Source organism: Oncorhynchus keta, chromosome 10 (assembly GCF_023373465.1).
Source record: "Oncorhynchus keta strain PuntledgeMale-10-30-2019 chromosome 10, Oket_V2, whole genome shotgun sequence".
NCBI classification, from domain to species: Eukaryota; Metazoa; Chordata; class Actinopteri; order Salmoniformes; family Salmonidae; genus Oncorhynchus; species Oncorhynchus keta.
The window spans coordinates 48,884,325-49,442,238 of record NC_068430.1 but is presented as its reverse complement, the minus strand read 5'-3'; the positions used below and the strand labels follow the sequence as shown (position 1 = coordinate 49,442,238).

At 41.9% G+C, this 557,914-nt stretch overlaps 3 protein-coding genes across 13 annotated transcripts; 1 reads left to right on the top strand and 2 right to left on the bottom strand.

Moving 5' to 3' along the window:
* Positions 1 to 21,963: 21,963 nt before the first annotated feature.
* osgn1 (oxidative stress induced growth inhibitor 1) lies at positions 21,964 to 38,412 on the bottom strand. Its single transcript, XM_035778503.2, has 6 exons — positions 38,116 to 38,412; positions 34,959 to 35,035; positions 31,273 to 31,409; positions 30,638 to 30,829; positions 27,905 to 27,996; positions 21,964 to 26,325 (listed from the first exon to the last, which is right to left on the bottom strand). Exons 2-6 carry the CDS (start codon positions 35,014 to 35,016, stop codon positions 25,278 to 25,280), a joined length of 1,527 nt encoding a protein of 508 aa, XP_035634396.1. The 5' UTR covers positions 35,017 to 35,035; positions 38,116 to 38,412; the 3' UTR covers positions 21,964 to 25,277.
* Positions 38,413 to 62,605: 24,193 nt separating this feature from the next.
* LOC118388905 (phosphatidylinositol glycan anchor biosynthesis class U protein-like) lies at positions 62,606 to 83,958 on the bottom strand. The gene is made up of 5 exons (XM_035778502.2): positions 83,093 to 83,958; positions 74,351 to 74,494; positions 68,650 to 68,774; positions 64,541 to 64,683; positions 62,606 to 64,383 (listed from the first exon to the last, which is right to left on the bottom strand). The coding sequence occupies exons 2-5, from the start codon at positions 74,485 to 74,487 to the stop codon at positions 64,270 to 64,272; spliced, it is 519 nt and encodes a 172-aa protein (XP_035634395.1). The 5' UTR covers positions 74,488 to 74,494; positions 83,093 to 83,958; the 3' UTR covers positions 62,606 to 64,269.
* A 36,893-nt stretch (positions 83,959 to 120,851) lies between these two features.
* Positions 120,852 to 515,221, top strand: ptprt (protein tyrosine phosphatase receptor type T). 11 transcript variants are annotated; one of them, XM_052527240.1, is made up of 34 exons: positions 120,852 to 121,170; positions 212,903 to 213,028; positions 257,995 to 258,266; positions 263,449 to 263,530; positions 268,649 to 268,764; positions 269,526 to 269,700; positions 294,761 to 295,054; positions 345,698 to 345,994; positions 359,436 to 359,545; positions 382,331 to 382,532; positions 388,071 to 388,176; positions 405,806 to 406,079; positions 419,039 to 419,075; positions 420,877 to 420,933; positions 425,356 to 425,491; positions 442,129 to 442,158; positions 448,921 to 449,075; positions 453,738 to 453,815; positions 454,289 to 454,324; positions 463,200 to 463,396; positions 478,733 to 478,820; positions 492,100 to 492,176; positions 493,124 to 493,160; positions 494,496 to 494,593; positions 495,035 to 495,151; positions 496,837 to 496,991; positions 498,776 to 498,911; positions 502,261 to 502,410; positions 504,017 to 504,190; positions 505,228 to 505,359; positions 506,377 to 506,502; positions 507,291 to 507,454; positions 512,542 to 512,677; positions 513,354 to 515,221. In XM_052527240.1, the coding sequence occupies exons 1-34, from the start codon at positions 121,095 to 121,097 to the stop codon at positions 513,405 to 513,407; spliced, it is 4,500 nt and encodes a 1,499-aa protein (XP_052383200.1). In that variant the 5' UTR covers positions 120,852 to 121,094; the 3' UTR covers positions 513,408 to 515,221. The 11 variants fall into 11 exon arrangements, with proteins under 11 accessions (XP_052383200.1, XP_035634387.1, XP_052383201.1 ...); XM_035778494.2 differs by lacking the exon at positions 442,129 to 442,158 and adding an exon at positions 431,858 to 431,890 and having other exon boundaries at positions 463,200 to 463,387; XM_052527241.1 differs by lacking the exon at positions 442,129 to 442,158 and adding an exon at positions 431,858 to 431,890 and having other exon boundaries at positions 496,840 to 496,991.
* The last annotated feature ends 42,693 nt before the right edge of the window (positions 515,222 to 557,914 follow it).

Here is a 557,914-nt window from a genome sequence, read left to right as displayed (position 1 = left end):
AACAAACACCACCTCTTCCTTCCTAATCTGATCTTTGAATCTTGGTCCACCGACCTTTCTTTGAAGGGTATATACAGTAAATGCCGACCCTTGGGCTCAGAGTCCCATCTCTTCTCCCACACATCTACCAAAATGGCTCTGATCTTACATTTGGCCTCACTTCTACCCAGTGGAACATTAATCAATTATATCTCTTTTCAAAGCTCTTTTGGCTAACTGGTCTAAGATTTAATTCCCTTCCACACCCAAATGTGCTGGGACCCTGCAAAATCTCACTACTACACTCATTCTCTCAATTCTCCATTCTAACATTAATACCTCCAATAGTAGGTCACTCCTATTAGATTTACCAGATGATAAGCTATTCAATACAGACAGAGAATCTCCCCATACTATAATTCAAACAGGTTGTACGTCCTCCACCCACTGGAAGGCAACTACCATAGCCAACAGTTCATCTGTTTGGTATTTGGTGTTTTATTAGGATCCCCATTAGCTGTTGCAATAGCAGCAGCTACTTTTCCTGGGGTCATATCTGGACATCAAATTCAGGAACGTAAATGCTTGCTCCTGTGCGCCCACTATCTTGGTCCTTGAATCCATCTGTGAAAAGCAGTAGTAAAGCTTAAAAACTTCTACCAATGTAATTGTCAACCAGTTTCCCTATTTCACTGACTTCTGACCTATCTTTCCCTTTCTCTACCAAGGTTAGTTCAACAACAGAATCTGGGAGTAACCGTGGAGGAACATCCCCTATCACCACAGAAGGGCCAACCTCCAACTCCCTCAAACCCCTCTCGTCGGCAAGCTTTCCAACTGTCCAACCAAAAACACTGCCTTGTCTACTGGTATATTCCCAACAGTCACCTAGAACAGTCACAGTGGATGTTCAACCTCACAGCCTTTCAACCTAAACCAATAAGCTAATGCCAATGTTTTTATACTGTGTATCCAAAGGCATCTCACCTGCCTCCACTAGTAAGGCACATACAGATGTTGACTTAAATGCACCAATACATATCCTTAAAGCTATATACTGGATTCTGTCCAGCCTCTGAAGCCTAGTCTTCACCTCTGTTCCATAAACTACACACCTGTAATCAATTGTCGTTCAGAGCTCTATAAATATCCACAAACAATTGTCTGTCAGCACCCCATTCATAACCAGAGGCCGAGCACATAAGATTCAGCACCTTCTTACATTTTGTTTCAATATTTATGACATGATCTTTCCATGTATATCGCTCATTGCACCATAAACCCAAATATTTGTACTTAGAAACCCTCCCCACAGGCTGTTGTCCGTACAGAAACAACTGTATATTATCAGCAACTTTCTTCTTACATACAACAAGACTTCGCCACTGACAATTTAAAACCAAAGTCAATCTACCATCGTTCAACATCTACTATAGCTTCTTGAATAGATTTGATTACACGAGACGCATTACTTCCCCTCTTCCAAATATAGTGCATTCAGAAAGTATTCAGACCCCTTGACTTTTTCCAAATTTTGTTACGTTACAGCATTATTCTAAAATGGATTCAATAGTTTTTTTCTTTCATCAATCTAATCACAATACCCCATAACAACAATGCAAGAACAGGTTTTTAGATTTATTTTCGCAAATTGACCAAATATAAGAAACTGAAATAGAAAAACGACATAAGTATTCAGACCCTTTATCCAGTACTTTGTTAATGCATCTTTGGCAGCGATTACAGCCTCAAGTCTCCTTAATGCACCTTTGGCAGTGATTACAGCCTCAATTCTCCTTAGATATGATGCTACAAGCTTGGAACACCTGTATTTGGGAAGTTTCTCCCATTCTTCCCTGCAGATCCTCTCAAGCTCTGTCAGGTTGGATGGGGAGCGTCGCTGCACAGCTATTTTCAGGTCTCACCAGAGATGTTAGATTGGGATAAAGTCTGGGCTCTGGCTGGCCACACAAGGACATTCAGAAACTTGTCTCGAAGCCACTCCTGCGTTGTCTTGGCTATGTGCTTAGGGTCGTTGTCCTGTTAAAAGGTGAACCTTTGCCCCAGTCTGAGGTCCTGAGCACTCTGGAGCAGGTTTTCATCAAGGATCTCTCTGTACTTTGTTCCATTCATCTTTCCCTCGATTCTGACTAATCCCCCAGTCCCTGCTGCTGAAAAACATCCCCACAGCATGATGCTGCCACATCCATGCTTCACCGTAGAGATGGTTCCATGTTTCCTCCAGACGTGAGTGACACTTGGCATTCAGGCCAAAGAGTTCAATCTAGGTTTCATCCGACCAGAGAATCTTGTTTCTCATGGTCTAACAGTCCATTAGGTGCCTTTTGGCAAACTCCAAGCAGGTTGTCATGTGCCTTTCACTGAATAGTGGCTTCCGTCTGGCCACTCTACCATAAAGGCCCGATTGGTGAAGTACTGCAGAGATGGTTGTCTTTCAGGAAGGTTCTCTCATCTCCACAGAGGAACTTTGGAGCTCTGTCAGAGTGACCATCAGGTTCTTGGTTACCTCCCTGACCAAAGCCCTTCTCCCCCAATTTCTCAGTTTGGCCAGACGAGCTCTAGGAAGAGTCTTGGTGGTTCCAAACTTCTTCCATTTAAGAATAACAGATGCCACTGTGTTCTTGGGGACCTTCAATGCTGCAGAATTGTTTTGGTAGCCTTCCCCAGATGTTGAACAAAATAGGACAGATAGATACTGCCTTGAGGAATACCATTGTCAACTCCATAGTTATCAGATAAAATGGATCCTATTTCAACTCGAAAAGAGCGATTAAATAAGGCCAAAACCCAGTTAGTGTCATAAATTGTCCTTACCGGGATTTACAAAAGGTAATATAACTGCACGTTTTCAACCAGAAGGTATAACCCCCCTCAATCCAAATCTTGTAAAATAATCCCAGGAGAACATGTATGACCTCATCAGGTAGATGCTTAAACATTACATAGCACAACTGATCATGACATGGGGCTGTATAACCACAGCCTATTAAGGCTGAACACATCTCGTATGGTAAAAACTGCATCCAAAGTAAAATCAACAGTATCCCTTTTGTTATACACATTGATATGAGCATTTAAAATGTCACACCTGCGTTGCTTATATACTTAATCCAAAGTAACCCCACTATGTACCCTAGCAAATGTCTTCCCCAACAAGTCAGCTTTTTCTTTATCAGTTACGTCCATTTTTTTGACCCACAACCAAAACTGGAATTCGAGTGGACTTGCCTCTTCTAGCCATCTTCTTCAACATAGACCATATATCCCCCAGCTCAGGAACCTTGCCTATTGTAGAGCAGAATTGTCTCCATGCATTTCTCTTAACAGATTTCTGAACAGGTCTCGTATCGATGTCTGGACCAACATAAGCAACATTTCCAACAGTTTGTCTACTTATCTCCATCATTCTGCCTAATGCCTCGATCACATCGACAGCGTCATTGCATTTTGGTACACCAGAAGTACATTCATTTCCAATGGAACGCTGCGTTTGCCTTGCAGCATTACATTGCATAGGCAATTGCAGGGAATTGTGTCAAACTGTATGCATAGATGGTTTGACAGAAATGGTAGCAGAAGGTGAATATTGAACTTTTATTGCATACATATCCAGATGATGCTGCGTGCCACTTTGCACAATGATGCAGTCGGTGTGATCAAGGCATAATGGTTCCACCAATCTGCCCTGCAGCCTCTGCATTAGAGACATGATTTTATATCTTAGATATCTTAGATTTTATATCTATATCTCGAGCCTATTTTTGCACCTGGCATCCACCAAATGCTGCACTGTGTTCTCCCCCACAATTACAACCGTTAACCTTGACATTGTTCCCACGTTCACCATAATCATGTTCCCCATCACATTTGGCACATCTTTCTTTCCTTTGCACAGAGCCAATTCATGTCTGATTCTTTGGCATTTAAAAAAAACCTTAATGGAGGTGGGACAAACTCTCTAACAGTGAAAAACAGGAAGTCCATCTGTACTTTCTTCGGTAAAACCTTCTCAAACATGAGTGATATCGACAGGCTTTCACTTCTCTGCCCCTCTTTCTTACTGAACAGCCTTTTGACTTCAACTACTTTGCCCCCCTCTACATTTTATTTGATATAATCTATGGACATAGATAATGGAAATGCAGAAATTACACCCCTCAGCTTAGCCAAAACTCCAGGGACATGACTTGTGATTTTCTTCCAATTGAGAAATTTCATTTTCAGAATCTTCACTTGCTGAACATGGTCAGCACAGAATATTAAGTCTACCATTACCAATGAACCAGGCTAATGTGACTTCACCTATCTCTTTCTTAAAGGCATTGGTTAATTGAATAGGGTGTAGATGAGACCCTGTAGTTGCAACAAACATGACTACAACTTTCCACTCACCTGTTTTTCTCCACCGTCTTCACCTTCTCAACACTGGAAGTGCCACTACTGCCAACAGCGCTTATAGCAAGGCCATTCTTTTTACTTTGACTTTTCATCAGTGGCGCAACTTTAACAAGGGCCGGGGGGGACATGTTTGAAATTTCATTTTTGTCCCCCCCAGTTTTATCATTGGAATGTGATACAAAATTAGGCAATAGTGTGCTTTAGGACCATGCAGATGCCTCCGAGAAGTCGGGTAGGCTGTTTGGAGTGTTAATCTGACTGGATAAAATGTAAAATAATACTTTGTCCCCCCACTTCTAAAACCAAAGTTGCACCCCTGCTTTTCACCATCCAGGTCCATGATTTTCATCATCCCCACCCATACCATCAGAACTATCATCCATGTCGACCTCAGTCCAGCACAGATGTTGCTTAAACCGCCTACCACAATATAGAACGATGGATTCTATTTTGCTTCCTAGTTTGAACAAAGGTTGCCTTTCGACTGTCCATCCCCCTAGATCGGCCTCGTCCTTGAACAGAAAGACGGAGAGAGTTCCATTCGGATTCTTTCGTTTTCCCCAATGATGTATATAAACCCTGGATTGCTGATGCTATGTTTTGGCTGTTTAGAGGCTTTGAAGCCACCGGTCGGCCATATTGACACTCCCCAGTAGACGCAGTCCTCCAAAGGAATTAATGGAGTTCCATGGTATTTCTATTATTATATTTCAAGGACAAAATATAATTTACTTAAGTATTTTGTTGTTGTAGTGGGGACAGTAACATTAGTAGTCTGTAAAAAAAACTTTAAGAAAATGAGAGCATTTTTTAAATGTTTATCTCACACAATATAATTTTAATTAATACATTACAGTGTCTGTAATAGAATAAAGGTGTCAAAAACAAATGTCGACACTCATAAATGCATTTCTATAGCTTCCAAAAACTATTTTTACGATGGAGGATTACCAAGATAGCTGCACATTCGTTCCAATACAGTGCCACCTGTCTGTCTTACAGGGTTTATACATATCTCTGGGGTTCCCCAGTCACAAGTATGGAGATATTTTTATTTTTATTTTGATAGAAGTAGTGAGTCACAAATAAAATATGTGTTGTGCAAATCTAGAATTCAATTTTTAAATAAAAATCTGTCTGTAAATTTGGCCATATAGTTTCACAAACATATGTCATAATCTAAAAGCATAGGAGTAATCATTGACAAAAACAAATGATGATTAGCAAACATAGCACTAACATAGCACTTTTAAAAAACACAAAAACACAAGTGGTCAAATTTTATGCATTTGTGACTTGCATTACATTTGTGACTGCCATTCCATATTTGTGAGTTGGTTCAAATATTTGTGAGTTGCGTTTTACGTATCTGTTTGTGCAGATCACAAACACACTGCATCCATATTAGGACTTCCTCAGATCTCATGTTCTCATTGAGGCAAAAAAAAATGTGTAACTACTATATCACATAATTTATTTTTAGGAATGCATGTATTTGATCACCAGTATAAGAGGTGTTCTAATTTTCATGATTTTTACCTGTATTATTTATTTACACAATTACTTTTATTTTGAAGGATTCATGACTTCCTGATCTGGCTGGCTTCTTACATTTTTAGACTAGTAGCTCATTCTTGCTGCATGGGATTGATGATGGAGGAGTAAAATAATCTTGGATGATTGTCTAGTTTCAATAACTCAAGTAAATTGAATACCATAAGGTTTGAATTGACTGAACAGTTAATCTTATTATTTTTCTCAGCCATAGAGAATATCCTACCGATATTGAGGCACGTTAGCTAGTTAGCTAACATTAGGTAAATAGCTAAAAAGCCAAAACAACTAGCTAGCTAACTTCATGTAACTCACTAGCTGCTGCGTTGCTTGCTAGGGAGTATCAGAAATAAACATATTTGAGAAGCCTATTCATCTTCTAGCTAGCTAGCCATTCTGCTTACAAAACAGTTAAAATCTAACATTGGCTGACAAACAAATGGCTTTCTTTCTTTGACAACAAATAACTAGCTAGCTTTACTTCCTCACTGTGAATTCTTACAATAATTAATAATTTTTGCTGATAGGCTAGCTATGATAGTCAAATAGTAGCAATAACGATAGAAATGTTCACATACAGCTTAAAATGCATTATAGTGAGTAGATCCTTTTTATCTTCACAAGAGGCCTGACTTGGTGTAGATCTCCACCTGGAAGGAGTCCTTATGAGGAAGCCCATCTTTGGTCACTTCTGTCCTGGTAAGTAAAACACTACAATGTCACTCACGTTCAAAATCTTCCAAGATGGCGTAGCAGTGGGATGTCTGTTTTGATTGTCTTGTCCCCTCCCTTGTATATATCGTTTTTCTTCGAATATATTTCGTATATATTTTTTATACTTTTAATCTTTATTTCCATCATACTTTCCTGCAACCCACCTCACCCAATGTTGTATGGATCTGCTATGTTTTATACTTTAGAACCAGAACCCCCTTCAGGAGCTAGCCAGCTAACTAACTTCTAGCTATTAGTCAGTTAGCCACTGCTAGCGGTCATCACCATTAACTCAGACATTTGCCAGACTCAGCCCGGTCAACTCCTGCCAGCCTGCACAGCGCGATATCAACCCAGAGCATACCGGACTGCTTTTCTCTACCACCATCTCCGGATTTCTACTGCTATCAGGGTGGCTACTCCTGGCTAACGTCTTTGTCACGAAGCAAGCACCAGTTAGCCTGGAGATAGGCCCATCTCCCGGCTAGCCGAAGAGATCCATCAAGCAATTCCTGGGTGTCAATTACCTATTTTGCCAATTGGCCTGGTCCCTTCGCTGCCAACAAGGAGCCCCGCAGATCCATCACGACTGGTCTACCGACGTAACCGTCCAAGGGGGTTTCAACAGGCTATCCCGTTGCGACGTCCCCCTGAGGCCAATCTGCTAGCCTGCTAGCCCCGTCCTGCTAGCTGTCTGAATCGCCGTGCCTCCAGCATGCCTAGTTACTCACTGGCCCCTATGATCACTCGGCAAACATGCCTCTCCCTACTGTCAATATGCCTTGTCTATTGCTGTTTTGGTTAGTGATTTTTGTCTTATTTCACTGTAGAGCCTCCAGCTCTGCTGAATATGCCTTAGCTAGGCATTTGTTCCTGAGGATTGGAAACATTGTCCCCATCGATAAATCTACGATAATAGATCATTTCAATAAGCATTTTTCAACGGCTGGCCATGCTTTCCACCAGGCTACCCCTACCCCGGTCAACATCTCAGCACCCCCTGCAGCAACTTACCCAGACCACCCCCCCCAATCCTCCTTCACCCAAATCCAGACAGCTGATGTTCTGAAAGAGCTGCAAAATCTGGATCCCAACAAATCAGCTGGGCTAGACAATCTGGACCCCCTCTTACTAAAATGATCCCCTGAAATTGTTGCAACCCCTATTACTAGCCTATTCAACCTATCTTTCGTATCGTCTGAGATACCCAAAGATTGGAAAGCTGCCGCTGTCACCCCCCTCACTTACCTTCTCCACTATGCAATCTGGTTTGCGAGCTGGTCATGGGTGTACCTCAGCCACACTCAAGGTCCTAAACGATATCATAACCGCCATCGATAAAAGACAATACTGTTGCAGCCGTCTTCATCAACCTGGCCAAGACTTTCGACACCGCATTATTATTGGCAGACTCAATAGCCTTGGCTTCTCAAATGACTGTCTCGCCTGGTTCACCAACTACTTCATAGATTTCAGTGTGTCAAATCGGAGGGCCTGTTGTCCGGACCTCTGGCAGTCTCTATGGGGATGCCACAGAGTTCAATTCTCGGGCTGACTCTTTTCTCTGTATATGTCAATGATGTCGCTCTTGATGCTGGTGATTCTCTGATCCATTTCCACGCAGATGACACCATTCTGTATACATCTGGCCCTTCTTTGGACACTGTGCTAACAACTCCAAATGAGCTTCAACGCCATACAACACTCCTTCCGTGGCCCCCAACTGCTTTTAAATGTGATTAAAACTAAGTGCATGCTCTTCAACCGATCGATTGCTGCCCACACCCTCCCGCCTGACTAGTATATACTACCCACCACTACGACCTGCATGCTCTCGTTGGCTGGCCTTCACTACATATCTGTCGCCAAACCCACTGTCTCCAGGTCATCTATAACACTTTGCAAGGTAAAGCCCCACCTTATCTCAGCTCACTGGTCACCAACACTTCCTTTGGCCGCCTTTCCTTCCAGTACTCTGCTGCCAATGACTGGAACGAATTGCATAAATCTCTAAAGCTGGAGTCTTATATCTCCCTCTTTAACTTTAAGCATCAGCTGTCAGAGCAGCTTGCCAATCACTGTACCTGTACACATCCAATCTGTAAATAGCACACCCAACTACCTCATCCCCATATTATTACTTACCCTCTTGCGCTTTTACACATCATAATCTGCACATCTATCACTCCAGTATTAATGCTAAATTGTAATCATTTTCACCTCTATGGCATATATATTGCCTACCTCCCTACTCTTCTACATTTGCACACACTGTACACAGATTTTTCAAGTTTTCTTTTTGATTGTGTTATTGACTGTACAGTTTGTTCATGTGTAACTCTGTTGTTTTTGTCGCACTGTTTTGCTTTATCTTGGCCAGGTCGCAGTTGTGATGAGAACTTGTTCTCAACTGGCCTACCTGGTTAAATAAAGGTGAAATTAAAAAATATACTACTGGGTGTGTGTAGGTAGCTGTGGGTGTGACCTCTCGGTCCTGTACATTTGTGTTTGGCAACAGTGCAGAGTGTCAGCAGGGCCAGGTGAAGAATGATAATAGGTGGAGTCCACCGATAGTTTTAGCGAGGACATCATCCGAGAAGATGCTGAACTGGCTGTTGACACCAAAGACTGAAGCTGCCTACATGGAGGCCAGGCAGCACAGGCAACTAACTCTGTTAGTATGTCCAACAAATCTCTGTTTGAATTTGTCTAGCATATGTATCTGTCTCTGTTTGTTTTATTCTCTCTATCATACTTTCAATGTCAGTGAAATATGTCCTGCAGATATTTTTTGTCACTCCCCTATGACAGACATCTGGAGTGTCTGCACTGTCACTGTGTTCAAATCAAATCAAGCTTTATTTATACAGCACATTTCAGACATGGAATGCAACGTAATGTGGTTTACAGAAGAAAAAAAATGAAAATAAAAGCTGAAATATTTACTACACAACAAACACAATATAAAAAAACTAAAGAAATACACAAACTGAACAACTAAAAAGCACCCTAAGGAAAAGCAAAGCTAAAAATACGTTTTAAGATCTCTTTTAAATACTGTATGTCCACAGTTTCAGCCCCCCTCAGGTTGTCTGGCAGGCTATTCCAGAGGCTTAGGACATAATAACTGCCTCTCAGTGCCTCTTGGTCCTAGGCTTTGGGATAAGTAAAGGGCCAGTGCCAGAGGACTTGAGGGACCTACTGGGTACATAACTTAAAAGCGTCTGACATGCATTGGGGTCAGGTCACTAACATCTGCCAGGCAGCAGACAAGCAGCTATTCCCCCTGGTGAAGTGGGCCAAGAGGATCCCCCATTTCTTAGAGCTGCCACTAGACAACCATCCTACCACGATTAGGTACAGCACATCTCACACACCATAGCACACATACTCATGCATGCTCACACACACATCATACCACTTGCATAAAAACAGTACACATGCACACATACAGTAACCCCATATACAGTACACAACACTCGATTACCGGGTAATTATAGTGAATGAATGAATTACATTTTAGTTACTTGTCAAATCGGCAGTTTGCAACCCATCTCTTATGGGATTAATTGACACAAACAAACATTACAATAATTCACTGTGATATATATTTTTAAGTAGTCAAAGTATTCAAACCAGGCTAAACTCTCACTGTACCTCTGTCTGTTAGGCTGGAAAGAGCTGCTCATTGCTTCGTTCTCTCATCCCTCATCCCCCTACGATGAAAGGTGGGATCCTCCTGGCTAAAGCAGTGCCCACAGCACTGGAGTGGGCTCCATCTTTGACAGGTCAGAGGTCAGCCCATACACACACAGGGTCCCACTTAAACTACAGTCGTGGCCAAAAGTTTTGAGAATGACACAAATATTAATTTTCACAAAGTCTGATGCCTCAGTTTGTATGATGGCAATTTGCATATACTACAGAATGTAATGAAGAGTGATCAGATGAATTGCAAAGTCCCTTTTTGCCATGCAAATTAACTGAATCCCCACAAAACATTTCTACTGCATTTCAGCCCTGCCACAAAAGGACCAGCTGACATCATGTCAGTGATTCTCTTGTTAACACAGGTGTGAGTGTTGACGAGGACAAGGCTGGAGATCACGCTGATTGAGTTCGAATAACAGACTGGAAGCTTCAAAAGGAGGGTGGTGCTTGGAATCATTGTTCTTCCTCTGTCATCCATGGTTACCTGCAAGGAAACACGTGCCATCATTATTGCTTTGCACAAAAAGGGCTTCACAGGCAAGGATATTGCTGCCAGTAAGATTGCACCTAAATCAACCATTTATCGGATCATCAAGAACTTCAAGGAGAGCGGTTCAATTGTTGTGAAGAAGGCTTCAGGGCGCTCAAGAAAGTCCAGCAAGCGCCAGGTCTGTCTCCTAAAGTTGATTCAGCTGGAGGATCGGGGCAACATCAGTACAGAGCTTGCTCAGGAATGGCAGCAGGCAGGTGTGAGTGCATCTGCACACACAGTGAGGCGAATACTTTTGGATGATGGCCTGGTGTCAAGAAGGGCAGCAATGAAGCCACTTCTCTCCAGGAAAAACACCAGGGACAGACTGATATTCTGCAAAAGGTACAGGGATTGGACTGCTGAGGACTGGGGTAAAGTCATTCATTTTCTCTGATGAATCCCCTTTCCGATTGTTTGGGGCATCCGAAAAAAAAGCTTGTCTGGAGAGGACAAGGTGAGCGCTACCATCAGTACTGTGTCATGCCAACAGTAAAGCATCCTGAGACCATTCATGTGTGGGGTTGCTTCTCAGCCAAGGGAGTGGGCTCACTCACAATTTTGCCGAAGAACACAGCCATGAATAAAGAATGGTACCAACACATCCTACGAAAGCAACTTCTCCGAACCATCCAAAAACAGTTTGGTGATGAACAATGCCTTTTCCAGCATGATGGAGAACCTGGCAAAAGTGGCTCGGGAACCAAACATCAATATTTTGGGTCCATAGGAAACTCCCTGGACCTTAATCCCATTGAGAACTTGTGGTCTACCCTCAAGAGGTGGGTGGACAAACAAAAACCCACAAATTCTGACAAACTCCAAGCATTGATTATGCGAGAATGGGCTGCCATCAGTCAGGATGTGGCCCAGAAGTTAATTGACAGCATGCTGGTGCAGATTGCAGAGGTCTTGAAAAATAAGGGTCAACACTGCAAATATTGACTCTGCATCAACTTAATGTAATTGTCAATAAAAGCCTTTGACACTTATGACATGCTTGTAATTATACTTCAGTATTCCATAGTAACATCTGACAAAAATATCTAAAGACACTGAAGCAGCAAACTTTGTGGAAATTAATATTTGTGTAATTCTCAAAACTTTTGGCCACAACTATACATATGAAATTGACGTCAACGCAGGTGATGGATTACATTATGTAAGATTCATAAAGAGTATGAAAAGTATTACCGTTTGACATTTTGAACCGTAGTCAGCATGTTTACATGCTCGCTATAATAATTCAATATTAAACGGATTATGACTATAGGTTGTGTATGCTATTCGTCATGTAAACACCTTACTCTGATTATCTTAATCAGTGGGCAGGTATTATGGGCATGTTAATATTATGGTATTATGTGAACTCGCCGTGCTGGTCATCCATTACCTCGTGGTAATGACTGAAGCGGAATCGGGGGAATGGAATCAAACTGTTGGTTTCCATATGTTTGAAGCCATTCCATTTGCGCCGTTCCAGCTATTACTATGAGCCATCCTCCCCTCAGTAGCCTCCACTGACATCGTCAGTAGAATGTTACCTACACTAGAATTTCAGATTTACAGCAGTAAAATTGGGCTCTGGTTTTTCCTGTTACACTGCCTCACTGTCTCTTGTGTTGTGGCCTCTATCGTGCTGACCGAGCTGGTGTCTAAGATTAATGACATTTGTATTTGTTTTTATTTATTTAACGAGGCAAGTCAGTTAAGAACAAATTCTTATTTACAATGACGGCCTACCGAAGAACAGTTCGTTAACTGCCTTGTTCAGGGGCAGAATGACAGATTTTTACCTTGTCAGCACGGGGATTCGATCCAGTAACCTTTCCGTTACTGGCCCAACGCTCTAACCACTAGGCCCCCTGCCGCCCTAGATAGACAAGACGGAGCTGAGCTGCCTCCGAGCCATCATCCTCTTCAACCCAGGTTAACACTTATGTATTCAAATATTTGTTCTTCTTCATTAAGCCCTATTTACATCAGCAGTTGTCACAAAGTGCTTGACAAAGATACCCAGCCTAAAACCCCAAAGAGCAAGCAATGCAGAGTCAGAAGCGCAGCAGTTAGGAAAAACTCCCTAGAAGGCAGAAACCTAGAGAGGAACTTCACTCCAAGGGGTGGCCAGCTCTCTTCTGGTTACACCAGGTAGAGATTTAAAAGTGCATGTGGCCATTAAGGTCAGAACGTTTTTCAAGACGTTCAAACTTTCATAGATGACCAGCACGGTCAGTTCACAAGTTCAGCATCTCGCCATCTGATGAACATGTTGGAAGGGGTAGTAGATTATGGAGTTTGGTATGAGGGTTTTGACGTGGATGCTGGTCAGGGAAGCCAGCCTCCAGTCATGGACAGGGTTGGTAGCTGGACTGTGGTTGTGCTGAGCATGCTGGCAGGGTCAACCCCTGGCCGTAGGCCAAGGTTGTGCTGGCCCTCCTGTAGTGCAGCTGCAGCCCCCCCCCCCCCACCCAATGGAACATCCAGGAGTTTTAGCCTGCTGCTTGTTGAATGAGCACGAAAGCGGGCATGAGGCCCTTTTGGGCCGGGAAGATGTCTGGGGGCTGGATTGCTGGTGCGTCTGTCTGCCGGTGATGGATGTTAGTCTTGTCAGGTGTGAAAGTGTTGGAATCCCGGTGTTATTATGCCTGGGGCCCTATGAGGGTTTGTTAGGTGTATCAGACGTGCATGGGTTTGAGCGGATAATTGTTGTAGGTGTCGGATGACCAGTGGCCAAGGTGCTTGAAGATGGCAGCGGGGAGGTTGTTATGTGCTGCCAGCTCAGATCCAAAAGGAGAGGGAGAAGTAGAGGTGTGCAGGGAAACCGGCGTGGGAGATCTTCAGGTGGTCTACAGGTATGGCTGGAACTCTCTGGTGACAGGGTGGCCTCTGTCTGTTATAAACATAAGGGGAGGAGTGAAGGGCGCGGTAGTGGATGTTGGAGGAGAGGGAGTCAATTGGCTGATGAGAGAGGGGATGTTGAATATGAAGATGTTTGCTGATGACACAATGTTGGTAGTCTTGATCACTGACATGAGAGCCTACAGGGAGGAGTTCAGTGATCTGGCAGTATGGTGTCGGGATAACAACCTCTCCCTCAACGTCAGTAAGACCAAGAAGCTGATTGTGAACTACAGAAGACAGAGTGGGGAGGGGGCTTGCAAGCCCCCATCCACATCGACAGGGCTGCAGTGGTGCAAGTCGAGAGCTTAAAGTTCCCCGGAGTCCAAATCATTCAAGACTTAAAATGGTCGGCACAGTCGTGAAGAAAGCGGAGGTTGAAAATGTTTGGCAGGCATGAGCCCTCAAATCTTCAACGTTCTAAAGCTGCAACATTGAGAGCATCTTGATTGGCTGCATCACTGCTAGATATGGCAACAGCACCGCCCTTGATCATGTGGCGCTACATTGGGTGGTGCGGACAGCTCAGTACACCACTGGGGCCGAGCTACCTGCCATCCAGGACCTCTATATCAGGCAGTGTGAAGGAAGGCCCAGAAAATCGTTGGACTCCAGCCACCCAAGCCATAAACGGTTCTCTCTGCTTCTGCACGGCAAGGGGTCCGGTGCATTAAGTCTGACCAACAGGCTCCTGAAAAGCTTCTATCCCCAAGCCATAAGACTGCTAAATAGCTAACATATTGACCCTTGTATTTTTTTATTTTTACTTTATGCACACTCACAGGACTCGACACACTGACACTCCCACACTCGCTGCTGCTACTCTGTCATACTTGACTAAAAGTAAAGATACCTTCATAGAAAATTAGTAAAGTAAAAGTAGAAGTCACCCAGTAAAATACTACTTGAGTATAAGTCTAAAAGTATTTGGTATAAAATGTACTTAAGTATCAAAAGAAATGTAATTGCTAAAATATACTTAATTACCAAAAGTACAAGTATAAATCATTTAACATTCCTTATATTAAGCAAACCAGACAGCACGGGTTTCTTGCTTTTTCAATTTATGGATAGCCAGAGGCACTCTTCAAAACTCAGACATAATTTACAAATGAAGCATTTGCGTTTTGTGAGTCTGCCAAATCAAAGGCAGTAGGGATGACCAGGGATGTTCTCTTTATAAGTGTGTGAATTAGACAATTTTCCTGTTCAGAATTTAAAATATAACTAGTACTTTTTGGAGTCGGGGAAAATGTAGTAAAATGTACATTATTTTCATTAGGAATGTAGTGAAGTAAAAGTAAAAGTTGTCCAAAATAAGTAGTAATGTACAGATACCCCAAAAAACTTCTTAAGTAGTACTTTAAAGTACTTTTTACTTAAGTACTTTACACCCATGCTCTGTACCCCACATATACAGATAATTGTACGGTCTCTCAGTTGAGCAGTGAATTTCTAACAGATTCATCCACACAGACCAGGGAGGTTTTCCCTGGTCTGTGTGGATGAACAATGACACCTATTGGTAGCAGACATTGAATATCCCTTTGAGCATAGTGGAGTTGCTAATTACATGTCGGATGGTGTAACCTTTACACCCAGTCACTACAAAGATATAGGCGTCATTCCTAATTCAGTTGCCGGAGAGGAAGAAAACTGCCCAGGGATTTCACCATGAGAGCAATGGTGACTTTAAAACAGAGTTTAATGGCTGAGATTGAAAACTGAGGATGGATCAACAACATTGTAGTTAACCTATAAAAAAGAAGGAAGCCTGTACAGAATAAAAATATTCCAAAACATGCATCATGTTTGCAATAAGGCACTAAAGTAAAACTGCAAGAAATGAAGCAAAGAAATGAACTTTGTCCTGAATACAAAGCGCAATGTTTGGGATAAATCCAACACATCACTGAGTACCACTCTTCATATTTTTAAGCATGGTGGTGGCTCCATCATGTTATGGGTATACTTGTCATCGGCAAGAACTTGTCTTTTTTAAATGATAAAAATAAAACGAAAGAGCTAAGCACATGCAAAATCCTTGTGAAAAACCTGTTTTTTCTGCTTTCCACCAGACACTGGGAGACAAATGTACCTTTCAGCTGGATAATAGCCAAAACAAAAAAAAGACCAACTATACACAAATGTTCCTGAGTGGCCTAGTTCCAATTTTGACTTAAATCTACTTATATCTATGGCCAGTGGCGACCCATTATTCAGAATAGGTAGGGCATTAATACGTGTCACATATCAGTTTGCAAACAATGTAAAACTATCATTGAGTTAATAAAGCCGCACACAAATATGGTCTCTTTTTTAAATGCAGGTGTTTCAGCCGAGCTCAGTGCTTTCTGTGGTGGGGCAAGCCAGTAGAAAATACGGAGCTTTGCGCCTTGATTGGCTTAGTGTTCTGTCACTCATGGGGACTTTACGTCACTGTCAAGTATAAGAGGAGACCTTGACATTTTTAGCCCTTCGGCTGCTGCCATAGAAGTGCCCATCCAAGAAGGCTCAAGGTCATTGGCCACAGATAAAATTACGTCAAATCACATATCTACAGTTGCTTTGACTGGACTGATCATGTCAACATCATACTTTCACAATCTTAGCTAGTAGTCATCATCATCATCATGAATCAAGTTGACAATCTACTGGCTAATCCTTTTTATTCCGTGTCATATGAAGACAAATGAGAAATTCGAAATAAAACGTATCGGTGTTCATCGGCCATTGGACATATACATTACACAAATTGGAAATCGCAAATTCAAAGAGTGGTTTGGAATTAATTAGTGACCGTGGCTGTGTGGTGCCAAAAATGGGATTAAGGGACTCTTTTCCAAGTTTCAAATGCTAAACATTCAACATTGGCCATGCTGTCAACAATGCATGATATGTATATATATATATATATATATATATATGATGATATAATACGCTCAGAAATGTTAACTCGTTAACAAGTGTTAACTTTTAACAAAAGTTGTAAACAAATAGTTATTGACTAACGTTACATCCGTTACACCACATTTGTTTCAGCAAGTCAACCATATCAGCCGTTGTTTTTTTAAAGGGCAGTAAATGAGGCTGAATGAACTTTTTCACTGTCAGACAAGGCTCCGCTGATAGCCAGGTGTAACAGTGGTAAGATGTTGGGACAGCTTTATGTAGGCCCTAACAGTTTGTAGGCAGCCTTATAGCGCAATTAATGTATTGTTTAGTGTTGTGGCTTTGCTGGCATGCATTCCACTTTTTTTTTTTGCCCTACCAAAATCTACATGCTAAAACCGCCACTGTCTATGACAAGACTTGAAAATGGCTATCTAGCAATGATCAACCAGAGCTAGAATAATTTTTGAAATAAAGTGTTAATATTGTACAATCCAAGTTTGCAAAGCTCTTAGAGACTTACCCAGAAAGACTCAGACTCACTACCAAAGGTGATTCTAACATGGATTTACACTTTCTTTTTAAAGTGTTCAACCCACTATCTTCATTTCATAAAATGTTTTACAAATGTTAGAATTGTTCTACTTTTACATTAGTGTTGTGTAGATCATTGAATGAAAAAAAAATGTTATCCCACTTTGTAACACATAATGTGGAAAAAGTCAAGGCATGTGAATACCTTCTGAAGATGCTACTGCTATCACGCCAGTATCCCTGCACATTGTAAATATAGTATTGGAACTGACCCTGACTATAGCTTGCCTACTTCTCGTGTTATTTATTTTCATTAGTGTGTTTTTGGTCTACCTTATGTTATTTTTACAATTACTTTGTTGTTGGGTTTAGAACGCGCAAGAAATGCATTTCACTGTACTTGTGCACATCACATTGACATTAAACTTTCAAGTTTATAGAGGCTGCTTAAGGGTATGTCCTGATAGGGAACTAGTGGGAACGGAGGTGTTTGTGGCCATACGTGACATAGGATGGTCGCAGTTAGGGAGGTAGACCCCCCAAAAAAGGATCAAGCTACAAAGGCCTGATCACCAGCAACAGAGGGTGCAGGGTCAGGGCTCGATGTGGGAAGGTCGCAGGGAATGCTGGAGGGGCGCTGTGGAAGTGGGAGGTACACGGTGCAGTCAGGGGTCACTGTGGAGGTGGGAGCTTAATCTGGGCTGCAGGAGAGAATGTGAGTGAGGGCAGGAGGCCCAGTCCGGGCTCAGCAAGGGCGCAGCTCAGACAGCGAGGTGGGTGGGTTTGAGGTGGAAGCGGGAGCGGGAGCTTGGGCCGGCTGCTAGAGAGAAGGTGTGTGCAGCAGCCTCAGTACTCAGACAGTGGCTGACTTGCAGTCTGCAGGGGAGTGGCAGACTCCCCTTCTGGTCAGGACTTCACACATTTGGGCCTCAATCTTGATACCAGAGGGCACCAACTTGGAATGGCATGGCGGGAAGTGGGCTCAGGCATTCCCATTGGCGTGGCAACCTAGAGCAGCACTGGTGGGAGCAGCCTGAGGATGGATGGCAGGCTGAGATCAGCCCCAAGTAGGTGTGGGGGTTAAGGCAGGGGCCCCAGCAAAGGCAGCTTCTCTAGTAGGCAGGGACCTGATCTTTTCTGGGACAGACATGACAGAAACCGCATCCCCCTGAGGCAAAAAGAGCTCCCCAAACGTGCAGTACAACTTGCATGTTTAGCAGAAGTACAAAGACATGAAGGTATATGCTGTTAACATACTATGAGGGTTGTTGATTTGGCAGAGGGCATTGGGGGTGGGCTTGTGGCTAATGAAGATTGGATGAAAGTTGGCATGGTCACAGCTCTATGTGTATTTATGGAGTTCCTTACTAATAGGCTTAGTTCCAAAATGGGTGTTTGGGACCATATATGGAGATCCTGCTCCAGGGCTGTGTTACAATATGAATGCCGGTGCCCATGTATGGAGTTCCTGCTCCGGGCGACATCCCAATATGACAAGGCTGTGCCCATATAAGGAGTTCCTGATCTGGCTGCTTTCCAATACTTACAACAAGGCCAAACATGGAAGTTCCTGCTGTGGATTAGATGTGTTGCCTGAAGCTTTCGTCCCAAAACTGAGTAATAATCGACACATAATAACCCTAATGGCTATAGAGGGTGTAACACTTCAATATTCAATATTTTAATGTCAGATGGCTTGGATTTGACAGGTGCTGGAATACATTAGTGGGACTTGGAGAAAATCACAATAACTTCAGACATGGCACAATCACACAATCTTTGCATTTTCGCATGATCATTTGCACATTTGATTTATTTTAGTCTGTAAAAAACACACAGAGGTGCATCAGGTCAAGTCTTTGGTTGGTAAGACTCAATCAGGGATCGAACCCCCACCCTTCCAATTTCAGGGTGGACACTACCACAGGGCAACTGATTTGCTGCTACTGTTATATTGACTGTAATAGTAGCAGTAGTAGCAGTGTAGAATGCCCAAAGCCACTACTATAGTAGGAGGAAAGGAAGCTGGGAAAGGAGGAAAGGAAACTAGGGATCAAAAGGGAGTAAGGAAAGGAAGCTGGGAAAGGAGGAAATTGATATAGGAAAGGAAGCTAGGGAAGGAAAGTAGGAAAGAAAGCTAGGAATGTGCTGAGCATTCAGCATTCAAAGTTGCTGAGCATTCAGCAGTTCAAAGCAATGATTAAGTAGGCAACTAGGTAAGGGCAGCACTTACTTTGAATTGCCCTAGTCAGACTATACCAACAACACTTATTGAAAGACAGAAATATACTTAGGCTACTCTTGCAGAGATTGTCTTCCCAGGCTATAGAAGAGCAGGGGGCTCTGTAAATACTCAAAGAAGACAGATAATCAAAGAGTGATCCCTCAAATCTGCTGTCTCATAGCAACTGTAAAAAACAACAACAACAATAACCACAACAAATTAAGATGCAATTCATGGGCAGCATATGAATTGACCCTAGTGGTTGTCTGTGGGGGAAATGTGTGAGTATTTGATGCGTCGCATTCCTGAATCACTGGGAAACATTAGCATTGTGTTGAATAAAGATTAACTGAACTGCACTACCCAGAAACATTAAAGATGCACTCTCAAGCTTTTGTATAATTTCAGTCAGTAGTTTTGAAAGTGGTGCTCACGAGCCCAACATTTTCCTTGTTTCTTGTGTACTAGGTCATCAAATTGTGTACTACTTCATCCATTTCGTATATGTTATGTCCTGCAAAAAAATATATAGTACCAATCAAAAGTTTGGACACCTACTCATGGGTTTTTCTTTATTTTTACTATTTTCTACATTGTAGAATATTAGTGAAGACATCAAAACTATGAAACAACACATATGGAATCATGTAGTAACCAAGAAAGTATATATATTTTATATTTGAGATTCTTCAAAGTATCCACCCTTTGCCTTGACAGCATTGCACACTATTGGCATTCTCTCAACCAGCTTCATGAGGTAGTCACCTGGAATGCATTTCAATTGACAGGTGTGCGTTATTAAAAGGTAATTTGTGTAATTTCTTTCCTTCTTAATGCGTTTGTGCCAATCACTTGTGTTGTGCCAAGGTTGGGGTGGTATACAGAAGATAGCCCTATTTGATAAAAGACCAAGTCCCTATTATGGCAAGAACAGCTCAAATAAGCAAAGAGAAACGACAGTCCATCGTTGCTTCAAGACATGAAGGTCAGTCAAAGCGGAAAACTTAAAGAACTTTGAATGTTTCAAGTGCAGTGGCAAACACCATCAAAAGCTATGATGAAACTGGCTCTCATGAGGACTGCCACAGGAAAGGAAGACCCAGTTACCTCTGCTGCAGAGGATAAGTTCACTGGAGTTACCAGCCTAAGAAATTGCAGCCCAAATAAATGCCTCACAGAGTTCAAGTAACAGACACATCTCAACATCAACTGTTCAGAGGAGACTGTGTGAATCAGGCCTTGATGGTCGATTTGCTGCAAAGAAAGCACTACTACTAAAGGACACCAATAAGAAGAGACTTGCTTGGGCCAAGAAACACGAGTAATGAACATTAGACTGGTGGAAATCTGTCCTTTGGTCTGATGAGTCCAAATTTGAGATTTTTGGTTCCAACCACTGATCTCCATATGTGTGGTTCCCACCGTGAAGCATGGAGGATGAGGTGTGATGGTGCTTAAATGGTCACACTGTCTGAGATTTATTTAGAATTCAAAGTACACTTAACCAGCATGGCTACCACAGCATTCTGCAGTGATACACCATCCCATCTGGTTTGCCCTTAGTGGGACTATCATTTGTTTTTCAACAGGACAATGACCCAAAACACACCTCCAGGCTGTGTAAGGAATGAGTAGGTGTGTCCAAACATTTAACTGGTACTGTATATATAAATATTTTCTGATGCAATTTGTATGATAGGTTAACAATCCAATTCAGTGCTTAAGATTGTTGTGGTTAAGATCCTGTAGTGCATCTTTTAAAGGTAGACTCAGCTAAATTAAGTTGCAACAAGCAGCACCGCAGATGGAGATGACCGAGATGCACAACTTTGATTCACGCTGGTAGCCAGGGAACCAAAACAGCGGAAAAGTTGAGCGTTGCACTTCAACGTTCTTAGTTGTTGCAGAAATCTACCCACTATACCGTTTACTTTCTGCATCTATGTCATATCGCAGAGTCTACCTTCAACAGCTGAGTTTCTGGGGTATGAAAAGGAAAATAGCCTTTAAGAAGTTCACATTATAATACATAAGTATCATCAGTAGGACTGCATTCCACATGGTATGCAAACCGGTTGCTAACTGAATGGCAAAGTATAAATGGAATCCTTGGGTCATCCCCCCATTGAAGTAGACATTTAAAAAGGTTGTGGTAAGAGTTATGGTTAGAATATGGACTTCCCATGAACCCAGATAGGGTTAGTGCAAACTGAATGGTTAGAATAGCCTGCCATCTGGTGGATCAAGTGAGGGAAATAGACATTTCTTACACTGAGTGTAATGTGAAGTGCAAAATACAAAGCCAGTCTTGCCCAAGCTGTCCATTCTCACTACACACATGATAGGACATGGAAATAAGTCAATACTTTGTGCTCTTATCCTCAATGTATGTATGCATTGTCATACTCAATGAATGAGGCAACTTTATGTATTTAATATCTGCCCAATAAAAATAATGCATTAATTAATTCAGTGCTAGTGGCATAGTAATCAGGGAAAAAACAATTAGTTGAAAATAGTATATTTAATACAAAGGATCCATAGAAAATCCTGCATTTGTAGTGCATGTAAATCAACATGGAAAACACTCAAGTGAAATCATGATAGCCACCTATCAAACTTTTTGAATGAACATTTTCCCAAAAATAAACAACCAATGATCCACAACTCTCAGAATTTGGTTACAGTGGTGAAGAACAATTTATAGCAAATGTGAACAAAAACAATATTAGATTCTCTGAAAATATTGCATCGGGTCTCTTTTCTATTGATCGGTCAGGGTTCTGCGGATTTCAAAACGATTGTCTGAGACCATGAATGAATGAAGAAAAAAAAGTGTATCTTACATTTATTTTTAAGAAGAACTTAGCATTGTGTAACAGTTTAAAATGTAAGATTGGACAAACATCTGGCATGGAAAAGACCAGTGGGTCATTGGTCTTACTGCCTTGTGTAGCAAGTGCTAAGGAGCCATATGAAACCAACTATGTTGTATTTTTTCATGACACTCATAGAGCTGCCTTTAAAGAGACTGTCAATAGTGCGCTGCTTTGAATGTATTTGTAACTAGTTTCTAAACTAGATTCAATTAGACATGTTTAAAATGTTTCTGGTTGACATATGAATATTGTCTCTTAAAGGATGTCTTAATACATGGCCCCACAACTTTACAAGAGCATTATAGGCCTTCAATACACTTTTTGTACACCTGTGGAATAATATAATTTTTGATGTGGCCACCTAGTGGTTGTATGATAAGTTTATACATTTCCAGTTTGGTAATGGCAATGTGTCTTAAGGCACTGGCTCGAGATCAAATGCTGCTGGGGCAGTAACAGAAGCTCAGAGTATGCAATTGGCCAAGGCACCATCTGGACAAACATGTACAAGAGAAAACCGATAGCACAAAATGACAATTCTCTCTGGATGATAAAAATAAGTGTTTCCCTGAAGCTTAACAGCTGACAGTACACAGTCTCCACCACCCAGACCCATATCAGTGAGAAAGTAGCAACATTTAGTAGTCAATCTGTATGTGAACGAATTAAGAGCGGTGTCTGGGTTGTCAAGATAATTAAAATACAACATTGGCTACAAAGCTTTCAGGAAAGTCACCCCAGATTGGTGAGAATGCACATGGGCCTTAAACATAGATTTCCTAATTAGCCTAGTCTCAAATTGAGCATGATCATGGTGATAAACTGACACTAATTCTTAATTCAAACATATTACCTTTAAGTGTTTACTGCAAATAAATCAAGAGAATAGCCCCTTAAACATATCTTCTGGTTAAAAAAATAGAATAAAACAGATACATTTAAAGGTCTAACAGATTGAAAAACTACCAGGAATGAAACAACAAACTCCGCTTGGCAAGCTCAAATTCTTGTTTGTGAAAGATGCTAATATAGACACAGTTGCTGACATAGGGATGATTATCGTACAAAGATACTTCATTTTTCATTGGATATTGCAGAAAGGCAAACATACAGGTCCGTAAAAATTAAATTAATACGATACCATTCTCATTTCAGAGAATCCATTAAACGTCATGGCATGGTAAATGTAATGTGTTTCTACACTTTCAAAATGGATTTACAATGGAAAACCAATGCAACAAAAGAGCTAATCTCAAAGATTTAGCTGAGAAGTTACGTTGGCGTTTGAGTTTTCAAACAAGAGGGGTATACAACAAAGAAACCTATAGCTAACACAGGGTTTTCCCATTTCAGCTCAGGCTTCGTCCGTACTACGACGGTGGATATTGCTGTTCCGCCTGCCGCGAACTCTAGCAGGCTTATAACTAACTGCATGTCGCTCGTGGCTAGTTGAACCATGAACTCTTCATTGAGACAATGCATGGGCAAGTCAGTGCCATTTTAATTTGTGCCAAAAAGTTAAGTAAATTCAGCAGGCTGTTGTGTGAAATAGACTTTTAGGAGTGCCATCTTTATTTTATTACTTTGCTGTGGATATCAATGCACTAGCACCTTTATTCCACAACCCTACCAATAAAATAATTGAATTAAGTCAAAAAAGGTTTTACTGTGCATGAAGTTTCAAATGCATTTGTCATTACTTAATGTGTAATGTGATAGGTATTTTAAAATGACTATTTTAACAAAAACAATTGATGAATAAATATTTAAAATCAGTCATCTTCCTCAAATTAAGTGGATGATGACGCAATCTTGGGGAGAATGAGGGAATCTGACTTTATTGGTCCTCAACTCGTGGCTAAAACACTTAATTCAGGTTAAATGCATTTAGACCCGAGTTAACCTGCCCTGGAGCAGGTTAGTTCTGAAGGATTCGTGGCCATAGAACATTTACCTGGCTATAAGGTGAGCCACTTTCATGGTACTGGTTATCCAAAGTTGAACTCAGAGTTACCTTGCTAACTCAAACTACATATGTAGTATAGGGCTAGCATACTTGATGAGGAACCAAATTGCGCCCCACAGTGGAGGTGTCATAATACCCATCAAATCTAGTGGTCAAACAGGGAAATGGCTCCAACTGTTTTTCCACATTTTTCCCATAGGGGATTTTAGAAACACTTAAAATAAGTGCCGTGTTTCGTGTAGGCTTACCCTGGCATGACGCTTGGATAACCATGTAAATCTCTCTAGGACAAGGTGACTTTTATCAATATATTAGGTCCTATTTACTGATTTGAAAATGCTAATTCACATCAAAGCAGACATGCAAAACTACAAATCCCTGCAAAACTACAAATCTGACACCTTTGCTAAGAGGTATTGTGTCAATTTAAAATTACACAAGCCAGACCACAGAATTGTCCATTTAAATACATTTTGCCAATTTCTTAATTACTACATTTAGCTATCATAGTTCATACAGATATTCTTACCTTTGCCTCGAGTCAGCAGTCTCATCCAGATAATAATGGCATTTATAGTTCATCCCCTATGGGGAAAATGGTGTAAACACTATTGGAACCATTCGCCTGTTTGACCGCCTGTTTGACCGCTATGTTCTATGGGTATTATGACTCATACTGTGGTACTCTATACTCATTGGATTCTACCCTTGCACCATATGATTAGCTACACATCAACCCGGCCTAATCTCCTGCCCTGGTAAAAATATTAAATTAATCTCTCAGCGGAGTCAGAGAGAGTGGCAATGTCCTTTGAGGAATATTGGGACTGGTGCAGGTCGTATTGTCACAGATTGCGCTTCAGTCTTTTAGCCTGAGCTGACCAGCCCAGCCTACATAATAATAATAATAATAATAATAATAACAACACAGGCCTTAGGAGCAGTTTACTCCTGTCGCAACTCTTAACCCCTAGGAGTCTAGGACACACGCAGGGTGGTGAGATTCCCCTCCTTGGCCCGCTGCTTCTTGGCGAGGTCGCTAGCGATGGCTAAAGCTCCCCCCTTGAGGAAGCGGACAAAGTTCTCCCCAACTAGAGGCCCCATGGCGTACAGACCCCCCTCTGACACCGACTCGTACGTGTATGGGTCAACTTCCAGGGGGTTCCGCCGGCACGTGATTGGCTCCTGGGGGTTGAGGCCGAGGGGCCGTCCGTTCTCAGGGAGGAAGGACAGGTTGGGGTGGGCGCCAATCAGCACCAGGGCCATGGAGACCTGCAGCACGGTGCGACATCCGTCCTCCCCCTCCAGCACGCACTTCCTGTCAGGCTTGAAGGCCACCACCCGGTGTTTGGGCAGGCTGACGTAGCCTGGGTAGGAGCCAGTGGACATGGAGGCGGTGTTGTTTTCCTGTTGGTCCACCAGGGTGCCCATTCCCCCAGAGCTGGGGATGTCTTGGCCATGCTGCTGCTGTGTCATCATCTGGTGCACCTTGTGGTACTCAGGGTAGAGGAGCTTGGGAAGCTGGTTGAAGATGAGGCCTGGGTCGGTGACCGAGCGCCGGAAGGCGTGGTACACAGGCGTGTTGAGGTGGTGAGCTGCCAGGACAGCGTCGGCCGCTGTCAGCCCGGCTCCCACCACCAGTACCGGGTCTGAGGTGTGGTCCAGCTGGCCTCTGGAGATTGCTGCCTCCAGCTCCCAGAAGCTGTGGCACACAAAGGGGAGACCCTCACCTTCCACACCCAGACGGGCCGGGATGTCATGGGTGCCCGTGGCCAGAACCACGGAGTCTGCGCATACTATAAAGGGGACCTCTGACAGACTTCCTTCCCCCAGCTCGTCAGCCTCCCTCTTCTGGGTCCCCTGGACTTTCCAAAAGGAACGGCTGCTGGCCCCCTCGCAGTTCACCCTCTGTATGGAGGTGACGGTGGTGCCGCAGGCGAAGCTGTCCTCCAGGCCCATCTGGTTGACATAGTGCTGGTAGTAGGAGGCAATCTCGGTGGGGGTGGCCCTGTCGTTACGGACGTTCCTGAAACAAAGATTTAATTATGAGGGTCAGACACCCGTGTTTAAAATACACACAAAAAAAAGGTCCTTGGGGACAAAACCTGAATGAAAACAAAAAAACAGCCTCACTCACCAGCCACTTGTCTTTGACACAAAACCACATTTGTTTTGCCTCTATTTTCACTTAACCTAAGGCATTAATACTGGTAGCTAATCCTAGTTCCTAAGCGGCTCAACACAGAAAAAAATACATGCAAACAAGAATATTCCCTTAAGTGAACACTCCGATTCAGTAACAGTGATAAGGTCAATCTGGAATGGCTGATTCGACTGTGGCCACTTAAAGGAAAAATTCACACCAAAAACTGGTTCACCTTGTGCTGGGGACAATAAAAGGTCACTCTAAAATGTGCAGTTGTGTCACAGATGTCTTAAGTTGATGGAGCGTGCAATTGGAATGCTGACTGGTGGAATGTCCACCGGAGGCGTTGACAGATAATCGAATGTTAGTTTCTATCATAAGATGCCTTCAACTTCGTTGTAGAAAATTTGGCAGTTCTTCCAACTGGCCTCACAACTGCAGACCATGTGTAACCATGCCAGCCCAGGACCTCCACATCCGGTTTATTCACACTGCGGGATCATCTGAGACCAGCCATCCGGATAACTGATGAAACTGTGGATTTGCATAACCTAAGAATTTTTGCACAAACTGTCAGTAACAGTCTCAGGAAAGCTCATCTGGGTGCTCATTGTCCTCACCAGGGTCTTGACCTGACTGCAGTTCTGCGCTGTGGGCAAATGCTCACCTTCAACGCTGGAGATGAGTGCCCTTCACGGATGAATCCCGGTTTGAACTGTACCAGGCAGATGGCAGACAGCGTGTATGGCGTTGTATGGACGAGTGGTTTGCTGTTGTGAACAGAGTGCTCCATGGTGGCGGTGCAGTTATGATATGGGCAGGCATAAGCTACGGACAACAAACAAAACTGCATTCTATTGATGGCAATTTAAATGCAGAGATACCGTGACAAGATCCTGAGGCCCATTGTTGTGCTATTCATCCGCTGCCATCAACTAATGTTTCAGCATGAGCACGGCCCCATGGCAAAGGGATCGGTTCAGGATTCCTTCGCACAGCCATTGAAGAAGAGTGGGACAAAATTTCACAGGCTACAATCAACAGCCCGATCAACTCTATGGAAAGGAGATGTCACGCTGTACGAGGCTGACTGGTTCTGATCCACGCCCCTACCTCAAGGTATCTGTGACCAACAGATATATCTGTATCCGTCATGTGAAATTCATAGATAAGGGGAAAATGAATTAATTTCAATAAAATTATTTCCTTATTTGAATTGTAACACTTTGAAATTGTTTGATTTTTGTTCAGTGTAATACAGTCCCAAAATATTTAGCATGTCAGGATTCAAGATATTGGATTTAAAAAAAGGAAAATGTCACCTGCCGCAAAACACATCATCACCATGATGTGGCAAGTGAATCTTTACTTCTGTGGATGAATGAAAAAAATACCAAAAGAAAAGTTAATTTTGTCAATTTTTTCCTTAATGGTGCTGTAGCTTGTCAGGAGGACCCACCTGCGCTTTTCTCTCATCCACTCTTTAAGCTTCAGGCCGGGCAGTTCCATCCAGTTAGCCAGGCTGAGAGTGAGCATGGAGCCTTCCATCGCCTAAGAAGACAAACACACAAAACAGCAGCACCATTAACCACAAGGCTGAAAGCCACATATGCAAACCTTTGTGTCCCAAATGGCATCCTATTTCCTATAAATGGTGTTACTTTTGTCCAGGGCCCAAAGTGTTCTGGTCAATGGTCATCAGATGCATATTTCACCCACCCACCTTTTTCCCCAGAAAGCAATGGTCTGCATTTGTCCCTTGCTGTTTTACATGCCAATGGATTTGCAGGTATGCAAACTACAGGTGGTTTTACGAGCTACATGCCATTAGTTAGTGAAAAATGTTGTTTATATGTCATGGATAAGTATACTATGTAAGGAATTTACCAAGAGATTGACTATAACTATCCATCTCAAACAAAAAAACAATTACACAAAATAGTAAAGCTGTCAATCAAAATCAGTGGAGTTCATGTCAAGAACATGGAAGTGCTGTTCTTGGAGAGAGTGTCAAGGGTAGAGGTCGACCAATTATGATTTTTCAACGCCGATACAGATTATTGGAGGACCAAAAAAGATGATACCAATTAAAATCGAACTATTTTTTATTTATTTATTTGTAATAATGACAATTACAACAATACTGAATAAACACTTATTTTAACTTAATATAATACATCAATAAAATCAATTTAGCGTCAAGTAAATAATGAAACATGTTCAATTTGGTTTAAATAATGCAAAAACAAAGTGTTGGAGATGAAAGTAAAAGTGCAATATGTGCTATGTAAGAAAGCTAACGTTTCAGTTCCTTGCTCAGAACATGAGAACATATGAATGCTGGTGGTTCCTTTTAACATGAGTCTTCAATATTCCCAGGTAAGAAGTTTTAGGTCGTAGTTATTATAGGAATTATAGGAGCATTTCTCTCTATACCATTTGGATTTCATTAACTGACTATTAGATGTTCTTATAGGCACTTTAGTATTGCCAGTGTAACAGTATAGCTTCCGTCCCTCTCCTCTCTCCTCTCTGGGCTCGAACCACCAACACAACAACAGCCACCCTCAAAGCAGCGTTAACCATGCAGAGCAAGGGAAACAACCACCCCAAGGCTCAGAGCGAGTGACGTTTGAAACACTATTACCGCGCGCTAACTAGCTAGCCAGTTCACTTCGGTTACACCAGCCTCATCTCGGGAGTTGATAGGCTTGAAGTCATAAACAGCGCAATGTTTGACGCACAACGAAGAGCTGCTGGCAAAACGCTCGAAAGTGCTGTTTGAATGAATGTTTACACGCCTGCTTCTGCCTACCACCGCTCAGTCAGATACTTGTATGCTTAGTCAGATTATATGCAACGCAGGACACGCTAAATAATATCTAGTAATATCATCAACCATGTGTAGTTAACTAGTGATTATGATTGATTGTTTTTTATAAGATAAGTTTAATGCCAGCTGGCAACTTACCTTGGCTTACTGCATTCGCGTAACAGGCAGTCTCTTTGTGGAGTGCAACGAGAGAGAGGCAGGTCGTTATTGCGTTGGACTAGTTAACTGTAAGGTTGCAAGATTGTCAGCTCGGGGTATCCAAGGTAAAAATCTGTCGTTCTGCCCCTGAACGAGGCAGTTAACCCACCGTTCCTAGGCCGCTATTGAAAATAACAATCTGTTCTTAACGGACTTGCCTAGTTAAATAAAAAAAGGTATAAAAAAATATAATAAAAATCGGCGCCCAAAAATACAGATTTCCGATTGTTATGAAAACTTGAAATTGGCCCTAATTAAAATCGGCCATTACGATTAATCTGTCGACCTCTAGTCAAGGGCAGAAGCGAGAATTGCCACCGACCTGACACACCCACTCAACCAGGAGTACCGCCGATAGAGTCCACCTTAACAACAAATCATTCATCTCTACCAGTATAAGTCAATTGAATAAATACAGTAACTGCCCCCCCCCAGAACTTACAAACTGAGTTGCAAACTATATCCATCTGTAAACCGTGTTGTCAGCTGTATTATTTATGTACTTGTGGTGATGCTTATTCCATTTCTGTTAGTCACATGTCTGTTGAACTTGTTCAGTTCATGTATCAGTTTTTGAATCTTGTTATGTTCATACAAATATTTACACGTGTTAAGTTTGCTGAAAATAAACACAGTTGACAGTGAGAGGACGTTTCTTTTTTTGCTGAGTTTATGTATGCGTGCGAGTTTATGTATGCATGCAACTGTCCGTAGGACCTTTTTTGGTTCTATTGTTCTTATTTTACATTTGTGTAGTTCAGTCCTTTTGCTGTTCTTGTCTATTGATGTTCTGTTTTATGTTTTGTATAGACCCCAGGAAGAGTAGCTGCTGCTTCAGCAACAGCTAATGGGGATCCTAATAAAATACCTAAGGCCTTCAGAGATTTAGACAGACTTCAGAGATTTAAGGCTGTGACAGACCAATCCTGAATGTTAGCAAAGAATGCGTTTATGACCCAATTTTTTTACCCAATTGCAAATCACCACCTGGCCCCTTCCAAAAAGAACCTTGTGTGTATCTGAAAATGATTAGATTGTTGTGAGCAACATCACAAGGACAAGTTGGAATTCGTGGAATAACCAATCCTTTTTAGATCTGCACAAAGTGGGGACCAGGGGCTCAACATTGTATTGGGCAATTATTATGGACTGGGCACTTACATGCCAGGCTCCTCCTGGAGGTCCTTTGCCAAGCACCAGGTGTGGGGTGGCCCGCTCCGGTTCGTAGCGCCAAAGCAGGGGTGAGGCATGGTCCAGCCCAAAGTCACTGTCTGGCAGGAGCAGGGAGTCAAACAGCACAGCCACGGGGTTGGAGGAGCGGCCCTCTAGTCCCTCACACAGGTACTCCAGGTCCTGCACACAGAAACAAACACGTAAACAACTTAGTACAAAGACTGTGGTATGTAGCCCTACCTACCTATTATATAATTTGTTTTAGGGTCTAGCTCATTGAAAAACAAAATGCCACCCTTTATCAAGGACACAAATAAAGCTTTTTACTAAGCTTGTAACATGGACACAACTTTATTTACAAAACCCTCCTGTAGCCTACATACAGACCTTACTTAGGGCCACAGAAAGATTTCTACTGAGCATACATACAGGTAGTAATAGTTGCAGAACTAATAACAAACAATAAATCTTAATGGTAAACGCAAACAGACAGCATTTTACAGAACATTTTAACTAGCACCTACAACCACCCCGGGCAACTGTAAACCAACACCCACCACGCTAGATGTAAAATGCGAGTTGTCACAGAGACATTGTGAAGACAGACGAGGTGTCATTCTTACCAGCTCCAACAATGACAAACGAGGCTGTTGATCCAGCTTGCCTTGCAGTAGGGGGTTAGGGTGAGTGCCCTCTGGAGACAGGTAGGGGGTGTAACCTGACAACAGATATGACAGGCAGATGCCCGAGGGGCCGTTACCTAGGAGAGAAAGGGAAAGAGGTGCAAGTTCAGACAAGTTGAATCAATTTAACCACTACAGTTTTTGTTTGTTTATGTAGGCTAGGCTACTAGGCTACCTGGGGCGGCAGGTAGCCTAGTGGTTGGAGCGTTGAACTTGTAACCAAAAGGTTGCAAGATCAAATCCCCGAGCTGACAAGGTAAAAATCTGTCGTTCTGCCCCTGAACAAGGCAGTTAACCCACTGTTCCTAGGCCGTCATTGAAAATAATAATTTGTTTTGCCTAGCTTAATAAAGGTAAAAAAATATATAATAATGTAGTGTCTTAATATTATGTAAGGCAATATATTAACATGAATTGGGGGCTGATACAGACTTTGGCTGTCATTAAATTTTGTCAGCCGGTTATTGCCAGGCAAAAGACTGCTGGTCTCACGATAATAGACAGTCAATTAACATAAACACGTTTAGTATCTCCAGGCCTTCACACATACAAGCCACTGATGCACGCCTTTGGAACGTCTACATTTAAGATTGTCGAAATCAATTTAATATCCATCACAATAAATCCATTATTTATTTTAAGCAAAAAAGTTTACATTTACATTACATTACATTTAAGTCATTTAGCAGACGCTCTTATCCAGAGCGACTTACAAATTGGTGCATTCACCTTATGACATCCAGTGGAACAGCCACTTTACAATAGTGCATCTAAATCTTTTAAGGGGGGGTGAGAAGGATTACTTTATCCTATCCTAGGTATTCCTTAAAGAGGTGGGGTTTCAGGTGTCTCCGGAAGGTGGTGATTGACTCCGCTGTCCTGGCGTCGTGAGGGAGTTTGTTCCACCATTGGGGGACCAGAGCAGCGAACAGTTTTGACTGGGCTGAGCGGGAACTGTACTTCCTCAGTGGTAGGGAGGCGAGCAGGCCAGAGGTGGATGAACGCAGTGCCCTTGTTTGGGTGTAGGGCCTGATCAGAGCCTGGAGGTACTGAGGTGCCGTTCCCCTCACAGCTCCGTAGGCAAGCACCATGGTCTTGTAGCGGATGCGAGCTTCAACTGGAAGCCAGTGGAGAGAGCGGAGGAGCGGGGTGACGTGAGAGAACTTGGGAAGGTTGAACACCAGACGGGCTGCGGCGTTCTGGATGAGTTGTAGGGGTTTAATGGCACAGGCAGGGAGCCCAGCCAACAGCGAGTTGCAGTAATCCAGACGGGAGATGACAAGTGCCTGGATTAGGACCTGCGCCGCTTCCTGTGTGAGGCAGGGTCGTACTCTGCGGATGTTGTAGAGCATGAACCTACAGGAACGGGCCACCGCCTTGATGTTAGTTGAGAACGACAGGGTGTTGTCCAGGATCACGCCAAGGTTCTTAGCGCTCTGGGAGGAGGACACAATGGAGTTGTCAACCGTTTACGCTCTGTTCCTTGCCTCAGGCTGCCATCAGACTATTTTCAATTATGTCTTTACTAATAGGTCAAATTAGTTTTGGTTAAGAACGGCCCATTATAAAATGGCCAGAGGAAAAAAAGAGTCATCCATATGCACTCAAATAGTGAATGGAGGCCGCGTTCCTGCTGGTTCAATTTTCAAATCAGCCTGGGTAGGCTACTCTGGTTGTTTGGGAGCATCAACAGTAACATGTTTTCACAACTAAAAATATTGCATTAAACTGTTGACAGCCCCTCTCTGCACAATCAAGAAAGGAATGAAGGAGAGAGGGGAGGAGATTGAAATACAGTGGTGAGATTCTGTAACTATAAGGTAATGTGTCAGTCTATAAATGATGAACATGTTGTTATGCCCTATTATAAGGCTATTCAAAATCAAATATAAATTGTAGGCTAACGCTGTTAGACAACCTGAACAATCAATGAACAAACAGTATCACCTAGGCGTTCTCGCCCAGACTAATGAATAGAAAGTTTGGCACGTTGCATAAGGTAACCAGTCCATCCGGTATGCATAATAACAGTCCACACTCAAAAGATGATTACAATAATTTGTTTAATTTTGGAGTATAGGCTATACGTATTATTTACCAAAGACAACTGATAAATACATACAAATATTTAACGTATGTATTGTACAACATTTTATAACGGCACAATCATTATTTTAATTGTTTTTTTCCTTCTTTTTTGGGCTCATTTATAGGCCTACGTATTCTCTCTTATATGCATATGGATGTTTTGAATTATTCACAACCTTAGAAAGCACTGTCCATTTTGTTATGTTAGGCTTTGAAACCTGTTGTTGAACTTCTTTCTTCAAATTGATCAATCACAGTGAGGTGAGTTTTAAAAGCATGATACTGTTTTGATGATTAGTGTTTGATGCGACTTTTGATTGCATTTGCATTGATGTCAGTGTGGTTTAGGGACAACAGGTCCATGAGTACCAGGCCATTAGCGACCTGATGGTCATTGTTGGGTACCACCAAGCATGTCCGGAGTGCGTAAGAGATTACCGTGAAGTCAAATTTTACTGCAGTAATGGCTCGTGACTGGTGGTAATATGTTCACCATGAATAGCAGTCAAAAAAGTATTTGTATAAAAATATACTTGGCTTTTAAGAATGCCTCGCTTAAGAATAGGCTAAAAAAGTTGAGTCATTTGAGATAGGTGTTCTTCTTATAAGGGGAGCACACAAGGGCCTTCATTCTAAGAAACTAGGTTCTTATGGGGTCGTTCCACCTCAAAAAGTACAAGGGGATTGACACCCACCATCTCAGACTGTTCCGACATTGTTTGTTGTAAGAAACATAACATTAGCATTCCTGCGACATTATTGTGTTGAAATATAATCTTGTCTGACATATTAAGGTAACTGACTGCAAACAAATTGACAATTTTAATTTACATGATTCATATAATTTTCAATACATATAGTACTTAACATCCAAACGTCTCTTTCTAACTATGAGTAAGAATCCAAAGAAATGTTAAGCCACACACCTCATACCCAACAATGAGTATACAGTATCAGTTATCTATGAATAGTATGGAGCTGTATTGTTTTTCATCCTATGCAATGCATTTTCAGTGAATTTGATGGTGTTTCCCCCCCTCACTGTTCATAGAAAAGACCAAATTGAAGTTGTTAGGTTTATGTCCCATCCTACATCATGAAAATACCATGTTCTGCAATAAATTATTTTACTTTTTCAAGAGATCCAATGATCTTTTAACAAAAATAATGTTGTAGAAATGATAATCATAACGGTTTCTAACTACAGAAACCATTTTAGAACAATCTGAGATGGTGGGTGTCATATCTTAGAACAACCCGATAGCCTTTTGAGTCTACTAGGATCTAGGGCACATGACATTTTGGTGACAATGCATCCTTTCACCCACCGTATGCAATTTGGAAATTGCCTCAGAAGAGAAACACTGTTGTGCAAAGTGTTATTTCCTTCCCTATAATACCGGTAGCAGTTTCATAGTCTAGTCCCTGAGAAGATCTTTGACCAAATTCCCTACTGTGTGTAGAAATAACGTGTAACCAAATCTGGTTTTATAGTCAAGTCTTTCAGAGCTGAATGTGTCCAGTTACCCCAGTCTTACCGATGACAACAACTGGCAGAATCTCTCTGGGAATGATATCTTTATTTTGCAGGTCCATGGCTATTGTATGCTTTTATCTGCAAGGAGAGAAAAAAAGGGACGTTAACCATTAGCCTTTAAATTCCTGCTCTGGTCTTCTACTTCAGTACATTTCCACAGTTCCACAGTCCACCAATGACACATCCCTGTCCGACAGCATTGCCAAGCTGGTTTCCATAACTGCACATAAAAAGAAACAAAACACTTCCGTCTGGGCGAGACCAGCCTCCGTGTCCTCAAGTCAAGGTGAACGTGTACAGATAAGATAAGTTAAATGTGGAACGGAAACTGCAGCTAAAACACAACTCAAATAGTTGAGGGAGAACACTTAAAATGGCTGGGAAGGGTCCAATAGTGATCTAATTTAACCAGGAAGGGGGCGAGGACAGCTTTAAGCATGTAAGGGGAGAAGTAGTACAGTAGTGAAGTGAGTAATGGGGGGGGGAAGAGACAGGTCATACCAGAAAGCTCTGGGACCCCTACTGGATCCTTGCAGAGGCTTACAGCAAGCAGCGTGGTTATACAACTCACTTTGCATGTAAGCGTGACTCGGCAGAAAGTTTAAAGTGATAGCGCAGCAAGCAGCTTTTATATCATTTCAATCCGGCTGAGCCGGACTCACAATGCAAAGGAAACTATGTGGACTGACTAAGATTTGACTGTTACAAGCCTTACCTTTTCTAGTGACAGTCAGTGCAATATTACTTAAATATTACTTAAAAACTTTAACCCATATTATTTATAGGCTTATATATATATATATATATGATTAAAGTGAGATATTAGCCTACCCAAGATATAGGTTAAGATGTCCTTGTTAAAAACATATTTTGTCAGACCACAACATAAATATTGACATTTCAAATGTTTTTTTCTTGTATTCATCCCAAAGAATTACATTGAGCTCAGTTGTCACATTACTTACTGTCGTCTCTGTCTGCCTGCCTTTCTGTACATGTGTCAGTCTGTACTTGTCCGTGAATGACATGTCAGTGATCAAAGCGTGCATACATTTGCAGTCGTTACAGCTACATATTTTGTCTAGGTAGGTCATGCTGGGGGCAACTAATAGCTCAATTTGTCAAACTGCACCTCTCCTGTAAACGTTTCAACTAAAGAGTCTTTTCGTGGTTAAATAAAAAATTCACTTGGCAGACGATTGTCTATAAAATATTGTTCAAGAAAGCAGTCATAACCAAACAAGTCAACTTTACAGTAAACTTTTTCTCAGCCCACAGCCTTTTTTCTACGCCTAGTATGATAGGCCTGGGGTAGCCCAAAGGCCGGCAGATGCCGATGTTGGGTCGTTTCATCTTAACGTCTAAAGGGACTGTACGAAGCCCGTTATACACTCGTATCCCCCATGGACCGGTTCGAAACATAAAATATTCAGGCTGGAAAGGCAACGTTTTCCTCCTTAACTCGATTTAATGGAGAGAAGGTGAAAAAAAAAGCAGGTGAAATATGCATTATGAAACAATTTTCCATCACCATCCTAGAGTGGCTAATGCTAGTTCCGGATGTTGCGTATCACATTCAGCCAATCAGGTTGCAGTAGCCTGTTTACCCTTTGTCAGAATGCTGTACTCAATGTCAGGAATTAGCATTAGCCACCATAGCGTGGCAGTGGAAAATGGTGTTTCATAAAGAAGGTAACAAAATGTTTAAACTAGAGAGAAAATGTGATTATGAGAAAAATCTTGGGAGTTTGCTTCATTTACCATCATCCTAAATTAAGATATAATTATTTTTCCATATCTAATTCATGATTATTATGCTACTTTCCATAATGTGGACAATGTGTTACTACATTACACATGCAGAAGTTTTGGACCACATACAATTGAGGGGAATTACACTTTCTTTTTTACCTCAGACTGGTGATGTTAGTTTAAAAGTTCATAATCATGATGACAAGATCAATTGCCTAAAACATATATTTGTTTTTTTTCTTCAGTTGATTTCATCATACACGCTCATTGGTTTTGTACTGTTGATTTCGTCTTAGAACACATCTAGGAACGGGTTTGCCTTGCATAAACAGAGTCCATTTGGACGGTAAAATGAAACGACTCAATCCCGCCATCTGCCGGTCTTTGTTTCACTGTACCAATGATGTAATCCTGCCAGAGCACCACATGAGGTTATGATATAACTGCGAACGACTCAATGCGCTATGGTTATAAATAATGTGCCATGTTAAACATACATTTAATAAATGTCAATATGCTTGTCAAATTAGCTCGCTAGGTTCGAATGAATCATGGGTCCTATATTATAGCCAATAATTTCCGTCCATGCGTTACGCGAGACGTGCACAGTACCCGCAACCAAGCCCGATTATCGTCTCGTAGTGGACCAGCCGACGCAGCCTTCTAACTGGACTGTAGCCTTCTAACTGGACTGTAGCCTTCTAACTGGACTGTAGCCTTCTAACTGGACTGTAGCCTTCTAACTGGACTGTAGCCTCCTAACTGGACTGTAGCCTCCTAACTGGACTGTAGCCTCCTAACTGGACTGTAGCCTCCTAACTGGACTGTAGCCTCCTAACTGGACTGTAGCCTCCTAACTGGACTGTAGCCTTCTAACTGGACTGTAGCCTCCTAACTGGACTGTAGCCTCCTAACTGGACTGTAGCCTCCTAACTGGACTGTAGCCTCCTAACTGGACTGTAGCCTTCCAACTGGACTGTAGCCTTCCAACTGGACTGTAGCCTTCCAACTGGACTGTAGCCTTCCAACTGGACTGTAGCCTTCCAACTGGACTGTAGCCTTCCAACTGGACTGTAGCCTTCCAACTGGACTGTAGCCTTCTAACTGGACTGTAGCCTTCTAACTGGACTGTAGCCTAATTGTCGATAGATTAAAGTTACACACACAACCTGAATATAACGCAAAACGTCTAGACTGATAGCCTTGTTTAAATGATTTAGATTTCTACTTCAATGCTGGGTTCCCGTCTACGGTTTCCATCGGCAACCGGCACATTGAAACCACGTCAAATTCTCTATTTACCAGCAGACACATTAGCAAGCCGAGAAGACGTCGGAAAAAAAGTTAAATGGGCCCAATAAGGAGAACGAAAATGTTGAAATATTGACTACAATGTTTCCACTTACCGATAGCTATGAAGACAAGGCTACCGCTGATATCCCTTAAACGTTGCTAGTTATCAAACGCCTACCCTTGTTGAAAACCTTCGATTCCTTCCCCAGGCAGGTTCAACCGACTGCAACCTCTAAAGATATGCCTCAAATTCTCGTTATGTGACTCTTTCACCGACATGTGTAAAATGCTGCAATGTTACGGTAACCCGCGATGGAGGAAGAGCATGAACTAATTTTATAATTCCTATTCGCGTTGTGTTCACCAGCCACTCATGGTCACCTTCTTCTTCGTCTTTGGGATTGGGTTGGTGGATCGCATCCAACTTTAAAGTGCATACACCGCCACCTACTGTACTGAAGTGTGAGACCAGTCACGGCCTACCTACATTAAATTCTCTTAATTATTCCGGTTCCTAACTAATAATAATAATTCCACCAATTAACCCTACACCTATATATCAATGTTTCATAAAAAATGTAAATTACCACCCCATTAACTCTTTTGCATTCAAATGTTGAATACCTAGCTACTTCTCTTCAACTGCCACCAATACTCATTAAAAACCCACTCCCCCATTACACTACTTTGACCTTATCTGCTCCTGCACCATGTCAACATACTGGGATGACGGGACACCATTCCTCAACACACCCTGTAGTTCTTCTGAATTCAAATCTCGTATACCCAAATACTTCTTTGCAGCTTCCACCACAGCATATATTTCCTGCGAGTTTACATTCCATTTCTGCAGTACAGTTGATAACCATTGCTACGAAGCCAACCTTACTCAAACATAAATCACTCATTGTCCTATCCCTCTGTGCTGGTAAAAATCTACTCAATGGGATCCTCTCAGGGTCCCTCACCCTTGACCCATCATCCTCTACTTTTCTCACTGCCTCAACATACAACACTTCCTGCACAACTCTGACTCTGGCCACTTCAACCTGCCTCTCTCGTCATGGTCATCTGAAGATAATGCTTGAAATTACTATAGGCTTCCTCCTTAATGATGCAATCCGCGCTATCTGGGATCCTTGGAACATCCCTACCCCATTGAAATTTACATCTTGAATGCTAGGGGTTAGGGTTTAGGGTATGGATGTCCCAAGCATCACAGATAGCACTGAACATCATGCAAGCAACTGGGCAAGTTTGTTTTGAATGGTCTGATGCCGAGGGTGGATGGAGAGTTCCCTCAAGGACAAATGAAATGGTCTCAAATGGAGAACGGTGTGATTTCTACCCACAATTCGGGGCCGCAATTCGCATGCCTTCCTGCATGCGTTCACACACTTGCAGAGGCCACTTGCCGCGTTCACATCCTAGTTGGAACTAGAAAACTCAGACATTTCCGACTTGCTGACTTGTTGAACGTGGCACGTGTTTAACTATAACCAGTTAGCATGTCGGAAATGTTTGAGTTTACTAGTTCAGTCTAGCACGTGAACGCGGCAACTCTCACTATTGAAGGTAGCTGAACCCATGGCTGTGTTCAAGAGCATCAAAACCGGGATGAGTCATGGGTAAATTGTGACTGACTGATCTACGAATAATATTGAGTAGTTTTTAGGATGCAAGGTGATTTGTAGATCAGTCAGTTTCGACTTGCCTTTAAACTCAACTGCAATGTCGAACGAGCCCTGTGTGTCTTGTGTACTTTGTTTGTTTGCGAGTGTTTCTTGTTATAATCATTCCAAATACTTTTATATAGTCAACACGTTTCTAAAAACGCTTTTGTTTCTGTAATTTTAATGTATGCGTGTTTACGTTTAAATGTTGTTTATGGTGTGTCTATGACTGAAACATTGTTTCCCCTGCTGCTTTCTTGGTTGAACCAGGCCTCTCTTTAAAAATGTATTTTATGTCAACGAGCCTAACCCGGATAAATAAAGGATAAAAAAATAACATAAATGTAGGCATTCTTGCACATGCAGGAACCCCTCTATATACTTCTATTGGTAGATTTTTAAGCTAGGTCTCCGGTACACAGGCAGGAGCACTCCAGCACAGTAGGTGGCAGTAATGCACCAATAACACAGGTGGGAGGCGAGGGCCGCGATCTAGGACACTGGTAGACACGACTAGACAGTGTCCTATGGGGGGTGATAAGAGACATATATAAGCCAAGGCAACCGTACCACCGTGTGGCTGTTGCCTAGCATTGCACGTCTGACTGACATGACATGATACAAACACCTTACTAACGTCTGCGTGACGCCTGTGTCGCGTGTTAATGAAAGTCATAATGTGCATAGTTTATAATAATTAATAAAATCTCAACCATATATGTTAGAAACGTACAATTTTTCCCGTGCAAGCAGACATTCCGACGTAGCCACCTTGAACTACAATGTAGCCTACGACTTGTTTATTTCCTGTTATCGCTAATGGCCTAGAAAGGATGATGTCCAATCTATAGGTAATCTGTCTTTCCCTCAACACCTCCTGGCATGGTATGTTATCTTTTCTCGCTGTATACAGATCTAAATGTTGTTAGCCAATCACAGACTGTGATGTTACCAGTTCCCAGAAACCTACATCAGAGAACCAATAAGGGTTGTGTCCACGGCTTTCAGTCGAACCAATAAGAGTTGTATCCACGGCTTTCAAGTCGAATATAGAGGAGTTAATTAGGTGCTATTCGGAATCCTTGGGATATCCCTACCTCAATCAAGTATAAATGTAAAATGGTTAAGTTTAGGGTAAGAACGACCCAAGGAATACGGATAGCAGTGACCGTTCACAGAGTGAGAGCCAGTATTTGAGAGCTCGGCGGCTTCACAGACATTCATTCGTTGTTGTTTTTTACAAGCAGCAGAAGCGATTTGCGAGTGTCTGCCCTAGATAGTTTCCTTAGAGACGGTGATAATAATTACCAAAATGTACTTGATCCAATTGAGGAGTAAGTAGGCTATATTTAAGTAGTGATATCGTTAGGAAATATTTAGGCCTACTGTGTTAAGGCAAATTTGGTTTATTAGAAAATAATATTTTTTTTGTTGATAACGTATTGTTGAAAGCATGTAGGCAATATTATTTACTGAGGAGTTCATATGCTTTCCCAGAGGGTCCTTGCTATTAGGGATCTTTGGAATGTCCCTACTGCTATCAAGTATACATGTAAAATGGTTAAGTTTAGTGTTAGTTTAGGGTAAGGACATCCCAAGGAATACAGACAGCAGTGACCATTAATAAAGTGAGAGACGGTAGAGACAGTATTTGAGAGCTAGGAGGCAACACAGAAATACATTTTATTTACAAGTGGCAGAAGCGATTTTTGAGCGTCTACCCCAGATAGTTTCCTTAGAGATAATGAGGCCTACTGTGTTAAGGCAAATTTGGTTTATTTGAAAATAATTACTAAACACATGAATAAAGGAAAAATACCTAATTGGCTGCTTATTACAGAAGATAGGATATCAAAAACTTATTAGGATAGGATATAAAACACACTTATTATTCCTGGCATGAATTTACGCTTCAGCCTTAATTATGATAACGTTACCATCCTAACATATACACTTCAACCTTTACAAACAACATACAAAGACATGAAAACTTAGCGAACACAGATTGCCTTCACTCCAAAGGTGTGTTGCTACGATAATAATCCCCATTACAACAGTTCTTAGCCACATAGTTCCGCTTGTCTTATAATTTCCCCCGCATAGCAAACACGTAAATAATTCAAACAAAAAAACAACGACATAGACTTACAGATTAATTGTCAATTACAGGTTTCTTGATGATTTGTGTGAGATTGACGCCTTAGAAACAAACTTGTCTCCATTGACAGTCCAAGTCAATTCATGGTGGTATTTTATGGCTCTAGGAAGACGTTAGGTGACTTGGTGAGAAGTATCAGCAGCTTCACAAGGCTTAATTCTGGCATGAATCACCCCCCATAGCGTCCCTCGCTCCCTTCTGCCAAGCACTGCTTTCCCGCAACTCTGTTAATGTTACTGTAAGGGCAGGCAATTGGCAAGCGGGGGTAAAGTACTAGCAGTGCTGCCAACTTGGCGTCTAAGTCGCTATATTTAGAGAGTATTCAGACCCCTCTAGCGACACATTTTCAAAACATCGACAAGGGACAAATCTCGCAACCTTTTCTGGTGCTATAGGAGGCTTTTGGAGACTCTGACGTGAAAGCACATATCGTTCTTGCTCTTCTCAACGAGCAGCGGGTGCTGCCGTGGGCCCCACCCCTGTCCCAAAGCACTCACAGGCAGCCCAGTCCTCGTGCAGTAGTCCCTCCCAGCTGCAGTCAGAGCAGGAGATGTTCACCCCTCCACGTCCAGACTGCAAATGAATCATGCATTCGGGAAGCCGGGATGTAAATGTAAAATGTTCTTTGTCTAAAATAAATCACTACACAAAAATAAATCACTGCATTTGACACACACAGCCTCAGTCACTTACTCACCTTGTCCACTGTGTGTGTGTGCCTCTCTGTGACATAAGCTAAACATCTAGCTGGCTAGCTCATGTCTGTCTAAACTGTACACTCAAAAATAAGGAAAGGAGTGGGAATCAAACCCTGAATTCAAAGGCTGGGTGAAGCCGTTCATTGGAGATGATACACGGGCATGCTGCCTGTATTGTAAGGCTGATTTCTAGGCCAAACTTAGGGATGTAAAAAAAAACACATGACAACTCAAAAACATACTCAAAAGGCAAAGCCTTATAACAGTTCCACCCAAAACAAGCTGCCATTCATGGTAAAAAAAAAATACTCTGCAAAAAAGACTGAGGCCACCATGGCATTAGCTATCGCTGAACAACACTGTTCCTTCCATGCTAGCATGTGATCACATTGGAGAAGCATGTAGAGCTGCTTTCTCAAACTCCACTGCTGCTACCCACTTCAAAATGCACAGGACAAAGTGCACAGAAATGATTAATGGTGTCCTAGCACCATACTTTCTGAAAAAGTTGGTCGCAGATGTGGGTGACCAGCGTTTCAGCCTCCTCGATGAGTCCACGGATGTAAGTGTTTCTATGTACCTGGGGGTTATGATAAGGTACTTTAGTGACACCAAGCAGACAATTGTATCAACATTTCTGAGGCTTGTTGAGTTGGAGGGAGGCGATACCAAATCTATAGCCCGTGCTGTTGTGGCTTTCCTCGAGAAGTTTTGTCTTAAAAAAGAGAAACTCCTGGGGTTAGGGACTGACAATGCCTCTGTTATGACGATTAACAATGGTGTCCATAAAGTGCTGAAGGAGGAGTATGGGCCCAAATATCTGGTTTTTATTCCCTGTGTGTGCCACTCTCTGCAGCTTGCTCATTTGTAGTTCTAAACATATTTAGGGTGTTTTTTACTCACTTTTTGTCTCTCCCACGACATTATTCCTCTCTTCTACAGCGTCCATCACAATTACATGGACATGGCCAATTATGCAAATTAGGTGATGATTAGGTGATCATTTAGCGACTTCTAGCAACTTTTAGGATAGCCAATAGCTACTTTCCTTACTGAGGAGTTGGTAACACTGAGTACTAGCTAGCTAGCTAGTACTCCGGTAATGTTATGGAGGTGGGGGCGACACCGGTAGCTACAGTAGTACACCGGTAGACAGTGTACTTCGTCCCCGCCTCCCGAACACTGCTTTCCTGCAGTTATGTTAACGTTACGGTGAGGGCAGGTTCTAGGCAGGTGGGACCAATGACAAGAGTGTACAAAGCTTTCATCAAGACAAAGTGTGGCTACTTTGAAGAATCTCAAATATAAAATGTATTTTTAATTCTTCAACACTTTTTTGGTAACTACATGATTCCATATGTGCTATTTCATAGCTTTGATGTCTTCACTAATATTCTACAATGTAGAAAATAGTACAAATAAAAACCCTTGAATGAGTAGGTGTGTCCAAACTTTTGACTGGTACTGTAGTGGAGGCAGCGCCGTTTTTTTTTTAATGACTAGCGGTAACTCTCTGTGGTTCTAAATCAATAGTTGTTTAGTTCCAAAATGTTAAAAACATTGACTTTCTTGAACATGCTGTAGATCATGTAACTGCAATATGTTTTGTGGACTTCACAGGACAGATGTTGCTCTCCAGTTTTGTGATGAAACAAAGGTGTAATTGAATTTATTCTGCCACTGTGTCTTCTAATTGTTGTAGCCTTAGGCCCATACATCACGGTGTCAAGGCATATGAACTAACAGGTTATAGAGCAAACAAAGCAATTATCTCAACACATAGGTTGTAATATGCCTTTTCTCCCCCTGGCTTGGCTTCCCCAGTGATCTTACCCATCAAATCAAATTGTATTTGTCACATGCGCAGAATACAACAGGTAGACCTTACCGTGAAAAGCCCTTAACCAACAATGCAGTTGTAAGAATTTTTTAACACTTTTTTAAAACCTTCATTTAACTAGGCAAGTCAGTTTCGAACAAATTCCTATTTACAATGACAGCCTAGGAACAGTGGGTGAACTGCCTTGTTCAGGGGAAGAATGACAGATGTTTTCCTTGTCAGCTCAGGGATTCGATTCAGCAACCTTCCGGTTACTGGCCCAACGCTCTAACCACTAGGTTACCTGCCGCCGGAAATAGAGTTAAGAATAGCTGCAGTGTCCATGGCAGCTGAGACCACAAGGCCGTCATTTATGTCCTCAGACTCTGTTAAACCAGACATGTCTGTTCCATCATCAACGGCAGTATGGGGAAGAGGAAGAAAGTTGACTGGCATTATCAGGTTGCGATGTACCGTCTTCTCCTGTCCAGTGGAGCTGTTCTGAATCTTAAAAGTGTGACTGTCAGCATTCAATCCATTGACAAGGTAGACAGTATCCTCCCAATGGTCAGCGAGCTTCCGCCATCCGCGCTCCCCCTTGTTAGCCAGCAACACTCTATCACCAATCTCCACTGGTGCTCCTCTGACTCTTCTGTCATACAGGTCAGCATGCCTCTTCAACTGCTTCGCTGCAGATGCCTGTGCTGTAATCATGGCTTCTTTCAGATCTCTCCTCAAAGACTGAACAAACTAGTCATAGTCAACAACTTCTGGGTTCTCTCGGACAGAGCCAAAGACTATGTCAACAGGCAGTCTTGGCGTTCTCCAAAACATTAGCAGGAAAGGGGCAAAGCCTGTGGTCTCTGTGCTTTGCTCTCGTCGGCAGGGCCCGGATCATGTTTCTCAACGTCCTATTCATCCTTTCGTCGGACCTGTTCCCCATCGGATGGTACAGCGTGGTGTGAGAATTCTGAACACCTGCAACACTCAACAGTACGGGCAACTCTACAGCCGTACACCTCCATCTCCAGCTCACATACTCCCAAAGGCCTCGTCTTCAACCCACCACAACCAACCAAGACTACCTCTGTAGGACTCAATGATGGACATTTAAACACTCTTGCATGCAACAGTTCAAGTAAGACCCTAGAGCTCAAGGTACAAGCCATTGACCCACACCTCCTATTAACACCTTGGCATAGAATAAATAATCATATGGGGAAAGTCTCTGTGTGTTCTGCATTATGATACTCTTCTCAGGCTCCATTTCGTCACAAACACTTTTATATACAGACTCCAAATCAACAGCTCTCACTGATGGGGACTCTACAAAAGGCCCATCACTCTCCCCTTCTACATGCAGGCCTACTCGTTTTCTGGGAGCTGAGCAGTGATTACTGTAGGAACTCCACCAGCTGTGCTCAGAGCTACGGCCTTGGGGCACTGAGAGCGTGCGTGGCCAGCTACATGACAAAGAAAGCAGAGTTGATTGGCCCTGCAGTGAAAGTAAGTATCATGTCCAGCCTTCCTGCACACTCCACATGGCCCATTGGACTTCAATTAGCCCGTTTTCCCTTTATAGAACTGACGGTCAGACTGTTGTGGCCTCTGCTCCAGCACACGCTCCAGCATTGCAAGGATACATTCGATCGGCTCAGCTGAGCCCTGAATAGTCTGGGCTGGGGAAGGCAACGCATTAGGTACTTCCATGTGGGGCCTCACAGCAGGCATGGTGATCGGCATGACAGCACCAACTTCCTGCTTCATTGTTGCGATGGCTGGGGATCACTTTAGATAAGTGAGAGTACCTCCGCTCCCTCACGTATTCATCCAACCTCTCATGAACATCTGCAGCGGTCCACTGCTGTAATGGCTTGCACTTAAAGATAAGCGACAGTTCAGCGTTAGGGCAAAGTCTGATGAACATGACTGTGAGCTCACGAGAGAGAGAGAGAGAGAGAGAGAGAGGACTTCAACACTTTTTTTCTGTCTCTTTGGACAACCTTCAGCAACCTCCATAGCCCTGTTTAGTCTGAGCCAATAGTCAAATGGTTGTTCATCAGTCAGAGGTAATGGGGCATAAAAGTCAGCGAGGGGCATGCTTGAAAAAGCAGTGTCACTAAAATGTTGTTTCAGTACGTCAAAAATGGGACTTGGGCCTTTAGATATATCAACAGAGGGATTGCTGCATATGCCCACTTTAACAACATCACGGGCCCTTCCCATGAGCCTACCCATAACCTCATCTCCTTGGTCCATTACAGATACGCCCCTCTTACGCATGTAAACCATGACCATGTACTCCCACTCATGCATGTGCACTTTTCAGAGCCATCCCCACGAAAGTACACCGGCTCCCTGATATCAGACTTCAATACCAGGTTCAGGCCTGACACATCCATACCCCTAGAGCTGCATGCATTCCCGATAACATTGTCTCCAACATGTCCAATAATAGCCTTTGACTCCAAACAGGAGTCAATGTTCTCCCAATGGAATGGCCAATCTGCTGTACTATGTCTGCTATGGAATCCATGGAGACCTCCCCTCTCCCTGTATTTGGCAAACCTCTTTCATTCACATCCTTGGGTGTTTCCATGGGTAAACTATCATCAAAACTCCCCAAACCCTCCAGTTTAGGTATAGGTGTAGAAGCAACTTGAATTTTGGCTGAACCCCTAGCAACAGATGGTGACAGATTAAATGTCAGGAAACCCCTACCTCTCCCAAGACCTTCCATCTTAATAATGGGAAATCAACACACTAAAATCAAAATGCAAATAGCAATATATATATATATATATATATATATATATATATATATATATATATATATATATATATATATATATATATATATATATATACACTGCTCAAAAAAATAAAGGGAACACTAAAATAACACATCCTAGATCTGAATGAATGAAATATTCTTATTAAATACTTTTTCCTTTACATATTTGAATGTGCTGACAACAATATCACACAAAAAAGTATCAATGGAAATCAAATTTATCAACCCATGGAGGTCTGGATTTGGAGTCACACTCAAAATGAAAGTGGAAAACCACACTACAGGCTGATCCAACTTTGATGTAATGTCCTTAAAACAAGTCAAAATGAGGCTCAGTAGTGTGTGTGACCTCCACGTGCCTGTATGACGTCCCTACATCGCCTGGGCATGCTCCTGATGAGGTGGCGGATGGTCTCCTGAGGGATCTCCTACCAGACCTGGGCTAAAGCATCCGCCAACTCCTGGACAGTCTGTGGTGCAACGTGGCATTGGTGGATGGAGCGAGACATGATGTACCAGATGTGCTCAATTGGATTCAGGTCTGGGGAACGGGCGGGCCAGTCCATAGCATCAACGCCTTCCTCTTGCAGAAACTGCTGACACACTCCAGCCACATGAGGTCTATCATTGTCTTGCATTAGGAGGAACCCAGGGCCAACCGCACCAGCATATTGTCTCACAAGGGGTCTAAGGATCTCATCTCGGTACCTAATGGAAGTCAGGCTACCTCTGGCGAGCACATGGAGGGCTGTGCGGCCCCCCAAAGAAATGCCACCCCACACCATGACTGACCCATCGCCAAACCGGTCATGCTGGAGGATGTTGCAGGCAGCAGAACGTTCTCCACGGCGTCTCCAGACTCAGTCATATCTGTCACATGTGCTTAGTGTGAACCTGCTTTCATCTGTGAAGAGCACAGGGCGCCAGTGGCGAATTTGGCAATCTCTGTGTTCTCTGGCAAATGCCAAACGTCCTGCACAGTGTTGGGCTGTAAGCACAACCCCCACCTGTGGACGTCGGGCCCTCATACCACCATGGTGTCTGTTTCTGACCGTTTGAGCAGACTCGAGCACATTTGTGGCCTGCTGGAGGTAATTTTGCAGGGCTCTGGCAGTGTTCCTCCTGCTCCTCTTTGCACAAAGGCGGAGGTAACGGTCCTGCTACTGGGTTGTTGCCCTCCTACGGCCTCCTCCACGTCTCCTGATGTACTGGCCTGTCTCCTGGTAGCACCTCCATGCTCTGGACACTACACTGACAGACACAGCAAACCTTCTTGCCACAGCTCGCATTGATGTGCCATCCTGGATGAGCTGCACTACCTGAGCCACTTGTGTGGGTTGTAGACTCCGTCTCATGCTACCACTAGAGTGAAAGCATCGCCAGCATTCAAAAGTGACCAAAACCTCAGCCAGGAAGCATAGGAACTGAGAAGTGGTCTGTGGTCACCACCTGCAGAACCACTCATTTATTGGGGGTGTCTTGCTAATTGCCTATAATTTCCACCTGTTGTCTATTCCATTTGCACAACAGCATGTGAAATGTATTGTCAATCAGTGTTGCTTCCTAAGTGGACAGTTTGATTTCACAGAAGTGTGATTGACTTGGAGTTACATTGTGTTGTTTAAGTGTTCCCTTTATTTTTTTGAGCAGTGTATATATATTTTTTAACCTCACGTCAAAATCTAACATATATCTCATATACTGGTAAAACTCACCCTAGTTACATCAGATATACATTAGATTTGCAAATAATCAAGTAACACAAAAGTTATCGTTTAACAGTGAAGAGAAAGTCCTAATCAATATAGAAAGTCTCAATCAGAGAAATCATACATTTCGATAATAAAACGTTGCAGTAGCGCCCTCCTGTGGCGAAATGCGATATCGCCATAAACTGCACCAGCAACGTCTAATCTGATTCAGCGATGCACGATCTGATCCAAAAGAACGTTCACGGCACCACTGTAACAGTACTCTTCTTGCGTTGTGTACAGTCAATCATCGACACAAACTCCAACTTGTAGCACCAGTCATGGAGATTTATTCTGATAGAAACAGCACAAAATTGCACGTCATGCAATGCACGGCTCACCATCCAACTCTGCACTCACGCACTGTACAAAATATACGAACCCCCTCACCAGACACAGTAAGTGTCACGTTCTGACTTTAGTTCCTTTATTTTGTCATTGTGTTAATTTGGTCAGGGCATTAGTTGGGGTGGGTAGTCTATGTTCTTTTTTCTATGTTGTATTTCTGTGTTTGGCCTGGTATGATTCTCAATCAGAGGCAGCTGTCGATCTTTGTCTCTGATTGAGAATCATACTTAGGTAGCCTGACTTCCCCATTTTATTTGTGGGTGATTATTTTCTGTTTAGTGTTTTTTTGTCACCTTACAGGATGGTTCGTTTGTCGTTTTTTTCAGTGTTCAGTTGTTTTATTAAAATAATGGACACTTACCACGCTGCGCATTGGTCCTCCTCTCTTTCTCCAGACGACAACCGTTACAGTAAGTTGCTAGCTAGTATTAGCTGGAATTCTCTACAAAAAATGCACAACAAATATGCACAAAAAGCAAGACAAAAATAAAACCAAAAACCCATTGGCTTAAAAAAGGGGAATCACCAATATAACCCTGTAACAAACGCACAACAACTATACCACTTAGCTAAGTTAAGAAGGACGTGAATAATCAAGTCAATAGATGTTGATTAGATTGCATATAGTTAAAATACTGGCTAGTTCAATGTATTAGTAGCCAACTAACGTTAGGTAGCTAGCTAAAATACCGGCAAAATGCAAGCAACTGCAGTAATTATATGCAATGCGGTTCATAAGGCGAGCATAGCTAGCAAATTGTCAGCCAACATAACCTGTCACTTAACTAACTTAAAGTCATTACTTTATTACATTGCTCAACATTTTCTTAATATTTGCCACAATTAGTTAAAGCAATGCATTTGTATCCGCTCTCATCGGACTTTGGCTGCATATTTTCCGCCATCTTCTTCAAATCTGAAAACGTTGTGAAGCCCATTTTTCTGAAGAATTGCATTATGGGCCCTAAAAGCACAGAAAGTGGCCACTGCTTGTATACCTCATATTTTGGCAAATACTGTATGTACTGTATGTAGTACAGCATCCGGGAGCTTTTGGCATACTATATCCATAATATGACCAATAAGCATACTACATTCTCAATTTACATCACAAATAGTATGGTTAGTATGAGTATTCGAACACAGCTATGGTCTGCGGTTGTGAGGCCGGTTGGATGTACTGCCAAATTCTCTAAAACGAGGTTGAAGGCAGCTTATGGTAGAGAAATTGACATACAATTGTATAAAAACAGCTCTGGTATGCCAATTGCACGCTCCCTCAAAACTTAAAACATCTGTGGCATTGTGTTGCATGACAAAACGGCACATTTTAGAGTGGCCTTTTATTGTCCCCAGCACAAGGTGCACCTGTGTACTGTTCATGATGTTTAATCAGCTTATTGATATGCCACACCTGTCAGGTGGATGGATTACATTGACAAAGGATCAAATGCTCACTAACAGGGATGTAAACAAATTTGCGCTCAATTTGAGTGAAATAATGTTTTGGTGCATATAGAACATTTCTGTGATAATCTATTTCAGCTCATGAAACATGGGACCGGGAACTTACCATGCTGCGTTTATATTTTTGTTCAGTATAGAAAGAAGGTGGAGGAAGGATGTAAACTATGATACGGCTAGTATTGCACAGTGTCGTGACACTGCAGAACAAAACATTAGGAATGTTAGTTTGGTCAGGTTTAAGTACGGTGGCAGTGGTGATTAAGGAGAGTGAGGACAGGTGAGGAGGCTGATAAGCAATGAGTTGCAGCTGATGCTTGTTGAGGAGTTGTGTTCAAGGAAACTATTTAAAGTGTTGCAAACAGGAGTGGAGGCTGATTGGCAGTTAGTAGCAGCTGGTGCTTGTTAAGTAGCTATAAAGCTGTGTTCAAGGCAACTAGTTAAAACCTCTTGCGGATTCCCTAACGCTCGAATTTAACAACATCCGGTGAAATTGCAGAGGGCCAAATTTAAACTACAGAAATATAAATATTTGGCATTCATATAAATACAAGTGTAATACATCAAAATAAAGCTTAACTTCTTGCTGATCCAGCTGCTGTGTCAGATTTTAAAAAGGCTTTACGGCGAAAGCACACCATGCGATTATCTGAGGACAGCCCCCCACATATAAAAACATGAAAAACATTTTAACTAGGTAGGTGCGACACGGAAGTCAGAAATAGCGATGTAATAAATGCCTTACCTTTGAAGATCTTCATCTTTTTCCAATCCCAAATGTCTCAGTGACACAATGAATGGTCGTTTTGTTCGATAAATTCCTTCTTTATATCCCCAAAATGTCAATTTATTTGGTGTGTTTGATTCAGAAATACACAGGTTCCAACTCGCCCAACAAGACTACAAGTATCTAATAGGTTACCTGTAAATTTGGTCCAAATATTTCAAGCAACGTTTCTAATCCAACCTCAGGTACCCTAAAATGTAAATAATCGATTAAATTTCCAATACCAGAGAAAAATAACGAGGAGCGAGCTCCTGTTTACGCGCACCAAAAGACTTGAGTCCATCTGAGTGACACATTTTTCAAAAGAAAAACATTGAACAATTTCTAAAGACTGGTGACATCTAGTGGAAGCCATAGGAACTGCAATCTGGGCCCTAAAAAAAATGGGTTTCCCATAGAAAACACAATGACCTCAAAAAATAATTTCCCTGGATGGATTGTGCTCAGGGTTTTGCCTGCCAAATCAATTATGTTATACTCACAGACATTATGTTAACATTTTTAGAAACTTTAGAGTGCTTTCTATCCAATACTACCATGAATATGCATATCCTAGCTTCTGGGCCTGAGTAACAGGCAGTTTACTTTGGGCATGCTTTTCATCCGGACATGAAAATACTGCCCCCTAGCCCAAAGAGGCTTTAGTGGTTGCATTCAAGTCTGGTCCTCTCACCTGAATGATAGTTTTTTCTTAATACCATAAATCACAGGTGTCAGTCTCATTCCATGTTGGACCATGTCTTCTGGTTTTTGTAATTTCCTTTCAATTTGTGTCCAATTAAGACCTAGACAACCAGGTGAGGGGATTTCCTAACTAATTAGTGACCTTAATTGATCATGTACAGGGGAGGAGAGAAACAGCAGACACTCGTCCCAAACTCTGCATGCCATGGGCTCTCCAACCCTGTTCCTGCAGCTTAATTTGGAAAGCCATTTGATAATGATCCATTCTAAATCTAAACTAATTTCACATATTAGTAAAGGGCAAGACTAAATTGAGAATCGTCTGATGGGTAAGAATATGATCAAATTGATGAGAGAACAGCATGTGCAGCCTGTGGTAAGGATCAAAGCATATGCTTTTTTAAAAACTTTTTCAAATCATGCAACCCATTTAAGTTTTGATTTCAAGGACTTTCTCAAAGGTTTGTATCATTCACAACTGAAGTTGCCAAATACAATGCCCCCTGTAATTATTGGGACAGTGAAGCATTTTTTTATTATTTTGGCTTAAAATCAAACAATGACTATGAGGTTTAAGTGCAGACCGTCAGCTTTAATTTGAGGGTATTTTAATCTATATCGAACCATTTAGAAATGACAGCACTTTTTGTATATAGTCCTCCCATTTTAGGGGACCGAAAGTATTGGGATAAATTCACTTAACTTTTTACTACTTGAATATATATATATAAGTATTTGATCCCATATTCATAGCACACAATGACTACATTAAGCTTGTGAGTACAGTTTTGTTGGATGCATTTGCTGTTTGCTTTGGTTGAGTTTCAGATGATTTTGTGCCCAATAGAAATTAATGGTAACAAATGTATTGTGTCATTTTGGAGTCACTTTAATTGTAAATAAGAATTTAATATGTTTCTAAACACTGAATGATACCATGAATTACGGATAATCCTGAATGAATTGTGAATAATGATGAGTGAGAAAGTTACAGAAGCACAAATGTCATACCCCCCCAATACATGCTAACCTCTCACAATTACAATAAAAAGAAATGTGGGGGTCCAACTTTCCCAGTCATTTGCATGACGGTTACTGGCTGACAAAATGTCATGATTGCCAAAGCCCTACCTAGGCCTACATACAACCTTGTGTGCATCATCATGGCATTCTACTTGGCCACAGGATTAGGCCATGGAATTTGTCAACCAGAGGGATATCCTGCAAAGCAAGCTAGATCTACTTTTTTTCTCAAGATAACCAGCTTTAGTTAGCTTCGCATTCCAGCTCAGGCTTCATCCATACTACAGTGAATATTGCCTGCCGCTAACTGTAGCAGGCTTGTAATTGAGTGTGCATGTCCCACATGGCTAGTAGAACACCAAACTCTTCATTGAGACAATGCTAAAACATCAATCCATGGGCGATTCAGTGTCACAAGTTTTCTTGGAAATTCAGCAGGCTATGGTGTGAATAGGATTTTAGAAGTGCCGTCTTTATTTGATTACTTATCGTTAATGCAGTCTTTGGTGAGCTTATCAATGCACAAGCACCTTTTCCCCACTCCTATCAAATGTATTAAGCCATACAAAAGTTTTACATTGGATGGCGTTTAAAATTTACATTTACATTTAAGTCATTTAGCAGACGCTCTTATCCAGAGCGACTTACAAATTGGTGCATTCACCTTATGACATCCAGTGGAACATCCACTTTACAATAGTGCATCTAAATCTTTTAAGGGGGGTGAGAAGGATTACTTTATCCTATCCTAGGTATTCCTTAAAGAGGTGGGGTTTCAGGTGTCTCCGGAAGGTGGTGATTGACTCCGCTGTCCTGGCGTCGTGAGGGAGTGTGTTCCACCATTGGGGAGCCAGAGCAGCGAACAGTTTTGACTGGGCTGAGCGGGAACTGTACTTCCTCAGTGGTAGGGAGGCGAGCAGGCCAGAGGTGGATGAACGCAGTGCCCTTGTTTGGGTGTAGGGCCTGATCAGAGCCTGGAGGTACTGAGGTGCCGTTCCCCTCACAGCTCCGTAGGCAAGCACCATGGTCTTGTGGCGGATGCGAGCTTCAACTGGAAGCCAGTGGAGAGAGCGGAGGAGCGGGGTGACGTGAGAGAACTTGGGAAGGTTGAACACCAGACGGGCTGCGGCGTTCTGGATGAGTTGTAGGGGTTTAATGGCACAGGCAGGGAGCCCAGCCAACAGCGAGTTGCAGTAATCCAGACGGGAGATGACAAGTGCCTGGATTAGGACCTGCGCCGCTTCCTGTGTGAGGCAGGGTCGTACTCTGCGGATGTTGTAGAGCATGAACCTACAGGAACGGGCCACCAATATAAATGTGATATATTTTAACATTACTATGTTTTAACACACAAAAATCAGTCCTCTATTAAATCCGCGTATTCCTGAAAAAAAGGGGATGATGACACAATCTTTGCAAGAGGGCGATAATCTGATGGCATTGGTCCTCAGTCATTTCATTCAGAGTTGACCAAAGTTACCTCGCTAACTCCTCAAACCTGCTTCGTAGAATAACCCTCAGATCTTCTGTCTAGCAATTGACCCTTCACTTAGCCCCTGGTAGGCTAACCCAGTGGTTCTCAACTCAACCCAGTGGTTCTCAACAATGTTACTAACCACTTTTGGAGAACTACTGCTCTCAAATCATATCCTGATGTCGACAGCAGATGATGATTGTATACATAACTAGCTAGCTAACATACATTTAGAAAAAAACAAGTTATATTAACTGGCTAGCTAGCTAGTGTTAGCAACATTGGTTGGTGAATAAGACAGAGCTAGCGAACCAGCTGAGCTGGCAAACAATGTAACAAAAATAGAATTGTGGATTCAAAAAATACTCCAACAGGCTTAGCATTTCAGGAATAGCAGAAGCAAGTACCGCTGGTGCACTGTTCAATTCTTTAGCCATTGAAACAATTTGTTTTTGGATGAACAACTAAGAGTATGCATGTCACAGTGGCTTCATGACCTTAGGGGGCACAAAGGCACATGCCCACTCAGATTTATCCAGTTTTTTACTTCTGCAATAATTTCATTAATTACTAAACTTAATTTAAGCTATGTAGCCTATTGATTCTTCTTGATGAATAAATAAAACAATGTTTTGTTATTTCTCTGTAATACTAGCCACCTAGCAATTTTATGAAGTTGGCTTGAGCTAGCCAGCTAGATAGGTTACCCAATCTCCCAACCCAATAACTAGGTATCAATTACTAAATATACTGAATAAGACTCACATTACTTCCAATCTTTTACTCAGATTTGAGTAGATGAGCATTTTTGGTTTCATAAAAATAGAAAAACACCAGTCAGGGGATACAGGCAGCTCAATAGGTATATTTATTCCACATTTACTTAGATATGCATAAATATGATTGGTTTAAATTACAATTGACCAGGTATGCCATATTTCTGACATTGAATTAGGCATAATGATTATGGCTTTAGATTACAGGAAAAAGCTGTTTCAGGTGTTTGAAAAATGCAAAATTATTCAACCACCAGTCAGACTACGAGTTATATTGTAGCATGACCTTTACTGTCAAAGTAAAAAAGAACAAATTGTCACCCACATTGTCAACACATTGTGTTGTAAACATTTATAACCATCTATAATGGCTTATTCATGAGTTATAAAGTTTAAGCAATGCACCCTATCCATCCGTTACTATGACAGAACATTCCAGTTATGTTTTCCGGCTATACTTAGCAGTGGTGATCATTGGATACACTGTAAACCTGTCATTCCTGTGTCCGAAAGCCCATAAACAGTTACATTGACTCAATTGAGGTTTTGAATTGGGGACCTGCTGACACACATTTGGGTTATACCACCAGTGGTGTTCCAGTAAGGAATCCAGTCTGGGTCACAAATAGCCCTGAGATTATGATTTAACTGGCATTGACTCCAGCAAATGCTGACCCCAAGAGAAGAGTCTATTCACATTCATTCCACATTTACTTTTATCAAAGCTGGCAGAGGAAATTGGAACAGTGCCACGTGTTATCTAGGCCTCAGCATAGTCTATGTGCAATAAATGATTTGATAAACATTTGCCATTCAGTAGCCTACATTTCTTTTTTTGTCAGTCTGATTTTAATGCCTGAGTGGATGTCTGAGTGAGGCTCCAACATTTTGAAGTACGATACAAAAGCATTCCATTCTACCCTTTCCAGGAACTAATGAGCTCTAGGACAAAAAAATAAAAAGACAGCACTATATCCAAACAATAGAGCGCTTCACAAACCCAAGAGAAAACAACGCAAAGAAAAAGTCTCTTTGAAATGGGCAGGGGAGTCTGGTTGTCATGGGGGAAACTACGATTACATAACGTAAGACCTGTTGCGTCCATTGAAATAGCTATAATGTCAAACTTCTAGCAGCAGACCACTGGATTGAGACAGCCACACAAAATAACTTAAACTAGAACTTGTATGAAATATAACTTGAACGAAAATAAAGTTAGTTGGAGCAAGTGGATGTCTGTTCTTTCTTTGGCAATTGGTCTATCGCTCTATGGAAACCTACTACAATACAACATATCGCTCAGACTTACATGAAGAAATAAGTCTATCTTTGATTCATTGTACTTTAGTTGCTTGAATTAATTATATTAGTACACATTCCTTGATCTGAAATCAAGATTCAAAAAGACCAAGGAGTACTAAAAGTTTATAATTGACCACACATGCTCATGCTGTAAAAATAATATAATTACAGTACCAGTGGACTTTGGACAATTAAAGAGCAGCAACTGCTCCTAAAAAACTACTTTTCATTTAGAAAACTGCCTATGTGCCATCGATATGAATCGGAAATATTTATTCTACTGTCAAAATGTACTACAAAATGTAAATAGTATATTTTGTCATAACGTCAGTCTTTTCCAAAACAGAGTTTTGTTAATGTCCAAAGTCCACTGGTACTGTAATTATTATCAAGGAACGTGTACTAATATACATTCTTTAATGTTATCATCATACATTGTATTCAGTATGTAAACATGTGATTTATTTAAGCAATAAGGCTCGAGGGGGTGTGGTATATGGCCAATATGTCACGGCTAAGGGCTGTTCTTAGGCACGACGCAACGCAACGCCTGGACACAGCCCTTAGCTGTGGTATATTGGCCATATATCATAAACCCCTGAGGTGCCTTATTACTATTATGAACTATTTACCAACGTAATTAGAACAGTAAAATTAAGTGTTTGTGAGCCAATCAGCATTCAGGGCTCGAACTACCAGTTTATAATTAGTATATGATTATAAAAAATTAAAAAATACTTGGTTCATCTGGCCATAGCCTACAGGAAAGAAGCCCTTAACATTTCAGTACATCATTGATTTATTTCTCTCCAGAGAATGATTGAAGCTCACATTAACCTAAAACCTACGGTATAATGTACTGTATCAAAATGGCGATGTTAATTTAATTGTTAAATTGAAGAAGGAAACAATACATTTTCCATTTGAAAATGAGTTACCAACTGTCATGCCCTGAACTAATTATTTTTTGTTTTCTTTATATATTTATGTTAGGTTAGGGTGTGACATGGGTGATGTATGTGTTTTTGTACTGTCTAGGGTTTTTTGTAGGTTTATGGGGTTGTTTACCATCTAGGTGTTTATGTATGTCTATGGTTGCCTAGATTGGTTCTCAATTAGAGGCAGTTGTTTATCGTTGTCTCTGATTGGGAACCATATTTAGGCAGCCATCTTCTTTGGGTATTTTGTGGGTTATTGTCTGTGATGTTGCATGTTTGCACTCAGTTTTGATAGCGTCACGGTCGTCTTGTTATTTTGTTTGTTTCGTGTACTTCGTGTTTTTTTTTCGTCTTTCATTAAAAAGATGTATTCACATCTCGCTGCGCTTTGGTCTCCTCAATACGACGATCGTGACACCAACACAAGTTACAAACCCACTAACTTTTGTCAGTTACTACCAACCGTATAAAACGGTTTGGGAAGCATAGGTGTAACGTCGTTCTTCGTTTGTTGAAAGAGAGTCGGACCGAAATGCAGCGTGGTGGTTACTCATGTCTTTAATGAAACAATCGCGATACATGAAATAACTTCTACAAATGCAAAACAACAAACGGAACATGAAAACCTACTTACAGCCTATCTGGTGAAACTACACAGAGACAGGAACAATCACCCACGAAAAACACAGTGATACCCCGGCTACCTAAATACGGTTCCCAATCAGAGACAACGAGAATCACCTGACTCTGATTGAGAACCGCCTCAGGCAGCCAAGCCTATGCAACACCCCTACTCAGCCGCAATCCCAATAACTACAAAACCCAAATACGAAATACAACAAAATAAACCCATGTCACACCCTGGCCTGACCAAATAATTAACGAAAACACAAAATACTAAGACCAAGGCGTGACAGAACCCCCCTAAGGTGCGGACTCCCGGACGCACCTCAAAACCATAGGGAGGGTCCGGGTGGGCGTCTGTCCAAGGTGACGTTTCCGGCTCGGGACGTGGAACCCACTCCATTAATGTCATAGTTCCTCCCCTTCGCGTCCTGGGATAATCCACCCTCGCCGCCGACCATGGCCTAATAGTCCTCACCCAGAACCCCACTGAACTGAAGGGCAGCTCGGGACTGAGGGGCAGCTCGGGACTGAGGCAGCTCGGGACTGAGGGGAAGCTCGGGACTGAGGGGCAGCTCGGGACTGAGGGGCAGCTCGGGACTGAGGGGCAGCTCGGGACTGAGATGAAGCTCAGGCAGGTAGTAGGCTCCGGTAGATCCTGGCTGGCTGGCGGATCTGGAAGAGACTGGTTGACTGGCAGATCTGGAAGAATCTGGTTGACTGGCAGATCTAGAAGATCATGGCTGACTGGCAGATCTAGCTGCTCCATGCAGACTGACTGCTCAGGCTGCTACATGCAGACTGACAGCTCAGGCTGCTCCATGCAGACTGACAGCTCAGGCTGCTCCATGCAGACTGACAGCTCTGGCTGCTCCATGCACACTGGCAGCTCTTGCTGCATCATGCAGACTGACAGCTCTGGCTGCTCCATGCAGGCTGGCAGCAACTTGCAGACTGGCAGCTCCTTGCAGACTAGCAGCTCCTTGCAGACTGACAGCTCTGGCTGCTCCATGCAGGCTGACAGCTTCTTGCAGACTGGCAGCTCCTTTCAGACTGGCAGCTCCTTGCAGACTGACAGCTCTGGCTGCTTCATTTCAGACTGACAGCTCTGGCTGCTTCATGCAGACTGACATCTCTGGCTGCTTCATGCAGACTGACAGCTCTGGCTGCTTCATGCAGACTGACAGCTCTGGCTGCTCCATGCAGGCTGGCAGCACCTTGCAGACTGGCAGCTCCTTGCAGACTGGCAGCTCCTTGCAGACTGACAGCTCTGGCTGCTTCATGCAGACTGACAGCTCAGGCTGCTCCATGCAGACTGACAGCTCAGGCTGCTCCATGCAGACTGACAGCTCTGGCTGCTCCATGCAGACTGACAGCTCAGGCTGCTTCATACAGACAGGAGGCTCCGGCAGCGCTGTAGAGGAGGAAGGCTCTAGAAGCGCTGAACAGGCGGGAGACTCCGACAGCGCAGGAGGGAAGGAAGGCTCTGGCTGTGCTGAACAGGCGAGGCGCACTGAAGGCCTGGTGCGTGGTGCTGGAACTGGTGATACTGGACCGAGGACAAGCACAGGAAGCCTGGTGCGGGGAGCTGCTACCGGAGGACTGGTATGTGAAGGTGGCACAGGATGGACTGGACCGTGAAGGTGTACTGGAGAGCTCGAGAGCAGGACTGGCACAGGACGTGCAAGGCTAGGTAGGTACACTGGAGGCCTAGTGCGTGAGGCTGGCACATTTTTCACCAGCCGACTAACACGCACCTCAGGACGAGTATGGAGCGCTAACCCAGGTGCCATCAAATCCCCGACACGCTCCGTCGGATGAATCTTGTACCTAACGCACCAAGCTATCAACTCCCTCATTACTCTCCACTCCACCTTCCCCATTAACTCCCTCACAGTCTCTGCTTCGCTCACCTCTAACACCGGCTCTGGTTCTGGTCTCCTCCTTGGCTCTTCACGATTAACAAGGAGAGTTGGCTCAGGTCTATCTCCTGACTCAGCCACTCTCCCTCTGAGCCCCCCCCCCCAATAAATTTTTGGGGCTGCTTTTCGGGCTTCCCTCTGCGCCGTCGTGATTGCCTCTCCAACTCCATTCTCCTATAGCCCTCTTCGCACTGCTCCAGCGAATCCCAGGCGGGCTCCGGCACTCTCTCTGGGTCGACCGCCCACCTGTCTATTTCTTCCCACGTCGTATACTCTATGCTTCTGCTGTCCATAACGTCCTCATAACAGCGTCTCTCAGCTCTCGTAAGTGCCTCCTTTCGCTGCTCCTGCTGTCGCTGCCTGTAACCACGCCACTCGGTCCGTGTGTGGTGGGTGATTCTGTAACGTCGTTCTTCGTTTGTTTAAAGAGAGTCGGACCGAAATGCAGCGTGGTGGTTACTCACGTCTTTAAGGAAACAATCGCGATACATGAAATAACTTATACAAATACAAAACAACAAACGGACCGTGAAAACCTAATTACAGCCTATCTGGTGAAACTACACAGAGACAGGAACAATCACCCACGAAATACACAGTGAAACCCCGGCTACCTAAATACGGTTCCCGATCAGAGACAACGAGAATCACCTGACTCTGATTGAGAACCGCCTCAGGCAGCCAAGCCTATGCAACACCCCTACTCAACCGCAATCCCAATAACTACAAAACCCCAATACGAAATACAACAAAATAAACCCATGTCACACCCTGGCCTGACCAAATAATTAACAAAAACACAAAATACTAACACCAAGGTGTGACAATAGGTGTGTGTATGTATGGCTTTAATCTATGAACCAAAGTCTAGGTGTAAAAAAAAGTGGGTCAAAGGCTTTTTCATGCTAGTGTCATAAAACTTGTTCAGCAAAGAGATACAGAAAATAACCCCCTAACTGTATCAACCATTTGGCGTTACATAATCAGTGTTTTACGAAGACCTCAATTAAGTGCAAACCAAGCCCCTGAAAGTGGGTTGATCTTCACAACAGTGTGGCAGTCTCACTGCAGAATAGACTTCAGATGAGTGACCCAGCTTGTAAAATCATGTGATGACCCAAAGGCAGACATAGATGTACAAACAGATTTTAAACAAAATACAATTCCAGAAGGGAGGTTCTACAGGGGCTAATGATTGGCCACAAGGTCTGCTCTTAGTTGATCAGCTGAAGTGACAAGGTTAAAATAAATTGTCCACACCACCTGCTTCTATGGATTAAAATGGGTGATCTAATAGGCTATCCTATCAAAATGGAAAATTCTCACCCATTTACACACAATATCCCATAAAGACAAAGTGAAAACGTGTTTTTAGAAATGTTAGCAAATTTATTGAAAACGAAATACAGAAATAACTCATTTACAGAAGTATTCACACCTGAGTGAATACTTTGTAGAAACATCTTTGGTAGCGATTACAGATGTGAGTCTTTCTGGGTAAATCTCTAATGGCTTTCCACACCTGGATTGTGCAACATTTGTCCATTAATCAAAATTCTTCCAAGCTCTGTCAAAGTGGTTGTTGATCATTGCTAGACAACCATTTTTAAGTACTTGCTATAGATTTTCAAGTAGATTCAAATCAAAGCTGTAGCTTGGCCCCTCAGGAACATTCACGTCTTCTTGGGAAACAACTCCAGTGTAGATTTGGCCTTGTGTTTTAGGTTATTGCCCTGCTGAAAGGTGAATTAATCTCCCAGTATCTAGTGGAAAGCAGACTGAACTAGGATTTACTCTAGGATTTTGCCTGTGCTTAGCTCCATTCCGTTTCTTTTTTTTATCTTGAAAAACTCCCCAGTCCTTAATGATTACAAGCATACCCATAACATGATGCAGCCTCTACTATGCTTGAAAATATGAAGAGTGGTACTCAGTAATGTATTGGATTTGCCCCAAACATAACACTTTGTATTCAGAACAGAAAGTGAATTGCTTTGCCACATTGTTTGCAGTTTCATTTTAGTGCCTTGTTGCAAACAGGATGCATGTTTTGGTATATTTTGTATTCTGTACAGGCATACTTTTTCACTCTGTCAATTAGGTTAGAATTGTGGAGTAACTACAATGTTGTTAATCCATCCTCAGTTCTCCCATCAAAGCCATTAAACTCTGTAACTGTTTTAAAGTCACCATTGGGCTCATGGTGAAAACCCTGAGCGGTTTCCTTCCTCTCCGGCAACTGAGTTCATAAGGATGCCTGTATCTTTGTAGTGACTGGGTGTATTTATATATCATCCAAAGTGTAATTAATAACTTTGCCATGCTACAAAATATATTCAATGTCTGCATTTTTATTTATTTACCCATCTACCAATAGGTGCCCTCCTTTGCAAGGCATTGGAAAACCTCCCTGGTCTTTGTGGTGGAATCAGTGTTTAAAATTCACTGCTCAACTGAGAGACCTAACAGATAATTGTATGCGTGGCGTGCAGAGATGAGGTAGTCATTCAAAAATCAAGTTAAACACTAGTATTGCACACAGAGTCCATGCAACTTATGTGACTTGTAAAGCACATTTTTACTCCTGAACTTATTTGCCATAACCAAGGGGTTGAATATTTATTGATTCAATATATTTCAGCTTTCCATTTTACATTTGTAAAAATGTCAAAAAACATAATTCCACTGACATTATGGGGTATTATGTCTAAGCCGGTGACAAAACAAATCTACAATTAATTACTCTTAAATTCAGGCTGTAACACAACACAATTTGGAAAAAGTCAAGGGATGTGAATACTTTCTGAAGGCACTGTATCTGTATCCACCCAAAAACTACAACCGGTACTGTAGCCATCATTCAGCAAATAAAATATCCGTTTCAAAATCACCCTGGTCTTATTTTTAAAAAATTAAAAAATACAAAACCATACCAAACAACTTAACATTTAGAACAAAAATCAGGGCTGGCAATAAATAAACACCATAAATACAAATAAATACACATAAATCCCTAATTTCTATAAAAAAAATGGCATACATGAACATTCAAGTTGACACGGAACACATTCACCAAGCAGAGTGCATCACGAGAGTTCAGAGGATTCCAGATCATATCTCATTGTCACTAAGTACAGAGTACCATTCAGATTCCATTTTTTCTCAGAGAAGACACAGTCCAGTAAATGGGTGTCTTATCCCCAATATCTTTTGCCTATGCTCTTGCAAATAGTGACAATGCAGGAGTCATCAGATACTCATTGAGAGAAGAGTAGCAACTTACCAACAAGTTGTACAGACCGTTATAGTTGGACACAGTGTTTAGTGTATTAGGAAAGCAAAACATAAAGGTTTGTGTTCATTAGGCACCAAACAGAAGACAACGTCCTGAAACAGAGGTGGACTACTTGGAAAATACTAATTTTTTTACGCAAAATGTTTTTAAAAGTTTTCCTTTGCGTGCCCAAATAAACACGTTGGCTGATAGACAGACTGACAAATCACTGTTGTTTTCCTATTCAACTGACGCCCTCTGCTGGTAAAAGAGCAGATCTGTCTGGTTTACATATGCGCCCAAAGGCTCACATCTGCGCAATTCATCTGCTTGTTTTCAATGTGAGTGACAGTGGGCATAAGAAAGTAAATACAGAAAAAAGGACAAAAAAAAGCAAAAGAACCCAGACCAGCAACCCAATCACCTACATGCCAAAATATATATCTCACCTACTCATTGGAGCGACAGAACAGACAAAAGTTAGCACATCTTTCACCGCAGCCACTTAACCTCCATGTCTGCTCCTTCCTTCATTTCTTCAGGCTTGCTCCAGTGGGACCTTCAGAAACACCAAGGCTGGTTTATGTGGGGGCAAGGGGTTGGTTGGGCTGTTTGTTTAAGACCTCAGAAATAAGAACTCGAAGTGTGGGGTAATGTTCAGAGTCACTTTCAGTCATGCAGCGGTCCCATCCCTGCCTGTGTGTGTGTGTGTGTGTGTGTGTGTGTGTGTGTGTGTGTGTGTGTGTGTGTGTCGTCCACTACTTGAGAACCAGAGTGGCCTCGCTACCGTCTTTCCTCTTCAGGTACTGGACGTGGGTTAGGTGATGCTCTCGCCGCAGGTACACGTAGAAGTAGTCCGACACCACCAAGATCTGAGAAGAAACAAAACAATATTGACAGAAATCCATCTGTGAAAATTACAATTTCAATAGTTAAAGGTACTGTAGTCTAATCCAGCTGATTTCACACTGAAGATGCCTGTAGCAATGCTAGCCTACCCAGCTGTGGTGCCCATTCCAGCCCACTCACCTGTGCCACATTGAAAAGCAGCGTGATGGAATAGTAGAAGTTGGAGTTGGCACTACCCACGTAGATCCAGAGGTGCCAGAGGACGGGGAACAGCGCGGAGCACGCCAACAACACAACCAGCACCAGGAAGATATTCTTCAGGACTAGAACACAAGGCAAATAAAGTCAATATAAAATTATATAATGTACAGTCATATCATTCTTAATGAGCCTAAAACCAAAGCTTTTTCTTGTAGAAGTTTCCCCCAATCTTAGTGTACAGAAATCGCTGATTGGTGATGTGGAGTTGGGGAGACGGCATTCGTGGCAGGTGTGCCTTCTATATCTCTCTATTGCCAGGTATTTACAAGGGCAGCCATTGAGAGCGCCTCCTTTCAATCCGGGTCCATCACCCAAACAGAGTAGAGGAGTTGAGCAAGTCAACTACCAGTATGAGTAATTGAATGCGAGTTCCAACATCCTTTATTGCATAGAAGAGGACTTCCTCACCTCTTTGTTTGTGTGGGATTCCGGCTGCTAATGGCTAATTCAGGCAGCCATTAAACATCCTAATTCATACATCCAACTGTTCAAGACTGGCAACATCAACCGTTCATCACTCTATGAATCTAGACATTTAAACAATTCATTCCATTTTCCAACCATCTTCATGTAAATAAAGACTCCAACTGCATCTTTGCTTCTGTCTCTGCTCTCTGACCGGAGCCCACTGTAGATGGGCATCACCATTCCAGTTCTACAACCTCAACACTTTACACTTAGCCAGCTAACTCGCTCTAGTAAATATTCTGCAATTAGTGCAAGCCCAATCATGACGGTGCAATGCATTTCACGCGTGATTACACAATGTGTTAATGTCTTTATTGTACCTCTCCCTATCAAATAAATAAATGACTAATTGAAAGGACTCTGTATGAACTCCTGTTCATACAAAGGCAAACTTCAACCTTTAAAACATCACTGACCACTCGCTACCTTAGCTGGCTATACTCTCTTCTGTTGGCTATAACTAAAGAGATGATCATTAAGCTGGATGACTCATTAGATTATGCTTTCTGAAATACCATCCTGGCTTTTCTTGTTATTGAGCTTTGTGTTAGATACCTGTGGTGCATCAGAAATCAGTTTCTATTGTTGACTTTGACAAAGCTGAGTCATCCCATCTTCCTGCTTCTCTTTGTAAAGAAATATAATTATACTAGCCCTTGACCTGGTCTGAAAACAAACCCTAAATCAGTAATATATGCCATTTAGCAGATGATTTCCTCCAAAGTGGCTTACATTGATGCCTGCATACATTTTTACATATGGGTGGTCCCGGGAATCAAACCCACTATACTGGTGTTACAAGTGCCATGCTCGACCAACTGAGCTACAAAGGACCATTGTTTCTCAATCCTGGTCCTAGTGACCCAATGGTGTTAGCAATTATTTTTGTTTGCATTATCACCAACACAATTGATTCAACTCATCATTAAGCCTTTGAATTGTGGAATTAGGTGTGTTACTGCTAAGACAAAAAAAGTACATTCCTTTGGCTGGGACAAAACCTACTGTACTGCGGGTCACCTGCAGCAGGATTGAGGATTACTGCACTACAGTATTAGGGATGACGTTAAGGAGCACACCCTCTGACGGTTAGTTCTCCTAAAATAATTGTCTCAGTCGAGCTTTGTCCATGTCCAATGCCGTCTGTTGTGCAGCTCATAAAACATGTTTCCAAAACCTCTCATTGAGTACCCACCACACCAGCTGTTCCATTGATTGGATTTATTTACAAGCCCTTGATTCGTTCAAAGAGGTTTGCTAGCAGTGGAATTTTTATTTGTATTTTTTTATTTCACCTTTATTTAACCAGGTAGGCTAGTTGAGAACAAGTTCGCATTTGCAACTGCGACCTGGCCAAGATAAAGCATAGCAGTGTGAACAGACAACACAGAGTTACACATGGAGTAAACAATTAACAAGTCAATAACACAGTAGAAAAAAAAGGGGAGTCTATATACATTGTGTGCAAAAGGCATGAGGAGGTAGGCGAATAATTAGAATTTTGCAGATTAACACTGGAGTGATAAATGATCAGATGGTCATGTACAGGTAGAGATATTGGTGTGCAAAAGAGCAGAAAAGTAAATAAATAGAAACAGTATGGGGGTGAGGTAGGTGAAAATGGGTGGGCTATTTACCAATAGACTATGTACAGCTGCAGCGATCGGTTAGCTGCTCAGATATAGCAGATGTTTGAAGTTGGTGAGGGAGATAAAAGTCTCCAACTTCAGCGATTTTTGCAATTCGTTCCAGTCACAGGCAGCAGAGTACTGGAACGAAAGGCGGCCAAATGAGGTGTTGGCTTTAGGGATGATCAGTGAGATACACCTGCTGGAGCGCGTGCTACGGATGGGTGTAGCCATCGTGACCAGTGAACTGAGATAAGGCGGAGCTTTACCTAGCATGGACTTGTAGATGACCTGGAGCCAGTGGGTCTGGCGACGAATACGTAGCGAGGGCCAGCCGACTAGAGCATACAAGTCGCAGTGGTGGGTGCTTTAGTGACAAAACGGATGGCACTGTGATAAACTGCATCCAGTTTGCTGAGTAGAGTGTTGGAAGCAATTTTGTAGATGACAACTCCAAAGTCGAGGATCGGTAGGATAGTCAGTTTTACTAGGGTAAGTTTGGCGGCGTGAGTGAAGGAGGCTTTGTTGCGGAATAGAAAGCTGACTCTTGATTTGATTTTCGATTGGAGATGTTTGATATGAGTCTGGAAGGAGAGTTTACCGTCTAGCCAGACACCAAGGTACTTATAGATGTCCACATATTCAAGGTCGGAACCATCCAGGGTGGTGATGCTAGTCGGGCATGCGGGTGCAGGCAGCGATCGGTTGAAAAGCATGCATTTGGTTTTACTAGCGTTTAAGAGCAGTTGGAGGCCACGGAAGGAGTGTTGTAATGGCATTGAACCTCGTTTGGAGGTTAGATAGCACAGTGTCCAAGGACGGGCCGGAAGTATATAGAATGGTGTCATCTGCGTAGAGGTGGATCAGGGAATCGCCCGCAGCAAGAGCAACATCATTGATATATACAGAGAAAAGAGTCGGGCCGAGAATTGAACCCTGTGGCACCCCCATAGAGACTGCCAGAGGACCGGACAGCATGCCCTCCGATTTGACACACTGAACTCTGTCTGCAAAGTAATTGGTGAACCAGGCAAAGGCAGTCATCCGAAAAACCGAGGCTCCTGAGTCTGCCGATAAGAATATGGTGATTGACAGAGTCGAAAACCTTGGCAAGGTGGATGAAGAAGGCTGCACAGTACTGTCTTTTATCGATGGCGGTTATGATATCGTTTAGTACCTTGAGTGTGGCTGAGGTGCACCCGTGACCGGCTCGGAACCCAGATTGCACAGCGGAGAAGGTACGGTGGGATTCGAGATGGTCAGTGACCTGTTTGTTGACTTGGCTTTCGAAGACCTTAGATAGGCAGGGCAGGATGGATATAGGTCTGTAACAGTTTGGGTCCAGGGTGTCTCCCCCTTTGAAGCGGGGGATGACTGCGGCAGCTTTCCAATCCTTGGGGATCTCAGACGATATGAAAGAGAGGTTGAACAGGCTGGTAATAGGGGTTGCGACAAAGGCGGCGGATAGTTTCAGAAATAGTGGGTCCAGATTGTCAAGCCCAACTGATTTGTACGGGTCCAGGTTTTGCAGCTCTTTCAGAACATCTGCTATCTGGATGTGGGTAAAGGAGAACCTGGAGAGGCTTGGAGAATAGATAGCTAATGAATAGAGCAGAGGTTTGGGAAACACTATCCTCACACATACAGTACAGCGGGATCTACACCATAGATGACACGGAATATTAATGTAGTGCAACTTTGTACAACTTCTGAGGGATGAAGACAAACTGAATTCGACAGTATTCCTGCCTCCTCAACAGAAATAGCTATAGGACAGAGTTCAGTAGGTGCGAAATGAAAGCCTTGAAACGAGGAGGTACTGTCTTAACTTGTCCAATAAGAAATGCTTGTGCTCGTCTTCTGTTGCAAAACAGTTTACTACGGTGTACCCTATCGAACGCAATCCATAGCTCATGGGAAAGAACCACTCACATCTGTAGAGGTGGTTCCAGGCCGGCAGAAAAGCCATATAGAGGGCGATGTCGCCCACGGTGGGGTAGGACTTGAAGATGGAGATGATGGCGATCTGCATGAAGATCAGAAAGACTGGGTGCTCCCTGGGACAGAGGACAGCAGTGTTACTATACAGCAGCCTTTTTAGGACTAAATCATTTACAGGACTTATAGGATGGCACTTTTAGATGGGATACATCATATATACACACACATGGTCCTGTGTGGCTACGTAGGGCATGAGAGTTGTAACACCAGAGTAGTGGGTTCAATTCCTACAGGGGCCACCCATATGAAAGTAATTATGCACGCACTATGGTAAACCGCTTTGAATGAAATCGCCTGTTTAATAGTACATAATACGCAGCAACAAGGCGAAAGAATGTGCGTGCAGCTCGCATCAACATTAAAAAATATATAAATATTTCACCTTTAACCAGGTAGGATAGTTGAGAACAAGTTCTCATTTACAACTGCGACCTGGCCAAGATAAAGCAAAGCAGTGCGACACAAACAACAGAGTTACACATTGGATAAACAAATGTACAGTCAATAATACAATAGCAAAGTCTATATACAGTGTGTGCAAATGTCGTATGATTAGGGAGGTAAGGCAATACATTCTTTTGATATTTTTTATTTATTTCACCTTTATTATACCAGGTAGGCTAGTTGAGAACAAGTTCTCATTTACAACTGCGACCTGGCCAAGATAAAGCAAAGCAGTTCGACACAAACAACATAGTTACACATGGAATAAACAAACATACAGTCAATAGTACAGTAGAAAAAGTATATATACAGTGTGTGCAAATGAGGTAAGATAAGGGAGGTAAGGCAATAAACAGGTCATGGTGGCGAAGTAATTACAATATACCATTTAAACACGGGAGTGAATAGATGTGCAGAAGATGAACGTGCAAGTGGAGATACTGGGGTGCAAAGGAGCAAGATAAATAAATAAATACAGTATTGGGATGAGGTAGTTGAATGGGCTATTTACAGATAGGCTATGTACAGGTGCAGTGATTTGTGAGCTGCTCTGACAGCTGGTGCTTAAGCTAGTGAGGGAGATATGAGTCTCCAGCTTTAGTGATTTTTGCAGTTCGTTCCAGTCATTGGCAGCAGAGAACTGGAAGGAAAGGCGGCCAAATGAGGAATTGGCTTTGGGGGTGACCAGTGAGATATACCTGAAGGAGCGTGTGCTATGGGTGGGTGCTGCTATGGTGACCAGTGAGCTGAGATAAGGCGGGGCTTTACCTAGCAAAGACTTGTAGATGACCTGGAGGCAGTGAGTTTTTGGCGTTTGTGCTACAGGATGCAGATTTCTGTTTGAAAAAGAGAGACTTAACTTTCCTAACTGCCTCTGTATATTGGTTCCTAACTTCCCTGAAAAGTTGCATATCACGGGGGCTATTCGATGCTAATGCAGTACGCCACATGATGTTTTTGTGCTGGTCAAGGGTCTGGAGAGAACCAAGGGCTATATCTGTTCCTGGTTCAGTTTTTTCTGAATGGGGCATGCTTATTTAAAATGGTTCCAGTCATTATAGATGACCTGGAGCCAGTGAGTTTGGCAACGAATATCAATGTGACCAATCATTTTTATTACTTGCACAGCCAAGTCAAAAGGGTCACAAAATACGACTAAATGGTTGTCGTCTGGAACCCTGCCTTGTAGGCTCTTCACTATAGGCACTATCCAACCTTAGTTTTACTTTAATGAAAAAGGCCTCTATCTTAGCATTCAACACTAGCCAAGGTCAAGACTCCTCTCTTGCCCTCTCGCTCTCCTCAGCAGCAGGTCGATACATGTAAGGAGTGAGAGAATGGTGCTGAAGCGCAAAATCGGGGTGAATGATAAGTAGCCGAGGACAATTTGGCCGGCTACAATTATCAGCTTTTAGTTTATTTTAATTACCTGCTAATGGAAACCTGCTAGGAACATTGATAGTAAATATACAGTTGAAGTTGGAAGTTTACATACACTAAGTTCACAGTGCCTTTAAACAACTTGGAAAATTCCAGAAAATTATGTCATGGCTTCAGAAGCTTCTGATAGGCTAATTAACATAATTTGACTCAATTGGAGGTGTACCTGTGGATGTCAAGTGTACCTGTGGATTTCAAGGCCAACCTTCAAACTCAGTGCCTCTTTGCTTGACATCATGGGAAAACCAGAATAAATAAGCCAAGATTTCTGACATTTCACATTCTTAAAACAAAGTGGTGATCCTACATTTTTACTTGGATTAAATGTCAGGAATAGTGAAAAACTGAGTTTAAATGTATTTGGCTAAGGTGTATGTAAACTTCCGACTTCAACTGTAGCTGCAATCAGCAATGAACAGGGTTCACATATGACCGAAAGGACAAAATTACTTGGATAAAGTTGTTATATGATAGTGCTTGCCATCTTCCTTTATGTACAAACTGAAAGTATTACCATGTTGATCTCTCAACACCACAACAATGATGCAAGTAAAGTTTAGTCTAGTGCTGTAAATTGGTTATCTTTGAATGCAGCAGGTAATCATTCTTAAAGTAATTACTTCATGATTTAAGTTTACATACCAAATATGGGGTCAATTTAACTAATCGTTTGTGATTTGTGAAATATTTTCAGTGTTATTTTCACAATATTTCACATTGTCTGTATAATTTAAATTTAACATTTATTTGCACAAGACATCGTCCACTTGATCATCAGATATTGCTCTAAAAGCCTATGCCACTGGTGCCAATGACATCTATAGTGCAACAAACTAGTTTGGTGCAGCCATCTAAGGTTACAGTGACTTTATTTTCACAGAGCTTCTAAGGACATACGCATAAGCTATACATACCAAAGTTCATGGCCCCATATCCATCAGTCCAGTTCTTATAGCCCTTGTGGTTCCATCTACTAAATGCAGCAACTAATCATTCTCAAATAAATTTGAGTGTAATTCATTGAGTCTTTATACCAAATCTTGAGTCAATCTGAGTTACAGGCTGAGTACACCACTCGCGTCGCGTGCACGAGCGTTGCAAAATAAATTTAGACATACATGCTATTCAATTATTGCACCCACACTGCTCGCGTGCGTTAACGAGCGACTGCATTGCAAAGGGCTAAAATAGAAGTCAGTTCTATTTGTGACGCAGATCGCACTGGAAGTCCTGCCTCTCCCATCTCCTCATTGGTTTATAGAAGCAGGTACCCAAGTGCCATCTCCTCATTGGTTATACCCACATGGGTGACTGAAAGACAAACGAGGTCAGTGGCGGTAATGCACCTAATTAATGAAAGTTCGCAATGTAAAGTCAAGAGAAGAAAAAGCCTGGGAGGAGAGATGACTAGAAATGATTTGGTTGACCGTTTTATGTGTAGATTAATTGGCGGAGTAGAGGACCTTGTGTATTTCAGGTAAAATAACAACTCAATGTTTATATCCCAGGACAAATTAGCTAGCAAGCTAGCTAGCTAAATTGCCATAAACGTTTAATGCTTTTCGACCTGTCTCCAAATTAATATAATTGGCCACAGTTTGTTTTGATATTTTAACCTGCGTGTCGTGATTGCGTTTGGTGTGGGGGATCAAAATACATTTATGCACGATGGTGCACGCACGCAGCCGGTTTGGGTTCCGTGTTACGGTTCATGGGAAGATGAAGTATTTGTAGCATTAGCATACAGTGTATTCAGAAAGTATTCAGACCACTTCACTTTGGAGCAGGTTTTCATCAAGGATCTCTACTTTGCAGTTGTGCCAAGCTTGTAGCATCATACCCAAGACAACAAAGTATTGAGTAAAGGGTCTGAATACTTATGTAAATTAGATCTTTTTTTGCAAATTCATAAAAAATAAACTACAAACCTGTTTTTGCTTTGTCATTATGGGGTATTGTGTGTAGATTGATGAATGGACTGTATGTGCATCTATAGGTACAGTGTGGCCATATTTGAATGCATTAAAACTATTCAAGACTGATGTAATAAGTATAAATGTCACGAGTCCGACCGAGGGTGGTTTCCCTTCCCGGGCGGGTGGCGCTCGGCGGTCGTCGTCACCGGCCTATTAGCTGCCACTGATTGTCTTTCCTCGCCCTCCTTGTATGTTTATTGGTAGCACCTGTTTATGTATGATTAGTTTGTCCTTATTAGACAGCCGGCCCGCCTGGTTGTTGTGCGGGATTATTTCAGTGTAACCTTCGGCTCTGTTGTAGAGGTACGTGTTAGTGCCTGGTCGTGATTTTTCCGTTGTACATTTTCATTCCCTGTGTTTGGGGCCGTTACATTTGTGAGCAACCTGTGGTGCGTTGGTGCTATTAAAGACGCACAGCATTGCACTCTCTGTCTCCTGCGTTTGACTCCACACCCACGACACCCGGAGCATTACAATAATAACAAAATCTGGAGTGATTCTGAAATATATATATGTTCATGAGAAGATCATTGCAGATGATGTTGAGCATTAGCGTTACATAGGAAAATAATGAATTGTTAAAAAGCGACTGCCTTTAAAAAGCAATGACTACCTTTGAAAACATCCTATGTAGTATTGATGAGTCAAACACTTATTCTAGGGAAAATAGGATACATTTAGGTCAAAGTAAATCTTGTCTAAAACATAGTTCGGAATATCTATGCAGCACAACAGGTAACTGACACGGGGTGAACAGCTGCAGTGATCACTCTCTATCCAATAGCAGACAGCGCTCAGCAGCTCTGCCAATTTACATAAAACAACACAGTGCACATTTTGTTACTTGAGAACTCCCCCAAACACATTAGTTAGATGTAAAATTGCACAACTAAAGCATCCACTGCAAAAACTTCAAAATGAATTACAGTTATATTAGATTCATTCTGGGGTTTTGAGGAAGTGAAATTGGCTAGTGTCTCATGGGGGACAAATATCCTTAACCAAACACAGAACCTGTCAGGAAACACACCGCCAAGACTGAAATCTAATTTTTCTAATGAGCAACAGAAAAACACAGGTGCCAATCGGCGTGTTCATTGGCTCTATAATAGTTTCCTTGTTTATTGGGATATCAATACCAAATTCAGTGTGGTTCATCTTAAAGTTTCAAGTTAATAGGATTCGGTGTAGAGGACTTAGTGGTTTAAATGGACACGTAAAATCAGATTTTTATTTGTCTATAATTTAGCCATCTTTTGACCAATCCTTTAGCTTTTCTGAAACTAAGTTAAGACGTACTGTGGGACTACATTCCATCTGGTGTCATTAGGTTCTATGGTTCGTTTTGGACCAAATCATGGTTTTAGCCTCCTAAAAAATAGGACGTTTTGAGTGAGGTGAATGTGCAGCTCGAATGATGTGACCATTACATTTTTTTACTCACACAGCCAAGTCAAAACCAATTAGCGTTGCATAGTCTAAAAAGATAATTGTTTTTCTTTTAAGATATCAATGCCAAACTTAACATGGTTCATCAGGGTAATGTCTTTGACGAGTCAATCTTGAGTCAAACTGATTTATGGTTCATGAGGAGAATAATTATAAAGTATTTTTTGCATTAGCATATGTGCTAACGTGCATCTATTGGTACAGTGCAAACATATTTGAAGGGTTACTGTATTTTGCCCTACTGATCTGTGCTCTTCTGAACCACAAAAATGACAACCTTAGTCTCTCCCCACTGAGTTGAAGAGCTGATGAAGGGGACTCACTTTAGCTTGATGGAGAGTGGAATTGTGTAGAAGAACACGTTGATCTGAAAGACACAGATGAAGAAGAGGTGGAAGTGCTCAAACATCTCGGCAAAGAAGTACCAGAAGAGGCCTATGTTGGGGGTGAGATCTGGCATGGAGAGGCTGGGGAAGAGACACAGAGAGAAACATTCACACAGTAGGAGGGAACGATCACACAATGCATGAAGGCCCTTTCATAATCAGTGTTGGGATTAGTTACCTGAAAATGTAATATTACTCGTACAATTTTACAAAAGTATTGTGCTATTTAAAATATTACTTTGTGTGGAAATAAGTTATATTACTAGTTATTACTTTGCGTTACTTTCAGATTTGACTGTTAGAGGGAGTAAGGCAAGCGGTGATTGATATGCTACTAACTCAGGTTTGATCACTATTAATTTCTCCTTTCATCTGTGGCGGTGCTGTCCTTTGCTAGTCTACAAGTGCTGCACCATAATAGTGGTTTAATTAGCCATTCTCAAAGTATTCAGATCCCTTTGTCTACATCGTTACAGCCTTATTCTATAATGGATACAATTATTTTTGTCCCTCCATTTACACAATACCCCATTGTACAAAGCGAAAACAAGTTTTTAGAAAATTTTGCACATGTATTATTTACATAAGTATTCAGACCCTTTGCTATGATACTTTAAATTGAGCTCTGGTGCATCTTGTTTCCATTGATCATCCCTGAAATGTTTCTACAACTTGATTGGAGTCCACCTATGGTAAATTCAATTGATTGGACATGATTTGGAAAGTCAATCGCCTGTCTATACAAGGTCCCACAGTTGACAGTGCATGTCAGAGAAAAAACCAAGCCATGAGATCAAAGGAATTGTCCGTAGAGCTCCAAGACAGGATTGTGTCAAGGCGAAGATCTGGGGAAGGGTACCAAACAAATTCTGCAGCATTGGTCCCCAAGAACAGAGTGGCCTCCATCATTCTTAAATGGAAGAAGTTTGGAAACACCAAGGCTCTTTCTAGAGCTGGGCGACCGTCCAAACTGAGCAATCGGAGAAGGGCCTTGGTCAGGGAGGTGACCAAGAAATAGATGGTCACTCTGACAGAGCTCCGGACTTGCTCTGTGGACATGGGAGAACCTTCCAGAAGGACAACCATCTCTGCAGCACTCTATGGAAGAGTGGCCAGACGGAAGCCACACCTCAGAAAAAGGCACATGACAGTCCACTTGGAATTTGCAAAAAGGCACCTAAAAGATTGACCATGAGAAACAAGATTCTCTGATCTGATGGAAAAAAGTTTGAACTCTTTGGCCTGAAGTCCAAGCGTCACATCTGGAGGAAACCTGGCACAATCCCATGGTGGTGGCAGCATCATGTTGTGTGGATGTTTTTCAGCAGCAGGGACTTGGAGAGATCCTTGACAAAAACCTGCTCCAGAGCACTCAGGGGGGCGAGGGTTCACCTTTCAAGAGGACAATGACCCAAAGCACACAGCCAAGGTAATAGTGGCGTCGGGAAAAGTCTCAATGTCCTCGAGTGGCCCAACCAGAGCCCGAACGGGAACCCGATCGAACATCTCTGGAAAGACCTTAAAATAGCTCGCAGCAACACTCCCCATCCAACCTGACAGAGCTTGAAAGAATCTGCAGAGAAGAATGGGAGAAAATCCTTAAATACAGGTGTGCCAAGCTTTTAGCATAATTCCCAAGAAGACTCAAGGCTGTAATTGCTGCCAAAAGAGCTTCAATAAAGTACTAAGTAAAGGGTCTGAATACTTAGTACTAATAAAAAGTTTGGACATCTACTCATTCAAGGGTTTTTCTTTATTTTTTTACTATTTTCTACATTGTAGAAACATAGTGAAGACATCAAAACTATGATAGAACACATATGGAATCATGTAGTAACCAAAACAAGTGTTAAATATACTTTAAAGTATCCACCCTTCACATGGAATGCTTTTCCAACAGTCTTGAAGGAGTTCCCACATATGCTGAGCACTTGTTCGCTGCTTTTCCTTCACTATGCGGTCCAACTCATCCCAAACCATATCAACTGGGTTGAGGTCGGATGAATGTGGAGACCAGGTCATCTGATGCAGCACTGCATAACTCTCCTTCTTTGTCAAATAGCCCTTACACGGCCTGGAGGTGTGTTGGGTCATTGTCCTGTTGAAAAACAAAATGATAGTGGGACTAAGCGCAAACCAGATGGGATGGCGTATCGCTGCAGAATTATGTGGTAGCCATGCTGGTTAAGTGTGCCTTCAACTCTAAATAAACGACAGTGTCACCAGCAAAGCAGCCCCACACCTCCTCCTCCATGCTTCACGGTGGGAACCACACACACAGAGATCATCCGTTCACCTACCCTGCGTCTCACAAAGAAACGGCGTTTGGAACCAAAAATCTCAAATTTGGACTCACCAGACCAAAGGACAGATTTCCACCGGTCTAATGTTCATTGCTCGTGTTTCTTGGCCCAAGCAAGTCTACTCTTCATATTGGAGTCTCTTAATAGTGGTTTCTTTGCAGCAATTCGACCATGAAGGCCTGCTTAAAGTAGTCTCCTCTGAACCGTTGATGTTGAGATGTGTCTATTACTTGAACTCTGAAGAACTGATTTTTGGGCCACATTCTGAGATGCAGTTAACTCTAGTGAACTAATCCTCTGCAGCAGAGGTAACTCTGGGCCTTCCTTTCCTGTTGCAGTCCTCATGAGAGCCAGTTTCATCATAGCTCTGGATGGTTTTTGCGACTGCATTTGAATAAACTTTTAAAGTCCTTAAAATGTTCCGTATTGACTGACCTTCATGTCTTAAGGTAATGATGCACTGTTGTTTTGCTTATTTGATCTGTTCTTGCCATACTATGGACTTGGTCTTTTACCAAATAGAGATATCTTCTGTATACCAACCCTACCTTGTCACAACACAACTGATGTTCAAAGAAATTCCACAAATTAACTTTGAACAAGGCACACCTGTTAATTGAAATGCATTCCAGGTGACTACCTAATGAAGCTGGTTGAGCGAATGCCCATAGTGTGCAAAGCTGTCATCAAGGCAAATGGTGGCTACTTTGATTTGTTTAACACTTTTTTGGTTACTACATGATTCTGTGTTATTTCATAGTTTTGATGTCTTCACTATTATTATACAATTCATTGAGTCTTTATACCAAATCTTGATTCAATCCGACTTATGGTTCATGAGAAAATTCATATTTTTAGCATTAGCATACAGTGCATTCAGACCTTCACTTTTCCCCAATTCATTAAGTTAGTCTTATTCTAAAATTGATTTAAAAATAAATATAACAATCTAATAAATCTACACACAATAACCCATAATAAAGCAAAAACAGGTTTAGACATTTTTTGCTAATGTATAAAAATAATTTTTTTAAACAGTCCCGGTCACTGAAAAACATCAGCACAGCATGATTCTGCCTTCCATTTGGCCACTCTACCATAAAGGTCTGATTGGTGGAGTGCTGCAGAGACGGTTGTCCTTCTGGATGGTTCTTCCATCTCCACAGAGGAACTCGTGGAGCTCTGTCAGAGTGACCATCGGGTTCTTGGTTCACCTCCTTGAGAAAGGCCCTTCTCCCTGATTTCTTAGTTTGGCCGGGCGGCCTGCTCTAAGAAGGATCTTGGTGGTTCCAAACTTGATTAAGAATTAAGAATGATTAAGGCCACTGTGTTCTTGGTGACCTTCAATGCTGCAGACATTTTTTGGTACCCTTCCACAGATTTGTGCCTCGACACAATCCTGTATCGGAGCTCTACGGATAATTCCTTCGACCTCATGGCTTGGTTTTAGCTCTGACATGCACTGTCAACTGTGGGACCATATTATAGACAGGTGTGTGCCTTTCCAAATCATGTCCAATCAATTGAAATTACCACTGGTGAACTACAATAAAGTCGTAGAAACATCTCGAGGATGATCAATTGAAACAGGATGCACCTGAGCTCAATTTTGAGTCTCATAGCAAAAGGTCTGAAAACATATGTAAATAATTTTGTTTAATTTGCAAACATTTCTAAAAACCTGCTTTTGCTTAATCATGGGGTGTTGTGTGTAGATCGATGAGGGGAAAATAATTGAATCAATTTGAGAATAAGGCTGTAATGTTAAAAGAAATGTGGAAAAAGGGAAGGGGTCTGAATACTTTCCGTATGCACTGTAATACTCTTAGCGAAAATATTAATCTATAATTTACAATCTGTGGATACTATGGGATGAGAAATGTTTAGAATTCATGTAAAACACCACAGCACAGTTGAAAGATATGTGCCAGATGGAAATCAATAGAGAAGTCTATGGAGATAGGTGGGAAGGGCTAATAGTAGCTGAGGGGTGGGATCATGAGCTGTATTAGTTAGGACCGAAAACATCATATCACGTATACCAGATATGTAGGAGTACCATTTTATGTGTAATGTGTATATCAAACTGTATTCCTATAATGTAATATTGTGCATAAAATTACCATGTATGTAAAGTGTATAAATAATGTGTCACCACACTAGCGCCCTATAAAAATATATTGTTGCAGAAAATGTGGACGGGATCAGATTCCAGATATTAAAAACGGGAATTCAACAATATTCATATGTATTGGAATGTAGTAGGAAATTCATTCATTTTCCCAAGATTACCATAAGACATGAACAAAATCCATCAATGCTTTATATTTTTCTTTAACTTTCTGTAAAAGCAACGGCACAGGGATGCCAGTCTGTATGAGCGCGTTTGTCTGGGTGTTGCTGTTAGCAATGAGGCTAATGTAATAACAGCTGTCTTCTGGTAGAAGGAAAGGCTTTCCCAAAAACCTTCTCAATTAAATGTTAACTACAAAGTAGCCTATACCAACCTGACAGAATAATATCAAGATTATTTGCATCAATCCAGTCGCCATTTGTTTTCCAAACTCTGCAATCACCTTTATTTTATCAGGGAATCACGAGAGCTACAGAAACATTGTTAAGCAAAAAACAGTTGAATTAATGGGCAACATAAATGTCTTACATTTTTCCAAAACCTCATAAGTGGTCTCCTGATGTGGTTTAAACATCAAATTTGTCTGTTTTATACTTTTTTTAAAGTGTGATTTTGAGAGCGAACACCTGAAAACGATAACCTAAAAAAACTAAACTGAGAAAATGAAATTTGGGAAAAAACTGAATCAGGCAAAAAATAAAACTTATTTTAAAAAGGACCCTACCACACAAAGTACTGTTTCGTACCCATAATGCAACAGCAAAGTGAAGTCTCTGGGCTTGTTCGACACTTAAGGCGACTGCCCATTGACTGATCTACAAATCACCTTGCATCATAAATAACTACCCATTATTATTTGTAGTTTAAGTTGGTCACAATTTACCCAGAACACATCACTGATTTTATGCTCTCGAACACCCAATCCTAGGGCATCTTGAAAGACACCATACCAACAACGGTCACCACTACACAACAGCTGTGACTAAATTCTCCAGCAACATCCTATTTTAGTCAGCTTTTTGGATACGTGAGAATAGAACGTTTTGTAGTAGAATATATTTCTCAAAATAAAGCGTGCTTTAATTGCCAGGATGTCATAATTTCAGCTTTTCATGTAGTATGAATTTGCTGCACACTTGAGGAAGTGAATCGACCTATGTTTCTCAGAACAGCTGAAAACCAGTGATGTAGGGTAAAAAAAAAGTTTTTTTAAAAGTGGATAAACACTTGCTGTAAGTAATGTTGATATCTAGTAAATTTGATATCCTACCATGGCACAGTTTATCATGAACTGCATGATATTTATTTTGTCATCATTTGTCAATTAACACAATTTTGTTGTATTCCTTCACTGCTATGTATAGTGCCACCGCAGTCAGAGCATTTGCCATCTGTAGGGCAGGTTGAGAAAGAGAAGAGAACCCAGTTGAGTGAGTATGGATGTTTTATTTTTTTATTTTACCTTTATTTAACCAGGCAAGGTTAAGAACATATTCTTATTTTCAATGACGGCCTGGGAACAGTGGGTTAACTGCCTGTTCAGGGGCAGAACGACAGATTTGTACCTTGTCAGCTCGAGGGTTTGAACTTGCAACCTTCCGGTTAATAGTCCAACGCTCTTAACCACTAGGCTACGCTGCCGCCCCCAATGTGACCTTTGGGAATCACTCTTATTATGCTCCTCAATCAACCATCTGCTCTAGTGGATACTGGTTGCTGTGTAGCATCCATGTAAACTGTTATAGCTAATTGTCTATGAGCAAAACTAGCAATGAAATATCACTGGACCCTCTATTTGATATAGGTATCAAACTGTGTTATGATATTATAGACAGTGATATCACTGAATTAGTATATTAGGGGCTGCACTCACCATAAACACAATCTCTGTATAATCAATAACAAAGTGAAATTGTTCGATACTGTGAACCATCAGATCCTCCTCTCCACCCTCTCCGAGTTGGGCATCTCCGGCGCGGCCCACGCTTGGATTGCGTCCTACCTGACAGGTCGCTCCTACCAGGTGGCGTGGCGAGAATCTGTCTCCTCACCACGCGCTCTCACCACTGGTGTCCCCCAGGGCTCTGTTCTAGGCCCTCTCCTATTCTCGCTATACACCAAGTCACTTGGCTCTGTCATAACCTCACATGGTCTCTCCTATCATTGCTATGCAGACGACACACAATTAATCTTCTCCTTTCCTCCTTCTGATGACCAGGTGGTGAATCGCATCTCTGCATGTCTGGCAGACATATCAGTGTGGATGACGGATCACCACCTCAAGCTGAACCTCGGCAAGACGGAGCTGCTCTTCCTCCCGGGAAGGACTGCCCGTTCCATGATCTCGCCATCACGGTTGACAACTCCATTGTGTCCTCCTCCCAGAGCGCTAAGAACCTTGGCGTGATCCTGGACAACACCCTGTCGTTCTCAACTAACATCAAGGCGGTGGCCCGTTCCTGTAGGTTCATGCTCTACAACATCCGCAGAGTACGACCCTGCCTCACACAGGAAGCGGCGCAGGTCCTAATCCAGGCACTTGTCATCTCCCGTCTGGATTACTGCAACTCGCTGTTGGCTGGGCTCCCTGCCTGTGCCATTAAACCCCTACAACTCATCCAGAACGCCGCAGCCCGTCTGGTGTTCAACCTTCCCAATTTCTCTCACGTCACCCCGCTCCTCCGCTCTCTCCACTGGCTTCCAGTTGAAGCTCGCATCCGCTACAAGACCATGGTGCTTGCCTACGGAGCTGTGAGGGGAACGGCACCTCAGTACCTCCAGGCTCTGATCAGGCCCTACACCCAAACAAGGGCACTGCGTTCATCCACCTCTGGCCTGCTCGCCTCCCTACCACTGAGGAAGTACAGTTCCCGCTCAGCCCAGTCAAAACTGTTCGCTGCTCTGGCTCCCCAATGGTGAAACACACTCCCTCACGACGCCAGGACAGCGGAGTCAATCACCACCTTCCGGAGACACCTGAAACCCCACCTCTTTAAGGAATACCTAGGATAGGATAAAGTAATCCTTCTCACCCCCCCCCCTTAAAAGATTTAGATGCACTATTGTAAAGTGGCTGTTCCACTGGATGTCATAAGGTGAATGCACCAATTTGTAAGTCGCTCTGGATAAGAGCGTCTGCTAAATGACTTAAATGTAAATGTGTGTACTTGAGCTTTGCCTGTCTACTGGAAGTTGATGCTGTTGCTATGCAACCTCTCGCTAGCATAACAAATAACTAGCGAAACGTTTTACGATTTTGGGTGTGTTTGTAAATTCAATCTGGAGTGGCAGTGTGCGCTCTGGGCATTTGAAAATCCAGACCATTGTCAGACCATTGTCCGTTCGTAAATACAGACCAGTGAGCGAGCACACTGCTGGACAGGGTGGACGCTTTGGCTGAGTAGGGTTGATCCGAGCATTGAACTACAGTCAAGCACCCAACGTAACTGGCTAATGTTGGCTATCTACGTCTGGACACAAATGAGAGAACACCTCACTTTGAACATTTTACTCAACCTAGCAGAGCTGCTTAGGTTGTTCTCATGTTTTCCTGGTGACTAACTATGCTGCTGGCAATAATTGAATTAGGCTTATTTTTGCTGACACCGGCCATTTTCAACAGCGTTCGTAAAATCATCAGTTAGTCTGCATGAGTTTTCTGAAATCGGAGTACATTGCCAGAATTAACAATGTCCATTGAAAAGCACAACGACAATACCACTTAGCTAAAAATGCTGTTAATAATCGTAGTTAGTTAATGAACTGCCTGGCAAGATCGATGTATTAGGAGCCAACTAACAATAGGTACGTTAACTAGCTAACAAACCTGTACTGCTATAATGCTTTGCGGTTAGTAAGGATAGCGTAACTAACAAATTGTCAGCCAACATAACATGTAACGTAACTTATTTGAAAAGTCATTACCTTGTTCAAAATGTTAACATTTGTTATAATTAGTTAAAGCAATGAATTTGTATCCGCTCTAATTGGACTTCCGCTGCATATTTTCCGCCAGTTTCTTCAAATTTGAAAACATTGTGAAGTCACTCCCATATTCTGAATAATTGCCTTATGGGCCCCAAAAGCACGGAAAGTGTCCACTACATCTATAACTCGTATTTTGGTGAATTTAGTACGACATCCGTAAACTTTTGGCATACTAACTATATCCATACTATATACTCAATTCACGTCACAAATAGTAAGGTTAGTATGAGTATTCGAACACAGCTCAGGAATTACCTTCAAGTATTCAACATGAACACCCTCCCTGAGGTGACTCCGAAGTCCATAACTTTTGTTGTCCGCTTATTTTGAGGGTCACTGCGATCTTACTATGTTCTTCAGAAATACAATTAGTCAAGATAATACCACAGCTGGTCACTGACAGGCTCCACTTTTCCCAGCGCATACATATTTCACAATTCTCGACACCTCAAACGAGTCTCCCACATATGCATCCGTACTCAGGAAACGCATCCCGACAAGAAGCGATTTATCATCATTAAAAAACGTATCATCCACTCTAATTTTAGGTACTGTTGTCCATTAAACATTCGTATTCACAAACTTTTGTCGACGCGCTGCTTGATTCGAACCCAGCACCCACTTCCGCCATCTTCCCCTGACATCACCAAAGGCTCCTCATTCAAAATGCTTAAAAATCGACATAGAAACATTAAAATTGCTAATCTCCAACGTAAAGGCCAAAAGGTAGAATGCCATTATGTCGGATCATGAAATGCGCGTTCAAAATACATGTCTACCGTGGCCAAATGATTAGATGGCCTGCACTGAAAAAAAAAATCAGTGGACCAGATTGACGCGCTCTCCCCACTATTTATTGTTTCTGCTGTGATGATTCAACTTCTTTAGTGAATTATAGTAGTAGTATGCAAATCAAGGAGCCCAATAACTTGCTTTTTCACCGAAGTGGTTCGACGTTCACCGAAAGATCCGTTCCTTAGCGAACGACCCATCACCAAGTTTGGAGGTTCAGTTCAAAAACAGTCCGTGTTCAATTCATTGGAGGAGTTGATTGATTTACTTGGCTAGATGGGTACCTCCCTTTCATTAAGGTTCCCCTTTAAATGAGATTGAGGGTAAAGCCAATTGATGTGTGTGTGTTAACTATATTCCTTTGTGGACACAACCTAGCTAGAACTCTTTAACACGTTTGGTGCTGTCCAACCGGTTAGCATAGAAAGCTGTCTGACCTGCGACTTGAACTGACAACGCTGAGCAAGCAAGCGCGAGACAGAGCAGCAGTTCGCCACAAAGATTATCAATAAAGCGCCTTCCTCTTTTCCAGGTTGTAGTGTCTTAACACTTAGTACTTATTTATGTAATAAGAAAGACTCTGAATACAAGCAATTGAACTGGAGCTTCACATTTACTCAAACAGGTTAGTACCAGAATAACATAGAACAATACTGCGCATGACCAAGGGCGCTTCATCCTTAAAGGGGACATCAGTAATTAACAGAACATAACATTCCTTCTCTTATACAATCAGAGTTACTTTTACCAAACCACAACTGAAACATTTCCCAGAACTTGTTGTAGTTATTTTGCATCTTTTAATTTGAACTTGAATAGTTAGTTTTTGTTTGTTTGTTTATAAATCTAGTCTGTCTGGTGGACGGTGCCTTCGTTCTGGGTAGCGCCTCAGATTGTCTGGAGGCTCCTGAACATCCTCAGTGTGCGCTTGTTCCATTATAGCGTCTGCTATAGCAGCACCTTCATCAACACGTTCCCTTCTTTCAGCCTGGGGTCTCTCTACTGCCCCACCGTCCTCTACAGTTCCTTGTGTGTCACTCTCAGGAGCTCTCTGTGCCTGTTCTCTCTCGATTGTTGTGCTGTTTTCCGTGGAATGCATTTGGTTAATGTGACGCCGCCACATTATGTCTGGGCTCACTTGAACCTGGTAAGTTCTGGGTCCCGTTTGTGTGTGTACGGTCCCTCTTGTCCATTTCCCTCCTCTTCTGTAGTCTCGCACCATCACTTCCTGTCCTGTTTGGAGATGGCGCTCCCGGCCACCGGAGAGCATCTTGGCTTGTTTGTTCAGCACTTCATTACGCCTGTTTGGCTTCATGATGTCCAGCTGTGTGCGGAGAGGCCTCCCGAACATCAGTGCGGCTGGGCTTTCATTTGTTGTGGCATGTGGGGTGTTTCGGTAGGAGGCCAGGAACTTGGCCAGTTTTGTTTGCAAAGTCCCTTCGTCTCGTTTTGCTGCACGGAGTCCTTGCTTTAGGGTTTGCACAAAGCGTTCTGCCAGCCCATTGGTGGCAGGGTGGTACGGAGCTGAAGTTGAGTGTTTGATTCCATTTACTGACATGAATCTTGTAAACTCGTCATTTACAAAAGCTTGCGCGTTGTCACTTACCAGCTGCAGTGGCAAACCGAAGCGTGCAAACGTTGTTCTGAGACACTCTATCGTCTGAGCTGAGGTGGAGGAGTCAGTGCAAAACACCTCTGGCCATTTGGAATGGGCATCAACTATAACCAGAAACATGTGCTTTTCAAAGGGACCAGCGTAGTCCACATGAATTCTCTGCCATGGCTCTGCGGGCCATTCCCATGGGTGGACTGGGACAGGAGCAGGCATGTGAAGGGTTTCCAAACATCCACTACAGTTCTTTGCCACATTTTCTATCTGTTGGTCCAGACCTGGCCACCAGAAGTGGCTCCTTTGCACAGGTATTTAGTGGAGATACCACCTCAACCCTTTCTGATATAATATCAGCTAAACTTGATCTAAATAATACTGCTCTAATCGTTACAGCTACAACTAATAGCATGGTTAAGGGAGCCGCCATCTTATTTGGGAGGAAGAAGCCTTCTCTTCCTTTTGCATACATATAAGGAACATGTAGTCATTTAACGTTATATGTATTTAATGAAACTACAAAGGCTACCTCTCAAGGTATCAACACATTATTTGTCACAATTTTAGTTGTGACATGGTAGACAGCTTTGGTCAATATTTCATTTCGAACCCTAATTAGAAGAGACCATTAAAAATGGTATAAAAGGACCTGTTCAGATTAGCGCTTTGGTCCTCGAGGTCATGCTTCTGTGCTGTGGTACCAAAGACGTCTAAAACTAACCCAAGATAGACCACTGCCTGTAAGGAACAAATTTGTTTCAGCGGGCAGAACAAGCAAGGAGGGCAGCAAGGCAAGCGGGAAAGCAAGAACGAGTTAGCAAGACCCCATTGGAGCATTCTAGCATATGTTTGCATATTTCCGTTAGGGAACGCCTATGTTATGAAGTGCACATGGACAATAACTCAATTCGCCCTTGCATTCTTTCTAAACTATACAATTTTTTAAAACTTTGGCAAAGGGTAAAGTCTACAAAACTTAGTCCACCCTGTTTCGTAAATTATTCTAGTTTTGGGAACAGAAAACAGTATTGAGATCAAATGTTTAATCGATGAGAATATTTTACAGAATGTAGGCCAAAATCCATCTTGTTCCATCTTCTCCTACTGCCTGCCACTGCGATTCCTCTCACCACCATTTGGTAGTGAGTGGAAACGCCAAGTGGATGCTTCACATTGAAATGTCTATCTATTTTTACCATCTGTGGTGGTACAATGCAAGTTTATTTCTATGAAGTAATCATTTTGGGATATGCAGTCTTGTTTAAATCTGTTGGTGGTGTGTTCTGAGAAAGTATTGTATTATTGTTGTGTATTGTCTGTATCAGTGTTTGTTTCTACAGATTTGACAAAAACAAATGATTGTGAAGTTGTGTCACTGCAATAATATAATTTGTTTTCAGTCTATTCCAGATGCCTGGAATACAGAGGAACTATGCTCCATGCCTGCAAACTACTGCTGCTCGACTCACGCTTACTTGCTCAGTATTGTCAGTAATAACAATACCTCAGTGGTGATAAAAGCAGAGATATGGATGTAAGGACGAGGTGCCCTATGTCTCCACCCTAACAATGGGATTCGTTGTACACAGAGCGGAAACTAAGGGCTAGCTCCGACCTATTCCTCTCGTTGGATTGGTGGATATTTAAGTGCTAATGACAGGGAAGCCGGTGTTTGGAGGATATATTGGCACGGATGTTGTTAGGCCCGAGACTAAGTCGAGGCATTATCGAGGCACTCTTATACAACAGTTACCAACATATTCAAATAATGGTTGACATATTTTCATTAAAAAATGGTTTGTATAAATGTAATCATACTATTTCATCCTTCCACAAGATATAGTCCCGACACAAATCTTAGTACCCAAGCCGGCTGGTCGTTCTCTCTATCGGTTCGGTTGCCAGAGACGCGACCCAGTCGTTCAGTCTTTTTGTTCTGTATCTATGGATGCGACCCAGTTGTTAGTTCCATTGCCATACTGTCTGGATTCATTCGTATCCCTTGCTTGCTAGTAAGCCAACTAGGGCTAACTTACAGTCCCGTCAAATGTCAGCCAGAACAACAACAAAGTTGCTGCATTTGCATAAGCTGTTTTCTAGTTACTGTACGTTTATTTTGATGCATCCATAACAATGACCTAATGAGACACAATTTCGCCTGGCATAGAAAATGTGCTCTCTGCGCAGGACACTGTTGTTCAGAGGAGCTAGCCAACAATAAAGCGAACACCCTGACTTCAAACTGAAGCTGGAAAGACTGCACTAACTGTACCTTGTTTCATTTGACCTTTTCTTTCTATATTTCTTTGTATACAGTACAAGTCATAAGTTTGGACACACCTACTCATTCAAGGGTTTTTCTTTATTTTGACTGTTTTCTACATTGTAGAATAAAAGTAAAGACATCAAAACTATTAAATAACACATATCGAATCATGTCGTAATGAAAAAGTGTTAAATAAATCTAAATATATTTTATATTCTTCAAAGTAGCCACCCATTGCCTTGATGACAGCTTTGCACACGCTTGGCATTCTCTCAACCAGCTTCATGAGGAATGCTTTTCCAACAGTCTTGAAGGAGTTGTTGGTCAATTTCTTCAACAAATGATCAGGTCTATATAATTATCAAACATACATTAGTAATGGAAAGGAAAAACAGACTTTTTGTTTAAGTATTAAAATACTAATTTGGGTAATACATTTGTAGGCAGAAGTTGATACAGAGTATGGTATATGATAGTTCTCCCCAAGTTCTGCAAAATTTCTAAGACATCTTGTAACTCGTGTAGCCTCTCCAATCCCCCAAACGTAACTTTCCCAAGCAACAACATTTTAATAAATCTATCCTCCCCCTGACAGCAGAAACCATCTTATCAGCAAGTAAAAACTCAGAAGTGGGTTTGACAAAAACTTGACCTTTCATCACAAGAATAGAGTCATAACAATGTGAACGAGTGTAAGCATCTTCTGACAGGTGGCTGGTTTCATCAGGTCTGTGGTAACCTTGTGTTCTCGGAAAACCAGAACCATGGTGGGATCTGAACGTAGACGCCTCTGTGAAGCATTTATTTGGGCTGTAATATAAGTTGCAGTTAACTCTAATGAACTTATTCTCTACAGCAGAGGTAACTCTGGTTCTTCCTTTCCTGTGGCAGTCCTCAAATCAAATAACATTTTATTCGTCACATGCGCCGAATACAACAGGTGTAAACCTTACAGTGAAATGCTTACTTGCAAGCCCTTAACCACAATGTAGTTTTAAGAAAAATAAGTCTTAAGAAAGTATTTACTCAAATAAACAAGTAAAAAATAAAAAAATATTCAAAAAATAACAAATAATTAAGGAGCAACAATAAAATAACAGTAGCGAGGCTATATATATGGGTTCCGGCACAGGTTAGTCGAGATAATTGAGGTAATATGTATATGTAGGTAGAGGTAAAGTGACTATGCATGAATCATAAACAGAGAGTAGCTGCAGCATAAAATGGGAGTGGGGGCTGTACACACTACCCTCTGTAGTGTCTTGCGCTCGGAGGCCGAGGAGTTGCCATATCAGTCAGTGATGTAATTAGTCAGGATGCTCTCGATGGTGCAGGTGTAGAACTTTTTGAGGATCTGAGGAGTTTCCTGAGGTGGAATAGGCATTGTCGTGCCCTCTTCGAGACTGTCTCGGTGTGTTTGGATCATGATAGTTTATTGGTGATGTGGACACCAAGGAACTTGAAGCTCTCAATCTGCTTCACTACAACGCTTTTTGCGACTGCACTTGAAGAAACTTTCAAAGTTCTTGAAATTATCCGGATTGACTGACCTTCATGTCTTAAAGTAATGATGGACGGTCGTTTGCTTATTTGAGCTGCCGTAATATTGACTTGGTCTTTTACCAAATAGGGCTATCTTCTGTATACCACCCCTACCTTGTCACAACACAACTAATTGGCTCAAATGCAATAAGAAGGAAAGAAATTCCACAAATTAACTTTTAACAAGGCACACCTGTCACGCCCTGACCAGAGAGAGCCTTTTATTCTCTATTTTGGTTAGGTCGGGGTGTGACTAGGGTGGGTAATCCAGGTTGTTTTATTTCTATGTTGGCCTGGTATGGTTCCCAATCAGAGGGAGCAGTTTATCATCGTCTCTTATTGGGGATCATATTTAGGCAGCCATTTCCCCACTGTGTTTTGTGGGATCTTGCTAGTTGGGTTAGGGTTATGTGTAGTTGCCTGTGTGCACGCCATAGCTTCACATATCGTTTTGCTCTGTATTGTTTTGTGCGGGTTCACTTCTAATAAAATGTCCAACCGATTTCACACTGCGCTTTGGTCCGAATGTTATTACAACGATCGTGACAACACCTGTTAATTGAAATGCATTCCAGGTGACTGCCTCTTGAAGCTGGTTGAGAGAATGCCAAGAGTGTGCAAAACTGTCATCAAGGCAAAGAGTGGCTACTTTGAATAATCTCAAATATAAAATATATTTGGATTTGTTTAACTCTTTTTTTGGTCACTACATCATTCCATGTGTTATTTCCTAGCTTTGATGTCTTCACTATTATTCTACAATGTATAAAATAGTAAAAATAAAGAAAAACCCTTTAATAATGAGTAGGTGTGTCCAAACTTTTAACTGGAACAAACTTTTAACTGATTTATCCAGTAACTTGTGGAATAGACACCGGCTAGAATGTATAAATCTCATTATAAACTGGGTGGTTCGAACCCTGAATGCTGATTGGCTGACATCCGTGGTATATTAGTCCGTATACCACGGGTATGACAAAACATTTATTTTTACTGCTCTAATTACTTTGGTAACCAGTTTGTAATAGCAATAAGGCACCTCGGCGGTTTGTGGTATATTGCCAATATACAACGGCTAAGGGCTGTATCCAGAAACTCCTCGGGCCTTGTTGCTTAATTATAAAACAAGTTTGATCATATCTACAATCTGATTGACTGAAATTGGGTGCTACATCTTTGACAATTCCCTGTTATCCACACTGTCTGAAGTAGCCTAATCACTCACTGAAGTTCTCACTGAAGTTCTCAGACATTTTCGAATAAAGCAGCTCAGCTAGCCTATGTGAAGTGTTAGTTTGTGTGAACTAGCAACGGTACGTTTGGACCAGAATCGGCACCTCCGCTTGACGACGCTTCACTCCAAAAGATTGTCCGCTTCGTGGGCGTAAGTAAATAAATTAATACATTTCGAAAATGTAAAAACAAACAATGTATTATTAGCTAGCTAGCTACCTACAGCATGCCACTATGTGTAGCTAGATAGCTGATGATATTTCACTTAACTATAGAATTTAAAGTTGGCTAGCTAACTTAATACTGTATTTTTAACATTAGCTTGTTATCTTGATGCAAGCCTATTTGTAATTCTAAATTAAAAACTCATGCTCCAAATGCATTTGTTGATAACAGCAATGGAAGAGGGGGAAAGGATTTGCTGCTCCAGCTGTCAGAAAATGGAGTAGGTGTACTAAAAAATGTATTATCTATATACACTACTTGACCAAAAATATGTGGACACCTGTTCATCGGAACATCCCATTCCAAAATCATGGGCATTAATAAGGTGTTGGTCCCCGCTTTGCTGCTGTAACAGCAAGTTCTAGACTGTTGTGATGTTAAGATTTCCATTCACTGGAACTCAGTGGCTTAGCCCAAACCATGAAAAACAGCCCCAGACCATTATTCCTCCTCTACCAAACTTTACAGTTTGTAATATGCTTTGGGGCAGGTAGCGTTCTCCGCCAAACCCGGATTCGTCTCATGGGCTGCCAGATGGTGAAGTGTGATTCATCACTCCAGAGAACGTATTTCCATTGCTCCAGAGTCCAATGGCGGCAAGCTTTACACGACTCCAGCCGGCGCTTGGTATTGCGCATGGTAATTTTAGGCTTGTGAGCGGCTGTTCGGCCATGGAAACCATTTCATGAATCTCCTCACGAGCAGTTCTTGTGCTGACGTTGCTTTCAGAGGCAATTTGTAACTCTGAAGTAAGTATTGCAATCAAGGACAGACTATTTTTACACGCTTCAGCCCTCGGCAGTCCCGTTCCGTTAGCTTGTGAGGCCTACCACTTCATGACAGCACTTACAGTTGACAGGGGCAGCTCGAGCAGGGCAGAAATTTGACGAACTGAATTGTTGGAAAGATTGCATCCTATGACGGTGCCACGTTGAAAGTCACTGAGCTCTTCAGTAGGGCCATTCTACTGCAAATGTTTGGAGAATGGAGAATGCATGGCTGTGTGCTCGATTTTATACACCTGTCATCAACGGGTGTGGCTGAAATAGCCAGATCCACAATTTGAAGGGATGTCCACATACACAGTGCATTCGAGAAATTATTCAGACCCATTCCCTTTTTCCACATTTTGTTATGTTACAGCCTTATTCTCAAACGTATTGAATACATTTTTTCCCCACATCAATCTACAAACAATACAACCTCAGACTGGGGTGAAGGTTCACCATCCAACAGGACAACAACCCTAAGCACACAGCCAAGACAACGCAGGAGTTGCTTCGGGACAAGTCTCTGAATGTCCTTGAGTGGCCCAGCCAAAGCCTGGACTTGAACCCGATCGAACATCTCTGGAAAGACCTGAAAATAGCTGTACAGCGACGCTCTCTATCCAACCTGACAGTGCTTGAGAGGATCTGCAGAGAAGAATGGGAGAAACTCCCTCAAATACAGGTGTGCCAAGCTTATAGTGTCATACCCAAGAAGATTCTAGGCTGTAATCGCTGTCAAAGGTGCTTCAACAAAGTACTGAGTAAAGGGTCTGAATACTTATGTAAATTTTACATTTCAGTTTGCTAAAATGCTAAAATGTCTAGAAACCTGTTTTTGCTTTGTCACTATGGAGTATTGTGTGTAGATTGATGAGGGGGAAAAACGATTTAATACATTTTAGAATGAGGCTGTAACGTAACAAAATGTGGGAAAAAATAACGTGGTGAATACTTTGCGAATGCACTGTATATGTTAGCCAGCAATACACAACAAGGGTTAAAATAGTCTCAAGCTAATAAGTTAGCTCGCTAGGTGGCTTGCAGTAAAAAATAACTTACTTAGCTACAGTAGCCACCATATTTTTTTTTTTTGAGAGAGAGCCCATGCTCTTAGAATGGAAAGCTATGGGTCATATGCAATTCCAGCTCCCAGATTGCAATTTCTATGGCTTCCACTAGATGTCAACAGTCTTTTTTCAATGTTTCAGGCTTGTTTCTTCTCAAACAAGGACGAATTTTGAGTTTTGGTACTGGGAGTCAGAGTTGGAAATCAGTCTGTGCGCGCTCACCTGCTTATTTTGATTTTCTATTGAACATACTTCTTTCCTTATGAAATATTATAGTTTAATTACATTTTAGGGTAGCTGAGGATTAAACAGAAATGTATTGTGACTTGTTTTATCAAAGTTTAGAGATAGCCTTTTGGATTCCTTTCTCTGCATGTTGAACGAGTGGATAACTCAAATCGATGGCGCCAACTAAACAGACTTTTTGGGATATAAAGAAGCATTTTATCTAACAAAACGATCATGCATGTTGTAGCTGAGACCCATTGGATTGCCTGTCAGAGGAATATTTTCAAAAAGTAAGTGAATATTTAATCACTATTTGTGCTGTTTGAAAAATATTTTGATGTGGGGCACCGTACTCAAACAATCGGATGGCATGCTTTCGCTGTAAAGCCTATTGTAAATCGGACAATGCAGTTAGATGAACAAGACTAAGCTTTTTAACTGATATAAGACACTTGCATGTACCTAAATGTTTAATATCCATAATTGTTATTAATATTTATTTCACCGGAAATCGACAGGTGTCCCGCTGAATTTCCCAATGTAGCAACAAAAAAAAAGCCCCATCTTCGAATTTTGTTGATGAGAGGAATCACTTGAAGCCATTGTGGTCTGGTCAGTTTTTTACAGTTTTGTCCAAAGGATTGTGTTGTTAGGTTATGTCTCCCTTTAAAATAAGCCTGCCTTGGGCGAGGGACCGGGCCAGAGCATGAAGCACCGCCCCATACAAGTTGTAGTCTTTCAAAGACTGGAAAAATGTGCGTACTTGTATATTGTATATTTAGCTACGAATCCGCTGATAAAAACATCGCTGAAAGACATCCAATGGCTCTGTCGAACAAGGACAACCATTGCTACACACAAAAACGTATAGTGCGATCAGTATCACACAGTCTTCGCGAAATGCCACAAAGCAGGACAACATTTATTTTCAGATCTCGCTCCCCCCCATCAATACACCGGAAGCTGTCATAGGGTGTATCATTCAAGCCCAGACCTGCCTTCTTCCTGGGAAATGATGTGTGAAACAAATCTCACTGACCTAGAAATGCCTCGGACATGATGATAACAAGATTCCCATATTCTCCCAGGGTGAAATTCCCATTTAATAGCGCTTGAGAAAATCTGCAAGGAAGAGTGGGAGAAAATCCCCAAATCCACCAGTGCAAAGCTGATACAGGCATACCCAAGACTACTCAAAGCTGTAATCGTCGCCAAAGGTGCTTCTACAAAATATTTACTCAGAGGTGTGAATACTTATGTCAATGAGATCTTTCTGTATTTCATTTTCAATAAATTCACAAACCTTTCTAAAAACCTGTTTTCACATTGTTGTTATGGTGTATTGTGTGTAGATGGGTAAAAAATATATATTTAATCAATTTTGAATTCAGGCTGTAACATTACAAACTGTGGAATAAGTCAAGAGGTATGAATACCACTATAGTCACTGTAAATGCCTCATGAGCTTGGTTTAACTGTCTTACCCATCAGATACCAAAATATAGCCTAAGCTTGTTTTACTCCATTATTTGTAAGCCATCCATTTGTAAAAGTATCACTGTATAGATTCAAAACATAGTCAACTACCAATGGATCTCAAAGTTGCGGCCGGTTTGTTGTTTGTCGAAACCATGACTATAGCTTTAGGCCTAATGCCAGTATTAGCCTTTCAAATCATTTATGCTGTGTGTTTCACTGAATGTTTCTCTAGTCTCCACTTGTCCTGCCCTGTGCATATTAGCGTGTTGCTTGTGATATAATCCATGTCTTTAACATGTGCAAAGGGTGTCAATGCAGACACAAGTGAGATCATTACACTGATTTACATCAATTATTAATGCAAGAATGGATGCATAGAGTAGAAATATGATATTATAAATATCAATCAACCAAATAACCAATCAATCAAGCTTTATTGTCCCCTTAGGAAGATTCTTAATCAATGTATCTAAATATCTCTGTATCGCCCCAGTTGTCTTGCAGCTTTATTTCACAATTCTTTTCAGTCTATTTTTGTTGTTTGGTACTCAGGTTACCATACCAACAGTTCACAGAAAAGGTCCAAATGACATGTGTCACCTCAAAATGTCATTGCAGAGAAAGAGAACATTACAGATGCTACATCTAGAAAGTTTGGCAGTGGGGAGCCAATCAGAGATGAGAAATGTCAGCAGCAATATTAATTATTTGTTCGAAAGCACCAGCAGGAAAGCGTCTCCTTCAGAGTTAGACATCAGCTAAACAGGAAATATAGCACGATTACACCTGACACTCTGCTGGTGGGCCCTAATCGCTTCCTTAGTCTTCCCAGTAAGCAGCTTATGAAGTTGTTCCTCACAAAACATAATTTAAAAAATTCATGCATACTTTTATATTTGAATGCTGTCCTCAAATATGAAAAACAGCGTGATCCCCTGTACCCTATTGTGAGTGTGACTCAAACTGCCCAAAGCTGTTGCATTAATTGTGTATTACAGTCTCCCCATTGTCATTGCTTTGTTTTGAGTGGTATGACAGTGTGAGAGTTAACACCATTATCTAGACAGAAAAGGAGATTCTGCTTTGTAGCAGGGTCCAATTAAGTAAAATGTTATATTAGATTACATTTATGGGTATTGGCGCTATAATATGTTTTCAATGTGGTGTTGTGTATGATTATGGTTTTAAGGGACAATCAAATACTTATCAATGCAATAGCTTGAGACTATTTTGAATGTGTGCAATAAACAGGATCTTGCAGTTATCCATGGTAGTTTCAGCTCTGGCAGTTGTATTCAGAGGCAGTTTGCGGAAACAAATCAAAAGTTAATTAACTAATCAAATAAGTACAGCACATCGGCCCCAGCCAAAACAATTAGCTATTGGCATGAGTGAGAGATGTGTTGAGTTCTCCTTCTACCGAGGAGCCCAACACAGATACACAGCTCCCCAAAGTTGATTTATATTTCACTGCTATGTAGAGAAATGGGCCTGCCACGTCTCTTAGTGTCAGCCAGTGTCACACTGAAGTAGAACAGAGTTGGCGCCGTCAACGAATTACTCAAAATGAATTACTCATCAAAATAAAGTGGCAGAATATCTACCCCATATTTGAAATGCTTCACCCCACATTTATCTGTTTCACTGTTGTTGTGGTTGGATGATGCACTGTGCCCATGTAATCTGGAACAAGAATAAGTAATGACTTAAATTAATTGTATGCTTTGCATTAAATGCTTCATTGGTTATCTGTCTCTGGAAAATCAGCTTTTTTTTGTATAGTTAATTGGGAATCACATGAGGCGCAGACCTTCTGTAAGGTAGAGGCACGTACTGTATGGGGAGACAGAGTGCGTGTAAAGTAAAGCATAATGTCTGGTCTGGTGACTTTAGGATTACTAGAGAACAGATACTTCCTTATTGGCTGACAAAGTCAACCCAGCGGGTGTTCAAGGTTTGTGCTTCAGTAAATGGGGAGAATCAACCTTGGTAAGGGATGAGGACAGAAGTTGCATCCAAAAATTTGCCCTAACCACCTTCATGTCCAAAATGGTGTTCGGTAGAGATGTGTGAAAGTCAACTTGGCTGATGAGGAAATCTTTGTTTTGGCTACTCAGGTAGTATCTATTCCCAATGCTATTCAATGGATTCCAAAATGTTTTCTCATCTCTATAGCTCCCATCCTCACCAATGATTTGCTTAGAAATTGGTTAGTTGTCACGGATTCCCCCGGAGGTCTACGTCACCGTTCTTCTAGGCGTCACTGAACTGGATCATCACCACCAACCCCGGACTGTCTTGTCTCATTACGCACACCTGGTTCCCATTTCCCCTGATTAGTATGTGTATATATGTGTCCTCTGTTCCCCATCCTTATTGATTATTGTTCCATGTCCGTTGGTCTTGTGAGTACCTGTGCTCTGTGGTATCGACTTTCGTGCTACGTTAACTGTACATTGTACTACGGTTTACATGAGCTTGTTAGTGTGCACTTGTCATTACGGGTCTCGTCCCGTGTATTTATTAGAGGTTAATACCTCGCTCTTTTGTTTGGGTTACATATATATTCATGTTTGCTTTGGGCTTCGTCCCCATCATGTTCATGAAGGACACTTTTGGGTTGTGAAATTAAAAACCCTATGTAGTATTCCTGCGCCTGTCTCCGATCATTATACAGTGACACATTAGTAAAGTAGATAATAATTCTGCATGATTAGGAGGATACTATGTTAGAATACACAGTATGGCACACAAACAAGGCTGATCTTATAACCATGTTACAAGTAATCTACACCCACCTGCTCATAGTGAGTGAGTGAGACTGTGAGAATCTGATAACACAGAAAGAGGGCATTGCAGGACGTGGTGTAACGGGTTTCGTACGTGGAAGAAGGTGAGGATCAAGGTGTAGCGTGGTAAGTGTTCATGATCATATTTATTTAAACTCAGAACACTAAACAAAATAACAACGTGAATGAAACAAAACCGAAACAGTTCTGTATGGTGACGAAAAACACTAAACAGAAAATAATCACCCACAACTAAAATGGGTAAAACAGGCTACCTGAGTATGATTCTCAATCAGAGACAACGAACGACACCTGCCTCTGATTGAGAACCATACCAGGCCAAACACATGAACACAACATAGAAAAAATAACATAGACTACCCACCCCAACTCATGCCCTGACCAAACTAAAACAAAGACATAACAAAGGAACTAAGGTCAGAACGTGACACATGGAGACAGACTTCATTGCTGTTCATTTTAAAATGAACTTCGAGCTGCAGTCCCTTTCAACAGACAGCACAATTATGAACGTGAAACTGAAATCTAATTAAGAGGGTAAAACTTTATTGTACTGCTAGATAAAATGAGCCCCTCCACTACCATCCCGAGGACTGTGAATGATATGAAACCTACATGCATTTTTCTCCTTCTCTGAATTCAATTATTATAAGGTTAATTTAGATTTTGTTCCAGTGCAGTAACAACAGAGGAAATCATTCCTATAGAAAATGCTATCTTTTGTCCTTCTCATAAGGTGATTTATAGCTTATTTTGTGGAAACGTGACAATAATGGAGAAACTTACAAAAATAGCTAAATTAAAAAGCAGACTCAAATGGCCTTCTTTCCTTCTTTAGGTATCCCGGATCCATTGGGAAAAAAAGGTGCGAGTGTCTAGTTCTCTACACACAGGCAGAGTAAATTTAAACGTTTTCACATTTAAGCTGAAAAAGCTATTTGATAACCACCTAATTTGCCACCAGAACAAATTGCCCTGTATTTGGCAGTCTGCAGTCAAAGGCTCTGAGAACAGTAGCTCACATTAGCTGGTATTTGACTCTTGTCTTATCAGACAAAGTTATGGAAGATTTGCTATGGTGGCTGTGTAGTGTTGTACGGCTTGAGAGTAAAGGAAAGCAATCCATTGAAATTGAAATTCCAACTGAAGAGTTCATCACAAGCTGAGGCGCCCCGTAGCTCTCGTGGAGATTGACATTTCACCATGGTGCCAGTCAGAGAAGCTAGATTAAAAGCCTGTACCCAATCAACCAGGAACGGCAAGCCTCATGGAAGTGATATATCAGCAGGTCCACTGGTAGAAGCTTCTGCTGGGGTCGTTTGTCAGACCGCCCCGCTCGCCGCAACATCTTTATACCGGCATGCGCTCATTTGCCTAATAACATCAGCCATCCAAGTGCTTTGAGTGTCTGGTTCAGAGCTGGATAAGGCAGAAAATATTCCCCAAATGTCAGGAGTGGGACAGGTGGGCAAGGAGAGGCTTTGGGGTGTCGTGGTTCTCATTGGGGGGGTGTGAGAGTCATTGACTGGCCCACTTCTGAGGGCCTCCTGCTGGGGCTCTAAGCATGGGCAGGCCCCTCGCTGGCAAGAGATCAGTCATGGCGCTGGGTCTGAGGCACTATCTGATCCAGTTGTAAGACAAACAAACACACTTCAAATCCATATATCTTAATTTTCCCCCATTAGTGCTCCAGACAGTCTGATGTGTTTGTTGGGCACTGCGAATAACTTCCTTTCTTTCTCTTGTCATCCTCTTTGAGGAGTTGAACAACTTCTAACTTCTCTCCTATTTTCACAGTTTCTTGATCTTTGCCAAATCATTTAGCTATATCCAGTTGCCAAATCATTCAGCAATATCCACTTCTATTTGCTTACAAGATTCTGCAATGATTTTTGTGCGTTTGTGACAACAAAGAAGAAGATTTCAAGCACTTAGTTGTGAAATGTTAACCATGCTCTCATATTCCTCAAACACTCCTTGGTGGCACATCCTCCAGGATTCTCACTGGCGGTGAGAGGCAACCACACATTACCAGATGGCATCTAACAACAGCCAACAGCTCCTAAACGAACAGCTGTGTCCCAAATGGCACCCTATTCCCTATATAGTGCACTAGGGCCCTGGTCAAAATATAGGGAATAGGGAGCCATTTGGGAAACAGACATAGAGATGGTGATCGGTGCTGTGTTCCTTCAATGAGCCTCTTCCTCCTGGCCAGGGGCAGACCCATTTCCTGCTCTTCCTCAGGCCGTGATCCCTGAACCATGCAGTCAGGCTAATGTGCTGTTTCACAGCGGTGTGTGTGTGTGTGTGTGTGTGTGGCAGCTGAGTTTGTTTACCTCCTGATCTCTGTGGGGTTGAGACTTTTGCTATCTTGAGCCACATACAGACCACACACACACACACACACACACACACACACACACACACACACACACACACACACACACACACACACACACACACACACACACACACACACACACACACACACACACACACACACACTGTCTAAATGCAGCCTCACCCTAACACTCAATGAATGTATACACTCAACTGTGTCCATCTCGTCTGACCCTCTATGGATGTAGCCCAATGACACAGTACAGTGCCATTGTCTTTATTTGCTTCTCGTAACTTCACTTATTGTGTTTGTGAAAGGAGTGAGGTGAGGGGTGATAAGCTTTGCTTGGTAAATTCATCATGGCCCATGTTGGGCTCCCTGTGCCATTGTCAGGCTGTGAAAGTCAGCTCAGCTGCAACACCCCAGCTCAAACGGGATAATCGGCTAATCCTTTATCTTCTTAGGCATGGAGGTGGCTGCCTATGTGTGCATGATGGGCCCTTAATTAATGACGATGGGGACTTTCGACAGCACAAGGCGACTGCGAGAGGGATTTGGGGCGGCAGGTTTCTCTTGCACAACAGCAGCAGCAGCACCATTCCACCATGGATGTGACCTTGTGTCGCATTGTGAAACGCTAGGTGACAAATCTGGCGCTGCTGCCCCTGTGATGCCACCACCGCTCGGGGGAAAACTGCCAGACTCAACCAGTGTTCCCCTATATTAATTTAGCAGCAGGATGGTAAAAGGCTTTAAGAACTAAAACCATATAGAAAGTATGTAGAAAAGATAATGGAGCTCTACATTTTTCAAACAAAATCATTGAGAACTAACAGAATAAAAACTAGACAGTCATGAATTGTCAAACAATGTCATGGCATGGGGTCTCCATTGATTTTGTTATAATGTTTGAGTCACTCAGATAGCATAAGAACACAGCAAGCCATGGAAACAGTGTAGAATTGCGAGAAATTAGCTTTAAAACGGCAAATTGAATCTCAGACCCATGGCAAAATGTGTAGAATGTCAGGAAAGTAGCTTTAAAACAGCAACATTTTGTCTCTGGGGCCAAAAAGATAGTCTCTATAATGTTTGTCCCCCCTCCACACACACACACACACACCCCAGAGTTATAGTGAGGAGAGGTGTGACTGAGAGTGTCGGTATAGGAGGGGATTAGTATTTGAAAGAGGATTAGGCCATGGGCTGCTTCTAAGTGCTTGTTGTGTGCATCCTCAGCCGTGGCATCAGAGCACTGTGCTTGCCAAGTGATAAAGAACCCTGTACCTGTCTCTCTCTCTGTCTCTTCCTTTCTCTATTTACATCTCTCTCTAACCCTCTCTCCTTCACCTTTCTCTCCCTCTCACTCTCTGTGTCTCTCTCTTTCCTCTCTACCTCTGCCTCTCTGTATTGATCGACATCTCTCTCTTCCCCTCGCCTCTTTCTCTCTCTATCTTTCTCTCTCCCGCTCTCTTTCTCAAGGCAGAAGGTGTTCAAACTGACCAACCTCTTGGCACATGAATGGCTTGACCGAGGCATAAGATGATCTCTTAGGACTTGTGCCAACTCTCCTTTTAGCCTCTTGCTCTGTTGTCCAACACCTAACAACCCAGAGCTGACCTGTCAACTCAAGTGCCTCCATGCATGGCAGGAACCTGGAGTGTGTGTAGCTTCATGCATGGCAGCAGTGTGTGTAGTGAAGGTAGTTCAAAGAACTATGTTTGTGGGTGAGCACCCCAGGGCTAACATCCAGGTTTTAGCTGCAGCTGACGACCCGAGATTGAAACCTGGTTGGTTACATTGGTGCTGTGACTCTGATCACACAGTTGATGTACATTCGCTTCTGAGGTTGATGGAGGTTCACTTTAAATCAAGTGGGTTTTGAACTTATTTCTACCACTTCTAAAACAAACAGTTCCAATGAAAACATAAAATGGGTACAGTACCAGTCAAAAGATAGGAAACAACTAACCTTTTGCTATTTTCTACATTGTAGAATAATAGTGAAGACATCAAAACTATGAAATAACACATATGGAATCATGTAGTAACCCAAAAAGTTTTAAACAAATTTAAAATCTATTTTATATTTGAGATTCTTCAAAGTAGCCACCCTTTGCCTTGATGACAACATCGCACACTATTGGCATTCTCTCAACCAGCTACCATGAGGTAGTCTCCTGGAATGCATTTCAATGAACACGTGTGCCTTATTTGTGGAATTTCTTTCCTTCTTAATGCATTTGAGCCAGTTAGTTATGTTGTGACAAGGTAGGGGTGGTATGTCAAAAACAGCTCAAATAAGCAAAGAGAAACGACAGTCTATCATTACTTTAAGACATGAAGGTCAGTCAATGTGGGACATTTCAAGAACTTTGAAAGTTTCTTCAAGCTCAGTGACAAAAACCATCAAGCGCTATGATAAAACTGCCTCTCATGAGGACCGTCACAGGAAAGGAAGACACAGGGTTACCTCTGCTGCAGAAGTAGAGTTACCAGAAATTGCAGCCCAAAAAAATGCTTCAGAGTCCATCTCAATCAAAAATCTAAGTTAAAGAATAGGATCAATTCAAACTGTATTTACATATTTGATTTGATTGAGTCCTATTCTTTAACTTCGATTTTTGGTGGAGCCGTGAATCCAACATTTTGTAGATACTCTGAAATTAAAGCCATACTCGATGGCACAGATGGAGCAATCCAAGCAGAAGAAACATCTTGATATTTGGTTGCGTCGACATCCAAACATTGTCACACCCTGATCATCTGTCCTCGTTAATTGTCTTCACCCCCTCCAGGTGTCACTTGTTTTCCCCAGTGTATTTATCCCTGTGTTTTCTATCTCTCTGTTCCAGTTTGTCTTGTATGTTCCAAGTCAACCAGAAGCTTTTCCCCCGTACTCCTGCCTTTGCTATTCTCTTTCTTCTAGTACTCCCGGTTTTGACCCTTGCCTGTTCTGGACTCTGTATCGACCTGCCTGACCATTCTGCCTGCCTTGACCATGAGCCTTTCTGCTGTTCTGTACCTCCTGGACTCTGATCTGGTTTTGACCTTTTGCCTGTCCACGACCATTCTCTTGCCAACTCCTTTTGGATGATTAAACATTGTAAGACTCCAACCATCTGCATCTGGGTCTAGCCTTGTGTCATGATAAATACAATTCAATGTCCCTTGTGCAGTAACGTAAATGGCCTATTAACTTGTCTACAAGTTAACAAATTATCTGTGGGATTCATGTCTCCATCTCAACCAAAAATAAAAGTTAAAGAAATAAAAGAATAGGATTAAGCCAGTGATTCAGATCTAGATATCGAAGCAATATGTAAATATTTGTCAACCAAGCACAATTCAATATTACTTTTCTAAGACATTAAATAGCCTTAACATTAGGCTATCTTACAAAGTAATGTAGCAGTATTTATTCTACCTTAACATGAGAAACACATCCATGGCCACATTGAGTTTACTGTAACAATAAATGTCTTATGCAATCATACAAAGAGTACATGTTCAGGATCGCAGGTCTGTGGAAATATTCACAATTGCCATAATATTCTACACAGAATCTTAAACGGCATTGATCACTTGCACCATATACTTTAATGTATTCTCAACTGCAATCCAGGTCATTTGGTTGTGCTATTTATTAGATGAAGCACAGTGATAACATTTACATTTACATTTAAGTCATTTAGCAGACGCTCTTATCCAGAGCGACTTACAAATTGGTGCATTACCTTATGACATCCAGTGGAACAACCACTTTACAATAGTGCATCTAAATCTTTTAGGGGGGGGGGGGGTGAGAAGGATTACTTATCCTATCCTAGGTATTCCTTAAAGATAACACATTTAGGTGACAACTAAACAAAAAAATAAACATTGATTTTCCATTGGAATTTGGAGATAACACATTGTGAATTCAACAAACTTTTGGCTGTCTTTTTGAGTGAGTGAAAATAAATTGGAATCTCATTGGTCAATGTATCAACCAAATGTTACCCAATTCTTCACTTTGAAATGATGTGGCGCGCCCAGTGGGTAGTGAGATCCAATACATTCCAAACGGAAGCAGTGGAACAATCTATAATTTTCACTTCTGGGCTGCAGTGATACAATAACAGCACACAAAAGATTATACACAAAATAGATAAATGTGAAACAGCTGGTGGGCTGAAAAATTATTACTCAGTGTTTTTTTCCAAACCAAAGTGAAGCAATGAACAGCCCACTGAATGTTATTGCTTCGCTTTACTTAAATTGATGTCGGGACAAAATCAGATAATTGATTTATATTTACAAAATTATATTTATTTTTCATCTTCTCCTTTCATATTGTACAGCCAGGCGTTCCTCTATCTCTGTCTGTGTGTGCGTTCACTATTCTTTGAGGTTATGTTGCAGGCATAAAATGCTGACACAGACGGCCACCAAACCTGCTCATTGGGATCAAACTAACAGATGCGCTTTCAGTGAGAGAAAGAGGATGTGTCATAACAACTGAGAGGAACAGATTATACCTGTCAAAGAGAGTTCTATAGGAAGTTAGAAGTTGGAGGGCAAAGCCATACTGCATAATGTGTGCTCAGGGGTCAAGGTCCCCCTTGGTACAGAAAATAGATCTAGGATCAGCTTGCCCTCCCCGAATCCGAACATTAACCATTAGTGGGGAAAATGCTAAACTGACCTAAGATCAGCATATTCTAGGGTGTAAGAATATTTTGAGGATAAATACACAATTCAGAGGACGAGAAGTCAATAACATACTAACAATCAATGGAAATAGGGTTTTTTCTGTAGGATCAATAGGTCAGAGACATGAGAGGAATTTGTCTAGGCATCGAGCCTGAAAGAGGATACTTGATATTTGGCCATTTGCCCAGTTTTATTGCAAGGAATTGTAATTGATCAACCACAGGCTAGGGCTGGGTTATAAAACTACATCCGGTCCCTTTGTTCTGTGGAGAGAATCACTGGAGAGACTCACTGAGGACAGGGGAGAATGAACATCTACCTCCCCACATGATTTGTTCTCTTTGTATAAAACAATTTTTCTCCCCCTGATTTGCTTTGGGTCTATGTTATTGAAGAGTAACATCAACTGCTAACAGTTTCACTCTACACCTGCATGTGCAGGGGCCTTCAAATCCAGCCCCATAGGGCCACAATATCTGTTACCCCCCTCTCTTTGCTAGTCTACAGAACAGTTATTTTATATTGGCTTGCCAGTGAGTCCACATACACCGAGTCTAATCAGCAGAAGATTCCAAGGTCTAAATCAGTTGCTGGTCAAAAAGGAAAAGAAAGAAACTAGTTGGTATTTAATGGACACATCATGATCATGGACTCAGGGCTAAGTGACTTAACTCACCCAGTTTAGCAACCATGTAATATTTTTCGGACCAAAAACCAATGTCAAGCTGCGTCCCAAATGGCACCCAATTCCCTACAAGGTGCATTAGTTTTGAACGGATACCTTTGGCACCCTATTCCCTAGCTCCCTGGTCAAAGTAGTGCACAGGATGCCATTTAGGGCACAACCAATGGCCCCTGTTTAGCATGTCTTCAAATAAATTCAAACCAATTTGTTAGGCAACAAATCTATTTAAGAGATGATTATGACATGAAATGTAAATACATTGACTTAAATTGGGTTTTGGTCCAGAATAGGAAAATTTAAGCAGTTGGTGGCATCAATAACCAAAGTGTGGATTGCACGCTCCTCACTGATGAATTGAAGATACATCGGAAACAGATTCATCAGCACTGATACTACAGTGAAAGTATTTTTCTCAAAGTGCTGCCATGAATAAATTATACAGATTGGAAAATAATTGACATACGAGTAACAGAGTTTAGATTGTGCCGTATACTCACTCCACAGCTTGAAATCTTGCCAATGGAACTGCCTGATGTGGTACCTTTTCTCAAATGGTTTGTAAGTTGTCAAGCAGGGCAGCCACGTGAGTTGGCAAGGAGACAGTGAAGGAAGCGATACTGTTAGCAGCACAGTGACACCAGTTACATAACTTCACTATAACAGATAGTGGCAGTGTAATCTATGGTGGGTAAAGTGCCAATCACAGCTGTGGATGGGAATCTCATTAGAAGAGTGACTTAGTGCTACTTACAGGTGCATTTGGTGGATAGTATTACGTGCATTTGAGGACATGGTGACGGAGTGGATAACTTTGCCAATGATGGCAACGCTTCACATAAGGGTGCCTTCTATCATATTGTTACTCGAATCAAATGTATTTATATAGCCCTTCGTACATCAGCTGATATCTCAAAGTGCTGTACATAAACCCAGCCTAAAACCCCAAACAGCAAGCAATGCAGGTGTAGAAGCATGGTGGCTAGGAAAAACTCCCTAGAAAGGCCAAAACCTAGGAAGAAACCAAGAGAGGAACCAGGCTATGTGGAGTGGCCAGTCCTCTTCTGGCTGTGCCGGATGGAGATTGTAACAGAACATGGCCAAAATGTTCAAATGTTCATAAATGACCAGCATGATCAAATAATATTAATCACAGGCAGAACAGTTGAAACTGGAGCAGCAGCACGGCCAGGTGGACTGGGGACAGCAAGGAGTCATCATGTCAGGTAGTCCTGAGGCATGGTCCTAGGGCTCAGGTCCTCTGAGAGAGAGAAAGAAAGAGAGAATTAGAGAGAGCATACTTAAATTCAGACAGGACACCGGATAGGACAGGAGAAGTACTCCAGATATAACAAACTGACCCTAGCCCCCCCGACACAAACTACTGCAGCATAAATACCGGACGACTCAACTAGTTTTGGTAACTTGCAATAACTGTAATGTAATATCTGTAGTTTTTTACATCTGAAAAGTAACATATAACTCTTGACTTGTTCCATCTACAGTTGAAGTCAGAAGATTACATACACCTTCGCCAAATACATTTAAACTCAGGTTTTCACAATTCCTGACATTTAATCCTAGTAAATATTTCCTGTTTTAGGCCAGTTAGGATCCCCATATTATTTTAAGAATGTGAAATTTCAGAATAATAGTAGAGGGAATTATTATTTCAGCTTTTATTTCTTTCATCACATTCCCAATGGGTAAAATTAGTATTTGGTAGAATTGCCTTTAAATTGTTTAACTTGGGTCAAACATTCGTGTAGCCTTCCACAAGCTTCCCACAATAACTTGGATGAATTTCGGCCCAATCCTCCTGACAGAGCTGATGTAACCGAGTCAGGTTTGTAGGCCTCCTTGTTCGCACAGGCTTTTTTCTGCTCACAAATTTTCTTTTGGATTGAGGTCAGTGCTTTGTGATGGCCACCCCAATACCTTGACTTTGTTGTCCTTAAGCCATTTTGCCACGACTTTGGAAGTATGCTTGGGTCATTGTCCATTTGGAAGACCCATTTGCGACCAAGCTTTAACTTCCTGACTGATGTCTGGAGATTTTGTTTCAATATATCCACATAATTTCCCTCCCTCATGATGCCATCTACTTGCTGAGCGGCCTTTCAGGTTATGTCAATATGGGATTCATTTTACTGTGGATATAGATCTTTTTGTACCTCTTTCCTTCAGCATCTTCACAAGGTCCTTTGCTGTTGTTCTGGGATTGATTTGCACTTTTCGCCCCAAAGTACGTGCATTATCATGCTGAAATATGATGTTATGGCGGCGGATGAATGGCATGGCAATGGGCCTCAGGATCTTGTCACGGTATCTCTTTTTATTAAAATGGCCATCGATTAAATGCAATTGTGTTCATTGTCCGTGGCTTATGCTTGCCCATACTATAACCCCACTGACACAATGGGGCACTCTGTTCTGTCACGACTCCTGCCGAAGTGGGTCCCTCTCCTTGTTCGGGCAGTGTTCGGCGGTCGACGTCACCGGTCTTCTAGCCATCGCCGCTCCACCTTTCATTGTTTTGTCTTGATTTTCCGCACACCTGGTTTACATCCCCTCATTACGTGTATATTATCCTCTGTTCCCCCCATGTTTGTGTGTGGTATTGTTGTTCGGTCGTTACGTGTGTGGTGCTACAGGCTGGTTTTGCGCCAGGTATTTGGTGTAACCTGTGGTTTTGTTATTTGTACCTATTTGTGGGTTATCGCTTTTTTCCTTGGGATGGAGTGTTCTGACGCAGCTGCGTCCGGCAGTTTTCCTCTGCCTGAATAAAGTGTGCCTGTTCTCTCATCTCTGCTCTCCTGCACCTGACTTCCTTCGACCAGTTGCGCACACTCTGACATGTTCACAATGTTGACACTAGAAAACCACTCGCCCACACAACGCCATACATCTGCCCAGTACGGTTGAAACCATGATTCGTCCGCGAAGATCATAGTTCTCCAGCGTGCCAGTGTCCATCAAAGGTGAACATTTGATCACTGATGCTGCAGTCAGGTCAAACTCAGTTTCATCAGCTGTCTGGGTGTCTGGTCTCAGACGATCTCGCAGGTGAAGAAGCCGGATGTGGAGGTCCTGTGATGACGTGGTTACATGTGGTCTGCGGTTGTTAGGCCAAATACTGCCAATTCTCTAAAACGACATTGACATTGGCGGAGGCTTATGGTAGAGAAATGAACATTCAATTCTCTGGCAACAGCTCTGGTGGACATTCCTGCAGTCAGCATGCTAATTGCACACTCCCTCAAAACTTAAGACATCTGTGGCATTGTGTTTTGTGACAAAACTGCCCATTTTAGAGTGGCCATTTCTTGTCCCCAGCACAAGGTGCACCTGTGTAATGATCATGCTGTTTAATCAGCTTCTTGATTTGCCACACCTGTCAGATGGATGGATTATCTTGGCAAAGGAGAAATGCTCACTAACAGGGATGTGAACAACATTTGAGAGAAATAAGCTTTTTGTGCATATGGAACATTTCTGGGATATTTTATTTCAGCTCATGAAACATGGGACCAACACTTTACATGTTGGGTTTATATTTTTATCAGTATATTTATTTGCCCATCCACCCCTCGCAGCTTTTTTCTTTTTCTTACATATACACTACCATTCAAAAAATGTAAAAGAAAAGCATATTTTTTGTCCATTAATATAACATCAAATTGATCAGAAATGCAGTGTAGACATTGTTAGTGCTGTAAATGACTATTGTAGCTGGAAACGGCTTCATTTTTATCGAATATCTACATAGGCCTATTATCAGCAACCATCACTCGTGTGTTCCAATGGTAATCGAACCCACAAATTCTGATGCTCCAGATACTCAGCTAGTCTAAAGAAGGACAGTTTTATTGCTTCTTTAATCAGGACAACAGTTTTCAGCTGTGCTAACATAATTGCATAAGGGTTTTCTAATGATCAATTAACCTTTTAAAATTATAAACTTGGATTAGCTAACACAACATGCCATTGGAACACAGAAGTGATGGTTGCTGATAATGGGCCTCTGTATGCCTATATAGATATTCCATAGAAATTAAGCCATTTCCAGCTACAATAGTAATTTACAACATTAAAAATGTCTACACTGTATTTCTGATCAATTTTATGTTATTGTAATGGACATAAAATGTGCTTTTCTTTCAAAAACAAGGACATTTCTAAGTGACCCAAATCTTTTGAACGATAGTGTACATTATACAAACATTTTACAGACACTGCTGTCAGAGTCTAGGTGACGTGGGTAAGGCGGAGTCAAACGCAGGACACAGAGATGAGTAATAATAGTAACTTTACTAAAAAATAATCTTCCAACAAGGAGAACGAAAATCCAGAATCACATAAATGAGACAACTGACAACAATAAACACGTACAAAACCATGATGGCTCCAGAGGGTTAAATCGGGAAATAATTCAAACGTAATGGGAACCAGGTGTGTACAATACAGACAAAACAAATGGAAACAGAAATGTAGATCGGTGGAGGCTAGAAAGCCGGTGACGTCGACCGCTGAGTGAACAAGGAGAGGCACCAACTTCTGTGAAAGTCGTGACAACTGCACTTTATTTCTCACAGTAGTTACATAGTTAGAATATAGTTATTTGATATACATTACATCCGGATAGATAGTACTTAAACAAATACAGTATACATACATTACATACACAGTACCAGTACCAGTACTCGTTCAAGGGTTTTTCTTTATTTTTTCTATTTTCAAATCAAACTATGAAGAAACACATATGGAATGATGTAGTAACCAAAAAAGTGTTAAACAAATCGAAATATATTTTACATGTGAGATTCTTCATAGTAGCCACTCTTTGCCTCGATGACAGCTTTGCACACCCTTGGCATTCTCTCAACCAGATTCATGAGTTAGTCACCTGGAATGCATTTCAGTTAACAAGAGTGCCTTGTTCAAAGTTAATGTGTGGAAATAATGCATTTGCGTTTGAGACAATCAGTTGTGTTGTGACATGGTAGGGTTGGTATACAGAATATAGTCTTATTTGGTAAAAGACCAAGTCCATAATATAGCAAGAACTGCTCAAATAAGCAAAGAGAAACGACAGTCCATCATTACTTTCAGATGGTCAGTCAATCCGCAAAATTTCAAGAACTTTGTAAATTTCTTCAAGTTCAGTCGCAAAAACCATAAAGCACGATGATGAAATTGGCTCTCATGAGGACCGCCATAGGAAAAGAACACCCAGAGTTTTTTATTTATTTATTTTTTTACCTTTATTTAACCAGGCAAGTGAGTTAAGAACATATTCTTATTTTCAATGACGGCCTAGGAACATTTCAATGACGGCCTGTTCAGGGGCAGAACGACAGATTTGTACCTTGTCAGCTCGGGGGTTTGAACTCGCAACCTTCCGGTTACTAGTCCAACGCTCTAACCACTAGGCTACGCTGCCGCCCCAGTTACCTGTGCTGCAGAGGATAAGTTCATTAGAATTAACAGCTTCCGAAATCAGCAATTACCTGCACCTCAGATTGCAGCCCAAATAAATGATTCACGGAGTTCAAGTAACAGACACATCTCAACATCAACTGTTCAGGTGAAACGGTGTGAATCAGGCCTTCATTGTTGAATTGCTGCAAAGAAACCACTACTAAAGGACACCAATAAGAAGAGACTTGCTTGTGCCAAGAAACACAAGCATTGGACATTAGACCGGTACTAATCTGTCCTTTGGTCTGATGAGTCTAAATTTGAGATTTTTGGTTTCAACTGCTGTGTCTTTGTGAGAAGAGTAGGTTAACGGATGATCTCTACATGTGTGGTTCTCACCATGAAGTATGAAGTATGTGTGATGGTGCTTTGCTGGTGACACTGTCTGTGATATACTTAGAATTCAAGGTATACTTAACAAGCATGGCTATCACAACCTTCTGCAGCAATACGCCATCCAGTCCGGTTTGCGCTTAGTGCGATTAGCTTTTTTGCCATTTATATATTTACACCTGTATGTCTTGTTGTCTCTGTTGAAATTGCCAGTCCGTCTGCTGGAGACTTAGTCGACAGAAAGTCTCTGGTTTGTCCAGTCCTATTTAAGCACTTGGGGAGAAAGGGCCATTCCCTCTTTTTGTCGTAATGTCTGTGCCCACGTGGGCGTGGTCACCGACTTGGTTAAGACTTCATATGAAAAACAATTCTCTCATTTAGAAGGCTAACATCACATTTCATCTTCTCACAAATAGTTTCATATTTAATCATATAAGTTCCACAACATATGGTAATGGGGAAATATACACATTTAGAGATACAGTTATGTTGTTCTATCGTCTTTCTATCGTCTTTAGTTACATCACAAATTATTAACAAATTCGACAGGATTGTTCTTTAAATACCCACGAACCATTCCAAATGTTTGGATTACAGAAATACTGTTTAATTATTCAACACTTTGATGTTACCATACTGCAACATCTCTCACTGCGGTAACAAAGGGATTTAACATCCATTTCTCAGTATGGGAGAGAGTTTTCCTGCAGGTATTTATGACTGTCGTAAAACTGTGGAGAGAGAGAGAGAGAGAGAGAGAGAGAGAGAGAGAGAGAGAGAGAGAGAGAGAGAGAGAGAGAGAGAGAGAGAGAGAGAGAGAGAGAGAGAGAGAGGGAGTGGGTGCCTATGATCCTCCCCCAAAGGGCAAGTCATGTGTTTGAATCTTGTGATTATCCTGCAATTTGCAAACCAACATAAAAATGACCACGTGCTGTCCTGGTTGTGAATCATCGTTGCTGTCCCCCTCTGGTGGATGATCAAGGCAGGCTTTTTGAAAGCTGCAAAGCACCACAAGAGTGGCCAGAGGATGTCCTGGTTGGTTATCACTGTTGCGGTCCCCCGTCTGGTTGTCCAGGCTGGTAGATCTGAGCAGTAACTTAGACAGATGTTAACAATGCACACACACACTCACAAAATATATAATTACACTTCTTCCCAAATGAGTGGCGTTGTGGCACTAAGTGATGGTGAACTTGTTTATGGGTCTGTCATTTCCTAAGTTTCAAAGGAAATTAAACGAAAAGGAATAAAAGCATAAACAAAATATATACAAAATATAGTTATCACAACCTAATCATCTAACTGGACTGTATTCTAAATACGTCCAAGGTTTTGGCAATATGACCCCATCATGGCATTGTCTAATGTCCTATCTAGGGTGTTCCTAATTCACGGTGTGTTGTTTAGGGCACTATCGTAAGTTGATAACCACATGATAAGTTGACAGCTGTAAGGCACCAGCTTTGGCCAGTCTACAGGGATGACCTATAGACTTCTGTGGAGAAACTGGTGAGTACAGTAGCTGTAGAGTCAAAGGCCCAGAGTAAATGTTTAACTTTACTAAGGCTGGTATTTTGCTCGGACCCTTAAGTGATCCTAGCATAAATCGTCATTAAATGTTCCGTTGTACGTGTGCGTTGATCCTTACATAAGCATACACGCCAAGGGAAAGAACACCAAGTATCCCGGTAGGCTGCAACCTGTTCAGAATGAGTCTGACGTCATCAGATCATTTCCAGGTCAATGCCTGGAGGTTTAGTAAGAATTGATGCCAACCTCACGACCTATGTTAACGGGACCTGTAGTCGTTTAACTACAAGTCCATATGTCTTACACCATTGTAGTGGCGATAGGTATGAAGGAATATATTTCATAGCTATGTTATCCATGGAGGAGCTAACCTCATGGCGGAAGTACTCTGTAAGTACTGAACCAGTTGTATGTGGTGTGATCATGGTCCATGACTTCTTATAACTTTCCTCCTGAATGGAGGGTTCTATTTATTGGTGGCATGTGTGTTAACCATCAGAAGAGTGTTCTGGAGATTCCCTTAAACGTGTTGCAATCTGAGTTACTACTAACTACTCTATCGCTGTTATCAATATCAATTTGACTTGTGAGGTCTCTAACCCTCTTACTGATTGTGGCTGGACTGACTGTGCTGGCATTGGTACTGGTTCTCAAGGGAGTTATCCTTCCTACCGATTTATTCTGAAATGTTATCCTACGGGAACACATGATTAGAGCATTTGACATTTTGCATTGTATTTGAACCTACACATGGCAAGGAATTATTATTTTTGCCATTCGTTTTGGAGGTGCACTGGACGGATTTTCACGACCAGTGTGGTACACCTCAGTAATATCTTAGATGTGTTCTAAGGTTATCCCCATCGAGGGGCCTGTCCGCTCCTCTCTGTTCTCATGGGGAAGTTTGCAGCTAGATTTATTTTCTACTCTGGCGGCCTTGTACACTGTTGCACGTAGTCTCGACCCCCCCACCGGCCTCGATGAGGCTCATCATGGGTCTGGGCTAGTATTCTCCCTCTTTGTTTTCTCGGGACCCCCCCAGCAGCAGTTGATGTTGATATCTGAGACACAAACGAAAAGATCGGACCCTATGTACGAGTTGTCAGCGACTACGTTGTTATTAGATTGGCTGTAACCTTTCAACCAAATCTCTTGGTGTTTGTGCTTCAAAACGCTCAGTGGCTTTCGAGGCCTGTCAGTCACCACAGCGTCCGCGTGTGGCAACCTCTTCAGTACCTGCGAACTGAGATGAGGAGATTTGTCTGTGATATCGCAAAGTTTTTCACCAGTGGGAGTCATCGGGTCAGATGAGGGGTAACGGGGTAACCCCTGTCATTGTAAGGGGTAACAGTCCCCCACAAGCGAAAGATGTATCATTGGAAGCAGAGTCCACTCTGTGCGTCAATGCTTTTATTGCTGAGACACCCGCAGTGCTTGCGGAAGTGTCCAAAGGGCAAGAGAAGTTCATCTCAACTACAGTACTGCACAACTTCAAGGAGGAGGGAAGTTGCTCATTCACAGAGACTGCTGGCACGAAATCATGAAAAGAATGGTCAATCAGGTTTGCTGATGGAATATCAAGATATCATCATATCTCCTTGGATCAGATTACTTTATCTTGGCCAGTTCGCAATTGTAAATGAGAACTTGTTCTCAACTTGCCTACCTGGTTAAATAAAGGTTAAATAAAAAAATAAAACATTTATGCACCTGTAAGAACGGACGCTGGAGATGAGAAGCAGGTACGGAGAGTTGAACATTTAATTTAGCACAGACATGGAACAGGACAAGAACCGCGTCAGAGCCAGGTAATTCAATGACATACGACAATTAATGTTGAAACGGGGAATAGAGCTGGGGAACAGACAGATATAGGGGAGGAAATAACACAAGTGATTAAGTCCAGGTGAGTACAATGAATCGCTGATGCACGTGACGAGGGAAGCAGGTGTGCGTAATTATGGTGGCAGGATTGCGTAATGCTGGTCAGCCTGCCGCCCTCTAGAGCACCAGGGAGGGAGAGCGGGAGCAGGCGTGACAGCACCAAGAGGTTTCGAAACATATTTTTCCCAAGGGGTGCTTTCAACAGATACCCCTTGTGGATGACTGCGTTGCAGCTAGCATTAGGGGTAAAAAGTGTGGTCAGTGGAGAAGGCACTGTGACCTGTGACCAGACGTGGTTGGTTTTCCAATCCATCAGTGGGAGTAAACGATCCATCAAGTTTGCTCCGAGTAGCAGGGCTTCAGATTCGAGGCTGGTAACATACACAGGTTGAACAAGCGATACATCCTGGAAGTGTAGTTTCAGCATGAGAGGCGAGGTAGCCTGACTGAAACCTTGAAGTGTATTGTTACATTGTTCCCTTTTTAACCCTTTCACACGTACCATCACACAGGTGTGATCATTCTACAGTGGTCCCTGAAGCATGCGATCACGCCTGTGTGATTAGAACGCTCATTTAGAATGCTTATTTAGAACGGCCAGTTTCGAATGACGCGACAATCTGCATTTGAGCTGGTGTCACGTTCTGACCTTAGTTCCTTTGTTTTGTCTTTGTTTATATGGTCAGGGCGTGAGTTGGGGTGGGCAGTCTATGTTTGTTTTTCTATGTTTGGTTTCTGTGTTCGGCCTAGTATGGTTCTCAATCAGAATCAGGTGTCGTTAGTTGTCTCTGATTGAGAATCATACTTAGGTAGCCAGGGTTTCACTTTTGGGTTGTGGGTGTTTGTTTCTATGTGAGTGTGTGGGCCACACGGTAATGTTTTGGGTTTGTAAAGTCACGTCATTGTTTATTGTTTTGATTCAGTGTTCAGTGCTTTCTTTAATTAAAATCATCATGAACACTTACCACACTGCACTTTGGTCCTCCTCTCTATCTCCAGACGACATCCGTTACAGCTGGCCACACTTTTTTCAGAAACTATTGACACAAATACAGTCCATACAAAGTTATGTCCAGAATGTGAGCAGTTTATTTTTGGATGCAATGTTCAGATATTCACAAAAGTATCTATAGCGTAACACCAATCATGTGCCCCCGAGCCATTGAGAACCCTGAATCCGAGGACCCCTTGTCCACCCACAAAGTCCTAGTTCCATTTGAAGATGCTGGTGTTGGAGGCAGACCGATAGTGGATGAAGTACAGAAGTTCTGTGGTAGCTGGAAGGCTGCCAGCCATTTCACCCCTCCTGGCCCTGCTGTTTGTGTTGATGAGTCCCAGTCTGGAGTGCAACGCCCCTTGCCATTTCCATCTGAGGCAGTGCTTCAAGTTGTTTCTGACAGAGGACCTGGTGGGAGACATAGTAGAGACCAATCGCTCTGCCTTGGAGCTACAAGAGAAGAGAGAGACAGGAATGGGGTGACAACCACAATTAGTGAAATGTATACCTTCCTGGTGACAGTCCTTCTCACGGGGATAGTAAAGAAGAACTCCCTGAGAGAATACTGGAGCAGAGATCCTATGTTTGCAACTCCCTTCTTTGCCACCCTCTTTTCCCAAGACCGCTTTCTAGTTCTGCTGCTATGACTGCATTTCATCAACAACGCTACTGCCATCCTAAATTACCTTTACACAAAATCAAAAATGTCAACAGCTGGCAGTAAAGTGCCATGACAAATGAGACGTCCATGTCCTCTCCACTGTCCATACAGCAACCATGTCGGCCACAGGGAAGGTGGACCACCTGACGGGCTGCGTGCTTGACTATAACCTCAAAATGGGGGCAGTGGATAAGGCAGACATGATAAACAGCTTTGTGGAATGCACTCTGGAAAAGTGACCAAGTGGTATAAGATATTTTTCTATTTCTCCAGAGTAGCTTCAAAATACAGCAAGCCAATACTTCTGACGCAATTAGCATTGTTTTACAGAGCTAATAGAAGAATGTAACTAGCTACATATGCACGATTGAATATAACACCATAAAGGTTATGAAATGAGTAACGTTACCTCGCGTGTCCGCGGTTATAAGGAATATACACAAATATATTATGCTCCATACACACAGTGGGCTACAGTATAACACGACACACAGAAGCTATTATAACGTCATAAGGCACTTACTTTGATAGAAACCCAGTCTGGATTTGAACATGGGTGTCTGTAGTGACGCCTCTAGCACTGAGACGCTGTGCCACTTGGGAGTCATAAGGTCAGGGTAGCTTCAAAATACAACACATGCTAATATTTCTCTGACGCAATTAGTATTGTTTTCCAGAGCTAATAGAAGAATGTAGCTAGCTACCTAAGCATTGAGTATGACACCATAAAGGTTATGAAATGAGTAACGCTAAATCGCGTGTCCGCGGTTATAAGGAATATACACAAAACCATTATGGTACAGTAGAAACGACATAACATGACATGCAGAAACTATTATAACGTAATAAGGCACTTACTTTGATAGAAACACACACATTTCCAAAGTTATAATTGACAATGAAAACAACTTTGATTGCGATGCAGGCAACAGACGGAAAATATGAACACGTGTATTCAGGACAGGAGATGAGCAAATGTCTGCTATTTTGACTCATCCCATACTGTACGCTGATTCTACTGTTTATGATCTATCCTGTTCCCTAGTTTCTTTATCCCTACCTATCTGTGAATATCTGTCTTTATTATCTCGTACACCTGCTCATCGACTCGGTACTAGTACCCTGTATATTTAGCCAAGTTATCGTTTCTCATTGTATTTATTCCTCGTTGTCACGTTCTGACCATAGTTATTTTGTGTTTTCTTTGTTTTAGTGTTGGTCAGGACGTGAGCTGAGTGGGCATTCTATGTTGTGTGTCTAGTTTTCCCTGTTTCTATGTTTGGCCTGATATGGTTCTCAATCAGAGGCAGTTGTTAGTCATTGTCTCTGATTGGGAACCATATTTAGGTAGCCTGTTTTGTGTTGGGTTTTGTGGGTGGTTGTCTTCTGTCTTCGTGTGTCTGCACCAGACAGAACTGTTTCGGTTTTTCCACATTTGTTGTTTGTATTCATTGAGTGTTCAGTTTGTGTTTTTAAATTAACAACCATGGACACTTACCACACCGCATCTTGGTCCGATCCTTGCTACACCTCCTCTTCAGACGAAGAGGAGGAAAAGCCTTACACTCGTGTTATTATTTTTCTATCATATCTCTTTTTTTCTCTGTATTGTTGGGAAGGGCAGGTAAGCATTTCAATGTTAGTCTACAAAGTATGTGACAAAATACAATTGTATTTGATTTATGAATCAATCAAATCAACTTGTATTGGTCAACTACATGTGATTTGCAGATGTTATTGTGGGTGAAGCAAAATGCTTGTGCTTCTAGCCCCGACAGTGCAGTAATATCAAACAAGTAATATCTAACAAATTAAACAACATATACCCTGTACACACATCTAAGTAGGAATGAATTAAGACTATAAACATATGGACGAGTGACATCAGAGAGGCAGGGCCTAAGATACAGGCGAATAGTATAGAGTCACACAGATGATAAGAATAAGACATCTCGTGCGTCTGCGCCGTGAGACCATTCTCAAGAAGCCATTTTAAGATTTAAGTGAGTCAAGTAAAGATGAACCTCTTGGCCTCGTCAATTTCACCAGTAGTCTACTTTGTTAACAAGTTCAATGCATTCGCACACTCTAAGTTCTACAGTAATAGCCTACATTTCTCCTCTTATTTTAAGACTTTTCGGGCCACATTGATTCCTTACAATTGAACATAATGGATGAACAATTGCGCCAAAGTTTATAACTACCTCTAATTTCCTTTTTTAAACTCGCAAAATTCAGTGGAGGATTGAGGACACTTACTTAGTTAAAACCCATTAAATTGCTGAAGCCATTGTCACGAAATCTTAAACTAACCAAAATAGCTTAAAGAAACAATTTAATTTGTATGCCTTAATACTGCATCGGTCATACTCTGTTGTGAATGCTTTATGTCAATCCAATACTAAGAATGAATCCAGCATATTCTGTAACCCCCAGGGTGTAAAAAACACATTACAGACGCATCAGGGGTTGTAACTATTGGCATGTGGGTGAGGTAGATCCCCCTTTGCTTGTCTCTACACTGTGATTTACATATAGATACATATAAATGGGTCTGTTCAATATATCTATACTGAATGCTGACTATAGCCTCTCCTTGGCCACTAAAAAAAGGTGTTTCTGAACCTTCGGAACCTCAAGAATGTGTCTGACATTACATTAGTTACTGTGAGATTACTAGTAAAACTCCACGCAATCCTGAAGGAATAAGGTTTCAAATGTTGACAGTAGAGGCTTCTCTGCATTAGGCAGGTGGTATAGGGGTTCTCCTTCCTGTTCCGATATTAATGGAACATTTTCTGAACATTCGAAATAGGAGAATGTGATTGAAGGTGATGTGCTGCTGTGCTCCCTACATGGTAGATGGCATCCGTGCCTGATTCATATATTTTGGTCAAGGTGTTTGAAAGACAGACTGGATGCCACCTGTGCTGAATGGAATACACCTTGTCAGCACTCATTTGAATTGGAATACATTTGTGGTGTCTGGCAGAGTGATGGGTTTGCATAGTGTGACTTGAACTGTAGGGGGCATCATCCAATGTTTCTCAGATACGACTTCCTTGAAATGGGCCAACAGAGGTCTCTAACCAATGTTATTTTAGCATATATATATATATATATCTCCAGGTGTTAGAATGTCCAAGTCAAAGTCCAGACCTGAATCCAATCGAGAATCTGTGGAAAGAACTGAAAACTGCTGTTCACAAATGCTCTCTATCCAACCTCACTGAGCTCGAGCTGTTTTGCAAGGAGGAATGGGAAAATATTTCAGTCTCTCGATGTGCAAAACTGATAGAGAGACACCCCAAGCGACTTACAGCTGGCATCGCAGCAAAAGGTGGCGCTACAAAGCATTAACTTAAGGGGGCTGAATAATTTTGCACGCCCAATTTTTCAGTTTTTGATTTGTTAAAAAAGTTTGAAATATCCAATAAATGTCGTTCCACTTCATGATTGTGTCCCACTTGTTGTTGATTCTTCACAAAAAATACTGTTTATTATCTCAGGTCGAAATTGCAGGTCAAGTCCACAGCCCAAGTGGAGAGTGATATACCTCAAAGCATGAGGTAATATTGTGCACTTGACGCACACATGTCTTTCAGTACCAGTTATCCAGCCAGTTTACTGATTGATATCTCTCTAAATTCATAGAGTAGCCTAGTTCTGTGTCTTGACTAATCAACTCCAATGATGTTGCTGTCCTTTAATGGCTCTTTTGAAATCCTAATCTACTGTTGAAGAGGCCTACATATGCCTTTATCTTCTCATTGACTCCCTTTTCATATGCACTATCTTGTAGAAAAGTTTTTGTTATCACGAATCTTGAAAGAGTATAACTGAAATTGAAGATTGAAGTCAGTAAATAGCGTAGTATAGGCATCCGCACACAGAGTGAGCCAGGGAGCAATAGAGGCACCTTTGTGCTTTAATGAGGCATTGATTTTTACATCACTAAATAATAAAATCATAAATGAACTGTCACCATAAAACACTGTTACTGGGATTTGCCCACTCAGGATATTCCTTGCACACCCTGAGACCCAGTAGGAGAAAGAGTGGAGAAAGAATGTTCCCACATGGTAGGTGGGATACATTGGAATAGACATTGTCCATTTATCACCCTATGCAACAGACCTCGCTTGCGTCCCAAATTGCCCCCTACTCAGTGCACTACTTTTGACCAGGGCCTATAAGGATTTGCTCAAAAGTAGAAGTGGTGCACTATATGGGAATAGGGTGCCACATGCAGACCTTGTGTTACAGTAATAGGCTAGGCCTACCACTAATCTATTATTATTTTTACTCAGGCCTACTAATTTTAAAGTGGCAAGCATGAATCCCCTTATTTTGTAAAAAAGCCTGTGACAAATCAATTCTTTATATATTTTGTGCAAATATATTATTTTCTGTTTGTCAGCACACATTTCTGAAATTACTGTGAGTAAAATGTAATTTTTCACACATAACTGTTGAAAAGGTTGTTATCAAAGAACGTGAAGCTTTAATTGGGCACAGGAAACATCCTCAGTGACCAAGTGTACATGCACAGCAACATCTCGTTATGATTCGGGATACTCAAGTATTATGTTTTTGAGTTGATTCATGTAAACGTCATATCCCGTTTACAATAGTCTGAATAATTTATTGTTATTTTTCGAGGTCTGCGCAGGCTCAGTTTTGCATAATATAACCTTGAATGTTCAGATGGGAAGAGTAGCCTAGTAGTTGGAATAGTAACAAGTCTGGACACTGACTGTAGGCTTCACATGTACTCTATTATAATATTAACTCCTGCAGAACTAAACGTTTTTGCAGTAAAATTATACACAAAAAAAAATATTTAGTTGCAGGAGCGGAGGAAAATTATTTCCTTTTTTCCTCTTGAGAAAATGAGTGCGCGCTTGTTGTCTAGCAAACACACGTAAATGTTTTCAGTTGACAATATTTTACTTTCATCCACAAAAAAAATATGGATCCAAGACTAACTGAAATACTATCAGAAACATGTGATGCCGCGTTCAGGTCGGAAACTCAGTACCTCCGAGTTAATCTTTCAACAACTAGTAAGCAAGTCAGATTTTTTTGCGTTTCCAACATGATATGAATGCGGCATGAGTGTCAGCACTGCCATAGGAATAACTCACACGGCCCCAGCACAGCAGAATATAACATTCACGTCATGTCGGAAAATCTGAAATGTCCAAAATGCTTAGACTACTCGTTGTAGAAAGCTGATACGTCCCAAATGGGAAACTGGGGTATCAGAATCAACCAATAGGAAGCAATACGCAAATAACACGTTCATTTTTACCTCGGAGGTCCGAGTTCCCGACATGACATTAACACGGCATGCCTCCAATGCTTAGATAGTTAGAGGTTCAAACGTTGTGGTGGCTAGACAGGTGTAGGGACCCTGGGGACTCAGAATCGAGTGCCACTCTCCTTTAGATTATCTCAACTCCGTTTGCCATCAATTACTGATTGAAGCCAAACAATCAAACCGGGATTGCTGTCTACTGCCTTTACAGTACTCTCTCACTGCATTACCAATGCGAGGATACTGTCTGTGTATACAGTCAGCGAGTAAACGGACAGGAGGCGAGCATGTAAAATAGTCACTGCCAAAATGGACAAAGGGAACTATATCATTGCTTCGCTTCTTTTTCAACTGATGGACTTAATATGCGGACAATTATTTCCAGGTAAGTTTATTCTTGTTTCTAGGAATTGCTCAGAAGACTAGGCTACTTTCATCTCAGTAGAATGTGCTTTGGAGATGTCAATACACGGTAACGAAGGGACCGTGGGCAGGTGCATGCCATAGGAGTTCATGCTGTGTCTCCAACTTTTATTTTCGAATAGGCTACTATACATAATTGAATACGCATGCATGCACGCAACCTCGAAATACACGGACACACTGTCAAGATGCACGTCATTCGAGCACTTGTTACTCCACGCAATTTGGGGTGCTTTTGGGCAAGATTATTTTGTCAATTATAAAACGTGATATTGACCATATCGACTAAATTGATCTGTATCGGTAAATGCAGAGTCGGTATGATACAAATAAGTATCTACCATTACGCAAAGCAGTGGTACATTCTGAGTAGTTTATTTGATATCGTGATAATAAATAATTTAGGCCTACCTTAATCTTACGTTCAATTGATCATAGCCTAATTGGACCAACTCGAATAAACTATACTTTAAGAAGAATTATAACATTTTACCATACAGCAATTAATATAGCCCACTTACTACGCGCATGTAGCCATATACTGTACCTCCCATATTGATAGCGTACTCGCGATTCGAAATTCTTTTGATTGTATTAAGTGAGACGGATGCATTGCTTCATCGTGGCAAAGGTTTTTGTGGAAAATGTGTTGTAGGTTGTATTTAAACAATTTAACATTAGGCTACGGTAGTAGGACGAAATGTTAAAATAACTTGATACTACAGAACAGACTCTGCTGTCACAGTGCACCGTTTGGTTCTTTTTGATCTCAAAATGGAAAATGTGCTAAAGTAGGCTTGTTGAATATTCGATAGGCATATACAACAAAACCACGAAATCCACTGTTAAAAAAACCTGGAGAAAAAAACAAAAGCTAAATAAAATGAATGATCACGCAATTGAGGACAGTGGTTGAAATCCCTATGCCCGAAAGGCCTATTCATGACATTAGCATTTTTTAAAAATGTATGTGGCACAATTATCACACTTTTTCAGTGCGATTGATTTTCTTATTCCGTGCATGAGCAACGCTGCAAAAGTGTTCATGAGCTCAAGACGCTCTGTCTGCTGAGTTGTGCACCCTTAAGGTGGCGCTCTGGGCACATCAAATTGTATTCCACTCACCCGCAAAGGATCATAAATGCGCGCAAGTGAACTGTTCAAACCAAAGGTATTTTTAAGTCCGAGATCCTGTGCCAATGAACCATTTTCTTAAAGAAAATACGTCAATTTTATCTCTTAAGTTATAGTTTATTTATCATGGAAGTAGATTATCACACTTAATGTATTGGGGTCCATATTTATTTCTGATTCATGGATTTGGTGGTTCTAATGTAGGGTGAAATGTTTTGAAATCAGACTAAATTATTGGACAAACTCATGGAAATATCTCATTTTTTGTTAGAAATGACTATCATTGTAGTAATGTGCATTAGTTACAAAATGTTAATATATAATTTACAGTGGACTCCAGTGTAAATCGGGATATTCTGCATAGATTGTATTACTTTAAATAATACTTTTATGAATTGATAAATGTCATGTCAGTCAGTAATCTGGATTTCAGCAACACACCCAAATAATCAGACAGAAAACCAACACTATTTCAGTCCCCTGCATTTGTTGAACTTTATTCAAATTACCTCCACTAACCTGTACCCCTGCACATTGACTCAGTACCGGTGCCCCCTGTATATAGCCTCGTTATTATGTAAATGTATTGTTCGTTTTTGATTATTTTTTACTTTAGTTTAAAAAAAATATTTAATTAACTCTTTCTTGAACTGCATTGTTGGTTAAGGGCTTGTAAGTAAGCATTTCGCGGTAAGGTAGACAATCTAATTTGATTAGTTTTTTAAATTTGAAATATTAATGAGTAAAGTTCATAAACTTAATTTCGACCATGCACATGTATCTCTTTCACAAAAGATGAATTCTGAATTTTTACATTTCCTTGGAAGTCATCATCCATGCAAGTGTTTTCTGTTTGATATGCATCCTGCTTCCTTGTTCCCAGTCCTTCCCAGTCTGTCACTCTGGCAGGGAAACAAGCCCCCCTCAGTCTGCATGAACAGCTTGAAAAGTATCTTTATTCCCTAACTAATGGGGATTGGCTTTTGCAAAACAGTGTGTAAGTAAAATGTGAACATTTACATGGCTGCATAGGCCATTCAGTGCCAGAGCTGCCGAGAGAAAAGCTGAACTTGGGGAGGGACTTCACATTTGAGAGAGAATATTACGTTTATTTTTATGGACATCCATGGCCAATGTGAAATATGTGTTAAGTGGACTGTCCCTGTTTCTCCATCCTAACTCAGTAGTTATTTGCAGGATGCAGCTGGGCATAGCGGCTAGCCTCTACTGCTATGCTTTACTGGCCATTAATTGTTTATTGTCCAGCGGACACTGGAGGTGGCAGCTACTGGCTAGAGCTGGTGTGTGTGTGTGTGTGTGTGTGTGTGTGCTCAAAAGGACCAAGTTACCATTTGTATTCAGTTATTAATTACATTTATTTGGCAAGAAGGCACAATATGGAACAGTCATGTGTCATTTTCTTTTCCTTTCTGTTCTCTTTCTCCTTGAACTGACGACTGCCCTCTGCACTGAGATGTCAAGCAGACATTTTCGAAAGGCAGACTTTTATCAAATCCATGGTTTTGCATTTCTCCATTTTGAGTGCTGTTTGGAAATGGGAGTGTGGACTGTGAGGTCATCTTTACTGGATGAATGGGCTGTGTATGGAGTGAATAGTACCAATTGGAGGTATGCTGAGACTAGATGGATTTAAAGTGAGTGTAATTTCAATTACATTTTATTTGTTTTACAGTGCATGTATAAAACAAGAGAAGGGTCATTTCAACACTGACGCTGGAAAGTCAGTTGGTCGGTGTTTGAAATTACACTCACTTTAAATCCATCTAGTCTCAGTGTACCTCCAATTGGTACTATCCACTCCATACACCCCATTCATCATACATAATATTTGTATTTTCTACATTGTAAAATAAGTGAATACATCAAAAAAAATAACACATGGAATCATGTCGTAATCAAAAAAACTGTTAAACAAATCAAAATATATTTGAGATTCTTCAAATTGCCACCCTTTGCCTTGACAGCTTTGCACACTCTTGGCATTGTCTCAACCAGCTTCACCTGGAATGCTTTTTCAAAAGTCTTGAATGAGTTCCCACATTTGCTGAGCACTTGTTGGCTGCTTTTTAAAAACTTTTATGTAACTTGGCAAGTCAGTTAAGAACATTCTTATTTACAATGACTGCCTACACTGGCCAAACCCGGACAACGCTGGGCCAATTCTGCTCCCCCCTATGGGACTCCCTATCACGGTCGGTTGTGATACAGCATGGAATCGAACCAGGGTGTCTGAAGTGACGCCTCAAGTGCTGAGATGCAGTGCCTTAGGCCAATGCACCACTCGGGAGACACTTTTCCTTCACTCTTTGGTCTAACTCATCCCAAACCATCTCAATTGGGTTGAGTTTGGGTTATTGTGGAGGCCAGGTCAACTGATGCAGCACTCCATCACACTCCTTCTTAGTCAAATAGCCCTGACACAGCCTGGAGGTGTTGGTCATTGTCCTGTTGAAAAACAAATTATAGTCCCTCTAAGCGCAAACCAGATGGGATAGCGTATTTCCTGCAGAATGCCTTGGTAGTGTGCTTTGAATTGTAAATTAATCACTGACAGTGTCACCAGCAAAGCACCTCCTCCTCCATGCTTCACGGTGGGAACCACACATGCAGAAATCATCCGTTCACCTACTCTGCATCTCACAAAGACACAAGCGGTTGGAACCATTCATCTCAAATTTGGACAAAAGACAGAACTCCACCTGTCTAATGTCCATTGCTCATGTTTCTTGGCCCAAGCAAGTCTCTTTTTATTATTGGTGTTCTTTAGTAGTGGTTTATTTGCAGTAATTTGACCATGAAGGCCTGCTTAACGCAGTCTCCTCTGAACAGTTGATGTTGAGATGTGTCTGTTACTTGAACTCTGAAGCATTTATTTGGGTTGCAATTTGAGGCTGGTAAGTCTAATGAACTTATCCTCTGCAGCAGATGTAACTCTGGGTCTTCCTTTCCTGTGGCAGTCCTCATGAGAGTTAGTTCATCATAGCGCTTTATGGTTTTTGCAACTGCACTTGAAGAAACTTTCACATTTCTTGACATTTTACTAAAGATGGACTGTTTCTCTTTGCATATTTTAGCTGATCTTGCCATAATATGGACTTGGTATTTTACCAAACCTACCTTGTCATAATACGTTGGCTCAACAAAAAGGCATTGAAGTTGATTCACAGTAAAATTATAAGGAAACCAGCTGCAATAGGATTGTGAACTTGCTCAGCATTTGGGCACCTAGCTGAACCAACATACAATTCAACTTGAGAATGTATTTTCACTCAGCATTTTTGGTTGAGTAAACACATTCTCAAGCTGAATTGTTTTTGACCTTTTTTGCACATTTCCCAGAGTGCCTTGCCTTTTGAGTGAATTGAAGTTACCGCCCATGATTGCATTTATTAGCGAGAGGCATGGTTGTTGTATTCCATGGTTTTTAGTAGTGTAGCCTTCACCAAGTGAGTGTTATCTTAAATTCAACTCTTTATGACAATACATTACAAATGGTATATTATTAGGCTGTTCTTTGAGGGCTTTGTTATACCCGAACAGTGGTCTGAAACTCCTTGTTTACAGGCCACATCAAGCCTGCTGGCTTGCAAAGTGATGTGTAATTCCTATTAGAATCCCACAACAAGTGAGGATATCCAACAATTGTAACTTTTAATCGACCGCAACCTGCATTCAGAATGACTGCCGGGATAGGGAAGATGAATTATTGAAACTACCTAAATCAAATAAACTGGAACAGCATCTCATTTAACTGGTGCAATAAGTCCAACTACTAACAGATTGGAATTGTTTAGAAAAATGTATGTTATTTATGTCTGTAGCATAAAATTACATGCACAAACACAGGTACAAACAAACCTGAAAATCATGATCATGATGGCTGTAATTTTTAGTTTTTTGCACAAACATGAATTTGTAAACCACAGCTCACTTCGAGAATGATTTGTGGCGTAAACTATAGCTCAAATTGTCCTTTTGAAGTCCACTCAAAAAATAATGCTGATTTTAAGCAATTGGTTAAGTTAGATTATTATTTTTTTTGAGCCAGCTTGATGGTGGACATGGATAAATAAAACACACTTGATGATTTGACTTTAAAAAATAAATATTAAGAACAAATTCTTTAATTACAATGAAGGCTTACCCCGGCCAAACCCTAACGATGCTGGGCCAATTGTGGGCAGCCCTATGGGACTCTCAATCACAGCCGGTTCTGATACAGCCAGGAACTGAACCAAGGTCTGTAGGGACGCCTCTGGCACTGAGATGCAGTGCCTTAGGTCTCTGCACCACTCAGGAGCCCTGATGATAAGACATGGGCATAAGTTTTGGTGAATAACATAAAGGCACTTGCCCAGGCCGATCTGTCTTTTAAAAAAAATGATTTTTAAAAATCTCCCATGAAATTAACTTATTTTCATTTAAATGGGAAATGGCTGTTGCATGCAGCCCAGTGTTTTTTTCAGTGGCATTTGCTCCTTTGCCAAGGAAAGAGATCCAGTGGAAAAAACAAGTATTCTTTGCATACATTACACAGGTCTCTCTCCTCCTTTGCATACATCATCCAGCAGCAGCACACAAAATACTGTGGTAGAAACATTTGTGTTAATGTCTCTGATATTGTGTGTAGATTGTCACTAATCTCAATTTCATATATTTTAAATTCAGGCTATAGCACAACAAAATGCGGAAAAGGTCAAGCAGGTTGAATACTTTCTGAAGGCACTGTAACACCTGCACTGTCACGTGAGACAGCAGTCACTCTGTATGCTGGAGAGGGCACTCGTTAGCCGAGTGCTGCCAGACTAATGGTTAATCCCAGGCTGATGCAGTGTCAGTCAAGGTTCCTCTCACCAGCCCCTCCATTTTAGGGAAGGAGGAAGTTCTTTTTTCCAGACAGTATTTTTTTGGTTTGGTTGATATTTCATTGTGGCTTAAGCCAAAGAGTAGGGGTGTTATTTAGGATTAGTATGAGATTTGATTTTTTTTTTTTTTAGTACCACTCTGTTCCTATACTTCCATCATTGTGTTTTATTTGACAGGTAAGCAAAACAATTTATTTTACTTTCAAGTATTGTGATCGCGGTAAAATTTAAGAGGATTAAATATTGTAATGGGTGGTAAAAAAAATAAATTAATAATGTCCTCCAAACAAGAGATTGTGGCCAGCAATTCAACTGTAAATGCCCCAGCAATTCTAACTGGGGGTCAGTCAAGCACTGATGAGAGGGGAAACAACTACACCTCCAAAACTTCAGAGATGGGAAAAATGCACTTCAAGTGGTGGAGAAATGAAACACCTGAGAACAAATGGGGAGGCTGTCGGAGGTTTTTAATGGATGGCACACTCCGCATGCATCCCATATGGGCCTCGGGGAATAAGGGAGGGAAGAAAGGGTTAAAAGGACAAAAACAGGAGCCTAATTATTCCCAATCAATCCATTAGAACCTTTCGGAAGCCTAATTGTTTCCTCCAACTCCCGTTATCATGTGTTGCCGTGGCTGCAGCAGAACGGCAGGAGCACTTTTTGACAAGCTGTCTGTCACTCACCGGCTCTGTCTGTTTTAGTATGCTCACCCATCTGGTCACGCTTTTTTAATTTTTTTCAGGAGAGGAGAGCTGCATTTACCGTGTCAGTGGACAGAGCTGTATTTTCCAGCGGTCTGCTTATCTGCATGACTGTGTCACCCTAATCCGTTGCACTTATTCTATTTGCCTGACTAAATGACAGCTTAATACAGGGGCAGGCCTGCGCCTCTGAGGATGTTAAGGTACAAAACGCTGGAAGAATGTCTCTCTCCTCTTTTTCAATGACATACTTAAAAGTGAGTTCCTGCCTGAAAAACTTTGCTAGAGGGATGCCTGGTTTTTATCGCTGACTGAGGTAAAAAAAACAACATTGCCTGTATTCACAAAGCATCTCGGAGTAGGAGTACTGAATGATCGAATATCAGTTTTGCCTTTAAAAAAAAAATCATAATGAAATAAGAGTGGGGGGGACCTGATCCTAGATCAGTACTTCTACTCTGGAACACTTTGATACTGGCCCTGATATTTTATAGTCGCTTGAAGTTCAACCTGGAATTTCAAGGTACAAGGCATATATTAACTCAGAAGAAATCATACCAATCGATTTAAATAATTGTCAACCATTTTTTTGTGGATGAAATTCATTGCCGAAAACATGTATGAAGGACACTGGGTTCTTGTGCAGTTAATTTATACAGCTGATTCATGAAGTTCAGTAATTTTGTATGCTTAACAGAATTAAGACTAATTCATCCATATAAAGATGACAAACTCCTATCTCAAACTCCTGTTTACAGGAAGTGCCCTATTCTTGCGAGATTCATGATTGCACAGGGAGGAAATTGATCTGTTGCAATCTCACCTGGGAATTAGCAGAGCAGGTTGAGAGCGAGAGAAACAGTAATTTGCACAAACAAATCTCTTGCCGATGTTTTTGTTTTAAGGCACAACCAATGAACATCGATCGTCTGACTGGCGAGGAAGTGACACACAATAGACTATAATCTAGGAGAAAAACCTGAACACTGTTTTCCTCTTATGTTCTATGCTTTCGGACATGTTCTTATCAATGGATGGGAATTGGTATATTTCTCATGTTAAAGAAGAGTAACGTTATGACTGAGATAGAGGCCATGTAATATACGCATAGAGTCCTTTCGTGAAGGGCGCCCTTGCGGACTGAATGGTAGCAATCACATTCGGAGATAAACCTCTAGCCATCAGATTGGTCCTCTCTGGGGCCAGGCTCATAGGAACCAAATCTCCAGTCTCACATTTCAAACCTGTCTGGATCCCCCGAGCTGTTGTCTCAGACACACAATCTTGCAACCTTACAGTTAACTAGTCCAACGCAATAACGACCTGCCTCTCTCTCGTTGCACTCCACAAGGAGACTGCCTGTTACGCGAATGCAGTAAGCCAAGGTAAGTTGCTAGCTAGCATTAAACTTATCTTATAAAAAAACAATCATAATCACTAGTTAACTACACATGGTTGATATTACTAGATATTATCTAGCGTGTCCTGCGTTGCATATAATCGATGTGGTGCGTATCGTTGCTCCAATATGTACCTAACCATAAACAACAATGCATTTCTTAAAATAAATACACAGAAGTATATATTTTTAAACCTGCATATTTAGCAAAAAGAAATCCAGGTTAGCAGGCAATATTAACCAGGTGAAATTGTGTCACTTCTCTTGCGTTCATTGCACGCAGAGTCAGTGTATATGCAACAGTTTGGGCCGCCTAATTTGCCACAATTGTTCATAATTATGACAATATTGAAGGTTGTGCAATGTAGCAGGAATATTTAGACTTATGGATGCCCCCCGTTAGATAAAATACGGAACAGTTCTGTATTTCTTTTCGAGATGATAGTTTCCGGATTCGACCATATTAATGACATAAGGCTCGTATTTCTGTGTGTTATATTATAATTATGTCTGATTTGATAGAGCAGTTTGACTGAGCGGTAGTAGGCTCGTAAGCATTCATTCAAACAGCACTTTTGTGCGTTTTGCCAGCAGCTCGTCGCTGTGCTTCAAGCATTGTGCTGTTTATGCCTTCAAGCCTATCAACTCCCGAGATGAGGCTGGTGTAACCGAAGTGAAATGGCTAGCTAGTTAGCGGGGTGCACGGTAATAGCGTTTCAAATATCACTCACTCTGAGACTTGGAGTGGTTGTTCCCCTTGATCTGCATGGGTAACGCTGCTTCAAGGGTGGCTGTTGTCGTTGTGTTCCTGGTTCGAGCCCAGGGAGGAGCGAGGAGAGGGACGGAAGCTATACTGTTACACTGGCAATACTAAAGTGCCTATAAGAACATCCAATAGTCAAAGATTAATGAAATACAAATGGTACAGAGGGAAATAGTCCTATAATTCCTATAATGCCTACAACTTAAAACTACTTACCTGGGAATATTGAAGATAGAAGGAACCACCAGTTTTCATATGTTCTGAGCATGGAACTTAAACGTAAGCTTTCTTACATGGCACATATTGCACTTTTACTTTCTTCTCCAACACTTTTTTTGCATTATTTAAACAAAATTGAACATGTGTCATTTGATTTGATTTTATTGATGTATTATATTAAGTTCAAATAAGAGTTCATTCAGTCTTGTTGTAATTGTCATTATTACAAATAAATCAATAGTCCGATTTAATCGGTATCGGCTTTTTTTGGTCCTCGGTGTTGAAAGATCATAATCGGTCGACCTCTAGTCCTAATGCTCCTAACTACTAAGCTACCAGTCACCCAAATGGTACCCTACTCCCTACATAGACGCTCTGATCAAAAACAGTGCACGATGAGGCCTGGTCAAAAGTATAGCAACTACCGTAATTGCTGGACTATTCAGCGCACCTGAATATAAACCGCACCCACTGAATTATTAAAAAATGTGTAATTTTGTACATAAATAAGCCGCACATGTCTATAAGCCGCAGGTGCCTACCGGTACATTGAAACAAATTAACTTTACACAGCCTTTAAACAAAACACGGCGTTGTAACAAAAATAAATAGGGTTTAACGAAACACGGCTTGTAACAAAAATGAAAACAGTAGCCTACCAAGAAAGTCATTGGTCACTATCTTCCTCCTCCTGTGCACTGAAACCACTGAAGTCATCTCCTTCGGTGTCGGAGTTGAAAAAGCCTCAGAATTGCTTCATCCGATGTTGGATCGTTTTCATTGTCGCTCTCGTCACTTTCATCCGGAGGCAAATACCCCGCTGAGCTCATGCTGCCCCTTCAACACTCAGCAGTCCAGCCTTTCGAAACCCGTTGATGATAGTGGATTTTTTGACAATGCTCCACGCTGTCAGGACCCACTGGCAGACTTGACCATAAGTTGCTCTTCGCATGCTGCCCGTTTTAGTGAAGGATTTCTCCCCACTTGTCATCTAAGCCTCCCACTGAACAAGGAGCGCCACCTTAAATGCACGATTTACACTGATGTCAAGTTGCTGCAAATACTTTGGGCCATCTGCTTTTCTTCCCTCTGAAAGCTTTTGTTTTCTTTTTGCACTGAGTCGGTTCCTCACGCTGCTGTTTCCAACGTCTTATCATCGACTCATTAAGGCCAAGCACCCGTGCAGCAGCTCTCTTTCCTTTTCCAACAGCCAGATCGATCGCCTTCAACTTGAAAGCTGCATCATATGCATTTCTCTGTGTCTTTGCCATGATGAGGGTGACAAAATTACTACCGTAATCCGAATGATGGGAAGTTTGAGCGCGCTCGATTTATGTCACATTATGTGATTGCTCAGTTTTTTGGCGGCATGAATCTTGTGAAAGTGGGAAAAATCCATAAATTAGCCGCGTCATTTACATTACATTTAAGTCATTTAGCAGACGCTCTTATCCAGAGCGACTTACAAATTGGTGCATTCACCTTATGACATCCAGTGGAACAGCCACTTTACAATAGTGCATCTAAATCTTTTAAGGGGGGGGGGTGAGAAGGATTACTTTATCCTATCCTAGGTATTCCTTAAAGAGGTGGGGTTTCAGGTGTCTCCGGAAGGTGGTGATTGACTCCGCTGTCCTGGCGTCGTGAGGGAGTTTGTTCCACCATTGGGGGGCCAGAGCAGCGAACAGTTTTGACTGTGCTGAGCGGGAACTGAACTTCCTCAGTGGTAGGGAGGCGAGCAGGCCAGAGGTGGATGAACGCAGTGCCCTTGTTTGGGTGTAGGGCCTGATCAGAGCCTGGAGGTACTGAGGTGCCGTTCCCCTCACAGCTCCGTAGGCAAGCACCATGGTCTTGTAGCGGATGCAAGCTTCAACTGGAAGCCAGTGGAGAGAGCGGAGGAGCGGGGTGACGTGAGAGAACTTGGGAAGGTTGAACACCAGACGGGCTGCGGCGTTCTGGATGAGTTGTAGGGGTTTAATGGCACAGGCAGGGAGCCCAGCCAACAGCGAGTTGCAGTAATCCAGACGGGAGATGACAAGTGCCTGGATTAGGACCTGCGCCGCTTCCTGTGTGAGGCAGGGTCGAACTCTGCGGATGTTGTAGAGCATGAACCTACAGGAACGGGCCACCGCCTTGATGTTAGTTGAGAACGACAGGGTGTTGTCCAGGATCTCGCCAAGGTTCTTAGCGCTCTGGGAGGAGGACACAATGGAGTTGTCATTGTATAAACCGCGAGGTTCAAAGTGTGGGAATAAAGTAGCGGTTTAAAGTCCGGAAATTACGGTATGTAGGCAATATTGTGGCATTTGGGAAACAGCCTTGAGTATGCAGTAGCAGTGTGAAGGGGGAGGGAGGGAGGGGGGGGGGTTCAGGTTAGGTAGAAGGAAGATTGTATGAGGGAGAGTGAGGAAAGAGGGAATGGCAAATGAGGCTGATGGATAGACTGAAAGAGTGCTCCTTGGTGTAAACTCAAGAGGCCAGTATAAGGAAAGTCCCCTCGAGGCCATTGAGGAGAGGCAGGAACAAACATAATATTGTCTGGTACTGTGGAAGCTCTACTCACTGTTTGCTCTCAAACCGGCGTCTTTCTTCGTGATGTTTGCAAAGTGAGCCTATTACTGCCAAGACCCACAGTACATTAATCCAGCATCTGCCTCCTTTCTCCACACCTATTCTTTGACACATCTTTACTTCTCTTTCTCTGTCCCACCCTTACTTCAACTAGCCAACAATTTATCTTCAGCGACAATGGCATGAATCATAATTTTTCTAATTTCTCTCTCTCTCTCCATGTCATAGCATTTAAATGGATGGAGACAAAGAACAAGAGAGCTTACTGTTAATTGGACAGAGGGTGGGAGCGCGTTAACGCAAATTCAGACTTGATTAATAGATAATTACTTCTGTCATCAGCTGAAATGATTACCGGCAAATTGCACCGAAGCCGCTCAGATTGGAAGTCTCGAATGAAAAGCTGCTGCATTGCCAGCCTTGTCTGCCTCTCTGTCAAACAGTTACCTCAGATTTAGATCTGTGGAGGGTAACCATGGAATAGTGCTCCTTATATAAGATTTGACAGGCATATTCGAATGAAACAAGCCTCTCCAGAAGTCGGTAAAGTGATAATAACAATCCAGCTCGGAGGAGGGAATTGGCCATTACGTTGGTGAAATGGATGTCACAGCGCTCATTGCTGTTTGATCCCAGATGGTCAGAGGCGATCAATTCAAAGCGAGAGGTTCGGTCCACCTCCTGGCCTCATCCATCGCCACGAGATGACATTGTGTCATCGTGGGGCGCTCATTAAGAGATGCCCCTTTTCAAACCATTTCCGTTACCTCTTGTCAGGGCTTGAGAAACTTTCTCTTCACTTATTGGCTTCTGAAGGGTTGACAGGGCCGTGGCAGAAGTAAATGGTCTGTTCAGGAAGCTTGTCTCGTGCAGTTGCTCTCCTTTTGCTTAGTCAGGTGTGTCTTTTTAACCACCAGCGATTTACTCTTCGTGAAGGAGAGCAGTGCCATCCACACTTTCGCTTAGGTATGGTTCAGTGGTGTATGACGTTAAAGGTGCACACTAGTTCACACTGATCAGGGTGGGTTTTTTACTAATGTACTTACTGGACCATGTCAATCTCCCTTGAAGGTGGTATTAGAGACTGCTGTTATAGGACCAAAGGCAATTTAATAAGACAGCCAGTCAACATTGTGCTGGCACTTCGGCGAACAAAAGGGGATATGAGAAGAACACAGTCTTCTCCCTTTTTTTATGATTAAAAAACCTCGAGTCAATTGACTCACCTGTTTTTAACATTGAGTAGCTCCCTGTGTGTTTGTTAGACTCACAGTGTCTTGTAGTGGCTGCAACTCAATCCCCTCTTAACTGCTGTATTATTCCATAACATGGGGCTCGTTTTAAGCAACCCTTTTCTACACATGAGAGGATCCAGACAAGAAAATGGCCACAAAATTGTCAGTAAAACCCGAACTGTGTGAGTTAAACTAACATGTCACCAATCTTGAAAGGGGAGACTCACAAACACGACAGTGTTGGTGGTTCTGCTCTACGACGCACTCTACATCTGAAGGTAACCCAGTACTGGGCTGTAAAAATTGAAAGAAAGTGCATATGGTGGCAAATGTGCCAAAAATAACATGACAACATGGGTCTAAACTGTTTTTTTTTTTTTTTTTTACGTATTCTTATCTCTGATATAGGACAGACACTTAACCTTGTTCCTTATGTTTCAATGTTCCAATGTTTCATCAAATACTTAATTAAAAAAACTACAAGGGTCCTAAAATTCCAAATCAAATGGCTAAATTATACCTAAATTATACCTTTTTATGACAATCTTAAATCAATTCCATGTTAGCTTAGTAGATATTGTGATGTAAGGGCTTAGACCTACAGTTTGTATTATTATTTTTATAAAGACAGTAGCGAACAAATAGGAGGTGAATGTGAAAGTATTATATTGCATTAAAGTCTATGTTAGCCTGGTGGAATGAAAGCCGGCGATAATGAACTGGCTGGGCTCCTTCAAGACCTGGGGCTTTGTCGACGTGAGGAGTCTGGAATGGTAACAAGACCCCTCATGCATTTTTCTCCCTCCAGAGAGACCATTAACCTTTCCCTCTCATTCACACACACACATCTCTCAGACACTTCCTCTACCGCCGATAGCCTCGCTTTGTTCCTTCATGGGGAGATTAAAAGCCCCTTAATTGGTTAGGCTAATGGCAATTTGCCGGAGTGTACTAATGCCTGACACATTATTTAGTCCCTCGTGAAAAGGTCAGGCTTGGGCGCTCGTGTGCCCTGATATACTTCTACGCTAAAGTAAGACCCGGCCAGCCCTGTTGCTGAGTGAAAAAACAACAGTTTAAGTGAGTGTCTGAGATTTCTGCAGGACTGGGATAAAGGGGACCAAAGCGTTGTTGTTGACACTGAAGCAGGTGCAGGCTTTGGCTGGAGTTTTTTTCACTTGCTTCGTTTCATAAAGCCGTGAACACAAACGGGGGAGATAAGAGGCATAACTAATCATCGCCCTGCTCCATTTTGCGAGGCGTGATTTGATTAGGAGAGCCTGTGATCGTCCTCTCAGAAAGGTCAAATGACGCCCCAGTGTGTTGTACAGTCCTTGTGACACTCCTGGCTGGGAAATAACTATCAACAATGGCAACTACTATCATGGTCAGATCATATTACATAATATGTTCCACCAAATTCTTAAACTTTTAGAAACTGATTTAATAAAATGTTTAAGAAAATTACTTCTCATGCTATTCTATATATATTCTCAGCATTTTTATTGAAAGTATATGAATAATGGGTTGCACATGAAACTGGGTTCATACTTGTGTACAAACGGGTCCAATTGAACCTGCAAGTAAGCATTTCCATGCACATCTTGTACAAACGACTAAAACTTTTATTTAAAATGTTATGTTAATGTTTCCGGTTATTTCAAACCGATTGATTTCATTCTTATGCAGACAGGCCTTGCCATGGTTGATATCCCACTTAAAATTGTACAGTTATGTTGTGAGAAGTCTACCTCTGCCACTCAGTGTTTGATCCTACTGTGATGAGTGACAATTGGACTATTTTCCCCTCCTTTTCATTGTCAGTGACTTCACATGAGACTGATAGTGCTGTGGTTTTGTATCATTAATAGCTATCATTTTAAGTCTAAGACCTCTGGCTCAAATTTGAAATATGCATTTTGATGTTTTTGTGTGAATGTGTAATGAAGTACTGTAAATCTATTAATTTAATTGTCAGTTATAGACTAATGCACAAAAGTTAAAACTCCATAAATAGGCAAGAGTGGTTATTTTGCATGCCGAGGCAGCAACTACTCTTCCTGGGGTCCAGTAACAATTTTAAAATATTAAATGACATTTTCATAACACTTTCCACAACACATTGTGTTGTCTCAGGCCACTACTCTACTACCACATATCTACAATACAAAATCCGTGTGTGTGTAGAGTGCGTGTCTTAACACAGTCCCCGCTATTCCATAAGGTGTATTCTATTTATATATATTTTTAAATCTGATTCTACTGCTTTCATCAGTTACCTGATGTGGAATAGAGTTCCATGTAGCCATGTCTCTTTTCATTTTATCTTTATTTAACTAGGCTAGTCAGTTAAGAACAAATTCTTATTTTCAATGACGGCCCAGTGGGTTAACTGCCTGTTCAGGGGCAGAACGACAGATTTGTACCTTGTCAGCTCGGGGGTTTGAACTTGCAACCAATGCTCTAACCACTAGGCTACCCTGCCACCCCCAGTACTGTGCGCCTCCCATAGTCTGTTCTTGACTTGAGTATTGTGAAGAGACCTTTGGGAGCATGTCTGTGGGGTATGCCTGTGGGGTATGCATGTATGACTGAGCTGTGTGTTAGTAGTTTACACAGACACCTCGGTGCATTCAGCATGTCAACACTACTTAAAAAAACAAGTAGTGATGAAGTCACACTCCTCCACTTTGAGCCATGAGAGATTTACATGCATATTATTGTTAGCTCTCCGTGTACATTTAAGGGCCAGCCGTGCTGCCCTGTTCTGAGACAATTGTCACTCCCAGGTTAGACTAAACTAGGGCCTGTTAAGGACCTGCCTTCTTGATAGTGTTGTTAAGACCGAGCTGCGCTTTATTATAGACTGACTTCTCCCCATCTTTGCTACTATTGTATCAACATGTTTTGACCATAAGTTTACAATCCAGGGTTACTCCAAGCAGTTTAGGCACCTCAATTTCCACATGTTTTAGTTGAGGTTTAGTGAAAGATTTGTCCCAAATACAATGCTTTTAGTTTTAGAACTATTTAGGATGAACTTATTCCTTGCCACCCACCCTGAAACTAACTGCAACTCTTTGTGTTTCAGTCATTTCAGTTGCTGTAGTAGCTGGTGTGTATAGTGTTGAATCATCCGCATAGACATGCCATTAGTAAAGATTGTGATCACTACATCCGATGGATCTGGATACTGCTTTAAAGCACATTTCTGAAGCATTAGTAAAGATGTGATCAATACATGTTGATGATTTTGTTTGTGTGCTGTTTGTAGCTACCCTGGTAGGTTGATTGATAACCAGATTGCAGGCACTGGTTACAGTTTACAACTTTTTCTTGAATGGGCAGCTTGATGAAAGCCAGTCAATATTTAAATTACACAGCAAATATACCTCTGTTTGCTATCAAGCATTTCACATGTTATCCAGATACTGACTGTTAGCATGTGGTCAATAGCAGCTTCCCACAAGAATAGGCTTTAGGTGAGGCAGATAAACCTGTAGCCATATTACTTCAACAGTATTTATCATGATCCTCTCTAAGCTTTACAGGAATGTGGTTCTGATTATAAACAGCGACACCTCCATTGGCATTTGTCTTTTCTGTAAATGTTATTATTGCTACCACCGTATCGTCAAAGGTATTCTCTAAGTGAGTTTCAAAGATTGCCAGAACATGAATTTCATCTGTTACTAGCAAATTATTGATTTCATGAACCTTTTGTTTCTTAAGCTTACATGCAGTTGAAGTCAGAAGTTTACATACACCTTAGCCAAATAAATTTAAACTAAGTTTTTCACAATTCCTGATATTTAATCCTAGTAAAAATTCTTAGGTCAGTTAGGATCACCACTTTATTTTAAGAATGTGAAATGTCAGAAAAATAGTAGTTATTTATTTCAACTTTTATTTCTTTCATCACATTCCCAGTGGGTCAGACGTTTTACATACACTCAATTAGTATTTGGTAGTGTTGCCTTTAAATAGTTTAACTTGGGTCAAATATTTCGGGTAGCCTTCCACAAGCTTCCCACAATAAGTTGGGTGAATTTTGGCCCGTTCCTCCTGACAGAGCTGGTGTAACGGAGTCAGGTTTGTCGGCCTCCTTGCTCACACACGCTCTTTCAGTTCTGCCCATACATTTTCTATAGGATTGAGGTCAGGGCTTTTTGATGGCCACTCCAATACTTTGTTGCCCTTAAGCCATTTTGCCACAACTTTGGAAGTATGCTTGGGGTCATTGTCCATTTGGATGACCCATTTGCGACCAAGCTTTAACTTCGTGACAGATGTCTTCAATATATCCACATAATTTTCCTCCCTCATGTTGCCATCTAGTTTGTGAAGTGCACCAGTCCATCCTACAGCAAAGCACCCCCACAACATGATGCTGCCACACCCTGCTTCACGGTTGGGATGGTGTTCTTCGGCTTGCAAGCATCCCCCTTTTTCCTCCAAACAACAATGGTCATTATGGCCAAACAGTTCTATTTTTGTTTCATCAGACCAGAGGACATTTCTCCAAAAAGTATGATCTTTGTCCCCATGTGCAGTTGCAAACCATAGTCTGGCTTTTTTTTTCAATCATGTCTCGCTCCATCCACCAACGCCACGTTTCACCACAGACTGTCCAGGAGTTGGCGGATGCTTTAGTCCAGATCTGGGAGGAGATCCCTCGGGAGACCATCCGCCACCTCATCAGAAGCACACCCAGGCGTTGTAGGGAGGTCATACTGGCACGTGGAGGCCACACACTACTGAGCCTAATTTTGACTTGTTTTAAGGACATTACATCAAAGTTGGATCAGCCTGTAGTGTGGTTTTCCACTTTAATTTTGAGTGTGACTCCAAATCCAGACCGCCATGGGTTGATAAATTTGATTTCCATTGACCATTTTTGTGTGATTTTGTTGTCCGCACATTCAACTATGTAAAGGACAAAGTATTTAATAAGAATATTTCATTCATTCAGATCTCGGATGTGTTATTTTAGTGTTCCCTTTATTTTTTTGAGCAGTGTATATTATTACCCTGCCAATAACAGGTTTAATAATATATCTGTGAGAATATCCAAGGGGCTTTTTATATTTCAAAATGTAATAATAATTGCTTTGTTTAAAAAATAACTTTTTTTTTGGCGATTTTGTTTTCATATTATGTAAAATGAGCGAGGGGGGCATTCTTGAACATTGAGTGAGACATTGTTACTAATTTGTAAATAAAGACAGTTATTTTAGAATGATTTATTTCTGGTTTTATAGGGAGAGAAACCAAAAAACTACAGTCATCTCATGGGTCTCCCAGTCAAGGCTGGCACAGGTATTAAACCAGCATCTGTAGCAACATAACTTGCACTGCTATGCAGTGTTTCAGACCTGTGTGCCACTCGGGCACTATACTGGTTGGGAGTGGCCAACAGTACCACAGTAAGAGTAAAACTAATAACCTTAGTGTAACCACAGTTTTAGTAAGTAGTACTGAAGTCGTCCACAATTATCAGTTTCTATTTAGGTTTATGTCGCCCGTTCATTGTCAATTAGACACAGTAAGACCCATAAGCATAACCAGTGTTTTAACTCCCCCTTACGCTGGTCTGGAGCAAAAAAGTGGTGACGCAGGGTATTGTACTAAACCACAAATTATGTATGTTCCGGAGTTCTAAATTGAGCAGCTGCTGAAAAATGAGCTCCTGTATATATTGAGATTTAAATGGTTTTTTAGAGTGAAGTACATCGAAAAAATCAAGAGAACTGCAAGACTCAATAGAAGACAAAACAAGGAACAAACCAAAAAAGACAGGCTTTTGAAAAATTAACAATTTTTCATAAAATTGTACAGTTATCTTAGCTGAATTGCTAGCAGAATTGTTTACTTGTTGCTAAGTAGTTGCTAGGGACTCTCCTGGAAGAAGCTAGCTAGCTTACAAAGAATAACAACAAAAAATATCTAGTTAACAGAAGAAAGGAAGACAAAATAAGGACAAAAGAAGGACAGAAGAAAAAGGAAAAGAAAGAGGACAACAAAGTGAAACAGTCAGCACTTCTATTGCAACTTCGTATTTCGTCGTCCTAACGTAGTCTACACTGCTATCTGCCCAGCAGCTAGCCAGCTAGCAAACGTCCACCGTCTACCGAATAGCAGCACTGTAGAAACTATTACACTCAACTGAACGACTTGATTAGTGTAGTGTTAGCTAGCTACATAGTTGTCTTTGCTGTCTTTGTATCCAAGATAATTGTGTAGTTTAGAGCGTGTAGTCTTAGAGTGATTATCTTAATTTACCGAGGTTAGCTAGCCAGCTATTTGTCGTCCTTAACGTAGGAGACACTGCTAGCTAGCCAACAGCTAGCCAACGTCTACTGAATAGAACTTCCGCACTCAACAACCCGGTCGCATTCCGCTTCGCTCCACAGGTAGTATCACATTTTAATTTCATTACAGCACAACGGTTTGATTTGTTTGATCGTAGCTAGCTACATAGCTAGCTACATAGCCGTCTGTGTATCAAAGATAATTGTGTAGTCTAGAGCGATTTTCTAGGTTAGCTAGCCAGCTATTGTCGTTCTTTTAACGCAACGTAACGTAATCAACACTGCCAGCTAGCCCCCGAATAGCAGCACTGTAGAAACTATTACACTCAACGGAACGACTTGATTAGTGTAGTGTCAACAACGCAGCCACTGCCAGCTAGCCTACTTCAGCAGTACTGTATCATTTTAATCATTTTAGTCAAGATTCTTGCTACGTAAGCTTAACTTTCTGAACATTCGAGACGTGTAGTCCACTTGTCATTCCAATCTCCTTGCATTAGCGTAGCCTCTTCTGTAGCCTGTCAACTATGTGTCTGTCTATCCCTGTTATCTTCTCTCTGCACAGACCATACAAACGCTCCACACCGCGTGGCCGCGGCCACCCTAATCTGGTGGTCCCAGCGCGCATGACCCACGTGGAGTTCCAGGTCTCCGGTAGCCTCTGGAACTGCCGATCTGCGGCCAACAAGGCAGAGTTCATCTCAGCCTATGCCTCCCTCCAGTCCCTCGACTTCTTGGCACTGACGGAAACATGGATCACCACAGATAACACTGCTACTCCTACTGCTCTCTCTTCGTCCGCCCACGTGTTCTCGCACACCCCGAGAGCTTCTGGTCAGCGGGGTGGTGGCACCGGGATCCTCATCTCTCCCAAGTGGTCATTCTCTCTTTCTCCCCTTACCCATCTGTCTATCGCCTCCTTTGAATTTCATGCTGTCACAGTTACCAGCCCTTTCAAGCTTAACATCCTTATCATTTATCGCCCTCCAGGTCCCCTCTGAGAGTTCATCAATAAGCTTGATGTCTTGATAAGCTCCTTTCCTGAGGACGGCTCACCTCTCACAGTTCTGGGCGACTTTAACCTCCCCACGTCTACCTTTGCCTCATTCCTCTCTGCCTCCTTCTTTCCACTCCTTTCCTCTTTTGACCTCACCCTCTCACCTTCCCCCTACTCACAAGGCAGGCAATACGCTCGACCTCATCTTTACTAGATGCTGTTCTTCCACTAACCTCATTGCAACTCCCCTCCAAGTCTCCGACCACTACCTTGTATCCTTTTCCCTCTCGCTCTCATCCAACACTTCCCACACTGCCCCTACTCGGATGGTATCGCGCCGTCCCAACCTTCGCTCTCTCTCCCCCGCTACTCTCTCCTCTTCCATCCTATCATCTCTTCCCTCTGCTCAAACCTTCTCCAACCTATCTCCTGATTCTGCCTCCTCAACCCTCCTCTCCTCCCTTTCTGCATCCTTTGACTCTCTATGTCCCCTATCTTCCAGGCCGGCTCGGTCCTCCCCTCCCGCTCCGTGGCTCGACGACTCATTGCGAGCTCACAGAACAGGGCTCCGGGCAGCCGAGCGGAAATGGAGGAAAACTCGCCTCCCTGCGGACCTGGCATCCTTTCGCTCCCTCCTCTCTACATTTTCCTCCTCTGTCTCTGCTGCTAAAGCTACTTTCTACCACTCTAAATTCCAAGCATCTGCCTCTAACCCTAGGAAGCTCTTTGCCACCTTCTCCTCCCTCCTGAATCCTCCCCCCCCCCCCCTCCTCCCTCTCTGCAGATGACTTCGTCAACCATTTTGAAAAGAAGGTCGACGACATCCGATCCTCGTTTGCTAAGTCAAACGACACCGCTGGTTCTGCTCACACTGCCCTACCCTGTGCTCTGACCTCTTTCTCCCCTCTCTCTCCAGATGAAATCTCGTGTCTTGTGACGGCCGGCCGTCCAACAACCTGCCCGCTCGACCCTATCCCCTCCTCTCTTCTCCAGACCATTTCCGGAAACCTTCTCCCTTACCTCACCTCGCTCATCAACTCATCCCTGACCGCTGGCTACGTCCCTTCCGTCTTCAAGAGAGCGAGAGTTGCACCCCTTCTGAAAAAACCTACACTCGATCCCTCCGATGTCAACAACTACAGACCAGTATCCCTTCTTTCTTTTCTCTCCAAAACTCTTGAACGTGCCGTCCTTGGCCAGCTCTCCCGCTATCTCTCTCAGAATGACCTTCTTGATCCAAATCAGTCAGGTTTCAAGACTAGTCATTCAACTGAGACTGCTCTTCTCTGTATCACGGAGGCGCTCCGCACTGCTAAAGCTAACTCTCTCTCCTCTGCTCTTATCCTTCTAGACCTATCGGCTGCCTTCGATACTGTGAACCATCAGATCCTCCTCTCCACCCTCTCCGAGTTGGGCATCTCCGGCGCGGCCCACGCTTGGATTGCGTCCTACCTGACAGGTCGCTCCTACCAGGTGGCGTGGCGAGAATCTGTCTCCTCACCACGCGCTCTCACCACTGGTGTCCCCCAGGGCTCTGTTCTAGGCCCTCTCCTATTCTCGCTATACACCAAGTCACTTGGCTCTTGTCATAACCTCACATGGTCTCTCCTATCATTGCTATGCAGACGACACACAATTAATCTTCTCCTTTCCCCTTCTGATGACCAGGTGGCGAATCGCATCTCTGCATTTCTGGCAGACATATCAGTGTGGATGACGGATCATCACCTCAAGCTGAACCTCGGCAAGACGGAGCTGCTCTTCCTCCCAGGGAAGGACTGCCCGTTCCATGATCTCGCCATCACGGTTGACAACTCCATTGTGTCCTCCTCCCAGAGCGCTAAGAACCTTGGCGTGATCCTGGACAACACCCTGTCGTTCTCAACTAACATCAAGGCGGTGGCCCGTTCCTGTAGGTTCATGCTCTACAACATCCGCAGAGTACGACCCTGCCTCACACAGGAAGCGGCGCAGGTCCTAATCCAGGCACTTGTCATCTCCCGTCTGGATTACTGCAACTCGCTGTTGGCTGGGCTCCCTGCCTGTGCCATTAAACCCCTACAACTCATCCAGAACGCCGCAGCCCGTCTGGTGTTCAACCTTCCCAAATTCTCTCACGTCACCCCGCTCCTCCGCTCTCTCCACTGGCTTCCAGTTGAAGCTCGCATCCGCTACAAGACCATGGTGCTTGCCTACGGAGCTGTGAGGGGAACGGCACCTCAGTACCTCCAGGCTCTGATCAGGCCCTACACCCAAACAAGGGCACTGCGTTCATCCACCTCTGGCCTGCTCGCCTCCCTACCACTGAGGAAGTACAGTTCCCGCTCAGCCCAGTCAAAACTGTTCGCTGCTCTGGCTCCCCAATGGTGGAACACACTACCTCACGACGCCAGGACAGCGGAGTCAATCACCACCTTCCGGAGACATCTGAAACCCCACCTCTTTAAGGAATACCTAGGATAGGATAAAGTAATCCTTCTCACCCCCCCCCCCCCTTTAAAAGATTTAGATGCACTATTGTAAAGTGGCTGTTCCACTGGATGTCATAAGGTGAATGCACCAATTTGTAAGTCGCTCTGGATAAGAGCGTCTGCTAAATGACTTAAATGTAAATGTAAATCTCAACCCGCAGCAAAATCGCAAAACCATTAGTGGAGCAACCACTGTATGGCTCGACGGTATACTGTCCTTCTCTCAGCACATATCAAAGCTGCAGGCTAAAGTTAAATCTAGACTTTGTTTCCTCTATCGTAATCGCTCCTTTTTCACCCCAGCAGCCAACTTACCTTGATTCAGATGACCATCCTACCCATGCTAGATTACGGAGACCGAATTTAAAGATCGTCAAGTAAGGGTGCTCTCGATATGTTCTTCAAGCATTTTTCCACCAATGCTCCTTATAGGACACATCACTATACTCCTCTGTAAACCAGTCGCAAGACCCACTGGTTGATGTTTATTTATAGAACCCTCTTAGGCCTCACTCCCCCTTATCTGAGATACCTACTGCAGCCCTCATCCTCTACATACAACACCCATTCTGCAAGTCACATTCTGTTAAAGGTCAAAACACACAAATCCCAGGGTCACTCCTCTGCAGTTCGCTGCAGCTAGTGTCTTGAACCAGCTGCAACAAACACTCAAACTGGACAGTTCCTGTATCTCAATCTCTTCATTCAAAGACTCAATCATGGACCCTCTTACTGACAGTTGTGGCTGCTTCGCGTGATGTATTGTTGTCTACCTTTCGCTTGTGCTGTTTGTGCCCAATGTTTGTACCATGTTTTGTGCTTCTACCATGTTGTCATGTGTTGCTGCCATGCTATCTTAGGCCTCTCCTTATGTAGTGATGTCTCTTGTTGTGATGTGTGTTTTTTGTCATTCTTTTTAATTTATCCCAGACCCCATTCTCGCTGGAGGCTTTTTTTGTAAAGTAGTAGGCTAAAAACAAAGTCCAAAGGGTTATTTTCATTGTGGTCCTCTTAAGACAGTGAGATGGTAGGTGGGCAAGATTGACACATACTTTAGGCCTAGAGAAGATTCAGATCCACACAACAGATGCAATAGAATTAACTTTTCAGACACCTTTTTTAGCTCTAAAAAATGACAACTCCAAGTCAAAGTTCCTATCTATTTTTTAAGGCGTCCACCCTGGTTTAAAGTTATGTTCCTATATTTCTCTAATCTCTACGTAAGAGCATTGTGTTTTCACTGAGCTTAATGATGGTTTGGAGGTGGTCCTGCAGACAGGAAAGCGAATGGAGATGACGGGATCGTTATCTCCCCATCAGTACAAGGATCCTCTTTGATTAATGATGTTAGGAGAAACAATTCCCCCCAATCTCCCCTCTCTTTTACATGGCAAATAAGTATGATGTTGGCTACTGGTGTGTCTCTGGGCTGCATGTGTTTCTGACTGTCAGGGGCTGCCATCCTATATCTAGGGAAGAGAATGGAGCATCTTGTTGACCTTAGTCTGACACTGATTCAACAGAGCACATGGCTAAATTAAACTGAACTAGTTTGAGGACGTGAAGGTCTGATAGCATAAGTACAATAATATGTGTGGGAACAAACATGTGAGAAGGACCCGCTGAATGTCTTTGTGGGTTTAGTGTCATTTTCTTTCTTCTCCTATAAATATTTATGTTCGGCTGGGGTGTATCTCCCAAGACCCAGTTCAATACAGCTGCTATTATGTGGTTTTTATAACCATTATTGCCTTTCCCAACAAGCAATTGAATTGATGGAACTCGCTTTGTTATATAGCCCTGCCAGTCCCTCTCATAATGAGCATCCTAACTTTACCTGCCATTAACATGGCATAGCTTTATCTGGGCGACGAGAGTACAATGGGGGTTGTCTGGATGTGAGGTGAGTTCTAATGGTACAATACCATTACCTCATCCAGTAACTCAGCACCTCTTATGGTAAAGTAGCATTTCTAGCATGGAACTGTAGGCTTCGTGCCTTCTGCCAATCGTCTCAATCCTCAAATGGCTCTGTAATGCTGTTGCCTCATCTGTCAAGGGGAGTCATTCTGAAGACACATTTACCAATCCAACCATTTTTTTTTTCTTGTTTTGCATGAAGGAAACTGACACTTGTGATTTTGTTGGATATGGGCATTGTTTGAGTGTTAGGCGTGGGGTACAGAGTACCTTTTGATGGTGTGCAATAAATGTCTTGCAATGAAGCTATGACCCATTGACTTGAATATTCATCCCCTTGTTTTATTCTTGTTTTATTATTGGCTGGAAATAAAACTGAAGGAATAATAAAGGGAAGCTTTGGAGTGCTTCTGATAGGCTTCACCCCATCCACTGTATCTGTGTTGGCAGAGTCGAACCATTTGCAGCTCCACTCTGTACTTTAGAGAATTAGCCAGCACAGACAGACTCTGGCAGGCACTCCCACATAAAAAATTACCATCGTGTACTATAGTACTTACTATAGTGTTTTGCAGACTTTACTGTAATATTCACTAAAGTCTGCAAAAACACTACCGTGACTGTAATATTAACTTTTTTATGGACATGACTGTTGGATACGGTAGTGTTTACTATAGTATCAACACTAAAGAGAAATTGCACTCTATACTGTAGGGTTTTTGTGGACTGTTTACTGTAGATTTTTTTTGCTGGCAATTACCATAGTAGTTTTTGTTATCTTTGACATGGCAGTGGAGGCTTTGTCCTTGAGGAAACCTACTGGACAAAATACTCAAACAGTGAATTTTCCATAACCTGTAGATGGGAGGGACTGAGATCTGAATGGACAGTTCAGAGTTTCTGATCTTTAATTTGTATTTTATTTTAAATAACCTGTAGGGAAAACCAACGTATGGTTTATACTTGGCATGTAGATTTTGGGATATGGGGGATGGGAATGGGTATATACAAATTAAATACTGTAGTGTTTTTTTGCAAACAATACTTTAGTATTTACTGTAGTGTTTTTTTGCAAACAATACTTTAGTATTTACTGTAGTGTTTTTGTAGTCTGTAGTATTTACTACAGTATACTACATCATTATATTGTAAGCATGACACATGATCAAGGTATAGTTTACTACAGAATTATATTCTATAGTAAACAGTAGCATAGTTTCCTGTGGGCACATGCAGGCAAACACTCACAGCCCACCCAGTCAGTCTCCACTCACCTCTTTCTCGCTCGGATAATCTCAGCCTTCAAAGTGGCTGTTGCCTGTCCTCTGCTGAGCCTAATAGGGTATGAATGAGCTGCAACCCAGTGCAGAATGAGGCACGTACAGCATGGCCCTGACATATATCACCATCGCCATGATCATCAGCATAAAGCTACTGCCAATCAGTCATCAGCACCCCACCCATTGAAAGAGAGAGCAGCCCAGCCCTCCACTGCCACCTCACCTACTCTAAACCCTACACGCCTGCCTCAAGGCATTGATTTTTAATCCCTCAAGCCTGTCAGTTTGAAATGGGATGCGTTTACATGGTGGATAAGTAACAGCTGTGTATGGTCAGCTGACAATCGGTCTGCCCAACGCCTCACCAGGGGCACTCTGCCTGCCTTCCAGGACGCCTACAGCACCTGATGTCACAGGAAGGCCAAGGACAACCACCCCCTGAGCCACGGCCTGTTCACCCTGCTACCATCCAGAAGGCGAGGTCAGTACAGGTGCAGCAAAGCTGGGACTGAGAGACCGAACCTGTTTTTCAATATCAAGGCCATCCGACTGCTAAATAGCCATCACTAGCCGACTGTCACCTGGTTACTCAAACCTGCACCATAGAGAATTCTGCCCTATAGACATGGAATCATTGGTCACTTTAATGTTTACATACTGCTTTACTCATTTCATATGTGTATATACTGTATTATATTATAATGTATTTTAGTCAATGCCACTCTGACATTGCTTGTCCTAATTTTTGGATATATTTCTTAATTCCATTTATTTTTAGATATGTGTATTGTTGTGAATTGTAAGATGTTAGTGCACTGTTGCCGCTAGGAACACAAGCATTTCGCTACACCCACAATAACATCTGCTAAATATGACCAATAACATTTGATTTGAATTATATGGTGTTCCCTAGAGGTTATAGAAAAAGAGAAGCACTGAGATATCCACTATATTGGCTCTTAGTATTTCTTCAGTAAGTTTCCTCAAGGAGAAAGCTCCTACTTCTATGTAGAAAATGTATAAGTCAAAAACACCATAGTAAGCACTACAGTAATTACTATAGTTACTCTATAGTAAACCGTAAATACTACACTGATCACTGTAGTTTTTTGTTGTTGCTGACTTTAGTCCACAAAAACACTACAGTAGTCTGCAAAACACTACATGCCAAACTATTGTATACTATAGTATTTTTCATGTGGGAGGATTGCATCAGATATTAGGGAACAAAACAAAAACAGAACAGTAGTCAGACTCACACCACAGGTGGGCCTGCATAACATGCATGGCAATCAACTTCTTGTGTAACAGACTGAACATTGATTTCTCCTCTTCACCAGAGATGAAAGACTTTTGAGTGTTTGTTCTACACTCCTTTGACATTCTCTGCCTCAATCTGACAGGTGATTAATCAACACTTTTGTTGTTACAAAGATGCTATTTTCGCACAGCCAAGTAGCACCGTCCTAAATCACATATTTAGAAACAGGGCCATAACCAGTAGAAGTTAATTTACTGCATTTCTATACAATTAAACTAATTTAAAATGCTATTTGTAGAACAGCAAAAATTACCCTCGCCATTATCATCTTGGCTGCTGTAGGTTAATTTACCTCAGTCGAACTACAAACACAAGGCTATTACCCATACTGTAACGAGTCTGGGTTTATAAGCGCGGAAATCGACCCTGCCGCACGAGCATGCTTTTGCGGCACAGTCGATAGCGCGCCAGACCTCGGGCTAGAAGGTCGAGGATTCGAGACCTGCTGCCTGCTGTTTCATTACAATATAATTGTAATGTTATACCCCTGAAAGGGTGGAAATGTGAGATGCCACATGTCAGTGTGACTCGTCAGCGACTGTTCAGTCAGATTTATTGAATTGCATAAAATCATCCATACATCAGGGGGATGTCCGGCCCGTATATGGCCTACGAGACGGTTTGATCAGACAATTCATAAATACTTACACATTTTATATTTTTTTTAAAAGAAGCTCGACGTAGTTTTTCTACGAAAAAAAATAGGTATATTTAGATATTTTCCCCCCCGAAATGAAAGGCAATCATGTATGCCTAGTTTGTGGGGATGCACTTGCAGTATTGGAAAAGGGACATTTGGAGCGTCATTACAGCTCAAAACATGCTAAACTGAATGAGTTGCAAGGACTTCTTCGTGTGGATAAAGTTGCTTCTCTTCAGTGGGTTTAAGTGCCCAACAAGCCACCTTAACCTCGTTTGGAGGGGAAAATGTTACGCAAGTAAGTTTTGTGGTGAGCGAGTTTATGGCAAAGAAACTGAAGTGTCATTTGGAAGGATAATTTGTAAAAGAGTTGCTAGCACCAGACATTTAAATTGTTCCAAAGTGTCAGTTTGTCTCGCAGAATCGTCACGGAGCGGATAACTGGCATGGCGCAAGATGTCTTGCGGAGTCCTTCAAAGTTATGTCAAGATTCTCGTTGGCATGTGATGAAACGACTAACTTAACGGCCCAATTCGCAATTTTTGTGCGTGGGATTACCGCTGAGTTTGACATGAGAGGAATTGCTGGTTTTGGAAGCCATGCATGGCACAACCGGACGTGAGAACTTGTTGGAGATATTTGTCTCCACTATGAGCAAATTTGAGCAACGGTTTGAAAAAAATGTAAGTGGCCTTACTACAGATGGAGTCCTTGAAGCCAAACAACGTAATGGCAACTGTAGTGTCGACCATCAATTTTATCAAAAGCTGAACAACCGCTAATTTATGGCGCGATCTTGAATCTGAGTATCGTGATCTGGTTTACCACTGAGGTTCAACGGTTGAGGAAGTTTATGGACTGAAGGATGAAATAAAACAATTCATGGAGATAAAGGGGGAACCTGTCGCGGAACTGAGTGATGACCAGTGGATGTGTGATTTGGCCTTCACGGTGGACATATACTTGGTTATGTCTGACTTGAACGTCAAGCTCTAAGGGCCAAACCAGCTTCTCAGCGATCTGCTGTCAAACGTTTGAAGTGAAATTAAAGCTGTGGCAAGTCCAACTGGAAAGGGGTAACACAGTGCATTTTCCGACTCTGCAAGGATAAGAGACTGAGATTACGTCGGAATATGCCCGACGAGTGGAAAGCAAAGGCATTTGGTTGGCGGTTTAAGGATGTGAAAAGTAACGTTAAACAACTGGAGTTGAACATATTTGCAACCCCGTTTAACGTGGAACCAGCTGATGGGCCGGATGGCCTACTACACAAAGTCATTGAGCTCAAAATGTACGTTAGCACTGAGCATTTTCCTGTTGTGAGGAGACCTGCACTTATATTTGCAACTGTGCTCGGACGTCCTACAGCCTGCCTAAGCAGTTATTTTCCAAACTGACTCTTGCAAAGACTCGATTCTGCTCAAGACTGACTCGAACCTGGGAAAACCAGTTGCGAGTAGCGTCATGTTCACTGCCAGCTGACATCAAACGCCTCGTCAAAGATGAGCAGTTTCAGCCATCCCATTAGAGGCATTTTTAGAACTGTATTGTTTGCATTTTTATTTCATTTTAATATAGACTTATAGGGAAGATCTTTTAAATTCCTAACTTGTTTGATAAGATTATTTTCTCAGTACACCCCACATGGGGTCCAACCCTAAGTTTGGGAACAACTGTACTAACTTTTCTCTGCTTCCTTAAGCATGCATTGCCAAAAAGATCATTACAGCCTGCCTCAGCCTCACCCCTGAGTGCCACATCACTATCTGTCACAGAAGCCTACTCACTGTAAAGCAAAGTTATGAGAACTTAGTAAAACACATGCTAGTAGCCTATTTTTGCTCCTGCTGAGGTAGGCTCTGTTTAACATTAACTTCTTACTTAGTCCTTCCTTCTAGGTGGCTTAGTAATACTAGCCACAGCCCTTCAACGTTAATGCAATAGAAGTCTATAAGCGATTATTGACTAGTTGTGCACTCATTCTCCGAGAGTCGTTGTTTGTTTGATTAAAATTGCCTTTTGTCCGGTATCTTGCAAACTCACTGTCAGCAGCGTTGCTAGTTGCAGACCCATGGCCTGTGCTGCAAGAGGGCAGAGTTAGCCATTTGAATGAGTGGTGAATGTGCTACTAAAAAGTCATATCCGGGCAATGCAGGTGAACATAATGAATAAACAACTGTTCATGATTCCACTCGTTCGCAAAGAGACAGGCGCAATTAGAATTCACTCGGATCAAGAATTACAAGCTTTCTGAGCTTTGATAAACACTGGGAGCAATATTTAGAGGTTGACCCGTATATTATTTTGTGTGTATAAAATACAGTACTTTTGGTCATGTAGTATATGTGGACACTTGTTCATCGACCATCTCATTCCAAAATTATGGACATTAATATGGAGTTAGTCCCCCCCCCCCATCTTGCTGCAATAAGAGCCTTTCTACTTAATGTTAGAACATCGCTGCAGGTACTTGCTTCCATTCAGCCATGAGCAATAGTGATCTCGGGCACTGATGTTGGGCGTTTAGGCCTGGCTTGCAGTCGAGTTCCAATTCATTCCACAGGTGTTCGATGGGGTTGAGGTCAGGTCTCTGTGCAGGCAAGTCAAGTTCTTCCACACAATCTCGACAAACCACTTCTGTATGGACCTCGCTTTGAGCAGGGGGCATTTTCATGCTGAAACAGAAAATGGCTTTCCTCAAACTTGCCACGAAGTTGGAAGCACAGAATTGCCTAGAATGTCATTGTATGCTGTAGTGTTAAGATTTCCCTTCACTGGAACTAAGGGGCCTAGCCTGAACCATGAAGAACAGCCCCAGACCGTTAATTCCTCCTCTACCATACTTTACAGTTTGTACTATGCATTGGGGCAGGTAGCGTTCTCCTGTCATCCACCAAACCCAGATTTGTCTGTTGGACTGCCAGATGGTGACTCGTGATTCATCTCAAGAACGCATTTCCACTGCTCCAGAGTCCAATGGCGGCGAGCTTTACACCACTCCAGGCGACGCTTGGCATTGCGCATGGTGATCATAGGCTTGTGTGTGGCTGCTCAGCCATAGAAATCCATTAAATGAACCTCCAGACAAACAGTTCTTGTGCTGACTTTGTTTCCAGAGGCAGTTTGGAACTCTGTAGTGAGTGTTGCGATTTTTTTTCAGCACTCTGCGTTCCCGTTTTGTGAGCTTGTGTAGCCTACCACTTTGTGGCTGAGCCATTGTTACTCCTAGACGTTTCCACTTACAGTTGACCGGGGAAGCTCTAACAGGACAGAGATGTGACGAACTGACCTGTTGGAAAGTTGGCATCCTTTGATGGTGCCAAGCTGAAAATCACTGAGCTCTTCAGTAAGGCCATTCTACTGCCAATATTTGTCTATGGAGATTGCATGGTTGTGTGCTCAATTTTATACACCTGTCAGCGACGGGTGTCATTTACTATAACGCATTAACACACACTTTGATATCTGAATAGCATGTCATCAGTTGATTTAACATTATAGATTAAAGGTTTGTCATTCAAGGGATTGCTTGGGAGACTCCTGAGCTAATATTGTTTTTCTCCCTTTGCCTCCTTTCACATTGCCACGTTGTCACCTGCCTCCCTTAACTTCACTGCACACCAGCGTTGCTCTCAACAGCCAATTTCCCGCCTAACAAGCACATAATTGTGGTCGTGGCTATGCTAATAGCTCCCAAACACATTTTAGGCCCACAATAGAGACCCTAGCCAGCTAATGTGCTGAAGTGGATCGCTGAACAGACTGGGGACTTCCAGACAAAATATCACTTTCTGAAAGAATAGGTGAAGAATGTATTTGGATTTGGATTTTCGGGAGGTGCCGTTTTTATCAGATTCTCCCTCAGACAGATACCAGGCTTAATGCTGACAACTCAAGTGTTTACGTGCACTCTGACTTAATAAATTGGTCCATCTGTCAAATAAATCTTCCTTAACCTTAATCAACATGAATATATTCAAAAAAGTGTAATGTGGAACCAGTTTTTGCCGCCCAAGCTGAGATGTACTCTCCCGTTTTACTCCATCATTCGGGCTCTACAAAACAATTAGTTTTACCGACTGCATAATTGTGCCTTAGTTGGCCACCCGCAACCCAGTTTGAATGTCAGCCCGATTTAATGTTTTATCAGTTGCTTTTGCGACTTTGTGTTCTCAAATAACCCAATTTCAACATGACCTTTCTACAGCATTGCGGTATAATGTCAGAAGAGGACATTCAATGAAATCTGGGTGCTTTTAATTGTGCCTGTTGCCCAATCCTAGTAGTGGTCTTTGTGAGACATTTAAAATGCATGATGTGATTCAATTTAGCCAAAAATAAATTGGAGCAGCTCACTGAGCAAAGTCGAGGAGTGGAGTGCCAGGGTCTTGTAATAATCATAGTGTTGCACTCGAAGTGAGCAGGTAGCAAAAGGGGTGGAGAAACCCATTGACCTTGGTTTAGTCAGTGACCAGTTACTCTTGTGCCCATTTAGTCTTTGTTGGTATCTTGTCCACCTTGTTCATGCAACACCAACATGGGTGAAGCACGGTGGCCATTTTGTGCTTACAGAAATCTGAGTTCCCTAAAAGCCTATGCAAATCCCATTGTTGGTATAGATGCCACCTTTGTTGTATGTAATAAATCATCTTAATATTAGATGTATAGATCTTGAGTACATTGACAATTCTTAACACTTTTGGGAGAGGCCCCAGTCTCTAAAGTTTCAGCCAACATCGAAAAGGTTCTTATAAGACATTGACTCAAGAAGCCGAACCCATGCTCAGGTAACTCATCCCATTCTCACTATTTGAGTTATCATCGTACTTCTACATATAGCCATATTCCCAGAGGTATTTTCAGTAATAATATTATGACCATAAAGTTGAGTTCCACTGTTTAGCTCTGTTACTGTTACCCCAATTGAATTGGATAGCCCGCTGTGCTATGCTTCTCCGGTGCTGTTTTTTCAAATAGCACAAAATGCCACCATTGTTTTCAAGTCGCGTACAGGGCTTGGGTTGTGCCATATCCCCAGGGTCTGGAAGGGGACCCATATACTCCCCCTTCACAAAGGTGGTGACACGTTTGGCCTAAATAATGATCACCCCATTTTCTAAACTCTCTTGCCTCGCAATAATTTTAGAATCCTTTGTAAACACTTAGATTCTTTGACACTGTGGATCACTCATTACTTACTCGGAGGCTTTCATCTATTGGTCTGGACCAGGCTGAGTGTAGCTGATTTAGAAAATTATTTAACCCTTTAGACTCCATTAGAATGCTACTGTAGATTAGTGAGAATTCTGAAGATGACGCAAATGTTGTCACATTTCAAACACAGACATGGCTAAAAAAAACATAACATTTACAAGATAACTTAGTTTTAAAGAGCTCAATTTTTATTCCAACTGAAATCAGGCTGTATGATAGGTAGTTTGTTGGTCCTTCGAGTATACAGTGTGTTTCACTTTAAATGTGTAGCTATAGCACTTTGAATGAATTCTATTGTTGTTTTCATGTTTTATGTACCGTCAAAGAACAATTAACACTCAACACAACAAGAATCCCTAGAGGATTTAAATTGTAGGAAATTTGACTAAATGACTCACTCAAAATGTACAAAGTATAATGATATTATACTTAAATATTATTTGCATAAATATTGACAATATAATTGAAAATGTGACCAGAGGACCATATTCAGACTAATTTGTTCCCATGAACACCATTCTTGTTTTACATATTGTAGACTTGTCAACAGAGATTTCTGTAAGACTTTAGCTGACACTCTTATAATTCTTCTTAACCTAAATGTAAAAATGCTAACTATTCAGACTATTTCAAAATGACAATTTAGTGAATCGGATGTGGTGGAGGACAGTTTGGAGTTAAACACCAGATCTGGGGGAAAAACCGACTCCTGACGCTTTTAAAAACAACTACAAAACCCCTGCCACTGGCCCAGGCTGTGTGGTACAAGGGTGAATGGTGAGACAGGGCACGGAGACTCCCCTCTCAGGTGTGCTCTTCCCGTCCTTCCTCTTCCCCCTTGGCTTCTTCCTCTCACTCTGCTTACTCCTATTCCTCCACAGCTCCATGTTCCTCTCCTTCTACTCTCCTCTTCCTCCACTCCTCCCCCTCCACTCCTCCCCCTCCTACCTCTCCAATCATCTCTAAACCCTCTTCCTCCTTGCCTTTTGCTGCTGAGCCCTGACTCGCCACATCGCTTCCCTTGCTTTCACTGACCTATTTTGTGCATGTTATGATATGTAGGCTGTCATTTTTATTTTATTTATGTAGTTCTGTTCTTGTCTATCAATCTTCTGTATCATGTTTTGTGTTGACCTCAGGAAGAATGGTTTGGGGGGGGGGTACCCTCACGTGCAATAAGCATTATTATCATGATGCTATACAGCACTTTCAATCAATCATTTATGATGTCCTTAGTGGCCAAATTGTTTCTCAGTTCATGGTGTGCATGTCAGACTGATGGACAATCAGACAGAATAGAGTACACAAAGTACATTTGTGAATATGATCATAGATGGGTTAGATTATAACCATAAAGGCTGTATAAGGTACACACTGACCCATTGTCAGATGACTTTTCATAGATCGTAAGAAGTCAAAGTATGTGGCACAATGGTTTACAGGTTCAACACATCAACTATTTTTTATTTATTTAGGATGTTGAAAGTAAAATATTACAAAGATGACACCGCAATTTAGTTAAAAGGTATAGAATAATTATTCATCTATTTTGATGGGCATAGTTAGCTGGTTGTCTTTTGTAAGGAGGGAATTGGACGAACAAGTGACAGCGTTGCAAGCGAAGCACAATTTTGCCTACACTCAACTCTCGTTTTGTTGCCTGACAAAGTACAGAGTTTGCCAATGTTCGCTGATTAGTTACAAAGCTGCGACAGTTTCAAAATGTAATTGCTAGCAACTTGTTAGCTGGCTATGCAAATAAGTATCATTGCAACTCAATAGCATATGAGCTCCACTGCGCAGGCATCCACCCTAACACAACAGCTAAGTTGTCAAATAATGGGAAACCGAGGCCTATGAATGTCTGTACCTAGCAAACGTGACGACACCATGACTTAAAACACAAATTATTTTAATCTTAATTTCGGTGACTAGTTAGCTGGTTGCCTGTACGAGTAGCTGAAAGTAACAGCTGAGGTTGATGCTTCGTGAGAGCAGGCCACGATCAATAGCCTGATCAACTCTATACAAAGGATGTGTCACATTGCATGAGGCAAATTATCTCTCAGGTATACAGTAGCAATAAAGTATCTAAAACCTTTGGAAGTACCTGGATTTCTGCATAAATTGGTCATCGAATTTCATCTGATCTTCATCTAGGTCACAACAATAGACTAACACAGTCTGCTTAACTAATAACACAAACAATTATACGTTTTCGTGTCTTTATTGAACATACCGTGTAGACATTCACAGTGCAGGGTGGAAAAAGTATCTGAACCCTTGGATTGAATAACTGGTTGATCCTCCTTTGGCAGCAATAATCTCAACCAAACGTTTTCTGTAGTTGCGGATCAGACCTGCACAATGGTCAGGAAGCATTTTGGACCATTCCTCTTTACAAAACTGTTTCAGTTAAACAATCTCCTTAGGATGTCTGGTGTGACCTACTCTCGAGTTCATGCCACAGCATCTCAATCGGGTTGAGGACAGGACTCTGACTGGGCCACTCCAGAAGGGGTATTTTCTTCTGTTGAAGCCATTCTGTTGATTTACTTCTGTTTTGGTTTGTTGTCCGTTTGAATCACCCAACTTCTGAGCTTCAATTGGCGGCCAGACAGCCTAACATTCTCCTGCTAAATGTCTTGATAAACTTGGGAATTAATTTTTCCGTCGACGTTAAAAAGCTGTCCTAGCCCTGAGGCAGCAAAGCCCCCCCCCCCCAAACCATGATGCTCCCTCCACCATACTTTACGGTTGGGATGAGGTTTTGATGTTGGTGTGCTGTGCCTTTTACTTCTCTCCACACACAGTGTTGTGTGTTCCAAACAACTCGACTGTAGTTTGATCTGTCCACATATTTTGGAACATCCAGGTGCTCTTTTGCAAACTTCAGACGTGCAGCAATGGTGCTGAACTTTCTCCATTTATAGATAATTTTTATTACCGTGGACTGATATACGTCAAGGCTTTTAGATACTTTTGTAACTGTTTCCAGATATATGCAAGTCAACAATTCTGAATCTTAGGTTTTCTGAAATCTCTTTAGTTCGAGGCATGGTTCACATCAGACAATGCTTCTTGTGAATAGAAAACTCAAATTTGGGAGTGTGCATCTTATAGGGCAAGGTAGCCCTAACCAACATCTCCAATCTCGTCTCATTGATTGGACTCCAATTAGCTTTTGGGGAACTCATCAGCCTAGGGGTTCACATAATTTTTCCAACCTACATTGTTGTGACTTAGATGAAGATCAGATCGAATTTGATGATGAATTTATGCAGAAATCCAGGTAATTCCAAAGGGGTCACATGCTTTTTTCTTGCCATTAACTTTCAGCTGACAGAAACCATAATTACAAGGTTGAGACAGATGCAGACACGGGAGGCAGATTGTGTGAGTCTTTTGATATTTATTAATGATCCAAAAGGGGTAGGCAAGAGAATGGTCGTGACAGGAAAAAGGTCAAAACCAGTTCAGAGTAGAGGTCGACCGATTATTCGGATTGGCCGATTTTAATTAGGGCCGATTTAACAATCGGAAATCTGTATTTTAGGGGGCCGATTTGCCGTTTAAATTTTTTTAATATATATTTTTATACCTTTTATTTAACTAGGCAAGTCAGATAAGAACACATTCTTATTTTCAATGATGGCCTAGGAATGTTGGGTTAACTGCCACGTTCAGGGGCAGAACGACAGATTTTCACCTTGTCAGCTCGGGGGAGCCAATCTTGCAACCATACAGTTAACTAGTCCAACGCAATAACGGCCTGCCTCTCTCTCGTTGCATTCCACAAGGAGACTGCCTGCTACGTGAATGCTGTAAGCCAAGGTAAGTTGCTAGCTAGCATTAAACTTAACTTCTAAAAACCAATCAATCATAATCACTAGTTAACTACACATGGTTGATATTGCTAGATAATATCTAGCGTGTCCTGCGTTGCATATAATCTGACTGAGGATAAAAGTATCTGACTGAGCGGTGGTAGGCAGAAGCAGGCCCGTAAACATTCATTCAAACAGTACTTTCGCGCATTTTGCCAGCAGCTCTTCGTTGTGCATCAAGCATTGCGTTGTTTATGACTTAAAGCCTATCAACTCCCGAGATGAGGCTGGAGTAACCGAAGTGAAATGGCTAGCTAGTGAGCGCGCTAATAGTGTTTCAAACTTCACTCGCTCTGAGCCTTCGAGTAGTTGTTCCCCTTGCTCTGCATGGGTAACGCTGCTTCGATGGTGGCTGTTGTCATTGTGTTGCTGGTTCGAGCCCAGGGAGGAGCGAGGAGAGGGACGGAAGCTATACTGTTACTCTGGCAATACTAAAGTGCCTATAAGAACATCCAATAGTAAAAGGTTAATGAAATACAAATGGTATAGAGGGAAATAGTCCTATAATTCTTAAAATAACGACAACCTAAAACGTCTTACCTGGGAATATTGAAGACTCATGTTAAAAGGAACCACCAGCTTTCATATGTTCTCATGTTCTGAGCAAGGAACTGAAATGTTAGCTTTCTTACATACAATATATTGCACTTTGACCTTCTCCAACACTTTTTTTGCATTATTTTAACCAAATTGAACATGTTTCATTATTTACTTGAGGCTAAATAGATTTCATTGATGTTTTATATTAAGTTAAAATAAGTGTTTATTCAGTATTGTTGTAATTGTCATTATTACAAATAAATAAAATAAAAAATTGTCCGAATTTTTTTTTTTTTTTTTTTTTTTTTTTTTTTTTTTTTTAATCTGTATCGGCTTTTTTGGTCCTCCAATCTGTATCGGCGTTGAAAAATCATAATCGGTCGACCTCTAGTTCAGAGTCCAGGAGGTACAGTGTGGCAGGTTTGAGGTCAGGGCAGGCAGAATGGTCAGGCAGGGGGGTACAGAGTCCAGAACAGGCAAAGGTCAAAACCGGGAGGACTAGAAAAAGAGAACATGAAAGGCAGGCGTACAGGAAAAAAAGCGCCGGTAGACTTGGAACGTACAAGACGAACTGGCACAGACGGACAGAAAACACAGCTTTAAATACCCAGGGGATAATGGGGAATCACCTTGCCTTTTCGTGTGGGGATACAAACAACACTTTATCGCGTAAAACCATATATATATTCCAAAGAATTACAATGTCTGAGCTTGCCAAATTTTCAGCATTGTTATTGGGCAACAAATACTGGAGCACTGGTTTATTGGCAGGATGCAAACCCTGGCATGGTAGATCCCTCCACCCCTTTATTGCTTGCTATTGAACACACTGCCTGCTAATATAGATCATTCAGGCAGTGTATGTTTTGGTTTGAGGGCAGCACAAGTTAACTGTCCTGTTGCACAACAATCACATTTTGGAACAGTGAGTCCATTCTGACGTCAGCGCATAAAAACACTCACGCTGGGGGACCGTTAAGAGATATTTCAAATTCGCACGTGAAAAGGTTATTCAATGCGTTTGTATGGCCTCATAGCAGTAAGGCCAACATATTTTTTTCCATCATATAATTTTTGAAATATATTTTTGTACCTCCCACGGCTTCGACAGGGCCAAAACTGATTTAAGGGAAACTAACACACTTTTGTACATCGCTCTTTAATGTACAATTGACCTTATTTTAGTGCACAAAAAAACGTAATACTTCCAGCTCAACTGTAATATGAATACCATTGTAAATCATATCTCCCCTTTCCAGCAAAATAAATGACGAGATCTTCCTGCTGCCCTTCTCTGCATGATTGTAGAAGGAAATGAGCTCCGTCGGGTCTTCTTTAAAAACCTCTTGGTGCAACGATCCCTTTAGCTGTAACCATTTTCGTCAACATCCACTGAATTGCAGAGCGTCAAATTAAATTACTAAAAATATTTAATTTTCATAATCACAAGTGCAATATACCAAAACACAACTTAGCTTGTTGTTAATCCACCTGGCGTGTCAGCTTTCAAAAAAGCTTTACAGCGAAAGGTATCCAAGTGTTTATGTTAGGACATCTCTCTCAGCTGACAAAACATTACAAACAGCTAGCAGCAAAGTAGATTGGTCACGAAAGTCAGAAAAGCAATAAAATTAATTGCTTACCTTTGATCTTTGGCTGTTTGCGCTCACGAGACTCCCAATTACACAATAAATGATTGTTTTGTTACATAAAGATTCTTTTAAAATCCAAAAACATCAATTTGGTTGGTGCGTTTTCAGTAATCCACAGGCTCGTGCAGGTCACGACGGGCAGACAAATTCCAAATAGTATCTGTAAAGTTCATAGAAACATGTCAAACATTTTTCCTAATCAATCCTCAGGTTGTTTTTACAATAAATAATCGATAATATTTCAACTGGACGGTAGCTTTTTCAATAGGTGAGAGAGCGAGAAAAGGTCTGCTCCAAGCTGCTCGCACATGCAAAAATCTAAGGCCACCCAGCTATCCACTGACGCGATGTGTCCATTTCTTCTGTTACTGCAAGTTATTGCTAGTTTGACCACCAGAGGGCATCTTTGAGAAGCATTTGATAGTATTCTGTATTGGCATTACAAGATAATTTAAAACCTTTTTTGTAATAGCATAGTATATGGGATTGATTTTAAGAAATTTGGGTAAGTTAATTTGATTCATATTATGGTGTTTCCATCCATAGAAATTGTACGTTTGTAAATTCAGACCTTTTCGCTCTCGGGGCGCACACGGGACGTTGGGACAGAGGAGTAGGGTTGATTTGAGCGTTCTGGACTTAAACCACAGTCAAGCACCCAAGCTAATGTTGGCTGGCTACTTCCAGAAACAAATGAGACCACTCTGACAATTTTTACTCATCCTAGCAGAACTGGTAAGACAGTTTTAGTGTTAACCAAAGCGTTGGTGACTGTAAATGTGCTGCTGGAAATAATTTATTCACGCTTTTTTCCTGACATTTACTGACACCGGCCATACTAAACAGATGTTGAGCACTCGTAAACAATTATTCTGCGCTCTGGTACACTGACGAGAGTCCTCTGGAATCCGTGTAGATAGTAGGCTGAGAACACAACATTTTTCACGTTATTTTCTGATTTAAAAACTAGTTCATTGCATCCATCGTGAAGCCCAGTTTCATAATATGACCCTAGTTCCCAGCTGCTTGCTGTCGTTTTTGAAGTAATCACGAACAAACAAGCCTTATTTTAGTGTATTTTTCACCCTGTCAGCTCCTATGAGTTCTATTGAGCACCGTGGCACCAAATCGCTTTCCGAACGTTCTATTCCCAGCTTATTGTTCAACTTCACAATGCTTGCTTCGCTATTGTTTGCTATTGTTGGAAATGCCCATTAAAAAAGCACAACGACTTTACCATTTAGCTAGGAATGATGAGAATGATCAAGTCATTAACCTCTTGCTCATACCTGGCACGCAGGTGTCCCATCTAGAGATCTGGAAATGCAAATGCGCTACGCTAAATGCTAATAGTATTAGTTAAAACTCAAATGTTCATTAAAATACACATGCAGGGTATTGAATTAAAGCTACACTCGTTGTGAATCCAGGCAACAAGTCAGATTTTTTAAATGCTTTTCGACGAAAGCATGAGAAGCTATTATCTGATAGTATGTAACACCCCAAAAGACCCGCAGGGGACGTAAACAAAATAATTAGCATAGTCGGCGCTACACAAACCGCACAATAAAATATAAAACATTCATTACCTTTGACCATCTTCTTTGTTGGCACTCCTAGATGTCCCATAATCACTATTGGGTCTTTTTTTTTCTCGATTTAATCGGTCCATATATAGCCTAGATATCGATCTCTGACGACTGTGTGATAAACTAAAAAAAATAGCTTTTCATAACGTAACGTCATTTTTTAAAATTCAAAAAGTCGACGATAAACTTTCACAAAACTCTTCGAAATACTTTTGTAATGCAACTTTAGGTATTAGTACACGTTAATAAGCGATAAAATTCATCAGGAGGCGATGTAAATTCTATAGGTGTCCGTCTGGAAAAAATGTCAGGAGAAATCTCAACCAAAACATCCGGTCGGAGACCGGAGGGAATCGGTTCCCTTGATTCGGTTTGACCAAGAATCAAAGCCGAAGCAAATGACAAGACTCTAGACATCGTGTGGAAGCTGTAGGTACTGCAACCTCGGCCTCATTTAATTCGGTTCACCTTTAACAATTCCTGGAAGTGGCGCATGGATATTTATTTCCATTTTCAGTGATCAGATTTTCCTGCACTTTTCGATGAAACGCACGTTCTGTTATAGTCACAGCAGTGATTCAACCAGTTTTATAAACGTCTGAGTGTTTTCTATCCACACATACTAATCATATGCATATACTATATTCCTGGCATGAGCAGCAGGGCGCTGAAATGTTGCGCGATTTTTAACAGAATGTTCTAAAAAGTAGTGGGTAGGAGTAACAGGTTAAACGTTGGGTAGTTAGCCTATAGTTAATATACTGGCAAGTTTGGTAGCTAGCAACCTAACAGTAGCTGTAATGATATGCTATGTGGTTCGTAAGGACAGAGTTGCTAACAAATTGTCAGCCAACATAACGTGTAAGGTAACTTATTTGAATAGTCCTTACTTTATTACATTGAGTAGCAAGCTACCCCTTGGTCGTTAGGGCAAATCTGGTCTGTGATAGGAGGGGTTTTCACACCTAGCTCAACTAATAGACTATTCTTTGGTCAAGGTTGAATCGTCTATTGTTCAGCTATTAGCCCTCCTCCCCAACTTGCAACAAATTGCTCTTCCCATCTCATTCCTTTCCCTCTTCCACGCGTCATCATTCTGCTCCTGAGTGGCTCGCTTGGGGGCGTGCTGGCAGAAATGGCAGCATCTTTGTTGTGCGTCAAGAATTCTGCATATAGTAGCACGTTTGTATGAAGGTGTGGTTAATCACAGGCAAGTTGTTATATGCTATGGAGGGACATTTGTCTTTTTTTTTTGTCAAGAGAAAAACCTTTTATTTTCAATCAAAATAATTGTTCTGAAAACAACTTTTGTCCGTCACAAAGGAAGTCAAAGCGGACACCTACGAAGATGGCATCTCAGGTAAGCAGCACTGGGCTGTATTGACGTATCCTAAAAATGACATCTGCTGCTTTAGATTGAACGGTCATATCTTAGTTATTGTTTTCATATCTATAAAAAAATAAGCTGTTTGCTTGACTTTCAGAGAGTGAGCTGACCAAGCGGTCGAAAATGTAGATATTGCCAGATGTTCACTGTCTGAGGAACAGGCCATGGAAGCTTTATTGCTGGCAAACGTGTCCATAACCAGAGCTAATTAAACTGTTCTGTTATTTTTCTCCATCTCTGTCTGTCTTGTTGTACATGGAACCGGTCTCACATGCATTAATTTAAAAACCCTTAAGATGTAAGCTGCTAATTTTCAGATTTACACCACATAAACACAGCCATTTTCACTGGACTATGTTGCTGATTTCCCTGGGGGTTAGCCTTGCAATAACCCAGTGGTGAGACACATAGCCCTCTATATTTAAATGTTTCAGGTACACTCCGATAGGTGTCTGCGTCACATACAGTATCTTCAATTGACATGATCTTCTATTGTTCGTCCTTGTGTGTCTGTTTTTCACCAAAAAGTACTCTGTAGCCACTTAGTGTGGACACCAGGTGAGACCACACACAATAACTGTCTCTCTTCACTTCATCCCTCTCCCCCTTCTCACCTAAATCCTCTAGGTTATATCAACTGGCTGACAGAGGGCACAGCATGATCATAGGTGAGATGTCACTTGGTCGGGTCAACAGGAAGTATTATTAAAGAGATGCTTTACATTAAAATACAGACAGAGATGTAGTAGTCCCAGAGTTAATGATCCATGGTCAGTTGCATTTCACACCCTGATTTTAAGATGACTGACCCTGTTAGAATAACAAAAACTAGGCTTAATCATGCTCTCTCGTCTGCAGGTATGTTTTGATGTGAGAGAGGAAGCCAGTCCATCATCGTCACCTCACCCGCTCTTAGGATAACCTTCGGGCCAACTGGGGGCCCAAGGCTGGTTAGGAGACACCACTCTAGAGACACTGTAATTGTGATGAACTGAGAGAATATTAAGGGAGCACTGTAATTCATTAATCATAGGCTGTCTGCCTCTGTTCTTACCAGTTTCCCTTTTAGAACCTCTCTCCCACCTCGTCTTTCTTGCTCGTTTTATAAGGCACACCAATTGTGCGTTGAAGTACAGATTGAACTTGTATTTAACATAATTATTAACACCTGGATAATGAACTAATTTCAATAAAGCATTTCACATTCTCCACTGGTTGAAATTAAGTATCTCTCTTTGTTTTTTGTTGTTGAATTTTACTCTCATTTTCTCACAATTTCGTGGTATCCAATTGTTGGTATTTATTATCTTGTCTCATCGCTACAACTCCCGTACGGGCTCAGGAGAGACGAAGGTTGCAAGTCATGCGTCCTCCGATACACAACCCAACGTGCACCTGGCTACCTTGGTTGGCGCGCACAGCGTGCGTGATGAGACAAGGATATCCCTACCGGCCAAGCCCTCCCTAACCCGGACGACGCTATGCCAATTGTGGATCAGGATCAGGATCAGTGAATATATTCAATGTACCGGCAACAATGTGGGGAACTCATGCGTGGTAATAACTACAGTACATGTATATAGGACTTGCATCCTTGGCACAATAAAGTTATTATATTCTAATCAATCCATAGGCTTCATTAATGCCATTTAGACTTGAAGTTGATACAACTGATAGCTGAGGTTCGTAGGTTCTGAACTAATATTCCTACCAAATGTTTAAGGGCCCATACACATCCATAGGCATACAGTTATTTTTATCCTCCACTACACAATAAGCAAGTAAATAGTTAGCTAGCTATTTTACTTTAGATGCATTGCAAGGCAAGCTTACACAATTGTACATTCAATTTACAGTAAACACTTTAGCTAGCTAGATTCTTTACATCCACTGTTTCACAAGATGACAGACTGGTTTGCTGGTTTTCCCCAAGAGTGCCTAAAACATTAAACACGAATTACAAATTCATTCTCCTAACAATTAGCTAGTTGGCTAATTTAATAAAGTTAACTTTATGACAAAAAAAATGAGTAAACGTTTGTCTCTACATTAACTAACATATTCCTCTCAATTGTATTTTTTTTGCTGGACTCATTATGACGTAACTTACATCTGGTTCTACTGTAATGTTTTTTTGTCAGCCATCTTTGTTGAAGAACGCCACAAGGCAAGGGTGGCTCACGTCAAAATTCGACATTGGAACCACTCGATATGATTGGTCATATAAAAACCTTGGGACCCAAATGCATAATGGGTGCTCTAACTCCTTGTGGTGGTCTGGAGCAATGAAGCCGTGACGCTGGGTACCTTTAAGTCCCACGGTGCAAGCTCATAACTTTTAAAGGAGGAGCCACTAGGTATCCCCCTTACCCTGTCCCTTTCTTGTTTTTAATCTGTTGAGGGGGAGAGGTAGGCGAGAGGGAGGTGAGGGGGGACAAGATGGTGGGAGGCGAGGGGGATGGGTATTGGTGGGGGGGACAAGGGGGGGGGAAGAGAGGTGGTGGAGGCAGAGAGAGAGAGAGAGGCACTATTTGCATTCCAAACCCATTTGTTCTCATTTCGCCCGGCTCTGCGTGAGAGGCCATCTTTAATTTGTCGGCCTAGCACCCCCAGGCCCCCTTGCACCACAAACAAGGTCCCCGTCTCGCCTGGGTAATTTGGCAAAGCCCTTTAATTAATTAATTAATTAATTAATTAATCAATAAAGCTGCTTAATGACTACGAGCCTAACGGGCACAGCGAGAAAACAAAAGGTGGTGACAGATGACTTTGGCTCTCACCGCAGCAGCTCCACTCCCTGCTTTCTGGACCTGCTCACTGCTTGCAGTCGGCTGGGGTTTTCCTCTTTGTAGTGTGTTTGTGAGAGGTCGACCGATTATGATTTTTCAACGCCGATACCGATTATTGGAGGACCAAAAAAAGCTGATACAGATTAATCGTCCGATTTAAAAACAAATATATATATATTGTATATACATTTACATTGGGGCAAAAAAGTATTTAGTCAGCCACCAATTGTACAAGTTCTCCCACTTAAAAAGATGGAGGCCTGTAATTTTCATCATGGGTACACTTCAACTATGACAGACAAAATGAGGAGAAAAAAATCCAGAAAATCACATTGTAGTATTCTTTATGAATTTATTTGCAAATTATGGTGGAAAATAAGTATTAACTTGTGATTGATTGATTGTTTTTTATAAGATAAGTTTAATGCTAGCTGGCAACTTACCTTGGCTCACTGCATTCGCAGGCAGGCTCCTCGTGGAGTGCAATGTTATCAGGTGGTTAGAGCGTTGGACTAGTTAACTATAAGGTTGCAATATTGAATCCCCGAGCTGACAAGGTAAAAATCTGTCGTCCTGCCCGTGAACAAGGCAGTTAACCCAACGTTCCTAGGCAGTCATTGAAAATAAGATTGTGTTCTTAACTGACTTGCCTAGTTAAATAAAGATTTAATAAAGGTGTAAAAAAAAAAAAAGATTTCCGATTGTTATGAAAACTTGAAATCGGGCCTAGGTACCCGTGAATGCGTTGTCTGCAGCATTCGGTCACATGCCAGCTCGACCAGCTGTTCGATTTCACTTACTGGCATGTCAACTGAGCCATGATCACAGGCAAACGGTTTTAGCTGATTTGCTCACTCATCTGTATAAATGTTTTTGTATTTCCCGTGCATGCTTACGTTTAGTTTCACATATGTCTGTTACATAGGCAAGGATTCATACTTTATTTTACATCCCATTGTGAAAGACAATTCCTTTCTAAATTCGAAAAATCTTTCCAAAAATCTATTTTTTAGTCTATAAAGCCACGCAGCATCCCCTGTGCCATTTCATACTCGTGAATAGTGAGACCGAACAATACATCCTTGTGAATAGCATCCCCTCGACATGCAGCGAACAAAAGCCAATGCATGGTCATCTCGGCCCTCACGGCTATCCTTTTGGAGAGCATGAGGTGGGGAGTTCGAGTCATTCAGTCAGTTCTCTTGATTGCTAGCTATAGCATCAATAATAAAGAAAATATCATTTTTAATTAAACATTTTATTTATTATTTTCTCTAACCCTAGCACCCATCCCCTAATTGGAGTAAACAAATGGACAACAATATTTAGCATTTTACTTCCAGCTTATATATACTATATCAATTTTAACGGACACAGTATATTTTACATTAGTTAACATTATTATTTTATTTTTATTTTGCTTCCTTCAACTCCTCATATTTCTGATTTCCAACTGACATACTGTATATTTGAACTGTGCTGTGATGTTTCACAAAAGTTCTGAACTTTTCTATTCTCATAGTTTCTACAGATTCAAATCACCCAGCAGTGCTGTTTGCAGAGTTAGCTCCAGGTAAATGTTGCAATTCTTGAGCCATTCCTGAACCCAAAATCAAATCAAAATGTATTTGTCACAATACAACCTTACCGTGAAATGATTACTTTCAAAGCCCTTAACCAACAATGCAGTTTTAAGAAAATAAGAGTTAAGAAAACATTTAGTAAATAAACTAAAGTAAAACATAAAATGTAACACAATTACAATAATGAGGCTATATACGGGGGGCAGTACTGATTCAATGTGCGGGGGGTACAGGTTAGTCGAGGTAATATGCAGATGTAGGTAGGGATGAAGTGGCTGTGCATAGATAATTAACAGCGAGTAGCAGCAGTGTAAAAACAAAGGGGGAGGTGTCAATGCAAATAGTCGGAGTGGGCTTTTGATGAATTATTCAGCAGCCTTATGGCTTGGGGGACGAAGCTGTTAATGAGCCTTTTTGGACCTAGATTTGGCGCTCCGGTACCGCTTGCCGTGCAGTAGGAGAGAACAGTTTTTGACTTGGGTGACTGGAGTCTTTTTGACAATTTCTTTGGCCTTTCCTCTGACACTGCCTAGTATATAGGTCCTGGATGGCAGGATGTTTGGACCTGGGCAGTATGCCCTACCACTGTAGCACCTTATGGTCGGAGGCCGAGCAGTCGCCATACCAGGTGGTGATGCAACCAGTCAGGATGGTGTAGCTGTGGAACTTTTTGAGGCTCTGGGGACCCATGCCAAAACTTTTCCTGGGTCCTGTCTCCTGAGGGGGAAAAGGCATTGTCGTGCCCTTTTCACAACTTTCTTTGTGTTTCGATCATGATAGTTTGTTGATGTGGACACCAAGGAACTTGACAATCTCAACCCACTCCACTACAGCCCCGTCGATGTGAATGGGGGCACGATCGGCACTCTGTTTACTGTAGTGCACGATCAGCTCCTTTGTCTTGCTCACATTGAGGGAGAGGTTTTTGTTCTGGCACCACACTGCCAGGTATGTGACCTCCTCCCTATAAGCTGTCTCACTTTTGTCGGTGATCAGGTCTACCGCCGTTGTCGTCAGCTAACTTAATGATGGTGTAGGGGTCGTGCTTGTCCACGCTGTCATGGGGGAACAGGGAGTACAGGAGGGGACTAAGCACGCACCCCTGAGGGCCCCTGTGTTGAGAATCAGCGTGGCAGATGTGTTGTGGCCTACCCTTACCACCTGGGGGTGGCCTGTCAGGAAGTCCAGGATCCATTTGCAGAGGGAGGTGTTTTAGTGTTGCTTACCTCTAAGTGAGCATAAAAGGCATTTAGCCCATCTGGTAGGCTTGTGGCACTTGGCAGCTTGCGCCTAGGTTTCCCTTTTGTAGTCTAATAGTTTGCAAGCCCTACCACATCCGACGAGCATCAGAGCCGGTGTAGTAGGATTCAATCTTAGTCGTGTATTGACGCTTTGCCTGTTTGATGGTTTGTCTGAGGGCATAGCGGGATTTCTTAAGCTTCCTGGTTAGAGTCCCGCACTTATTGATGAAGCCGGTGACTGAGGTTGTATACTCCTCAATGCTAATGGCTGAATCCCGGAACATATTCCAGTCTGTGCTAGCTAAACAGTCCTGAAGCATCCCCATCATCTGACCACTTCCGTATTGAGCGAGTTACTGGTATTTCCTGCTTTAGTTTTTGCTTGTAAGCAGGAATAAGGAGGATACAATTTTGGTCAGATTTGCCAAATGGAGGGCGGGGGAGAGCTTTGTATGCATCTCTGGTTGCACATGTGACGTGGTAGAAATGAGGTAAAACAAATTTTAAGTTTGCCTGCACTAAGTGCGCCACTTCTGGATTAGCATTTTATTGTTTTCTTGTAGCCTTGTACAGCTTGTTGAGTGCGATCTTAGTGCCTGAGTCGGTTTGTGGTGGTAAATAAACGGCTACAAAAAATATAGATAGTGTGGTCTTCAGCTATCATGAGGTAATCTACCTCAGGTGAGCAAGACCTCGAGACAACCTTAACTTCTTGCGTCGAGCCATCCCGGATCCGGGATCGTGACTACAGCCTCAATCCCATTACCATAACGCAACGTTAATTATTAATGAAAATCGCAAATGAAATGAAATCAATATGCTAGCTCTCAAGCTTAGCCTTTTGTTAACAACACTGTCATCTCAGATTTTCAAAAATATGCTTCTCAACCATAGCAAAACAAGCATTTGTGTAACAGTATTGATAGCCTAGCATAGGATTATGCCTGGCATTCAGCATGCAACATTTTCACAAAAAACAGAAAAGCATTCAAATAAAATCATTTACCTTTGAAGAACTTCAGATGTTTTCAATGAGGAGACACTCAGTTAGATAGCAAATCTTCATGATTATTTGTGTTGACAAATCGCTCCGTTTTCTTCATCACGTTTGGGTAAGAAAAAAAACGAAAGTTAAGTCATTAAAACGCGAACTTTTTTCCAAATTAACTCCATAATATCGACAGAAACATGGCAAACGATGTTTAGAATCAAGCCTCAGTACAACCTTCAAAAAAGTATTTTACACATATTAAAGGTGTCCATTACAGTCTATGCAAGAATCGGAATGCATTATTTGTTACCAGTACTTGAAAACGTGAATAAAACTGTACATGCGTATGTACATGCATACACACACAGACATACTGTATGCAACAGTAGAAATGACAACACGATATACCGACAATAAGTTGCTTATTTTGATAGGAACGCATACATGTCCGAAGTTATTATTTGTAAAGAAAACAACAACGAAGGCAATGTGAGTGCCAGCCAGAAAATGTGCCAGTTCATTGAAGACTGCGCACGTCTGCATACTTGATCTGCGGAAACACTGAGGAAGTACTTGGGCTCTCCTGGAAGAGAGAAGTCTGTCCGGCTTAGTAAAGCCTCAAACATAAGTTGTCCGCAACACTGAAATGGGCTACTGCGATGTGAATTAATGAGGCAGAACGCACCTCAATTCAAACTGTTAGCAAATAATTTGAAATTGACCATTTGAAACTGTCTATAGATAATTAGCAGGCAGCCCGTGTTAATAGTCCTGTTACGTAGCAATCACATTTTGGAACAGTGAGTGCATTCTGACATCACATGCATAAAACAACTCACGCTGGGGCGACCATTTAGAGATATTTGGAACGTATATGTGACGTATATATTTAGTATATTTGAGTTTAACCATAATATTTGTTATAATATTTGTTCTGACTTTTCTGGTGGATTAACCTGAAATTGCAACCAGCTTTCTATATCTTGTTTTAAAAATAGTGATCATTTGGAGATCATTTTCAAATAACTGAAAGTGAGAGGTTGTAATCTGAATAAAGGTAAAATGGCCATTCTTGAACATGGGGTGAGCCATTCTTAATAATTTTCTGGAGAACCAGTTCTAATTTAAGTATAGCTTTTGTCTGACTGAAGCCTTTAGTAAGAGGTCCAATAAATGATGCCCTCCGAATTCATATTCATTATATAAATAGAACCATTCAATTTGATCTGGTTTTCAGTCCCAAATAAAGTGGAATATTTTTTGCGCATAATTTTAAAAAACAAGTCTTTAGGTGTAGGCAGGGCCATAGGTAAATTGGAGTATGACTAAATCATTTTTCCACAAATAGACAGATATTGAGAGAATTTCTTTCTTTCGGGATTTAAATACAGAGTATGTCCACTCGTTATCCAGGATCATTTTATTGGTAAACTACACAGTAATATAAAAGTTGTATTGTTTATCGATGTAATATGGTGCACATTATCATAATTAGTTTGTAATCCAGAGAGGTTAGAAAAAATATCTGGATCCTGAGGTTGTGCAGGGAACGAAATTGTGGTTTTAAAAGAAAATATGAATCATCAGTGTACAACAACAACTTAGTTTTTAAGCCCTAGATATCAAGGTCCTTCATGTTATTGTTGGATCTGATTGTAATAGCGAACATTTTGATTGCCAAAATAATTAGATATCCTGATAGTGTTTACTCCACTTTTCAGAAAGTGTAACCTGGGGTTACTATACATAACTTTAACCCATTGTATAGAGATTCTCCGAAATTAAAATAGTACAGACTTTTATATATAAATTCCTGTTGTACTTTATCAAAGGCCTTTTTAAAGTCACCTATGAATACTGTAGCAGGCATGGTTTCCCATATTTTCTATTGTTTCCAGTACTTCTCTTATTTTATCTCCTATAAAAAATAAAATAAAATGCCTAATTAGGTTCAATAATATCCACAATACCTTTTTAATAGTATGCACTATGCATTTTGCTAAGATTTTGGCATCACAACACTGAAGTAAGTGTAAGGGGCCTCCAGCTTTTTTAAACGGACTGGATCTTTATATCTACCACCTGGGTCCTGTTTCAGTAATAGTGAAATCAGATATTCTTCCTGATAGTCAACCATTTTTATAGGAGTGGTTAAAACATGCTAATAACGGACCTCTGAGTACGTCATTTTTGTTGTTGTTGATATACTACAAATAGTATGTCATCCAGCCCTGGAGTTTTCCCAGACTTCAAGGTTTTAATTGCATCAAGAAGTTCATCCTCTGTAATTTTGGCTTTCACATTAGTCTTTTTGGACAGCTGTTCATTTTACATTATTAATAGAAATAAAATCCTACAATTTAACTTAGGTTAGTGGAGATGGAAGAGACTGAAATGAAAACATATGCTTAAAGTACTTGGTTTCCTCTTTCAAAGTATAGTTTGGTGAATCATGGGTGTCATTTGTAATAGGTTTCAGTACATTTTTGGGGGTAGCATTTCTATGTTAAATATACAAAAAAATAGTTTGGTGTATTTTTCCCCATATTCCATCCAGTTCACTTTAATTTTATGTTATATTACGCTTGATTGTTCTTGAATAAGCTCCTCCATTCAGCTGAGCCTCTATGGTACGGTTTGTTTTTATAACCCTGAAACCAAGGATTTATGTTATCTGACAAAGGTATTCGTGTGAGTTTCTGTGCCTCTGCCTCCCCACACATTGTTTTCACCATTATCAATTGTGGCCAGTAATATCAAAGTTTCTGAAATAGTGTGTGGTTTCATAGCATAGCGGGCTTAGCTAATTCACCATGGGAATGATTCAAGTGCAATGGTCAAGTTTTCCCATGATCTATGGGCGCTCGCTCTCTGGTTGAATTGTACGTTTTAGATTTGAATAATTGTCACTCCGAGTTTTAAGGTTAACCACATTACAAGGATTTAGAGCGATAAAGATATGATTTTTTATCCATTTTATTTTTACCAGGATTTAGGAAAATCTCCCTTGACCCCATTTTAATTTAGAGCAGTTTGTGAACTGCTGTCTTCGTGTGTGTACCTCCTATTGACACCCCCTACTGCTGTGTCCTTTGAAGTTTCCAGTCCTGGATCTTAATCGAGCCGCTTGTTCTTGTTGGTTTGAACAGCAGCCGTGCAACGCTGGAGGGTAGTGAAGGAGCACATTAACAAAGAGGAGACAGGTGCTATTTATTCAGCCTGTTTTGCTTGGATATGAAGGTTGAGGGCTGCCATGTTGTCGGCCTTGGGTATTCCATGTGATATTCCTTCCTCTCTGTTGATTTTCTCGTAAAGGGAGAGTTAGACTGCAGGCTCTATGAGCTGACATGTCTGTCACAGGTCTGTGAGTTTCAAACTGGGAACTCTTGATACAGGTGCCTAATTTGCATCTAATGTATGTTTTGTATGCTATGGATTTGGTGAACGGGGATTTTGTTTACCTTGCATTCATGCATGTAATGCAGGCCTTATTCATTAGGTGTGACCCTGTTACCATGGAATTGACCCCTTATAACCTTAACCCCCCTGTGGGCCTTGACCTAAACTCAACATTTTTTGGGGTTGTTTAGCTGATCCAACTGTTGGGTTGCTGGCGTTGGGACACTTAGTTGGGTTGTTATCTTAAAAAAGCACAAGGTTGTGTTGTTGATGCGGCTTATTAAGATATATAAATTAGCACTATCCAACTGTAGCACCATGTTCCGTATGCCGATGCGTCTGAGCATATCTAACACGCATTTCTCCTATATTAATTTCTGATTTTAACTAGTCTACTAGATATGCCCACTCAAAGTGTGGGTGAGTCACATTGTGGTACCTAGGGTAGAGTGTGATGTCATGGTTTTTCTGTGTTCTGATGCTGTCCTTCTCATTCATGGTTCACCCCCCGATACCTGCTCCTCTAAACCTCCCAAATCTCAGCCATTCCATCAAGTGTCAGGCTAGCCTAAATCCATTCGCACTATTCCATCCCTGTCTTTGTCAACCTATTATCCTCTCCTCACTTTTCTCTAGCTCTATCCTCTTATTTCAGCTTCATTCTCCCTCTCCACTTATCTTATATAACCATCTCCTCACCTATCTGTTCTTCCTCTCACCCCTCTCTTCTCCTCAACTCCCCCCTCTTTAGTCCCACGTCCTTAAAGGCTAAATATGCCATTTTTCAGTGAACTGCTACTTTTTTAATATTCAATTTATCTCAATCGTCCCTCTGTTCATTCATTCCTCATGCTGCTTCCCGACACTAGCCGAGCTAATTGCCTCATATCTCAATGTTAAAAGGGGCCCCAGCAGACGAAGCAATTGTTAGCTTTGCGGCTCAGTGAAAAGGTTAGGATACATTAGCATTTAAATTAGCTAGAGAGGTGGAGTTTAGAAAAGGCTGTGAACAAAGGCACAGTGTATGTCTGGAGCGCTTGGTATGCTCTGACAGTAGAGTACAGTACCTGCTCTCACCTGTGTGTGTGCAGGTGTTTTTCCTCTGTCTTCCGGTATCTCTGCATTTGAGAAAGTGTGAGCATCTGAACATGCGATTTGCATCGTGCTGCATGTTGTGTTGGGTTTTGGCCGGACATGAAGCGGCCCAGCCCTGCTCTGCTGCTCCAGCTGTTCCTGCTAAGCTCTCTCTGACTGCATCCCAAATGGCACCCTATTCTGGTCAAAAGCAGTGCACTATAAAGGGAATAGGGTGCCATTTCGGACAGCCTCTGTTCCTCTCTCCTGTGATGGAGGTGTTTGGTATACACAGGAGGTCTGATCAAAGCAGCCATCAGGCCTGTGTCAGGCCTGCCATCACTGGTAGAATCAAATCAAATGTATTTGTCACATACACATGGTTAGCGGATGTTAATGCAGGTGTAGCGAAATGCTTGTGCTTCTAGTTCCGACAATGCAGTAATATCTAACAAATAATTTAACCTAACAATTTCACAACAACTACCTTATACACACAAGTGTAAAGGAATGAATATGAATATGTACATAAAAATATATGAATGATGCCCGAACGGCATAGGCAAGCATAGGCATATGAGATTAATAAAGATGCAGTAGATGGTATAGAGTACATGGTATGGTGTACAGTACATACATATGAGATGAGTAATGTAGGGTATGTAAGCATTATATCAAGTGGCTAGTGATAAATTGCATATACATACATACATACATACATACATACATACATACATACATACATACATACATACATACATACATACATATACATTTTTCCATTATTTAAGTGGCTGGAGTTGAGTCAGTATGTTGGCAGCAGCCTCTCAATGTTATTGATGGCTGTTTAACAGGCTGATGGCCTTGAGATGGAAGCTGTTTTTCAGTCTCTCGGTCCCCGCTTTGATGCACCTGTACTGACCTCGCCTTCTGGATGATAGCGGGGTGAACAGGCAGTGGCTTGGGTGGTTGTTGTCCTTGATGACCTTTTTGGTCTTCCTGTGACATCGGGTAGTGTAGGTGTCCTGGAGGGCAGGTAGTTTGCACCCGGTGATGGGTTGTGCAGACCTCACTACCCTCTGGAGAGCCTTACGGTTATGGGCGGAGCAGTTGCCGTACCAGGCGGTGACACAGCCCGACAGGATGATCTCGATTGTGCATCTGTAAAAGTTTGTGTGTTTTTGGTGACAACCTCCTGAGGTTGAAGTTAGAATAACAGTGATCTAGGGTTTTGCCAGCCCTGGTAGCACAATCGATATGCGGATAAAGGACGGACACCGCCGTCGTGAAGCATGGCAGTTTGCCCATGAGGAAGGAGACTTTTATTATTCATCTCCCTCTACCTGGTCCAGACACAAGTCTCAGACGAGAGAGACTGAGTGGATGAGGTAAAGATGACGAGGGGATTGACTGTTTCCCTTTCTGCTTCGGCATGTGGACATGCATGTTTAGGCTGTATGATGGGTGTCTTTACATTACACGGCGTGTGATTTAGCATCCATGATACATGTACACTGTCTGATGCAATGTTTATTATAAGGCATGATGTGTTGGCAACTCAGTACCTTGTTTGACACATGTGGCTTGTAATGTAATATAATATAATGTGCAACTGAGCAGATGCTTTTATCCAAATCTGTGAATGCATATTTTTTTAGTATTTGTTTGGGATCTCTCTGGGAATTGAACCCACTACCTTGCCATTGTTGGCCCCACGCTCAACTGACCTATACTGAAGCCTATTAAATTGACATATATTTCAAATACCAACAGTGCATCCACATTTTGTTAAGTTACAGCCTTATTAATAAAATGTATTATAGTTTTTTTTCCCTCAGTCTACAAAGATTTTTTTGCAATTGTATTAAAAATAGAAACCGGAAATGTTCATTTACATAAGTATTCACACCCTTTACTCAGTACTTTGTTGAAGCACCTTCGGCACCGATTACAGCCTCGAGTCTTCTTGAGTATGATGCTACAAGCTTGGCACACCTGTATTTGTGGAGTTTCTCCCATTCTTCTCTGCAGATTCTCTCAAGCTCTGTCAGGTTGGATGCGGAGCGTCGCTGCACAGCTATTTTCAGTTGCATTAAGTACTGCAGTGCATCTCCTCCTCATGGATTGCACCCGATTTGCCAGTTCTTGCTGTGAGATGTTACCCCACTCTTCCACCAAAGCACCTGCAAGTTCCCGGACATTTCTGGGGGGAATGGCCCTAGCCCTCACCCTCCGATCCAACAGGTCCCAGATGTGCTCAATGGGATTGAGATCCAGGCTCTTCGCTGGCCATGGCAGAACACTGACATTCCTGTTTTGCAGGAAATCACGCATAGAACGAGCAGTATAGCCGGTGGCATTGTCATGCTGGAGGGTCATGTCAGGATTAGCCTGCAGGAAGGGTACCACATGAGGGCAGAGGATGTCTTCCCCGTAACGCACAGCGTTGAGATTGCCTACAATGACAACAAGCTCAGTCCGATGAATCTGTGACACCTCTCCCCAGACCATGACGGACCCTCCACTGGTGAGACAAAACCATTGCCGGTGATGTCTGGTGAGGAGACAACAGGCCTACTACAAGCCCTCAGTCCAGCCTCTCTCAGCCTATTGCGGACAGTCTGAGCACTGATGGAGTGATTGTGCTTTCCTGGTGTAACTCAGGCAGTTGTTGTTTCCATCCTGTACCTGTCCCGCAGGTATGATGTTTGGATCCTGTGCAGGTGTTACACGTGGTCTGCCACTGCGAGGACGATCAGTTGTCCATCCTGTCTCCCTGTAGCTCTATCTTAGGCGTCTCACTGTAAAAACATTGCAATTTATTGCCCTGGCCAAATCTGCAGTCCTCATGCCTCCTTGCAGCATGCCTAAGGCACGTTCACGCAGATGAGCAGGGACCTGGGCATCTTTCTTTTGGTGTTTTTCAGAGTCAGTAAAAATACCTCTTTTAGTGTCCTAAGTTTTCTGTGATGTTATTTGGATTTTTACAAATTATCTTTGAAAAACAGGTGTCCTGAAAAAGGGACATTTCTTTTTTTGACGAGTTTATAATCAATTAATATTCCATTTTCCATGAGAATTATTCTTTTTTGGGCATTGACAGCTTCTCTTCTCCTTCATCTGAAGAAAATTCAACATTTTAATGGCTGCTCTGTCAGTTGGAGGTGGGACGCGGGCGTTACTTGGGAACATTTAAAGTTGTGATTGACAGCTGGAGAAATATGTTATAGGTTCATGTTTCTTATCAAAATTAACATAGCTAATCTAACTGCACGCAAACCCCACTTTAGGAACCTAATGCCAAGGTACCAGAGGTCAATGGACTTAACGTTACAATTCTGCATGATACATGTGGTGCAAAAATCTATTAAATCTACTAAGCTAACATATGGAATTGTTTTAAGATGGTCATCCCAAGGATCATTTGATGAAACATTGAATTTAGCCTTACCGCTATTAGCCCATAGAAATGCATTTGAATAACAGATTTATACATAGAAAAACAAAGTAAAACAATATATAAAGTTAAAGTTTGTTTTAACATATATGTCCTATCTGAGAGTTATAAATATATTTATTATTTTCTTGTCAGAAGTTTACATACACTAAGTTGACTGTGCCTTTAAACAGCTTGGAAAATTCCAGAAAATGATGTTATGGCTTTAGACGCTTCTGATAGGCTAATTGACATAATTTGACTCAATTTGTGTTGTACCTGTGGATGTATTTCAAGGCCTACCTTCAAACTCAATGCCTCTTTGCTTGACATCATGGGAAAATCAAAAGATTTCAGCCAAGACCTCAGAAAAAATTGTGACCTCCACAAGTCTGGTTCATCCTTGGGAGCAATTTCCAAACACCTGAAGGTACCACGTTCATCTGTACAAACAATAGTACGCAAGTATAAACACAATGGGACCGCGCAGCCGTCATACCGCTCAGGAAGGACACGCATTCTGTCTCCTAGAGATGAATGTACTTTGGTGTGAAAAGTGCAAATCAATCCCAGAAAAACAGCAAAGAACCTTAGGTGAAGATGCTGGAGGAAACAGGTACAAAAGTATCTATAGTAAAACGAGTCCTATATTGTCATAACCTGAAAGGCTGCTCAGCAAGGAAGAAGCCACTACTCCAAAACCGCCATAAAAAGCCAGACTATGGTTTGCAACTGCACATGGAGACAAAGATTGTACTTTTTGGAGAAATGTCCTCTGGTCTGATAGAACTGTTTGGCCATAATGACCATCATTATGTTTGGAGTTAAAAAGGGGGAGGCTTGCAAGCCGAAGGACACCATCCAAACCGTGAAGAACGGGTATGGCAGCATCATGTTGTGTAGGTGTTGTTATGATGCCACAAAATAGATGGCATCATAAGGGGGGAAAATATTGTGGATATATTGAAGCAACATCTCAAGACATCAGTCAGGAAGTGTCACGTTCGTCGTATGAATCAGACCAAGGCGCAGCGTGGAATGCGTACATTCTTTATTATATTAAACTTAACAAAACAACCTGTGAAGCTATACAAATGAGTGTTGACAGGCAACTACACAGACAAGATCCCACGAAAAAAACAGAAGGGCAATGTCTACCCAATCAGAGACAACGATAATCAGCTGTCTTTGATTGAGAACCATATCAGGCCAACATAGAAATACAAAAACCCCTAGACATACAACAATCCTAGACATACAAAAACCCTAGACAATACAAAAACTAGCGTACCCACACTAGTCACACCCTGACCTAACCAAAATATAAAGAAAACAGAGATAACTAAGGTCAGGGCGTGACAGGAAGATAAAGCTTGGTCGCAAATGGGTCTTCCAAATGGACAATGACCCCAAGCATACTTCTAAAGTTGTGGCAAAATGGTTTAAGGACAACAAAGTCCAGGTATTGGAGTGGCCATCACAAAGCCTGGACCTCAATCCTATAGAACATTTGTGGGCAGAACTGAAAAAGCGTGTGCGAGCAAGGAGGCCTACAAACCTGACTCAGTTACACCAGCTTTGTCAGGAGGAATGGGCCAAAATTCACCCAACTTATTGTGGGAAGCTTGTGGAAGGCTACCTGAAACGTTTGACCCAAGTTAAACAATTTAAAGGCAATGCTACTAAATACTAATCGAGTTTATGTAAACTTCTGACCCACTGGGAACGTGATGAAAATAAAAGCTGAAATAAATCATTCTCTCTACTATTATTCTAACATTTTAATATTCTTAAAATAGAGTGGTGATCCTACCTGACCCAAGACAGGGAATTTTTACGAAGATTAAATGTCAGGAATTGTGAACAACTGAGTTTAAATGTATTTGGCTAAGGTGCATGTAAACTTCTGACACTAACTGTACAGTGTTTATTCTACTGGAGCTATTAGTTGTGTGGTCCCAGAAATGCTTCCAGCAACTTTGTCACCCTAAGCGAGATCAGAATGTGGAAAAATAGTTTAATAGGTTCAATTACCAGAGATTCTCACATGGCCCAATTTATATTTGTGAAATCAGTATTACTGGGCTATATCAGCCAATAATAGTTTAAAAGAGAAGCCAGAGTTGCAGCAATAGGAGAGTAGACACTTGCACTTCACTTTAGCTATGTTTTGTACAACTTTTATCCGGGACACTTTGCAGGCAGAGACAAATACATGTGTTATCAATATATATTTCCAGTCAACGTAGTAAACTATAGCCTATCATGGAAGTGGCATATTTCCTTTTCACTGGTTGATGGGGATGATGTCATCGTATTGTGTTTTGGGCCACCCCAGAGCCCAAGGCAACAGACACCATTGAGTGTGTCCCAAATGGCACCATATTCCCTACATAGTGCACTATTTTTTAGGGGATAGGGTTTCGTTTTGGACAGATTCACCACGTCTCTCTCTCTTACTCTCTGTTTGCTGCCAAAGACGTGTGTGTGTGTGTGTGTGTTTAAAAAAAAAAAAAATTTAAACCTTTTATTTAACTAGTCAAGTCCGTTAACAACAAATTCTTGTTTTCAATGACGGCCTAGGAACAGTGGGTTAACTGCCTTGTTAATTTCCCTCACATCCGCTAACCATTGTTAATGAGAAGTTTAATAGCTAATTGGCCATTTACTTACATGCCCTCCTTCATTAGAAGTTCACAATGACGTGTCAGTCACAAAAAGGTTAATTGAAATGAATGGGAACTGTTAAACTGGATCTGACTTATTGATTACCAACCGTCTGCTCCTGCTTTCGGTCTCTGAGTCTCTGCTCTCTGAATATTTAATCCTTTTGACTCGAGTTTCTGTTTAAGTGGGTTTAAAAGTTTTTTTTTTTCACAGTGTAAAATGTTGTCTACTTTCAAAGGGGGAAAAGCGAGGGAAGGGAAATTACAGGCTATTTACAAACTCGCAAAGTGCTTACAGGTGACATGTTCTGAATATCAACACTCACTTCTAAGTGGAAATGAATAGAATTGTTATAGAGTATATTATGGAAGAACAGCAAACTGTCTGCAAACAAAGGCAGGCCTCTAAAGTATGCAAATGTTTATTCCATTTTTCTATAATTGACATCATTATTTTTCCTACAATACAGTCTGTGAACTATAAAAATACATAAGTTCAAACATCCATGCACAAGTTACATAAACGTGGTAATGGTAAAAGTGGTAATTCTTTCTGGAGCAAGAGCCACACCTCCCTCTCAGTCGTTTCATGATTATGCAAGTCACAGCTGATTACAATTTTTAAAACGTGTGTATTTTCTGCCCACTTCAACTCACCGCTCACAGGTGAAAGCCAAAGCACAGGTCCTTGTTCCGGGAAAGCAGCATAGACAGGAAGCAGGCAGCATTTATACTGTCCATAAATACCCTCCATGGACATTAGTGCCAGGCAAAGACCATTATCACCTGTGTTGAGTGGTGGGGGTTTTGACGTGGGTGGGAGGGTGAGGCTGATTTCTCAGTAAGAGCCCAGCTGCAGCCTGAGAGAGATGGACAGGAGAAATAGGGCTCAATTTACACCTGGGAGTAGGTGAAAAATGATTGGGTTCAGAGTAGCTTTTATAGGCCGCCAGGACAAAGGTGGCAATTTTCATCCAGGTGAGGTTGGAGGCTGTCGAGGGGGGAGGTCGTACCTCAATTGTTGTGCCAGTTTGAGTTATTTGTGTCAGGGACTGTGGATCTGCCATACCTGACAAGCACAATTGTTTGTCACAATTGTTGCATTGCTGTTATTGCCGTCCTGCCGTGTCCCTGATTTCCAAACACTTTTTAAAAATGTCCCCTCATTTTTGTTGAATTTTAAGGTTGTTTGAGAAATGAGATGCCCCCTTTTCAACTAGCATTTCCATGTGAATGCAGGAGAACTCGCGATGGAGACACAAATACAGAGAATAACCTTGGAATTAATAGAAATATCGAAGGCTACCATTGTGCCAACTAAAAAGGGAAGAAAGACATAGCTGTCAGTTGATGCTTCATTAAGAGAGACATCTGTGACGCACAGCTCCTCAACTGTCAATGTTAACTTGTAAGGCGATCAGCACCCATCAGAAGTGTATGTGTGGAGTCATTTTTAACAGAACCACGAGCTGAATGGAAAATGCATGTTTTCAATCATACACCTTAATGTATTGTAAGTCAAGATGGTGTTCAAAAACATAGGAAGAATACCTTTTGAATATGTGAATGGAACATATACTTCAACGCCTTTATATTATAAGCACTAGCACCCGTTGACACATGAGGGAATCGGACATCAAATGTAGAAGAAAATATAAAGTGTAGATTTTTAAGAGTTCACAACATCAGAAAGGGACAATCTCAAGTTTAAGGAGCCTTTTTGTCCTAGACTTGGTGCTCCGGCACTGCTTTCCATGCGGTAGCAGAGAGAACAGTCTATGACTTAGGTGACTGGAGTCCCTTACAATTTTATGGGCTTTCCTCTGACACAGCCTATTATATAGGTCCTGGATGGCAGGAAGCTTGACCCCAGTGATGTACTGGGCCGTACGCACTTCTCTCTGTAGTGCCTGACGTTCAGATGCTGTGCCGTTGCCATACCAGGCGGTGAATCAACCGGTCAGGATGCTCTCGATGGTGCAGCTGTAGAACTTTTTGAGGATCTGGGGAAAAGGGAGGTGTTTAGTCCCAGGGTCCTTAGCTTACTGATGTGCTTTGTGGGCAGTATGGTCTTGGACGTCAATGAATAGCTTTCTCACATAGGTGTTCCTTTTGTCCAGGTGGGAAAGGGCAGTGCGGAGGCAATTGAGATTGCGTCATCTGTTGATCTGTTGGGGCGGTATGCAAATTGGAGTGGGTCTAGGCTATCTGGGAGGATGCTGATGTGAGCCATATCCAGCCTTTCAAAGCACTTCATGGCTACCGATGTGAGTGCTACGGGGTAGTAATAATTTATATTAGGTTACCTTCACTTGGTCACCAGTTGGTCCGCACGTGCTTTGAGTACATGTCCTGGTAATCCGTCTGGCCCCACAGCTTTGTGAGTGTTGACCTGTTTAAAGCTCTTGCTCACATCGGCTACGGAGAGTGTGATCACACAGATGTTCGGAACAGCTGGTGCTCTCGTACATACTTCAGTGTTACTTGCCTCGAAGTGAGCATAAAAGGCATTTTGCTCATCTGGTAGGTTTGCGTCACTGGGCAGCTCGCTTCTGGGTTTCCCTTTGTAGTCCGTAATTGTTTTCAAGCCCTGCCACATCGTCGGATGCATAGTAGGATGTAGTAGGATTCGATCTTAATTCTGTGTTGACACTTTACTTGTTTGGTTGTTCATCTGAGGACATAGTGGGATTTCTTAGGAGTGTCCGGATTAGTGTCCCGCTCCTTGAAAGCAGCAGCTCTAGCATTTAGTTCGATGTGCATGTTGCCTGTAATCCATGGCTTCTGGTTGGGATATGTCACTGTGGAGACAATGTCGTCGATGCACTTATTGATGAAGCCGGTGACTGAGGTTGTATACTCCTCAATGCTATTGGATGAATCTCGGAACATATTCCAGTCTGTGCTAGCAAAACAGTCATGTAGCATAGTATCCATGTCATTTGACCACTTCCATATTGAGCTGGTACTTCCTGCTTTAATTTTTGCTTGTGAGCAGGAATCAGGAGGATATAATAATGGTCCGATTTGCGAGATGGAGGGCGGGGGAGAGCTTTGTATGGGTCTCTGTGTGTGGAATAAAGGTGTTTTTCCCCCTCTGGTTGCGTATGTGACATGCTGGTAAAAATGTGGTTAAACTGATTTAAGTTTGCCTGCATTAAAGTTCCCAGCCACTAGGAGCGCCGATTCTGGATGAGCATTTTCTTGTTTGCTTATGGCTTTGTGCAGTTGGTTAAGTTTGTCTTAGTGCCAGCATTGGTCTGCTTGATGAGAACTCTCTTGGTAGATAATGTGATCTACAGCTTATCATAAGGTACTCTACCTCAGGCGAGCCTCAGGCGAGCAATACCTCAAGGACTTCTTTAATTTTAGACATTGTGCACCAGCTGTTATTTGATAAATAGACTCTCACCCCCACCTCTCATCTTACGTAGCTTCTCTGTTCTGCTGGTGCATGGAAAATCCCGCCAGCTCTATATTATCCGTATTGTCGTTCAGCCACGACTCGGTGAAACAACATACAATATTAGTTTTTTTGAAACAGTATTTTTTTATTGGAATTTCACAATTTTCACCCATATTAAGAGATACAACACCAGAGACAAAGCACACACAAAAACAGCACTCACTTACACATACCTACGCATGTGTGTATATATATATATATATATATATATATATACGCATGTGTGTATATATATATACACACACACACATGCATAAACACATATATACGCATACACACATACATACGTACACCATTTTCCTCTTCCCGCTCTGTGCTTCTTTCACCCCATCCCCATCATTGTGTCTCTCAATACATACATTTTAAACAAACTTACAAACAGAAATTAAACAAAAAAGCTCTGTTTAAACCAAGAGGTTAGGTTCCACACATGGAACGTACAGTGTAGTTCTGAAATACATAAATCCCCGCCATTCTAAGAGAATCCTTGCAGCATAATAGCTGATACCTCAGGTTCTAGGTAATTTAGATAAGGTTCCCATACTTTGTAGAACTGGTCTGTTTTAGAATGCAATGTACATGTCAGATATTCCAGAGGCACCCATTCAAATAGTATCTTATGCCAATCTTTAATAGAAAGAATCTTATCACTAATCCACTGTAAAAGGATGTTTTTCCTCGCTGTGAAGGTAAGAATCTTGTAAAAGCCTCCTTTTACCCACAGAAGTAACATGCCTACTTGGGAGACCTAACAGTAAAGAAACTGGGTCCAATTCTAGATTACATTTACATTACATTTAAGTCATTTAGCAGACGCTCTTATCCAGAGCGACTTACAAATTGGTGCATTCACCTTATGACATCCAGTGGAACAGCCACTTTACAATAGTGCATCTAAATCTTTTAAGGGGGGTGAGAAGGATTACTTTATCCTATCCTAGGTATTCCTTAAAGAGGTGGGGTTTCAGGTGTCTCCGGAAGGTGGTGATTGACTCCGCTGTCCTGGCGTCGTGAGGGAGTGTGTTCCACCATTGGGGAGCCAGAACAGCGAACAGTTTTGACTGGGCTGAGCGGGAACTGTACTTCCTCAGTGGTAGGGAGGCGAGCAGGCCAGAGGTGGATGAACGCAGTGCCCTTGTTTGGGTGTAAGGCCTGATCAGAGCCTGGAGGTACTGAGGTGCCGTTCCCCTCACAGCTCCGTAGGCAAGCACCATGGTCTTGTAGCGGATGCGAGCTTCAACTGGAAGCCAGTGGAGAGAGCGGAGGAGCGGGGTGACGTGAGAGAACTTGGGAAGAGATCAACCCCTAGGATCTTTTCAATTTCTTGCAGAACACCAGACCGGTATCTTTGTATTTTGGTACATGACCATAAACAATGTGTTAGGGTGCCTGTATCAGTTTTGCGTTCAAGACACTGAGGGGAAGAGGAAGTGGGGCTAAAAGCATGTCTGTGATTTGGGGATATATGCAATCTGTGTATTATTCTTAATTGGAATGCTCTAGTACGATTACATATAGATATTGTTTTTGCATCTCCAAATGTCCTCCTTCGTACATCTCTTCGTCAATAGTAACAGACAATTCTTTCTCCCACACTTTCACGTTTCACCCTCTGTGTGTTGACAGCAGAAAAGGACCTTAAAGTATCATAAAACAGACTTACAGATATTTTCCTTTGTGGAAAAAAAATCATTCTTTCAATGACAGACACATCAGGGTTACCAATTAAGGTGGTGCTCTTCAGAATATAATGTCTTACTTGTATGAAGCGGAAAAAGTCCTGCTTTGGGAGTCGATATTTCTCGACCATCTGCTCAAATGACAATAAAAGTCATTTGGCCTGCGTATGCCCTTATTAAGCCAAAAGTTAAAGCCAGCATCCAGCAATCCTGGACTGAAATCTGGGTTGTTAAGAATTGGGGTAAGAGCAGAGGTTAGTTTGGACCTTCCCATGAAGTGTCGAACTGACCTCCATACTTTGAGTGTGTTAAGTGTAACGGGATTATTGCAGTGATCTTCTACAGACTTGAAACTTCTGAAAAATAAAAGATCCTGTAAGAGGTATTTTGAAAGAGAGGTCTCAATGTCTAACCAAATAGAGGAGTCATTTGTGATCCAGGCAGAAATATAACAAAGATGGGCACACCATTGATGGAACCTGATATTGGGCAGGTCCAAGTCGCCCAAAGAACTTGGCAGCTGCAATATTGCCATCTTAAGTCTTGGCGTGCGTTTACTCCATATAAAGGAACTTAGCCATCCATTTACATCCTTTATTACCTTATTGGGGAGTAATATTGGGATCATTTGGATTGAGTAAAGTAGTCTAGGTAAAATGTTCATTTTCAAGAGGGATATTCTACCCAACCAAGAAATCGGGAGAGAGTTCCAGCGCTCCAGATCCTTATTGTATCAAGCAAGGGAACAAAATTGGCTTTGTACATTTGCTGGAATTTAGGAGTTACAAATATACCCAGATACATGAAACCTGAGGGAGACCATTTAAAAGGGAAGGGGGAGAAGTATTAGGTACAGAGTGTAGGCTACCAAGTGGCATAGCCTCTGACTTAGTTAGGTTAAGCTTGTAGCCTGAGAATTAGCTGAAGAATTCAATAATATTAACAAGAGATGTAATTGAAGTCTCGGGACTAGAGATGAATATCAGGACATCATCAGCATACAAGCTTATTTTATGGTGAACATCACCAATGAGTAGCCCTGTATAGCAGGCGTTACCCTGATGGCCTCGGCCAGTGGTTCCATAATGATTGCAAAGAGGAGAGGGGACAAAGGACAGCTCTGTCTGGTACCGCTGTGTATAGAGAAGCTATTTGACCTTAGCCCATTAGTAAGGACAGCAGCCTGAGGATCATCATATAAAACTTTCACCCATTTTATGGTTTTGGTCGAGTTCTTAGTAGTTCTGTTGGGCATGTTGTCAGAGATTTTTGAGAAATAGCAGTCAAGACTCATTGTAGGATAACTTATTTAGCCAATTCTACCACTTTTTCAAGCTAGGAAATTAATGTAAAAAAATTGTTTATGAATGCCACGGGAGCTCGCTGAAACACAGGATTCTCTCTACGGCGCCATTTTGTCCCCCCACAATATTAGTTTTTAAGGTTATCCTCCCGTTGGTAGGATAACCTTAATCGTGGGTCATCAATTTTATTTTCCAATGATTGCACGTTAGCCAATAGAGTGGATGTCAGTGGGAGTTTACTCGGTCGCCTATGAATTCTCAGAATGGCCTCAGGCCATTTTCTCCGTCTTTTCTTCATGCAAATGACGGGGATTTGGGCCCGTTCCTGGGAAAGCAGTATATCCTTCTCGTTGGACTCGTTAAAATAAAATTATTCTTCCAGTTCGAAGTGAGTAATCACTGTTCTTTTCGGTGATAAGAGTCAACATTTATGTACAAAATAACTTTTAAAATTATTAACAATGCAAAAAAAAAATAGAACAGTTTGTTTAGGAGCATGTAACAACAATTACCATCCTCCTCAGAGTTGTCTAGTATGCAAATAAAACATGACCAGAATGACCAATACCAGACACAGCACAAACAATATCACAAAAACAGACCAACAGACACAATATAAACATTTCGGACAAAAATGATTGAGAATTGGTTATTCTTGAATGTGGGTGAAATAACGGTTGTCTGTTTCTTGTTGAGTAGTTATGGATTTATATGTGGCGGTGACATAGTTTTTGAAGAAAGAGGTTAAGTGAATTAAAGAACCATAAACAAATGGATCAACTTGAAGATCATTTATTTGAGAAATATTCATGAGTCCTAATTGTTTGAAAAGTGTTCCTGAATGGTCTCTAAAACCAGCAGATGATGTTATTCTTACAGAGTGTTTCTGCAGGCGATGGAATGATAGTAGTTGGATATGGTGGGTGTTGGCCCATGTAATGTTACAGTAACTGCTGAATGGTAAGGTAATTGTGTAATAGAGACTGAGAGCAGTGCTTCTGTTCACGAGAAAGCTCATTTTTGCCAAGTATCCCAATATTGTTGGCGATTTTATAGGTTATTTTCTTTGTGTGGTTTCCCTTGACAATTCATAATCAAGAAAGCGGGTTGTGTGGGCTTGAAGTATATTATCAATATGGACCCCTATATAGTCTATTGTATTTTCTCTTGTTTGGACCAAATAATATTTAATATATGCATTTTTGATATTCAGTGACAATGTGTTGATTTTTAAACCACTTTGAGATATCAACATTTATAAGGTCATTTAGATCTCTGTCAGAGTAGTACAAACTTGTATCATCAGAAAATAATGACTGGGAGAGCACTTTGGATGCATTTGGGCAGATCCTTTATATAGATCAGAAATAATAGGAGTACAAGAATTGATCCCTGCGGCACTCCACACCTAATCTCCGGGGGGGGTTATTCCTTTGAAAGTAACATTTTGCTTTCTAGCACATATTGCTTTCTAAATAGTCTCTTGCGGGTTAATGTGATGGTTCTTCTGATGCGGAGGGCATAATGACTACTGAAAGCAGCTGATTTCAGAGGTCTTGGGCCATATTGCATTGTGGCTAGATATAACAGCTTAATGAAGCGTCCTGACATCCAGTCAACAAGCTCAGATGGAGCGGAGGAGGTTAGGACAATGCTGCCGAGACCCCCCTCCCATCTACCCACCCCAATGCGATCTCTATATCGATAATGGCACGCACTGCCATCTCCATCTCGCCATCTTTATTTCTCACTCTCTCCCTCTCGCTATACTCCTTCCTATCTCCAGGGCATTTTAGAGAAGAGTCAAAGGCCAAATAACTGACAAGAAAAGTGTTATGAGTGTGTATGCATGGCTAGGACTATTGCGGTGACCGTATTATCACCATCACGAGACATGAAGGCAAATTCCACGTGATCATTTAGTCACGCTAATTAGGCTTCTCCAAGCTCTGATGCTGATGGTCATTAGTAGCCAACCAAACTTGCTAACTGTCTAGTACTCAGTACTCTGTTGTCCCTCTAATCACTCAGACATTAATTTAAATGTAATAAAAAATATAATCAAACACTTTGATAGCCCATGAGCTCATGTTGCGCAACATATCTATAGGTTATGCAATTGCGCTTGAAAACAGAATGTTTATTAAAAAGAGGATCTCATCAGCTTTCTATAGGCTCGGACTGCTATATTTATTTCTTAACTGTCCTAATATTAAGCACATTGCTTATCTTTACAGCAGAAGTATAGCCTACCTGTCTGGCATGAAAATGAACCACACGAAAGCGTCCTCCATTCGCTATTTAAGTGCAGAGATGACATGTATTATTTTCCCCTGCCCTTGTTTCTAGACAGGTGCATGATAATGGTCCTTTCAGAATCTAAACAAATTTCACAAATGTATTATTTAGTAAATGCAAAAGGAAAATGAAATCAAGAATAGTCAGAGGTGTGACAATGTTAGCCTATCACTTGTGAATGATATATTATCACTTGTGAATGATATATTATCACTTGTGAATTATATATTATCACTTGTGAATGATGCCCCGCTGAAGGCAAGAAACACCTCATGTAGCCTAGCCCATAGGCCTACAGTACCAGTCAAAAGTTTAGACAAACCTACTCATTTAAGGGTTTTTCTTTATTTTTGCTATTTTCTACATTATACTGTAGAATAATAGTGAAGACAGCCAAACTATGAAATTACACATATGGAATCATGTACGAACCAAAAAAGTGTTAAACAAATGAAAATATATTTTAGATTTTAGATTCTTCAAAGTAGCCACCCTTTGCCTTGATGACAGCTTTGTACACGCTTGGCATTTTCTCAACCATCTTCAGAAATGGCCTTGATTGGGAGTCCCATAGGGCGGTGCACAGTTGGCCCAGCGTCGTTAGGGTTTGGCCGGGGTAGGCCGTCGTTGTAAATAAGAATTTGCTCATAACTGAAATGTTAAATAAAGATGAGGTAGTCACCTGGAATGCATTTCAATTAACAGGTGTTCCTTGTATAAAGTTAATTTGTGGAATTTCTTTCCTCCATGCGTTTGAGCCAGTCAGTTGTGTTGTGGCAAGGTAGGGGTGATATACAGAAGATCGCCCTTTTTGGTAAAAGACTAAGTCTATATTATGGCAATAACAGCTCAAATAATTTCTAATTCATTTGAAAAAAATATTTATTTTACTGGCTGCTTTGGCAGAAATACTGCAATGTTGCAAAGCGCATACAATTTTGTACATCTCTTTGTCCAGAAATTAAGACAAATGTTCCCGGGTTTATTTCTGGGAATCTTTGTTTCTTTTGGTCAGAAGCCTTTTCAAAGTATTTTTAAAGAACAGTGCCAAGGATTAAGGATGTAGAAACAGCACTCGACTACACTCAGACACACTCCAGTAAATGTAGGGAAACTTTCAAAACATTTTAGGGGAACTTTCAAAAGCTTCTCAAGGCTTTGGAAGTTCTTTGCCTGTTGTCATCAACTTGGATTTGCGTTCCACTCAATTAACACATTTGAACAGCTTGCTTACTTGTACCGAGTCCGAACTTTTGAAATAAAGTAGATTCAAACTCATTAATAATGTTGGGCCCTAATAATTAGGCAATGAAAGGGATGTTTAACAAAACTGTGAAAAGAAACAAAAGTCTATAATTTGAATATTGTCTTACTTTCTTGTCTTCACAGTTTCAGAATCTAAAGGGTACACAAACCTTTCAAGCCTTTTAAGTTGTCAGCATTGACAAATGTGGGCTGATCTCAGACTTGTTCACATAATGGATTACAATCATTTGTCCGAGGAACTTATCTGTCAAGAGGTTTATCATCAAATCATTTCATGACAGCCATCACAATCAATATGGCCCAGAATAGAAAACTGACATGAGAAATCCCAGGACAGAAAAGAACAACAACCACACAAACTTATAGGGGTGTCTGAGACTCCATCTCTGCTTCGTACCACCTGGAGCGACTGACCATAATCAATAAGCTGTACCCTAAAACAATGGCACAACCCTCAGTAGGAACCAAAGGCCATTCATTCCCAATCGCAAAAGACCAAACAGCCTTAAGTCCTGGAAGTGTCTGAATTTCCAGCTCTGTTTATCGTTAGAGGCAGTGAGATTGTGGGAGGTAATGTGTGACAGACAGGCTGATATTCCAAGCGTGTTTTTCCTTTTCACTGTACACGCTTAGGTAGATGCGAGCATGCTAAGTTCGGCTGGAGTCCATCTGGCCTGTCAGATGGGTATCAGGGCCTCTGCCTGGTGGGACTTGCTGTCCTGTCTCCTCCCCTGTGTGTCGATGGGTGGGCATGTGTGTGTGACACAGTGTGTGTGTGTGTGTGTGTGTGTGTGTGTGTGTGTGTGTGTGTGTGTGTGTGTGTGTGTGTGTGTGTGTGTGTGTGTGTGTGTGTGTGTGTGTGTGTGTGTGTGTGTGTGTGTGTGTGTGTGTGTACCCAGGTGAGTCAGGGAGGCTGGAGTGTGACGAGGCTGCTGCATGCTCTCAGCAGGCTCATGTCAGGCCAACATGCCAGTGATGGCTGTCAGAAGGAGAGGGGGCCGTGTGCAGCCAGCATTTACCGGAGGCCTCTGCTCCGTTCCACTAGAGCTCCAGAGTCTGCATCCCCATAGAATACAGTAAAATACTACTTGAGTAAAAGTCTCTAAAAGCACTTGTTTTTAAATATACTTAAGTATCTAAAGTAATTTTACATTTCTTATATAAAGCAAACCAGACACAATTGTCTTGTGTGTGTTTTTTTACACTAATGGATAGCCAGGGGCATACTCCAGCACTCAGACATCATTTCCAAAAGAAACATGTGTGTTGAGTGAGTCTTCCATATCAGAGGCAGTAGGGATGACCATTTATGTTCTCTTGATTCAGTAAGTGTGTGAATTGGGTGTCAGGGAAAATGTCAAAAGTACATTATTTTCTTTAGGAATGAGGTGAAGTAAAAGTTGTCAAATATAAATACCTAAGTACAGATACCCCAAAAACTACTTAGGTAGCACCTTAAAGTATTTTTTACTTAAGGACTTTATACCACTGCATCCCATCACCGCCCCACCACACTCCACTGAGACCCTGCTCTTATGGGCTCAGCTGTAACTCTTTGTCCTCTGCCTTTGAACAGTTCCAACCCTTTGCGCCTAAGAGGAGAAATCGAAGACGAATAGCCTTCCCCCCCTTTTTTTACCTTCCCAAAGCCCAATTTGAAAACTTTTCCTGCAAAGCCCATTTCTTATACCTCACATAATCTCCTGATCAGTCTGGAAGTGCACGGCAATTTTCCGGTGTGGAGTAAGAGTGATTACCGCAGCAAATCCTGACAGATAATACTGGAGAGATTAGAGATCATAAGAGTGATAACAATGGAGGTAATTCATGTTGCCCTCGTGCCCAGGGAAAAGACAGACGTCTTCCCAGGTATTCTCTCATCTCTCAGTCAAGACACATAGCCGCCTAAGGAGAAATTTACACATCCTTTCATTCCCTTTCTTTTTCCCCCATTGTTGTTCAGCTGAACGTGACTGACTTGGGAGTCGTATGTTGATTATATACAGGCATGGTACCAAAATTACCTACTTGAGCTAGATGTATACTAAGATAGTAGTCATGAGTATAACTGATAGAGGGACACCATTACAAACAGTATATGTTCCATGAATGAACATCTTGCTATTTTTACCATTATCTACAGTACCAGTCAAAAGTTCCTTTTCTTTTTGACTGGTGCTGTATATCATTAATTCTGTTGAAACTCAAACTTAGTAAGATTAGTAATCAGGTGCTAGTCTCTGAGTGGAATTACTTTGTTTCATAGACGGAACAGCAGAGCATATTGAGAGGTCTGTACACACAGCTGCACACTGCCGAGACTTAGGGGAGACGTACTAGCCTGCATACTAATCCGCGGTGCGGGACCCCCGCTGAGTCCCTCTTTGGTTCTGATATAACTTGGTAACTTAACTACCATCCACTGGCCCTCGTGTCAGCCGCATTATAGAAATAACGAGCCTTCTGATTTGAGTAATGACAGACATAATAAATACTTCAGGATCTGGACATAGATGAAAAAAACAGGAACGAGCCAAGTGAAAGAGTAAATCAATATTATTTACTGCCCGCGAAGACATTTTTTTCAGAGTCTAGCGGTTTCACTTTAAAACATTTAAAACATAGGGTTCACTTTTTTGCTTGTAAGTGCATTCTAATCAGTCCCCGTGAAGCACCTTGATTCGAGGGGACGGCTGCCACCGTGTTATGGTCCCGGGGAGATGAGGGATACTTCTTTCCCCAGGTCCGTTTGGGACTTGGGATGGACTGCTAATCCCTAACCCACCGCGCTACTTAAGTGGAGCAGTTAAACGGTTGAAGGAGGCTGACGTGCTCTCCGGATATCGGCTAAGACACAGAAATGTGTAGCCCTTTTAAGGCTTGTTGTGAAGTTTCCTGGCTCCTCATAGTGCTCGCTTGGCGATTCCTCCATTCCTAGATGTCACGCTGACTTCCCCAAAGTTGAATTGGAAATTGAGGGGGTTATGCGAGGGAAAGGGGCAATTCAACTAAGGGAACAAAACTCACAACATGCAAGTACATACACACACCTTCACACAATTGTGTCTGAAAAGATCTTGACAAAGGAACATCAGGCTCCTTAAACACAGAAAGTTCTGGAGGTGAAATGTGTTTGAATATCCTGTAGGTGCTTTCAGAGGCTGCAAAGGTAGTAGATCACTTTTTAACATGTGAAATAACTAGATATTTCAGTGACATCAACAACAGATGTGCCAAACCTTTGCGATGACTACTACAGAAATGACCTTTCAAACGAATGAACACATTATGTTCTGAAGGCAATCTTGTTAAAAAAAACCTGAGATGGATTCAGACTCCACATGGGTTTTATGTTTGTCCTTTCCTAACTTCAACAACAGATGTGCCAGACCTTTGCGATGGCTCGAGCGAAACAGCCTATCATACTGAATGGCTGTGGGACCACTGATAAAAAAAACAGTAACAATGACACACAGATAGAAAATGGCCTCCCCTGCTTTCTGCAGCTGTGGGAGAAGATTTCCTATTTCAACGTTGAGCTCATAAAAGTGTCGTATACAGGTGTATGTGTTGCCTCAGGTCTCTAGACGGTATTGATAACAGTAAGGTCTGAGAAGTTTCAACTTTCCAGAGGGTTGTTGATTCATTTTCTGGTGGATGTATGCTCTTCTGCTGTTTGCAAATAACTTCAACTGAGGTCCATCAATTTTTCTATTACAGGAAGCTAGCGAGCTGTATTCGCTGTGTAATAGAATGAGAGAGAGGAGAGGTTGATAGAAGGGAGGGAGAGGAGAGATAGATAGAAGGGAGAGAGAGGGGAGGTAGATAGAAGGGAGGGAGAGGGGAGGTAGAGCGACAGAAAGAGAAAATATGTATAAGCCTGCCATAGCCTGAGGGACACTGAATAATATCTGCATAGTAAGCAGTAACTGACTTACTTATTATTCTTATTATTGTTGTTATTATTGTTCCAAATAGTAGTGGTTTGGGTAGTAGGGGTGATGGTGCCAGTAGTTATTTAATGATGATATTGATAGTGGTGGTAGAAGTAATGATGGTCGTAGTATTGATGTAATGGTGATGACAGTTATCAGTTTTAGTAGGTAGAGATATTAGAGGTAGAAATGCTACTAGTGGTTATGAAGGTGGTATTAGTAGGGATAGTTGTAGTATTAGTGTTAATAATAGAGTGGTGGTAGCATTCATTTTAGTAGTAATAATAGTATCATGTTCATTTTCGGGTCTGTAGTGAACTCGGGTCTGTAGTGATGCCTCTAGCACTGTGATGCACTGCTTTAGACCTCTGAGCCACTCGGGAGGCCCCATTTTTACTGTTGTACTACTGCTACCATTTTTATTGTTTTTTCTATTATTAACTTCTATTATTATTAAGTACTATTTTATATTATTATTCTTCATAATGTTATTTCAATGTATATTTTTTTATATATGGCTTGTTTGGCAATATTGACACAATGTTTTTCATGCCAATAAAGCAGCTGAAATTGAATTTGAAATAGGAATTGGTCTGTGGAAGACAAAGGTGAGCGAGAGAGACAGAGTGACGGAGTAAAAGAGACTGGAGTCTGAATGAAGAGTGAAGTGATCAGTGAGTCAAGCTGTCTGCCAGCGCTCGTCCTGATTAGCATCTCCCCTGAATATCCCATTTAATCACCCGCCCTCAAGCCCCTTACTAAAGCCTGCATTATGGATGACGATGGAACTGCGACTTAGTCATTCTCTAAGAGCTAGCCTCTGAGCACACTAAACCCCCTTGTCGATATCTCAGGGTTTCCCCTCTTTTTCTCAACTTGTTTTCTGTTTTCCAAGGCTGTGTGTCTACACACGTCAGCTTCGGCAATTTTTTTGTTGTTGCCTCAAACATAAAAGCTCTCCTTTACAACATGTAGGGTAAGAAGTGTTCAGGGTTTGCCCTTAGGGCAAACAGAAAACAAACATTAAACTTAAAGGTCAAATTCTTTACTTTCCCTCAAGGTTTTACGTTACAACCCTGTACTTTACCTCCACATTTCATGTTAAAAACATTTTTTGTGGATCGGCACAAAAACGTATCAAATTAATGTTGTTTAAATCTTTGGGTTTTGGCCTTTGAAGGTATTTACCGGTTGTTAGGCTATTGAGGTTAATAGAAAATGTGTGTTGCCTATAATAGGTCTTATGTAGGCCAATAGGAAACTCTGGAGCCATTGGAGGGGTTGAAACCGACACAAATAAACCAGAGCTGTAATGTATGGTTGTGGGGGGGAGAAGTGTACCTGTCTGAATCCATAAACACACACACACTGAGCCTCATTTGAGTGGAGGCCTGGTGCCCAGAGGAACGCCTGCCCTTGTGTTCTCCTTGTGTGCCGGGCAAAACCCTGATCTGCTTTCACAATGTACTGCAGTCAACAGGATGACCCCAGGTGTACCTCCCACACATACCTCTCCCCTCCCCCTTCTCTCTCTCTCTCTCTCTCTCTCACACACACACACACACACACACACACACACACACACACACACACACACACACACACACACACACACACACACACACACACACACACACACACACACACACACACACACACACACACACACACACACACACACACACACACACACACACACTGTGCACATGCCGATTTTCACATATATACGCTCACAAGCATACACACGGATACACACACACTCACACACAGAGCCTGGAATGAATGCAAGTGCCCATGCTGTCTGTTCAAATCAGTCCAACCTTCCCTGAACCCATTGTGTTCAATTAAAGGCAAATTTGTCACTGTTTTGCGTCCCTCTGTCTCCCATACAGGTTCCGGCAGTAGGCGGGTTTACTTCATTACCCCACTATGGCAGAGCCCAGGGGAGGCAAGTTCTCAAGTGCCAAACCCCTGACAAATGTTCACCTTGACGCACGTCTGAGCCGTTCAATAGAAATCGGGGAAAGCAATCAATCATTGTCAGAGGAAAACAGCAGGAAAAGCGCAAGCTAGGCCGGAGGGACTTGTTGCGTTTCCAATTCTGTCCCGCGTCAGGGCAAATCGAGGTCCTCGCTGTGGGACTAGATAGATTATCTCCTTTTGATGAGAAGAGAACACAGCAAACCAAAATTGGTTCTGTGAAAGTTACCAGAACATTAATTAAGTAAAGGCAAAAACTGTCCATTTGTGCTGATGATTATACAATATTTGTATAAAACATTCGCCTGATGGTGCAAGAACGTTTCCAGAACACATTTAGTCTGTTCTTTAAAGGTTTCCAGCATGTTTCATTAGGTTGTGGGAGCAGACTGGTTGGAACATTGTGGGGACATCAAAAAATATGTTCCCAAAACACAAAAACTGTCCAGTTGTGTGGATGATTATACAATGTTTCTTTTAGGATGCCAAAAACATAAACCAGAAGTTAAAACTACACTACCGTTCAGAAGTTTGGGGTCACTTAGAAATGTCCTTATTTTTGAAAGAAAAACACATTTTTTTGTCCAGTATGGCATCAAATTGATCAGAAATACAGTGTAGATATTTGTTAATGTTGTAAATGACTATTGAAGCTGGAAACAGCTGATAAAAAAATGAATATCTACATACAGAGGCCCATTATCAGCAACTATCACTCCTGTGTTCCAATGGCACGCTGTTTTAGCTAATCTAAGTTTATCATTTTAAAAGGCTAATTGATCACTAGAAAACGTTCTTTGTTTTTGGCCATTTTGAGCCTGTAATCAAACCCACAAATGCTGATGCTCCAGATACTCAACTAGCCTAAAGAAGGCCTGTTTTATTGCTTTTTTAATCAGAACACATTTTTCAACTGTGCTAACATAATTGCAAAAGGGTTTTCTAATGATCAATTAGCCTTTTAAAATGATAAACTTGGATTAGCTAACACATCGTGCCATTGGAACACAGGAGTGATGGTTGCTGATAATGGGCCTCTGTTCTCCATAATTCCATAGAAAATCTGCCGTTTCCAGCGACAATAGTCATTTACAACATTAACAATGTCTACACTGTATTTCTGATAAATTTGATGTTAATGTGCTTTTCTTTCAAAAACAAGGACCTTTCTAAGTGACCCTAAACGTTTGAATGGTAGTGTATGTTCTTTAATAGTTCCTAACACATTTCTATAGGTTGTGGTACCATTGTGGGGACTTGACAAGAGAGATGTTGCCAAAACACAAAAACTGCGCTGATTACAACGTTTTTATTAGGTTGAAAAAACATTTGCGTGATGTTGCAATGTTCTTTAAAAGTTCCCAAAACATTTAATTTGGTTGTGGGCACATTACAAGAGAGATTCCCAAAACACAAAATCTGTCCTCTTGTTCCTGCAATGTTAGAAACATGGTGCACAAAACATTCCCTCAGTGTTCTAAGAATGTTCCCAAAATGATCAAATGATGTTTTGAACAGTCCATGGAGGTTTATTTCACGTGTTAGTGTTATCTTACTGTTTGTGGGACGTTATCATCCGAATTTTAGCTCTAACCCTAAGTAGAACGTAATGGGAATGTTCACTGACGTTCTGGGAAAGTTCCTGGTCTACTGGGTTGTTTGTAGTTATCAATAGGTGAGCGAAACAAACGTCAAGACCTGGTCTGACTGACAATGCTCACAAAGTGCTATGCTACATTGAAGGCATGTTTTTGTTTTGTTGAAATAAATCATTCAGGAATTCCATTTTAAACCTAGTTCCACAGCATTTTCTTACCCTAAATTCATATTTAATAAAAAGTCTAACATTTGAAATGTATCTTTCATAAGGTGTTCTCACTGACACACTGCTGACTGATCAAGGCTTGGTAGGTAGGAAATCCATAATGCTAATTCGTGTGGCGCTACATTGATCTTGGCACTGCTAATCGACTGCTGTTTGTTTCTGTAACCGATGGTGCCTAATGATGGCCTGTAACCATGAATAACCCAGCAGCGACCTGCAGCATCCCTCTCCATCTGTTGCTTCTGTTATATATGAAGGCTGTCACATACATGGGAGGAATATCAAGTCAGCGCTGTAGCCCCAAGGGGTTCGGTGTGTGTGTGTTCTCTCTCTCTCTTTTCTCTCTCTCTCTCTCTCTCTCTCTCTCTCTCTCTCTCTCTCTCTCTCTCTCTCTCTCTCTCTCTCTCTACTTGCTTTCTCTCTCTCTCTCTCTCTCTCTACTTTCTCTCTCTCTCTCTCTCTACTTGCTTTCTCTCTCTCTCTCTCTCTCTCTACTTGCTTTCTCTCTCTCTCTCTCTACTTGCTTCTCTCTCTCTCTCTCTCTCTCTCTCTCTCTCTCTCTCTCTCTCTCTCTCTCTCCACTTGCTTTCTCTCTCTCTCTCTCTCCACTTGCTTTCTCTCTCTCTCTCTCTCTCTACTTGCTTTCTCTCTCTCTCTCTCTCCACTTGCTTTCTCTCTCTCTCTCTCCACTTGCTTTCTCTCTCTCTCTCTCTCTATATATATATATATATATATATATATATATATATATATATATATATATATATATATATTGCATACTTTAGCTGGGGTTGGATGGGAGTTTGTGTGTGGGTGGTGGGGGGTTGTAATCTGAATGTTCTGTTTTGCTTTTCACCAACAGTCAGACACAGACTGAATGTTTTCATTTAACCTTTTATTTAACGAGGCAGTCACTACTAGGGTAATACACTACTAGGGTCTGAATAGGTGAGTCAGAGTCCGTACTCTCCCCCTCTCTAAAAGTTGGCACATTGGGAACGTAGTGAGAGGAGTTTGTGGCACTCACTGTGATGCTTTAGTGGCATTTGTAATTGTTTTCACACTTTATTCGGGTAGTCTGGATTTTCCAGCTGTAGATGCTCTACAGATTGTAATACTATCCACAAGCTGTTTATTAACAACTGCAGCTGGAAAGCAGTGCGACACAAACAACAACACAGAGTTACACATGGAGTAAACAAACGTACAGTCAATAACACAATAGAAAAAAGTATATATACAGTGTGTGCAAATGGTGTAGTGGTAAGGCAATAAATAGGCCACAGTAGCGAAGTAATTACAATTTAGCAAAGTAACACTGGAGTGATAGATATGCAGATGATGTTGTGCAAATAGAAATACTGGTGTGCAAAATAGCAAAAAAGTAAATAAAAATGATATGGGGATGAGGTGGGTAGATTGGATGGGCTATTTACAGATGTGCTGTTTACAGCTGCAGCGATCGGTTAGCTGCTCAGATAGCTGATGTTTAAAGTTAGTGAGGGAGATATAGGTCTCCAACTTAAGCGATTTTTGCAATTTGTTCCAGTCATTGGCAGCAGAGAACTGGAAGGAAAGGCGGCGAAAGTAGGTGTTTGCTTTGGGGATGACCATTGAGATATACCTGCTGGAGCACGTGCTACGGGTGGGTGTTGTTATCGTGACCAGTGAACTAAGATAAGGCGGAGCTTTACCTATCAAATACTTGTAGATGACCTGGAGCCAGTGGGTCTGGCGACTAATATGTAGTGATGGCCAGCCGACAAGAGCATACAGGTCGCAGTAGTGGGTGGTATTTGAGGCATTGGTGACAAAACGGATGGCACTGTTGTAGACTGCATCCAGTTTGCTGAGTAGAGTGTTTGAGGCTATTTTGTAAATGACATCATCAAAGTAGTGATGCAAGTCGGCTGGGCAGGTTCGGACAGGGATTGGTTGAAGAGCATGCATTTAGTTTTACTAGCGTTTAAGAGCAGTTGGATGCTATGGAAGGAGTGTTGTATGGCATTGAAGCACATTTGGAGGTTTGTTAACCGTGTCCAAAGAAGGGCCAGATGTATACAGAATGGTGTCATCTGCGTAGAGGTGGATCAGGGAATCACCAGCAGCAAGAGCGACATCATTGGTATATACAGAGAAAAGAGTCTGCCCGAGAATTGAACCTTGTGATAACCCCATAGAGACTGCCAGAGGTCTGGAGAACAGACCCTCTGATTTGACACACTGAAGTCTGTCTGAAAAGTAGTTGGTGAACCAGGTGAGGCAGTCTTGAGAAACCAACGCTGTTGAGTCTGCCGATAAGAATGTGGTGATTGACAGAGTCGAAAGCCTTGGCCAGGTCGATGAAAACAGCTGCACAGTACTGTATTTTATCGATGGCAGTTATGATATTGTTTAGGACCTTGAGCATGGCTGAGGTGCACCCGTGACCAGCTCGGAAACCAGATTGCACAGGTACGGTGGGATTTGAAATGGTCAGTGATCTGTTTATTAACTTGGCTTTCAAAGACTTTAGAAGGGCAGGGCAGGATGGATATAGGTCTGTAACCGTTTGTGTCTAGAGTGTCACCCCCTTTGAAGAAGGGGGGGATCTCGGATTATACGAGATCTTTGGGGATCTCGGATGATACGAAAGAGAGGTTGAACAGACTGGTAATAGGGGTTGCAACAATGGCGGCGGATAATTTTAGAAAGAGAGGGTCCAGATTGTCTAGCCCAGCTGATTTGTACGGGTCCAGGATTTGCAGCTCTTTCAGAACATCTGCTGTCTGGATTTGGGTGAAGGAGATGCTGGGGAGGCTTGGTCAAGAATCTGCGGGGGGTGCGGCGCTGTTGGCCGGGGTTGGGGTAGCCAGGAGAAAAGCATGGCCAGTCATAGAGAAATGCTTATTGACATTCTCGATTATTGTGGATTTATCGGTGGTGACAGTGTTTCCTAGCTTCAGTGCAGTGGGCAGCTGGGAGGAGGTGCTCTTATTCTCCATGGACTTTACAGTGTCCCAAAACGTTTTGAAGTTTGATCTACAGGATGCAAACTTGAAAAAGCTTGCCTTTGGTTTCCTGACTGACTGCGTGTATTGGTTCCTGACATCCCTGAAAAGTTGCATATCGCGGAGACTATTTGATGCTGGTGCAGTCCTCCGTGGGATGTTTTTGTGATGGTCGAGGGCAGTCAGGTCTGGAGTGAACCAAGGGCTATATCTATTCTTAGTTCTACATTTCTTGAAAGGGGCGTGCTTCTTTAAGATGGTGAAGAAATTACTTTTAAGGAACGACCAGACATCCTCTACTGACGGGATGAGGTCAATATCCTTCTTTGATACCCGGGCCAGGTCGATTAGAAAGGCCTGCTCGCAGAAGTGTTTTTGGTAGCATTTGACAGTGATGAGGGGTGGTCATTTGACTGCGGTTAAGAGTTAGGTTTGAAGCCAGTGGTGGAAAAAGTACCTAAATGTCATACTTGAGTAAATGTAAAGATACTTTAATAGAAAATGACTCAAGTGAAAGTCACCCAGTAAAATACTACTTCAGTAAAAGTATTTGGTTTCAAATATTCTTAAGTATCAAAAGTAAATGTAATTGATAAAGTCTACCTAAGTATCTATCGTATAAATCATTTAAAATGCCTTATATTAAGCAAAACAGACGGCACCATTTTCTTGTTTTTTAAATTTACGGATGGCCTGGGGCATACTCCAACACTCAGACATAATTCACAAATTAATATGTTTAGTGAGTCCACCAGATCAGAGGCAGTATTAATGACCAGGGATGTTCTCTTGATAAATGTGTGAATTGGACCATTTTCCTGACCTGCTAAGCATTCAAAATGTAACGAGTACTTTTTGATGTCAGGGGAAATGTATGGGGTAAAAATTACATCAATTTCTTTCGGGATGTGTGAAGTAAAAGTAGTCTCTGCAGCACTCTACCAATCAGGCATTTATGGTAGAGTGGCCAGACGGAAGCCACTCCTCAGTAAAAGGCACATGACAGCCCGCTTGGAGTTTGCCAAAAGGCAACTAAAGAACTCTCAGACAATGAGAAACAAGATTCTCTGGTCTAATGAAACCAAGATTGAACTCTTTTCCCTGAATGCCAAGCGGAGGAAAACCGGCACCATCCATACGGTGAAGCATGGTGGTGGCAGCATCATGCTGTGGGGATGTTTTTCAGCAGCATGGACTGGGAGTACAGCAAGATCCTTGATGAAAACCTGTTCCAGAGCGCTCAGGGCTACAGACTGGGGCGAAGTTTCCAATAGGACAACGACCCTAAGCCCACAGCCAAGACAACGCAGGAGTGGCTTTGGGGCACGTCTGTGAATGTCCTTAAGTGGCCCAGCCAGACCCAGGACTTGTACCTGGTCAAACATGTCTGGAGAGACCTGAAAATAGCTGTGCAGCGGCGCTCCCCGTCCAACTTGACAAAGCTTGAGAGGATCTGCAGAGAAGAATGGGAGAAACTCCCCAAATACAGTGTGACACGATTGTAGCGTCATACCCAAGAAGACTTGAGGTTGTAATCGCTCCAAAAGGTGCTTCAACAAAGTACTGAGTAAAGGATCTGAATAATGACACAAATGTCATTTTAAATGTTTTAATATTTTTAAATAAATTTGCAGACATTTCTGGGGTATTGTGTGTAGATTGATGATCATTTGTTTTACATTTAATCCATTCGAAAATAAATCTAAATGTGGAAAAAGTCAAGGGGCAGACTCTATAATACTCCATTGATCCTTAAATATCTAAGCACCAAATTGGGTTTACGATAATTCTTTTTGCCTTTCTGTCTTCGCTTCCAGATTTGACCTCACTCTTTTTAATCTTGGGAGGACATTTTAATTGCTCGCTTAGTCCTACTTTGGATTGTTCCTCCAACAAACATTCGGACACCTTCTAGGTCTGCTAAAGTTATCCATACTTTTCTTGAAGAGTTTGACGTTACAGACCCATGACCAAATTAATTTTCTCCCTTGTCCATCACACTGATACCCGCGTATGCTCATACAATTCCATTGTCATATCTGATCATGCCCCTCTGACTTTAGAGCTATCAGTTGGTGGTGGGACTGAGCTTTGTGTACCTTGGCATTTTAATACTTGTTTGCTGTCTGAAGAAAGTTTTGTCAATTTTCTGACTGCTCAGATTTGTTTTTATAGTTACCAACAACACCCCCGACGTTTCACCATTTGTTCTGCGGGAAACTTTTAAGGTCTACATTACAGTTCAAATGATGTCATATACTCGTTTTGAAAGAAACATTTGGAAAAAGAGGCTCTTAGACAATACTTACGCAAACTCATTGCCAAATTGAGGAACTGCTGATTAAGTTGCGACATACTCACTATGAGTATTGTGACAAGGCAAGTAAATTGCTTTCTCATCAACTTGGCCATGCTTCCTCTGCTCAACAAATTTCTCAAGTTCAAACACCTAATGGTGCAACAATAGATCCCCAGCTAATAAATAATCAGTTTAAGGACTTCTATGCCTCTGTATACACTTCTGAACAGTCGGCTCTTGATACATGTTTTATACTCTAACTGTCCCAACCATTGATTCAGTCTCCAAGCTTCAATTGGAGGAACCTATCACCAAGAGATTTCAGATGTGGCACGTGCAATGCAAGGTGGTAAATGTCCTGGGCCAGATGGTACCCAATATAATTTTACAAGAGGTTTCTGGATACATTTGCCCCGCTCTTGATTAGTATGTTTATTGAATCCTTTGAATAAGTCTCTCTCCCTCAATCCTAGCTAAACTATTAGCTATGCTTTTGTAGTTGGTTTTACCAGCTGTTATTTCCTCTGACCAGAAAGGTTTTATAAAAAATAGACATTATTTCTCAAATATCAGAAGACTTTTTAATGTTTTGTTTAAACTCCCCGAGATTCTAATCTCTCTAAATGCTGAGAAGGCTTTTGATAGAGTGGAGTGGGGATACATGTTTATACTCAAGAAAAATGTGGCTTTGGCAAAAAAAAACATTGCTTGGTTCAAGTTACTATACACTTCTCCACTTGCATCTGTCAGAATGAATAACCCCCACTTTCCTTTCTTCAGAGGCACTAGACTGGCGTGTCCAATGTCTCCCTTGCTTTTTGCTTTTCCCATCTAGCCCCTCGCTATTGCATGTTCAGAGGTGACATCGAATAAAGGGGCCCACTTTATGCTGTTGACTTGTTATTCTATCTGAAATCCAGATGTATCCTTACCCAGTATGCTATCTGTTCATAATGCATTTGGCCATGTCTCTGGTTACAAATTCAATCTGAATAAGAGCGAGCTCGTAACTACCCATTACACACATTGCCTTTTCAGAGTAGTTCTAGACAAATGCACATACTAAGGGGTACATGTCACGGACAAATTCTAAAATTTGCGTAAAAAATATTATCTCCGACTTAATCTGAAATACAAAATTATCCATGGATCTGCAAGGTGTTCCTGCAATGGCCTAAACTCTGAGGGAGCATAATTTCAAGGTCTATTATTGAGCTGCCAATTTCCATGTAATTCAGTACGGGATCCATGCAGATACCCCACATAACAGCATGGTTGTAAATAGAATCTTCCTCGTATGCCATCCTCACTGACTGCTTTAGCGCATTCCCCTATTCATTCTTCTACTTCACGTTAAACCAAAAACATTTGAATAAAAACCACTCTCAAGATCTGGAACCAGTTTAGACGTCACTTTGGTTTGCATCAACAACTCTCAGCTAAATTCCACCTTCCAAGTAGTCATTTCTTTAGATATTTACAATTGCGCAGCTTTGTCCGTGACATGACTTTTAAATCCCCCACTCTTCCCGTGGTTCTCCTCCCACTGACACATTTTTTCCCACCATCCCCAACAGTAAAAGGTATTATTCCCAATCGGCACCCTTTTTTCTAAGAGACAGTGAGCAAGACGTATAACACACTATGTTCAGTGCCCAGTGACCCTGTGACGGGTTGGGACTGCACATTGTATCAGCCTCAGCTATGTTGCAGTAGAGCCACTTATCAGCAGTACATTACATTACAATACAACTTTATTGTCCATTAGTTAGAAGAAAGTATATGCTAAGTCTTGTTGGCTTTATCCTTTCTTCTCTCTGGGTGATTTTTGGAGGACTTACCTTGACTTTTTATTCCCTTCTGGCTAGCTCCCTTTTTGGGAGTTCTTTGAACTCGGCTCTGATTTGACTCTAGCAGGACAATGCGTGAATCTTAAATGTCTCTGCTCAACCAAGGTACCCCTGGCATAAGCAGTGACCCAGTGTACTCCACTGTTTCACTCCCTCATCTCTCTGGGGTTGAAGAGGGAGAATCGCTTGGCGGCTCTATCCGTATGAATATGAATGACGAGCTCAGCTTCTCAGCAGCACACTCACACAACTCACACAGTCTTGGGTCGCATGAAACTTGCCTAAGTTGAATAAACCCTCAGCTGCATCAGCTTGCTGTCTACACATAGAAAGAGAAAGCGAGAGAGACAGTAGAGTTTGAAGCGGCGAGTGGTTATTATCATCAGTCTAAAAAAAAGTCATGTTGAAGTCTGGGAATTGTGCTGTCAAATCTTTACCTTTAATGGTCATTTGAACACCACCATTTCTGACCGCCACAGCTTTTCTATGCCAAGATGAAACCTTAGTCGTAAAGGAGGGAAGGAAAAAAAAGGGACCTGGGATTTGTCAGTGGTGGTAGAAGATGTGTGTGTGCTTTTGTGTGTGTTTAATGTTTAGTGTAGTGTGTGTCTGTTTAAACACGTCTAGCTAGGGTTCAGTCAATGGAGCCAGAGCCCTATAAGAGGCAGCCCGTGTACCAGCAGGACTTGGTTACAGCCACCTACTTAATAATTGAGCTTTGTTGGCCTACTAATTAATTAGCTCAATAATTCAGTGTGCAGGACATGAGACTTATGGCACCGCCTAGTGTGGTCTCAATAAAATGATCCATAGCCTATACTACAGTATATGATAGGCCTAGGCTATACAAAGACCATGCTTGGAGAACCACAGGGCAAAGTTATATTTCTAAGAAAATGTTCTTCCAAAGTTTTTGCGCTGCTGGGGTGGTGTATATAAATCTAGGCTACGCTGCATTACACACTGCAAAGCATAGGCTTTCCCAATCATGAGCCCTGGCCTGCCCTGCCCTGCTCTTGCTGATGTAAACCCTTTTGTTCTGCCTAACCAATGACTGACTGTGTTGTGTACAGTGGCCCTTTACAAGGTGAGTCAAAAGCTTCTTCCGGGAAAAACATTTTGTCCTAAGAATTCAATATCTGTGCCTACTGATGTCCTGTTCAGTTTGAGAGAGAGAGTGCGAAGATGAAAAGGAGGACTGGAGGTAAGCTTGCTACTGCTATAATTTTGATGAATAAAAACAATGTTTCATTGCCCATAATGAAGCTATTTATCAGAGTTGTGGACCTCCCAATAAGCCATATTCGAGTAATTTACATAACTTACATTGCTATTAAGCAGCAGCCGCAGAGATGGACAGCGCATGGGTGCTGAAAGTAGGCTAATTAGTGAAGGCCCAATTTATTTAAACAGTCTTAATTTTAATTAGACTTTAGGCTACTGACAACAAGAGGGCTTTGTGTTGGACCGTGTTTCTTCCTATTCAAGTAACGAGGTCGGCCTACCTGTTTTACAGACTAAATTATAGTCTACTATCTGTAGATTTTGTCAGCCAATTCCTTCAGTCACCATGCACTCCTTAAATATCTCAGTGATAAATACTTAGAATGAAATCATAATGAAACTAAAAACGCCTTAGTCATTTTTAGAAACACGAGTTTGGCCAGTCTTAGGATCAACCGGTGAGTTATGCATGCCTAGTTGTTAATTTACCCGAGCAGATGCTCTTACTGTATATTCACATGCTCTAACCACAGTCACCACATCTTGTTTGTAACAACAATATCATGGAATAAAATAATGGATATCTTTTCACCCCTACCCTTGTCCGCAGTGGTGTGCCACTCCACAAACTTCTGGCTACCTTGCCATGTAATACTTACAAAATGAAGAACAGTTTCTAAAACGGCAATTGTTCTGGTCTGTCTTAGGAGTGAGCGTAAATGGTAGTCATGTTTTCTCCTATCCACTTTATGTTGTAATTATTATTTTGGGTATAGGGGAGGGTCACTTAGTTTTTCTTCAAGTGTTCAGGGAGAGTTGGGTAAAAATATATTTTACTGAAGTCTAACAGCCATGGATCACCTCCCTTAGAGAAGCAGGCCTGTGATTAATAGGGTAGGAATGGCCCTGCTGTGGTTACTGTGGTCTTGAATGTAAATGTCCATCTTTCTAGCCCTTATGCTAACATGTAGACTAGCATTTGCCACAGAAGCCCTAGCATTAACTATCTTCAAATTTTGCTCTGACACTACCGCCTAGCAAACCGCTATCAATGCCCTTGCATTAAATATCTTCTCATTTAGTTCTGACGCTACCACTTAGCATCCACCAGAGGCCCATGCAGCAAAATATATTTTATTTTGTCACTAACACCTAACATCTGCCACGGAAGCCCAGGCAGCTGGAGTCATACAGTATATCAGCGCATAGACAGAGGAGAGGGTGAGTGAGCGACCTGGATGAGGGGAGGTTAGTCACTCTGCTGCGCCGAAATCTTATTGACTGAGTGTGAGGTCTATAATGAGCCCAGGGTTAACCCCTTCAACCTCCGGGGCTCTGAGCTCTTAAAAGAGGCTTTAACATCCCTTTGATGCCACTACGTGTCTTCTTCAAGCTCGTGGGTGACGGTGGGTTAAAAGAGGGCTGATGGGGGCGCTAACAGTTATTTTTAAGCGGCTGAGGAGATCTGGGCAGGCAGAGATGGAGGACAGTGTTGTGACGGGCGCTAGCCGCGAAGGCTCATCTCTGAGGTCACAGGGTGAGGAGTCAGACACTAACACTTAGTGAGATAAAGAGAGACTAGGTCACTACTGTAACAAAAGGTGGGCTTAATGAATCTACGTTGAAGTTGACGATTGCATCATTCTTTTTAAGGACTCATACCTGGAGGAGAAAATTAGGCTGAATATTGTTCTTTATAGAATGGACACATCGTTGCATGGTGTGTGCGTGCATATTAGTTACGTGTGTGTGTTTGTGTGTGTGTGTGTGTGCCCACTATGAAAGCTCAAGAAACAGATGTTAATAGGTTCATACTAGAGCATGCTCCACTATAATATCTTTTTCCAAGGAGATGAAAATGCCTGACGTGCATTTTGTAGTAGCTAATCGTTTTTATTGGTACATTTTTATGATATGGGGTGTTAGGGTCAATTGTAACCAGCCTGAGCAAGAACTTACTTCCTGAGAGCGAGAGAGAGAATTTCTATCGAGTCTGATTGAACTGAAAGGAAAAGAGGGATGCAAGTGAAAAGGGGAAAATACACTGACAGAGTGAGAGAGACAGAGTCATCAGCTGCATTTCCACATCCTTTGGCCTGATTGGCTGTGGGTGAGTGACCCGGTTGGAAGCTCTCTGGCCTCTGTGCCTGTTCTTTCTGCTGGCTCGGCTTTATAAGCTCCCACTGTGTTTCGCAGAAGGCCCCACAACGAGCATCCATGGACAAACACTGTTCTTATCCGCCCTACACACAGCCAGACCCAAGGACAGTGGGAAAGTGTCATATAGGTACACACATGCAAACACATATCTATTTCCCTATTCACATCTTTTCCCTTACCCCTCTGTGGCTCCGAACATCTGGGCTTCATAGAAAACCATCATCTCTGTGCCTAGTGCTATGTAAGGGATTTCTTGTTTGAAAGAATGATGGGTTTCGTTGCCTTGTTCGGTGCCTTGTTGCTCCTGTACTCCCTGTACACTAATGACTGTGAGGCCACTCATGCCTCCAACACCATCATTAAATTTGCAGACGACACGACGGTGGCACGATCGCCGATTGCGACGAGACGGCCTACAGGGAAGAGGTTAGAGCCCTGGCACAGTGGCAGGAAAACAGCCTCTCTCCCTCAAAGTCAGCAAATCTACAGAAAACAGGGAGGAGCACACCGCTATTGTCATCAATGGGGCTGCAGTCGAGAGGTCAAAAGCGTACACTTCATTTCACTCCACCATCGTGCCTGAAGACATGTGGGATGGGCCCTTGGATCCTCAAGAAGTTCTACAGTTGCACAATTGAGAAAATCTTAATATCAAATTCAAATATTGACTGGCTGCATCACTTGCCTGGTTTGGCAACTGCACCATCCTCACCCGGAAGGTCCTACGGAGGGTGGTGTAGATGGTGCGATACATCACCGAGGGAGAGCTCCCTGTACTCCAGGACATCCACACCAAGCCATCTCTGAGGAAGTCCCAAAATATCGCCAAGTACTTCATCCACCCGAGCCATGGACTGACTGTTCACTAGTGGTGTAACAGACCGTAGTTGATCTGTGATCCGTACGAATCACGGTTCGGCACGCATGTGAACCGCGGATCAATTGCAGAGTTTAACCATCGGTGTGAAATACAGTTTTACTGTCGCTGTTACTTTTCAAAGTAGTAATTCCCTAAATCTCGATGAAGAGTTGCAGTGAAAAGATAAAAGACAAGACTGATGCGTGCTGCGTTTTACTCTGAAGCCTGAAGGTTGATTTGATTGCTTTGAAAAAGCAGTTGTGTGTACAGTTCACATGATTTCATTTTCAAGCAACTGTATCCTCTCTCAGCTCATGAGGTCACACCGTAGCAAAATGGTTTACGGTAGTTTCTCCCCATTTTTATTCGGTATTCTTTTGTTTGGTGCTTGAACACTGAACATGTCCCGGCTTTGACCTGAGTGAGCTCGTAGAACCTCTGTCCAATGCCTGGCTACTTATCTTACCTACAGCCTTCTCTCCTCTCCACAGGGTGATGGACGGGGATTGATTGGCTTGGGAGGTTTAAGAGTTTGTGAAGTGGAAAAGGTAGAATTAGCAGGGGTCTAGGGAGCGGCTAAATCGAACGAGCTGTGTGTGTTATTAGAGGCACCCTCGTTAGCCTTATTTTCTCATCTAATTCAGCATGACTGGCGAAGCTGGATTAATTTCAAACGGGATGTGAGTGAAAGCGATTCTCTGTGTGTGTTTGTGTTGAGTCTGTATGTGTCCCTCTCTCTCACTCATTCAATTGGTCTACTCTGTTTTATGTCCATGATCCTGTCCAAATGGATTGGATCTATTGACTTCAGGTGTGTGTGTGTGTGTGTGTGTGTGTGTGTGTGTGTGTGTGTGTGTGTGTGTGTGTGTGTGTGTGTGTGTGTGTGTGTGTGTGTGTGCCTGTGTGTGTGCGTGTGCGTGTGCGTGTGCGTGTGTGTGTGTGTTTTCTGAGCCAGTGGCACAGTGACAACGAGAGAGAAACAAGTTGTTGGTTCTTTTCACTCAAGCAGAAAATAAATACAAATATGTGTCCCATTGAGTCATACATTCTCTAAGGAAACTAAGAATTTGGCTGCCTGGCCTTTGCCAGGACACATTTGACCTAAATTGGAAGACAAATATTACATGACAAAAACACTGTCCTGAATACTGTACATCTCTGTTGACTGCTATATTAATGAAAGCTATATTTGGCTATTATTCATGCCTATTGGAGTGAAAGTAATAGCTTTAGCATCCGAGCCGTATATTAGCCTGCCTAGCTTGGAAATGCCGCCGGGGGATACAAAAAGAGTACACACAGTATGTTAGTAAACGCTGTAATTAAATCTTAGATGATGACAGTACATTTTATGGGAGCAAACTAAGATCTTATCTAAGTGAACAGAAAACAGAAGCTTTAGCTGAGTTTGTCCTCATTGGTGTATATCATGCTAGGCACTGTCAGTTTCGATTTAAACTGGGTATAAATGTAAGGTTCTAATTATCCAAAGGGTACGATTGGGGCTCCGGAAATGGATGAAAGACTGGAATGTTTTAGAAGGGTCTTGAGTATAATCACAAGATGGGTGCATATCTTTATCTTTATCAACGCTAATACTCAACTTAACCAGAAACCACTGATCCAAATGAATGAGCCCTGAGGATAATCTGTCCAAAAAGATTATCTTTATAAAGAGCTATGTAAAGATTACTTGAGAAATTCAAAATTCAATCATCACTCGTTTTAAATATACTGTACTGTGGCCAAGCGTCCATTTTCTTTACCTTTTATATCACATTTCAAAACAGATATTTCCAAAGATATCTTGGTTGATCATATCATTTTAAAATTCAACTAAACTAGCTAGCAAACTCGCAATGCATTTGCCCGAAATGGCAAAAATATTAAATGTATTAAAATTAAATGCACATTGATTACAGTACAGTTGTAATCTGCCAACAATACATATTAATTGCAGGACCCCTACTTCTCAAATGAAATCCTGAGGTGCAAACATTGAAATTTCTTCTCTGGCAATTTTTTCTAGTCAAACATCCTCTTTGACTGTAGCGACTGGGAACGCATTCTAACTCCCTATTCATTGCCCTTAGAAACATGCCTCTCAGTTCATTAAAACCTTATTGATGAAAGCGCTACACGGGAAACTCTATTTGATAAACAATGTCTCGACAGAGAGCCTAAAGAAACTCAGCTGCTGGAAAACTTCCCAATTATGTCTCACTGTCTACTAGCATTAGTGATGAAAAGCCCCCATTTTTACGCTAACTCCTCTCCTATTTGCAGATGTGGGTGCAGGTTGTAGCAGCAGCTTCAACTGATAATGAAACTGTTGCTTATCTGCTGTGGGCAACTTATCAATAATGGATCAAACTGGTAGGCAGCATTAATTAGAGGAGATGAAGGGCTTTGGCTTGTTATTCTTGTCTCTTTACACCCCCCCCCCACACACACACACACAAATACAATAAACGGACACGATGCCACGATGGTGGTTATTTGACACTTTTGATATGGAAAGTGAAAAGTCATTTGTTTTGTAGTGTCCATATTAGGACAGCCTTAATCTCAGTAGTGAGATTCGGGGTTTTGATTAGGAAGATTGGATTTATTGACGTAGAAATACATGTTTGGGACATTTCAGGATGGACATACTGTGGTGTTTTTTTGGGGGGGGGGGATTTAAACCCAAGTCATCTGTCTAACAAAAGATCATTGACACCAACTCCCCTCTCATTTTAATGGAATAATAACCCATTCTTCTGCTCTGATTTTCCATTCAGTAAACAGGCAAGTCATTAACTGCCAATGACTGTTTAGTCGTTGGCTTATGCAATTTTATAAATTAGATTATAACCAGAAGCAAGCTTTTCATTTAATTGGAAAAAATATATCCATGCATGTGTAATACAATAACTGTATTCCTTGCCACAGTAAACTGTCAAGTCAGCACAGCCTAGCTCAATCGATCTACGCTCAAAAACACTTAAACTATGGGTGTAATTGAAAAAACAGAGATAAAACACACAAAAAACTAAGAATTCCCTTTGAATCCTCTCATTGCAATTAAACCACGCATCTCAAAGAGTACATTTTAATTAGACCGAGTTTAGTCTTGCTTTCTCAATCCATGGCTTCTGGCTAGCATGAAGCCTAATGCGCTGGAAAATCATTATTTAGCAGGGATGAAATAATGATGTGAGTATATGGCTTTATCGTGTTTACATATGCAACCCTTCTCTTCTCGTCGTGTCCTACAGGCAGCTGTTCGTTTGAAGAGCACTACAGCAGCTGTGGCTACAGTGTGGCCCTGGGGACCAATGGCTTCGCCTGGGAGCAAGTCAACACTTGGGAGAGGCCCACTATGGACGCGGCTGTTCCCACAGGTACACAACGGGGCTTCCTCCTCTCTCCTTCCTTTATTTTCCCCTTTTTCCTCTCCTCACCCCTTCTTTTTGGATGTGTGTGTGTGCGCTTTCGTCAGCTCATCTTTCTTTCTTGTCCTCTCATGGACAATTATATCTGTATTTTGGCTCTCCTCCGCTTTCACTCCCTCTCTCTCTCACCATCTCTCGTTGTTTCTCTCTGACTGATCACCTATGGTAGGGATGTCAGTGTCAGCTCCCCAGCTCCGTGGGGTGCCTTCTAGTGTTACGCCACTGAAATTAATCCAGTTAGCAGTTGAACACACTGCAACTATGTAACAGATGGCACACTATTCCCTACATAGTGCACTACTTTTGACCATAGCCCTAAGGGTCTTCCTCTGGACCCTGGTGAAAAAGTAGTGAACTATTTAGGCAATAGTGTGTCATTTGGGACACAGCCTGCCAGTACTGTAGTAGAGGCTGTTATATTTGTCTACTGTGCTGACTGCTGAGCAAATTTCATTGAAGATCGCACAAAGAAGGCATATGGGGCAATTTTTTGCATTTGGTGCAAATTCAGGTCGTGTGAAAATCAGAAGCGCCGAGAACAACATGATCAAAGTCTCATTTTTTCGGCATGGCAAAGCAGGGTACCTCTGAAAAAAAGGGCGGTATAAATAAATTAACAAACCCATATTCCTTCATATTTGTGTCATCAGGATAGGAGCATCTAATCAAAGTCATCACTGCATGTGTTAATGTGGAGGTAGATACATCATGTGTCTGCCCTTCTGTGTGTGTGTTACCCGCAACAGCTGAAATGCAAGAGGGACAAGCATCTTCACTGATCGTGCATGGTGTTTCATACAATGTACTGTTGAACAATGCTGGACACAGTAGGCTCTACAGAAAAAGAGAGTGAGAGCAGTGAGGCTCAGGAGGGGCTCAGGTGATGAGGTTATTCCCATCAGTGCAAGCTGTCCTCCTTCTTACCAGGGCTCTTTCACCGCTTCAAAAAGAGTGCCGTTCCGAGGGAATGGGTTGAGTTGTGTTTTTCTGTGTTTGTTTTCTTCTCCTTCCTTTAATAATGCTCACGTTTGGCGCCAGGATATTACCCTGGGATAGGAGATCGTTAAGAAGAGGTTGAGCAGTCACACAAAGTCTCTCAGACAGACCAAACTCCTTAGAATATTTCTTGAAAGCCACAGATGACACGCTGAGTATAAAAGCCTTATCAGTTCTAAGCTCTTTTCAACTCAACTTTCCCACTACTACTCCACGGTTGAGGCATTTTATGGTCAGTTCTAATCTTGGAATAAAGGGGACCTGTCTACTTAAAGGTGTTCAGTCCTGGTGTCAAGACCAAGAAGCAATATTACTTTCTGTCACTGTGACTACTGAAAGTGTGTGGGCCGGTTTGCCGTATAGAGATTAAGCCTAGTTATAGACTCAAGAGCTTTCAAAGGAGGTCCTCCACAGAGAATAATTCTTAGTCCAAGACTAAGCCTAATCTGCCTAATCTGTGTCCTGGAAACAAGCCCTATGAGTGCAGATTAAAGTTTGGGACAGTTGATTACTAATGCTTGACTAGTATGTGATAGTTGTTGACTCCAGGGAACCAAGTAATGTTTTTGCACTCTGTATGCTGTTCCCATCATTGAGTCTTAATTTGACCTTTGTTGATATTTCACTCTTCAAACACTCCAAATGGCACTTTAAATTGGTGGCCGCGGTGGGATTTGTCCCATGTATCTCGGGGCAATGGGCAAGGTTTCTTCTGTTTGCATGGCGGACTTTGTGTGCAATAGTGCTTCTCAAGAGAGGGGATATACTAATCACTGGCCATGGCTTTTGTTAGAGTCCATTAGGCTCTCACCGCTACACAGTAGCTACGCTTAGAGTCCTTGTTATACCTCTCTCGCTACAAAAGCAGTATCTAGTGTATAAGGTACCAGTAAATAACACTGTGACATGACATGTTTTGTTGATTCGTTTGCTGTTGTCAGAGATTGATTGCGGACAGGGAGTTTCGGAATTGTTGCGTTCTCCGCCCATTCGCACGACTCTCTGAAATCTGCTCCCACATCGATCTCCATTATTACCTCTTCAAGTGGAGCTCTGTCTGGAAAAAAAAAAAAATTCTGAACCAATCACCAGAAACATGGCTGTGTACTGTCATTTAGATGTGACGTGTTTACTCGACTGGGGGAAACTGTGTAGTTTGAAGCCTACGCCAAAGGGATTAGTAATGGACATTTGAATTATAGGTTGTCAACAGCCCAGTTGCATTAGTTCCTGGTGTTATTGGTCTGTGTAAGTCTGATGAGGGTAAAGGGGTTAAATTACTCATCTACTTGTTTTGTTCTTGGTGATGATTTGAGTGCTCTTGTATGACTTGCAGACTTGATTGTGTTTCTGATTTGAGCGTGGCAGGCGGGCGAGGGTTGGAAGTGGAGAGGGAGCCACATTGATAAGAAATTGACAGGGAAAGGGGCCCCAGGCACGCTCTCTCTCTCCTCACATACATTGACCATCTCCCGTCAATGGAGGGAGAATTACTACTCACCATACTCACAGGACCTCTTAACCAGACACGGTAACAATGCTGATTAGATAAGCAGGAAGGTTCACGACTCACCCTTGCTTTTTTTAACAGTCACCCCCAGAATTCACCTGAGCCATAATGGAGGCAGAGTTATGGCCAAAGGTCAAATCGAATGGGTTATTTATTATCACTGAAGTCGGGAAGCTGCACCAGTACCCGGCGGATACCGCAGATCCATGGGACCTCATCCCAGCTGGATTGAGTGTCACTCTCCCTAATGAGCACATTATTATGAAGATAAATGGATTATCACCTCTTGAGTAAACTCCGAATAAATTAGAGTCTGCGAGGTAACTGTCATTGTGAGACAGTGTGCTGGGACTAGGAGATAAGAGAAGGATGTGTACCTACACACGGTTTCCTAGACAGAGCCCTGGGATAATCCCTCATTTTTCTTTGAATGCCGGGTTTAGGTCACCTACATCAGACCGCTCGCAGTCAACGAACCCCTTATAGGTTTTATGTTTATTTGTCTGAGAGCAATAGCGTTCTTTTTATTAGACACTCACTGTTGAGGGAAAAAGAAAATGGAAATAATTTTATTTGGACACTGATTGATGACTTGACCTCTGCAAGCAAAAAGCCACAAATGTGGGTGCCCAGTTGCTGCTGTTTGGTTTTCTAATGAAAAATAGGATTTATGAAGAAAATCTTAACCCAGGCCAGGTAAAATCCAAGAGTCATGTCTGTCTGTGTAAGGTTCTTTTAGTGGCAACAGGGAAATGTTCTGATACACATGCACACTTTCAAGCATGCGCATTATGCACATACACACATATGCACGCACACAACCACACACACTTCCAGTCTGTGTGAACTTTCCTCCTTTCACTACCAAGACTCCGGCGATAGCCTTCGAGACGGGAAGAAGGGAATCATAACACGCATCAATTTTGTTTTCATGTTCCCAGGCACTAAGAAATCAATGTGGGCCCATCCTCAGAGTGACGGGCTGCCAATGAACACCCTGTAGAGAAACCCTTGTCTGCAGAAGTCTGCTGCCAGGCTAAGAGCACTCATTCACTTGCCCCCTTCACTCCATCACTGGGGACCCCGCACCTCTGAGAATCTCCCTTCCCTATCCTCTTTATCTCTCTATATTTCTCCATCTCTCTCTTGCTCTCTCTCTACTCTCTCACTCCTCTTTCTGTCTCTCTCTCTCCTCTTTCTGTCTGTCTCTCTCTCCTCTTTCTGTCTGTCTCTCACTCCTCTTTCTGTCTGTCTCTCACTCCTCTTTCTGTCTGTCTCTCACTCCTCTTTCTTTCTGTCTCTCTCTCTCCTCTTTCTGTCTGTCTCTCTCTCCTCTTTCTGTCTGTCTCTCACTCCTCTTTCTGTCTGTCTCTCTCTCCTCTTTCTGTCTGTCTCTCTCTCCTCTTTCTGTCTGTCTCTCTCTCCTCTTTCTGTCTGTCTCTCTCTCTCTCTCACTCACTCTACCTCCCTCTCCCCCCTCTTTCTCTACCTTATCCACTCTCCCTTAAGTCATCACAGCCGATGCTGACACGTGATTTTCACTCAAGCGTAGTCAGTGTGTGACTCCTCAGCTGACTTACTCACTGTGCTGTACACTATGTTGTATAATGTCTGTTACAGGTGCATAGGTTTCAATATAAGATTCATAGAATGTTATGTGGGATGTGCACTAGAAGCATGTAGAATGCTGTTTTTGTCTGTGGGTTTGGTATACAAAATGGTACATACCCTTGTGCAGTCTAAACTCAGGTTATCAAGGAACGATATCTTAGTCTGACCTCAATATGACAGAAATACAGGGATCCATTTCCGGAAACCTCACTCCCCAAAGAGATGAACTTATATATTGATCCAGCCTCAAAGAATGTTGTGTTGTGAAGTGTGGCCTGTAATAGCAATTACAATAATTGGAATTGTATTATCATCACACAAAGATAAGTATCACCACTGATGAATTCAAGATGGGTGTTGATGGTGAGATTAACTCAGTGATGATATGAGTGTTTAGATCTTCGAAAGAAAATCTTCATTTCATTGTCAGTTGAAGAGATAGTATTGTGGTTTGAAATACAAGATCAATTATCGTCTAATACCAGAGTTGACTAGGTTGCACTTCAACCAATGGAATGGTTCCAAAAGTGCAAACTCTGCCCATCTGGCACTTCACACAGGCTCAATCAAATACTCAACATTTTTTAAAGTAAAACAAATACTTTTTGAACCCAGGTCTGCCATACTATGGTTGTAGTTATGGAATCATTGTTAGATTGTAATGTTGGCTAATGACTGGTGTGTGCTATAAGACGGTGTGGTCCATTGAATGGCAAAGTACTTCTCATAACACAGAGAAATCCTGCTCTTTCCCCATCACGAAAGCCCACTATCTCAGGCCTATATTGGACTTTGCAACCCCCAGGCCCTTAACACTACTTCAATGTGGGGTTCTAACTGACAACATGTCCACTCCTGGAGTCGCTTCGGTTCTGCTGGGGTACTTTAAGAGCTCACTGTACAACCAATGAGATGCCACCATTAGTATGCACCCCGCTCCAACTGCCCCGCAGCCATATAACAATATTCCTCTTGTGTGACATGGGGCTAGAGCACTCAACGGTGTCTAGGAAGAATGGGCAGCGTAAGTCACTCAGCTGCCATTGTTAGACTACAAAACATTTAAAAGGCACATCATATGGAAGGAATCGGTCCCCAGAGAATATAATACGTTTTACCGTGAGAAAGGGATGGCATTTATGAGCCGACACGCTGATAACAACTAAGTGTTGTATGGTGGGAATGAGCTTTGTTGACATTGAGGCCGCTTTGAAGGAAAAAGTGCATGAGGATGTTTATCATGGATATTCCATTGGATCCTTTGTGTTTCCCCGTTGGTTTATAGAAGTAATCTACTTATATATTATACTGCTATGTTTTTAAATGATTAAATAACATAGTATTATGGGGCCATATCTTGAGGATAGGTTGAAAGAACTGACTCCTGTGGTCAAATGTAGTCTGTGTTGACCATCTCACTGTCGTAGTCTTTCATTGCCATCTACTCATAGGTTGCAGTTGAAAATGTAGTATATTGAGAGTGTCATCATCAGTAGTAGAACCAACCACATCAAAGTGTACGTCTGGTTTCATTTGACTTGGAAGCCAATCTGGACCAGCCATAGAGACACAGTCAAACTGCCAAGGCCAATGCCCTACTTAGCCATCACTACATTCATTAATACAAGTGTGTTCACCATAGCCTGCGCAAAACCCACTGCGTCAAGAATACTACATGCAAAACGAGTTAGCGTGAGTAGTAGCAACCCTGAGTGATACAGTGCTAGTGGGAATGCTTGATAGCTTTAATTATACATAATTACAGTTCTTGATATTACAACCCCACATTAAGTAATTAAACAGGAAAATAATGAATGTTATTAATGTAATCAGGTTTAATTTCCAGTTATAGTTATGCCGTTAGGGCTAAATCTAGTGTGATTGGCTTGTTCTGACTGGGCTATAGACAGATGGTTTGGCCTTAGCTGTCTCCGTCATCGGCCTCTATGGACAGTAGTGGCCGTGCTGCTCTGAGTAACTGACTAGCTGTCCTTGTTTTAAAGAGGTCTGCATGTCCCCCCAGGTGAACAAGCACAGTTTGTCTTTCCCTCTCTGCTCACTCACTGTCTGCACCACCACAACTACAATATTCCAGTCACACGTACGCACGCACGCATGCACGCACGCGGAGACAGACATAGACACAGGTACAGAAACACGTGCACACACACACACAAACAGTGGTGTAGTGGAGGGTATATGCTGTATACTCACTTACTTTTCAGTGTGCATTGTGTATACTTATTAATCCCTATGATTCTTATTAAAGTAGTGTAGTTGAGGTATATGCTGTATCAATTAATAAGGCTGATGGAACAGATAAGAATGTTTTAGCTTTAAAATGTAAAAAAAAAAAAAAAAATTCACATTTTCACCGCAGCAATGTGCATACGGTGGTGGTCTAGCGTGAATGGAGAAAAAAAGGAGTGATTTGCTTTGCAGGAAAAAACTTGAAATTCGCACTGCACATGTGAGCAGTTTCATGGACAGAGATGGACATATCTGTTAGAAATTGGGAGTGAGGGGCGATCTAAAGATGCAACTATCATGGGGTTGCTAATATGACGAGGATAATGCCTTCGGCTGCTAGATAATATGAGAAACTCTTTAAAATAATTGCCTCCACGTTTCTATAGTGGGATTTTGACTATAGGTTACTTTGAAGCAAGGTAAGACACGTCTCATAGTATGACGTCAAGGTTTCAGACAGTTAAGGAACAGGAAAAATATAGTGACGCGAATGATAGGCCTAACCGTCTTCTGGTAGATGGGAAGGCTTTCCCAAAAACCTTCTCAATTAAATGTTAATTAGCTATAAAGTAGCCAATGCTTACCTGGCAGAATGATATCATGATTATTTGTATCAATTCAGTGGCCATTTGTCTTGCAAACTCCATCTCATGTGCTACAGAAACATCACTAACAAACAACAATGCTAGGTGCCTGCACACGTTAATTAAAAGTTAACTACACTCATAAAATCAGTCTCCCATCATGTATTTATTCATTTAATTTCTAGAGTAGTAACAGTTCCTCTTTTTCTCAGAATATGTTCAGTGGCAGTGAAATAAATGCACGGTGACGTGTGGTACTTAAATCATGCCTAATGAAACAAGTGTTTGTAGCGTCGGCTACCGCTCTCGGCGATAAAGAGGACGGTTGGGCACAGAGTTATGGAAGGGAGCTCCTCCTTTCACTTTGGAAGATTAACATAATGGAGAGAAGGAGGTGGAGGGGACTCTGCAAAAGTGGGAATAGTGTTGGGAAGTAGCCTGTTTCTGTGAGAGGGAAGTATTCCATGCCACTCACTCTCACCTCTTGTGCTGTACCCATAGAGTTAGAGGACTTTAGATGGATATAGCCTGTTTTAGCATAGATATTTCCATTGAGGGCTTCCACCATTTTTAAAGTGTTCATCTAGTTGGGGATTCCTATGGGTTGGGAGCGATCAACCAATGATCAGAGCAACCCAAACTGGGTTGCCTATGGTTAGTAAATGGCTTTAAGCTATATCATCACCACAATGATACAATAAATGGCCCAGCACTGCAAGTGGTGGTAAATCGCCAATATTAGCTTTATGCTCATTTCAAATACAAAAGAAGGAAATGTACTACTTTACAATGGAGATACACTCAAAAATAAATCAGAAGATTAACATAGTTTAAATTCCAGCATAATCTAAGTGTTTCCATCAAATATAATTAAATCATACAAATTCCAAATAAATTCAATGAATAATATTATCTTGACTTAAGTGGTTCCATCATATGTAATAAAATCATGTAAATCCAACATAAATCAAATCTATAATATTGACTTGATTTTAAATAATTTGGATTACCATAATTTACTGTTGTTGAACCAATAGTTAGTTAGTTGTACCCTTTACAATTTCGTGTCAAAATTCCATCCAATGACATTGTGTTAAATCATACTCAAACTGGTTAAATAAATCCACCAATAGTCAGACAAAAGGGACCAACATTTAATGCAGTTCCTTCCCACATAACGTAACATTCAGACAGTGCATTTAACAGAGGTAGTAACGAGGGTTCAGTTGAAACAACTTCCAACACATATTCTGTCAACTGCTCTCTTTATCTTCCCAGTCGGTGCTCCTTCAAATTGGGCAGATGCAGGAAACGGTTGACAGGTTTGGCAGATGGTGTTGATATTCGAGGTTGGAATTCATTCTGTTGTCCTTTTGGTACCTCTTAATCTAGCCTACACGTTGAGTCAATGTTCTCATTAATGACAAATTGAAAATGTCATTTTGTTTAAAGTATCACCCTTTCTTAAACAAGCCATTTCAGTTTTATCCGCCAGAAAAGATGGAACAAATATTTCAACAAATGTTATGGTTAAACTCAAATATACTTATTAATAAAAAAATGTTATTTATGGGAAAAATGTTTACAAATTTTATTACATTTTTAATGGTATTATGAATAAAAATGGAGGAGATATAATATATAATATGTATATGAATATCTTCTCAATCCAAACTTACAACCAACTGATTGCAGCACAACCACAAACGTGGATAAGGGAGAAGGTCGGGAACTGCAATATATTAAATATACAAATTGGCTGAAAGGAACTGGCATAAATAGACAAATATACCAGTTTCATCTGAGGACAATTCTTTACAGCAAAATAAATGGGAGGAGCTTTTTGATGTACCAATTCCATGGCATATGGTTTATGAACTGCTACAAAAAACTACACTTGTCTCAACACTTTTAGTTTTACAGTTTAAATTATTATATAAAATTAATGCCACCAACAGAATGCTATACAGTGGGGCAAAAAAGTATTTAGTCAGCCACCAATTGTGCAAGTTCTCCCATTTAAAAATATGAGAGAGGCCTGTAATTTTCATCATAGGTACACTTCAACTATGAAAATCACATTGTAGGATTTAAAAAAAATGTATTTGCAAATTATGGTGGAAAATAAGTATTTGGTCAATAACAAAAGTTTATCTCAATACTTTGTTATATACCCTTTGTTGGCAATGAACAAGGTTTTCACACACTGTTGCTGGTATTTTGGCCCATTCCTCCATGCAGATCTCCTCTAGAGCAGTGATGTTTTGGGGTGTTTCAACTCCCTCCAAATATTTTCTATGGGGTTGAGATCTGGAGACTGGCTAGGCCACTCCAGGACCTTGAAATACTTCTTACGAAGCCACTCCTTCATTGCCCGGGCGGTGTGTTTGGGATCATTGTCATGCTGAAAGACCCAGCCACATTTCATCTTCAATGCCCTTGCTGATGGAAGGAGGTTTTCACTCAAAATCTCCCGATACATGGCCCCATTCATTCTTTCCTTGACACGGATCAGTCGTCCTGGTCCCTTTGCAGAAAAACAGCCCCAAAGCATGATGTTTCCACCCCCATGCTTCACAGTAGGTATGGTGTTCTTTGGATGCAACTCAGCATTCTTTGTCCTCCAAACACGACGAGTTGAGTTTTTACCAAAAAGTTATATTTTGGTTTCATCTGACATTCTCCCAATCTTCTTCTGGATCATCCAAATGCTCTCTAGCAGACGGGCCTGGACATGTACTGGCTTAAGCAGGGGGACACGTCTGGCACTGCAGGATTTGAGTCCCTGGCGGCATAGTGTGTTACTGATGGTAGGCTTTGTTACTTTGGTCCCAGCTCTCTGCAGGTCATTCACTAGGTCCCCCCGTGTGGTTCTGGGATTTTTGCTCACCGTTCTTGTGATCATTTTGACCCCACGGGGTGAGATCTTGCGTGGAGCCCCAGATCGAGGGAGATTATCAGTGGTCTTGTATGTCTTCCATTTCCTAATAATTGCTCCCGCAGTTGATTTCTTTAAACCAAGCTGCTTACCTATTGCAGATTCAGTCTTCCCAGCCTGGTGCAGGTCTACAATTTTGTTTCTGGTGTCCTTTGACAGCTCTTTGGTCTTGGCCATAGTGGAGTTTAGAGTGTGACTTTTTGAGGTTGTGGACAAGTGTCTTTTATACTGATAACAAGTTCAAACAGGTGCCATTAATACAGGTAACGAATGGAGGACAGAGGAGCCTCTTAAATAAGAAGTTACAGGTCTGTGAGAGCCAGAAATCTTGCTTGTTTGTAGGTGACCAAATACTTATTTTCCACCATAATTTGCAAATAAATAAATTAAAAATCCTACAATGTGATTTTCTGGATTTTTTTTCCTCATTTTGTCTGTCATAGTTGAAGTGTACCTATGATGGAAATGACAGGCCTCATCTTTTTAAGTGGGAGAACTTGCACAATTGGTGGCTGACTAAATACTTTTTTTGCCCCACTGTATATATGTGATGCATACAACAATCTCAGCTCTGTATATTTTGTTGTGAAGAGACATAATCAATAGATAATTTATTCTGGTATTGCCACTATATAGCTTGTTTCTGGTCACAGGTTCAGGAATGGTTAAAAAAATCACATCATGCACATAAAATTAACCTTACAAATAGCAGTGTTGGGCAATTTGGTCATTGTCTATTTGGAAGACCCATTTGGGACCAAGCTTTAACTTCCTGATGTCCGGAGATGTTGCTTCAATATATCCACATCATTTTCCTTCCTCATGAAGCCATCTATTTTGTGTAGTGCACCAGTCCCTCCTGCAGCAAAGCACCCCCACAACATGATGCTGCCACCCCCGTGCTTCACGGTTGGGATGGTGTTCTTCGGCTTGCAAGCTTCCCCCTTTTATCTCCAAACATAACTATGGTCATTATGGCCAAACGGTTCCATTTTTGTTTCATCAGACCAGAGGATATTTCTCCAAAAAGTACGATCTTTGTACCCATGTGCAGTTGCAAACCGTAGGCTGGCTTTATTTTGGCGGTTTTGGAGCAGTGGCTTCTTCCTTGCTAAGCGGAATTTCAGGTTATGTCGATATAGGACTAGTTTTACTGTGGATATAGATACTTTTGTAGCTGTTTCCTCCAACATCTTCAAGGTCCTTTGCTGTTCTGGGATTTATTTTTCACTTTTCGCACCAAAGTACATTCATCTCTAGGAGACAGAACTCGTCTTCTTCCTGAGCGGTATGACGGCTGCGTGGTCCCATGGTGTTTATACATGCGTACTGTTGTTTGTACAGATGAACGTGGTATGGGATGAACCAGACTTGCGGAGGTCTACAATTTATTTTCTGAGTTCTTGGCTGATTTCTTTTGATTTTCCCATGATGTCAAGCAGAGGCACTGAGTTTGAAAGTAGGGCTTGAAATACATCCACAGGTACACCTCCAATTGACTCAAATGATGTCAATTAGCCTATCAGAAGCTTCTAAAGCCATGACATCATTTTCTGGAATATTCCAAGCTGTTTAAAGGCACAGTCAACTTGGTTTATGTAAACTTCTGACCCACTGGAATTGTGATCCAGTGAAATATGAGTGAAATAATCTGTCGGGAAACAACTGTTGTAAAAATTACTTGTGTCTTGCACAAAGTAGATGTCCTAACCGACTTGCCAAAACTGTAGTTTGTTAACAAGAAATTTTTGGAGTGGTTGAAAAACAAGGTTTAATGACTCCAACCTAAGTGTATGTCATTGCAAATAAGAATATGTTCTTAACTGACTGCCTGGTTAAATAAAGGTAAAAAAAATAATAATAAATGTAAACTTCTGACTTCAACTGTATATGTAGCAAAAAAGCTGTAAAAACCTCCAACAAAATATTCAAAGAAAAATACAAAAATACACACGAAAACATATCAAGTAAAGCTAAGAACAAACTTGAAGAATGCACTGTTCCAAGACAATGCTGTTCTGCAATGCAGGCTCTTCTGACAAACACTGAGCTGAGATGAGCGTCACATAATCAAGGTGCATTTAAGGTCCTGAGGGAAGCTCAAGTTGAGAGTATTGATAAGTCCAAACATGGCACATTCGGAATCAAGATTCCGACATTCCGTTGTCCTAAGCGGTCTTTGGCATCTCTGTTCAGACATCTGCCCTTAATGTCTAGACTAGGGCAAAATCATTCAGTTGCCTATCAGACTAGTTGACTACTATTTGCCAACTCTCATTCTCCTCCAGTTGTTCACTGAAATTATTTGATATTGAGCGCTTGGTAGCCACCCTTGCTTTGATAACAGCATTGTACACTCTTGGCAATCTCTCAACCAGCTTCATGAGGTAGTCACCTGGAATGCACTTCAATTAACAAGTGTGCCTTGTTAAAAGTTCATTTGTGTAATTTTCCTTAATGCTTTTAAGCCAAATCAGTTGTGTTGTGACGAGGTAGGGGTGAGGTACAGAAGATAGCCCTATTTGGTAAAAGTCCAAGTCCATATTATGGCAAGAATAGCTCAAATAAGAAAAGAGAAATTCCAGTCCATCATTACTTTAAGACATGAAGATCAGTCAATCTGGAAAATGTAAAGATCTTTGTTTCTTCAAGTGCATTTGCAAAAACCATCAAGCACTATGATGAAATTGGCTCTCATGAGGAATGCCACAGGAAAGGAAGACCCGGAGTTACCTCTGCTGCAGAGGATAAATTCATTAGAGTTACCAGCCTTAGAATTTGTAGCCCAAATAAATGCTTCACAGAGTAACAGACTCATCTCATCTAGAGGTCGACCGATTAATCGGAATGGCCGATTTTAATTAGGGCCTATTTCAAGTTTTCATAACAATCTGTAATCTGCATTTTTTTTTCGACACCGATTATGGCTGATTACATTGCACTCCATGAGGAGACTGCGTGGCAGGCTGATACCTGTTATGTGAGTGCAGCAAGGAGCCAAGGTAAGGTACTAGCTAGCATTAAACTTATTTGATAAAAAACCATCAATCTTAACATAATCCCTAGTAAACTACACATGGTTGATGATATTACTAATTTATCTAGCTTGTCCTGCGTTGCATAATATCGATGTGGTGCCTGTTAATTAATCATTGAATTACAGCCTACTTCGCCAAACGGGTGATTTAACAAGCACATTCGTGAAAACACCAATGTGTACCTAACCATAAACATCAATGCCCTTCTTAAAATCAATACACAAGTATATATTTTTAAACCTGCATATTAAGTTAATATCGCCTGCTAACATGAATTTCTTTAAACTAGGGAAATTGTGTCACTTCTCTTGGATTCTGTGCAAGCAGAGTCAAGGTATATGCAGCAGTTTGAGCCGCCTGGCTCGTTGCGAACTGTGTGAAGACCATTTCTTCCTAACAAAGACCGTAATTAATTTGCCAGAATTGTACATAATTCTGACATAACATTGAAGGTTGTGCAATGTAACAGCAATATTTAGACTTAGGGATGCCAGCCATGAGATAAAATACGGAACTGTTCCGTATTTCACTGAAAGAATAAAAGTTTAGTTTTTGAACAGATAGTTTCCGGATTTTACCATATTAATGACCTCAGGCTCGTATTTTGGTGTGTTTTATTATAATTAAGTCTATGATAGAGCAGTCTGACTGAGCAGTGGTTGGCAGCAGCATGCTCGTAAGTATTCATTCAAACAGCACTTACATGCATTTGCCAGCAGCTCTTCGCTGTGCTTCAAGCATTGCGCTGTTGACTTCTAGCCTATCATCTCCCGAGATTAGGCTGGCAATACTAAATTAACAATAAGAACATCCAATAGTCAAAGGTATATGAAATACAAATGGTATAGAGAGAAACAGTCCAATAATAACTACAACCTAAAATGTCTTACCTGGCAATTTTGAAGACTCATGTTAAAAGGAACCACCAGTTTCCATATGTTCTGAGCAAGGAACTTAAACGTTAGCTTGTTTACATGGCACATATTGCACTTTTACTTTTTTCTCCAACACTTTGTTTTTGCGTTATTTAAACCAAATTGAACGTGTTTCATTATTTATTAGAGACTAAATTGATTTTATTTATGTAATATATTAAGTTAAAATAAGTGTTCATTCAGTATTGTTGTAATTGTCATTATTACAAATATCTATATAAAGATCGTCCGATTAATCGGTATCGTCTTTTTTTGGTCCTCCAATAATCGGTATCGGTGTTGAAAAATCATACTTGGTCGACTTCCTACTTGGCGGTGTCAGAGGACAGCCCAAAACAATTGTCATAGACTCCAGTCACCCAAGTCAGACTGTTTTCTCTGCTACCGCATGACAAGCGGTACGTAGCGCCAAGTCTAAGAACAAAAGGCTCCTTAACACCTTAACACCTTCTACCCAAAGCCATAAGACTGCTGAACAATTAATCAAATGGCCACCTGGACTTATTACATTTGCCTCCTATTTGTTTTTACACTGCTGCTACTCGCTGTTTGTCTATGCATCGTCACTTTACCCCTACCTACATGTACAAATCACCTCGACTAACATGTACCCCCACACACTGACTCGGTACTGGTACCCCCAGTATATAGCCTCGTTTTATTTTATTGTGTTACTTTATTATTTTTTACTTTAGTTTATTTGGTCAATATTTTCTTTACTCTTTCTTGAACTGCACTGTTGGTTAAGGGCTTGTATTTGGCGCATGTGACAAAGTTTTATTTTATTTTATTGTCCAATCATGTTGCTTTCTCTGTGTCTGTATAGGAACACCCCTAGTCCTTCTTTAAAATATACTTCATAACAACAAGTACAAGGTTGCTGCATTTTGACAGGGTTTTCATGACAGGAGTTTTTCCAGGAGTTTTTTAAAACCATCTGACCTGATAAGAAAAACTCTGGTCTCATCATAGCCCATATTAAACCTTTACAAGAGATGAATCACGTCATGCCGTGTAAGGTCCGGAAAAACTACAGGCCCCAGATGTTTCTTCGCCACACCACTCTGAGACCTGTGGTGCCACCTCTGGCCGAAGTTGTCTTATTTTTTCTTTCTCTTTCTGTAGGAATAAAGAACGACCTTAATCCTTTCAACGATGAGAACTCCCTCTGTGGCACCGGCGCCAGTCAGGGCCAAGTTGCTACAAATTGAACAGTTCTCAACCGAAGCTGCTGCCTATTTATGATTAGCATGTTAAAGAAACAGCACTGCTCAGAGGTGCGTGTTATTTTATTCAAAAGCTGCCAAATCACCAGGGAAGATCATAGCAGCCTCTAATGAGAAAAAGGGAAACTAATAACACCCTCGAATAAATTAGAAGCTCATCTCCACATCTGAAAAACTTTGTTTTTTGCTGCTAACAATTTACATGAAAGCTGTCTCAACAATGAAATGCAATCAAGTTATAATCCTGCCGCCCTAATGTTCGTTCGCCAATTACAAAAGTGAAAGGCACTGTTCATTGTTTCCCATTCCACTGACCTGCCTCTTTCCAGATGGCTGGAGTTAAGATGATTGCACTGAGTGCATAGAATAACTAAAAGGAATCCCCCCACATCCAATATCCCCAAGAATCACCCTAACAAATGCTAGACTCCTCAAACCTCCACACTCACTCTGCTTTCTAGGAAATCAATGGGGCCACTTAGAATGCATTTAAAGGGAAACTCCAGGGGGCAGATTCAGATAAAGAAGACGAATGCTCTGGGTTGGATGATGGATGGGGGAAATGGCGCCGGACAGGAACAGAGGGAGTGTTTTCAGCCAAAGGAGTAATGTAAGGGAGAGGAGTAGGGCTGTATAGAGGTTGACTGGGATCTTCCTCTCATATGGAAAGAGCCAGGATTTCACTGGGGACTCAGAGAGGGGGTTCAGATAACCTCAGCCTAGCCTGGAACTGAGATATAACTGGGGGGAAGCAGACAAGTATTAGCAACCTAGTCTTCATGACACAGGCTTTTAGTTTCACTGCGATGCCATGCAAGAGAGATCTATCAATCTATCTCTAGTCTTGGGGAAATATATCAATTGTCTTGTTTCTTCTTCAGGCAGTCTGTATCTGTAGTCTGTTACAGTCTTTGTTACACTGTGTTCACTATAGAGTAAGGCAGTGTTCCCCAACTGCCTGCCCCCGTGCTGGGTTTTTATTTTCCCACCCCCCAGTTTTCTGAGCAAAGAATAAAAACACTTTATTAACTTAATCAGCTCCAATTGATTTTAATTTAAGAAATCTGTTCCTAAGTATTCCCTCGCATAATAGAGAGACACTTGATCATATGTAAACTAGGCGTATGTCGCGGGTCACTACTTCACATGAGAGCAATTTGAACTTAATCATTTTTTATTTATTTTTTTAATCAAAATTATTTTTGGGGTAGAAATGCCTTCTGGAACATGTGACGTTTCATGTGCCTTAATATCAAACGTGCATGCCATCTGTAAGTAAAAATGGTTAAGTTACGAGCCTAGTTGGTTTAGCAACAGAAAAAGCCAGCAACCTTCCCGCTAGCCAAGATTGGCTGAGATAATGAGTGGGCTGGACATGCCGAGAGAGGAGTTCGGATCGGTCTGTTTACTTAATCCTGTCTAACGTGGCTTTAAAAACAAATATATTGCTTAGTAGTACTGCATAGGTGTTGCTCTCCACTTTCTGGAGGACTGAGTTTTGAAATCAGTGGAATTAGAGTATGATAGCTAAGGGGATGGAGAAAACACCTGTCTCCGGATCTTCAAACTAAGGGCAACCATGGCATCTGTGACAGGGAGAAGCGTCCAACCATGATAGTCTAGCTAGCTACATTGAAATATTACACATTTCTAATGTTTTCATTTAAAGTTAAAGTGTATTGTTGGCTAGTAAATGTTACGTGTATGATCTTAATATTCGTATCTCAGAGCCTAGTTGACTAGTTATAGCCTAATGTTAGCTTGCTAACATTGCACCTGGTTGGTTAGCTACCTCCAGATCCATGCAGGGTAGTAACGTTGTGAGCTGGGATTATGGTTCATAGTTTAGCTAGCGAGCTAGCTTCATTGCACAGACCTCCACTATGCAAGTATCCATTTCAGGTGCTCTCGTAAATTCAGTCTGGCCATCTACTCCGATTTCAGAGCACTCTCACCTGAGTGTGCTAGAGGGCAGAATAACTGGATGAATTTCCGAATGCTCAACACCTGTTGAATATGGCCGGTGTCAGTAAATGTTGGCAAAAAAGCATAATTAAATCGTTGCCAGCAGCACAGTTACAGTCGCCAACGCTCTGAATAACTTTAAAACAGCCTAACCAGCTCTGCTAGAGCAAGTAAAATGGTCAGAGTGGGGTGTTCTCTCATTTGTGTCTGGAAGTAGCTAGCAAGCTAGCCAATGTTAGCCAGTTAGCTTGGGTGCTTGGCTGCCATTGTGAGGTCAGAACGCTCAGATCAACCCTACTCATCGGCCAGAGCGTCCACTGTGCGCACTGAAAGTTCCGATTGCAAAACAGATCGCATCAACTCTTAAAGCGATAGAGCACAACATTCAGAGGCCATTTTCTCAAAAGTGAGGTTACAAATTTATCAACTTTCATAGTAGAATGACTTTCCCATTGTTCTTCAAATGCAGTGTATGATATACCATTTTGTAGCTCTGTGTCTCTGCTTTTATCCAATGTAAAAAGAAAATTCAAATGTTGCTACATAAGACTGAATCAAGGCGGTCGGTCACATAAACATAATCATTTCAAATCTTGCTTACATTTGAATAAGTCAAGCATTAAATCTGTTTGGGCTTCTTGCAGATAATTTGCAGTCTACAAATTATAGGTAATTATGTCGTCCACCCCTCCCCCCGTCCAACCACTTAAGAAAAAAATCGCCCTGCGGCTGAATCTAGTTGATGATCCCTGATATGAGGCAAGGCAATTCAGAGATCTCTAGTCTTCAATTCTTGAAACCATCGGTTTCTGTAGTCCTTTATGGTCATTGTCTCACAGCAATCTCCAAGGTCTCATCACAAGCAGCGGTCATTACTAAACAGAACATCGACAATGATCGATTGTTCCATTTAAAAAATAGGAGGACCCTTGCACTTCAGTGTTGTGATGAAAAAGTTCCAGCAAAATGTATAGCACATAGAATTGAAAAGGTATTCATTCTAATCAGACAGGGTTTTTACATGGACGGTACATTGGAGATAATACAAGGCAAATACTGAAAATATCAGAACACTATGAAACATCTGTGAAACCAGCCTTGCTCTTCATAGCTGACTTTGAAAAGGCTTTTGATAAAGTAGGGCTGGAGTTTATATTGAGGAGAATCTCTTATTAAACGTGTTAAAATAATGTATAGTAACCCTAGGTGTAAAATAGTAAATAATGGCTACTTCTCAGAAAAATCATATCCAACAATAATATCAAGTGATTAGAAATCCAGGGCTTAAAAACAAAGGTGTCATATATGGTGATGATTATGGTTTTCTTTTAAATACACAACTTGGATTCTTCCACAGCATCATACAAGATCTAGATATATTTTTCCTAACCTCTCTAGATTACATCCAAATGATGATAAGTGTTCTATATTACATATTGGATCACTAAAAAATATACATATTTTACATAACCGTATAGTTTACCAATAAAATGGTCTCATGGTGATGTGAATATACTTGGTATACATATCCCGAAAGAAAAAGATGATCTCACTCCAAAAAAATGTAATAGAAAGTTAGCAAAAATAATTAAGATCTTGCAACCATGGAAAGGTAAATACTTCTCTATTTGCAGAGAAATCCCCCTGATGAACTCTCCAGTCATATCCCAGTTTACCTATTTGCTTATGTTCTTGCCAACACCTAGAAAACAGTTTTAAATTATTTGAGAAAAAAATATTCAATTTTATTTGGAACGGCAAGACCGAGAACATTAAACTGGTGTATTTATATAATGAATATGAATTCGGAGGGCAGAAATGATGAAATATTAAAGCATTAGACCTCTCACTAAAGGCTTCCGTCATACAAATGTTAGGTCGCAGTTGTAAATGAGGAGAACTAGTTCTCAACTGGCTTACATGGTTAAATAAAGATTAAATATATACACTGCTCAAAAAAATACAGGGAACACTTAAACAACACAATGTAACTCCAAGTCAATCACACTTCTGTGCAATCAAACTGTCCACTTAGGAAGCAACACTGATTGACAATACATTTCACATGCTGTTGTGCAAATGGAATAGACAACAGGTGGAAATTATAGGCAATTAGCAAGACACCCCCAATAAAGGAGTGGTTCTGCAGGTGGTGACCACAGACCACTTCTCAGTTCCTATGCTTCCTGGCTGATGTTTTGGTCACTTTTGAATGCTGGCGGTGCTTTCACTCTAGTGGTAGCATGAGACGGAGTGGCTCAGGTAATGCAGCTCATCCAGGATGAACATCAATGCGAGCTGGTCCAAGAAGGTTTGCTGTGTCTGTCAGCGTAATGTCCAGAGCATGGAGGTGCTACCAGGAGACAGGCCAGTACATCAGGAGATGTGGAGGAGGCCGTAGAAGGGCAACAACCCAGCAGCAGGACCACTACCTCCGCCTTTGTGCAAGGAAGAGCAGGAGGAGCACTGCCAGAGCCCTGCAAAAAGACCTCCAGCAGGCCACAAATGTGCATGTGTCTGCTCAAACGGTCAGAAACAGACTCCATGAGGGTGGTATGAGGGCCCGACGTCCACAGGTGGGGGTTGTGCTTACAGCCCAACACCATGCAGGACGTTTGGCATTTGCCAGAGAACACCAAGATTGGCAAATTCGCCACTGGCGCCCTGTGCTCTTCACAGATGAAAGTAGGTTGACACTGAGCACATGAGATAGACGTGATAGAGTCTGGAGACGCCGTGGAGAACATCCTCCAGCATGACCGGTTTGGCGGTGGGTCACTCATGGTGTGGGGTGGCATTTCTTTGGCGGGCCGCACAGCCCTCCATGTGCTCGCCAGAGGTAGCCTGACTGCCATTAGGTACCGAGATGAGATCCTCAGACGCCTTGTGAGAGCATATGCTGGTGCGGTTGGCCCTGGGTTCCTCCTAAAGCAAGACAATGCTAGAACTCATGTGGCTGGAGTGTGTCAGCAGTTCCTGCAAGAGGAAGGCATTGATGCTATCGACTGGCCCGCCCGTTCCCCAGACCTGAATCCAATTGAGCACATCTGGGACATCATGTCTCGCTCCATACACCAACACCACGTTGCACCACAGACTGTCCAGGAGTTGGTGGATGCTTTAGTCCAGGTCTGGGAGGAGATCCCTCAGGAGACCATCCGCCACCTCATCCGGAGCATGCCCAGCCATTGTAGGGAGGTCATACAGGCACGTGGAGGCCACACACACTACTGAGCCTCATTTTGACTTGTTTTAAGGACATTACATCAAAGTTGGATCAGCCTGTAGTGTGGTTTTCCACTTTCATTTTGAGTGTGACTCCAAATCCAGACCTCCATGGGTTGATAAATTTGATTTCCATTGATACTTTTTTGTGTGATATTGTTGTCAGCACATTCAAATATGTAAAGGAAAAAGTATTTAATAAGAATATTTCATTCATTCAGATCTAGGATGTGTTATTTTAGTGTTCCCTTTATTTTTTTGAGCAGTGTATATATTTTTTTAAATACTTAAATCCAAACTTGTCCTCTAGCAAATGTTCAAGAATGGCATTTTTCATTTGATTCAGATTACAACTTCTCACTTCATTTGAAAAGGAAATCATCTCCTAAATATCGCAATTTTTAAAACAAGCCATAGAAAGTTGGTTGCAATTTCTATTGAATCCACCAGATAGACAGAACAAATAATACAACGAATATTGTGGTTAAACTCAAATATCCTAAAAGGTATGAGATGACTTCCGGTCGAGCGATCTAAGAAGACATGTTTGAGAGAGGTCCCCAATTAAACTTTAATTTTAATATTTTTTGTTTTTGTTAATTTTTACGTGAATGTAAACTCAGCAAAAAAAAGAAACAGCTAGGGACCCTGCCTTTCAAAGATAATTCGTAAAAATCCAAATAACTTCACAGATATTCATTGTAAAGGTTTTAAACACCGTTTCCCATGCTTGTTCTATGAACCATAAACAATGAATGAACATGCACCTGTGGAACGGTCATTAAGACACTAACAGTTTACAGGCAATTAAGGTCACAGTTATGAAAACTCAATAATACTCAATAATACCTTCAAAATAATCACCTTAAGACAATTCAATTATGAATGATTTTCTTGACAATTTGGAAAGTCCTACTACCATTAGTACAGAGAAGACAGAGGAAATGGATCAACCTTTGCAGTTAGAGGAGATTATTAATTCAATTACAGCAATGCAAAGTGGGAAAATCCCCTGGCCCAGATGGCTCCCCAATCAAATTCTTTAAAAAAGTTTTCTGCTAAATTGGCCAGGGTGTTTTGCCCCAAACCCTGACACAGGTGTCGATCACACTTTTGTTAAAACCCAGCAAAGATGCATCTGAGTGTGGCTCATACAGACCGATGCAGAGATCATCTGTTCACCTACTCTGTTTTAATTGCATCTTTCATCAGGACAACAGTTTTTTAGCTCTGCTAACATAGTTGCAAAAGGGTTTTCTGATGATCAATTAGCCTTTTAAAATTATAAACTTGGATTAGCTAACACAACGTGCCATAACCCGTTGCTGATAACGGGCCTCTGTACGCCTGTAGATATTCACATTTTTTTTAATCACCCGTTTACATCTACAATAGTCATTTACAACATTACAATGTCTACATTGTATTTCTGATCAATTTGATGTTATTTTAATGGACAAAAAATGAGCTTTTCTTTCAAAAACAATGACATTTCTAAGTGACCCCAAACTTTTGAACGGTAGTGTACATATATTTGAATTTCAAAATGAAACAAGGTAAAATAAAACATAACATAACCAACAAACACTAAAACAAGAACATACAAAGACAATAAGAATTATTACTTTAGCCTCATTGACAGTTAGCCGATGCAGCGTCGATAAACCTCTGGTAAATAAGATAGGGAAAAGACAACCCCAACCCACACCTAGGACTCCTCCCAAGGCTCACACCTCTAAAATTAGCACCCCTTTGATGTTACAGTATCTACCGAGTAGGATTTAACTATGGGAGATCAATGACCAATCAGAGGATCAATTGCACCTACACAATGGTTGAGAAGTTTCTTCTTTACATTTGTTCGACAAAAGCAATCTATTATTGAACACTACTGGTTATGAAAATATCTTTTGGCAAGGAAACTGTGTGTAGGACTGCAGGGCAGCATTCATCACCACAATCCCAGTTGTTGTGGAGCCTAGAGATGGAAGAAAGCGATTCTGGGATACATTTATCCTGTTTTAGGCTTTGGTGCCTTTTCCTAGTCCGTTGGATAATACACATTTCTCTCTGTTGTTATCTGGAGTGGAAATTGCAGTCCCAGGGAGGTGAAAATGACCTCTGTGGCTCCCAGGTCCCAGTTGAAGAGTGATGCAGTGCCCCCGAGAGAGCAACGTTGGTTTGAAATGATGGTGGGGGCGTGGGAGACGCCTCATTCCCAAGACAGAGGAGGCCAGCCCTGAGGTCAGCCATCATGATGATGGTCCCAGATTGCAGAACTCACAGCGCCCCCTCTGTCTACACCCACTAACGACTGCTCTCAATCTCTTTATCCTCTAAATCCTTCAGCTATAGGAAGCATCCCAAACGGCATCATATTCCTTCTATATGCACTACTTTTGATCAGGGCCCATATAACTCTGGTCAAAAGTAGTACACTTTATATGGAAAAGGGTGCCATTTATAACGCATCCATATTCTTATATGGGCTCTCTTGGGTATACAGAGATAATTACAAGAGGCTAACGATCTAAACATGTTTTTGCCTATGCTTTGTTTCCATAAAGGTATGGCCACAGAGACCCACGGGAGAGGTGAGGATAAGGAACGTGCTGTGTGCACAGTGATGAATCACCACTCCCTGTAAAATTAATGTAAAGGTGTAAAAAGCTTAATATTCCCATATTGGTGATTTATGTTGCTGTGAATTAAACATTAGATTTCACACACACCGGGTGTTGATTCATGACAGAGCCGAGGTGCTATTTTGTTTCCGTATTGACTCTTTATGATTACGCTCCCCATTTTGCAGCCGTGTAATAAAAAAAGTATGGGGTAATTGGCTTTTTAATGGGTTTGCATATCCATACCATTTGAAGAGTTGTCTCCTCGAGGCTCATTTCCAAGGTCATGGCCCTGTGTGATTCTGATAAATAAAGCCCAGGATTTAAGCACTGAGCAGTCCTGAGGATCATTCTGGAAGGAACGCTTGAGATTGTCTTGTCAGACATTCACTTTGGAATGCGGAGCAGTGGAGTGGTTGAAAAATGGGTTTTAATGACTCCAACCTAAGTGTATGTAAACTTCCGACTTCAACTGTACTTACCATTAACAAGTATCATGATAATTGAGTGTCCATAGAGCTGTACCATGATATTTGAACTGTTAAGCATACTGTAGCTGCGACTGAGTAAACCTCTAATTGTCCTCCAATATTCCACCGGCTAAAACCTGCCCCCATCCCAAGTCGGGTTGTTGTCCCAGGACCTTTAAGACATGGGGGCCCAACCTTTAAAAAATCCTCACGAGTGGAGCAGCGGTCTAAGGTACTGCATCGCAGTGCTTGAGGATTCACTACAGACATGGGTTTGATCCCAGGCTGTGTCACAACCGGCTGTGACCGGGAGTCCCATAGGGCGGCGCACAATTGGCCCAGCGTCGTCCGGGTTAGGGGAGGGTTTGGCTGGTGTAGCTTTACTTGGCACATCGCACTCTAGCATAGAGCATGTCTCTCAGTTTTCCTTTGGGAACTGATCATTCATACCAATTTTAAAGCCGGCAAGTCTTTTGCCCAGGCTTTTAACCATTATTTAATCTGTAAAAGATGCAAATTTGGCAACGATTGACTGCTTGTTCGAGTTGAATTTGGTCGACAGTGTTGCCTCGGGTCTGTAGTGCTTTAACCATGAATTCTTTCACAACACTCACGATATTCCCCACCATCTCTAATTTAATTCCGGTAACCACCAGATTTTCACGTATTGATCTAGTCTGTATATCAAGTAGGGATTCTCTGAACAACTTCTCTCTTTTAAGTTAATTAACGTCAGCTTAGATTACATTGACTGCACCCTTCAGCTTTTTAGTTTATTTTTCCAGTGTTGCCGCTTTCTTATCACTCATTTTAAGGCTCACCTTCATTTCATGTATATCTTTACGGACTGACTCATGCATGCCTAATTTGTCATTTAGAGATTTTAGCAGTTTGGTTTCCAAGCTTACCGTACAAGGTGGTGAAAATAGGTCATCCGTGTCAGTCGAAGAGTCTCTTAGTTTTCTTTTAGAGTTTAGTTCTTTCCATGTATTCTTTCCATTTTACTCTCCGTCAAGTTTTTGTTTTGATTGCATTGGTAGTGTTTGTCTATAAAATTCTCAAGCCTTACGTTGTTTTGAGTTATTACCCAGTTTGAATAAAAATACTATTATTTGGCATTTATAAAGCATTTTGCACCGCCATCTTGGCTCACTATGTCATGTCCTTCTAAAGATCTAATCCTTTTTTTTCAATTTTCCCCTAAAATGACATACCCACATCTAACTGCCTTTTAGCTCAGGACCTGAAGCAAGGATATGCATATTATCGATACCATTTCAAGGAAACGCTTTGAAGTTTGTGGAAATGTTAAATTGATGTAGGAGAACAACATATTAGATCTAAAAGATCATAAAAAGAAAAAAACATGCATTTTTGTTGCATATTCTTTTGTAGCATCTTTGAAACGCAAGAGAAAGGCCATAATGTATTATTCCAGCCCAGGCACAATTTAGATTTAGGCCACTAGATGGCAGCAGTGTACGTGCAACGTTTTAGATGAATGAATGAACCATTGCATTTCTGTTCAAAATTGTGTATCATGACTGCCAAATGTGCCTAATTGGTTTATTAATACATTTTTAAAGTTCATAACTGTGCACTCTCCTCAAACAATAGCATGGTATTTTTTCACTGTAATAGCTACTGTAAATTGGACAGTGCCGTTAGATTAACAAGAATTTAAGCTTTCTGTAATATCCGTTATGTCTAAGTCCTGGGAAATATTCTTGTTACCTACAACCTCATGATAATCACATTTGGCTATGTTAACTCAACCGTCCCGCGGGGGACCCACCAATTCTGTAGAGATTTTTAAAAATCCATATATCTTAGTCGAAAAATTATTTTCCATTAAGTAGTAGGCTTTATTTTAGTTTAACCTGTAGTTGTTGGCTTTCTTCAAAAGTGAGAGATAGTATTCCTGCTTAAGTTCAGACATTTTGCTTTCTTCTTTACCATGTGAAGAGTTCTCATGGACTTTTTCTAAGATAGTGATTCCTTTCATTTTATTTTCTAAATCAGATTGAACTTTTGCAGAGCATGAGATTAACCTTTTCCTAATGTATGCCTAAAAACCATCCCAAATTATATTGGGGGTTGGCTTTACTCTGTCCTCTATGTCAACATTTGTAATGGTAAAGCTTTTTATTTTTTTGTTTACGTATTTAAATTTCAGGTCCTGAAGATGTCCTCTGTTCAGTCTCCAAATTCTGCCGCTAAGTGTATTTTCTATTGGTGTACTTAAGCATGAAACCGAGAATGATCCAATATCCCTAAATCATACATTTTTTAATCTAGTAAATGGTTGAGAGCATTTTTTCTGAATGAAACGAAGTCAAATATTGATTAGCTTTACTTTGAACAAAAAAAAGTAAAAGTCTTTGTACTTGGGAATAGTAATCTCCAGGTGTCCCGTAAAGTATTTGTAGAAATTACAATGTTCTGCCTCTTTGGAGGCTACCTAAATTTGCCTTTTGTATTACTACATCTGTCAATCTTATCAAATGTACAGTATGATTTAGGTCACCTACTAAAATAATAGTTCCTTTCTGGATTTCATCGAATTTAGCTTGAATTCGAATTAAAAACACCAGTTACAATTTAGCATTAGAAAACGGCCTTCTTGGTCCATGTGCTGGGGATATAAGGGAAATTGTGTATTCTTATTTATTAGGATGCCTACACCTCTGTTGTTACTACAGTAGGTCGCAGCATAGGCCTCTCCAAACCTGCTCTGTTTAAGTGTTAGAGAACTATTGCCTTTTTAAGGATTTTTAGCTTGAACTGCTCTCATAATGTTCCCCAAAAAACTGTGGATAAATTGTACATACATTTGAAGAAAGACTGCCTCTTACGTACTGTGGTTGGTTTGTAATAATAATAATAATATAATATATGCCATTTAGCAGACGCTTTTATCCAAAGCGACTTACAGTCATGTGTGCATACATTCTACGTATGGGTGGTCCCGGGAATTGAACCCACTACCCTGGCGTTACAAGCGCCATGCTCTACCAACTGAGCTACAGAACCAGCCTGTATTACCTTGTATTACCTTATCAATTGAATTAAAGTGGCTGATAGGAGTCTACTTGGGATGAGTGGGTCCTCAGAGAGACAAATGGGATGACTGTAGGCCTCACGCACACCTCAGAGAAGTGTCTGATGCCCTTCCAGTCACCCTACCATTCAATCTTAGTTGTAATGACAAACAATGAATAATAATGATTCAACATCCTTTCCTAATCTGTCCAGAATTCTTCTTAATTTTACAAAGATTCACAAGTCACAAAAAGGTAATACCTACAGAGGAGAACATTCAATAAAGTGTATCGATGGCTCAAATTACAGGTCAGACAAAAGAGCGCTCAGGTGGAAGCGCAATGTTATTTCAGCAGATAAGCACGGGTCCCTGTGGACTAGAGGTCGACCGATTAACCGGTATGGCCGATTTTAATTAGGGCCGATTTCAAGTTTTCATAACAATCGGTAATCTGCATTTGTGGACACCGATTATGGCCGACTACATTGCACTCCACGAGGAAACTGCGTGGCAGGCTGACCACTTGTTATGCGAGTGCAGCAAGGAGCCAGCTAGCATTAAACTTATCTTATAAAAAACAATCAATCTTAACATAATCACTAGTTAACTACACATGGTTGATGATATTGCTAGTTTATCTAGCTTGTCATGCGTTGCATATAATCAATGTGGTGCCTGTTAATTTATCATCGAATCACAGCCTACTTCACCAAACGGGTGATTTAACAAGCGCATTTGCGAAAAAAGCACTGTCGTTGCAACAATGTGTACCTAACCATAAACATCAATGCCCTTCTTAAAATCAATACACAAGTACATATTTTTAAAGCTGCATATTTAGTTAATATTGCCCGCTAACATGAATTTCTTTTAACTAGGGAAATTGTGTCACTTCTCTTGCGTTCTGTGCAAGCAGAGTCAGGGTATATGCAGCAGTTTGGGCCGCCTGGCTCGTTGCGAACTGTGTGAAGACCATTTCTTACTAACAAAGACCGTAATTAATTTGCCAGAAGTGTACATAATTATGTCAAAACATTGAAGGTTGTGCAATGTAACAGCAATATTTAGACTTAGGGATGCCACCCATTAGATAAAATACGGAACTGTTCCGTATTTCACTGAAAGAATAAATGTTTTGTTTTCGAAATGATAGTTTCTGGATTTTACCATATTAATGACCTAAGGCTCTATGATTTGATATTTGATAGAGCAGTCTGACTGAGCGGTGGTAGGCAGCAGTAGGCTCATAAGCATTCATTCAAACAGCACTTTCCTGCATTTGCCAGCAGCTCTTTGCTGTTGACTTCAAGCCTATCAACTCCCGAGATTGGCTGGCAATACTATAGTGCCTATAAGAACATCCAATAGTCAAAGGTATATGGAATACAAATGGTATAGAGAGAAATAGTCCTATAATTCCTATAATAACTAAACCTAAAACTTCTTACCTAAGAATATTGAAGACTCATGTTAAAAGGAACCACAAGCTTTCATATGTTCTCATGTTCTGAGCAAGGAACTTAAACGTTAGCTTTTTTAAATGGCACAAATTGCACTTTTACTTTCTTCTCCAACACTGTGTATTTGCATTATTTAAACTAAATTGAACATGTTTCATTATTTATTTGAGACTAAATTGATTTTATTTATGTATTATATGAAGTTAAAATAAAAGGGTTCATTCAGTATTGTTGTAATTGTCATAATTACACACAAATCTATATATACAGTTCCTTGTGAAAGTATTCGGCCCCCTTGAACTTTGCGACCTTTTGCCACATTTCAGGCTTCAAACATAAAGATATAAAACTGTATTTTTTTGTGAAGAATCAACAACAAGTGGGACACAATCATGAAGTGGAACGACATTTATTGGATATTTCAAACTTTAAAAAAAAATCAAAAACTGAAAAATTGGGCGTGCAAAATTATTCAGCCCCTTTACCTTCAGTGCAGCAAACTCACTCCAGAAGTTCAGTGAGGATCTCTGAATGATCCAATGTTGACCTAAATGACCTTTTGACCTAAATGAGTTTTATATCTTTATGTTTGAAGCCTGAAATGTGGCAAAAGGTCGCCAAGTTCAAGGGGGCCGAATACTTTCGCAAGGCACTGTATATATATATATCGTCCAATTAATCTGTATCGATATCGGCATTGAAAAATCGACCTCTACTGCGGACGGTGGAAAGGCAAACGACTGAACAAAAAGTATGAGCGCCTTCATTTCGTTACACCACACAAATTACAATTAGAAAGGAGCACTGATACATTTTCCATTGTGTAACATCTTTACCAGGGAAATGAATGTGCCACATACGAGCTTGGAGCATCGATAGTAATTAAAATAATTGTAGACGATGTTAATAGAACAAAGCCTGCCTTGTTGCCCTGAGGTTCTGAACTTTAGAACCCTGTTCAGTCATAAGGGAGCCAGCCAAGCCTCGGGCTCTTTACATTTTGTATTTTTAATGGGTTTCCTTTTTAAAGTTTCCCTTTAATCATCCAAAACACACCAATGTCTCAACAGCTGTATTGTAAACCCCCCAAATATTGTGGGAATGGAGGAAGAGCACATGTAACATGCAGGAAGTCGGCCTTGGAAGCAACAAAATATTTAGACCGTTACACCAAGAGGATATTCCCTCTTGTTCCAAGGGCAGACAGTGGTTTTGAAGTTTGCAGATGGGACTACCTCGTCACATGACCATGAGAAACCATTCCCGACTGTTCGCTACACACATAATGGTGTTAATGTGGTATGTGAACCCCCCCAAATCTGCAGAGAGTGTCGTGATGACAAAGTGCTCCCTGTGGTACGGTGCAAAGTTTAGGGCGTACTGTGGTATAGTCATAAAGTTAGATAGGGGACCCATATTTGTATCTGTGCCATCATGCCGTCTGTGAACACATGGGCAGAGCCATTGAGGATACTGTGCCTTCAAAAACTATTCACACCCCACATTCTGTTGTATTACAGACTGAATTTAAAATTCATTTCGATTTTGTGTCACTGGCTTACACACAATACCCCATAATGTCAAAGTGGAGTTATTTTTTGAAATATGTATAAATGAATAAAAAATGAAAAGCTGAAATGTCTTGAGTCAATAATTATTCAACCCCTTTCTTATGGCAAGCTTAAATAAGTTCAGGAGTAAACATATGACCAGTAAGGTTTTCTAAGCAAACATTTAACATCCTGGCGAAGTTAATAATTCCACTTTGGATGGTGTATTGATACACCCAGTCACTTCAAAGATACAGGCATCCTTCCTAACCACTCAGGGATTTCACCATGAGGCCAATTGGGAATTTAAAGCAGTTACAGAGTTTAATGGCCGTGATAGGAGAAAACTGAGGGTTGATCAACAATATTGTAGTGACTCTACAATACTAACCTAAATGACAGCGAAAAGAAGGAAGCCTGTACAGAATAAAAATATTCCAAAACATGCATTCTGTTCACAATAAGGCACTAAAGTAAAACTGCAAATAAATTGCCAGAAGAAATTAACTTTATGTCCTGAATACAAAGTATTATGTTTGGGGCAAATCCAACACAACACACCACTGAGTAACACTTCATATTTAAAGCATGGTGGTGGCTGCTTCATGTTATTGGTATGCTTGTCATTGACAAGGACTAGGAAATGTTTTGATTAAAAAAAACATAATAGAGCTAAGCAGAGGCAAAACCCTAGAGGAAAACCTGCTTCAGGCGGCAGCGTAGCCTAGTGGTTAGAGCGTTGGACTAGTAACCAGAAGGTTGTGAGTTCAAACCCCCGAGCTGACAAGGTACAAATATGTCATTCTGCCCCTGAACAGGCAGTTAACCTACTGTTCCCAGGCCGTCATTGAAAATAAGAATATGTTCTTAACTGACTTGCCTGGTTAAATAAAGGTAAAAAAATAAAATAACAATTCAGACAAATTCCTCTTTCAGCAGGACAATAACCTAAAACAAAAGTCCAAATATAAACTGTAGTTTCCTCCCAATGAATGTTCCTGAGTGGACTAGTTACAGTTTTGACATAAAATGGTCTTGAAAATCTATGGCAAGACTTGAAAATGGCTGTCTTTCAGATACTACAGTATATAGAAATCACAATGTTTTACCTGCATGTGACTCTGAAGGAGGATTTGAAAAAGCGATGCTCCTTTCCCTCCATCTGTCAATTACAAGATGTGCCCATCTCTTCATGTACAATTTGACAACTAATAGGTCTAAAATTGTCACTCATTAGATTATCAATTAATCCTGTCTGTAGGCTAACTCTTATTATGGGTGAAATTAGTTTTACTGTAGTTTAGGTGTTTGAATGGGCAATGTTTCCCTCAGAATACATTTGATTAGTAATAGAGTTACAGTAAATAAAAACAGTCCTGTAACCACTTATTTTTACAAAGTAAAACATAAAAGAATACGCTATCAAACCTGCAAGGCGCGCAGTCAAATTATAAAAATGAGTGCCAACGCTGATAAATACGCTTAACAAACTCATTAATTACTCTCTTTTGTTCTAAATTAAATCAACCTCTTCACACTCATCATTCAGTTAGGCCTAATTTAAATTATATTGTGAAGTAACTTGCACTTGGAACTATCGCCAATTGCATTCATTTGTCATTCATTCAGTGAGCTGGAATTGTTTGCTTCACTAGATAAAGTCAATGATATGTTTTTGCATGATTCTAAAGCTCTACTAAAGGTGTACTCAAAGCATGCGCGGACCAACTGGCAAGTGTCTTCACTGACATCTTTAACCTCTCCCTCACTGAGTCTAATACCTACATGTTTCAAACAGACCACCATAGTCCCTGTGCCCAAGAAAGTGAAGGAAACGTGCCTAAATGATTACCGCCCGTAGCACTCACATCGGTAGCCATGAAGTGCTTTGAAAGTCTGGACATGGCTCACATCAACACCATCGTGGCGGAAACCCAAGACCCACTCCAATTTGCATACCGCCCCAACATATCCACAGATGACACAATCTCTATTGCACTCCACACTGCCCTTTCCCACCTGGACAAAATGAACACCTATGTGAGAAGGCTGTTAATTTACTACAGCTCAGCGTTCAACATCATAGTGCCCACAAAGCTCATCACTAAGCTAAGGACCCTGGGACTAAACACCTCCCTCTGCACCTGGATCCTGGACATCCTCATGGGCCGCCCCAAGGCGGTAAGGGGAGGCGACAACACATTTGCACCGTTGATCCTCAAAGCTGGCGCCCCTCGGGGGTGCATTCTTAGTCCCCTCCTGTACTCCCTGTTCACCCATGACCGCATGCCCAAGCACGCTTTTTTTGTTGGAGTGCTGTAGAGATAGTTGTCCTTCTGAAAGGTCCTCCCATCTCCACAGAGGAACTTTGTGAAAGTGACCACTGGGTTCTTGTTCACCTCCCTGCCTAAGGCCATTCTCCCCCGATTGCTCTGTTTGGCTGGGCGGCCAGCTCTAAGTCTTCGTGGTTCCAAACTTCTTCCATTTAAGAATGATTGAGCCCACTGTGCTTTTGGGGATCTTCAATGCTGCACATATTTTTTGGTACCCTTCCACAGATCTGTGCCTCGGCACATCCTGTCTCGGAGCTCTAAGGACAATTCCTTTCGACCTCATGGTTAGGGTTTTGCTCTGACATGTACTGTCAACTGTGGGACCATTTATATACTGGGGGGTGGGAGCAGGTTAAATGTTTGTTGGGGGGAATAGAATATAATAATAATAATAATATATGCCATTTAGCAGACGCTTTTATCCAAAGCGACTTACAGTCATGTGTGCATACATTCATCCATAAGGAGAGAGGGGGAGCACACAGAGAGGGGAAAAGGGGGAAGCAGTTCGGTGCCTAATGGCTGTTTAGCAGCCTGGTGGTCTGGGGATAGAAGCTATTGGCCAGTCTGATCGTTTTTTCCATGCTACTCCTATACTGCCCGCGTGTGAATGATGGAAGCAGGGAGAACAGGCCGTAGCTCTGATGGCTAAGTTCCTTGATTATCTTTTTGGCCTTCCTGCGACACCTGGTGTTGTAGATGTCCTGGACGGAAAGCAGTGAGCGCCCAGTGGTGCGTTTGGCTGAGCTTGCCACCCTCTTTAGAGCCTTGCGGTCAGCGTCAGTGGAGTTGCTGTACCAGGCCATGATGCAGCCCGACAGTACGTTCTCGGTGGTGCCCCTGTAGAACAATGTGAGGGCCCTCCGGGACAGGCCAAATTTCTTCAGCCGCCTGATGTTGAAGAGTCGCTGCCGTGCCGCCTTCACCACGGTGTCCGTGTGGTTTTGACCATTACGCCAAGGAACTTGACATTTTTGAACATCTCCACGGCGGTCCCATTGATAAGGATTAATCAGCTCCTTTGTTTTACTGACATTGAGGGAGAGATTGTTTACCTGGCACCTCTCCGTCGGAGGGCCTACGTCTGTAGGCCGTCTTGTCGTTGTTGTTAATCAGGCCTAATACTGTCGTGTTGTCAGCTAACTTGAGGCCACACAGTCGTGGTTATACAGGGATTAGAGCTGGGGGCTGAGGACGCACTCTTGTGAGACCCCTGTGTTGAGGATCAGTGTGGAGGAGGTAATGTTGCCTTCCGTTACCACCTGGGGGCGGGAGGAGGTGGTGTTGTCTTTGACTTGCCTCTCGAAGCACTTCATGATGATGGAAGTGAGTGCTACGTGTCGGTAGCTGGTCTGCTAGCTGGTCTGCACATGCTCTGAGGGCACGGCTAGGGTTACTGTCTGGGCGGCCTTGTGCGAGTTAACACGCTTGAATGACTTGCATTCGTCCTCCATGGAGAAAGTAAGCACATAGCCCACGTTGTCCTCAGGGGATCTCCTCGGCAGCTCAGAGTAGGTATGCTTTTTTATTTTTTTTGCGGGTAGGGCAGCATTGGTGTCCGCAACATAACTGGCTGACGTTTTGTAAAACGTGATCGTTATAAGCCCCTGCCATATAGGCCTTGTGTCCGACCCGCTGAATGCCGCCTCGCCAAATGTTTTCCAGCGGCCCTGGTCTCGGCGTGATTCTAGTAAAACTTTTTATTTTTCAAACATCTTTATATGCAGTCTGATGTCAACAGGTTGAAATGTACGTTTTGAAGCTTCCTCGTGCATTTCTTTCATGAGATAAAATGTAAAAACAAAATCAATGTGAATAAGGAACTATTTTAAAAGAAACACTCACCCACATTGAAGTTCAATGTAACTGGGATATGAGGTTAATTTAATCTCTTAATGATGTGGTGTCCTATGACCATGTAGATCAAAAATAATTGTTACAATTATTAGCTAATTCAATATCCCATTAATAAAAGGTAAACAATAACTGTCAACATTTTTATTTTTTATTGTAGCCAAATACATTAGTAGAACACATTGCAAAAACCTTGCAAAGAAATTGACAACATCTCAATACCCAGGGCTGAACAGACCATGCCCTCCTTATTTACAGCTATGTGACTAAATTAATGACCTTTTACTAAAAACATTTCCTGCCAATTCCCCTTAATAACGTAGTAACTTTGTTTACAAGCAATAAATGAGAGGCAAATCAAGAGGCAAATTAAGGTATGGAAACAGGCAGGGCTTAACTGCAAGAGGAAGACACTTGTATCAGCGACTCGATCAGGCTATCTGCATTCAGGCGCTCTGCTGTACCAACCTGCTGTACCACCCATCCCCTCGATAATAGCACTTCAATTATTGATTTCCCATTTATTAGATTCCCTGAGGAAGTCCCCCCATCCCATGTCTTAACATTATACAGCCTCCGATGAGAGAAGGTCAATGACCCCCTGGCGTGATGTTGAATTGGCCAAGTAGGAATACATACACTAAGCCTATGGGCTTGTCGTGTCGCGCCCTTTGCTTTCCTCCTGTTACTATGGGAAATGTGTAAAGCGTAGTGGCACGATGTCGCTGTGATGTCCCATCGCTGTGATGACGAGAGGGAAGATTCGAACGAATGTGTGTTGGCACTGCCACAGATGAGGCCGGATGTTAATAATTAGGGCATGGCGAGGGGAGAGGAGGCGAATCATGCAGGGCCTTTACACATTGAGAAAAGGGAACATATGGGGTCCATGCGACACGGCTCTGTGGCATCAACCCGCCACGGCTGCCTCTGCCGCCGGAGGAGAAGTGTGAAGGGACCCGTGAATTGGGTGTGTTTAATGTGTGAAATGGGCAGAGGTCCAACGGCGTGAGCTGGGGATGCACTCTCCCTTTCCTGGGTCCCTGGACAGGCCCCTGAGTGGGGCTTGTAGTGGGGGGGTAGTAGCAGTGCATGCAAGAGTGGTCGGAAATCAGTTAAAACCGACAAGGAGGAGGAGCAGGAACTGCACTGTTTCAACACCAGCTGCTCCACGACTGGGCTGCTGGGGGACAGTTGACAGTCCCCCCTTTGCCTCAAATTTACAGCTTCGTAGTCTAACCCTTTTTTCTGTATTTCCAGTGTATTAGCCTTCCTAGGGACACCACTGATTACTACCCTCATCTAGTTCGATGGTAAATTGGAGGCTTTTATTGTCTCAATAAATAATGTTGGGAAACGAAGGAATGAGAAATGTCTCGACTTTATCAGACTTAGCAGCAGCTGGCCCCAAATACAGGGCCCATCCGATAATTGCATATTAAAGTGACAACTAGCAGAGCTTTAGCCATTTGTCATTATCTTGGAACGCATTATGATGGTGGGGGAGTGTGACACTCAAATCTCTTTCTCACTCGGTGGAGGCAGCTCGGTTTTGTAAACAACAGCACACCATATAATGCTATCCATACACCCATAAAGGGAATTGAAACCTGCCAAACCTACACCCTGACGAATACACCCTTTGTCTTACTATATCCAATTGCCTCTCATTGTCATTATATTTCGGCAAAATGTGGTAGTGGGGCATGGCCAATTGCACGGTCTCCACCAATTTTTTAAAAAGGTCTTCCTCTTGGCCACAGAAACAAAATGTTGCAGTTTGCACATTTCATGCAATTCTACATATTTTGCCAAACAGCAATATTTTGTCTCTGCGGCGAAGGCTTTTAAAAATTTTAAGACCGTGCAATTTTCCGAATTTTTTATTTTATCTGATGTCTAGTTTTTATTGGTAATTGATTGTTAGTTCTCAAAGATGATTTAATTTAAGAATACACTATATATACAAAAGTATGCAATCGCAATAGACAAACATTGACAGTAGAATGACCGTACTGAAGATCTCAGTGACTTTCAATGCGGCACTGTCATAGGATGCCACCTTTCCAACAAGTCAGTTTGTCAAAATTCTGCCCTGCTAGTGCTGTCCCGGTCATCTGTAAGTGCTGTTGTGAAGTGGAAATGAGCAACCTACAAGCTCACGGAACGGGACCACTGAGTGCTGAAGCGCGTAAATAATTGTCTGTCCTCGGTTGCAACATTCACTTTTTTAGTTCCAAACTGCCTCTGACAGCAACATCAGCACAAGAGCTGTTCGTCAGGAGCTTCAATAAATGGGTTTCCATGGCCGAGCAGCAGTACACAAGCCCAAGATATTTCATGCGCAATGCCAAGCTTTGGCTGGAGTGGTGTAAAGCTTGCTGCCATTGGACTCTGGAGCAGTGGAAATGCGCTTCACCATCTGGCAGTCTGAAGGACAAATATGTGTTTGGCAGATGCCAGGAGAATGCTACTTGCCCGAATGCATAGTGCCAAATATTTTTGGGGGGAATTAAGGTATGGGAAATAAAGGTCTGGGGCTGTTTTTCATGGTTCGGGCTAGGCCCAGAGAAGAGAAATCTTTACGCTACAGCATACAATGACATTCTAGGCGATTCTGTGCTTCCAACTTGGTGGCAACAGTTTGGGGAAGGCCCTTTTCTGTTTCAGCATGACAATGCTCCTGTGCACAAAGCGAGGGCCATACAGTAATGGTTTGTCGATATCTGTGTGGAAGAACTTAACTGGCCTGCACAGAGCCCTGACCTCAACCTCATCGAACACCTTTGGGATGAATTGGAGCCAGGCCTAATCGCCCAACATCAGTGCCCGACCTCACTAATGCTCTTGTGGCTGAATGGTAGCAAGTCCCCACAGCAATGTTCCAACATCTTTGAAAGCATTTCCAGAATAGGGGAGGCTGTTATAACAGCAAATAGGGGACCAATTCCATATTAATTCCCATGATTTTGGAATGAGATGTTTGACAAGTAAGTGTCCAAATACTTTTGGTAATGTAGTTTATATAGCTCTTTTCTACATACTTTATACATTTTAGTCATTTAAGTTGACAGAAAATTATTTTCTAAAACATACATACAGTGCCTTGGGAAAGTATTTAGACCCTTTGTCTTTTTCCACATTTTGTTACGTTACAGCCTTGTTCTAAAATGGATTCATTATTTTTTTTAATTCAGCAATACACACACAATAGCCCATAATGACAAAGAGAAAACAGGTTTTTAGAAATGTGTGCAACATTTTATTTAAAAAAAAACATAAATACCTTATTTATATAAGTATTCAGACCCTTTGCCTAGAGAGACGAAGTTGAGCTCAGGTGCATGCTGTTTCCACTGATTTTCTTTGAGATGTTTCTACAACTTGGTTGGAGTCCACCTATGGTTAATTCAATTGATTTGGAAAGGCACACACTTGTCAAAATAATTTCCAAAGTTGACAGTGCATGTCAGAGGAAAAACCAAGCCATGAAGTCGAAGTAATTGTCCTTAGAGCTCCGAGACAGAATTGTGTCGTGGCACAGATCTTGGGAAGGCTATGAAAGAATTTCTGCAATATTCAAAGTCCCCAAGAACACAATGGCCTCCATTATACTTAAATGGAAGAAGTTTGGAACCACCAAGACTCTTCCTAGAGATGGCCGCCCAGCCAAACTTAGCAACCGGGGGAGAAGGGCATTGGTAAGGGAGGTGACCAACCCAATGGTCACTCTGACAGAGCTCCAGAGTTCCTCTCACATTTACATAAGGCACATTATGGACAACCATCTCTGCAGCACTCCACGAATCAGGCCAGACTGAAGGCACTCTTCAGTAAAATGCACATGATAGCCCGCTTGGAGTTTGCCAATAGGCACCTAAAAACTCTCAGACCATTAGAAACAAGATTCTCTGGTCTGATGAACCAATATTGAACTCTTTTACCTGAATGCCAAGCGTCACATCTATAGGAACCCTGGCACCAACCCTACGGTGAAGGATGGTAGTGGCAGCCTCATGCTGTGGGGATGTTCTTTAGCAGCAGGGACTGGGAGACTAGTCAGGATCGAGGGAAAGATTAATAGAGCAAAGTACAGAAAGATCCTTGGTAAAAACCTGCTTGAGGGTCCACAGGACCTCAGACTGGTGCGAAGGTTCACCTTCCAACAGGAAAAGGACCCGAAGCAGACAGTCAAGACGATAAAGGAGTGGCTTCAGGACAAGTCTCCGAATGTCCTTGAGTGGCCCAGCCAGAGCCTGGAATTGAACCCGATCTAACATCTCTGGAGAGACCTGAAAATAGTTGTGCAGCAGCGCTCCCCATCCAACCTGACAGAGCTTAAAATCGTCTGCATAGAAGAATGGGAGAAACTTCCCAAATGCAGGTGTGCCAAGCTTTTGTAGCGTCATACCCAAGACTCAAGGTTGTAATCGCTGCCAAAGGTGCTTCAACAAAGTACTGAGTAAAGGGTCTGCATAATTATGTAAATATGATATTTAAATTTTTATGGTTTCATTTTCATGTTTTATAAATTAGCAAAAATGTTTTTTACTTTGTCATTATGGGGTATTGTGTGTAGATTTGATGAGGGGGAAAACAATTTCATACATTTTAGAATAAGGCCGTAACATAACAAATTGTGGAAAAAGTCAAGGGGTATGAATACTTCACAAAAGCTATATATCTATATATATATATAGCCAAATACATTTAAACTCAGTTTTTCACAATTCCTGACATTTAATCATAGTAAAAATTCCCTGTTTTAGGTCAGTTAAGATCACCACTTTATTTTAAGAATGTGTACTGTCAGAATAATAGTAGAGAGAATGATTTCATTCGGCTTTTGTTTTTTTCATTACATTCCCAGTGGGTCAAATGTTTACATACACTCAATTAGTATTTGGTAGCATTGCCTTTAAATTGTTTAACTTGGGTTAAACGTTTCGGGTTGCCTTCCACAAGCTTCCCACAATAAGTTGGGTGAATTTTGTCCCATTCCTCCTGACGGAGCTGGTGTAACTGAGTACGGTTTGTAGGCCTCCTTGCTCGCGCACGCTTTTTCAGTTCTGCCCATACATTTTCTATAGGAATTAGGTCTTTGTGATGGGCTTTGTGATGGCCACGACTGCGTGGCCACGCACGCCTCCAACTCAATCATCAAGTTTGCGGACGACACAACAGTGGTAGGCTTGATTACCAACAACGATGAGACGGCCTACAGGGAGGAGGTGAGGGCCCTCGGAGTGTGGTGTCAGGAAAATAACCTCACACTCAACGTCAACAAAACTAAGGAGATGATTGTGGACTTCAGGAAACAGCAGAGGGAACACCCCCCTATCCACATCGATGGAACAGTAGTGGAGAGGGTAGTAAGTTTTAAGTTCCTCGGCATACACATCACAGACAAACTGAATTGGTCCACTCACACAGACAGCATCGTGAAGAAGGCGCAGCAGCGCCTCTTCAACCTCAGGAGGCTGAAGAAATTCGGCTTGTCACCAAAAGCACTCACAAACTTCTACAGATGCACAATCGAGAGCATCCTGGCGGGCTGTATCACCGCCTGGTACGGCAACTTCTCCACCCACAACCGTAAGGCTCTCCAGAGGGTAGTTGTAACGGCGTTCGTCTGTTGAAGGAGAGTCGGACCAAAATGCAGCGTGGTGGTTACTCATGTTCTTTAATGAAGGATCGCGATACATTAAATAACTTATAAATAAACAAAAACAACAAACGGAACATGAAAACCTATACAGCCTGTCTGGTGAACAACTACACAGAGACAGGAACAATCACCCACGAAATACACAGTGAAACCCCGGCTACCTAAATATGGTTCCCAATCAGAGACAACGAGAATCACCTGACTCTGATTGAGAACCGCCTCAGGCAGCCAAACCTATGCTACACCCCTACTCAGCCGCAATCCCAATGCCTACAAAACCCCAATACGAAATACAACAAAATAAACCCATGTCACACCCTGGCCTGACAAATATATAGCGAAAACACAAAATACTATGACCAAGGCGTGACAGTAGTGAGGTCTGCACAACGCATCACCGGGGGCAAACTACCTGCCCTCCAGGACACCTACACCACCCGATGTTACAGGAAGGCCATAAAGATCATCAAGGACAACAACCACCCGAGCCACTGCCTGTTCACCCCGCTATCATCCAGAAGGCGAGGTCAGTACAGGTGCATCAAAGCTGGGACCGAGAGACTGAAAAACAGCTTCTATCTCAAGGCCATCAGACTGTTAAACAGCCACCACTAACATTGAGTGGCTGCTGCCAACACACTGACTCAACTCCAGCCACTTTAATAATGGGAAATGATGTAAAATATATCACTAGCCACTTTAAACAATGCTACCTAATATAATGTTACATACCCTACATTATTCATCTCATATGCATACATATATACTGTACTCTATATCATCTACTGCATCCTTATGTAATACATGTATCACTAGCCACTTTAACTATGCCACTTTGTTTACATACTCATCTCATATGTATATACTGTACTCGATACCATCTACTGTATCTTGCCTATGCTGCTCTGTACCATCACTCATATATATATATATATATATATATATATATATATATATATATATAATGTTTAATTTCAGTGTGTATGGGAGAAGGTGGGCCGAGGAGCACCGCCAACAGACTATTTTTCCAGGGATGGATCACAATAAAAATGCCATATTCTGTACTTGATGTGTGGCTGTTTGGGGTGTGATGTAGGCCTACATGTCAAAATACCATGTCATGTCAGCAAAATATGTCACTTTAGAAGATTGTCATGTGTTTCATGGTAATTGAATTGCTCTCCATATGACCCCATGGTGCCTGTACAAGGTGTGAAACTTGTGATGAAATGTAACACCCCAGTACTCGTCAGGTAGACACTTCTAGAGGTTATGTGGGCCTGGTTAACACACAAAGCAGATATTGGCTGTTTGTTGAAGCTGGAGGGAGGCCGTGGGTGTGTATAGTGTGTGTGAGTAAAAATGTGTGTATCTGTGAGAGTGTGTGTGTGTTGGCAAGATGAAGTTGGTGAGAGTGCTGATGTAAAACGGCGGTGGCTGAGGCGAATGAGAAATGTAATCCGCCTAATTCATTAGCCATGGCCTAGTTAGGGTCTCCACTATATTGGTTCACCACTCTGAGTTGATTTGCCCTATTCTGGACCCAAAGTTGTGATGATTGATGTCTTTGCATAGCCCATTGATATGCTTAACATAATTTTGTGATGAATCATCTGATTCCACATGCCATACTATGACCCTATTCACATTAGCAGACAGCATGTGTCACTGGTGAGTTATAATGTGGCAGATGAAATTTACCTGGAAAGAGGATGTCATCATTTTACCTTCTCATTTGATCTCCACTGACACATTTAAGTTCTCATTTGTGTCAGGGAATCCATTATGGTTTCAAGGGGAGCTGCCCTGGCTGCTAGCGTGCTGTGCTAACATGCTAGTTGTTTGAAGGGATGTGAAGTGTATCAGTTAGAATCAGGTAATTGTCTGGGTCAAGTATTCAAGCTAAATTAAATAATTCCTTTCATGGAATAATTTACTGAGTTAATCTACACTTTTTATGAATTTAGAGGGAAATTATGTTGTCCGAAGTCAGTTTTTCTAAAAACGGAACCTAATCCTATAATTGCTACTCTCTCATGTAAGTTGGTACATTATGGACAAAAGCCTTTATGATTTAGGCCATTTGCCTTGTGCCAGAAACCTCCCAGATATTTTTCCCCACCTACTGCCAAATGTGAGGCAAGCTATAAAACCCACATACCAATCTATAAAACGGTAATAAAAGGTTATAGTCTAAAACGTTTTTTTTTTTGCGGGGAGGGGGGGACAGTATGTGGGCTCTGAATGTGTGTTTCCAAACAGAAACAAATTTCTTTGGTGTTGTTTTACCTCAGATTAGCTGATCAATTGGAAGGCACTCAATACAGAACCTTGACATGTCCCTGGCTTGGTGTTCAGTTATCAAAGCAACGTCCCTGAGAATGTCTGTCGCTTCAATATATTCTTTGTTATTCCAGCAGCACGTCCTCTCACACCTATTCGTCTCTCTTTCTGTCTGAACCACACACATTTTACACTACCTTTACTTTGGATCCATCACTCTGCTTTGTCTTTCTCTTCTCTCCTTGCAGATTCCAACAATATTGTATAATAAAAGTACAGTAGTTCACTGTCGCAATAGTTCCTCAGACATTCCTGAGACTTGATGGGTCTGGGTTGAAATAGTATGTTTTCTTTCAAATACTTTTTAGCGTTTGAATAAAAGATCACAGAAATGTCCCATATGCACAAAAATATTATTTCTCTCAAATTTGTGCACACATTTGTTGACATCCATGTTAGTGGTCCTTCTGTGGCTCAGTTGGTAGAGCATGGCGCTTGTAACGCCAGGGTAGTGGGTTCGATTCCCGGGACCACCCATACGTAGAATGTATGCACACATGACTGTAAGTCACTTTGGATAAAAGCGTCAGCTAAATGGCATATATTTATATTATTAGTGAGCAGTATATCCTTTGTCAAGATAATCCACCCACCTGACAGGTGTGTCATATCAAGAAGCTTAAACAGCATGATCATTATCCAGATGGCGGCAACAGAGAGGGCCATATTGCTTCTAGTCCTTAGGAAACATTGCAGTATTTAGTCTTTTTTATATATTATTTCAAACATTGTTAGCCCAGAAAATCTTAAGTGTTATTACATACAGCCCAGGAAGAACTATTGGATATCAGAGCGACGTCAACTCACCAGACCTACGACCAGGAATACGACTTTCCCCAAGCGGATCCTTTGTTCGAACCACCCAAGGCATTCGAACTGATTGCAGAGGCTGACCCAAAACAACGTCGCCACAAAAGAGGTAGACAGAGTGGGCTTCTGGTCAGACTTCGGAGGCGCGCACACCACGCACCGCTTCCGAGTATATTACTCGCTAATGTCCAGTCTCTAGATAACAAGGTAAACGAAATTTGGGCAAGGATTGTAACATACTCTGTGTCACGGAAACATGGCTCTCTGGGGATATGCTGGGGATATGACTCTTTGTGCGACACGCCGACAGTAATAAACATCTCTCCTGGAAGAAGAAGAAGGGGGGTGTATGTTTCATGATTAACGACTCATGGTATAATTGTAACAGCATACAGGAATGCAAATCCTTTTGTTCACCTGACCTAAAATTCCTCACAATCAAATGCAGACCATATTATCTACCAAGAGAATTCTCGTCAGTTATTGTCACAGCCATGTATATCCCCCCTCAAGCCGATACCACGACGGCCCTCAAGGAACTTCAATGGACTTTATGCAAACTGGAAACCATATATATTGAGGATGCATTTATTGTAGCTGGGGATTTTAACAAAGCTAATTTGAGAACAAGGCCCTCCCCTGCCCCCCTTTCGGCAAATCTGACCCGACTCCATTTTGCTTCTCCCCTCATATAGGCAGGAACTCAAACAGGATGTACCCGTGACAAAGACTTCAACGCTGGTCTGACCAATCGGAATCCACACTTCAAGGTTGTTTTGACGGGGACATGTTCCGGGTAGCCTCAGAGTAATTAATATAGATTTACACGCTCTTTCGGTGAGTGAGTTTATAAGGACGTGCATAGGAGATGTTCCCACTGTGATTATTAAAACCTAACCTAACCACAAACCGTGGGTAGAGGGTATCATTCACGCAAAACTGAAAGCGCGAACCACCGCATTTAACCATGGAAAGGTGATCAGGAATATGGCTGAATATAAACAGTGTAGTTATTCCCTCCGCAAGGCAATCAAATAATCGAAATGTAGGTATAGAGACAAAGTGGAGTCGCAATTCAACAGCTCAGACACGAGACGTATGTGCCAGGGTTTAAAGGCAATCACAGACTACAAAATAAAACAGCCACTTCACTTGCCTGCTTTGAGGACAATACAGTGCAACCGACGTAGCCCGCTACCAAGGACTGTAGGCTCTCCTCCTCCGTGGCCGACGTGAGTAAAACATTTAAACGTGTTAACCCCCGCAAGGCTGCTGGCCCAGACGCATGCGCAGACCATCTGGCTGGTGTGTTTACAGACATATTCCATCTCGCCCTATCCCAGTCTGCTGTCCCCACATGCTTCAAGATGGCCACCATTGTTCCTGCACACAAGAATGCAAAGGTAACTGAACTAAAGGATCATATCACCTCCACCTTACCGGTCACCCTAGACCCACTTCAATTTCCTTAATGCCCCAATAGATCTGCAGACGTTGCAATCTTCATCACACTGCACACTTCCCTAACCAATCTCGACAAGAGGAATACCTGTTCATTGACTACAGCTCAGCATTCAACACCATAGTACCCTCAAATCTCATCATTAAGCTTGAGGTCCTGGGTCTCAGCCCCGCCCTGCTCAATTTGGTCCTGGACTTCCTGACAGGCCGCCAGCAGCACAAAAGCCCTTTTGTGCGGAAAACTCATTCTGATTGGCTGGTCCTGGCTCCAGTGGGTGAGCCTGGATCCCATGTGGGTGGGCCTATGCCCTCCCAGGCCCACTCAAGACTGTGCCCCTCCCCGGTTTTGAACTCCATAGATTAGGGCCTAATTTATTTATTTGTTGACTGATTTCCTAATATGAACTGTAATTCAGTCAAATCAATGAAATTGTTCAATGTATGAGAGAGCAAGAGAACTACGTAAGTGAGAGAGAGGTGTGTGGGTACCTAAAATCATTTTTCCTCAAAAGTTATTTATTTAACCTGGTAATTTGCAGTGAGCGATGATTTGCCAGAGAATTATTGCTGAGGTGACTAAGCTCCTCACTCTAAGGTCCTTTTTGGGACCCATTTCAGCGATGGTCGAGGACTGAATTATACTAATTTAGAGCCATTTCAGCCAAATGGATGAAAGTTGTGGTGCACAAAGTTTGCCTCTGTGTGATGTAAAACCCCAGTAGATGAAAATTACCACATTGCTCATATTCCATTGCTCATTACTATCGCAATGTTTTGGTTTTGCCTCTAAAACCTGGGCTGTGTCTGAAATGACACCCTATTCTCTATCAGGGCACATAGGGCTCTCGTCAAACGTAGTGAGTCTATATGAAATATGGTGCCATTGGGGACTGAAGCAAAATCTTAGAAATTGTTGTATGTTGCGTATATATTTTTGTTGAGTTTATTTGAAAGAAAACAAATACTATTTGAACCCGTGTCTGGTAGACAACAGTAACAGGTTCTTTCTCGTCCCTGATAGGTTCTTTCATGGTGGTGAACGGCTCGGGCCGGGCGTCGGGGCAGAAGGCCCACCTGCTCCTACCCACCCTGAAGGAGAATGACACCCACTGCATCGACTTCCACTACTCTCTATCCAGCCGCGATGGCTCCAGTCCCGGGGTGCTCAACGTCTACATCAAGGTGAACGGCGGCACCCAGGGAAACCCTGTGTGGAATGCCTCCGCCTCGGTGACAGAGGGCTGGGTCAAGGCCGAGCTGGCAATCAGCACCTTCTGGCCCAACTCCTATCAGGTGAGGGGAGAGCTTCAATGTCACTACATACTGCCACATCTGTGTGGTTTTCATTAAGGCACACGACATAAAACATTTTTAAAATGTTTGCAAGGAAAACAAAATAGTTTCTTGTTGGACAAGTCCAAATAATTCCCCCATGTTTGTCTGTTTTCTTCCATTTGGTGCATATGCAATAGGTTTGATATGTTCACTACACCGCTATCACACCAACTATAGCAATGCTCAAGCCACTGTTCTGAACCAGTATGCTGTGTGTGTAACAGTATAATTTTACGTCCGTCCCCTCGCCCATACCCGGGCGCGAACCAGGGACCTTCTGCACACATCAACAACAGTCACCCACAAAGCATCGTTACCCATCGCTCCACAAAAGCTGCGGCCCTTGCAGAGCAAGGGGAACTACTACTTCAAGGTCTCAGAGCAAGTGACGCAACCGATTGAAACGCTATTTAGTGCGCACCGCTAACTAAGCTAGCCGTTTCACATCCGTTACATGTGGTAGGCCTATTGTTGGAAATATGATTTTTTTTAATGATATTTTTATATTAATATTGCCTGTCATTGTGCAATACAGTTTGACCACCGACCGCGAATGTTCAGATGGAACCCAATTGGTTTATCTGCAGTCTTCCTAAAGTTAGCAAAATAAGGTTAAGAAATTGCTTAAACTTCAATACAAATAATTTTTCAGTAACTAGATTACTCGCACCATGGGGTTATTGGTGAAATTGAATCGGATGAGAATCACCACGTTAATTGCTCTGATTTGATTACAATTATTCATATATTTCTCTAGCATTCTTTACTGCCTATTTGCCAACCTTTTGCTTCATGAACAAGTCTCCAATCTCAACAGCAACGTAAACGCAGATTTTCATCAAGGATCTATATAAAATATTGAACAAAAATATAAACGCAACATGCAACCATTTAATTGATTTTACTGAATTACAGTTCATATTAGGAAATCAGTCAATTTAAATAAATTCATTAGGCCTTAATATATGGATTTCACATGACTGGGAATACAGATATGGGTCTCAGGATCTTGTCACGATAATGTTGTGCGTTGAAATTGCCAACGATACAATTCAATTGTGTTCGCTGTCCGTAGCTTATGCCTGCCCTTACCATAACCCCACCGCCACCATGAGGCACTCTGTTCACAATGTTGACATCAGTAAACTTCTCACCCACAAGACGCCATATACTTGGTCTGCGGTTGGGAGGCCTGTTGGACATGCTGCCAAATTCTCTAAACGACATTGGCCTCCAACAGTAGAGAAATGAACATTAAATTCTCTGGTGGACATTCCTGCAGTCAGCATGCCAATTTCACGCTTCTTCAACTTGAGACATCTGTGGCATTTTGTTGTGACAAAACTGCACATTTTAGAGTGCTCTTTTATTGTGCTGATGAGTTCTGACTTTATACTTGAAATACTGTTAATTATCAGGTATCCTATTGAAATATTGAGTGCCATAGGCTGGTTTCTACACCAGAAGTGAATGGTTATCTGTAGGAGGAATGTATATGGGGGAGGCAATTAAGCTTGGAATGTATTGAGTAAAGGAAAGGCAGTCACGTGTGCAGGCACTGATAAGAGTGGAGAGATGTGGTTTAGTGAGGAATGGAGGGCCGAGGTCAGGTCATGTTAAGGGATAAGAAACCGGTTATTGTTCGCATCACTTAACTTCCTGCCTAGCAATAAAGATGTAATGTTCAGAGAGAAGGAGACTCCACCGAAATTGGGGTATATATACTACCAAATATGTATTTGTTTGTTCGACCCTTTGGGTGAATAAACTTGGTTGGAGCTTTTATATTGTCCGTCAGTTTCTTACTCAGTTATTTAGAACCTAACAGTGCCTAGCACAAGGTGCACCTGTGTAAGGATCATGCTGTTTAATCAGCTTCTTGATGTGCCACACCTGTCCTGTGGATTATCTTGGCAATGGAGAAATGCTCAATAAAGGGGATGCAAAACAAATTGTCCTACAACATTTGAGAGAAATAAGCTTTTTGTGTAATTGGAACATTTTCTGGGATCTTTTATTTCAGCTCATGAAACATATACTTTACATGTTGCGTTTATTTTTGTTCATTGGATATATACTGTATTTCTCAGCCCGTCTCGCTCACTATTACAACCCTTTATGTCCATTCATGCCCCGTCACTCTTCACTTGAACCTCTATCTCCCCATCTCTTTCTATGTGTAAATGAAACACAGTAAATGTATGAATTTCTCTGTTAATGGAATTCAGTTTCTTGAGTACTCGCTATAATTATATTACATAATGACCTTGGTGAGGTGGAAAGACTAATATTTAAAATATTAACTTTAATGTGAATATTTGGTCATTTTGTCTTAGCTATAATTAAATATTTACTTTGTTCTTAGGCTAAGGCACACATAACCTTTTCTGCTTTTCATATTTCATGATCCTGCTTGAAATAGTTGACAGTTTGTTCATTAATGCAGCTGAGAAGAGTCTGTAAATGTAACGTATACGCAGGGAGTCAGGAAGCAAGTGCAGAAGGTGAGTTTAATAACATGAAGAAAATACAAAACAGGGGACGCGTACTGAACATAACCAAAACTGCCTGATGACTGAAGCTACTGAGGGCTAGATGAAGGGAGAGTAATCAGGGTGGTGATGAAGTCCAGGTGTGCTTAACGATGGGGAGTAGATATGCGCAATGATGGTTTCCAGGTGTGCGCAATGTGGGTTGCCAGGGCAGACTGGCGATTTCTAGCGCCGGATGGAGGGAACAGGAGTCGGCGTTACTGTAAATGGCATTCATTGACTTTAATTAATACGGTTAAATATGAGGCTTAGTATCTCTTTAAGAATCTGACTGCGTGGTTGTATGTCGACGACTAAAACCCACTGTGTGTTTGATTAGACAAGTGACTTTGGCACAGATGTGGCAAAGTTTACACAAAGGAATGTTCTCTTTAATTGTGCGCTCCCCTGCTACAAGGTATTTGAGGCATGATGGGTCATCGTCCGTCGTAACGTTTTAATAAGTTGGCCAGGAGGACGGCCTCAAGGGCGAGGAGCGGCCGGTCCAGATGGCGGAGATGGAAATCCCGGATGATGTTGGGGTCCCGGATGTCCACCACTGGGACCCAAGACCGCTCCTCAGGACCTCAGTCCACCAGGTACTGGAGCCGACCCCCACGACGTCAGGATTCCTTCGATGTCTAGGGGAGGCAGAATCGGGGGACGGCATCAGCGGGGGACCAGGAACCACTGGCCAGGGTGGTGATGAAGTCCAGGTGTTCTTAACAATGGGGAGCAGGTGTGCGCAATGATGTTTGCCAGGTGTGCGAAATGTTGTTTGCCTGGACCAGTGATTAGTGGATCGGCAACGTCGAGCGCCGAATGGATGAAGCAGGAGTAGGCGTGACAGTAAATGGGGTTCATTAACTTTCATTTATTCTGTTAAATATTAGGATCGGTATTTATTTAAAAATCTGACTGTGGTTGTATGACGACGACTAAAAACCCCACTGTGTGTTTGATTAGACAAGTGATTATGGCATTTCACACATTTGTTCTTTATCTGAAAATTGCCATTGACGTCCAAGAAATCAAAACCCTCACATGTCCTCTGTTCAAAGCCTCCCTGTTGTTTCGCTCCCTCTAAAGCAGTTGGGGCATTTGAGAATTCACACCATGTACCACCCCAATTCACACAGTGTACCACAATGTACTGACACAAAAGAACGAGGCAAAAAAACAGCCTTGTCTGGTGGTAATAACGGCCTAAGCAGAAACCCTTGGATTAGGCTGGTCTGCAGCCCTGCATACATTCACTTCAAAGCCTCCCCTGAATCTCAAGAAGAAGCGTCAAGATTACAGTCCCAAACTTTGTTCTTGCCAGCCAGGTACGGCTGCTCGATGTCATGGGGAGACAGAGAGATGTTCTCGCAACGTTTTATCCACGCAACTGATTATTTTAATGAAGGCAGATTCCAGGCGGTGACACCGGGGCATCACACTAAACACTTAGAATGACTGAAGAGAGTAGAAGGCAAAAGAGAACACTTAAGATTTTAAGATAATTGGCTAAATGCTGACCACTTGACAATGCACAGGACCTGACCGCTTCATGTCAGAGAACCCTGAAAGGAGCAGATACAGGAGTGGATTAACTCATGTCAGAGAATGCTAAAAAGGGGCAGGGAATGTGCTGAACACTGAAGGAGGAATTGAAATGAGTGAGCAACCAGACATCGTTGGCATTCTAGGGCGGTGCTGACTTTCCTGGCGGACAAGCCCTTTGACATTTTGATTGAGGGCCGCTTCCTTCCTCATACTGTGTGCCACAAGGATCCCAGCTGTCACAGGAGCACTGCACGGGTTACAAGGCTCATGACCCCACTTCACCCTGTGGCCTCCTGGGTCAGAAGATGCTTTTCTATGGCAGCCAGGCAGAGGCAACCAGGCCAGACTGACAGAGAAAGAGGCAAAGGCAAAGGTCAGTTTGACAGAGGCTGAGACAGAGGCAGTGACATCTGAACATGTGGAGGAGAGGAAGAAGGTAGGGGGTTGATGTATAATGTAGCAGGCTGAGTGACAGAGCATATTACAACATCTGTAAAAGTCTGGTCATTTAGTTGTGAAGTCAGACATGCTCAGCCTGTGAGTAAGAGCCATTATCCTGGGAGGGAGAATAGAAATGTAGGTTTGACTGGGCTGTAGTTTGACTTTCAGGTCTAATGGAGGGATCCTCCAGGTTTAGATGGACAGTTGAAGTCATAATCAGAAAATGACCATTATCAGAAAAGCTACATAACCTTGGACCCCATGTTAAGAGTAAAACACCTTACTGTACCTGTGAAAGGAGGCTGCTGTTTTGCTCTCTCTTATCCTTTTTACACTGAGCCAAACCGAGCTGAGACAAGCCAATTGGTACTGAGCTGGCCTGTTTACGCATAAGACATAGTTGCTGGAACCGTGCTGGAAAGTGTGTCAAAATAACATTTCAGAACCAGTACGGTTCGGTTTGTCCCTATAGGTGTGAAATAGATATTTCTCATACACGCACAAACACACACACAGGCTTAGCTGTAAGCAGGAGCTCTTCTCATAAATGGTGTAAAATGTGTTTTCACTCTCTCCTCTTTCTCTCCCCACATCTCTCTTTCTCTCTCCCTTTGTGGTAGGTGATATTCGAGGCCATATCCATACAGGGCCATCCAGGGTTCATCGCGGTGGACGAAGTCCGAGTATTGGCCCACCCATGCCGTAAGTGACCCGCCATGACTAGCCCACCGAGCATCATCTGGTCTCACAATCGCGTGCGTGTGTAGTTGGGGGTGGGGACACAGACTGAGAGGGTTGGAGGGAGGACGAGAAAGATTGCGGAGCACAGAATAAGTTACAAAGTCAGGGCCTTCATCATTCAAATCTGACAGACCTCTTTGCCTCACATCTTTGGATTTCTCAAAGGCACTCTGTGTCCTCGACATGTTCTCTTCTTTCTTTCTAGCTCTCTGTCCCCAGACTTAGAGTTTTCCCCAAGAATTAGGACAGAGCACATAGCTACTTGTGCCAAATTCAAATAACAGTAGGAACGGAAGGTAAATACATGTCTTGAGGTTAAAATAATCTAGTCGGTCTTCTTCTTCAATGGGGATATTAACGTAAAGATATATTCTCGTATTGAAATATCAATGAATACACTATTTCCAGGCACGGTGAAAATGAGATTAGGAAATCAGCTGAGCTCAATGCCATTTCAATGACACACAGAGCAGCCTCAATGCACTGAGCAGATGAGGGATGGAAATTCTAGGGAAGAAAAGATGACCTGAAATCTTAAGTGATTTTCAATCGAAAAGGAAAACACTGCTTTTTATGTTGTGCATTTGTATTCTTTATTCCGCACGTAACTCCGCTTTCCCCTTGACCTCAATGCATGATTCACATGAACGTCAAACTTGATATTGTTAGAGTCAAAGAGTTCATATATGCTGATGCATGTCTCTGTAGCTGGTAGCTAGCCAACTGCTTCTCAACCACCACCAACAAGCAGCACTCACCTGGGTGATGCCCCGGCAGCCATTGAGGCGGCGAATAGCTCACTGCACGTTGGCCATAGTCCAAAGTAGCTTGTAGTACTCCCAAGCATCTGCACTCGTCCTCTGCCATCTCAGTTGTCCTTTCTTGGCTCTTACTTCAGACTTCTCCATTCATCCTCAACCTCACTTTCAAATCAAAACATCCAGCTAGCCAGCTATTAGCTAGTTAGCTAGCCCTACCAACCACATAACCAACTGACTTTTTTGACAGTTTTGAAACGTGGTGCTGGTTTGACAATTGTAATGACATACACTGTTCATTATTTAAAACATATACAGTACCTGTCAAATGTTCTTTCTTTTTTACTATTTTATAAATTGTAGAATAATAGTGAAGACATCAATACTATGAAATAACACATATGGAATCATGTAGTAACCAAAAAAGTGTTAAACAAATCAAAATATATTTTATATTTCAGATTCTTCAAGTAGCCACCCTTTGCCTTGCTGGCAACTTTCCACACTTGTGGCATTCTCTCAACTAGCTAAACCTGTAATGCTTTTCCAAAAGTCTTGAAGGATATACTGAGCACTTGTTGGCTGCTTTTCCTTCACTCTGCGGTCCAACTCATCCCAAACCATCTCAATTAGGTTGAGGTCAGGTGATGGTGGAGGCCAGATCATCTGATGCATCACTCTCCTTCTTGGTCGAACAGCCCTTACCCACCCTGGAGGTGTGTTGGATCATTGCCCTGTTGAAAACAAATGATAGTCCCACGAAGCACAAAGCAGATGGGATGGCGTATCGCTGCAGAATGCTGTGGTAGCCATTCTGGTTAAGTGTGCATTGAATTTTAAATAAATAACAGACAGTGGCACCAGCGAAGCACCCCCACAACATCACACCTCCTCCTCCATGCTTCACGGTGGAAACCACACATGCAGCGATCATCCGTTCACCTACTCTGCAACTCACAAAGACACGGTGGTTGGAATTAAAAATCTCACATTTGGACTCTTCAGATCAAAAGACAGATTTCCACCGGTATAATGTCCATTGCGCATGTTTCTTGGCCCAAGCAAGTTTTTTCTTCTTTTTGGTGTCCTTTAGTAGTGTTTTCTCTGCAGCAATTCAACCATGAAGGCCTGATTCACGCAGTCTCCTCTGAACAGTTGATGTTGAGATGTCTGTTACTCGATGAAGCATTTATTTGGGCTGCCATTTCTGAGGCTGGTAACTCGAATGAACGTATCCTCTGCAGCAGAGGTACAGTGGGGAGAACAAGTACCGTAATTGCTCGACTATACGCCGCTACTTTATTCCCACGCTTTGAACCTCGCGGTTTATACAATGAAGCGGCTAATTTATGGATTTTTCCCGCTTTCACAAGATTCATGCCACCGAAAAACTGAGCACCGTCACATAATGTGACGTAAAATCGAGCGCGCTCAAACTTCCCATCATTCTGATTACGGTAGTAATTTTGTCACCCTCATCATGGCAAAGACAGGAAGACATGCATATGATGCAGCTTTCAAGTTGAAGGCGATCGATCTGGCTGTTGGAAAAGGAAAGAGAGCTGCTGCACGGGTGCTTGGCCTTAATGAGTCGATTATAAGACGTTGGAAACAGCAGCGTGAGGAACTGACTCAGTGCAAAAAGACAACAAACCTTTCAGAGGGAAGAAAAGCAGATGGCCCAAAGTATTTGCAGCCACTCGACATCAGTGTAAATCCTGCATTTAAGGTGGCGCTCCGTGTTCAGTGGGAGGCTTGGATGACAAGTGGGGAGAAATCCTTCACTAAAACGGGCTGCATGCGAAGAGCAACTTATGGTCAAGTCTGCCAGTGGGTCCTGACAGCGTGGAGCATTGTCAAAAAATCCACTATCATCAACGGGTTTCGAAAGGCTGGACTGCTGAGTGTTGAAGGGGCAGCATGAGCTCAGCGGGGTATTTGCCTCCGGATGAAAGTGACGAGAGCGACAATGAAAACGATCCAACATCGGATGAAGCAATTCTGAGGCTATTCATCTCCAACACCGAAGGAGATGACTTCAGTGGTTTCAGTGCACAGGAGGAGGAAGATAGTGACCAAGTTCATTTGTTTCAATGTACCAGTAGGCACCTGCGGCTTATGTGTGGTGTATTTATGTACAAAATACATATTTTTTAATAATTCAGTGGGTGCGGTTTATATTCAGGTGCGCTTAATAGTCCAACAATTACGGTATTTGATACATTGACGATTTTGCAGGTTTTCCTACTTACAAAGCATGTAGAGGTCAGTAATTTTTATCATAGGTACACTTCAACTGTGAGAGACGGAATCTAAAACAAAAATCCAGAAAATCACATTGTATGATTTTTAAGTAATTAATTAGCATTTTATTGCATGACATAAGTATTTGATACATCAGAAAATCAGAACTTAATATTTGGTACAGAAACCTTTGTTTGCAATTACAGAGATCATACATTTCCTGTAGTTCTTGACCAGGTTTGCACACACTGCAGCAGGGATTTTGGCCCACTCCTCCATACAGACCTTCTCCAGATCCTTCAGGTTTCGGGGCTGTCGATGGGCAATACGAACTTTCAGCTCCCTCCAAAGATGTTCTATTGGGTTCAGGTCTGGAGACTGGCTAGGCCACTCCAGGACCTTGAGATGCTTCTTACGGAGCCACTCCTTAGTTGCCCTGGCTGTGTGTTTTGTGACGTTGTCATGTTGGAAGACCCAGCCACAACCCATCTTCAATGCTCTTACTGAGGGAAGGAGGTTGTTGGTCAAGATCTCGCAATACATGGCCCCATCCATCCTCCCCTCAATACGGTGCAGTCATCCTGTCCCCTTTGCAGAAAAGCATCCCCAAAGAATGATGTTTCCACCTCCATGCTTCACGGTTGGGATGGTGTCTTGGGGTTGTACTCATCCTTCTTCTTCCTCCAAACACGGCAAGTGGATTTTAAGACCAAAAAGCTATATTTTTGTCTCATCATCCAGATGGTCATTGGCAAACTTCAGACGGGCCTGGACTGGCTTGAGCAGGGGATCCTTGCGTGTGCTGCAGGATTTTAATCTTGACGGCATAGTGTGTTACTAATGGTTTTCTTTGAGACTGTGGTCCCACCTCTCTTCAGGTCATTAACCAGGTCCTGCCATGTAGTTCTGGGCTGATCCCTCACCTTCCTCACTGATCCCTCACCTTCCTCATGATATTTAATGCCCCACGAGGTGAGATCTTGCATGGAGCCCCAGACCGAGGTTGATTGACCGTCATCTTCTTCCATTTTCTAATAATTGCGCCAACAGTTGTTGCCTTCTCACCAAGCTGCTTGCCTATTGTACTGTAGCCCATCCCAGCCTTGTGCAGGTCTACAATTGTATCCATGATGTCCTTACACATCTCTCTGGTCATACATTGTGAAAAATCATACACTGTGATTTTCTGGATTTTTGTTTTAGATTCCGTCTCTCACAGTTGAAGTGTACCTATGATAAAAATTACAGACCTCTACATGCTTTGTAAGTAGGAAAACCTGCAAAATCGGCAGTGTATCAAATACTTGCTTTCCCCACTGTAACTCTGGGTCTTCCTTTCCTATGGTGGTCGTCATGAGAGCCGGTTACATCATAGCGCTTGATGGTCTTTGCAACAGCACTTGAAGAAACTTTAAAAGTTTTTGAAATGTTCTGTATTGACTGACCTTCATGTCTTAAAGTAATGAAGGACTGTCGTTTCTCTTTGCTTATTTGAGCTGTACTTGCCATAATATGGACTTGGTATTTTACCAAATAGGGCTTGTGTATACTACCCCTTCCTTGTTACCCCAACCTTGATCATTCTTAGATGCATTAAGGAGGAAATACATTTTACAAATTAACTTTTAACAAGGCACACCTGTTAATTGAAATGCATTCCATGTGATTACCTCATGAAGCTGGTTGAGAGAATGCCAAGATTGTACAAAGCACAAGCAAGGCAAAATGTGATCACTTTGAAGAATCTCAAATAGAAAATATATTTTGATTTGTTTAACACTTTTTTGGTTACTACTTAATTCCATGTGTGTTATTTCATAGTTTTGATGTCTTCACTATTATTCTACAATGTAGAAAATAGTAAAAATAAAGAAAAACTCTTAGGTGTGAGTAGGTGTGCCCAAACCATTGACTGGTACTGTGTATATATATATATAAAAAAATTCTATAGAAAACAACTAAATATGACTCATATTTACACAAATGTACATGAGCAATTCTCGTTGCTGCTTTTATGGCCCCGTGGCAACCCTAAAAAAACATTTGAGTATATGACACAGTTTCTTGACCCATGTAGGGAAAGCACCTCACTTCCTGCGGCTGCAGAATGTGGAGGTGAACGTGGGCCAGAACGCCACCTTCCAGTGTACTGCTGGGGGGAAGTGGTCCCAACACGACCAACTGTGGCTACAGGTGAGTCCCTCCCCTTCGTTCCACTATAGTTGTCATCCAGCTTGTCCCTCTCACTTTAAAGATATTATCATTAATATGAAAAATAACAGACGGCAGCCCTGCCTGAGTGATCGGGCTAGAGAAATAAGGCTGTATCACAACCGGCCGTGATTGGGAGACCCATAGGGCGGCTCACAATTGGACCAGCGTCATCCGGGTTTGGCCTCATCAGTGATGTAGAATACACAGGGCATTTTATTTGATCTTTGTTGCAGTGTTATGAGTGACCTCGCCCTTGTGAAAGGACACATACAGTATGTTCCAGTTCCTTGCTGTACTTGCACACACACTGTAATGGTATAATCTCTATGGGGATATCCATACAATCTGTGCGCTGAGTAGAAAGTGTTGTTTTAATATGGACGACTGCCTCTCTCTCAGCCATCACTGTAATTCACTAGCAAATGTTTGTGTCTTGTAGTAATGGCATTTGTAATGGAAAGTAGTACCCAGGGCAAAAAAAAGGCTTAAGGACATGATCGAATAAATTACTCTTTGGGAGATTGTTATAGTCGAGTTGATACCACAAGGAAAAGTGCTGTGAAATGGAGTCACAGAAATGTATCTGAAAACGTTGCAGGGTATCTGACAAACATTAACCATACTGTGAGTTTCTTTGGTTATCAGATTTGAATGACCATCCTTTTTTACCATAACAATGTGAGAAATACTGTGTGCACATGTGTTAGTAAGCAAGTGTCTGTCTGGCCATCTCTCTGCAGCAGTGGAACGGTAAAGATACAGCCCTCATGGTGACGCGGGTGGTGAACCACCGACGTTTCTCAGCCACCGTCAGTGTCGGGGATACGTCCCAGAGGAGCACCAGCCGCTACCGCTGCGTCATCCGCTCCGATGGCGGCTCCGGGGTTTCCAACTACGCTGAGCTCATCGTCAAAGGTATGGCTGACATACTAACGGCTTACCTGCTACTGGATAAAAGCTAGCAGATAAAAGCTAGCGGCTAACAGCTAGGCTAGGCTAACGCTAGGCTACGATAATACCAGCCTATTAGCAGTCGGTCAGAACTCCGCTGGGGTCCTCCAGTCATTATCCGAGCGGCCAACCCCTCACTATTTCAGCCACCATCAGCAGCAGCAGTGTTATGTTCAACTGTCTCCCCCTTCTCCCACTTACTTATTCACACTAACATCGCCTTGAACATAAAGAAAGCAAACTTATTGGTTAAGGGAGTGGAAAACAAGGCTTGCTTCACAAATAGCGTAGAATGCTAGGTGGTCATTGGTTACTGTTGGAAGGGTTGGTGGGCACTCTCTGTCTCCGCTCTCTTCTGAGAAAAATAAGATACTTGGTAGGGCACTGTCACCTCTTCTCGTCACTTCTCTTCTCGGAAAGGGAGGACTCCTCCCCTCCTGTCTAAATTCAGCCTGTGACGGTTCCTGCCCCGGCTGGTTTGCCTATCCAAACAAACCTTTAATGCTGATATTTACCCACTAATGTGGGGCTTTGATTCCCACTCACTGCCCATATGTATGTGGAAAGGGGCGAACTGGCGCTGCCTAGCAGAAGCTGGCATCGAATCACCACTGTGATGCATCTGGAAGTGAGGAGACTCCGCCTAACCTTGAGTTGTTCCTGCACCTGGCTTCTTGGCTCGGGCCTTCAGGCTTATAGCCAAGGGCCTTTGTAGTGCATCATGCCTGAATCGGTGCACCTCGGCTGGACTGGAGGCTACTCAAATCCAGGCTGGCTGCTGTGTCCACTGGTCTCACCCATGGTGTTTAATTAGCGTCCTTGGTGTTTGAGAGTAGATTAGCTGATTGTTCTGATTAATGACCTGCACAAGTGGCCCTTTCAGCCACTAGTCTGTACGGATCAGCAGTCACAATGTCTCAGTCCATAACTGCCCCTACCCCTTCTTTTAAATAAATCTGTAGGAATTGGATAGTTATGATAAGCAAAAGGGTGATGTTAATTGTCAAGTGATTTAGAGCTGGAAAATAAAGTGAATAGGTTCTTCCAGTTATGTATTGATAGGAATTAATCTAGTAGCCTTTCCTACAGTCAAATGACCTAGTGGCCTCATGGGTGGAATGTTATTAATATTTTTCATCATTTCATAATGAATAAACTTTTTTTTTTTAAACGCAGAAGATCCAGTGCTTCTACGTTAGACTAAAGGTAGATGGTGAAAGTCAAACTGGGCTAAGTGAGTGTTTGGTTAGATTGTTAGCAGAGAGATGTGTTTGGTGTTGGCTGTTTTTGATTGGATGTTGAGCTGAGAACAAGAGCCATCAGCACCATCTGTCTCTCCTCATCATGCACTCCTCCTGGGCCCTTGTGTGTGTGTGTGTGTGTGTGTGTGTGTGTGTGTGTGTGTGTGTGTGTGTGTGTGTGTGTGTGTGTGTGTGTGTGTGTGTGTGTGTGTGTGTGTGTGTGTGTGTGTGTGTGTGTGTGTGTGTGTGTGTGTGTGTGTGTGTGTGTGTGTGTGTGTGCACGCTCATTTGTGTGCGTGCCAGGGAGGGTTTGTCTCTGTGCTGTCTCTGCTGGCAGCTCAGGTGTTCAAAGACACTGGCATAAGCCAGGGGAATTCTGAGGTGCCAAGGCATTGCGGATATAAAACAAGAGAGAGCCCTGGGGGAGGGGGGGTCTGGCCCTGTTATGATATTGCAAAGCTTTATTAGTCAGCTGTATTAGTTTGTGTGTCCTGATTTGAATGATAACATGAGAACCATGACACTAATATGAGTCAGAGGGTTGGGGCAGTTTGCAATTTGAAGCAAACTGTTTACATATTATCCTGAATTTCCGGGGTCATCAGATACTTTTACAGCATAGATACAGAATATTAGTGCCTACATTATTTTTAATATATATATAATAGTTGGAATAGGATTGAATACCTGTTTATTGACTAAAAAGTGGTCGAACCATGGCTTAGCCCTAGTGGAACTATGACTTAATAAACGGAGGCCTTTTTTGGGCAGGTGCCTTTTACGTTCCAGACAGTGCTTTCTCAATTCCCTATCAACATGTCATTGGCTGGATCTATGGGTCTCTTAAGGCTGAGGACAAAGCAGGGAATTACAGGTATTGGAAGAGGTTAGAACAGTGAGGTTTAGAAATAGGGCCCTCGCTGCCTCTCCCAGGCTATTAATAACCTCCGCTACTGGAATAGTGGTCCGAGTCAGGGAGCAGGTGAAGGGTGGGAGGAGGAAAGGAGGGGTAGAGAGATTGAAGGTGGAGGATACAGGGGTGTAAGAATGGATATGGAGAGATGGACATGGATGGATGTTCTTAGTGCTACATGGTGGATATCCATCGATATGTTATGTATTCCAATTTGTTGTGGCTAACGTTAGCTAGGTGGCTAACACTCGTTAGCTATGTGGCTAATGTTAGCTAGTCTAGGCGTTATGGTTCAGGTTAGCGTAATGAGTTAGCTTAAATAGTTAAGGTTAGGGGAAGGGTTAGCTAACATGCTAAGTAGTGGTAAAGTAACAATAAAAAAAGTAAAAAATAGGAAGTAGTTGCAAAAGTTGTCGAACACACAACCTTTGAGTTGCTAGACATTGACGTATTCACCCCGACCAACCACCCTCCTTTTGTATTTGCCGTAAAGGGGAACTCATTGTCCTCAAGAAATACTGCCGACATTGATGGAAGCCAAACGTGAGTTGGCTTGGGGGTGTGGTTTGAAGTGGGTGTTTCTTTGGTATTCACTGTTCTGTTACCAATGGTAGTTAGGATAGGTGATATCTGAAAAAACAAACTTATACTATGTTGAGGTTTGAACAGGTCAGACGAAACCTACCTAATTCAGGTCTCCCCATCGACAACCATTTGTGAGCAGGCAAGAGGTGAGGCTGAAGGTCAGGTCTTTGCCAGCACCCTATTTATGGCCATGACAGCGCAGATCAGCTCCTGGCCCCTCATCAAAGATACTGGTTGGTCACGTACAACCACACACACAGAGCACTGATTACATTCTCAATGGTGGATATTATTAGCACGGTGGAAACAACCTGATTTCTGCATTCACCTTTCTATTTCCCTTCAGAAATCAGGATATGTGAAGTGAAATAGAATGGGCAACGCAGCGATCAGGCTGGTTCCACCAGGTTAGTTTATGCAGGTGAATTGGGACAAAACTCAAAACTGTTTTGACCTTTGACCAGGTCAAATGTCACCAACCTGATTCAAGTGTCATCCCTGTTCTATTTACAGGAATGCTCACAGCGAGGGCATGCCTGCGTGATGCTGAGGGTCCCCTTGCTGGCATTCTCTATGTTTGGCTGCAAAATGGACATTTCTCGAACGAATGCAGAAGGCAATCATCATAAACAATGTACTTCCTCATCTTATGAGGTGGTGTTGACTGGGAGGGCCTGTGACAGAGTCATACAATAGACAGCCAAGTGGTAAATTGCAATTTGATATAAAAAAAGACAAAGTGTTTTGATAATGCACTTTGCAACCAAAATAACTCTACTACTTGTATCTGCTTGGCTGGGTAATTAACCTACTAGTTTAGCAAAACTTTTCACATAACACACATTACTGTTGTTGATGAAGCCATCTGTGTCATCAGGGCAGTAACACGGGTCAAGCTAATTCTCTGCTTTACAGACACTGACTGCAGCTGCAGATTAGATTAGGTTCAGCCCAGTGACGATGTTACGGTTTGTTGCTCCTAGTTCACTGTATTAGTCAGACTCAGACTTGAGTAAGCTACCACCATAGCTGCATCCATTATCAATTACATAATACACTTGTATGAGCTACGAACTCATTTGCAATTCCGACTTGTAGGCTAACATTAGCTAGCTAACTAGCAGGGCATGTAAACCATAGTTGTTTGTGCATCCTTCTGGAAGCATGCATTGCCGAACCAGAGCCAGAGACATGGTCAATTCGGATAGGGCTTTTCAGTCTCAAACCGCCGTGATCCTTTGAATGTGTTGGGGGCGATGAAACAACGGAGCCCCATTCAATGAACAAAATGATTTGCACTTCGAGCTTGGCAAAAGGGAGCATGAATTGTTGGCATAATTGTAATCCAAACCCAACCTTAATTTACTCATTGTGACACACTCTGGTTCCAAACTCCATTTTAGATGAGACTGACTTTATGACCAAAATTATCCTAATTATATTTTGTAGTCAAGAATATATGTTGTTAATTCATATTGATGCCACACAGGCCATTTTTAAAGGGATTAGTTGTTTTTTAGTGGCAGTCACTCTTTAAGTAACCTTCTGTCTTATTTTTTTATTCGATTTTTTATTTCACCTTTATTAGGCCAGTTGAGAACAAGTTCTCATTTACAACTGCAACCTGGCCAAGATAAAGCATAGCAGTGTGACAAAAAACAACAACGCAGAGTTACACATGGGATAAACAAAAGTATAGTCAATAACACAATAGAAAAATCTGTGTAAAGTGTGTGCAAATGGAGTAAGGAGGTAAGGCCATAAATAGGACAATAGTAGTGAAGTAATTACAATTTAGCAAAATAACACTGGAGTGATAGATGTGCAGATGATGATGTGCAAGTAGAAATACTGGTGTGCAAAATAAGTTATGGGCTATTTACAGATGGGCTGTGTACAGATGACCTGGAGCTAGTGGGTCTGGCGACGAATATGTAGTGAGGGCCAGCCGACGAGAGCATACAAGTCGCAGTGGTGGGTAGTATACGGGGCTTTGGTGACAAAACGGATGGCACTGTGATAGACTGCATCCAGTTTGCAAAGTAAATTATTGGAGGTTATTTTGTAAATTATATCGCCGAAGTCGAGGATCAGTAGGATAGTCAGTTTTACGAGGGTATGTTTGGCAGCGTGAGTGAAGGAGGCTTTGTTTTGCGAAATAGGAAGCCGATTCTAGATTTAATTTTGGATTGGAGATGTTTAATATGAGTCTGGAGGGAGAGTTTACAGTCTAGCCAGACACCTAGGTATTTGTAGTTGTCCACATATTGTAAGTCAGAACTGTCCAGAGTAGTGATGGTAGTCGGTCGGGCGGGAGGGTGCGGGCAGCGATCGGTTGAAGAGCATGCATTTAGTTTTACTAGCATTTTAGAGCAGTTGGAGGCCACGGAAGGAGTGTTGTATGGCATTGAAGCTCATTTGGAGGTTTGTTAACACAGTGTCCAAAGAAGGGCCAGATGTATACAGAATGGTGTCGTCTGCGTAGAGGTGGATCAAGGAATCACCCGCAGCAAGAGTGACATCATTGATTTATACAGAGAAAAGAGTCGGCCCGAGGATTGAACCCTGTGGTATCCCCATAGAGACTGCCAGAGGTCCGGACAACAGGCCCTCCGATTTGACACACTGAACTCTAGTAGTTAGTGAACCAGGCGAGGCAGTCATTTGAGAAACCTAGGCTGTTGAGTATGCATATAAGAATACGGCGATTGACAGAGTCAAAAGCATTGGCCAGGTCGATGAAGATGGCTGCACAGTGCTGTCTTTTATCGATGGCAGTTATGATATCATTTAGTACCTTGAGCATGGTTGAGGTGCACCTGTGACCAGCTCCGAAACCGGATTGCACAGGGGAGAAGGTACGGTGGAATTCGAAATGGACAGTGATCTGTTTGTTTATTTGACTTTCGAAGACTTTAGAAAGGCACGGACGGATGGATATAGGTCTGTAACAGCTTTGGTCTAGAGTGTCACCCAATTTGAAGAGGGGGATGACCGCCGCAACTTTCCAATCTTTAGGAATCTTGGACGATACGAAAGAGAGGTTGAACAGACTAGTAATAGGGGTTGCAACAATGGCAGCGGATAATTTTAGAAAGAGAGGGTCCAAATTGTCCAGCCCAGCTGATTTCTACGGGTCCAGGTTTTGCTGCTCTTTCAGAACATCTGCTATCTGGATTTGGGTGAAGGAGAAGCTGGGGAGGCTTGGGCAAGTCGCTGCCGGGGGTGCGGAGTTGTTGGCAGGGGGTTGGGTTAGCCAGGAGGAAAGCATGGCCGGCCGTAGAGAAATGCTTCTTGAAATTCTCGATTATTGTGGATTTATCGGTGGTGACAGTGTTTCCTAGCCTCAGTGCAGTGGACAGCTGGGAGGAGGTGCTCTTATTCGCCATGAACTTTACAGTGTTCCAGAACTTTTTGGAGTTAGAGCTACAGGATGAAAATATCTGTTTTGAAAAAGCTAGCCTGTTCTTTCCTAAATGATTGTGTGTAGTAGTTCCTGACTTCCCTGAAGAGTTGCATATCGCGGGACTATTCGATGCAAGTGCAGTACGCCACAGGATGTTTTTGTGCTGGTCGAGAGCAGTCAAGTCTGGAGTGATCCAAGGGCTATATCTCTTAGTTCTACATTATTTTGAAAGGGCCATACTTATTTAAGATGGTGAGGAAATTACTTTTATAGAACAACCAGGCATCCTCTACTGACGGGATGAGGTCAATTTCCTTCCAGGATACCCGGGCCAGGTTGATTAGAAAGGCCTGCATAACGGATGCAGGCAATGAGGCAGTGATCGCTGAGATCCTGATTGAAAACAGCAGAGGTGTATTTGGAGGGAGGGTCAGTCAGGATAATATCTATGAGGGTGCCCATGTTCACAGATTTAGGGTTGTACCTGGTGGGTTCCTTGATAATTTGTGTGATGCTAGGTGAGGTCACCGCATGTGTGCGAGGTGAGGTATCTGAGAGGTATCTGAGGCATGTTGAGTGGGGCTAGGGGCTCCGCAGTAAAATAAAACCATGATAACTACCCTAACCAACAATATTTATGCAAGGCATAAAGCAATCACATGTGTTGATTGGGAGAGCTAGCTAAGACAACAATGGGTAAGAAACAACAGCTAATCATCTAAGACAACAACAACAGGTAAAATGGCGATGAATGGGCAGAGATGGTAAGTTAACTACACACAGGGCCTGAGTTCGAGGCTTAAACGTAACATATGCTAATATGAGTTTCCCAGCCGGGCTTTTACTCTGTTAGGTCTAGTCTATAAACACCAGGCTACCCTCTCTCATTTCCCCTCTTTCTTCCTCTTTCTTGCCTTGTTTCTCACTCTGTCTTCTTTCACTCCATTCTCCTCTCATCCTTCATCAATTTCTTCTCTGTTTCTTACTGTCTCTCTCTCCTTTCTTCCTCACCCTTCTCTTTCTCCACTTTCACTCCCCCGACTAAGTTCACACCTCAAATGGAGTTGCACACTAAAGAAGATATACGATGACAGTTATCTATCCTTCCTTCCCCCCATTTACGTTCTGGTGGTAGCACACTGGATGGAGTGAAGCTATTGTGGACTGTACAGCCCCCATCTGCAGAGAAGTGATGGTAGAGATCGTTAGTCTGTGATATGTGTTGTAGTGTGTCAAGACCATACGACATCATAACCTTTCAGTACTCCAACATACTCCTCTTGTACTTTAGAGACAGTGCTGATGCTGCATTCTGTAGTACCTGTAGGTATTTGATAAAGCGATATACACATTTCCATTTCCAAGTATACTTCCAAGTATACCAATTTCCAAGTATACGTCCCCGATAGAAATCTTTATGGTTTATATTTTAGCTTTGTTTTAACTTCCGCACTTGTAAGAGAAAGTTACAGAGATGATAGTCTATTGAAACCATTTAACTTGAGGAAGAGCTTGTCTTTTCCCTCATTCTTTCCAGTTAATGTTGATGTGACTATAAGTGGTTTGCGTAGTGCCTTTCCACAAGCCATTTGAAGTTGCCATATTATGTCTATATACAGTGTTGTAACGATGTGCAAATAGTTAAGTACAAAAGGGAAAATAAATACATGTAAATATGAGTTGTATTTACAATGGTGTTTGTTCTTCACTGGTTGCCCTTTTATAGTGGCAACAGGTCACACATCTTGCTGCTGTGATGACCCACTGTGGTATTTCACCCAGTAGGTATGGGAGTATAACAAAATTGGGTTTGTTTTCAAATTCTTTGTATCTGCGTAATCTGAGGGAAATATGTGTCTCTAATATGGTCATACATTTGGCAGGAGGTTAGGAAGTGCAGCTTAGTTTCCACCTCATTTTGTGGGCAGTGTGCACATAGCCTGTCTTCTCTTGAGAGCCACGTCTGCCTACGGCGGCCTATCACAATGGCAAGGCTATGCTCACTGAGTCTGTACATAGTCAAAGCTTTCCTTAAGTTTTGGTCAGTAACAGTAGTCATGTTTTCTGCCACTGTGTACTCTCTGTTTAGGGCCAAATAGCATTCTAGTTTGCTCTGTTTTTTTGTTAATTCTTTCCAATGTGTCAAGTAATTAACTTTTTGTTTTCTCATTATTTGGTTGGGTCTAATTGTGTTGCTGTCCTGTGCCTCTGTGGGTTCTGTTTGTGAACAGAGCCCTGGGACCAGCTTACTTAGGGGACTTTTCTCCAGGTTCATCTCTCTATAGGTCATGGCTTTGTTATGGATGTTTTGGGAATCGCTTTCTTTCAGGTGGTTGTTGAATTTAACGTCTCTTTCCTGGATTTTTATCATTAGCGTGTATCGGCCTAATTCTGCTCTGCATGGATTGTTTGGTGTTTTACGTTGTACACTGAGGATATTTTTGCAGAATTCTACATGCAGTCTCTCAATTTGGTGTTTGTCCCATTTTGTGAATTCTTGTTTGGTAAGCAGACCCTAGATCTCACAACCATAAAGAGCAATGGGTTCTAGAACTGATTGAATTATTTTTAGCCAGATCCTAATTGATATGTCAAATGTTATGTTCCTTTTAAGGCTCTTCTTGCCTCTCATTCACAGCTTTGTGGAAGTTGCCTGTGGCGCTGATGTTTAGGCTGAGGTTTGTATAGTTTTCTGTGTGCTCTAGGTCAATGGTGTCTATATGGAATTTGCATTTGTAGTCCTGGCAACTGGACCTTTTTTGGAACACCATTATTTTTGTCTTACTGAAATTTACTGTCAGGGCCCAGGTCTGGCAGAATATATGCAATTTATATAGATGCTGCTGTATGCCCTCCTTGGTTGGGGACAGAAGCACCAGATCATCAGCAAACAGTAGACATTTGACTTCAGTTTCGAGTAGGGTGAGGCCGGGTGCTGCAAACTGTTCTAGTGCCCTCGCCAATTCGTTGATATATATGTTGAAGAGGGCGGGGCTTAAGCTGCATCCCTGTTTCACACAATGGCCCTGTGGAAAGAAATGTGTTTTTTGCCCATTTTAACCGCATACTTGTTGTTTGTGCACATGGATTTTATAATGTTGTTTGTTTTTCCCCCAACACCACTTTCCATCAATTTGTATAGCAGACCCTCGTTTTTTTATTTCATTTTTTAAAATTTTATTTCACCTTTATTTAACCAGGTAGGCAAGTTGAGAACAAGTTCTCATTTACAATTGCGACCTGGCCAAGATAAAGCAAAGCAGTTCGACACATACAACAACACAGAGTTACACATGGAGTAAAACAAACATACAGTCAATAATACAGTAGAAACAAGTCTATATACAATGTGAGCAAATGAGGTGAGATAAGGGAGGTAAAGGCAAAAAAAGCTATGGTGGCAAAGTAAATACAATATGGTTGATTTGCAGTTGAAGAATGTGCAAGGCAGAGAGAGAAATAATGGGGTGCAAAGGAGCTAAATAAATACAGTAGGGGAAGAGGTTGTTGTTTAGGATAAATTATAGATGGGCTATGTACAAGTGCAGTAATCTGTGAGCTGCTCTGACAGCTGGTGCTTAAATCTAGTGAGGGAGATAAGTGTTTCCAGTTTCAGAAATTTTTGTAGTTCGTTCCAGTCATTGGCAGCAGAGAACTGGAAGGAGAGGCGGCCAAAGAAAGAATTGGTTTTGGGGGTGACTAAAGAGATATACCTGCTGGAGCACGTGCTACAGGTGGATGATGCTATGGTGACCAGTGAGCTGAGATAAGGGGGGACTTTACCTAGCAGGGTCTTGTAGATTAAATGGAGCCAGTGGGTTTGGCAACGAGTATGACGCGAGGGCCAGCCAACGAGAGCGTACAGGTCGCAATGGTGGGTAGTATATGGGGCTTTGGTGACAAAACGGATGGCACTGTGATAGACTGCATCCAATTTGTTGAGTAGGGTATTGGAGGCTATTTTGTAAATAACATTGCCGAAGTCGAGGATTGGTAGGATGGTCAGTTTTACAAGGGTATGTTTGGCAGCATGAGTGAAGGATGCTTTGTTGCGAAATAGGAAGCCAATTCTAGATTTAACTTTGGATTGGAGATGTTTGATGTGGGTCTGGAAGGAGAGTTTACAGTCGAACCAGACACCTAAGTATTTGTAGTTGTCCACGTATTGTAAGTCAGAGCCGTCCAGAGTGGTGATGTTGGACAGGCGGGCAGGTGCAGGCAGCGATCGGTTGAAGAGCATGCATTTAGTTTTACTTGTATTTAAGAGCAATTGAAGGCCACGGAAGGAGAGTTGTATGGCATTGAAGCTTGCCTGGAGGGTTGTTAACACAGTGTCCAAAGAAGGCCCAGAAGAATACAGAATGGTGTCGTCTGTGTAGAGGTGGATCAGAGACTCGCCAGCAGCAAGAGCAACATCATTGATGTATACAGAGAAGAGAGTCGGTCCAAGAATAGAACCCTGTGGCACCCCCATAGAGAATGCCAGAGGTCCGGACAGCAGAACCTCCGATTTGACACACTGAACTCTATCAGAAAAGTAGTTGGTAAACCAGGCGAGGCAATCACTTGAGATACCAAGGCTGTCGAGTCTGCCGATGAGGATGTGGTGATTGACAGAGTCGAAAGCCTTGGCCAGATCAATGAATACGTCTGCACAGTAATGTTTATTTTCGATGGTGGTTAAGATATCGTTTAGGACCTTGGCTAAGGTGCACCCATGACCAGCTCTGAAACCAGATTGCATAGCAGAGAAGGTATGGTGAGATTCCAAATGGTCGGTAATCTGTTTGTTGACTTGGCTTTCGAAAACCTTAGAAAGGCAGGGTAGGATAGATATAGGTCTGTAGCAGTTTGGGTCAAGAGTGTCCCCCCCTTTGAAGAGGGGGATGACCGCAGCTGCTTTCCAATCTTTGGGAATCTCAGACGACAACAAAAGAGAGGTTGAACAGGCTAAAAATAGGGGTGGCAACAATTTCGACAGATAATTTTAAAAAGAAAGGGTCCAGAATGTCTAGCCCGGCTGATTTGTAGGGATCCAGATTTTGCCGCTCTTTCAGAAAATCAGCTGACTGGATTTGGAAGAAGGAGAAACGGGGAAGGCTTGGACGAGTTGCTGTGGGGGGTGCAGTGCTGTTGACCGGGGTAGGGGTAGCCAGGTGGAAAGCATGGCCAGCCGTAGAAAAATGCTTATTGAAATTCTCAATTATGGTGGATTTATCAGTGGTGACAGTGTTTCCTATCTTCAGTGCAGTGGGCAGCTGGGAGGAGGTGTTCTTATTCTCCATGGACTTTACAGTGTCCCAGAACTTTATTGAGTTAGTGTTGCAGGAAGCAAATTTCTGCTTGAAAAGGCTAGCCTTGGCTTTTCTAACTGCCTGTGTATAATGGTTTCTAGCTTCCCTGAACAGCTGCATATCACGGGGGCTGTTCGATGCTAACGCAGAACGCCATAGGATGTTTTTGTGTTGGTTAAGGCCAGTCAGGTCTGGGGAGAACCAAGGGCTATATGTGTTCCTGGTTCTACATTTTTTGAATAGGGCATGCTTATTTAAGATGGTTAGGACGGCATTTAAAAAAATATCAACCAGGCATCCTCTACTGACAGCATGAGATCAATATCCTTCCAGGATACCCCGGCCAGGTCAATTAGAAAGACCTGCTCGCTGAAGTGTTTCAGGGAGCGTTTGACAGTGATGAGTGGAGGTCGTTTGACCGCTGACCCATTACGGATGCAGGCAATGAGGCAGTGATCACTGAGATCTTGGTTGAAGACAGCAGAGGTGTACTTAGAGGGCAAGTTGGTAAGGATGATATCTATGAGGGTGCCCGTGTTTTTACGGCTTTGGGGAGGTACCTGGTAGGTTCATTGATAATTTGTGTGAGATTGAGGGCATCAAGCTTAGATTGTAGGCTGGGGTGTTAAGCATGTTCCAGTTTAGGTCGCCTAGCAGCACGAGCTCTGAAGATAGATGGGGGGAAATCAGTTCACATATGGTGTTTCATAAGGAGGTTTCTGGGGGCGAAAAAATAGCTTCAAGGTATAATGTACAGACAAAGGTATGGTAGGATGTGAATACAGTGGAGGTAAACCTAGGTATGGAGTGATGATGAGAGAGATATTGTCTCTAGAAACATCATTGAACCCAGGAGATGTCATCGTATGTGTGGGTGGTGGAACTAATAGGTTGGATAAGGTATAGTGAGCAGGACTAGAGGCTCTTCAGTGAAATAAGCCAATAAACACTAACCAGAACAGCAATGGACAAGGCATATTGACATTAAGGGGAGGCATGCTTAGTCGAGTGATGAAAAGGGTCCAGTGAGTAGAGAGGTTGGTTGGGGGTCACGGCGATTTAGGCAGCTAGCCGGGCCATCGGTAGCAAGCTAGCATAGGATGGAGGTCTGTTTTTAGCCACCTCGTGCGTTTCCGCCGGTAGGATTAGTGGGGTTCCGTGTAGTAGAGGGGATCAATCCAATTCGCAAAAATGTAAAAAAATGAATAGATATAGTTATAGAGGCCCAATAAAAAAAGAAAACAATTGTCCGATAGGTCTATTCAGATAGCAGCCGATAAGACAGCTAACGGACCGCAGATGGGCATTCAGGTAACGTCACGACGGAGGAGCCAGCTGGGCATATAACGTCGGTAGTCCAGTTGTGAAGGCCTGGTGGGGCTCCTCGTTGGCAGTAAAATGGGTCTGGATAGGTGATTGTAGCCCAGGAGTGACTGATGGAACTCTTCAGCTGGCTAGCTCCCGAATAATTGATGTTTGCCCTGGAATCGACGTAAGCCGATAGTCACACGGATAGCAGCTAGCTGCAAGATCCAGGTAAAAAATGTCCAGAGCATGCGGTAGAAATCCGGGGACATGGAGAGAAAAATAGGTCTGGTATGTTCCGAGCCGCGCCGTACAAAACTGGCGATAGATTTTCGAGCTAAAGGGTAGCTGATGACCATAAACCGTTAGCTGAATACTAACGATTAGCAAGCTTCTGGTTAGCTTCTGGCTAGCTTCTGGATTAGCTTCTGGCTAGCTTCTGTCTCGCTTCTGTCTAGCTTCTGGTTAGCTTCTGGCTAGCTTCTGGTTAGCTTCTATGGAGGGTTACAGATTTGAGGTAAATAATACTTTATTTTTAAAAAATATAAATTGGTGAGGCGGGTTGCAGGAGAGTGTTTTGAAGATGAGTTTATGGAAAATAAAAATAAATGTCTAAAAAGGTATGCGAAGAAAGTTGTAAATATATATATATATATGGGACAAGACGAGGACAAAAGACGTCTGACTGCTATGCCATCTTGGTGACAAATAAATGCCAAATTGAGTCAAATATTTATTTTAAATGAACTAAGCATGAGAAGACTTAGCCTTCGTTATTGTTAGTTTGTTTGTCAATTAGGGTGTGCAGGGTGAATATGTGGTCTGTCGTACAACATTAGAGTTTAACCTTTCTAGGACTTCCTCAACAACATTCCGCTAAAAAGGCAGCACGCGACTTTCAAAAATACTTTTGGGAAATATGTAATTTTCACACATTAGCAAGTCTAATACAGCAAATGAAAGATAAACATCTTGTTAATCTACCCATCGAGTCCGATTTAAAAAATGCTTTACAGCTAAAGCACAACAAAAACACACAGCCATTTTCCAGCCAAAGATGGGAGTCACAAAAAACAGAAATATAGATAACATTCATCACTAACCTTTGATGATCTTCATCAGATGACACTCATAGGTCATCATGTTACACAATACATGTATGTTTTGTTCAATACTGGGGAAAATATATATCCAAAAATCTCAGTTTACATTGGCGCGTTACGTGCAGTAATGTTTTGATTCCAAAACATCCGTTGATTTTGCAGAAGTACTCATAATAAACATTGATAAAAGATGCAAGTGTAATTCACAGAATTAAAGATAGACTAAACCTCTTCAACCGCTGTGTCAGATTTCAAAAAAACTTTACGGAAAAAACATAATCTGAGAACGGTGCTCAGAACCCAAAACAGCCAGAGGAATATCCACCATTTTGGCGTCAACAGAAGCTACAAAAAACACTATAAATATTCACTTACCTTTGATGATCGTCATCAGAAGGCACTCCCAGGAATCCCAGTTCAACAATAAATGACTGATTTGTTCCATAAAGCCCATCATTTAGCCACTTGTTTTTAGCGTGTTCAACCCAGTAATCCATCTTCATGAGGCGCGAGCACTTCCTCCAGACAAAAACTCGTAAAGTTCCGTTTCAGTCCGTAGAAACAAGTCAAATGACGTATGCAGTCAATCTTTAGGATGTTTTTAACATAAATCATCAATAAGGTTCCAACCGGAGAATTTCGTTGTCTGAAGAAAAGCATTGGAACGAGAGCAAACTCTGTCGGGAACGCGCGTCATGAGACCGAGGCTTTCTGCCAGACCACTCACTCAAAGAGCTATTATGAGACCCTCCTTTATAGTAGAATCCTCAAACCAGTTTCTAAAGACGGTGATATCTAGTGGAAACCCTAGGAAGTGCATCCTCATTCATATCTCACTGGGATTTCAATAGGCACTGTTTTGAAAATCGATTTCTCACTTCCTGTTTGGATTCTTTCTCAGTTTTTTGCCTGCCATATGAGTTCTGTTATACTCACAGTTTTAGAAACTTCAGAGTAGAGGTCGACCGATTAATTGGGCGCCGATTTCCGATTATTATTATTATTTTTTTTATACCTTTTATTTAACTAGGCAAGTCAGTTAAGAGCACATTCTTATTTTCAATGACTGCCTAGGAACTGTGGGTTAACTGCCTTGTTCAGGGGCCAGGTGAAATTGTGTAATTTCTCTTGCGTTCATTGCACGCAGAGTCAGGGTATATGCAGCAGTTTGGGCTGCCTGGCTCATTGCGAACTAATTTGCCACAATTTTACACACATTGAAGGTTGTGCAATGTAACAAGAATATTTAGACCTGGGGATGCCACCCGTTAGATAAAATACCGAACGGTTCCGTATTTCACTGAAATAATAAACGTTTTGTTTTCTAAATGATAGTTTCCGGATTTGTCCAGAGCTTGCGGTAGAAATTTCGTATTTCTGTGTGTTATTATGTTATAATTAAGTCTAATTTGATAGAGCAGTCTGACTGAGCAGCAGCAGGCCCGTAATCATTCATTCAAACAGCACTTTCGTGCATTTTGCCAGCAGCTCTTTGCAAGCACAGCCCTGTTTATGACTTCAAGCCTATCAGCCGAATGGCTGGTGTAACCAATGTGAAATGGCTAGCTAGTTACTCGCTTTTAGATTTGGAGTAGTTGTTCCCCTTGCGCTGCAAGGGCCCTGGCTTTTGTGGAGCGATGGGTAAAGATGCTTAGTGTGGCTGTTGTCAATGTGTTCCTGGTTCGAGCCCAGGTAGGGGTGAGGAGGGGGAAGGAAGCTATATACTGTTACACTGGCAATACTGTATTGCCTATGAGAACCTCCAATAGTCAAAGGTATATGAAATACAAATGGTATAGAGAGAAATAGTCCTATAAATACTATATTAACTACAACCTAAAACCTCTTACCTTGGAATATTGAAGTCTCATGTTAAAAGGAACCACCAGCTTTCATATGTTCCCATATTCTGAGCAAGGAACTTAAATGTTAGCTTTTTTAAATGGCACATATTTTACATGGCACACATTTTTACATGGCACATATTACTTTCTTCTCCAACACTTTGCTTTTGCATTATTTAAACCAAATTGAACATGTTTCATTATTTATTTGAGGCTAAATTGATTTTATTGATGTTTTATATTAAGTTAAAATAAGTGAGTGTTAATTCAGTATTGTTGTAATTGTCATTATTACAATTTTTTATTTTTATTTTTAAATCAGATACGATTAATCAGTATCGGCTTTTTTTGGTCCTCATAATCGGTCGACCTCTACTTCAGAGTGTTTTTTATCAAATACTAATAATAATATGCATATATTTGCATCTGGGACAGAGTAGGAGGCAGTTCAGTCTGGGCACGCTATTCATCCAAAAGTGAAAATGCTGCCCCCTATCCCAAAAAGGTTAAGTATAGCCAATTGGAATTTGTGGTCTGTATATTTGATCACTTAATTTATCTCTCGCTCTCTATTACTATTTCTCTGTATCTCTCTCTCTTTCTCCCTGGCTCAGAAGTAGGTGACAAACAGTCACACAATCAAATTCCTCCCTTGGTCCATGATATAGCACTCATACCTCCCTTTGAGTCCACCATAGCTTATCTAGTGCAACCGGATGATCAGTCTGGCCCCTCGGTGTGAGTATATGGGGCCCCTACAGAGAAGCAGAGGGACACTGGAGGAGGGGCCCGCGGTGGGCATCCACTATAACAGTGATAGTGGGGGGACTAGGGAAGCAGGAGAGAGAGAGGGAAGCTGTCATGGTATGATGGCGAAATGGGGAGGCCTACGTTATCTCCAAGGAGACAGCCCAGGAAGACAGCATTACCAGAGGATTTGGGGCTGTGCTGCGGTGCGCTGAGGCAGGAAGCAGCCTGTGAAGAGGCTGAGTTACAGAGATGGATTAGAGAGCCATAATACTTCAGAGGAGATAAGCAGCCAGCCGAGAGTTAGCACTTCAAACAGTTATTTGCCAGTTTATTTATGTGTGTGTGTGTGTGTGTGTGTGTGTGTGTGTGTGTGTGTGTGTGTGTGTGTGTGTGTGTGTGTGTGTGTGTGTGTGTGTGTGTGTGTGTGTGTGTGTGTGTGTGTGTGTGTGTGTGTGTGTGTGTGTGTGGTGGGTGGGGAGGTTGTGTTTGTGTGTGTCGTGGTTTGTGCGTGTGTGTGGTAGGAGTTGGGTGTGTGTGGTAGGGGTTGGGTGTGTGTGGTAGGGGAGGTTGGGTGTGTGTGGTGGGGGGTGGGGGAGGTTGTGTGTGTGTGTGTGTGTGCATGCTTATTTATTTCCTATAGTCTTTTTCCCCTCCAGCAGTACCGACCAAACAGTAACTACTTCAAAACAGCTGATATACAGTGGTTGCTCCACTAAGAGTAATTTGTGGTTTAGTACGTCACCACTTCATTGCTCCAGACCAGCGCAAGGGGAAGTTAGAACACTGGTTATGCTTTTGGGTTCTACTGACAAAGAATGGATGACATAAACCTAAATAGAAACTGATAATTGTGCACAACTTCAGTATTACTAAAACTGTTGTTACACTAAGGTTTTTATTATTCTATTTTGTTAGGATTATTTTGCTCTTACTGTAGTACTGTAGGCGACTCCCGACCAGTTATGTTATACAGCGCCTGGGTGGTGCAATGGTTTAAGACACTGCATCCTGTGTTGCTACAGATGCTGGTTCAATCCCTCTGCCGGCCTTGACTTGGAGACCCATGAGATAACTGTAGTTTCTTGGTTTCTATCCCTCTAAAAACAGAAATAAATCATTGTAAATAACAAAGTGGCTTTATTTACAAATGAGTAACAATGTCTCACCCCATGTTCAAGAATGGCCTTTTTCTCGCTCATTTTACGCTATTTGAAAACGAAATCATCTCCAAAATGTCATTTTTTAAACAAAGCGATTTATTATTATTAATTTAGAATTATATAAAAGCCTGTTTGATATTCTAACAGATATATTATTAACCCTGTTATTAGCAGGACAATATATATTGGTCATATTGGTAATGGCTCCCGGGTGGCGCACAATGGGATTGACGAGGGAAACGTTCCCGCTTTTCTGTTCTTCAGTGCCAGTCTGCCCGTTTAATCTAAAACAATGTAACTAATAATGGCATCTTTATGCTTTCGTTAATAAAATAATGATAAAAATAATCTTTCAAAATGCTGATGTTTATTTAGTTATGGATCCATAATGAATTACTGTGGGAATAAATATCACTGAATTACAGAAATATCCTCCAATTTTTGGCGGAGAGTCACATCATTTTCTCAATATACTGTAGGCCTACTGTAGGCGACTCGAGTCTCACTAGTGTTGAGTAATGTGCTGTTAAAAGTGGTGTAGGTCTTGTTTTTTTAAAGAACATAATGAAGGTAGAAGCAATAGGATTTGAAGCAATAGCCTACAACTATTTTAGCACCGTTGGTCTTGATAAATGAATGAGATTTTTATTTTCACTGAACCTTTGGGTATTGGTTAGACTAGAATTAGAAAATTAGGGTGTAGAAATGTTATGCTCTTAGTGTAACCTTTATTTAACTTGGCAAGTCAGTTAAGAACAAATTCTTATTTACAAGGACAGCCTACTCCTTCCTCCCCGTCAGGGAATTGAACCCCGGTTTTCTGTGTGGTCGCACAACACGGGGATTCTTTAACTAAATAGCCCAGTACTGTAGCCTACTCCCAACCTTCACGTTGTACCGTCATGTTATGGTGTTTCTATTCTTGGAATAGAAACACCATAATATTAATCAAATGAATTAAGCAAAATTTCTTAAAATCAGTCCCTTACAAAAAAAGATTAACATTTTCTAGTACAGCCACTATTGAAGGCTATCAAATGCTTCTCAAAGATGCCCTCTGGTGTCAAACTAGCATTAATGGTGGTTCACACTTAAATAACGTGCCATAGAATTCTGCAGCATCATGCAAGCTGCAACTTTTAATGGAAGATATTTGAATAATATCTGCTATATTTTCACCCCTATTTATTTTACTTAACTAGGCAAGTCAGTTAAGAACAAATTCTTATTTTCAATGACAGCCTAGGACTAGGTGTTTAACTGCCAGGTTTGGGGGCAGTATGACATAATCCCCTTGTTAGCTCAGGGATTCGAACTTGCAACCTTTCGGTTACTAGCCCAACGCTCTAACCACTAGGCTACCCTGCTGCCCCTATGCCAAGAGGGAGTACGTCTCACTTCTTTTTCTTCTGGGATCAGAGAGTGACTGTGTGTGGATGTGTCATAAAGTGAACAGAGATGGGTTTGGAGTGTGTCTGTGTTTGTCTGCGCACGCGTGTATGTGTTTTTGGAGTTGGCATTGCAGGCCCAGGTGTCCACAGCGCTGTGTTTCCTTTGAGCCGTGGGGATCGAGGTTTCATTACCATGGCTCCTGTGGGGGAGACATCTCCCCCTGGGATATGTCTTTCATTGGCTCTCTACCTGGGCCTCACTCATGTTGTGTGCAAGTAAATGCATTCTCACTCACTCACTCTCACTCTCTCACTCACTGACTATATCATTGTATATCCTCACTCAGATATATTTTCCACCCTGGCCTTTGTGTTGCCTTGCCTTTTGATTAAAGCATTCTTTGTGGGCATGCACTGGAAAGTAACATCACAGGCACAGGCAACAAAGGCAAGAATACATTAGCCGTGGGGAGCTATATATACAATACAATGTGGTCCCCCAAATACATATCCAATCACCCTAGAATGGAGATGAGAATCCATGTGTCTTCCACATAGGTGAAATTGTGGCACTACTGATATAAGATGTATAAATAAAATGTTTTTAATACATTCAAAGCAATGCTAGGAAAAGATGGGCCTCGAGGTATACTATGATACCAGTGCAAAACATGCAGATACTAGAGAGATATACGAAATATATTACGATTCCTAATGGCTTGTTGTTACACAACCTTAAATGACTCCTGCTCAGATCCTCAAGATGTTATCAGCTCTCAATAAAGGTGGAGGGAGCCGGTCCCTGAAAAAAATCATTAAATAAATTGATTTAATCAGCAGAACTCTCCGAGGGCCCACTCCTGGGTGGCGTGGCGTTCCCTTCAGTGCACTGCACATGAAAGCATTTGGGGCTATCGGTGTGCCTCTGCTGAATTCAGGGGGCTGAGAAATAGGTTTGTGCTGATAATGATGCTGGGACCTAGGAGGCTGGTAGTTTGGGCTAATGACGTTTCAGCGTGCATCTCCTCACTTTTCTCCATCACTCCCTCCCTCTCTCCCTCTCTCTTTTTTGCAAGTGCAAGGTAAAAACAGATTTAGGTAATGAATGTCTCACAGCTACAAATTCCCATTTTCCCTTATAGTTTTTCCTCCCCATTTCCAGCTACCTTCCCTCCTGTGCCCACCAGGGCCTGATCTGATACCGTGTGATTGTCCCCCGATTTAAAAACTCCCCATGGAGTGCCAGGTGATAAAGACTAGGGGAAATTACAGGGCCCTGGTCTCGCCCTGCATGCGCCAAAGCATGCACTGATAGCCACGGCGTGGCTAGCTCACACTACAAAACTATCAACACCAGGAAATGGCAGTGAATTTAGCAGAGTGCCTACGATAAGGGCATTTGGCCTGATAGCATGCAACACCTGACTTGTTGCTTTGATAGACTACAACAGTCACACGGCCGTTTCGTCTCTCTGTCTCCCTCCCACTCTCCACATGTTTTGTTATTTCAAAGGGGAAACACTGCTTTCAAGTATTCCTCTTAGTCTATGTCCTGAGGATTTTCCTTCTTAGGAATAAAAAGCCTCCTTGAGTTCAGATGGCATCTTTTGTCATCTACATCTTTTCTTTCTTTGGCTCGCTGAGATTGTTGAAGTTGTTGTAAATCCAGGTCATGCCTCTGTGCCCTACATATTCTTGTGGCTGTTGTTACAGGACATATCACATGGAGATGCAGAGATACAGTTGGGTCCTGGAGGCACAGTAACACGGGTAATGTTTGGGGTAAAGTGAGCATGCAGAATACCATTACACCTTCCAGACTTCAGACAATGGGCCCCAATATTCTAATTTAAGCTTTTTGATCAAATTACTTTCTCTACTCATATTATTTCAACTCTCACTCACCTTATACAACTCTGATATGCCCAAAACAACCTACAAAATGAATAAAAAGGCCAGGTACAAGACCAGATACAAGAGCACTGACATCTAAATTGTTGTCTAGATTGTTGTCGCTCCCTCCCCCAAGAGGCAGCATTTGTGTCCTAATTTGCAACATTTGTTCCACAAAGTGCCTTACTTTTGACCAGAGCCTTATAAGGCAGGCCATTTGGGGTGCCAATAGGATGCCTTTTGGGATGCTTTTTAGTGTATTAATTGAACAATTTTAAAACAATCACACAAACATGAAAAAGACATGCATGTACAGTGCATTCAGAAAGTATTCAGACCCCTTGACTTTTACCACATTTTTTTGCGTTACAGCCTTATGCTAAAATATTTTCAATTGTTTTTTCCCCTCATCAATCTATACACAATACCCCATATTTTTTGCAAATATGCATTTAAAAAAAGTCAATACAACATCTACATAAGTATTCATACCCTTTACTCAGTACTTTCTTGAAGCACCTTTGGCAGCGATTACAGCCTCGAGTCTTCTTGGGTATGACGCTACAAGCTTGTACTTGGAGAGTTTCTCCCATTCTTCTCTGCAGATCCTCTCAAGCACTGTATGGTTGGATGGGGAGTGTTGCTGCACAGCTATTTTCAGGTCTCTAAAGAGATGCTTGATCGGTTTCGTCCAAAGCCAATCCTGCGTTGTCTTGACTCTGTCCTTAGGGTCATTCTCCATTGTCCGAAGGTGAACCTTCGACCCAGTCTGAAGCCCTGAGTGCTCTGGAGGAGGTTTTCTCTGTACTTTGCTCCATTCTTCTTTCCCTCGATATTGCCTAGTCTCCCAGTCCCTGCAGCTGAAAAACATCCCCACAGCATGATGCTGCTGCCACCAACATGCTTCACTATAGGGATGATTTCAGGTTTCCTTCAGATGTGATGCTTGGCATTCAGGCTAAAGAATTCAATCTTCGTTCCATCAGACCAGAGAATCTTGTTTCTCATGATCTGAGAGTTCTTTAGTTGCCTTTTGGCAAACTCCAAGAGGGCTGTCGTGCGTTTTACTGAGCAGTGGCTTCCGTCTGGCCACTCTACCATAAAGGCCTCATTCGTGGAGTGCTGCAGAGATTGTTATCCTTCTGGAAGGTTCTCCCATCTGTAGCTCTGTAGTTCTGTCAGACTGACTATCGGGTTCTTGGCCACCTCCCTGACCAAGGCCCTTCTCCCCCGATTGCTCAGTTTGGCAAGGCGGCCAGCTCTAGGAAGAGTCTTGGTGGTTCCAAACTTGTACTTAAGAATGATGGAGGCCACTGTTTTCTTGGGGACCTTCAATGCTGCAGAAATATTTAGATACCCTTCCCCAGATCTGTGCCTCGACACGATCCTGTCTCGGAGCTCTACGGACAATTCCTTCAACCTCTTGGCTTGGTTTTTGCTCTGACATGCAATCTCAATTTTGGGACCTTATATAGACAGGTGTGTGCCTTTCCAAATCATGTCCAATCAATTGAATTTACCACATGTGGAATCCAATCAAGCTGTAGAAACATCTCAAGGATGATCAATGGAAACAGGATGTCCCTGAGCTCAATAACAACATTTTGAAAAAGGGAGTGGGTCTGAATACTTTCTGAATGCACTGTACATGAATAAAATCATAGAGGAAAACGCACAATAAAGTCTGGGACTTATTTCCATTTTGGCAGCCAGCATCTGCTTTAGGGTCCACTGCTGGTGCTGATGATGGTGGTGGTAATGGTAGTCCCAGGCCTCCTGTGTGAATGACTCGGAGGGACGGCAGCTGTCGAAAATAGGGGCAATTATTCACTCATCGCCTTGCAGTACAAGGCCCAGAGACCGCCGTCACTGATTAGTAATCAGATGGAAGGAGGAAGCGTGTCGAACAGAGAGGGTGTGTGTGTTGGATAGAGATTGTTTGTGTGTGTGTGTGTGTGTGTGTGTGTGTGTGTGTGTGTGATGGAGAATTTACTGTATGTGTGTGTGTTGGTTTCTCTGTGTGTGATGGAGTGAGTAAGTTTATGGATGTGATTTTTGTGAGTAAGATTGTGTATGCTCTCACAGACCCAATCCCCTCTATGGGATCATTGCTCCCAGGTTGTGTGTCTCAGGGTGGTAGATGGTTCTTTCCTCTTTGCATGAGTGGATGAGAGAGTGAGACGGAGGGGGGGTGAGTGATTGAGTGCTCTCAGCTTTCTTCCTGTGGAGATACATGAGGCAAGCTTCTAAATATGAATGCATTTAAAACACAGCGAGGGGGAAAAAGGGCAAAGCCAGGCTTTTTTGATTTGAGCTTTTGTTATGTTTCTTTATTTGTTCACTGACACTTAAAGCCTGGGTTACTTCGACTTTGGCTAAATCATACTATATCAATAGAATTTCCATGTTTCTAAGTGGGATGTTTTTTGCCTTTTACTCATGTACCTATCCGTCTACTTTTATTTCAACAGATACGTTCTCATGCACAATCAAAATAAAGCATAGCATAATATTTGCTTTTACCTGCCTGTAAACATTGCCTCACCTGTTCCCTGTTCACTCTCCCATTCGTAATGATGGCTTACCTGGATGGCACATTTTCCTCAGAAATCAGTCTCGAACGTATGTGCTTCTCTGTTGGGCCATGCCGCGGCGGTGTTCAAATATCCCCAGCCAATGAGAAGTGGCGTTGAGAAGACTGCTGATAGGTTGTGCTGACACGGGTCTATGCTCGTACAAAATTATATGAAGTATTGCACGTTTATTAATGGAACAGGGGGGAAAGCATTGCTTTAATAATCATTCTGCACCTTCTGGAGACACCACTTCCCCGAGATGAAGAGGAGCCTGATGATAGATGAAGCATTTACTCTCAAGAATGCAAACAGAATGCATATTGTAATGTGCCTCCGACAAAGTTTGATAGACGCTGCTCTTAAAACCAGACCTTGCTTTAGAGTGTGGACCATTATTCTTCCATAACTCACTGGCAAACATTAACAAAATGGTCATGATCCATTACAACAGCAGATTTAAACCGCAAGATGATAGCATTATTGTTAGGACGTTTGAACGCTTTCTGTCACCCTACGCAAGAGGGGGGTATTAACGTTCGTTGATCATTATAATGAGGGCCCAGAGGGTCACATAGTCAGGGAAAAACTCCTAGCCCAAGTTCTGAACCTCTATGTGGTCTTTCTTAACCTTCACTTCTACGGTGTCTACATTAGGACAGCCTTAGGCAACTCTGAGGGTGTCCTTATATGGACACTGTACATTTCAAATCAAGTATTACCTAATTCATCTTTAGTCATTAGATTTAGTAAACTCTCCCTGAGTATCACCTCAAGATAGCTGCAGCTTCTTCAGTCTCTGGCTCCAGTTTACACTCTCTCCAACCACAGAGGAGCTAAATGTGGCCTGGTAATCTGGCTTAGTTGATTACATGGGAACACACACTGAGCAACACCCTCTAATAGGGGACTGGGTCCGCCACTGCTACGCATGGCTCGGTACCTTCATGGGCAGTCTCCCATGCTTAGATGAGGATTATTACCCAATCCTCTGCTTTTACTCCTCTCTCTCTCCTTCTCTGTTTCCCTCTCTGTTTATCTCTCTCTCTTTCACTGTCTTTCTCTCTCCTTTCTTTTTCCTCCCTGTCGAGAGGAAGGAAAGAGAGATACGGAACCGGTCAATGCACTGGAAGCCCATGCCTTCTCCTGTGGATAGTGTCACAGGGCATCAGGGCTGCGCTGGTTGAGTGGAGAGCAGGGTAGCACACAGAAAAGCATATAGGAAAGGGTGAGGCACTTAACCTCATTGGATGTGATGCTTCCGCAGGCAATCAGTTTAGTTGGGTTACGATTTAGCTCTGGCAGAAGGGTGGGTCCCACTCAAGTCTGCTTGGTTTTAATTTAATTTTGTGAAAAAGTGTTTGATATTAACGAGTTTAAATGTTCCATGGCATTCCTTCATAACTGAAAAAATAATGCTGCCAATTCATTCATCCTATCCCAAAGGTTTCCAAACTTTTCCCGCACACAATCCAGTGAACTTAACCATGTAACCACATCAGTTTGGAAATCACTGACCTAGGCCTATATTCTAATGTCCATGGTCTTCTCTCTCTGCCACCTCAGCTCCCCCCACACCTATAGCCCCTCCGGAGCTCCTGGCGGTGGGTGCTACCTACCTGTGGCTCAAGCCCAACGCCAACTCTATCATCGGGGATGGCCCCATCATCCTGAAGGAGGTGGAGTACCGCACCACTACAGGCAACTGGGCCGAGACCCACATCGTGGACGCCCCCACCTACAAGCTTTGGCATTTGGACCCCGACGTGGAGTACGAGATCAAGGTTCTGCTGACACGGCCCGGCGAGGGGGGCACAGGACCTCCAGGACCTCCGCTCATCACCCGGACCAAGTGTGCTGGTGAGTGGAACAATGTGGTATATGTGTCTATACTGTGTATCTGTTGTTCTATTGTGTTGATGTGCTTATTTGGGTCCCCATTTGGATCCCCATTAGCTGACACCTTAGCGACTGCTACCTTTAGTCTTCCTGGGTTCCTTTGAACTAGCGAAGAATGAAGAGCTATACTCCTAGTTCAAGGATAGTGTGTGGGCTTTTACTGCTAATCTTTCAATGCTGTACATTGGGTTAATTTTTTTGACCCTTTGATGATGGCACCTACTGTACATTCCCATTGTCTATGTGTAGGCTATTGAATCCATCAAGTGCCACCACACAATGTGGAAAACGAGAACCAAATGGATTTCCCATGCAACCGTCAATGAGTTCACTGTGTATCACCTGCCTCCATAAGGCCTGCCATCTTCTTTCGCCCAGTCGGCTTCAGAAGGTCACACTTCCTGATTCCCCCAGTCTCTCCGTTTGCATCCCAAATGGCATCCTATTCCCTATATAGTGCACTCATTTTGACCAGGGACCTTAAGGGTCTAGTTAAAAGTAGTACACTGTGTATGGCAGGGCTCTCAAAACCATCCTGTAGGTTTTAACTCCAACCCTAATCTAGCCTACCTGATTCTAATACTTAGCTGGTTGATAAGCTGAATGAGGTTAGTTTCAACTGGGGTTGGAGTGTAAACCTACAGAAACAGGGTTGGAGAGCCCTGATATAGGGAATAGGGTGCCATTTGGGAAGCTGCCTCACTCTATGCCAGTACTTCTCCTTATTCACTGAAGACATCAATCAGGATGAGATGATAAAACCTACACGTTACCAGAGGGTGAAAAAAACCGAGTGTCTCTCTAATTAATACTCCTTGGGAGCTCAAGCTCAAATCAAAGATAATGATAATTGAGATGTTAAAAATGTGCAGGAAGAAGAGGCTTCTCTGGGAAAGGGGGGCGGGGGGGTTATGTGGGAGCAATTTTCCATAATAATTATTAGCCCAGTGGGTAGCATAGGGAGCATATGGAAGAAAGACACTTCATTTGATAAAGTGACAGCTAATCAGATCAACCCTGTGTGTGTGTATGAGAGAGACTGTGTGTGTGTCTTGCTGTTTCTGTGTGTACTGTATGTATCAGAGAGACTGTGTGTGTGTGCAAGTGTGTGAATTTGTGTGACTGTATTTGTGTGTGCAGCTGTGTCTGTATGTGACTTTTAATGTGTGTGTATCAAGGGTTGGAAGCGGTTCAGGGAACAAAACCGAAAACCGGAAAATAATGAAAACATTTGAGGAACAGATCCCGAACCTGAAACTAAAGTGATCTAATCTGTTCCGGAACAGAACCGTTATTTTAAAACCATGGGAACAGGTTAATAATGTTACCCAGTGCTCATTTGGAATGAGCCATTCTGCCTTGCTGTCCATTAGTTTGGGTAGTGTATGTGTTTAAGGGGGGTGGTTAGAAATACTGAACCGTAGTGATATCAGTTGAAAGGAAAATGACCACTGTTACATCCTGACAATGTTTATGATGTTACTGCTTATGTGTGAGGAATGTGTCTTGAGCATAATTCTAAATGTCGAGATTAGAATAAAGGGAGGGGTGTGTGGCGAAGATGCGTTATAGGAACATCTCTCTCAATCTCTCTGTTGCGCACTGACTCCCAACAATTCGTGCACACTATTTTTTTCATTGTGTCAATGTTTGTCAATGCAGCCTGGTCTCATCGACTAGAAGTAACATAGTAAAAGTACATCTGGGACACTCAAATTAGTATGATATGTTACGTTTGGTTTGGTTACATAAGACAGCCTCGGGTCTTCTTGGGTATGATAGTACAAGCTTGGCACACCTGTATTTTGGGAGTTTCTCCCATTCTTCTCTGCAGATCCTCTCAAGCTCTGTCAGGTTGGATGGGAAGAGTCGCTGCACAGATTTTTTTCCAGGTCTCTCCAGAGATGTTTGATCGGTTTCAAGTCTAGGCTCAGGCTGGGACACTCAAGGACATTGAGACTTGTCCCAAAGCCGCTCCTGTGTTGACTTGGCTGTGTGCTTAGGGTCACTGTCCTGTTGGAAGGTGAATCTTCGCCCCAGTCTGAGTTCCTGAGCATTCTGGAGCAGGTTGTCATTAAGGATCTCTTTGTACTTTGCTCTGTTTATCTTTCCCTCGATCCTTACTATCCTGTCACCCACTCCCTGCAACTGAAAAACATCACCACAGCATGATGCTGCCACCACCATGCTTCACCGTAGGGATAGTGCCAGGTTTCCTCCAGACATGACACATTCAGGCCAAAGAGTTCAATCTTAGTTTCATCAGACCAGAGAATATTGTTCCTCATGGTCTGAGTACATTAGGTGCCTTTTTGCCAAATTCCAAGTGGGCTGTCATGTTCCTTTTACTGAGGAGTGTCTTCCGTCTGACCATCAGGTCCTTGGTCACCTCCCTGACCAAGGCCCTTCTCCCCCGATTGCTCAGTTTGGCCGGGCAGCCAGCTCTAGGAAGAGTCTAGGTGGTTCCCAACATCTTTCATTTAAGAATGATGGAGGCCACTGTGTACTTGGGGACCTTCAATGCTGCAGAATTTCTTTGGTACCCTTCCCCAGAGCTGTGCCTCGACACGATCCTGTCACAGCACTCTATGGACAGTTCCTTCGACCTCATGGCATGGTTTTTGCTCTGACATGCACTGTCAGACACTGAGACCTTATATGGACAGGTGTGTGCCTTCCCAAATCATGTCCAACCAATTGAATTTACCACAGGTGGACTACAATCAAGTTGTAGAAACATCTCAATGATGATCAATGGAAGCAGAATGCACCTGAGCTCAATTTAGAGTCTCGTAGCAAAAGGTCTGAGTACTTATGTAAATAAGGCATTTCTGTTTTTGTTTTTTTATACATTTGAAAAAAAATCTACAATTGTTTTCGCTTTGTCATTATAGGGTATTGTGTGTAGATTGAGAATATATATATTTTTAATCCATTTTAGATTAAAGCTGTAACGTAACAAAATGTGGGAAAAGTCAAGGGCCTGATTACTTTCCGAATGCACTGTTTACTGGACAAAAAAAAGAAACGCCACATGTAGTGTGTCTATGTGCCGTGTTTCATGAGCTGAAATAAAACATTCCAGAACTGTTCCATGCACACAAAAAAAGCTTATTTCGCTCAAATTCTGTGCACAAATTTGTTTTCACCAGAATGCACTCCCATGAATCCCAGTTCCATAATAATGGTTGATTTGGGTTTATTTGAACAGCGAGAGACAGAATAACAACAACAAAATCCAGAAAAACGCATGTCAAAAATGTTATAAATTGATTTGCATTTTAATGAGGGAAATAAGTATTTGGCCCCCTCTCAATCAGAAAGATTTCTAGCTCCCAGGTGTCTTTTATACAGGTAACGAGCTGAGATTAGGAGCACACTCTTAAAGGGAGTGCTCCTAATCTCAGTTTGTTACCTGTATAAAAGACACCTGTCCACAGAAGCAATCAATCAATCAGATTCCAAACTCTCCACCATGGCCAAGACCAAATAGCTCTCCAAGGATGTCAGGGACAAGATTGTAGACCTAAATATTTTTTACACCTTTATTTAATCTTTATTTAACTAGGCAAGTCAGTTAAGAACACATTCTTATTTTCAATAATGGCCTAGGAACAGTGGGTTAACTGCCTTGTTCAGGGGCAGAACAACAGATTTTCACCTTGTCAGCTCAGGGATTCAATCTTGCAACCTAACGGTTAACTAGTTCAACGCTCTTGCCTCACGAGGAGCAGTTACGCAAATGCAGTCAGAAGCCAAGGTAAGTTGCTAGCTAGCATTAAACGTAATAAATCATAATCACTAGTTATAACTACACATGGTTGATGATATTACTAGTTTATCTAGCGTGTCCTGCGTTGCATATAATCGATGCAGTGCGCATTTGTGAAAAAGGACTGTCCTTGCTCTAACGTATACCTAACCATAAACACCAATGCCTTTCTTGAAAACAATACACAGAAGTATGTATTTTTAAACCTGCATATTTAGCTAAAATAAATCCAGGTTAGCAGGCAATATTAAGCAGGTGAAATTGTGTCACTTCTCTTGCGTTCGTTGCACGCAGTGTCATGGTATATGCAACTATTTGGGCCGCCTGGCTCATACCGAACTAATTTGCCAGAATTTTACGTAATTATGACATAACATTGAAGGTTGTGCAATGTAACAGGAATATTTAGACTGATGGATGCCACCCATTAGATAAAATACGTAACGGTTCCGTATTTCACAAAGATAAATGTATTGTTTTCGAGATGATAGTTTCCGGATTCGACCATATTAATGTATTAATTAACCTATGGCTCGCATTTCTGTGTGTTATTATGTTATAATTAAGTCTATGATTTGATAGAGCAGTCTGACTAAGCGATGGTGGGTTCATAAGCATTCATTCAAACAGCACTTTCGTGCGTTTTGCAAGCAGCTCTGCTGTTTATGACTTCAAGCCTATCAACTCCCGAGATTAGGCTGGTGTAACGATGTGATGTGAAATGACTAGCTAGTTAGCGGGGTGCGCGCTAATAGCGTTTCAAATGTCACTCGCTCTGAGACTTGGAGTAGTTGTTCCCCTTGCTCTGCATGGGTAACACTGCTTTGAGGGTGGCTGTTGTTGTTGTGTTCCTGGTTCGAGCCCAGGTAGGAGCGGTACGGAAGCTATACTGTTACACTGGCAATACTAAAGTGCCTATAAAAACATCCATTAGTCAAAAGTATATGAAATACAAATGGTATAGAGAGAAATGGTCTTATAATTCCTATAATAACTACAACCTAAAACTTACCTGGGAATATTGAAGACTCATGTTAAAAGGAACCAGCAGCTTTCATATGTTCTCATGTTCTGAGCAAGGAACTTAAACGTTAGCTTTCTTATATGGCACATTTTGCACTATTACTTTCTTTTCCAACACTTTGTTTTTGCATTATTACATTATTTATTTATTTGAGGCAAAATTGATTTTATTGATATATTATATTAAGTTCAAATAAGTTTTTATTCAGTATTGTTGTAATTGTCATTATTACAAATAAATAAAATACATTGGCAGATTAATCAGTATCGGCTTTTTTTGTCCTCCAATAATCGGTATCGGCGTTGAAAAATCCTAATCGGTCGATCTCTAATCTCAAGGCAGCTGGGACCATAGTCACCAAGAAAACAATTGGTAACACACTACACCGTAAAGGATTGAAATCGTGCAGCGCCTTAAAGTCCCCCTGCTCAAGAAAGCACATATACATGTTCCTAGGACAACTGGGTGAAAGTGTTGTGGTCAAACTCTTTGGCATCAACTCAACTCGCCGTGTTTGGAGGAGGAGGAATGCTGCCTAGGACCCCAAGAACACCATCCCCACCGTCAAACATGGAGGTGGAAAAATTATGCTTTGCGGGTGTTTTTCTGCTTAGGGGACAGGACAACTTCACCGCATCAAAGGGATGATAGACGGGCCATGTACCGTCGAATCTTGGGTGAGAACCTCGTTCCCTCAGCCAGGACATTGAAAATGGGTCGTGGATGGGTATTCCAGCATGACAATGACCCAAAACACACGGCCAAGGCAACAAAGGAGTGGCTCAAGAAGAAGCACATTATTAAGGTCCTGGAGTGGCCTAGCCAGTCTCCAGATCTTAATCCCATAGAAAATCTGTGGAGGGTGCTGAAGGTTCGAGTTGCCAAACGTCAGCCTCGACACCTTAATGACTTGGAGAAGATCTGCAAAGAGGAGTGGGACAAAATCCCTCCTGAGATGTGTGCAAACCTGGTGGCCAACCGCAAGAAATGTCTGACCTCTGTGATTGCCAACAAGGGTTTTGCCACCAAGTAAGTCATGTTTTGCAGAGGGGTCAAATACTTATTTCCCTCATTAAAATGCAAATCAATTTATACAATACAAAACTTTTTTCTGGATTTTTTTGTTGTTATCCTGTCTCTCACTGTTCAAATAAACCTACCATTAAAATTATAGACTGATCAATTCTTTGTCGGTGGGCAAACGTACAAAATCAGCAGGGGATCAAATACTTTTTTTCCCTCACTGTAGTTGTACTGTTTACACCTTCTGTGGAGACCCATCCACATAAATATATGGCGCATCCACATAAATATATGGCGCATGCATCAGTTTATGTACTTTACAAGTGCACCTCACTCAGCTTAACTTATATATGGAATACTATGTGATAGAGTGGGCATCAAAATTACTGGCACCCCTGACTGACAATGCACAAACAATAAACAAATATATATAAACAATATAATTATAGAGAGAAACTCTAAATACCAACATGTGAGAAATACTACGCTTCATGTTTCAATAGAATTCATGTTTAAATAGAACCAACCAAAATCACACAATTATTTAATACAAAATACATTTCACAAAAAGCAAGGTTTCATAATTATTGGCACTCCTCATTTAGTATTTAGTGCAACTACCCCTGTCAAGGATAACAGCATGGAGTCTTTTCCTGTAATGATTGACAAAGTTAAGGAGCACATTTGGAGGGGTTTTGGAACATTCCTCTATGCTGATCCTTTCAAGATCCTTCACATTATTGGGTTTGCGCTTATCAACTGCCCTCTTCAACTCCGCCCATAGGTTTTTGATTGGATTAATGTCCGGCGGCTGTGATGGCCATGTCAGAACATTGATTTTGTTGTCACAGAACCATTTCTGTGTGGATCTTGTGGTACGTGGATCTTGAGGTATGTTTTGGGTCATTGTCTTGTTGGAAAGTACACGTACGGCAAAGTCTCAGCCTTCTGGCAGAGGCAACCAGACTGTCACTCAAATTGCCTGATACTTGGTGGAATTCATTAGGCCATCAATCTTAACCAGTGCCCCTGGACCTCTGGATTTAAAACAGCCCCAAAACATCACTGACCCATCACCATATTTCACCGTGGGTATGAGGTGCCCCCCCCTTTTGCAAGAATTGTGCCATCTGGTTTAATATAAGGAATTTGAAATGATTTATACTAGTGTCACAATTTAGTACTTTTCCCACCACTGGATATGGCTGGGGGTTATAGCATTTATTTCACATAAACCATCAATTTAGACAAGTGTGTCTGGGTAAGCATCATCTAATATTTATAAAATATTTTTATCTGGACACTTTCTTTTTACCTGGAATTTTTCCTTATTGTAGACTACTACGACTTTTAGTCTTAATCTTTACTTCACTACTCACTGTTTAGCACATGACCTCATGTGAATCCTTAAAGAGATGGGTGAGGCTGGCTTAAGAGGGTGTGAACAATGCTGAATGGGTGTAGACAAAGGAGAGCTCTCCAGTGGGTACCAAATATTCAAAGGCCCTTTTCTCAAAAGTGAGTTTGCAAGTGTATCAACTTTCAAAGTATACTTACTTTCCCATTATTCTTCAAAAATGCTGTGTATGATATACAATTTGTAGCTCTGAGTCTCTACTTTTATCCAATGTAAAAAAATAAGAAAAATAACCACATTTTGCTACAAAAGACCGAATCCAGGTTGTGAGTCACAAATGTCAATGCGGAGATATAGGGAGCCGTCTGTATTGTTACAGAATTTGGGAGGCACACGGTGATGCTGTACAGAGCTCGATTTGGCCACCGAATGCTCCACAATTCCGTCAAACACTCCACACAGAGCCTCCAGATGGCATTGCTGGAGCAAGGATAAATTGGCTGTTAGCTTGCATAGATATATATGCCAGGATAGGTGCAGAATATAGGTGGCCAAATATATTTAAGTGCCCGTTTGGGGATTTTGTAGTTAGTTCACTTTGGGTAACTCAAGGAGAGACTGTATCTGAGCCTGGTACCCCGCCTGTATCTTATTGGTTAAGACAGGTTTTGTCTGATGAGAGGCTTTTTCTTTTCAATGCTGTCATTTTGAAGTCAGATCTTTATATGGGCTATATATTTCTAAATATCACCATCTTTAAAACACCAACGCACCTCTACCTGCCTGCCTACCGCTGTATCTTTGTCCTGACTGAAGGCCTCTATTTTAAGATAAGATGCCCAGCGCTTCAAGGCATGCTTCTTCCGTCCTCTCTCACACTCTCCTCACCCGCAAAAGATCAGCTGCATCTCCCGCCCTACACTGTGACTGGCAGCACAGTGTGTGTTTGTCCTTCATTATGATTAAAGCATGTTGTCTAGGCAAAATACCATTAGATCTTAATAGGGATAGGCATCCCTCTAGTGGGACATTTGTCGACAACATCCTGTGAAATTGGAGGACGCGCAATTCAGATAAATAATCGTAATATTAAACATGCATGAACATACAAGTATCTTACATAATTTAAAGGCTTAAATTCTTGTTAATCTAACTGCATTGTCCGATTTACAATAGGCTTTACAGCGAAAGCATACCATGCGATTGTCTGAGGACGGCGCCCCACATCAACATATTTTTCAACCAGCACAGGCTTCACAAAACCACAAATATCGATTAAATAAATCACTTACTTTTGAAAATACTCTGTTTGCTACAACATGAATGGTCATTTTGTTAGATAAAATTATTCTTTATCTTCCAAAAAGTCTGCTTAGTTGGCGCCATCGATTTCAGTAATCCACTCATTCAACATGCGGCCATGTAGTCCAAAAAGCTAGCGCTAAACTTCTTCCAAACAAGTCAAACGATGTTTCATTTTAATCCTCAGGTACCCTAAAAAGTAAATAAACGATCATATTAAATACGGAAGTAGTATGTTCAATAGGAAAGTAAAATGAGTAAGTGCATCTACTGGAAGCCATAGGAATTGCAATCTGGGAGCATAGGAACAAAGGTTTCCATTTTAAGCCTGGGACCTCAAAAAACAGATTTGCGGTTGGTTTTTCTTAGGATTTTCGCCTGTCATATCAATTATTTTATCGTCTCAGACATTGTTTTAATCGTTTTAGAAACGTCAAAGTGTTTCTATCCAATGCTAACAATTATATTCATATCATGGCTTCTGGGCCTGAGTAACAGGAGGTTAACTTTGGGCACATCAGTCAGGAGGAAATTCAGGAAACCCTATCCCAACGACTTTCCAATAAAAATGTAATTGCATACCTGCTCCATAGCAAGCTGCTCTAACCACACTGATTGGTGAAGTAATTTAATATTAAGCTAAATGTTTAAAAAAAAAGAAAAAATACAAATGTTTTCAGATATTTAATAAGGAGCAATATAAACCGGTACTTTTTTGGTTTGAAATGGTTCTGAACTTTATTTTTCTGTTCGGAACAGTGGAATGGAATTCAAAAACAATGAATGATTGGAAAATCATTTAAGTTCCAACCCCTGGTGTGTACAGTATGTGACTATTTCTGTACGTACTTGAGCGTGTGTCCCTGATTGCTTGTGCGTGTGTGTGTATGTGTGTGCAGGCCATGGTCCCTGTGAGGCCCTGATGGGGGAATTGGTAATTGAGGTGAGCAGATGAGCAGCCGTGAAACTCTCTGTTCTCCAGGTGAGAGAGATGATGGAGCTCTGTGTGGGAGTGCCGACACAGTGGGGAGGCACCACTGATCTGGCGCAAATGCTCCAGCACTGTTAGTGTTTTTTTCTTCTCTTCTCTCCTTATTTCTTCACGCATCTCTTTCTCGTATTCTCTTTTTCTGCTTTTCTTTGAATTCTCTCTCTACATTTAGCCTCTATTCATCTCTCACTCGCTTCTCTATTTCCCATGCTCTCTCCCCCTCATTACCCACTGCTTTCCCACTCTTGCTCATTCCCACTGCTACGAGACACACTACTTTCATTCTCAATAGTGCCGATGAACAGGAAAAGGACTTTGTCAGGGCTTTCTCAAGGTGTAAAATGCTAAAAGTAATTTAGAGAGGCAGGGAAGCAAAAAAGACAAAGGGAACATATTTGAATAGAGACAGTTGCAGCCTTCTCTGACCTTTTAAAGTTTATGCAGGTTGAAAATGTGTGGGAGTGTGTCTGTGTGTGAATCTGCAGACAAAATGCGTGTCTCTATCTGCATCTTGGTCATTAGTCTTTTTGTTTGTTGCTGCTGTAGCTGTGTGTGTTTGAGCTAGTTTGCTAGTCTTTACACAACGCGTTGGTCTAATCCTGAATAGTGATTGGTTAAAAGTGCATTCCAGCCAGTGTCTATTCCACAAGTTACCACTGGCTAAATCTATGACATTAAAATGCCTATTTACTCTGTTGCATCTCACTGCGCAATCCACTGTCTCACCAGCCCAGGCAGGGAAGTTAAAAATCTTCACTATAAAAGGAATCAAGAAATCATCTCAAATTTCTTTTAGACTAACATTTAGTTTTCAACAGCAGAGATTTGTATAAACCTTACTGTCTGTCTCTCCGACATTTGCAGCATTGTTTCAATATTCAAACTTGATCTCCAACTGTCACATATTAATGAACGTCTAGGGGTTGGGAGTCAGGACGAGAGAGAGAGGCAGACAGCATTTTCAGTCAGTCGAAATCATGAATCAGCCGACATCATTTTTATGGATATATACAAAGAAATGTAAATTGAATAAAAGTCCAACGGAACGCAGCTAGTTTGCAGTCTTTCCTGCGTCATTTATTGTGTTAGCTGTGTTTTTGGCTAGCTACTCTGAATAACAGTGTCCTAACAAAAGAGCATATCTTATATGCCAGGCGAAATCATGCCTCATTAGCTCATTGTTATGGATGTATCCAAATAAATGTCACTAGAAAACAGCTTACACAAATGCAGCTACTGTTGTTATTCTTTCTGCACTGTTTGACATGACTAAGTTAGCCATAGCTGGCTAGCTAGCAAGCAAGGGATAAGAATGTTCCCAGCCAGTATGGCAATGGAACATTTAGAATGAACGACTGTGTCGCGTCCATAGATACAGAACAAAGAGACTGAATGACTGGGTCGTGTCTCTGACAACCAAAACAATAGAACGAACGACCAGCCGGCTTAGGTAGCAATCCTAGATTTGTTTCCGGACTATATCTTGTGGAAGAACTTTGTCTCGATCCTAACACCTTGGCCAATATATCCTCCAAACACCAGCTTCTTGGGCATGACATGTGCCTCTGTGTGTGTGTTTTATGCGTCTGTGTGTGGTCCTTTGTCAGCAGCCATCCCTCTCTGTACCCAGAAACAATTTAGCTAGGTCAAAATGATCCATGCAACCCCCCCCCCACACACACACTCCCGGACCCCTGCCTCAGAAGACCCACTCCTTTCCACACCGCTTCTTCCCTGATAGAATGCACCCAATTCTAGCTGACAGACACAATCCGTTCCACCCCCCATTATTCACCACTCTACCACACATTAACACTGTCAAAGGCTAAGGCAATGAACAGAGCCCTCCTGGAGGAAACTGTGAGAATGCACAGGAATTGTTACGGTCCGCTGGAAGAAGAGTTTGTAATGCATCTCTGTACCGGCTTTAAGACAGGAAGAGGATGGTTCTTGGGCTGGGAGCCGACAGCTCTCGAACCAGTTACAGATTGCCCCGTCACTTTGGATTGTCCTGTAGAGGCTGACCTGAGAACAGTGTGGACAAGGGGGGAGATCTCTATGTACAGAAGGCTATGCAGTGCTGAATCTCAACTCAGTTCAGGCTCTTTTATTAATGCAACATAGTATGTATTCCATCCAGAAGGTGTTGGTCCCAATGTTCGAACAGTCACATGATTGTGGTGTGTTTCATGTCCACTGAAGATGACCTGATACTGTTTGAGAGGTTTGAGTGCACACAGATGAGAGTCGCAACCAATAAACACATAGCGCTCCTTGGGTGTTTGCATTCGTGTGGAAGAGGCTGCCTGTTTTCATCATATCAGAGCCAGCCAGGAAGGAGACAGAGGGGGATGAAGAGGGAAGGATGAGGAAGGAGGGAGGGAGACAGTGGGGGCAGAGCTGAGGTGAAGTGGAACAAAGATTCTGCTGGCCACGGCTCTGTAGCACCGTACTGTAACCCCTCTGTGTACTGGGCTCGTTGGGCTGTGTGAAGTGCAGCAGAAAGGAACATGTGTTTTCTGAATTGGCGGCCGCCGTGTTTACCTGTCAGAGAGACGTCACGGGGGCAGGGTGGAGGGAGTGAGGGGGAGGCAGAGAGGGAGGAAGAGGAGATTGGATCGGATATGGCAGGTGTGGCAGCTGTGCTGAGGACTGGCCAGAGGTAAGGTGAGGAGGCGAGAGAGTTGAGAGGAGGGTGGGAGTAGGGGTATGTTAGTGCCCGTGCGGGGCATGGAGTGTGGGGGTGAAGGGGGTCAGTGATGGGCCTCATATATGCTCCGGGGCCCTGCCCGCTCGCTTGTCTGCCAGCCTGGCTAGTTTGAGTGTTGGCAGCCAGCAGCGCTTGAGTGGCACACCAAGGCCACGGGGGAAACTCAAAGCACACATTGATATTTCATATCTACATTTTGTAACATACATTTTCACATTTTGTTGCGTTACAAAGGGATTTAAATATATGTAATTGTCATTTTGTCAATGATCTACACAAAATACTCCATAATGTCAAAGTGAAAAGAAAGTTTTACAAATGAATAAAATTAAGTATTCACGCCTTTGTTTAGGCAAGCCTAAACTAGTTCAGGAATAACATTTGGCTGAAAAAAAAATCACATAAATTACACGGACTGACTGTGAAATAATAGGGGTTGACACGATTTTTGAATGACTACCACTTCCTCATCTGTAAGATTCAACTACATGTATACAAAGACCAGGGAGCTTTTCGAAAACCTCTGTTTCTTCCACTTTGATATTAGAGTTTTTTGTTTAGACTTTGACAAAGAAAAATACTTTTACATTTTAATCACACTTTGTAACACAATCAAATGTGAAGAAATCCAAGGGGGGTGAATACTTATGATACTCACTGCATAGAATATGGAGATTTTGTTGATATTATGTTAAAAGTCAGTGTACTGAAGGCAACACTACACTCAACGATGTAACACTTTTCCCGAAAACCTCAACTTCGACTGGAGCCTTGATTTTGTTTGACAATCTCAGTCTTTCTCTCACACCTCCTCGATTTCAAGACTTTGGAGCGAAATAGATTTAATTTGCTAATTCGCAATATGGCCCATATTCACTCAGAGGCAAATTGTGGGTACACTCCTCAGGTGGAGACCCGTTATTAATGTCCACCAGGTGACGATGAGGGACGTGGCAACTTCAGATCCCAGCGTGTCGCTTCATCTCACACCGTCAACCCTCCGACTGATGCACTTCTTCCGGCCTAATGGCTTATTAGGAGGTGGACTGAAGATGCCTATAATTCATTTTGTGCCGAGCGTGAATGATCTATAGACTATAGACCTCCGCTTGACTCTCAACCAAACAGAATTTATTCTTATTATGTTCCCCTCGTGTTACAATAAATCACACCACTGTGCATTGGAAGATGAAGGTGATAATGTACTCAAGAGAGCTGTGGTGGCAAGAGTTCATCCTATTACTCCTGAAGTAACTCACTCTCTCTCTCTCTTTGTTTCTCTCTCTCTCTGTCTCTCGCTTTGTCCTCGGCTGGTTTCCCCCAAAAATGCCCACCTACCCCTGTTTTCCCAACTGGGAGAGAAAATGGACACTCGCCAACATCTTGATTCGCTGTTCCATCAGGTAGATCCCATTCGAGAATGAGTTTGGAAAATGTTCAAATTTACATGGGAACATTTAGAATATTCTGATGAAAAAGGGGCTTTTTGAAAATGTCTATTAGCTCCCTAAGCTCAAGTGTTAGGTTGGAAGTTTCTCCGTTTCTTAGAGTTCAGGCATATTTATTGATGTGTTTCTACTGATGTATATGGCTTTCTCTTTAGACTGCCAAGCTTTAGTGCTTTCTATTACCATTGCCCTTCATGAGTTAGGCTTTTGATAGATGATGAGCAGTGGACAGTTGTCTGGTCAAGCCTGCATGTCGAGCCTAAATGCATGGTTTCAAAGGACATCTCTACTGTTAATTTGTTTGCATTATTAAGATGGCTTTGCTCGACCTCCATGGCTGGTCTCCTGGGCCAGCTTAAAACTCTCCTTTCGCCATGACCTGAGAGGAGGGCTGGCAATATTCAATTCAAGTCGCCGCAGCTGCTGCCGGAGATGGGCTGTCCTAGCACACGTGGACACGCACCCACACACTTTCTTCACTCTTACACAGGACACTCATCTATCTCCCTACAGGGAGTAGTGAGGGAGTCCTTGCTGAAGAGGAATAAGAACGCTCTGATGATCTGGGGGACGCGGCCTCTTCTGGATTTATGACTTTTTAACACCTTCCCTCTGTTAACTGACTGAATATTTATTTACCAGCAGAATATATTTCTTTCCTTCACTTCTTTGTCTAATGCAGCTTATTTTTCCCCATCATAATGTGCTGAGGACAAGGTGCTGTTCCAGTGAAAGAAACATGAAAGAAGGCTACTCACACAGAATGTTTTCTCACCAATGACGCCTTGTTTAAAGTCCAATCTAGCACTCCGGATGTGCTTGTGGGCCTTGTCAAGAACTTCACCATTGAAAGCCATGTCAAGGTATCCTTATGTCTCAACATTAACGACAATGAGCCAAGCGTCTTCAAAGACTCGGCCATGGAGGCTCGTTGAAAACAGCTAATTGTTGCTTTTCCTTATTAACGTGGAATGTGAAGGGCTTTAAGGCGGTAATGAAACAAAAGATGCTTTTTTAAACAATGATGCACCTGTCAACATGGACCAGCCACTCAAACTGAGCCCAAATGAAGCTGAAGGGCTCTTCACATGCTGAAAGGCTTCTATCCCTACTCTCTCTCTTCCTCCAACTCTCAATTTGACTTCCCATGAGTTTATAATGATGTGGAGGATGAAACCCCACTGGATCAGCTTGGTAATAAAGTGTGTGTGTGTGTGTGTGTGTGTGTGTGTGTGTGTGTGTGTGTGTGTGTGTGTGTGTGTGTGTGTGTGTGTGTGTGTGTGTGTGTGTGTGTGTGTGTGTGTGTGTGTGTGTGTGTGTGTGTGTGTGTGTGTGTGTGTGTGTGTGTGTGTGTCTTTGTCTCTGTGTTTGTACAGTACCAGTCAAAAGTTTGGACACACCTACTCATTCAAGGGTTTTTCTTTATTTCTTACTATATTCCACATTGTAGAATAATAGTGAAGACATCAAAACGATGAAATAACACATGAAGTAGTAACCAAAAAAGTGTTAAACAAATCAAAATATACTTTAGATTTGAGATTCTTCAAAGTAGCCACCCTTTGCCTTGATGACAGCTTTGCACATTATTGGCGTTCTCTCAACCAGTTTCATGAGGAATGTTGTTCTATGTCTTGAAAGAGTTCCCACATATGCTGAGCACTTGTTGTCTGGTTTTCCTTCACTCTGCGGTCAAACTCATCCCAAACCATCTCAATTTGGGTTGACGTCGAGTGATTGTGGAGGCCAGGTCATCTGATGCAGCACTCCATCACTCCTTCTTGGTCAAATAGCCTTTTCACAGCATGGAGGTGAGTTTGGGGTCATTGTCCTGTTGAAAAACAAATGATAGTCCCACTAAGCGATACCAGATGGGATGGCTTATTGCTGCATAGTGCTGTGGTGGCCATGCTGGTTAAGTGTGCCTTGAATTCTAAATAAATCTCAGACAGTGTCACCAGCAAAGCACCATCACACCACCTCCATGCTTCACGGTGGGAACCACACATGTGGAGATCATCTGTTCACCTCCTCTGCATCTCACAAAGACACAGAGGTTGGAACCAAAAATCTCAAATTTCGACTCATTAGACCAAAGGACAGATTTCCACTGGTAATGTCCATTGCTCATGTTTCTTGGCCCAAGCAAGTCTCTTCTTCTTTAAAAAAAATATATTTATTGAATATATGAAACATACAATATACTTGCAGTGAAGCCGCTCAACAACTACATCATACCAGACATCCAACAGATTCCCATTCAAAGCGACACACAGAAGCATCCAGGTTCAATACCCTGCTCAAGGGCACATTGACAGATCTACCACCAGGCTAAAAAACGTGAACCCGAACCATCCAAGATCCCTGCACAGTTCCCAATAACTGTCCCTCAACCATACGAGACCCCTCCCACAGCCCCCCAGATGAAAAATAAAAATACAATTAATTCCATTCCCCACCCCCAAGAACCCCCCAATGCACCAACAACCAAGAGAATGTACTAAAGAGAAACAAGGAAAAGACAGAAGAAAAAGGCAAGCAACAATGCCAAATATATATATAATTCATTTAAAACAAAGGACATCAAGGACAACTAAAATCATAACAGCAATGCCAACCTTATATGTTTATGTGCATGTCTGGCACTATTACATGTTTGTGTGTGTTCTTGTATGTGTTTATTTGAATGAGAGTGTGTGTATATGCATGTGTACAAACACCTGCACGGCATCAGCCTCAGGCAAACTGGCATTAGTTGTAAAAACACTGCCCCTCAGTGTCATTCAAATGTACTTTTTATTATGTTTTTTGTACTTTTATCTTTGACCATCATTCTATCTCCCACACAATAACTCCACTCCCACTTGTCTCCAATTCAACATCCCAACCCTCCGCTTCCCTCAGCCATTTACATCATCATTTACATTTAAGTCATTTAGCAGACGCTCTTATCCAGAGCGATTTACAAATTGGTGCATTCACCTTATGACATCCAGTGGAACAGCCACTTTACAATAGTGCATCTAAATCTTTTAAGGGGGGTGGGGGGTGAGAAGGATTACTTTATCCTATCGCCAAGGTTCTTAGCGCTCTGGGAGGAGGACACAATGGAGTTGTCAACCATGATGGCGAGATCATGGAACGGGCAGTCCTTCCCCGGGAGGAAGAGCAGCTCCGTCTTGCCGAGGTTCAGCTTGAGGTGATGATCCGTCATCCACACTGATATGTCTGCCAGACATGCAGAGATGCGATTCGCCACCTGGTCATCAGAAGGGGGAAAGGAGAAGATTAATTGTGTGTCGTCTGCATAGCAATGATAGGAGAGACCATGTGAGGTTATGACAGAGCCAAGTGACTTGGTGTATAGCGAGAATAGGAGAGGGCCTAGAACAGAGCCCTGGGGGACACCAGTGGTGAGAGCGCGTGGTGAGGAGACAGATTCTCGCCACGCCACCTGGTAGGAGCGACCTGTCAGGTGGGACGCAATCCAAGCGTGGGCCGCGCCGGAGATGCCCAACTCGGAGAGGGTGGAGAGGAGGATCTGATGTTTCACAATATCGAAGGCAGCCGATAGGTCTAGAAGGATGAGAGCAGAGGAGAGAGAGTTAGCTTTAGCAGTGCGGAGCGCCTCCGTGATACAGAGAAGAGCAGTCTCAGTTGAATGACTAGTCTTGAAACCTGACTGATTTGGATCAAGAAGGTCATTCTGAGAGAGATAGCGGGAGAGCTGGCCAAGGACGGCACGTTCAAGAGTTTTGGAGAGAAAAGAAAGAAGGGATACTGGTCTGTAGTTGTTGACATCGGAGGGATCGAGTGTAGGTTTTTTCAGAAGGGGTGCAACTCTCGCTCTCTTGAAGACGGAAGGGACGTAGCCAGCGGTCAGGGATGAGTTGATGAGCGAGGTGAGGTAAGGGAGAAGGTCTCCGGAAATGGTCTGGAGAAGAGAGGAGGGGATAGGGTCGAGCGGGCAGGTTGTTGGGCGGCCGGCCGTCACAAGACGCGAGATTTCATCTGGAGAGAGAGGGGAAGCCCATCCCATCTATCTCTGCTAGCCACCCACTTCGGGTTTCTACCCAACACATATCTTTCAACTATGCTGTGATGTTTAACAAATAATTTCAATCTATCTAATCGAATAGAATCCACAGATTGCGAGTTGAAGATAAATACTTTTACTAAGAGTGTTATTAATTGACTGACCCGGTCTCTCCAGATCTCCGAACAGTACTATTTCTAGGGTCAATTTTAGATCAATGCTATGCGTTTTCAGCCTACCTGAGGGCAATGCCAAAATAAATGGTATATTGATTTTGCATCCTCACAACAAAATAAGCAGTACTTCGATGATTTTATGCCCCAAATATTCAACATTTTGTTGGTGGCAAGAATTCTACATAATAATTTTAGCTGAAAAGCAAGAGGTCTTGAATCTTGCATTGTTTTATATATCAACTCATACCATGGAGTCTGTACATCAAAAATCTCTTGCCAACTATTTTGCAATCTGTATGGCCCAGTTGTCAACATCCTGGTCCTCAAATGAAATTGGTACAGTCCCTTGCGAAAGTATTCGGCCCCCTTGAACTTTGCAAACTTTTGCCACATTTCAGGCTTCAAACATAAAGATATAAAACTGTATTTTTTTGTGAAGAATCAACAACAAGTGGGACACAATCATGAAGTGGAACAACATTAATTGGATATTTCAAACTTTTTTAACAAATCAAAAACTGAAAAATTGGGCGTGCAAAATTATTCAGCCCCTTTACTTTCAGTGCAGCAAACTCTCTCCAGAAGTTCAGTGAGGATCTCTGAATGATCCAATGTTGACCTAAATGACTAATGATGATAAATACAATCCACCTGTGTGTAATCAAGTCTCCGTATAAATGCACCTGCACTGTGATAGTCTAAGAGGTCCGTTAAAAGCTCAGAGAGCATCATGAAGAACAAGGAACACACCAGGCAGGTCCGAGATACTGTTGTGAAGAAGTTTAAAGCCGGATTTGGATACAAAAAGATTTCCCAAGCTTTAAACATCCCAAGGAGCACTGTGCAAGCGATAATATTGAAATGGAAGGAGTATCAGACCACTGCAAATCTACCAAGACCTGGCCGTCCCTCTAAACTTTCAGCTCATACAAGGAGAAGACTGATCAGAGATGCAGCCAAGAGGCCGATGATCACTCTGGATGAACTGCAGAGATCTACAGCTGAGGTGGGAGAGTCTGTCCATAGGACAACAATCAGTCGTATATTGCACAAATCTGGCCTTTATGGAAGAGTGGCAAGAAGAAAGCCATTTCTTAAAGATATCCATAAAAAGTGTTGTTTAAAGTTTGCCACAAGCCACCTGGGAGACACACCAAACATGTGGAAGAAGGTGCTCTGGTCAGATGAAACCAAAATTGAACTTTTTGGCAACAATGCAAAACGTTATGTTTGGCGTAAAAGCAACACAGCTCATCACCCTGAACACACCATCCCCACTGTCAAACATGGTGGTGGCAGCATCATGATTTGGGCCTGCTTTTCTTCAGCAGGGACAGGGAAGATGGTTAAAATTGATGGGAAGATGGATGGAGCCAAATACAGGACCATTCTGGAAGAAAACCTGATGGAGTCTGCAAAAGACCTGAGACTGGGACGGACATTTGTCTTCCAACAAGACAATGATCTAAAACATAAAGCAAAATCTACAATGGAATGGTTAAAAAATAAACATATCCAGGTGTTAGAATGGCCAAGCCAAAGTCCAGACCTGAATCCAATCGAGAATCTGTGGAAAGAACTGAAAACTGTTGTTCACAAATGCTCTCCATGCAACCTCACTGAGCTCGAGCTGTTTTGCAAGGAGGAATGGGAAAAAATGTCAGTCTCTCCATGTGCAAAACTGATAGAGACATACCCCAAGCGACTTACAGCTGTAATCGCAGCAAAAGGTGGCGCTACAAAGTATTAACTTAAGGGGGCTGAATAATTTTGCACGCCCAATTTTTCAGTTTTTGATTTGTTAAACATTTTTGAAATATCCAATAAATGTTGTTCCACTTCATGATTGTGTCCCACTTGTTGTTGATTCTTCACAAAAAATACTGTTTTATATCTTTATGTTTGAAGCCTGAAATGTGGCAAAAGGTCGCAAAGTTCAAGGGGGCCGAATACTTTCGCAAGGCACTGTATTTTCCCAAAATCAATTTTTTGCATGTCAATGTTCTTAGGCCGGTTCTCAATAGGGAGAAGACAAAGGAATGTTGTCTGCTACCTTAGATTTGTAATGGGCGTGAGGTGTCATAACCCCCATTTCAAGTGTAACGTAAAAGTGTAACGTTCTGCACAATTCAAGAAGGCAATGAGCTTCGTCCGGTCTTTTTTTTAAATGGCAGGTAAGGAAGAGAAACTAATGCGTGATAGTGAGAAGGAGAGATGTCGTGTGGGAAAACTGCTTTTTTTCACTCGATCTGTCCAACTAATAACCTTATCGCCTCAAATGTAAATAAAACACTACAAAGAGTTTATATAATGTGTCATTGCATACCTATTTGAAGGTTTTTGTCGAATTTGAATCATATTTTTTAGGGTGGTGCTAAAGTGATCTTCAGAAGTAAACAGTGGCTTTTGAGAGTCATGATCGCTGGCAGTGATGACACAAAAAATTACGAGGTATCCCCCCTTACCCTCGTCACTGTCCATTTCTTGTTTTTAAACGATGAGAGAAGTCCTACACCTGGTGGAGAGATTGTAAGACAGAAATAGTTGCTTTATGAGTGCTGTACGTTACGGCATGACGCTTCACGATGTAACGGAGGGTAAGTTTTTTAGGGTCAGATAGCTAACGTTAGCTGGCTGGGTCACTAGCTAACGTTGTGTATGATCTTAGTCTTCGTATCTCAGACACATTTGCTCGATTAGTTATAGCCATAGAACCTATGCAGAGTAGTAATGTCATGAGTTGTGATTTTGGTCTATTGTTTAGCTAGCTAGCTACATGTCTTAACAAAAGACCACTCTAATTTTGACAAAGTATTTTCATTTCAAGTTAGTGTACTGTTAGCTACCTAGCTAAAGTTAGCTGGCTGGCTCGCTAACTAACGTTATGTCATGCTTTGGGATATATTGTTTACCTAGCGAAATCAAATCAAATCAAATCCAATTTTATTTGTCACATACACATGGTTAGCAGATGTTAGTGCGAGTGTAGCGAAATGCTTGTGCTTCTAGTTCCGACAATGCAGTAATAACCAACAAGTAATCTAGCTAACAATTCCAAAACTACTACTTTATAGACACAAGTGTAAGGGGATAAAGAATATGTACATAAAGATGAGTGATGGTACAGAGCGGCATAGGCAAGATACAGTAGATGGTATTGAGTGCAGTATATACATATGAGATGAGTATGTAAACAAAGTGGCATAGTTAAAGTGGCTAGTGATACATGTATTACATAAGGATGCTGTAGATCACATATGTCAGAGTCAAGGCCCGCGGGCCACATCCGGCCCGCGAGAAGGTTTTACGGCCCCTGGGATGATCTTGATTTATTATTAGAACCGGCCCGCAGACCGCAGCAAGCCGGCAGCCCGCAGATCTTTTACACGCACCAATACTACATTTCCCACAATGCAACGGTGACGCACCGAGCAGTAGGCTGCTTCATTTCAATATTTATTGGCACAGCAGTTGTCAGCATCACAGTAAAATTAACTTTCAGATACCCATCAAAAATGGCAAAACGGAAGGTGGACACTGAGAACCGGGGTTTCAAACAAGGTGGGAGTCGGAGTATTTGTTCACGGAGGTAGCTGGAAAACCTGTGTGTCTTCTGTGTGGAGAAAGTGTGGCGGTACTGAAAGAGTATAATCTGAGACGACATTATGAAACGAAACACGCGGACAAAAACAAGAATATGGACATGGAACAAAGGCTACAAAGGCAGAGGAATTAAAACGAGGCCTCAAATCTCGACAGGCTCTGTTCAAAAAGCCAAATCACAAGGCCAGGCTGCTGTCAAGGCCAGTTTTATTTTGGCAGAAGAGATCGCTAAATCAGCCCGGCCATTTACGGAGGGGATTTCATCAAAAACTGCATGATTAAAGTTTGTGACGAAGTTTGCCCAGAAAAAAGGCAACTCTTTTTAAATGTGAGTCTGAGCAGAAACACCATTGCCGAGAGAGTAGACCAGTTGTCCATCAATCTAAAAGAGCAGCTTGTGAAAAAGGAAAAGATTTCATTGCATATTCCTTGGCTGTGGATGAGAGCACCGACATTTCTGACATTGCCCAGTTGTCAATTTTCATCCGCGGAGTGGACTCCAGCCTAAGCGTGACAGAGGAGTTTTTGGCTTTACGTCCTATGCATGGCACAACTACGGGGCATGATTTGTATGAAGAGGTGTCAAGATGTGTAAATGAGATGGAGCTGCCTTGGGAAAAACTTGTGGGTTTGACAACCGACGGAGCACCTGCGATGTGTGGACACAGGAGCGGACTGGTGGCGAAGATACGGGAAAAGATGCAAGAGGAAAACGCGACAGGTGAGCTGACAGCTTATCATTGTATCATACACCAGGAAGCGTTGTGCGGTAAAGCCTTGAAAATGGAGCATGTAATGAGCATCATCACGCGCACAGTTAACTTTATCAGAGCCAAAGGTTTGAATCACCGCCAGTTCAAGGCATTTCTGACGGAGTTAGAAACGGAGCATGGTGATTTGCCTTATCACACAGAGGTGCGATGGCTAAGCCAGGGAAAGGTGCTTCAAAGATGTTTCGAGCTTCGTGAGGAGATTTGTCTGTTCTTGGACAGCAAAGGGAAAGACACAACACAACTCCGAGACTAAATGTTTCTGTGTGAAATGGCTTTTCTGTGTGACATTACGAGTCATCTGAATGCAATGAACTTGCAGCTGCAGGGTCGGGATCGTGTCATCTCTGATATGTACAGTACAGTGAAGGCATTTAAAACCAAACTGACTCTGTGGGAGACGCAGATGCGGAAAGAAAATTTGAGCCACTTTCCCAGCTGCCAGACCATGAAAGAGAAGCTCTCTACCAGTGCGTTCCCGAGCGCACAGTTGGCTGATAAAATAGGTATGCTTGCCGCTGACTTTAATGATTTGCTGACTTTGAAGCACAAAAAAGCAGGTTGGAACTGCTCGGTAACCCATTTGCTGTTGACGTGGAAAGCTCACCACCAAACCTCCAAATGGAGTTGATTGACCTCCAATGCAATGATGCACTGAGGGCAAAATATGCGGCAGTGGGTGCTGCGGAGTTCGCCCGTTTCCTCCCGACACAATGCCCCAGCTGCGCATCCAGGCTGCTCAAACGTTGTCTATGTTTGGCAGCACATACCTGTGTGAACAACTGTTTTCTTTGATGAACTTGAACAAAACATCACACAGAAGTCGACTTACTGCTGAACACCTCCACTCAATTCTGAGGATTTCCTCAGCTCAGAGCCTTACCCCGAACATTGATGAACTTGTGGAAAAGATGGGACACCACCAAGTATCACCCTCAACCTCAAACAAGTGAACATTACTGTGCAATCACATATTTAGAGTTTTTACTCAGTTCAAGTTTAAAAGTTAAAGTTTAATATTTGTTTTCACTGCATGTTACTTCTCCTTAAACAAAGTGTTGTTTTTGATTAATAGATTTTGCACTTTATTTTATTGTATTTCAATCCAATTATATTTTAAAAATATTTCAGTTGAGTGGATGATAGAAAATTGCTATTATTGTTTTTTTCTTTGAAGTAAATTTAGCCCACTTTTGCTAAAATAGAAAATATAGGCTACTGACTTGAATACCGGTTTCTTTCATTTAATGTTCATGTTATGGGGATTTTTATATAAAGGAAATTTGTCTTTTGTGTCTGTTGAAAATTAAAGATTACTGACAGAGCCATAAGAAAATATTGCTTTATTTATCTGATCATATTGGAATATATTTGTTAGGTTTTCAGTAGGTTCAATTAGGTTCACTAGACTATATGCGTCATTTAAAAATTTTTCAATGAACATTCGAACAGTCCGGCCCTCGGCTTGTAGCTAAATTTTTATTTGGCCCTCCGTCCATTTGACTTTGACACCCCTGCTGTAGATGATATAGAGTACAGTATATACGTATACATATGAGATGAATAATGTAGGGTATGTAAACATTATATTAGGTAGCATTGTTTAAAGTGGCTAGTGATATATTTTACATAATTTCCCATTATTAAAGTGGCTGGAGTTGAGTCAGTGTGTTGGCAGCAGCCACTCAATGTTAGTGGTGGCTGTTTAACAGTCTGATGGCCTTGAGATAGAAGCTGTTTTTCAGTCTCTCGGTCCCAGCTTTGATGCACCTGTACTGACCTCGCCCCCGGTGATGCGTTGTGCAGACCTCACTACCCTCTGGAGAGCCTTACGGTTGTGGGCGGAGCAGTTGCCGTACCAGGCGGTGATACAGCCCGACAGGATGCTCTCGATTGTGCATCTGTAGAAGTTTGTGAGTGCTTTTGGTGACAAGCAGAATTTCTTCAGCCTCCTGAGGTTGAAGAGGCGCTGCTGCGCCTTCTTCACAATGCTGTCTGTGTGGGTGGACCAATTCAGTTTGTCTGTGATGTGTACGCCGAGGAACTTAAAACTTTACTACCCTCTCCACTACTGTTCCATCGATGTGGATAGGGGGGTGTTCCCTCTGCTGTTTCCTGAAGTCCACAATCATCTCCTTAGTTTTTGTTGACGTTGAGTGAGTGTTATATAGCGGCATTTCTTAACAAAAGACTCGCACCTTAGTTTGCCAGAGTGCAGAATAACCAATTCATTTCTGAACGCTCAACACATGTTGAATATGTCTCGGGTCAGTAAATGTCAGCAACAAAGCGTAATTCGATTGTTGCCAGCAGCACAGTTACAGTCACCAACGCTCTGGATAACATGAAAACTGCCTAACCAGCTCTGCTAGGGTGAGTAAAATGGTCAGAGTGGGGTGTTCTCTCATTATGTGTCTGGAAGTAGCTAGCCAATGTTAGCCAGTTAGCTTGGGTGCTTGACTGTCCTGAGGTCAGAGCTTTCGGAATAACTCTACTTATTGGCCAGAGTGTCCTGTGTGCGCTCTGAACGCGAAACGCTCTGAATTTACGAATGGACAATCTGACAGCACAGTTGCAGTCACCAATGCTCTGGATAACATAAGTCTAACCAGCTCTGCTAGGGCGAGTAATGTTCAGTGACCTGTTCTCTCGCTCTTAGATGTCTGGAAGTAGCTGGCAAGTTAGTACAGAAGCACGGATCAACCATTAAAGAGATGGGTGGGGCTAAGTCTTAATAGGGTGTGTGAAGAATGCTGAATGGGTGTAGACAAAGGACTCTCCATTGAAAGACGGTTTTCTCAAAAGTGAGTTTACAAGTTGATCAACTTTCAAAGCAGAATTACTTTCCCTTTGTTTCCTCAAATGCAGTGTATGATATACCATTTTGTAGCTCTGAGTCTCTACTTTTATAAAATGTAAAACAAACAGAAATTCAAGTGTTGCTACATAAGACAGAATCCAGGTGCTGAGTCACATTTGAGCTTTTCTTGCCATAATATGGACGTCTGTATACCACCCCTACCTTGTCACAACACAACTTCTTGCGTCGAGCAAAACCGGGATCCGGGAGCGTAATCATAGCCTCAAGCTCATTACCATAACGCAACGTTAACTATTCATGAAAATCGCAAATGAAATGAAAGAAATATATTCACTCACATGCTTAGCCTTTTGTTGACAACACTGTCATCTCAGATTTTCAAAATATGCTTTTCAACCATAGCTACACAAGCATTTGTGTAAGAGTATTGATAGCTATACCATAGCATTAAGCCTAGCATTCAGCAGGCAATATTTTCACAAAAACAAGAAAAGCATTCAAATAAAATCATTTACCTTTGAAGAACTTCGGATGTTTTCAATGAGGAGACTCTTAGTTAGATAGCAAATGTTCAGTTTTTCCAAAAATATTATTTGTGTAGGAGAAATCGCTCCGTTTTGTTCATCACGTTTGTCTAAGAAAAAAAAACGAAAATTCAGTCATTACAACGACAAACTTTTTTCGAAATTAACTCCATAATATCGACGGAAACATGGCAAACGTTGTTTAGAATCAATCCTCAAGGTGTTTTTCACATATCTATTCAATGATAAATCATTCGTGGCAGTTGGGTTTCTCCTCTGAAGCAAATGGAAAAATACACGCAGCTGGAGATTACGCAATAAATACGACGGAGGACACCAAGCGGGCACCTGGTAAATGTAGTCTCTTATGGTCAATCTTCCAATGATATGCCTACAAATACGTCACAATGCTGCAGACACCTTGGGGAAACGACAGAAAGTGTAGTCTCATTCCTGGCGCATTCACAGCCATATAAGGAGACATTGGAACACAGCGCCGTCAAAATCTGGGGCATTTCCTGTTTGAAATTTCATCTTGGTTTCGCCTGTAGCATCAGTTCTGTGGCACTCACAGATAATACCTTTGCAGTTTTGGAAACGTCAGAGTGTTTTCTTTCCAAAGCTGTCAATTATATGCATAGTCAAGCATCTTGTCGTGACAAAATATCTTGTTTAAAACGGGAATGTTTTTTTATCCAAAAATTAAAAGAGCGCCCCCTATATCGAAGAAGTTAACAAGGCAGACCTGTTAATTGAAATGCATTCCAGGTGACTACCTCATGAGGCTGGTTGAGAGAATGCCAAGAGTGTGTAAAGCTGTCATCAAGGCAAAGGATGGCTACATTGAAGAATCTTAAATATAAACTATTTGGATTTTGTTTAACACTTTTTCGGTTACCACATGATTCCATATGTGTTATTTCATAGTTTTGATGTCTTCACTATTATTTTACAATGTAAAACACAGTAAGAATAATGAAAAACCCTTGAATGAGTAGGTGTTTCCAAACTTTTGACTAGTACTGAATGTGCTTATATGTTCCTTTAGCTGTATGTACTGTGTTCTTCAAGAGTGATTTTCTTCCCATACACAAACATTGTATTGTGTGTGATGTGAGTCCTGCCTGTCAATACTAGGGAAACTGGGGACATCTCTTTGGCACTCTACTCCTCAGCATCTTTGAAATGGCTTTTGTGCTCAAGTCACTTCCTTCTCCATCGGAGTCGAAGCCACAAAACAAACAATCAATAGCACACCAAGCCATTCAGCATGTGGAGGTGGTTTTTGGGACAAGCTGATGCTCTTTACTGGCTGAAGTGTGAAGGCTCATTCTTATCGGATCCATCTCCACACATTTTCTTCTCTTGTACCCCCCTCTGGCACTGTCTGTAGTGACAAGTAGAAATGTTTGTTTTTTCTCCTCTTCTTTATCTTCCATTGTCTACCTCACTTTGCAGTGCTTTGTTTCATTTCTCCTATCGTCTCTTTCTTCACTTTGTTTGTTGGACGTCTAGTTATGTTTTTTTCTCCTCTCCTTTATCTTCCATTATCTACCTCACTTTGTGGTGCTTTGTTGCAGTTCCAACATTTTCTGTTTTTTCGCGCTGTTTGTTGGAAATCTGGTTATGTATTTCTGGCTCTGTATACCACGACTTACAGTGTGTGTGGTACTCCAAGTATTGGGAACAGTGTTGTCAGCACTTTGAATTTGAAACTATACAATAACTATGAGGTTAAAGTTCACACTGTCAGATCATCATATTTTCATAGTCCCCTGTTTTTAGGGGCCCAAAGGTATTGAGACAAATTTACTTATGTGTATAAAGTAGTCAATAATGTAGCATTTGGTCACATATTCCTAGGACGCAATAATTCCTTCAAGCTTGTGACTACAAACTCGTTGGATGCATTTGCTTTTTGTTTTGGTTGTGTTTAGTGTCATTTGGGAGTTATTTTTATTGTAAATATGAATAGAATATGTTTCTAAACACTTCTACATTAATGTGGATGCTACCATGATTACAGATAGTCCTGAATGAATCTCCCTCATCATTATTCACGATTCAAAACAACAAATAATGTGTCACTGTCCCAATACCTTAGGTGCCCACTGTATCTCAATCTCTAATCCCTTTAAAATGTATGTCTTACATCCTGGACATTTTAAATAAGGATTTGACTTAGGCTGATGGAAATTGATGTCTGCCAATGATCGAGAGGCAGAGATTAAATTGATGGGATCTATGAAACTAAGCGCTTCAGAATGCAGCGAGAGCAGTCATATTTCTTTTGCATGAAAAATACGTTTCATTGATACATTTTGGAAGAACTAGAGTCCATCCTTGGTATAGATGTTTGGCCTTCTCAAAGACTGATTCACCTATGCGGAGATGAATGCGGAGATGCGGAGATGAATGCCATTGAGAATACGTTTTGACTGCAATCTGGGACTAAGATAAAGAGCATATATATATATATATATATATATATATATATATATATATATATATATATACACTGCTCAAAAAAATAAAGGGAACACTAAAATAACACATCCTCGTTCTGAATTAATGAAATATTCTCATTAAATACTTTTTTCTTTAGTGTGCTGACAAAAAAATCACGCAAAAATTATCAATGGAAATCAAATTTATCAACCCATGGCGGTCTGGATTTGGAGTCACACTCAAAATTAAAGTGGAAAACCACTGTACAGGCTGATCCAACTTTGACGTAATGTCCTTAAAACAAATCAAGTGGACAGTTTGATTTCACAGAAGTGTGATTGACTTGGAGTTACATTGTGTTGTTTAAGTGTCCCCTTTTTTTGAGCAGTGTATATATATATATATATATATATATATACGCACGCACGCGCAAACACACACACACACACACACACACACACACACACACACACACATACAGTTGAAGTCGGACGTTTACATACACTTAGGTTGGAATCGTTAAATCTCGTTTGTTAACAAACTATAGTTTTGGCAAGTCGGTTAGGATATCTACTTTGTGCATGACACAAGTAGTTTTTCCATCAATTGTTTACAGACAGATTATTTCACTGTATCACAATTCCAGTGGGACAGAAGTTTACATACACTAAGTTGACTGTGCCTTTAAACAGCTTGGAAAATACCAGAAAATTATGTTATGGCTTCAGAAGCTTCTGATAGGCTATTTTATATAATTTGAGTCGATTGCAGCTTTACCTGTGGATGTATTTCAAGGCCTACCTTCAAACTCAGTGTGTCTTTGCTTGACATCATGGGAAAATCAAAAGAAATCAGCCAAGACCTCTGAAAAAGAAATTGTAAACCTCCCCAAGTCTGGTTCAACCTTGGAAGCAATTTCCAAACGCCTGGAGATACCGCGTTCATCTGTACAAACAATAGTACGCAAGTATAAACACCATGAGACCACACAGCCGTCATACCGCTAAGGTGTACGTAAACTTCCGACTTCAACTGTATAAATACACAAAGTACAAGTCAAAGGTTTGGACACTCCTACTCATTCAAGGGGTTCGTCATTGTTACTATTGTATACATTGTATAATAGTGAAGACATCAAAACTACGTAATAAAACAAGTGGAATCATGTAGTAATCAAAAAAGTGTTAAACATCCAAATATAGTTTATATTTAAAATTCTTCAAAGTAGCCACCCTTTGCCTTGATCGCACACTATTGGCATTCTCTCAACTAGCTTCATGAGGTAGTCACCTGGAATGCATTTTAGTTAACAGGTGTGCCTTGTTAAAAGTTAATTTGTGGAATTTCTTTCCTTCTTAATGCGTTTGAGCCAATCAGTTGTGTTGTGACAAGGTAGGGGTGATATACAGAAGATATCCCTATTTGGTGGAAGACCAAGTCCCTATTATGGCAAGAACAGCTCAAATAAACAAAGAGAAAGTTTGTGAAAGAAAGTGAAAAAAAAAGAAAGTGTTTTGAAAGGTTCTTCAAGTGAAGTCATGAAATCCATAAATAGCTATGATGAAACTGGCTCTCATGAAGACCTCCACAGGAAAGGAAGACCCAGAGTTACCTCTGCTGCAGAGGATATGTTCATTGGACTTACCAGCCTCAGAAAATGCAGCCCAAATAAATGCTTCACGGAGTTCAAGTAACAGATATATCTCAACATCAACTGTTCAGAAGAGACATTGTGAATCAGGCCTTCATGGTCGAATTGCTGCAAAGCAACCACTACTAAAGGACACCAATAAGAAGAAGAGACATGCTTGGGCCAGGAAATATGAGCAATGGAGCAATAGACCTGTGGTTATCTGTCCTTTGGTCTAATGAGTCCAAATTTTAGATTTTTGGTTCCAACAGCTGTGTCTTTATGAACGGATGATCTCTGCATGTGTGATTCCCACTGTGAAGCATGGAGGAAGAGGTGTGATGGTGTGCGGGTGCTTTGCTGGTGAAACTTTCTAGTATTTATTTAGAAGGCACACTTATCTATAATGGCTACCACAGCATTTTGCAGCGATACGCCTTCCTATCTTTTTGGCGCATAGTGAGACTATAATTTGTTTTTCAACAGGACAATGACCCAACACACCTCCAGGCTATGTAAGGGCTATTTGACCAAGAAGGAGATTGATGGAGTGCTGCATCAGATGACCTGGCCTCCACAATCACCTGATCTCAACGCTATTGAGATGTTTTGGGATGAGTTCGGCCGCAGAGTGAAGTAAAAGCAGCCAACCATTGCTCAGCATATGTGGGAACTCCTTCAAGACTGTTGTAAAAGCATTCCAGGTGAAGCTGGTTGAAAGTGCATAGAGTGTGCAAAGCTGTCATCAAAGAAAAGCGTGGCTGCTTTGAAGAATCTCAAATATATTTTCATTTTTTTACCCCATTTTGGGTTACTACATGATTCCACATGTTATTTCATTGTTTTGATTTCTTCACTATTATTCTAATATAGAAAAACCATCGATTGATTAGGTGTCCAAACTTTTGTCTGGTACTGTATATATCTAAAAGAATAATTACAATCCATTTCCTTTTAAAGCCTTTTGTTAAGTGTTTCCTGTCTCTTTTTATTGTACATAAACACGTCAAGGCAGACTCATCCAGACCTTTTTCAAATGAATTTATATCTCATGGAGGTCAGTGTTGTAATCTGGTTCTATGGGTTATACAATTGGTTTTTGTGGCAACAGGGCTTATAACTGAAACATTATGCATAAAACGAATCAATATGTTTACCACCAGAGAGCATACAAGGCTTTTAACTTATCTACAACTATCTGTCCATGTGTAAAAGCCTTCATTAAAAATTAATCACGGTTAGGATTACAGCTCCCTGCTATGCAATTGTTCTTTAAATTGTCCTCTCGTAGTTCAATGATTTGTTGTTTTTCTGATACCACAGTCTGCCATTATAGTATTTCTGCCTGAGCGTATGTTGGTGTACTGTTAATACATTTATGAGAGTAGAGACGGTGAATGTATTCATTGCAAGACTGAATCCCTTCCTCAAATAAGATCTAAGAATCTTTGAGTAGCGTTGACTTTGTAATTTCAGTCCATGATAGTCATAAAAATTGTAGAAAAAAATATGAATCATTTTAAAATTCAGCACACGTATCGTAGCGTAACAGTTGTAATCAACACGTCTTTCGGCTGCGAAGAGCAGATGGGGGAATGGTGTTGCACTAGAGGTGTTAGCTAATGAATTTTCATGATTTGACAATTAATTCCGACATGTCCCAGAGGAAGGACCACCATGGGCTTACTTATCCCAGGGTTGAGTGGGAGGTCACTGCACAGTGTTCTGGGGATGAAGAGGTTGGTTATTGTGTTTACAGAACACCATCTGAATTCCTTGTGTTTAGTTGAATTCTATGAGCAATACATTTACTTTGAGAGCCTTGATGCAAAAACATACCATGTATTTACTAATTTCTAAGAACATTCTTTGGCTAAATAAGATGAGGTGGACAAGGATTCTGGTGACAGATGTATGCTGTCCTCTTAAGTACTGCATCTGTTTCAACCCTGAAATGTGCACAGAAGGCAAAGTCCGGTAATAAGCTTCTCTGAGAATGATGAAGAAACGATGAGGAAGTTACATGTTGTTTGAAAGAAAATATGACATTCGCCAGTCAGAGAATGTTGGGCTTTTTTCTGTTATATTTAATATATCCCTTGAGAAGAGTGCTTTATAAGAGGCCAAACAATTTAGAATAATTTGTACTATATGTTTTGTTCATACATTCGCTTATAGCTTCTAGGGAACTCAATGAACTCGATGAAAGAGCAACCAATCCCATTACAGATCCGACAAGTACTATAACTACTTTTCTCCCAGTCATTTGTGTGCGACAGAGCACTGCGTGTTCTCAACCCATCTACACAGCTCTCGTAGAAGGCAGCCAGCTACAGTACAGCACATGGTCAGTGAAAAGCTCTTTGATGCCCAGAATACTTTTTCCACCAACTGTGTCACTTCTTGATTTATGAAGATAAAAGGTTGGGCAGAAATGTCTGACAGGTAGATGCCCCTTTCATTGTATGATCAAAGTCCAGTCCAGCATGCAGTCCATTCCCGACACCTTCAGTCTCAAGTTCTTGAGAGGAGAACAGAAAATAGAGCACTTCTCAGCCAAAGCGTAGGATTAGGCTCTCTTGGAAGGATGTGACAGACACCTATTGTTGGGGGGGTGTACTTTTATCCATATCCGACCAATCTTTCCTGGTCTTTGAGAAAGGTAAGGTTAAAGGTTTAAAAGAATATGGACTACTTGGTGTGTTCCTCCAATGTTATTCACAAATTTGTAAAATGAATTTGCCTTACCATGTTGACCTGACACTGCTTGTGTACCCTACATCCTCTCGATCATCTAGAAACCATTCAAACAAGCTCCACATTTCCCACATTGTAGAACCCAATGTATGTGCGGTATTATTTCAAACAATTTAATAATGCTGTTTTTGGAGAACTATGTTGCTTCAAGTTAAATTTGTTAGCACCTCCACGAATAACTAATGACAATTGCAGTGGAAGACTAAGGGATGACTGTTGCCATGGCGACGTTGAATGCGGACTACTTTTTGATTAGTGCATAATAAGAGGCTCTTTGGCCTTTGTGGTGTGGCCACTGGGTAAAGAAATGACTACAGAAACTCGGTGGGGGACGAATAATATGGTAACCTTTGCAGAATTTGATTAAAACTTCAATTAAAATATATGTCAGCGTCACGCACTGCCAGGAGGCAGCCAGTGTGGCAGGAGCCTGTGTTTCGCCACACATGACTTTCCCTACAGAAATCATTTAAAGTCATGTTGTCTTGTCAGTACTCTCCAGGGACTCCCACAAGCCGCTGTCTTCCACTTTCGTTAGACAGTCTCATTTGCTGAGAAATTTGAAATTACAATGAACAGGATGCAGTCATGGTTTAAAAAAGCCTATTGTTTCCTGAAATGGTGTTATCCATGATCCTGTGTTGGAGGTTGTGAGCACACTGCAAGTTGTAACAGGTTTCCAGACAAGCTTTAAAGTCTACGGTACTAAGGGCTCTTTTTCCAGCTGGCACTATGGAGGCGCAAGTGTCAAATGTACGTTAGTTTGCAATTTTGTCATGTAAAAACTGGTGCACTAACACCAGGTTCGGCAATGTACCTTTCCAAAATCAGCTCGTTTACACTGAGTTGGGAGCGGTGGCAATATTTGAAGTGTGTCCTTAATAACAAGTGCAAAAGTTACACTTTCAGTAACACAATTGATAATGGAATGGATTTTGAGAGCGGAAGCGTAGCCTATCCAGCCATGACACAGTGCCCATGGAAGGAGAGATGTACTGATGAATATTGTATTTAGAAAATATTGGTTTACCCCCATTTTGTTTAATTTGATTAAAAACCAAACAGCCTACCCACCCCTTATTTTATTTGTATATAATTAACCAGCCAAGTCAATTAAGAACAACTTCTTATTTACAATTATGGCCTGGCAAGAGACAAAGGGCCTCCTGTGGAGATGGGCTGAGATTGAAAAAAACCCATTGTAAGACAAAACGGGCAACACAGGCAGAAGACACTGGCAAGAGCACAAACTGTGTGTGTGTGTGTGTGTGTGTGTGTGTGTGTGTGTGTGTGTGTGTGTGTGTGTGTGTGTGTGTGTGTGTGTGTGTGTGTGTGTGTGTGTGTGTGTGTGTGTGTGTGTGTGTGTGTGTGTGTGTGTGAAGTAAAACAACATGCTTCCTGACAACTAGAAACAACTACGTCTCAACAAACTGTTAATCTATTCCTTTGAACGTCGTCAGGGACACCAGAGGGGTATGTTACAAAGCAGGTTTGAGTAGTCAGCAAGTTAACTTTGGTCAACTATGAATTTAACTCAGGATAACCGGTCATACAAAAGTGGCTCACCTTTTAGTCTGGTAAATTTGGCTCTGGGGCACGCTAACTCACAGCTAACTCTGCTTACCCTGAATGAAATGACTGAGCCATGAGTTGAGGACCAATTAAATCAAATTCCCCCCCTTACTTTGAGAAAGATGACTAAATTAAATATTTTATGAATCAAATGTTGCGTGTTAAAAAATAGTATTGGGGCTCCCAAGTGGCGCAGCGGTCTAAGGCACTGCATTGCTGGGCTAGGTGCGTCACTACAGACCCAGATTTGATCCCGGGCTGTGTCACAACTGGACTCCATAGGGCGGTGCACAATTGGACCAGCGTCGTCCGGGTTAGGGGAGGGTTTGGCCGGGGCTCATCGCTCTCTAATGACTACTTGTGGTGGGCCAGGCGCCTGCAAGCTGACCTCGTCATCAGGTGAAATGTGTTTGCTCCGACACATTGGTGCAGCTGGTTTCCGGGGTTAAGCGGGCGGGTGTTAAGAAGCGCGGTTTGGCCGGTCATGTTTTGGAAGACTCATGACTCGACCTTCGCCTCCCGAGCCCATTGGGGAGTTGCAGCGATCAGATAAGATTAAAATTGGAGAGAAAGGGGGGGATTTTTTTCTTGTTTTTTTTTACAAATTGTGTAATGTTCAAATATATCATAATATACTAATATTAATAATAATATACATTTTAAACTTCACGCACATTTACACTTTTGTATAACAACATTTTATATCGTGGGACTGGGATAAAAGGTGCTTATGGTTGTGCATTGATAAGCGCACCAAAGTTGGTATTAACGATATGTAATTAAATAAAGATGGCACTACTAAAAGCCTATTTCACACCATATCCTGCTGAATTTGCAAGATAATTGTTCTTCCATTTTGATTTCGGCCCATTGAAAATGTGGCACTGACTCACCCATGGATTGACATTTCAGCATCGTCTCAATGAAGAGTTCGGCTTTCGACGAGCCATGTGCGACATGCACGCGCAGATAGGTGAAGCTAACTGATGTTGGTGAGCTTTAGAAAACCCTGTGCAGATCTAGCTTTTTTCATAGGATGCCCCTCAGGTCCAGGAGTTTTAAGTTGGCTTGGAGTATAAAGGCACAAGGTGAGACCCAGATGCAGACACGGGAGGCAGATGGTTTGAGTCTTTGATATTTATTAAACAATCCAAAAGGGGAAGGCAAGAGAATGGTCGTGGACAGGCAAAAGGTCAAAACCAGTTCAGAGTCCAGAAGGTACAAAGTGGCAGGCAGGGTCGAGGTCAGGGCAGGCAGAATGGTCAAGCAGGCGGGTACGGAGTGCAGAAAACAGGCAAGGGGCAAAACCGGAAGGACTAGCAAAAGAGAATAGAAGCAGGAGTATGGGAAAACACGCTGCTTGACTTGAAAAACATACAAGACGAACTGGCACAGAGAGACGGGAAACACAGGGATATATACACCAGGGAAAATAAGCAACAACCAGAGGGGTTGGAGACAATCACAGGGACAGGTGAAACAGATCAGGGTGTGACATGGAGGGAAATCCATGGGGGCTGAGTAATTGAAGGAAATTGTTTCATGCTTGGTTCTAATTTTTGGCACTTTTAGAATAAAACAAGATTGAGATCTGAGCTTGTATGTGTTTTAATTTTGATCTGGAGGAGAGATAAAATGGCAGTTTTCCTAAAATGGCCTTATAAAAAAAATATACCAGTGTTTCAGACTGCATGTTGCTAGTGATCTACAGCACTGTAGAGATCGCAATGGTGTTGGATGTTTCTGATTGGTGACAAAACAAAGGGCTGCATGAAACATTCAGTGTAGAGCTTGAAGCTTGTACATAAATATACTGAACAAAAATATAAACGCAACATGCAGTATAGTGTCCATTTTTCATGAGCTGATATAAAAGATCCCAGAAATGTTCCATAGGCACAAAAAACGTATTTCTCTCAAATGTTGTGCACCAAGTTGTTTAGATCCCTGTTAGCGGGATGCAATGAAGCCCTTTTGTTGGGAAAAACTATTTCTGTTTGGGTGGCCTGGCTCCCCGGTGGGTCCGAGTCATGTGAAATCCACAGACTAGGGCCTAATGAATTCATTTAAATTGACTGATTTCCATCTATGAACTGTAACTCAGTAAAATCTTTGAAATTGTTGCATGTTGCGTTAATAAAAAAATATATAGTTTTCATAGTTTCACTATAGTGCAACACAGAGAGAAAGGTACAACAAATCAACAATTTTCTGCCGGCAAAAGAAAAACAAGTTGTGCTGGTAATAAAACCCAATACAAAAATCAAATCATATTTTATTTGTCACGTACACGTGTTTAGCAGATGTTATTGCAGGTGTAGCGAAATGTTTGAGTTTCATGAAAAGGTTGTCTGCATGGGGGTTGAAGCTCAACTATTTTTTATGTTTTGACCTGATCTATAGAAAGTCCTTCCAAGGTAGGAAATGCAGGGTTTTATGAGTGTTTAGTATTGGAAAAGACCATGCATTTTGGTTTTAGAGGAATTCAGAACAAGCTTCAAATCCTACCGATTATGTTGAATGATGTTTTAGCTTTTTCAAAAGTCAAACTGCTTGCCCTAGAGAACAGTGTAATCCGCATAAACATGTTGAGCTGTCTCAATATGTCTCCCAATGTTGTTGATATATATAATCAAAAACAGGGGACCTAAAATTCATCCTTGAGGCAGACCCGAGCACAACTCTTTGGTGTCCGACTTACAACCATCCACCTTAACACACTGGGTTCGATTTGACAGGTAGTTCACAAACCACCCCAGAGTATGACCAGTAATCCCAATACACTTCGATCTCTGCACAAAGAAAGTATGGTCCTCAGTGTCAAACGTCTTTGACAAGTCTATGAATACAGATACACAATGCAGCTTCTTATCCAGGGCACAGCAAATATCATTCAAAACCTTCAAAGTTTATGTCAAAGTTTAGTGCTGTTGCTAGACCTGAAACCTGATTGAATACCACTGAAATATTGTTTTCCTGGAGGTAGGTGTTAAGCTGTTTATTGACTAGGGACTACAGTACCTTTGCCAGAATAGACCATTTTGATATGGGGCCATAGTTGTTCAGTAGTGTGGGATCACATACTTTCAAAAGGACAATGCTGATTTCTACAACTTGGGGATTTCATTACATTCTATGGTGAGGTTAAAGATTAATGTTAAAGGGGAGGAATGATGTCTGCAGCTAATAGTAGTAGGTGGGGGTCTAGATAATCAGGGCCAGGCAATGTTTTTGACATCAATTGTTTTCAGGGCTCTACGCACTTCTGAGACAGAGAAGGGCGAGAAAGAGAACCTGAAGAAGGAGAGCTCAGGAGTGACAGGTAATTTCACAGGGGGCTTATGTTGACCTTTAACCCTATCAAATAATCCACCTGCATCAAGAAAAAGTTCAGAATAGAGGTTCTCTAAGTTAATCAAGGCTGGTTTAGCAGCATCGCATAGGTGTACATTTTTATCCTGGCCATTAGCCAAAATTAGCATATGGATTTTAAATGGTCTACTGAGAGTGCTTAGAAATATTTAGCCTTTTCATTATTCACAATTCACATACCTGTGTTTCGCTTGTTTAAGTATTCTATCCATCCCCCATTTTCAAAGAGTGACCTAGTTTGATTACCAAAGACACACTCCTCAAAACTATTAATTCCTCCAATCATATCAATGCCAAAATATACATTGTTTTATTTGCCTCACACATAGGCAACGATACAAATGACAAGGAGCCTAATATTTTGTATAGACGTGCAAATGTTATGCGTAAAGACATTTAGGTCTACGTGTGCACACTGTACCAAATATTTCAAGATAATACACAACGTAGAGGACTTGAGGTCAATAGTGAATTAACGATCAATGGAAATAGTTGTTTTTAAGTTCAACATCTGGTTAGAATCTGTGTAGGGGTTTCAGTCCTGGACTCATAGCTACATGTGACAAGATGTCATTGGTCTGAATCGTCTATACATTGAGCCTGAAACAGGATACTTGTTATTTGGCCATCGGCCCAATTTTACTGCAAGGAATTCTAATTGGTCAAACACAGGCTAGGGTTGGGGGTTATAAATTGTATCCTGTCGCTTTGTTCTGTGGAGAAGTGCAAATATGATCTGTAAGTTGGTTCCATAATGTTTCAAAAACATTACATTTGCAAGCAGTATAACGGTGAGTGGACATTACAACTTTCTCTTGATATTGTATCTTTATCCAGCTCCTGTGAAAAGTTTGGATGTGCATATAACCTTCCATAGTCTAAATGGCCTTATATGTATTATACGCCCACGAGGAGCAAAAAGTATTGTACCTGGAACTGAATTTAGACATAGCCTATTTAGAACAAATTGTTAGTACATTTTTATTAGAATTTGATTACAATTATACAACTGTCTTTAAGGCCTTATCAATAGCCTATTGAATGTAATCCTGCTTATTGACTACGTTTGGCCTGTCCATGTCCAGACTGCAATTTACAGTTGTCCTATTGAAGCAATGTAATTAGAATAATGTGTACTGCAAAAGTTTAACATATTTTGCAAATATGGGTCAGGTTTTTTCACAAACTATGCTATAATGAACTAACATTCAAATTGGAGTTGATGACAACGCAATACATCAAATACCGTGAATACACAACTTTAAGTAACCACATATTTAGCCAATGTTGCACGTTCTGATTGGCCAGTGAGGGGCCAAGCCTCAACACACCCACAACTTGTTTATTCACTAAAACCCAGCCCTTTCGTGCCACCGCCAGCTTCTGCGCCCATAATTCTGGTTGTGAAAATAGCTCAAATATTTCTAGCAGACCTCTAAAACTATAATGCTACAGCCAGCGCTAAGATTCACAATTGCGTTAGGTTTGTTAAAATAGATACAGTTGAAGTCGGAAGTTTACATACACTTAGGTTGGAGTCATTAAAACTTGTTTTTCAACTCCTACAACACATTTCTTGTTAGACCTCCACAAGTCTGGTTCATCCTTGGGAGCAATTTCCAAACGCCTGAAGGTACCATGTTCATCTGTACAAACAATAGTACGCAAGTATAAACACAATGGGACCACGCAACCGTCATACCGCTCAGGAAGGAGATGCGTTCTGTCTCCTAGAGATGAGCGTACTTTGGTGCGAAAGTGCAAATCAATCCCTGGAGGAAACAGGTAGAAACGTATCTATATCCACAGTAAAACAAGTCCTATATTGACATAACCTGAAAGGCCGCTCAGCAAGGAAGAAGCCACTGCTCCACAACCAGAAAACGATGTGGATATATTGAAACACCATCTCAAGAAATCAGTCAGGAAGTTAAAGCTTGGTCGCATATGGGTCTTCTAAATGGACAATGACCCCTAGCATAGTTCCAAAGTTGTGGCAAAATGGCTGAAGGACAACAAAGTCAAGGTATTGGAGTGGCCATAATAAAGCCCTGACCTCAATCCTATAGAAAATGTGTGGGCAGAACAGAAAAGCATGTGCTAGCAAGGAAGTCTACATACCTGACTCAGTTACACCAGCTCTGTCAGGAGGAATGGGACAAAATTCACCCAACTTATTGTGGGAAGCTTGTGGAAGGCTACCCAAACCGTTTGACCCAAGTTAAACAATGTAAAGGCAATGCTACCAAATACTAATTGAGGGTATGTAAACTTCTGACCCACTGGGAATGTGATGAAAGAAATAAAACTGAAATAAATAATTCTCTCTTTTTCTATTTTTCTGACATTTCACATTCTTAAAATATAGTGGTGATCCTAACTGACCTAAAACAGGGATTTTTTAGTTGGATTAAATGTCAGGAATTGTGAAAAACTGAGTTTAAATGTAGTTGGCTAAGGTGTATGTAAACTTCCGACAACTGTACCTAAATCTCAAACCAAGTTTTTTTTCTCTAAAATGATGAGCCTAATGTTATTTACATGCAGGCATGCACGTGTGCGCACACTAACATATACACGGACGCTCACACATACACTCACACGCACACAATGTCTCCTAGCGGTTTGATGAACAGTTCCCCTCTGCCGTTTGATTGCTTCCCCCTCAGACAAGACCTGATGGATTAGGCTTTGACCACATCATTAGTGACCTAGCCTCTCAATACATTTATCTCTATTTGCACACTCATCTTCTGCACATGTATCACTCCAGTGTTGAATTGCTGCATTGTAATTATTTCGCCACTATGGCCAAGTTATTGCCTTATCCTACCTTATTTGCACACACTGTATATACAGTGGGGCAAATAAGTATTTAGTCAGCCACCAATTGTGCAAGTTCTCCCACGTATAGAGATGAGAGAGGCCTGTAATTTTCATCATAGGTACACTTCAACTACGACAGACAAAATTAGAAGAAAAAAATCCAGAAAATCACATTGTAGGATTTTATTATGGTGGAAAATAAGTATTTGGTCACCTACAAACAAGCAAGATTTCTGGCTCTCACAGACCTTCTTTAAGAGGCTTCTCTGTCCTCCACTCGTTACCTGTATTAATGGCACCTGTTTGAACTTGTTATCAGTATAAAAGACACCTGTCCACAACCTCAAACAGTCACACTCCAAACTCCACTATGGCCAAGACCAAAGAGCTGTCAAAGGACACCAGAAACAAAATTGTAGACCTGCACCAGGCTGGAAAGACTGAATCTGCAATAGGTAAGCAGCTTGGTTTGAAGAAATCAACTGTGGGAGCAATTATTAGGAAATGGAAGACATACAAGACCACTGATAACCTCCCTCGATCTGGGGCTCCACGCAAGATCTCACCCCGTGGGGTCAAAATGATCACAAGAACGGTGACCAAAAATCTCAGAACGACACCTAGTGAATGACCTGCAGAGAGTTGGGACCAAAGTAACAAAGCCTACCATCTGTAACACACTACGCCGCCAGGGACTCAAATCCTGCAGTGCCAGACGTGTCCCCCTGCTTAAGCCAGTACATTTCCAGGCCCGTCTGAAGTTTGCTAGAGAACATTTGGATGATCCAGAAGAAGATTGGGAGAATGTCATATGGTCAGATGAAACCAAAATAGAACATTTTGGTAAAAACTCAACTCGTCGTGTTTGGAGGACAAAGAATGCTGAGTTTCATCCAAAGACCACCATACCTACTGTGAAGCATGGGGGTGGAAACATCATGCTATGGGGCTGTTTTCCTGCAAAGGGACCAGGACGACTGATCCGTGTAAAGGAAAGAATGAATGGGGCCATGTATCGTGAGATTTTGAGTGAAAACCTCCTTCCATCAGCAAGGGCATTGAAGATGAAACGTTGCTGGGTCTTTCAGCATGACAATGATCCGAAACACACCACCCGGGCAACGAAGGAGTGGCTTTGTAAGAAGCATTTCAAGGTCCTGGAGTGGCCTTGCCAGTCTCCAGATCTCACCCCCATAGAAAATCTTTGGAGGGAGTTGAATGTTCGTGTTGCCCAGCAACAGCACAAAACATCACTGCTCTAGAGGAGATCTGCATGGAGGTATGGGCCACAATACCAGCAACAGTGTGTGAAAACCTTGTGAAGTCTTACAGAAAACGTTTGACCTCTGTCATTGCCAACATGGGGTATATAACAAAGTATTGAGATCAACTTTTGTTATTGACCAAATACTTATTTTCCACCATAATTTGCAAATAAATAAATTAAAATATCCTACAATGTGATTTTCTGGAAAACAAATCTAATTTTGTCTGTCATAGTTGAAGTGTACCTATGATGCAAATTACAGGCCTCTCTCATCTTTTTAAGTGGGAGAACTTTCACAATTGGTGGCTGACTAAATACTTTTTTGCCCCACTGTATACTTTTTTCTATTGTATTATTGACTGAATGTTTGTTTATTCCATGTGTAGCTCTGTGTGTTTTTTGTGTCGCACTGCTTTGCTTTATCTTGGCCATGTCGCAGTTGTAAATGAGAACTTTTTCTCAACTAGCCTACCTGGCTAAATAAAAGTTAAATAAAAGTTAAATATAAAAAAAAAGATAGATCACTGTCAATATTTTCAATTGTCACGGCCAAGTTGATAGACGTGTCAGAAAGACTGAGGAACAGCCATTGGAGATGAGCAGAGAGAGTAATATTATTCCAATAGAGAATATTGTAGCCTATATTCCCAGCCTGTGATAGGAACTGGATTCATAGAAGTAGTGTAACAAAATAAACAGAGAATAGCTTGACTGCCTGACATGATCGGTCTACTGCTAAATACTTAAATAGACAATTTGCATTGACTCTTTTTGCAAAAACTCTTTTGACTCATCACATACAATGCTACTGTTTATGATCTATCCTGTTGCCTATTCACTTTATCCCAACCTATATGTACAGTACCAGTCAAAAGTTTGTACAGAACTACTCATTCACTGGGTTTTCTTTATTTTTACTAATTTCTACATTGTAGAATAATAGTGAAGACATCGAAACTATGAAAGAACACATAGAATCATGTAGTAACCCATTTTTTTTTAACAAATCCAAATATATTTTTGGTTCTTCAAAGTATCCACCCTTTGCCTTGTTGACAGCTAAGCACACGCTTGGCATTATCCCAACCAGCTTCACCTGATTTGCTTTTCCAACAGTCCTAAAGGAGTTGCCACAAATGTGATCCGACTCAGGAAACTTGGCGTATGTCACAAGTCACGACTTCACAGGAGAGCTGTTTGAATATAACAAATGTTTTTTTTAATCAAAAAGCGTTTTTTGGCAGAAATACCTTCTCGAACATGTGAACTTTCATGTGCCTTAATATCAAACTTGAATGTCATCTGTAAATACGAATAAAATTGTTAAATTGTGAGCCCAGTTGGTTTAGCCACAGAACAAGTATGCAACCTTCCCACTAGCCATGATTGGCTGAGATAATGAGTGGGCTGGAAATGACAAGAGATGAGTTTGGATTGGTCTGCAGTGAAGCATCTTGTGTCTATAAAATGAGCTGCTCGTAATGCATAGATAATCCTTTCTACTGCAGTTTTTTAAAAAGGTATAACGTTAGCCATGGAGAACTGCAAATATGTTGCTGCTGCCCTGAATTTATCAGGCTATTGACAAAGGTCAGTGGGAAAAAGTTCTGATGGACAGCTTTCTGGAGGACGATCGTGCTATGCTGACTCTCTCTGACTCTGAATCAGACGATGAGGAAATCCCTGATTTATGCTGAGCATTTGTTGGCTGCCTTTCCTTCACTCTGTGAACCAACTCATGTCAAACCATCTCAATTGGTTTGAGGTCAGGTGATTGTGGAGGCCAGGTCATCTGATGCAGCACTAAATCACTCTCCTTCTTGGTCAAATTGCTCTTACACAGACTGGAGGTGTGTAAGGGCAGCAGAGTTATCTCTGGGTCTTCCTTTCCTGTGGCGATCCTCATGTGAGCCGGTTTCATCATAGTTCTTGATTGTTTTTGCGACTTCACTTGAAGAAACTTTCAAAGTTCTTGAAATGTTCCGCATTGACTGACCTTCATGTCTTAAAGTAGTGATGGACTGTAATTTCTCTTTGGTTATTTGAGCTGTTCTTGCCATAATATGAACTTGGTCTTTTACCAAATAGGGATATCTTCTGTATACCACCCCTACCATGTCACAACACAACTGATTGGCTCAAACGCAGTAATAACGAAAGAAATTCCACAAATTAACTTTTAACAAGGCACACCTGTTAATTGAAATGCATTTCAGGTGACTACCTCATGATGCTGATTGAGAGAATACCAAGGTTGTGCAAAGCTTCCGTCAAGGCAAAAGGTGGCTACTTTGAAGAATCTCAAATATAAACTATATTTTGATTTGTTTAACACTTTTTTGTTTACTACATGATTCCATATGTGTCATGGAACCACCTGTCACCAGAGGGGGGCAGAGACCGTCCTAGAGACATTGATGACACTCAGGTTTGTCCTATTATTATGATTTCCCTGTTAAAAGAGGTGTGTTTTCTGGTGCCCTTTGCAGAAGCTTGAATTGTTTTACCGTGTGCGTTTGTTTCCTGAGTGAGTTTGAGACTTTTTTGCTGTGTACTGTTCTCCTGTGGCTACTGTTCATAAGTAAAGCATTTATGTTTATCCCTAACCACTTATTCCTCATCTGGTCTCATCTCTGCACCAGGGTTTCTGGCCTCACCACTTCACAATATGTGTTACTTCATTGTTTTGATGTCTTAACTATTATTCCACAATGTATAAATTAGTCAAAATAAAGAAAAACCCTTGAATAAGTAAGTGTCTAATCTTTTGATTGGTACTGTACATATACTATATACACAAAAGTATATGGACATTTCTTCAAATGAATGGATTCGGATATTTCAGCCACACCCATTGCTGAAATGTGCATAAAATCTAGCACACAATCTAGCACACAATCTCCATAGACAAGCTTTTGCAGTAGAATGACCTTACTGAAGAGTTCAGTCACTTTCAACTTGCTACCGTTATAGGATGCCACCTTTCCAACAAGTCAGTTCATAACATTTCTGCCCTGTTAGAGCTTCCCCAGTCAGTTGTATGTGCTGTAAACTTCTAGGACCAACATTGGCTCAGCCACGAAGTGGTAGGCCAAATAAGCTCACAGAATGGGACCACCGAGTGTCCTCGGTTGAAACACTCACTACATCGTTCCAAGCTGCCTCTTAAAGCAACTTCAGAACAAGAACCGTTTGTCAGGAGCTTCATGAAATGGGTTTCCATGGCCGGGAAGCCGCGCTCAACCCTAAGATCACCATGTGCAATGCCAAGCGTTGGCTGGAATGGTGTAAAGCTCGCTACGATTGGACTTTGGAGCAGTGGAAATATGTTCTCTGGCGTGATGAATCACGCTGGACAAATCTGGGTTTGGTGGATACCTGCCCGAATGCATAGGGACAAATGTAAAATTTAGTGGAGGAGGAAATAATGGTCTGGAGCTGTTTTTCATAGTTCAGGCTAAGCTCCTTAGTTCCACTGAAGGGGCTACATTATACAATGACATCGTAGACGATGCTGTGCTTCCAACTTTGTGGCAACAGTATGGAGAAGGCCCTTTCTGTTATGACAATTCCCTCTTGAACAAAGTGAGGTCCATACAGAAATGGTTTGTCGAGATTGGTGTGGAAGAACTTGACTTGCCTGCACAGAGCCCTGACCTCCACCCCATCGAACACCTGTGGGATGAATTGGAATGCCGACTGTGAGCCAGGCCTAATCACCCAACATCAGTGCCCTGACTGAATGGAAGAAAGTCCCCGCAGCAATGTTCCAACATCTAGTGGAAAGCCATCCCAGAAGTGTGGAGGCTGTTAGAGCAGCAAAGGGGGGACCAACTTCATATTATATATTATATAATGCCTATGATTTTGGAATGAAATATTTGACGAGCCGGTGTCCACATTGAATTGCAGACAAAAGGAAGTCACTCCATATTTCCTCAACATCAGACACTGTCTGTAGCGTGTCTTGTTTGAGCTTTGATGTTCAGTGCTTTCAGACGTAGGTTCAGGTATAGGTTCAGATGTAACACAACACAGGCCACAGGTCTGCTCCATCTCTTTGAACCAGTGTTTTCACCTCATTACAAAAATAAAGACTACTTTCTACAGAGCCTCGCCAAGCATCGCCATCTAGGGCCCAGCCTCTACTCCTTCCAGCAAAAGATTGGCTTACAAGGGCAGTGGGCACACGGGGTATACTAATGTACAAGTCTTCCCAGGTTCATAAATATACAAGTTTGTTCCCCCATGCGCTGACTGAGAGAGTGAGTGTACCTGAGAATCTATCTGTGGGCATTTGATGTATTTTGATCCTCATTGTGAGAACTCATTACCGGGGGAAGCAGCGAGGGGAGTAAGATATTTTCCTCCAGTGAGCCTAAATTATTGGAATGAGTGCCGGTTTGATTCATTCTGAGGGGGAAGGATGATTGCTTTCTCAGCTCACCAATTCCACTGTAGGGAGAGCGTAATAATAACCAGAAGGATCTCTCGATACAGACCCTTTTGGGGAAGGGGTGGGTGGCAGGCGATGCTGGTGAAGGTGCTAATGGTGTTGAGGGGATATGATGCTAGCTGTGTAGTCTCGGTGTCATCAGTCTACATTCTGCTCTCACCCCAATTTAGATTGCTTTTCTCTCTCGCTCTCTCTCCCCACCACCACCATTCTTTTGTTTTCAAGTTATTCATTTTGGAAGAAGAATACACACCGTTTCTCGTTTTGTATTTGTTTGTTATACACTGAACAAAAATATAAATGTAACAGATAGTCTTGGTCTCATGTTTCATGAGCTGAAATAAAAGATCCCAGAAATGTCCCATATGTACAAAAAGCTTATTTATCTAAAATTGTGTGCACAAATTTGTTTACATCCCTGTTAGTATTTCTCATTTGCCAATATAATCCATCCACCTGACAGGTGTGGCATATCAAGAAGCTGATTAAACAGCATGATCATGCTGTGATTAATCAGCACTTTGTGCTGTGCATTTTGTCGCACCACACAATGCCACAGATGTCTCAAGTTTTGAGGGAGCATGCAATAGGCATGCTGACAGCAGGAATGTCCACCAGAGTTGTTGCCAGAGAGTTTAATTTTGATTTCTCTACCATAAGCCACCTCCCATTGTTTTTTTGAAAATTGTTTGGGATGCTCTGGATCAACGTGCACAACAGCATGATCCAGTTCCCGCCAATATCCAACAAACGTTGCACAGCCATTGAAGAGGAGTGGGAAAACAAGCCACATGTCACGATCGTCGTAAGGAACGGACCAAAATGCAGCGTGGTATGTGTTCATGATGAAGTTTTTAATTAAAGAAAGCACTGAACACTGAATACAAACTATACAAAACAATAAACGAATATAGAAAGTGAAGCTATAATGAGAACTGTGCTAACACCAGCAACTAACATAGACAATCACCCACAAACAAACAGTGAAACCCAGGCTACCTAAGTATGATTCTCAATCAGAGACAACTAATGACACCTGCCTCTGATTGAGAACCATACAAGGGTCGAAACATAGAAATCCCAAAATCATAGAAAAACAAACATAGACTGCCCACCCCAACTCACGCCCTGACCATACTAAACAACGACAAAACAAAGGAAATAAAGGTCAGAACATCACACCACAATCAACAGCTTGATCAGCTCTAGGAGATGTGTTGCACTGCATGAGACAATGGTTGTCACGCCCGATACTGACTGGTTTCTGTTCCACGCGCCTATATTTTTTTAAAGTATCTGTATTCCCAGTCATTAGAAATTCATAGATTAGGGCCGAATGAATTTATTTAAATTGACCGATTTCCTTATATGAACTGTAACTCAAAGTAAAATCTTTGAAATTGTTACATGTTGCGTTTATATTTTTGTCAGTGTATTATCATACTCTTCCGCTTGTTTCAGTTGGCTGAATGCCCCTATCCCTGTTTCCACGCCTCTCATCTACCAAATGGAGGTGAGGCCGCACACTTGGGAAGGAATTGAATGGGCCCTGAGCCTGCATGCTGTAAAGGCTGATAAAACGGCAAGGGGCTTTTGGCGAGTGGGTGAAAGTGGAGAGCGGTTGAGGACTATTGAGCGGCGACTGAATAGAGCGGTGCACTTTAGCAATGCTTAACAGGAATCCAGCCTTGAACAATGTGAGACCACATTTTGCCAGTATATAGCATAAGAGGGATGCAAAGAACTGTAATAATATATACAGTAGCCCTCACCTTTTTAAAGGGGAAATCTGCGATTGCTACATAGTTTTTAACTTTCAATGAAGGACATATAAGCCATTGATTATTAACACATATAACTTATAAATGCCTCATTAGCTAAGTTCAGCTGTCAGACCTCATCAGAACCCAAAATATAAGCTTGTTTTACTCAATTGTGTGTAAACAATGTGATTGTAGACAAACACTGTATAATTTTGATCTCATGGATGGTCAGTCCTTGCATCCATAGCCCCATGCATTCACTTTAGGGTGGTTACATTTCTCTAGCCGTTGCTGTTGTTTGAACTGCAGATTGCCCCTATAATACTTTATTATCTTGGAATCTCAATAAAACTGCACTTTTGATTAGTCTCAATCACGATTTTACATCATCTTAGCTCAACACAGATACATGCCTCAGACATGAATGCAAATTAATATATATATATTGGCATTGCTGTAAAAGGAGCCTGTTGGAGCAGTGAGAGAGTGGCGGGGAGCCACACGGGCAGAGTCCAGGTAATTAAGGTAACAGTTGTACTCTGTTCCGCTCCACCACACTTCCTCCCTAATTGTTCTCTGCTTTAAAGGATGACCTGTGGACAGGGAAATGGACATACCAGTCAACACCGCCACTTTAGCAGTCAGGAAGTTTTCTGCCTCTCCAGCCCTCACAAACCACCCGGGGTGTGCGTGTGTGTATATATTTGTGTGTGTGTGTGTTTGAGTTGCACTCCAGAATCCCTCATTGAACTGAGATAGCAAACTTCAAATGATGGGGGTTTATAATGTCACAGGATGTGAACAGGATGCTTTTTGCCATGGGGTGGAAGTGCAGGGCTATTGTACTAAAGGTCGGACAACTCATTTGTGATTCCTTATATAAGTGGGGCTGGATTTTTCCTGCATGCTCTGTGCACTCATGGATAGACCCACACAATTCAATGTTTGGATTGATGAAAGTGTAGGCTACAGAGATATATTGAGTTGTTAAGAACATGTACTGTAGTCTAGTCTGTAAAATGACTCAAAGGAACTCAAACAAATCCAGGTCCCATGCTCCATGAGAACCTAGTGAACTTGTGTGTTCTTCTATTGCACTTCTATAGATAGCTACCTCTGTTAATACCTCTCACTGAAACGACATGAAAACATCGGATTCCATCGGCCTTCCGCTTTGACCTGTCCTACACACTTAAACACCATTCGACCTCATCCTGACTGTACCCTTAGTTCCACTTAGCTAGAAGGCATCACAATCTCTCAGTCTCTCGAACAAAGATGGACAACGTCCCACCACTGTATCCGTGTTTTTTGTATGACAATTGTGAGTGGGAATTGCTGGACATTGTAGTACCTGTCAGGGTACAATGGCTGTCGTGAAGTAGAGGGGAATTTTCGAGGCCTTGGTGATTATAGGGGCGGGAGGTAGTCTAAAATGTCATTCAGTTGTACAAATGACCAGATATCCCCCTTTCCCTACCTTGGGTGGAATCAGCTCACCCATGGCATAGCAAAGCAATCCTCTCAGTTGCCCTTTCTCAGTGTGTGCCAAACACTGCCGACCGCCATGTACCCTGATTAATGAGACTTGAGTCAATGTTAGCCCCCTACTATCCCTCCATCCCTTACTCACTCCCTCCTTCACTCCCTCCTCCCCTCTGTTTCATTTGGGGTAGATAGCTGGAGGAGGAAGAGGGGAAGAAAGGGTATAAATAACAACGACAACACTGAGTCATTATTTGTCAAGATCAACTCAGGAGATGCCTTCATTGACTTAACGGCAAAAGCAAAGTTTTAACTCAGGCTTCACATATGTCACTATTGTTTTGTCTGCTGACCTAGGGAGTTCCCCCTGTTGGATTTTCTAGACTGAAATTAGCAATCTTCTTAGAGCTGATTTCCGAATGAACCCTGATTAGCCGTAGATTAGCCCTAATCGGGCCCATTCAGATCTGGGGATTTGGGCTTTTGTTGTTCAGCATTATTCTCAATCAGTTCCACTACTGTGAGGCCTTGATCTAAGCATGCATAATAAGTCTGTATTACACAAAGTTGTCAAGTTACTGTGTTTTGTGTTCTGTGGAGAATAGTAGTATGTGATGGATGAAAAAGTAGATTTACCGGTATTTATATTGATCACTGTGTAGTTTACCACAACTGCAATACATGGAGCTTGCTGGTCTCCTTTTCCCAGACTCATATTATAACATCACTCATATCATAAAGTAGACGTCATCAAAACCTTGTACGGTATCTCCAAACAATAAAGTATTCAGGAATTACATAAATGCTTTTCTGGATGATGCCATCGATAAGATTCGAGGGGCTTCTTAACAACCAGTTCAAACGGTTCAAGAGCTCTGCAGCCAAATGACAGTTGTTTGTGCACTTAGCTTTGGTTTATCCAGATTACACTACAGGCTTTTCATCTTGTAAAATCAGACAAAACCGTTTAAATTTCAAGTCCCACCCAGATGCACCCAAACAGAACAAAAATGGAAGGGCGGTTTTGTCTCACACCATCTTGAATGATTTAGATGTTATTAGCTAACCTAGGGGAAATAGAATGACCTTGAGGCTAAAGAGCTTTGTTTGAGCAATCTGTTTGTCATTCACTCATGCATGATATATCAACTTAACCATGATACTCGGAACAAGTGGATGATACTGCTGTGATAGCCCACCGGACATCCATGGGGGGGGTTAGTGGAGATTTATCAAAGAGGCAGACTTGATCAAAGTGCTAAACAACTACTGTGATAAACAAGATACATCAATAGGAGTTCAGGTTTTCTTTTCCTCATGTGACTCAATGCCATCCAACATTGGCTCATCCTGTGCAATCAATTATGGGATCCCTAAGCAGTGAGGCAGTCAGTGCCTCTTAATTTGCCAATGGTTGGATATGAGGATATGTTCACAAAGTCTAACCCCTGTTCCTCTCTTTCTCCTTCAGACCCAGTCCACGGGCCTCAGAATGTCAATGTGGTGGACATTCGGGCCCGCCAGCTCACCCTGCAGTGGGAGACATTTGGCTACGCCGTGACGCGCTGCCACAGTTACAACCTGACAGTGCAGTACCAGTATGTGTTCAACCAGCAGGAGTTTGCCGCCGAGGAATTGATCCAGACATCATCCCACTTCACCCTGCGGGGCCTGAGGCCCTTCGTCACTGTACGCCTTCGCCTGGTCCTTGCCAACCCAGAGGGAAGCAAGGAGAGCGAGGAGATCGTCAAGCAGACAGAGGAGGATGGTGTGTGTCAGAGTATTTGTTCCTTTAGTGGTTTTGTCTTGGTTCCACTGTCTTGTCCTGTTCCTAGTTCAAATACACGCAAGGGGTTTAACTGTAGACCTGCTCTCTGTACACATAGGGATACTAGCCCAAAGATAGTAAAATGTTGTCTTTTGAAGTATCGCATGGTTTTGGATAAATTGCTTTCTACTAGCCCGGCTGGGGACGGTGCCTAAATTCCATCTCTGCACATGCCAAAAATATGACACAAAAAAATACACATTTGTCAATGAGAGAGAGATATATTTCTATGCATACTATTGTGTCTTTATACCAAAATCTTGCCTTTAAAAATAGATCACGATAGCTTACTTCTTGGAATAGACTCCTTGATAGCTACAGATAGTTGACATTATTGTTGTTGCTTCATACATGTATACAAACAGACAATGCTTTGCCGTAAAGGCACTAGCTTGATAGAACTGCAAGTTGATAGAAACATTGTAAGACCTTAATTGATCCACTAATTAATGTGTCGGACGAGAGGGATTTACTCCAGACACCTGAACAGGGCCTCATCCCCGTCATTCACAGGAGAAAGGTTTTGCGGAAAGAGATCGGTGCCTTGTGAGGATCCAGCAACGAGTGGCTAATCTGCCTTTGCCATCTGTACTATTGGCCAACGTACAATCGCTTGATAATAAAGTGGACAATCTACACGTGTATCCCACAATGGGACATAAGAAAACTGTAATATCTTATGTTTCACCGAGTCGTGGTTGAATGACGACATGAATAACATACAGCTGGCGGGTTATACACTCTAACGGCAGGATTGAACAGCAGAATCTGGTAAGAAAAGGGGTGGCGGTCTATGTATATTTGTAAACAGCTGGTCCGCAATATCTAAGGAAGTCTCTAGGTTTTGCTCACCTGAGGTAGAGTATCTCATGATTTATTTACCACCACAAACCGATGCTGGCACTAAGACCGCACTCAATGAGCTGTAAGCAAACAGGAAAATGCTCATCCAGAGGCGGCTCTCCTAGTGCCCGGGAACTTTAGTGCAAGGAAACTTAACCTTTCTGGCACAGGCGTTCCGCTAGTGACCCACCTCGACAACATCCTGTGAAATTGCGGAGCGCAAAATTCAAATGACAGAAATAGAACTATTTAACATTTCGAAAATACAAGTGTCATACATCAAAATAAAGCTTAACTTCTTGTTAATCCAGGCGCTGTGTCAGATTTAAAAAAGGCTTTACGGTGGAAGCACACTATGCGATTATCTGAGGACAGAGCCCCGCATGATAAAACATTTTTCAACCAGGCAGGTGCGCCACGAAAGTCAGAAATAGCGATATAATAAATGCCTTACCTTTTGAAGATCTTCTGTTGTCACTCCAAAAGGTCCCAGCTACATCACAAATGGTCCTTTTGTTCGATAATGTCCTTCTTTATATCACCAAAAACTCAATTTAGCTGGCGCGCTTCATTCAATAATCAACCTTTTTCCCTCTTTCAAAATACATAAAAAATGAATCCCAAACGTTACCAATAAACTTCTCCAAACAAGTCAAACAATGTTTATAATCAAACCTCCGGTACCCTAATATGTAAATAAACTATAAAATTTAAGACGGAGAATCGTTATTGTCTTTACCGGAGATAAACAACAAAGAAAGCCATCTACGCGCATGGAAACACTACAACCAAAATGGGAGCCACTTAGAAAAACTACAAATTCTAGCCAATTTTTCCATAAACAAGCCTGAAACTCTTTCTAAAGACTGACATCTAGTGGAAAACCTAAGAACTGCAATCTGAGAGGTTTTTGCCTCATAATAAACATGACAGCCATTGGAAACAGTGATAGGCTGACATTTTTTTTTTTTTTTTTGGGGGGGTTTAGAAACAGTTTTAGAAACTTTAGAGTGTTTTCTATCCAAATCTACCAATTATATGCATATCCTATCTTCCGGGCCTGAGTAACAGGCAGTTTACTTTGGGCATGCTTTTTATCCAGGCGTCAAATTACAACCCCTAGCCCAAAGAAGTTAAATCTGTTTTACCTCATTTCTACCAGCATGTTAAATGTGCAACCAGAGGGGGGGAAAAACTCTAGACCTCCTTTAATCCACACACAGAGACTCACACACACAAAGCTCTCCCTCGCCCTCCATTTGCCAAATCTGACCATAATTCTATCCTCCTGATGCCTGCATACAAGCAAAATCCAAGCAGGAAGCACCAGTGACTCAGTCAATACAAAAGTGGTCAGGTGAAGCAGATGCTAAGCTTCAGGACTGTGTTGCTAGCACAGAGTGGAATATGTTCCGTGATTCTTCTGATGGCATTGAGGACATCAGTCGCTGGCTTCATCAATAAGTGCATCGATGACATCGTCCCCACAGTGACTGTACGTACATACCAGAAGCCATGGATTACAGGCAACATCCGCACTGAGCTAATGGGTAGTGCTGCCGTTTTCAAGGAATGTGACTCGGAAGCTTATAAGAAATCCCGTTGTGCCCTCCAATGAACCATCAAACAGGCAAATTGTCAATACAGGACTAAGATTGAATCGTACTACACCGGCTCCGAAGCTCGTCGGATGTGGCAAGTCTTGCAAACTATTACAGACTACAAAGGGAAGCACAGCCGAGAGTTGCCCAGTGTCACAAGCCTACTGGACGAGCTAAATGACTTCTATGCTCACTTCAAGGTAAGTAACACTGGAACATGCATGAGAGCATCAGCTGTTCCGAACAACTGTGTGATCACGCTCTCCACAGTCAATGTTAGACCTTTAAACAGGTCAACATTTAGGTCAACAGACGTGTACTCCGAGCATGCGCTGACCAACTGGCAAGTGTCTTCACTGACATGTTCAACCTTTCCCTGTTCCTAGTTTGTAATAACAACATGATTCAAGCAGACCACCATAGTCCCTGTGCCCAAGAACACCAAGGTAACCTGCCTAAATGACTACCGACCCGTAGCACTCACGTCTGTTGCCAAGAAGTGCTCACATCAACACCATTATCCCAGAAACCCTAGATCCACTCCAATTTGCATACCGGCCCAACAGATCCACAGATGATGCAATCTCTATTGCACTCCACACTACCCTTTCACACCTGGACAAAAGGAACACCTATGTGAGAATGCTATTCATTGACTACAGCTCAGTGTTCAACACCATGAGTGCCCTCAAAGCTCATCACTAAGCTAAGGACTCTGGGACTAAACACCTCCCTCTGCAACTGGATCCTGGACTTCCTGACGGGCCGCGCCCAGGTAATAATGGTAGGCAACAACACATCCGCCACGCTGATCCTCAACACGGGGGCCCCTCAGGGGTGCGTGCTCAGTCTCCTCCTGTACTCCCTGTTCACTCATGACTGCATGGCCAGGCATCCCTGACAATGATGAGACAACCTATAGGGATGAGGTCGGAGACCTGACCATGTGGTGCAAAGATAACAACCTCAATGTGATCAAGACAAAGGAGATGATTGTGGCCTACAGAAAAAGTAGGACTGAGCACGCCCCCATTCTCATCGACAGGGCTGTGGTGGAGCAGGCTGAGAGCATCAAGTTCAAGTTCCACACCAACAAGCTAACATGGTGCAAGCACACCAAGACAGTCATGACGAGGGCATGACAAAACCTATTCCCCCCCAGGGGACTGAAAATATTTGTCATGGGTCCTCAGATCCTCAAAAGGTTTAACAGCTGCACCATCGTGAGCATCCTGAGTGGTTGCATCACTGCCTGGTATGGCAACTGCTTGGCCTCGAACCGCAAGGCACGACAGAGGGTAGGGCATACGGCCCAGTACATCACTGGGGCTAAGCTTCCTGCCACCCATGACCTCTATACAAGGCGGTGTCAGAGGAAGACTCTAAAAATGGTCAACAATTCCAGCCACCCTAGTCATAGACTGTTCTCTCTGCTACAGCACGGCCAGTGGTACTGGAGCGCCAAGTCTAGGTCAAAGAGGCTTCTAATCAGCTTCTACCCCCAAGCCATAAGACTCCTGAACAGCTAATCAAGTGGCTACCCAGACTATTTGCATTGCCCCCCCCACACTTTTACGCTGCTGCCACTCTCTGTTATTATCTATGCAAAGTCACTTTAATAACTCTAACACATATTACCTCAATTACCTCGACTAACCGGTGCCCCCACACATTGACTCTGTACCTGTACCCCCTGTATATATGCTCTGAATTGTTATTTTGCAGCTGCTCTTTACTTATTTGTTCATTTTATTTCTTTTTTTTTTTGGTATTTTTCTTTCAAGCCCTTAACCAACAATGCAGTTTTAAGTAAGCATTTCACTGTAAGGTTGTTGTATTCGGCGCTTGTGACAAATACGATTTGATTTTGATTTGATCATTAAAACCACAATAATGATTGGCTTCACTTCTAATAACGGTATAATGAATGCTGATTACAGCCTGTTATCAAAAGTGTTCAAAACACAATATGACTACAGCGGAAATTAATAAGCACAAATGAAAACATTGTATTTGTGTTATTGGATGTAACGTATAACATAAAAATGTGGAGACCTTGCCATTATCCCTGCACTATGATATCCTCATTCCATGAAGACTGTGGTTATCTTTTCATTTAACACAGCCCAAACCTCCCACGAGGTCTCAAACTAGTTGAGAGTAGCAACGTCTCAGAAAATGTGTAAATAGTTTTTTTTCATGAACAATCTGTAATCTCTGGGTTGTAATTTTGTAATTAGTGCACATTGACTGTTCTCAGCAGTGCTAATTGCACTTCTATGGTAATGACTTTTGCTTTAAAGCAGTATGCGTCATCTCGCGAATATGCTTTGAATTTTAAATGTTCCCTTTTCCCCTCGCTGTTGAAATGGAAGTATTTTTACAGTCACAATGGAGGTTCCAATTAAGGTGGAAATGACACTGAATCCCATTAATTTAAGCTCCCAGTTTACCAGAAGAAGATTAGATTTGGGAGTTTAGTGGTTAGATTTAAGTCACCCGATACATTTTTCTATTTTCTTTAGGTCACACGTGTACACCTTCTCAGTGTATTTTACTGTAATGCCAATGTACTTTTATAGTTTTTTTTGTCAACAATGATCAATACATATATTGTTGATCCTAGTCTTAGAGCAATATAGTATTATTCACGCAACACAGTACTTTCTAGCACATTTTGTAATATTACATTTACTCTTAATTTCATGAACTGCCATGTTAACCCTTTGTTCATGGACAGTGTAAGGATCATAAGCATCCACCTCTTTGTTTGGCCAGTAAGGCTGCTTCACCAGGTTAGACCTTTAGACCTTTGTTGCATGGGGGGTTGGTGGCGGGGTGTGGGTGTTTGTCCGTGTCCATATCCACTTGTTGTCCACTGATCCTGCCATTCGTAATCAGATTGGAAAGCAATGATGCCAGGGCTTAGCGTCATATGGTCGATGAAGCATTGGATGTACTTGGCCCAAAGATATTTGTCATCCCCATTCAGCCTCCATACCCCCACCCAACACAAATAACCATGTTTATTCCACCAAAGAGACATTTTTACCGTAACACTGATACTGTCAAGGAAAGTTTCTCGACATGTCAGAATTCTTTGTTAGCTCTAATTCTTCAAAAAAAAACGAGCGTGAGGATTGTTCTCAATTTCTCATTTGGCATGTGTTTTGTATTGAGCGCACCCTGGATGGTTAAATCATCTATTATTAGAAAATCAGTGAGGTCCCTGAGGAGATTTAAAATAGTGAGGATTGAATAATCCTTTTACTGGAGATTTATCTGACTTTAGAGAGACAGCTTTTATGGAGCACAGCATGAAAAACACAATACTGCTTTTTGTTGTTTTTCTTGGCATGCGCTATCTTTAAAAAAAAAATCTGTCAAATCTTTTCAAATAGGTTGATTTCTATTTGTGAACTTTCTACAATTGACATAGAAAAATAAATAATAAATAGCATTTCAATTTACACTCGGTAGCTGAATGTTAAACAGTGTAAACAATAGGCGACCAAGGTCAAATACATCAACAAATGTATCTGAAAATATTGATTACACACTTCCAATTTAAGCACAAAATGACTAATTTTGTTTACAACATACGTTTCTTGACCATAATGTGAAAAACAAGCCCTTGAACAAAACACCAAAAAATGCTCATCTCCTTTTAATCTCAAGCTCCCATTTGCTGTGTTACATCATTGCTTCTCCGCTTTAGCAAACCATTGTTTTTCAGTTAAGGGTATGTTTGTATGCCAACTTTAAATAGCGATTCTTCCCTTTAGGGTCGGAAACATACACTAGATCCATCAAGGATTCATTTATTCAGTTGTTAATGCCCAATAAAATGGAAAATTAAAAGCATACAAAAAGTATGTAATATGTTATTTCCTAAAGTTTAGCATACTTATCATACTTATCCCATTCAACACAATTGAACAAGTCTGTTGATGGAAAAAAATAAGCAATGTGTAAAAACAAAAAGAGAACTAACGTAATCTCTATTTTAAAGTAATTAGATCTCGATCAGTTATATCGTTTCAAGGGAAAACGGGAGCGCGGTCTAAGGCACTAACGTGTGTATATAAAGAGTACCAGTCTAAAGTTTGGACACACCTACTCATTCAAGGGTTTTTGTTTATTTGTACTATTTTCTATACTATAGAATAATAGTGAAGACATGAAAACTATGAAAGAACACATATGGAATCTTGTAGTAGCCAAAAAAGTGTTACAAAAATCAAAATATAGTTTATATTTGAGATTCTTCAAAGTAGCCATCCTGTGACTTGATGACAGCTTTGCACACTCTTGGCATTCCCTAAATCAGCATCATGATGTAGTCACCTGAAATGCATTTCAATTAACAGGTGTGCCTTGTTAAAAGTGAATTAGTGGAACTTCTTTCTTAATGCATTTGTGCCAGTCAGCTGTGATGTGACAAGGTCGGTGTGGTATACAGAAGATAGCCCTATTTGGTAAAAGACCAAGTCCATATTATGGCAGGAACAGCTCAAATAAACAGTCCATCATTACTTTAAGACATGAAGGTCAGTCAATCCGGAGAATTTCAAGAACTTTGAAAGTTACTTCAAGTGCAGTCGCAAAAACCATCAAGCGCTATGATGAAACTGTCTCTCATGAAGACCATCATAGGAAAGGAAGCCCCAGAGATATCTCTGCTGCAATGACTGTTGTGTCCTATTACTAAATATGATTTCCCTTTAAGAGAGGTGTATTTTCTGTTTCCCTTTGCAGTAGCTTGGTTTTGGTTCCCTGTGTGTTTGTCCCAGAGTGTGTTTACTAGTCCTAGTGTTTGTTGTTTTTCCAGTATCGCTATTATCCTTATGTTCTCGTTTTTGAAGTAAAGTTTTTATGTTCATCCCAAATCATTCCTTCCTCGTCTGGTCCATTTTCTACACCTGGGTTCATCCTCAGCCCCTCGCATTTTGTTTCCAACCCCTGTGTGTTTGTCAGACGCAGAGTAGGTGAAAGGATGATATCCACATGTGTGGTTCCCACTGTGAAGCATGGAGGAGGCGGTGTGATGGTGCTTTTCTGGTGACACTGTCTGTGATTTATTTAGAATTCAAAACACACATGCTACCACAGCATTCTGCAGCGATACGTCATCCCATCTGGTTTGTGCTTAGTGGGACTATAATTTTTTTTTAACCAGACCATGACCCTACACACCTCCAGGCTGTGTAAGGGCTATTTGACCAAGAAGGACAGTGATGGAGTGCTGCATCAGATGACCTGGCCTTCACATTCAGCCGACCTCAACCCAAATTGAGATACTTTTGGATGTGTTGGACCGCAGGGTGAAGGAAAAGCAGCCAACAAGTGCTCAAGATATGTGGAAACTCCTTCAAGACTGTTGGAAAAGCATTCCAGGTGAAGCTGGTTGAGAGAATGCCAAGCGTGTGCAAAGCTATCATCAAGATAAAGGGTGGCTATTTGAAGAATCTCAAATATATATTTTTTTATTTAACAATTTTTGGTTACTACGTGATTCCATATGTCTTATTTCATAGTTTTTATGTCTTCACTATTATTATTTCAATGTAGAAAATAGTAAAAATAAAGACAAACCCTTGACTGAGTAGATGTTCTAAAACTTTTGACTGGTATTGTGTGTATGTGTGTGTATATAAACTGCTCAAAAAAATAAAAGGAACACTAAAATAACACATCCTAGATCTGAATGAATGAAATATTCTTATTAAATACATTTTTAGTTGAATGTGCTGACAACAAAATCACAAAAATGATCAATGGAAATCAAATGTATCAACCCATGGAGGTCTGGATTTGGAGTGACACTCAAAATTAAAGTGGAAAACCACAGTACAGGCTGATCCAACTTTGATGTAATGTCCTTAAAACAAGTAAAAATGAGTCTCAGTAGTGTGTGTGGCCTCCACGGCCTGTATGACCTCCCTACAACGCCTGCGCATGCTCCTGATGAGGTGGCGGATGGTCTCCTGAGGGATCTCCACCTGGACTAAAGCATTCGCCAACTCCTGGACAGTCTGAGGTGAAACGTGGCGTTGGTGGATGGAGCGAGACATGATGTCCCAGATGTGCTCAATTGGATTCAGGTCTGGGGAACGGACGGGCCAGTCCATAGCATCAATGCCTTCCTCTTGCAGGAACTGTTGACACACTCCAGCCACATGAGGTCTAGCATTGTCTTGCATTAGGAGGAACCCAGGGCCAACCGCACCAGCATATGGTCTCACAAGGGGTCTGAGGATCTCATCTCGGTACCTAATGGCAGTCAGGCTACCGCTGGCGAGCACATGGAGGGCTGTGTGGCCCCTCAAAGAAATGCCACCCCACACCATGACTGACCCACCTCCAAATGCTGGAGGATGTTGCAGGCAGCAGAACGTTCTCCACGGCGTCTCCAGACTCCAGACTCCACGGCGTCCACGGCTCAGTGTGAACCTGCTTTCATCTGTGAAGAGCACAGGGCGCCAGTGGCGAATTTGCCAATCTTGGTGTTCTCTGACAAATGCCAAACGTCTTGCACGGTGTTGGGCTGTAAGCACAACCCCCACCTGTGGACGTCGGGCCCTCATACCACCCTCATGGAGTCTGTTTCTGACCGTTTGAGCCGACACATGCACGTTTGTGGCCTGCTGGAGGTCATTTTGCAGGGCTCTGGCAGTTCTCCTCCTGCTTCTCCTTGCACAAAGGCGGAGGTAGCGGTCCTGCTGCAGGGTTGTTGCCCTCCTACGGCCTCCTCCACATCTCCTGATGTACTGGCCTGTCTCCTGGTAGCATCTCCATGCTCTGGACAATACGCTGACAGACACAGCAAACCTTCTTGCCACAGCTCGCATTGATGTGCCATCCTGGATGAGCTGCACTACCTGAGCCACTTGTGTGGGTTGTAGACTCCGTTTCATGCTACCACTAGAGTGAAAGCACCGCCAGCATTCAAAAGTGACCAAAACATCAGCCATGTATTGTCAATCAGTGTTGCTTCCTAAGTGGACATTTTGATTTCACAGAAGTGTGATTGACTTGGAGTTACATTGTGTTGTTTAAGTGTTCCCTTAATTTTTTTGAGCAGTGTATATATATATATATATATATATCTATATATATATATTTAACACACATGACAAGAACATTGTTTGCCTAATAGAGTCAGTCAATCAGGCTGGTGTCTATGTGTATGTGTGATATGGGGCTTAAGCTACTGACCCGGAAGCTAGGCTGTCTCACTCCTCCCACTCCTCCCAATCTTTTGAGGGGGAGGGTAGACAATGAGCCTGTCGTAGCAGATTGATGCAATGTCCCCACGCTCTCTGGGAGCTTTCATGGCTGGGATAAGTTCTTTGCACGTCGTGCGCACAGCTTCCAAGTAGTCCTTGATAAGGAATATATTGGTTCCTCTCAAGTTCTTAGCTCGCTCAGCAACAGCCATTTTGTCCTTAAACCTTAGGAACTGGATCACTATCGGCCTGGTGATCCATCGGCAGCTTCTCAGAGATCATTTTTCTTTCTCCTCAGACTCTGCCCAGTTCTCCTGTGAAGACTCTGGTATGCCATCCACAACGATGGTATTCCTCCTCAATTGTCCCTTTAGATAATCTGTAATAATGATTGAAAGACAGTGCTGCAAGAGTTTTTCAGGACATCACTTCTCCCTGGGAGAACTGCTAACTGTCTTTAAGGTCCTGGACCTATCTGGTCAGATCGTTCATTCTCATGTTAGTTGAGTCCATCGGTATAATGAGTCCAAAGCTCTTGAAGCTATTTTCCGGTTGTTGAAACAACTACCTCTACAACCCTTTTTTGTTATTTTGAAAGATCATTCACCTGTGATAAACACTGTCCTCTCCCTTACTCCCACTGGCTTTAGCCTTGGATGACATGGTAGCAACTTAGTCTAATGCTGGTATTCCACCTATTTCCAGACAGGGCAGGTCGCAGGACAGATGGAAACAGCAACAAACATCAGGTATTTAAACCGCCACAAGCCAGGAACGATCCGCCTTCCCAGCCACAAGGGCTAACTGCTTTGCAGGCTGTGTTCAAACTTTCAAGGAAACCTTGCTAGCTTGATAGCTAACTTGCAGCTAAGCTAGCTGCTACACCAGCAGCTCTTCAGACTTTGGTTGCCATGTTCCCTGGACAGTTACGGTAGTTATCGCAAGTGATTCAGGTCTAAATTAAGCCTATTGATACCACTCACTATATTACGTAAAGTCTTACTAGCACCATTAAAGATGTCAGGAATTAACATGGACTGGAGACTAAGGCGTCAAACAGCCGATGCGTTCACGTCACAATTGGCGGGGGGTGAGCACAAGATAAATGTTATCCTCGCTACCAGCTTAATGAAACATGCCACTCAGACACTCTGTAGACAGGAAGTTAATCAAGTTTTGATGCATGTGTTACAGTGGCATATATCGTTTTGATGAAGCCTTTATTCCTGCCTCCAGCACAGACACACAGACACACACACACACACAGATGGACTTATAAGATGCAGAATGGAAAGGCAGATGTAATAGTGTTTCATTTTTAAGGTAATTTGATATGCTCTCACCAGGCAAGGCAGGCTAATCAAGGCCTGTTTTAAATCACCAATCCCAAAATGATTTCAATGTTTTAACTCTGCATATGTGCACAAGGTATGGCGGCACACAACACCTGTTTATGAAAACCCTCATGTAACGAGTATGGATTGTGTGCTTTCATCTTGGTCCATTATCATATTCCACATTTAAATGATGAAGTGGACACTGTCACTTCATAATTTCATTGGAGAATGACAAGACTAATATCTTTGAATTACATCTTGAACCAATTCTTCCAAATGGGACACAAACTACACTGAGCTCCAAAAGTATTGGGACAGTGACAGTTTGTTTTGGCTTAGTACCCCATGAATATCAACCCCCCCAAAAAAACAACCCAGCAACAGTATAGCATCCCCTGTTTTGTGATGGTGAGAGATAAGCATGTCTTGGGGATGTGATATTTGTGCATCTAACTTTCTCACTCATCATTATTGACCGTTCATTCAGGACTATCCGCTATCATGGTAGCATCCACATTATTGTAGAGGTCTTTACAAACATATTAGATTCTTATTTACAATAAAAGTGACTCCAAAATGACACAATACATTATATGCCAATCATTTCTATTGGGAACAAAAAAATCTAAAACACAACCAAAGCAAACAGCAAATGCATCTAACAAGTTTGTAGAGTTACAAGCTTGGTGTAATCATTGCGCGCTAGGGATATGGGACCAAATACTAACCTTTTGACTACTTTAATACACATACACATCTTTCCATGACATAGACTGACTAGGTGAAAGCTATGATCCCTTACTGATGTCACATGTTAAACCACTTCAATCTGTGTAGTTAAAGGGGAGGAGACCGGTTAAAGAAGGATTTTTAAGTCTGGAGACATGGAATGTGTGTGTGTGCCATTCAGAGGGTGAATGGGCAAGACAAAATATTTAAGTGCCTTTGAACGGGGTATAGCAGCAGATGCCAGGTGCACCGATTTGAGTCTGCCAAGAACTGCAACGGTTTTTCACGCTCAACAGTTTTCTGTATGTATCAAGAAGGGTCCACCACTGAAAGAACATCCAGACAACTTTTCACAACTGTGGAACGCTTTTGGCACCTTGAGTCCATGCCCCAATGAATTGAGGCTGTTCGGATGGCAAAAGGGGGTGCATCTCAATATTAGGAAGCTGTTCCTAATGTTTGTACACTCAAATGTAAGTGAATTTGTCATAATACTTTTGGTCCCCTAAAATGTACAAAAAGTGCTGTCATTTTTAAATGATATAGATTACATTTCGATTGTCATTTTTTAATTTAATTTTAATCTGCACTTTAACCTCATAGTATCATCCAAAGTGCTGAAGTACAGAGCCAAAACAGCAACAAATGTGACACTGTCCCAATACTTTTGGAGCTCACTGTATTTAGTTGCATTAGAATAACACATCCTCATTAAAGCTTAGCAATGTGTCAAATAGTCCAGTTCCCATCCCTCTGGCTCACCATCACTCTATCCCGCCATCTGCCCTGTTGAGGTAGCTAAAGCCGGTATCGTTCCAGACCAGCACATTTTTCTTATCTGCCCTGCCGATTATTGTGGAGTGGGAGTGTTTAATGCAAACGTGTGTTTGAAGTTGGACTAAATGGACTTTTAACAGGGCTATTACCATGAATTTTCTCCTGGCTGGAAGGTATATAACTCATTAGACTGCCATAAATGAATATCAAATCAAAGGGAGTGAGGATTGATCCCTGAGGAGGTTTCCATCGACTTCAACCGCTTGCTCCACCAGTCCTAGCGTTAAGCCACCGATGCGCTCTTCCTCCTTTAACATTTAGATGAGTTACCACTTTCAAAGAACTCACTCACTCGATACTGTTTGTGTCCAGCACGTACACGGTGTGTGTCTGTGTCAACACGTGTGCAAAACGTAAACCGCGCTCAATGAAGTGTGAGGAGTGTGCTGAAAATGACTGACACGTTCACATGCTCACTAAATTGTTTTCTGAAGGAGTGAATGCTGCTAGATTGGGCCTTCTTCCATCTGCTTTCTTGCCTTTGGCTGCCTGTCTGTCAAGTGCTGGAGAAATTGGAAATTGGAGTACTGTTGTAAATAATTATTTTGCTTGGTGTGTGTGACACTCTTTGGATGATTGGAGTGTGCCGTTGTTAATGCACTGTAACGTCTTAGATACTACGCTACATCGTTGAATGGTTAAATTGTTCTCAGACCATGGTGTTGTGCACCAAGTGGCTGATCACAGTGGTGTGCGTGTGCATGTCATGCACATACAGTATGTGTGTGTTTTTAGTGCTCAAACTTGCTCTTATACTTTGCTTGAACATTCCCTCACACCTGTGTATGTCTTTCCTTTCCTCCAGTTCCTGGCTCTGTTCCTTTGGAATCCATCCAGACCGGACCGTACGAGGAGAAGATCTTCATGCAGTGGAAGGCACCTAACGAGACCAATGGCGTCATCACGCTCTACGAGGTGAGTCTCATTGACACAGCCAACACAGGTCATCATGGCAGCTGCTAACAGGGTTATTTTCTCACTTCCTCAGCACACGGGAAATATGCTCAGAATTATATCCTCAACTTGCACAACACAACATATTTTTCTCATATTTCACACTTTGTCTTACTCATAGTTCCCAGCTCTCAATTACATTTTATTCACAAATTAAGAAGCTTAACTTTAAGCAGGATCGGTCCTGGTCGGTCCTTGGATGGTAGACCAGATGCTTCTGGAAGTGGTGTTGGCAGGTCAGAAGGGGGCACTCTTGGTCTGAGAAGATTCCAGTGCCCCAGGTCAGTAAAGGGAACATTGCCCTGCAATGTTCCCTTTCATATGGGAAATTACATGAATTTCCTGACTCCTCACCTCTCCACCATGCTAGCTGATGTGTGGTGAGTCTTCAGGCTCAAAAATGGTTGCTGTGCATCACCCAAGTGGGTGCCATACATTGATGGTGGTAGAGGTGAGTTCCCCCTTACTTAAAGCTGTTTGAGCACCTAGGTGGAAAAGCGCTAAATAAATACAATAAATAATTATTATTATTAATCTGTCAGTCATTAAAATACATTATATACACAAAAGTATGTGGAAACCCCTTCAAATTAGTGGATTCGGCTATTTCAGCCACACCCGTTGCTGACAGGTGTATAAAATCGAGCACACAGCCATGCAATCTCCATAGACAGACATTGGCAGTAGAATGGCCTTACTGAAGAGCTTAGTGACTTTCAATGTGGCACCATCATAGGATGCCAATTTTCCAACATGTTAGTTCGTCAAATTTCTATCCTGCTAGAGCTGCCCCGGTCAAATGTTAGTGCTGTTATTGTGAAGTGGAAACCTCTAGGGAGTGATGACTCACACTTCACCATCTGGCAGCCCGACAGACAAATCTGTGTTCAGTAGATGCCAGGAGAACGCGATCTGCCCAAATGCATAGTGCCGACTGTAAAATTTGGTGGAAGCGGAATAATGGTCTGGGGCTGTTTTTTTATGGTCCGGGCTAGGCCCCTTAATTCCATTAAAGGGAAATCTTAACGATTCTGTGCTTCCAACTTTGTGGCAAAAGTTTGGGGAAGGCACCTTCCTGTTTCAGCATGATAATGACCTCGTGCACAAGGCAAGGTCCATACCGAAATGGTTTGTCGAGATCGTTGTGGAAGAACCTCACTAATGCTCTTGTGGCTGAATGGAAGCAAGTCCCCGCAGCAATGTTCCAACATCTAGTGGTAAGCCTTCCCAGAAGAGTGGATGCTGTTATTGCAGCAAAGGGGGGACCAACTCCATATTTATACCCATGATTTTGGAATGAGATGTTTCGATGAGCAGGTGTCCATGTACTTTTGGTCATGTAGTGTACCAGCCAACCCTTCTTGTGAACTATCCACAATGGCTAACATGTGAAGCTTGTGGTCTTACCAGAGATGCTCTCTGACAGATTAGAGGGATAGTTGATTTTCAGATGACCATTTTCAGATTTGCATGTCATTTCCTCTGGACCATGGTGCTGTGACATTTAGCTAGGTCTTAAAAAGGTGTCAAGGAGCTGCAGAGAAAAGGCACCATAAAGTCTTATGATGAGTGGAGTCCTTTTTGAACCATTGTTTAGAAAGGTAGACTTGTCATTCATTTCGAAGTCGACTCTGCAGTCTATGGACAGTCCACACTAATTAAGTATTGATCTGCTGTTACATTTCTTTCTATATGAGATCGTATAACTTTGTTAAAATCAAATCAAATGACCTTGGTGGTCCATTAAATGCATGTTTGTGTGAGTGAAGGGGCGAGGGACGGACAAAAGGCTCCTTCTACATTTTATTCTGTGTGTCTGAATCTGGGCCCGACTTTCAATTTACAAGTAGCTTTTGTTTCCGAGCCAGCATCATTAATATGAAATTAGCCTTTTGCCGTCTCGTCCATAACAGGATTGTCCGAATATAAAAAAAAAAAAATTAAGTCCAGTACAATGGGTTCCCATTTGGTGTAATTGCCTATAATTACCACTATTGATTGGATTAAAAGCCTCCGATGGAATCATCTGGGAGATCTGAGGATCCAAAGGACTCTTCTCTCGCTTTTAGGCCACTGGCAAATTAGATTAGGGACAATATCCTCAAATGGGAAAATAAAAGAGGCGGGAGAGGATGTGGCGAGGTGGGCAGAGGGTGGTGGGGGGCTGAAACCTTTTTGGTGATGGTAAACACACTAATATGCATAGAGACGTGACACTGTTCATAAAGGCCTGTATTGTAGCAATCTAATATGAACCAACAAACAGGTTCAAATGCAAATTAATTACTTAAAAATCATCAATGTGATTTTTGGGATTTTTGTTTTAGATTCCGTCTCTCACAGTTGAAGTGTACCTATGATTTAAAAAATGACAGACCTCTACATGCTTTGTAAGTAGGAAAGCCTGCAAAATTGGCAGTGTATCAAATACTTGTTCTCCCCACTGTAAGTGTTTTTGTGTGTGATGGAATGTATAGCCATTATGGACATTATGTGGATAGAATATTTAGTATATCTGTAGAATATGTAGGATAGAACAGTATACAGTGCATTCGGAAAGTATTCAGACTTTACTTTTTCTACATTTGTTGTTCTACAATGGATTTTAAAAAAATCCCTTCATCAATCTACACACAATAACCGTGATGACAAAGCAAAAACTGTTTTTTAGAAATGTTTGCTAATTTATAACACTTAAATATCACATTTGCATAAGTATTCAGACCCTTTTCTCAGTACTTTGTTGAAACACCTTTTGCAGCAATTACAGCCTCGAGTCTTCTTGAGTGTGACGCTACAAGCTTGGCACACCTGTATTAGGGGAGTTTCTCCCATTCTTCTCTGCAGATCCCCTCAAGCTCTGTCAGGTTGGATGGGGAGTGTTGCTGCACAACTATTTTCAGGTCTCTCCAGAGATGCTTGATTGGGTTCAAGTACGGGCTCTGGCTGGTGACACTCAAGGACATTCAGAAAGACACCGGGTGGAGCTAAGCACAGGCAAAAACCTAGAGGAAAACCTTCTTCCGTCTGCTTTACAACAGACACTGGGAGAGGAAGTCACTGTTCAGCAGGACTATAACCGACAACACATGCCACATCTACACTGAAGTTGCTTACCAACAAGACAGTGAATGTTCCTGAGTGGCCAAAGCAGACAGTTTTGGTTTAAAACCTCTTAAGGAAGCTGCGAATTTTTGCAGCTTTTTGTTAAAAATCGCGCAACATTTCAGCGCCCTGCTATTCATGCCAGGAATATAGTATATGCATATGAGTAGTATGTGTGGATAGAAAACACTCAGACGTTTCTAAAACTGGTTAAATCACGGCTGTGACTATAACAGAACGTGCGTTTCATCGAAAAGTGCAGGAAAATCTGATCACTGAAAATGGGAAAATATATCCATGCGCAACTTCAAACAATTGTTAAAAGTGACCCACATTAAATGGGGCCGAGGTTACAATACCTACAGCTTCCACACGATGTCAACAGTCTTGTCATTTGTTTCGGATTTGTTTCTTGGTCAAACGGACACAAGGTAGCCGATTTCTTCCGGTCTCCGACAGGATGTTTTGGTTGCGAAATATCCGGACATGATTTCAAGACGTGGAGCTAAAGAATAAACATCGCCCCGTGATCATTTTGATAGATTATTAACGTTTACTAATACCTAAAGTTGCATTACAAAAGTATTTCGAAGTGTTTTGTGAAAGTTTATCGTCAACTTTTTTAATTTTTAAAAATGACGTTGCGTTATCAAACTGTTTTTTCCTTGATTACACAGTCTTCATAGATCGATATCTAGGCTATATATGGACCGATTTAATTAAAAAAAAGATAAATGTTTATGGGACATCTAGGAGTGCCAAGAAAGAAGCTCGTCAAAGGTAATGAATGTTTTATATTTTATTTCTGCGTTTTGGGTAGCGCCGGCTAACGCAAAATCTGCCGTGTTAGGTGACGTTGCAGTATTTTGTGGGTACATGCTATCAGATAATAGCTTCTCATGCTTTCGCTGAAAAGCATTTTACAAATCTGACTTGGTGGATAGATTCACAACGAGTGTAGCTTTAATTCACTACCTTGAATGTGTATTTTAATTAAAGTTTAATGAAAGTTTGAGTTTTATCAAAAACTATAGGTGGCGCTCTGAAATTCCGCTGAGTGATGTTCCTGCATGGGAACTGTATTCTGCGACATCCTTAAATCAGTTAAAAAATCTATGGCAAGATTTGAAAATTGCTGTCTTGTCATGATCCCCATCATCTGGACAGAGCTTGAAGAATTCTGAAAAGAATAAACGTCTACTATTGCACAATCCAAGTGTGTCATGCTCTTAGAGATTTACACAAGAAAACTCACCATTGCAATCGCTGCCAATGGTGTTTCTAGCATGTATTGACTCTGAATACTTAACTGAATACTTAAGCAACAACTATATTTTAGTTATTTCATATCTTTATTCCGCATAAGGAAACATGCACAGCTGAGAAACATGCTTCCTGAGAGTACCATTTTTCATATCGCAAGAAAATATACTTAAATATACTTTCAAAGAGGTATATTTAATTTAAATGTGCACAATATATTTAAAGTAAACTTTAAAAAATGCATATGCAAAGTTGTTTGCTTATTCCCCAGCATCCTTTTCTGCAGCTGAAGTTTTGATTTATAATAGGATATTGTTCCTCATATGTAGCTTCTTAAAATGTTTGATGTTCATTTTCAAACTGAATAATGTTGTACTTTTAATTACACATTACATATTAAACATTTACCACCGTAATCTGAACCACTAAAATGTAAAATTCCACTGGTGCACAGTTCTCCAAAGCATTATTTGTAAACTGCTGCTTCAGCAACAACTGCTGTAAATAACTTGTTCAAATTGGTTGAGAAGATTCCTTGGTCAATGAAGGTAACCTTTACATGGCAAATTATATTAGCCTACAGTGGCTAATGATTAGAAGTGTACATGTACAATTATACTTAAATCACATTATAAATATACTTTTTTTGCAAAGAAAATACAGGAATTGTAATTCAAATGACCATTTTTGTATTTTTCTAATTTATGAGAAATATACATAATGTACTTCAGGTGTATTCAAAGTATATTTATTTTGCTCTTTATCTAATATACAAAGAATATACTTATTTACAAGAAATGTCCCAATTTAGATCATTTTATATGTATTTAATATACTTAAACACTAATAAAATACAAATAAGATTGACATGAAATACATTTAAAATTTACAGTACCTTGCAAAAGTATTCATCCCCCTTGGAGTTTTTCCTATTTTTTTTGCATTACAACCTGTAATTTAAATGGATTTTTATTTGGATTTCATGTAATGGACATACACAAAATAGACCAAATTGGTGAAGTGAAATTTTTAAAAAGTATTTGTTTAAAAACAAACAAACAAACATTCACCTCCTTTGCTATGAAGCCCCTAAATAAGATGTGGTGCAACAAAATTACCTTCAGAAGTCACATAATTAGTTAGATTGCACACAGGTGGACTTTATTTAAGTGTCACATGATCTGTCACATGATCTCAGTATATATACACCTGTTCTGAAAGGCCCCAGAGTATACAACACCACTAAGCAAGGGGCACCACCAAGCAAACGGCACCATGAAGACCACAGAGTTCTCGAAACAGGTCAGGTACAAAGTTGTGGAGAAGTACAGATCAGGGTTGGGTTATAAAAAAATATCAGAAACTTTGAACATCCCACAGAGCACCATTAAATCCATTATTAAAAATGGAAAGAATATGGCATCACAACAAACCTGCCAAGAGAGGGCTGCCCACCAAAACTCACTGACCAGGCAAGGAGGGCATTAATCAGAGAGGCAACAAAGAGACCAAAGATAACCCTGAAGGAGCTGCAAAGCTTCACAGCGGAGATTGGAGTATCTGCCCATTTGGACCACTTTAAACCATACACTTCACAGAGTTGGGCTTTACAGAAGAGTGTCCAGAAAAAAGAACAAAATAAGCAAAAACATTTGGTGTTGCTAAAAGACATTTGGGAGACTCCCAAAACATATGGAAGAAGGTACTCTGGTCAGATGAGACTAAAATGTAGCTTTTTGGCCATCAAGGAAAACGCTATGTCTGTCACAAACCCAACACCTCTCATCACCCCGAGAACAACATCCCCACAATGAAGCATGGTGGTGGTATCATAATATAATAATAATAATATATGCCATTTAGCAGACGCTTTTATCCAAAGCGACTTACAGTCATGTGTGCATACATTCTACATCATGCTGTGAGGATGTTTTTCATCGACAGGGACTGGGAAACTGGTCAGAATTGAAGGAATGATGGATGGTGCTAAATACAGGGAAATTCTTGAGGGAAATCTGTTTGTCTCCCAGAGATTTGAGACTGGGACGGAGGTTTACCTTGCAGCAGGACAATGACCCTAAGCATACTGCTAAAGCAACACTCAAGTGGTTTATTAAGGGGAAACATTTAAATGTCTTGGAATGGCCTAGTCAAAGCCCAGACCTTAATCCAATTGAGAATCTGTGGTATGACTTAAAGATTGCTGTACACCGGTGGAACCCATCCAACTTGAAGGAGCTGGAGCAGTTTTGCCTTAAAGAATGGGCAAAAATCCCAGTGGCTAGATGTGCCAGGGGTTGGATACATACCCCAAGATACTTGCAGATGTAATTGCTGCAAAAGGTGGCTCTACAAAGTATTGACTTTGGGCGGGTGAATAGTTATGTACGCTATAGTTTTCAGTTTTTTGTCTTATTTCTTGTTTGTTTCACAATAAAACATATTTTGCATCTTCAAAGTGATAGGCATGTTGTGTAAATGAAATTATACAACCCCCCCCATATAGATTTTAATTCCAGGTTGTAAGGCACCAAAATAAGAAAAATGCCAAGGGGGTGAATCCTTTATATATACTTCCGCAGTAAACTTAAATATGTTAAAATATGTTAATGAAGTATTTTAAATAAATGAAATCCTGCTTGGGCTGTAAGCCCACGGCCCTCTAATATTGACCCATGATAAAGACTACTGCAGGGAGGCTTTATGGACCTGACACTGATCGTGCCCTTGTCAGTCCTTTGCCAATTGACTAATCGAACGCAGGTCGAGATATTGATCCCCAGTAGTATTAGCCCCCATCCTGCTAGCTCTGATCCCCGCTCACTAGAAATAATCAAAGTACAGTGGGCACACAGAAAGGTCACAGTCTGTAATCCATTCTAGTACCAGGGTCGTGTTTATTATTTTTGGAATGGGAAAGATCGCTCAGAAAATGAGTATAACAGAGATGTGCTCGCTGTCTTAACTCATCCAATTAGAAATGCTTGTTTTTGTATTCCTTTGGATTTATTTTGTAACATTGTGCTACAGTGTGCTACGGTCTGCCTCCCAGTCAGAGAGGTAGTATGATCATATAACCCAGTCACTGGATCAATGGGAGCGAACACCTATGTTATCATTCATACAAGTTAAAATGCCATCACTGCAATTGCATTTGACATGTTTTCTTAGCTCTCATTGACTTAACAGATGAACCATGCGCAATGCTGATGTCTGTTTACAAACAACCGTCTGACTTTTTCACATCATGCAAACCAGATAGCTGACATGTCAAACAGATACATGCGCCATGACCGATACATGTATTATAAGCAACCGTCAGTTCCTGTGACCTGGGTTGACTTCTAAGCTACGCTAATGGTAGAACAGTGGCATGACTGCGGGTTCAAGCAAAGTGTAATGGCAAGGTTCAAGCACTGAATCACACGTACACATACAGACGCAGACACACACACACACATTAATATACTGTATGAGTACATAAACAGGGCCCCCTAAGATGAGCACCACCGGGCGCCAGGTGGAGGATGTGTTCAGGATTAGGATTCTGCCTTTTGATCACAAACACACACACACACACACACACACACACACACACACACACACACACACACACACACACACACACACACACACACACACACACACACACACACACACACACACACACACACACACACACACACACACGCAGGCCACGCAAACACACACACAGGCTTCTCACTCACAGTTTTTCACAAAGCAACTTTGTACTATCGAGTCATCAAGGCTTTTCTGAAATTAATTGCCTTTGCTGACAAAAAAAGAGAAAGGGAATATATGAAAGACTTGCGCAGAAAAAAAAGGAAGACGCATAATGACTTTGCATTAATCAGTGCTGAAGAATCTGTTTGAGGTGGCTTTCTTTCTGTAGTGTGCCCTCTTACGTTTCGCCAAGCATTGTCTGCATGCAAAATACTTCAGCAGTTGAATGCTTTGTGTTGATCTCTGTTTTGTTGAACATGTTCCCACTCCTCATCAGTCTTTTGGGTGCCTGATGATATTTGTTGAAAACAGAAGTAGTTTGTGGGAATAGAACTTGTTTTTCTACTTTTGACGATCAGTGACCAAAGCTACCATCTGTATTCAGAGGTGGCGAATGAGATTTTGCTCTAATGCTTGAAGCCTGTTTTTTCCATTTAGATGAATAGGACAACACAACTTCCAATTTTTCTCATAGCTTAATACACCCTTAATAGAAACTGCAAACACATTATCCCATGCAGTTGCCAATCTCAGATCTGTGATGATGCTGTGCTCAGCTCAACTATTTCCAACTCTTTGACCACACAAACGCACACATTACTCCCACAGCCTCTGATGGCAGTAGGGTACCTCTGAAGAGTGCCACCGGGCTAAATTGGGACCTGTTGTGAATGGCCTGATGTATTGCGAGTTAACGCCTCACGAAGATAAACATTTTATTTTCTATCTGTCTGTCAGCAATGTGCTAAATTGAGTGGTTGGCTCTCTCTCGTGAGCTTCGCAGCCAACCCAGTTTGCTTTTCCCTGTCGTCGGGGCCTGTGGGGACGTGTAAAGTGGCAGAGGTGGCAACTGTCCCTTGTGTCTCACCTTCAGGATAGAGATGCATACATTTATAGAGATACAACAGTCGCAATTAAATTTTATCTAGGTGGAATGTGGTATTTTGTTGTAAGAATCACAGCATGTACACAAGTAGTTGTGTGTCTATTGACATAGAATCACGGAGGATGGAGATTGAGGGGATTGTGCTAGAGGCTGGGAATATGTTTAGAGTGAAGACAGCAAGTGCAAGGTTTTAGCTGGGGATCAGGAGTGCTTATAGGGATAGAGATTCGGATAGAGTACATATTTTACAACAGTACTGTACATTTAACAATTGCTTGCCTACAGTGCATTCAGAAAGTATTCAAACCCCTTGACTTTTTCCAAATGTTACATTACAGCCTTATTATTCTAAAATGTATGAAATCCTTTTTTTTCCCTCATCAATCGCCACATAATAACCCATAATGTCTAAGCAAAAACATGTTTTAATAAAAAAATGTATTTAAAATAAAACATGGGAATATCACATTTACATAAGTCTTCAGACCCTTTACTCAGTACTTTGTTGAAGCACCTTTGGCTGCAATTACAGCCTTGAGTCTTCTTGGGTATGATGCTACAAGCTTGGCACACCTGTATTTGGGGAGTTTCTCCCTTTCTTCTCCGCATATCTTCTCAAGCTCTGTCAGGTTGGATGGGGAGCGTTGCTGCACAGCTATTTTCAGGTCTTTCCAGAGATGTTTGATCGGGTTCAGCGAGACTTGTCCCGAAGCCACTCATGCGTTGTCTTGGCTGTGTGCTTAGGACCGTTTTCCTGTTGGAAGGTGAACCTTCGCCCCAGCAGGTTGTCATCAAGGATCTCTTTGTACTTTGTTCCATTCATCCCTCCCTCGATCCTGACTAATCTCCCGGTCCCTGCCGCTGAAAAACATCCCCACAGCATGATGCTCCCACCACCATGGTGCCAGGTTTCCTCCAGATGTGACAGTTGGTGTTCAGGCCAAACAGTTAAATCTTGGTTTCATCAGACCAGAGAATCTTGTTTCTCATGGTCTGAGAGTCCTTCAGGTGCCTTTTGGCAATCTCCAAGCGGGCTGTCATGTGCCTTTACTGAGGAGTGGTTTCTGTCTGGCTACTCCACCATAAAGGCCTGATTGGTGGAGTGCTGCAGAGGTGGTTGTCCTTCTGAAAGGTTCTCCCATGTCCACAGAGGTACTCTGTAGCTCTGTCAGTGACCATCGGGTTCTTGTTCACCTCCCTGACCAAGGCCCTCCTCTCCCGATTGCTCAGTTTGGCCAAGTGTCTAGCTCTAGGATGAGTCTTGGTGGTTCCAAACGTATTCCATTTAAGAATGATGGAGGCCACTGTCTGGGGACCTTTGTGAGAGCGAAATTACAAGATTATGTTATACTGTTATTGCATCAAATGGTTATTTTATGGAATAGAGTAGTGTTCTCAGAACACTCTCGTCTGTGCGTAGTATTCTGTTTGGCCTCTAGGGGCTTAATGCTGAGATTGGATTTAAGATGCCTTTGGTGATAAAACCTAAAGACTGCATATTCTGTAGCAAGAGTTGGTGTTTGTGTACTGGGAGGTACCAGGGTGGAGATGGCTCGGGTATGTATAATGATGAGGGGAACCTTGTTTTGGGGCCCAGACCCTGGTTTCCACACAATAAGAACACTCTTTACAGCAGATACTGCCTGCTGTGTACAATTTATTTATTTCATACAAATCCTAACCTTGTGACCCATTCCACACATATTTTGTTTGTCATGTAGACTAAGGGGGGTGTATCTTTTCTCTAAAAGATCTTTGTATCCTTTGTTTCGGGGCTCTCAACAAATCATCTAAGGGTGGTTCGTAACCAGCAATCGTTATTGCAGAGCACTCACATCATTCACTTGTGTGATAAGTTCGTCTCTCCTCATTTGAAATTAAAGATATTAACCACCACACTTCAACACTGCAGAAATGGATGGAGGCCACTGTGTGCTGCAGAATGTTTCTGGTAACCTTCCCCAGATTGGTGCCTCGACACAATCCTGTATCGGAGCTCTACAGCCAATTCCTTTGACCTCATGGCTTGGTTTTTCCTCTGACATTCACTATCAACTCTGGGACCTTATATAGACAGGTGTGTGCCTTTCTAAATGATATCCAATCAATTGAGTTTACCACAGGTGGACTCAAATCAAGTTGTTGAAACATCTCAAGGATGATCAATGGAAACAGGATGCACCTGAGCTCAATTTCAAATCTCATAGCAAAGGGTTTGAATACTTGTGTAAATAAGGTATTTCTGTTTTTTATTTTTAATACATTTGCAAAAATGTCTAAAAAACCTGTCTTCGCTTTGTCATGATAGGGTACCCTGTGTAGATTGAGTAATTTTAGAATAAGGCTATAACCTAACAAAATGTGGAAAAGGGGAAGGGGTCTGAATACTTTCCTGAATGCACTGTATATCAGTGGTATTCAAATTAGAATTTGCCTGGTCTTTGTGGTCTATCTCTCCCATCTCATGGACAAATTACATAACTGACGCATAACACAGTTGATTGTGAATTGCAATTTCTACTGCTGTCTATTCTAAGCTAACTGTGTACGTAGCATTCGTCACATGACAGCTTCTCTGCTGTCTCTTGATATTCAGCACCATTTCTACACAATATCTGACAGCTTAGAGGGCCTGATAGCAGAGGCATGAAATGACAATGCTGGAAACTGTACATAAAAACAAAAACATTCGGTGCCCAAATGAACACAGTCTTCCTTTGTCTCGCATCACTTTGTGACAGTTCTCAAAGGACGTCGGGCGTCAATACATTCCCTCCCTTTACATCTTTCCCTAGATGCACTGTACTGTAATTGTGTGCACATCCTGGTAGGACCACTGTTACATCCAAGTCTCTCCTGTACGATTTTTGGAGCTTGTATCCAGTAGACCATCCAACAGTCCAGTCAACCCCACATACCCTCTGTCCATATAAGGTGTTGTTTGTACATGTTATATGTTGTGCAATTGATTAATTCCATGCCACAAAGAATTAATCTGTTTCAGAACATATAACATGTTGCAAGCGGTACCCCATGTGTCCCTGATTCCCAGGGAGCGATGGATGTGCAAGCAAAGCCACTTAATACTCGTTAAACTCAATTACAGGCCTGGCCTGCATTTACCAGTTCACTAATGGCCTGAGTGGAGTGGATTAGGTCCCATGCTCCGAGCTGGCAGCCATATAGCAGCCGTGTCGCCTGCCCCTAATGCAGCCAGGCAGCCAACTCCACTGATCACATGCGCAGGCAGTTGAATTCCTGCAGGGATCACCTAAAAATGTATGCACTCATGAAATGTGAGTCACTCTGGATAAATGTGTCTCCTAAATGGCATATTTTATTAGTATAATTATTATTTATTTATTTTTATTATTATTATTTAAAATTTTACCCCCTTTTCTCCCCAATTTCGTGGTATCCAATTGTTGGTAATTACTATCTTGTCTCATCGCTACAACTCCCTTACGGGCTCGGGAGAGACGCAGGTCGAAAGCCATGCATCCTCCGAAACACAACCCAACCAAGCCACACTGCTTCTTAACACAGCGCGTATCCAACCCGGAAGCCAGCCACACCAATGTGTCAGAGGAAACACCGTTTACCTGGCGACCTTGGTTAGGGTGCACTGCGCCCGGCCCGCCACAGGAGTCACTGGTGTGCGATGAGACAAGGATATCTCTACCGGCCAAACCCTCCCTAACCCGGACGACGCTAGGCCAATTGTGATTCGCCCCACGGACCTCCCGGTCGCGGCTGGCTGCGACAGAGCCTGGGCATGAACCCAGAGTCTCTGGTGGCACAGCTAGCGCTGCGATGATATTTTATTATTTTTATATGATATAGACCTATCATTTTCTCGCTCCATTGTAGCCTCTCATTCGCACATGCCTCAGCATCATTCCCTCTTGATTTGTATCTGATGTGAAACTGAAAAAACTGAAACTTACAACTGAATGGATATGAATGGATAATGCAAGACCGTTGATTGCCGTGTGGCTTTCAAAACTGTCCACAACTTTGTCTCCGCGGTGAAAAAATGTATAGATCGATACAGCGACTCAGGCCATTGTTGCCATGGTACTTTGCAGACTTTTCATAGATTGCATGGGTTTTGAAGCAGATATACACATTGGCCTGCGTCTTTTGCTTTTGCTTTCATTTTTGTGTGCTGCTGTTTTGGTACAGCATCCTTAACTGGCATTCATCTCTTGTCTCAACGATGAGTTATCCTACAGATGTAGTCTCTCCATTACCCACAGTGCAGTGCCTCAGTGCGCCTTCTGTTTCATGGGGCAATAAACTACCTCTGCTTTATAATGCCTCCCTGGTGAGTATATCAACCAAGGAGAAGGAGAGCCAGAGTAATACGTGTTCACACACAAACAAATTATTTTGGGATAACATTCTGAGTAATTATCTGAGTAAGTCTGAGCAAGAGTCCCCATTAATAAATATTGATTTCAGCTATTATATTATGAGCATTCAGGTACTGTTCCATTGAATGTTAAAATGGGCAAAACAAGTGATCTAAGCGAACAGATATGACAGCTGGTTACACAAAAGAAAAGGGTCTGGGTTTGAGTGAAAGAGCGGGAAGACTGAGAGACAAAGGGAGAAGCTGTGCTATCATAAATACAGTATCTAATGCATTCTAAATTACCGCTAGGAGGTATCACTTCTGTAGTGAATAAGAGTTCAAAGTACATACCATTCACAACCAAAGCTCACACTGAGGTTGGCTTAGTTCTGTAGTTGACATGTTAGTCCTTTTAACGCAGAGGTTGCAGACCTCATGTACTTGGAACAGGAGGTTATATTGTCATCAAGGCTTTATATAGGAAGGGAGAGGAGGGCGTGTTTGAAAAGTTTTATAACCCATGTCCCTTCATAGGGCGGGCCACTGATTGAGCAGAGCCCTAACCTTATGAAAACCCAAATCTCTTATTTTGAAGCTAAAATTACATTTAATCTCTTCACCAATAATTTTATATTCAAACATTTAAATTGAACAACAATTCCATGTGAATCCGATAACTACAATGTGCAGACTTTCCACTGTATGGTTTGTTATCTTATCATTGATGAGAATGTCTCAGATGACAACCGAACTGACATCATATTCATTAAGTACCACCGCATATGTTCAATTGGTCGGATTACCAGAATATAGTTCATTTCTCCCCACCTTCTGATGTTCCCAGAATCTCTATGTTAACCAAGGGGTTTTCAAATTTCCCATCAGTAGGGTAGAGAGTGGAAAAATGGGGAAGGGGTATTTATGACTGTCATAAACCTACCCCCGAGCCAACGTCATGTCACCGAGAATGTTGTGACAAACAAAAAACATCTAGTCAGCAGCAGTCATGTGAGCAAAAACAGCTTGTTGATGAGAGAGGTCAAATGAGAATGGCAAGAATCGTGCAAGCTAACAGGTGTGCCAGAAACAGATAAATCAATCAAATAAAATCAGTCATATGTGTCAGAATACAACAGTGAAATGCTTACTTACAAGCCCTTAACCAACAATGCTTTAGAAGTTCAGAAGAAAAACATGTTAAATAAAAAATACATAATTGAAAATAAGAAGTAATATCTAATTATACAGCAGCAGTAAAATAACAATAGCAAGGCTACAGTATATAGAGGGGGTACCGGTACAGAGTCAATGTGTGGGTTCATGGGTTAGTCGAGGTAATTGAGTTAATATGTAGGTAGATTTATTAAAGTGACCATGCATAGATAATAAACAGAGTAGCTGCAGTGTAAAAGAGGGGTCTGGGTAGCCCTTTGATTAGCTGTTCAGGAGTCTTATGGCTTGAGAGTAGAAGCTGTTAAGAAGCCTTTTGGACCTAGACTTGGTGCTCTGGCACTGCTTGGCGTGTGGCAGCAGAGAGAACAGTCTATGACTAGGGATGCTGGGGTCTTTGACAATATTTAGGGCCTTCCTCTGACTCTGGTATAGAGGGAAGCTTGGCCCCAGTGATGTACTGGGCCGTACGTACTACCCTCTGTAGTGCTTTGCGGTCAGAGGCCGACCTGTTGCCATACCAGGCAGTGATGTAACCAGTCAGGATGCTCTCGATGGTGCAGCTGTAGATCCTTTTGAGGATCTGAGGACCAATGCCAAATATTGTCAGTCTCCTGAGGGGTAATATGCTTTGTCATGCCCTCTTCACAACTGTCTTAGCGTGGTTAGACCATGATAGTTTTTTGGTGATGTGAACACCAAGGAACTTGAAGTTCTCAACCTGCTCCGCTGCAGCCCTGCCGATGAGAATGGGGGCGTGCTCAGTCCTCCTTTTTCCTGTAGTCCACAATCTTCTCCTTTGTCTTGATCACATTGAGGGAGAGGTTTTTGCTCCACACAGCCAGGTCTCTGACCTCCTCCCTATAAGCGGTCTCATCATTGTTGGTGATCAGGCCTACCACTGTTGGTTGTGTCATCGGCAAACTTGATGATGGTGTTGGAGTTGTGCCTGACCATGCAGTCATGAATGAACAGAGAGTACAGGAGGGGGCTGAGCACACACCCCTAAGGGGCCCCCATGTTGAGGATCAGCGTGGCAGATGTTACCTACCCTTACCACCTGGAGGCCCGTCAGGAAGTCCAGGATCCAGTTGCAGAGGGAGGTGTTTAGTCCCAGGGTCTTTAACTTAGTGCTGAGCTTTGAAGGCGCTATGGATTTTAACACTGAAATGTAGTGAATGAATTGCATACTCACATAGGTGTTTTATCCAGGTGGGAAAGGTCAGTGTTGAGTGCAATAGAGATTGCATCATCTGTGGATCTGTTGGTGCGATGTGCAAATTGGAGTGGGTGTAGGGTTTCTGGGATAATGGTGTTGATGTGAACCATGACCAGCCTTTCAAAGCACTTCATGGCTACAGATGTGCTACAGGTTGGTAGTCATTTAGACAGGTTACCTTAGTGTTGTTGGGCACAGGGACTATGGTGGTCTGTTTGAAACACCCAGACAGGAACAGGTTGAAAATGTCAGTGAAGCCACTTGCTAGTTGGTCAGAGCATGCGCAGAGTACACGTTCTGGTAATCTCTCTGGCCCTGTGGCCTTGTGAATGTTGACCGACCTGTTTAAAGGTCTTACACACATTAGCTACGGAGAGCATGATCACACAGTCGTCCGGAACAGCTGATGCTCTCATTCAAGCTTCAGTGTTAATTTAGCTTGTGTCACTGGGCAGCTCTCGGCTGTGCTTCCCTTTGTAGTCTGTAATAGTTTGCAAGCCATGCCACATCCGACGAGCTTCGGAGCCGGTGTAGTATGATTCAATCTTAGTCCTGTATTGACGGTTTGCCTGTTTTATGGTTCGTCGGAGGGCATAGCAGGATTTCTTATAAACTTCCTGGTTAGAGTCCCGCTCATAGAAAGTGGCAGCTCTACCGTTTAGCTCAGTGTGGATGTTGCCTGTAATTCATGGCTGTTGCGTCATGCTAATGGCAGTTTCAGGATTTTGCATAAGCAGCAGGAGTCCAGGGACCCATTATGGCTGGTGTCAACGGTACAGGCTGGCGGCGTACTGGTGTGGGGAATGTTTTCCTGCACACGTTAGGTCCCTTGATACCAAATGAGCAACGATTGATCCCAGAGTATCTGAACATGGATGCTGACAAAACCCAATATAGCATCTTTGGGATGAGATGGAATGGGCTGTTCGCAGCATCAATCAATCAAATGTATTTATAAAGCCCTTCTTACATCAGCTGATGTTACAAAGTGCTGTACAGTAACCCAGCCTAAAACTCCAAACAGCAAGCAATGCCGGTGTGGAAGCACAGTGAATAGGAAATACATTCTCCAGAACATTAATATTGTTCAGTTCTCAAGTTCTGTGAGTTGGAAGAAGTTCCTTTGTTCTCTCTATGAAAACTCACTCTCTCTATATAATGTCTGGCCATGAGGAAGAATCTCCTCCAGGAATTTATGACCTGCCTTACAGAGCTTGTTGTAGGGGGAAGAGAGAGCGGGGGATGGTGCTCGCTGTACCCAAAGAGGACAATGTCATGACACAGTGGTTGTCAAAGGTACAACAGGTCAGCACCTCAGGAGTACATTTCAGTTGGCTTTTCATAGCCGATCATTCAGGGTATCTCTACCGCTCCTGCTGTCTCTAGAGAGTTGAAAACAGCAGGTCTAGGACAGGTAGCATGTCCGGTAAACAGGTTAGGGTTCCATAGCGCGCAGACAGAACAGTTGAAACTGGAGCAGCAGCACGGCCAGGTGTACTGGGGACAGCAAGGAGTCATCAGGCCAGGTAGTCCTGAGTCATGGTCCTAGGGATCAGGTCCTCCGAGAGAAAGAAAGACAGAAAAAGAGAGAATTAGAGAGAGCATACTTAAAATCACACAGATCACCGGATAAGACATGAGAAATACTCCAGATATAACAGAGTGACCCTAGCCCCCCGACACATAAACTACTGCAGCATAAATACTGGAAGCTGAGACAGGAGCGGTTCCTGATTTTTGCAATGTTATGTAGATGGAAAAAAGCTGTCCTTGAAACAGTCTTGATATGTTTGTCAAAAGAGATCAGATTCACAGTTTTATTTGAGACTACTGTACAACCTTCAAGATTAATTGTCAGATTCAACAGAAGATCTCTTTGTTTCTTGTGACCTAGAATAAGCATCTTATGTTTTGTCCAAGTTTAAAAGTAGATAATTTGCAGCCATCCACTTCCTTATGTCTGAAACAGACTTTCAGGGAGGGCAATTTTGGGGCTTCACCATGTTTCATTGAAATGTACAGCTGTGTGTCATACGCATAGCAGTGAAAGTTAACATGATGTTTCCGAATGACATCACCAAGAGGTAAAATAAATAGTGAAAACAACAGTGGACCTAAGACGGAGCCTTGAAGAACACCGAACTTTACAGTTCATTTGTCAGAGGATAATCCATCCACAGAGACAAACTGATATCTTTCCAAAAGATAAGATCTAAACCAGGCTAGAACTTGTCCGTGTAGACCCATTTGGGTTTCCAATCTCTCCAAAAGAATGTGATGATTGATGGCGTCAAAAGCAGCTCCAAGGTCTAGGAGCACGAGGTCAGATGCAGAGCCTCGGTCTGATGCCATTAAAAGGTAATTTACCACCTTCACACGTGCAGTCTCAGTGCTATGATGTGGTCTAAAACCAGACTGAAGCACTTAATATACATTGTTTGTCTTCAGGAAGGCAGTGAGTTGCTAAGCAACAGTTTTTTCCAAAATGTTTGAGAGGAATGGGAGATTCGATGAAGTTTTATAGGCCATGATTATTTTCATCAATGTGTCGAGATATATTACTAAAAAACTTGATCCTAGGGCCTGACAGAGTTGTGCAGACTCAGGACAACTGAGCTTTGGAGGAATACGCAGATTTAAAGAGAAGTCCGTAATTTGCTTTCTATTGATCATGATCTTTTCCTCAAAGAAATTCATGAATTTATCACTGCTGAAGTGAAAGCCATCCTCTCTTGGGGAATGCTGCTTTTTAGTTAGCTTTGCAACAGTTTCAAAAATAAGTTTTGGTTTGTTCTTATTTTCCTCAATTAAGTTGGAAAAATAGGATGATCGAGCAGCAGTGAGGGCTCTTCAATAATGCACGGTACTGTCTTCGCAAGCTAGTCGTAAGACTTCCAGTTTGGTGTGGAGCCATTTCTTTCTTTTCCAATTATCTGGAAGCTTGCTTCAGAGCTCGGGTATTTTCTGTATACCAGGGAGCTAGTTTCTTATGACAAATGTGTTTCGGGGTGCGGTTACATCTAGGGTATTGTGCAAGTTAAATTGAGTTCCTCTTTTAGGTGGTTGACTGATTTTTGTACTCTTGACGTCCTTGGGTAGGCGGAGGGAGTCTGGAAGGGCATCTAGAAATCTTTGGGTTGTCCGAGAATGTATAGCACAACTTTTGATGATCCTTGGTTGGGGTCTGAGCAGATTATTTGTTGCATTTTCAAACGTAATAAAATGGTGCTCCGATAGTCAAGGATTATGAGGAAAAACATTAAGATCCACAACATTTATTCCACGGGACAAAACTAGGTCCAGAGTATGACTGTGGCAGTGAGTAGGTCCGGAGACATGTTGGACAAAACCCACTGAGCCGATGATGGCTCTGAAATCCTTTTGGAGTGGGTCTGTGGACTTTTCCATGTGAATATTATTGTCACCAAAAATGTGAATGTTATCCACCATGACTACAAGGTCCGATAGGAATTCAGGGAACTCATAAAGGAATGCTGTATATGGCCCAGGAGGCCTGTAAACAATAGCTATAAAAGGGGATTGAGTAGACTGCATAGATTTGATGACAAGAAGCTCAAAAGACGAAAACGTCATTTTTTGGGGTGGATAAATTGAAGTGTGCTATTATAAATGTCAGCAACACCTCTGCCTGAATCTACCGCCATCCAGTCTGCAGCAAGTGCGTGATGCCATCGTGTCAGCATGGACCAACATTGAGCACAACAAAAAGTAACAATGTATTTGCTATCTCTTTTGCCATGCACTGAATAGTGGATGCTTGTCACCTCAAACGGATGCCTTGCAAAGTTGAATGATTAAACAATTGGTGAAAGTGTTGTGAACCACTTAAATATATATGCCATTTAGCAGACGCTTTTATCCAAAGCGACTTACAGTCATGTGTGCATACATTCTACGTATGGGTGGTCCCGGGAATCGAACCCACTACCCTGGCGTTACAAGCGCCATGCTCTACCAACTGTGCTACAGAAGGACCACAATCAAAAGTACATGATTAACAGCTAGGAAAGGAATTAAGAAATTACCAGAATCTTCCATGTTTACAGGAAGGCTCCATTTGTTTCAATTTTAGTTCCTTTCCAACTCTTTATCAACTTAGAAAAATTCTGAAAGCCGTCAGTGGCTGGATGATGTTTGACTCGCTCTGTCTCACTGTCTCACACAGCCAACCATCCACCAATCACACATCCAAGTCTATAACCACTCCCGACCTATATTCACCTTACATCATTTTGGCCCAACTTTGTCTGGGGGGTCCCCAATGACAGGTTTGAAAAAAGCTGATCTAGGACACACTTCCTCACGACCTAGGATGCAGCTGCCCTGAGGTGGCTGAGGCTTTTTTTCCCCCACTACTTTTTTCCTTATTTTATCATCTTTTCGGGGTTTTTTTAACTTTCAGCTAAAATTGTATTTTAAGTGGTGGCTTGGATTGCCCCTACTGTTTCTTTGCCTGTGGTCAGTGCAGCATGGTCTAGGGGCCATGCCGGATCCAGCACTTAACCATGAAAGCATTTCAAGCAGAGACTGGCCTAGCTGCCAGCAGGCACTGAGCTGTCAATTGGTTTGATTTGAATTCTTCTAATGGAGTTGTGAGCTGTGAAACGTCAGCCTAAAATGTTTTGATTGCTCCCAACCCTGTACACATCAATTTACAGAAACATCAATCTCCGGCAAAAATAACAAAACAAATGCAGAACATGAGTTTGGACGTTTGTGGCTATGGAAGCCCTTTCTGTTTGTTTCGACACAGTCAATATTTCTGTTGTAATGCATTGCCAATATTTAATGGCTGTGGCACACAGCAGTGTGTAGCTAATTCAAATGCAGCCGGAAATGTACTGGTGGGACCAACAGAACTGACAATACCGTTCTGTTCTTCCTTACTATTGCAAAGCATTGCATATGCCCGAAAATGACAGTATTGTGTTTTGTTCATAACAATAATACCTTAAATTGAATACTATTTTTGGCATTGGTACCAGAAATACTGGAAAAAGTAGCTTGAAGGTTCACATTGTTCTACATAAAACAGTTGTCATGTCTCAGCTTGTCATATAATTTAATCAGTCAATTGTATCAAATTGATTACCTAACATTTAATTGATTGTGATAGAATTAAACCATGCAGCAATTAACTAATTAATAACTTGGGGCACCACGGAAGAGTGTTTATAGAGTTGCTGTCTTCTGAAGATCTTTTATATCAATAGCAGTCAATTATTAATCGTCATCTTATTGAGTCTCATTCTGATTGTCATAAAGTACTTGGTTATCTGCATGAGCCATAGCTAACAAGTTTTGAGCTAAATTATTTATTTACTAAATACCTAAATAATCACACAGAAATACATGTATATACACAGGATAGATCATCCCTAGATGACTAACCCAATATGATGGCTGGTTACACAAAGGAAGGGGGTTGGGTTTGAATGAAAGAACGGGAATGCTGAAAGACAAAGGAATTGGGTCTCTATCGGACCTTGAGAAGCTATTTTAGCGTAAACACAGAGTCTTATGCATTCTAATAACTGCCCATTCGGAAAAAGAAAATGCAAGATATATATTTACTCTGAGCTGTGCTTCGATAGATCTGTCGAAGATGGAAGACTGGTTTGCCCAGCATAGATCCCCATTGTTCTTTGAATCTTTCTGGTCGTAGTGCTGTACAACGGATAAGTTGTACAGCAACTTCTTAGGAGATTGTCTGTCCTTTCATTGGACACGTACGTTTACAGCTGCGGCTGATAACTCGACGTCTAGGATGTATCACTTGTGTTTATAGTTTTATTTAATGTTGGGTTATTGTATGTAAGTTGTTTTGTCTTAAACGTTGTTGGACTGCAGATGTGGCCAGGACAATAAATTGCAATGTCCGTACAGTGAGATGCCTAAGACAGAGCTATAGGGAGACAGGACGGACAGCTGATCGTCCTTGCAGTGGCAGACCAAGTGTAACAAAACCTGCACAGGATCAGTACATCCGAACATCACACCTGCGGGACAGGTACAGGATGGCAACAACAACTGCCCGAGTTACACCAGGAATGCACAATCCCTTCATCAGTGCTCAGACTGTCCGCAATAGGCTGAGAGAGGCTGGACTGAGGGCTTGTGTCACTGTTGTAAGGCAGGTCCTCGCCTGACATCACCGGCAACAACGTCGCCTATGGGCCCAAACCCACCGTCGCTGTATCAGACTGGACTGGCAAAAAGTACTCTTCACTGACGAGTCGCGGTTTTGTCTCAACAAGGGTGATGGTCAGATTTGCGTTTATCGTCGAAGGAATGAGGCCTGTACTCTGGAGCGGGATCGATTTGGAGGTGGAGGGTCCGTCATGGTCTGGGGCGGTGTGTCCGCATCATCGGACTGAGCTTGTTGTCAATCTCAACACTGTGCGTTACAGGGAAGACATCCTCCTCCCTTATGTGGTACCCTTCCTGCAGGCTCATCCTGACATGACCCTCCAGCATGACAATGCCACCAGCCATACTGCTCATTCTGTGCGTGATTTCCTGCAAGCAGGAATGTCAGTGTTCAGCAAAGAGGCCGGATCTCAATCCCATTGAGCACATCTGGGACCTGTTGGATCGGAGGGCGTAGGGCTAGGGCCATCCCCCCCAGAAATGTCCGGGAACTTGCAGGTGCCTTGGTGGAAGAGTGGGGTAACATCTCACAGCAAATCTGGTGCAGTCCATGAGGAGGAGATGCACTGCAGTACTTAATGCAGCTGGTGGCCACGCCAGATACCGACTGTTACTCTTGATTTTGATCCCCCCTTTGTTCAGGGACACATTATTCAATTTCTGTTAGTTTAGTTGGTCTAATTTTTTAAATCTTGTTATGTTCATACAAATATTTACACATGTTAATTAAGTTTGCTGAAAATAAACGCAGTTGACAGTGAGAGGACATTTCCTTTTTTTGAGGAGTTTATATATGTATATGGTGTTACATTTTTCACTCTGCTCTTACAGATCACCTATAAGGCTCTGAGCTCCTTGGACCCCAGTGCAGACCTGACCACCCAGCGTGGCAGGGTGTTCAAGTTACGCAACGAGACCCAACACCTGTTCGTGGGGCTCTACCCGGGCACCACCTACTTCTTCACCCTCAAAGCCAGCACCAACAAAGGCTTTGGACCCCCTGTAACCACTCGCATCGCCACCAAGATAGCAGGTGAAGGATACTTGTTCAGAGCAGATCGTAGTAGTGATGTTTCATTGGTATCCTAAATTCACATACATACAGCTGCAAGCAATATGACATAAATGACATGATACATGCACCATTGTAATATAGCAGTTTTGTGCTTTTCATTATTTTATTTTTTTCCTTTGTAGAAAAAAAACACAAAAAAACACTGACATTGTCAAATGCCACATCTGACTAGAGCTGTGGAGGTCATGACATTTTGTCAGCCGGTGATGGTCAAGCGAATAACTGTCGGTCTCACGGTAATTGACCGTTAATTAACATAAACACATTTAGCATTGCCTGGCTTCCACGCGTAGCATACAAGCCACTGATGTAGTCCATTGGAACAGCTGCAAGTCTAATAAATACATGTAATATAGCCTAAACCATCACAATAAATCCATTATTTATTTTAGACGGGTCAAAAGAAACATGATATGAAGAAAACTTGTCCTTATGTTAGGCCCTGATCTGGCTATGCCATATGGTTGTGTGCTACACTAGTTAATTTAGGAGACAATATTTGCCTAGAATTCCATGGCATTATTTTATATTATTTTATAGTATGAAGAATACAATTGAACATAGCTGAATAAAAAATAAAGGATATTCCTCCAAATGAGGTGGGGTGCACATGCGGCTAATCTGTGTCAAGTGGTTAACAAAGATACAGGTACTCCTATATGCTTAATTTAGAATGGTTTATGTAACTTTTGTGATACATGCAGTACCAGTCAAGTGTTTGGACACACCTACTCATTCAAGGGTTTTTCTTTATTTTTTATAATTTTCTACATTGTAGAATAATAGTGAAGACATCAAGACTATGAAATAACACAAATGGAATCATGTACTGTAGTAACCCAAAAAGTTCCAAACAAATCAAAATATATTTTATATTTTAGATTCGTCAAATCACTCTTTGACTTGATTACATCTTTGCACACTCTTGGCATTCTCTCAACCAGCCTCATGCGGTAGTCACTTGGAATGCATTTCAGTTAGCAGGTGTGCCTTGTTAAATGTTAATTAATCTCAGACAAATTGTTCATTCTGGTCTTTCTGAAGGGCTGCTTGATGAGGCCGAAGCACCAGTAGGGGGCAAACTTGGTGTTGCCTGTGATCAGGAAGTGAATGTCGAGACTCTGGTGGAGCTTGAGCATCGTCCGCCAGGCACAATACCAGAGCACAAACGTGTTATTGTTTTGGCCACTGCAGTTATCACAATTCAGTTCCACACGTTTCCCCAACTCCGTAGTTTGTGAAGAAATGGTGTGTGCACTTGATGAATGCGTTGCTGCCTTTGCTGGATGACATGACTTCATCAATCAAGTAGTTGACTTGTTGTGGTATTCCTTCACAGCAGACACAAACACGCCATACTTGCGAGGAGTTAAAAAGTAGATGGGACCTGGCTACAACAAAAGATCATTAAGATAAATTACAATTAATTGTCTCACGCATGTCTTTACACAGCTCAGTGTACATACATACATACATACATACATACATACATACATACATACATACATACATACATACATACATACATACATACATACATACATACATACATACATACATAAAGTGTGGCAAAAAAGTATTTAGTCAGCCACCAATTGTGCAAGTTCTCCCACTTAAAAAGATGAGAGAGGCCTGTAATTTTCATCATAGGTACACTTCAACTATGACAGACAAAATGAGGAGACAAAATCCAGAAAATCACATTGTAGGATTTTTAATGAATTTATTTGCAAATTATGGTGGAAAATAAGTATTTGGTCACCTACAAACAAGCAAGATTTCTGTCTCTCTCACAGACCTGTAACTTCTTCTTTAAGAGGCTCCTCTGTCCTCCACTCGTTACCTATATTAATGGCACCTGTTTGAAGTTATCAGTATAAAAGACACCTGTCCACAACCTGTAAAGGAAAGAATGAATGGGGCAATGTATCGTGAGATTTTGAGTGAAAAACTCCTTCCATCAGCAAGGGCATTGAAGATGAAACGTGGCTGGGTCTTTCAGCATGACAATGATCCCAAACACACCGCCCGGGCAACGAAGGAGTGGTTTCGTAAGAAGCATTTCAAGGTCCTGGAGTGGCCTAGCCAGTCCCCAGATCTCAACTCCATAGAAAATCTTTGGAGGGAGTTGAAAGTCCATGTTGCCCAGCAACAGCCCCAAAACATCACTGCTCTAGAGGAGATCTGCATGGAGGAATGGGCCAAAATACCAGCAACAGTGTGTGAAAACCTTGTGAAGACTTACAGAAAACATTTAACATTTAAGTCATTTAGCAGACGCTCTTATCCAGAGCGACTGAACTCTGTCTTTGCCACACAGGGTATATAACAAAGTATTGAGATAAACTTCCCACCATAATTTGCAAATAAATTAATTTAAAAATCCTACAATGTGATTTTTCTGGATTTCTTTTCCTCATTTTGGCTGTCATGGTTGAAGTGTACCTATGATGAAAATTACTGGCCTCTCTCATCTTTTGAAGTGGGAGAACTTGCACAATTGGTGGCTGACTAAATACTTTTTTACCCCACTGTGTGTGTGTGTGTGTGTGTGTGTGTGTGTATGTATATATATATATATCCATTTATGTCCTTAATCAGTGTATTTGAGGACATTTTGCTTACTTAAAATCAAAGCTGTAATGCATCCTGATGGCTTTGTTTGCTGGTTCAGTAGGGGCCCCCAGAGAGAACTGCAGGTCTTAAAACAGTTGGTCTTGCCGTCAGCAAACCTCTTCTGGTGGACAGACCGCTCACTCTGAACAAGCAGGTGATGCTGCTCTTGCTTCTTCAGCTTGGCTGACTTAACAGCTTCTGGCAGATCTGAAGACATGATAGTTGTTCCTCTGGCACTGCCAGCACAGGTCTGTCCTAGGCTTTGTGCTTGAGATGTGGGGCAGAAATCTTCTCCACAGCCCGAAGGAAGACAGCCCAACTACACGTACCTCTGGAAAATACAGAAAAAATGTCAGATCAATAAAAGTAGTGCCAATAATGTTGGAGGTCAATTAAATAATCAAAACGTGTTTATGCTTTACGTACCAAGTGTTTGAGTCATTGATGTCTTGTGGAGACGCCACATTGCTGCTTCTGTCACATGGGACGGCAGCAGCTTTCCACAAAAATGTTTGTGTCCTGGGTGGCATCCTGGTAATACTATTGCATTGTTGATGAAATTCACCACTCACTGAAAGTCTTCATGCTTCAGGTGTAACCTGTGCTTGCTTGGGTCAGCTCTCATTTTGATGGGTGGCATTCGACCATTCTCCTTGTATGACAAGTGGAGGAGAGTGAAGCGTGTTCTACTGATGCTAAAAGACTAATTCCAGGTAGAAATATTTTTGCACTATTATATAATAGATGCGAAATGGCATTCTGAGAACATTACTGCACACAGTTCTTTCACGTAATGTTAGCTAACTAGCAGACATTTAACGTCAGCTAATGTTAGCCAGCTAACATCAAGCTTTAACTTAGGGTATTTTGTTTAGACATGTAGCTAGCATGCTAGCCAGCTAAACAATGAAATATAATCCCAATTCATAGAGTACTAGTGAAACAAACTGATTGTCATAGCTAGCTAAAGTTAACCAAATTGGTTCAATGTTAGCTAGTTAGTTAGCAAACATTAGGCTATAATTAGCAATGTGAAATGTCATTCCAAGAAAACATCACTAATGTTACACACAGTTCATACACGTAACTTAGTGTTAGCTAGCAAGCCAGCAATCTAACCTCAGCTAAGGTTAGCGAGCTAACAGCAAGCTTTAATGTGGCATCTTTTGTTTAGACATTTAACGTTAGCTAGCTAAACAATGAACTATAATCCCAATCCATAGAGTACTAGCAAAACAAACTGATTGTAATAGTTAGCTAAAGTTAACCAAATAGGTTCAATGTTAGCTAGCAAGTCAGCCATCGAACTTTAGCAGGCTAATGAAAACAACTTACGGACAAAATTAGAAACTTATAATATTTGAAACTGTTGCTAGACTCTTACGTCTCTTCGTATACATGGATGAAAGCTTCACGGCAGACTGCAGCTCCTTTCCATTTAGTTTGCACAGCTCAGAGAGAGTCAGCATGGCACGATCGTTCTCCAGAAAGTAGTTAATCACAACTTTTCCCCACTGACCTTGGTCTACAGCCTGATAAATTCAGGGGAGCAATGTTATTGAGAGCAGTTGCAACATATTTGCAGTTCTCCATGGCTAACATTATATATTTTGAACAAACTGCAGTAGAAAGGATTATCTATGCATTACGAGCAGCTAATTTTATAGACACAAAATGCTACACTGCAGCCCACTCATTATCTCAGCCGATCTTGGCTAGTAAGGAAGGTTCCTGTCTTTTTGTTTACTAAACCAACTAGGCTTGTTGGTAAACACATATGTGTTTTATGTTCAAACGCCTCTCTGGTGACTTGCGACATACGCCTAGTTAAATTAAACTGGTCACATATGTGGGTACTCCTTCACGACTGTTGGAAAGGCATTCCAGGTGAAGTTGGTTGAGAGAATGCCAAGACTGTGCAAAGCTGTCATCAAGGAAAAGGGTGGCTACTTTGAAGAATCTAAAATCTAATATGTATATTGATATGTTTAACACTTTTTTTGGTTACTATATGATTCCATATGCTATTTCATGGTTTTGATGTCTTCACTATTATTCTACAATAATAGAAAATAGTACCAATAAAGAAAAATCTTTCAACGAGTAGGTGTGTCCAAACTTTTGAACAGTACTGTACGTTCACACAACATAGCAACCAAACAGTGAGCAATTGTTTATCATTGTACATCATTCATTTGAAACATGTCATTCACTGACATTCATATAGAGAAATGGTGTAACACAAGCATCAAGGATGTATCTATCTTCTTATCTCTGAAAGTAAACATTCCCTGTCTTAGTTGTCAGTCATACAATAGACTAGCGCCTTGATGGCCTACAGCATCAACACCATTCTCTTTGAATCCCTGAACGTTTTGCCATTTCTAATTTCAGTCTGCTGCGATTTATCCTATCAAGGTTGTCCTATGAATGTTTTGGAGATAATGAAGACTGGGGAAGACGTGACATTTTAGAGAGATGGCACTATCGTGACCTGTACAGGGCAAGGTTTTCACACCAACACGCTTGTGTTAGGGTACATCTTTAAAAAGGTCCATCTTTAGCAATGGCTTCATGGACAACTTTGACTTAAATCCATAGATGGAGATGGTCTGTATGTGACTGTATGCCAATACTCTATTGTGCATTAGCTTTAGAAATCACAGAGCTGAATCCACTATTTTCATGTCAGGGGACCAAGTGTGTTGATTGTGTGTTTTAAAGATAATCATTTGAAAGGGGGTGTGTTCATTAGGAAACAAAATTAACAAAACAGACTCAATCATATTTGTTTTTCATTGCAAAACATTTTAGCTTTTTCCATTGCATGCCCTTATGAACACAACTCTATCTCATACCCTCTGAATCTTTCCCCACTAGCCCCATCAATGCCGGAGTACGAGACAGACATTCCCCCTCTGAATGAGACGGACACCACCATCACAGTTCTGCTGAAGCCTGCGCAGTCCAGAGGAGCTCCCGTCAGGTACCATACTATGCCATCACTTCAGTCAGGTCCATTATGTCTGCAGTATGGTAAGTTAGTAACATGTCCAGGTGTCTCCATTTTGGAAGTGTTTACTTCAACCTAGTCTGTTTTTCTCTGCTTCAAATGTGGAAACTCGTGCATAAAGTCTAACAATTTTGGGGGGCTGTCATTATGGAGGTGTCAGATTGACAAAATAATGGTGTTTGGGAAGATTGTATATTTGTTTGTTTTTACTGCTTATCTGCACAGTAATAAATTAATTGGTAATACACAACACATGATAGTGCAGTTAACACCTTACACAAGGTTGCACAACGTTCAACCAAAGTCTTACCCCCTTTCTTATTCCAAACTTGAAATGGTTCACCGAAGTCCACAGAATCGCATGACAAACTATCACCCTCATGCACTTAAGGAGATCACAAATATCATGGACACATTAGAACTAGTGGATATATGGAGGCTTAAAAACCCTGAGCTAGTGAGATACAGTATACAATACATGGAGGAGGATTAATCAAGCTAGTCGTCTTGACTACTTTCCTGTGTCCTTCTCACTGGCTCCAAAAGTTTAAAAAGTGTTGATAGGAGACCGAATGGGATCAGACCACCATCTAATTGGCATCCACATAACTCTTACCGAATTTCCATGTGAGCAGGGATATTGTTAATGTAGAAATGTCTTTGTTTTTGAAAGAAAAGCAAATTTTTGGTCCATTAAAACAACATCAAATTGATTAGAAATACAGTGTAGACATTGTTAATGGTGTAAATGACTATTGTAGCTGGAAACAGTTGATTCTTTTCTAAATAGGCGTACAGGGGCCCATTATCAGCAACCATCACTCCTGTTGTTCGAGATCTTCAGTTTCTTGGCAATTTCTCGCTTGGAATAGCCTTCATTTCTCAGAACAAGAATAGACTGATGAGTTTCAGAAGAAAGTACTTTTCTCTGGCCATTTTGAACCTGTAATTGAACCCACAAATGCTGATGCTCCAGATACTCAACTAGTCTAAAGAAGGCCAGTTTAGTTGCTTCTTTAATCAGAAACACAATTTTCAGCTGTGCTAACATAATTGCAAAATGATTTTCTAAAGATCAATTAGCCTTTTTAAAATTATCAACTTGGATTGGCTAACACAAAGTGCCATTGGAACACAGGAGTGATGGTTGCTGATAATGGGCCTCTGTACTCCTATTTACATATTCCATAAAACAATCTTCCGTTTCCAGCTACAATAGTCATTTACAACATTAACAATGTCTACACTGTATTTCTGATCAATTTGATGTCATTTTAATGGACAAAATGTGCTTTTCTGTCAAAAACAAAGAACTTTCTAAGTGACCCCAAACTTTTGAATGGTAGTGTACTCTAGGTACAGCAGATCCCCTTATTGTATGGGATACTTTCGAATGTGCCTTCAGAGGCCATGCAATTCAATACTCATCTTTAACTTGTTAGGGCTAGGGGTTAAACTTGCCTAGTTAAATAAAGTTAAAGTAAAATAAAAACAGAAACATGTTACAAATGACGGAGTGTTTCTGATCACCAAATTATATTTTGAAAGTATATTTTCTCTTTTCAGACTCCTCCATCTCCACTGAATGATGTTAACTTTTTTTCCTAATAATAGTGTAAAATTAATAACTGTACAGAAAGACTTGTGTGAAAGCCAAATTACAGAGAAGGAATTTCTTGATACAATTAATTCCTTTCAGTCTGGAAAAATTCCAGGGCTTAGTGGAATACCAGTTGAGTTACAGTATATCAAACATTTGTTTATATACTCAAAGATCCACTATTCACATGTTTTACCGACTATAAAAAATGGTAGACTATCAGATACACAGCAAGAAGGTCTGATTTAAATATTACTAAAACAGGACCCAGGTGGTAAGTGTAAAGAACCAGTCCATTTATAAAACTGGAAGCCCTTTACACTTTGGATAGTGGACCATTCTTGATACACACGGGGAACTGTCGAGTGTGAGAGAACAGCATCATTGCAGTTTTTGACACAAACCGGTGCACCTGGCACCTACTGCAATACCCTGTTCAAAGGTACTTAAATATTCTGAATATATCAACCTCTGAATGGCACACATACACAATCCATGCCTCAATTGTCTCGGGCTTATAAATCCTTCTTTAACCGTTCAACTACACTGATTGAAGTGGATTTTGTGACATCCATAAGGGATCATAGCATTCAGCTGGATTCATCTGGTCATGGAAAGAACAGGTGTCCTTAATGTTTTGTATGCTCAGTTTATACATGCCTGGACTATTTTAATTTTGGAGAATCTCTTATACAATGGGTTATTTATAGCATTATTTAATATTATTTATAGCAACCCCAGTTGTAAAGTAGTGAATAATGGTTACTTCTCAGAAAGAATGGAACTGTCAATAGGAGTTAAACAATGTTGTCCACTTTCTCCTTTTCTATTTGTTAGCTATCAAAATCAGATCTAAGAATAATATTAACGGGTTAATGATCCAGGGCTTTAAAGCAAACGTGTCAATGTATGCCAATGACTCAAGTTTTCTCTTAATAATACTACACAGTCTCATTGAGGGTCTAGATCATTCATGATATTATGAATAGGAATGGTGGAGTTTACATTTACATTACATTTAAGTCATTTAGCAGAGCATTTAGTGGAGTTGTCACACACACAGAAATTATGGGAATGTTTTAAAAAATATTTTATTTTATTTCACCTTTATTTAACCAGATAGGCCAGTTGAGAACAAGTTCTCATTTACAACTGCGACATGACCAAGATAAAGCAAAGCAGTGCGACAAAAACAAACAGAGTTACACATAAACAAACGTACAGTCAATAACACAATAGAAAAGAAACATAGAAAAATCTGTGTACAGTGTGTGCAAATGTAGAAGAGTAGGGGTAGGTAGGCAATAAATACGCTAGAGGTGAAATAATTACAATTTAGCATTAATACTGGAGTAATAATGTGCAGATGATTATGTGCAAGTAGAGATACTGGGATGCAAGAGGGTAAATAATAATATGGGGATGAGGTAGTTGGGTGTGCTATTTACAGATTGGCTGTGTACAGGTACAGTGATCGGTAAGCTGCTCTGACAGCTGATGCTTAAAGTTAGAGAGGGAGATATGACTCCAGCTTCAGAGATTTTTGCAATTCGTTCCAGTCATTGGCAGCAGAGAACTGGAAGGAAAGGCGGCCGAAAGAAGTGTTGGCTTTGGGGATGACCAGTGCAATATACCTGCTGGAGCGCATGCTATGGTGACCAGTGAGCTGAGATAAGGCGGGGCTTTACCTAGCAAAGACTTATAGATGACCTGGAGCCAGTGGGTTTGGCGAAGGATATGTAGTAAGGGCCAGCCAACGAGAGCATACAGGTCGCAGTGGTGGGTGGTATATGGGGCTTTGGTGACAAAACAGATGGCACTGTGGTAGACTGCATCCAGTTTGCGGAGTAGAGTGTTGGGGGCTACTTTGTAAATGACATCGCCGAAGTCAAGGATCGGTAGGATAGTCAGTTTTACGAGGGTATGTTTGGCAGCATGAGTGAAGGAGGCTTTATTGCGAAATAGGAAGCCGATTCTAGATTTAATTTTGTATCCGGAGATGCTTAATGTGAGTCTGGAAGGAGAGTTTAGAGTCTAACTAGACACCTACGTATTTGTAGTTGTCCACGTATTCTAGGTCAGAACCATCCAGAGTAGTGATGCTAGTCGGGCGGGAGGGTGCGGGCAGCAATCGGTTGAAGAGCATGCACTTAGTTTTACCAGCATTTAATAGCAGTTGGAGGCCATGGAAGGAGTGTTGTATGGCGTTGATGCTCGTTTGGAGGATCGTTAGCACAGTGTCCAAAGAAGGGCCAGATGTATACAGAATGGTGTCATCTGTGTAGATGTGAATCACCAGCAGCAAGCCAAAATCATTGATATATACAGTGAAAAGAGTTGGCCCCAGAATCTAACCCTGTGGCACCCCCATAGACTACCAGAGGTCTAAACAACAGACCCTCCAATTTGCCCCCCAATCTATCTGAGAAGTAGTTGGTGAACCAGGCGAGGCAGTCATTTGAGAAGCCAATACTATTGAGTCTGCCAATAAGTATGGGGTGATATGTCGGTGGTCGGTGATATGTTTATTAACTTGGCTCTAAATATTTTAGAGAGGCAGGGCAGGAAGGATATAGGTCTATAACAGTTTGGATCTAGAGTGTCTCCCCCTTTGAAGAGAGGGATGACCGCTGCAGCTTTAAAATCTTTAGGGATCTCAGATGATGCAGACGATGCAACCCCTAGTAATAGGGGTTGCAACAATTTCAGCTGATAATTTTAGTAAGAGAGGGTCCAGATTGTCTAGCCCAGCTGATTTGTAAGGATCCAGATTTTGCAGCCCTTTCAGAACATCGGCTGTCTGGATTTGGGTGAAGGAGAAGTGGGGGGGTTGGGCAAGTTGCTGCAGGGGGTGCTGAGATGTTGGCCAGGGTAGGGGTTGCCAGGTGGAAAGCATGGCCAGCCTTAAGAAAATGCTTATTGAAATGATCGATTATCATAGATTTATCGGTGGTGACAGTGTTTCCTATCATCACTGCAGTGGGCAGCTAGGAGGAGGTGCTCTTATTCTCCATGGACTTTACAGTGTCCCAAAACGTTTGGGAATTAGTGCTTACAGGAAGCAAATTTCTCTTTGAAAAGGCTAGCCTTTGCTTTCCTAACTGAGTGTATTGTTTCCTGACTTCCCTGAAAAGTTGCATATTGTGGGTGCTATTCCATGCTAATGCAGAACTCCACAGGTGTTTTTGTGCTGGTCAAGGGCAGTCAAGTCTGGGGTGAACCAAGGGTTATATCTGTTCTTAGTTCTACATTTTTTTAATGGGGCATGCTTATTTAAGATGGTGAGGAAAGCACTTTTGAAGAGCAACCAGGCATCCTCTACTGATGGGATGAGGTCAATATCCTTCCAGGATACCCTGGCCAGGTCGATTAGAAAGGCCTGCTCACTGAATTGTTTTAGGGAGTGTTTGACAGTGATGAGGGGTGGTCATTTGACCGCAGACCCATTACACACGCAGGCAATGAGGCAGTGATTGCTGAGATCCTGGTTGAAGACAGCAGAGGTGGATTTAGAGGGAAAGTTGGTCAGGATGATATCAAAGAGAGTGCCCATGTTTACGGATTTAGGTTTGTACCTGGTAGGTTCCTTGATCATTTGTGTGAGATTGAGGGCATCAAGTTTAGATTGTAGGACGGCCGGGGTGTTTAGCATGTCCCAGTTTAGGTCACCTAACAATACAAACTCTGAAGATAGATGGGAGGCGATCAATTCACATGGTGTCCAGGGCACAGCTTGGGGCTGAAGGGGTCTATAACAAGGGGCAACGGTGAGAGATTTGTTTCTGGAAAGGTTGATTTTTGAAAGTAGAAGCTCAAATTGTTTGGGCACAGACCTGGATAGTATGACAGATCTCTGCAGTAGATTGCGATGCCGCCCCCTTTGACAGTTCTATCTTGTCGGAAAATGTTATAGTTAGGACATTTCTGGATTTTTGTTGGCCTTGCTAAACCAGGATACAGACACAGCTAGGACATCCGGGTTGGCGGAGTGTGCTAAAGCAGTGAATAAAACAAACTTATGGAGGAGGCTTCTAATGTTAACATGTATGAAACCAATGCTTTTATGGTTACTGAAGTCAACAACTGAAAGCTGCCGGGGAATGGGAGTGATGCTGGGGGCTGCAGGGCCTGGGTTAACCTCTACATCACCAGAGGAACAGAGGAGGAGTAGGATAAGGGTACTGCTAAAGGCTAAAAGAACTGGTCGTCTAGTGCATTTGGAACAGAGAGTTAAAGGAGCAGATTTCTGGGCGCAGAAGAGTAGATTCAAGGCATAATGTACAGACAAGGGTATGGTAGGATGTGAGTACAGTGGAGGTAAGCCTAGGCATTGAGTGACGATGAGAGAGGTTTTGTCTCTAGAGGCACCATTTTAGCCAGGTGAGGTCACCGCATGTGTGGGGGGTGGAACAAAAGGGCTAGCTAAGGCATATTGAGCAGGGCTGGAGGCTCTACAGTGAAATAAGACAAGAATCACTAACCAAAACAGCAATAGCCAAGGCATATTGACATTAGGGAGACTCCTGTGTAGCCGAGTGATCATAGGGTCATGAGTGAGTAGCTAGGCGAGCTGGAGGCATGGCAATTCAGACAGCTAGCAGGCCAGGACTAGCAGATGGGCCTCAGGGGGACGTCGCAACGTGAGAGCTTGTTGAAACCCCCTCGGACGGTTACGTCAGCAGACCAATCATGATGAATCGGCTGGGCTCCAGCAGCAAAGGGCCCAGGCCAATTGGCAAAAGAGTTATTGAAGCCCAGGAATTGTCTGATGGAACTCTTCTGCTAGCCGGGAGAATGGCCTAACTCGAGGCTAGCTCCAGGCTAACTGGTGCTTGCTTCGGGACAGAGACATTAGTCAGGAGTAGCCACTAGGATAGCAGCTAGCTAGCTACGATGATCTGGAGTAAAGGTTCAGAGCTTGCGGTAGGAATCGGGAGATGCGGTAGAGAAAAGCAGTCCGATATGCTCTGGGTTGATATCACGCTGTGCAAACTGGTAGGAATTGACCGGGCGAAGACTGGCAGATGTCTGAGTTAACGGTGATGACCGCTAGCAGTGGCTAACTGACTACTAGCTAGTAGCTAGTTAGCTGGCTAGCTTCTGAAGGGGGTTCCGGTTCTAAAGTATAAAAAATAGCAGATCCATACCACATTGGTTGAGGCGGTTTGCAGGAGAGTATGTTCAGTATGTAGATGGAAATTGAGATTAGGAGAAATATAAAAAATGTATATGAAATACAGTGGGGCAAAAAAGTATTTAGTCAGCCACCAATTGTGCAAGTTCTCCCACTTAAAAAGATGAGAGAGGCCTGTAATTGTCATCATAGGTACACTTCAACTATGACAGCCAAAATAGAAGAAAAAATCCAGAATATCACATTGTAGGATTTTTTATGAATTTATTTGTAAATTATGGTGGAAAAAAAGTATTTGGTCAATAACAAAAGTTTATCTCCATACTTTGTTATATACCCTTTGTTGGCAATGACAGAGGTCATAGTTGAAGTGTACCTATGATGAAAATGACAGGCCTCTCATCTTTTTAAGTGAGAGAACTTGCACAATTGGTGGCTGACTAAATACTTTGCCCCACTAATATATAAGAAGAAAAACGATATATACATGGGACGGGACAAGACGAAAACAAAACAGACATCCGACTGCTAAGCCATCTTGGATTATCATGTTTGCTCTATCCAAAGTTACAACCAACTGATTGCAACATTACCGCGTAAATTGAGGAGGTCAGTGAAAGGGGGATAAGGTTGGGAAGTTGTTTGTCTGCCCTATTTTACAAAACACATTAGGCAGATTTTCTTTGCATAAGTAGAAAAATATACCAGTTTCGTTAGAGGATCAAAATGTTGACAGCTGCGCCATACAGGTTGAAAAATACCTGGGAAGAGATTTTCGAAGTTCCAATTTCATGGCACATAGTTTATGAACTGACACTCAAAACAAAACTTGATTGAACACTGAGTTTTTTTAATTTAAATTATACACAATTCTCGCCACCAACATAATATTATATATATGGGGCATACAACAATTTCAGCACTGCAGAAACAGAGTCATTAGATAATTTATTCTGGTATTGCAGTACAACATTCACCTAAACCGACCCTTCAAATAGCACTGTTTGGTAATTTGGAAAGCCTTAGTCAATCAATTAATATAATAATACTCTTAGCAAACATATTCATATTTAATTTACAATCTATGAAATTAGAAATGTTCAGAATTAATTTAAGACATCACAGTTGAAAAATACTGTATATGGCACATGGAATTCAAGGAAGGGTGGTCTACGGAGATAGGTAGGATGGGCTGAGAGTAGCTGAAGGTTGGCATTAAAAGTTCATGATCTGCAAGAGTTGGGACTGAAAACGCAATTTATTATGTCAACCGTATATATCTGAGTACTTTTTAATGTGTAATGTGTATCTCAAACTATATTTCTCTCATGTAATACTGTGTATAAAAGTGCCATGTTTGAATAACGAATATGTAACAAAATAGCTGTAAAAAAACAAATGTAAAACAAAGTATGTTTTGTCCTCCGGAGAGGGTGAATGGGCCATTAAAAATGTAATATACATACAAAGAAAAATCAAGACAAAGTCCATCCACTTCGCATGTATCCCAACCTTGAAATGGTTCACCAAAGTCCACAGAATCTATTAAATTTAAAATAGAATTATTGTTGGTGTGGTGGGTGGTTTGAGGTATTAGTAGCAGTCATTCAAATAAGTGCAAATGGTATGCAAAAGAAATTAAGGGGATCATGTTACATTTGTATTGTAGTTGGCGGAGCAACACAGTTATATTCAACATTTCCTTTAGTGCAAGTTTTGAAAACACAACCTTTTACATTTTTTATTTAACCTTTATTTAACTAGGAAAGTCATAGGGGGCAGCATTTTCACTTTTGGATGAAAAGCGTGCCCAGAGTCAACTGCCTCCTACTCAGTCCCAGATGCTAATATATGCATATCATTATTAGTATTGGATAGAAAACACTCTGAAGTTTCTAAAACTGTTTGAATGATGTCTTTGAGGATAATAGAACTCATATGGCAGGCAAAACCCTGAAGAAATCTAAACAGGAAGTGGGAAATCTGAGGTTTGTAGTTTTTGAACTCAGCCCCTATCTAATACACAGTGGGATATGGGTCATTTTGCACTTCCTACGGCTTCAACTAGATGTCATCCGTCTTTAGAATGTTGTTTCAAGCTTCCTACTGTGAAGGGGGGCCGAATGAGAGGGGATTGAGTCAGAGGTCTGGCAGCAGCCTCTATCTCAGTCACGCGCATGAGAGGTCGCTCTCGTTCCATTGCTTTCCTACAGACAATGGAATTCTCCGGTTGGAACATTATTGAACATTATTGAACATTTATTTAAAACATCCTAAAGATTGATTCTATACTTAGTTTGACATGTTTCTACGACCAGTAATATAACTTTTTTGATATTTCGTCCGACCTTTCCGGTGGAAGTTGCACATGCGTTTTTCGATTTGTTTACCAAACGCCCTAACAATAGGAGGTGGTATATTGACATAAATGATGAACTTTATCGAACAAATCAAACATTTGTGGAACTGGGATTCCTGGGAGTGCATTCTGATGAAGATCATCAAAGGTAAGTGAATATTTATAATGCTATTTCTGACTAATGTTGACTGCGCAACATGGCGGATATTTCTTTTGGCTTGTTTGGGTTCTGAGCTCTGTACACAGATTATTGCATGGTATGCTTTTTCCAGTCCTAGAGAGGTTAAGAACAAATGCTTATTTACAATGACGGCCTACCCTGGCCAAACCCTGACGACGCTGGGCCAATTGTGCACCGCCCTATGGGACTCCCAATCACGGCCTGTTGTGATACAGCCTGAAATCAAACCAGGGTCTGTAGTGACGCCTCAAGCACTGAAATGCTGTGCCTTAGACCTCTGCGCCACTTGGGAGCACCTTGACGAAACAGACATGACATACTAGCCTATGCCAATTAAAGACTACTGGCCATTGGCTTGGAACAACAGCTTAACCGCTTTACGAACATCAACTGCATTGACATTCATGAAAATGTGTTTAGTGTGTGCATATTGAATTAGGACATTTTACGCTCTACCTAACATCCCAGAAGGAAGTTGTGTCCCAGTGTTAACTGTCAGAATACCTAAAATTTGGTTAGAAAGAAAAGGCTAATTTACTTGCTATTGGGCTAACACTATTTTCAGGCATTATGGAATTTAAATATCTGAAGGGAGAAATGCAATATGGGTATACAGTATTCTTTCATTTTCATAGTACCTCTAAAAATATATTTTTGGGGAGATGTAGAGTGCTTTCTTTCCTCCAGACGTGTTGTTGGCATTCAGGCCAAAGAGTTCAATCTTGGTTTCATCTGACCAGAGAATCTTTTTTCTCACGGTCTGAGAGTCCTTTGATGGCTTCCATCTGGCCACTCTATCAGAAAGGCCTGGTTTATGATAGGTTCTCCCATCTCCACAGAGGAACTCTGGAGCTCTGTCAGAGTGACCATCGGGTTCTTGGTCACCTCCCTGACCAATGCCCTTCTCCCCCCATTTGCTCAGTTTGGCCGGGCGGTCAGCCCTAGGAAGAGTCTTGGTGGTTCCAATTTTCTTCCTTTTAAGAATGATGGAGGTCACTGTGTTACTTGTGGAACGTCAGTGCTGCAGACATTTTTTGATACTCTTCCCCAGATCGGTGCCTCAACACAATCCTGTCTCGTAGCTCTACGGACAATTCCTTCGACCTCACAGCTAGGTATTTTCTCTGATATGGACTGTCAACTGTGGAACCTTATATAGACAGGTATGTGCCTATCCAAATCATTGAATTTATCACAGGTGAACTCCAAATAAATTGTAGAAACATCTCAAGGATGACCAATGGAAACCGGATGCTCAATTTTGAGTCTCATAGCAAAGGATCTGAATACTTATGTAAATAATGTATTTCTGTCATTATGTATTATACTGTGTCGATTGATGAGGAAAATGTTTTATTTAATCCATTTTAGAATAAGGCTGTAAACGTAACAAAGTGTGGAAAAAGCGAAGTTGTCGATATACTTTCCGAATGCACTGTATATCATAGAGGTTAAATATAATACATGTTATTCATATGCTCTATTTAATTATTTGATGTATCAACTACTACGTCATTTTATAAACACTTCAAATATGCCCGTAAGTGCTACCAGATGTGCATGGGCTTCATTGCCTCATGTTGAAAACAGGTCATTACATGATAAATACGGTATCCTAAATTTCACACACAGATAATGCTTTAAATTGTCTCTAGAACATAAAAGCTCTGGACTCTACAGCTGTAGCCCTTTCCACTCACAGACCTTGCCATCTCGAATACGGGTTGAAAATGATTTTATCATTGATAAGCGCCTAAATTGGAATGCAGTTGCTGTAAGGTAACAAACATGCTGTACATGACGTCAGAGCTGACATTCTCGGCTTCACAGGGTTGTATGGGTTTTGATTGACAACCATTATAAACTTGAGCACCGCGAGCGATACAAGAAGATGCCCCCATCCCGCCTGTTAATTGGGATACTTTTGCACATTTGTTATGTCTGAGTGAGGGAAATGCTGTAAATAGAGAGGAGTCAATGTGTTTTAAAAGATGAGACATTGAGCATCAAAATACCGGTCTAATTTTATACAAGCAAACCAAACACTCATGATTCCAAATGTGAACTTCACATTTCCATATTTGAAAACTTATAGCATTTACAGTATCAAGGTTTATGACCGCTATGTTTGATCCGCGGTTATAAGGATGACATGTCCCGAACAGAATGAGCTGATGTTTGTGATATTGTGAAGAAAATTCCCAGCGGAGCGCGCACTTGAATGCTCTCATGACTCCGTTCTATGCACACCAGCATTACAATCATTTTGAATGAAGTGCCTTTAGAAAGCCTAACACTATAAGATCATATTTTATAATTTAGCTAGCCATGTTGGTAATAGAATAAGATTTCAAATTATTCCCACCTACCCCAATTGCGATTTATAATGGAACATTTTTTGATTTTGTGAACAACAAAAGGCCTGTGTTCCAAACAAAAACTACAAGTGTCCTTGCTTCAGTTGGTCAGTGGCAAAGCTAGGAGAGCTAAAAAAAAAACGTATTGTTGAAGGCTCTTTCCTTGAGTCGTAAAAGTGCATTGGAATTACTTAGGAACTGTGCACACTTTGGAGAGGTGTGTGGCCAATGGGACACCAGTTCGACTTCTCACTCAAACCCTTATAATACTTTTTTCTGCACCCAATCCAAAATGTCAATGAATATTCTTATTATGTTACTGAATATATCCAGATTATTTTCTGATTTAGTTATTTACAAATTCTGTGAAAAGTACAGATAATGTAAAATATACATAAAATCAACAGTTTAATGTTTGGATTCAGTCTTGTTTCAGGTGAACTGTTGTGTCCTCGTCTTTGGCCTGATAATTTCCTGAGAATCTCCAAAGTGTTCTCTTTCAATTGCTGCTATGGTCATGCATTCGCTTTTTATAGTTCTTCTGTTAGAAACATTTCAATTTGGCCTCATCCATATAGGCCAATTTCCACGAGTGTACGGGGTTCATGAAAATGTTTCATGTTTACAAAAAAGGTCACGACATCAGACATCATGTTGTTATGTCCATCCTGCACACACAGACGCAAACAAGCCATTTTTCCACCGCACTTGTTTGGTGTCTGAAAGCCATTAGCTTGAATTAGATATTTGCTGTCAGAGAAGACAAAAGTGCACTCTCCTTTGGTCATCAGCAATTATCCCATATGAAAGATTCCAAATTAGAGGCTGGGATAATTTGCCCTAGTCTTTACAGAAACATACATTTCCCTAATTGCATATAATTGTGAAGTGTGTTCTTGGCATAGCTGGACGTAATTGCGGACAACCACTATAGCGTCCAACGGCTCAAAAGAACTCCTTATCCAATCATGAACCCCGGCGCAGCAACGAACCCTCTCATCCAGGCTGTATCACATCCGGACGTGATTTGGAGTCCCATAGGGCGGCGCACAATTGGCTCAGCGTCTTCCAGGTTTGGCCGAGGCAGGCAGTCATTGTAAATAAGAATTTGTTCTTAACTGACTTGCCTAGTTAAATAAAGGTTAAATAAAAAATAAAAATACCTTCCTCTCTATTGTCTATCACAGTGCCATCCTTTTTGTCACCAAAGCCCATATACTACCCACCATTGCGACCTGTATGCTCTTGTTGGCTGGTCCTCGCTTCATATTCAGCGCCAAACCCACTGGCTCAAGGTCATCTATAAGTCTTTGCTAGGTAAAGCCCTGCCTTATCTCAGCTCACTGTTCACCATAGCAGCACCCGCCCGTAGCACACGCTCCAGCAGGTACAGTTGAAGTCGGAAGTTTACATACACTTAGGTTGGAGTCGTTTTTCAACCACTCCACAAATTTCTTGCAAACAAACTATGGTTTTGACTAGTCGGTTAGGACATCTAATTTGTTCAACAATTGTTTACAGACAGATTATGTCAATTATAATTCACTGTATCACAATTCCAGTGGATCAGAAGTTTACATACACTAAGTTGACTGTGCCTTTTACCTGTAGTGACACCCCATCCCGTGAACGGGACCGTTGTCATCATCTGACACTAATTAGCATAACGCAACGGACATAAATCTTCCTAGAAAATATTCCTATTCATGAAAATCACAAGTGAAATATATTGGAACACAGTTTAGCCTTTTGTTAATCATCACCCTGTCATCTCAGATTTTCAAAATATGCTTTACAGCCAACGCTAGACAAGCATTAGTGTAAGTTTATCATAGCCTAGCATAGCATTATTCCTTGCTAGCAGCAGGCAACCTTGTCACGGAAATCAGAAAAGCAATCAAATTAAATCATTTAACTTTGATGAACTTCGGATGTTTTCACTCACGAGACTCCCAGGTAGACAGCCAATTTTGAGGCGAAATAGTTTGTTCTTCACGTTTGGCTGAGAAATCGCCCGGAAATTGCAGTCACCACAACGCCGAAAAATATTTCAAATTAGTTCCATAATATCGATGGAAACATGGCAAACGTTGTTTAGAATCCATTCTCAAGGTGTTTTTCTAATATCTATTCGATAATATATCAGTCGGGACAATTCATTTTTCACAAGGACCGATTGGAATAATGGCTACCTCTGTATTTTACGCGAGAATCTCTCTCGGAGCCACCATGTGACCACTTACGTAATGTGGCCGCCTATGGCTATTCTTCAACAGAAATGCGTAAAACTACGCCACAATGCTGTAGACACCTTGGGGAATATGTAGAAAGTGTAAGCTCGTTGATGGTACATTCACAGCTGAATAGGGAGTCATTGGAACACAGCGCTTTCAAAACCTGGTGCACTTCCGGATTGGATTTTTCTCAGGCTTTCGCCTGCAACATCATCTTTACAGTTTTGGAAACGTTAGTGTTTTCTATCCAAAGCTGTCAATTATATGCATATTCTAGCATCCTTTTCCTGACAAAATATCCCGTTTAAAACTTCTTATGGAGGAGTGTTCCTGTGGCGGAACCAAATCAGCGGAAATTTTAGAGCGCCACCTATAGTTTTTGATAAAACTCAAACTTTCATTAAAACACACATGCAAGGTACTGAATTAAAGCTACACTCGTTGTGAATCTAGCCACCAAGTCAGATTTGTAAAATGCTTTTCGGCGAAAGCATGAGAAGCTATTATCTGATAGCATGCACCCCCCTAAATACGTCACCCAAACAACAGATTTTGCGGTAGCCGGCGCTACCCAAAACGCAGAAATAAAATATAAAACATTCATTACCTTTGACAAGCTTCTTTGTTGGCACTCCTATATGTCCCATAAACATCACAATTGGGTCTTTTTCCCGATTAAATCTGTCATTGTATAGCCAAAATGTAATTTGCTGGAAGCCGGTCTGATCCAGGAAAATGCCCCATTCCATGACGCAACGTCACTTTTTAAAATTACAAAAGTTGCCTATAAACTTTTACAAATCACTTCAAACGACTTTTCTAAACCAATGTTAGGTATTAATAAACGTTAATAATCTATAAAGTTGATCACGGGGCGATCTGTATTCGATAGCAGCAAGTCTTGAAATCATCGTCCATGTTTTCAATTTCACAACATCCTGTGGTGAGCCTAAAACAGGAAGGGCCAATACGTCGTCTAACCAAGGATAAAGCAGACTTGAAATGCCAGTACTGGCGACATCGTGTGGAAGCTGTAGGCGTTTACAGGGCATCCTCATTTATTTTCTTTCACCTTAGACAATACATTTAATGGCGGATGAATATTTTTGTTTGTGTGTTTGGTAAACAGTTTTACCAGGGATTTTTACTCCTAAACACGTTCTGTTATAGCCACGATTTAACCAGTTTTAGAGACTTCAGAGTGTTTTCTATACACACATACTTATCATATGCATATACTATATTCCTGGCATGAGTAGCAGGACTTTGAAATGTTGTGAGTTTTTTAAGAAAAAGCTGCGAAAATTCGCATCATCCCTAACAGGTTTTAAAAAGGGAATGTTTTTTTTCCAAAAATGAAAATACTGCCCCCTAACACCAAGAGGTTAACCTGTCGGAACCCCATTCCGCTAGCGGAACCCCTCGCCAACAGCCAATGAAATTGCAGGGTGCCAAATACAAATCAACAGAAATCCCATATATCAAAATTCTCAAACATACAAGTATTAGGCACCATTTTAAAGATAAAATTCTCGTTAATCCAGCCACAGTGTCTGATTTAAAAAATGCTTTACAGCGAAAGCTCCACAACCGATTATGTTAAGTCACCACCAACTCACAGAAAAACCCAGCCATTTTTCCAGTTAACGAGAGGAGTCACAAAAAGCACAAATAGAGATAAAATGAATCACTAACCTTTGATGATCGTCATCAGACGACACTCATAGGACTTTGTGTTACACAATACATGTATATTTTTTTTGTTCGGTAAAGTTCATATTTATATCATAAAATCTTAATTTACATTGGCGTGTTATGTTCAGTAGTTCCAAAACATGGAGTGATATTACAGAGAGCCACAAGAATTCACAGAAATACTCATTATAAATGTCGATGAAAATACAATTTTTAGACATGGAAATATAGATACACTTCTCCTTAATGCAACCGCTGTGTCACATTTCAATAGAACTTTACGGAAAAAGCATAATCTGAGAACGGCGCTCAGAGCCCAAACCAGCCAGAGATATATCCGCCATAAAACATTATTCATAAAAAGCATTATAAATATTCACTTACCTTTGATCTTCATCAGAATGCACTCCCAGGAATCGCAGTTCCACAATAAATGCTTGTTTTGTTCGATAATGTCCATAATTTATGTCCATTTATGTCCAATAGCGTCATTTGTTAGGGCGTTTGGTAAACAAATCCAAATGAGCGATCTGGTCCATTCGGACGAAACGTTCAAAAAGTTATATTACAGGTCATAGAAACTTGTCAAACTAAGTATAGAATCAATCTTTAGGATGTTTTTATCATAAAAGTTCAATAATGTTCCAACCAGAGAATTCCATTGTCTGTTGAAAAGCAATGGAACGACAGCTACCTCTCAAGTGAACGCGCATGACTGAGAATGAGGCTGTAGGCAGATCACTGACTCAAAGAGCTCCCATCCGGTCCCACATCACATGAGAAGCCCGAAACAACGTTCTAAAGACGGTTGACATCTAGCGGAAGCCTTAGGAAGTGCAACATAACCAATGTATATTTCACTGGTCATCCCCAAGCCAAACCCTCCTTTGGCCGCCTTACCTTCCAGTTCTCTGCTGCCAATGACTAGAACAAATTGCAAAAATCACTGAAGCTGTAGTCTTATATCTCCCTCGCTAACTTTAAGCATCAGCTGTCAGAGCAGGTCATTGCACCTGTACACAGCCCATCTGTAAATAGCCCACCCAACTATCTCATCCCCATTTTGTCATTTATTTTTTTGCTCCTTTGCACCCCAGTATCTCTACTTGCACATTCATCTTCTGCACATCTATCACTCCAGTGTTTAATTGCTAAGTTGTAATTATTTCACCACTTTGGCCTATTTATTGTCATACCTCCATTTGCACACACAGTATATAGATTTTTCTATTGTGTTATTGACTGTACATTTGTTTATCCCATGTGTAACTCTGTTGTTTGTGTCGCAATGCTTTTCTTTATCTTGGCCAGGCCGCAGTTGTAAATCAGAACATGTTCTCAACTTGCCTACCTGGTTCAATAAAGGTATAATTAAAAATAAAATTGACAGGGCCTTTCAAAAAGGCCAGTCTGAAGACGGCTCCCACTGGCCAATTAGGGTAGATTTCCATCTACTGGCCCCTCACAGAAATGACTGCCCGATGGTTGCGCTCCCCCTGGACAGAAGAGTTTATATTTTTGTCTCTGTTCTAAATTAAAATAGTACATAGTTTTCCACTGAGTCTTTTTTTAAATGATGATGTCGTACGATTCATAAAGCAAAACTATTGCTGGAAAACGGTAATGTGGTCAATTTGGAGTGGTATGAATTGTTCATTGGCTGGTTAAGACAGAGCAGCAGTAACACTCCTGCCTCTGCTCAGAAATACTTTGTATGAAGCTTTGAACTGACCTGACACAAACTACAAACCCATACTGTATATACAACAGTATGGCTATAGTCACACATTAGGTGGTTCCTTATTAAATGTAATCATTTTTATGAATACATTTTTAAATGAACATTGAAGCCATTTCTGGAAACCCAGTGTTGAGTTGATGCCGTTATGTATCAAGCATCGCAGAGTTGGAGTGATGATACAGGATCAGGTGTCCATGTAATCTTATTCATTGTGATCGGCACTACTACTCTGAGACGCTTGATAAATAGAGCCCCTGGTGAGCCCTCTGATGAGCACCTTTGCCCTCTGCTCTCTCTCCAGTGTCTATCAGCTGGTTGTGAAAGAGGAACGAAAGCAGAAGGTGCGGCGGGCGGCCGACGTGCTGGAGTGCTTCTCCGTCCCGGTCAGCTTCAAGAATGCCTCCATCTTGGATTTGCCCCACTACTTTGCAGCGGAGCTCCCGCCTACATACCTAACTGTGGTGCAGCCTTTCAGCGTAGGTGACAACAAGACCTACAATGGCTACTGGAACCCCCCTCTCTCTCCAGCCAAAAGCTACAGCATTTACTTCCAAGCCCTGAGCAAAGCCAATGGGGTGAGTAGTCATACAATCTTTTCAAGGTCCATCACTGTTCAATGTCCCTCACTGTTGTATGTCTAAATACAGATTAGGGTTGTCACGATACTTATAATCATGATACTCAGAACTATCATGACAAGTAAATAAAACATGAAACGGCTTAATTTATTGAGGAAAACGAGCTTTGTCATTTGGGGTCCTTTTCCCATTTATAACACACCATATTTGACATAAAGCAGGTTTTTATACGACAGAGTTTAGTCTGCGTCGTGATTTTGTTTTTGCCATGAGAAATTTAGTATTGTAGTATTGTGATAATGGTATCATGACACCCCGAATACAGATGTTCAACCTTTTAGTATTACTCACCTTTTGTGTGCAGTGCTGAATCTTGAAAGACCACATTTTTTCATGCTATCTTGAATCATATCAATTTCAGTCTTTAAAGTTGTAATTTACTACGGGGTGCATGCACGCTCTAGTTCTGTTTTTAAATACAACTAAGATGATATACACTGAATGTACCTAATATTGAGTTGCCCTCAGAACAGCCTCAATTCGTTGGGGCATGGACTCTACAAGGTGTCGAAAGCGTTCCACAGGGATGTTGGCCCATGTTGACTCCAATGCTTCCCACAGTTGTGTCAAGATGGCTGGATGTCCTTGGGGTGGTGGACCATTCTTGATGCACACAGGAAACTGTTGAAAACCCAGCAGTGGTGCAGTTCTTGACACCTACTACCATACCCCGTTCAATGGCACTTAAAGTGCACTCATAAAGGGGCTGACAAAGAATAATGTTCATTATTACACTCAAATGTCTTTCACTAACTCGGTTTCCGTCCAATTGGCGACAGATTTTCACGTGAATATTCTAAAATCTGCCTCAAGAAAACATAAGTGACATCAATAAGGGATCATAGCTGTCACCTGGTCAGTCTATGTCATGGAAAGAGCATGTGTTCATAATGTTTTGTACACTCAGTATATGATCTAGTACCACTGGAGGTTTGTTGCACCTTGGGGTATGGGCTCGTTCTATTGACTGGAGCAGAATAAGTGAAATGGCAACAAATACATCAAACACATGGTTTTCAGGTGGGTGAAGCCATTCCATTTGCTCCTTTCCGTCCATTATTACGAGCCGTCCTCCCCACAGCAGGCTCCTGTGTCTAGAACAGACCTAACATAATACATACCTGTCAGTCTAGTGAATGTACAGTAAAATGGCAAAAGGGATGTCAAAATCCTGACTGTTCTTCTTCGTAGACAGCATGCAAATATGTATGGCTCTCCAGCTCTTTTTAATCGAAAAACCAAATTTGACTATAAAATTGATTTCAAAATAGGTTAAGACCAGAGAACTGTTAAATCATTTTCTACCTCTGCGACTTTGTTTGGCGGGGGCATCAGCTGGCGTTACAAGCAGCACCTTCCCAACGCTCAAGTTTTCCCAGAATGCAGTTTAGCTTGCCTGAGCGTTGGTCACATCGGCTTCATGATTTGATTGGATATCAGTCAATTCAATTTCAGACTCAATGAGAAAACACTCAAAACAACATTAGACCATGACCCAGATAAATAAATAAAAAGTAATGCATAAAATATGGATTTAGCTTGGTAGTTTAGACCTGCCATCAAAGATAAGGCATTTATTCCACCTCTCTTGTTCAGTAATTTGTTACTCTGTTGAAAACTCTAGAGGGACGAGTATGTGACTATTTTCCATTATACTTGGCCCCATTAAATTCAGGTTAGAGAACAGATTTTTTTTAGCTTTATATCAAGCTTAACTGTCACTCTGTGGCTTCAAGGTACGGCAGCCCATCATTATTTCATTGATGTTTTTTTCCATTTAGCCAGTGTTACAAATGTAAATGCTCAGTGTAAACATGTTGATTACTGTTGCACACTTATACTCTCCATCTTTTAAGAGACTGCGTAATGTACATACTGACAGTACTGTGCATTTTCCCTTACCCTCTACTACAGCTTGGAATACCAATGAGATTGAGTTGTGCATGATGGCAGCCCCTAGTTTGCTCATCAAGTCTTCTTTCATGGGTGGCATCCTGTAGATGCCATTCTTTCATCCTTCCACTGTGCCAATTAGAAAGAGTACACATCAAATGAGCCAGAGCGGGCTTTTCCAAAGCTATGTGATGCCACCCAAGCTCCCCAACAAAAATGGCATTGCCTTAGGGAGGAGAGTCTAAGTGGACAGAGAGAGAGAGAGAGAGAGAGAGAGAGAGAGAGAGAGAGAGAGAGAGAGAGAGAGAGAGAGAGAGAGAGAGAGAGAGAGAGAGAGAGAGAGAGAGAGAGAGAGAGAGAGAGAGAGAGAGAGAGAGAGAGAGAGAGAGAGAGAGAGAGAGAGAGAGAGAGAGAGAGAGAGAGAGAGAGAGAGAGAGAGAGAGAGAGAGAGAGAGAGAGAGAGAGAGAGAGAGAGAGAGAGAGAGAGAGAGAGAGAGAGAGAGAGAGAGAGAGAGAGAGAGAGAGAGAGAGACCCTCTCTCTGTCCCCCAGTACAGACGAGCTGCCAGCTGATACCTCAGCCAACTGCAGGCTCCATCTCTCCTGGCACTGCCAATTGCACTCGAAACAACCCTCCTCCCCCAGGCTCCTTTCTTGAGACCAGCCGCAGTGACCAGACTTTAACTCTGCATTGTTGGAAAAGGACCCAGAAGTAAGCGTTGCACTGTTTGTCTAGGCCGGTTGTTGAATGTGACAAATAACATTTGATTTGATGCCCTACACAGCAGTGGCGAGGAGGGCGGCCATATTGACTGACTGGTCATATTTTTGGCAGTTGTTTCCCCCCAGAATGTGATGTTGAGGCTTGACAACTAGGAGACAAAACACCTACTGCATTTCCTGTGGTACCAACCACCAGGAAGCAAATGAAAACATTTTTTGTCCTTTTGCCCAACATCTAGAAGTGTTGGCTTTGAAAATGCTGAGGTACAGTTAACAGCAAGCCTGGTTTGAAGAAAAAAAACAGATAAAGCAACATCTCAATAATCTCTCTCCTATTACAAGTTTTGTTTTTTCCATGTGTGTTTTGAGGTTGGACTTAACACGTATAGCTCGTTAGCACATACAGCACACCGATGGGTGTCACCTCGTTAGTCACCTGTGCTGGTTACCATCTCGTTAGTGGGAAGATGTTTCACCTTTGCTGGTCCAGGTGCTATTTAAGAGTGGCTGGGTCAGTGCTCCAGTGTCTTGATAGATGTAGAGGGTTAACACCTTTAGCTCGTGCTTCCTATTTAGATTTTTAGACAAACTATCCTGTATCAGATTTTGTTTTGTGCCAACATTTTGGTTTGTTTCCTGTCATTAAATTCGGTGTGGGTTTTTCTTTTGTTTGCCTTTTGGGCAAATTTAGTGGGTGCTCATGGTGGGTATCTTTTAGGTTGTTGCTAGTCAACTGTTGTCAACGTATTTATTTTATTCTGTCTCTTGTTTTTGTTCAGTTGTTCAGGGACAAGGTGTAATTATCAGGTCATTATCAGGTCATTTCAATACATCAATCAGTATAGTATGTGAGCTCTCTAGGACACCATGGATGTCTGTGTCTCCTACAGCGGTTCAACCAGCTGCACCACAGGGACTTGGTATTCAGCTCAGGCTAGCGCTCTTAGCCACAAGATGTCTTCCAACTAGAGACCTGCATCTGCAACTCAGCCAAGCAGCATTTAAACAACCGCCTGTAAAAAACGTTCCAGGATAAGACTATAAATGAAAGCTACTTTATTAACATTACTGCTTCATACTGTTGTGGCATGTAAATTAACATCCCAGTGAAAAAGCTTTTGCATATGGCTGCCCCCTTTCAGGTCTAGGCCATGCATAAGAAGTTTTGTAAAACAGGTTAGCAATGGTGAATGGGGAATTCTCCTCTGGCTTTCATAACATTTTTTCGATGGTTGGCCAGGTGCTTTGAAATGGAGGGCATGCTTATCAAGAATGCCCTAGAACTCGGGTGACATTGGAGACACTTTTTTTTTGATTGCTCAAGCTTCTGTTATTGTGTTCCTCAGCCAACTAACACTCAAGGGAGGTGGTTCATAAAAACGTTTATGATAACTTATCAGCCACTGTAAATTAGAGGGAATAAACACAGCAAGTTGATATCACAATTAATGTAGAGTTATATGGAGAGTAACATTAAATTGAGAAAAAGGTGCTCTGTCTCTCTGTTAAATATGCACTACTGTAAGATATTTTAGTCATACTACACTTAGTCATTTTTTTCATTTTTGAAGCATCTGCATGACCCTCGTTGACAGTATACTACATTTCCCAGGGTGCATTTCACCTCCCAGGATGCAATGCACTGCCCAGTCTGCAGTTCTCTTAGCTGGCTAGCAAGCCCAGATGAAGCTTGTCATAAGTTATGAGTGCATTTTACATTACGATTGTAATCATATTATAATGCTTGCTTCAATATATATATATATGCCATTTAGCAGACGCTTTTATCCAAAGCGACTTACAGTCAGTCATGTGTGCATACATTCTACGTATGGGTGGTCCCGGGAATCGAACCCACTACCCTGGCGTTACAAGCGCCATGCTCTACCAACTGTGCTACAGAAGGACCCTGTATATATGTTAATGGCATTGTCACCAATCAAATGCATTTCACAAAAATAATTAAAATTTAGATGCTAATGAATGCTAGACTTAAGTTACAGTATCTGTTGGTTAGCTACCATGCTAGCTAGCTAGCCTGACTGCTACAGCTGTAAAAATAATAATAATGTTTGCAACAATAACAGCCAAGTTTTAAGCTTAGCGACTGTCTTAAGGATCGGCATTCCGTCAATGGGACCGTTGTAAATCATGCAGCTCCTTGTGTCACGAATGCAGATTTTAGAGAAACAACAAATGTTGGTACATTTTAGTGTCACATCAGCTGAAAGCTTACATTCTTGTTAATATAACTGCACTGTCCAATTTACAGTAGCTATTACTGCGAGAAAATGCCATGCTAGTGTTTGAGGAGAGCTCCTTACAACAAAACACTTTTTTCACATCGATAGGTTTGATAAATTCACCTCTGAAGGTGAAATGTGTACTTACATTCTGAAATCTTGCTCTGATTTATCATCCAAAGGGTCCCAGAGATAACATGAATTGTCGTTTTCTTAGATAAAATCCTTTTTAAAGTCCTAAAAAGGTCCATATATTTTGTATTATCACTTGTTCAATTTGCAAAGAAAGGAATCTGTGAAAATCTAACCCTAAACACAGTTTCAACCAGTCAAATCACAGTCGTATGTATTCCTCAGAGATCCTAGAACGTAACCAGACATCACTATATCATTAGGGGTCTAGTATATCCTATAGGACACAAAATTTGATGATGCGGCCGGTCTTCATTTGATCTACTGTATCTTTGTCAAATAAGCACCAATCGGTGTCAATCAAAGCTAGCTAGATAGCCACTGAGCTGGGATTTATGGGAGTATACAGAAACCTGTGTGCTTTTTCCTTTTGGACAAAAATTATATGAATATTTAGAGTTATGAAGTTATGAAAACTGGTTGTTTTGCAAATGTTTAACTTATGATATGGCTACTAATAATGGAAAAGTTCAATCAAAGTTCAAGTATACCGATTTGACGATATTCTTGCAGAAAAATGTAATATGAATGCAACTGTCTCCTTCACGATTTGCCAAATGTACCTGGGTGACTTCACACTAAATGTCATGTAGTTTGCTCATACTTCAAGTTATCCATCTGAAACGTTGCACATACACTTGTGGACACCATCGGAATTAAAACCAGAGTGATTGCTAGAACTGGGACCTTTCTCTTGCATTTCAAAGATGGTGTTAGAAAAAAAAACTTTTTTTTTTGTGTATTTTCTTCTACCAGATCTATTGTGTTTTATTCTCCTACATTCAATTCACATTTCCAAAAAATTCAAAGTGTTTCCTTTCAAATGGTACCAAGAATATGCATACCCTTGCTTCAGGGCCTGAGCAACAGGCAGTTATATTTAGTATGACATTTTAGGTGTAATTTGATAAAAAGGGGGCTATCCCTAAGCAACCATCCACATAAAATGTAGGCCTGAACCACATTTATTATGAAATGTACAGGCAAATCACTATGGAATCCTGTCTCTCATGACTTGAAGACTGTGTCTTTGATTCTAACATTAACAATGCTAGATAGCCAAGTAGCTTACCCTGCTGCATCTGAAATAAAGTGGTTTTAACATTAAAAGCCAAATACAGCCTTTGCACCTGTCGAAGGCAACGACCCAACAACACTGTAGGCCTATTGGAACGAATAAAAGTAAGATGTTTCTTCACTTTGAAAATGTAGGCTATTTGGAAAGGCCAAGGGAGCTGCAACTTCATTGGTGATGGTGGTTTTGCCGAATGGAATCATGGGTGTTTGATCCTTGAACAACAGAAAAATATTGGAGTAAGCTGACTATAAATATCATTCTATAGGTTTTTGAGTGCCTATTTAAAATATTTACAGATGTTATTACACCAAGACAACCAGAGCAACATATACAGTAGCATGGAGTTCCAATATGATCAGAAAACTACAGATGGGTTGTATCGACAGCTGAAAATGACTGTCCATCATTTATTTTATTTGTCATCTCGGGGATCCTACTCCGGTTTTGCCCATTCTAAACAGTCAATAGACATGAAATCATAGATGTGCACTAAAACAATGTAGGGCATCACTAAATACTTCATAGTAACAACCTAAATGTTAAAGTGTTGGAGTTGCCCTATAAGAAGTTAATCTCTGAGGGATTCTTACACAGGCCATATCAGGATCATCTAAGAGTTGCTTTTAGAACCTAAAATCTTAGATTATTCCAAATGTCCTCTCTCTCTCTCTGTGTCATAGAAATGGAACAAGAATATCTCAATGATATAGGCAAGCGCCACTATTATTTCCCCCTATTTTCTTGGCCCCTGCTCTCCCCCCTTCCTCCCCTCTCTATCATTCTCACCTTTCTTTTATAAGCTGGCTTGATGCTGAGGTGGGGTTTCAATTCCACCCCTGTGCCCACAGGCTCCAGACCTGGCCTAGTTTGGGGATACACACACTGGGTGTCTGATTAAGATAAAGAGGGTGCATGTGTGCGCGTGCACAGAGCTGGAATAGGGTGGGGGGCCTGTGGATGGATGATTTGAGGCCGAAGGGGCAGGCGATGGGTTGTTCTCCCCTGGGCTCCACGCAAGGCTGGGTTTGTGAAGGCAGACTGTGGGAGGTTTACACACCAGTGAGAGATGAGAGCGATAGAAGGAGAGGAAGGAGAAACAGAGACGAAGGGAAAGAGGAAGGAAAGAGAAAAATACAGGAATCATAGGGCTGCTGAGTGTGCCCTGATGCTGAATTGATGTGACTATCAGAAGTGAAATGGCATTGCGGTGGATAGGCATAAGCAATTCCTCCCAAAGTTCAATTCTCCCCCAAAGTTCAGTGTCTGGGTTATGGTATCACTGAGTGTACAAAATGTTAAGAACCCCTTCCCCCCTTTGCCCACAGAACAGCCTCAGTTGAAAGTTAAGTTAAGGTGTTGAAAGCGTTCCACAGGGATGTTGACTCCAATGCTCCTCACAGTTGTGTCAAGATGGCTGGATGTCCTTTGGGTGGTTGACCATTCTTGATACACATGGGAAATTGTTGAGCGTGAAAAACCCAGCACCATTGCAGTTTTTGACACAAACTGGTGCGCCTGTCACCTACTACCATACCCCGTTTAATGGCACTTAAATATTTTGTCTTGCTCATTCCCCCTCTGAATGGCACACATATACAATCCATGTCTAAATTATCTCAAGGCTTAAAAATCACTTTTTAACCTGTCTGCTCCCATTCATCTACACTGATTGAAGTGAATTGAACAAGTGGCATCAATAAGGGATAATAGCTTTCACCTGGATTTACCTGGTCATGCAAAGAGCAGGTGTCCTTAATGTTTCGTACACTCAGTGTATAAATGACTGGACAATTCAAATTTAGGAGAATCTCTTATATAACGGTTTAATTTGATTTATAGCAACCTGTTAATGTTTTCTACACTCAATGTATATGCCTGTGCTTTTGTGTGGAGTGTGGATCTTTTCGGACCTAAGCAGATGCTTTTATCTCAAGAAAGAGACACGTTAAAGGGGCACTCATAAAGGGAATGTCAAAGAAAAAGTGTCATTATTACACTATTACAAGACATCTTTCACTAGCTAGGTTTCCATCCAATTGGAGACAGATTTCCATGCCAATATGGATGTCATAAGGTGAATGCACCAATTTGTAAGTCGCTCTGGATAAGAGTGTCTGCTAAATGACTTAAATGTAAATGACTTAAATGTAAATGTAAATGTAAAACTGCATAACTTTTAAAATGTTCCACCAAACGGACTTGTTATGGATAAAAATGAGATGTGTGATGACGTACAGATAGTTTTGTCACAAAAACTGTTGCGTTAAATAGAAAATGTTCTTGGCACATGCATTATAGCCAACAGCTCACAGATATAGTGCAGTACATTTTGGGTACCTTTATTTATTTATTAATTTAACCAGGCAAGTCAGTTAAGAACACATTCTTATTTTCAATGACGGCCTGGGAACAGTGGGTTAACTGCCTGTTCAGGGGCAGAACGACAGATTTTGTACCTTGTCAGCTCGGGGGTTTGAACTCACAACCTTGCGGTTACTAGTCCAACGCTCTAACCACTAGGCTACTCTGCCGCCCCGTAACTTAACATAATAATTTCACTTATTTGAACATTCTGTCATAAAGATGTTCAACATTTTCCCATCTCAAGGGGTTAAAAATAAAAGACAATAAAGTTCAATTAGATTAACAGGGTTGAGGCTTTCATCTTAAATCAACCATAAATCTCCTTGTGACAGAGGGATGGAAGCTTGTTGTGTGCAATGGGGAGAGGCAATTGAATGTAAGCTTAACAACATTTTTTTAATTAAATATTTCTAGCCTATCTATGGATAATAGAGTTGACATGTTATATTCGACTCGCTCAATTTTCCACCACAAAACACAAGAAAATGACCAAAGGGAGCAGAAACAGGTCACCTGCTTTAACACTGATTTGACGATTATGTTAATTGTTTCTTTTGAAAAACAAATCACCATATTAAAGGTGAGATTTCAGTACATGTAACAGGGTTGACCTTAAAATGAGGGACAGACGTAATGAATCACAAATCACATTAAATAAATCATCTTAAGAAATTACTTTGTCAAAGCAAGAAAATAACTAGGGCTTTACAATGGTGGAAGAAATGTAGGGGTTAAGTTGGTAAAAACCTTCCTAAAAGTATTTTTGGCACTTTAGCAAGTCTTTATTCACATTTTAAAAAATGAATTATTTAATTTTCCATGTGGTCTATATTAAAGGGCACTTCAATTAATATGATAGGCTTTTTCTGCTTAAAATATCAAAGGGATGCAAAATGGACTCGTGGAGCTACTGAATGTGTACAATTCACCTCCATTTCGTTTTCCTGATCATTCGGTCTCAAAATCTAGGGGATTTATGGTAGTTAATGGTAGTTGCCACCAATACCAGGGATTTAAGTTAAAGGTAGTTGCCACCAACGTGGCAATTGACCTGTTAATGAGGTTTCATTGAGCTGCACGTTTCGTATGTATATATATATGTATGTGTATCTGTGTTCAACATCTGTTCTGGGGCGGCAGGTATGCTAGTGGTTAGAGTGTTGGGCCAGTAACCGAAAGGTTGCTAGATCGAGCTGACAAGGTAAAAATCTGTCATTCTCCCCCTGAACAAGGCAGTTAACCCACTGTTCCTAAACCATCATTGTAAATAAGAATATGTTCTTAACTGACTTGCCTAGTTAAATTTAAAAAATACAATGGGAATCACAGCTCAAAGCTGCCCAATGACACGAGCCTATGAGATGAGCTAAATATGCTCGCTTTGAGGCAAGTAACACTGAAACATGCATGAGATCATCAGCTGTTCTGGACGACTGTGTGATCACGCTCTTCGCAGCCGATGTGAATAAGACCTTCAAAGATGTCACAAGGCCGCAGGGCCAGACGGATTACCAGGACGTGTACTCCGAGCATGTGCTGACCAACTGGCAAGTGTCTTCACTGACATTTTCAAACTCTCTGAGTCTGTTATACCAACATGTTTCAAGCAGAGTCCCTGTGTCCATAGTCCCTGTGTCCAAGAACACTAAGGTAACCTGCCTAAATGACTACAGACCCGTGGCACTCGCATCTGTAGCAATGAAGTGCTTCATAAGGCTGGTCATGGCTCACATCAACACCATTATCCCAGGAACCTTAGACCCACTCCAATTTGCATACCACCCCACAGATGATGCAATCTTTATTGCACTCCACACGGCCCTTTCCCACACTGGACAAAAGGAACATCTAAGTGAGAATGCTATTCATTGACTACAGCTCAGCTTTCAACACTATAGTGCCCTCAAAGCTCATCACTAAGCTAAGGACCCTGGGACTAAACACCTCTCTCTGCAACTGGATCCTGGACTTCCTGACGGGCTGCCCCGAGGTGGTAAAGGTAGGTAACAACACATCCGCCACACTGATCCTCAACACGGGGCGTGCTCAGTCACCTCCTGTACGCCCTGTTCACTCATGACTGCACAACCAGGCATGACTCCAACACCATCATTAAGTTTGCTGATGACACAACAGTGGTAGGCCTGATCAACAATGAGACAGCCTATAGGGAGAAGGTCAGAGACCTGAACGTGTGGTGCAAGGACAACAACCTCTCCCTCAACGTAATCAAGACAAAGGAGAAGATTGTGGACTACAGAAAAAAGAGGATCAAGCATGCTTCTCATCGATGGGGCTGAGGTGGAGCAGGTTGAGTGCTCCATATCACCAACGAACTATCTATCATGGTACAAACACACCAAAACAGTTGTGAAGAGGGCACAACACAACCTCTTCCCCCTCAGGAGACTGAAAAGATTTGGCATGGGTCCCCAGATTCTCAAAAATTTGCAGCTGCACCATCGAGAGCATCCTGACGGGTTGCATCACCGCCCGGTATTGGCAACTGCTCAGTATCTGATCATAAGGCACTACAGAGGGAAGTACGTATGGCCCAGTGCATTACTGGGGCCAGGCTTCGTGCCATAACGGACCTATATAGTAGGTGGTGTCAGAGGAAAGCCAAAATAAATGTCAGAGACTCAAGTCATAGACTGTTTTCTCTGCTACCGCACGGCATGCGGTACTGGAGCACCAAGTCTAGGACCAAAAGGCTCTTAAACAGCTTCTACCCCCAAGCCATAAGCCTCATTATTGTTATTTTATTGTGTTACTTTTTATAATTTTTTTACTTTTGTTTATTTGGTAAATATTTTCTTAACTCTTCTTGAACTGCACTTTTGGTTAGGGCTTGTAAGTAAGCATTTCACGGTAAGGTCTACACTTGTTGTATTTAGCGCATGTGACAAATAAAGTTGTATTTTTATTTACTTTGGACATAAGCCTGCCTTCCAGCCTTTGGGACAACAACTCCCATATTTAGGGCGGAGACATGAGCATCTTGTCATTATATACAGATCTATGCCCATACAGATCGGACAAGTATGAGCAATGGATTACGGTCTCAACTACATCGCACAGTTTGGGCTTGATCTGATTTATCTCTAGAGAACGCCCTGGGTCAGAGCTAATTAGTTCGGACCAGAGCCCTGGACCAGCGCTAGCTAGCTACTAGCTACGCCCTGGACCAGAAATAGTACGGACCAGAGCTAGCTAGCAGAAGAACCGGCAGCAGTATGTCCTGTGTCCAGTCAATCTACATGCACCACAACACAATGCAGAAGCTAACCCAGAGCGCAGTAGCCTGCGCATTCACACATAGGCCCAGACCATCTACACTAACAATAAATAGTAGCTTAATTACTTGTGGTTGTGTTCATCTATATGGGAGATGTTGCATGAAATTAAGTCTGATTTAGATACAAGTAAAGTTTTAAAGAAAGTAAAAGTAAGGTACAAAGCAACTGGATGAAACTATTAAGAAAGTAATAGTAATAGTAATTGTCATGGTAATGGGAAAATATTATTTAGAATATAGTGTCAAGGCTCCATAGGTACACTTAAACTATGGTGAAACTACAAAGACATGAGTGAGTTACATAATAATTGCTTAAGTACAGTTCTTATATAACTGGGTAACGACTGGAAAGTTATAGGAAACAACAGCGAAACAAAACAACAAGGTAACTACCCAGCTACAAGCAAAGACCCAAGAAGTAGGTTTTGAGGTTGGCTGACATAGTCAGTGATTAAGTGCTGCTGCTGAGAAGAGGGGAAATGGCCTTTAAATACTTACTACATAACTTCTGCTTATTAACCTCTATTATTGATGGTGCTCTCCACAGGGGGTACTTAGGAAGACTCATAAGAACATAGGACTACTGGTAAACTGCACATGAGGGGGTACTTAGGGGGTACTCCCAACAAAATGTGATTGAGGGTACAGTAACCAAAAAACATTGAGAACCACAACTGACCTAGTAGATGCCATTTGGAGAGCAAATGCCCTCACTGCTTTTGGGGTCAATCGTTTTTTGAAGTGTATGAAGTACTATGACTGAAATGTCTGGATTTCTGAACCCATTCCCATTCTTCTCTTGTGCTGTCTTGTTATTTCCAACCCAAATCCACTAGAACAGGGTTAGGCAACCCTGTTCCTGGAATGCTGCAGGTACTGTAGGATTTGTTCCAACTAGGCACCACACTTGACCAACTGAGCTAATTGATCAGATCAGTGATTTGCCTAAATTCAACACAACTGGTCAGGTCGTTTAAATTAAAAACATGAAGTGCCTGCGGCACTCCAGGACCAGGGTTGCCTACTCCTACACTAGAACACGAGGAGAGTGATGGAAATCACTGTGTTGGGACAATATAATTGAATAACTCTCTCTGTCTTTTCAGGAAACCAAAATCAACTGTGTGCGACTGGCTACTAAAGGTATGAGAACATTTTTAATATGTCCCATGCATAGGAAATACATTACTTCATGGATTAAAGGCCCAGTGCAGTAGAAATAAAAATGTATTGTGTTTTATACACGAGGTTGGAATAATACTCTGAAAATTATGATAATGCTCTTTTAGTGTAAGAGCTGTTTAAAAAGACTTCCTGAAATTCCAGCTTGTGGTGGGATGGAGCTTTGGTCTGAATGGTGACATCACCGGGCGGCAAATTGTTTTATAGACCAATAAGAAGGATAGTTCCAAACCTTTCTGCCAGTTACAGTTTCCCCACCACTCCCAGACAGTCCTAGCAAAATTCTTGCTTGAGAAATTGCTCTTTACAAAGAACCTATTTTTGTTTCTTTTTGACCATTTTAATTTCAAACAATCACAGTGAGGTACTTAATTTTTCTACCCGGAAATTATTTAATATTGAGCTGAAAATGGCTGCATTGGACCTTTAAAAAAATACTCATAGGGTCATATTTAGTTAAAATGTTAAATGCAATGAAATCAGAGAGATGCATATTTAACAAGTCAACTGGGCCCAATGAATGTTACTTGTATGTATTGAGAGCGCTACACCAGCATAGAAGTAGACTGTCCCTATTTTAAAGGTGTAAGTGACCATAAGCCCCAAACTCTTGTCAGTGTTGAACCTGCATGGTTTTCGATCTATACACTCCAAGATTCTGCACAGCTTTTCATTTTCTCTCCATTCTGTTTATTTTCTCTAAACCATCTTTATAAAAAGAACACATTTAGGATCAGTAGTATCGAAGGACAACCTCCATTAATGTAATTGATGGTGAAAAAAACAGTTCACCCACAGAGAATACCATTTCATTATTCTGTTTTCTTTTCTTCCCATTCCCTAATTTAAGTTGCTGTTTATCTTTTTAGACATACTGTACATACATTTTTTGCACAGACAATATTCTTTTGATGTAGTTATTGATTTTCACATAATTTTTTTTGTCTTAAGTAAAATATTTCTCATCAGTGGGCTCTATTTTTTCTGTTCTTTTCTCTCACCATGCTCCTGTTCTGAATTGATCTCTTTATCGTGTTTGGAGTCTACACTTGTTGACACACTGATTGCATGACTGCTTTGGAAAATACATGCTTTAAACTTTGTGGCCCTTCATCTCTTCTAGTACGAATACACAGCTTGATTATTTCAATATGATTGTATTTGATAGTTAAATACTGTATAGAATCTGTATGGAAATTTGGGGGTCATAATTGTTAACATGGAATTTGAGTTTCCTATTTGATAAACCATGGCAATGTTGCTAAGATTGAAGCTGTCCTAATATGGACATTGTAAAAGTTTAGAGATCTAATTTTGGATCAAAACTCCCACAAAGTTCAAACATTTTTTATTTTTTTTACTCCATCTCCTATTTTTCTTCTTCCAGTCAGAATCAAAGGTTAATATCAATGCTTTCATTCCAATGTCCCATTCACGTGCACTGAGAATCAAACCTCGAAAATATTCCTCTGAAATAGATTTATGGATCCGAAGATGCTATTAGGAACACTTCTACTACTTTTCCATTTTCCGTTAATGGAAGCTATCCGACTCTTGTTGAAATTCATATATTCAGCCATCTATATAATCATACTGCCCATAGTTTTCTTCAAAATGTTATAGCAATATCACTTGAATTTTTACCTACTACTGTGATTAATGTTCAATTGAAACAATGAAGGCGTCTTTTTTTTAGACAATTTTTCTTTGTTTCTTTCTTCTTTCATGCATGCTAACCGGGAACTTTAAACCTTGTTCTTAGTGGTAATAGGTAGGGGACAAAATACCACGCCGTACATACTTGTCATCCCCAGTGAAGGTGATTATTGCTCCATAGCCAGATTTCTTTCTTCTGTTCTTTTATATACATTACTTTGTTTGTATTTTTTTTTTTTTTTTCTCTCTTTCCTCATCTTAATGCATTTGTTTGCATGTCTGGTCCACAAAAGTGTAGCTGGCTGTCATTGATTCCATTGAGACTACTGTACCTTGGTGCCCCAAATATGTATGGTTATCGTCCCTCTTATTTTCATTGTTTGTTACTATTTTGACAATCCCTGAGATTTGTTTGATAGTTGTCTTGTAGTTTTGCTCATGGACTTGCACATTCAATACAGTTTAAAAAGCGTATCTGTAATCCCAATACATTTGGTAGAAAGTGGCTTAAACACAGATCTGACAAACATTTAGATGTTTTCATTCACCATGATCTCTCTATGATTGATTGTTATTTGTCTCTTCTTAAGTGGCAAGAACATTATGATACTCGTTTATCATCCACGCGCCCTATTCAACAATAGTTAACTGCAAAGCAAGACCGTTAACTAAGTTATTGTTATTATGCCACAGAGTGCAAAATTTGAACTTTATCTTCAAATGTAACTTCTTTAGGTCTGAATTACTGCAAAGAACGCAAGCCAGTATAATCCTTGCTTTACAATAGGCATGAGTCAAGATGAGCTGTCTCTGAGCAAAATATACAAAAACGAGACACGCGATGTCAACCCACTTCCTTCCTTTCCAAGTTGAGTCTGCATTTACTCACCCAAACATCCCCCATACAACTGTCCTGCACCCTGCCTATGCTCCACACTCACTGTCTGTTGCTGGCGCGCTAACCCCTGAATGGAACGTCATACCAGTTAGAGAGTTGGCTACTCTCCTGTCTGGCTAGATGGAGATCAATGTACTGTTGTAATGTTCATACACTCCATGTTATACACATCTATGCTAGTTCTAACCTTGTTCATCCATACACTGTCTGTGAATGTCGATTACCATTTAGATGTACCATACAGATTTACAAACTTACCATACAGATTGTATATAGAGTGTTTGCTGCCAGTGTCATGCAATTATGATAAGTTGCTTGCTGTGTGCACTTCAAAAGGTACAATACCTCCTCCACCCCCCCCCAAAAAAAAAAAACCCACCAACCCTTAACACAGAGTACAGTTCGCTTGCTCTTGAATCAGAGGAAATGCTGTTGTCTCAGTTAGAGGTGGTGCCCATTTTATATTTGTGTTGCTCTGTGGCACTGTGTTTGGTGTTGCTTTCTTTAGCATCGTAGCTTTGCCTGGGTGTATGGAGATCTTGGAGGGAAATCTGGCAATGTATTGTGTATGTAGAGAGCCCGACCTGGTAGACTTTTGGTGTTGTCTTATGCAAATGTTGCCCGTATAACACTTTGATGAATTTCCATCTACCTCGATGTGCAGCGACAAACCGTTCAATGGCCGTGACTCAAATCGGAAAACAGTTGCTGGAAATCACTTTCTGGTGTCTGGGGAGAAGAATAGCAGGGTTCGGTGAACACGATGACTATAAAGACATTATGGCAAATGAATAGACCATTTCATGAGTAATGCAATAGTACAGAATCAGTTGAATTGATTGTTGAAGGGCATTTATTTTGTATTTACCTTTTAGCACAATTACCCTTTATGTTGAGTTTTAGCTACTATTGGATGATATTTGTGAGCCAAAATATCATACGGAAGTGACCTTAGCAGTACAAAACCTAGCAACCTCGGGGATCTTGGGTATGATTTTGGTCTGACAGTTGTTCGAGTATTTGCGACAATATGATAGGATCTGGTCTATTTTCCACTATATGACCAGGTCTATAGCGCAGTCCCAATGGGCTTTACTTAGTGAAAGAATGATGTAGATGTCATGTTTCTGGACCACCCAAACTTTTTATGTTCAAAGCAGCCTGTTTCATAATAGTGACACTCTCTTTGTTGAGGACAAGCACTCAGTTCAGGATAGAACATTGACCACACGTTATGGTATATATTGTAAATAAAGCAGATAAATGTATGGTATTTCCTTTTTATCCAAACAAAAAAAGAACCCAAATAATGTATTTTAAAGCCTTTAAGTACTGCGTGCACTGCTGACCTAAACAAACATTAGTGTTGACATTTTGTTCTGAGGCCTAGTCTTGGTACCATTAGCATTGTACATTGTTTACAGTGCCGATAAATCACATTAATCTGAGCCCATCTGACCCAGCGCTGCAGTGCTCAGATTGTAATCCCATTAGAGACACTTAGCTTTGCTGCTCTAATCTCACAGGGCTGCCCCGTCTGCCAGACAATAGCTCCCATGCAGCGCTGTTTCCTGCCAAATCCCACTGCTGCCACCAGTGTCACTCATCCCAGTCTGTGGAATCAATCCATCCATATATGAATGAGATTAAGTTTTAATATCATGGGTTTTAGTCATAATTCCTTTTTTATAGTTAACTTTTACCCCAGCCCAAAGTAAAAGGCTTTACATATTTTTTTAAAGCGAAACACCACGTTTGTGGGTGTGCAGGAAAGCACAGTGAGAATTTAATCAGGGGAAGATTATGATTTTTATGATGATGGATCAAGGGTTCTGATTAGGTGTCAAATGACTCAAGTCTTGCGGGAACTCTGAAGTTTTGATCTTCACTGTTGAAGCAGGAATTAAAAACACAGATTTGCGACATTCCTTAAAACGACAGATATCCCCATAAATGACGAGATGGGTATCAATAGAACTTCAGTGTGGATAGTGATTGGGTTGGGTTAAATACGGAAGACACATTTAAGTGGAATGTATTGTTGTACAACTGACTAGGTATCCCCCTTTCCCTAAACTCTACAGCTACACACAAATAGGGTCTTTATTCTATACAGTAAACTGAATGGGGCATTTTACCCATTTCACATTTTTAGGTGAGGTCTATGTAATTTAAATTGCAATTACAATTTTAAGTAAAATTGATAACTGTGTCAACATGGTGTTAAGGGATCAGTAAATTGAAGTCGAAAACATGCCAAGGTTATATTCTTAATCTGTTGGTTCAAAGGATATTTTGAACAAAGGCATTTGTAAAAGAGAGGCTAGAAATAAGACACCCAGTTTGTTTGAACATGCCTTAATTGTTTATCAAGTTTGCTCATTCATTTTGGCATGTGTACATCTATCCAACGCTGTTCTGCAGTACAGTGGAATAGCTCAGGAGATCCCGGCAAGAGTTCTTTCATTGGATTTGAAACAGTCACTTTTCGTTACGTCATTGGAAGTTTGCATTCATCAAATTGTAAAAAAAGTTTTGTTGCTATGTTTCAAAATATTGCTGTTTCAAAATATATATCTATTTTCTATTTAAGGCTTTTTTTCTGAGCACCCTTCACAAATAAGAGCCATACTTGTATTGATCTTCAACATAGTCAAGATTAATAAGCTACATATACTAATTAGGTCTACAAACATTAATTGATGGTGCTTGGTTGGTAATAAAATATAAATGAATGTGTTTCTATAACACCTCAATGCACCTCCTGAAAATAATACCTTGAGTGAAAATATAGCATCTATAAGAGGTTGAACATAGAAGCAGCACGTTGTTTTACTCTAATGTTTCCAAACAGACAGCAACACTAGGGTGCAATTCCCACAGTATTTTGTATTGTTCAAAGCAAGGATTTGCAGCTGTAGTTGATAAGGTAAGAGTACTTTTGTAAGCTGTGGAAGGCGCTGGAGTCGCTAGCAGTACTATTAACTCACTCAACCAATACATTCTCTCCCTCTGTGGTTCACTGTATGTCCAAGCTACTTCAGTCACAACCCATGCTAACATTTTCCTGCATGTCCATCCTAAATCAATGTTTGTTCAACACTAGTGCACTGCATGTCTTCAGTGTGTCATTGTGGTGCAACTGCTGTGTTAGATGCAAAGCCTGTTGAAATGAACAACTCATACGTAACTCAACCACAAGTCCTTTGATGCAAGAGAAACTGACCTTACTCTAACTTGTGTATTTCCAGTCGGTTATTTGCATGTTGATTTTCACCATTCATCTGTCCTGTGTGAGAAGCACCCTTACACAAGTTTACTGAATCTTTATTGAACTTTGTCTTGTTATCATTTGGAGTTTAGCAGGCAGGATATAGCCAACATGTCTGCCAATACCCTTAACAACAACACTATATCTAATCACCTTTACCTTTTCACTCAAATAATGTCTCCCTTTCATTACTAATAATGATCCTGACATTTCTATGCATGACTTTGTGATAGTGTGTGTGATAGTGTGTGTGATAGTGTGTGTGTGTGTGTGTGTGTGTGTGTGTGTGTGTGTGTGTGTGTGTGTGTGTGTGTGTGTGTGTGTGTGTGTGTGTGTGTGTGTGTGTGTGTGGGAGGATGGTTGCTCCAGGGTAAACTCCCTCCTCCTCTCTGTGATGTGTCTGTACCTGTTTATAGGCGCGTCCACCCAGGACTCAGACGCTGTGGAGCCCGAAAAGCAGGTGGACAGCACTGTCAAGATGGCCGGTGTCATCGCGGGCATTCTCATGTTCATCATCATTCTACTGGGAGTGGTTCTCACCTTCAAACGCAGGTAAAGAGCAGTAGAGAAACCCGTAGTGTGTCCCCGATGCAGCAAGTGTAAGCGTAAATATGTCGGACTATATTACTAAAGTCGTAACACCATAGTGTGACCCAAATGTCCCATGCACAATATTACTAGATCACTGCTCAGTTGAGCTGAAAATACCATTGGGACTAACTCATAAGGAGGTATGTTTTTAGGGGGGCTTTACAGACATACACAGCTTTCTGTGTCTTGTTCACATGCACCCTGGCTGACTTCCATCACATCTCTGTTTCCGTCCTGTCTCTTGTTTTCCTAAATCACCCTAATCACATCCCCATGCCATTTTCATATGCTAGGACCCACAGTTTTTATTTTTTTATAATAAAAAAAAAATGTGGTTTACCTTAGTTACCTCAACTTTGAAGTGTCTTAATACCGTACATCATGACCAACCATTTGTCATTGTAGGAGTAGGCTATGCTACTGAGACAAAATGACTTGTATGTCACAATCACAAATATTCTTGGAAATAAACAGGGCAGCAATTTATAATAACTTTCATGAATGAATAAACTATTGAAAAGTACTATTTGATCATTTCTTTAATCATTTATAAACATTGCATTTTGAATGGCTTCTTCATGAATGTTATTATAAAGTGTTACCATTTAAGTTGAGGGAGCACAATCAGATGTTTTACGTAAACTGTTTTTATATAATATAGTTAACCTTCTCTTGTTACAATGTTGTTCAAACTTAAAATCCTATTAATGACATATTCCAGAAAAAAAGCTGCTGTGGTTGTCATGGTTTTATTATACAATCCTATGGCGAATAAGTCACAGAAATCTGTACGTACACAAATCAATAAGAAATCCTAGACTCAACATACAGTTGCACCCATGAGCAATGAGGCTTTACAATTATTTCAAATCAGACAACCTCTGCAGAAATAAGTGGATAGGTCAACAACAAAGATGGCCTCCTAAGTAGGGCATATATGAATCGCAAATCAATATGTAGAAACCGTGGGTGTTATGGGGCCATGGGTTAACTAGTATGTATACCAACTATGATAGCTTGACACAACTGTGGGAAGCATGGAAGTCAACATGGGCCAGCATCTCTGTGGAAAGTTTTCAACTCAATATTAGGAATGTGTTCCTAATATTTGGTATACTCTGTGTAGATCGAGGAGAGGGAGAAGTGCTTAGGCTACAATATCCTAAGATGCCTGGCTTTGCTGGATCATCTATATTTCATTCTTGCATCATAGATAGTTAACAATTGCAGCATTTTACATGGCTTTCAGCCACTTTTTTGTGGTGAAAACATGCTGGAAGCGAGTATACACTGTCCATTTAATCGTTCAAAGCGGTGTTGCGTGTTTTAGAGCTTTTTGTACTAACATATGAATTAATTGAATGGACAGGCAAAGACTTAATGGTGACTGTTTTCCTGCACGGTAGCTTGAACCTTTAGGGCTCTTACAGCACTGTCAAATGTGCAAGTCCAAGATAAAAATCCTTAAATTAATGGTAAAGTTCCAAAAACGGTAGCATTTTGTACCTGCACTAAGAAGAGGATTATTAAGGTCATGGGGGAGTCTATTTAAATTGTGATCAGACTAAGAAAACGACTGTTTCTATAACAAGATGGGAGTTGTAGAAATCCACAGTAGTATTGAGCGGGGGGTTACTAAGCTAGCATATGGAATTGTTTTAAGATGGTCATACCATGGATCATTTAGCTATTTGATTTTGAATTTTAGGACATTTAGGTGTAAAAAAATGTTGACCTTTTCTACTATAGCCCATAGAAACGCATTGAATAACACATTCATAAATGGCAAAAAAGACATTAAAAAAATCTATCATAAGGAATAAGGTTTTGAAGTGTCTGTCCTTTTTATAGGTGATTTAAGAAAGTGTCCAAAAAATATATTTTAAAAAAATAAAAAAATTGGGCACATATTTAACCCCTTATTTTTGTTGGCACAAAACTACCTTTATACTTCCATTTGTTTGTATGGGTTACTTTCAGACGAGTCCCCTGACACTTCTGGAGGTCTTCTGGAGGTCGTAGAGCAAAACAGTCTCCCCTTTCCATACAGTGGTCATTCCATAGAGTGGTCGTTCGGACACTACATAAGTTTTTGTGAAAATACAGATTTTCGGGATGTTTCATGGTCTGGCAAACACCGCTGTAGCTCGGGTCACCTCCCACTGTAGATGCGGAAGGCAGATATAGGCGGATATGGGGGTTTGAGACACAGCCCATGCAAAAATACTTATATCTCAAGCTTAAACTGGCAGATTATTGTTGTATGATGTTACACGGGTGCGTCAATGGACTCTTAAGGATTAACTAACATGACATTTCTTTCCTGGTTACAACTAATTGACCAATGTCGGTTCAATTACTTGAATTCCATTTAGTTTTTTTGTGAGCCCAAATCACCGTTTCTCTAGCGAGAAAACAAATAATTCACGAGAGAAATCAAGCCAAGAAATATGTCGGATGATGGGCCACCTCCATGATGGGAGATACATGTTCATTAAGAAAATATTTAACATAGTTCAGCACAGAAACTTGGTAATTAACTACAATGACCATAATCCATTGCAGCTTTTTCCCCTGGCTCCGACAAAGACGAATAAGGGAAACTAGAGGTTTCACTGTTGCCAAAATCTGTCCCCCAAAAAAACAATGTGTTTCTATTGGCTTATTTTGGCCCTAAGCTTGTCGCCTTCCTTCCCGGCTTTAGGATAACGACTCCCTTTGTTAGAGCGGAGACATCAGCTTCTCGTCATTATATACTGATTTCTGGACGTATACACTTTTACGCCTGCTATGTTAGGTTAGATACACACAGACCGTATGGGAGAGGAATGAACACAACACAATGAAGAGAGGAACAGAGACCCTTCATTAAACCCCTATAGAGCTGATTGACATGGGGCTTGTGAAAGCGGAGGATCTGGACAAGAAAATCGTCACAATTGTCTGTCCAACCCGAACTGTATGAGCTATGAACTATAATACTGTATGTCACTGATATTGAAAGGTTAGACTCTCACGAAGACGACAGTGTCAGTTGTTTGACTCTACAATATCCACAAGCTTTACAGCAGTTGTCTGAACTCTGTCGTGGACATTCTCACAAAACCAACTGTCCAGACTGCACCGTTGGACCTACAAACTGTCACCAATATCACTCACAAACATGAACATGTCGGTTGTTCTGCTCTACAACCAAAAAAGCTTCAGTGGAGTCATCTGAAAGTGACCCAGTACCAGGCTGTAAAAATTGCAAAAAGTGACCAAACATTGGTCTACATTTTACAAAAATGTCTCTCAGAACCTTGTTCCTTATTATCATACTTTTGGTTTTGCCATTTATGAATTTGTAGTAAATGCCATTTTTTTATACCTAAAAATCCAATGGTTAAATTATACATTTGATGACCGCCTTAAAACAATTCCATATGTTAGCTTAGTAGATATTGCGATCTAAGGGCTTAGACCTACAGGGGAGTATGTCTTTTCTACTTTGAAGAACTAGTTAAATTATTTAGTCAGACAGCTCGGCAGCGTAGTTATGCAGGCTAGCTAAACAGGATGACTGAAGACAGTACAGTATGGGGCGCACACAGATAACAAAAGATGGGCTGGCTGACTGCTACTGCCATCAAATAAAAACTAAGAAATACACACAACTTCAATATTATGTTATTTCATCGTAACCCCTTTTTTCTATTGATGTGGACTTGACAGAGACAATGGAATGTTCACCATTTGTGGCTTTGGAATTTCGCTAACCGCTCAAAACTACTCCACATAGCTTCTCAACAGTATTGTAGAGAATTGTAGAAATTGAAAGAATTTTCTCTTGGGGCTTAATGTGGTTTTTTTCTTTAAAAACATCAGACTAAATCTATTATAAAGTAGAGGTTTATTGTAATAACAAATCACAGAATACATCCGCACATTGCAGTTTTCTGATGGTATATGCACAGACCACCTTCATGTGCAATCAGTGGTTGAGTGCCAGACCAACACCAACTAGGCCCTTCTCTCCATTTGGACAGGTGCACATGTTGTCCCAGTCGGTGTGTTTGTGCGCACGTGGAAGAGCTGGTTCTCCTCCACTTGAAACCAGTGTTGACTTTGGCAGTTTAGATTGAGATGGCTGAAGTGGAGGGAGAGCACTATTTGTACAGCCAATTCAATTGACATTTAACTTAACCAATTAATATTTCAAGCCAAGCCCCCCATGTTAATTATGCATGTAGTTAGAAGATTTGTTTGCTTATGTCACCCGCTAATTTGTGAGTGGCCACCTCTGATCCCAAATGGCTGGGCCAGTAAGAGTCCCTGCCATATTCTAACCATCTTATTATCATGCACATACCCATATACAGTTCAAGTCGGAAGTTTGCATACACCTTAGCAAAATACATTTCAAATCAGTTTTTCACAATTCCTGGCATTTAATCCTAGTAAAAATTCCATGTTTTAGGTCAGTTAGGATCACCACTATATTTTAAGAATGTGAAATGTCAGAATAATAGTAGAGAATGATTTATTTCAGCTTTTATTTCTTTCATCACATTCCCAGAGGGTCAGATGTCATATACACTCAATTAGTATTTGGTAGCATTGCCTTTAAAATTTTTAATTTGGGTCAAATGTTTCAGGTAGCCTTCTACAAGCTTCCCAAAATAAGTTGAGTGAATTTTGGCCCATTCCTCCTGACAGAGCTGGTGTAACTGAGTCAGGTTTGTAGGCCTCCTTGCTCGCACACGCTTTTTAAGTTCTGACCACAGATTTTCTATCGTATTAAGGTCAGGGCTTTGTGATGGCCACTCCAATACCTTGACTTTGTTGTCCTTAAGCCATTTTGCCACAACTTTAGAAGTATGCTTGGGGTCATTGTCCATTTGGAAGACCCATTTGCGACCAAGCTTTAACTGACTGATGTCTTGAGATGTTGTTTCAATATATCCACATAATTGTCCTACCTCATGATGCCATCTATTTTGTGAAGTGCACCAGTCCCTTCTGCAGCAAAGCACCCCCACAACATGATGCTGCCACCCCCGTGCTTCATGGTTGGGATGGTGTTCTTCAGCTTGCAAGCCTCCCCATTTTTCTTCCAAGCATAATGATGGTCATTATGACCAAACAGTTCTATTTTTGTTTCATCAGACCAGAGGACATTTCTCCAAAAAGTACGATCTTAGTCCACATGTGTAGTTGGAAACCGTAGTCTGGCATTTTTATGGCGGTTTTGGAGCAGTGGCTTCTTCCTTGCTGAGCGGCCTTTCAGGTTATGTCGATATAGGACTCGTTTTACTGTGGATAGAGATACTTTGGTACCTGTTTCTTCCAGCATCTTCACAAGGTCCTTTGCTGTTGTTCTGTGATTGATTTGCACATTTCGCACCAAAGTACGTTAATCTCTAGGAGACAGAACGCGTCTCCTTCCTGAGCGGTATGACAGCTGCGTGGTCCCATGCTGTTTATACTTGTGTACTATTGTTTATACAGATGAACGTGGTACGTTCAGGTGTTTGAAAATTGCTCCCAAGGGTGAACCAGGCCTGTGGAGGTCTACAGTTTTTTTTCTGAGGTCTTGGCTGATTTCTTTTGATTTTCCCATGATGTCAAGCAAAGAGGCACTGAGTTTGAAATAGATCCACAGGTACAAACTTCACTGAAATGTCAATTAGCCAATCAGAAGCTTCTGAAGCCATGACATCATTTTCTGGAATTTTCCGAGCTGTTTAAAGGTGCAGTCAACTTAGTGTATGTAAACTTCTGACCCACTGGAATTGTGATATAGTGCATTTTAAAAATTAATTTTTATTTTTTTATCAGTGATTTTTATCAGTGAAACAATCTGTCTGTGAATAATTGTTGGAAAAATTACTTGTCAGTCACAAAGTAGATGTCCTAATCAACTTTCCAAAACTGTAGTTTGTAAACAAGAAATTTGTGGAGTGGTTGAAAAACTACTTTTAATGACTCCAACCTAAGTGTATGTAAACCTCCGACTTCAACTGTATCAACATATAAGGTTAGGTGTAATATTCATTATTCAGCTGATTCATCCCAATGAAAGCTTTAGGGTCAACGCAATCATTCTAATCATCTGAACTCCTCTGCATGTATTTCCAGTTGAAATAGACTATTTAGCCTTTTGGTGTAATATCTATACTTCCTCTCTAGACATACGTTATATGTTGGTATAACAAAACGTCTTAATAAATCATCTGTACCAGTTATTGACATAATGAAATCCACCACTGTTGTCCACTCTTTTTTTCTAATAGTAGTCTCACACCCTTCTCTTATCTTCTTCCTCTTTTGGCCTGCGCCCGCTAGAGAGATACACACATGGAGAACTCTGAGTGTGGGGTATTGTATGTTTATTTTTAGCTACGCATCTTGAGATTGTGCCTCACCATTTTTGTTGGGACTCATCTGTGATCAGATCCGTCATTCATGTCCAACACATGCACGAAAATTCACGAGGCCATTAGTTTTTGATACTCAGACCGTCACTGTCGATTGCACCGTTTTGGATTTCTAGCTTTAGTTCTGCATCACTGTGATTGTACAAAATGCCACTCTCAATGTCAGTCTTATTCGTTGACTTATTATTGATATTTTTTACCTAGCCTCCTATGCATTGTCAGTTGAATATTAGATACATTATCTGCAATAATCTATAGTGAATGTTATGTCTTGCATTATAAGTACACCTTTCAGTAAGGGTTTTCATTCATATTTTGCTGTTTTGCGTTGCATAACCCCCCTGGCGCAACAATGAACTGGCCTTGCAGCTACTGTTACTCTTTACCTGCACTTACCCACCAAGAGGAAGGCTTAACTCTGCTCCACTTTCTATGACAAACTAGTAATTTTCACTAATAATGTCACAACCTATTTGGAGTGGTGCACTAATTCAGATTTATTAAGTGTTCACCACAATAGCACTTTTTTTGGTGAGTGGGTTGTGTTCATTACTCTAAACTATGCCTCTCGTATACACACACACATTTATTCACCTGCCTATAGGCATGAGTCTGTGTCTTTGTGGTTCAACCAGAAGCTTGTCTATCCTATTATAATCTAAAGCTATGAATTGAATCATGACAAACAAGCAGACGAGCCACTTAACTTTTGGAGATATATTTGCAACGATTGCCAAATTAGATTAAGCATGCTATCAAATCAATTGACCTAGTAGTGACATAAATCATTACATTACTACGTAGAATTGCAGGAAATTTGTTTTCAATGGTAATTATTTCAAGGTTTTGGTATTTTTTGTATTATTATTACTTTGCTTTTGGTGTGGTGTATTCATGCATCTCAAACTAAAAACAGCAAAGGGGGGGGTCAAAATCAAAACTAACATTCTATATCTGGTGTGGCCACCAGCTGCATTAAGTAGTGCAGTGCATCTCTTCCTCATGGACTGCACCAGATTTGCCAGTTCTTGCTGAAATAACGTATAAATAAAATAAATAACCCACTCTTCCACCAAGGCACCTGCAAGTTCCCGGACATTTCTGGGGGGAATGGCCCTAGCCCTCACCCTCCGATCCAACAGGTTCCAGATGTGCTCAATGGGATCGAGATCTGGGCTCTTCGCTGGCCATGGCAGAACACTGACATTCCTGTATTGCAGGAAATCATGCACAGAACGAGCATTATGGCTGGTGGCATTGTCATGCTGGAGGGTCATGTCAGGATGAGCCTGCAGGAAGAGTACCACATGAGGGAGGAGGATGTCTTCTCTATAACACACGGCGTTGAGATTGCCTGCAATGAAAACAAGCTCAGTCCGATGATGCTTTGACACACCATCCCAGACCACAACGGACCCTCCACCTCCACCTCCAAATTGATCCCGCTCCAGAGTACAGGCCTTGGTGTAACGCTCATTCCTTCGACGATAAACGCAAATCCGACCATCATCCCCGGTGAGACCAAACCGCGACTTGTCCGTGAAGAGCACTTTTTGCCAGTCCTGTCTGGTCCAGCGACAGTGGGTTTGTGCCCATAGTCAACATTGTTACCGGTGATGTCTGGTGAAGACCTGCCTTACAACAGGCCTACAAGCCCTCAGTACAGCCTCTCTCAGCCTATTGCAGACAGTCTGGGCACTGATGGAGGGATTGTGCGTTCCTCTCACAGTACGGACATTGCCATTTTTGGCCTGGCCACATCTGCAGTCCTCATGCCTCCTTGAAGCATGCCTGAGGCACGTTCCCGCAGATGAGCAGGGACCCTGGGTATCTTTCGTTTGGTGTTTTTCAGAATCAGTAGAAAGGCCTCTTTCGTGTCGTAAGTTTTCATAACTGTGACCATCTGACTGTAAGCTGTTAGGGTCTTAATGACCGTTCCACAGGTGAATGTTCATGAATTGTTAAAGGTTCAGTGAACAAGCATGGGAAACAGTGTTTAAACCCTTTACAATGAAGATCTGTGAAGTTATTAGTATTTTTACGAATTCTTTGAAACACAGGGTCCTGAAAAAGGGATGTTTCTTTTTTTGCTGAGTTTATAACCTAAATGCATTGTTACCTTCAACTTGGCCCAATTCCAATTGCCCACCCTGACATACCTTACCAAGCTAGAACAGGCCCTGCGTCTCAACCAATAGCCAATGTAGGCTAAATATCCCAAGCAGTCTACTTGGGCTTTGCGGTGGCCACTCTGGTTTGGAGTCCTCGGCAGAACGGTGTCACCGTAACCAAGTGGTCACATATCGTTTTAGGTTCCACTGTGCAAGAGGGGTCCATGGAGTTTCATGAACATCAAGGCCGACACACGGTGGAGTGAAATGTTTTTTCAACGTTCTGATTCACCAAGGTGGTCGAGCCTCTGACAGGCCTCTGCTGTCGCCTATAGTTCTTCATCATTCTCGCCACCACCAGAGAGAAGACAGGGAAGAAACCACTATTTATCTTCCTCTAGGCTGCTATACATATTTATTTAGTTTGTCATTTTATTGTTTTTGATGGAATTTTAGTGGTAGTTAAATAAAATGTATTTAGAATTTTACCATTGTTTTACCAGATCAGTGTATTCTCAAATTGAAAAAAGTTAGACTGCTGCTCCTCCGAGCTCCGGCAGCACTTCACCCCTTGTAATATTTCTCCGTAACAAAATGTATTTTAAATATCCTCACCCACACCGACTCCTCTCCAAAACTATGAACTTCAGCCTCGCTTCCTTAGCAGATCCCATCGCCCTACCAATACTCATTTTTTACAATTTCAAATCCTCACATTCAATACCACTTTAGTCCAGACAATATACCTTTCAGAACATTAAGACGGTGTAACCAAATACAAATAGTAATTTATTGGTGCCTTGGTGCAAACGTAGGCTGTTAACATTACAGATGAATGCTCTGCAAGGCCATTCAGTCATGGGCTTAGAGCGATCACATTTAAAATGCCGGACAAAGGAATGACTTTGCAAGATATTCGCAGGACAATTTAGCCCCCCCCACACACACAGAGAGAAATACCACTGCACCCAACATGCTAATTGAAGCATTCCTATAGGCTATTACAATGTGTTTTGCCTCACACAAAATTTGGTGATACAGAAATGACAGACCACGTGTGGCTGTTTTTATGAAAATCTGGGAATATTTAGCAAAGGAAACATTTCTGGTTGGTCTCAGGAAATGTAAAATAATTAGGAAAGCCATATTGTGAGAAGTAGCAGCACATATTTTGAATAAGCAACTAATGCACATGGAGAGCCTCACAGGTTTGACAAAATCACCTTATATGGCTATTTTCTTACGTTTTTAGCTCCCATCATTTTTTGTAAATAGTTAACTGTCCTCCAAGTTTAGCTGGAATTTGCGTTCATGTCATGTCGGAAACTGAAACTCACTAACCTAGGCGGAAGAGTCGGATCCCAAGTTTCCCATTTGGGAGGTACCAGAATCAACCAATAGGAAGCGCTATGTACATTTCCGTTCATTTTAACTCTGCGGTCCCGAATTTCCGACATGATGTAAATGCATCATTTGACCAAAAGGATTTGACAAATGTGTTTGACCATATGACATTGGCCTACATCTAGTCTTGCGCTGCGCAGAATATCAGATCTCAACAACGATTGGAGAAGGGTTTAACATCACTAGTACCATATCTTTATGATATATACTGAGTGTGCTGGACATCAAGAACACCTTGGTAATATTGAGGTGCACCCCATGTTAGGTGGTGGACCGTTCTTGATACACACGGGAAACTGTTGAGCGTGAATAACCCAGCAGCGTTGCAGCTGTTGGCGCAAACCTGTGCGACTGGCAGCTACTACCATACCCCGTTCAAAGGCACTTAAATCCTTTGTCTTGCCCATTTACCCTCTGAATGGCACACATACACAATCCATGTCTCAATTGTCTCAAGGCTTAACAATAATTCTTCAACCGGTCTCCTCCCCTGCAGCTACACTGATTTGAAGTGAATGTTCACCTGGTCAGTCTGTCATGGAAAAAGCAGGTGTTCATAACGTTTTGTGCACTCGGTGTATATATCGTGACTGCAAAATAAACCGGTTAGAATGTCTGACTGAAATATGGGACAAATCTAACTTTTTTTGTAATTAGATGTTTTAATTTGTTGATGAAATGTGGGACTTGATTGGTTGTGGGACAAAGGGCCAAAATGCAGGACTGTCTGGCACAATATGGGACATGTGGTCACCCAACATGGGCGGAGTGAGTTAAGTGTCCATTCAGTCACCGCATGTTTGCATGCGTGCGTGGTATAATTAAATGTTTACAATTCATATGGATGCGTAGCGTGTGCGCGAGTGTGTATGTGCGTCCGATGTTTTTATACAGCGATGGTATTTCTGTGTCATGTTTACATAGTATAACCTTTAAAGTTGTTCAGTGCCTTCAGAAAGTATTGCCACCCCTTGACTTATTCCACATTTTGTGTTACAGCCTGAATTCAAAATGGATTAAATATATTTTCGCATCCGTCTACACACAATACCCCATAATGACAAAGTGAAAAGTGTTTTTAGACTTTTTTTGCAAATACAGAAATATCTCATTTACATAAGTATTCACACCCCTGAGTCAATACTTTGTAGAAGCACCTTTGGTGGAATGTACAGTTGAAGTCTGAAAATTACATACACCTTAGCCAAATACATTTATACTCAGTTTTTCAAAATTCCTGACATTTAATCCAAGTAAAGATTCCCTGTCTTAGGTCAGTTAGGATCACCACTTTATTTTAAGAATGTGAAATGTCAGAAAAATAGTAGAGAGAGTACTTTATTTCAGCTTTTATTTCTTTCATCACCTTTCTTTCACCCAGTAGGTCAGGGGTTTACATACACTCAATTCATATTTGGTTGCATTGCCTTTAAATTGTTTAACTTCGGTCAAACGTTTCGGGTAGCCTTCCACAAGCTTCCCACAATAAGTTGTGTGAATTTAATTTTGGCCTATTCCTCCTGACAGAGCTGGTGTAACTGAGTCAGGTTTGTAGGCCTCCTTGCTTGCACTCACTTTTTCAGTTCTGCCCTGAACATTTCTATAGGATTGAGGTCAGGGCTTTGTGTTGGCCACTCCAATGCATTGACTTTGTTGTCCTTAAGCCATTTTGCCACACCTTTGGAAGTATACTTGGTCATTGCCCTTTTGGAAGACCCATTTGCGACCAAGCTTTAACTTCCTGACTGATGTCTTGAGATGTTGCTTCAATATATCCACATAATTCTCCTACCTCATGATGCCATCTATTTTGTGAAGTACACCAGTCCCTCCTGCAGCAAAGCACTCCCACAACATGATGCTGCCACCCCCGTGCTTCACGGTTGGGATGGTGTTCTTTGGCTTGCAAGACTCCCCCTTTCTCCTCCAAGTATAACGATGGTCATTATGGCCAAACGGTTCTATTTTTGTTTCATCAGACCAGAGGACATTTCTCTAACAAGTATGATCTTTGTCCACATGTGCAGTTGCAAACTGTAGTCTGGCATTTTTTTGACGGTTTTGTAGCAGTGGCTTCCTGAGCGGCCTTTCAGGTTTTGTCGATATAGGACTCGTTTTACTGTGGATATATATACTTTTGTACTTGTTTCCAACAGCATCTTCACAAGGTTCTTTGCTGCTTCCGGGGTTGATTTTCACTTTTTGCACCAAGGCTGCGTGGTCCCATGGTGTTTATACTTGTGTACTATTGTTTGTACAGATGAACGTGGTACCTTCAGACATTTGGAAATTGCTCCCAAGGATGAACCAAACTTGTGGAGGTCTACAATTTTTTTATGAGGTCTTGGCTGATTTCTTTTGATTTTCCCATGATGTCAAGCAAAGAGGCACTGAGTTTGAAGGTATGCCTTGAAATACATCCACAGGTACACCTCCAATTGACTCAAATTATGTCAATTAGCCAATCAGAAGCTTCTAAAGCCATGGCATCATTTTCTGGAATTTTCCAAGCTGTTTAAAGGCACAGTCAACTTAGTGTAGCTAACCTTCTGACCCACTGGAATTGTGATACAGTGCATTATAAGTTAAATAATCTGTCTGTAAACAATTGTTGGAAAAATGACTTGCGTCGTGCACAAAGTAGATGTCCTAACCGACTTGCCAAAACTGTAGTTTGTTAACAAGAAATTTGTGGAGTGGTTGAGAAACAAGTTTTAATGACTCCAACCTTAGTGGATGTAAACTTCCGACTTCAACTGTAAATCTTCTCCCAAGTCTAAGGTTGTTTGCAATCTGAAGCAGGTTCTCAGATTTATTTTCCAACAGAACAAAGAACAGAATGCTCTTACACTCAAATGTATATTATAATTTTCACAATTTCAGTGTTGTTTCCAGCTCCATAGAGTGAACACAGAACAATTATGATTATGTTTTTGACTACCCTGCCTTTTTTTGCATGAACATACAGTACTCGTCAGCAGTTTGGACACCTACTCATTTAAGGGATGTTCTTTATTTTAAATATTTTCTACATTGTAGAATACTAGTGAAGGCATAAAAAATTAAATAACATGGAATCATGTAGTAACCAAAAAAGTGTTAAACGATTAAAAATCAAATGTAGATTCAAAGTAGCCACACTTTGCCTTGATGACAGCTTTGCACACTCTTGGCATACTCTCAACCAGATTAATAAGGAATCTTTTTCCAACCGTTTTGAAGGAATTCCCACATATGCTAAGCACTTGTTGGCGCTTTTCCTCCACTCTGTCGTCCAACTCATCCCAAACCATCTCAATTTGGTTGAGGTTGAGTGATTGTGGAGGCCAGTTTCTGATGCAGCACCCCATCACTTTCCCTCTTGGTCAAATAGCCCTTTACACAACAAAACAAATTATAGTCCCACTAAGCGCAAACCAGATGGGATGGTGTATCACTACGGAATGCTGTGGTAGCCATATTGGTTAAGTGTGCCTTGATTTCTAAATAAATCATTGACAGTGTCACTAGCAAAGCATCATCACACCATCTCTTCCATGCTTCATGGTAGGAACCACACATGCGGAGATCGTCCGTTCACCTACTCTGCGTCTCAGAAAGTCAAAACATCTCAAATTTGGACTAATCAGACCAAAATACACGTTGCTCATGTTTCTTGGCCCAAGCAAGCCTCTTCTTATTGGTGTCCTTTAGTAGTGGTTTCTTTGCAGCAATTTGACCATGAAGGCCTGATTCATGCAGTTTCCTCTGAACAGTTGATGTTGAAATGTGACTGTTACTTGAAATCTGAAGCATTTATTTGGGCTGCAATTTTTGAGGCTGGTAGCTCTAATGAACTTATCCTCTGCAGCAGAGTTATCTCTGGGTTGTCCATTCCTGTGGTGGGCCTCATGAGAGCCAGTTTTGTCATAGCGCTTGATGGTTTTTAAGACGTCATTTTAAGTAACTTTGAAGTACATTTTCCGTATTGACTGACCTTCATGTCTTAACCCTTGTGTGGTGTTCGTTTTTGTTATGCACCCAATGTTCGCGGGTCTGATGGACCCATAACATTATTGTTTTTAAAACAATACAGCCATAGCAATTTACGTAATTAATTCTTAGATGACTTAAATCTATTACAAGCAATATAGACAGCATACATGGTTAATATTTGCCATTTACCTCTGCTAGATCACGTGTATCAATAAAAGTGCCATTTGTTTTTTTAAATTAAATGTATAATCCAGACATGGGTGGAATATAATTGAAACAAGGTTTTCATCACTATTGAAGTTGTATGTTTTGAGCTGAACAAATTGGAAGGACAAATTTTACATACAGTATTTTATGGAAATGATAAATGAGACCCATTGAAAACAAATTAAGGCCAGACAGTATCTGTATACCCGACATATGAATGTGTCTCATGTTGTGGATGAAAACATACCATTCAAAAGTTTAGGGTCACTTAGAAAGTTCCTTGTTTTTGAAAGAAAAGCTCATTTTTGTCTATTGATATAACATCAAATTGATCAGAAATAGAGTTTAGACATTGTTAATGTTGTAAATTACTATTGTAGCTGGAAACGGCTGATTTTTAATGGAATATCTACATCTATCCACATAGGCCCATTATCAGCAACCATCATTCCTGTGTTCAAATGGCACGTTGTGTTAGCTAATCCAAGTTTATAATTTTAAAGGCTAATTGATCATTAGAAAACCCTTTTGCAATTGTGTTAGCACAGCTGAAACTGTTGTTCTGATTAAAGAAGCAATAAAACTGGCCTTCTTTAGACTAGTTGATTACCTGGAGCATCAGCATTTGTGGGTTCGATTACAGGCTCAAAATGGCCAAAAACAAAGTACTTCCTTCTGAAACTTGTCAGTCTATTAATGTTCTGAGAAATGAAAGCTATTCCATGTAAGAAATTGCCAAGAAACTGAAGATATCATACAACACTGTGTACTACTCCCTTCACAGAACAGCGCAAACGGGCCCTAACCAGAATAGAAGGAGTGGGAGGCCCCAGTGCACAACTTAGCAAGGAGACAAGTACATTAGAGTGTCTAGTTTGAGAACAAGGCCTCAACTGGCAGCTTCATTAAATAGTACCTGCAAAACACCCGTCTCAACGTCACCAGTGAAGAGGCGATTCCGGGATGCTGTATGCCTTTGTATGCCTATGTAGATATTCCATAGAAAATCAGCCGTTTCCAGCTACAATGGTCATTTACAACATTAATTAACAATGTCTACGCTTTATTTCTGATCAATTTGATGTTATTTTCAAAAACAAGGACATTTCTAAGTGACCGCAAACTTATTAACAGGACTGTCAAACAGAGGAAAGGATTGAAGGCTAATTTTCCATTGAATCAAATACTATATCTGACTGCAGTACATATAGATCTATTATGTTGATTATATCCTTTAAGACCTTGGATATCGACACATCTTAACCACCACTGGGTTTTTCCCAGTGATAGGGGCAATTGTCAAAATTCCTTGGCCAAGTCAACTGAAATCAATTCTATATTTGGTTTGATGTTGCATGAAGGTGATTTGGCTATTTAAAAATTGTTTTACAATTGCCCCTATCACTTCCATTGATTGTTAGCTACCGGTGACTAAAGTTAGCTGAAGTTTGTGCCTGTTTAAAGAAAACTACTTTTTCGTTTGAGGAACCATCTAACATCAAGTTGTAAAATCCTGAACTTCCCCTTAAAAAAAAAATACACATTGTTTGTGTAGTAAGTGGGTATCAAATTGTATTTAAAAAAAGACTATGCTAAACACATTGCTGCTTATTATGAACAGACTAGTGTTGTGCTGAATGCTGTAGGTATTTGTCACACATTTACTCCTTTGATATATCTGATGTCAACACGTTTGGGAACTACAAACCCTTAAAGAAACAACAGATACCATCTGCTTTTCAGTCTCATCTCTGCTTGCTAACTCCTCACTGCTCGCTGCATGTCATTTGTGATTGTTCTACCTTGAACCCTTCCTAGAGAAATCCAACAGAATGCATGCACACACACGCAAGCCTACTCTAATTTCAACACTCAGGTTTGATTTAGTTCCTAAAGCAGTCAGTGTCAACAGTAGCATCGCTTTCTCTTTCCATCTCACTAAACAGAATGGCTGAACAGTATGTCATTAAAACATACCCCCTTCCTCTTACTCCCACTCCTCCTCCCATCCCTACTCTCCTATTTTTGTTTTCCCAGCCACCCACTGTCTGTTCAGACAATTCCATCTCTCAAGGAGTTTCAATTTTATTGGGAGCCAGATGTGTTATTTCTTCTTTAAATGCGGGTGAATTATGTGTATTTTCTTCTTTGATGAAATGGCTGCAGGGGTTTGAGTAGCGTACTGTTGGTTATATGTGCAACTGTATCGGAGCACCCAAATGTCCAGCCTTTACTATAGACTGGTGGACCATAGGCACATGCAGAGCTTAATGGGAAGGTTGGTTTAACTTGAACTAGACTGTAGACAGACAGGCAGACCAAAAAAAACCAGGCCAGCAGCAAATCAATGTCTTTAACCCGTTCTTGACATTTTTCTCCATCAGCTCTCCTTGATGCGGGTGCTAAAGAACTAACTAATGTAATCTGTTTGTCCTTTTTTGGGTGCTCAATCTTGTCCCACTGGTCTACCTTCATGTTTCAGAAGAAATGCATATTCCTACTCTTATTACCTGTAAGTAGCATTAAGGAAAGACCCTTTCCCAATTTTGATATTTATCTTTTTTATTATCATTTGTTTATCATGTTCTTATATTATTAAACCACTGAGTCTATTTTAATTCCCCCTCTTAGCCCTGTAGACATACACTTGTTCAGTTACTGTTTATGGAACAAAATTGAACACAACAGACTCTACAACTAGAGTTAGTGTTAATGTTTAGATCTAGGGCCTTTTTCATGGCCAGTTCTTCAATACTATGTTTTTTTTTCTCAATCAGAAATGCCATGGTGGACAAAGCATCTCAGCACCTACAAAAAGAACATCTTCAGCCATGTATAATGTTTTGTAACTTGTCCTTTGTAGGCATTTTTGTGATGGGGAGTCAATAACAAGCTGTGCGTGTATATTATACTAAGCATCAGCCCAGGAAATCAGCCCATGGTCAAATAGTGTTTCTATGGAGACCTTTCATTTTTTGCTTCATGCTGCAAAGAGATTGCACATCTTGTTTGCCATTATTATTACTGCTGCTAGTTGAAAATAGTTTCCCAATTTCTCAAGGTTTTATGTAGTTTATATCTGCATGGTGCAAAGACCACTTTCCTGTCTTTAGCGAAAATGCTTAACTCGGGGCGGCAGAGTAGCCTAGTGGTTAGAGCGTTGGACTAGTAACCGAAAGGTTGCAAGTTCGAACTCCCCATGCTGACAAGGTACAAATCTGTCGTTCTGCCCATGAACAGGCAGTTAACCCACTGTTCCTAGGCCGTCATTGAAAATAAGAATTTGTTCTTAACTGACTTGCCTAGTAAAATAAAGGTAAAATAAAAAATTAAATAAAAAACTGCAGTAGACATATCAATGTTCAGTTCCTAACATAGCAAAACAGTAATCATGAAAACTTAACTGCCAGAAATCTTTAACCCTCAAAGAAATTACTACTTTACGCTTAATATATGGAATTAAATTGATGGCTATTACAATGCAGGCTACATTTCCTTGAAGCTCTTGAAATGTTGATGCATTGATGCATCCATTCCCAGCAGCCATTGCCTGGTGCCTGGAGCAGCCGTTACTCTTGAGCAGCAGGTTGAGTAGGAGGCCCACAGGCTATTAAAGGCCACAACACTGAGACACTCTTCTCGGACATGTAGTTGAATCAACATCTTCCTATTCACATGATTAATATTGTTAACAATATCAATATAGTCAAACCTTTCTCTAATTTGAGCCTTCTCTTTGGGGTCCTTACAATAGTGTTTCACAGAATAAAATATACTAGCCTCAATCTTTGCACGACTCTTAATTTTGTAAGCAAGTCTTTGCTTGAAAAACAGCCCTAAAAACGATTTGCATCACCCATTCTGAGGTTTCAGTCTTACTTTCCAATGCCATGAGAAGTTACAAAACAAGAAACCTGATTACTTAATTCACACACTAACTCTTTCCAAAAGGCATTCCTTCAGACCTCTATTTATCCCTTTCGTGTGTGTGTGTGTGTGTGTGCGCGCAAGTGACTGAGTGAGTGTTGCATGTTAACCATGCTGTGAAGACCCATCCGCGTCACCCATCCTGCTAAAGCGCATGCTGACTTACTCACCTCACCCACACGGCTGGCCGCTTACTCACTGTCTCTCGAAGGAGTTTTGTAATGAACATTTGCAAAACTTAGCTGGATATGTTTCTCGGTGAACATACTTCATGTACTGTACATGCATTATAAGATGAATGTAATATAACTGCTTTCCTGTGATCAAATTGGCTATTAGAGTTTTACATTATAATTTGTATGATGTGACGGATGTCAGAAGCAGATGAGATCTGATATTCTTGTATGACCAATGATCTAACACATTTGTAATTTATTTTGTTTTGTAAGGATCTTGTTTAGCCCAATGACTAATCTTCCAAGAGTCCTTAAGAAATGTAAAAAAAAAAACATTTTTTTAAACATACAGAAATTAGAAAAACAACAAAAGCAAAGTAAAAGCATAAAAACACAAAGAACCACATTCCTATTATTTATTCATATTAAGCCTTCCCCTGCCACACCCACATAGATAATGTGCACATATGAATTTAAGTACAACATACAGTAACATATTGAGAGCTTGCGTCTACAATAAGCTCGTAGAACCACTCTAGTCGCTCAAGACATTTTATGAATTAGTCTCTTAAGACAACTATTTGGCACGTTGTTTTTGAACCTTTTGGCAAGGAGTTCCAGGACTCCGCTGCCCTGAAACTAAAAGCTCTTTTGCCCATCTCCAATTTGAGTTTTGATGGGTTGCATGTTTCATTACAATATTGTTTTGAATGCTCGTTTTGGACCGATTTCAGACTGAGCATTCTACTCAATGCATCGTCAATGAGCGCCGATGAAGATTTCATCCCAAGTGCATTACAGTGGCTTGGAAATATAATGACATTCAAAAGGAGGCTAACAGTTAGTAGGAAAAGCTTTTGTCATAATTTTGATGTCACCAGATTTACTTTAGATGCAGTATAACGCTAGCTAGCTAAGATTGAGGGGAGGCCACCGGATTTTAGATAGCTAATGTTAGCATAGCTAGCTATTTTTTTGACGAACTTTGCTAGCTAATAACAACATTGTCATCTGTCTAAAGTAAATTTGACGACATGATAATGCTGGCAAAGTTGTTTCCTACTAAATATTTGACTACTTTAGCAATGCAATCATATTTCCAGGCAATTTAATTTAGACTAAACAGTAGTTAGCCTCTGTCCAGAATGACTGGGCTTATCACCACTTTAGGGCACCGCCGATAGAGGGCGGCTTGAGAACGTTCATAACAATGGCATGAGAACGTTCATAACAATGGCATGACGCAAGTGATGGAGGTGCAACCTATAAATAGCAAAGCCAGTACCATAAAGCACAATATGATATGCAGGCCATCCTCAGTGGGGTAACCTTACTTTTAATGAAGTGTTGGTTTGACATTAATTAAATATGGATTATCTTTACTCCATTGCCACTTACCAATATGCAAGGAATTTGTCATTTAAATTAGTCTATTATAGGAATATCCAATAGGCTGAACAATTGAGAGAACTCTTGTAATTAGGAGATATCGCTGACCTTTCGATGGCAGGAAGGGAAGTGAGAAGAATCTGAGCACTGATTTGTTATGATAAAAGACAGACACACATGATAGGGAGGCCTCCTGGCCTCTTAAGCTATACATCATTACATTATCGAAGGTTCTTTATATGATGGAAGCCTAGATTTGGGAATGGGAGTTTGTGTAGTTAAATGCACATCACTTGTTTTAAGAAGTACTGGGCCGAAGACAACTTACAGAGGAAGTAGGGCCCGCACACATGACAGGTTGCCATTGTACATAAATAATAATTAGTTCTGAATTGACATACCTGTATAAATTAAGGTAAATAATAACTCCACTACATACATTTTATTGAGCTAGTTAAATATTTAAAGATTGGATGCTCACCTAATAAAATGTGGTGGAGCAATCATGTTTAGAGACAACTGAAGGCCATACAGACAGTGTAGAGAGGGAGAGAAGTCAGACCCATAGCAAAGAGGATGAAATAGTGTGCTGCTCACTAGAGAACTGTCACACCCTGACCTTAGAGATCCCTGTTTATTCTCTATATTTTGGTTATGTCAGGGTGTGATTAGGGTGGGTACTCTAGTTTTTGTATATCTATGTTTTCATTTTTCTTTGCAACGGACAAAGCAGCATGGTCAGGAGGACTGGACCAGGGAGGAAATCCTGGAGGGAGCAGGACCCTGGACAAGTGCCGGGGAGTATCGCCGTCCGAAGGAGCAGATGGAGCCAGCGAAAGCAAAACGGCGACGATACGAGGAGTTAAATTAACAATGCAAGTACAAGGCAGCCCCCCCAAAGAAATTGGGGGGCACACGGGGAGATTGGCAGAGTCAAGGTTCAGACCTGAGCCAACTCCCCGTGCTTACCGTGGGGAGCGAGTGACCAGTCAAGCACCGTGTTATCCGGTTCTGCGCACCATGCCTTCAGTGCGCATCCACAGCCCGGTGAGCTCTGTGCAAGCTCCCCGCAGTTGCCGTGCTAGAGTGAGCATTCAGCCAGGAAGGATTGTGCCGGCTCAGCGCTCCTGACCTCCGGTGCGTCTCTTCGGTCCAGGATATCTTGCGCCAGCTCTACGCACGGTATCCCCAGTTTGCCAGCCCAGTGCGTCCCGTGCCAGCTCTCCACACTCACCGAGCTAAAGTGGGTATCCAGCCAGGACGTGTTGTGGCAGCTCCCCGCACCAGGCTTCCAGTATGTCTCCTCAGTCCGGTGAGACCTGTTCCAGCTCCACGTACGAAGCCTCCAGTGATGATTCATGGTCCAAAGCCTCCAGTGATGATCCCTGGCATAAAGCCAGTGATAATCCATGGCCCGGAGCCTGCAGTGACGATCCATGGCAAGGAGCCTGCTGCGACGGTCCCCAGTCCCGGAGCCTCCGGCGACGGTCCCCAGTCCCGGAGCCCCTGGCCACGGTCCCCAGTCCCGGAGCCCCTGGCGACGGTCCCCAGTCCCGGAGCCCCCGGCGACGGTCCCCAGTCCCGGAGCCCCCGGCGACGGTCCCCAGTCCCGGAGCCCCTGGCGACGGTCCCCAGTCCCGGAGCCTCCGGCGTCGGTCCCCAGTCCCGGAGCCTCTGGCGACGGTCCCCAGTCCCCGTTCCCCACGGTCTGGATCCACAGAAGTGGAGGGATCAGCATAAGGAGCGGGGGCTACGTCACGAACCGGAGCTGCCATTAAGAGTAGATGCCCACCCGGACCATCCCCTATAGGTTCAGGTTTGCGGCTGAAGTCTGCACCTTTGGGGGTACTGTCACACCCTGACCTTAGAGTTCCCTGTTTATTCTCTATATTTTGGTTAGGTCAGGGTGTGATTAGGGTGGGTACTCTAGTTTTTGTATATCTATGTTTTCTTTTTATTTGTTGGCCTAGTATGGTTCCTAATTAGAGGCAGCTGTCTATCATTGTCTCTGATTGGGGATCATACTTGGGCAGCCCTTTTTCCCACCTTCTGTTGTGGGATTTTGTCTTTGTTTGTTTGCATGTATTTTGCACGACGAAACTTTTCGTTCGTTGTATTGTTTTTTTTTTGATGGTTCACATTTTAATAAAATATGATGAACCCAAATCACGCTGCGCCTTGGTCTACCCTTAACGACGAACGTTACAAGAACAGGGCATACTGTGTTAAAGATGATATGTGGCTTTCTCTCTTTTTCTCTCCCTCACTACATCACACCTTCTTTTCTCTTTCTAGTTCACTCCCAATATCTCCGCCTATCTGTCAGCCTGTTAGAGTACATTTCTTCTTTCTGCCTCCATCATTCACTCCTTTTCGTTAATACTAGAGCCCCATGTCCTCATCTCTGCGACTCTTCTTTTTTTCTTCCACACCACTACCATTCCTCCTATGCCCACTTTCAAAGTAAGAATAGCACTATAGCCACCAATCAATGCTTGAAATTGGAAGCACAGCTGTACAAGTACATTGTAAATTGGAGGAAAGGTCTGCCTGAAATAATGATGGCAAAATGATTACAGAAAAAAAAAATCAGAGGGCTCTTTCCGTGACAGCAAAGTAAAAACACATCACATGTCCACCACTAACTCACACACCCACTTTCTTCACACACATACAAACACAGACACACAAACACGCTCGCTCGCTCGCACACACAAACAGACAGCAATATCAGAAACAGCTCCTTATTGCCACAATTTTAAGACCTGGAAACGTAATTGGAAAAAAGTGGAGGTGCCTACAGATCTGACCCTTCTGTTATTGCTTCTTGACTGAGGTTTCGCCGATGCAGCATTTGCCTCTATCCTCAACCCCAGCTGCCTCTGTTCTCAACCCCAGAATCAAAGGACTACATTTGTTTGCAAATGGAGACCGTGTACTGACTACCACACCTCCATATTCCACAAGGCCTGCCCTCTTTTTAAAGACAGCTCATAAATTACAGCATTTCCTTAACTAATTCTGTTGAATACGTTTACCTACAAGAGCTAAAGCATCAAATTTTGTCCTTCCAACTGATTTTCAATGAATATTTTTTCGCGCAACGCTACAGTATAGTCATCAACAGGCCTTACACAGACCTACACCTTTACAATAACGGAAGCTTTGACTAAGTGTTCAACTTCTGAAGCCTACTGCAGTTATTAGTCAGTCAGAAATTCTAGAGTGAGGTCGTTATAGAGGTTACATTCTATAGTCTCAAACTGTTCTTTGAAATGGACTGACTTACAGTGAAGTATTTGTTAGAATACCGTTCAAGCTCAAGTAAAATGGTAAGCTACTGTTGCTTTCTACGCATTCAGAACTGTCAAATTAAGTTCCTGATTTGCTTTGTTCCACATGGCAAACTTCTGACTTTGAAATCCACACGTTTCTTTATAATATCAATGAGACATCCAAAAAATAAATCTACCATCAGTCACTATGACTACGAGGTTTTTATTCCCCAATCACAGTCCAGAAATAGATATTTCACCACATGGAATAAATCACTGCAGATTATTGAACAGAAAGCATTCTCTTTTGCCTGAAAGGCACCAAATTCGCCCAAATGATTAAGTTACAAAATACTAGATACTGAACAATGTGTAACATGGCCACTCTTCACTTTTTACTCCTTTACCTTTTATGGTGTAGTACAAGTCTGTTGTATGATGTGTGATGTGTGTACAACTGCACCATTGTCTCTGAGTGACACTGTTTGTTTTGGGTGGCGGCTGAAGGAAACTGGCCAAAAAACAGAAGGAGACAGCCAGCAGCAGCAGCACCCAGAGGGAGATGGGACTGGTGAGCACGGCTGATAAGAGTACCACTAAAGTCAGCACTCTGCACAAGGACGACCCCTTCTCCACCAGCAGCCAGGACATCAACGGTTTCAGTGAGTCAAATATGACATATTACCAAGATTGCAAAATTCCCGAAACATTCCCAAAGTTCCCCAGAAGTTTTTCAGAAATCCCAGTTCTGGGAATTTTGCAACCCTTCCTACCAGTCTGTACCAATTCCTGGCAGTCCTAGCTTGTTTTTCTCTCCTCTCACTTCCCTGTGTTCGACTTAATGTCTTGATACCCCCTGTTCCACTCCTATTTCTCTAATTTAATTTTCCTTTGCCTGGAGTTTAATTCTCACTTAATCTCACAATTTGTGTGCTGTTCTGTTTTCTTTCATAGTTATTTCCTTTAAAGGAGAAGTTTACCAAAAATCCAGAAACTTCCAAGTGATTCCATACATTGAAAGTAATTCAGTGGAGTTTTTCTCCTCTCCCCCTCGCACTGTAGTGCTGTTCTGAAACAGCTACAAAAACAGGTCACGTGACTGGCATTGCTGGATCCAGGCATCGCTCTGATCCGTTGCCAGTGAATTCATGAATCAGAAATTTGTTTTTTATTGAAAGCGTGCAGCTTTATTACAGATTCAAGTTTGGAATAAATAAAAAACAATGAATAAGGGCATAAACTGCCGTTTCTACGTAGCAGGGATTTCTCCGAGAGCACTGCTGCTGTGGCTGTCGGTTACATAAAATAATGAGCTAAAATAATCGGAAATGTTTTATGTTGAAAAGTAAGCATTTCTTGAGTTAAGGATCGGACGCATTTTTCCATTTTCACCTAAAATGACACCCAAATCTAACTGCCTGTAGCTCAGGACCTGAAGTAATGATATGCATATTCTTGATACCCTTTGAAAGAAAATACTTTGCAGTTTGTGGAAATGTGAAATGTATGTAGGAGAATTATAACACATTAAATATGGTAGAAGATAATACAAAAAAATTGTGTTTTCAAAAAATGTTTTGAAATGCAAGAGACAGGCCATAAAATGACATAGGAGTTTAGGCGCCACCAGATGGCAGCAACATTTGTGTGCAACGTTTTAGACTGATCCAGTGAAGCATTACATTACTGCACAACATTTTGAATCAATTCTTCCCAAATGTGCCGAATTTATCAATTTATACATTTTCGGGTACATAACTATAGAGAACATACAAACATGATATGGTAATAAAACATTTAAGTTTACAAAGTCCCAGGAAGGTCATACATGATGGATAATTAGCTTTCCTACAGAAAAGATACAACTTCACAGATCTAGATGGCGGGGTTCAAACTGTAGAACCCAGTTCCTACATTTGAATATAAAAATGGATTTTATCAAACAAGTGAGGCCTGAAACCATTAATGGCAGGAGTCACGTGACCCGTTTTTTGCAGCTGTTTCAGTGCACCACTACAGGGAGAGCGAGGGGTAAAGGGTAAACTCCACTGAACTAGTTTCAATGTATGTAACTTGAGAGTTTCTGGATTTTGGGTAAACTTCTCCTTTAAAGTCTCCTTTGTGCTTATTTGGTCCCCACATGATGATTAGCTAGGCAGCTGTTGGTAGCCTCCTGTCATTCTCACTGCCATTGCACAATACTGGTCGACCATATTCATTTACAGTGCCACATATGGAGCAATATTTCAGCCAATAATCATAGTGCGCTTACAAATAACAATATCTGAAAATACAACATTAGGGGCGGGATTGCAAACACTTCAATTCAGTGTAATATGAATCCACCAACATATTATAGCACTGTATACAAGGTTCTTAGGCACCCATCTAGTAAAAGCTGTAAATACCATGAGTGGATACCAATTGCTCTTTTCCAAAATTATTCCATCTTATTCCAAATCAAGTTACTGTAGCATCTCCACTGAATATACTTTTCAATAAGACACTTCAGAGGAAAGGCGAGTGGCATTTTGGCCATTTCTTCTGAGCTGTAAGTGGGGTCCAGCCTGCTGTGTGTGGCAGCAGTAATTAGGAAGGCCCTCTCAGAAGCTTTTTCTGGGGAAAATGTCACACTTTTTTGAAAGTTCGGGTCAGCTGGAGAACAAAAGTCTCAACTAATATATACAGTAATTGCCTTCACTACACTGTCCATACTTCAGCTCTGCATCTAACCCAACTAAGAAAATTCCCTAATAGCGATTCAAACTTTAGAAGAAAAGGAGAATGTGCCATGCACGTTATCTAGGTGTCGATTCTGTGAGAAAACAAGTCTGTATTTTGGTGTGGAAATTATCCAACCATTATGTAGAAATTATGTTAAAAATAATAATAATCTACATTTATCAATCTGACTCCCAATATTATGTGAATAAATACAACAGTCCTGTACGTCACCTCTCAGTATGACTATATTGAACATGTGTCTAACTTGCACTGTTATGCAATTATTATAAAACTAAATACAACCAGCTAATCTTGGCGACCGATGTTCTAGCATTAATTTGAGGCAAGCAGATCAGAGTTGTCAAGGTAGTACCCAAGCATGTGTAGTATATAACAACTGCCAATAGACCTACTCAATTATTAACGTGTAGTCAATCAAATAATTACTCTGTATAATAATATATAATATATATTATAATTTATGAGTCATGAAAGAATTAACACTCAATTACTGTATACATGAAATACATGATACATTACAGATTAACTCTGAGTAAATGACTATCAACAATAGGCTTAATACTTAACGTGGTTACATCCGTCTTCAGTATAGAATTTTTATATTTTTTGGTATTTTACCTCCTTTTCCCAATTTCGTGATATCCAATTACAATCTTATCTCATCGCTGCAACTCCCCAATGGGCTCGGGGAAAGGCGAAAGTCGAGTAATGCATCCTCTGAAACATGCGCTTCTTAACACCTGCCTGCTTAACCCAGAAGCCAGTTGCACCAATGTGTCGAAGGAAACACCGTTCAACCAACGATTGAAGTCAGCCTAAAGGCGTCCAGCCCGCTACAAGGAGTCGCTGAGCGCCACACCCTCCCCTAACCTGGACGACACTGGGCCAATTGTGCACCGCCCTATGGGACTCCCAGTCTCGGCCGGTTGTCATACAGCCTGGGATCAAACCCGGGTCTGTAGTGACACCTCAAGCACTGCAATGCAGGGCCTTAGACTGCTGTGACAGTCGGGAGGCCCACAAATTCACTGTCCTTTTAACCAAATTCAAGCAGACACTCACACGCAAACCGAATGAACCTTTCATTGCACTTTGCTAGTAAAAATAACAATAGGCAGGAAAGTATTTTAATCTAATCAACTCAATTTAAATGATAGGAGCTGTGTCGTGCCCTCAATGATCTATCCACCGTCCAATGAACAAAATAAGTTTCCCTGTAACAATAAATGCATACCACTTACAATACAATAAAACACATCAAAATTCATAGTTCTTTATGAACTCTTGAAACATTTGAAACATAACAATTTAATTCACACAGCAACATTAATTTCCTCAATAAAAGTTTATCAGTCTTCACACCACTAATGTTGTCTGTGCTCCCAGGGTTCTGTGGTAACTACCCGCCCCCCCCCCGCCCACCCCCAGAGAAAACCACAAATAAGGTGTTTGACCCCTGTGATAGCCCTAAAATGATCAGCCTTCCAAACAATTCTATAAATAGTGAATGAGTCATCACGCTGGGCTTCAGCGACTGCAAGTTGCTAGTCGCGAGTATCACCTTCACTACAAGTCCATCATTACCTGTATTGTAATATTTTGGTCATCATGCTCCCAAATTCATATTTTGTTTTCTGCTATAATTTTTGGTAAATTCCATAATTTTCCATCTAGTTTAGTAAAATCAATAACAAACAGTCTCTGGAGACGTGACAAAAGAAAATCCCTGCTCCATCACGTACATCTATGTATGCAAAGCCTCCAACACAGAATGTTCTCCCTCTCATATCAGTATTCTTCCTGTACAACACCTTGTTCATTATTCCTCCCTATAATGATTTCTTTATTAATGTGGCCATCAGAATAGGACAGTTCCGGGGGTGTTGGGCACAGGTTATGCCTAATGAGAAATGCCAACTCCATGCCAAGCATGGAGATCTAATATTTACACGGACACGATGAAATAACCTTTTCTGTTATTGCATTCTTGTGAAACATTGCTGCGAAAGCACTTTTCACACGCAGGTAGTAGAATAAAGTTGGTTATATTAGCATACAGTATGAATAAGGGTTAGGTTTTATATTTGAGCAGAGGAGATACTCAGTTGTGCATTAAAATGTAAAGTACTACGTAGCCGTATCTGCAATACCTTGTGGTTCAGCTGAGCACATGCTCAGAGTTAGATCGAGCTAGCCTGTGGGAAAATGGTCTCCATAGCCGTATGTAATATCACATGTTGATTACTGTAGAAACTCCATGTGTCAAAATCCCATGGGCATTGTTCAACGTTTCATGTAGGATAGGGCTGGTAAGTGTGAGTTGTTGAAAGGGAGAATTCGTGTATTTTACCGTTTGGTGGTATAACGTTCACCCATCCAGGTCTGTTCACCTGTGGTACATTTTCTCTGTCTTACTGTAGTGGTGATAGTGGGCTAATGTTCTGTAGACCCGCCTTATTTTAGTTTTATACAGACCCATCTTGTTTTTGTGTATAGATGGTGTCTGGATATTGCATCCCGTTTGCTGTGCTGTTGTCTTCAAAGTCTTTAACATCTCCCCCTTGTATTTCTCCCCTCAGCATCCCCCTCTCCCTGCTCCTTCTCTCTGCAAGGCAAAACGCTGCAAAGCAAATCCCTCTTGAATTCCTACTACTCAGGTACAGCCATACAACTCTGAAGAAGTCTGCTTTGTAGTGAATCTACATAAGGCAATGCCATATTGCTCTTTCAGGTCTCTTCAAAGTAGAACATGTTGAGAAATCAATCTGAAGACCGGAGACATTTTATTTGGTGGGAATTGTTTGACGCTTGGAGAATTCATTTTCGCAGGTTGGCAGTTGTCATGAATCTTGGCCTGGAGGCAGCTCTTCAGAGTGGTCACTAACTGGCACAGCCACGAAGTCAATAAAATCTGATTTTTAAACCTAACCTTAACCACACTGCTAACCCTAACCTTAACTTAAGGCTATTTCTTTTAATTAATTTTTACGACATAGCAAATTTTGACTTTGCAGGTGGCCCATCTAGTGGAAATCACCCAATTCTGCCTCACAGGGTGAGATTCATGACAATAAACTTCAACGTGCTCCATATTCACTGTCTTCTTTCCCTGTGTCATTCACCTCTGTAGTGTCGAAGGAGCCAGTCCCTGCAACAGCATCCATTGGTAAGTATCTCCTCTCCATCTATTCTTGCTTCTCCTTCCATTATCTTGTTGTTTAGATATCTGGTAATGGATTTAACATACACAAATTAAATCCAAACATGGTGTTCACCTATGTCAAATTGAAGACCATTCACTGAGCTAATAAATCAAACCAAACAGCACGTCAGCAGGATTCTACAAAGTTACAGTAACGTACTATCACTACTTATTCAACACAGACAGCACTCTCCCAGTGTCAGGCCATGGCCATGCTGCTGACCCAGGGCAGGCTGTGAAAGGTCTAATGGAGGTCTGCTGTGTCATGGATGGCACTGCCTATAATTACAGTACATGCACTGGAGTGTAATGAGAATCACATATAGTGTGTTGCAACCGGTTGAATATTAATGCTTAGATTTGGCACAGCCAGATTGAAATGCCAAATCTTCTCGAAGCAGATTGACCACCTCTTTGACAAGTAGATTTGCTGCGAACTAAAATATGTCAAGTGTTTTGGTAGAGTTAGCTCCACTCTCAACTGTTTCTCCTCATCCGCCTCAAATCAAATGGCTCCATTTCATTGGTTTATGTACTCCATTTCTAGTAGGTGGTTCACAGATTTCCCACCTGCCATTGGTCAGCAACTGGCTTCATGGTAGGTATTTTGTGTGGTCGAAGTCCTTTTTTTGTTTAATGGGGCACATGTTTTGTTTTGTCTGCCCCATGGGGGTCACAGAAAGGTACAGTAAACACACTCTTTGATCTTGAGGCTGTCTGTAAAATAGACTTTCCTCTGACCTATGGATTTCCAAAGGGATGCAGTGGAACTGAAGATGTTTTACTCTGAGCCCACATTCTCACAACCTTGTTTTTTACACATTCAGCATTGTTACTCCTGCTTTAAAAGTAGCCGTCTGAGCCCCTCATTCTCACAATCTCATATATTCTAAATGGTATCCCCTAAAACTCCTAGAGGGTCCTTGTTCACCCAATTCATAGCCACCAAGTGGAACTACCTGAACTGTGATTTTAGTCTATTCAAGTGTTTATATTAAACTTACCACTTATGTAAATGACAGGGAAGGTCTGACCCCGCCATATATCCTCTCCTCCAAAGCTGGTTGAAGTCCAAGTATACCTTTCTCAAGCACTGTTGTTGACTGAGCAAATCACAGTGATGGCCGACAAACCCCCTTCTTTACTGGCCAGGGGAGAGAAAGCCAGCTCTAAGCAAACAGAGCCCAGGCAGGGGGAAAAGAGTCTTGTCAAACATTACAGGAGGCAAGGGAAGGCAGGCAAGCAAGCAAGTCCAAAGCATCTGCAGCATTTATTGATTTCAGCAGTACATCTGTAAATTACCCATAGTACATGCCATAATCATCAAGTTTCACAGTCAATAATTTAGCTTTGCCTATTCATTCTAGCCTGACCGGCTACCGCCAGGCGAAAAAAGGGGAATAAATAGAGATGGAGAGGGAGAAGCAAGATGTCTTAGTGTGGAGGAAGGAGCTTTAGAAAATCAATGCTCTCGTGTAAAGCTAGGCTTAGCTGTTTTTCTATATTAGTCTGGGTTTTGATGGCTTAGGTGTTTCTTTTGCGATGCAAATAGGCATCCTTTTTTGAGCGTTACATTCCAATCAGTGATGCAATTTCATTCACTGTCTGAGAGAAAGAATGAGATCACAGCTGTTTCATGTACATGCTTAGCTAGTAGTAGTGCGGCCCTTAGTCAATTCACTGGATATTGATCATAGGCCAGTTTATGAAGTCCTGTGTAATGTAGCTGACACTGCAGGCAGTCTATTAGATATGACCGATGATGATGTACATTTCCATTTTTCCTCCCCCCCCTGCCTCTCTATCTCTTACTTAGTCATAGGCATTTCAGTCGCTCTGCATTTGGGCTTGTTGCTTTAATGTTACTTGCTATCAGCACCAGAGGTATCAATGCTTCACCAGAAACCGAAGAAGACAGCTAGAGGCAGGATAGAGTCTGTCTTCTGGCTGTGGGCTGTCAGACAAGCTGGATGGACTGACTGGATCAGAGGACATGGTGAGCAGGATTATTGGTCCTGCTGAAGGGAGGGCTTCAGTTTCACAGGTGGTGGAGAACTTTGAGGGGTGCTCTGGGACTGGCACAGTTCTCTTGTTTATTCATCACCAGGAGCAGAGTCTTAGCTTGCGAATACTGCTACATTTGGTAGTGTTGAATGAAATCCATACTTATTTTTTTTTTATCAGCGTATGCAAAATGGTATTGATAAGATGTCCATTAGTAGAGTAGATGCCTATACGCTACCAGCAGACATGACTTAGTTTAGAATGCATCTAGCCTCTTGCATAATTTATGCCATTCACATCTCTAAATGCAGCAGATACTGTATATCTGCCAAAAGCAGAAGAAGCTAAAGTTTTTAATTTGCATTGGCTTAATTTATAATGCCATGTTTGAACACATAAAACAGGATGGATCCTGGTTCAGTTTAAAAGAAGGGGCTAGGTATATTTGGTTCCTACAACGCTTAAATGTTCCTAAGGGTTTTAGAGAATGACTGATTTCTACACTTGGAAAATCACTGCACATTATCTCAAATCTTCTCCAGCTATATTTAGTCTTTAGAATGGAGGGACATTTTAGGTAATTTCAAAAGGCATTATATTGTCCCCGCTCAAAGAGCTGTCCAATGTATTTTTGTATGGATGGTAATTATTGCTAATGGTCAAAAATGGTTGTTTAGTGATAATGTTGCACTGCCGATAATTGAGCTTAATGCGATTTCAGCACTAATCATTAGTCTGCACCTCGTGGAAGTACTGCACAATAAAATGGCGAAATTACTTTAAAGGCAATGTCCTTTATTAGAAGAACTTCTGCAAAATAGGATGTTCATTTTGAAGTATTTTTTCCCCCTGTATGTCTCCACATTATCTCTGAGCATCATGTTGTGCTCAATGTTCTACCATATTGTGACACAGTTGGTAGACGCTGCGAAGGTCTGAGTCAATATCGCTTTGTACACCTAAATAGAGATTAAAGCTGTCTTGATATTCAGGGACTCTCCCAGACTGTATCTTCCAACACTGTTAAAAATTATTGGTAGTGATTTCTTCTTTTGCTAGGACATAATAATATTTCTCAGTATAGCGTTTTACGAACCATGCACCCTTGTAACCTGAGCCAAGCTGTCCTCCCTCCCTTCACAACAGAGCAATATTCACCACAGAACCCTGCTCTCTGGGAAACCTCTTTATTTTCTTTATATTTTGTCTGCCATGTTTGGCCTTCAGAAGGAAGTAAAGAACGAGCAGACGTTTCCTGAAAGGGGATTGATTTTCACTGGACTCTTTTGACATACAATTAAATTGTAATTGTCACATGCTTGGGCCCTTCCCAACAATACAGAGATTTTGTTGTTGTTGAAATAATAAAAAAATAAAATAAGCTAATAAATACACAATGAGAAACGATAACTTGGCTATATACTGTACGCTGGGTACCAGCACCGAGTCGATGTGCAGGAGGGGTACGAGGTAATTTAGTAAATACTTACTACACATTTAGGTAGGGAGGAAGTGACTAGGCAACAGGATAGACAAACAAAGTAACAGAGCATGTGATGAGTCAAAAGAGTTAGCGCAGAAAGGGTCAATGCACATAGTCTGTGTTGCTGTTAGTTAACTATTTAACAGTCTTAGGACTTGGGGGTAGAAGCTGTTCAGGGTCCTGTTGGTTCCAGTCTTGGTGCATTGGTACCGCTTGTCATGCAGTAGCAGAGAGAACAGTCTATGACTTGGGTGGCTGAAGTCTTTGACAAGTTTTAAGGCCTTTCTCTGACCCTGCCTGGTATAAAGGTCCTGGATGGCAGGGAGCTCAGCCCGAGTGATGTACTGGGCCGTACACACTACCCTCTGTTGCACCTTGCTGTCAGATGTCGAGCAGTTGCCATACCAAGAAGTGATGCAGCCAGTAAAGATGCTCTCAATGATGCAGATGTGTAACCTTTTAAGGATCTGAGGGCCCATTCCGAATCTTTTCAGGCTCCTGAGAGGAGTCATTGTCATGCCCTCTTCACGACTGTGTTGGTGTGTGTGAACAAGGACCATGTTCCCCTAGGACCATGCCCCAGGACTACCTGACATGATGACTCCTTGCTGTCCCCAGTCCACCTGGCCATGCTGCTGCTCCAGTTTCAACTGTTCTGCCTTATTATTATTCCACCATGCTGGTCATTTATGAACATTTGAACATCTTGGCCATGTTCTGTTATAATCGCCACCCGGCACAGCCAGAAGAGGACTGGCCACCCCACATATGCTCTCTCTAATTCTCTCTTTCTTTCTTTTTCTTTCTTCCTAGGTTTTGGCCTTTCTAGGGAGTTTTTCCTAGCCACCGTGCTTCTACACCTGCATTGCCTGCGGTTTGGGGTTTTAGGCTGGGTTTCTGTACAGCACTTTGAGATATCAGCTGATGTACGAAGGGCTATATAAATAAATTTGATTTTGATTTTATTTTGATAATAACTTTGTGATGTGGACACTGAGGAACGTTGATGGGGGAGTGCTCAGCACATACGTTTCCTATTGTCCATGATCAGCTCCTTTGACCTGCTGATGTTGAGGTTGTTGTCCTGGCACCACACTGCATGGACTAAGCATGCAACCCTGAGGGGCCTCTGTGTTGAGGGTCAGTGTGACAGATTTGTTGATGCCTACCCTCACCACCTGGGGCCGGCCTGTCAGGAAGTCAAAGCATTTCATGGCTACAGATGTGAGTGGTACGGGGCGATAATCATTTAGACGGGTTACCTTGACGTTTTTGGGCACAGTGACTATGGTGGTCTGTTTGAAACATGTAGGTATTATAGACTGGGTCAGAGAGAGGTTGAAAATGTCAGTGAAAACACTTTCCAGCTGGTCAGTGCATGCTCTGTGTACACGTCCTGGTAATTTGTCTTGCCCTGCGGCCTTGTGAATGTTAACCTGTTTAAATGTCTTACTCACATTGGCTATGGAGAGAGTGATCACAGAATTATCGATAATAGCTGGTGTTCTCATGCATGGTTCAGTGTTGCTAGCCTTGAAACAAGCATAGAAGGTATTGAAGTCTTCTGGCAGGCTCGTGTCACTGGACAGCTTGTGTCTGGGTTTCTCTTTTAAATCTGTGCTAGTTTGCAAGCCCTGACACATCCGACGAGCATCAGAGCCGATGTAGTAGGATCTGTATGTATGGTCACTGTTCAGACGACATCATTGATACTCTTATTAATAAAGCCGATAACTGATGTGGTAATGCCATTGGATGAATCCCGGAACATATTTGAGTCTGTGCTAGTGAAACAGCCCTGTAGCTTACCATCCACTGGTACTTCCTGTGTGTTTTTGCTTGTAAGCAGGAATCATGAGGATAGAGTTATGGTCAGACCTGCCAAATGGAGGGTGAGGGAGAGCTTTGTCTGTGTGTGGAGTAAAGGTGATCTAGAGTTGATATGCTGGTAGAAATGAGGTTAAATGGATTTCAGTTTTCCTGCATTAAAGTCACTGGCCACTTGGAGCGTCGACTCTAGGTGAACATTTTCTTGTTTGCTTGTCCCTATACAGCTTGTTGAATGCGGTCTTAGTGCCAGCATCAGTTTGTGATGGTAAATGCACAACTACAAAAAATATAGATGAAAACTCTCTTGGTCTCGAACGACGCTCATCCAGTTTATTCTCCAGTGATTGCACACTCGCCAATGGACGCAATTAATCATCGGGTTCCCGCACGCCGGACTCTAGTGCCGTCTCTTCATTCTTCAAGTGTCGGGATTTGGGCCTGGTCCGGGATAATACATGTCTTTAGCCTCTGACTCATTTAAGTAGAAGTCCTCGTCCAAATCAACGTTAGTGATAGCAAAAAATACAGCACAATTGGTCAGGAGCCCATAAAACGAACGCTATTCCTCCAGCGCCATTCTAGTTCAAACATGCCGACGTCTGTGTGTGTCCCGTGTTTCATTTGATAACTCACTTAGCCACGGCATGTGATCACACGAGGCCAGGACTGGTGCTCATGCGTCTGTGAGCCATAATAATGAAGTTATGAAAAGCATACGTTTTCAAGCAACAAAAAGTTTCTTCAAAAGTCAATCAAATGATTAGCATGAAGATATCTTAACATAAGTTACAACCAAGCGGGGACACGGTACTAATACATTTCATGGCTGGCTAAATGCATATTTGACCTTTCAACACAGCCCCAAGCATTAACAGCTCGGTATTTCGGTGGCATTCAATAGGATTGAGTCTGTTTCTTGATAATATTTAGAACATAATATACCCCCTGGGCTGCCACTTTGAGATATTATCTTGCTGCAGAGTCAAAAACACATGAATAATGAATTAGGTCTGCACTGATAGGGCTGTAGAGGGGGCACTTTGGGTAGGATTAAGTGGACCTCTACCGTCTCCAGTGTACAGTCAGTACCTGCTCCCTCTCTGACGGCTAGGCCTCCCACCTCACCCACCTCAATGTACACGGATGCCAACGATAAACCAAAATTACCCCTTTACATGGCTGAGTAGATTTGTGTCGTGTTTATCTCCATCTCCCATCAGTAATAATTATGGAGAAACGGAGCAATGGGAAATGGAGATGTGTGAGTATTGAGCAGAAATGTAAACATGGCCTGATAGAACATTACCAGGAAATAACATTAGAGAGATGAAACTGTGCTCCGGTTGCATAATTTTGTGTTAGGTATAAGTGATAACCTTGTTTCCATTTTCATAATTATCAGTTCAACCCTATACAGACTGTTAGCGAGGTTCCTAAGGTCATAGACTACTAATATTTACACTCATAATCTTTAATTGTGTGCATTTTTTTAGAAACCATTTTAAAAGATGCTGTCTGCAAAGTAATTGTTTCCACCACAACACATGGTAATACTGCTCGTCTGCTCACTCCTTGTGGCTTGTATTTACTAGGAGTGATATAGCGGTAATAGTCTTGCAAGATTACTCACATTTCATTATGTGGCAGCACACAATGTTTTGAATGGATTGCACTTTTTCAAGCAGAGAATCACTTTAAGTGTGTAATTTTTTTGATAATTAAGATGCAAATAGGCACATTAATAAAACATGGGGTAATATTACCCTAACACATTCGCAATGGTACTTAGGTATTTAATGCCTGTAATGTTGAGAATTTCTCTGCCATTCAGCTCCGCATTCCTCCTCTTAATGGACTCATTAGAAGCAATAAACTACTTCAATCTCTCCAATCCTAATCTACGGAAGACTCAATTGTAGGAATGTCTTTCAATTCAATCGAATAGTGAAGCAAAGTGTCTCTTGGATTACCCATTTAACTTTGAGGTATCATCATTAATGATTGAGTAGCAGCGAGATAGAGGAAGGCCGTTGTCTAGCAACAGGGTTTGTGGAGAGTCAACTGTAAGAGTTTGAAGATCTCATGCTTTCAATATGATGAGTTTTTCTAGACATTCCAGAGAGCTAGAGAGGTCTTCACTTACAGAATTATCCCAATGTTTGGGAGAACAACATTTCATGAAAACAAGAGATTTCGTTACACACTCTATATACAACAGAGTGTGTACAAACCTTCAAATGAGTGGATTCAGCTATTTCAGCCACACCCGTTGCTGACAGGTATATAACATTGATGCAATCGCCTTAGACAAACATTGGCAGTAGAATGGCCTCACTGAAGAGCTCAGTGACATTGAACGTGGCACCGTCATAGCATGTCACTTTTCCAACTAGTAAGTTCATAAAATGTCTGCCCCGGGCAACCGTAAGTGCTGTTATTGTGAAATGGAAACGTTTGGGAGCAACAATGGTTCAGTCGCGAAGTGGTAGGGCACACAAGCTCAGAAAGGGACCGCCGAGTGATGAAAGCGTAGTGTGTAAAAAATCGTCTGTCCTCGGTTGCAACACTCAATAACGAGTTCCAAACTGCCACTGGGAGCAACGTCAGCACAAGAACTGTTCGTCAGGTTTCCATGGTCGAGCAGCCGCGCACAAGCCTAAGATCACCATGTGCAATGCCAAGCGTCGACTGGATTGGTGTAACGCTTGCCACCATTAGACTCTGGAGCAGTGGAAACATGTTCTCTGGAGTGAGGAATCATGCTTCACCATCTGGCAGTCCGACGGATGAATCTGGGTTTGGCGGATACCAGGAGAACGCTACCTGTCCCATACCTAGTGTCAACAGTAAAATTTGGTGGAGGAGGAATAATGGTCTGGGACTATTTTTTCATGGTTCGGGCTAGGCCCTTTAGTTCCAATGAAGGGAAATCTTAACGCTACAGCATACAATGTCATTCTAGACAATTCTGTGCTTCCAACTTTGTGGCAACAGTTTGGTGAAGGCCTTTTCCTGTTTCAGTATGACAATACCCCCGTGCAGAAAGCGAGGTCCGAGGTGTTTTGTTTTGTTTTGAGATCGGTGTGAAAGAATTTGACTGGCCTGCACAGAGCCCTGACCTCAACTCCATCGAATACCTTTGGGATGACTTGGAATGCCGACTGCGAGTCAGGCCTAATCGCCCAACATCGCCTGACCTCACTAATGCTCTTGTGGCTGAATGGTAGCAAGTACTTGCAGCAATGTTTTTACATCTAGTGGAAAGCCTCCTCAGAAGAGGCTGTTATATTAGCAAAGAGGGGACCAACTCCATCTTAATGCCCGTGATTTTCTTTTATGAGATGTTCAACAAGTAGGTGTCCACGTACTTTTGGGCATGTAGTATATACTAATGAATGTTCCACTGAATCATTCTAACACAAAGATAGTTCCCTATGCGGTTAAACACTTCCAAACCCAACACTCTCTCACGATGATGTCACAGAGTAAGTGGATACTGAGTGTTTTCTCCTTGGTCCACAGACAGCAGCCATAGTGAGATGGCCCAGCCATCGTTGACCATCCAGACGTACCCGTACGGGGGCTGTGAGTCAGTGGAGATGTCCTACCAGGCCGGCCAGTTCCAGCCGGCCATCCGTGTAGCCGACCTCCTCCAACACATTACCCAGATGAAGTGTGGCCAGGGATACGGCTTTAAGGAAGAGTATGAGGTAAGAATGGTTAGTACGGTTTCATCAACATCACTGGGAATTATGTGTGGTTTTTGACAGGAAGTTGTGGCATTGTGGTTGCTAGACTGTCTCCCAGGAACTTGTAAGATAATAATGCTTTCAAGATAACTTTGATGTTCTATTCAAACTTCCAATATCGTCAGTTTCCTCTTTTACATGACATCTTCCATTTCAACCAGATATCATTATGTCCAGTTGCATTGCTGACTTTCTGCCTTGAAGGAATCATTTTGTTGTTTGAGATCTGTTTTAGTTTATTTGATTACAGCACATCTCTGTTTGAATGATATGATGAAATCTAATTTGCACTTCCCCTCTTTTTAATAAGGGAAACACACTGGTGGTGCACTTATCAAATATTTATTGAAAATCACATTTGAAAACGTAATTAATATCGAGTTTACCCAAAACAAATCAAAGACCATGAATTCTCAGATCTATAAAACTGATTTCAAACCCCATCTATTGATCGATGTTTGAGTCGTCTCGGAATTGAGTGTTTTTGGAATGGAGTGTTTTTAGAGTGGAGTGTTTTTTTCTCCACTAAAGAAAATAACTTTAATTACTCACGCATTGCATCATAATTAACTCCAGTAAAGTATTTTAAATTTGTTTTTTTCTTCTTCAAGTTCGTGCCACTTAGGTGCCCCCTTTAAATTTAGGTAACTTTGGGCCTCTCGAATGGTACAGCAGTCTAAGGCACTGCATCACAGTGCTTGAGGCATCACTACAGACCCTGGTTCGATCCCAGGCTGTGTCACAGCTGGCCGTGACTGGGAGACACCTGAGACGGTGTACAATTGTCCGGGTTAGGCCGATTGGGATTTCCTTGTCCCATCGTGCTCTAGCAACTCCTTGTGGCGGGCCGGTCGCCTGTAAGCTGACTTCGTCAGCTGGATAGACAGGGTCATGTTTTGGAGAACGCATGGCTCTCGACCTTCTCCTCTCCCTAGTCTGTAGGGGAGTTGCAGCGATGGGACAAGACTGTAACTACCAATTGGATATCACGAAACAACAAATAACGCCAACAGTCGTATTCCTAATGCCAAAACTCTCAAACAATTATTTGTCCTTTTATCCTGAGATTGGAAAGAATTTAACCCTCAATATTGCTGCAAATTTGTGTTCTACTTTAGACTTACCTCTGGGTTCAGACTTTTATTAACTCAAACGAGTCTGCAGACACCACCTGGGTTTTCTAAGCTTTATAGAAAAATACTCATGTAAAGCCTGTTTTTATCTAACAAACAAAGGATTCGGTAAAACTTTATTTGGGTAGTCCATCTGTAGATATCAGTCACATTTCAACTATCTACTAACCCTAAACTGAACCCTTCCCCTAACTTTAACCCTTACCCTAACCCTTATTCTAAACCTAACCGTAACCTTAACAAACAATTGCTTATCTACAGATAGTTTGACAATCTGTAGAGCATCCCACAGATGGACATTCCGGAATATCCGGACCAAGGATTATTTTCCCTATTCAAATTGTCAAAGGTCACTCAACACTATGCTGCGTAGTCCTTTCATTAAAAAAAATGCAGCCTTCCAGGAACACTATGCTGTAGGTCAGAGGCATAGGTAGAAATTGCTATGTGGCTGGGCCTGAGTAAAAGTGACTGGGCCAACACTTTGCAGCAAAATAACAGCAAAAATACCCTGACATCAGTAGCATCGTTGTGGTGCATTGAGAAGTGGGTATACTCAAATTTTGCCAAAACAGCCTGCCTGGCGAAAAATATGAGAAACAGATATAGGCTACTCTGAATTACCTAAAATCATGGCAATGTGAAAAACATCCACCATGATATCTAGAATTAAAAAGTAGGCCTAGCCCTTTTTGCTGATTATGTTTGGGGACCAGATAAATGCGGTCCCCAAACTCACTCACTTGAATCAGCAAACATAAACCTGGCATACCAAGGCAGGATATTCTGATTTAGTCAGGAGACAATACAAACATCAAATACGTTTTCATTTAAAACCAATTTTATTTTCAGCCATCCTGATTGGGTGGGTCAGTGTTCAATCTGGTAACCTGGCCCTGCCGTGGCTTTGCCTCTGCTGTAGGTACTTGACTATTGTATCTCTATTCAAGAAACGCCCCTTTTTTAGGGCCCTGTCTTTCAAAGATAATTCGTAAAAATCCAAATAACTTCACAGATCTTCATTGTAAAGGGTTTAAACACTGAATTCCATTCTTGTTCAATGAACCATTAACAATTAATGAACATGCACCTGTGGAACGGTCGTTAAGACACTAACAGCTCCAAACATCACACCTGCGTGACAGGTACAGGATGGCAACAACAACTGCCCGAGTTACACCAGGAACGCACAATACCTCCATCACTGCTCAGACTGTCCGCAATAGAGAGGCTGGACTGAGGTCTTGTAGGCCTGTTGTAAAGGCAGGTCCCCACCAGACATCACCAGCAACAATGTCGACTATGGGTACAAACCCACTGTCGCTGGACCAGACAGGACTGGTAAAAAGTGCGCGGTTTGGTCTCACCAGGGGTGATGGTCCGATTTGCGTTTATCGTCGAAGGAATGAGCGTTACACAGAAGCCTGTACTCTGGAGCGGGATCGATTTTGAGGTGGAGTGTCCGTCATGGTCCGGGACGGTGTGTCACAGCATCATCAGATTGCTTGCAATAACAACAAGCTCAATCTCAATGCTGTGCGTTACAGGGAAAACATCTTCCTCCCACATGTGGTACCCATCCGGCAGGTTCATCCTGACATGACCCTCCAGCATGACAATGCCACCAGCCATACTGCTCGTTCTGTGCGTGATTTCCTGCAAGACAGGAATGTCAGTGTTCTGCCATGGGCAGCAAAGAGCCCGGATGTCAATCCCATTGAGCACATCTGGGACCTGTTGGATCGGAGGGTGAGGACTAGGGCCATTCCCCCCCAGAAATGCCTGTGAACTTGCAGGTGACTTGGTGGAAGAGTGGGGTAACATCTCACAGTAAGAACAGATACATCTGAGGAGGAGATGCACTGCAGTACTTCATGCAGCTGGTGGCCACACCAGATACTGACTTACTTTTGATTTTGACCCCCCACCCCCCCTTTGTTCAGGGACACATTATTCAATTTCTGTTCATCACATGGCTGTGTAACTTGTTCAGTTTATATCTCTGTTGTTGAAACATGTTAAGTTTGCTGAAAATAAACACAGTTGACAGTGAGAGGACGTTTCTTTTTTTGCTGAGTTTAGGTCTATAGACACGCCTTGTAGAGAAAGCCATCCCTAAGGCAATCTCTTACTGGTACTTACCATATAAGAGTAGGTCAATTAAGAGTTTCTTCCCCTTCTTGGTTCATAAGGGAAGAAGTTCATAGAGTTGAAAAGGAAGAATGTTAGAGCTTTGTTCATGTCTGGTCAGTGGAGTGAACTGAAGGCTGTGAAGGTTCTATTCAACTTCTTGGCTGTAGGCCTCCGGTAGCCTCCCTTTGCCTGGCTGTAAACATGAGATGCATTGCCTTTTCCTCTCGCTCACTGTGCCTGCACTGATAAAGCCAGCAATTGTGCCTCTTATTTAAAGGATCATCCATCACTGGGGACATTTTTATAACGCCTTTCTGTTATTCCTTCCCCCTGTAACCTGATTTGCCTCACAAAAGCCCCTATCCCATTGAAAATTAAGTTGGCACTTCACTCCATGCTCGCTTATGAAATATAAAGGTCACGTTTTTTTTCATACAGTCCATGGGGAAAGTCTAATTGTCACGCATTCCCAAACACGACTTGGTGGATCGTGACTGTGGTGATGTGAGAATATCTTAAGAGACATACATACGTCAGTGCTTTGTATTATGGTGAAGAAGGCCCCAACTCATTTCAAATGGTGCCCCTTATATGTCATACATTATGTTTTCATGTGTGTTCTGTCAGTGTGCTCTCCATTTTGTGTTGACGCTACAGTATGGTTTATGACTTGTTCAATGGTTGTGTGGAGGTGTGAACCTGTGGGTGTGAGAAGAGGAAAGGACCAAAGAGATAAAGAGAGAGAGAAAAGGGAGAGCGAAAGGAAGGAAGGGAGGGAGAAATGGAGATCTGGGGACTGGGGATTAAAGGCGATAGCGGCCACCTGTGTGCGTTTGTCAGCATAATCGGCCCATTACTCACATCCTGACAGATGCATTGAGAGAGGGAGCCAGCCCTCACTGGCGCACATACACACACACACACAGAGACGGCCCACAAAGTCAAACAGAGGAACGGATCACATAACAGAGGACATCTAGAAACGCATGAAGAACAAGGAGGGGAATCATTTAATCAAAAGCGTTTGGACATTTGGTTGGGGACCTGACCTCATTGATAGCACACTGGTTTGAGATAGAGCCCTCTGCCCCCTTCTCTGTGTGTGACAGTGCATGCAAACAATGTCTGTATCACTAATGGCATCCTATTCTCTTTATACTGCACTACTTTTAACCAGGGCACTTAGGGCCTCTGGTCAATAGTAGTGCACTTTAAAGTGAATAGGGTGCTATTTGGGATTCAGACAACAACTCACGTGTCAGTGCCGACAGCTCACATACAGTTGAAGTCGGAAGTTTATGTACACTTAGGTTTTTTAACCACTCCACAAATTTCTTGTTAATTAACAAACTACAGTTTTGTCAAGTCGCCTAGGACGTCTACTTTGTGCATGACACAAGTATTTATCCCAACAATTGTTTACAGACAGATTATTTCACTTGTCACAATTCCAGTGGATCAGAAGTTTACATACACTAAGTTGACTGTGCCTTTAAACAGCTTGGAAAATTCCAGAAAAATTATGTCATGCCTTTAGAAGCTTCTGATAGGCTAATTGACATCATTTGAGTCAATTGGAGGTGTACCTGTGGATGTATTTCAAGGCCTGTATTTCAAGAACCCATGCAGATTGGACGCATCTCCCAGGCTGAGAGAGACCGCCGGATGAGGGAGCGACTCTGTCTATATTGCGGCAAACCGGGCCATTTCCGTTCCACGTGTCCCGGGCTCCAGGAAAACGCTCTGTCCCGTACAGACCGGGGGGAACTGTAACGGGAAACATAACCTCCTCCCATCCGTCCAACTCCCGTCTGCTCATTCCAGTCACCCTTTCCTGGGACAACCACAAGCTTCACCTTCAAGCCTTGGTAGACTCTGGAGCCGCAGGTAACTTCATGGATGGTGTCTGGGCGAAGGAGAATGGCGTTCCCTCTGAACCTCTAAGTGACCCCATGAGGGTTACTACATTGGATGGAAGCCCTTTGGGATCTGGACTTGTCACTCATGTCACTACCTCCTTGCGACTTTCAGTTTCACAACACCAGGAATTGATGAACTTTCATTTGATCTCCTGTTCCGAGTTCCCTCTCGTCCTTGGATACCCCTGGCTTCACAGCCATAACCCTCACATCGACTGGTCTGTGGGCACTATCAAGCAGTGGGGTCCTACGTGCCAAGCTACTTGTATTTTCCCGAATTCCCGAGTTCTACTCCCGAGTCTTTAGAATCCATCGACCTGACCCGAGTTCCCGAGTGTTACCATGACCTCAAACTGGTATTTAGCAAACAGAGGGCCACCATGCTACCACCCCATAGACCTTATGATTGCCCCATCGAACTGTTTCCGGGCACTTGCCCCCCCAGGGGTCGGATCTTTTCCCTATCTCCACCCGAACGAGCTGCTATGGATACCTACATCAAGGACGCTCTAGAAGCAGGCCTCATGCGTTCATCCACCTCCCCTGCGGGAGCAGGGTTTTTCTTTGTGGCCAAGAAAGACGTTGGATTACGTCCTTGCATCGACTACCGGGGACTCAATGCCATAACCGTCCGTAACCGTTACCCGCTACCCCTTATGGCCACAGCCTTCGAGCTGCTCCAGGAAGCAGTTGTTTTCACTAAGCTTGACCTGCGGAACGCATACCATCTTGTGCGGATCAGACCTGGTGACGAGTGGAAGACCGCTTTCAACAAGCCTACTGGTCACTATGAATACTTGGTGATGCCCTTCGGCCTGACCAACGCCCCAGCGGTGTTCCAAGCGCTCATAAACAATGTGCTTAGGGATATGCTTAACATATTTGTGTTTGTTTACTTGGATGCCATCCTCATCTTTTCGAGCTCTCTTCAAGAACACACTAAGCATGTCAGACAAGTACTCAAACGCCTCCTAGACAGCCATCTGTACGTTATGCCGGAAAAATGTGAATTCCATTCATCCCGAGTACAATTCCTGGGATTTGTAGTGGAACCCGGTCGAGTCCAAATGGACCCCAGGAAGGTAGGGGCGGTAGCGGATTGGCCCACCCCAAATCCGTTAAGGAAGTTCAGCGTTTCCTGGGCTTCACTAACTTTTACCGCAAGTTCATCAAGAACTTCAGCTTGGTGGCAGCCCCTCTCTCAGCTTTAACCAAGGGTGGCAATGCAAGGTTTTTGTGGGGAAGAGAAGCTGAGACGGCCTTCCAAGGACTCAAGCAGCGCGTCCTCTCTGCTCCCATCCTGATACTACCGACTATAATAATAATAATAATAATAATATATGCCATTTAGCTGACGCTTTTATCCAAAGCGACTTACAGTCATGTGTGCATACATTCTACGTATGGGTGGTCCCGGGAATCGAACCCACTACCCTGGCGTTACAAGCGCCATGCTCTACCAACTGAGCCACAGAAGGACCACGGATGAACCGTTCGTGGTGGAGGTAGACGCCTCAGAGGTTGGTGTTGGAGCTGTCCTGTCTCAGAGGGGTGAAGACAAGAAGCTTCATCCGTGCGCTTTCTTCTCACACCGGCTTACCCCGGCTGAGAGGTTACTACGATGTGGGGGATCTTGAACTCCTAGCGGTTAAGATGGCATTGAAGGAATGGAGACACTGGCTCGAGGGGGCTTCTCACCCATTTCAAGTACTGACGGACCACAAAAATCTGGAGTATATCCAGCAGGCGAAGCGGTTGAACTCTAGACAAGCTAGATGGTCTCTTTTCTTCAATTGATTCCAGTTTATCCTCACCTATCGGCCCGGGTCGAAGAATCTCAAACCGGATGCCCTGTCCCGAGTCTACGCTCCTGCCATTCGAGATGACACGGACATGCATGTCCTTCCTGCTGCTAAGATCGTGGCTCCGATCTCGTGGCAAGTTGAGGATACCGTGAGACGAGCTCAAGCTATTGAACCGGACCCGAAAGGAGGTCCTGCCAATCGGTTGTTTGTCCCCAAGGCAGTGAGGACTCAGGTCCTTCTGTGGGGGCACTCCTCTCGCCTCACCTGTCACCCGGGCGTAGGTTGCACCTTGGAGTTCATCCAGCGTAAGTTCTGGTGGCCTACCATAAGAGAAGACGTTGCCACTTTCGTCAATGCCTGCCCCGTGTGCTGCCAGGGCAAATCTTCTCACCTCCGCCCGCAAGGACTCCTTCACCCTTTACCTGTTCCCCACAGACCCTGGTCCCATATCTCGTTGGACTTTATTACTGGCCTTCCTCCATCCCATGGCAATACTACTATCCTAGTCATAATCGACAGGTTTTCAAAGGCGGCCAGGTTCGTCCCTCTGACTAAGTTACCTTCTGCCAAGGAAACGGCTGAGTTGGTAATTAATCATGTGTTCCGAGTCTTCGGCATTCCTCAAGATATGGTTTCTGACAGAGGTCCCCAATTCGCCTCTAGGTTTTGGAAGGCCTTCTGCCAACTCATGGGGGCTTCTGCCAGTCTATCTTCAGGGTACCATCCGGAGTCCAACGGCCAAACAGAGAGGATGAATCAAGAGCTGGAAACCACCCTCCGATGTATGACTCGTAACAACCCGTCCACATGGTCGTCCTTCATTGTTTGGGCCGAATACGTGCACAACACCTTGCGCTCCTCCTCCACTGGTATGTCCCCGCACGAGTGTCAGTTTGGCTATGCCCCTCCATTGTTCCCGGACCAGGAGGCAGAAGTCAGAGTGCCTTCAGCCTTGAAGTTCGTCAGACGCTGTCGGCTTATGTGGAGGAAGACCCGTCTTAATCTTATGCGTTCCTCACAGAGGTACCAACAACAAGCCAACTGACGTCGCCGTCCCGGGCCTACCCTGCGCCCCGGCAAGAGAGTCTGGCTCTCCACAAGAGACTTACCACTACGGGTGGAGTCTCGCAAGCTGTCCCAAAAATACATTGGTCCCTTTAAGGTTGCCAGGAGAGTTAACCCAGTTTCTTATCGCCTACACTTACCCAGATCCCTTAAGATTAATCCCACATTTCACATTTCCTTATTAAAACCTGTTGTTTTTTCTCCCCTTGTCCCGGCAGACAGACCTCCCCCTCCGCCTCGTGTAATTGGAGGCCAGCCGGCTTATACCGTCCATCGGATACTGGATTCCCGCCGGGTGCAGTGGTCCTGGCAGTATCTGGTGGACTGGGAAGGCTACGGTCCCGAGGAGCGCTCCTGGGTTCCTGCCAAAGACATACTGGACCCTGACCTCATTCGTCAGTTCAGGCCCTCCACCCTGAGAGAGCTGGTAGGAACGCCAGGAGCCGTTCCTAGGGGGGGGATTCTGTTAGGATTTGGCCAGGGTTGTTCAGGTTTTTGGTCACTAGATGCCCCCATTGTGCCTTTTGACCTTTTGTTTTCCCTTGATCCCCATTATTATTTGCACCTGTGCCCCGTTTCCCCTGATTGTATTTAAACCCTTTGTTTTCCTCAGTCCTTTGCTCTGTGTTTGTATGTTAGCACCCAGCCCTAGTACTCTGTGATCCCGGTGGACTCTCTTGTGGAATTCTGTTTTTTGTTCTTGTTTGTTTGTTTTTTGAGTATTTTTTTAGGCTTTTTGTGCTATACCTTCCACCTTGTGGATTTACCTTTTTGTCTTGGAGGATTAGCTTTGTTCTTGTGGAATTCCTTTTGAGGTTGTGGAGTTACATGTTTTCCTGAAGAACTTCACTTTTTACTTCATTAAATACACTGTCTCAAGTACTGCTGTGTCTGCCTCATCTTCTGGGTTCTGCCAACTATTCGTGGCTCAGTTGGTTAAGTGACTGTTTCTCACTCCGGAGACCCGGGTTTCTTAACCGGGTCCTGACAATATCTTTTTCAATAAGAGTGAGAGAGAAAATGTCTGCTCCAAGCTGCTCATGCATGCAAAACAGCCATCCAATGACGCGATGTGATCTTTCTCGCTCATTTTTCAGAATAAAAGCCTGAAACTATTTCTAAAGACTGTTCACACCATGTGGAAGCCATAGGAAAGGGAATCTGGTTGATATCCCTTTAAAAGGAGGGAAGGCATGAAAAACAGCACTTCCTGGTTGAATTTTCCTCAGGTTTTCGCCTGCAAAATCAGTTCTGTTATACCTCACAGACAATATTTTGACAGTTTTGGAAACTTTAGTGTTTTCTATCCTAATCTGACAATTATATGCATATTCTAGCTGTGTCAGATTTATTTATTTTTTTTACGGGGGAAAAAAGCATACCATGCTTAATCTGAGTACCAAAACAGCCAAAGAGATATCCGCCATGTTGTGGAGTCAACATTAGTCAGAAATAGCATTATAAATATTCACTTACCTTTGATGATCTTCATCAGAATGCACTCCCAGGAATCTCAGTTCCACAATAAATGTTTGATTTGTTCGATAAAGTTCATAATTTATGTCCAAATACCGCCTTTTGTTAGGGTGTTTGGTAAACAAATCCAAACGCGAGTGCAAGTCCAGCCGAAAAGTCCAAAAAGTTATATTACAGGTCGTAGAGACATGTCAAATGAAGTATAGAATCAATCTTTAGGATGTTTTTATCATAAATCTTCAATAATGTTCCAACTGGAGAATTCCTTTGTCTTTTTGAAAAGCAATGGACCGCAAGCTAACTTTCACATGACCGCGCGTCATGAGCTTGTGGCAATCTGCCTGGCTCATTCCCCTCTCATTCGGCCCCACTTCACAGTAGAAGCATCAAACAAAGTTCTAAAGACTGTTGACATCTAGTGGAAGCCGTAGGAAGTGCAATATGACCAATATCTCACTGTATCGTCAATAGGCTATGAGTTGAAAACCTACAAACCTCAGATTTCCCACATTTTTCTCAGGTTTTCGCAAGCCATATGACTTCTGTTATACGCACAGACATCATTTAAACAGTTTTAGAAACTTCAGAGTGTTTTCTATCCAAATATACTAATTATATGCATATTCTAGCTTTTATGGCTGAGTAGCAGGCAGTTTACTCTGGGCACCTTATTCATCCAAGCTACTCAATACTGCCCCCCAGTCACCAAGACGTTAATGGCCCCAGAGTAATAGGCATCTGTGGATAAACACAAGGTCATGGAGTACCCACTCACTGGAACAAGTAGAAGAACTGCATAAATGCTTTAGCATCTAGGAGCAACCAACCTCTGTCTTTTAATGTAAACTTTGCAAAGGTTTGGTTCAAGTGTCTATGTATGTAATGCTATGAACATGATCCTTTGTGTGTGTGTTTGTGCATTTGTGTGTGCGTATGTGTTGACTATGTCCAGACGTGTGATAATGATGATGATGATGAGGCTGCAGGTGAAACAATGCTTCTTCTAGGGATGTTCTGCTTGTCTACATTTCTCTGCGTTCAGTGACCCTCTCTCCCACCCACACCCCTGCCTCTATCTCATCATCTTATCACCACTATCTACCAGGGGATGAGAGTGTGGGAGTTCTCCCTCTTCTCTAGCTTTTCTCTTATTATTTTTTAAGAATATTAATAATGTGCAAAAAAGGAGAGCATCAATCCCCCCTTCCCCAAACACAAACTAAAAGGGAAGTTGAACGTTTCCCCGCAGGGGGCCACAGAGCCCCATCCAATTATTCACCTCACTCCCACTCGCTCTCATTACCGGATGGGAAACGATAAATGGATAAACACTAGCCAGAGTGAGCCACGGGACTGCAAAACACTGGCGTACCAGGCCTGGGTCATGTTCATTAGGGCATGCAGCAGAAAAACAAGCGTTACTGAAGTCCAGGTGCCTAATGTTGTTTGGTGCCTAATGAACATGGCACTGATATCTTAGTTTCTAAACACTCAATCACATTATTACCTGAGTCATGGATTTGGAGTTGATTGATTGATTTATCTGACAGTTAAAAAAAATACAAATGTACACATTTTAAAAAGTTGACTGATATTAAAGTAAATTACTTCCATTGTGTTACAGACATTTCATAGATACAGATACATTTCATAGATACAGACATGAAAATGATTCTATGGTTGTCATCAGTCAGCTTTTGACATTAGATTTAAAATAAGTTTTGGTAGGTATGGCTTTAAGTTTTTGTGGTAGTTTGATCCACTTAACAGCGTTGGTATATAGAAAGGTATTCTTACCGGATAGACACTTAAATTTGAGCCAGATATCTGGGGGCTGAGTCAGTAATAATTCTGTGGACCAGACCAAGATGAATTAATACAACCCTTTTTTTCTCTACAGATATCTAGCCTAGCTGTAAAGGAATATGAGCTTGAGACTATTTGGTTGGATTCCATTTTTTATACATATTTACCTCATTCATTAATTTCTATTTCAATAATTTCCTCATTTGGATTGAATCCTGAACCCATACCCATGGCTAAAAAAGTATAGCTTGTATGCATACTGTAATATACACAACCAACCTGAACTACTTTGCACACAGTTAGAGCTTGAATGAAGGTAAAACCTTGACTGGCTGAATGTTCTTGAACAAAGCATCCGCCTCTTTGTATTATTGTCAGTTTTGAACAGAGGGAAGCACAAAAGCCGAGCTGTAACCAGGGGGTCTTTTTTTATTCCAGGAGTGGGAAAGCAGCACTCTCTTTTCTCTCTCTCACACTGTCTGTGTCTGGAGGGGTGCAGTACTGAGCCATTTGTTTGTATCTATAACTTTTTACATTCTCTGCCTTTGATCCCAGTGTCTGTGTGCTCTCGTCTGACTTCCACTGTGAACGCTATTATCTGATAAGGGAGGCCACTACATTTGTCCTTGCTTTGTTCCCACTGTGTTCCCACTGTTTCTTTCAAGGGGGTGATTGCTGTCAGCCCGCCAACACACACAAACTAACTGCTTTAATCCATGGTGAGCCCAAGCACAGGAACCTATCTGATCAATTTAAATGGTCAATTAGCCACATAGTGATTATGGGGCACAGTGTTTTGTCTTCTACATCCTATTGGATGTAGTTTAATTGCTATCTCTTCTCCCCTTCTCTCTCATTTGCATTCCCTCCCTTTCCCTCTCACTCTTCTTTCTCCCTCCCATTTTTCTCTGTTTCTCTTTTGGCGCTCCTCACTTTGGCCTTACAGCGATCTAACTCCTCAATTGTAGGGGGCAGTCAGATTTAGGTTGCCTGCCAAAAGGCTCTGCTTTCCTTTGTAAAACCATAGACTTCCTGTGTTGATTAACAGCAATTCATTTTTTAACCAGCTATTATGGTGAATTCCAGGTTAAGCACACATTCAAACTCCCACAAATTCATCTATTTCTTTAACAGTAACATATGCTCTCGGGACTAAGGGAATGCCATAGGTCTTGTTCCATGCAAAGCTCTTTCTCAAATCTGTTGTATATATGAGATACGTCTAGAAGTATATAGAGAAACAGAGAGCTATGAGAATGTACCCATCAATCATCCTCGGTCTGTCAGTGCAGACCAGAGTGGTGTGGAACTGAGCAAGTGTTGGGGAGTAGCTCTATTTTACGCTCAATAAGGAGACCGATGTGCCATGATGGAGTAGAGGTCTCAGGGTCTTCACAGCTGCCAGCGTTATTACAGAGGGTAGAGAGAGCGCCGTTTATGCCAAGGCCAAACCAGACAGAGATGCGCAACAGGATATTACAGCTCTAACAGGAAGTAAACATAGGGAGTGGATTGGAGGCTTCCCTGTGAAAACATTCACATTTAACCTTCATAATAAACTCCCTGTTTGGTGGATAGACAGCAAATCCATTTTCCAATTGACTGGGCGATGAGGAATCAACATCTGGTAAATGGGTTAAACTGTATGTTGTATGCAAGTGAAAGCTGTGCAAATGAAAGCTTGTTGTATCGGCATCTTAGCACAGATATCCGTTAATGGACGCTAAAGGACATTTTGGCTTAAATTAGGCGGCAGTGACAGATTTTCCCCTATGACCTTTATACAGGAATGCAAAAATAGCACACAGTCCATATGGCCTCCCTTGTGCAGCCTGTTAACCAGACAAACACTCTCTTCTCAGCAAATGTTTTCTGTCAAGCGTGTCACATTGTCATGTTCTCTGTACAGTTGAGATTATCCAGAGAAGGACAAACAACTCCATTTAAGTCCCGTTACACCATGGGATATCATGTGCTCATGTATTTATTGGAGTCCTTCTGACAGACTGTATATTTGAATATTCATCCTTGTCAATGTCTCAGTCAGTAACATAAATATATATCATATATTTTGATTTGTTTAACATTATTTTGGTTACTACATGATTGTGATGTCTTCGCTATTATTCTACAATATATAAAATTGTAAAAATAAAGAAAAACCCTTGAATGAGTAGGTGTTCTAAAACTTTTGACTGGTACTGTATATACCTACTCGTGAGGTATTCAGAATCCAAAATGGTTAGCATGCTAACTAGAGGTCGACCGATTATTATTTTTCAACGCCGATACCGATTATTGGAGGACCAAAAAAGCTGACACCGATTAATCGGACGATTTAAAAAAAAACGATATATATATATTAATAATAATAATAATAATAATAAAAAATAAAAAATTACAAACATTTTTATTCTGACAATTATGACAATTACAACAATACTGAATGAACACTTATTTTAACTTAGCCTCAAGTAAATGATGAAACATGTTCAAATTGGTTTAAATAATGCAAAAACAAAGTGTTGTAAAAGTGCAATATGTGCCATGTAAGAAAGCTAACGTTTCAGTTCCTTGTTCAGAACATGAGAACATATGAAAGCTGGTGGTTCCTTTTAACATAAGTCGTCAATATTCCCAGGTAAGAAGTTTTAGGTTGTAGTTATTATAGGAATTATAGGTCTATTTCCCTCTATACCATTTGTATTTCATTAACCTTTGACTATTGGATGTTCTTATAGGCACTTTAGTATTGCCAGTGTAACAGTATAGCTTCCGTCCCTCTCCTCCCTGGGCTCAAACCAGCAACACAACGACAACAGCCACCATCGAAGCAGCGTTACCCATGCAGAGCAAGGGGAACGACTACTAGAAGGCTCAGAGTGAGTGACATTTGAAACGCTATTACCGCGCGCTAACTCGCTAGCCATTTCACTTCGGTTACACCAGCCTCATCTCGGGAGTTGATAGGCTTGAAGTCATAAACAACGCAATGCTTGATGCACAACGAAGAGCTGCTGGCAAAATGCACGAAAGTGCTGTTTGAATGCATATTTACACACCTGCTTCTGCCTACCACCGCTCATTCAGATACTTAGATACTTGTATGCTTGTATGCTCAGTCAGATTATATGCAACGCAGGACACGCTAGATCATATCTAGTAATATCATCAACCTAGTGATTATGATTGATTGTTTTTTATAAGATAAGTTTAATGCTAGCTAGCAACTTACCTTGGCTTACTGCATTCGCGTAACAGGCAGTCGTGGAGTGCAACGAGAGAGAGGCAGGTCGTTATTGCGTTGGACTAGTTAACTGTAAGGTTGCAAAATTGGATCCCCCGAGCTAACAAGGTGAAAATCTGTCGTTCTGCCCCTGAACAAGGCAGGTACCCACCTAAACTGTCATTGAAAATAAGAATGTGTTCTTAACTGACTTGCCTAGTTAAATAAAGGTATAATCGACGCCCAAATATACCGATTTCCGATTGTTATGCAAACTTGAAATCGGCCCTAATTAATCGGCCATTCCGATTAATCGGTCGACCTCTAGTCCTAAAAGGGCCCATTAGTGAAAAGTGAGCAATACATGGTGAGCAAAACTCTTTTCAGTTCTTTGAGTCTCAACAAATCAAAAGATTTCAAACCGATAAATGGTTAGTGGCTGGAAGAATGGCACCTTTCATGTTATGACTTTCTGTCTTCTAACACTTTGTAACACTTTCATCTTATGATACAACTCACTGCATCATAACAAAGTTATATCAGTAATCATTGTTTAACATTTCATGGCCCTTCTGCTTACTTGTGCCTCTGTTTGGATAATACTATAGTATGGTTTTACTGTACGTACTCATGTAGATTATTTTAACTGCAAGGTTGATATTTTGTGTGTGTGTGTGTGTGTGTGCGCGCGCACGCACACTGGCCTGCAGCAATGTTTGATAGTGTGTGTGATGTGATTTCAGGGCCTGACCGAAGGACAGGCGGCCCCATGGGAGACCGCCAAGAAGGATGACAACCGCAACAAGAACCGATATGGCAACATCATCGCTTGTGAGTACTGAAGTGACTCAGATACTGAGCTAGACAAGTGTGTTTGGTGTATTTGCGCAAGTCTTTTCAGAGCTCAGGAGTCTCCTGTATTCATAGTAGACTTGAGCTAGACGTGTTCTACTCATTTGAAATGGTTAAATCTTCTCTCATAAGAGAAGACATTTGCAACCGTTTAAGGTTGTTGTAATTATGCCGCAGACTTTGAAAACAGTGGAGTCTACGACACTGTCATATTGATAGAGAACCCAAGGTCCCAATTAATGTGATACAAGAAAAGCATATTGTCCCAAGGACATAATACTTTTTTATTAAGGGTTTAGATGTCACTGGTGAGACACTTCCTACAAGTGAAGGCTTTTAAATAAAACATTGCTCTAAAATGAAAAAGCTTGTCACATGCTGATAGCCAACAGGAATGATGATATATTTGCTGTTAGTCAAAACGTTTTAATTTCATGGGCTTGTAATGGAAATTGTCCATCTTACTGCATGCTCCTCGTTAAAGTTTGGAAAAATCACAGTGTACAGTAGGTATCTTCATTTAACATAAGTCTGCCAAGAGCGATCGACAGTTAATTGTCAGACCCCAAAAATGCTATTTAGAAAGTTTCACTCTGCGAACTTGAACAGTCACTGTGTAACAGATTGTTATCTGAAGCACTTTCAATTACATTTCTTCTTTGCCCCCCAACACTGTGTAAACATAAAGCCTCCCATATGGTCATTTATAATTAAGTAGACATTGCTACCAAAATAAACAGAGTTATTGGCAAACATTTACATATCAGAGAGACTGGAGGAATCGGTGGCGATCCTGTAAAGCAGAGCTGCCCACCGGAACCACTCAAAACACAAATCTTTTAGATTCCTTTCTGTTCTTTAAATTGTCTTTATCCTCTTTTCAGGAATAGTCCCTTGCTACAGTGTCATTTGTTTGGGGAGTTCTTAAAGCTGAGTACATACAGTAAAACGCTCTTGGCAGACTTATCAGCTTTGCACACCCTTGGCATTCTCTCAACCAGCTTCACCTGGAATGCTTTTCCAACACTCTTGGAGTTCCCACTTATACTGGGCACTTGATGGCTGCTTTTCATTCACTCTGTGTGGTTTATATTTAATTGCAATGGAGTACTGTTTGCTATCGCTAGTAGGTGTTTTCAGAGAGGACCACATCATGTTGCAGTTGGATCACACCCTTTGAAATGAAGTTGAAGGAAACTTCACTGTCAGGCAGACCGTTGTCATCACATACAGTAGGCCTGGAACTTTTTTGGTATATTGCATTTTATTATTGATTTCTCAAGTAAATAGAACTTTGGTTTACAAGAAACTAGAGGGAGCAAAGATGTTTAGCTGTCAAGAAAATAGTATGTTCACATTGAAGGGTAAAGAATCAACATCATTTGACATTACAATGATATCGTCTCTTTCCGGGAAAAGCAATCGAGTAGGCTTTGCCTGATGCAATCTGATTCAGACACGAACCAATACTGCACTATTGTCATTGACTGAGGCAACAACACAACCCCCACTGAGTTATGAGTGTTGTGCGCTTTATTACACAAACTGTCACTCACTAGAGTCAGCTTGTGTTTGGAATCATGCGTAACACCTTCAGTCAGAAGGTGTTGTGTGAAGGAGTGCTCCCGGAATGATAAGTATCCCAGTTAAGTTCCGTAAAAAAAGAGGTAACTGCCACTCTGGCGGCTCACCGGTAGTCGATTCAGTTCAAGTTGGGCTGCATATGTGTGCACGTCTGTCAAAGCACAAGCTCTTTGGAAGTCGCTCATATCTTAACTGCCATTTAATTCCCGGCACGTAACGTTGAAGTATCTTCAGAGGTTCTCTTGAAGTCGTTGCCGTAGAAATCCCTTGATGTATTGACCAAAGACTGACGATTAGCATTCTCTTGACTCTCTACTTCCCCAATGTTTACTGGGTGCTTTTTTGCACCTGGCATTGATGTGAAGAAAAAAAGAAACTCTCAGGAAGCATTGATTACATTTCCACAAGACAAACAGGCTCCAATTCAGTGAGGTTATTAAATGCTGGGTGTTAACAACTATATGATGCAATTGGGTATAATTGCGAATTATTATTATTATTATTAATAGGATGTCATTCATGCTTAAGCGCTACAATATATATGATTGACTGTATCCTTTATATTTCTTATGATCATCAAAAACTTTTGAACATCAGATCGTTAGTTGCTAACCTCCATTACTGTTTCAACTTCGAATAGGCTCTTTATGTACATCTGATCCAGTAGTGTAAAGTACTTGGATGACCACCTAGTAAAGACATCAACACTATGAAATAACGCATTTGGAATCATGTAAATTAGTATCCAAAATAGTTACAGCTTTGCACACTCTTGGCATTCTCTCAACCAGCGTCATCTGGAATGCTTTTCCAACAGTCTTGAAGGAGTTCCCACATATGCTGAGCACTTGTTGGCTGCTTTTCCTTCACTCTGTGGTCTGACTCATCCCAAACCATCGCAATTGGGTTGAGATCGGGTGATTGTGGAGGCCAGGTCATCTGATGCAGCACTCCATCACTCTCCTTGGTACAATAGCCCTTACACAGCATGTAGTTGTGTTGGGTCATTGTCCCAGTTGAAAAACAAATGATAGTCCCACTAAGGGCAAACCAGATGGGATTGTGTATTTCCTGGAGAATGCTGTGGTAGCCATGCTGGTTACGTGTGCCTTGAATTCTAAATAAATCACCAACCGTGTTACCAGCAAAACATCCCAACTCCTCAATGCTTCACGGTGGGAACCACACATGAGGAGATAATCTGTGATGGGACTGTAATTTCTCTTTGCTTATTTGAACTTTTCTTGCCATAATATGGACTTGGTCTTTTACCAAATACGGCTATCTTCTGTATACCACCCCTACCTTGTCACAACACAACTGATTGGCTCAAACGCCAGAAGGAAAGAAATTCCACAAATTAACTTTTTAACAAGGCACACCTGTTAATTGAAATGCATTCCAGGTGACTACCTCGTGAAGCTGGTTGAGAGAATGCCAAGAGTGTTCAACGCTGTCATCAAGGCAAATGTTGGCTACTTTGAAGAATCTCAAATATAAATATATTTTGATTGGTTTAACATTTTTTTGGTTACTACATAGTTTTGATGTATAAACTATTATTCTACAATGTAGAAAATAGTAAAAATAAAGAATAACCCTTGAATGAGCACTTGTGTGCAAACTTTTGACTGGTACTGTATGTTGTTGACTGTTGCTAACTATAGCCCCATAGACTCTAAAACATGAAAGCCTTTAAGACTGGTATAACTCAGTTATTTTATACCCATGCTCAAAATACATTTACCCAGTGAAAGATGGGCTAATAGAAAGACGAGACTATTGCAAATGATATTAATGCTATTTATTGGATCATGACTAGCATAGCACAAATCGAAGCCAGCTGACCGGAGCTAACAAACAGCTAACCGGAGCCAGCTAATAGCTATCCCGGAGGTTATCTAACATTTACAGTACAACAATTACAACATTCTTAAACATCACAGTTATAACATTCTCTAAACCCTTAGGATATTGTCATGAGTGTCTTTTTCAAAAATAAAAATGTTCAGGAGTTAACAATTCATTTTTTCTAGATCAAAGGAATGCACCGCCATTTTATTTTACACTCAACATGTGTTTTCTGTCTAGTATGAAGTTATATAATTACTATGTTGTTCAAAACCATTACATTGACTTCAACAGGCAAGTTAGACAACTAAATTGTGGTATTCAGTGTATTTTCACACTTTACTGACCTGTAAACACAGGATAAATGATGAAACAGGAAAATGTGGCTTCTCTTTGAAAGGTTCTCTCACTTATGAGAACACACAGGTGCAGGATCGCATATGGTCCCAGTGCAAAAGAAAACAGGTCTTACTACCCCCTACTGGCCAACAGTAGTATAAACACATCGAAATAGCTTTTCAGTAAAGGCATTCTTTCCCAATACAAAGAAACAATACATAAAAACAAACAAATACACTACATCACCGCACTCCCTCTCTTGCTCTTGGTCCTCATCGTTGTAAGTCACCTTGATTTAGCACCTGTGTGTTTCTTTATGAAAATATTTAGTGAATTCCATGACAGTAGCTAAAGCAAGGAGCTATAGCAGCACACAAGTAGACTACAAATGCATCCTGGGGTGGGCATGCCCTGAGCTCGTGAAGTGAGTGATACTGGAGTGAAATTGGAGTGGGCGACAAGGCAGACGCTCCAGCATTTGTGAATTCCGCTTCAAAGCTCCAGTGAAATTGGGCACACTCTGCTCCACTCTGCTCCAGCTCCGCTAACATACTCTGATCCTGACTGGTTGTATCACCGTCTGGTATTGCAACTGCACCACCCGCGACCGGGAGACCCTACAGAGGGTGGTTTAGACGGCCCAGCCCATCACTGGGGGCGAGCTCCCAGCCATCCAGGATGGATGTACAGTACATGCCAGGCGGTGTACGAGAAAGGTCTGAAAATTTGCGAAAGACTCCAGCAACCGAGACATGTCTGTTTCTCCATGCTCGCTACCAGCAGGCAGTACCGGTGCCACAAGGTTCAAACAGACAGACTCCTAAACAGCTTCTAATTTCCTGGCCATAAGACTGTTAAATGGCTAACAACCACTGCTTTCTCTCTCCCAAAGACAATCCACACTGACTCTATGCCCACCCACAGGTCTCTACCCACTCAAACACAACCTACACTGCTGCTAAAATGTAATTTTGATTAGATTTATTACTCCATTACGCTGCTGTCCATTGATTGATTGCCATTACCATTAGTATTTATCCTGCTTCTGGTCACTTACTCCTGTTTACATGTACAGTATATATTACCATGAGTATGTACAGTGGGGCAAAAAAGTATTTAGTCAGCCACCAATTGTGCAAGTTCTCCCACTTAAAAAGATGAGAGGCCTGTAATTTTCATCATAGGTACACTTCAACTATGACAGACAAAATTAGAAAAATGACATTGTAGGAATTTTAATGAATTTATTTGCAAATTATGGTGGAAAATAAGTATTTGGTCACCTACAAACAAGCACGATATCTGGCTCTCACAGACCTGTAACTTCTTCTTTAAGAGGCTCCTCTGTCCTCCACTCGTTACCTGTATTAATGGCACCTCTTTGAACTTGTTATCAATATAAATACACCTGTCCACAACCTCAAACAGTCACACTCCAAACTCCACTATGGCCAAGACCAAAGAGCTGTCAAAGGACACCAGAAACAAAATTGTAGACCTGCACCAGGCTGGGAAGACTGAATCTGCAATAGGTAAGCAGCTTGGTTTGAAGAAATCAATTGTGGGAGCAATTATTAGGAAATGGAAGACATACAAGACCACTGATAATCTCCCTCGATCTGGGGCTCCATGCAAGATCTCACCCCGTGGGGTCAAAATGATCACAAGAACGGTGAGCAAAAATCCCAGAACCACACGGTGGGACCTAGTGAATGACCTGCAGAGAGCTGGGACCAAAGTAACAAAGCCTACCATAAGTAACACACTATGCCGCCAGGGACTCAAATCCTGCAGTGCCAGACGTGTTCCTCTGCTTAAGCCAGTACATGTCCAGGCCCGTCTGAAGTTTGCTAGAGAGCATTTAGATGATCCAGAAGAAGATTGGGAGAATGTCATATGGTCAGATGAAACCAAAATAGAACATTTTGGTAAAAACTCAACTCGTCGTGTTTGGAGGACAAAGAATGCTGAGTTTCATCCAAAGAACACCATACCTACTGTGAAGCATGGGGGTGGAAACATCATGCTTTGGGGCTGTTTTTCTGCAAAGGGACCAGGACGACTGATCGGTGTAAAGGAAAGAATGAATGGGGCCATATATTGTGAGATTTTGATTTTATTTTTCATTTTGTCTGTCATAGTTGAAGTGTACCTATGATGAAAAGTACAGGCCTCTCATCTTTTTAAGTGGGAGAACTTGCACAATTGGTGGCTGACAAAATACTTTTTTGCCCCACTGTATATTACCGTTACCAGTCACTTTTCAGCCGTTTTCCCATGTATATCCTACTACCAGTCACTTTATGTGTAAACCCACCTCAACCACATCAGTACCCCTGCACATTGAATAAGGTACTGGCACTGACCTGAAAAAAAAAATATATATATTTTATTACATTTTCTATTGTCTATATTATTATTAGCACTGCATTGTTGGAAAAAAGCTATCAATGTAAGAATTTCACTGCACTGTTTTACATCTGTTTTTTCAATGACTGTAGGCCATCATTGTAAATAAGAATTTGTTCATAACTGACTTGCCTCACTTAAATGAATAAATGGTTAAATTAAAATAAAAAAATGATCGGTCACATACCCGTGTTTAGCAGATGTTATTGCTGGTGTAGTGAAATGCTTGTGTTTCTAACTACAGCAGTGAGGTAATTTCTAAAGCTTGGTCGCAAATGGGTCTTCCAAATGGACAATGACCCCAAGCATACTTCCAAAGTTGAGGCAAAATGGCTTAAGGACAACAAAGTCAAGGTATTGGCATAGCCATCACAAAGCCCTGAACTCAATCCTGTTGAAAATTTGTGGGCAGAACTGAAAAAGCGTGTGCGAGCAAGGAGGCCTCCAAACCTGACTCCATTACACCAGCTATGAAAAATGGGCCAAAATTCACCCAACTTATTGTGCGAAGCTTGTGGAAGGCTAACCAAAATGTTTGACCCAAGTTAAACAATTTAAAGGAAATGCTACCAAATACTAATGGAGTGTATGTAAACTTCTGAGCCACTGGGAATGTGATGAAAGAAATAAAAGCTGAAATAAATCATTCTCTCTACTATTATTCTGATATTTCACATTCTTAAAATAAAGTGGTGATCCTAACTGACCTAAGACAGGGAATTTTTACTATGATTAAATGTTAGGAATTGTGATAAACTGAGTTTAAATGTATTTGGCCAAGGTATACGTAAACTTCCGACTTCAACTGTTCATATGAGATGAGTAATGCAAAATATGTAAAAAATAAAAAATAAAAAAAAATATTGACCAGTGTTCCATTATTAAAGTCAGTCTCTCGGTCCCAGCTTTGATGCTCCTGTACTGACCTCGCCTTCTGGATAATAGCAGGGTAAACAGGCAGTGGCTCGGGTCTTTGTTGTCCTTGATGATCTTTCTGGCCTTCCTGTAATATCGAGTGCTGTAGGTGTCCTGGAGGGCAGGTAGTTTGCCCCCGGTGATGCGTTGTGCACACCGCGCCACCCTCTGGAGAGCTCAGCGGTTGCAGGTGGTGCAGTTGCCATACCAGGTGGTGATAGGGATTTAGGTGACAAGCCAAACTTCTTCAGCCTCCTGATGTTGAACAGGCGCTGTTGCGCCTTTTTCACCACACTGTCTGTGTGGGTGGACCATTTCAGTTTGTCAGTGATGTATGCCGAGGAACTTGAAGCTTTCCACCTTCTTCACTTCGGTCCCGTTGATGTGGATAGGGGGGTGCTCCCTCTGCCGTTTCCTGAAGTCCACAATTAGCTTTTTTGTTTTGTCTCACATTGAGTGAGAGGTTATTTTCTGGCACCACACACCCAGGGCCCTCACCTCCTTCTTGTAGGCTCTCGTCATTTTTGGTAATCAGGCCTACTACTGTTGTGTCGTATACATTACATTTAAGTCATTTAGCAGACGCTCTTATCCAGAGCGACTTACAAATTGGTGCATACACCTTATGACATCCAGTGGAACAGCCACTTTACAATAGTGCATCTAAATCTTTTAGGGGGTGAGAAGGATTACTTACCCTATCCTAGGTATTCCTTGAAGAGGTGGGGTTTCAGGTGTCTCCGGAAGGTGGTGATTGACTCCGCTGTCCTGGCGTCGTGAGGGAGTTTGTTCCACCATTGGGGGCCAGAGCAGCGAACAGTTTTGACTGGGCTGAGCGGGAACTGTACTTCCTCAGTGGTAGGGAGGCGAGCAGGCCAGAGGTGGATGAACGCAGTGCCCTTGTTTGGGTGTAGGGCCTGATCAGAGCCTGGAGGTACTGAGGTGTCGTTCCCCTCACAGCTCCGTAGGCAAGCACCATGGTCTTGTAGCGGATGCGAGCTTCAACTGGAAGCCAGTGGAGAGAGCGGAGGAGCGGGGTGACGTGAGAGAACTTGGGAAGGTTGAACACCAGACGGGCTGTGGCGTTCTGGATGAGTTGTAGGGGTTTAATGGCACAGGCAGGGAGCCCAGCCAACAGCGAGTTGCAGTAATCAAGACGGGAGATGACAAGTGCCTGGATTAGGACCTGCGCCGCTTCCTGTGTGAGGCAGAGGTCGTACTCTGCGGATGTTGTAGAGCATGAACCTACAGGAACGGGACACCGCCTTGATGTTAGTTGAGAACGACAGGGTGTTGTCCAGGATCACGCCAAGGTTCTTAGCGCTCTGGGAGGAGGACACAATGGAGTTGTCAACCGTGATGGCGAGATCATGGAACGGGCAGTCCTTCCCCGGGAGGAAGAGGAGCTCCGTCTTGCTGAGGTTCAGCTTGAGGTGGTGATCCGTCATCCACACTGATATGTCTGCCAGACATGCAGAGATGCGATTCGCCACCTGGTCATCAGAAGGGGGAAAGGAGAAGATTAATTGTGTGTCGTCTGCATAGCAATGATAGGAGAGACCATGTGAGGTTATGACAGAGCCAAGTGACTTGGTGTATAGCGAGAATAAGAGAGGGCCTAGAACAGAGCCCTGGGGGACACCAGTGGTGAGAGCGCGTGGTGAGGAGACAGATTCTCGCCACGCCACCTGGTAGGAGCGACCTGTCAGGTAGGACGCAATCCAAGCGTGGGCCGTGCCGGAGATGCCCAACTCGGAGAGGGTATACAAACTTGATGATTGAGTTGGAAGCGTGCGTGGCCACGCAGTCATGGATGAACAGGGAGTACAGGAAGGGGCTGAGCACGCACCCTTGTGGGGCCCCAGTGTTGAGGATCAGCGAAGTGGAGGTGTTGTTTCCTACCTTCACCACCTGGTAGCGGCCCGTCAGGAAGTTAGGTTGTCCGGAAGCAAGACGTCGGTATCTGCGACTTGGCTGGTTTTCCTTTTGTAGTTCATGATTGTCTGTAGACCCTGCCACATACGTCTCGTATCTGAGCCGTTGAATTGCTACTCCACTTTGTCTCTATACTGACGTTTTGCCTGTTTGATTGCATTACGGAGGGAATAACTGCAGTGTTTGTATTCAGCCATATTCCCAGACACCTTTCCGTGGTTAGATGCGATGGTTGGCGCTTAGAATCCTGTGCACGTGGCGAATAAAACTCTAAACATGACCCTTAGACTATCTAGCTTACAAAAGAGTCTAATATATCTTCCTACACTATATTTTAACAGTACATTTATATATTTCCTATTGGGCAAAGACCCCCACCTCCTTCTCTTGCTAATACACTTCCTTGGCTGTAATCCATTCCCGATCTGAATGATACTGTACTTGTCCAAACATGGACTTCTCGTTGAATGGGGTCAAAGTCAACAGTTAGTGTCGTTGATGAAACACGCGGCATCTCTCAGGTACACCCCATGGCAGTCTAATCTCTGAACTGCAGAACAGGGTTAAACCGGATCATCCAACTACCAGCATGCGGCACAAACAACATTCTGTCAGTTTGACAGTGGAACCTCCAGGAGGTCTGACTTTTATAGGTTAAATCAACCCTGTTTAAACTCTGAGCAATTGTTTTGGACCCAGTACCGTGAAATATAATTTGAAAGCTACAGCCCTAGTCTTTTTGTAAATGAAACTCAAATCTTTCTGCTCGCAATTATCCGAATTTAGCCCCCCGCTGCCTCCACATAAAGGCCATAAATCCCATATGCAATGTCGTTAAATTCACCAATAGTGTAAACGTTTAGTTTGCATTGAAAGGGTACACCTTGGTGGTCATTGTAAAGCAATGCATTTCCTTCTCCAACTTGTATGCATCCTCCACATGCACCGTTGATCTAACACAGATGTCTACAATAAGAAAAGTACATGGGAAAAGAGGTTTGAAGTTTCCTCACCGGTTTGTCTTTTTTGAGATAATTTGAAAGCCCTGATTGCTTGAGTGATTTTAAAATGTCAGGCTTGAAAATCTGAGTAGCCATTATGGAACAATGTCTCACTACCCAAACCAGACACAACTGGTTTCAAGTGGCCAAGAGACGTCATGTGATCTCCTGTTGCTATCTCGTGGACGAACTGGGAATCAGACAGAGGATATATTTACATCAATAAATAGGTAGGGACTTCAGCTTTCTCCTCATGTCATTCCTGCAATATGAAAAACGACTTTGCACAAGCCCTGCACTTTTAAAATGGCTGTGTTCCTATGGGAATTTGCGCATGCGTCACCATTAGGTCATATGTGTTTGTAGGACTTTTGAAACCGACATGTACTTTATGAAGGTAGTATACAATATTATGTGTGGTTTAGAAAATGCTGCCAGAAGGCGTCAGAGTTTAACAGGTTAAAGTCCATAATGCATTCAGCCACGTTGACAGTTTAGTGGCTATCTATAAATTCTGTGGGGACAACATGGGCTTTAATGATTAATGGAGCTGTGACATACCATGCGTTACCGGGAGAAGGCAGGTCCCCTCGATCAGCAATTCAAATCCGATACTGTTGTGTTTTTAACGTGTCTACGTTTTCACTGTAATCCTTTCTCCATGACATAGACTGTGAAACGGAGATTATGATAATCTGTTGGTCTCAGTAAAATACAGGATTTGATAGACAATAGTCAACGACGATAGATATTTAGTGTACAAAATCAGATATGCCTCTTACTTCATATGGTCCAAGCTGCTCTGTAGAATTAAAGTTTTAGAAAAGTTAACATGCAGGCCTGCACCTAAGTTTTACAAAAAATAGTTCAGCTGAGGAATCGGTAGCATAAATCAGTAATGAGTTCACAAACCTTCCGTTTGAGGACTGGGCTAGTGATGTCTTTATTAGGATTGTGCTTGAGGCGTGTGGTGCTTAAGATGTATAGGTGTTATAGCCTGGAGGCCTGCACAGGGAACCCTTGTGTGGGCAGGGTCCTCTGTGGCGCCACCTTCACACAACCCCCTGCCAGCCCTCACCCAGTGTCCTGGCTCACGTGAGAGGAGAGGTAGGGAGAGGAGGGTCGCTCAGCCAACCAATGGAATTTCGTTTTTTAACTGTCATCACCCAGTAAATATAGATCAGCAAGAACACAACCGCGGAGTATAGGCTGACATCTCTGATAAGCGCAGATATGAAGTTATCGTTCTCAGTACATGCCTTATTGGAATGCTGCTAGGCCTATCATCCAGGAGTGTCAGATCAGTCAGGAAATGTGCTGCAGCGCTCGGATATTTGCATATCACAGATCAAAGTGAGAAGGGATCAGTGTGTTACACATCATCCCATCATCATCTTCACGTCCTTTTTTTCATCCGCCACCACCATCGCCATCACTCCCTTAATTGCCAAGCAGAAGCCCTGTGGAGTCCAGCTCAAGATTTCACATGTCAAAATTACAGTAATGGGTCATGTGTTTGTAGAGTGAAAGGTAGATGTTGTGGTTGAAGTGTTGTGGAAATTAGAACCAAAAGGAAGAGAGACTATAGATTCTTAAATCAACTAAATTAAATTAGCTTTATTTGCAAAAATGGAGCAGTTGACAATCACTCAATGGTGCAGAGTTAAGGGCCCAACGAACAGAGTTGGATCTCAGCTTTAATAGAAAAGTACTACGTCTGTCTATGTGGCTGTTAGCAGATGTGTGTGAACAGGGGCGGGGAACATAGTGTGTAAAAGGCGATTAGTTTGTCTGTGCAGATTAAGATGGCACAAGGGCTCAACAGTCTAACTGCATTTGCCACAGCTCACACTATAATGTGCTCCTTTCTGCAAGTTTCCACACAGCTGAGTTCCTGCAGATAGTAAAAACACAGGATGTGTCACATGCTGCGATCTTAGCTATACGTCAAGTCTTATAACTAAGTCAAACAAAGACAAGTTTCTATCAGGTTAGAAAAAAACACTAGGATATAACAAAAGACAACTCTCTAAGTAAAAACAGCATAGCTTGTCTAATTTGTTATTTTTCCCCCCCACAGAAGTAACTAATTCAATCATGCAGTGAGATTAGTCATGTGCTCTGTGTGTACAGACATAGTTGCGCGTTTGACAATTTCGAGATGGAAATCGTCTCGCTGACTAGGTGATAAAACGCAGTACGTCTCTGTAATCCGTCCCATGAATTGAATGTACTATATAGAGTGACAATGCTCCTATGGAACCTACAAACATAGAAATAAGAACGTATAAAAAAAGCGTCTCCACTCAAGTCAATGATGGCATATTGGGTGGACTGGCAGCCATTTAAAGTGTTTCCATGCGAGGAAGTAAAAGCAGGAAGTGTACCCTTCAACCTGTGCTGTGATTTGTTGAGTCAACTCAGCTGACATTACAAAAAATACATTCCATTGCTTACGCCACATCAGTTGGCATCATTTGAATGAACATTCTACATTACCATGGCAATACAGCATCAGTTGATAGAACATTCCAAAATACCATGGAAATTATTGCATCACAATACCAGGCAGTCATTGCGAGTGTACACATGAGTTTAACAGTCAATTGCCAGGGTTAGAGCTTCCACGCCTGTTCTATTCCTTTGTATTTATATGCCTACAAATACGTATTTTCAAATCAAATGTTATTAGTCAACAGGTGACAACCTTACAGTGAAATGCTTACTTACGAGCCCCTAACCAACAACTTTGGTGATATGTAAATGGCTACAAGAAATACAGATAAACTCTCTAGGTAGTTAGTGTGGTCTACAGTTCATCATGAGATACTCTATCTCAGGCGAGCAATAGCTCGAGACTTCCTTAGATATCGTGCCATTAAAATACTTTTGCCATTAAAATACTGCAAATCGGTCTCTCGCGCTAGGGTGTGTTTTGCATTAAAGCTGTGGTAGTGGCACATGTAGGCTGCATCTCAAATGGCATCCTTTTCCCTGTACAATGCACTACTTTTGACCAGGGCCCATAGTGCACTACTTTTGACCAGGACCCATAGTGCACTACTTTTGACCAGGACCCATAGTGCACTACTTTTTACCACTGCCCTATGCAGGGAATAGGATGCCGAAGACCTCAGACATTTGATGTTGAGGTGTAGTTGTGTGAACCTTGAATGGGTAAATGTAACTTTAGGCCTGCTCTTTGTGAATTTTTGACCCCACAGATGACCACACTCGAGTCAGGCTGCAACTGCTGGACGGAGACCCCCACTCAGACTACATCAACGCCAACTACATAGACGTAAGTATGGGGCGGCGGAGATGTGAAGGGGAATGGAATTTTTATCTGATTGCTTTTGAATTTGACTTAATACAAGGTCTCATTTAGCCTTCTGAAACCATGTATTAGTAAGGAGATGAGACAGCATTTCACTTCATGACATCTTTACTAAGATAAAATCAAATATTGCATAGAGCATTATGGGTGCTGTAGTACATCACGCTACAAACATTACTATTATGAATGGTCAGTGAAGACTGATTTTGCAAGGATGGACTCAAAATATGACACACCATCGTCACACAAACGGAGATTATATATACAGTAGAAAACATATATGCTTTTTACGAGGCAATGTGCCTGTAACATTGACAAATCTGCTGCAAACACAGCGTACTGCATCTGAGCATGCATTTGCTCATCTTCGGATGAAAGAATTCTGCATTGACATAACTACCATAACGACAGTGTAGATATGATTGTCTCTATTATGCTGTGGGGACTGGGAATGCCCTGTACTCCGAGAAGCAGCATCAGGACAAGTCGGCATTATAGCTGTGTGTATAATCATATCATCGAGCCCCATTTCCTCTAATAAAACAATTACTGGGTCGATGTGCCAAGATCCGCTGGTAAAATGTATTGTTATACCCAGCTCTAGGAGCCTCAACTGTGTTGATTTTTTTATTTATCTCATAGCGGTTGTAATAGTAATGAATTTGTAGAATTTCTTTCACACACACATTCCCACTTGATATGGTGAAATGGCAATGTCCTATTAAGGATATAAAATGTATATACTGTATTCATTTGAACTAAGCATTCTGTCTCGATGGAACAATATGATAGAATTTCCATTTTGGCAGATAGGAAAATTAAGGTTCTCGGATTTGATTTGATCTGATTTGAAAGGACCTTGAGCCGTTACAGTACGCCTGGGGTTTTTCTTTTTTCTCTTCTTCTCACAGGGGTATCATAGACCAAGACATTACATCGCTACACAAGGTAATTAAATTGGATGGTTGGCTGGTAAGACGCAAGACACCTGGAAAAGTATCCCCAGACATGGGGGAGGCAATTACTCAGATGTAAAAAATATATATATATATATAATAATAATACTCTTAAAAGCCAATGACAAAAATGTAACACCCCATTCCTTTTGTTCCATAACAAACTGGGGCTTATCTTGAACTGATCCTGGGCATGGTTGTGATTTGGATAAGTCGTTCTCCTTCTGGGATAAGATAAAGGGCGCGTTCCTCTGCTCAGACATTGCTAACGCCTGGATAGGTATTTTAAGTATCGGGCTAACCACGTTTTAGAAATCTGTCAGTCAATGACACAGTTGATGACATGGCACACAACGATTGGTTGATGCATGCAACGTCTGAGCAGGGGAACGCGACCAAATAATGATGAGACAGTGATTGCTGAATATTATTTGGGAAGTGTATAACTGCACTGGGAGGTCAATGGGCGCTCTGGTCAAAAGTAATGCACTATATCGGGGATACAATGTGCCATTTCCGGGGATAGGGTATCATTTTAGAAGAGGCCCGAATGACACGATTTTAACATTATGCAGGGAAGAACGACTGCCCCCTCTCATTGACTCCACAGAAGTTCAAAGCCGACCACGGTACTGCAGGCATTGTTAGCAAAAAACAGGATCCCCAATTGTGAATGGAAAATGTGCAATCTTTGTGGTCAATCTTCATGTAAAAAAAAGTATAATTCAAAGACAATCATGGTACCAGTATTTGCTTCTAATACACCAGATGTGTGTTCTTGAACCGATTATTTTAAAATCACACAAGTTATAAGGATTATTTAGTTGCTAGTTGGCCTTCAACTTGAGTTACTCAATGAGATGGGGCAACACTGAGCTAACCTGCAATGTCACTTCCTGGAGCAGCTCAAACTGTGTATGTTATGTCACCACGAGTCTCCATCTTTACTGACTTAATTTGGCTTCAATTCGGTGTTTCTTAATCATGGTCCTATGGACCCAAAGGGGTGCACATTTTTTGTTTTTGCCCTAGCTCTTCACACCTGATTCCAATTGTCAACTCATCATATTTGATCATTTGAATCGGGTGTGTAGTGCTAAGGCAAAAACTAAAAATGTGTACCCCTTTGGGTCCCCAGGATTAAGAAACACTTCACATAGGAATGAATGTGAGTCTTCACATAGAAATGAATGGTACAGGTGATCAATGGCTTTGCCTATTCATATATACAGTCATTGCTCCTATGTGTACTTCCTGGTTCCTGTTATGACATTATCTCTGTCCAATCCTTCTTGATCTCATCCTTGCTCTCCTTCTCTCCTTCCAGGCCCCATGCAGGAGACAGTGAGAGATTTCTGGAGGATGATCTGGCAGGAGAATTCCGGCAGTATTGTCATGGTTACCAACCTGGTGGAAGTGGGCAGGGTGAGTTCATCAAAGAGGATTTGAAAGGTGTTAGAGCAAGCGGCTAAGTTCTTATACTGAATGGATTTCTGTGCTGTTTCTTTCCCCGCTGCAAAAGCCAGTTGTTTAATAGATCAGGGTGTGTCAATCATAGTTCGTATTCCCCTTCCCTACACCTCATACCCTTACTGTTCACAACAAATATATGCGATAACAAATAGTTAAAACAAATCAACATCAAATATGTGACGACAAAATTGAATTCAATGCCATTAAATCAGGCCTCTTTGTATGTCTTATATGCTATCAACTCCTCTGATTGGTCCTTTAATGTTATGTTTAATAATATTATTTCTGTCCATTTCAGGGACCCCTTTTGGCTCAACAGCACCTCCAGAGGCAAAAGTCCCATATAGCCTCTGTAAGAGACAAAGCACTGACCATATATGTTTCTCTGCCCAGGTGAAGTGTGTGAGGTACTGGCCTGACGAGACCGAAGTGTACGGAGATGTCAAGGTGACACTGATCGAGACAGAGCCACTGGCCGAGTATGTCATCCGCACCTTCACAGTACAGAAGGTACACAGACTAAGTCAATAGCCAGGCTTGCTTGTTTAGCTCTCATTCATTCCAATTTGCCGGATTAACATTGTGGTTGACAGCAAGGTGAAGCTATGTTGTCCAACTGGGAAATGAGAGTATAATTGAACACTGGTAATCAGTGAGGATTTGCATTGAAAGAAGCACAATACAGTTGGGATGCAGGATTCCGTATGCGACGCTATTGTTCTGTTAGCTCCCTTTAAAAGGGAAATATCAGAGGAACAGTCACGAAACTAGCAAGCATTGATAGGCTTGAAATGCATCTTTCTGTGACTCTGTGAAAGCCGCTTAGGCAGACAACACGAGCTAGTAGTCAACTAATTTTGCAATGCTTTAATCCATCTGTTTTGCAAGAAAGCTAAAGTTCCTTTTAACCTGCTCACACTCTTCATTTGAAAGGGAAACGGGACATTGTCATTACAAAACGCCACCATCACACCACAACCTTAATTCCTGTGCCTTAAAAAGCAGTGCACTGTGATGGCCGGGAATCACGCTTCGGATGCGTATGCGTTCAAATGGAGCGTATTAAATGGTTTTAATTGCAGAAAATAATGAGTTCTGAAATTATGAAAAGCATTATTAATGATGAGTCCAAGGGGATTATTTTACTGCACCACGCAGATAGATAGATCTTTAGGCCCGCACACACACACTCTCACTTTAATCCATTGAGAATATGTTAAACCAGAGCCCACTGGTTTGGCAAGCTTAGACACAGTTTACCCCCGCTTTACACTGTTACACTCCAATGCACTATTAAAGGTGGTATGTGTCCATACACTCCAAACAGTGAAGGTATTTTAACTGCGGTATTAAACTGTTATGTGGGTTTTGCTGGCATATCAAAGCTGGCAGGCAGGGATTAAACAGCTCACCAACCCGGCAATTAACCGCTTAGCATTAGCACAGGGAGTGGAGGTGTGAAGCCTGTGATTATTATTACTACTGAAGCCCAGCGCTATACTGTTCTGTAAATGGCGTTATTCCAGTTTCCGCACATCCACTCCCTTTATGTGCTGCTGCCTTCGCTGATATCCTTATTGGAGTGGGTTTTTAGTATCATGCCATGTGCCTTTAAGAGTGAGAACCAGTTACTTTCTACTCTGCCAAGTTCACGTTGCCATAGTAAACATGAGCTAGGCCCTACCCTACCTTCTTTCCCAATCTGTGATTTACTGCATTTTGTGGCTTTGTTGTTTCCCATCTTAGATGTTTACCCCATATTGATTTCGGAATGTAATTTGAACATCGAAGGAAAGGAAATCAATAGGCCTCCAGTTATCAAATCACCTTTTGTTTTGTTCCCCTCAATACTTGCCTGTATGCTCAAGTCGTCATAATGTATTTTCTTAAAAGAAACAAATCGATAGCTACTGTATATTCAGTTGTTGAGCCGGAATGGGAGCCCGTCAGATCTTCAGTATCCAGGAAGTCTCTATTTTGTTTAGTCAGCCCTCAGTTTCCAGGAATTCCAGGAAACTCAGACATTTCTAACTTGGAAACCTGCTGTAGAAAGAGGAGGCCCAAGTTTCCCACTTGGAAAGTATCAGAATCAATCAATAGGAAGCTCTATGCCAATGACTTATTAACTTCCATTTTTAACTTCCAACGCGTCATGTATTTGTCTCCATTTAAGCCTCCATTTTGTTTCTTCTCAGAAGGGCCACCACGAGATTCGAGAGATCCGTCAGTTCCACTTCACCAGCTGGCCTGACCACGGGGTACCCTGCTATGCCACCGGCCTCCTGGGCTTCGTCCGCCAGGTCAAGTTCCTCAACCCGCCCGACGCTGGCCCCATTGTGGCCCACTGCAGGTACGTACTGTCCACACCGAGGGGGATTGTGGGACATAACACAGGACTAATGGGATGACATATTTGACACTCAGGGCTTTTGTCTATGTATTTATTTATACTTTATTTAATCAGAAATAACAACAGTAGCTAGCGGCAGGTAGCCTAGTGGCTAAGAGCATTGGGCCAGTAACCAAAAGGTCGCTGGTCTGAATCCCTGAGCTGCCTTCGTAAAGAACATGTGTACTTGAGCAAGGCATTATTACTCTAATTGCTCCTGTAAGTCTCTCTGCATAAGAGCATCTGCTAAATGACAAAAATGTAGCTGGGAGCCTTCATATACATTTTTAGGTCGAAAAATGAATAAGCGAGAGCAATGGGAGACTAAGGCCTCTCTCTCTTGCTCCTTCCCTCATCTACCCCTCCCCAGCCCACTCAAACACCCACCCCTTGAAACAGAGGCATTGAGCTCAGACAGGTGAAGGGGGAAGGGTGGGGGAGGCACGGGGGAGTGGAGAAGAGGGGAGGGGACAGAGGGATGGAGTGCGTGAGCGTGCACAATGAGATGTGACAGGGAGAGGCTGCTAAATGGCACAATGCAATTTTACATTTGGCTCGGGTCTCTCAAAACAAAGCAGATGTGACTAAGACATTTTCAGAGTGGATTAGCTCAAGTGCCAAGCGCTGCTCTTTCTGCTCTCATGAAGCATTGGGCGCCTTGCTCCCTCTAATACCCCCGAGGACGAGATGGGGAGAGACGATGGCAAAGTTTATTACTGCCACTTTATCTCCTGCCCCTTATCTTCGCCCACTCATCGATGACATTAACCTTTATGAACCACCTGTCGCAGGAGAGTGACCTGTCTTCATCTGTCTGTCTGTTTTTCGGACTCTGTCCCTGTGTCTGTTTGTCCCTCTTTTCTTCCTAATAGGCATGGCATTTGCATCCCCGTAGCAACCCACTATATTTAACCTCCCTGTTCCTCTCATTCAGTACATCGTCGCTTTTCCACAACCCAAACCATGGTCGGTTCGTGTTCTCCTAAAAAAGTCAGCCTGGCTTTTGACGTACAACTTCCCGATTGCTCCCCAACCTCAATTCCCCCTTTTGAGGATGGACAACGAATGTCCCATGGAGATGCCTATAGGTTGGCAGCCATTCCCCCCACAGAACTGAACGATAGATGGAATGAAGGACAACAGGATGAGCTTTGGCCCGCAGAGCGAAGGCCCTACTGACAGACTGCGGAGTCATTTCTAATTTCCTGGGGCACTTCTTGGCCGTTATCCCCCTGCCAGGACCTAGTTGTTCGCTGCGCTCGCCATTAATCACTGGCGGCTGACAGGCAATCTGTCGGGCTGCCGAGCCACTGAGCGGCCCCTGGCTCCTGAGCTCCGGAGCTGGGACCTGTCAAGAAGCTACCGAGTGAATGATGGCTGAGCAGCCCCCCTCTCCTACCTCTATCTCTTCTCCACCACTATCTCCCTTGCTCCCTCCCTTCCACCCAGCCACTCTGCTGGGTTTATTTCCTTAACACCTAACACCAGGGTCAGGGGAAATGGCTCTAACCCCTACCTGGGGGGTTGGAGTACGCTGTTTTTCAGCGCTGTAAGGCTGTCCTGCCTCCTTTGGATAACCGAGGGAGCTCAGCGTGGTTCAATATAACCCCCGGCCTGTTTATTATAGGGCCGGAGCATGTGTCTTCATGTGTCGCTGCCCTCGCTACTGTACAGAACATACTGGAGAAATGAAATGCTCTCTGTCTCTGTTTCTGTATTCTCTCTCCCTCCCCCTCTCTTTCCAGTGCCGGGGCTGGAAGGACAGGCTGTTTCATAGCTGTGGACATCATGCTGGATATGGCTGAGAACGAGGGAGTGGTGGACATCTTCAACTGCATCCGGGAGCTGCGCTCACAAAGGGTTAACATGGTGCAAACCGAGGTTGGTGAAGCAGCATACTGATTAGCTTGTGTGCGGATAGTGGGTAGAGAAGAGAGCAATATTGTATTATAGCTTGAACATTAGTCATTACAGTGACATGCGAAAGGAATAAATGTGCAGTTAGCTAATTAGCTTAGCATTAGTGATTACTAGCACTCACACAGTTAGCATTAGCCATGAAATTAGAGAGTGCAACTAGAGTTTTCGGACACAGCAAGTCTGTTTAGCGTAGCATTTGCCAATGCCATGGCGGAAGGGTTGACAAGACTCAGACAGTAGCCTGCTGGCGTTGGCCTTTCCCAGCCGGTCAGCAGACTGATCCTATGTCACAGCCCACTGCTCACAGTTTCTCTGCCTGAAATATTCAGCAGGGATATTTTAAAATCAGTCAAATGGAGGAAGGGTGTAGCATAGAAAAACAATCTATAGCATGGACAAAACCCTTTAAGACCAGATTATATTTCTATGGTCTAAAGCAGTGGTCACAAGTAGTCACCAAGGCATTCCTTGTCGATCACCAACCATTTCTGGGGGAAAAAAACTAAAAAGCCTTCCATTACTATTTTATTTTATTTGTTTAACGCTGTTGGTTGTAGGTGCACTTGATTTAGCAACCCTAGTGCCAGGAAGGCAAAGTTTTCCCATTTTGAACCATTTTGCTTGTCTGAAGGTAGAACTCCGACTACGTGGCAAGCCCAGAGAGCAAATCAAGTGCACCTATAGGACTACTGCTGGCCAATCAGATAGTTCCGAACACTGTGTCTGCACAGTTTCCTCGAGCCATAGACCACAAAAAGATTCCTCGAACACACAGCAAAGTTGAAATTGTGAGATTTCAAAAAGTTCAAAACCATGCTGTTTTTATGCGTAAGTGTTTATGTTTAAGTTATTATTCAGCACGGTTAACACTTTTATAACCCATACGCTGTAAAATGTGCATTCTCCCTAATTCCACTCACTCTACAACCAACACTGCAGAGTATAACAAATGGTTCTGATAAGCTAGCGCTGTAATTAGTGCCTCGTGTTTTTTTTTTTATCAAGGAATATTTTACATTCTCTGGTCATAGGCGTAACAACATGAATTGGTGCATGAGGCAGAAGACTGTCAAATTTTCTCAGCTGAGGGAGGGAAAGCGGAGGGACGGTGAGTCGGTTGAGAGGCAGCCTCACCACTGCTCCCTCCCTTCAAACTGACCATCAGATGCAGGTCGTCAGTCCAGTAAAAAAAAAATGTTTTTATTATGCTCACTCAGCTGTGCCTCACCAGTAATCCAACAAATTATATATTACCAGTGTGATCATATACATAATATTTTTTAAATATAATTTCAAATTGGTCTGAGAAGGAAAATCATTGGCAGGGCAATTCAAGCATGCCTACTGCACAGACTTCTGCTACTGAACTGTTTTTAACTCGTTAATGTTTGACTCAAAGTGATCTTGACTCAAAAAAGGTTGGTGGCCACTGGTCTAAAAGCCTAGATAGGAAGTGAGTCCTATGGAGGGAGAATGTAAAGCATAGAAATAGAATCTCTAGAACAGGAAAGGAACTCAGACCTTCAGACCAGATTCTACTTCTATTGCCTCTAAGCCTTTGAGACAGAGGGATCTGGGCTTCAGCTGCCAGACATCCAAGCCAGGTTATTAGGGTTACATTTCCCAGTGGATCATGCAGTAAGCGATGGCTTCCACAGAACAGTGGTCTTTACTCAAGTCTAACACTAGCCATTCCAAGATCTTCTCTCTAGTGGAGAGAATGGGGGAAACAACTATTGTGAGATAATGTGTGTGTTTGAGATCAACTACATTGCAGTCGGGCCTCGCAGAATCACTGCTCTACAAATCACCTTGCATCCAACTAACTACTCATTATTTGATCAAGAGTAGCGATTCTTCGATTCTCATCTTGCTCAAGCTGCTCCCCTCAATCACTCTGACTGCTAGTCCACGGTCAATAGCCATAACGACAAACCGGCTATTGTCAACAGGAATAAGCATCAATATTCTCCATAACCATGTGTGTTCCCACTAGACCGATATACATTGTATATTCTCAGTGACTCCACGACTAGCAACCGTTCATACACACCATCACCACACTTGATATCCCAACTGATCAAGTTTGTGTGGCGTCTCCTCTGGAAGAGTTCCCATGTCGGACTAGCCTAGCTACCTCTGGAGTGTGCTCAGTCATGCATCATCCATCCCAATGTTCCTATTAATATTACATACACGCTGAATAATAGATATCTTAGTCCCGCACACTTTTTCGTTTTTTGGGGTTTTTTTTGCAAATGAGTTTGTGTTTGCTAAGTGTCTTTGGGTTGTCTTAGGGTTATGACCCTGCGTCCAGTCGGCCACTCGGTTTTGCAGTCACCCCCTAAAATAATAAAACGACAGCAAACTTTTCTTAGGTTAGTCCCAACTCGTACTCGTATGAATACAATGATGAGTAGATAGAATTACAGTATGTCATACACAGTGTTCTATATGCCACTTCAATGGCTAAAAATGGATGCCGGGGGCATTAATGGGTAGAGGGCAATTTGTGTCAGTTTAAAGCACTATTCAAAGATAATCCGGCACAAAACAACAAAAAGCAATTCATCTTTTAAAAGGCTTTCTCTGCTCCCGAGTAGCACCAGCTATCAAGGTAATGGATAGCGGAGGTCAACTCTGGATGGATTTAGCCCCGGACGGCTCTCATGGCCGCAATTAACATTCTAAACCCTGAGCCTTCTGCATTGTTGAGTGAAAATATGCATATTTCTATTCACAGGCGAAGGGCTGGGATTTTGGAGATGAATTAATATGTCTGGCTACTTGATGAGCACAATGCATCCGCTGTTGAACCGCACACAGCCTCTTGATCTCCTTTTAAGGCTGTAACATGGCTGCCTTTTTTCCTGTGGTTCATTTACTTCTCCACAGGATATTACTTTATATGCTTCAAAATGCAAATTTATGCGAAGCGCTCTTCAGGCTATGAAATCCGTTTCATCAGAGCACGAGAGTACGTGTTGAAAATGCAGGGCTGCCTTCGCAGAACTGTGTTAGATATGACGTATTGACGTTCAATAATGGCTACACATTATGTTTTTGTGTCGCCGTGTACAATCAAAATTCTACAGCTGTGCTCGGTACCTGTATGCACTACTCTGCTTCTCGACACTTTTCAACAGTACATGTGAATTGAGACTAATGGATTTGAATCGGGTCCAACTACTGGTTGAAGTGCTGTCATAAAGTAGGTGTTTAGTGTTTTGAGGTTGACCTAAAGGGTCGAAGTACATGAACATCTAACTGTATGTCATTACACCTGTATTCTCATCATTTCCTACCCCAGGAGCAGTATGTTTTTGTCCACGACGCCATCCTCGAAGCCTGCCTGTGTGGAAACACGGCCATCCCAGTCTGTGAATTCAGAGCCATATACTACAACATCAGCAGACTGGACCCACAGACCAACTCCAGCCAAATTAAGGATGAATTTCAGGTTAGCACCCTCCACTTCTTAACTCTTAAACTCTCGGTCCGTCTGTCTGTCTACCTGTCTATGTCCCTCTGTCCGTCTGTCTGTCTGTCCGTCCGTCCGTCCGTCGCTTTTCTTCCTAAGAGGCATGTCATTAGCCTTTTCCAACAAAGGAGTTACATTTGCTTTCTCCAAGAACAATACATTTTTTAAATCCAGATATTGACTGATATTGAATTATAGCACAAAAATCCAGGGATTTTTGTGGGAATTCAAGTATCCCTTTTTTTTCTTAGAATGCATATGGGCCTCCCGAGTGGTGCTGCGGTCTAAGACACTGCACCACAGTGCTAGAGGTGTCACTATCACGGGCTGTATCAAAACCGGCCGTGATCGGGAGTCCCATAGGGCGGCGCACAATTGGCCCAGCGTCGTCCGGGTTAGGGGAGGGTTTGGCCGGGGAGGCTTTACTTGGCTCATCGTAGCGGGCACATTGGGGGCTGGCTTCCGGGTTAAGCGGGCGGGTGTTAAGAAGCGCGGTTTAGAGGGTCACGTTTCTGAGGACGCATGACTCGACCTTCGCCTTCCGAGCCCGTTTGGGAGTTGCAGCGAGGAGACGATCAAAATTGGGGAGGAAAAGGGGCTAAAAAAATATATATATATATATACATTTTCTAATGGTATCAGGTATTTTATAAAAACATTTTTTTAAAGCAAATCATATATGACTCATTTGCATAAACACACTGGATGTATTTCCATATATGAACACATTAACATCAAGGGGTGGAGCAGGCCTGCATCCACCAAAAACCTGTTCTGTATAGGCCTATCTGCACTCACCTGCACTGTCTAGACTGCTTCATTGATTACTGTTGCTGTCATGTTCAGTTGCATAATTCAACAAGTGTGTCAATAGCAGGATAACCTTGGATTCAAAATCAACACTCTTGGATCTGGATTACACCTTTCTAAACATACTTTACATTGTTTGCAAGATCGGACATAGTATAATCCGAGTATTCATCTTTGGAAGTTGCTTTCATTTCAGGGTATGTATTTTGTAAACATTTCAACTGTATTAAATAATTACTTTTTAATTACAAATCAATTGTACACCCATCAAAATAGTTTTCTTTCTTGTGATGTAAGTATCAAGACGATGTGTTTAATCCCAGACTATGCTTTAGCGTTCTTATAGATGCATCAGAAAGACAATGTATTCCATTGTTTGACAGGTCATTACAAACATTTCTGTGGTCGTAGCATTAATGGGGGAAAACGACAGGCACAAGCAAGAGTATGAAAGAGTTGCAGGAGTAAAATGAAAGCAATCAATCTAGCGATATTTAAGTGACAAGTGGATTTTGCACCCCTCAAACAAAGGAAATACAAATAGATAGATCCTCGGGTGAGCGTTGCTGGCCTATAGGCTTTAGCTAATATGGTCTTGTGTCTCGCGAACAACTCTGGTTTTATTGTTGATACCCTGTCGGTTACATGAGGAGTTATGACAAAAAAAAATGCAGGTGTCGAAGTTGAAGTTGAAAATATGGAGGTTTCCTTCCCCCCCAAAAATATGTTTGTTAAACCTTATAATAATTGTCAAAATAACATCCTCCCTCTCTAGACTCTGAACATCGTGACTCCCCGGGTCCGGCCTGAAGACTGTAGCGTGGGACTGCTCCCCCGGAACCACGACAAGAACCGCAGCATGGATGTCCTGTCTGTGGATCGATGCTTGCCCTTCCTCATCTCCGTGGACGGAGAGTCCAGTAACTACATCAACGCTGCCCTCATGGACGTAAATGAATCTCGCTCTCTCGCCTGCTCTCTCTCTTCCCTGCTCTCTCTCTCTCGCTGTCTGTCTGTCTCTGTCTGTCTCTCTCTTTCTCCTCTCTTGCTTTGATTGAACATGCCTTGTCCCAAATGTGCAAACCCTACCCATCTATAACCAGGCTCAAACAAACGCTCAAAGATTTCGAATACTATTTGAACCCATGCAGGTCTGCACAACACCAATCATGACTGAGGCAAATTGTGTCAGAGGCTGCCAAGTAGCGTAAACCATTGGATTTAGCTTGGCTGATGTAATCCAACCTGGAAAAGACACAGATCAGTTAGTTTGAGATATGCCTCGGTTCTGTTGCGTTATTAATTAGAATAGGGATGTTATGTTTTGTATTTATTGCATTTTTTGGGGGTGGGAAATGGGGAGGCTGTGACTGGGTACATGCAAATGCAACTCAATTAGATAACAGGTTACAAAAATGAAATGTCAAAGGGCAACAGCAATAAAAAAAGATAACCAACAACATCATCTGACAACTGATCATCAACCAACACACCACTAAGTGATAGCACTGTGGTAAATGATAAGGAATGACTGCGAAAGCAGCCTCACACTCTAGGCCCTCATAGCAGATCTACCAAACGATACACACGCAGATCCAGATAAGCCACACGGAGCTGATGAGAAAAGAACGGCAGGCAATAACAAGCACAGAGGTGGCGTCAAATAAAGCCAGCAGTGTCTTTCTCAGAACCGGCCTGCTAGTCTGGCAACAGCGTAATGACCTGCAGTGGGATTTCTCTTGTCAATGCATCACGATGCAAGGTTAACACTGTCCGTGGGAGTTCGCCGGGCTCTTTGTCCTCGCCACCAGTTGATCAGGCATCGGAAACCCACCGCGACCCGTGGCTGTTTTAGTGGTCCCACCACCGTCTCTGCTCTCTCTCTTTCTCGCTCTCTTTCTCATCTCTCTCTCTCTTATTTTACTCTCTCTCTCTCGGTACCGGGGGCTGAATTGTTGTGGTGTTTGTCATTGATTTTTTTCCCAGAGCCATAAACAGCCAGCAGCCTTCATCGTAACCCAGCACCCACTGCCCAACACGGTGGCCGACTTCTGGAGGCTGGTGTTCGACTACAACTGCTCCTCGATAGTAATGCTCAACGAGATGGATGCCGCACAGGTGTGTATTGTTGACCCCCGGGGGTCGCACACACAAATGGGTGTACATACATCGACATACACACAGACCAATAATCTTTTTGACTGTCGGTCTGCTAGGGGGTCTTACACATGCTCTATCTCTCTCTATTCATCTCCATCTATCCCTCCATTGTCATTTCCTCCATCGACTCTCACACACACAGTTTCATGGAGCAGGATAAGCCTCATAGGAGAGCTGCTCTTTTCTCTGCCCGGGGTTTAACTATTCAACATAACTCCCAGAACACTCAGACACCCACATTGAAACCTAGCAAAGAGCACATCAATACCTCCCATATTAAAGGAGAGTTTCACTATTAGGAACCTAATCTGTATTTTTGATATAAATGGCATGTTCTAGTAGGGTCCAGACACTTTTTTTTTGTCTTTAAAAAAATATCTGTTTTTTTGGATGCCCTTGAACTCCAGAATGAGGTTCAGGAAGTCAATCTCTGGACGTGTCTGGACCCTTTATAACATTCTATTTACATAAAAAAAATATAGAGATTTTGTTCCCAAGTAGTGACATTTTCCAACTAACTCGTTTGAAAGGTTGGAACCCTTCAAAAGCTTTAGACTGGAGGAAAACCCATCATGGCCCTAAGATGTAGGTGTACCGTGCAGAGGCCAATAAGGTCAAGGTTTTTCTTTTGTATGCACATGACCTTCAATTGCTTACGCCCAGCAGTGTGACCTTGCATTTCAACTCAGATGGTTTTGTTCAAATGGCTAAAGCAATGTGTAGTTTATGTAATTTTTTCAGTGCTCCCCAATGGGTAAAATCCCCAAGTAGTCAACAACAGTGTCCACACCAGTATGTGGTGTACCTAACATGTGATGTAGCTCATGCCAGAACTACAACTACAACTAGAACGGACATTCCCATTCAAGTCAATATCCTGTGATTGGTGCACCGACAGCGATATTAAATGTACCCATAGGAGTAAAACTACTTCTAAACTCTATTTCTATGGCTAAACCCCTCTTCAATCCCTAGTTGTGCATGCAGTACTGGCCCGAGAAGAGCTCCTGCTGCTATGGCCCCATCCAGGTGGAGTTCATCTCAGCCGACATCGACGAAGATATCATCAACCGCATCTTCAGGATCTGCAACATGGCCAGGGTCTGTATCATGTGTATCACCCTGTAAATATTCACCCTCTGCTTTGAGCCCTGCCAATGCAGATGGCGCTAACAGACAGGTCCAGCCTGGCAGAGCAGTGGTTGGTTCAGGCTGATTTCATATGAGGGGGCTTTGTTCTACGGTACTACTCATTAGACCCCGTTTAAATCACCACAATGCGAATCCCTGTGTTCGTGGCACATGGTTACTCTTCTCTCTCTCCTCTTCTCTGCCTCTCGTTCAGTCATGGTTCTCCCACTTTCACCAGCATCACAAGCAGGCTTTGCTGGCCAGCTAATCAACGCTCTGCTCTGTGCCGGTGCGAAAAGCCACAGTGGCGGCATCTCCAATGTACCATGAAATGGTTCCATCACCACCGCCACAAGCGGATGACACGGCTCATGCACGACAGAATTCAGCTGACCCCCACCCTCCCTCCTCCCAGCTGACGTCTTTATTGTAGTTGCCAGTCGTTGGCTCTGCTCTGGCTAAGGAAAGCATAGCCACAATGAGCCAAAAGACACTGGGATTGCATCAGCAGTTATTTAATAACTTGAGTGGTTTAGGTTTACAGTGGACACAGAGGTAAACTTGATTTATCTACACATTTTCGTGACGGTTATGAGCAGGAAGATTAGCATTAGGTTGATGATTATGATGAGGATGCTGACTGTGATGTTGTCCATATTGAGGATGTTTTGATAATGGCAATGACGATGATGTTGACGACAACAATGATGTTGACGATGGCATTCATTTATGATTCTCTCTCTCACTGTCTTTGGCAGCCCCAGGACGGTTACCGTTTGGTGCAGCATTTCCAGTTCATTGGCTGGCCCGCTTACCGCGACACGCCCCTGTCCAAGCGTTCTATCCTGCAGCTGGTGAGACGTCTGGCCAAGTGGCAGGAGCAGTACGACGGGGGAGACGGACGCACCGTGGTCCACTGCCTGTGAGTAGTTAAAGGGGCTCAGAAGGAGTTCAGTCATTGTATTGCGGTGTCAATATTAGGACAGACTCAAACATTCATGGAAGTTGTACACCTATACAATGCCCATATTAGGACAGTTACACGTCCATGGACATTGGATACAAGGGCCTAATATTTAAACATAGACAGGATGTGGAGGGGTAGAGTTTCTGAAAGTGCAGAAACTATAAAAACAAAACCTAATAAATTGCTGTGATTAACTCAAATTAAAACAAATTGTGCTACTGAATGAGTGAAGTTTAGTTTTAGTTTTAAACAACGCAACATGTAGACATTTACCTTACTGGGTAGTGGTGGAAGAACTTCCTGTATATATTCTGGCTGGCCCTACTCATATTCTACACCATACTCATCTCAGACAGGATGACAATAGGGAATGTGCTCTATGAATGTATTCATCACGGCATGCTTCCTTAGTGCTGTTTTCTTCTAGAGCAGTGGTCACCAACCTTTTCTGAGTCAAACTTTGGAAGTCAAAAGGCAAGCTGAGATCCACCACTCAGATTTAGTTTTAACTTGACTTAAAAAATGCAACAATAACCTAATAAACAAATATATGTTGGAATGAGGATGGTGCGGTAGGTCTAATACATTATCACAGTATATTGGCTATGCTTGGCCTCCTAATATTGTTCTTCTCAGACCATATTATATTTCAATACTCAAGCTTTCATAACAAAATAGATCAGTTGTATCACATGTGAGGCACAGCTGAGAATAAATTGAAATAATTTTATTTTTCATTTCACTGGACTGATGGTACCTGCATCTGATGGTCAGTGTCAGCAGATGGAGAGAGCAGCAGAGGGTCTGCCTCTCAGGTCTCTGCTCTCTCCTTTCCTCCGGTGAGACTGACCAGAGAGAGGGGACACCGTCTTCCACCTGATGACAAAACTCGAGTCCCACCACATTTTCTCTGCCTCATGCACACATTCATGTTGTTCCTATGACCAGAGGGCACCTTATTCATCCAAGCTACTCAATACTGCCCCCCTGTCACCAAGAAGTTAACAGCATTGTCAGCTATAACCAAGCAAACAGCACCTCTCCCATTCTCATAGTCACTGGCTTCATAGTGATTAATTTAGGGAGAGTGCCCCAACGATAACAAAACATGATAAGTCCTGGATGTGATTTCTTTCCCCACTGCCCAAAATACCAAACAAAACCTATTTTGTAACAGTTCACTAGTGCTAGTCTAATCAAGTGCCCATTGATTTCTTGAGGCAAAAGAAACGCACACCTGTTTAGGTGAGGTGCTGGCTAGCGGAGGAGAACACTTGAAAAATAAAAGGAGAGCCTCACAACTCTAGGAGCTAAGATGCAATAATAATAACGTTTCGACAGACAAGCTGTCTTCGTCAGGGTATCAGTGTTTGTTACGCCTTAGCTTGGCTGTTACTAAACTGCTACACACTACCTGTACTCAGTGGTGTAAAGAACTTAAGTAAAAATACTTTCAAGTACCACTTAAGTCATTTTTTACCTTACCTTACTCTTTTTTTTTTGACTACTTTTACTTTACCACATTCTTAAAGAAAATAATGTACTTTTTACTCTATACATTTACCCTGACTCCTAAAAGTACTTGTTACATTTTGAATGCTTAGCAGGACAGGGAAATGGTACAATTCATGCACTTATCAAGAGAACTTCTCTGGTCATCCCTACTGCATCTGATCTGGCAGACTCACTAAACGCTAATGCTTTGTTTGTCAATTCTGAGTGTTGGAGTGTGCCCCTGGCGATCCGTCAATAAGAAAAACAACAATTGTGCTGTCTGGTTTAATATAAGGAATTTGAATTCATACTTTTACTCAAGTTAGACAATTTAGTACTTTTTCCACCACTGGATATGGCTGGGGGTTAAAACATTTATTTCACATGACCCATCAATCTAGACAAGTGTGTCTGGGTAAGCATCAATTAATATTTCTAAAATATTTTTATCTGGACACTTTCTTTTTACCTGGAATGTTTCCTTATTGTAGACTACTACGACTTTTAGTCTTAATCTTTACTTCACTACTTACTGTTTAGCACATGACCTCACATGTGAATCCTTAAAGAGATGGGTGGGGCTGGTTTAAGAGGGTGTGAACAATGCTGAATGGGTGTAGACAAAGGAGAGCTCTCCAGTTGGTTCCAAACAATTCAAAACAACGCAAAAGTTTATCAACTTTCAAAGCAGAATTACTTTCCCATTGTTCCTCAGAAATGCAGTGTATGATATACCATTTTGTAGCTATGGGTTACTACTCTTATCGAATGTATAAAAAATAAAAAATATTTTTTTAAATGAAATTTTGCTACATAAGGCTAATTTGAGCTGGTCAGTGTCATACCAGTCCCCCGAATCCAAGCAGTATACTCTGGCCTACTTGGAGTACACTGTGAGAAATTTACAATGGCAAGAAGGCCAAGACAAATGGATGCACATGCTGCGTTAGCATTGCTACAAATTCTGAATGAAAATTACTCAGATGGTGGGGATGAAATGAATCATGACATCTCTTACGTTTATTCTTCTAATTCTGAGTCTGATTCTGAGCCTGAATCTACACCTCCGAGAAAATGCCAGAACATTGCGCAGTGAGCTGGTGCCCGCACCACCACCAAATGAAAGCAGGAGAGAGAAAGGGGGGGGACTTTTGGATAGAACAAGCCGGTGACAATGCTAAATGCCGATGAATTATCAGTACAAAATGTCATCAATGAGAGAGCAGACCCTACATATCAAGCAAAAAACAACATCAGCAACACACTCACAAGCTTTTGTTATTTATGTGACATGGACATGCTCCAACCGATGCCGTTGCATATTCCATCTAAGCATGAGCTGACAATAAACTATTTTTGACTGGTGTAATATAAAGACTTATATTCATTATAATTTAATTATTGCTTTTGTGCTGATTTCATCAAGCACACTTGGCACCGATAATGTTGTTTAGGCTACTGATGCTTTCATCATTTAACTGCGCATTTTGCTGATCGTGCATCTTGTGGTTTGGGTATTTTTGTTTGTTTTGTTCCTTATAAAAAGAAGCTGATACCGTGTTCCAACACATATACTTTCTATTTCATAGTTGTAACAAAGGCACTCCACGAATACAATTGATTGAACACTTGAATTTTGTTGTTTTTTTGTTTTTACATATAGCCGTAACATAAACGAATGAAAATGCTATGGTGTATTTTTTTTCTTTTGTATTCTGTTACCTAGGACATTCATAAAAACAACCAAATTATAATTTTTCTGATAGCATGTTTAAAATGTAGGATGTTTCAGTAAGAATGACTACTCATCAGCTTGAAGAGGGGTCCTTTTAGGCCCAGCTGTCTTTATCGTTCTGTCCTCCTTCACTCTCTCTGTCCTTTTACCATCCCTTTCATCCTTTTCACCTCTCTTTACATGTATCTTTCTCCCTCCCCTGCTCTCCATGTCTCCTTCTCTTCCTTTACCTCTTTATACCTTTCTGTCCCTCTTCCTAGCTCTATCTGTCCCTTTCTCACCCCCCTGTTTTAACCTCTCTCTCTATCCTCATTCATCCCCTTTTCTTCAATTATATACACTGCTCAAAAAATAAATAAAGGGAACACTAAAATAACACATCCTAGATCTGAATGAATGAAATATTGTTATTAATGACTTTTTTCTTTAAATAGTTGAATGTGCTGACAACAAAATCACACAAAAAATGATCAATGGAAATCAAATTGATCAAACCATGGAGGTCTGGATTTGGAGTCACACTCAAAATGAAAGTGGAAAACCACACTACAGGCTGATCCAACTTTGATGTAATGTCCTTAAAACAAGTCAAAATGAGGCTCAGTAGTGTGTGTGGCCTCCACGTGCCTGTATGACCTCCCTACAACACCCGGGCATTCTCCTGATGAGGTGGCGGATGGTCTCCTGAGGGATCTCCTCCCAGACCTGGACTAAAGCAGCCGCCAACTCCTGGACAGTCTGTGGTGCAACTGGTGGATGGAGCGAGACATGATGTCCCAGATGTGCTCAATTGGATTCTGGTCTGGGGAACGGGCGGGCCAGTCCATAGCATCAATGCCTTCCTCTTGCAGGAACTGCTGACACACTCCAGCCACATGAGGTCTTGCATTAGGAAGAACCCGGGGCAAACGCACCAGCATATGGTCTCACAAGGGGTCTGAGGATCTCATCTCGGTACCTAATGGCAGTCAGGCTACCTCTGGCGAGCACATGGAGGGCTGTGCGGCCCCCCAAAGAAATGCCACCCCACACCATGACTGACCCACCGCCAAACCAGTCATGCTGGAGGATGTTGCAGGCAACAGAACGTTCTCCACGGCGTCTCCAGACGTCTGTCACATGTGCTCAGTGTGAACCTGCTTTCATCTGTGAAGAGCACAGGGCGCCAGTGGCGAATTTGCCAATATTGGTGTTCTCTGGCAAATGCCAAACGTCCTGCACGGTGTTGGGCTGTAAAGCATGACCCCCACCTGTGGACGTCGGGCCCTCATAGCACCCTCATGGAGTCTCTTTCTGACCATTTGGGCAGACACATGCACATTTGTGGCCTGCTCGAGGTCATTTTGCAGGGCTCTGGCAGTGCTCTTCCTGCTCCTCCTTGCACAAAGGCGGAAGTAGTGGTCCTGCTGCTGAGTTGTTGCCCTCCTACGGCCTCCTCCACATCTCCTGATGTACTGGCCTGTCTCCTGGTAGCGCCTCCATGCTCTGGACACTACGCTGACAGACACAGCAAACCTTCTTGTCACAGCTTGCATTGATGTGTCATCCTGGATGAGCTGCACTCCCTTTATTTTTTTGAGCAGTGTATGTATATATATACATTATTATTATTATTATTATATTTTTAAAAAAACCTTTATTTAACTAGGGAAGTCAGTTAAAAGAACAACTTATTTTCAATGACTGCCTAGGAACAGTGTTCAGGGGCAGAATGACAGATTTTTACCTTGTCAGCTCGGGGATTCAATCTTGCAACCTTTTGATTACAAGTCCAATGCTCTAACCACTAGGCTACCTAACCTCTCTCCAACAGGACGGGTGGTGGACGGAGTGGTACCTTCTGTGCCATCTGCAGCATCAGTGAGATGATCCAGCAGCAGAACATTGTAGACGTGTTCCACACCGTCAAGACGCTGAGGAACAACAAATCCAACATGGTGGAGACTATGGTACGTTCCACTGACCACAACAGTTAGGGTGATATGGTACTGCATAAGAGGCTTGAGGACGGTTGCTATCCGTACCTACTATATAAGCAACGTAGGACACACAGTTGTGGCTCTATTGGACAGGTTTGAGACCATAGAGAGTAAGGCGGACACACACCACACACACATATCCTCAGGCTGATGACTTGCTATGGCAGGTGTTGTTTAGCAGATGTCTCTATACCTTCTAATACAGCCTCGGAAACAAGATGCTCAATTTCACAGAACCATCTCAGGTTGGGCACAGCTGTTCACTTAGAATTAAAGCAGATTTTGGTAGCAAAAGACAACTACCGTAGTAAAAAAGTTATTGTAGACTTTGAAGATGCTGTCATAATCCTGCATGGAATTTGTTGTATTTAGATCAAAGATGATTTGATTATCTTTGTTGTTTATCTACTGTTACATTGTCTCTGAATGTTATTTTCCCACTTGAATTTACGAACCAGTGCTACTCATGGAAGAGATTGATAATATTATTGTTGGAAGCATAGAGATCCCCAGTGTGTTTGAGTTTCCCTTTTTATTCATTATAAAAAAATAAAAAATGATCCATGAGCCTGATGTCTAAGTTAACTTTCTGAGAGATGATATGAAAAAATGATGCCAATGTGTGACTAGTCTTTCCCTTTTCCAGGAACAGTATAAATTCTGCTATGAAGTTGCTCTGGAGGCCCTTAGCGCATTCTGAGAGACTGCCTCTCGTGTCCGTGGGACACAGTGCTGACTGCAGAAACACCAACCCATCCGAGGCAGGGGATGTGTGGGTGCAACCACACACACATGAAACTGTACAGAAGAAGAAAAAAACGCCCTACACACTGGGTTCATGTGCGCACTTCTGCAAGACTGGGACCGCTTTTGTTTGTATAAAGAAAAAATGAAATGACAACCTCAACCCTTTTCTTCTTTCTTCAGTGTCCATCTTGAACTGTGATGTGATCTTGTACCAGTCATTTCCTTTTTAGATATATGCCTTGAATGTCACACCCTCAATGTAAAAGTACAACCCTGGAAGATTAGCTGAGATCATGGGGATCCTAATAACAATACATGCAGACCAACCAACAGAACCGATACCACCAGACAGACAAAGACAGAAGATTCAAACTCTCCCTGGCTTTGCACCTCTTTTTAATGAACCTTAATAACGACTGTATTATATGCCCCCCCCCCTTCTACGATTGAACATAAAATGGCAGATACATTTTGTAATTCTCTGGATTTTGTGGTTCTTGCAACATGTTTACATCCATGTTCACACACTGATTTTCTCACATTCGCAATGTGATGTCTTCAGTTTGTTTTGATATTGTGGCATGTTCTCATCATTCTGGTGTCCCATGGCTCTTGTGCTATGCAGACAATCATGAATTCCGAGGCCCATTCTGGTTTTCTCCATTGACAGGGAGAGTCAGTCAACGCTTTAGCATTCTATGCTGGCGCTACGTATACAGTATTCATCAAAGCGTTCATGTGTTTTGTATTTTGCACTGCTTTACCTTCAAACACCCATTCAACTCTTGTGTAATTTGATCGACAGTGCCATATTCACATCTTTAAGCGCACGTACGATTTTAACCAAATTGTGAAGAAACGTGTCAGCCCGAAGGATGGAGTGGGATAATGTTCTAGTAATATGCACCTCAAGCTTGTCAAACACTGTAGCAGCCCCTGCCCTACTGTTGCCCAACCTCAGGTTTTGGTGAGAAGAATACTTTGCTTTTCATCCTTGATCATTCTGCGCCCATACTCTAGGAGCAGTTTGGCTTTGTGTAAGGATGTCCTAATATGGACACCATACTTGTGTTCTGCAATTACTCTCTCCCTATGCATCTAATACATACTGTTTGACATGGAAACAGAATCCAGAATCTGAAATTGTGAACCCAACTCTTGAATGAGGCAGGGATTTGATCCAAGCGCTCTAGTTTTATAGGCAATGTTACCGCGTTTGCATAAATCACATTCAAGGTAGACTGCAGATGTTGGCTCATTTGGAAATTGCCTATAAATTACAAGCGTTCTATGGTGCGAGTCCCAGCCTGAATTTTGCAAGCTAACTGTTTTATTTTTATTTGTTGTGTTTTCTGTCCATTGAATGGTTTTAGTACAGTGTTGTATAGGGCTTTTTCAGTAGAATGTTTTGCTCAACATGGACAGTGACTTGAAGAAGTCTTACATCAACTCACAGCGTAGTTGTTCTATTGACATGCGGTTGTTTGGTGACTGAAAGCACAAAGAGAAACAGTGTTGGATTTTGAATGGAAGAGAGGATAATGTGAATGCAAGTTGTTTTCCTTTTTTCCCCGATAGGCTTTATTTGGCTTTTCATATCTCCACTAGCTGTGTTATATTTTGTTTTCCTCCTTTTTTTCTTGAATTTGTCTAACTTTTTTTTTTTTTTGTCTAGCAAAGTGATATTTAGAACTGGTGATGAAATTGCCATGGTTGTTTTGTTGTTAGAAAATGTGGTAACATCAAATAAAGGGACCAAAATGTTGAACAATAGATTTGAATAATTCTTCTTTCAACACATTTCATCAACCAACCATGGATATTATATACAGTGAATGTCAAGCCTACATTACAATAGCATTACGAAGGTGAAACATCAATCTCAGCGAGAATCAAACAAAATACTGATAAATCAAGATCCAACCCTCCCATTTTCTCCATTAAATCCCAGACACCGAATGCATACATGTGTGGACAGAGTGTTACACACAAAGACAGACACACGCAAACGAACCAATTCATTCTAGTCCCATCCATTTAAGGCTGTGATGTGGCTACATTTGATAATCCCTCATTGGGATGCAAGGGCCAATCTGGTGCAGTTTCTCATATATAACATTTTGCCACAGGGTGATTTGTATCCATTTTACCCCCCTTCAACAAGCCTAAAATAATTATTGTTTTTTTTATGAGTTTGGCTATTGGCCCATTTCATTTGCTCTCACTGAAATGTCATTATTTAGGGGGCATCTAATATATCTGCTTTAACACATTAAACAAGGGCATTCGGTGACTTGGGGAGAGGAATGCATCTTCATCGCTAGAGATGGTGCTGCTAACTAATGCATGGTCATAACACCAGAAACTGAAGACAGTCAAATTCAGTCATCTCCAGAATTAATGAGTGCAGATAGAAAGTTAAGAAATAGCATGTACACAATGCATTTGGGGCCCGATTCCGACATAGAAATTACACCTTTCTTATGCACGCCTTTCCTACATTCTTCTCAGTAGTTGGTATTCAGACTTACCTTGTGAATTTGAATAAATGGGCTTTTGTAGAGGTGGTTCCCTTGCGCACGCTGAATAAATGTAATTCAACTGCTGAAAACCCTCCCACAAGCAGCCAACAGATTTTCTCATTAAGTTTTCATTCTATAGGGTTTTGAGTACATTTATTAGAAACACTCTGATCTTGTAGAATGTATTGGCATATTTTAGGGTCAGGAAAGTATCTATTAATCGTTTAAAAAAAACAGGTTTAAAGAGCCTTTATGCACAAAATATATGGATGATAAATAAAATAGTGTTTTGATTCATCCTGAAAGTTGTAATACTTAAGTTTAATCCATGAAATATTGGAAGGTGGAAAAAAAGTGTACCATAGGGGTTAAACATTAGTCCTATGAATCTACCCTAATTCTCACTAATCAACAGTCCAGTTGTCGTGAACCTTGTGCCAGGCTACAGATTTAACCTGCTTCATGTGGTCTGAGTTCTATAATGATTGAAATAGGCTACATGTCCCAAATTATTGCACATCGTAAGCCTAATATGATCCATTGATGCTAATGGCCCTCAGAAACAACTTGACAGAGGAAAGAAAGGTAAATGGAATGGAATGATGCCAAATGGAAGAAAACGAACACTGTGTGGGTATTACTGACAGTGGCTCCCAATAGTGGCTAATATTTAACATGATACAAATTGTAAACTAAAATGGAGAAAAGGCGGGGCATAGGCTATAATTAAAACATTCTGAAGCACATACATTAACTTGGCAGGTTCAGCCCAACTGAAGCCTATAGGTTGGGTGTCAAAATTTATTCCACCAAATTATGAGGGAACACAATGAAAATTTGGAGTAACGGCACAGCTTATAGTCTTTAACATACACTGCTCAAAAAAATAAAGGGAACACTAAAATAATACATCCTAGATCTAAAATAATGAAATATTCTTATTAAATACTTTTTTCTTTACATAGTTGAATGTGCTGACAACAAAATCACACAAAAATGATCAATGGAAATCAAATGTATCAACCCATGGAGGTCGGGATTTGGTTGTCAGCAAATGATGTAATGTCCTTAAAACAAGTCAAAATGAGGTTCAGTAGTGTGTGTGGCCTCCATGTGCCTGTATGACCTCCCTACAACGCCTGGGCATACTCCTGATGAGGTGGCGGATGGTCTCCTGAGGGATCTCCTCCCAGACCTGGACTAAAGCATCCGACAGTCTGTGGTGCAACGTGGCGTTGGTGGATGGAGCGAGACATGATGTCCCAGATGTGCTCAATTGGATTCAGGTCTGGGGAACGGGCGGGCCAGTCCATAGCATCAATGCCTTCCTCTTGCAGGAACTGCTGACACACTCCAGCCACATGAGGTCTAGCATTGTCTTGCATTGTCTTGCATTAGGAGGAACCCAGGACCAACCGCACCAGCATATGGTCTCAGAAGGGGTCTGAGGATCTCATCTCGGTACCTAATGGCAGTCAGGCTACCTCTGGCGAGCACATGGAGGGCTGTGCGGCCCCCCAAAGAAATGCCACCCCACACCATGACTGACCAACCGCCAAACCGGTCATGTTGGAGGATGTTGCTGGCAGCAGAACGATCTCCATGGCGTCTCCAGACTCTGTCACGTCTGTCACGTGCTCAGTGTGAACCTGCTTTCATCTGTGAAGAGCACAGGGCGCCAGTGGCGAATTTGGCAATCTTGGTGTTCTCTGGCAAATTCCAAACGTCCTGCACGGTGTAAAGCACAACCCCCACCTGTGGACGTCGGGCCCTCATACCACCCTCATGGAGTCTCTTTCTGACCGTTTGAGCAGACACATGCACATTTATGGCCTGCTGGAGGTCATTTTGCAGGGCTCTGGCAGTGCTCCTCCTGCTCCTCCTTGCACAAAGGCGGTGGTAGCGGTCCTGCTGCTGGGTTGTTGCCCTCCTATGGACTCCTCCACGTCTCCTGATGTACTGGCCTGTCTCCTTGTAGTGCCTCCATGCTCTGGACACTACGCTGACAGACACAGCAAACCTTCTTGCCACAGCTCACATTGATGTGCCATCCAGGATGAGCTGCACTACCTGAGCCACTTGTGTGGGTTGTAGACTCCGTCTCATGCTACCACTAGAGTGAAAGCACCGGCAGCATTCGAAAGTGACCAAAACATCAGCCAGGAAGCATAGGAACTGAGGAGTGGTCTGTGGTCCCCACCTGCAGAACCACTCCTTTATTGGGGGTGTCTTGCTAATTGCCTATCATTTCCACCTGTTGTCTATTCCATTTGCACAACAGCATGTGAAATTGATTGTCAATCAGTGTTGCTTCCTAAGTGGACAGTTTCATTTCACAGATGTGTGATTGACTTGGAGTTACATTGTCTTGTTTAAGTGTTCCCTTTATTTTTTTGAGCAGTGTATAATTTTAATATGATTTTCTGTTTGCTTCCATATCCATCTCCAGGGATTTTCCACATTGTAGAATAATAGCGAAGACATCAAAACTTTTAAATAACACATTTGGAATCATGTAGTACTGATTTTTGTTTTTTACAAATCAAAATATATTGAGAGTCTTCAAAGGCAAACCCTTTGCCTTGACTGATTTGAACACTCTTGGCATTCTCTCAACCAGCTTCATGAGGTAGTCACCTCGAATGTATTTCAATTAACAGGTGTGCCTTTTTAAAAGTTAATTTGTGGAATTTATTTCTTTCTTAATGCGTTTGAGCCAATCAGTTGTGTTGTGACAGGGTTACTTTAAGACATGAAGGTTAGTCAATATGGAAAATGTAAATAACTTTGAAAGTTGATTCAAGTGCAGTCGCAAAGACCATCAAGCACTGTGATGAAACTGGCCCTCATGAGGACTGCCACAGGTAAAAAAAAGGAAGACCCAGAGTTACCTCTGCTGCAGAGGATATGTTCATTAGAGTTAACTGCACCTCACATTGCATCCCAAATAAAAGCTTCACAGAGTTCAAGTAACACACATCTCAACATCTACTGTTCAGAGGAGACTGCATAAATCAGACCTTCATGGTCAAATTGCTGAAAAGAAACCACTACTAAAGGACACCAATAATAAAGAAGAGACTTGCTTGGGCCAATAAACACGAGCAATGGACATTAGACGGGTGGAAATCTGTCCTTTGGTATGATGAGTCCGAATTTGAGATTTTTGGTTCCAACCGCCGTGTCTTTCTGAGATGCAGAGTAGGTGAACGGATGATCGCCGCATGTGTGGTTTCCACCGTGAAGCATGGAGGAGGAGGTATGATGTGTGGGGGTGCTTTGCTGGTGACACGGTCTGTGATTTATTTTGAATTCAAGGCACACTTAACTAGCATGGCTACCACAGCACTCTGCATTGATACGCCATCCCATCTGTTTTGCGCTTAGTGGGACTGACCCCAAAACACCTCCAGGCTGTGTAAGGGCTATTTGACCAAGCTGGAGAGTGATGGAGTGCTGCATCAGATGACCTGGCCTCCACAATTACCTGACATCAACCCAATTGAGATGGTTTTGGATGAGTTGCACCACAGAGGAAAAGCAGCCAACAAGTGCTCAGCATATGTGGGAACTCTTTCAAGACTGTTGGAAAAGCATTCCAGGTGACTACCTCATGTCATCAAGGCAAAGGGTGGCTACGTTGAAGAATCTCAAGTCTAAAATATATATTTTTTTTTTAACACATTTTTGGTTACTACATGAATCCATATGTGTTATTTCAGAGTGTTGATGTCTTCACTATTATTCTACAATGTGGAAACTAGTGAAAATAAAGAAAACCCTTGAATGTGTAGGTTTGTCAACGTTTGACTGGTACTATAAAAGTCTTCTCTAGTCTCATATTTTACTTACATCTCATCTAGAAATACAGGTACAGCCATTTGTTTTGACTTTTCTATGTGGTGTTCATGACAGCACAGTGATATCTATAATGGATTATTTTCCATTTTCTTTTGGGCACAGTGGTGTTACATATTTTTATTGCTGCATGATCCTAATACAAAATGTATAACTGTACATGAATGGGTGCATCCATGAGCCTTTTAGATCGGTCCATAAAAGGCACCCACTCATGTACAGCTATACATTTTGCATTAGGATTATGCAGCAACAAAAATATGTAATAGCACTGTGCCCAAAATAAAATTGAAAATAATCCATTATAGGTATTATTGAGCTGTCATGAACACCACATAGAAAGGTCAAAACAAATGGTTGGACCTGTATTTCTTGATGAGATATTAGTAAAACATGAGACTGGAGAAGACCTTTACTAGCATGTTGTTGTGTAAGCATGTCACCTACGAAATTATCAATAAAACAGACCGCACTGGGTCCCGCTTTAAATTACATTCAGCTTCGAAAGGCTTCATAAATCCTTCATGTCTTCATACGCACTACATAAATGTGTTACAAAGCATCTATAACCGTATGCAATGCTTTGTAAAGGGTTCACAAATGTGGCATAACTGTGTGACATAATCACCACTGTCAAATGTGACATCACCCATGTTAGCAGTTGATGTTATTCTTCAATAACACAAACCCCAAAGCAAATCAGGCGGAGAAAAAATAGATTTATTTGAAAAGGACAAAGAACTGAACAAAGAAACAGTATGTCATTTATAACCCCCCACCCTAGCCTGGGGTTGACCAATCAGAAGTCCTTGCAGTACAACTGGGCCAATGTCCAAATAACAAGTATCCTGCTCCAGACTCAATGTTCAGGACTGACATTCCACATATTCTAAACAGCTGGTGAACTGAGGCCCAACTATTTCCATTAACAATTCCCTATTGACCATTAGACTCTATTTATTTTTTTAGCACTCTTGTCCTCTCATCCTCTGTATTGTGTATCTATCTTCAAAATATTCTTACACCCACTATGTCAAATATGATATAAACGTGTGCTTTATAAAGGGTGACATGTTCTGCTGAAGGATGGCACACGCTCTAAAGTGTTAGTCACATTACACCAAATCTCGTTCCCAGACACTTCCGCCCAAATGCGCACAAGGTCTGGTGGACCAACAACACATTAAACTTAGCCTTCATTATTTAGATTTAGGTTTCAAATCTGATTTTTAGAAGATAAATTAGGGAAATTGGCAGGGTTTAGCCATAATTATTACTGTTTGACTGTGTTTGTTGGCGAGGACAAATACTTTACTCAGTAAGTTCACTCCTATAGAATTCTCTGGTCACTCCCACTAAAGCCAACTTTGAATGGTTGATATCCCAGGCTGTGCTGTATGTGCTGTGTGTGGAATAATATTGGGATGGCGTTACACCAAGAAACAATTACCTTGATGAAAGCCCCCATCCTAAAGAAATTGAAAATGTCTTTCCTCAGTACAGAACGTTAATAACCTATTTAGTGTCCTGTAATACTTAGTTTGAAGTGAGACACCTTTGGTCATTCATAACACCTCCATAAAGACTCTACATTGCATGACGCTGTACTTCATACAGTGCCTTGCGAAAGTATTCGGCCCCCTTGAACTTTGCGACCTTTTGCCAGATTTCAGGCTTCAAACATAAAGATATAAAACTGTATTTTTTTGTGAAGAATCAACAACAAGCGGGACACAATCATGAAGTGGAATGACATTTATTGGATATTTCAAACTTTTTAACAAATCAAAAACTGAAAAATTGGGTGTGCAAAATTATTCAGCCCCTTTCAGTGCAGTTCCAGAAGTTCAGTGAGGATCTCTGAATGATCCAATGTTGACCTAAATGACTAATGATGATAAATACAATCCACCTGTGTGTAATCAAGTCTCCGTATAAATGCACCTGCACTGTGATAGTCTTAGAGGTCCGTTAAAAGCGCAGAGAGCATCATGAAGAACAAGGAACACACCAGGCAGGTCCGAGATACTGTTGTGAAGAAGTTTAAAGCCGGATTTGGATACAAAAAGATTTCCCAAGCTTTAAACATCCCAAGGAGCACTGTGCAAGCGATAATATTGAAATGGAAGGAGTATCAGACCACTGCAAATCTACCAAGACCTGGCCGTCCCTCTAAACTTTCAGCTCATACAAGGAGAAGACTGATCAGAGATGCAGCCGTCAACTATGACAGACAAAATGAGAAGAAAAAATCCAGAAAATTTGCAAATAAATTCATTAAAAAAATCATTTTCTGGATTTATTTTCTCATTTTGTCTGTCATAGTTGAAGTGTACCTATGATGAAAGTTACAGGCCTCTCATATTTTTAAGTGGGAGAACTTGCACAATTGGTGGCTGACTAAATACTTTTTTGCCCCACTGTAACTCAACCTCTCTGAATCAGAGACGTCCATAGCGCCCGGGGAGGAGTTGTGGTTTGGGGGTTAACTGCCTAGTTCAAGAGCAGAACGGCAGATTTTTTTCAACCTTTCCAGCTCTAGGATTTTGACCAGCGACCTTTTGGATACTGGCCGGCACTGGGAGGAACATTACATTATGAGCTTGATAATAGGTAGGGGTTCATGAGCATTGTAAACAATTATACCTATCCAATATTACCCTCAGATTAGATCCACATGTCTACTTAGCTAAAGTATTTAGTTGAAGGATAAGGTGGCTAAAATGTCATAATAAAACTGATGATAGCACCAAGCGACTCCATTTTTCCGACTTGCATAATTCTCCACTTTTTGTGTTTCATCATATGATTACAGTAGTTTAATAGGGGAGAGTGGAAAAGGGGAGTTTGTTATTGAAGAAATTGCTTGCCCTCTGTCAGTGAACCCTTGTTAAACCCACACTGAGTCTATGTCCCAAATGGCACCCCATGGGCCGTGGTCAGAAGTAGTGCACTATATAGAGAATAGGATGAAATTTGGAATGCAGACTAAATTATAACAGGTTTTGTAAAAGGCACTTAATGGAAAATAATTTATTCCATCTGTAATCAGAGGCTTGAATTCATTAAAATGGAAAACAGTGCTGTCCCATTAATAATCAACCACCTCAAATCAATCTGCTATTTTATGTGGAGTGGGGAGTAAAGGGCAATATTATTTCAGGTAGAGGAGTGGGTCAACTGGAACTTTACGCTCATTTGCCAAGTGATTGTTGCCCCAACGTTTCCAGGTTTGTCACCTATCAGAGGGGTGATAATATGACGCCGACAGACATGGCAGCTCTGCTTCTAGCTCCTGAGCAACTTTGCAGTATTTTGTTTTTGTGTGTGTTATTTCTTACATTATTAGCCCATAATGTTTTTTGCGTTTTTACATACAGACAGGATTAACTTTTGGATATCAGAGCGGTGGTAACTCACCAGCATTACGACCAGGAATACAACATTCCCGAATTGGATCCTTTGTTACCCCCGAGGGCAATTGAACTTATCCCAGAGACTGCTCCAAATCACCAGCCGGCGGAGAAGAGGTATTCGGAGTGGACTTCAACCGCTTCTGAGTATATTACTCGCTAATGTTCACTCTCTGGACAATAAAGTAGATGAGCTCGGGGAGAGGGTCTCCTTCCAGAGAGACATCAGGGACTGTAACATACTGTTTCACAGAATCATGGCTCTCTCGAGATGTACTGTCCCTGTCCATACAGCCAGCTGGGTAGACAGGAATGAAGAAGAACTCTCCAGAACAAAGAAAGGCAGGGTTGTAAGCTTCATGATTAACTACTCATGGTGTGATAACATACAGAAATTTAAGTCATTTTGTTCACCCAACCTATAATACCTCACAATCAAATGCCGACCGTATTACCTCCCAAGATAATTTTCTTCGGTTATAATCGCAGCCGTGTATATTCCCCCTCAAGACGATACCACGATGGCCCTCAAGGAACTACACTGGACTTTATGCAAACTGGAAATCACATATCCTGAGGCCGCATTTATTGGAGCTGGGGATTTTCACAAAACAAATTTGAGGAAAACATTCCCAAAGTTCTATCACCACATTGACTGTAGTACCCTCTTTGGGAAAACACTAGATCACTGCAATTCGCCTTTCCGAAATGCCTACAAGATCCTCCCCCGCCCTCCCTTTGGCAAATCAGATCTTGACTTTATTCCTTCCTTCCTATAGGCAGAAACTCAAACAGGAAGTACCTGTGCTAAGGTCTATTCAATGCTGGTCTGACCAATTGGAATCCATGCTTCAAGATTGTTTTGATCACGCGGACTGGGATATGTTCCGGGTAGCCTCTGAGAATAACATTGATGCTTACACAGTCACGGTGACTGAGTTCATCAGGAAGTGTATAGGGTATGTTGTTCCCACAGTGACTAGTAAAACCTACCCAAACCAGAAACCATGGATAGATGGCAGCATTCGCACAAAACTGAAAGCACAAACCATATGGTTGAATACAAACAGTGTAGTTATTCCCTCCGTAAGGCAATCACAGGCAAAACGTCAGTACAGAGACAAAGTGGAGTCGCAATTCAACGGCTCAGACACGAGACGTATGTGGCAGGGTCTACAGAATATTACAGATTATAAAGAGAAAACCAGCCACGTCGTGGACACGACTTCTTGCTCCCAGACAAGTTAAACACCTTTTTTTGCCCACTTTGAGGACAACACAGTGCCACCAATGCGGCCCGCTCCCAAGGACTGTAGGCTCTCATTCTCTGTGGCAGACGTAAGTAAGACATTTAAGCATGTTAACCCTCGCAAGGCTGCCGGTCTAGACAGGATCCCGAGCCACGTCCTCAGAGCATGTGCAGACCAGCTGGCTGGAGTGTTTAACTTCTGTCATTGTGAGGTGCTTTGAGAGGCTAGTTAAGGGTCATATTATCACTACCTTACCTGACACACTAGACCCACTTCAATTTTTTTATTTTATTTTATTATTATTTTTTTTTTCACCTTTATTTAACCAGGTAGGCTAGTTGAGAACAAGTTCTCATTTGCAACTGCGACCTGGCCAAGATAAAGCATAGCAGTGTGAACAGACAACACAGAGTTACACATGGAGTAAACAATTAGCAAGTCAATAACACAGTAGAAAAAATGGGCAGTCTATATACAATGTGTGCAAAAGGCATGAGGAGGTAGGCGAATAATACAATTTTTGCAGATTAACACTGGAGTGATAAATGATCAGACGGGCATGTACAGGTAGAGATATTGGTGTGCAAAAGAGAATTTGTTTACCGCCCCAATTTGCTTCCCGCCCCAGCTTATCATTAAGCTCGGGGCCCTGGGTCTGAACCCTGCCCTGTGCAACTGGGTCCTGGACTTCCTGATGGACCGCCACCAGGTGGTGAAGGTAGGAAACAACACCTCCACTTCGCTGACCCTCAACACAGGGGCACCACAAGGGTGCCTATTCAGCCCCCTCCTGTACTCCCTGTTCACACATGACTGCGTGGCCATGCATGCCTCCAACTCAATCATCAAGTTTTCAGATGACATAACAGTAGTAGGCCTGATGACAGAACAGCCTATAAGGAGGAGGTGAGGGCCCTGGCGGAGTGGTAATGTCAACAAAATGAAGGAGCTGATCATGGTCTTCAAGAAATTGCAGGGATAGCACACCACTATCCACATCAATGGCACCACAGTGGAGATGGTAGAAAGCTTCAAGTTCCTCGGCATACACATCACTGACAATCTGAATTGGTCCACCCACACAGACAGTGTGATGAAGACGGAGCAACCTCAGGAGGCTGAAGAAATACGGCTTGGCCCCTAAGACCATCGGAAAAATTGACAGTTGCACAATTGAGAGCATCCGGTCAGGCTGTATCACCATCTGGTATGGCAACTGCACCGCCCACAACCGCAGGCCTCTCCAGAGGATGGTATGGTCTGCCCAATGCATCACCCTCCAGGACACCTACAGCACCCAATGTCAAAGGAAGGCCAAAAAGATTATCAAGGATATCAACCACCCGAGCCACGGCCTTTTCACCCAGCTATCATCCAGAAGGTGAGGTCAGTACAGGTGCATCAAAGCTGGGACCGAGAGACTGAAAAACTGCTTCTATCTCAAGGCTACCACCCGGCTACTCAACCCTGCACCTTAGAGGCTGCTGCCCTAATCGATGGATTTCACATGACTAGGAACACAGATATGCATCTGTTGGTCACATATACCTTAAAAGAAATGGGCCTCACAATGGTCCTCAGGATCTTGTCATGGTATTTCTGTCCATTCAAATTGCCATTGATCAAATGTAATTGTGTTTGTTGTCTGTTGCTTATGCCTGCCCATACCTTAACTCCAACTCTACCACGGGGCACTCTGTTCACAACATTGACATCAGTAAACCACTCGCCCACACATAGCCATACACATGGTCTGCAGTTGTGAGGCCGGTTGGATTTACTGCCAAATTCTCTAAAACACTGTTGGGGGAGGCTTATGGTAGAGAAATGAACATTCAATTATCTGGCAAGCACTCTGGTGGACATTCCTGCAGTCAGCATGCCAATTGCACACATCTCTGGCATTGTGTTGTGTAACAAACCTGTACATTTTAGAATGGCCTTTTATTGCCCCAAGCACAATGTTGACCTGTATAATGATCATGCTGTTTAAACAAAAATGTTAACACAACATGTCAAGTATTGTAAAGTATGTTTCATGAGGTGAAATAAAAGATCCCAGAAATGTTACATACGCACAAAAAGCTTATTTCTTTCAAATTATGTGCACAAATTTGTTCACCTGAAAGGTGTGGCATATCAAGAAGCTGTTTAAACAGCATGATCATTAAACAATAAAAGGTTACTCTAAAATGTGCAATTTTGTCACACAACACAATACGACAGATGTCTCAAGTTTTGAGGGAGTGTGCAATTGGCTTGCCGACTGCAGGAACCTTTCACCGCAAATGCGGAAGGGCAATATAGGCGGATAAGGTGGATTGAGACGCAGCTCATGCAAACAAAACATATCTCTAGTTTAAACAGACAGATTTTGATGGAGATATATGTATTATGTTAATTAGATTTCCATGGGGACGCAACCATTGAAGGCTAAATGTTAATAGGCAGTTACTAAATATACATTTAACCTCGAGGTGGGAATACATTTATTTTATTGTAACGATGTGCGCTGAGAGTCGGGAAGCAAGTTCAGGGAGTGAGTGTTTCAATAAAATAAAATAAATAAATAATACAAAACAAGAAACAGAAACAATGACGCCTGGGGAAGGAACCAAAGGGAGTGACAAATATAGGAAAGATAATCAGGGAAGTGATGGGGTCCAAGTGAGACTGATGACACGCAAATGCGCATAACGATGGTGACAGGTGTGCGCCATTATGAGCAGCCTGGTGACCAAGAGGCCGGAGAGAGGAGCACAGGTGACATTTATTAAGATGAACATGTGTTCTTTATGACAGAAAGTTATAATTAGGTGAAATAAAACGTTACTCTACCAAAAAGGTACTTAATTGGTGGAAAGACCAATTTACCACATTGTTTTTGTCATCTGATTCCCAGGTGCCTAGTGGTGATATGCAACCATACTCCAAGGAAGTAGCGGTGTGTGGGTAAATTCAATGTGGAAGCCTGGGAAAAAAAGCCACATTGCAAGCTACATTTGAAGTCAGAAGTTTACATACACTTAGGTTGGAGTCATTAAAACTTGTTTCTCAACCACTCCACACATTTCTTGTTTAAAAAACTATAGTTTTGGCAAGTCGGTTAGGACGTCTACTTTGTGCGTGACACAAGTAATTTTTCCAACAATTGTTTACAGACAGATTATTTTACTTATAATTCACTGTATCACAATTCCAGTGGGTCAGAAGTTTACAAGTTGACTGTGCCTTTAAACAGCTTGGAAAATTCCAGAAAATTATGTCATGGCTTTAGAAGCTTCTGATAGGCTCATTGACATCATTTGAGTCAATTGGAGGTGTACCTGAGGATGTATTTCAAGGCCTACCTTCAAACTCAGTCTCTTTGCTTGACATCATGGGAAAATCAAAAGAAATCAGCCAAGACCTCAGAAAAAAATTTGTAGACCTCCACAAGCCTGGTTCATCCTTGGGAGCAATTTCCAAACGCCTGAAGGTACCACATTCATCTGAACAAACAATAGTACTCAAGTATAAACACCTTGGGACCACGAAGCCATCATACCGCTCAATCCCAGAACAACAGCAAAGGACCTTGTGAATGAAGATGCTGGAGGAAATAAGTACAAAAGTATCTATATCCACAGTAAAACGAGTCCTATATCGACATAACCTGAAAGACCGCTCATCAAGGAAGAAGCCACTGTTCCAAAATCGCCATAAAAAAGCCAGACTATGGTTTGCAACTGCACATGGGGGGGACAAAGATCGTGCTTTTTGGAGAAATGTCCTCTTGCCTAATGAAACAAAAATAGAACTGTTTGGTCATAATGACCACCATTATATTTGGAGGAAAAAGGGGGATGCTTGCAAGCCGACGAACACCGTCCCAACTGTGAAGCATGGGGGTGGCAGTGTCTTGTTGTGGGGGTGCTATGCTTTTGGAGGGACTGGTGCACTTCACAAAATAGATTGCATCATGAGGAAACAAAATGATGTGTATATATTGAAGCAACATCTCAAGACATCAGTCAGGAAGTTAACCTCTCTAGGGTAGGGGGCAGCATTCGGAATTTTGGATGAAAAGCATGCCCAAATTAAATGGCCTGCTACTCGGGCCCAGAAGATATGATATGCATATAACTGGTAGATATGGATAGAAAACACTCTAAAGTTTCCAAAACTGTTAAAATAGTGTCTGTGTGTATAACAGAACTGATTTAGCAGGTGAAAACCTGAGAAAAACCTGAGTTTTCTATTCAATGCCATTACAGTATCCATTGACTTAGGACTCCATTTGCAGTTCCTATGCCTTCCACTAGATGTCAACAGTCTTTAGAAATCGCTTCAGGCTTGTATTCTTATAAATGAGGGAGTAAGACCAGTCTGAACGAGTGGACCCTAATGTGACACATGTGCATTTCTTGTTTACCTTTTATATTGACGATCAAATTATATTATAGATCATTTAGGCTAAAAATCAACCTGAGGATTGAATATAAACATCGTTTGACATGTTTCTATGAACTTTACGGATACAATTTGGATTTTTTGTCTGATTGTTTAGACTGAGTTTGAGCCTGTGGATTACTGAAGAAAACGCGATAACAAAATGGATATAAATGAGACTTCATCGAACAAAAGGAACATTTATTGAGTAAATGAATGTGTTCTGATTGTCACCATATGAAGATCATCAAAGGTAAGAGATTAATTGTATCTCTATTGCTGAGTTTTGTAACGCTTCTGCTTGGCTGGTTACTGTTTGTAATAATTTGTCAACTGGGCTATGTTCTGGGCTCGGTATGTTCTGGGCTAGGTATGCTTTTCGCCGAAAAGCATTTTATTAATATGACACTGTGTTTGGCTTAACAAGAGGTTAATCTTTAAACCTGTCTAAAATATGTTTTGTTTTCTGAATTTTTATAATGAGCATTTCGGTCATTTAATTTGGCGCTCTGCAACCTCACTGGATGTTGGCCAGATGGGACGCTAGTGTCCCACACACCCTAAAGAGGTTAAAGCTTGGTCGCAAATGGGTCTTCCAAATGAACAATGACCCCAAGCATACTTCCAAAGTTGTGGCAAAATGGCTTAAGGACAACAAAGTCTAGGTATTGGAGTGACCATCACAAAGCCCTGACCTCAATCCTATAGAAAAAGTGTGGGCAGAACTGAAAAAGCATGTGCGAGCAAGAAGGCCTTATACAAACCTGACTCAGATGCACCAGCTCTGTCAGGAGGAATGGTTCAAAATTCACTCAACTTATTGTGGGAAGCTTGTGGAAGACTACCTGAATGTTTTGACCCAGTTTAAACCATTTAAAGGCAATGCTACCAAATACTAATTGAGTGTATGTAAACTTCTGACCCACTGGGAATGTGATGAAAGAAATAAAAGCTGAAGTAAATATTTCTCTCTACCATTATTCTGACATTTCACAGTCTTAAAATAAAGTGGTGATCCTAACTGACCTAAGACAGGGAATTTTTACTAGGATTAAATGTCATGAATTGTGAAAAACTGATTTTAAATGTATTTGGCTAAGTTGTATGTACATCTCCGACTTCAACTGTATGTTTTTAAGTTACTGTGTTCTGGGGATAAGAGAAGTTGGAGAGAAATTACCAGGGCCAGTCATAAAGATGGCAAACTTCCTAACACACACTAAAGCAAAAAACTCCCAAAAGTCTACAATATTGTTACTTTTTTAATGTATGTTGTTTTTATTGTACATCATTATTTTATAATAAAAATCTATTTTAAGAAAAGCACTATATAAAGTAAATGTATTATTTATTATTTTCTGACATCTCTGCAGAAACATTGCTATTTTTATGTGTTTTGTTTGGTAAATTGTTTTGTAAATATGAATTCACATTTGTGGTGCCACTAAAAAAAAGTTCAATTATTTAAATCAATATTGTCAACATTTTTAGGTTGGACAGGCAGTTAAAAAATATTAACCTCAAAAGTTTATTTGAGGAACCATTGTAAGGGGTTCTTCGAATAACCTTTACCAAGGGTTCTTCGAAGAACTTATAGGGGTTCCCCCACAGTTTCAATGTTAAGAAGCACTAAAGCATACTCCAGGAACATTTTCTTTTTAGAGTGTAGCTTCACCATCTAAATTAACTAGCTAGCAAGCTAGACTTGTTTTTATGAATGTCTAAACCATAACCAGGCTAATGTTTCGAACTAGCTAACCATGCGATAGCTAGCTAGATAACAGGCATTTTCAATTTAAACAACTTTAGCTAAATTATTAATTACTAAATTAGCTAACATTAGATAGTTGATCTGGAGATTCTCACCTTTGCCTAGATTCAACAGTCTCGTCCAGATCATGGCCCTGGTGAGTGACATTAGGCTTGAGACAGGCATTTGTAGTTCTGTATGATAACCACAGAAGCAGGCAATTAGCATTTACATTGTTTTTATTTGGGGGTACTGTAGGCTTACACAGCCTTTTTTTGAAGTGATACTAGAATCCACAATGGGTAAAATGAATGGTGGAAAAACGATTGGAACCATTTCCGTGTTTGACCTCAAGGTTTTATGGGTATTATGACGTGTCCACTGTTGGTCTAAATTGGCTCTTTCGAGTACCAAATGCCCCTCTTGTCTAGCTCAGCCTGTGGGGGCTGCAGTGGGTGGAGGTACAGTGATTTTGGCATCCAACGGACACTTGAAGAGTTTGATTACAAAAATGTGATATACAGTACAGGAATTTTTGATATATGTGCTCATACTTTAAAGTTTTTTACTTTAGATGTGCTTGCAAAAATTATATTTTTAATGTGATATCCAACACACTCTAGATCCTATCCAGAGCCAGTTGAGCTATTGAGGTTTATGCTTTATGATACATAGTTTCAGCCAGATGTAGTGATTGAGAGCTGCCACTCTCAGCTGTTTGTGCTGGCTATAGCTAGCATTACGTTAACTTTGAGCTTGTGTGTCGTAGACCTTTTGATTATGGTTCTCTTTGACAGTTAATTGGAGACTGTGATTTTCGTTCCTGTTGGCCCGAAATAAGAAACTTTTTCAACTCAGCTGAAAGGAAACAACCTAGCCTCGGCTTCAAACATACGAGGCTGCAAAGCGGGCTCTGTCATTCCAACAATAAGAATGAATCCATCCTTGACCGGCAAACAACAGACTTTCAATGTCCTCATAAGTCCTTAAATCTTTCCCTAAAGTGTATGTAATTAAACTCAAAAAGCTTCCCTTGATTTATCTTGTTTCTTTTTACTATAAAATTTTTCTAAAGTTGCTTAAATGTCCAAAAAGAAAACTCAAATTGTATATGCTGCCAGTGGCAGTCTTACCAATAGGTGTCACGTCTAATCAAGGTGGGTGGAATCAGGCGCAGATAGCAGATAGCGATATGAAAGTTTATTCTCCGGTGAACAATCCAACACAGGATAAAAGACGAAACGGAGAATAAGAACACAAGATACACCGACAGACATAGATGACAAATAAACAATCCCGCACAAAACAAGGGCGGGACAACCTACTATAAGCGGGGCTTGGATGGCACGCCCGAGCGTTGGGACAGCACGGCTCCAACCCCAGCCTCGGACGCATCTACCTCCACTATGAACGCTAAAGAGGGGTCCGGATGCGCCAACACGGGCGCATTGGTGAACAGCTCCTTCAGACGACTGAAAGCTCTGCCCGCCTCTGCTGACCAGCGCAAGCGCACCGGTCCTCCCTTCAGCAGTGAGGTGATGGGAGCAGCCACCTGACCAAAACCCCGGATAAACCTCCGGTAGTAATTGGCAAATCCTAAAACCGCTGCACTTCTTTCACTGTGGTCAGAATCGGGCCAATTACGCACGGCTGTAACGCGATCATCCTCCATCACCACCCCGGAGGTGGAAATACGATACCCCAGGAAGGAAACGGAGTGTTTGAAAAACTCACATTTCTCCGCCTTGCAATACAGGTCATGCTCCAGTAGTCGCCCAAGTACCTTACGCACCAGAGACACATGCTCCGCGCGTGTGGCAGAATAGATCAAGATGTCATCAATGTACACTACCACTCCCTGCCCGAGCATGTCTCGGAGAATCTCATCTACGAAGGATTGGAAAACGGCTGGAGCATTCTTCAATCCGTATTCAGAAACATATGTTTCCATCGCAACTGTCTCCTCCTGGGACAATGGATACACGTGACTCCTAGGAAGTGCAGCGTTTTTACCAGAAGGTTTATCACGCAGTCCTCTCGACGATGAGGTGGTAATTGGGTCGCCTTCCCTTTACTAAAGGCGATAGCCAAATCGGCATATTCAGAGGGAATGCGCACGGTGGAAACTTGGTCTGGACTCTCCACCGTAGTCGCACCAACGGCAACTCCTATACACCTACCTGAACACTCCTCTGACCACCCCTTAAGAGCCCCCTGTTGCCAGGAAATCAACGGGTTGTGTTGAGCTAACCAGGAACCCCCAACACCACTGGAAACGCAGGTGAATCTATAAGGAACAGGCTAATCTGCTCCTTATGATCATCCTGCGTTACCATGTCCAGCGGCACCGTAGCCTCCCTAATTTCTCCTGACCCTAATGGTCGGCTATCTAAGGAGTGCACGGGGAAAGGTCGATCTAACGACACCAGGGGAATCCCTAGCCTTAACGCAAGACCACGATCCATAAAATTCCCAGCTGCGCCTGAATCGACTAGCGCCTTATGCTGTAGAGAGGGGGAAAACCCAGGGAAAGAAATCAATACAAACACATGAACGACGGGAAGCTCTGAATGAGTTTGGTGCTTACTCACCTGGGGTGATCGAGCAGTGTTCCGCCTGTACTCCCGACTCCTAGACGAGTTCCTCCAGCACCGGTCGGACGTGTGCCCTCGTCGACCACAACTGGTGCAGGAGGACACTCCTCCTCCGGTCCCCCTCGAAGCCGTACCTCCCAATTCCATAGGGATAGGGACAGGGGGCTGGGGATAGGAAATGACAGGACGTGATCCGAACGCCCGCGAGCAGCCAGCAGGTTGTCGAGACGGATAGCCAGATCGATAAGTCCATCCAATGTGAATGTGGTGTCCCGACATCCTGCTCCTGCTGCCAAAGTCCTAAACTCTAAAGCAAAATCCTGTACGCTCCTCGTCTCCTGACGCAGGTGGAACAGCCGTTCACCCGCCGCCCGACCCTCGGATGGATGGTCAAAAACAGCTCGAATCGGCGGGTGAACTCTGGGTAATTATCCTGAGCCGAGTCCGGACCATTCCACACTGCGTTGGCCCACTCGAGGGCTTGCCCAGTCAAACAGCAGACTAGGGGCGCACACTCTCCTCTCCAGAGGGAGCAGGACGCACGGTAGCCAGGTATAGTTCCAGTTGAAGGAGGAAACCCTGGCACCCAGCCGCCGATCTGTCATACTCCCGTGGGAGTGTCAGCCGAAGAGCCCCGGAGCCAGATGTGGTCGCAGAAACAGGAGGTGCTGGAGAAGGGGTTGCTAGAGATGAGGTGGGGAGGCCACTCCTCTCCCATCGATCCATTCTCTCCATCATTTGGTCCATAGCAGAACCAATCCGGTGAATCACGCTGGTATGATGGAGGACCCTCTCCTCCATCGATGGGAGAGGAGACGCTGCTGCTCCTGCTGATTCCATGGGTGGTGCGGGATTCTGTCATGTCTAATCAAGGTGGGTGGAATCAGGCGCAGACAGCAGATAGCAATATGAAAGTTTATTCTCCGGTGAACAAGAAACACTCAACCCAATACACACAGGGTGAACAATCCAACACAGGATAAAAGACGAACCGGAGAATAAGAACACAAGATACACCGACAGACATAGATGACAAATAAACAATCCCGCACAAAACAAGGGCGGGACAACCTACTATATATACGGACACTAATAAACTAAACAACACACAGGTGAAACCAATCAGACAAAACCAACAGATACACGAAAAGAGATCGGTAGTGGCTAGTAGGACGGTGACGTCGTGACAATAGGCAGAAAAGGCAACTGCCTCAGGACTTACATCAACAAGGGGACTCATGGGCTAGACATAAAAATAGATGTTGCATTTTTGATGCAACATACACTACCGGTCAAAAGTTGTATTTGTACTATTTTCTACATTGTAGGATAATAGTCAAAACATCAAAGCTATGAAATAACACATATAGAATCATGTAGTAACCACAAAAGTGTTAAACAAATCAAAATACATGTCATAATTTGAGATTCTTCAAATAGCCACCCTTTGCCTTGATGACAGCTTTGCACACTCTTGGCATTCTCTCAACCAGCTTAATGAGGCAGTCACCTGGAATGCATTTCAATTAACAGGTGTGCCTTCTTAAAAGTTAATTTGTGGAATTTCTTTCCTTCTTAATGTGCTTGAACCAATCGGTTTGTTGTGACAAGGTAGGGGGAGTATACAGAAGATAGCCCTATTTGGTAAAAGACCAACTTTTTTTTTTTTTTTTTTTTTTTTTTTATGACACACTCAAGAACCTCCAGACGCTAACCAGCTAACTAGCTACAAGCTATTTAGTCATTGTTAGTTTTTTTTTTTTTTTTTTTTTTTTTTTTTTTTTTTTTTTTTTAAACCTGGATAACACTCGCCAGCCCAGCTTCCTGCCCATCCACCGCTGCCCCCTGGACACTGATCTCTTGGCTACATAGCTGACGCACGCTGGACTGTCCATTAATCACGGTACTCCATTCTGCTTGTTTGTTTTATCTGTCGACCCAGTTGCCTAGTCAACGCCATTTTACCTGCTGTTTGTTGTGCTAGCTGATTAGCCTCGCCTACTGTTTTTAGCTAGCTTTCCCAATTCAACACCTGTGATTACTGTATGCCTCGCTGTATGTCTCTCCCAAATGTCAATATGCCTTGTATACTGTTGTTCAGGTTAGTTATCATTGTTTTAGTTCACAATGGAGCCCCTAGATCCACTCTGCATACCCCTGTTACCTCCTTTGTCCCACCCCCCACACATGCGGTGACCTCACCCATTACAACCAGCATGTCCAGAGATACAACCTCTCTCATCATCACCCAGTGCCTGGGCTTACCTCCGCTGTACCCGCACCCCACCATACCCCTGTCTGCGCATTATGCCCTGAATATATTCTACCATGCCCAGAAACCTGCTCCTCTTATCCTCTGCCCCCAACGCTCTAGGCGACCAGTTTTGATAGCCTTTAGCCGCACCCTCATACTACTCCTTCTCTGTTCCGCGGGTGATGTGGAGGTAAACCCAGGCCCTGCATGTCCCCAGGTACCCTCATTTGTTGACTTCTGTGATCGAAAAGTCTTGGTTTTATGCATGTCAACATCAGAAGCCTCCTCCCTAAGTTTGTTTTACTCACTGCTTTAGCACACTCTGCTAACCCTGATGTCCTTGCCGTGTCTGAATCCTGGCTCAGGAAGGCCACCAAAAATTCAGAGATTTCCATACCCAACTATAACATCTTCCGTCAAGATAGAACTGCCAAAGGGGGCGGAGTCGCAGTCTACTGCAGAGATAGCCTGCAAAGTAATGTCATACTTTCCAGGTCCATACCCAAACAGTTTGAACTACTAATTTTGAAAATTACTCTCTCCAGAAACAAGTCTCTCACTGTTGCCGCCTGCTACCGACCCCGTCAGCTCCCAGCTGTGCCCTGGACACCATTTGTGAATTGATCGCCCCCATCTAGCTTCAGAGTTTGTCCTGTTAGGTGACCTAAACTGGGATATGCTTAACACCCCGGCAGTCCTACAATCTAAGCTAGATGCCCTCAATCTCACGCAAATCATCAAGGAACCCACCAGGTACAACCCTAACTCTGTAAACAAGGGCACCCTCATAGACGTCATCCTGACCAACTGGCCCTCCAAATATACCTCCGCTGTCTTCAACCAGGATCTCAGCGATCACTGCCTCATCGCCTGTATCCGCCACGGAGCCGCAGTCAAACGACCACCCCTCATCACTGTCAAACGCTCCCTAAAACACTTCTGTGAGCAGGCCTTTCTAATCGACCTGGCCCGTGTATCCTGGAAGGACATTGACCTCATCCCGTCAGTTGAGGATGCCTGGTCATTCTTTAAAAGTAACTTCCTCACCATTTTGGATAAGCATGCTCCGTTCAAAAAATGCAGAACCAAGAACAGATACAGCCCTTGGTTCACTCCAGACCTGACTGCCCTCGACCAGCACAAAAACATCCTGTGGCGGACTGCAATAGCATCGAATAGCCCCGTGATATGCAACTGTTCAGGGAAGTCAGGAACCAATACACGCAGTCAGTCAGGAAAGCTAAGGCCAGCTTCTTCAGGCAAAAGTTTGCATCCTGTAGCTCCAACTCCAAAAGTTCTGGGACACTGTGAAGTCCATGGAGAACAAGAGCACCTCCTCCCAGCTGCCCACTGCACTGAGGCTAGGAAACACGGTCTCCACCGATAAATCCATGATTATCGAAAACTTCAATAAGCACTTCTCAACGGCTGGCCATGCCTTCCGCCTGGCTACTCCAACCTCGGCCAACAGCTCCGCCCCCCCGTAGTTCCTCACCCAAGCCTCTCCAGGTTCTCCTTTACCCAAATCCAGATAGCAGATGTTCTGAAAGAGCTGCAAAACCTGGACCCGTACAAATCAGCTGGGCTTGACAATCTGGACCCGCTATTTCTGAAACTATCTGCCGCCATTGTCGCAACCCCTATTACCAGCCTGTTCAACCTCTCTTTCATATCGTCTGAGATCCCCAAGGATTGAAAGCTGCCGCAGTCATCCCCCCTCTTCAAAGGAGGAGACACCCTGGACCCAAACTGCTATAGACCTATATCCATCCTGCCCTGCCTATCTAAGGTCTTCGAAAGCCAAGTCAACAAACAGGTCACTGACCATCTCGAATCCCACCGTACCTTCTCCGCTGTGCAATCTGGTTTCCGAGCCGGTCACGGGTGCACCTCAGCCACACTCAAGGTACTAAATGATATCATAACCGCCATCGATAAAAGACAGTACTGTGCAGCCGTCTTCATCGACCTCGCCAAGGCTTTCGACTCTGTCAATCACCAAATTCTTATCGGCAGACTCAACAGCCTCGGTTTTTCGGATGACTGCCTTGCCTGGTTCACCAATTACTTTGCAGACAGAGTTCAGTGTGTCAAATCAGAGGGCATGCTGTCCGGTCCTCTGGCAGTCTCTATGGGGGTGCCACAGGGTTCAATTCTCGGGCCGACTCTTTTCTCTGTATATATCAATGATGTTGCTCTTGCTGCGGGCGATTCCCTGATCCACCTCTACGCAGACGACACCATTCTATATACTTTCGGCCCGTCATTGGACACTGTGCTATCAAACCTCCAAACGAGCTTCAATGCCATACAGCACTCCTTCCGTGGCCTCCAACTGCTCTTAAACGCGAGTAAAACCAAATGCATGCTTTTCAACCGATCGCTGCCTGCACCCGCATGCCCGACTAGCATCACCACCCTGGATGGTTCCAACCTTGAATATGTGGACATCTATAAGTACCTAGGTGTCTGGCTAGACTGCAAACTCTCCTTCCAGACTCACATCAAACATCTCCAATCAAAAATCAAATCCAGAGTCGGCTTTCTATTCCGCAACAAAGCCTCCTTCACTCACGCTGCCAAGCTTACCCTAGTAAAACTGACTATCCTACCGATCCTCGACTTCGGCGATGTCATCTACAAAATGGCTTCCAACACTCTACTCAGCAAACTGGATGCAGTCTATCACAGTGCCATCCGTTTTGTCACTAAAGCACCTTATACCACCCACCACTGCGACTTGTATGCTCTAGTCGGCTGGCCCTCACTACATATTCGTCGCCAGACCCACTGGCTCCAGGTCATTTACAAGTCCATGCTAGGTAAAGCTCCGCCTTATCTCAGTTCACTGGTCACGATGGCAACACCCATCCGTAGCACGCGCTCCAGCAGGTGTATCTCACTGATCATCCCTAAAGCCAACACCTCATTTGGCCGCCTTTCGTTCCAGTACTCTGCTGCCTGTGACTGGAACGAATTGCAAAAATCGCTGAAGTTGGAGACTTTTATCTCCCTCACCAACTTCAAACATCAGCTATCCGAGCAGCTAACCGATCGCTGCAGCTGTACATAGTCTATAGGTAAATAGCTCACCCTTTTTCACCTACCTCATTCCCATACTGTTTTTATACTGTTTTTATTTATTTACTTTTCTGCTCTTTTGCACACCAATATCTCTACCTGTACATGCCCATCTGATCATTTATCACTCCAGTGTTAATCTGCAAAATTGTATTATTCGCCTACCTCCTCATGCCTTTTGCACACATTGTATATAGACTGCCCATTTTTTTCTACTGTGTTATTGACTTGCTAATTGTTTACTCCATGTGTAACTCTGTGTTGTCTGTTCACACTGCTATGCTTTATCTTGGCCAGGTCGCAGTTGCAAATGAGAACTTGTTCTCAACTAGCCTACCTGGTTAAATAAAGGTGAAATAAATAAATAAAAAATAAAAAAACTCCATATTATGGCAAGAACAGCTCAAATAAGCAAAGAGAAACGACAGTCCATCATTACTTTAAGACATGAAGGTCAGTCAATATGAAAAACCTCAAGAACTTTGACAGTATCTTCAAGTGCAGTTGCAAAAACCATCAAGGGGACGGCAGGTAGCCTTAGTGGTTAGGGCATTGGGCCAGTAACGGATAGGTTGTTGGATCGAATCCCAGAGCTAACGAGGTAAAAATCTGTAGTTGTGCCCCTGAACAAGGTTGTTAGCCCACTGTTCCCCAGTAGGCCGTCATTGTAAATAAGAATTTGTTTACTTGCCTAGTTAAAATAACGGTTAAATTAAATATATAAACTGTCTCTCATGAGGACCCCCACAGGAATGGAAGACTCAGAGGTACCTCTGCTACAAATGATAAGTTCATTAGAGTTACCAGCCTTAGAAATTGCAGCCAAAATAAAAACTTCACAGAGTTCAAGTAACAGACACATCTCAACATCAACTGTTCAGAAGAAAGTTTGTGAATTATGCCTTCGTGGGTGAATTGCTGCAAAGGAACCCCTACTAAAGAACACCAATAATAAGAAGAGACTTGCTTGGGCCAAGAAACACGAGCAATGGACATTAGACCGGTGGAAATCTGTCTTTTGGTCTGTAGTCGAAATTTGAGATTTTTGGTTCCAACTGCCATGTCTATGTGAGACGCGGTGTGCGTGAACAGATGATCTCCGCATGTGTATTTCCCATTGTAAAGCATGGATGAGGAGGTGTGATGGTGTGGGGTTGCTTTGCTGGTGACAGTGTGATTTATTTAGAATTCAAGGCACACTTAACCAGCATGGCTATCACAGCATTCTGCAGGAAATACACAATCCCATCTAGTTTGGCTTAGTGGGACTATCGTTTATTTTTCAACAGGACAATGACCCAACACAACTACATGCTATGTAAGAGCTATTTTACCAAGAAGGAGAGTGATGGAGTGCTGCATCAGATGACCTGGCCTCCACAATCACCCGATCTCAACCCAATTGAGATGGTTTGTGATGAGTCAGACCACAGAGTGAAGGAAAAGCAGCCACAAAGTGCTCAGCATATGTGGGAACTAGGTGTTGGGGGGGACCTCAGACTCTTCCTTGCCTGGTGCCTCGAAATCATTAAGTCTGCCTCTGTACGCTGCTCACCCTCTGCATACAATACTTGTGATATTTGACTGTTTAAACAGATTATTTTTGTATTCATGTATTGATAATTTATTACATGTGTTCTTGCAGAGTTCATCTACGAAAGAGACTGTAGTCTTAACATGACTCGCTGCCTAAATAATTGTTAAATAAATACAAAAATGGTTTAAAACCCAATTAGGATATTTTTTATATTGGACTTCTGTTATGTGAGGATACATAGTGTTTTGCCACAAAAAAATATTATATGTCTCTCTAAAATCAAAAAAACCTTGCAATATATTTCAAACTAAATCATGTCTCTCTAATTCCTACCAGTATGCAAACTCATCCTAATAACAAAGCATGTATAACCTTGTATGAATTAATATTTAGTGCTTCAGATTACAACAACATTCACTTTTCCGATGTTCCCATTCACCCATACACAAAGGAGCTGTTAACACGGTCTCTCTCGGGCACGCTCTGATCACAAAGTCACCTCGTGCAAGTGAGCAGCATTCTAGCAAGCTAGCTAGCAAGACGGCTAATGCCTAATTTCCAAGTGGTCTAAACATACAAATAACACATTTAAATTGTTTTAAACATGTTTATTACTTACGCACAGTAACATATGTAACATTCTGACATGAACAAATACATTTGAAATCGCATTCTTACCTGAAAGTGGGGAATATATAAATAAATCACACAGAGATGTTCGGCTTCAAGTCACTTGTAAATGAGTCAGTTTGGAAGCCCCGTGCACCCCTATAGCAATTCCTAGGTATAACCAATCAAACTCAGATCAGACATCAATAGAGCGCACAGATCGTATAATCACCATTTAGATAAATAAATAGTTACTTACTGGTACACATTATGATTCTGTATTATCATGTTGTTATTATTAAGGCACTTTTAATTCTATCATACACTCCCCTTCAAAATTAGTCATCACCCCAATAACATCACCATTGACCTTAAGTGCTGTATGTCATGACTGTCCTGTGAGGATCCGAATAGGTCAGATCAGCTTGGCAATGGATGACAGTAACCAGACCTTCTCTCACCACAGATGGAGCTGCTGTGGAGGTTGACACCTCACGCACTGTTGTAAATCAAAGGAGAGGAGATCCAAGGTCTCTCTCTCCCAATTAACACAGGAATGTTCCTTTGTCTCCAGAGACTTTTCACGGCAAAACTCTAACACTTTCTAAAGTGAATACTGGAACAATATTCCTAACAGAGAATGTGGGGAATGGTCAGAGGCAAGCTAAATAACAATAATTATGTCATATGGGTTATTATTTTGTGATTTTATTAAAAAGGTTATAAGGGAAATACAGTAACTGGAAAAGTATATACACTACATGTACAAAGTCTCCATCCTTAACGTTGTGTATGAAATATGAACAATTCTAGAAGTATTTTTGTTAAGATATGAATGTCATGTTAGGAGCCATAAGAGATCATTTGTCTCCTATAAACTTTGCACAGTAAGTTGCCACGCCCCGAGTGAGGTAAGAGAGCTTGTCAGCCTGCCGGAACCGTCCCTTTCGACCAGAGTGCATAAAAGGATTGGTAAAGAAATTAACATTGAGGCCAGAAAGGCTAATGGTTAATTGCTATCTTCCAAGGAGCATCTTCCAGAGTGAACAACAGTTGAAGACGGGGTGGGGGCCTTTTGAACAATCAGAGCCTTACAAGCATGCTGCTGAAAGACACAACACCCTTCCTAATGAGGGCTGGTTCAGACAGAGATCGATGGCGAGCGAAGGCATTTAAACGTAAATACATGAATGATTTCTTACACCAAACGGGCAGCGGTTCGTGTGCAAAGTATATGATTACTATGAGAATAGTTCCTAGAATGTATGTATGTATGTATCATCTCTCTCTCTCTCTCTCTCTCTCTCTCTCTCTCTCTCTCTCTCTCTCTCTCTCTCTCTCTCATCAGATTAATGAAAGTAAAGTCACAACATGTATGAAAGTGTTATATTCAGGAACTCTTTTGACATTCTTTGTATGGCTCTTTTGTATTTGACCTTACATGGATCTTTTAACATTCTTTTGACTTATATATGGCTCTTAACACATCACCAGGCATTTTTTCCCCCTCTCTCGCTCTCATAGCAACAGGAACTCTTTTATACCCAAGTTAGTGCTCAACTGTATCATAGTCCATGAGCTTTTATGTTTCTGTACTCAGCTCTATTATAAGTCCATGAGCACTTTGATGTTATTTGCACACTAAACAGTTTCTTTCTGTATTGGCCAGTAGTTGTCTTTTTTTAATTCCATAGATATACTGCTAGTACTGGTATAGTTGAACAGGAGTTGTCCATGAGACCATTGCTTCTGTATTTGCATAGTGCACAGGCTGGTACTTGTTGGTCCTGCATTGTAACAGGCTGGAGTTCCAAGGTTGTCATTTATGAAGAACTTTGGTGGTCTGCATTCTCTTCTAGGCGACTGAGACGTTTGCTCTACTTCACTGTTGCGATCACTTTGAGCTGGTGATGGAGGAGCTGGAACTTCTTCGTCCAAGGGTAAGTGCAGAGGTAAGTCCATTGTCTGAGTCTCTTCTGGCAGAGGCATTGGGATGACCGCCCTAGACGGTATGTCATATCTGTAGTATTCATTATTGACGTCGTCATCATCCTGTTCGAGTTCTTCAATTTTTATGTTACTTTGGTTTGTTCTTCTTTTCTTTGGCTTTGAGTTTAGCTGTGTTTGAACTTCAAGGGGCAAGTGGTCACACGATATGGGTAAGTGGTCACAAGACTCGTCTGGCTGGTCCTTTTCCTTGTTCAAGTTTCAGTTCATAGATCGGAATGTCTTTTCCCACCTGGCATACAACTGTGTGAATGTTCTCTTCCCAGTGATTACGAAGTTTGCCTGTACCTCCACTTGGTGTCATGTTTCTGATGAGCACACGATCACCTGGTTGCAAACACAGAGGTTCTGATTTTAATGTTGTAGTTCCTTTTACCTCTGCCTGTTCACTTTTTTACATTATCCCTTGCAATTCCGTATGCTTCCTGCTTTCCTTGTGTCCATTTGTTGGAGTACTATTGATGATTGCTGTTTCCTGACCCTGAGTTCAAGTTGAAGAGCATGTCAATGGGTAGTCTTGGTGAACATCCATACAGGAGATAAATTGGAGAGAATAATAATAATAATAATATAATATAATAATAATAATATAATAATATAATAATAATAATAATATATGCCATTTAGCAGACGCTTTTATCCAAAGCGACTTACAGTCATGTGTGCATACATTCTACGTATGGGTGGTCCCGGGAATCGAACCCACTACCCTGGCGTTACAAGCGCCATGCTCTACCAATTGAGCTACAGAAGGACCAGAATCCTGGCACAGTGATTACAGTAATGTGCATACAGCAGCTTGTTCAGGTACGCCTTCCAGTTTGTTTTCTGTCTGTCTATGAGTGTCTTAAGCAGCTGTAATAACGTTTTATTAAAGAGTTCAACCTGTCCATTCCCCTGTGGATGGTAGTGAGTTGTCATTGACGCTGTGACACCACAGTACTTCTGCATTCCTTGAAAAGCTGGTTTTAAAATTGTCCTCCTTGATCGTGATGTATTATTGTAGGAAATCTGAACTTCAGACCATAGTCATTGAAAATCCGTTCTGTTTTTCCTGATTTAGAGGTTGTAGTGTACGCCTGGGCAAAGAGTGCGAAATGGTCGACTATCAATACTATATACTAATAACCGCCCTTGCATTTGTCTAAGTGTATGAAGTCTATGGATACAAGTTCAAATGGGTGAGTTGTCTTGTCACTATGTTGGTCAGTGGTGCTCTCGTTTCATGGCAAAGTTTTTTCTGTTTGAAGCAAGTGCATCTTGTGATACAACACATTTCTCTTTGCATGTACGGCCAGAAGAACAGCGATGTTGTGCGATCTACACCTTGATGGCCCATTTTATCATGTAGTTCCTTCAAGACTGTAGGCTTGTACTTCTCTAGTGACACCAGTTGTGTTCTGACTACTGTCTTGCGAGGGAGGATACCAAGTCAAATTTGTCCCACTTGAAGAAGATATATGCCTTTCATGTTGATGTTTTCAGTTCTTGCCCAGTTGGTTTTGAACTTGACAGTTTGTTTTCCATCACTGGGTCGATGCTGTCATCTTCTCTCTGTGCCTGGTGTATCGCTGCTTTTGAGAAAGGCATGATGGATCTGGTTTCTGTTGTTTCTGCATACATAGCGGAGACTGCCTTTGACCAGGATATGTTTGAATCTTGTTGTGTGTTGATGGCCAGTGCAGTTTCTCCAAACGAGTCCAATGTCAACTCCTCTGAACATTCTCTCATCAGTGTTTCCATGTCTATCGACATTCTGGACAAACTGTCAGCGTCAAATGTTCTCTTTGCCTGGTCGATATCTGATAGTGAAATGGAAGTCAGCGAGTTCTGCAACCCATCTTCACCCTGTTCAGTTCAGCTTGGCAGTCTACAAGACGTAGGTAAAGGGATTGTCGTCACTGTACACTGTGGAGGTTGGTGTATAGTATAAGTAGTCACGGAAGTTTACTGTGATTGACCAGTATAGGGCTAGAAACTCACATTTTCCTGAATGGAGATTGTAGTGCAGTCAAGGTCCGAGATGCATAGGCTATCACACGCAGTTTTACGTTATGTTTCTCATACAACACAGCTCCAGAAGCTGTGTTTGATGCATCTGCGTCTGGGACTAAATGGCCTATCAGCGGCTCCATTATGTCTTGTGAGAGGGCACTCCTCTTATTTTCCTCTGTCTTATTTCCTTACTTTGTTGGGTGTACCTGTAACTTCTTTAGAAGACCCTGTGAGAAGGTTGTGAAGCGGGCAAGCAATGCTTGAGAAGTCTTTGAAGTATTGCCTATAGTAGCTCAGCCCCATGATTCCTCTGAGATCTCCTACTGTCAACTCGGACTGCTGCAGTATCAGCTGGATCAATTTTTCTTCCATCTGCAGACACTGTTCTTCCTAAATAGTGAACTTCGCTTTGAATATTTCACACTTGCTGGGCTTCAGCTTTATCCCATATTATCTTAGTCTCTGTAGTACCTTTCTAAAACCGTTGACATGGCTCGCAAATGTCTTGTTGAAGATGATTGTGTTGTCCAAATATGGGACACAGATCTCATTTTTCAAGCCATCTAAACATTCCTCCATACAGTTCTGGAAGGCTGCTGATGCATTCATGAGTCCAAATGGAATCCGAACTCATGCAGGCCCCAGGGGGTCACAAAGGCTGTCATGGCCTTGCTTTCCTTTGTCACGAACCCCTGGTGATAGGCTTTTCACTCCAAGAGTGAAAACCAGGAATTTCCTCCAAGGCTGTCCATGAAATCCGGTACTCTGGGTATTGGCTGATGGCCTGGGTGAGTCTTCCTGTTCAGCTCTCTGTAGTCTATGCACAGTCGTAAGCTGCCATGCTTTTTCCTTACACACACGACTGGGGAAGAGTAAGGAGAGTTGGACTTCTCCACTCATCCCTGTGCTGTCAGGTCATGCAAGTAGTCGTTCATCTCTTTATATAATGGCTTTTGCACCAACAGGTAGGTCGGTGCCAACTGTAATATCTTATGCTTCACAGAGTCGTGGCTGAACGACGATACTATCAACATACAGCTGGCTGGTTATACGCTGTACCGGCAGGATAGAACAGCGGCGTCTGGTAAGACGAGGGGCGGCGGACTAGGTCTTTTTCTAAATAACAGCTGGTGCACGATATCTAAGGAAGTCTCGAGCTATTGCTCACCTGAGAGTATCTCATGATAAGCTGTTGCCCAAACTACAGACCTAGAGAGTTTTCATCTGTATTTTTCGTAGCTCTTTACATACCACCACAGACTGAGGCAGGCACTAAGACATCATTGAATGAGCTGTATTCCACCATAAGAAAACAAGAAAACACTCAATCAAAACACTCAATCCTGTTTGCCTCACAGGAAGCAGAGTTTGGTCTTAAGTATGACCCAGGACTGGTCCAGAGCATGTTCATGCATACTGTCGACAAATGACAACATACAGTGCCTTGCGAAAGTATTCGGCCCCCTTGAACTTTGCGACATTTTGCCACATTTCAGGCTTCAAACATAAAGATATACAACTGTATTTTTTTGTGAAGAATCAACAACAAGTGGGACACAATCATGAAGTGGAACGACATTTATTGGATATCTCAAACTTTTTTAACAAATCAAAAACTGAAAAATTGGGCGTGCAAAATTATTCAGCCCCCTTAAGTTAATACTTTGTAGCGCCACCTTTTGCTGCGATTACAGCTGTAAGTCGCTTGGGGTATGTCTCTATCAGTTTTGCACATCGAGAGACTGAAATTTTTCCCATTCCTCCTTGCAAAACAGCTAGCTCAGTGAGGTTGGATGGATAATTTGTGAACAGCAGTTTTCAGTTCTTTCCACAGATTCTCGATTGATTCAGGTCTGACTTTGCCATTCTAACACCTGGATATGTTTATTTTTGAACCATTCCATTGTAGATGTTGCTTTATGTTTTGAATCATTGTCTTGTTGGAAGACAAAAAGTCTCAGGTCTTTTGCAGACTCCATCAGGTTTTCTTCCAGAATATCCATCCATCTTCCCATCAATTTGAACCATCTTCCCTGTCCCTGCTGAAGAAACGCAGGCCCAAACCATGATGCTGCCACCACCATGTTTGACAGTGGGGATGGTGTGTTCAGGGTGATGAGTTGTGTTGCTTTTACGCCAAACATAACGTTTTGCATTGTTGCCAAAAAGATCAATTTTGGTTTCATCTGACCAGAGCACCTTCTTCCACATGTTTGGTGTGTCTCCCAGGTGGCTTGTGGCAAACTTTAAACAACACTTTTTATGGATATCTTTAAGAAATGGATTTCTTCTTGCCACTCTTCCATAAAGGGCTGCAATTACGACGGATTGTTGTCCTATGGACAGAGTCTCCCACCTCAGCTGTAGATCTCTGCAGTTCATCCAGAGAGATCATGGGCCTCTTGGCTGCATCTCTGAAGTCTTCTCCTTGTATGAGCTGAAAGTTTAGAGGGACGGCCAGGTCTTGGTAGATTTGCAGTGGTCTGATACTCCTTCCATTTCAATAAGCTTGCACAGTGCTCCTTGGGAAGCTTGGGAAATCTTTTTATCCAAATCCGGCTTTAAACTTCTTCACAACAGTATCTCGGACCTGCCTGGTGTGTTCCTTGTTCTTCATGATGCTCTCTGCGCTTTTAACGGACCTCTGAGACTATCACAGTGCAGGTGCATTTATACGGAGACTTGATTACACACAGGTGGATTGTATTTATCATCATTAGTCATTTAGGTCAACATTGGATCATTCAGAGATCCTCACTGAACTTCTGGAGAGAGTTTGCTGCACTGAAAGTAAAGGGGCTGAATAATTTTGCACGCCCAATTGTTCCGTTTTTGATTTGTTAAAAAAGTTTGAAATATCCAATAAATGTCGTTCCACTTCATGATTGTGTCCCACTTGTTGTTGATTCTTCACAAAAAATACAGTTTTATATCTTTATGTTTGAAGCCTGAAATGTGGCAAAATGTCGCAAAGTTCAAGGGGGCCGAATACTTTCGCAAGGCACTGTAAGAACATACATGCAGCCATATCTCTTAAACACAAAAACTACAGATGTGTTGCTTCTAGAGAAATTGAACACTGCATGTTCTAATGAGACAGAGAAACAGAACAAAGGGGAAATGGCTATGCCACAGCGGCCCGCACTGTCCAATCAGCTCAGACTGATGAGGCCCCCCCCAACAGACACCAAAACTTCCCCCTGACCTGGTATCAGAACTAAATGCACTGCGGTCTGATATGATAGTGTAAAAGAACTTGCGTGCTGAAGTCTCACTAATCAGAGAATACATTCAACAACCTGTGTTTGTACTGCGGAAATATCCCCTACCATCAAGCAGATTGTTGAATGTATTCTCTGATTAGTGAAACTTCAGCACGCAACGCAAGGCATTAGCCATCTGTAGTTTTTTGTGTCTAAGAGATATGGCTGCATGTATGTTCTTATGTTGTCATTTGTCGACAGTATGCATGAACATGCTCTGGACCAGTCCTGGGTCATACTTAAGACCAGACTCTGCTTCCTGTGAGGCAAACAGGATTTTCTGTCTCAGATCTAAGGAATGGATTAGGAAGTTTTGTGTAGTCTCTTTGCTGCTCTGAACTTCTGATATGAGTTGGCTACACAGTTCTCTCATTTGCAGCCCTGGTGAAATAGCTCTTACCACTGCATCCACTATTTCTATCTCTGGATACCCTTTATTTAGTCCGTTTTTGATATGGTGAGCAAGGCTGGAGAATGTGAGTCTGTCTTTTTGGGCTGGTTCACCCATTTGACCAGATATCTTGAACTCTTTGCACCAGAGCATGTCCCTGCATTTGCACTGTGTTTGATTGTGTGTTTGATTGTGTGTTTGTGGAGGGGGGTTGTGTCAGTTTTTACATTTTTGTCAACAAGCTCCTGCATCTCGCTTTCCTTTTGTTTTAGTGAAAGCCTTAATTGCTCTAGCTCTATTTGTAGTTTTTTGTGTTCTTCAGATAACGTCACTAGCCTCAAGCATCTCATTTATCATGTCTTTAAGGTTCAACAGTTCAGACATACTATCATCCTATTTTAATTCTTCCCTTTCAATATATTTTATAACATGTAAAACAAGGGTAAAGTTTGTTTTACCAGTTAGATTATTTTGGTTTAGTCCTGATATTTTCTAAAACTCGCTTATTTCAATGGGATTGTTTTTAGTCAGTTTATGCAATGCTCCTTTCACTTATATTTGCATATCCTCTAATGCTGGTTCTATTTTACTAGCTTTTAATGAAGGTTCTCTTTTACTGAATGTACCTTGCTGTTCCCTGATATTCACTCTGACCTCAGTTTGCAGGCACTCCTTTTCCAGTGTCTGTCGAAACCTCCACCGTAGCCGTCTGTCACACTGTCGTCTGCCTGAGTTGATTTTGAAGATGAATGTTGGTTGAGGGTCTTCCTATCTCATGGAGATGATCTTAGGCGCATTCATCTCAGCGGAGCCTCCAATGTGTTATACCCCTGAAAGGGGGAAATATAGAAATAAATCACACGGAGATGTAGCATTGGCTTCAAGTCACTTGTAATGTTTTTTCATATAAAATCATCAACCACATAAAATCATCAACCATAGGTACAAAATGTGTTTCACAAATGCACAAAAAAATATTCTCAAATTACATAGCTGTTACTGTCACGCCCTGACCATAGAGAGCCCTTTATTCTCTATGGTGGTTTGGTCAGGGTTTGACTAGGGTGGGTTATCAAGGTTATTGTATGTCTATGGTGGCCTGATATGGTTCCCAATCAGAGACAGCTGTTTATCGTTGTCTCTAATTGGGGATCATATTTAGGCAGCCATTTCCCCCACTGTGTGTTTTGGGATCTTGTTTTTGGTTAGTTGCCTGTGATCACGCCATTTGCTGCACGTTTCGTTTGGTGTTAATCGTTTTGTGAGTTTCATTTAATAAACATGTGGAACTCTATGTACTCTGTGCCTTGGTCCAACATTCATTATAACGATCGAGACAGTTGTTCAATACAATTGTTCAATAAACCAGTATTGTCCAATTTATACATTACAATGGCTCAGTGAGTCCTTTATTATCCATCTTTAAATTGACACTAAGGAAATGCAATGACAAACCTTTCATCCTTTTTAAATGCCTCACCTATCCCATTACATATTATCACCATTAATTATCCTTGTATACACTGTTCCTATATTTATTACATACTGTATGTATTAATCCCTATCCATATGCAAACTCATAACAAGAACATGTATAACTTTGTATTAATTCGCAATTAGAGCAGTAAAAATACATGTTTTATCATACCCATGGTATACAGTCTGATATAGCACGGTGGTCAGCCAATCAGCATTCAGGGCTCAAACCACCCAGTTCATAAATATAATTAAATCACACAGAGATGTAGCTTCGGTATCAAGTCACTTGTAATGAAGTCACTTGCAATAAGTGAGCTGGGAATTCCTAGGTATAACCAATCAAACTCAGATCAGACATCAATAGAGCACACAGATCGTATAATAAACATTTAGATAAATTAATAGCATATTACTTACTGGTACACATTAGGATTCTGTATTTTTATTGTGTCATTATTAAGACACTTTTAATTATATCACATAGGCAGCATTTACTTTTAAATTGTTCAATAGACAATCAATCTTGCAGAATGTGCGGTCAGTGTTCGGCACTCGCTATAGGCTGCATGCATTTTCAGTTAGAAAAAAGTCAGTGCTAAAGATTAAAATATTCTGCCCACATCAGAAATGTGATAAAATGTGCATTTCTGATTTGGTTTAGAAACGGGCACGGCCCAGTTCCAACATTTCCAAATCATACAGCAAATGAGGGTGTTTTTGTTACCATAAAAGGTGAATGTAGGGTGTTTTCCAGATGGGTTCGTAGCATATACGTTTACGAATCGCATATACTTCCACTAGCGACAGGTAGCCTAGTGGTTAGAGCGTTGGGCCAGTACCTGAAAGGTTGCTGGATCGAATCCCCGAGTTGACAAGGTAAAAATCTGTCATTCTGCCCCTGAACACAGCAGTTGTAGTGACACCCCATCCCTTGAACGGAACCGTTGTCATCATCTGACACTAATTAGCATAACGCAATGGACATAAATCTTCCTAGAAAATCTTCCTATTCATGAAAATCACAAGTGAAATATATTGTAACACAGCTTAGCCTTTTGTTAATCACCCTGTCATCTCAGATTAAAAAAAATATGCTTTACAGCCAACGCTAGACAAGCATTTGTGTAAGTTTATCATAGCCTAGCATAGCATTATGCCTTGCTAGCAGCAGGCAACCTTGTCACGGACATCAGAAAAGCAATCAAATTCAATAATTTACCTTTGATGAACTTCGGATGTTTTCACTCACGAGACTCCCAGGTAGACAGCCAAAGTCATTTTTCCCAAAAGATTATTTTTGGAGGCGAAATAGCTCCGTTTGTTCTTCACGTTTGGCTGAGAAATCACCCGGAAATTGCAGTCACCACAACACCGGAAAATATTCAAAATTAGCTCCATAATATCGACAGAAACATGGCAAACGTTGTTTAGAATCCAACCTCAAGGTGTTTTTCTAATATCTATTCGATAATATATCCGTCGGGACAATTCGTTTTTCACTAGGACCGATTGGAGTAATGGCTACCTCTGTATTTTACTCGAGAATCTCTCTCGGAGCCACCATGTGACCACTTACGCAATGTGGCCGCCTACGGCTATTCTTCAACAGAAATGCGTAAAACTACGTCACAATGCTCTAGACACCTTGGGGGAATACGTAGAAAGCGTAAGCTCGTTGATGGTACATTCACAGCTGAATAGGGAGTCATTGGAACGCAGCGCTTTCAAAACCTGGGGCACTTCCGGATTGGCAACATCAGTTCTGTTATACTCACAGACAATATCTATATTGTTTCTATCCAAAGCTGCCAATTATATGCATATTCTAGCATCTTTTCCTGTCGTTGTAAATAATAATGTGTTTTTAACTGACTTGCCTAGTTAAATTCAAACATTTAAAAAAAATACTGACACAAAGACTACATGTGGTGCACATATGTACAGTAGTACGCCATATTTGGGGACCACTTTTGGCTTGTGAGCGCAACATTCAGAACAACTGGCTAAACAGTATACTAAAGTTCCGGAACAGGAGCTGAACAAACAAAAAACTTTTCTGATTGAAAACAAACTATTATGGCATCAACATTAGTTGAAAAAAATATATCCAAATCTATCCAATCCAAAATCCCCTTACTCTCCAAGGTGTTGGAAAAAGGGGTTGACATACATATACACTTACCGAAAGACAAACAGACAGTGTGTGCAAGGACAGTTAGCTAGCTCAACACTAGCTAACATGGTCTTGTAAGGGCTGTAGGTAATACTTTTCTATGGAGGAAAGGCCTTGTTCTCTGTGAGACCAAGTTTTCACTTCAAATATTTCAGATGATCAGATGTAGGCTTGTGCTCATCGGGTGCGTCTGATTATTCCATGTGAGAATTGTGTTTTGATTTGCGGTTTTGATTTGTGAATGTGTCGGCACCAGGGACTCGGGATGTGGCTGCGTTATCATTTTAATCAGGCCTTTTGATTTGAACACATGGATTGTTTTAGTTTTGTAGACTAGGCTACTTATATAATGTTTTAATTTATGGATCAACCATAAAATAGCAGTCATTCTGATCTTGTTCCCAATTAACAGGGCTTTTTTTTTATTATGCTGCTGTTTTGTTTTTTTGTGTGTTTTTTTGTGCAATAGTCTTTTGAATTGAACATTTGAAACGTTTTGGTGTGTGTACTAGGCTATTCGATTTACAGCACTTTGGTTTCACCAATAAATATGTTGAAATGGAACCAAATTATTTGTTTCAGTCTTCAGTCCTTTTTAAATACATAGATGGGTATGGTACAGGTCGAATGCCAATAACCAGCCGCTTACTGCCTTGCAGCAGTGGCATGCTGCATATTTTTGATACCAACCGGTATGTGCTAAATAGTATGCGACCACAGTGGTGTGGTCCTGCCAGAAACCTAACTGGAACTTCTCAAATAGGTTGTTCTGATTGAGATGGTCCTGGATGGTCTGTCTAAGTGTATGTCTTTCACCGATTTACCCATTTTAGATTTATCATCACATTTTTTGCTTTGAATGCAATGTATTTATCCGTCAAATCAATTGACAATATCCAGTCTGTGGAGGTGGGAGAAAGAGGAGCGAGAGAGTCGGGAGGATAGGGAAAGAGAGAAGATAGAGAGAGAGGAAATAATTAACAGAAGAGAGAGGGAGAGTGTGGAGGGGGTGAAAGAAGTGGGAGGGAGAGAGAAAAGTCGGAGGGAATAAAGAGGAAGTAGAGAGAGTGACAGAGGGAGGCAGCTAGAGGAAGGGAGGGAGGAAGATAGAGAGGGTATTAGAGAATAGATAGAGACAGAGATAAACAGATGGATGGAGGGAGAGGGAGAGAGGAAGGGGGAGGGAGGGAGAGAGAGGGAATGGAGGGAGAGAGACGGGAGAGAGTGAGGGAGGGGGAGAGAGCGTGAGGGTAAAGGAAATCATTAATATAAGAGATAGAGATGGTGAAAGAAGGGGGAGGGAGAAGAGAATGAGGAGATAGAGAGAGACAGAGGGAGGCTAAGAGACAGAGAGATAGTGAGGAAGTGTTAGAGAATAGAGATAGAAAGAGAGGAGGGGAGGGAGGGAGAAAGAAAATGAGGGAGAGGAGGGTGGAAGGAAGAAAGAGAGAGAAGAGAGTGGGAGGACAGCGTGGGGGAGGGTGGAGGGGGTGAAAGAAGTGGTAGGGAGAGAAAGCAAGGGAGGGGGGATAAAGAGGAGGTAGAGAGAGAGAGAAGGTCAAAGAGAGGGAGAGAGAAGGAGGGAGGAATAGAGATAGAAGAGAGGGGGATTAGAGAATAAAGAGAGAAAAAAAAAACAAATATGAATGCTTTTGACTTACAGTGGGGCAAAAAAGTATTTAGTCAGCCAACAATTTTGCAAGTTCTCCCACTTAAAAAGATGAGAGAGGCCTGTAATTTTCATCATAAGTACACTTCAACTATGACAGACAAAATGAGGGGAATTTTTTTTTTTAAATCACATTGTAGGACTTTTAATGAATTTATTTGCAAATTATGGTGGAAAATAAGTATTTGGTCACCTACAAACAAGCAAGATTTCTGGCTCTCACAGATCTGTAACTTCTTCTTTAAGAGGCTCATCTGTCCTCCACTTGTTACCTGTATTAATGGCACCTGTTTGAACTTGTTATCAGTATAAAAGACACCTGTCCACAACCTCAAAAGTGTCACACTGCAAACTCCACTATGGCCAAGACCAAAGAGCTGTCAAAGGACACCATAAACAACATTGTAGACCTGCACCATGCTGGGAAGACTGAATCTGCTAAGCAGCTTGGTTTGAAGAAATCAACTGTGGGAACAATTATTAGGAAATGGAAGACATACAAGACCACTGATAATCTCCCTCGATCTGGGGCTCCACGCAATATCTCACCCCGTGGGTTCAAAATGATCACAAGAACGGTGAGCAAAAATCCCAGACCCACATGGGGGGGATCTAGTGAATGACCTGCAGAGAGCTGGGACCAAAGTAACAAAGCCTACCATCAGTAACACACTACGCCGCCAGGGACTCAAATCCTGCAGTGCCAGACGTGTCCCCCTGCTTAAGCCAGTACATTTCCAGGCCCGTCTGAAGTTTGCTAGAGAGCATTTGGATGATCCAGAAGAAGATTGACTCAACTTGTCGTGTTTGGAGGACAAAGATTGCTGAGTTGCATCCAAAGAACACCATACCTACTGTGAAGCATGGGGGTGGAAACATCATACTTTGGGGCTGTTTTTCTGCAAAAGGACCAGGGCGACTGGTCCGTGTAAAGGAAAGAATGAATGGGGCCATGTATCGTGAGATTTTGAGTGAAAACCTCCTTCCATCAGCAAGGGCATTGAGGATGAAACGTGGCTGGGTCTTTCAGCATGACAATGATCCCAAACACACAATCTTTGGAGGGAGTTGAAAGTCTGTGTTGCCCAGCAACAGCCCCAAAACATCACTGCTCTGGAGGATATCTGCTTGGAGGAATGGGCCAAAATACCAGCAACAGTTTGTGAAAACCTTGTGAAGACTTAGAGAGAACGTTTGACCTCTGTCATTGCCAACAAAGGGTATATAACAAAGTATTGAGATAAACTTTTGTTATTGACCAAATACTTATTTTCCACCATAATTTGCAAATAAATTCATTAAAAATCCTACAATGTGATTTTCTGGATTTTTTCCCCTAATTTAAGTGGGAGAACCTGCACAATTGGTGGCTGACTAAATACTTTTTTGCCCCACTATATGTATCAACTACTTGATGCACATCAATCTCATTGAAGGCAATGTCTTCACTTAGGCTTTTATCTAGGCATCAATATTGTGACACTAACCTTCCTCCCATTTAATGCAATGTATTAACGTAAGGCAATACAATATGTGATGGCCTATCTCTAAGCATCAATATTGTGGCACTAGTCCCCCATTGAATGCATTCACATAAGCATCATGTTTCTTGATGAAAAACTGTTTTGCTAAAACCTATCAGATTGTCGTGCTTCTGCTGATATCAGGCTGTGATGATAGAGTTGAGTAATTACTAAAATATAAGTAGACTTGAATTTCCTTGAGTAATGACCTCTATAACTTATGCAAGATAAAATCAGGGCTCAATCTATGGATCGGCAGGCTGTAAAATAATAATAGTGTTTATCAACAAAATAAATATTTCATAACCCTTGACCCATTGCACTGGCCTTGCCATCTGTGAAGGAGAGAAGATAAATTATTTGTTTGTTTGGTCTGCAGCCCTGTAGGGGTCCCTGTTATCGGGGCTGTCAAATAGAGATTGTATAGAGGCAGCATGGGGACTCAGACCCAGACAGTGTTGCCTTGTTCAGCAGTGCAGCCGTGAACTGAGGTGGAGAAGGACCACCTGCCTTAGTGATAATTTCTTCTGAAATAATACGTCACGGAGCCTTGAAAAAGGCCTCCACACACTTCAAACCTTGATGCTGTCAGTTATCCTGCCAGCCTCAACTTGTTAATCTGTATTGAAGAGGGAAATAATGTATTCCTCCGATATGGGCATTTTTATGAACATCTGACTGGTCTGACTGACATCTGGTCTGCTGGCAGTGAGTTTGTAAATGAGGACAGGTCTTTAATTGGAATACAATGTAGAGTTGATGTTTCAAAACAATCACACATTGTCGTGGATTTATAATTAATGCTTTTTACATGACCTGGCATGCACTTACCAAGTGTGATTTGAGGGCTAATAATGTGCTGCTGTGCTTTTGTTAACGCTAGTTGTTTCCTGTATTCGGGCGAATGTAATTGGCTTCCTATGTTTTTCATAGTCATTAAGTTCTTCTTGAACAAGGTTCTGGCCCCACTCTCTGTTGTTTTGAGGAGCACGGCCTATTTTGTCTCCAACAATCAGCAGTGTATGCACTTCCAACTGTCTGCATTATATGGACTCTTTAAATGTGTTATTTTCAGCCTGCAAAGTTGAAACATGAACAAATTCTGTGAAAGTTCTGCAATATTAAAACAAAATACTTTTTAAACTTCAGTGCAAATCTAACAAGCACTAAGCCATTAAGAGGCATTTTTTTCCCATTGGTATTTAATAAGAAGCATTTCTACAAAAAAAGTGCAGCTTCATCCGAGCTTGTTAAGGAAGACAAAATGAACTGTGATGTATTAAAACAGTTGTGATGTTACATTTGCGGCACAGCTAGCTACCTGAAGGCTTTGTTCTGTATAGATTTGTATATTTTCAGCTTTCCTTTGGTGTGAAAGGGAAAACCGAGAATGCCTTCTGAGAGATATCTTCTTGTTCTGAACCATTACCTCAGATCAAAGGGATGTCCTTGGAAAGTAGTGGTGTGCATTGCCCAGTGAAAGATGATTTATTATTGATCCGTCAATACGGTCTGGAGGCTCCATATGGAGGGTGTGATGCAATTGTGGAGTTCCGGAGGGCAAATCAAGCTCCGTATGGCGATGAGTTGAGGTGTTCAGAGGCTTGACTTCAGTGCAGGACAGGATTTGACTGGGAAGACAAAAATACAATAACACATCACACTACACAGTTAGACAAAAGAGCTAAGATTGAGTTAGTCCAAGCAAGGAGTAAAAACATTTATGTGTAATAACTTGATTGTGTTTATCTATGTGATTGTCTCTACATACAGTAATGAGGGAAAATTGATAGGGGTTCTCACAGTGCTTGGAAAGGAAACATTCAATGTGCCAGTGGATGAGCAGGCTCATGAGACGTGGCTTCAGTTCATCTCAGGAGAGACTTGACAATGGTAGTGGAGTGGAGTGGTCATCACCTCTTAATCAGGGAACAGGAGGGGACTTAGCTGCAAATACAAATAGCAGATACATTCCATTACAGCTACGCCATCGTAGGTTTGAAACAGTTTCTCAGTGAAGTTTGCCGTGGAAAATTACATAATTAGTCATGCTATCCCGTGTTTTACTGCTCAAAGAATAGTCTCTTGTTATATGCTAGTGTTTTTTTCTAACCTGATACAAACTTCTCTTGGTGTGACTTAGTCATAAGACTGAGCGTACAGCTAAGAGACGTTTGGGGCAACCGCAGCATGTGACATCCCGTGGGATTACTATCTACAGAAAGTCACAAGTATGGAACCTTGCAGAAAGGAGTAAAATATAGTGTTTGTTGTTGTGGATGCAGTTAGACGGTTGAGCCCCTTGGCTATCAACCTTGTGCTATCTTAAAGTCTGCACAGACAACTAATGACCTTTTACACACTATCTGCTGACTACCACGTCTACAGAAAGGGGTTGTATTTTCTCTAGCAAAGCAGAGACCCGGTTATGTTTGTTAAGCTTTCAACTCTGAACCATTCTCGGTGATGTTGATTGCTTCATGTTTGCAAATCTTATAATAAAGCTGTTGTTGGAAGAGTCTACAATCTCTCTCTTCCTCTAGAATTTCCTTGACAAATTGTCAACGAGGATGGACGGCTAACTCCACTTGCTGATTTTCCCGAGGAGCTTGAGGTTACCTGTGCACAGGGCTGCATTAGAAGTAGCTTAGGGAGCCCACA

Coding starts and splice junctions, on each gene's coding strand:
- osgn1 (XM_035778503.2), bottom strand. CDS start 35,016: ATGGACCTGCAAAATAAAGATATCATTCCCAGAGAGATTCTGCCAGTT. Junction 30,830..31,272: donor GTTTGTCATTGTTGGAGCTG/GTAAGAATGACA, acceptor TTCTGTGTGCAG/GACCTGGAGTACCTGTGTGA. Junction 26,326..27,904: donor TGGATGAGAGAAAAGCGCAG/GTGGGTCCTCCT, acceptor TCTTTGTTTCAG/GAACGTCCGTAACGACAGGG.
- LOC118388905 (XM_035778502.2), bottom strand. CDS start 74,487: ATGCCAGATCTCACCCCCAACATAGGCCTCTTCTGGTACTTCTTTGCC. Junction 68,775..74,350: donor CCACTCTCCATCAAGCTAAA/GTGAGTCCCCTT, acceptor CCTCTGTCCCAG/GGAGCACCCAGTCTTTCTGA. Junction 64,684..68,649: donor CTGGAACCACCTCTACAGAT/GTGAGTGGTTCT, acceptor CTTGTGTTCTAG/TCCTGAAGAATATCTTCCTG.
- ptprt (XM_035778492.2), top strand. CDS start 121,095: ATGGACAAAGGGAACTATATCATTGCTTCGCTTCTTTTTCAACTGATG. Junction 295,055..345,697: donor CACCCGGACCAAGTGTGCTG/GTGAGTGGAACA, acceptor TTTCTCCTTCAG/ACCCAGTCCACGGGCCTCAG. Junction 496,992..498,775: donor CCCATTGTGGCCCACTGCAG/GTACGTACTGTC, acceptor CTCTCTTTCCAG/TGCCGGGGCTGGAAGGACAG.